Genomic DNA, 576,716 nt, shown 5'->3' with positions numbered 1-576,716 from the left:
TGATAACGACACCAAACACACCTCCAAAACGACCACTGCCTTGCTAAAGAAGCTAAGGGTAAAGGTGATGGACTGGCCAAGCATGTCTCCAGACCTAAACCCTATTGAGCATCTGTGGGGCATCCTGAAATGGAAGGTGGAGGTGCGCAAGGTCTCTAACATCCACCAGCCACGTGACGTCATGGAGGAGTGGAAGAGGACTCCAGTGGCAACCTGTGAAGCTCTGGTGAACATTATGCCCAAGAGGGTTAAAGCAGTGCTGGAAACTAATGGTGGCCACACAAAATATTGACACTTTGGACCCCATTTGGACATTATCACTTAGGGGTGTACTCACTTTTGTTGCCAGCGGTTTAGACATTAATGGCTGTGTGTTGCGTAATTTTGAGGGGACAGCACATTTACACTGTTATACAAGCTGTAGACTCACCACTTTACATTATAGCCAAGTGTCATTTCTTCAGTGTTGCCACATGAAAAGATATACTTAAATATTTACAAAATGTGAGGGGTGTACTCACTTCTGTGACATACTGTATTTTCTGAAGAGCAGGAGCAGTGGCATACCAAGGGGGGGGGGGTGCAGTCTCCCCCAGGTGCGACTTAAGGAAGGCCATTGAAGTGGGCCTTCAAAGACAGCATCATCCTGCTGTATGCAGCCGAACGTCTTCCTTCCTTCCTTCCTTCCTTCCTTCCTTCCTTCCTTCCTTCCTTCCTTCCTTCCTTCCTTCCTTCCTTCCTTCCTTCCTTCCTTCCTTCCTTCCTTCCTTCCTTCCTTCCTTCCTTCCCCCCATGTGATAACTATATAATTTGATTATTAGTGCCATCTGAAATTGGTTTGGAATTGTCTTGTATTGTAATTGTCTTGTCTTTACCTGTTTTATTGATTATGATGCTGTTCTATATTTTTGTTCACCGCCCTAAGCCTTGTGCATACAGGAGAGTGTGGTCGAAAAGTTGAATTTATAAATAAATAAACACATCTGCCTCTCTTCCCTCCCAGCTCACTGGCTACCTTTCTTCATATTAACCACCACTTTGCTTTTTTAACTGTTTCATTATCGTCATTAGCACTGAGTGGATTTTGTCCAGTCTGAAATCAATACATCTGCTCATCTGTCTGGACCACATCAGAGATTGGTCCAGATGGTAATAATAAGATCCCCACACTTACCTGGGTTTTCCAGAAAAGTTCTTGACCAACATGGAATGTTCTGGACTTAAACCATGTGGGATGACTGCTATCATCATATTTTTCATAGATTCCTGATTCTGAATGACTTAGCTGTATACTTTTTAATTTCAGCAAGTCTTATCAGGTGCAAACAGATCTACCAAACATCATTCCAGAGAGGAATTTTCCAGTTGTGTTTTAACTCCATCTCCAGCAGTCAAGTATCTCTTGCAGAGCAGGAGAATAACTTTTAGGTTACCATACCATCTGTGTTGAGTGTCTCTCTTTTTTCAGGGACAAGTCCAGATAAAAGGAAATGGCAGAGCCCTTTCAGTGGTGGCACCATAGCTATGAAACAGCTATGGTATATAAATAAAACGTTGTTGTTGTTGTTGTTGTTATAAACAGCCCTTCCCCATAGGTTCACCTATTGATGAATGGATCTTATATCTCTCCAGCACTGCAGCAAATCCATTTTGTTATTGTTGTTCTTCAGCTAGGCTTTTATGTGAAATGAGGCAATTCTCTGTGGTCTTTGCAGATTAAATTGCTGGTTGTATAATGATTATTGTATTAAATTTTTATTCTAATGTTTATGTTATATCTGGTCTATTGCTTTCTTTGATGGTTTTAAATTGGAATTTGGCATTTTAACTGACATGCCATATATTACATATATGGATTCATAATGCATGTAGTAGATATTACTATGTAGTTTAAAAAATCAATTGCCAACATGCTAGCAAAAGACACATAAAGGAGGAATTTGATCTGCCAAAAAATGTTCTAGCTACAAGTACTGATATTTTCCAGACTGAATTATTTATTATCAAGCAGCCAATAAAATAAATTTGCTTTAAAAATGCAATATGTTGCATCACTGCAATGAAACAAGTACTGTAATGAGCCCATGAAAGTTTTGTGCAAGTAAAATATTAATAAGACTGCAGCTTGTATCCAATGATAACAGAACAGGTTCTTCTGTATTTTTATTTATTTATTCTGAGATTTAACAGCTGGTGAGTCTATGCTTCTACATAGTTTCACAGTTCTTCAGCAGATGATAATAGGCTGGTCTGCAAACTGTTTTGGCCTTAGTGAAATGAATTAGCTTGGCTTAGTTTAGCTTCAGAACCATGGGATAGACAATCCATTTGCTTTTTGCTCCAACAAGTGTGTGTGTGTGTATATATATATATATATATATATGAAGTAGAAAAGTATGCTTCACTGAGAAGGCACCCAGACTGGTTCCTAGTTAGTATTTGATTTTCCTCTCTAAGGGTAAAGGTCAGGTTATAATATTTTCTGATTTTACTTTTTCCAACAGTAACCTGCATGAGATGAGTGAAGTAGAGAGATTTTCCCAGTCCACCAAGTGCATGTTATAATTCCACAGGGATTTCACCTTCTATCTACTGCAGCAGGGAAATTCTCAGTGCCTGAGGTGGAGGACTGGTTGGATACTTTATTACTTAGAATCAGGGGACGGGGGTTAGCTTTTTTTTTCTTCTTCAAGCATTTAACATCTAGTTAGAATGATGGTCCACCTCCCTGCTTGAAATATAGTCAGGAAGGAGTTCACAAGGAACACAGTTCTGGCTGGCTTGGCATCAGGGGGTGTGGCCTAATATGCAAATGAGCTCTTCCTGGGGTTTTTCTACAAAAGAAGCCCTGCTTAGAATCATGGCACCCCTTTAAACCATTAATCAGTTATTAAGGCTTCCCAATAATTTAATGTTGGTAAACTGTGGCCTAAACCATATATTTCAAATTATTTGGCTTTCTGGAATATTATAGCACAGTAGTAGGTTATGGTGGATCTAATTCCCATGGCCTGTTTTGCTGAATCACTTCCATAAGAAAAGACCATAATTCAGTGGCAGAGTTCATGCTTTGCTTGCAAGTTCGAGTAGATGATACTTTAGAAGATAGATATATTGGATTTTTTGCATCCCACCCTTCACTCTGAATCTCAGAGTCTCAGAGCGTTCACAGTCTCCTTTACCTTCCCCTCCTTTACCTTCCCTCAACCCTGTGAGGTAGATGGGTCTGAGAGAGCTCTCACAGAAGCTGCCCTTTCAAGGACAACTCTTGCAAGAGCTACGGCTGACCCAAAGTCACTCCAGCAGCTGCAAGTGGAGGAGTGGGGAATCAAACCCGGTTCTCCCAGATAAGAGTTGCTGCGGTTATTTATTTATTTAATTTGTTAATCACCTTATTCCAGCTTGCACCAGGCTCTGGGAGATGTACATAGGCATGATGTCATAAAGCAATATACAACTTTAAAATTCAATATACAATTTTTAATTGTAAGATAAAGTATGGACTATGTGGTCTGACTCATTATTATGCACATACAAACCTATATCCATTTTGCTTGTGAGAATTATTTCTCAAGCATTCAAAAGTGAAACTAGAGACTTAAGGTTTTGATACTTAAAATTACATAATACCACTATTCAAAAACTTTAATTAGGTGCCCTGATGTGGATAGCGCAGGCAAGCCCAATCTTGAAAGTTAAGCAGGGCCAACCCTGGCAAATACTTGGATGGGAGACCTCCTTGGAATACCAGGAGCAAGAGGCAGATGCAGGCTGTATCAAGCCACTTCTCTGAACGTCCTCCATGCCCCAGTAGGGGTCACAAGAATTTGGCATGACTTCCAGGCATGCACACAAACATACAAACACATATAAAAAAAATACCCCCCTCCCCCCAAAAAAAGATATCCTTAATCTTGATACAAGATAATAACCCAAAACCTGAAACACCATATCTGAGTTTAAAAACAAAAAAAACTGATAACATTTTCACAGCTCTGGGACTCATGTGAGTTATTAACTCCTACCCCCTTAAATGTATGAGATATTATTTCCCACTATTTCCCACTATTAGTTTGTTTAGATTTATTAGGCCAGCCTTCCCTGCAAACAGGGCTCAGGGCAGCTTACGACAGGAGTGTAGACAATAAATAATTCAAGTTAAAACCAACAATAAAATACGTAACACATATATCAACAAATAAAACGACACAATTTCCAAGATGGCAGAAAAAATAATTTCAGTTTCCACAAGCCTTGGCGGGGGGGGGGGGGATTAGGGGGAGGGTTGCCTGCCTTTAGGTGGGGCCTGGAGATCTCCTGCTTTTACAACTGATCTCCAGCTGACAGAGATCAGCTCGCCTTGAGAAAATAACACACAAGAGAGAATCATGGAAGCAGCACAATGACAGAAAAAAGCCATGAAAAGTACCTAAATTGAATTACAGCAATTTAGAATGATACACTTTATGAACTTTTTAAAAATTTCTTGATATCTTGTTATTATGATTTGATGTGACTTCAGTCAATGATTTCATAGCATTATAAATTGTTGTGATTCAATTTAGTCACTTTTCACTGCTTTTTTCCTGTAATTGTGTCCCCTAATCTGGTGCTCCACTGGAAGCCAATATCAGTGTATCAGTGTTGCCTATGAGGTCATGGCAGAGTGACAGGACTTATCTGCAGAAAAGCTCGCAAATGCTTCACAGTTTATGGTCAAATTTCTATTATTCTGAGTCCTCTCTGGGAGAGACATAAGAGACCTAATTATCCTAAATAAATGAGCTGGGCAAGAGCTAGCAGACACAATGGAGGCTGCGTAAAATTCCTTTATACCAGCCTTCACCACCATCTCATAGGATTTCATAAGTGTCCTATAAAATGCTCTTGTGGTTTCATTACAAAATTCACTCTGGTCATCTGAGTTCCATTTCATCCCCTTAAATTCCATAGTATAGCAGGGAGATGTTTTCTGCCAGGGATGGAGAGGACATCAAGGGGCAATTCCAATGGCTTCAGAGAGATGGGAATTCCAATCCTCTATTAGCTCATCTAAGGAATTGATGGAGGGCATCAGTTCCCGCAGAGCATTCTGGAATCCAGTCATATCCATTAGTCTCTATGGGCAAGCATAAATCCACTCACTACCTAGATGAGGGGGGGGGGCAGGGGCACCCAGCTAGACCTTCACAGTGCAGTGATCTGACCATGGCACTAACATCTTGTATCAATTCTCTTTTCTTCTTCAAGCATTTAACATCTAGTTAGAATGATGGTCCACCTCCCTGCTTGAAATATAGTCAGGGAGGAGTCCACAAGGACATTTTGCCACTCAATGGTGATGGGAATATGACCTTAACTTTATAAATTAGGGATACTTAATGAGACAGGCATTTATCCCCTAGTTGTTGATACCTGCCATGGTATTCACATTCCAGTTATACAGTCTTATAGTTGCAGTTCTCTGCTGAAAATCTCAGCTGATTGTTAATAGATGGGTTCTGTTTATAAGTCTATGTTTTATGAATTTGGAGAAAACAGGCAAGTAGCACTGACCAAGGTGGCAAGAGGTCACAGAAAGTCAAGTCTTTGAGAGAGAAGAGAGGAATAAGTCAGGGTAAGAGATAATGCAATAACTTCAAACAGCATCGTGATAAGGATTTATTTCCTTTTGCCAGCTGAAGCAAAGACCAGGAGAGTTCTTTATATTGCTCAGTTAGTTTCTAAAACTAAAACGGAAACATTTTGTCACATAAACCAAAGCTGTTCAGCTTTCTCTGTGACTGGTTGTGCCTTCATTGGTACAATGTAGGTTTCTCTTTCCAAGCCAGACAGAGAGGGACATTTCACTTTGTTTGCAACAAGACGTAGGCCTTTTAAAGAGGTGTCTTATTTTGCTTGTCAGCATATCTCTGAAGTGATCTCCCATGAAGAAATAGAAGATGGGGTTAATTGCGCTGTTCAAAAATGCAACAGGCCTGGTTATAATATAAACAACGTTGATTATGTTTCTTGTGCACTCAGACACCTCCCATAGTTCTGTGCGAGAAGCAATCCTAACATTGCGCATGATGTGATAGGGAGTGAAGAGCAGTGAAAAGATACTCATTGCCATGATGACTAATGTGAGAGGTTTCTCAAGAGTCATGGCCGCAGTGAGCTGTGAGCTGCGGCTTTTAAGGAAGTGAAGCGTCTTGATGTAAAAAGAGCACATGATACACAAGGGAATTATGAAACCAACAATTGTCAAGATCACACTATAGATGAGGCTTTGGGCTGCATCTCCTGAACTTGCATAGTCCATACATTCGCTAGTGCTGTTGTCTTCCTGTACTTTTATGAAGATTATCATGGGTAGCAATTCCAGTGAAACTAAGACCCATATGGCAAAGGAGAAAACAACAGCCACATTCTTTTTCTGCAGAAAATGATTTCTGAAAGGGTATTTCATGAGCAGGTATCTATCAAAACTGATAAAGGAAAGGAAAAGGATGCTTGTGTATAAATTGGCATGTAGAATGATCCTGTTGACTTGACACCAAACGATCTTATAAGGCCATGTTCCACTAGAATAACTGGACACCAGCAAGGGAAGGGTGCAAAGGAATGCAAAATCCGACAGTGTTAGGCTGAATAGGTAGATGTTGCCGCTTCTCCAGTTTTTGAGGCAGAATACGTAGCCAAAAACAACCACACTGTTGCCAGTGATGCCAAATATGAACTCAAGAGCATACATGGTGGAAAGGTAATACTTTTCCAGATATTTTGATATATCCAAGCATTGTCCGGTCCCATTAATATCCTGGAAATGTAAACCTAATGTTAATAGTATGAATAAAATTGCATTTACTTTACTACACATTTGATAGCAAAGGAGATTATTGTAGTCTCATATTTCTTGTCCTTTAATCATGTCCAAATGTTAGTTAAGCCTTTGATAAATATTTGAACTCAATGTGTTCCGAGCTGGTAGCATAAAACGAACATCATTACAAATTTCTTCTAAAGGAAAGTTAAATCTCAGTTCTGTTTTCACAATGGAAGCCCAGGCAGAGTTACTTCAATCCAAGCCCATGGATTCTGTAATACCTCTGCACAGAATTGCATCATTAGCCTACCAAATGGGAGAACAAGGCTGTCTTTTCTTTAGAAAACAACATTGTATCATATAGTAACATATGATATGCTGCTGTTTTCTAAAGACAGCTTTTTGAGGGAAATTCAGGAGAAGAACAAAAATTACCTTAATGCAATCAATGAAGAACTAAAGAGTAGATTCTCAGAGTTACACCCTTCTAAGCCCTTCCACATAAGTTGACTTTGAAGGGTATAATGCTTATTAGGACTGTACTGTGCTTACTGGGAAAACTTCCTTAGTGACTCACTGTTTCGAGATCATTTTTCAGGCATGCATCATAGCTACAATTGTGTTCATAATCAAGGTAGTCCTTCAAAAACTATTATAAGAAATGGAAATGTTTGCCACAGCACAGTGAATACGGATAGCAAGTGTAGGTGTTCTTGGCAATATTAGAGAAACGGTTCCTACAAAGCTTAAATTGGGAGAAAATGAACAATGGACTAGGCTCTATGAACTGCCAGTGGAAGCCACTGATGGTCTGGAATCTTCCCTGCCCTCTTGACCCTGAGCCCTTCCTGTCAGCATCTCTAGCTAGAGGAAACAAGCAGGTCCAAACAACCTCTGTCTGCATATTTTCCAACCTGATCCAGTTTGATTCTGTGTGCTTTCCCCATATTAGATGTTCAGGGTGCGATTGATTAGGAGAGGGTACTGAAAGCCAAATTTTCCCTCCCCACCAGAATTAAGCACTATTCAAAGTACTGAATTAGGGAAAGATACCTAAAGCCCCAGTTTCTACATATTAAAGTCTGGAGTGGGGCCTGTGTGTACAGTGTTTGCACATTGCACTAAAGGACTTTGTAGAAGCTCAAAATATTGATGGTAGATCAGTGAGAACAGATGGTGGGTGAGGAAACCAATATAATCCCATCAAAGCTTGATTTTATAATTTCTACTAATCCTCAATTAAGATGCCTTTTAACAAAAGCACTTCTGAAAAATCTGCTAAATGCCATGGCCCTGAAAATAGAATTCCTAAATCAGCAATGTGTAATTAAAGGAATCTGCATATTTATTGCAGAAATGTTTCCTAACTCAAAGAACCGCAGAAACACAACAAAACTCTCCTTAGGCTTGCACCTGTGGAGAAGTGGCATCCAGCCTCCACACAAGCTCCTGCCTGGAGATTCCTGCAAATGAGCTCACAAAACCTATGCATTGCTAGAATGTGATAAACCCTAAAGGACCATCTCTTCCCGTATGCCCCCATGCAGCAGTTGTGAGCCTCAGGTTGCCACCTACAAGTTGTTCCACCACTTCAGGCAGCCTGCCTGGCATCAACTAGAGCTTATATCTATTCTTTTGCAGCTCCTCAGGGAAACCAGGAGGATGCTGTGTCAAGAAATTTTTAAGAGGTGCTGCAAAGCCATTTTATTTGCCAGGGCACTGAACAGGGCAAAGGTGAGTTATTCGGGTTTTTATTTTATTCCGTAAGTTTTAAATTGTGACTTGTAAGCTGTCTTGAGACACATGGAAAAGTGGGATACAAATATTTTAATGAATGAAATTAAATGCTGGATGCACTCTGACAGTAAAGATAGACAGTGAAGTGCTAAGTACAACCACGGAAAGATATTCTGCCACCTAGATTGCATTCATTTAACTGAGGTACATTTTTTAAAAAAAAATTGTCTGTATACTCTGTATAAATGATTGCAAAACTTTGTTTCATACTACAATGCAGTAAGAAAGATGTCAATAACACAAAGGTAATTACAACTATCATAACATTTTAGACTTTGGACAACAGTTTTTACTATGTGATGTAGAAGTTCTGAACAAAAGTATGAACCATTCAGGCATTTTCTTAATAAGATTAAGATAAGAGAAACTACCACTTTTGAAATCATTAGCATTTAGAATGTAGACTAGATGTTATCATTGCTGAAAGCAAAACTTTCAAAACATGTCACACAATCTTTAAAGTAATAATCAAGTTAAAATTCACTCTTAGACAGGTTGGGCATCCTCCACTAACAGGTTTATTAACTAAAATAATTAGATCCTCAGCCACTCATGATTACAAAGGATGCAAAATAAATTACAAAAATCCATATAATAGATCAGTTTTACTACATACCATTCTGTAGAATGGGTATTGGCTTTTCCAGATATGCCTTTACCATGATCCGAAGAAAGATTCCAGGTCAGTAGAATGCTGCTTGGCACAGCTCTCAGCATCTGGTTTCCACAGTGGATAGAAAGTGGTTAATGATTCAAAGTGTACAGAGAATTTGTTTGTGTGAGGTAGGCATGGGGCTGCTCCACTGACAGAAAGTATTGCAAAATTCATCCTGAGTCAACAGCAGAAATAATGGAAATAATTATTCTTTGCAATGGCCTGTTCAAAGCTAACCAACTGCACTTGTTGTTAAGGGCCCAGCTAAATAGTTTTGATTGTGCTCAGTGCCCAAGAAGCTTTTTCTGCAGCCCTTAGGGTTGTTATAAGGCAGCAAAGAAGTGCTTTTAAATGTCTGGATTCAGCAAAGTGATCTATAATGCTGCCTATGAAATGTACCTCTTACAACAGTAACAAACTCTTATATGACTGGTTGCTGCAATATGATTCCTGGAGTCACCCTGTATCTTATCATCACTACATATTCTGCTGATACCTGTGTTTAAATATTTGGACTATCTAAATCTCAATGAAACGAACAGGATGAAGCCAGGGAAATCAGAATACTTCAGTTTACCTATGGTTGTTGATCATGTGTTGTTCTACCCAATCTGACCTTGTGTTTATTTATTTACTTCATCTATACCCCACTTTTTGCTTGCAACATTCCCTTCTTCTCCTTTTTATCTTCACAACCGGTCTGTGGGGCAGGTTAGGGCAAGAGTATGTGACTGGCCCAAGGTCACCCAGCAGGCTTCCGTGGCAGAGTGGGGATTCAGATCCTAATCCAAGACTTTAACCACTAATTTGGAAAAGGGGCTGTGGCTCAATGGCAGAGCATCTGCAGAGGAGGAGGAGATCAGATTTATACCCCATCCCTCACTACTTGAAGGAATCTCAGAGCAGCTTACAATCTCCTTTCCTTTCCCCTCCCCACAATAGACATCCTGTAAGGTAAGTAGGGCTGAGAGCTCTAACAGAAACTGCTCTTTCCAGAGCAGTCTCTGAGAGTTGCATATGGAGGAGTTGGGAATCAATCCCAGTACGTAACCACTACACAAGACTGGCTTTCACACAGAAGCACACAGAAGATCTTGAGTCTAATCCCTGACATCTCCAGTTAAAGTGAAGTGATGTGAAAGACCCTGCAGAGCCACTGCCAGTTTGAGTAGACAATCCTGGCCTTGGTAGGTCAGTGCTCATATTCAGGGTAAGGCAGCTTCACGTACGTTCATGTGTGTATTCAATGTCTCTTTATCTGGAAACTTATAAACCACCCTGTAAAAAGTCTGCCATGAAAATGTCATGATGCAATGTCACCGCAGAGTCAGAAATTACTGGTGCTTGCCCAGGGGCTACCTTTACCTTTTTTTTAGCTGAATCTCATCAGAGGTAAGATGGTCTAAATTACCAAACAATCTGGTAGCATACCTATTTATAAAATACCTTCACTTTTTGCCATCCCTGCAGTAGCCATAAAGGGTAGATGGATATTAAACCCATAGTGCAGCTGAGAGTGGGCTAAGTCTCTCAATCATGTGCAATTCCCCTCCCACATTCCACATGAGTTTTGTATATGCAAGTTCTGTGTTTCTCAAAACAGTTGAAGTGGAAGTTCAGTGGAATGAACTATTCAGTTCATTCTTCAACCCACGTATTAAGCATATTAACTGAGTAACCTGAGTTTTCTTCCAAGCACCAAATGCCTTCAGATATGAGTTTCTTCCATTGTGTTCTTACATACTATTAGATATGTCAGCTGAAGCTAACCACCTTGAGCATCCTACTGATTTTCACGCATGCTTAATTCTCCCATTGAAATCAATAGCAATTAAAAGGGCTTAATTGTGGACACATTTTTAAGCTATGCTCACTAGGGTTCTATTTCACATTAGCATACAAAATCAACTTTGTTCATACAGAGAATGGAAATTTCCCGCCTCATATCAACTAATACTTCACAATGGACCTATAAATTATTTATTGGAATAGCAGGACAAAATAGACAACGAAAAAGATAATTCTGATTGCCCCATAGAGCATGCTGTAGGACTCCATTGTTTGTATAGTAAATGAATATGAGATTACATACATTCATAAAGCACTCATTGCTTGTCATAGCAGTTGCATTGGGAATATCGAAAATGGACAACAAACAAAGCATTCATTATTTCAGTGCTTCTAAGGCTTCACAAAAGGAAAGAGAAGCTAAGTGGGATACCCAGATGGGAGGCCAAAGAAAACTCTACAGAGGAAGGCACTGGCAAACCACCTCTGCTTCTCACTTGCCTTGCAAGACCCTTGCTGGGGTCATCATAATTTGGTTGTGTCTTGACAGCACTTATATGCATAAGAATCCACTTCCATGAGAAAAATGTCATGCAACTTCCATTTATAGGATCGGGTGCATGGATCAGAATTGCAGTATGATAGTCTCAGACTCGAAGTTTCCTATTTTGGGCCATCTAGTTGCTAAAAGGCAGGATAATTTGTCCAGCAAAGAGGGACACTGCATCTTTTACATATTATAGACAGTCCCTCCCATCATGAATCTTGAATCCCACTAGAGCACTGACACAGCAGTTGCCATGAGTACTGCATTCTGATGCATTATCTGGCCTCCTGTTTTCAGTGCTGGGTTATAGAAGGAACAGGCTTCCATGGTATCCTCAGACACACATTAATACACTCTTTAAACAGGATGTGCATTTAACCAAAGCAACAATAGGAGTCTATTGCTTTGACAGAACTCCTGGCTTCACTAAGATCTGATCACCATTTAAAGTCCCCTCCCCACATGTTCAAATAGCTTTTGGGGGTTCCCTTGTTCCATTTGTCCCTACCAAGCAGTGAAATATCTACCACAGTATCAAATGTGACATCATTTTTGAAAACAAAGGCTTTTAACTCTCACTGTTTTTGATATAATCCAAAATTACCAGTGTGGGAAAGAACTATTAGTACTCATTGTTAATCATGCTATTGGTATAAGTTGGCTAATCACTTCCAAGAAATGAAAGTGTCTCATCAGCCATAGCACAAAAATAGGAACAAAAACCACATCATACTTTAGGAGCAACTACACGGTGTTTTATAGTCTCATTTATACATCTCTTTCCCCAATGTGTTTTTTAAAATGACTCCTCTTGTCTCCTACACTTGGGCTTCATGTGCATATTTGCTTCTGCTTCCTTTAGTGACCATTTTGTAGTTGGCTCTGCCTCCTGTGGCAGCCATTTTGTGATTGCACCCACTACCCTGTGTTGAAGGTACCCACAGGTCCAAAAGAGCTGGGGACTCCTACGGTACAGCATTTTTCTGTATGACACACATCAAACTTTATGTCCCATATCTGGACTGAATTTTTTTAAAATGTGTTGTTTTCAGAACTTGCTGGTTTTCAGAGTGCCTCTGATGATGCGCTTATCACATTTCAGTTTTCAACCTGTTGTAGAAGTATCTGAACGATTTAACACCCATCCTCCTTTGTTTGTACAACCGATGCTGATGTTCTACCTACCCACTTCTAAAATGGTCATAAAATACTGTTATGAATGAGCTTCTAACACTATTGACAGTTTGTTTACATTATTCACAAAGGCAGCAGCAGAAATATTTTTAGCTATTATTTTCAGTCTCTGAACATGTCTGCTATAAACAAATAGGAAACAAGCAGGAGGCCAGCGGCTGTGACACATGCTATAGGTCTAGCTGTGCCGTTGGCTGTTGAGATGAGTTACTGGCTACAGCTGTCGTGTTGAGTTTAGGAGGCATTCTCACATTTCTTCAAGCAAGGCAATAAGGAAAGAAAGAGATGCAAAACAGAGTGGGGGTGAGGAGAATTAAGATACAGTTAATGGCTTCAAACCACACAAGGTTTCTATGCCTCAGACACAGGAATAAATGGGAAACCTCATACAATGAATAATAATTTTAAAAGTTGGTTTTGTTTTGAGGCTAAAAACAGCTCATTCCTCCCCCCTCCCCCTAAGAATAAGAGCTTTGGGAGCAATCTAATAAACTTTATAGCATTATTCCAGATAGTGAAAAATACAAATGTGCACACCAGTAGCACCTTTAAGACCAACAAAGTTTTATTCAGATTGTAAAGTTTCATGTGTGTGTACACTTCATCCGACCAATGTATGATCACACCAATGTACAGTAGGCTTCACAACTGGGTAACATCAAATACTTTGTAATAGTGAACACATAACAAGAGTTAACCTATATCCATCTAGATACAGAAAAGAGCAAGAGTCCAGTAGCACATTAAAGACTAAAAAAAATTGTGGCAGGGTATGAGCTTCCATGAATCACTGCTCACTTTTTCAGATACAGCTAGAATGTGAATCCAGGACTTCTGGGCTTCGTCGCCTTAAGCTCAGTGGGGGTCCGCGGAGCTCGTCTCTAATGACCACCCTGAATGGGATGATTGGAGACGTACCGCAGTCGCGGCATCTCTAGGGAGACCCTGGAGGGGTCTCCTGTTATCAAGGGGCTTTGCAGGGAGCCAGGGAAATAGTGGCAGCTGTTCCTTATCCTTCTTCTCTGGTGCTCCACTGCCATGGTCACCATTACAGCAGAAAGAGGTGAACACCCAGCTGCTTGCTTTCTTCTTCCAACAAGCTTCTGATGCATTGTTTTTCTACCTTAGGCACTGAAATACTACTTTGCAAGTAAGTCTGCTTCTCATTACCACTGCCTAATGGGTCATTTTACATAACAACAAATGGGACAGTTCAAAGGAAGGGAAAGAGGTGAATTCCCTCCCACTTTTCCATGAGTGTGGCTTAAAAAGACAAAGAACAACTTTAAGCATTTGCAACAATCTGAATTAGACTGAATATAGATACTTAAATCAACCTGGTTTATGATTGAATAAGTGACAAGGAGATCATTACTCAGTTATAATTTGGTCTGAACAAAAACAAGATATATTTTAGAGAGATTTGTATCTGTTGCCTGAGTGGAACTGAAATGACAACAATCAAAAGACACAGCTGGAGAAGATTTGGAAGGATAGACTAACTGGGTTTCTGAGTTATTTTTCAACTTTGATTACTAGACTGAGTTATTCTGTGGAGAAAAATTGCATTGCAAAGCGAAATGTTTCATAAAAAAGATATAATGGATACCATAATCTCTCTAAAGAAGGACCTTGGTTCATTAACAGAGTTGATAAAAAAGCAAATGGGAGCTCTTATTTTGAAAGGCAGAGAAACTTTAAATCTACGTGGGCAGAGTGTTAAAGAGATCTCGGTGAAGTCTGTGGAGTTGAAACCAATGGATAAAGATCCATTGGGGAAGGAGCCAAAGAAAATTAAAATGGAACCAGATTGCGCAGTTATTAATAAGGACCGGAAATCAAGACCGACTAAAGCTTTTCTGAGAGGAAGTGATGGTGTGGGAGCCTTATTATTTTTACCGAGATGGATGAACGCACTAAGGAGAGAGGATATTTCAGGAAAAAAATCAAGACTTGGAAAACTTTCAAGAAGAAGGGATTTTAAATTGTTTTTCTTTCTGTAGGTAATTGGAACTCTTAACAAAAACTGACATGCGATTTCAAAAGGTCAAGTGAGACCCTAGGGACATGGATGCTTCTCTTTTGTCTGCTATTTTCTATATTCTTTTTTTTTTTTTTAAGAAAGTTAAATAGAGCTATGTATTAAAGAGCGAGCTATAGAGGTAATAGATGCTTTGTTTGTTTTTTTAGGTAAAAATATATGTGTGGGAGTTGTGGCTGTTATGGTATATTAGGTTTGTGCCTCTCAGAGCAATATGGTTATAGAAGTTACAGTATCCAAAAGCTTTTAAAAGAATTTTACATAAATAAACAATTAACTTGGATCATTTTTAAGAAGGCAGATAACACAATTATTTTGTAATCTGGTAGATCTGCTCATAGTATGTTTAACTGGAGAAACTGTTTATATTGATAAACTATTATGTTTTTTGTTCGCCACTTTTTTATCTCTCTATTTTTTATGTTATTTTAAATTTGCTTTCTTTCTCTCCATTTGAAATAAAAAAGTTAGAAGGATAAAGAGATGATATTTGTTTTTCATGCTTATCCAAATGATGACATCGCTAAAATAACAAGTCAACTTGTACTTTTAATATGGGTAAGTTTAACCAGTTAGTTTTGTGTTGTGACCTTTCAGACTTTTTATATCTATATGTGCTGAAGAAGAATAGAATAGTTTAGACTCGTATCTTAAGTAACAGATTAGTAAAAGGAGTATAATGGAAAATGAAGAATATAAGGAGAAAATTCAATACTTGCAGGTAGAAAGAATTGGGTATTTTGTTTTGCAGTAGAAATGTAACTGATATATTTGCAGCTTTCTTTGTTTCTGGTTTCCCATTCTGTATCCACCCCTCCTTCTTGTTGTTTCTGTATCTATGCATATGCTTTCTCTTTTTGTAGCTAAAATCAATAAAAATTATAAAATTCTAGAATGTGAATCCAGCTGTCATTGTATCTTGGAGTGTGGAGTGATTTCAGATGGGGCAAATCACTCCACTCTCCAAGATATAGGACAGATGGACTTAAATTCTAGTTATATCTGAAGAAGTGAGCAGTGACCAGGGCTTTTTTTTTTAAGAAAACAGCTCAGCAGGAACTCATTTGCATATTAGGCTACACCCTCTGATGTCACCATTGTTTCACATAGGGCTTTTTTGAAGAAAAAGCCTAGCAGGAACTCGTTTGTGTATTAGGCCAAACTGCTGATGCCAAGCCAGCTGGAACTGCGTTTCTGTGCATTCCTTCTAAAAAAAAAAGCCCTGGCAGTGACTCACAAAAGCTGATGCCCTGCCACAAATTTTCTTAGCCTTTAAGATGCTGCTGAACTCTTGCTCTGTTCTGCTGCTACAAACAGATGCACAAGGCTACCCATCTTGATACATCTAGATATAGTTCATGAGAGACATTTCTCTTAAAAATAATGGATGGGTAGGACCAGGCAAACTGAAAGCAGGAGGAGAAAAATGATCACTCTGTCAGAAAACTGAATGGACAAGGGAAATGCTTCCTTGGATTAAAGATTGTCATTGTAAAAGAAACACATAGATGCTAACAGGCAAGTTGATTGCAAAGGCAACAGTGCACCCGAGATTTAGGGCCTCTTCAAATGTTAGCTTGCTTCCAATTTGATATATAATGAACTGAATGCTATGACCCGCTGCTCATCTAACAAGTTTATTAGCATCCCCATGCTTTGACTATGGACTAGGAAGTGTTGAATGAAATGTAAAATGTCTCTTGCAACAACAAGGGGGAAAACTCTGACCCAAATTTCATATTTCATGTGGGTTATTAAACATCTCAGAGCAAGATCAAAATCTATATAGCATTGTTGGACTTTGAATAATGGTTTCAACAGGACCATCACTTGTTTTTGTTTCCAATCTAGATACCACAAGCCACTCTGGAAATACAGTGCAAGAGAACAGATTCATCCTGCTGTCCACTAAATCTTTTCTTCCAATAAAAATAAGCAATGTGATTATGAATTGCAATATGAAACATTGCTAAATGGGGGAAAATGCCATCTAAAGATCTGAGTCACCAGAATTTAAGTTTTACAGGGTAGCACAAGTATTATGCTGATTTTGTATGTGTACATTAAACCTGCGCCTGCAAATATAGTGCTTCATTGTATGCATGACTAATGTGCAGGTTACCATAGATGCTCCATGGGATATATAAACACTTGTAAAATCTATGTGCCATTGCCAGTACATCAATCATATCAATACCAACTTTATACTTTTGACAGCACATGGAATTATTTATATTGTAAGTAACTCGTTTGAGTGTTTGTAACGTGCACAGCCTTGCATGTCTCAGTCTTCCTCCAGCGATTTTACACAACATTACCTGCATTAAAAAAGAAAACACAGATTCTCCAGAGTGACTAAATGGAACATATGGCAGGAAAAATCTACTCCTGAACTGTGTAAGAGGTCCAAAGTCCAAATGTAATTGCTACTAGGGTGAACATTGTCGATGACTACTTTCTCCTCTGTCTTTTTCAATGGAGAACAGATGTCATGATCAGTACAGATGAGTTTCCTATGGGTTGCTGTGGGCAAGGGGTGCCAATCTGACACCAACACTTTGGTTCAACTTGTTTTGTGCATTAACAGTATTTGTGTACATCATTTTAATGGCTATAGAATCAATTAGCAATATTTAAGAATTCACACAAACAGCTAATTCCAAAAGCATTTCCACTGGTTTCAATGAGAAATGTATGCCAACCTTTAACTTCCCTTGCCCAAGTGGGATGAAATTCTCCAGGCTCCACTCCTCTCTCACAAGACTCTCCTGCTCCAACTTTAGGCAGAAAGAAGGAAAGTACAATTCATCTGTGGATCTAACTCCCCCTAACCATACAACTGAAATTCTTGGGGTTTAATGGAGCCTCCCTGCCAAATTGCAGGCAAAGAGGACCATGGGTCCTCTTTATGGATCCATTTTACTATGGGTTCATTTTACTATTTAAAATCTCCTATGCAAGATGGGCGCACAGAATGTAGATAAGTTATTTCACTCTGACCCCTCTTGCTTACAGGTGGAGGCCTACACACACACACACACATAAAACCCATCCTTTGTGCCAGAATCATTGATTTCAGCTTTTGCCCCCTCCCAAATCCTGTCTAACAATTGAGCTGTTGAGATGGTGAAACCTCCGAACTGAAAATTAACACAGAAAATTCCTTTTTGGCTTCATTCCAGGATTTCCAAAATGGATGTGGGTAGGAATGGACATGAACCACAACAATGCAGTTTGTTTTGGTTTGTGGTTCATGGCTGAACTATGAACTGAACTAGTTTGTTCTCTTTTGAACCAGTTCAGTTTGTAGACCCAGCAAACCTCATTTAAAGGGATTGCAATCCCTTTAAATAGGGTTTTCAGAAAACTGCAAGAACAGCTGAGTGGTGGGAGCACTTCCCATCTCTTCAGCTGTTTCAGGCTTTCTTGTGCTGCCCCTTTAAAGTTTAAAGAGATGGCACAAGAAAGCCAGAAAACAGCGAGAAACCTTTCAGGAATCAGAGCTGGGCACCACTTCAACAGCAGGAGCTCCTCTGAATATTAGACCACTCCCCCCTGATGCAGCCAATCCTCCTGGAGCTCCAGTAGGCCCTGTACTAAGAGCCTTTTAAGCTCTCAGAGATCGGCTACATCAGGGGAGTATGGCCTAATATGCAGAGGAGCTCCTGCTAGAAAAAGAGCCCTGGCTGTGATCCAGGAGAGCCCAGACACTCACACAACCTTCCTCCATTGCCTGAGGATGCTCCAACACCTAGACTTCCCAGCAGGAACTCACCCAGGAGAGGTCAGCAGTGGAGGAAGGGCCGCCAGCCAAGGCAGCTAGCAACAAGGTGGAGGAGACAGCAAAACTGGGCCCAGCAGAAAGTGTGCATCTTGATTTTCCTCTGTGGGCAAGGCCATCCATCCAGTTTCATAGTTGTGGTCTAGTGCTGTGATCCCCAGTATAGCACCCACAGGCATCTTGGTCCTCAGATATTGTGGCATTTGCTTCTTTCACCTACCATCTCTTCCATATCTTGAGTCCAGACTTGGTCAGGAGAATAGCAACTTCAAATATTTTAAATAAAATAAAGCAAAGCAAGACATTGAATGTATTGCCTTTTGTCTGGGGTTTTATGTATAATTCTATTTTTATGTTACATGGGTAAATCAATCACCTTTCCCACTTCACAGCATTAATTTTTCATAGTGTTGCTTGTAAGTGGACTCGCTTAAAACATACTCTAATTTGCAGCTGACACTGTGGCATGCTACACAAGACTGTTTCAGAAGTTAAATGAATCCAGGTTTTCTTTAAGCCATCACTTGCCTAACCATGCATTGAGAATGTCCTTGGGATCCCTTCTCTGTCTGCCTATGCCCTCTGAAGTTTAACAAGTGGCAAAGACCTTTCTTAACAGAGATGCCCAAACTATACAAAAAGTCCCTTCTCAGAAAGATTAATCTTGTCTTTCCACTAATGGCATTGTGTGTAGGAAGTGCCATCAAGTTGCAGGTTATGATAACTCACAGCTTCTTCAAGGCAAGAGATGTGGAGAGGTGGTTTGCCATTCCCTGTCTCTATACAGAGGCCCTTGATTTCCTTGCTGGTCTCCCATCCAAATTCTGACCAGGACCAACCCTGCTTAGCTTCTGAATGCCAGGTAAAATCCATGCTTTCCTTGCTAGTTTCCTCATTGTGTTCTTTCTTCTTCCCCTCACATATCTAGATTTTCTACCAAACCTCTTTATACATTTACAAATTTTGTAACTCCTATTTGTTGGTTTGGACCATTTTCATTGTTATTTACTGATTACGTAGTTGCGGACTCTTTTCTGTTAAAAGGCTGAGCATAAATATTTCCATAAACAGATTTATAAAGCACTGTGAGATGTAACACAGTATGAACTGACACAGGAATGATGTATCTGATTACTCAGTTGTATAAAGCTATGTTTGACTGAGCTTCTAACCTATTTACTTAACAGGATGTTAAAGTACAGTTTAATGAATTAGCAGGGAACTTGTTTTTAACTATGGATACATGCTCAGCTTCAAAGAATTCATGCAGGGCTTTTTGTAGAAAAAGCCCAGGTGGAGCTCATTTGCATATTAGGCCATACCCCCTGGCACCAAGCCTGTCAGAACTGAATTCCTGTGCTTTCCTGTCCAAAAAAAGGATGAGCTCAGCAGTTTGCTAGTCAACAAGCTTATTGGTAGTGGTACAACACTTCCTTTTTCCTGTCCCATTCAAGACCCTTAGATTTTATCCTCAGTACTCAAGGAACACACAGGCAGCAGGGAGAGTGTGGCAGGGACTGTTGCTCTAAAGAATTCAAGATGGCATCCAAGCAGGGTGGTTATTTTCCCATTATATCCTATGACAAAAGTGAAGATGAGTGATAATGGTTAGCTCTTGACCATCCAGTGAGCACCACAGCTAAGCAGACCTTGAAACCCAGGAACAACTTGACTTCAATGAAGCCTCCATGTGCAAACCAGATCCACCAGGTCAGGGTCAATATTTGGTTTAAAGCAGATGGAGATGATCCCTCTACAGCCAGTAAAGGTTAAGAGCATTGTGCATTTGGCTTGATTTAAATACATTTAAAAGCACTGAATTTCAGCCCATGTCCCACTGAAGAAATTGTCAAAGTAACTACTGATGGCATATTTCTCAAAAGCATTCTTATGTCCTAGTCCAATATACATGCACAAAGTCCTTTTCTGAGCATGAAAATCCTACCAATTGTTTGATGTTGAATAGAAAAGAAAGGTGAATTTCATGTGCACAGTTCTGGCTGTTGGATTGGAGAGGGAAACTGCATGCATAGCTCCTTATTGAGGTAGAAATATTTGTACATAAACTGGCTTCCTTGACATAGCTGAACACATGCTTGTTTCTATCCTAGGATTTACTCCTAGTGCTAATGTAGTTGGACAATTGGATACAACCCATGATATAAAGGAATGTATTATAGACCTGACCCCTTGGCCCTTGGGAGCATATTTATAAAAGTCTGTTTGCTAGCTGGCTGCATTTAGAGGAAATTGTTTGCTAAATAAAATATTGGCACACATTGTTGAAAATCTCTGTTTTTCATCTGTCTCTCTGGAAAGAAATACACCTGGCATTAAGGATTTCCTGCCAGATTCAAAAGGTATTTTTGCAAATGTTTTGAAGTATTAGTGGTGCTCAAAGGGGAAAAAATATTATAATACAAAGGCTTTTGCAAACAAAGTTATATAAAAAGCCTGTTTCTGGACTCCATCTCTTTGTTTATTCATCTATCCAGTCTTTTTACCCAATGGGGATGCAAAATAGATTACATCACTGTCCTCTCCTCCATTCTATTCTCACAACAACACTGAGAGGTAGGTTAGGCTGGAAGTGTGTGATTGGCCCAAGTTCACCCAGCAAGCTTTCACAGGAGCAAGGAGAATTGAACCTGGGTCTCCCAATCCTAGCCTGACCCTTTAATTACTATACCACACAGGCTTTTTGTTAAAAAATTCAAACCCAAGGTTAATTTTAGTTAGCGATTAAATGCTTTTCCTCATTCTTATTTTCCTGGCTTGTAAATTACTGGGGCTGTTCCACACATGTTTTGCTCTCTCTAATGATGAATTTGATATCACACAGGTTTCTTTCTGGCATAGAAATCTACAGTTTAAATCTGCAAGGAAACTTGTTGGACATAAACTTGTGTGATGTTGAATTGCCCACTAGAGGGAGCAAAATGTGTGGAACAGAAAAACACCCAATGAAACAAGAACGTAAAACTGAGGAAAATGATAAGAGAATTTTTCAAGAAGCCATAAAGGTTTGCTATCTTGTAAAAAAATAACTTTTTTTTTTGCATCTTTATACATCCTCAGTGTACTTTGTTTCCTTCTCTGCACTGATGCAGCCCTCTTCTGTTTACTCCCTTCTAATTATCCATATCTTTAGCACTGGAGAAAATTTTGCATACATATTTTATTCATTTTTTATTATTAAAACATTCCTATCCTGTCTTCCCTTTTGGTTCAAAGTGGTTTACTGGGAAATGTGTGGATCTTTTATCCAACACTTAGAGGAATGAGGTAGCATCTGCTCACAAAGAAACCCCCTGCCATCCCCAAACAAGGAAGATCCCATGCATATCTGATAGGATAAACACCATGATTTTCCCTCCAGCCTAGCCAGTTTTGAAGGCAGAATTAAGGGAACTATGATTAGGATAGTGGCTACAGTTGTGGCTACAGATGCATGGCTTATGGGGGGGGAGGGGGAGAAGAAGAAGAAGAAATTGGATTTATATCCCGCCCTCCACTCCGAAGAGTCTCAGAGTGGCTCACAATCTTCTTTACCTTCCTCCCCTACAACAAACACCCTGTGAGGTGGGTGGGGCTGAGAGGGCTCTCACAGCAGCTGCCCTTTCAAGGACAACCTCTGCCAGAGCTATGGCTAACCCAAGGCCATTCCAGCAGGAGCAAGTGGAGGAGTGGAGAATCAAACCCGGTTCTCCCAGATAAAAGTCCACGCACTTAACCACTACACCAAACTGGAGGTGGATACAATGGGGAGAAAAGTTACAGAACTACAGCCAGATCTGACCTCAGCCACAGTGCATCCCAATCACCCCCCATCCACATGCACAGACATTTTGAAACTTGGGAGGACTTCAAAATCAGGAGGCTGAAGTTGGTTCATTATTCACAGATGCTTATTCATTCCTTATTCATTCCTTATTCATTCCTTATTTGTGAATTCAACCAAAAACACTGAAGAGAGTTTGAAAGCTCTGAACCCCAACATAAGGTCTGGACCCCGTATATCATACACCCCCTTCTTCAGGGGACTCTGCCCTTCGAGAAGACATGTGCTGCCTCATGGTCCAATGAGCGGTTCTTGTGCCAGCTGCTCCAAAACAAGGTGCTCCAGGACACTCAGACAGACAGACACTGGGGACAAGCTGTACTCCAAAACAATGCTTGGACCACCCCAAGTGACACATCCCCACACTTGGGTCACTGTCCTCTTCAAGAAGACATGCAAAGGTGCCCAGTCCAAACACTGGTTCCGGAACCACAAGCTTCCAATCGGGGTGCCACCTAGAAGCTTGTATTTTAAAGGAGATTTGAATAAGGAACTATTTTGATTGATTGCCCTCTGCACCCCAAAATGCACTCTGGACCACCATATGCCATACACCCCCACATTCAGGGCACTCTGCCCTTCGAGAGGACATGTGCTGTCTCATGGTCCAATGAGCGGTTCTTGTGCCAGCTGCTCCAGAGCAAGGTATTCCCAGGACACTCAAAGAGGCAGACACTGGGGACAGGCTGTACCTCAAAACAATGTTTGGACCACCCCAAGTGACACATCGCCATACTCAGGGCACTGTCCTCTTCAAGAAGACATGCAGAAGTGCCCGGTCCAAAAACTGGTTCTGGCACCACAAGCAGAGTGCCCTGAATGTGGGGGTGTATGGCATGTGGTGGTGCCTGGTTCAAATATTGGTTCTGCGCCAAAGGCTTCCAATTGAGATGCCACCTAGAAGCCTGTATTTCAAAGGAGGTTTGAATAAGTTACTATTTTGATTGCTTGCCCTCTACACTCCAAAATGCACTTTGGACCACCATATGCCATACACCCCCACGTTCAGGGCACTCTGTGCTTCGAGAGGACATGTGCTGTCCCACGGTCCAATGAGTGGTTCTCGTGCCAGCTGCTCCAAAATGAGGTGCTCCCAGGGCACTCAAAGAGGCAGACACTGGGGCAAGGCTGTACCCCAAAACAATGCTTGGACCACCCCAAGTGACACATCCCCACGCTTGGGACAGCTTCCAATTGGGGTTCCACTTAGAAGCCTGTATTTTAAAGGAGATTTGAATAAGGAACTATTTTGATTACTTGCTTTCTGCACCCCAAAATACAGCATGGACCACCACATGCCATACAACCCGTAGGTTCAGGGAACTCTGCCCTTTGATCTGAGTAGCATGAGCATGTGAAAGCAATAAAACAGTAATATGTCAAAATGTGAGAATGTCTGTTCCTGGGCCAAAAGGAAGGCATTTCTGTCTCAGGAGTTTTCCCATCCAACTAATTTACCTTTTAACGTGTAACATACATATAGTTTGCATTAGGAGAAAAATACATTAAAATATAGTGGGAGATGGGTAATGTAATGGGAAATGGGAAAAACATATGTAATGGGAAAAACATCCACTATCCCTATTTGAGTATGTCAATACAGCTAAAAGGGGATTACGTTGGATAGTGATGTTCTTGTCCATCTAATTTACTTTTTAACATATAAACATCATTCTAGTTTGCCATAGGAAAAAAAGAATACAATAAAATATAGTGAAAATGGGTTAAGTATATGTAATAAGATAAACAGGCAATATCTTTATTTTGAGTATGCCAGTACAAATAATTATTCTGATACACTATTCTAAAAGAGAAATACATAGGAATACTGTGGATGTATAACTATACTCAGTGAGAGTGTATTTAGCATTTGTAATGAGATAAAAAAACCCAATATCCCTGTTCAGTCCTGGGGAGGTGTTTCATAATAATTTGTAATTCAGCAATCTCTCTCTCCATTCTGTTCTTGAAGTTCCTTTGCAGTAAAACAGCTACTTTGAGGTCACCCATTGAATGCTTTGGAAGGTTAAAGTGTTCCTCCACAAGTGTTCCTCCACAAGTTTCTCAGTTCCGTAATTCCTGATGTCGGATTTGTGTCCATTTATCCTTTGGCGGAGGGTTTGTCCTGTTTGCCCTATGTAGAGAACTGAAGGGCATTTAATGGCATATATAATGTTAGAAGATGAGCAAGTGAATGAACCTGAGTTGGTATAGTTAATGCTGTTAGGTCCAGTGATTGTGTTGTCTGGGTGTATATGGCAGCAAAGTTGGCACTTGGGTTTATTGCGAGCTCTGGTACCAGTGTCCATGCTCAGACGAGATGTTGTATTGTTGTGGATGAGGAGTTGTTTGAGATTAGGGGACTGTCTGTGTGCAAGAAAACATTTACCCCCCCCCCCAGTACTTTTGAAAGGGAGCTGTCACTATCCAGTATAGGTTGTAAGTTGTTGATGATTCACTTTTTGGGGTGTAGAGGGCAAGCAATCAAAATAGTTCCTTATTCAAATCTCCTTTGAAATAGAGGCTTCTAAGTGGCACCCCGATTGGAAGCTTTTGGTGCCGGAACGAATGTTTAAACCAGGCACCTCTGCATGTCTTCTTAAAGAGGACAGTGCCCCGAGTGTGAGGATGTGTCACTTGGGGTGGTCCAAACATTGTTTTGAGGTAAAGCCTGTCCCCAGTGTCTGCCTCTTTGAGTGTCCTGAGGGCACTTGATCTGGAGCAGCTGGTAGAAGAACCACTCATTAGACCATGAGACAGCACATGTCTTCTCAAAGGGTAGGGTTCCCTGAACATGGGGGTGTATGGCATGCGGTGGTCCAAAGTGCATTTTGGGGTGCAGAGGGCAAGCAATCAAAATAGCTCCTTATTCAAATCTCCTTTGAAATACAGGCTTTTAGGTGGCACCCCAATTGGAAGCTTTTGGCGCTGGAACAAATGTTTGGACCAGGCACTTCTGCATGTCTTCTTGAAGAGGACAGTGCCCAAGTGTGAGGATGTGTCACTTGGGGTGATCCAAACATTGTTTGGGGGTAAAGCCTGTCCCCAGTGTCTGTCTGTTTGTGTGTCCTGGGGGCACCTTGTTTTGGAGCAGCTGGAGCGAGAACTGCTCATTGGACCATGAGGCAGCACATGTCTTCTCAAAGGGCAGAGTCCCCTGAAGAAGGGGGGGTATGATATATGTGGGTGCAAATCTTATTTTGGGGTTCAGAGCTTTCAAACTTTCTTCAGTGTTTTTGGTTGAATTCACGAATAAGGAATGAATAAGGATCTGCGAATAAGAAACCAACTTCAGCCTCCTTTCAAAATCAAGATGTGATGGGGAAGGGGGAAGGGGCATTCACTTAAAACTACTCTGGATAATTACAAGCTCTTCCACAGACCTCTCTCTCTCTCTGTGTGACAACAATGAAACAGAACACAAAACATTTTTATTTCAACCAGTTTAAACAGCTGGAAACCGAATTCAAATCAAAACAGAGTTCAAATTGTAATTCAAATAGAATTATGTCCCGTAGAAAGTGGCCATGGCACAGTGTAATAATTGATTAATCATCTTTAGACTAATAATTAGAATATTATAACATTAAAGACAACAAGAGGCTAGTCTATATGTGTGTGTGTGTGTGTGTGTGTGTGTGTGTATAATTAAGTTCCCTTTTCAGTTGGTATATATACAATTGACCAAGAAACAAATGCATCCACATTTTTACCTGCAAAGTAGAGATTACTAGTTTAGGTGTTACTTATGACATTAAAATTAATCTTATAATAAGTCGCTACTTACCATGTCATGGAAGTGGAACTGATTTCAGGCACTGGTTCACAGTTAATGGTTTGAGAATATCAGTGCGCTGCTGGAACATAGGTCAGACATCCAAATGATACTGTTATTTAGAGAATTCGGAAGGTGTTTTGCTTTTTGTGGAAGATGGGTTTTTAGAGGAAACGGAAATTGCTGAATAACAAGTTATTATGAAATACCTCCCTGGGACTGAAAAGGGATATTGGTTTATTATTACATATGCTAAACCATTCTCACCAAGTAGAGCTATACATCCACTGTATATCAGTGTATTTCTCTTTTAGAATAGTGTATCAGAATAATGTATTTATTTGTATTGACAAACTGGAATAAGGGATTATTGGTTGTTTATCTCATTACATATTGTAAACCCATCTTCCACTGTGTTCTAATGTATTCTTTTTGGTATTGGCAAACTGGAATGATGTTTCGAATACAATGCCACATGCTAAAAAATAAATTAGGTGGGCAGAAACACCTCTAAAAAATATGTGCTTAGTTTAACCCATGCTTGAGGAGAAATAGAGCAATTAACAGACTACATTTATTGCCTTTGTGGACTGTCATCATCATTCTCCAATTCTGACAGTTTTATTGCCTTTTGTCAGCCGATGTAACTTCTCTGAAATAAAAGACTTAGCTGAACTGTCGCCATCTTGAAACGCTGTTACTAACCATGAGAAAGGCCTTGCATATCAAAGTAGAGAGTTGTAGATTGTTGCTAATGCCTGGTGTGAATATTTCTTTCCCTTGATACTAACAAAGGCAGAAATTCCCCTTTGAAGATAAAGCACCTCCAGGGACAGCCGCTTGGCCATCCCCGGAAGACTAACCGTAACGATAAGAGAAGGAGACCGTGTGAATCTTTGCACCTCAACTCAGCAATGTTTAGAATTGTGGCTTTGTGTAGTTCCCTTTAATGTATTCCCTTATAGCCTGCTTCCTACTGCTACAATGTATCAGTCTCAATTTTCCTTCATGCTGATGCTTATGGATTATCAAATAAAGCCTAACTTTGCAACAATTCAAGGTCTGGTTAATTTGAGATCCCATCGTCTGACACCTTTGCTGTTTTCCCACTCAACTGATGCTATCCAGACCAAGCTTGCTATTCTTTCAGTTTGTTAATTTCACTGTTTTGCCACTGAATTCTAACTTTGTACTATTTTGCATGCTTAACCACTGCCCACCTGCTATATGTAGCATTGCTCACTGTACCCCATTTCATTGTCTGATAAAGTGTGCATGCACACAAAAGCTTATATTCTTAATAAAATTGTGTTGGTGTTAAAGGTTCCACTGGACTCCAACATTGTTCTATTGGTGTAGTGCTAGTTTGGTGTAGTGGTTAAGTATGCGGACTCTTATCTGGGAGAACCGGGTTTGATTCCCCACTCCTCCACTTGTACCTGCTAGCATGGCCTTGGGTCAGCCATAGCTCTGGCAGAGGTTGTCCTTGAAAGCGAAGCTGCTGTGAGAGCCCTTTCCAGCCCTACCCACCTCACAGAGTGTCTGTTGTGGGGGAGGAAGGTAAAGGAGATTGTGAGCTGCTCTGACTCTTCAGAGTGGAGGGTGGGATATAAATCCAATATCTTCTTCATCTTCTTCAGACCAACACAGCTGTCCGCCTGGATTTATCATGCTTAGTAGAGTAATTGAAAACAGCACAACATTTCTACAATAACTCGGTCACCATTTATAGGAAGTATTACTACAGGTTAAGGTAAGTAAGCTATTGAGATGCTAGCTTGACATTTTGTTGATGTTATATGCACATGACATGCAGGGATGGTCCTCATGAAACACCCATTGTTTGTGGCGTTCCCCTCCCATCTATAGTCAAATCATCTTGGGAAAGTGGAGGGTATTTTGGTTACAAAATATATTCTGATAGCCATAATAACATTTTATTTGCACACAGTTCACACCACAGCTGAGTAAAGCTAGTATGTTTTGAATTAAGTAAAATATTTCCCATTGCCTTCTGTGAAGCTATAGCTGGAAAGGCGTCAAATAGATATCTGAGGGTGCAAGTTCCAAGACAATTGGAATATTGTGAGTCATATCTGAGACGTGTGTCTGACTAGCTGCAACTACAGGCAGAGAGTGTATACATTACTGCTTTTCAGTAGTCAAAAATTTGTGTTGGCAAGACTTCAGGAGTGTGTTCACCATGTCAGAAACCTCAGGTTTTGAATGCAAAGTTTCTGTTCTACACTGTGTTGTGTTATCAGCATGTTAACAGACCAGCTCCCATCTTCAGGCTGGAAAGCTTCTATGCCTGTTGAGTGTAGCATATACCAGAAGGGAGAAAGCCAAGTAATATCCTGCATCTTGCCACCATTGCAGAGCATCTTGTACCTATGGCTGACCCAGGAAAATATTCCTCTCCCTTTTGCAACATCTAGTCAGGCTAGATGGAATGTTTACCTTGAAGATGGATTGCATGGGGTTATCCACCAGGTGAGCTGGCTACTACAATAAGATCCTCACCTTGTATGTTAATTAACTTGGAAGTTAATTACTCAGTTATATTGTTGCCTGTTTTCACACCAGTGCACTGTGCTGACTGTTTTCCGAACTGTTCTTAAATGTGTAATCAAAAGAATCAGGAGTACAGACTCAATTATGGAATGGAAAGTTCTTATCTCTTCCCAACTTCTGCAGCCCTCCACACTCCTCCCCTCCCCCAAAACAGTTTGTGTTGCTATGAGATTCTGAGATTCAGAGACTCTGAGATTCGTAGTATGAGGGAGGGGATATATTGAATATAAATTCAATATCTTCTTCTTCTTCTATGGAGAGGGCTGCAGATTAAGTGGCCAATCAGCAAAAAACACAGATCCCTTTGGATGGGTGCTCTAGGATACAACCCTAGGATACACCATGTGAATGCATGGTGTCATGTGTTATATATAGATACATTTATACACAAATATTGTAGACTTTGAAGTGGCAAATGCACATCCAGAGTTTCAGTATAATTAAAGCCATCTCATCCATATGGTGAGATACATTTGCCTTAGGCTGTGAATTCTGCAATATGGCAACATGGCCCTATCCTTTCCAATCAGTTCCTTACTCACCCTTACCACCATCTCTCCATTGGCTCCATTCCTACCTGGAAACTGGAGAAGTTAATGCTGTCAAGCATGGTTGAACATTATCGCCAATTGATTACTTTAGGGTCCTGCCTATATCTGGTCTGTGAATTGTCATGAAGGACCCCAGTTCATTTGTATGTTATTCTTTCCCTTTTCTTTTCCCGCTTTATGGCTGTTAATTTAGAGTAGTGTGAAGGGAACAAAGTAATCAGCACCTTCCCATATATCCTCCGGAGGGAGGATGAGATATCTGGCGAAAGCAAGGACAAAGTTCTGATAAACGTCCTGGGAAAATATACAGTCTGATAGTTTAGGTGTGAATGCTTCCCCGCAGCCCCCTTCCTTGGAAAGTTTTGTATCAATGTATCAGTTTCATTACTCTCAAGAAATACCTTTGGCTAAAGTATCAGTCTATCAATAAACGGAGTCTTTGTATCAACTTCGACTCATCATTGAACCCGCATGCTTGACAAATGCTCCTTGTCTTCATTCCCCTAAGTCCTGCATAGGGCCCTTTTGAACTCTCATTGATAAAATCAAAGTTATGGCGGAACTTTTGTGAGAGGAATGCATGAACATAATGTTTGGTTCATTGAAGATAAATTGTAAGTAATTGCAGGCATCCCCCCTCCCCCATATTGCACTGCATACTTTCTGACCCCTGGTATTGTTATATCTTTAACTATCAGTAACCAGTTTTGTCAGTAGTTGAGTCTGTATAATGTATGATGCAATGCTTAGATTGTGAGCATCTGAGAGTGACAGCCAGTGACAGATAAGATCATGTGAGCTGAGTCAGGTGTGCAGGTTTTTTTTCTCTGTACAAGGACATGTGGGAGTGGGTAAATGACTCAGCACTATGTTACTATTGGCTGGCTGTAGTATTGTAGCAGGAAAAGGTCATACATTACCAATTTCAGCCGGATCAATAACAAAGGCAGCATGAGGAGAAGTCAGGAAAACAGCTTTCTTTATTTAACGTGCACATGGGCCCTGTACACGGGCTGCAGACCCGAGAGTCTGAGCAAAATCACAGAGGCACACAGGCCTTATATACCATTTGCACAACTGTTGACTTCGTTCAGTTAACTTTGCATAAACCACATAAACCAAAACCAAAAGCCCAAAAACCCAAAAGTCAACGTCTATACAACATGCTACGTTTATACAACATGTTCCCCTTTCGGTCGCCTATCAGTTCCTCTTCTAACCTCTTTTGGTCCATCTGTTTCCTAGGCAACTTTCCTCTGTGGTTTTTGGTTGTTCTGTTTGTGGGAAGTCTTTCTGCTTCCTTTTGCTTCTAACACCTGCAAAGCCTGAGCCACCCCAAGCCAAAATACTACTGTCGGGAGCCTGAGCTAAACCGAGCTATCTTGCTATTTCTATATACCTGAGCTCAGCTAAGCCTAAATGCTTATGCCAGCAAGCCTAAATTAACCTGAGCCAATACAGTCTATTAGCCAGGCAAGTCGGGACATGCCCGAGCAGGCCTGTCTCTTTTGACCCCTGCATCCTAATATATTCTCTTTCCATAAATCTAAAAACTCTTTCCAATATTTCCTTCTTGGCTCCCGCCTCAGTATAAATGCACATGGGTTACTTAGTGTTCTCCCCTTGGGATTTATCTGATGATTGTCGAAGCACTTTGGCACTCTGTGCAAGCTCTTGTATATATTCACCTTGTAAATACTTGTACAATACACACTACTTTATTTAAAATCTTTGTGTGTGTGTGTTTCCTTGCTGAGTCTACCTGAACAGTCAGTTGCGAGCATAACTCAGCCATGGACCGAGAAGTTTAGCTTTTCCAGGTCTTCAGGACCTCTGTGTGTGTGTGTCAATGTAAGGGTACAGGACAGAGGTGGCCAATGGTAGCTCTCCAGATGTTTTTTGCCTACAACTCCCATCAGCCCCTGTAAGCCAAAATGCCCTCAAAACGAGGTTGGGGAATTGACAGGTGGGCACCTGGCTTAAACAGGATCTTTTAATCTATGTATATACAGGATACAAGTCCAGAAATTATTGCTTAAATTTACCAGGGACACTAATTAAGTAAAAACAATTAAAATTTGTTCCAGAAAAATATAGGCATACATACAAGACAATAAACTCATAAAAACACACATACTGTCCTAAGAAAAATAGAGATAGATTCAGAGATAACACAAGGATGGACAAACAGGGTGATAATTACCGATCGTAGTCTTCAAGGAAGGCTCCAACGGCGACAAACGAGGACTAGAGGGAGGGGAACCTCAACTGATCAGGAATCGAGGATGTATCTAGACAGCGGAACTGGGGTACTGCTAGATGCACACCTGTGAGGAGCTGGGTCACAGGTTATAAGGACTACCTTGAGCCCTCAGGGAATGGGAGGTACAAGGGCGGATGACAGTGGTCAGCTGGTACATGACCTCAGAAAGAGGGGAGGCCCTGCAGTGACCATAAGGGCTGGACTTCTGCAGTAGCCAATAGCCAGTTAATTGGCATTCCCTGATTGGATGCTCATAGCTAGCCAATGAGCAGACTTGGCCTTAGTTACCTGATTGGACTTCCAGGTAACAATGGACCAAGGGGGAGGCTCCAGGATGACCGTTAAGGGAAAGAATGGGAACAATTGTTAAGGTGGGGGGTACTTAAGTCTATCAAACTTATCTAAAAAGGGGACAATAGATGGCCAAATTGCTACCTAGGTAACACCCAGTCTATACAATGGGACTTGGCTGTGGGTGAAGATGTTCTTCCTCCTCTTCAATCTTCTATTGGCACCAGTCTTTGTCTTGAGTTCTGTTGGACAAAGGCTTAGGTGGTCTGGCAGGATCCATGCCTAAGATAAGCTTGATGGCTCTTATGCATAGGTGACATCTGTTGAGTATGTGAGCCTCCCGCTTCGCTGAAATGGAGTCTGGCACTGCAGGAAGATAGCTGCTGGTGGTGTTAACCTCCCAAAGTGGATTCTATGATCGAGGCTAGAAACCGCTTGCCTGAACAGTTCCTAGCGGCGCACCTTCGTCCGCTTCCAAAGCCAAGATGGAGATAGCACGGGGCGACTGGAAACCATCTGTCCTCCTGGTTAGCACTCCTCCAGAGACACGGAGTGCTGCTGCAACGTTATGGCTGTTGGTACTCATAAGTCCCTTCCAGTTTGGTTAGACAAAGCCCATGTTCTCCTAGCAGATGTGTGTGAGCTGAGTCTCCAGGCACCCTGGCAACCAAGCAGGTGACTACGACGTTCTGGAAGTAGGGGTATTTTTTTCACACCCCAGCCATTGTCCATGCTGGCTGGGGCTGATGGGAGTTGTAGGCAAAAAAACATCTGGAAAGCTACCATTGGCCACCCCTGGTATAGGATCTCAAAACTTACAGCACAGACTGAAACTACTACACAGAACCAGTAGTTCCATTGCTTCTTCCCAGCCAGTCGGTTTTAAAACACACAGGGAATGGACTCCGTGGTTAATGGAGTGAGCAGTGTGATGAGACCATCTGGTAACTCATGGATCTTATGGTTTGCCAGCAATTGGTAAGCAGGGAAAAGTAAGATGAATAATCATGTTGTTTGGAAACAGTAGTCGTTGCATTTGTGAACTCCTGATCATTGGAACTAGCACTAGCATCAAATTAACAATGTTTGAGCTCTGGGAAATGTTTCAGAACCAGTCCCATGGAACAATTTTTAACTACGGAAAATTTCCTTGGCAGAATATGCATGCAGTATATTGCATCCAAATGTAATACATTTAATCTGTCTGGGGTAGTTTTGTTCAGGAACATGGAATGTATTTCTGGTCATGTTAGCAGGCAGACCCCTACTCCCACAGAGGGACAGTTTATGGATAAAGAGAGAAACAGCCCTCTTAATATCACCCCAATATTTGAGATGCAGGGTACTGCTTGGGAGCAAGATGAATGTCAGCCAGGCATGAGCCTGGAAAAACTATTTTTAAAAGCAAGTCAGAGCAGCTGGCTGCCTACTACTTCTTCCTTGCCCTGGAGGGATGCAGGACTTTAGAACATGGGTTACCCAGGACCTATTAATTCACTCAGCATAATCCCATCAGCACCACAGCCTCACCCATTACCCCCTGATTAAGCCGCAATTAATCAATGCTTAAATATTTTCTCTTCCCAATTGCTCTTCCCATCCAGTGCTTGTAGAACCATCAAGCCTGTCACACCTTTTGTCTACGCCTGATAAAACCACTAAGTCATTGTTTTCTGGCAAGCCTGTCATTCTTGCCTAAGGGTACATTTTGCCCTATAACTATGGCCCCCTGCTACCCAGCAGTCTGTGTTCCTGGTACCAACCACATTCACCTAAACTTTGTGGGCTCTTCTCTCACACACACCTCCCCAGACGCTGGCTGTTTTGTCCTTCAGGTTGCTACTTCTATGGACCTCATCAAGATCGGTCATTACCATCCTTCTCTAGAAATCACTCCCCTTACTCCCTGCTTTTCTTAGTTAGTTCTTCTGTGTGTTTCAGTGTGTGTATGCATTTTTGTTTATTTCCATTTTCCTTTTTAAAAATAAAAACCTTTCCAGTTCAGCATTTGCATGGTTTATTTTAAGAGTTCTCCTAAAGAGAAAAATCCTGGTACACATTGGTGGCTATCCCAGTTACCTGCTTCTGACTCTGTATCCTTCAGCTGATTCTCCCAGCTTAAATGTACAATGCCTCTTTGGGTTAAGGGAAGAACTAAGTTTGAGTCCAGTGGCACTTTTATTCAAGAAAGGGAGAGTTAACCTTCCCATCACTACAGTCCTGATTCAGATCTGTTCCAATTATGTATCATAACACTAAGTACACATGAAGCTGCCTTATACTGAATCAGATCATTGGTTTCTCAAGGTGAGAATAACAGGAGCTCTTCTAGTAGAGAGGTCTTTAACATCACTTACCACCTGATCCTTTTAGCTGGAGATGTCAGGATTGAATCTGGAACCTTCTGCATGCAAAGCAGATGCTCTATCACTGAGCCACAATCCCTGCCCACTTCATATGTTTAACCTTATGATGTAAAGTACAATGACAAAATTTCATGATACAAGACTGAGGCTGCTTCTTGACATATACTCCAATAAACAATTTTTCCATAAGAGGCTGAGAGTGTTTTCAGCTTCTTTCTAGTGACTTATTAGAACATTTCTGTATATCATTAAAACTGAAGTATCTCCACATGCATTACTGGAAGGGTGTAATCAAACTAATCTTTCTTGTATAGCAAAAGTGCTTTTTAAAATACCACAGTTATCCAAATGGAACCACAAAAATACAATACTATCCATCAAGATCATACATAAACACTGTTATGTAAATTATTATTAACAATATTTGTAGTCTATCAATTCATTACTTAGGACTGGTGAATGAGTCTTGGTTTAATGCACATACTAATAACAATCTAGAGAGTCAGTTTGGTGTAGTGGTTATGTGTGCAGATTCGTACCTGGGAGAACCAGGTTTGATTCCCGACTCCTCCACACGCACCTGCTGATGTGACCTTGAGTCAGTCACAGGTTCTCACACAAGGTGTCTGTTGTGGAGAGGAGAAAAGAAGATAGATTGTAAGCTGCTGAGACTCCTTCAGATCATGAAGGGTGGGGTATAAATCCAATCTCTTCTATTTTAGCCAGGGCTTTTTTTTTTTTAGCAGGAATGCACAGGAAGGCAGTTCCAGCTGGTTTGGCATCAGGGGGTGTGATAGGGTTGCCAATCCCCAGGTGGGGGCAGGGGATCCCCTGTTTTGGAGACCCTCCCCCCGCTCCAGGGTCGTCAGAAAGCGGGGGGAGGGGAGGGAAATGTCTGCTGATTCCCTATGGAGATTTATTCCCATAGAAAATCATGGAGAATTGATCCGCGGGTATCTGGGGCTCTGGGGGGGGCTGTTTTTTGGGGTAGAGGCACCAAATTTGCAGTATAGCATCTAGTGCCTCTCTCCAAAATATCCCCCAAGTTTCAAAAAGATTGGACCAGGGGGTCCAATTCTATGAGCCCCCAAAGATGGTGCCGCTATCCTTAATTATTTCCTATGGAAGGAAGGCATTGAAAAGGTGTGTCATCCCTTTAAATATGATGGCAAGAACTCCCTTTGGAATCCAATTGTACTTGTTCCAACCTTGCTCATGACTTCATCTCCAATATCTCCTGACCCCACCCCCAAAGTCCCCAGATATTTCTTGAATTGGACTTGGCAACCCTACAGCAGAGGCACATGGGGGAGCTACTCAGGGGCCATCTGCAGCAGACATGGGAGCTGCTCTGAGTCCAGCTGTGGTGGCAGAAATGGGGACTGTTCTGGGCTTGGCCCCCATCATGGCACATGCAAGGAGCCACTTGGGGCTTGGAGAGGCTCCCAGACATGCTGTAGTGAGTGGTTGGGCCTGAGCCAGTGAAGGGGGAGATATGAGATTCCCCCCTAGTGAGTTTTGTGGACCCCACCTCGTGTTCCTCTAAAAGTCATACATGTGGCCATTAAAAAAAGGTATAATCTCATCAAAACTCTCATTTTCTGTAAAAACAAACAAAACAACCCCCCAATATATTACTTCTATCTCTAGTGAAATCATTCTCAAGAAAGCTTAAACTGATTCATTCATTTATAAAAATATGATTGTTATAATTTAAGAAAACAAAATAAACAGCAAACAAAATGTTGATGGACTAATTTATTTCTTCACAACTGCACACACAAATGTCACACCAACAACCCATTCTTCTGAGGTTCATGGATTATGAGCACAAATGACCAATACATAGTTAAAGCTACATTTTCTTTTTGTGGATCTATCAAATCCTGTGAAGACCAGCAGAGCTAAAGTTTACACCATCCTGACAACAGAATCACACAAAGCAGATTGTTACAGAATACAGAAAATGAGATGAGGATGTTGTCATTCTATGTCTGTGGCAAAATGGCTGTGAGAAACAATCCTGCAAAAAAAAAAAAAGGAAAATGAAGGAAACTATCTTCATTTTTAATGATTACATCTTACAAAATACAATGCAAAGTAAATATTTACATTTATGCACATATAAATACATTGCTTTTTAATGAGCTCTATACATTGTACATTATAGCAAAAATACATGAGACACTCTTTCCAGACATGAAATAATACGTTTTCCTTAATGCCATCATATGTAATATTGATGGAAAAGCTCACAACCTATATGTGGGAAAGGAAAGATTGGTCCCCAAGATTGTGTGTGTGTAAAAATGATCTCCTTTCATTTAAAATTGGAAACAGCATTTTGTGGAACAGCTGCCTGTTACTAAGAGTCAAAATAGATCTCCTATGGATCTCCTGAGGATTTTTAATAGTAAAGGGCCCTGATTTTGATTGGATTAACCAATTAACTTCATGCTATTTTTCTTCTCTTGCATAGTTCCCTGAAGTTGCTATTGGCTCCACTGGAGGTTTATCAGCTGGTTGTTGTTCCCAACAGAACAAATAGTTCCCTGAGGTCAGGAAAACAAAAAGGGGGGAAATATTAGCTCACTTTTCCCTATGTAGCTGCTATTGACTAATTTAAAAATACTCAGGAAATTCATCTTCCTATTTCTGAACTTTTCATCAAGTTTGGCCTTCAGTCAGGCCATTGTTCTATCTCACCCATTATTGCAGGCAGGCATGCTCAAAAATGGCAGGCAAAGATGTTGCCTGTTACTTTTAGTTCCAAGTGGGTAGCCAAGTTAGTCTGAAGCAACAGAATAAAGTAAAAGTCCAGTAGCATCTTTAAGTACAACAAAGCTTTATTCAAGGTATAAGCTTCCGTGTGTTACGCACACACTTCTTCAGATACAATGAAACGGGAAGAAAGCATTCCAATGTATTTATTTTATTTTATTTTATTTATTTATTTTATGACTTCTATCCCGCCCTTCCCAACAAGTGGCTCAGGGCGGCTTACAACACAAGAATATAACATAAATAGAAGTTAAAGATAAAACATTTAAATTTAAGTATTAAACCATTAAAAACATTAAAACATTTAAAACATTTGGCATTTAAAACATTTAAAACATTGGGGCAGCGGACATCCAGTATAGCTACATTCATAGACAGAGTATGAAAAAAAAATGAATTACTGCTATTTGAGACCCTTTAAATGAAGGTGCTGAAGCCTGCAGCATTTCCCCAGTTTGCACACAGCTTGTGTATCAACTTGCTAACCCCCCCTGCCCCAGTAGAAAACAAATTGATTAAATTGGACATAAGAAATGTCAGGAGAATTATCCTTCAGAACAATATACTCCCAGAAAACAAGCAGATCACTATGGCATTGCTATCTATCTGTATTAGATTCCAGCTAACACTCTGGTAAATTCTTGTATTTGCAAGGAAAAAAGGGGAAGGGAATGGGTGAGAAAATCCCTTTGAATCTTCAGGAAATACCACAGCCTGTTTGCCAAAAACCAACATTATGTAACATGAAAAAAATAGTTCTTGTTTGAAAGAAAACAGCAGCCCTGTTTCCATAGAGATGGTGCCTTTAGAGAAGTAACTGATGTCAGCGTATGGATGGAACCTTCTTTTGTGCTAAGTATCACTACTATAGGTAGAAAACCCTCAATAGGTCTTGACATAGGTTTATTGTTTTATCAACCTTTTTTGACAATGTACACCTGTTTTATTTTCTGGCGGTGAAACTCAAACACGCTATATGGTTGCCCCTGTCCAGCTCTGTGTCAGAACCTTGCCTGGTGCTAAAATAAGTTGTAAACTCATCAGAGGAGGGAGGGAGGGTCTTCCCACAACTGAGGACCCCCAGTTAGTCAAAACACCCAGAGGGAAGCCCCAAGGCCACCATACAGGAATAGGCTCCGTGACAGACAAGTTAGGTTCTGTGTCTTGCTAAGAGCAACCAGTGAGAGGTGATGAAATGTTGAGAGAGTAAGATGAGAAAGAGCAGTGAAGAACAGCAGTTATAGGTATGTGAAAAAAAAAATTGTATTTTTTTTTTATTTGGGGCATTTGGACCCTTAAAGTTTAGTATTGCCTTGAAAACCCAAATTCCAATATTGGTATTGTACTGGAATTTAGGTAAAATTTTGGAATCCTATGGGATTCCATTTTAGTCCATGGCAAACCTCCTAGGGCATATTCAGTGGGCTGGGGAAGAGGGAGTTTGAAGTAGAGCCACTAAATTTTCAGTGTAGCTCCTAGAGCCTCTCCCCAAAAGAACATCCATGTTTCAAAAAGATTGAACCATAGGGTCCAATTCTACAGGCACCCAAAGAGGGTGCCCTCGTCCTCCATTGTTTCCAAAGGGGGGAAGCAAAGGTATACAACAAGCCCAGCAGATTGTCCCAGAAAGTCTCTGCAGTAAAAAGTGAGGTGCGGGGAGGGGGCATGTTTGCAAGGCCAGAAGCTGAACCAGTGCCACCGTGGCAGTGCCAAAATCCAACTGGACTAAGGTCAGATTTGGAAACCCTGAAATAAAGTGTGGGGGAGAGATTTCTGCATGGACAGCAGAACCAGTGCAATTTATTAGTACCCAGAAGCAGAACCCAATGCCAACCTACTGGTGCCCAGAATCAGAACCTGTGGCAATGTGGCAGCAACTAACCAAGTCACACCAGAGAATCCCAGTAAGGTTTTTTAAAAAATAATTGGCAGAAACAAGAGCCGTAGAAACTCAGCAGGACATTCAAAAGTACATTTTGTTAGCCCTATTATGCCATTAAAGGTTTTGAACTTGAACTTGACTTGTTAGCCCACCTGAATCAAGGCCAGCCCAATACAGAGAAGCCCAGTAGTATCGAGCTGCCATTTGCCACAGTGGTACTGGCTTCTGCTGCTGGGCACTAGTAAGTTGGCACTGGCTTCTGCTGCTGGGCAACCACCATTGCACTGGTTCTGCTGTCCTGCAACCCTCCTCCCCCTTACTTTGATTCTGGGCTTGAAATTAGCCTGCTCAAGCTGGCATGGCATTCGCCACAAGGGTACTGGCTTTTGCTGTTGGGCCCTAGTAGGTTGGCACTGGGTTCTGCTGCTTGGCCCTAGTAGGCTGGCATTCAGTGCTATGGCTGGGCCCTAGTGCATTGTGGAAATACCCACCCTTACGTCAGTGATTCTCAGTGATTTTTGTTGAAGCATTTTTAATATACACACACACACACAAATATATATATATATATATAAAATCCATATTAAACATTTTATCCATATATATATAGCGTTCAAACAGAGAAATTCCGCTCAGGAACAGTCAGAAGAATTTTGTTCCGGATTTAAAGCAGTATCAAATTAGTCCACGCCCCAGTCGTCTCAACGCGGGACTCAAACAAGCTAACCACCATTCGCAGATGCTGACGTTTGGACAACCGCTTAAAATCCGACATGCTTCCGGACTCCACTCATGCCTTTAGCGGGATTTTATGAACGTCTGACCTCACCCAGGGTGGATTAAATTAATATGATCGGACATTTAATAAACAGTGTTATAGGATTAGAATTGCAGGAACCAGAAAGAAAGTAGATATCTGAAATGAAGCATTAACATCATGTTCTACAATGCAGAAATTATATTGTAGGATTTTGTAGGATAATGTCAACAACAACAGATGAGGTCAGGAATGCTCCTGCTCTCCTAGCATTTCGCATACTGTGCCAAACTGAATTATTAGGGAAAGCCTTTTTATAAAGGCAATAGTGCTATATTGTAAAGAAACAGTCCTGGAACATCCTCTGAATAAATGCAAAAGGGACTGTGGTTCTGTTTGTTCATAAATGAAATGCTCCTTTTTCAAAATGGCCTTTACCAGAAGATCATAAGAACATAAGAGTAGCCATGTTAGATCAGGCCAATGGCCCATCCAGTCCAACACTCTGTGTCACACAGTGGCAAAAAAAAATTATATATACACACACACTGTGGCTAATAGCCACTGATGGACCTCTGCTCCATATTTTTATCTAAACCCCTCTTGAAGCTGGCCATGCTTGTGGCCGCCACCACCTCCTGTGGCAGTGAATTCCACATGTTAATCACCCTTTGGGTGAAGAAGTACTTCCTTTTATCCATTTTAACCTGTCTGCTCAGCAATTTCATTGAATGCCCACGAGTTCTTGTATTGTGAGAAAGGGAGAAAAGTACTTCTTTCTCTACTTTCTCCATCCCATGCATTATCTTGTAAACCTCTATCATGTCACCCCGCAGTCGACATTTCTCCAAGCTAAAGAGTCCCAAGCGTTTCAACCTTTCTTCATAGAGATTCATCAGCATTTCCTAACAATGCCTGTATATTTTTATCAATGCTCTTTAGAACAACAGAAGGATGTTTGTCTTGCAGATGTGGGGTAACTCACAGAGATAAGATTATGCTTTCTGAGTAATACTGGTGTTGCTTTTGGTATTCATTCCTTCCAACAGCTGTAGCCAGCATTGCATTAAAGAATCACTCTATGATTGTACTCCATCTGTTGATGTTGCAAATAAATTGGAAGAGAGACGCTATCAATGCTACACCTGACCTCCCTACATAAGGATGGGCTGTCCCCCAAAAAACACTTTTTAAAAAAGCTTTGTCCATAACATTTCAGCCCTATTCCTTGGTGGCTGAGGGTATGATTTATGAAGTTCAAGGTGGTTAGAAGAAGGAGGAAAGAATCAATATGGATCACAAGATATGAAACAGATGTCAAAGAGTTCCCACCATCAGGAGCCAAACAGATTTTGCACAGAATGGAATTAAGCCAAGGAGTCTCTCTTGCACAGTATTTCTATCCATCGGTGCAATTTTATCTCATTTCTATTATTTTGCTTCATGCCTTTCTCCCCTTCTGGGGCGCCAAAGTGGTGTACATCGTTCTCCTGGCCTCCTTAAAGCAACCAGGGAGGCAAGTTAGTTTGAGAGTATGTGACTGGCCCACAGTCATCCAGCTGTGACAAGAGTGGGGATTTGAACCTGGATCTCCCAGATCCTAGTCTGACAGTCAACCACTACATCACACTGGCTGAGACCACTTTCTTAACTTAATAAGCAGCAGTGACTCTCACCAACTTCTCCCCCCCTTTCTTTGATATAGCTCTCTTCTTTTTGAGTCGAGACTGTCAGATTATTTCTGATGCTTTGCTATTTAACTGGTGTGTGACTTTTTCTACCTTCCATATGCTTTCCTTTACCTGGTGGCTTTAATTCTCTCTGCTTCTCTGTATTTATGAGTGCAAAGACGGAACTATCTCTGCACATTTCATCCAAACTGGACAGAGAACAAAAACATTACCATCAGCAGTATCTCTTATTGATATAAAACTACTGTGGCACTAAAAGAAATGTAGTAACAAAAATTAACATGTACAATAACAAACAATGAAAAAAAACTTCTGAAACAAGAACAAATGGGGGTAGGGCAATTCATATCCTTATTCCTGCTCCAGTGGTTGACACATACAACATGGCAATATTTTATCATTCATACTCTTGTAATGTGGCCTGTCTCATATTTTGGGACTCCTTGCTCTCAGTCAGTAGCACCACATACTGCTTTAACTTGTACACAGAATTTGTTTTACTTACAGTGAACTTGCAAAGTACCTTTCTAATTATGGAAAGTCACAGTTCCTTCTCCTCATGTACTTTTTTTGGAGGAGAGAGGATCTCAGAACTGCAAACTGTTTCTGGGAACTATTTTAAAAACTTTCTTAGAGCTAGCAATAAAAATGCTTAAATGGCTTTCAAGAAACCAGACAGCATAAATGTATTGCAACACAGAGACAACGTGCTTTGCAGTTATGTAACCCTCCCTAAAACATAGTATGATAATCTGAATTGCCTTGCTGGTCCACATAGTACAGCATTCTGTTTCAACTAAATGCCTTTGGAAAAGTCACAATTGAGAAAGGGCAGAGGAAGACACTCAAAGACATACTGCCTCTAACTACAGAAGTTCCACTGGTGGCTAAGACATCTAATATTCACTAAGAAAGCTTTCCTCCAGACTCTGAAGAGCTGCCTCCCCTAAATACATTTCATAGATATTGTTCTCTTTTATTCTTGTAAATCATCCTACAAAGCATGGTTAAAAGGCAGGCATTTTAAATAAAAATATAGAAATTAAATAAACTATAAAGATGGGAGCAAGCAAACATGGATGAGTACTTTTAATACAGTTCTAGTAGTCCCTGGAAATTCCTTTCATTTGACAGCTCTTCATCTGCACTTTAGGAAATGGATAAATATGGCCTTGAGAGTTGCCTCTGTAAGTTAGCAGCATCATCACATAAAGGTGAAACTGCTCTCTATCAGAACTGTTCTATCTTGTAGACTGCCATTAAAGATCACAGGATTAAGTGAGTTAGATGAGGGAGAATATATCACAAGACAGATGGACAATATATCATGACTAGTGGCTCACATGCCTTACACTTACAATACATAGATCCAAGGCAGTGGCCTACCTGCTATGTATGGCTCTGCTCAGCTATGTATGGTTTTGCTCATTGTGCTGGATTCCTCATCTGATGAAGTGTGCTTAAGAGCAACGAAAGCTTACGTTCTAAATAAAAATTTACAAATAGCAGCTCTCCAGCAGCCCTGGCCCCACTCAATGCACAGCAGCCAAGAAGGTCTGAGCGCCTGCTCTGGCTGCAACGCCACTGAGGATGTTCTCCGCAGCTGAGAACGAAACGTCTGGAAGGAAAACTTTCTCCAGTAGAACACGGCACTTGATCCCGAAAGATTCTACAAACCCTAATGATGTTACCAGCCGTGAAAACCTGAATTCTTTGATAAATAAAAATTGGTTGGTCTTAAAGGTACCACTTGACTCCTGCTTTGTTCAACTTGGAATATAAATCATTTGAACACCATACTATACACAGCACTGCTAGGTGCATCTTTACTTAACAGCACGGCTAGATGCATCTTTACTTAAGTACTGCCTTAACCCAAAGTCAGAACCCGGGAGGCATTCACAAAAGGCAAATAATTTTTTAAAAAATAAGTCAAGCAAACTTGTTCCAATTTAGCCTGGATTTTCATGCTTGTTTTACACACAGTGAAGTCACCCAGAGTTAACCTTTACCTAGAAGTTAAAGTTATATACATTTGTTCCAAAAGCGCCCCCTTGTGGTGAGATCCAGGATCTACCTTATTATGCAAGGCCTGATCTAAACGCTCCCCCCACCCCTGCATTATGTCAATAGCACTTTCTCATACGGGCTTCCACGTGGCTCAGAACACACTGATAAAGAGTTTTTAAGAACATTCACAAGTCAGTAATTTATGACATGGATGGAAGCCATAGCAACATGATTAGAGAACACTTTATAGGTGACCCTGATTTGTGGAACACTGAATGCAAGAAATTTTGTACTCAGTATCTTAGTTACATCAGTGTGGTAATGAGATCTCAGCACTCACCTTGTGGAAATTACATAAGGAAAAATAAGCATGGGAGCGTGAGTGAGAGAGAGAATTCATCTGAAAGCCACAGAGAAAACTCTCTCTCTCTCTCGGCTTGGCTTCGCGAATGAAGATTTAAGAAGGGTGCAATAGTCCATGTTTGCTGCAGGCTCGCTGGTGGCTGACAAGACCAATGTGGGACAGGCAGGTCCGGCCACAGCGGCTGCAGGGAAAAGTCTGATTTAGGGTTGGTCCTGTAGCAGTGCGATTCTTCCTCAATCTCCTTTTGTCCTCAAGACCAGCTATGCGTGTGTTCTCAAAGGAAGAGACAGCCTGGTGGATGGTGTGCCTCCATGCTTTGCGATCTGAGGCTAGGTCAGACCACTGGTGATGGTTGATGTGACAGGTGCTAAGGGATTTCTTCAAGGAGTCCTTGTACCTCTTCTTTGGTGCCCCTCTATTTCGATGGCCGGTGGAGAGTTCGCCATACAGGGCAATCTTGGGAAGGCAGTGGTTTTCCATCCTAGAAATATGCCCTGCCCAGCGCAGCTGCGTCTTCAACAGCAGTGCCTCGATGCTGGTAACCTCTGCCCGCTTGAGGACTTCAGTGTTGGTCACAAAGTCACTCCAGTGGATGTTGAGGATGGTGCGAAGGCAGCGCTGATGAAAGCGCTCAAGGAGTCGCAGGTGATGACAGTATAAAACCCACGATTCGGAGCCATAGATGAGGGTTGTCATCACAACCGCTTTGTAAACATTGATCTTTGTGCCTTTTTTCAGATGCTTGTTGCTCCACACTCTTTTGTGCAGTCGGCCAAATGCACGGTTTGCCTTTGCCAGCCTGTTGTCAATCTCCTTGTCGATCTTGGCATCTGAGGAGATGATGCACCCCAGGTAGCTGAACTGCTGGACTGTCTTCAGAACTGATTCACCCACAGTGATGCAGGGAGGGTGATAATCTTCCTGGGGTGCAGGCTGGTGGAGAAAACTAGACAAGACAAATATCCCTTTTAAAAAATGACTCTACAGTTCAGAGAACTCCCCCCCCCCCCCCGCCCCTTTATCTAGTTACATGGGATACAGGGAAACCTTTCGCAATGACTCCAACCTTAATCATGCATAAGAAAATCTGGCAAAGAAAGAATCATGCCATGCTTATCTAGACAAGAACCCTAAGAACAGGTAAGGTTTTATCTATATTTTTCTTCACATATATAGTCTTCTTAAATTTTACAAAAATGTGTGGAAGCATAGCACCCCCAGTAGGCAGGGAAACAGTGTACTCTGAGTCCCGGAGAAAGCTTCTGACTCCACAAGCCCGGTCATGACCTCAAGGTTACACCACACCCGCTTGCCTTTTACTTCAGCTTTCTTCTTCTCCTGCCAGCCTCCTTCCATTTCCTCCCTTTTTATATTCCTAGCTTCACACCTGGTCCTTAAATTAATCCTCGCCCCCTTCTCCTCTCTTTCCTGACTTGCCTCACAACACCTGGGCCTAGAGAGACATTGCAAAGTCTGCCCTGTTGCCAAAGGCTTTTGCACCTTTCTGTCCTTGTTGCTACCTGCTTCACCCAGGTGAGTCCTGCTGCTGGGTTCAAGGGCCTGCCCTGCCCTGTCAGGTAGTTTGTTTCTGATAGCCTGCCACAGCAAGATTAGTATGCAGCTGTTGCTTTTCGCACAGCATAACATTAATCTTTAAATTAAAAAGATAATCATTTAAAATGCAACGTATTTAGGGTTGCCAAGTCCAATTCAAGAAAAATCTGGGGACTTTGGGTGCGGAGCCAAGAGACTTTGGGGGTGGAGCCAGGAGACACTGGGGCGGAGCCAAGAACAAGGGTGTGACAAGCATAATTGAACTCCAAGGGAGTTCTGGCCATCACATTTAAAGGGACAGCACACCTTTTTAAATGTCTTCTTTCCATAGGAAATAATGAAGGATAGGGGCACCTTCTTTTGGGGCTCATAGAATTGGACCCCCTGGTCCAATCGTTTTGAAACTTGGGGGGTACCTTGGGGAGAGGCACTAGATACTATATTGAAAATTTGGTGCCTCTACCTCAAAAAACAGCTCCCCCAGAGCCCCCAAAACCTCCAGAACAATCCCCCATTATACCCTATGAGAATCGATCACATAGGGAATAATGAAGACGTTTCCCTCTCCCCCCCACCACCCCGCTTCTGGCCAGTCTGAAGCAGCGGATCAGCCTCTCTACTCACCATTTGCTGCCAACTTCTTCACAGACACACCATCCTAAATTGAAGTCAAGCCTCTGGAGGTGCAAAGGCACATGGTCCTTTGCGGGCGGAGCTCCCTCTCCCCCCCCCTCCACCAGCCAGCTGATTGGGGCCAGAAGCAGCCTGGGAAAACTGAAGAAAGGCTGCTGCGATCGGGGCTGGGTGGGAAGGGCAGGGCAAGGAGAAGCTGCTGAGATTGGGGCTGGGTGGGAAGGGTTGCCATTCCCCCCCGCTTTCCAGATTTTTGGCTAGCGGGGGGAGAAGACTCCAAATCGGGGGTCCCCAGGCAAGGCGGGGGATTTGGGAAGCCTAAAAGTATTTTTCAAAAATTGGTCTCTACTAAGAGTGCATGCTGGCTCAAAGTTGACTCAGCCTTCTATTCTTCCAAGGTTGGTAAAATGAGTACCCAGCTTGCTGGGGGTAAAGTGCAGATGACTGGGGAAGGCAATGGCAAACCACCCTGTAAAAGGTCTGTCATGATGCAACATCACCCCAGAGTTAGAAACGACTAGTGCTTGCACAGGGGACTTCCTTTAGCTTTTTACTAGCAGTTTACCAAGAAAGGGAGTGTATGCACAAGTGGGCAACCTGGAGTAACTTGTGGAGGATATCTCATTTTCTTCTTCTCTGCTATTTTTTTTTGTCTTTCCAGAAAGCTCCCATATGCCGTTTCTATGCTCAGGGATGATTCTGATTTTATGAGCATTGAATTTGCCTGCAAAAATCTCCTGTTCAAAAGGTGTGTTACTGAAGGAGAAAGAGAAAGCGAAAAGACAAGCGGCAATGCTATTACTTGTTCAGAGTGGCGGTGAGCAAAGGGGACAGATTGAGGGCCCTCCAATGGAGGAGCCTTATAGTTGAAAGGGGAGGTTGAAAGGATGGGCCTGGCTCCTCCCAGGCCCCATTGGAGCTACGGGCCTGCTCTCCTTCCTACCGACCTTTTATCTTCCAGCCATTTTCAGCTACATTTAATATTTATTTACTTCATTTATGCTCCACTTTTCTTCACAACAAAGACCAACAGCCATTTTCCTCTCCTACACTTTATTCTCACAGTGATCCCATGAGAGTATGTGGCTGACCTAAAGTCGCCCAGTGAGTTTCTGCAGCAGAGGAAAGATTTCAAACTGCATCTACCAGATCCCAGTATGAAACTCTTACCCCCTGCACTACACTGGCTTTTGCACAGTGGCTGACAATGAACAGTAGCAAGCAGCCAGGCCTGGGCAATTTATGCAAGTTGCCTGAAGTTGCTGCCAGGCTTGGTCCTAATGATTATGCATATCTGTGTGGAAATCTTATGATCTCTATAGCGTGAGAGTTTGAGAAAGCACACATTTCTCTGGTGCTGGGAAGGGGCTTTGGTACATTTCTGACCCAAGCCATATGTCTAATCCACCTCCACAGCGGTATAGTGGCTTATTCCCTGACTGTTTATTCTTATATCTCTACAATAAAATGCTAGAGGCATACTTTTCAGAAAAATATGAAAGCTGAAAGTTCAGGAAAGGGGCCTGGAATATCCAAAAAAGCCACGTTCCCACAGAACCCACCCCCTCCTGTGACAAGCCCTTATGACATAAATTCCTTTTTATTGTTTTTAGATCCCTTCATTCCTTTGTTCTCTGTGAAATTATCAGACACTCTCCGCTTTCTCAAAAAGGTAGAAAAAAATAACCTTCCAATTCTATTTTGATAACCATCTGCTAAAGAACAAATAATATGACTGTGTAGTCTGTATGAAATTGATTAACCATCTGAAAGCAAAGCCTGACTTTATGCCTTTCTCTTCATTTAACATTACTGTTTTTGTTGCCTATAGTGAACAATTTTAGATTAGGATTGCCAGCTGTGGACTGAAACATTCCTGGATATTTTGGGGGTAGAGGCCAGGGTTAGACGGGGGAGGGAGCTCAGTGGACTCTAATGCCATACAGTTCATCATACAAAGCAGCCATTTTTTCCCCCCAGAGGAACTTGTATTGGTAGCCTAGAGATCACCAAGCCACACTAGGAGACTGGCAACACTATTTTAGATATAAATCTGTTATCAAAATCAACACCCTAAAACGTGAGAAATTCCTGATACTCAAGCATAGAACAGACCAAGATAAAAAAGGACATTGGCGGTCCTCTTGCGGCATCACCCTAATATGGCTCATGTTGTAATACAAGCAGACTGTAACAGGCTATTGTGTATCTTTGGCCTAATGGATTCTGGGTAGCCTGGTCTGAGGCAACAGAACACAACTTGAGGCCAGTGGCACCTTTAAGACCAACAAGGTTTTCTTCTGTGTATAAACTTTTGTGGGTGTACATGAAAGTTTATACCCTGGAGAAAACGTTGTTGGACTTAAAGGTACCACTAGACTCACAGTTTGTTCAGTTGGCCTAATATTTATTATTATTTAATGCATTTTTATCATGCCCTTCCTTCCAGGAAGCTTAAGCCAATGCACATGAATCTTCCCTCTTTCATTTTATATTCACAGCAACCTGAGAGGGAGCTTGGGCTGAGAGAGAATGAGTGGCCCACAGTCCAGTCATCTAGTAATTGTCACAGAAAGTGGGAATTCAAACAGAGGACTTCTGATCCAGCTTTCTAAATAGCAACACTAGCCCTAAGTAAATAAATCTCCTTTGTGGATCTACAGTAACTTGGAAAAGCTGTTGCTCTATTGGGCCACATATCTGCAAGTACAAATATGCACTGTGTTTCTGAAAAGGGAAATCATCAGTCCCTAATCCAAATGAAAACTTGTGTGAGGGGCATGTGCAAACTGTGCATCTGAAGCTTGCAAATAGCTTTGGGTTTGCAGTTTCCTGTCACAGATGCCTGCGTTAGTACTCTTTATCTCTTTTATAGTGATTCTTCATCATGCTGGTTAGGCATTTGCCCAATGACTGTTTTATATATCCTGAAGGGTTTTTGGCAGTTCCATAGTCACAAGATATGAGAGGATTTACTGTTTCATACAGCAAGTGCCACATTTCTTTGGTTTTTCTTCTTTGCACTGAAGACTAGACTATTTTATTCATAATTTACTTTTAACTTAAAGATGTTTAGACCAAAAGCCGAAAGGCATTTCTATGGTGCGCTCTAAGCCCAGCCATAACATTTAGAAGCACTTTTCACATGAGATCCTTTGCACGTCATTTCCATTACTGTAGAATCCTGTGATTTTGTTTCTTGATAGAATGGGTGCTCTTCTTTTTATTGAACAATCTGTGGTATAGTCATAAATAAGCAGGTAATAACTCAAGTTAGTATAACGTGCAAATATATTATTAAATTGTGCAACTAAATGTGATAAAGTCACCATATGCAATCACAGAGAGATTAACAAGGGGAAACCCCAGTCCATAAATAAGTTTGACTAAGTCAATAACAGTGCAGAAGTCTTGAAAGGGAGTACAAAATTTGCAGAGGTGCAGTGTCTTCAAAGAGAAAAACAGAGAATTCCAAATAGACGTGGCTCCTAGGTGTGGCCGGTGTTTTGTGAATCTTTGGCAGTTGAATTCCAGTATTAAATAACAGTCCATTTAGGAAGACAGTTCTCACTCATCAAGATGCCAATCAACATCATTCTTCTAGGCCATGGTTCAGAAATGTTTGTTGGCAAAAAACTCTTGTTTAACTGCCTTTTTTAATCGTGTGTCTAATCACAGGCTCTGCAGTTAACAGAAAAGGCCTTCTTAGAACTAAATACTATAATTGTTGGATATTGTAACTGCATGCAAGATGATCTTGGAGGGAAAGGGTTAAGAGAATTCTCTCTCACGCTCAGGTACACTTGGCAGTTGATCCCATTCTCTAATGGTACATTGAGAGCTTGCCTTCTGTTTCGTCTTATATAGGACCTCTACTCTCTCTTAACTGGGCTTGGAGCTGTAGCAAATTAATCTGTTCACTATAAATGTAATATATCTACATGCATATGTTAAGATGTGATTCTATTTTTGTAAGTACATTTTCTTCTCTTGTTACCATTGGAGTCAGATCATATCTGTTTGAATTTGTTTGAATAGCATTTTTCCCTTAACCGGGAAATGTGGAGAATCTGAGATACAGCGTAAAGCTTTTGTGTTTCTAAGGCAAATGATTTTTTAAAATATTTTTAACACAATAATAGTATCCTGAAGGTATGCTGCCTCGCATGTCATTGTCCACTAGATGGCGAAAAATAACGCACAATTCAGTAACATCCTGCTGAGGTTTAGTTAACCACCCCATCTGTCTGAAAAGATCAAATGTCTGCTAAAGCTAGAACAGGAATGACTTGTTTATAATTACATAGCATAGGTTCATTATCCGTAATACATAGTTTGAGAGAGGCAATGGTCCATCCTGGTATGTCCTTTGCTACTATGCTATGCCCACTCCCACAGTGCTTTCTCAGAACATTAGAATAATTCCCTTAGCTAACATTATATAACTACCTCAAATGTTGGCTAAGTATATTTCCTATATCATTTAGTTAGCCAGTTCAGTTGTATTGTCCAAGGCAGAAGTCATCACAAACAAGTAATTATAATAAAAGTACATTGTGTTTGCTGAAGTTAGTGCCGCAAACCATAGGAGTACCAAAGAAAGTACAGGGCATTTACAACAAAGTATTTGTGGTTATACTGCCTGGGTCCTCATGTCTCTTCCGTCATGGAGGAAGGTATTTGCAGACAGACCCGTACCAGAGTGGTGGCAACTTTTAGAGGCCATCCCTGGTCCCCTGCATGTGACACTGCACATGGGGATGTGACCATTTTAAAATATCCTGCTATGTTCACATCCCCAGTTGTTGCAGCTTCATTCAACAAGTTGACAAGTTTCACTGTACAGACTGTAAGAAGAATCTTCCCCAAGTTCTGAAATAGTAAGTTTTTAACAATCCAAACAAGCCCAAATCTCCTTGAATTTCAGCTCAGCTCACAAATATGTCTGGTCATTTTGAGCAGCTGCTTTTTCTTCTTTCTGACTTGTTGGTTTTTATTGTCTAACCTATGTTGTGATCCACCCTGAGCCCGTTATGGGAAAGGGTGGAATATAAGTTCACTAAATAAATAAATTTCTGACATTATTGGAAAATGTCCAGCCTCAGATAAATGGAAAATGTCTTTTGCTAAGTATTCTGGGCCCTTATTAAAAACCCAGAAGCACTAGCAAACTTATGTTTCCTAAGGATTTGGGGGCTGGATGGGAATTTTCTGTTTTGAGTCTTTATGATGTAAATATTCTTTTATATTTCTCCATCACAGCTACTGGAACATATGGGACTGAAGGACCACACAGTGGGGCTACAACTCAGAAGCCTCCTCATCAGCAACAGCAAATAGTTTCCTCCTTTCAGTGTAGCATAATATAGTGGTTGGGGTGTTAGCTAACCTAGGATCCAGGAGATCCAGGTTTGAAACCATTCTGCCATGAAAACTTGCTGGGTGGCCTTGGGCCAGTCACACAATCTCAGTCTAACCCATCCCACAGGGCTGTTATGAGCATAAACTTGAAAAGTGGAGAATGATGTAAGGTGCTTCAGGCTCCCATTGGGGAGATCCGGGGTATAAATGAAGTAAATAATAAATTCTTACAGTGCCATCCTAAAAACACTATCCAGGGAACAAGCCCCACTGAATACACTTGTGTAAAATTCTGGTTGTTTTAGGAATGCTCTCTCTCCTGGGCAAAGTTATACCCTTTTAAGTCAAATGATGTCAGTGGGTTCAGAAAGATGCTTATGATGGCACTGTTAATGTCTGAGTCTTTGCAGTTTTCAGAGATCTGAGGTGAAGCTCAAGCTTTAAAAAAGAATTCTCTAAAGCAGGGACATCAAACTCATTTGTTATGAGGGCCAGATCTGATATAAATTAGACCTGGCCGTGTCGGGCCGGCCCATGTGTGTACCTATTTAAGGCTAGGTAGCAGAGATACAGTATAAACTTTTAAAGGACACAAACTAAAGATTATTATTTAAAAAAAAAACTTTAAATAAAATATGCTTAAAACATTAGCACTTGTTGATCTTAAAGGTGCTTTCTTTGTATTTCTCCCATGGGATCCAGGGAACTGGCCAAAGGAAGCTCTGGTGTTTTCCCTCCCTCCCCAGGGGACCAGGAGAAGGAGGAGCCTCAACCAATGGAGAAAATCGAGGTTTTGCTCTGTAGCTCCTGTGTGATGGAGCAAACCTTGCAAAGCAAGTTGAGATGCAAAACGAAGCAAGAGAGACGAAGCAGACAAGAGCCAGTTGCTCAGGGACTGACAGGAGCCCTCCAGGGGCCTGATTCAGCCCCTGGGCCACATGTTTGACACCCCTGCTCTAAAGCTACTGTTCTTAAACGATGGATCATGCCTTCCTGGCAAGGTAGAAAATGAGCCCAGGAGGGAGAAGGAATATGATGAACTCAGAGTACACATTTTAGGAGGCTCTATGGCAAATTTGAGCTTGCTTCTGCATAATGTGCAAAATGGCCTTGAAATGCAGCCTGCTGCTTAGTCATTCTCCCTATTATTAACAGGAAACACAAAGAATGAAAGATAAACTTGTTCAGTGTCATTCTGCAATTGGCTTCCTTCACTTTATGTAGTGTGGGGGAAAGCTGCACGCTGGTCCCTAAAACTACAGTAACTTTAGAAGTTTGAAAACCACTGCTCTAAAATACCAGTGGCATCAACACCATCAGAATACTCTGTGTGGGCTGGAGCTGCAGATGTGCTTATGCAGGCAATGCTCTCTATTTGCAGTATAGCCTATGTAAGGACTTCCATGCAGCCTACATTTAGTTGGAATGGCATCATTAAAGATGATGGCACTGGTAGGTATCATTCATCAAAGGATGACTGCACATAAACTACTTAAAGTAACCTATTTATAATATTCACTAGTAAATCTAATTAACAAAAATAACCTGAAGGCAACATCAGCTTTCTTATCTGTACTGTGCAGTACACCCAAATATAATTACTGTAGTATTTGAAGAGGTACAACACTACTCATACCATCAAAAACCAGTTCATTGTTAAGAGGCCAAAAGGCATTGTATTTTGTTGTTGCTGCTATATTTACAAATCACAGAAGGCATCATAAGGAAGACAGGATCTCTTCAATCAACTGAAGGACAGGCTCTGTTCGATCAACAAGACTTTCAGCAAAATGGTCAGCAGCATAGTCCCTGGACAGGGCATCTTGAAAAGATGAAGAACAGACTTAAGACCTTTCCCATTATTATGATTTTCACACTCCTACCCTGTGTATCAGGACAGTGTGCAATGTGTGATCCTCTTGATAGTTTGTTCACTGTATAGAGTGAATAGGGCAATGTGTATATTTTCCAGAGTTAAGAGAACATAAGAGAAGCCATGTTGGATCAAGCCAATGGCCCATCTAGTCCAACACTCTGTGTCACACAGTGGCCAAAAGACCCAGGTGCCATTAGGAAATCCATCAGTGGAGCCGGGACACTTAGAAGCCCAGACAGAAAGTTCCAACAATATGCTCTGTTCATATGTTTATCCAATCCTCTCTTTAAAGTGGCTTGTAGCTGCCACCATCTCCTGTGACAGTGAATTCCACGTGTTAATCACCCTTTGGGTGAAGAAGTACTTCCTTTTATCCTTTCTAACCCGACTGCTCAGCAATTTCATTGAGTGTCTATAAGTTCTCATATTGTGAGAAAGAAAGGTACTTCTTTCTCTACCTTCTCTATCTCATTCATAATCTTGTAAACCTCTATCATGTCACCCCTCAGTTGACATTTCTCCAAGCTAAAGAGCCCTAAGCGTTTTAACCTTTCTTCATAGGGAAAGTGTTTCAACCCATTAATCATTCTAGTTGCCCTTTTCCAATGCTATAATATATTTTTTGAGGTGCAGTGACCAGAATTGTACACAGTACTCCAAATTAGGCCACACCATCAATTTATACAGGGGCATTATGATATTGGCTGATTTGTTTTCAATTCCTTTCCTAATAATTCCCAGCATGGCATTGACCTTTTTTATTGCAGTCACACACTGTCTTGACATTTTCAGTGAATTATCTACCACAATCCCAAGATCTCTCTCTTGGTCAGTCTCCACCAGTTCACACCCCATCAACCTGTATTTATAGTTAGGATTTTTGACCCCAATGTGCATTGCCTTGCACTTGGCCACAATGAACCTCGTTTGCCATGTCGACGCCCACTCACTCAGCCTCAACAGATCCCTCTGGAGTGCCTCGCAATCCTCTCTGGTTCCCACCACCTTGAACAATGTAGTGTCATCCGCAAACTTAGCCACTTCACTGTTTACTCCCAACTCCAAATCATTAATGAACAAGTTAAAAAGCACTGGACCCAGTACTGAGCCCTGCGGCACCCCCTGCTTACCACCCTCCACTCCAAAATTGCCCATTCATACTCACTGTTTCCTATTAATTAGCCAGTTTTTGATCCACAAGAGGACTCTTGAGCTTACTTAGGAGCCTTTGATGAGGAACTTTATCAAAAGTTTTCTAGAAGTCAAGGTAAACAGCATCTATTGGGTCCCCTTTGTCTACATGTTTGTTCACCCCCTCAAAGAACAGGTTAGTGAGACAAGATCTTCCCTTACAGAACCCATCCTGAGTCTTCCTCAACAATTTTTGTTCATCAATGTGCCTACTAATTCTCTCTTTAATAACGGTCTCTACTAACTTTTCTGGTATTGAAGTCAGACTGACTGGCCTGTAATTTCACAGATTTCCTCTGGAACCCTTTTTAAATATGGGGGTGACATTTGCTACCTTCCAGTCCTCAGGATTGGAGGCAGATTTTAATATATTATCAATATTTACACCTGGAATAATTCAAAGGTATAATTCCTCCCAGTTTTTAGAAAAAAAGGAAATGCACTACACAGTGTTGAAGAGGGTTTTTTTCTTTAATCATCCAAATGGAGAAAAATATTCCATCATTTCCAATATTTGCAATATCAACAATATTTTAAAAGGTAATTTCTTTAATTGGAAAACAGTATAAAACTTAACTCAAATAAAAAGAGCCAAAGGCATTCTGCAGATATGGTTTTCTTCACAGGTTCTCATTTAGCCACTCAATGTAATTATTTGCCAACTTCTGTCCCACAGGTAAGTTGAATGGGCCCATAAGAAATGTTAGAGACCCATGAACAGCACCCTCCACATGTTCATGTACCACTGGAACTTCTGCCTCCCTAAGTCGTGAGACATACATAAGTCCATCGTCTCGCAAGACATCATATTGACACGTGATGATGTAGGTAAGAGGTAACCCCCGCAATTTGGTCTCGTCAACTAACAATGGTGCTGCTCTGGGATCCAGGAGTCCTGGGTATTTCTGTCCAACCTTGGAACTTCCATGTGATGAAGAGGTGTAAACGTAGCCCTTTTTAAACTTTTCAGGCAGCCAGATACTCCAGTTTACAAACTTAAAGATATCACTTGACTCTGCAGGAACATGTTGGTTGGTCTCCATTGCTTCCCTTAGAGAGGCGTCAGTTGTAAAATACTCACTCCAGAATCTTACCATTAAAGACTTAGGCAAAATTGGCATGTTTTCATTATCCCTATAGGATGGCAAATCCAGATCAATGGTCTGAAGGGCAGGGTAAATTAACGCTTGGATCTTGAGTTTAACTTTGACTTCAGGGTCATGAAGAAGCTGTAAAACCATAGAAAATGCAGTAAATAAAAGTATTACAGATGGAAAAGCTAGCCCAAATGCATGATTTAACATATTGCAATAAAAACAAAAAATGAAATCCGAAATTCCAGGTTTATAGGCTGCATACTCCTTTTTTAAAAATTGAAACTAAATGCCGATAACATCCAGTGTTTACACTACTTTACATTGACCATAAAATCAATTTCACAATAATTGTAAATTAGTATAATTTTGTAATTTGATATTAAAAATGTGTTAATGTACTAGGTCTCCATCAGGAGGAATGATCAAAGAAGGCTCAAATGGCCTCTAACTTTCTCCCCAGAATAAGTTTTACACCCAGATCCAAACATCAATAGTCCTACAGAGGCCAGTGACTTATTTCCAAGTAAGCAAGCCCTGATTGATATAGCCCAGGCTAGCCAATCTCATGCTCTTGGGAGCCAAGCAGGGTTGACCCTAGTTAGTACTTGGATAGGAGAACACCAAAGAAGTCCAGGATCACTATGCAGAGGCAGGCAATGGCAAGCCACCTCTGAATGTCTCTTGCTTTGGAAACTCTCTATGGAGTTGCTATAAATCAGCTGTAATTTGATAGCTGGGGTGGGGAGAAGCAAGCATAGTTTTGCCAATTTAAGTGTTCAGCTGTGGAGTTTTTTATCCAGGTAAAGCACTTTTCAAGCTCAAGTCAAAAGAAACAGTTATGAAATTTATAGTGTAAATGTACTGGTGGCTGAAGCATTTCACATCATTCCACAACTGGCTGTTAAACATCTTGAGGATCACTCTGTTTTTACAAAGAGAGGTGTTGTCACATTTGAAAATCATTCATACCATGAGTGTTACTCCGTTTCTTTTGAAACAACATTTTTGACCCGTGTTGTGGGGGGGGGGGTCACCTCCTCAGGATCTGATGTATTTTTGATGTATGAGACACAATAATACTTGATAAAGAAGATGTTTTCAAAGTTGCTAACGGTAGAAAATCTGTTTTGCTCCACTGGGGTCCTGGAGTTTGATTTTTTTTTTAATCAACAATTGCCATTGCAGTCTAACTGCCAAGCAATATATTGCCATGACCACTGAAGTACCAGTGAAGTACACTAAAAAAATTCCATTGCAAAATTATCAAAAGAAAGGTATACCTGAAGACATACTTTATTTTTAGTGAAAGCTGGGAGTTCAGCAATCATGGCAATACATTACTCAAATGCTAGATTGCAACAGCAATTGCCAATGCAAAATAAAAATACCCTTCAAAAGTCTTCCAGTGGCATGGCAGGGGAAATGGTGGTCATGCCTACAAGAAAAACTGATTCTGCTGTACTGGACTTTCAGGAAGGAAGACAGTGAAGCAGCCTATCAAAGAGCCACAAAGAAGTCAACAACCAATCCAACTGACCATTGAAAAATATTCATATTTGTGACTAGAGAACAGAATGAGAACCAAGCGGTGGGTATTTCAACATCCCTAATCTCTGTGCTTTACAGAAGGGCTCATTGGAGTGTGCTCAGCTCATGCATACACTGGATCTCTCTGCTGCCCAAAGTGAACAGTGCAGCCTAGATTGCATGTGACACTTCAAGTATCTCAACAATGCATAAAGACAGAGTTGGCATTTCTGGGTTGGGAATACCTGGAGATTTTGAGGTGAAGCCTGGGGGAGAAACTTCAGAAGAGTACAGTGCTATTGAGTCCACCATCTAAAGCATCCATTTTCTCCAGGTAATGGTTGTCAGGTCCCTCCTAGCAACTGGAGGATGGAGCAGGACTAACTGGGAGCAGCAGGGAGGCCCAGCCAACATACAGGGACATGTCTATGTCACTGCCCATGTGAACTGGAAGTGATGTCATGGCAATGCCAGGGCAATGTTCTGGTACTTGGGCAAAAACTCTGTGGCAAATTTGACTTCCACTATAGAGTTTTTGCCAAAATATCAGAACATCACCCAAAAATCCTAGATGTGATGATATCACTTCCAAGTCACCTTGGCAGTGATGTAAAAGTCACTGCATGTCAGATAGATCTTCCTCTTTTGTGGGGTAAGTTCCCCCCACTGGCCAGCTGTTCAGCAGCAGTAAGGTGGAATCTGGCAACAGGCAACCCTCGCCTCCACTGGGAGGGGTCTGGAATTCCTATCTCTAGGGGAACTGATCCTGGTCATCTGGAGATCAACAGGAATACCAAGAGATCTCCAGGTGCCACCTAAAGATCATTCACAAGGGGCAACATGTCAGTTTGGAAGGTTGTCTGTCACTATCATGCTGAGAGCCAGTTTGGTGTAGTGGTTAAGTGTGCAGACTCTTATCTGGGAGAACCAAGTTTGATTCCCCACTCCTCCACTTGCATCTGCTGGAATAGCCTTGGGTCAGCCATAGCTTTCACAGGAATTGTCCTTGAAAGAGCAGCTGCTGTGAAAGCTCTCTTAGCCCCACCTACCTCACGGGGTGTCTGGGGGGGGGGGAGGTAAAGGAGATTGTGACCACTCTGAGAATCAAAGTGTAGGGCAGGGTATAAATCCAATATCATCATCTTCAATACCTTCTTATATGTCTAATTCCCATGGATCAGAAAATCTGTACAATAGATCTATTTTGGACAATGAAGATGTTCTTTGCAAAGCTGGGAGCATCCCTAGGTTTACCAAGGAAGGAAGGAAGGAAAAGAAACCCTGCAAACTTTAAAGGTTATCCCTCGCCCCAAATAAGCACAGATAGCACAGGAAAGAAAAAAAATGTGTAGGGGACACTTGCAGTTCCTGTTGCAGTCAAAAATGATTTTCAACCCTCACCAGGAAGAGGAGGAGCAAGAGCACTGAACAGAAAAGAGGAAAAGAGTAGGGAGGAGATGTGAGGGACTGTGATGGGAGCTAGGAAGGAAAGCAGTTAGTGATGGGGTGAATGGAAAACAGGGGTAATTACGGAAGTGGGAACTGGAGAAAAAGCACTTGAATTGATAGGGAAAAGGAGAGTGCTAGTGTGTGGGGGGAGGCCAACAGCAGGGATTACTAGGTGGCAACAAAGATCAGACCGGTGGAATAAAATGGAAAACAGATTGGGAGGAGCTAGAACAGACGGGGCAGAGAAGGAAGGGAGGAAACAGGGACCTGAACAAACCGTGGGGAAGCAGAACCCATCACAATGTGAGTAAACAGTCTTCATCAAAATAAATGACATTTTGGTAAGTTTTCTCTTTGCCTTATGCAAGCATTCTACATGAAGCTCATAGTAACCCCCACAATTGGCTTGTGCCTGGTCCAAGCACTTCCATGAGATATAGTAATTATTCTCTTTGAGCATGCATCTCCTTGAGCATACCTCTCTCTCACCCCTAGGTAACTGCAACCAGTCTCTAATACACCTGAAAAGGTGGGGATGGCTCTAGGCCAAACTACACTAATAGCATTCCAATAGCTCCTTTCCTACTCACACAAAAATCCACTCCATTCCCCCCTCACTCTCTTCCAGCATTTCTTGATCATCAATAGCTGCTTCTCATCCATTTCCTCCTTTAGCTAGCAAGGCAAGAGAAACACTTTGCATGCAGATTAGCAGGTAATAATTAATTTCACTTTTATTGCTGTGAGCAATCTGGCAACCCCTTCCCTGGAAAAAGGCTGCTTCAGGAAATGTTTCTGAACTCAAAGCCTAATCTGGCCCCAGTCATCAGAAATGATGGGTGGGAGAACTCAGAGCTGAAGGAGGGAACTAATCCACCAGTAGCATCTTGCCTGTCTGTTTCTTTAACCTCCCAGAGAAACCCCAGCCCCTTGGCCCCTCCCCTCTCTTGGAAGCGATGTCTATCCCCTACTTCAGCTCTAAAAACTGGACCCATCTTCATGCAGATTTTAACAGGGTTCATGTTAGATACATCACATCCTGATAGGGTTGCCAACCTCCTGGGATTACAACTGATCTCCAGGTAACAGATCAGTTCACCTGGAGAAAATAGCTGCATTGAAAGGTGGGCTCTATGGTATTACAGCCAAATAAAGCCCCACTCTTCCTGAAATCCTGTCGTCTTCAGGCTCCACTCCCAAAATCTTCCTAACCTAGAGGTGACTGACATATCCTCCTGAATGTACAAAAAAGAGGAGTTATCCCAAGATTCACATGACTGGCTTTTCAGTGGATGCTGGCATTTCATTTTGTTACTGTTTTCAAACATCTACAACCACTCACCTGCTGTGCCACAGCTGCAGCTAGATTTCCTCCTGCACTGTCTCCCGCAATGCACACTCTGCTTGAGTCTACCTTGTATTGGTCAAGAACACTGCTTTGCAGGAAGTACTTTGCTACTGCATACACGTCTTCAAACTGAGTTGGGAAGTGATATTTAGGTGCCAGCCTGTAACTGTGGAATAATTTTTAAAAAGACATTCCTATTAAGCACTGTGGAGAAATGCATTTTTGGGTAGAGGTCTGACCTGAGTAAAACCTTTACCAGGAGGTTTTAAAAGTTTTTTTTATCTCTGGGCAGAGAACAGACAGGAAGAGAAGTCAGTTCAGTTGCTTTCCAGACTTACCTCAGCCTACCTTCATCCAAATGCTAACAAATCTTTCAGGTGAGATAATGGATGGATCAAGCTCCCCCACCCCCTTCTCCAAGCAGGGAACAGAGATATGGAAGACTTTAGAAAAGCGCCAGGAAGAATCTCCAGGAAAAGTTGCTCTGACACAGCCTAAACAATAAAGGCAGGTGATAAAACTCCTGGAAGCCAGGCAGAAGATCTCTTGAGTGATAAGTTCACCAGAGCAGACAGAACTCAGGAGATGGTGGGTTCTCCTTTTCGGGAGGTTTTTAAACAGAGGCTCAGTGGCCATCTGACAGTAAGGCTGATTCTGTGAACTTAAACAGATCATGAGAGGGAGGCAGGAAGGGTTGCACCAGTGCTTAGTTCTTGTGACCCTTTCATCCAGGGAAGTGCTGACCACCACTTCTTCTCCAGATCCGTTTGGGCAGGTATCCTGGAGAGTTTTTGCCATCTTTTGGGCATGGAGAAAGGGTCACTGGGGATGTATGTGTGTGTGGAGGGAGGTATTTGTGAATTTCATGATTTATGTAGTGGATTGGATCCTGGCGGTCTCTTCCAACTATATGATTCTAACTCTTAACTGAGATCTGGAGGAGACGGTTGTAGTCATGTCTTGGACTAAACTGCTGGAGGAAGCTGCAAGGTTGTTGGAAATTCTGTAACACTCTAAGCTAAGGACTGTTCTATATTTTAACATCTGATAGGGCATGTATAGAGAAGGACAGAGGAATTGCATTTTATTCATTTATTCTGAATCCCTTGCTTAGACTGGTGCTATACTAAAAGTATGCTTGTGAACATTTTCTCTTTTGATGCTGGTAGTGGCTCTCTGTACCACATAGACTTCCACAGTCTGGGACATGCTATTTTTAAAAGGATTGCCAGGGAGAAGGCAAGTAGTTGGCAAGCAGCTATTCTTCCAGGAGTGCACAAGGCAGTAACCAGTCCTCATTGTGACAGCAGGAGACACAGAGGCAAGGCCTCAGAACTTGGAAGGGAAGCTGGGAGTTCTGACCCTTCCAGAGAACAATTCCTTACAAAGGTCTAGTGGAGGCAGTGGTTACCCAAGAGAAAAAAAAGCCTCTGTAGGTGTTGGGAAAACCTTGGCATCAAGGTGGAACAGGATCTGCAGGCTGAAGCAGGCCCATTCTGTCACAAGCATTCTTGCTGCTCATGCAAACCAAACTATTTCAGGAAATTTTACACCAACAACGTTGACTTGTTTAATGGACTTTTTTAAAAAAAAAATTTTTTACAGTCCCTGAAGTTATGCACCCCCGACCAGGATAGCCTGGTTGTCAAATTTCTGAAGCTCAGCAGGGTCAGACCCAGTCCTAGGCCTATATTTTGATGGGAGGCCTCCAAGGAAGACTAGGTTCAGACTTGTGACATGGAGACAGGCAATGCCAAACCACCTCTGAAAGTCTCTTGCCTTGAAAACTCTATGAAGGTTGCCATAAGTCAGCCGTGACTTGAAGGCACTTTCTACCACCACCACATTATCCACCTGATCCTCTTCCCCCCTTTAGTAGGCACCCCCCTTCCCCTTTCCCCTCACTGAACTACAAACCATGGTTAAGAGTCACCACAGTTTATTAATAGGGAGAAGTGGGATTAACTTGACTTTTAACTATCTCACCATTAACTGAATGCCATTCTCACAATATAATGCAGCCCTTATAAACAAAATAGAAGTGCAGGACTAACTAAATTTATTCCAGCCTACTGATAAAGTGACCTCTGACTGACAAAAAAACTTATGCTGGAATAAATGTTGTGAAGTCTTTAAGGAGTCACTGGACTTCTGTTCAGTTTGGCTGTGACAGACTAACACAGCTACCCCTCGAGAATTATTGCAAGCTGATTCCCTGCTGAAAGCAAGGGAACAACGGAATCTTATAACCCTGAGGGTTTGCCACTCCTAGGATTAAGGCAGGCATAAAAGGTTCGTAAATGGCTTCAATTCAGCTTTACAGCTGAACAAAACTGACAGGAAGACTAGCTAATTAAACAAGGGCAGAGCCATCAGTTTGGCCCTCTTCCCATTGACTCACCTTTTCCACTCCCCTGTCACCAGGGGAAAAGTAACAGCAATGCCCACATAATTGTTTCCCCCCTCTGGCTGCTGCTGCACAGGGAGGGAGGAGAGCAAGCAACACTCTGCGCTGCTTCCATTTCTGAGCAGTGTAGATCCACTGCTCAGTAATGGAAGCAGTGCAGTCTCCTCTCAACTCAGGCAGCAGGCAGAAGATACACAGCAAGTAGGAGAATGCAATACTAATAACCAAGTTACAGTGTAATACTAAACAGCGTCAATGGGTTTAGAAGGGCAGCAACTGTGTTTAGGATTATAATTGTATTCACTTGCATGCCAGACTGTACCTTCAAGTACAAGGTGGGACTGCAGAGCAGCTAAAGAATACACATGACATTTTTTTTAATATTGCATCTGTCTTCCTCATGAGACTTTTAGAGCCAGGATCCTGCTTCAGAGATATGATCAGTGTGTGTTTGTTTTTTGATGGAAAAGTCTGCTCCCCATTCCAATGTTTTACCTCTTCGTCTTTTTCAGGAATGGAGTATAATGCTCCATTGTGTGGAAGCTACTGGACAATTTGTGCAGAGCTTCTGGTTATCTCGTGTACCAAAGAAAATTAGGGGAGTCACTCGGAAAGGTGGACAAGCTTTTTCTGTCTCCTAGCAGCAGGCATGGCCTGCCTGTCCTTTCCCCTTAAATGAAAATGAGGTGCTAATCTTTGAGAGGCCACACAGAAATTTTTAGAGCACAATACCAGATAAGGATATTTGCCTGCTTCAGCCTGTTAGTTAGGTCCCATGACTAGGGGAGCAGAGAGCACGGGTGCATTCACACACTAAATAATGTGCTTTGCAAATGGATTTTTACTGTGTAAGAATTGCAAAATCCACTTGTAAACCATCACTGTGTGAAAGTTCCCAGTGTGACTTTTGGTCCAAAGCAAAAGAAAATTGGCAAGCACCAAGAGGTATCTATGGGTGAAGAGAATGGCCTAAACCAGGCTTTTATAATCAAAAGGCTAGAGGGACTTTGTAAAGGTACTCCCTTGAATCTAGTAGAAACTAGGGTTGCCAAGTCCAATTCAAGAAATATCTCAGGACTTTGGGGGTGGAGCCAGGAGACATTGGAGGTGGAGCGATAAGTAAAGTTGTGACAAGCACAATTGAACTCCAAAAGGAGTTCTGGCTGTCACATTTAAAGGAACCACACACCTTTAAAATGCCTTCCCTACATTAGAAATAATGAAGGATAGGGGCACCTTCTTTTGGGGCTCATAGAATTGGACCCCCTGGTCCAATCATTTTGAAATGAGGAGAGCATTTTGAGGAGAGTCATCAGATGCTATGCTGAAACTTTGGTGCATCTACCTCAAAAAACAGCCCCTCCAGAGCCCCAGATACCCCCAGGTCAATTCCCCATTATACCCTATGAGAATCGATCTCCATATAGGGAATAATGAAGTGCCCAGCAGACATTTCCCATCCACCCTGTTTCTGATGACTCTGAAACAGGGGATTGGCATCTCTACTCATGAGCTGCTGAACTTCCTACTTCTTCAAAGTAACACTGAGCAACCATCCCAAGAGGAAGCCTTTCCAAGCGGAGTCAGAAGCCTCGGGAGGTGGAAAGGCACATGGTGGCTGTGGGGGCGGGGCTTCCCTCCACCAGGCAGCTGATTGGGAGTGGGAAGGAGCCTGGGAAAGTGGGAGAACCCCACTGTGGCAAGCCTAGCAGAAACATTGAATTCTAATGCTGAAGCATGGGAGAATAAAGATGAAATAAGGCCTCTCTCAGCATGGCTGTGCTTTTGCCAGGTGGGGTTTGCCCTGACAAACCAAGGTTTAGCACTGAACTGGGGAATAAAGTCAATAAAATGGTGTTACAGATCAGTTTAACAATCCTAAGCAACAGGTGGGAATGGAATAGTTTTACCTATGAGCAGGGCTTTTTTGTAGAAAAAGCCCAGCAGGAACTAATTTGCATCTTAGGCCACACCCCTGACATCAAACTGCGTTCCTGTTAAAAAAAAAAAAAAAAAACCCTGCCTATGAGGCTGAAGTCATCTCTGACTCCAGTCACTGACTCCAGTCAGGCTATGAATAATCCAGAAGAGGCTTGAGCTGGGGCAGTCTCCTCAATTGTGCACTTGCCTTTCCCTTGGGCTAGCTATTAATACCTTTTGTTGAGTTGTAACAGGATCATTTTCAATGTAAACCTGCCTTAAGCCTAGGAAAGAAATGTTGGGAAATATACAGGGCTTTTTTTTTTTTTTAAGAAAAAGCCCAGCAGGAACTTATTTGCAGATTAGGCCACATTCCCTGACATCAACATTGAATTCCTGTGCGTTCCTGCTCAAAAAAAAGTCCTGGGAATATATGTATAAATTGGCTTTGGTTGGATTCCAGAATAGAATTTGGTGCTCTTACACAATAAATTTAGTCGACTTCCAACACATTAATCTGTTCCCTGGATTGCGGCTTATTCATTAGTATCCCAATTTGTGAGCAAGCATTATTAATAACAGTCATAAAAACAAAAATACACAACAGAAAAAAAAATTCAGTTTGAACCATGCTCCCTTACTCTACTGATACGACGACAGCATTCAACTTCTCTGAAGTCCATCTTGACAGAAAGTCATAAGATTTCATGCCTGCAACAAAATAAGTGACAGAGTGCATTTTATTACTCTTCTAAAAAGAAATAAAAGAGTTTGTTGTTACTCTTGGCTGTAACCTTTTGAGAATTTTCCATGATTCTAGGCAACTCCATGCTTCCTAAGTGTAATTCAGTTTCTGCACAGACTGCTTAATTTACAGACTACAGCCAAACATTAATACATTGTTTGACAGAGAACATTGATGTGATATCCCACTGTGCTCTCCCTATACCCTTGCATCAACTACGTCTTAATCATACTTTGGAGAAATAATATTTTTAAGCATTAATGGATATTTTACCATCTGAATGGTTTCATTGTCTTAAAGAACAATTTACAAAGTAACTAGCATACATTCATATTAAAATATCAATATGTGCAGAGAATAAAAGAGGGGACACACATTAGTTGACTCCTAATTCTTTGTCCATGCCTGCAAGTCATAGTTCTGCTCTCCTGACAAAGGAAGGGTTTTTTTAAAAAACAATTCTTCCCATCACAAACCTCTGTTGAACCCCACATTGACTCCCAAGTATCCATTGACTCCCAGGGGCTTCTTTTTCAGAATAAGATGCAGCAAAAGGGGAGGTATAAGCATTCTGCTCTGTACATGCTGCAGTGTTCACTGTACTTATCATTCAACCCAGTGTTTTAAATCAGTAGTTCCCAGCCTGGGGATAGCAGGGGGTCCACAGACTTATTGCAAGGGGTCAACGAATCCATACTCACACTAAGCATTATCATTTTGATCTTTTTGTTATTATGTACTTTCATAATCGACAGACACTAACGGTACAACTACTATAGTGGGGGGGGGGGTACACAAATGTTTTGGAATTTAAAAAGGGGCCCTGACCTGGATGGCCTAGGCTAGCCCAATCTTGTCAGATCTTGGAAGCTAAGCAGAGTTGGCTTTGGCTGGTATGTGGATGAGTGATTTCCAAGGGATATCAGGGTTGTGACACAGAGGCAATAGCAAACCACCTCTGAAGTGTCTCTTGCCTCAAAAACAAGCCTAGTTTGCCACCTAGTTTACAGAACACTAATGAGCTAGAGCTTCTGGCTGCCAGTCAATCTTAGACTCTGCTTGCTTTGCCATATTATTATTATTACTCTTATAAATCATTGAGGAGGAATTATACTATGTTTGTGGGATAACCAAATATATTACTGCAGTGTATCTAATCTGGATTACCCTGTAATGTGGGACTTCTCTACATTTCGCGGGGCCTATAAAATGGAGTTCTTCCGGCAGACTTTTAATTTGCCGGGCATCCTCTCAAACCTTCCCCCAGCACTTTACTATCCTTGTGCTTGAGTTGGTTCAAGGGTCTGAGTGGTGTCAATGACCTGAAGCTGTGCTAAATGGTGTTAACCAGCCGAAGTCATACCAACTGCAGAACTGTGGCTTCTGGTTGTATTATTGTTGGAGTTATGACCCTCTATTTTATGTATTATGTTTATAAGATAATTTTAATTTGTTGTGTTTAATTGGATATGTTTTATTTATTACAGTTTCTGCGTTCATTAAACAAATACAGGGTGGTATTTTGGCTTGGGGAGGATTAAATAACAATCAGAGAAATAGTAAATCCTCCAGTGGGGGAGGAACCAGGAGAAAGAATCTTTCTGTTACTGCAATGTTTTAATGTTGTAAGCCACCCTGAGCCCACCTTGTGGGATAGGGCGGGGTATAAATATTTCAACATATACTTTTTTTTGCTAGTCCTTTTTGTCCTTTCCAGTAACTACTACTCATTATTTTGGCTGCTACCATTAGGGGAAGCAGTATTCACATATTCACTTGTTATTGTTTATTCTCCAAACTTCAGAATGCACTAATAGCCAAAATATTTGTTATATATAGGATTGCCAGACCCCCTTGTCTGGCGGGGAGGAGGGCTTACCAAGAGTAAAGGGCAGGCTCAGGCCATGCTGTGTTGTTGCACAGGAACTGAGGTCATCATCACATCAGCAACATCTGGAAAACTGGTATTTGGGCAAAAACTCAATGGTAGAAGCCATTTTTACCATAGAGTATACCAGACTGTCACAGCATGATGTCACTTCATGTGCTATGCCAGCAATGTGACCTGGGCACTATTCTTTCTCCTAGTCCCTCCCCCACTGGAGGATTTACTATTTCTCTGATTGTTATTTAATCCTCCCCAAGCCAAAATACCACCCTGTATTTGTTTAATGAATGCAGAAACTGTAATAAAATATAACCCTTCTAATTAAAAATATACCCAAATATTTAATTGACTGCTCAGTCCATTGTAACGAGCTTTAAAAACGGCTAGTTTAAAAAGCTGTTTATGTTCAGCCATGTAACTTGTGTGTGGTTTTTTGGGGTTTTTTTACCAAATTAATTTTGTCCTGCTCTGAATGTGATGCTGGAAATCAAGAGGAACTTATCCATGTAATGCTTATACTAAAGGATGTCAGTTTAAGCTTGGGAGATTCCTGGAGGTTTGGGGTGGGTGCCTGGAGAGGATGAACTTTGGGGAAGGGAAGGGCCTCTGTAAGGATGTGATGCCATACATTCTACTCTCTGAAAGCTCTATTTCCTCCAGGAACCTACTGTGGTCTGGAAATCAACTGTAATTCCAGGAGAACTTCAGACCCCACCTGGAGAAGATATAAATAAAAAGAAAAGGGGCCTGGCAATGTATATCAAGGATAAATTTAATCCACAGTTACAGTATGCGTCAGAAGATGGAAGAATCTTAATAGTGGAAGTAATGCTGGACAGCAAAAAAAATTTATTGGCAAACATCTATGCTCCGAACGAACATCAAGAAAGATTTTTTAAAGAATTACACCTTAGGTTAGTAAATTTGGACTATGCAGGATACTGTCTAGTAGGAGACTTTAATGCAGTCTGTGACAGACAATTGGACAAAAAAAACATAAGCATACTAAAGCTAAAGGTTTTCAACTACCAACAAGCTTTTGGAAGCTTGCAGAAGAATTGGAGTTGACTGACGCATGGAGAACAAGATATCCAAACTCGAGAGATATGTGTTGGCTGTCCACAGACCTGGTTAAAGACTTAGTTGAGATGCAAATTCAACCAAGAGTTATATCAGATCATAATCCTGTAATGATTGAACGCAAGGGCACCCAAATGAGAAGAATTTGGAGGTTAAATACTTCAATTCTAAAAGACAAAGATTTCCTTCAAGAAACTAAGGCAGAAATGGAATCCTTTTTCAAACAAAATATAACTCAAGATGTCAAGATGCAAGTGGTCTGGGATACGGCCAAAGCATATTTTAGGGGACTTGGAGTTAGATTCAGTGCCAAGAAAAAGAAAGAAAGAACTGAAAATTTTCAAAAGCTAGTGTCGCAAGCAGGGGACGCTGAAAAGAATTTAAAAACACATTCAACAAAACAGGAGTTTCCAAATAAAGTAAAAAAAATACATCAACTCAACTTACTACTTGCAGAGGAAATGGAGAAAAAATTAAGATTTGCTAGACAGAATTTCTTTGAGCATGCAAACAAACCAGGAAGGGGGTGGGTCTACAGATTGACGAAAGAGACTGCAAAAAGAATAATACCTGTATTGAAAGATGAAAATAATAAAGAGAAATTTCATAGAAAGGAGATAGGTCGAATTGTGGAACAATTTTACAAAAGATTATATGAAGATAAACAAGCTCCAAAGGAAGATTTAGAAGAGCAACGGAAAATTCTAAATGAGCCAATAACGATAAGGGAAGTGGGAGAAGCAATGGCATTTCAAAAGAATGGTAAATCACCGGGTCCAGACGGCTTACCTGCAGAGTTCTAAAAAGCCTATGAAGAATGTTTGCTGTTACCATTTAAATGTCTTACTGAAAGGATTCAAGAGGAAGCTCAAATTCCAGCTTCGTGGCAAGAAGCTACAATATCTCTAATTCCAAAAGAGGGTGCAGACTTGAAAGACATAAAGTACTTTCGACCAATCTCTCTTCTAAACGTGGATTACAAAATTTTTGCCTCAATACTGGCACAATGTTTTAAGAAGGTCCTTCAGACTACAATACATCAAGACCAGACAGGATTTCTTCCTAGAAGACATTTGAAAGATAATGTCAGAACAGTATGTAATATATTGGAATACTATGAGAACCATTCAGAGAAACAATTGGCACTATTTTGCTTAGATGAAGAGAAGGCCTTTGACAATGTGCGTTGGCAATTTATGTTGCAACAATTGAAGGGTATGGAATGCAGTGAGAACTTTCTGAGAACAATACAATCAATATACTCCTTGCAAAAAGCAAAGGTGATGGTGAATTATGAACTAACAGAAGCAATTGCTATCCAGAAGGGTACAAGACAAGGATGCCCACTGTCACCACTTCTTTTCATCTTGTTTCTAGAGATACTGAATAACCAAATAAGAGAAGATACAAGTACTATGGCGGCTTTGATCAAGGGGGAGCAATACAAAAACAATACAAATTGAGAGCCTTGCAGACGACTTGGTTTTTATATTAGAGCAGCCAACAGACTCAATTGACTGTTTGATAAATAAGATTAACCAGTTTGGCCACTGGGCTGGACTAAAAATAAACTATCACAAAACAAAATTCCTGACAAAGAATATGACGACAGAACAAATCCAACTTCTGCAACAAAAATCAGGATTTTCTTATGAGAAAAGAGTTAAATATTTGGGTGTATATATTACAAACAAATGTAGCAGTTTAAAGATGGACAATTATGATAAACTGCTCAAAGAGATTAAAAAAGACTTGGGAAAGCGGCAAGATTTGAATTTATCCTTAATGGGAAGAATAGCTTCTGTAAAAATGAACATCTTGCCAAGACTGCTATTTCTATTTCGAACTATACCAGTGCTTTTAACCAATGCATTCTTTCAGGAACTGAACAAGATGGTCTCTGATTTTATCTGGCGGAAGAAAAAAAAACAAGAATTAAGCTAAAGACACTACAAGATTCCAAATTGAGAGCAGGCTTGGGTCTTCTGGATTGGCAATTGTACTACAGAGCTTCAGTGCTGTCCTGGGTGAGAGACTGGGTGCTACTGAATGATAGGAGACAGTTGTTGCTAGAGGGCCACGATCTCAGCCTGGGTTGGCATGCGTATTTATGGTACCAAAGATTAGAGGGGCATTCTTACTTCAAGCATCATTGGTTTCAGAAATCTCTATATCATACATGGTCATGGTTAAAACCAAGAATTTATCAGAAAATTCCAAGATGGCTGTCACCAGTGGAAGCATTTACACCTCCAAATCTTATGAAACCCAATCAAAATTACAGATATGAAGAATTGTTGAAAGATGATAACCAACTGAAAACCAAGGAGGAATTAGAAGATATGGACATTAAAATGAGTTGGTGGTTGAGAACAGAATCCAGATATGCTAAAGATAAGACAACAGATTTTAATATGGAACAATGTCCATTTTATAAAAAAAATTTTGGGCCCCCAAGAAAAATTAATTTCCAGATTATATTCATACTTATTACAGATGAAGATGCAAGATGAGATTGTAAGACTGTATGGTACAATGGGCTAAAAACGTGGGTCGTAATATTATTTTAGAAGAATGGGAGATGTTATGGAAATTTAATATTAAATTAACCAAGTCAGCAGCCTTTAAAGAAAATCTGTACAAGATGTTTTATAGATGGTATGTAAACCCACAGAAGCTTTGTAAAATGTACTCTAATATGTCTAACAAATGTTGGAAATGTACTAAACATGTTGGGTCTTTTTATCATAAGTGGTGGACCTGTGAGGTGGTGAAAGATTACTGGAAGATGGTTCATGAACTATTACAGAAAATTCTGGACACACAGATTCAATTCAAACCAGGACTGTTTTTATTGAACATATAGCCTAATGATTATTCAAAAGAGATGAGACATCTGCTGGAGTATGTTATTACAGCAGCTAAAATTCTTTTGGCACAGAGATGGAAACTCCAGGAAATTCCCAAGAGATTGGACTGGATTGGGAAGATACTGGAAATGCCTGAGATGGACTATTTATCTCAGTTATTGACTGGGAAATTGAAAGAAGCAAGAAAATACTAGGTGAAGTTATATGCCTGGCTAGATGCTCAAAAATCTTAAGACTCTTTGGTGTGAACTTTTATCTTCTATCTCCTGTAACGTGTATTACAATAACAGTTATAATGGTAATGGAAGCTTAATTAGATATCTTAAATGAAGACTTACAAGCATTAAAATATGTTTAGTTGTGGATGATATAGTGTAAAGAGACAACAGCATTTGACAATATTGTATTTTAAGAAAGTATTTCTCATGCAGGTTTGATTATTATAACATTGACATTTGTATTTTGAACTTTCTATTTCCCTCTTACCCATTTCTCTCATTTTTCTGGAAAACTAATAAAAATTTTCAAACCAGGACTTAGAAGGAGGGCCTTATAACCAAGGATTAATATAAACAAATCACCAGCGCCTGTAGAGAAAAAGTTAGGAAAGCTAAAGCTCAGTATGAGCTTAGGCTGGCCAAAGATGCTAAAAACAACAAAAAAGAGTTCTTTTCTTATGTTCAGAGTAAGAAAAAGAGCAAGGATATGGTAGGCCCATTATGAGGGCAAGAAAGTGAAATTGTAACGGGTAATGAAGAGAGGGCGGAACTGCTCAATTCCTACTTTTCCTCAGTTTTCTCTTCTGAGGGAAACGGTGCTCAACAGGGCAAAAACAGAACATATAAGGAGGGTATGAAGTTCCAACCTAGGATCACCATAGGGGTAGTACATAAACACCTAATTTTTTAAAATGAAACTAAGTCCTCAGGGTCAGATTAATTCAATCCAAGGATTCTAAAAGAGCTTGTGGATGTAATTTTTGAGCCTCTGGCTATTATTTTTGAGAATTCTTGGAGAACAGGAGAGGTGCCAGAAGATTGGAGGCAGGCGAATGTTGTCCCCATCTTCAAGAAGGGGAAAAAAGATGATCCAGGTAACTACCGACCTGTCTGCTTGACGTCTATACCTGGAAAAGTTTTAGAACAAATCATCAAACAGTCAGTTCTGGAACATTTAGAAAGAATGGATATGATTACTAAGAGCCAGCATGGGTTTCTCAAGAACAAGTCACGTCAGACTAAGCTGATCTCTTTTTTTGAGAAAGTTACTACCATGATGGATCAGGGGAATGCTCTAGACATCGTTTATCTTGATTTTAGTAAGGCTTTTCATAAGGTTCCACATACTATCCTTGTTGACAAGTTGGTAAAATGTGGTTTGGATCCTGTTACCGTTAGGTGGATCTGTAACTGGTTGACGGATCACACCCAAAGAATGCTTGTGAATGGTTCCTCATGCTCTTGGAGAGGAGTGACTAGTGGAGTGCTTCAAGGATCTGAACTGGGACCTGTTTTGTTCAACATCTTTATCAATGATTTGGATGAAGGAATAGAGGGAATGCTTACTAAATTTGCAGATGATACTAAATTGGGAGGGGTTACAAACACAGAAGAAGACAGAAACAGGATGACCTTGACAGGCTGGAAAACTGGGCTAAAATCAATAAAATGAATTTTAACAGGGATAAATGTAAAGTTCTGCATTTAGGCAGGAAAAATCCAATGCATGGTTATAGGATGGGGGAGACTTGTCTTAGCAATAGTATGTGCGAAAAGGATCTAGGGGTCTTAGTGGATCATACGATGAACATGAGTCAATAGTGTGATGTGGTGGCTAAAAAGGCAAATGCAATTTTGGGCTGTATCAACAGAAGTATAGTGTCCAGATCACGTGATGTGATGGTATCGCTTTACTCTGCTCTGGTAAGACCTCACCTGGAGTATTGTGTTCAGTTTTGGGCACCACATTTTAAGAAGGATATAGACAAGCTGGAACGGGTCCAGAAGAGGGCAACTAAGATGGTGAGGGGTCTGGAGACCAAGTCCTATGAGGAAAGGTTGAACGAGCTGGGGATGTTTAGCCTGGACAGGAGGCGGCTGAGAGGTGATATGATCACCATCTTCAAGTACTTGAAGGGCTGTCATATAGAGGAACATGTGGAATTGTTTTCTGTGGCCCCGGAAGGTAGGACCAGAATCAATTGGTCGACATTAAATCAAAAGAGTTTCCGGCTCAACATTAGGAAGAACTTCCTGACGGTTAGAGCGGTTCCTATGTGGAACAGGCTTCCTCGGGAGGTGGTGGGCTCTCCTTCCTTGGAGGTTTTTAAACAGAGGCTAGATGGCCATCTGACAGCAATGAAGATCCTGTGAATTTAGGGGGAGGTGTTTGTGAGTTTCCTGCATTGTGCAGGCGGTTGGACTAGATGACCATAGAGGTCCCTTCCAACTCCATGATTCTATGATTCTATGTTTTAAGAGTTTTTAAAATATATATATTTAATTTTGTTTGTGTCCTTTATAAAGGTTATATCTCTGCTACCCAATCTAAAATAGGTATACACATGACCTGGCCTGACATGGGCCTGGCCAACAAGGTCTCATTTATATCAGATCTGGCCCTCATAACAAATGAGTTTGACACCCCTGCACTAAAAGTTCATGTTATGAGTCTTGGATTTTTGTTGTTGTTGCTAAAACCACGGGGACAGTATTATGCCATATTGTATTACAGATCCTATTCCAGTGCAAAACCTATAACAGTACAATAACTTGATGTGTTCTTCTCTGACAACCCACACTAGTAAAACTAAGTACTCTGACTTACCTTTTCCTCCTACACACCATCCACCCCCATGAAGGTAAATCACTGCTCTTTTCAAAGAGTCAGACTTCCCTTTAGGGATATACAAGCGAACTGGAACATCATTAAATGTGGTGTCTGTCACAATAACCTTTTCATCAGATACTGGTGGTGTATAATCCATCGTTGTAATCATCATCATAACGTCCATGTAGTGGGCAAAACCCAGCTTCTCAGCAATTGCAGCCTAGAAAATGATGGATATTCATATCTATGTATTTGCAAGGCTCAAGCTGCATAATACACTATATTCATCAATGTCTTTTACATTAAATACTATAATCAAAACCCTTTCATATACATATAATTATTAATCATTTATAATCTTATGTGCTTCCCTTTTCCCCAAAGAAATGAAGTCCAGTAGCAGCAATAGAGAGTTTTGTATGAAGGAGAATTGGAGACTTACAGAGCTTTGCAATATTTGTCACAAGTATACATATTTATAGAGAGCCCTGTGGCGCAGAGTGGAAAGCTGCAGTACTGCAGTCCAAGCTCTGCTCATGACCTGAGTTCGATCCCAGCAGAAGTTGGGTTCAGATAGCTGGCTCAAGGTTGACTCAGCCTTCCATCCTTCCGAGGTCAGTAAAATAAGCACTCAAACTGAATCAAATCTGTACAATCTCTAAATCAATGTGTTATGTATATTACGAAGACACTGAAAATACCAGAGGAGGCCAAGCAGTCAGACAAGTGACCAAAAATACTGAAATGTTGGTAATAGAAGACATGATAAGAAAAAAACCCCCTCAGAACTCAATAAAAAATTGAGCAAGGAGAAAATTACTTGGGAATGAAGGAACTCCTTTTTTTGCAAACAATCTAAATAATTTTCACTGTGTGCATGAAGAATAACGTATCTCTTTCCATGCATACTATAAAAGAAGCAATCACTGTAATTTTCCAGGGGAGGGGGAAATATGAAAAAGGGCCAGCATTTTCAGTTTGTTGGTAGAAATTACCCCACCTTCACCACCCAGTCTTGCAATTAAACACGTTTCAACTGGAATGTTTCAGTCAAAATTATTCTGGCATCTCATCAACCGACAGTTCACTGATACATGTATCAGAATTTATCCAGCCAATCATCCAACAGATTAATGACATGATATCAGTGCCAAAAAATCTGTGTCCTGTTATGAAGGGCATGACCCTTATCTCTTTCTTTTTTCTCTTTCAAAATCCATGTTCTACTCAAAGAACTTAGTTTGCAAATACACCTCAACAAAACTCAGAAGAAGTAACTCTTCAGATTTTATCAGGACATTCACAGAAAAAATCTCTAAAGGTTTCGAGGTAAACTCAGAGATTGCGCAGCTTCTTTCTCTCAAGGTTCCACAGAGTCCTTAGCTTTGCCCACCATTCTGTATAGCCTTAAAATGGGAATATTGTGTTGTATAGCATTAAATATTGTATAGCATTAAAATGGGAACATTTGTTAAAAGACTCTTAACAAAATGCGCACGTGAGAGCTGCAAAGTGGCAGGCCTTTGTTTTGGTTGTGGAGAGCGGGGGAGGGGTGAGTGGAACGCAGCGGTGGTGGGGGTGAGCAAGCGGCGGCGGGGGCAGGTGAGCAGAGCGCAGCGGGGGGGGCCGCCTGCCTAGGGCGCTATTCGCTCTAGAGCCCCCCTGCATATGGTGTCAATTAATTTAATTTTAATTTAATTTTTAAATTTATATCTCACCCTATCCCGCAAGCGGGCTCAGAGCAGCTTACAACAATAAAACAACAGAGTTAAAATAATATCATAAAAACACACATTATGAAACAGGAGCAGCACAGTAAACAATCTTACAGACATAGGTGGTAAACAGCATGTGACTGATTGCTAACAGCATAAATAACACCATAATGGTGAAATGCTGGGGAAAGTGATGGCTTTCAAAGGACATCTGCTGGATTAATTAAAAGCCTGGCAAAAGAGCCTACTTTTAGTCTGAGATACAGGCACTGGTTATGGAAGATCTTCAACAAAGACTGCAGAAGAAGGCCATGGTAAACCACCTCTGTTCTTCACTTCCCCTGAAAGCTTCTTGCTGGGATCACCATAAGTCAATTGCAACTTGATGGCACTTAATATGTAGAGCTACTTAGTTATGGCTTCAACAGAACTTAGTTTTAGTCACGGCGAGCAGGGAGAGGGGAGTGAGCAAGCAGAGTACCGTGGCGGCGGTGGCGGTGGGCCAGAGGGGGCTAGCAGCAGCGGGGGGGAAGGAGGCAAACTAAGCGCTTGCCTGGGGCACTGAGGGGGGAGAGCCCAATTTGCTGCCCCCCACCTCTCGGTGCCCTAGGCAACTGCCTAATTTGCCTAGCAGGTGAGCCAGCCCTGACCATATGCAATGCTTGTAGTCTTCTCTCAAATGGCAAGCCAGTTTAGAATGAGGACGGTGGGGAATTTCTTCCATCTTGGTTTTTTCATTCTGCCTCTTTTACAAGTAGAAAGCAGGATATAGATTGCTGGACTGAAGTGAGATTCAATTAATATTAGTTATAAACTATGTATGTACATGATACACTGGAGCCTATGAGGCTTCTCCATACCACATTGTTGATGCAGCTCACCTTCTTGACTGCACCGGTTTTCCTCCTTTATGGACAGTGTGGTTTGCCAGTAGCTACTCTCCTGGTTTTGTTCTTGTTTTTTTGTGCTGTCCCATTTCATTTTTAGTTCCCCCCATGTTTTTTCAGACCACCTGAAAGGTAGTTTGCAATAAAACACTGGAAAAGTTTGAGAAGGAAAATCGGGAGAGAGGTGATCAGCAATGATACTATCTGTAAGGGAGGAGAAAACCCAATGCAATTAACAAAGCACACTGATTTTAAAAAAGTGGTTTGGAAAATCCTTATATGTAATTACTCTAATTGCTATGCAGTCCTAAAGCTAGTATAGCGGGACCCTAGTGTAGCTCTCCCGCTACACTAGTATGTTAGCTGCTTAGGGCAGCATCTATGGCTCAGCGTATAACTAGGGCATAATCCTGGCACTTGGCTGGGTATGAACACGGCACCCCAAATATGAGGCCAAAAACTGCATGGAAGAAATTTCATTCTGTTGGTTCCCTTATCAAAACAATACAATTATGACACTGGAAACGAAACTAATGAATAAGGCTAATTTATACAGAAGAAATGAGCCATGGAAAACATTCATTGTAACACCAAATGTGTTGTTTTGGCATTCAACAAAGAGTAGTTTTTCAGTACAAGATCTGGAGAAACTGTTTGACTAGCATTCAGGTTAAGAATCTATTCGACTAGGAGTGAAAAAGGAAAACAAGTGACAGTTTGCCTCTCAGCCACTATAGCAACACTTCTTGTGGTCAACAGTTTGACTGCATTCATTGTTCGTGAATGTGTTCCTATGCCTCTTGGTCAAACAGTGGTGTGGTGTATGCTTATCCTTTTCCCTGACAACCAACTCATGACAAGGAGTTCTCCCCTGTCCATGGGATTCTAACTCTGTTTGTGAAGGATCACACTGAGTGAGAGGGAAAACTTGCTTCTAAGGTAATAATAATTATAATATGACATTGTGTGTAGCATAGTCAGATGATCCTAAGATTGTCTGGCAGCCTTAAGTTCTAGTTCTTTTAGTATTATGCACCACTAGGTTGCGAGCTAGACTTATTTTGGAGGCTGTGAGAGCTCTGACAGAGCTGTGAGTGATCCAGAGTCATCCAGCTGGCTTCAGGTAGAAGAATGTAGAATCAAATCCGGTTCTCCAGATTAGAGTTATAACTCTTAACCACTATAGCACACTTCCTGTGTTTCTGGGGTGCACTGTTAAGAAAGGGGGGCACAGTAGAGCAGGATAGAGTTGCCAGTCTCAGCTGAAAAAGAATTGCAAATTTACACCCCGCCCTTCTCTCTGAATCAGACTCAAGAGCGGCTTACAATCTCCCATATCTTCTCCCCCCACAACAGATACCCTGTGAGGTGAGTGGGGCTGAGAGGGCTCTCACAGCAGCTGCCCTTTCAAGGACAACTTCTGCCAGAGCTATAGCTAACCCAAGGCCATTCCAGCAGGTGCAAGTGGAGACTGTGAGAGCTGTGAAGACCAGGAGAGTAGGGATATGGGGGATGGCCATCAGTGATGTCATGATGTTATTTCTGGGAAACCCCATAAATGATGTTAGATTACAGCTTTCTAAGAATCACCATAAAGTTTCCAGAGATTCTGGTGAATCCAGTGATTCCTAGAGAGGCATGAAGCCACTTCTGGGGAAAACCCAGAAGTGACTTCTGTTATCAATGGTGATTTTTAGAAAAAATCTCCTGCCAGCTTCTGCAGTGCCAGCAAGCAAGGCTCTCACAGGCACATGACAACCCTAGGGCAGGGCAACAAGAAATCTGGTCTTTCATTTGTTTAAAGCATTTTTACTACCAAAAGGACTCAAGGCACCTACCAACAGTTCACAGCATAAACTAATAAAAGGAAATAAAACAATAAAACCTAAAAATTCAGTTGAAAACAAATATAATCATAATATTACCCACAATCAAAAATTTCCATTAAAAAAAAAGTTCAGTTTTCAACAATCCCACAGTTGGTTTTCACAAAACGCCCTTTGAAAAGCCAAATAACACATGACCTTTGGAAAGCTAAAAGGCCAAGGCAAAGTCTCTGGGATACTATGGTGTTTTGCCATGTAAATATTCTCTCTGTGTTTTATTCCTATGTTTTAATGCAGAGTGGAAGACAGATGAATGAACTGTGCTGTGATTGGATGGTAGCTGTACCCTGGAAGGCAGAGTTGTCTGGGTTGTTCATGGAACGGCTTTTGTGTGAGAGGAGTGCTAAGCAATGTGTGGGTGGAAGAAGGAATTTGAGTGAGAGGAATCTGTCTCCTTTGTGGAAGTTGTTATTAGCCTGGGTGGCAAGGTGGGAAGTTAATATTTGTGGAAGTTATTGACCTAAGTGACAAGTGAGAAAATAAAGTTATTTTCCCACGTGTCACTTAGGTCAATAACTAAGCAGTTGTGCCAGAAATGAGTGAGAGGCAAATGTCCAGTTTTTGGAGGTGAGGTCTGCTCTTGTGTAACCACTTTCCACATGGCAATTACAATACCATGCACCTCTTAAGGAAAGTTTTACAATTTCTCAGAAACAAAATATTACCCTTTGATTGCAACACCCCATGGACAGAAACACCACCTGAATGCACCAAATGAGAAACAGGTGTGCACAATAAACTTGTCATGCAAACAGGCCCTACCAGATTTGTTTTTTTTACAATGATCTTATGTTTCCCTTTGATTTGCCCCATTGTCCTTATCAAATGCATATAGGGTTCCCAGGCCTCCACCACCTCAGTAGAAGTAGAGGTCTCCTGCTGACAGGACTCATTGCCCAGCTTTTGATTTTTTTAAAAAGCCTCCTTTTAGCATTGCCGTGTTGTAGGGGTCCCAACCCTCCCGCCCTAGTGGGGGACCCCAGGTTTTCCAGCCTCTTCCCCCGCTCCCCAAAAAAACGGAAGTGGGGGGAGAGGGGGGAAACGGCGCCAAGCAGCATGGCGAGCCGCCCCATCTCGGAATGGCAATGCCGCTGCGCTGCTGCCGCCTCTTCTCCGAGGACCCCAGCTCAAGCCAGTTCTGGGGGCCCGAGAGGCCGCGCTCTTCACTGGCCCCGGGGAACTCAAGCCGCCGCTGCCGCCACCGACCGGAGCCGGGGGAGGAGAGCGCCTGCCCGCAGAGGAGATGGTGCAGGTAAGAGTCCTTCGGGCGCGCAGCTCGTCCCAGGAGAGCCGGCTTGGTGTGCCCCCCCCGGCTGTGGAGCGGCCGGCGGCCTTGGGTAGGGCCAGGCGAGGGCGTGGGACGGACAGGCCGCCGCAGCTGCAAGTTTTAGAAGCAGGGCAAGGCAGGCCAGGTAGAGGATCCCTCGTGGAAAGGACGTGCGGCTACGCAGCGTGGCGAGCCGCCCCATCTCGGAGCGGCAACGCCGCTGCGCTGCTGCTGCCTCTTCTCCGAGGACCCCAGCTCAAGCTAGTTCTGGGGGCCCGAGAGGCTGCGCTCTTCGCCGGCCCCGGGGAACTCAAGCTGCCACTGCCGCCACCGCCGGTCCTCACGTGAATGAACTTAACAAGGAATGCTAGTCAGCTGTCTACAGCATAAGGGGGGGGGGGGAAGCTACTTTTAATTATGCCATGAACTTCAGGGGCCACTCAGTTTGGATGGCTATTTTTCTATTGAATTCTAATGATGTGTTTGCAAATCTGATGTCCATAATTAGTGGTTGGCTAGTTAGTTAATTAGTGGTTTTAATGTTTTAATTTTCTAACTATGTATATTCTTATTATATTTAAAATTTGGAGTTCAGTTATGCTTGTCACACCCTTGTTCCTGGCTCCGCCTCAATGTCTCCTGGCTCCACCCCCAATGTCCCCAGATATTTCTTAAATTGGACTTGGCAACCCTACCGTGTTGTAAAGTTCATACATATGTATTTTATCTTTCCGTGCAAAGAAAGTATTAAGAGTTTTAATAAAGATGTGTGTGTAACACTTTTCATGTTTTGTGGCTCTCAAACATCTGATGCTTATTCTGTGTGGCTCTTACATTAAGCCAGTTTGGCCACCCTTGCTCTAGAGACTCAAATTGCTATGCTGGGAAGAGCACACAGTGATCTTGTATGGAGTAATAAGCAACTTGCCTTGGCTTTGTTTTGCAGTTATCTGCCCTGTACATTCCACCCAATTAGGCACCTGTTTGTTTGGCTGCAGACAGACTCTTCTGCCTTCTGGTGCAAAGGTCTAGCAATATTCAGAACTCTTGGCAATAAAGAAAGCAACCAAAAATCTATTCTTTAGCCTGGAAGGTGCCTACATGAAATCATGGCTTGTTGGCATGCCTTGGCTCATTTCAGCCATCTTTGGACTTAGTTTGCTGAAGCCAATCAGCACTGGCTTGTAGAACTCCGGAGAAGAGTTGTCTTGGAACCTGCAACTGGAAGGGTAACATCTTGGACTTATGAAGCATTATCTTTAAAGTGTTTCAGCTAGCATCTAAGTATTTACATTTCTTATTTTCTTCTCACTGACTGGTCTTATGTTTTAAGTACTCTTTCCACCTTAATAAACTATTTTTAAAAAACATATATAACTCCAGTTATTTGTCTTCACAGCCTGCAAAAGAATCTAACAGAATCTGCCTAAGACTGGCAGTCCACCTACCACTAACACTTAAATTTTGTGAATTCCTGCTGAGATTCCATCTTGCAGGAAGGAATTCTTAGTCATTCCTGGTAAGGTCAGGAGTTTGACTCCTGACTAGAGGGAAGGAAAAGGGACAGGTGACAGCCTACCAAAGTTGAGGTGCACAGAGGTGTATGCCAGCTGTTTGTAATCTTGCTAAGCTGCCTCCTTGAACCACAAAGGCCATCTGTCCTGGGTTGGGCTGGGTGACCATTATGACAAGACTAAAGGCCTGAACTATGACCTGTTTGAATTGCAATTGCTAGCAATGTAGAGAACACCTGAGCTTTGGCCTCTGACTGCTGAATCATGGTTTGTGCCATCTAACACAAACTCTAAAAGTGTCAGGTAGCTAAGCCAACTTCTTTGTTTTCTTTGCTGCATGGTTTAGAGCAATGTGTTGGCTACAGAATGTAAATTTTCAAATCGACAGAAGCTGAATGAAATTTTATAAATCTTTTTTAAAAATTAACAATGGTCTGGTTACTTGTGTACAAGTTGCCCTGTGGACCCACGGGGTTCAGCCTGGAATTCCTTGACACTCTGCCTATGGAATGCTGAGAAACAAGCCAGGCCTGCCATCTAACATACATACTGAAAAGAGCCCTTTAGCAAGAACTGGGCTTGCTATTTGCTTAGGGTGTTTGCTTCTTTTCTGGCCGTGATCTTATTCTTTTCAAAGCAGTCAAGCAGAAACAATTAGAGGTGAAGGAGGAAAACTTTACTTGCATAATTTCTGTATGCCCACTCACACTGCCATTCAAAACATGGGAGCAAGGCCAGAAGAAATGGTGGCGGCCCTACATTTGTTGGAGTGATTTTCTCTCAACACGCACACTTGCCTTGTCTTGTCTTCATACCCAGTCCTGACATGTGGCTGAATTCTGAAGCTTCACTGTTTTGATCGGAAAGTCCCCATTTCATTTTTATTTCTCCTTGCACAAAGTGAACTATGTCCCTCTCTTATTCTTTTTTGCCATTTTTTGATTTGTAATACCATTTTTTTCTTATTAAATAACGTTTAAAATATTTTTGCTTCCACTGCATATATATAGGCATATTATTATAATTTTCATCTATAGCCCACCTTTCTCACTGGGACCCAAAGGAGATTATAAGTATGACAAAAAGCACACCTTGCTTAATCTGTAAACAGGTAACATAATACAGTAACACCAGGCAATTAGTGAGCAAATCACAGATAACATTAGAATGTAACAGCAAAGATTTGTGGTTAGATAAAATATTACAGAGGTAGAACTAGGCTTCCCAAACCTCCCGCTTTGGCGGGAGACTTCTGGGTTCGCAGCCTCATCTCCCGCTCTTCAAAACTCTGGAAGCGGGGGTGGGGGGTGGAGGGGGGGGAGAACATACCTTTAGGCTTCATGTTGTAGAGCTCCTGAGCCGTTTGCAAAATGTCTGCCCCTTTAAGGCTGGGCAGGAAGCAGGAAGGGCTTCTGAGAACGGCCCCTCCCTTTCTTTGCTTTCGTTTTCACAGGAAGTAGAGTTGTCCGGAGGAAGATCTGGTAAGTGTGTGTGTGAGAGAGGGAGGGGGCAGGGGATTCCCTAGTTTGGAGGCCCTCCCCTCCTTTAGAAAGCAGGGGGGGGGGAGGGAAATGTCTACTAGGCACTCTATTGTTCCCTATGGAGAACGATTCCCATAGGGAATAATAGGAAATTGATCCATGGGTATTGGGGGCTCTGGGAGGGGCTATTTTTTGAGATAGAGGCACCATATTTTTAGTATAGCATCTAGAGCCTCTCCCCAAAATACCCCCCAAGTTTCAAAATGATTGGACCAGAGGGTCCAATTCTATGAGCCCCAAAATATGGTGCCCCTATCCTTAATTATTTCCTATGGAAGAAAGGCATTTTAAAAGGTGTGCTGTCTCTTTAAATGTGATGGCAAGAACTCCCTTGGAGTTCAATTATGCTTGTCACATCCTTGTTCTTGGCTCCACCCCCAATGTCTTCTGGCTCCACCCCCAAAGTCCCCAGATTTTTCTTTAATTGGACTTGGCAACCCTAGGTAGAACAGTGGCTGCAGTGATAGAACAGGAGGAACAGGAGGGAAAAAAACAAGATAATCGGTTTCTGTTTGAACTCAGGACTGCAGAATTTAATTCTTCAAGCTGTGATACTGAAGACCAAAGTCCTCCTAATCACCTTGTCTTTTTATCTTTATCATACCTTAATTACCTGATCCCAGGATCCATTTGTGTGCCTATATCAGCAACACCTAGATAGCAACAATCCATACGCAGGTTCATAGAGGAGTTATTGACTATTTTACCACAGGACTGCCGCTAGGCTACAGCCATGGTGGACAAGGCAGCCAGTTAACTACTGACAATAACATGGAAAGCCAGAGAGAAATTTAAATATTAACATCACAATGTCACCAAGAATGTTTGCCGTTAGAGACAATTCTAACCTTGATATAGTAATCGTGTTACTGGGCATAAGGCTTCTTTGTGGGTTCATCATGAAATAAAACAATGCAGGAGGGTGCATTTGTGACCCAACCTACTTAGGGTTGACAGTTGCAACTTGGAACACTCTTGGAAGTTTGGGTGTAGAGCTGGGGAGGAGAAAATTTGAAGAGGGGAGGGAGTTCATTAGAAAGGTGATACGGTAGATTCCCTCCCCCTCCGAAGTTGTCATTTCCTCAGGGAAACTAATACCTGATGTCTGGCCAGCCAATAGAATGCTGGAGTTTGGCCCCACCTGGAGTTTGGCAAACCTATGTTGCCAAGACCTTCTTTTGCAAAGCAGAGAGAAAGCTTTGTTCTGGTCTCAAAATCCAGGGAGCTGGGCTATTGAGTGAGAAGAAATGTGTTCTAGAGTAGAAGCCCTCCCCCTCCTTTTGCAGGCTTGCTGTCTTCCTACTGGCTGGACCATGCTTCTAACTAGGCCCGGCTCTAGGAGTTCTAGCACCCCAGGCCGAACCCTGCCCCCCTGTTCCCCCAAGGGGACTATTTGGAAGTGACGTCATCAGGGGTGCAAAGACCTCTTCCTGGCTCCCTCAGAAAGCCTCAGTGAGGTCAGGATGGCAGTGGGCACAGCGCGTAAGGAGAGGAGGTGCCCCTAGGCCAGGTGGCACCTCAGACCACCGTCTACTTGGCCAACTCCCACACGCCGGCCCTGCTTTCAGCCAAAGACATGACAGACCAGTGACCAAACTCTGAATAAGACAGCTTCGTGTGTTTAGCACGGTTGCCATACAGGGTTTTTTTGTGAAGAAAGGAGGGAGGTATTGTGTGTGGCTTCTACTTCTGTGGAAGCCTTTTAGCACAGTGCTCAGCCTCTCTCAAAATTCCAAGGTGCCCACAGGCTCAAAAAGTTTGAAGACACCTGCTGTAACAGAAGGGTAACAGAAGTGCTTCCCCTATCAAGTGCTAAAATTCTCTAAGAAAACTTTATCCTATGTAGAATTTGGCAATATTAACTTCCAACTTCTTAATTTAAATTGTATTTTTCTTCCTTGTTCAGCCACGCCACACCTTTCTATATTCTTTGTTTCTTCTCCTTCTCTCTCATCCGATGCATGGGAACTACTCTAGCCACCAAGACAAACTCATGAAAGCAGGCGCCACACACAGAAAAAAAGTATGGAATACCCTTTTGCAAACCCACAAAACTACTTTTAAGGCAGTATGGTAAAAACTGATATGTGTTCCTGACATTTGTTTGAAAGCAGCAAGGTGTTAAGGTCATCTTTTTGCCAGTGGGGGTTAGGCTCATTTTGTAGGCAGCACCTGGGGTTGTCTTTTTGCAGACATGTTATAGTAGAGAGGAGTACTGGCAACATGTCTCTTTTCAGACAAATATTGCAGTAACAAAGTTCACAAGACATCCAAAAGTCTCCATGATCTGCCATAATCAGAAATGTATACCCAAGATCATGGAAGTCGCTATAGCTGTGATCCATGAGCATCCAGTTCAGGGATGGCCAAACTTGCTTAATGTAAAAACCACATAGAATAAATGTCAGATGTTTGAGAGCCACCAGACATGAATGTCAGTTGTTTGAGAGTGAGCAGGCAAGCAGGCAGGAAGGAAGATAGATGGAGAAGTAGAAGGTGAAAGAAAGCAACTTTAATTTTAAATGCATTCTCTAAGCTGCCGACTGGCTTGGCCTGGAGAAGTGATTTAGAGAGAAATGCCTTCTCTAATCCAGCTGATGGGATAGTGGGGGCTTCAAGAGCCACACAATATGTGTGAAAGAGCCACATGTGGCTCCCGAGCCACAGTTTGGCCACCCCTGGTCCATTTGATGGTTCATTGCCTCGCATAGATGGATGCAGGAATATTGCCCTTGTGCCCAAAGGTGACTCTCTGTAACCTGAGAATTGTGCTGTACATAATACTGGACAACAGGGCTTTGGGTGCTTGTCTGCTGGAATGACTATAGTGTCTTTACTATAGTCATGGGGTGCTTGTCTGCTGGAATGACTATAGTGTCTTTACTATAGTCATGGGGTGCTTGTCTGCTGGAATGACTATAGTGTCTTTACCCTCTCTAAAACTTCCAACTTCAATCACTTGAAGCTCCGAGGTGGGCATGACTGGATGACCACACTTCTTGTGATGTCAGAGGTGTGGCCTAATATGCTAATGAGTTCCTGCTGGGTTGTGTTTTTTTAAAGGAATGCAGTGTACAGGAACGGAGTTAAGGCTGACTTGGCATCAGGGGGTATGGCCTAATATGCAAACAAGTTCCTGCTGTTTTTTTTTCTACAAAAGCCCTGTGTAAAACAATGGTGCCATCAGGGGGTGTGGCCTAATATGCAAATGAGTTCCTGCTGGGCTTTTTCTACAAAAAAAGCCCTGCTGATTAATTGCAAATGGGAAACAAAGCAAATTGATTAATGCAAAGTGGTAGCTGTGTTAGTTGCAGCAAAACAAAACGGGAGTCCAGTGGCACCTTAAAGACTAACAATATTTCAATAAAAGTATTTATCATAAAAACTCATATTGAAACAAATGATATTAGTCTTGAAGCTGGCACAAGACTTTTAAATTGTTCACTTGTTTGAACCCAGCCTTTCTCTCCAATGGGGACCCAAAGTGGCTTGCATCACTCTCCTGTCCTCCATTTTACCCTCACAACAACCCTGTGAAGTAGGTTAGGCTGAGAGTGTATGACCGGCCCGAGGTCACCCAACCAGTTTCCATAGCTGAGTCAGTATTCAAGCCTGGGTCTCCCACATCCCAATCTAGCCACTCTGCCGCACTGGCTTCAACATGCAGCTTATAATAAAAGCATAATTAAACCTGCAGTAGCCATATAATTCTCATGCAGATCCACTGCAGAGTATTGTATGTAGTTCCTTCTCTTTTGCACAGAACTGCTTTAAGAAATTGTATTAGTTCTAAGGGAAAGTGATTACAAAATTCTAAGAGCTTTATTCACACTGGATTGATTACTACCCAAAATACCAGTGCTTATTTATAACAACACTCTGTGCATAGTATGCATAAAATGTGAGTCACTATCAATACAGCCACAGCTCTTTCTTGTATCCAAGGATGCATCTCATTTTCCTGCCTCAAAGACAGAATGCTATTTAAAAAAAAAAAAATGCAGAGATTAACGGCTGCAGCAGCTTTCTACAGCTGTACATTTTAAATAACAGGTAGCTCACATTCCATTCATGTTACCTGTTAAAATATCATATCTGAGCCCAAAGAAATTCCCACAGATAGACACATACCTAGATTATGTTTCCCTGTTTCCTACCCCCTCTGGCACAGCTTGTTCATTGTCAAAAAGTACTTGATTTGAAGTACTATTAGTTCTAATTTTAGGATCCTAACCATTCTGGGTTCTCTGTTTTCTCTTTGTCACTGAATTTCCCTAGGAATATATCCTTTACATTTTAATAATAAGAGCACAGAGATACTGAGAATAAGTAAACATTTAAACTTACCACATGTCCTAGACTTCTAAATAAAGCATTCATAAACATCAGCCTCCAACCATCTTCCACATTCTCTGGAATGGGACTGTAAATGTAATAAGCAACCAAAACAGAAGCAAGCAGAAGGCCCTGGAACTTGATTCCCATGTTGCTCTACTGAACAGCTTCTTTCAAGACCAAATCTCATTGAACACTCTCGAGGCTGTGAACAGTTCCAAGTCAGCTGACAGCAGCAAAGTTAGTCCATAGTTTACACACTGATCACACCCAGGAGAGTAGTCCTCTTTTGATTCTTATAGTTCTGCAGCAGTGTACGCAGTAATCAAGCTTTCATCCACCCACAACGTGACTAGAACAGTTGACATTCCTGTTTAGAGGTTATAGTGTGTCATTATCAAAGTGGGGGGGAGGGGGGGCTGCTGCAGCTATTGATTCTGACAGGCAATTTCTGCAGCTGCTCTCTCTCTTCTCAAAGGCTTGAACAACAAACTTACTGCTTGCAAAATTACAGAGGCAGAATACAGTGTTATACAGTGCAATACACATTAGCAAGTAAACTGCCTGAACTGACAGATAAGCTACATGTTTCATTTTAGTGAAAGAAGAGGCTAAGTAATAAGAGCATAAGCAATTGTCATGGGGTGGGGTTGGGAATCAGATTTCTTACCAAAGCTGAGGTATCTGAGGACCTGTGCCTCATTTAGTATACTCCTGGGCAAGGCTTTTTTTGTAGAAAAAGCCCAACAAAAACTTATTTGCATGTTAGGCCACACCCCCAATGTCACCAGTGTTTCACACAGGGCTTTTTTTTTATGAAGGAACACATTTGTATATTAGGCCACACCCCCTGATACCAAACCAGCTGGAACTGCATTCCTGCTCAAAAAAAAAAAAAAGACTTGCTCCTAGGCACTCAGATCAACTGGTTGGGTTTTAGAGTAAATGCCTTAAGTTGTTAATTTTTTTATTTATTTAAAAAATTTCTATGCCACCTTTCCACCCCAATAAAGCCTCCAAGGCGGCAAACCTTGAAACATTAAAACATTTTAACCATAAAACAACATTTATTATAAGGTATGTATAAACCAATTCAATAAAACATATAAATAACCCCAAATCCAAGGAGGACAGCCAAGAACAGTTACTGAGGGCATGCCAAACAAAAGCAAAAGTTTCCACCCACTGGCTGAAGACAACGAAAGATGGAAACAGATGAATTTGCATAGGGAGCAAGTTCTGAAGTTTTGGCACCATGACCAAGGAGGCCCTTTCTCATCTACCCATCTCATGCTACCCATCTACCCTCAGTTGGTATGGGCACCTGAAGCAGGGCCTCTGAAGATGACCTGAGAAATGTGTAATTCATATGGGAGAAGGCAGTCCTTAAAATATGCTTACCCCCAAGCCATATGAAGCTTTAAAGACCAATCCCAGATCCTTGAACTGAAGTTGGAAGCAAACTGGGAACCAGTGTAGCTGGAACAAAACTGGAGCGATAGAATCCCTTTTACCCATTCCAGTCAACTTTGAGGCTGTAGCATTCTGTATCAAATGTAGGTTTAGGACAGTCTCCAGCCAAAGGCACTCCTTGCCACCATTGCCACCTGTTTATCCGACAGGAGGCCTGGAACCAGAAACACCCCCAAGCTATGAACCTGCTCCCTCAGGGGAAATGCAACCCCATCCAGAATAGGAGATATCCCATTTCCTGAGTCAAACTCTTCCTCCACAAGTAGCTGTTTTTGGGCCAATTTTCCCCATGTTTAGCTTTCAAGCCAAAGATAATTCAAAAGCATACAGATTCCCTTGGACTTCCCCACTTTCCTTTATTTGCCTCTCAAAGGTCACTCTCCCAGCCACATCAACATCATTCCACCCACTCTGTACCTTCCACTATCCTCCTTCTTTCATTGGTACACAAGCTCAATTCCCCCCTCATTTTTTTTTTTACAAGCAGCATGAGTCTAGCAATATGAGACTATCGTTCATTTTGGCTGCAGAATAAAAATGTTAAAATATGGGGGGGGAGTTTAAAAGGAGCTGCATGAGGTTTAGTTCCCTCTGGGTATTGACTTGAAAACGTGATCAGAGAGAAGGCAAATGGCAGCATCCCCAATGCAAAAAAAAAAAAGGATTTCAGTACTGCATGCAAACAAAATAAAGGGGAGGATCTTCAGCATGGAATGAAATTGACATGAGATATAAAGTGTGAGAGAGAGACTGGAATGGGAAGCCTAACGCTTTGGAGCCTAAACCTTTTACCTTTCACACTTTAATGAACTACATTTGAGATGGGGAACTATTTTGGTAGTCTCTGGTGTGACGGAACGGCCCTGGTTTGCCTACCAGACCCCGTTCCCCTTTTTGGAGGGAGCTATTTCTCCTCCGGCCACTTGGGCCACTTGGGCTCGCTGCCACCATCACAGAGACCACAGCACTTCTTCGGGGAACCCCTGGAGGATTGGCACCTTATCCAACTACAGGCCTTCCCCCTTTCCCCAGGGCCCCCTTCATAAAGCGTGGTCTAAAGCGGTTGGGGATCTATGTGGTACAAAGTTTGACTGCCAGCATTCAAAACAGTAAAAATATTTAATTAGAAGAGAAAAAGAAAAGAAAAAAACCCCCAAAAGCAGTTGCATGTAAAAGTTTAGCACAGCACCCGAGCAGCAACCAGAATGACAAATAAAAGGTGGATTTAAACACATCCTCCCGTCCCTGGTCTAAACTTGCCCTGCCTTGTGGATGTCTTCCTCGGTCTGACTGCCTGTTGTCCACTCTTCCTCTGCCTCTTGAGAAGGCCTCTCCCACAGTCAGGAGCCCACAGACTGACAACCTCTCTCCTTGAGGGCCAGCCGAGAACTGAACTTTTCCCGCCTCACTCCAATAAAAAAAAAGAACTTCCTGCCCCTCTAAGAGGCTTTCCTCCTAGAGTTGATGGTTTAACTCTGGAAGGGAGGAGGGAGTGAAGGGAAGGCTAGGCCGCAAAGCCTGCCTTAGCAGTTTCATGTTCCCTCCCAACCAAGCACCACCATTAACTAAGATGGCGTTTCTCCACCTCTGGAAACATTAAAATGGCAGTTGAGTCAATGTTCACAGCTAGCAATGCCAGTGTCAGTGGGTTCTGCCATGCATTCTGTACACTCAACATGTACCCCCATATTATGAGATCATGTGACTCTTTCCCATTTTTCACAGTGGTCAATAACACAGCAGAGAATCCCCAAGAGCTCGGCAATATGAAAAATAGGACATTGCAGCTGCTTGTTAGTTGCAGAAAAAGTCTGGTCAGTTTCAACAGTGGGTTTCCCCCCCCCCCCCTTACCTGTGTTCCTTCCTATTCTTTTTCATTCAATAAACTAATGCTAAAATGTCTGTGCAAAACCTGGACCATGAGGATTTAAATGGAAGGTACTTGCTGGACTGTACTGAGCAGTTGTGATAGAGCAAATGCAAAATTAAAAAAAAAAAAACCTTTGGAAACTACCACCCCACACATCACAAGTGACATTCCCACACTGACTGGGATATGGCCTTAAAGGCTACACCTACTCTTTCTATTATTATTATTATTATTATTATTATTATTATTATTATTATTATTATTATTATTATTATTATTAATTACATTGAATGAATCGCCCTATCCCAGCTAGCACCAGGCTCAGGACAATGTACAACAGTAAAACACACACACACACACACACACATATATATATATAAATATATATATATATATATATATATATATATATATATATATATATATATATATATATATATATTAGCGTCTTTAAAGTGCTCTTATTCTATGAATCTTAAGCTGATATTTATTCAGCAAAAAAAAATGTATTGGGGATATACTGGACACCACAGCAACTCTTTGTCAAAGAACTGAGTGCCTAATTGTTGGTGTTGTAACGTACAAGATGCATCCCTAAAGCATATGTTTTGAGTATGTCCAGTTATTTGGTTTTTCATGGAAGAAGTATATCAATTTTATATTAGTTTTTTTTAAAAAAAAATTCTTATAGAATTTCAAATTATCTTTGAGGCTAACTGATGGTCAGTGGAAATGGACCCTCTATGCTAAGACTCATATTACAACATTAGAAAGATAAAAGTCCACCTCCTGTAAACAAATGGATCAAGGACATTAGAACTGTATCAGCATTTGAACACATGGCATATAGCTGGCAATTGCATATGGATTTAGATATTTGGAAATTGCAAAAGTTAAAGAAAATATCAAAGCAGGATTACAGGTGAACATCAAGAAGACAAAAGTAATGACTACTGGAGAATTACACAGCTTTAAGTTGTGAGCTTTAAGAGACTGAAATTGTTAAAGATTTACATCTTTGCAAAGGGCAGATCCCATATGAACCATGTTTTTCAATAGGAAGCTAAGGCAACCAGTTTAAGATCCAAGAAAAGACAATCCTAGAGACATGAGACACCCCTGGGAAAGGGAGAGATATGACTGAAACTCTAGTTAGTAGGTTGGAAGAGGCAATTAGAGTAATTGGCTTCCTAAGGGTATATTTTCCCCTCTCGCAGCCTCCTGTTCTCAATGATACTGCACACTGTTTCTCATACAAACACTTGCTTCGGAGCAAGCCCTACTGAAATACTTCCCAAAAAGCATGCATGGGATCAACCTGTACAGCAGGGGTGGCCAATGGTAGCTCTCCAGATGTTTTTTGCCTACAACTCCCATCAGCCCCAGCCATGCAAGGATAAACCTCTAAAGAAGAGTATTTGAGGGTTACTAGGCACTGTAGGTTAGTCATCGGAGAGGCCAAAGCTCACAGTGAGCTAAAGCTGGCCAGGGAAGCTTGTTACAACAAGAAAATCTTCTTCAGATACATAGACAGAGAAGTAATTGAGAAGCACCTGACTGCACTCAATGAGTACAAATCCCCCAGGCCAGATGGTATGCACCCAAGAGTGCTCAAAGGACCTTTGACAATCATCTTCCAGACCTCTTGGAAGACAGGAAATGTGCCACAAGACTGGAGAAGGGCAGATGTTATTCCAATTTTCAATTTTCAAAAAAGGGAGGAAGGATGACCTGGGAAACTACAGGCCAGTCAGCCTGACCTCTGTCGCAGGGAACATACTGAAGCAGATTTGAAAGGGATCAATCTGTGAGCATCTAAAGGACAACTTGGTGATCCAGGGAAGTCAACACAGATTTGCCCCCAACAGGTCCTGCCAAACCAACCTCATTTCCTTCTTTGATTGAGTGACTAACTTACTGGATCAAGGGAACGCTGTTGATGCTTATATGGATTTCAGTAATGCTTTTGACAGGGTCCCCCATGGTGTTCTGATGGGCAAACCAGAACACTGAGGACTGAACTCTAGGATAGTTAGGCAGATAAGGAACTGCTTGGAGAAAGCACTCAAAGAGTAGTTGTCAATGGCATTTCATCTGAATGGTGCTAGGGTTCAGTTCTGGACCCAGTACTTTTAAAATATTGCGATGGTCCCTTTTGCTGCCCCTGCCCCGCAGGACATCTGTTGCGGTGTGCAGGGAGGACCAGGGATGCTTGTGGCCTCAGAAAATGGAGGGGGGCCTGCGTTATGTCATGCAGCAACCTCCTCCGTGGAGTCAGGCACTCTCTCTTTCTCTCTCCGTGTCTGCCTCTTTTTCTCCATTCTTTACTTCCTCCCCGGTCATTAGCGTTTCCCCCTTTTATTGCTTCACACCTCCATCCCCACACCCTCCTCCCTCATCCAGCCCTGTGCTTCCCTGTCCATCATCCCTCCTCCCTTGCCATTGGTGTGTCCCCCCACCCCGCAGCTCAGGCATTTCCTGCTCAAAATACACATTCCTTATTTGGCACATGCTCTCACATTCCCAATTCAAACCTTTATTTATTTACTTACTTACTTACTTACTTCAAGATACAGTCACCTGCAGCCAACTAACAGTTTCCTTAGGGATTATTTCTTAACTAAACTTAATAAATACACTCAATAACATGGCCACTCATGACTGTACCCATTTAATTAATAAAACATTCAATTATTAAATTCAACATTCAAATAACAAACTTAACATTAATAAATTTAATTACAATTAATAAATTTAACATACAATTCATAAAATAATTGAATGGGTACAGTACAGTTAGTTGGCTGCAGGTGACTGTATCTTGAAGTAAAGGTTTGAATTGGGAATGTGAGAGCATGTGGCAAATAAGGAATGTGTATTTTGAGCTGAGGAGTGGTTTGTGTATGTATGAGTTGGCTATAGGTATGTATGAGGGTGTTTAATTAAGTGAAAGGTACAGTCCTGGGTGGCTATGTTACTGAGTGTATTTATGATGTTTTGTTTGTTAAGGAATAATCCCTGAGGAAGCTGTGAACATGAAACACTGTCACAAACCAGCATGTGAGCCAGAGGCCATGGTCTCCCAAAGACCCCACATTAACTACCCACCAAGGACTGTGCACTGTGGTTAGTCATCTGCAATGAGCTGCATTTCAACTACTAGAAGTTAGACAAATATTGCTAGGAATCGGAAGTTTTAGACTAACAAGGAGCTATGCATAAGGCTCTGAATGCACATTTCAAACATACAGTAACAGACAGGAAGACCACTGTCCCAGTCATCCCTCATCCCTGACCAGGCTTCACTACACTGAGAAAGCCAGGAAGACAAAGGAAAAGCCACTTTCAGAGGAAGGGTGGAAAAGGACAACACATCTTCTTCCCAGCCACCATTACTCCAAAGCAGCCACATCACGTACACAGCTGCACCAGCGGAGCAAGGAAACCCATCAACAAGTCAATGCCAACCATCGAGACCGGGCAGCCAACAGGCCACATCCATTGTTCTTCCTTTCCTCCTTTTTGTTTTGCTAAAAGTTTCCAAGAGGTGTCACAGGTAGTTAGCATCTGGACTCCAAACTTATCACATGATAACACAATCCTGGCCTTCATTGGCCCTCCTTGGGAACCAATCAATAGGGCAGGAGTCAGTGTCCACTTCAATCAGGGTTACTGCCCAACTGGTCACTTTCCCCTTGCTCCAGGTCATAAACCCAACTATTTAAGGTCAGGTAAGCTGGTGTTCATTGTTCTCCTGGTGGTATTTCCCCTACTATAGCCAACAGTGATAGCCCTCATACCCTGATCAGGTGTGAGTCCATTATTGTAAGATCCGCTGACAGGTTCTTGCTACCCCATTCCCTCCTGACCATTGCTGTTGAGACCTTCTCTGCTTTCCGGACAGGTAACTCTATAACCTGTGATCATCACTTCAAACCTGCTAATGGAGATGTTGCTATCGAATTTAACCTCTGTATATTCCTAGTTCTTCAATGATTGTGAGTGTGTTAGTGCAACCAGGGGCGACCCAACACCCCATGGTGCCCTAGGTTCACTTGCTGCCTGGTGCCCCTCCAAGCGCCCCCACTCCTCCCCCCACCACGCCTCCTCCTCCCTCCCTTCGGACCCTTCCTCGTGTCATTTTCAACGCTGGAACCGCCTCCAGTGCCACATTCCGGCTCTTTAAAGCCCCCCCCCCCCGGCTGAACACTCAATACGTGGTTAAAACCGCACCGTGGGGCTGGGGTGTACTCACCAGCTATCAGGAAGAGTGTCCTGAAAGGGTGACCCCCTGCTACTACTGACTCCTCTCTCCCATCCAGGAAGTGAGGGCTATCACTGTTGGCTATAGTAGGGGAAATACCACCAGGAGAACAATGAACACCTGCTTACCTGACCTTAAATAGTCGGGTTTATGACCTGGAGCAAGGGGAAAGTGACCAGTTGGGAGGAGTCAGTAGCAGCGGGGGTTGCCCTTTCAGGACACTCTTCCTGAGAGCTGGTGAGCGCGCCCCGCCCCTGCAGCGCAGTTTTAGCCGCATTTTGAGTGTTCAGCTGGGGAGGGGGGGCTTTAAAGAGCCTGAACGCAGAGCTAGAGGCGGTTCCAGCATTGAAAATGACACAGGGTGGGAAAGGGTCTGAACTCCGAAGGGAGGGAGGAGGAGGAGGCATGGCTGGGGGGGAGGCGTGGGGGGAGTGCAGAGCCACAGCGGGGAGGGGGGAGGCACAGGAGTGCGGAGCCACGGGGGGAGGCGAAGGGAATGGAGGGGCGGGCAGTGGTAGCAATGTTGGTGGGCGGCGGTAGCAGCAGGGGGGAGGCAAACTAGGTGCTTGCCTGGGGCACTGGGAGGGGGGGTGGGGAAGCCCAATTTGCCACCCCCACCCTCCCGGCGCCCTAGGCAACTGCCTAGTTTGCCTAGCGGGAAGGCTGCCCTTGAGTGCAACTGTATGATTGTGTAATCTATCTTTTCCAATAAAAGCCTATTAAACTTTAGTTTCCTCACCTCATTTGGCTCCTCTAGACATAGGTTGTTGATCCTGCCTATTAATTTAATTCCCCCATTTAATCTCAGGCAATTTGGCTAACAGGTGGAGGTGTCGGGGTGGGGCTGCTTTGGCAGCTCATGAAGGATTTTGCTTTGGCAGCCTATGGAAGAACATTGCTACATTGAATTCTAAACGACCTGGATTTATTTCTTACAAGAGCAACTGAAGTGGATTTCGTACTGGGCTTATGGATACAATATCTGAAGTTGGACCGGGTTTTTGAACTGGAAAAAAAAGACCTGGAGGAAAGATTTATATACACAGTGATTTATGTTGAGTGCTGGATGTTTATGAATTCTGTGTAAATCTTGTTGATTGTATGATGTGGACTGTATTGTATATTATATTAATTTTTATGATGAGTGTATAATTTAACAGTTTGAATATTGGCTTGCACAGTGTATTTTATTTACTTCAATTGTTCCTGTGTGTTCTTTGCTTCTTCATACACTGCCCTGAGCCTCGTCTTTCTGGGGAAGGGTAGTCTAAAAAAATTTAATAAATAAATAAATTTTAAATAAGAATGTAAGGGCTGTTGTTTTTCTTTCTTTGTTTTGGATTTTCAAGTGCATTGGAAGGGATGTTACAAACAAAGTATTTTAAAATTGGGGAAAAAAATCTTTGTACTGAGATACTAAAAGCAATTGACTTGCCCATATGCTTTGTGAAATACAAAAGAAGAAATTCAGTGAATGGTTGAAGATTGGTAAAAAGGTGAAGAGTTTATTGTTAACATTTTGATTTTCTGCCAACTGAGTGCAAGTATATTTCTGAACACAAATAGCTATGAAGAGCAGTTAATTGCACTGGAAGGCATGTGAAGCCCATCTGTGCCCCAAACTGGTTGACAGTTTGAGCTGAACTATGTGAAACATCACAAAAAGCCTCTAGGACTGAATGCTACTACCACATGTTTGAAGGAAAGGTACCTCCAGAGAGTTTCACATGGAATGGGCACCTGAAGACCAACAGATTCAACAGGAATGATAGCCATGAAGAAGACACAAGGAAGCTGGGAATCAAGCTAACAAAAGCAACCCTGAGAGGATAAGGAAGCCCAATAAGGGAGAACATACCAAGCCTGAGGAACCAAATCAAGTGAAATCAGAGAAGATAGAAGGTAATGCTTTGGGTGGCACTAGAGATATTATGACAACATGTGCTATTGTTCCCTTGGGGGAAAATTAAGTGCTAAAGAAAACTAAAATAATATTAATACCTCTGGTGCCACCCCTAGTTGAAAGAAATAATTAAAATGCGGAAGTAATGTGACTGATGATCGACTGAAGCCATCCAGATGTCCTGGGCCTCCTACTGAGGCTTCTAAATAGGTAGCTGTATATCTATGTTTTATATATGCTTAGAATACTTCGGTAGCTTAGCTTTAAATTAGAATGGGTGGAGGGAGTGTAGAGGCAAAACCAGAAGTGTAAGCTTTACTTCTTTCCTAATTTCTTCCTACATTGCCTTGTAGCTTTTTAGTCACAGCCTCTCAATCAAGAAAGTGCTTGATGCATTTCATTTAAACATGTGAAATCTGCACTTTTGTTCATAACTCCAGCAATTGTCCACTGAGGCTATAAAATGACCTCATTTTCACCAATGCACTATTTTCAAAAGCATGTTTAGATTGATGAGCTGATGGTATTGGTGCATTTTTAACAGTTGCTAGCTTTAATGATCTCATGCAAAATAACCAAGAGTCTGCTAGTGCCGTTCTAAGAAGAGTTACACCCTCCTAAACCCACTGACGGCAATGGAATTTGAAATATTGCTCAGAGTAGCACTATAATTCTATTTTACATTTAAAATTTCACTTTTTGTCCTGCTTTTACTTCTGTGGTGTGTCTTTTTCACAAAACTGACTGGTTTTGTAAAAGATATGATCAGTTCCCAGTAATTTTAAAACGACTGGGTTGTTAATACCATAACACAATATTTTAATAAGATGTAAAACATGGGCTAACAGGATATGGCTGCATAAAGACTCACTATCCCCTGACTCATAGAATCATAGAGATGGAACGTACCTCTAGGGTCATCTAGTCATCTAGTCCAACCCCCTGCACAATGCAGGAAATTCACAAATACCACTACCCCTTAAATTCATAGGATCTGCATTTTTGTCAGATGGCCATCCAGCCTCTAACCTCCAAAGGATAGCCCACCACCTCCTGAAGAAGCCTGTTCCACTGAGGAACCGCTCTGTCAGGAAGTTCTTTCTAATGTTGAGCCAGAAACTCTTTTGATTTAATTTCAACCTGTTGGTTCTGGCGCTACCTTCTGGGGCCACAGAAAACAATTCCACAGCTACAAGGCAATATAGGAAGAAATTCCTCTCTGACAGCCCTTCAAGTACTTGAAGATGGTGATCGCATCACCTCTCAGCTGCCTCCTCTCCAAGCTAAACTTGCCCAACTCCTTCAATCTTTACTCACAGGACTTGGTCTCCAGACCCCTCACCATCTTTGTTGCCCTCTCCTGGACCTGTTCCAGCTTGTCTATATCCTTTTTAAAATGTGGTGCCCAAAACTGAATACAATACTCCAGGTGAGGTCTTACAAGAGCAGAGTAAAGTGATACCATCACTTCACATGATCTGGACACTATACTTCTGTTAATACAGCCCAATATTGCATTTGCCTTTTTAGCTACCACATCACACTGTTGACTCATGTTCAGCGTATGGTCCACTAAGACCCCTAGATTCTTTTTGCACATACTACTGCCCAAACAAGTCTCCCCTATCCTATAAGCATGGATGGAATTTTTCCTATCTAAATGCAGGACTTTACATTTATCCCTGTTAAAATTCATTTTATTGATTTCAGCCCAGTTTTCCAGCCTATCAAGATCATCCTGGATCCTATGTCTGTCTTCTACTGTATTTGCAACCCCTCCCAATTTAGTATCATCTCCAAATTTAACGAGCATTCCCTCTATTCCTTCATCCAAATCATTTATAAAGATGTTGAGCAAAACAGGTCCTAGGACAGATCCTTGAGGCACTCCACTTGTCACTCCTCTCCAGGAAGATGAGGAACCTTTCACAAGCACTCTTTGGGTGTGATCTGTCAACCAGTTACAGATCCACCTAACAGTAACAGGATCCAAACCACATTTTACCAACTTGTTTAGTTTAGTCTGACATGACTTGTTCTTGAGAAACCCATGCTGACTTTTAGTAATCACAGCCACCCTTTCTAAATGTTCCAGGACTGACTGACTGATTATTTGTTCCAAAACTTTTCCCACCTTCTGGGAAAGGAAGTTGTCAGCAAGACAAATCAGGAATTTATTTGACCTTTCATCTTTTGCAGAGTTGGACTTCCAACAGATATTCTTGGATAACTGCTTCTTTTCTGCAGTTTAATTAGTAGGGTAGATTTATTTAACAATTAATAAGAAATATTAAAAGGTCTAAAGACAACTAAACAGTAGTATGCTGTTTAACGAATTCAACAGCAATTAATTGGATTGAACAATCGTGCTGGCAGCAAAAGTCAAGCGAGTTGTGCAATTAATTTGGGTGAGCAAGCAAGATATGAAACTGAGTGGCCTGTGAAATCAAGTGGGTTGTGCAGTTAATAGAACTATGCAATTAAGTGGATTGGTAAATAGCTGGACTATGTACATTTACTTGGGTTTTGTAATCTATCTGGTTCTCTTAAAGGGCTATGGTTTGGGTGCATTGTGAACAGCAGGTTTCCTTATTTGCAGGATAGTTTTGATTATGCACTGTGAACAGGGGTCATTTTGTAGCAAAATAGGTGGTGGAGCTCATCCAGGGATTGTTATGCAGCTGCACATAATATTCAATGGACAAGGAAGGTGGAACTCTCAGAAGGAGGAGGTGGAACTCTCAGAAAGGTTCAGGAGCTACCCACTGAATCCGAGGCCTGACTATGGGGAATGTGTGAACAAATTTGTAATACATGTTGAGGTTACTGCCACCACTCTAGATTTTTTGTCCTTTACCCTAAATCTGCCCTTAGATATACTTTGAAAGATACTAATAGAAGTGTAGATATTGATTAAAGCTAGAGGGGCAAAGGAATTGCACTTTAATTTTAATTAAAGTTTAATTGCACTTAAACACCACAAATCTGTTTTCAGGGGCTGAAAGATTGTTGAAAATAGGGATGATTTTCATCAATCTGGGGGAGGGGATCACACTAGTACAAAATTTCTTCTCAATCCTAATTTATAAAAATAATCCCCATCAGCCACTAAGAGGCAGCACAACATCAGAAATATTCGTGTCCCTTCACTTAAATGAATTTAAATAATTTTTGGAAAACAGCACCATGTTAATAAATTATACCACACATACACTTGGGCTTATATGAAATGAATAACCCATGTAAAATAATAGTCACTGAATAGTCTTTTCCACTGACAACCAGAAAATTAGATCATTAATTCTCATTTTAAAATGCACCGTAGTAACCTGAAAATTAGATCACCAAGGTTCATTCTAAAATGAACTGAGAAGATGCTTTCTTTTAAATGAAGTATTTATGAATTTCACTGTAACTCTGTAATGAACTTAATACCACATAATTTTAATTAGATCTGAGTTTGATCTAAGAAAGCAGAGACAATGAGTTTCCAACAAAAACGCTTGCAGGAAGAGTTAGTGGACCAGATATTTCCCCACCTTCCCCTTTACCAAGAAGCCTGCTGTTTGATCCAAAATTCCTTTCTGAGAATCCTCAGTACCATCTGTTTTAATTTTTTAGAATATTTCTATGCTGTCTGTTTAGACTCCTGCTTGAGGTAGCTTACAATTAAAATCATATAACAATATTAAAAACAACTCAAGCCATTAAAAACAAGTCGTTGGACACAAACAGTATAAACAGACCTCAGGCTAGAGCCAGACAATTTTAAAAGGCTGGTAAGATAAAAGCCCTTAATTACAATATGTTTTTTATTCTGATGCCTAAAAGATAGAAAAGTAGATGCCGGGCAAACCTCAAGGGGGAGAGAATTTATTTATGCATTGTATATCCCATCCTCCCCACTTAAGCAGGCTCAGGCAGCTTACTTATTCATAAAACATCACATAAAAACCAGTTAGTCAATATATTCCTAAAACAATAACATATAAAAACATAAAACAATTTCAGGGGAGCTGCCACTACAGAAAATGCCATCTTTACTTGCCACCCACCTCACCTCTGAAGGTGGGGCACAGAGAGCAGGTTTTGAGGCACAGATCTTAATCAGCCAGCTGGATTGTAGCAGACAATTTTTATTAATGATAATAAGAATAAAAAGTAAAGAATGCATCATAGCAGCTGGGTATTGTGAAAGGCAATGATTGTGTAAATCATAGAAACAGAATGTAAAATGTCCACCAGAAAATACATATAATCAATTTTGATTTTGTAAGTTCTTTAGTCTTCATCTGACAAACAATTGTCTGACTTTTCTTTATCATCTGTGGCCTGAATTACAATTAATTTGATTGCAAATCTCTATTGTCCACAAGACAGAAATTTGTGTGCTGCATCTGATGCATACACCCTATGTATATTGTGATGCTCATTTTGATGTCTATTAAATTGGCTGGATGCATGCTGTGAAGTAAATAAACATGTAAATCTGTATCTAGGACCACTGATGGTTAACACATAATTTCTTGTCCATCACTATAGCTGGATCAAGATCACTGAGGTTTTGTTTCACATTATGCAGGATTTAAAAGGAAAAGCCAGAATCATGTAACCTAACAGATGTAACTATTCCATGAGGTATGTGGGAAATAAGTGGTCCAGTGACTTTAAAGAAAACTACTGAATATTTCTGACTGCAAAGTGAGTCTTGATCCAGCGATGATTCTTAACTTTTAATCCACTACTGCCCACTAACAATGAAATATCATGAGCAAATGCTCCCCAAGCCACATTTGCTTTTTTAAAAAGACATTAAAAGACAATTTTATCTTCATATCTAATTCTGAACATGACCGTTTATTAAATTCACAGTGTGCTAAGAGAGAGATTTTTCTTCAGACTTAGAAAAACCCTAACCCCAACCCCTAGGTTTGCAGAAAAATATAAAAACTGGGCAGTGGGAGGTGACAAGGATTTTAAATTCCTGAAACTTTAAAAATTCCTGAGTGATTGTGTTGACGTATCACAAGATCTCAGGGAAGCAACCCCCATGATGCTCTGGGGGACTGTCCGAAGAGAAAAGACAAAGGCTGCTAGGGAAGAGGGGCAGCTTTAAGAAGGGATTGTATAAACATATGGAGCAGAGGCCTAACAGTGGCTATTAGCCACAAGGTATAGATGGAACACTATGTCTGGAGTAGCAATCCTCTGTATCCTTGGTGCTTGGGGAGCAACAATGGGAGGACTTCTGGAGTTATGGTCCTGCTGGTAGACCTCCTGATGGCACTTAGGCACCATCACTACAGCTGGCTACTGTGTGACACATACTGTTGGACTGAGTGGGTCATTGGCCTGATCCAGCACAACTTCTCTTATGTTCTTATGGCAATGAGCACTGGCTGCAATTGGGCTGGTGCCACTGTCTTCCCTCTCCTATGTTCCTTTCCCTACTACCACTTTCTGCATTTCACCACTAGGAGGGAAAGAGGAGGGCAGCCAGGGAAGGCAGGCATTAAACTCCAAAGTTGTGTTTGAGCTGCCACCACTGTCCTCCCCTTCTTCCACTTCTGTCTTCCCACCACTTGCTCCTCCTAGCTGTTACAGGAAAAGAAGAGGGTGGCTGGTGATGGTGGACATGAAGCTATCACGATGCCTGGGCACCTACAGATTCTGCAACCTGATTTTGCAGCAGCTGAGTGCAAACGGTATGGGAGCTACATCCACCAGGGCTGCCCCCTAGACCCAGCCCAAACACTGCCAGCACTTAGCACATGCCTCTTCCAGCTGCTATCCTTTTTTCCTTCTGCTAGCAGCAGGGGAAGTTCTCCAGAAGTTTCATACTTCGGGATCCCACACCTCGCCTTCTTCCCTAACAAAATAGCTTGCCAGTCACCCATGTGTGGGACTGCACAGAGACCATGAAGAAGATGGACAGGTTTCCTACCTGTAACTGATGATCTTCAAGTGGTCATCTGTGCAGTCACACACGCCCGCCCAGCCTTCCCTGCTGCTGGTTCCTTTTTTGCTCTTTTGACTTACAAGATTTTTCTATACAGCGGCTAGAAGAAACTGGGTGGGTGGAGTGCCTCCCTCCCGTTCTAGGCATGCGCAGTGGATGCCTCCTCCCCAGAACGGGACAGAGTGCATGCCAAAATTAACACTCAGGATTGCTTTGAATTCTCCGAGGTCGGGTTCAATCCAGGTGGATAACCCATGTGTGTGACTGCACAGATGACCATTCGAAGATCATCAGTTACAGGTAAGAAGCCTGTCCTTCTCTGCACATGGAAAAGATGAAGAAGAATGGAGGGGGGGGGGCACAGTTCTAGTGTCCTGACCTCACTGATGGACCTCCTGATGGTGCCTGGTTTTTTGGCCACTGTGTGACACAGTGTTGGACTGGATGAGCCTTTGGCCTGATCCATCATGGCTTCTATGTTCTTAAGAAGAGATTGGATTTATACCCTGCCCTTCACTTGCTTCTATTGACCTTAAATGGCTCAAATGGCTTACAATCTCTTTTCCCTTCTTCTCCCCCCAAAGATACCCTGTGAGTTAGGTGAGGCTAAGAGAGCTCTTTCCAGAACTGCTCTTGAGAGAGCAGTTCTTTCAACAACTGTGACTGATCCAAGATCACTCAGCAGGTTCATGTGAAGAGTGGGGAATCAAACCCAGTTCTCCAGATTAGAATCCTCACACTTTGAACTGCTAAACCAAATTGGCTGTCTTGCTCTAGGCATCATTGCAGCCAATCTCTGTACCTTGACATGTGGAAGATGTGAACATTTAGATATGGTTCTTTCTACAGGCAATTTAACATGAAGCAGTCTAGGAAATACTGAATTACTTTATTATGGTGTGTCGAAATTGTAAATTGTTGTAAGTTATCACTGAGCTGGAAGGAAGGAATAGTTGTAATCCTGGGGCAGAGTCTTGCTGAAGGGGAGGTAGGTAACTAATGCTGCAACTATATGCCATGTTAGTCACTTCAACACAATCCACTATTAGGTCCTACAGATGGTAGCACTGTTATCCTGCTTTGTTAGTTTTGCTTAACTGTACAATTATCCTTAATCTCATTATACAAAATGAGTATGTTGTGTTTGTTATTGAATGTTCTTTGAATTGATGCTTATAAGAAGGAAGTGGCAGGGCCTATGTGTTACTATTTTCTCAATCAAATGAGATGTGGCTTTCATGATACTTTCGGTAACAAAGACGTTTTGGATTTCTCCATCTGGTTCTGATTACTGAATTATGAGCTATGTAAATGGAAACAAATGTCCTACTCAGTGCTGCATTCATATTCTATCATCTGCGCAAACAGCAATTCATTGCTGCATGAAAGAAAAATAAGCATTCATTGAACACGTGACATTTCCCAATGTAAAGCCTATCAAGTTATGTCAGTCACTCGTGCTTGGCAAAGCATTGGTCTCGAAGCAGTTTCTTTTCATATAAAACATCAGAGTCCCAGAAAAACTTCATAGAAATAACTTAAACAAACAAGATTCTAGCGCTACTATTGAGGTACCTTACTTTATTTTACAGAGCAGCCTTTCTTGCCATATTATTTTACGGACACAACTAAAAATATGAAAATTATGGATGCTTAGTGAGAAAAGATAACTGCCATTTCCTCAAGGAAAAAGAAGAGGTGCATGCTTTTTAAATGTCTCATTTCAAAATGTTTTAAAATATTACGGACAGTTTTGACTATAGCCAGGGCCGGCCCTGCCACTAGGCAAACTAGGCGATTGCCTAGGGCGCTGCTCTTCTGGGCCCCACAAATTAGGCACCCCATGTGACTCGACGTCACGCAACATCATATAATGCACTGCCACTGGCTCGCTTCTGTCCCAGGATTCCCCATAAGGTGCCTGAATAGAGCCTGCCCTCCCAACTTTGTTATTTCAAGGAGGTCTCCCATCCAAATACTTGCCAGAGTTGGTCCTGCTCAGCTACTGAGATCTGACAAGGTCAAGCTTGCCTGGGCTTATCCAGGTCAGGGATCAATTTCAAGTTTTATGCTTTTCATTTTCCCCACAATTCATCTGTTTTTGAAAACTGGTTATCAGTGCAGGAGGGGCACCGGAAGTTAGCCTTCCCTAGAGTGCCAGATAGTCTAGGACTGGCCCTGACTATAGCAGTAGAAAAGATCCAGTAGAACCTTAAAGACTACAAAAAAAAATGTGGTAGGGTATAAGCTTTCATGAGTCATTGCAATGACTCATGAAAGCTCATGCCTACCACAAATTGTGTTAGTCAAGTGCTACTGAACTCTAACACTTTTCTACTGCTGTAGACAGACTACCACGACCACCCAGCTTTGACTACAGGCCCATATTTCAATTTTTTAAAACTATATAAAGTATAGGGGTTCAAATTCAATGGAAAAAGACTCGGATAAAAATGAATGCACAAGAAAGTTAGTTTACAATTACATATGATATTATTTAGGGAGAAAGTGATACTCTAGATGCACAAAATATGATAGATGGTTTACGTTTCAAAAAGTCATTTTTGTCAGGACAGTCTACACACTCGTTCTGGTTTCATATTTAGCCAAAGTAGATTCAGAAACTGAGACCACTTAAGTTATTTGTAAGTCACAGGACTTAAGTTAACCAATGTAAATAAACTGCCTTGGTTGTAATGAACTAAAGCGTAACTGGACTTTATGCCTGTCAGGATACCTGGAACATTTCTCCAATAAACTGAGATATGATAAATGGTTTTCAATAAGCTCATTTCTCAAGATGCATCTTTAGAAATTGGGGTCATGAAGCAAAGTTTAAGTCCAGTAGCACATTTAAGGCCAACAAAGTTTAATTCTGGGTATAAGCTTTTATGTGCATGCGCACTTCTTCAGATACTCCAATTTTGTTCTGTTGCTTTAGACCAACACCTATCTGGGGTCATGTTGTGACTAAGAAAATGGCCTGTGATCCACCTGTTCAAACCTGGCCTCTATTATGAATTTACTAGGTAGCCATGGTCAAGACTCTCTCTCACTTTCACACACTCTTTCTCTCTGCCTCCGTTTGCAAAATGGGAATAATACTGACTATAAACTTACAATGATGTTATCTGAAGTTCTTTGAACCCTGAACTTGAACATTATTAAATATTATTTTTCATTACTTTAGGAAAACAAAACAAGATGGGGACTGCTTTTAAAATTATTTTTGGGGTATACACAATGAAAGTAATGGTGTATTGACTAGTATTCTTTTCTTTACAGGGGCAATGAAAATGGCCCGTTAATTATTGCCATTATCCTAATGAAAACTAATAAGGAAAGTAATACATTCATTTATATTAGTTAATATTGGTTACTCTGGTACCTAGCTATATGTTGGTCTGCAGTAGAACAGCTAGACTGGAATCCAGTAGCACCTTAGAGACTCACAAGATTTTGGGGGTATAAACTTTTGAGAGACAAAGCTCCCTTCTGGTATCTGACAACGAAAGCTTTGACTCTTGAAAGCTTATAACCTCACAGTTTTGTTGGTCTCTAAGGTGCTACTGGACTCCAATCTAGCTGTTTCAAGTATCTCTTATGCCCTGCAAATTGAATAGCTCCTATGTAACTGACATGTATGTATAGTTTCACACATTATTGTGTTCCATGTATGTCATCCATTGCAGGACCTGTACTTGAGAAATGCAAGCCTCTGAACTTCCTCTATCCAGCTACCTGTCCTTCACAGAGTGTCACATTCCACCCTCAGCTTGCCTTTCTTTTCTTTTTTTCCAAAAAAACATTTTTATTGACAATCCAATCCAATCGTACAACAATGTAACAAACTGATCTTAATACATAACCAAATTTTCTTAATTTTTTTTCCTTGCTCCAGTTGTATACAATTAACAAAGAAAAATAAAAAATAAAAAACCAAGTTATATAAACAACATAACATAGAGAATGGAAGTGGCTTTCAACTTCAAAGTTATCAGCCTAACTTATTAAACCAATCATATTGTCATACCAATAATTTTTTCTCCCCCATTTGCCTCAGACCTTCCACTATCATTTTCTTGTTTCTGTTTATTAAACCACATATATAGTTTTTCCCATTTGTGACTTGCCATAACTTTAGATTTCCCATTCAAAAGAGCAGAGAGTATATCCGCTTCAGCCACTTGTAGTACCTTTCCGACCAATTCCTCTAAATTTGGACAATTTGTTTGTCTCCAATATTTGGCAAGTAAAATTCTAGCCGCCATAAGAATATAGACTATCAAATCAACATCTTCCTTTGGGACCTCTTTTCCAACTAGAGATAGTAACATAACCTCTGGTTTAAATTGCAATCCAATATCAAATAGTGCCTTCAAAAATTCAAAGATCTTCACCCAAAATTTGTTTACAACACTACAAGTCCACCATAAATGATAAAACGTACCAATTTTAGCTCCACACTTCCAACACTTTGGAGACAGATTAGGATTGATCCTAATCAGCTTGCCTTTCTAGAGGTACCAAATGCCTCCTTGTGTCTTCTGCCTACTTTATAGTGTGCCAAATGTCTGCCTTTGCCTGTTCTACAGCAAGAATGTTCATGATCTCTGGACTCTGCCTGCCTGCATTTGGGAAAGAAAGAATTCTTGAATGAAAGGCACAGTCCCTGAATTTTTGTTCCAATTGGAGTGAAAATAAAACAAACAAAAAACTTTACAGCCAGAAACCTTTCCCCCCAATCCAATTTGGATGAAAATTTCAAGGACAGTGTCTCTCATCTACTGAAGCCAATGGAAAATGAAAACACTGCAATAATAAAAGCAAAAAGCAAATATAATTTCAACCATGAACCATTGTACACCTCCAGTAATTATAATTATATGCTGTCAAGTTGCAACTGACTTACGGTGATCGTGGGCTTTTCAAGGCAAGAGATAAGCAGAGACGGTTTGCCATTGCCTTCCTCTGCATAGCAGCCCTAGTCTTCTTTGGTGTTCTCCCATCCAGTTTCTGATCATGGTCCACCCTGCTTATAGCATCTGAGTTCTGATGAGTGCAGACTATTCAGGCTGTTCCTCTAGTAATAATGGCCATTAACATAAAGATATTCTAATTAACTATTAACTCCTCACATTTCCCCAACCCAATCCTTTGGCATGCACAAGAATGTGGGGAAAGGCTAGATTTTTTTTAACTTGCCCAGATTACAGTTCCAGTCATACAGTGTCCGTTGAGTGTGCAGAATCTGAGAACAGCAGAACAGATATACAATTATTAAACGGAAAGGATAATGCATTCTTTTGTCAGTGAAAATTCCCTCAGTTTCCTACTGGACTGATGCAAAAGGTTGTTATGCCCATATGTGCCATGACTTGGGCACAGTTACCTACAACACCATTGCCCCCCCATTCGGAATAAAGAGACAGACAACCATGTGGGATAAAGGGCCACTTTATTTAAATTAACGGCAATGGGAAAACATGGGGCCAGGTTGAGCCAGGGGTCAAAACACAGACCACCTCCACAACCTGAAACAGAGCGAGCCACGGGCCCCGGGAGTGAGGTGACCCAACGGCTCAAAACTGGCCGGCCAGGCACTAGATCCAGTTCACTGAGCTCTACACTCACCCGCGCCATGCAGCCTGGGCTGTGGATAACTCCCTAGTGACTGGATCGCCAGGCTCCCCGGAGCCAACCTTGAGCCGTGCAGCTTAGGTCCCCCAGGAACGCCTTACACCCCCAAAGGTGCGTTGCCATGTGAGCTCACCAAATGCCCCCAAAAGAACATGTTCCCAACGGCAAAACCGCCAAGGACAGTGCCAAGCCTCTGCTTAGGCAACTGACCCCCCACTAAACATAACATGTTCCAGCCCATGCCTCAAATCAGCCAAAAAGGCCTCGTTGCCCTTTATCGACACCATCGGGCCTGTACAAATCTGTATATCTGGCCCTGATGGATGGATGAGGCACATACGTTCCCAGCCCTGCCTCCATGACAATACATAAGGCTCTATTAGCCTTCCTCCTGGCCTGTTCCAAGCCCTCTGGGTCCCAAGCTGCCCGCCACACCCCGGCACGGCAACATGGCCGACCACAAGACGAGGACGCCCGGCCATCTTCGCTTAATCAGGGTGATGTCATCCCGGACCTGAATTGATAGGGCCCTACCCTTCATTAGGCCCAAATCATTCTCCCCCAGGTGAATCACCAAGATGTGCGGCGGCGGGCCCCTCCTCTCCTTAAACAGCAGCGAGAGGAGGCCCGCCCACTTCATGCCCCGTCGGCTCTGCCACTCAATTGTGGCCTGCTAGCTCAGGCCCAACTGAGATCCTCCCGGCATCCGACGTGCCTGATGCGCCGCCCAGAAGACGATACTGTGGCTGCAAATAAGGATCCTCCTCCTTTTCAGGCCAGCCACAGCACCTAATAAGAAACAGTAAATTCATAAAAAATTAATAACCATAACCGTAACACGATGGAAGCAAGCTCCTTGTATTATCTTAAGAAACCAGAGGCCGAATATAGGTCCGAAAGGCCCGGGACTTCCAACGGCCCACTCGGTGGATGACATCACCTTCATACCCCATAGCCGCGGCCGTAGATGCCGCGCTTATGCGAAAAGAGTGAGTGCCAAACTTTGCGCCCCCGAGTCCCAACTTTTCCAGGGCCCGGGTGGTGACTGCCCAAAACTGGAACTTGAAAAGAGGGGAGGAGTCTTCATGGTGGAATAACAGGCCCGGAGCTTTTCCCCGCATTTCCAAATATAGCCCCAAGGCCCGCACCGGGCACAACTCCTCCTCTGAACAAGGGCCCAGCGTAATCACGTTACCCTTCTGGTTTTGGTCAGTTTTAGAACAACGGACTCGAATGACCGCCTGCCCCCTCTCCAGTCCAACGTCACCCACCATCAGGGCCCTGCCCGAAACATCATTGCGTGAACCGGCAACTAGCTCCAAGACCCGCAACGCCCCCAAAAATGCCGTTAACGCAGCGGCGTGAAATAGTGCCTGCTCATAACTGGACACACAAACTGAAACCCATGTGGAATGGAGTCCCCGCAAAATCGATGGCGAAATTGGGAGCCTGCTGTCAACCTGACGGCCTACCTCACGGGACCACCCTTCCAACATTTTGGAAATTCGGAAGTCCTTGGTGCGACCTGCTGGCAAAAGCCAGCCCCGCGAGCTGACCCTTAATGGACTTCACAGAAAGCCCACGTTCCTTCTGCCATACGCAAAATTGAAGCAACTGCTCAACCGGGACTGGCCAGGTCTCTTCTAGCCCAGCATCTGCTCTAAACAAAGAAAATTGCTTTGCCGCCCGGTCATACGACCTCCTCGTACTGGGTGCAATCGCGAGTTGGATGGCCCGTCTCACTTCCTCCTTCCAATTCGCCACAGCTCTGCCGGCATGGGCACTGGACAACTGTCGGCCTCTGGGGCGAGCTGCCGGAACCGCTCCATCTGTTGGCGAGACAGAGCGTCCGCCACACCGTTATAGATCCTGGTACATGCTGGGCGGCAAAAAGGACATTCAGTTCTAGGCAACGTAATGTGAAACGCCTAACCAAACTCATAACTGGGGGGGACCTGGACGTGAGATTATTGACAACATGGACAACTGCCAAGTTGTCGCACCAAAAGTGCACCGTATGGTTGGCCAAAGAGTTCCCCCAAATAAAACTGCAACCACAATAGGGAAGAACTCCAAAAATGCCAAGTTGCGAATCAAATCAGAGCTCCGCCACTCAGCTGACCAAGGTTCAGCGCACCACTGTCCCCGAAAATACACACCAAACCCAGTGGTGCCCGCAGCATCAGAGACAATCTGCAGTTCGGCTTCCAACAGCATAATCTCCTGGCAAAAAGATGTCCCATTAAAATGCCGCAAAAAGTTCTCTCAAACCTCTAAGTCCTCGCGCATGCGCCTAGTTACTCGCGTAACGTGGTGAGGCAAGCGTAACGCAGTCATGCCGTCGCAAAATTGCCTCAAAAACGCCCTGCCGGGCGCAACCACCTTACACGCAAAGTTCAGGTGACCAACTAGCTGTTGGAGCTCAAGCAGTGAAACTTTCTTCCTTCCTTTCATTACAGCCACCTTTTCCCGCATGCTGCGCAACTTATCCTGCGGCAACCGAGAGGACTGCTGACTGGTGTCCAGCTCCATACCTTAAAAAGTCAACACAGTCGAGGGGCCCTCCGTTTTTTCCGCTGCCAACGGCACGCCCAACTCCGCCACCAACCGCTCAAAAGACCTGAGCAGAAAAGCACATTGGCCAGAACCCGCGGGGCCCGCGAACAGGGAGTCATCAAGGTAATGCACCGTATCACGCAACCCTGTCCTGAACTGCAATGCCCATTCCAGGAACGTACTAAAACGCTCAAAGGCTGAACAAGACACGGAACATCCCATAGGGAGGGCCCGGTCCATATAGAAACTACCTTCAAAGCAAAAACCCAACAACTCAAAATCCTCCGGGTGCACGGGCAGCAACCTAAAGGCCGACTTGATGTCGCATTTAGCGAGTTCCGTGCCTACCCCACAGTAACGCACCATTCGCACTGCCCGGTCAAAGGAGGTATACCTAACCGAACACAACTCATCTGGAATGGCGTCGTTAACTGACTGACCCCTTGGGTATGATAGATGATGTATCAACCAGTATTCACCCTTAGCCTTCTTTGGTACCACCCCTAGAGGGGAGACCCTCAAATTAGGCACCGGTGGTTCAGTAAAGGGGCCCAAAACGCGGCCCTCCGCACATTCCTTCCTAATTTTACTTCGCACAACGTGCTCTAACCCTTTAACCGACTTCAAGTTGGAACACAAAAAGGGGGCATGCGGACCCTGGTAAGGAATCCGGAACCCAGATACAAAACCATCCAACAAATAACGGCTATCATCCAAACACGTATAATATAGCAACAGCTTATTGAGAACCGTCGTCCTGATGGGGCTGGGGCCCTTTTCCAGGTGGCTGATTGGGACCTCCCGGCCTCTTAAAGCCCCCTTTCTGTTTAGACCTATTACATGCCGTAAAGGCATGGGGTCCCCCACACACCGGGCATTCGTGCCGGTACCTGCAGGCCTTCCTGGCTCACGCCCCTTGAGAGGTAAACTCCCAGCAAAGCAGCCGAGGTTGAACCGGCTGCCCCGCGGGCGCGCGGGTAGCGGCGGGATGACTCGTTTTCTGAACAATGTGACCACTGTCAGATCTATCGCCCGTATTGGGCTTCGCGGGAGCCATAAGTTGCAGCCAAAGCTGGTGACTGATCTGATCCCAAGGTAAGCCAGGATTCACTGCGGCCCTCATTCAGAAGGCCTCATCATATTGGAGCCACGCTCTGCCCACAAAATCACTGTAAGCGCGATAAATAATATCGCAATATTGAAAGAGTGGGGCGGCCCTCCAAGGTTGGGCCCTAGCAATTACCCCCGCATAAATTAAAAATCCGGGCAACCAGTTCGACCAGGACCTGTCGACCTTCCTCCTCTTGAGCTTTTCCTTGTCCTTTTCATCCATTTCCTCTTTCGGCTTTTTCTCTAACTCCCTGTATAGCAGACTGAACACGTCAACGTATTCGCCTTTCAGGATCTTTTCTCTAGTCGCCGCCGTAAGGTGATCCCCCAGCGGCATAGCCGAGTCACCAAAAGGAATAGCATGGAAAGGGACTGCAGCATACGAAAAGGAGGGGTGTGCTGGAAACCCCAACCCCCCCACACTGTTGGGAGGACCAAGGTACCGCTGTCGACGAAGCTATCTGGCCACCCCAAGGAAGAACGCCCCCAGCTATGGGATTCGCAACACCCCCGGTGGCGTTAGACTGGCCCACTGCTAGGGGCAAAGAGGACCAGGTAGACCCTGTACCGACTTGCCCAGCTGATGGGGGCAAAAACGGTGACCACCTTAACGGAGACTGTAGGCTCGGAGAGGGGCTTCCGCCTGGATACGGGAAACCTGTCGCTTGCGCAGGCACCGATGCACCCGCCCCAGGTCCTATGACCGGGCCCCAAGGACCCCAAGGCCAAACCCCCCCTCGGGGCTGCGCCGGCCACCTACCTTCCTGCTTCTGTGGAACCACCGCCACTTCCTCGAACTCCCGCCCGTGCTCATCCTCCGGAGTCACCTGGTCCGGCGTATCGCTGCCTCCAGCACCCTGTAGGGCAGATAAACGCGCCAGAACCTCCTTTTGCAACGCAATGGTTGCCGCCCTACCACCACCCGTCAAACCTGACGTGTGCCGCGAAGGACCCGCCACCCCTCTCTCGCCTTCCAAGGCTGCCAAGCTTTCCAGAATGGCTAGGCGTGTGCTAGCATCGTCCCAATCCTCCGCTGGGGGCTCAGCTGGAACGGGCCTTTTAACTGGTTTTTTCGCCGGTTGCTTCTCCTTAGAAGGGCCTTGCCCCTTCTTGGGCCCCATATCCCCCAAAAGGACTGATGCTCAGCGCAGCACCCGCTCTAAACCCAGCCGTGAGGCCTGAGTGGACACCCTGAGTCTGCTCCTGCCCGTAGGTACACCACCCCTTCTGTCTCAGTGCCCTCCGGCGAAAGGCCCGTCGCACCACCTGCTCACCCTGTCACCCCAAGCCAAAGACCCCGCAGGAGAGGGGTGAGGTGGAGGCAAAGGCAATAAGCGCCACAGGCCGCCTACGCGCCCAGCCACGTGCACACCCCACTACAACCGCCAGGCCAACCACGCTTAAAGCTGAAGGCGGGGGGGGAAGGCAAGCTGAGGCCTCCCGCTGCAACCCAGACCGAGCCTCCCGACAAGTGTTCAGCCGAGATAGGGTATAAAGTAAGAACTACCTAAGGCTCAGCGGACTACAAAGGCCTGTCGCACCACCTGCCCACCCTGTTGCCCCAAGCCAAAGACCCCGCACGAGAGGGGTGGGGTGGAGGCAAAGGCAGCTCAGCGGACTGCCAAGGCAGCCCGCTTGTCTAGCCGCGTGTGCGGCTCGCCGCTCCGACCGCCACGCAACAAGAGGTGAGGAGAGGGTGGGGAGAAAAAGGGCGGGAAGACAAGCAACCGCTACCGCGGCCGCCCGATACTCCCTGCTCCATCGCCGCACTGCCGACGCTCCCCGCTTCCAGGCATCCGCCAGAAGCACCACCGCGAACCTCGCCGACAAGAGGTGAGGGGCCGCTCTAACGCTCCCAGGCAGCTCCAACTGGCACCAATTCCCAAGGGCCCAGCTCGCAGCCATGCATGATCGTGGCTGAGCTGCACCGAAATGCCCTGGGAATTGAACTGCGCCACAGGGGGATGGGCCAGCCTAGTTAAGGCTGCCCGCCCCACAAGCAGCCCAGAAGCAACCAATGTCTCCCATCCTACAGGGGAGGCAATGGACGGCCCCCAGCCTAAGGCGGCCGATGGGCCGCTCGGCTAGGTGGTGCCGAATTACAGACCTTCCCTAACTCATAAGTATTGGAAACGGCAGAATATGAAACAGTCCCAGTCTGCAGCATTCTTTGCACCAAGTAATTGGTCATATTGCAGACCCTTAATGCAAAAGTCTCCCAGTGATGCAATATTTTTTAGAAATACTGAAACAGAGTAGAGCAGGGGGAGATTTTAACAAATGAAGACATTTAAAGTCATGTTTTTAAATGTAATCTTAAGGGTAACTGAGCTGGTGGATGAGGGGATGATGAGTAGAACAGGCATTGCTGCGGTAATATTCTGAGGATAATGTTCTTTCTAAGTGATTTGTTGTGGAATGTAGGGATCTTGCTACCAGGTAAAATCAACATAGTGGTTTCAAATTGTAATTTCAACAGAAGATGAAGTATGTATGACTAGTGAACAAGGAGGTTTAACTTGATATTTCATATTTACTTTTGGGAAATGATATTTTATAGGCCGGTTTGGCAAATTATAGGGCTTATTTTTACAAGAGTTTGCCTGCCTAGTGGAAAGTTGGCAGTATCACCTAACAAATCCATGCTCCATGCAGCTCATTTAGCATGAAAAGTTCTAGCAAAATGAATGTTCATTTTTCAGCATGTTCTTTTCCTAGAAATATATGCTGGTATACGGCCTCCAGGGGTCTACACTGACATTAATAACATGGGAATTTTATGTGTATCATTAATAGGTTCACTTAAATACAGGGTGGGATAGCACTTCTTCTACATTCAGATAAATAGGATTTGTGGTTCAGATTTCGAGGATTTCTAAAGGCAAGAGTGAGCATGGTCTGAGCACATGCAAAGGAGAATGTTCTGTTTCTTACTGCTAAATTATCAAGCTGACTTAGTGCTTCCAATACAATGTTTCCCAAAGGAGGAGGAGGAGGAGGAAGAAGAAGATATTGAATTTATATCCCGCTCTATGTTCTGAATCTCAGAGCAGTCACAATCTCCTTTCCCTCCCCCTACAAGTAAGTGGGGCTGAAAAGACTCTCACAGCAGCTGCCCTTTCAAGGACAACCTCTGCCAGAGCTATGGCTAACCCAAGGCCATTCCAGCAGCTGCAAGTGGGGAATCAAACCCGGTTATCTAAGGTTGCCAAGTCCAATTCAAGAAATATCTGGGGACTTTGGGGGTGGAGCCAGGAGACTTTGGGGGTGGAGCCAGGAGACATTGAGGCGGAGCCAGGAACAAGAGTGTGACAAGCATAATTGAACTCAAGAGAGTTCTGGCCATCACATTTAAAGGGACCTTTTTAAATGTCTTCCTTCCATAGGAAATAATGAAGGATAAGGGCACCTTCTTTTGGGGCTCATAGAATTGGACCCCCTGGTCCAATCGTTTTGAAATTTGGGGGATACTTTGGGGGGGAGCACTAGATACTATATTGAAAATTTGGTGCCTCTACCTCAAAAAACAGCTCCCCCAGAGCCCTCGAAACCTCCAAATCAATTCCCCATTATACCCTATGAGAATCGATCTTCACATAGGGAATAATGAAGACGTTTCCCTCTTCACCCCCCTTCCCCCTCCGCCCCCCCCCCCCCCCGTTTCTGGCAAATCTGATGCAGGGGACTGGCCTCTCTACTCACGAGTTGCTGCCAGCTTCTCACAGCAACACAGGCACACCAGCTGGGCACTTTATGGCATGGAATAGGAAGCCGGCAGAACTCACTCACCTCCGGAGGTGCAAAGGCACATGGCCCTTTGGAGGCGGGGCTGGGCTCCCCTCCCTTCACCAGCCAGCTGACTGGGGGCAGGAAGCAGCCTGAGAAAACAGAAGAGCTCTGGCTGCTGCGATCGGGGCTGGGTGGGAAGGGCTGCCATTCTCCCCCCCCTCCCGCTTTCCCTTTTTTGCCACGCGGGGGGAGGAGGCTCCAAATCGGGGGTTTCCAGGCCAAGCGGGGGATTCGGGAAGCCTACGGTTATCCCAAATAAGAGTATGCACACTTAACCACTACACCGAACTTGGGGAAAAGGCTTCCAGAAGCTTAACAGGACTTGGGAGAAAGACTTCCAGGAGCTTAACAGGACTGGCAAAAAGTGTTCACTGAGGGAGCACAGGAAGAGAAAAGGCAGGTCCCAGAAAAGTACCTTCATAAAAGGTCAAAGAGCAACCAGGACCCAGTGCTGCTAAAGCAGAAACTGTAAAGTCTTTAACTACTGTATACATGCTGAACCGCTAGAGTTAAAAACAGCCTGCTCCCAAGCATCTAGGGAAATTCTGTCTTGCCTGCCTTGTGCTTCATCACCACTGGAAGAAGTGGAACTCCTCTGAGCCAACTCATGCCCAATAGTACTTCACAAGGTACAGTATAGAAAACAGAAAGCCTGGGGAGTGTCAAAGAAAAATTGGATTTACTTGATTATGGATACTTGATAATGAATAATGATTTACTTGATAATGGATAATGAAATACTGAATGTACTTGATGATGAAATCTCCTTTAATTACAAAATAAAATCAATGGTGACTACTCTGAGATTCAGCGTATAGGGTGGGATATACAAAATAACATCAATGGCTAAAGGTTGTATGAGTTGGACAAAGGGTATATTTTAAACAAAGTTGTTTAATACATATTTAAGATTAGTTTATACATTAAAAATAACAAAATAAGCAAACATATACATTTAGCATCTGGAAACCACAATAACTTAAAGTACATGATCTCCTATGTAATCCAAGTTCTGTTTTTGCACAGGCCTCAGGACTTAAACTTGTTAGTGTGCAGAAGTTTTCAGTATCATCACATTTTAGGATGCCCTGTAGAAAGAGATCGCTAGCATACTTTTTAAACATCTTTTTGTTCCTGATATGTTTTCCCCCTTTAACTTCCCAAATGAGGAAAAGTACTGCAAAAGCACACACAACATGCTGTGAATCATGGCTGATATTTATTATAAAGTGAATACTTTGCATTCATGCTTGGATTTCTTTTCAAATATAGAGTTTTATTGTCTTGTTAATATTTCTATCTTGCCTTTTCACCCAACTCAGAATCCCTTAGGCAGTAAACATTAACACATTTCAAACGTCAAAATCATTGAAAACACAAATATGTATAAAATAAAACAGTTAAATAAAGCATGTCTGAGAGTTAGTGAGGGAACTCAAACAAACAAAAAAGTCTATACCTGCTGGTGGAAGACAACATAAAAGGGAGATAGACTAATCTCTTTGGGGAGGGAGTTCCAAAATTTCAGTGCCAAAATCAAGAAGGCTATTTCTTGGCTCACTTCAGATTGTGGGGGCACCTGAAGTAGGGTCTCTGAAGGTGACCAGAGTGATTGAGTAGGTTCATATGGGAGTAGGTGGACCTTAAAGTATTAGCTCTACATGTATATATTTATTTGCTTCATTTATACTCATTTCTCCCCAGTAGAGTTCAAAGGGGCTTACAACCTTTTCCTCACCTCCATTTTAACCTCACAACACCCCTGTGAGATAGGCTAGGCTGAGATTGTGTGGCCATGGTGTTTTACACATGGTGACAGGTTTGTGTGATTTCCATGTTGGTGCAGAAACAGGATCCACAATACTATCAAGCCAAAAGGACAGGATCAGGTGCCCTCTGGTAGAATCTGGATGGCATTCTGCTGCAGCAGTTGTTGATACAGGACACTGGTCATGAAGGTTCCTCATGGCCAGGTTCCTCACAGTTTTGTTAGGCCCAACCTCCCAGCGGCAGCCCTTTCACAACACTGCTGGTTGCCCCCCCCCCCCAATTTTTTAAAATGGCAATTTCATATTATTAATTTTGTTATAACATTATAATGATATGTGAATTGGTTTCTCTCAGTCCTTCCTTTCATCTTTAAATTAAGTCTCTAGCTCCTTTCTTTGAGGAGAAGGCATACTGTATCTCTAAAATGAGATTTTTTTTAAAAAAAATGAAAACTGGAAATTCAGGGGACCTGATTCACATACAGGCACACACTCTTAGTCTAAACCACCTCACAGGGGTGTTGTGAGGATAAAACGGAGGAGAGAAGAATGATGTAAGCCTCTTTGGGTACTCACTGGGGAGAAAGGCAGGTATAAATTAAATTAATAAAATAAATAAATAAATATCACAACAAAAAATATATTAGATTCTTCAATTGTCAATTAAAAAACAAAAAGTGCCCTTGGTGTGTGTGTGGGGTGAATGCCATGGAAACTGGGTCAGGAAAAATGGCTTCCAGGTGAGTGGACTGGGAAAAACTTTCCCACCCTTATTGCAACCACCCAGATTCTGTTGTGATCTTTCCCCAAACTTCACAGCAAAGCAGATTTGGAGAAAAGCTGAGAAAAACCTAGAACTGTACTGCAATGATGTGGGGGAAGTGAGAAAACTCCCACAACTCTAGCACTGAACCTTGGAGATATAACCTTTAGAAACCAAAATCTGGGTATCATTAGCAGTAAAGTAGCAGACTCTTTTGACAGATATCCTTTGGAACACCTTTGAGCAGTGTCTCTTCATTCCAGCAGGTGTTAGAGAACTTTTCAATGGATTGTATTCCTTGGTAGTTAATGGTAGTATCTTGTGAGAGTTGGATTTCCTACCTTAAGCTCCAAACTATTTTGACAGGACCAGTCATTATTTACATGGTTGCAATTTGTTGCTGTCTTAGCTGTCTCAAGGTGTGCTATAAATACTTTAAAATAAATCAATAGTTGCATTTAATATGTTTCTCTCAGAGGTGACGGCTGCATTGAGCAGTTCACATGCCCATTTTTCTCGTTTGAGAATGGGATGTACTTTTGTATCCACATATTCCTTTTAACACTTATATATACACTAATATTCATTTTAACATTTACACATACACTAATTTTTTATTCCCAGAGTTTCTTGAAAGGGAACTTTCATCTGCTTTCTGTTCTTATGTAACTGTCTTTTGTTTCTAAACAGAAGAAAAACTGCATTGATTGATCCACTTCCTACTAAATAAATTGTCCATTTTTATACATTTAAGAATTGGTTGTTGGCCACTATAATTTATGTGGAGGCAGACTGCAGCCAGTTCACAGAGAGTTCGCAACAACAATATATGTGGGAACTGATATCAGCTATCCTTTATTCCCCTTTTCCTCTGCTTCAGACAGAAGCTTTATTAACTTGCCGAAACCAACACTGTGCAATGTCACCAAAGCCAGATCACTTTAAGCTTGTTTTGTAATATGAAATATTATTCTAAAGAAATACCAAAGCAGTCTTCACATGGCTTCCCCTGACATGCAGTAACTTTTAAACCAAGATAAATATTTGGGTATTGTCTGTTTTACATTGCAACTTTTTATTTTAAAAAAATGTTCCACACTATTTTATACAGTGAATGAAGTAGCAGCAGTAGTCTCAGCCATACCACTAAGCCAGTTATATATGGTTTCCAACTGCAGGTTGGGGAAATCCTGAAAATCTGGGCATGGGGCATTGGTTTTAGGGAGAAGAGGGACCTTAGTGGGAGATATAATGCCATAAAGTCCACCCTCCAAAGCAGATTTTCTCCAGGGGAACCAATCTCTGTCATCTGGAAATCATTCTGGGAGATCTTCAGGAGCCACATGAAGACTGGCAACCTTGCCACACATCCTTATACCCCGTGTGCAGCACAAGACCAGACATACATGGGTCTTCTGTTCCTTGCCCAGTCCCGTTACCCAATTCCACTTCCCCATATTGTTGCCTAGCAACCTTTGGGCCCTGCTTAGTCGAGCAGATCAGAAGACCAGAAGAGACATAGAAAGGAACAGCTATGGCTGCCTCCTCTACCATTGCATCTGCAGAAGTTTTAAAGGTATGATAGTGCTGCCAATCCCCAGGTGTTGGCTGGAGATCCCCCACTATTACAACTGAAATCAGTTCACTAGGACACAATGACCACTTTGGAAGGTGGACTCTATGGCATAATATCCCACTGAAGTTCCTCCCCTCTCCAACCCCTGCCCTCCTCAGACTCCACCCTCAACTTCTCCAGGTATTTCCCAACTTGAAGTTGGCAACCCTAGGTATTCGTCTGGTGTCTGGGTTTTGAGTTGATAGCCCTAACCAGACATACTGTTTCAGATTCATTGAGTAGGATTGCCAGCTGCCTAGGGGGGGGGGGGGCGGAGTTCTCTTCTTGTAATAAGAGATTTAATGGGATGTTATTTACCAGGTAATGTTATTTACCTCCTGCCCACTTCCACACATTACACCTCTATTAAAGGCACAGGACTCCCCCCCCCCCTCTCCTCAGATTGTTAGCAACCCAATGATTAGGGCCTACATTTGTTCTCTGGGCCTCTGGAGCTCTTCAGGGCATCCAGCCAACATGACTGAATTTTGCTTTTGTTCTCTGTTTCAAAACCACTTGACTAGACTCCATTTTGTTAGTTATCCATTGTACAATAAAAAAGAATGAAACTTGTGTAAGCTTTAAAACTCTGCCTGGATCTTTTTCTGGAACCCATGTAGAAGTGTCTATTTTTTAAATGTTTGTTATTTTTCTTCCCTATTTTTAGACATTTTCTGCTCTTTACTTCAATGAGTTTAGAAGGGTGTAACTCTGTTTAGGATGGCACTGTCAGGTACCTTTGAACGACCAGAGACATCTATTTGATTGAGGCAAGCTATTGGCCATTTGTATAAAAGTACTGTCTGGCCAGCAAGAAAAAAGAAATTCCAGGAAACCTCAACACTCGTGCTGTTAGCATAAGCAGTTAAACAAAGAGGGATTTCTAGGTTCCACATGGACTGCCAGACACAAAGGAAATGCAGTGTTCACATGCAGAAAACAAGTCAATTTGAACTAAAAAAAAAAGTGGAAAAGGCAGGTCTGCAAAAATAGAGTTGATAGACAATCATGTAACCATGAAAGAGCAGCTATGAATGTTAATGCTGTGCACAAAACTCTGGAATGAAAGTATCATGCTTAATATATCCCTGCCAATGTTCCCTCTAAGCCATGGAGTCTTGTGAGAAAAAATTCTATTTTGTGAGCTACTGGCATTAAAGTTGTGAGCTAGTGCATAAATTAGTTTGCTCTGGGGCTATTTTTCCTAAGACAAAAACGTGTGAGCTGGAGGCCAAAAATCTGTGAGATAACTCGCACTAACACAGCTTAAAGGGAACATTGATCCCTGCCTACTCTGAATATCAGGAAGAGGGACTGGGACTTGGACATCTTGCACCCCATCTCCAGGAAGGAATGTGTGCTTTCTGTATCAGCCGCATTCACATCCCCTGATGAGAAAAATACCCAAGTCAGTGTTTCATGCCAAAAATACATATGAATATACAAGAACCATGATTTGCTTGCTGTTGGTTATATACCATTAACATCTAAATCAGGCTTCAGATGCCACTGATATGCTGGTGACAGGCTGCTCCGGCTCCTCTTCACATCTGGTCCTTGTTCTGGAGTGTCTTGGGAAAGAATCAGACCACTAGGAGCCACCCACACAGTAGCAAGCTTGAAAGCTTAGCGCATGGCTCCTGGAACCACACAGGAAAGGCTCTTGTCTGTACTGTAGATCTTTGCCCATAATGCTGAACTCCTCCGCCCCCCCCCCCAGATTTACAGCTGGCTAAGACTTTTGAGAATCTTCCACCTTCCTTGTACCAAAAAGAGCTAAGCCCTGTGGAAAATCTGGTATTGATTTTGGAGGGGGGGGGGAGCTCTTGTACATCTGGTCCAGCCTGAGTGCCTTTCAAAAGTCTGGCCTTCACTGCTATTGTTGGCTTTTATGCAAGGCACATTTGCAGTGAAGTCATTAATTACTCATAACTGGATCTACTGATCACTTCCAACTCCCATCTCATTTGTAAGAAGGCAAATGTAATCCTTGGAAGACAAATATGTCACAGCAACAATTCATCAGGCTGTATTCTCAAGGAAAAATAATCATTTTTAACATGAGAGCAAATAAGTCCCAACTTAAACAAAGCATAGTCCCCCAAAACAAAGAATAAAACAGGACAAAGAGATGAGTTCAGTGGCACCTTTAAGACTAAATTGTTGGCCTTAAAGGTGCCACTGGACTCATACTTTGTTCTGTTGCTTCAAATCAACATGGCTACCCACCTGGATCTAGTCTTAATAGATGTTGCATTGAGATTTGCAAGAGTGGTCTCAAAGATAAAAGTGCTATTCCAGCTGAAGTTAGTCCCTATCAATTAGGTCCAATGATACAAACAGCTCTTTCATATGAGCTCTTTAATTCACTTCTGCTTCTGAAGCCAAACAGATTTTTTGTAAGGTTTCACAGATCATAATGATAAATTGCTGTCCTCCTACAGCTAACAAAGCCTTAGGGATGCCAGCCTCCAGATGGGACCTGAGAATTCCCTGGATTTACAGCTCCTCTCCAGACTACAGCCATCAGTTCCTCTGGAGAAAATAGCTGTTTTGGAGGGTGGACTCTGTGGCATTGTACCCCACTGAGGTTTCTGTCCTCCACAGGCTCCATCCCCAAATCTTTAGGACTTTCTCAGCCTGGATCTGGCAACTCTTCCTTCCCTCCCACAATCCCCTGTCAGGGGCCAGAGGGGACCTGGCAATTCTAGCATTAATTCAGGGTTGTTGGGGGTTTTTTCCTGTGGTGCCAAGTCAGGACAGGCTGCCAATTGAAAAGTCTGCCATAATTTTCAAGACGCTGCCAACCTTTCTCCCATTGTTTTTCCTTTGACCATTTGTACACAGTGACAAATGGGCTAATCAATAACTAATCTTCTTCCAGTCGTCACAGATGTCACATAGAGGTGTTAAAAATTTATCTCACAATCCATCTCCTGAGGAAGAAGCCAACATGTCCTTCAATGGCAAGCTGAATGGGGTGAGGGCGGTATCATGCAGGGAAAGAGAAACCCTTGACCATTTAGCAGGGGGGAAAGGTGTCCAGTGCAGGATACCGTGTCACAGTCTGAAAAGAAAATAGCAATTTTACAGCCACTTACAAAATGGATTTAAATGGTGTCTGAAGTCACCATTCCCACTCTTCCAGCCTTGCGTGAGACAGATATGAGGTTACCTTGTTTCAAATTAAAGGGTTTCCCAAGTCTAAAATAGCAGCCATGGCCACAGGAGAATCCAGAAGATAAGTATCTGGGCTTTCCATAGCCAGTGTGGAGCTCTATTCCTCTTCAGGTCTAACTGACAGTTGCCATGAGCCTTGCTCTAGTTCAAGGAAGAGCCCAGAAAGCTGGGCATTGCATGAGAGATGCTGTGTCCAGAAGCAGAAGCCTACCTCCTCATTCTCCAGACTTGCTGCCCTGTTCTTCCAGCAGCTGGATCATGCTTTCATCAAAAATATTTATAATACTAATCTTGATGGACTAATGACCAGGTGTTGAATAAGACTGCCTCATGTGTTTAGTGATTCTTCTGCAAAGCAAAGTGGGAGGTATCATGTGGCATCAGAGGTTTGGCTCTGTCTCCTGCGGCAGTCATGGGGGCGGGGTCACCACCTCATCTCAAAATCCCAACGGTGCCCATACAATCTAAAAAAAATTGTGAATCTGTATTAGTCATAAATCTTTAAGATTCTTGGATTCTTTATTAGTCATAAAGCTTCAAGATTCTTGGAATGACTTCAAAGTATTTGTTTCATAAACCTGGTATTCTGTCACAAGTTGGACAGAAACATATTACTGCACAAAACAATAGGCCAAAATGTTTGTCTTGATTTCAGTTATCTTGGCAATGTTCCCTCTAAGTCAGGGAGTCCTGTGAGCAAAAATTCTACTTTGTGAGCTACTGGCATTAAAGTTGTGAGCTGCTGCATAAATTAGTTTGCTCTGTGGCCATTTTTCTTGAGCTATGTAAGGAAAAGCCCCCTACTTTTCATACACATGGACATCGTGGTCACCAGTATGGTTGCCAGGGTGCCTGGAGTTTTGACTTGCACACATCTGCTCTAAGAAGTGGACTTTGCCCACGGTTTCTAAGGCTTATGTGGATACTATTAGCCTCAGCTTTGCAGCAGCATTCTACATCTCTGGATGGGTGTTAGCCAGAACTACAGACGAGCTTCCAGCTGTTCCTTGTGTGCCCAGTCTTGGCCACTGCAGTGGAAGAAGCCACACCACCATGAACTGTACAGGCAAACAGTTTCCAGCCTGTTTCCATGAACCAAAGGCTAACACCACCAGAATCCATCTTGTTTTCCTGACTCCATATCCAACAGCTGCTTCAACTTCTGCATAAGGCAATCAAGCATATCTTAGGCGTGGATCCTGCCAGACCACTCAAGCCTTTGTCCAACAGAACTCAGGACAAAGACTGGTGCCAGGAAGAAGACTAAAGAAGAGGAAGACCATCTTCAGCCAGAGCCAAGTTCCTTTGTACAAACTGGGTGTTACCTAGGCCATGATTTGACTCTCTATTGTCACCCTTTCAGATAAGTTCCCTAATCTTAACTGTTCCCCACCCAGCAGTCACTTCTATTCTTCTTTCCAATTGTCACTTTGGAGCCTCCCCCTGGTCCGTTTCAATCTGAAAGTTCTCTCAGGTATCCAGGATCCAGGCAAGTCCATTGGTCAAGAGCAAGCACCCAATTAGGTGCCACCAATGAACTTTCTATTGGTTGTTGCAGTAGTCCAGCCCTTATGGTCACTGCAGAGCCTCCCCTTTTCTGAGGTCATGTACCAGCTGACCACCTGTCATCCACCCCTGTTCCTCCCATTCCCTAAGGGCTCAAGGTAGTCTTTATAACATGTGACACAGCTCCCCATATGTGTGCATCTAGCAGTACCCCAGTTCCACTGTCTAGATCCATCCCCAATTCTGGCCACAGTTTTGGGTCCATTTCCCCCGTCCTCTTACGTCGCCATTGGAGCCTTCTTGAAGACTACGATAAGTAAATATCACCCTGTTTGTCTACCCATGTGTTCCTCTATATCTCTCTCTATATTTCCTAGGACTGTATGTATGATTGTAATCAATCTTGTATGTATGCCTATATTTTCTAGAATAAATTGTAATTGTTTTACTTAATTAGAGTCCCTATTATTTTAAGCATTACTTTCTGGATGTGTCTGGTATACATTGGTAAAAGATCCCTAGTGAGCCAAGTGCCCACATAATAATTCCCCAACCTCATTTTGAGGGCATTTTGGCTTACAGCTAAGACAAAAATGTGTGAGCCAGAGGCCAAAAATTTGTGAACTAGCTCACACTAACTCAGCTTAAAGGGAACACTGCTTGTAGGTAACTTTTAAAAAGTTCTGTTTTCTTGTAAATTACACATGAACAATGCATCATTGTTTGCAAACAAGCAGGGGCTCATGAGACACACCAGTGGGAATCATTTCCCTCCTACTCATCCCGGGCATGGCTCCCTGCCACTCCCTCTGTTACCAACTCCAGGTCTCCACAGCTGCCTTGGCCTGGTGTTCCTCAAGGCTGAACCCAATATGGCTTCTGAACACTGAAATCAATGAAGCCAAGCCTCGTATGTGGAACCAAGATGATGATTCCACAATCAGCACAGAGCAACTCCTGGGTGCTGATGCTGTTGCCATAGCCAGGCCAGGGTGGCTCCTAGATGCCACTGCCACAGCCAGAATGACTCTCAGACTCTTCCACCACTGCTGAGCCAGGAGCCAAAGACATGACCTCCAGCAACTGTGGGGCTAGTACAGCTCCCAGACTTTGTCACAGGGCACAAGAGGCATGTCTGTTATTCATGCAGACAACACCCTTTATTTTGAGAGATTTAACCCCCCCCCCTTGTAATTTTTAAGGTTTTCAATTTTTTCTGTAAATCTTCCCCATTGAAGATTTGCAAAACTATTTGTTTTGTGTCAGTTCAGCTGATTTGCAGATGGGCCCACACTTGACTATTAGACATAAGCTGTACGCATTGTGGAGGAGCAGTACTGTGCCAACCTGCACATGTTACACATGATATTTTAAGACCTACCTCATGCCTTCATGAGAGATAGCATAGAAATAGTCAAATAGGAGCAAACCTTTAATTGTTTAGAGCTCCATGTTTCCATTGGAATGTTTTCATATAAACCAGATCAGGGAGACTGAAAGAAATATTCGAATCCAGTTGAAAGTTTTAACATCCCATTTGTAAGGGCACAAGTTCATTAGTAAAGCAATTAGTAAAGCAGTTCATTAGTAAAGGAATCTTGGATGACTCCCAAATTTAATAATTTGTTGTATGAAAATGAGAAAAGCAACCAGAAAAGTAAATACTATCCTTTGATATACTGTACATACAACTCCGGAAGAATATAGCTATCTGTCCACTTTTTTTTATATGACAGATGGATTTACATTCTAGCTGTATCTGAAGAAGTGAACAGTGACTCATGAACGCTCATGCCCTGCCGCCTCAGTCATTAAGGTGCTTCTGGACTCTTGTTCTTTTCTACTATTTTAAAGGGACATTCATAGAACACATAATCATCCCAAATACTACTGCCGATTAATCTCAAGCAGGAACAGATCTTTCCTAACACTTACCTGAGAACATTTAATTACATGCCAGAGACCTGAACCTCAGGCCCACTAAATGCAAAACATGTGGCTCTCTTACTGAGCCACAGTCACTCCACAGAGAGTGGTGACTTACATCATTCTTGCAGTGTAGTATCTTCAGTCTCTTTTTCTTCAGGGAAACCTGTAGATAGTAGAGGATTATTCAGTCTTTAATTGCTGGAAAGTTTTCAGTTCTTTTGGAATCTGCTGAATCTTAACTGAAGCTTCATATGAAAGTGGGACAGAAAAGTAATCATGGATAATCCTTAGCAGCTGCTAAAACCACTAACCCAAAAGTCTTAGGAGATGTTTGTATATGCCAATCGTATCTTAGCCAAAGTTCTGCAAACTAGCTGCAGTTGATATTTTCTTTTAAAAAATGAATTTGTTGAACTGTCGGTTTCTCATCCTGTGTAGAAGGAGCAGCAGTCATTCTTTTTACAATAGATGTACTATTCAACTTGGCCTTTTACTCTCAGGAGAATTGGATTTCCTCAAACACAGCACCATACCAAAATACATTTTGAAAGACTGCAACGCGTTTTCATTAAAGTTGACTTTTTTATTACTTCTAGTGCTTAAGGAATTTGACCTGAATTTATTCTGCATAGCAAAAACCCTGCATTTGTGATTACCTGTGACTGAAACAAATAAACTTGACAGAATAATATGTGTTTTTAAAGACTGCAAAATCTGAATGTAAAATCATTTTAATGCAGTGGGATCATCATATCAACCTGATGCTGAGCACCACCGGACCATAAACCAGCCACGAGTGAATTTGTCCCTAATCCCATTGCAATCAGGGACTTTAGGGCAATTAGTTAGCCAACTTGTTACAGGGAGATTTAAAGGGTTAGGATCAAGCATCAATGACAGAAAGCCACTAATGCATCCAACAGCTGTGGGAGACTTTTGCTTACTAGTATTTTGTTACTGTAGAATACAAGAGTTTCATGTGTTATTATATGAATATGCATTTTTTAAAGTACTAATGAAAAACAATAGGGAAATCTGTTCAGCATGATACAGTTCTGACATTTAAGACTGGATTGGGGGTTTTGTTGTCCAATAATAAAAAGACAATGTAGGTCTTCCTCCCCCACCTGCCTTAAGACCCATGTTTTGTCGGTAATATGATGGTTAACAAACTAGAAAACAGGTGAGGGAAATTCTACATTCAGGTACGCACAAGTCCCCAGGTTCATTCACTACCTCCCCCCCCCAACCATACTGTAGGCAGCATGGGAGAGGTGAGAATGAGAGAACAGGAGCCCAAGACCTCATCCCACTTTCTCCTCAGGAACCACCTTGATGGGAATTTAAAGTAATACTTGATGATAGAGGTTTACAAGATAATGCATGGGATGGAGAAAGTAGAGAAAGAAGTACTTTTCTCCCTTTCTCACAATACAAGAACTCGTGGGCATTCGATGAAATTGCTGAGCAGACAGGTTAAAATGGATAAAAGGAAGTACTTCTTCACCCAAAGGGTGATTAACATGTGGAATTCACTGTATAGCCACAAGTATAGCCACCTTCAAGAGGGGTTTAGATAAAAATATGGAGCACAGGTCCATCAGTGGCTATTAGCCACAGTGTGTGTGTATATATAAAATTTTTTGCCACTGTGTGACACAGAGTGTTGGACTGGATGGGCCGTTGGCCTGATCCAACATGGCTTCTCTTATGTTCTTACTTTTCCCTTCTTTTGAAGGCTGAGACTGGAATTATACATTATCTGAAGTTCATTATCTGAGAAGAAGAATGTTTTTAATGCAACTGCCCTCATATTGTTTTATTAGAATGTTGCATGTTTCTGAAAGAACTCAAAGTTGAACTTGTGGATTGTCTAACAAAAATCTGTAATCTTTCATTGAAATCTGCCTCCGTTTCTGAGGACTGGAAGGTAGCAAATGTCACCCCCATCTTTAAAAAAGGTTCCAGAGGAGACCCGGGAAATTACAGGCCAGTCAGTCTGACTTCAATACCAGGAAAGTTGGTGGAAACCATTATCAAGGACAGAATGAGTAGGCACATTGATGAACACGGGTTATTGAGGAAGACTCAGCATGGGTTCTGCAAGGGAAGATCTTGCCTCACTAACCTGTTACATTTCTTTGAGGGGGTGAACAAACATGTGGACAAAGGAGATCTGATAGATGTTGTTTACCTTGACTTCCAGAAAGCTTTTGATAAAGTTCCTCATCAAAGGCTCCTTAGAAAGCTTGAGAGTCATGGAGTAAAAGGACAGGTCCTCTTGTGGATCAAAAACTGGCTGAGTAATAGGAAGCAGAGAGTGAGTATAAATGGGCAGTCTTCGCAGTGGAGGACAGTAAGCAGTGGGGTGCCGCAGGGCTGGGTACTGGGTCCCATGCTCTTTAACTTGTTCATAAATGATTTAGAGTTGGGAGTGAGCAGTGAAGTGGCCAAGTTTGTGGATGACACTAAATTGTTCAGGGTGGTGAGAACCAGAGAGGATTGTGAGGAACTCCAAAGGGATCTGTTGAGGCTGGGTGAGTGGGCGTCAATGTGGCAGATGCGGTTCAATGTGGCCAAGTGCAAAGTAATGCACATTGGGGCCAAGAATCCCAGCTACAAATACAAGTTGATGGGGTGTGAACTGGAAGAGACTGACCAAGAGAGAGATCTTGGGGTCGTGGTAGATAACTCACTGAAAATGTCAAGACAGTGTGCGTTTGCAATAAAAAAGGCCAACGCCATGCTGGGAATTATTAGGAAGGGAATTGAAAACAAATCAGCCAGTATCATAATGCCCCTGTATAAATCGATGGTGCGGTCTCATTTGGAGTACTGTGTGCAGTTCTGGTTGCCGCACCTCAAAAAGGATATTATAGCATTGGAGAAAGTCCAGAGAAGGGCAACTAGAATGATTAAAGGGCTGGAGCACTTTCCCTATGAAGAAAGGTTGAAATGCTTGGGACTCTTTAGCTTGGAGAAACGTCGACTGCGGGGTGACATGATAGAGGTTTACAAGATAATGCATGGGATGGAGAAAGTAGAGAAAGAAGTGCTTTTCTCCCTTTCTCACAATACAAGAACTCGTGGGCATTCGATGAAATTGCTGAGCAGACAGGTTAAAACGGATAAAAGGAAGTACTTCTTCACGCAAAGGGTGATTAACATGTGGAATTCACTGCCACAGGAGGTGGTGGCGGCCACAAGTATAGCCACCTTCAAGAAGGGTTTAGATAAAAATATGGAGCACAGGTCCATCAGTGGCTATTAGCCACAGTGTATGTGTGTATATAAAATTTTTTGCCACTGTGTGACACAGAGTGTTGGACTTGATGGGCCGTTGGCCTGATCCAACATGATCCAACATGGCTTCTCTTATGTTCTTATGATCTCTGATACCACCCTTGCATAGGGTTGCCAGGTCTGAGTTGGAAAATACTTGGAGACTTTGGGAGTGGATCCAGGAGACGGTGGGACTTGGGGAGGGGAAGGGCCTCAGCAGCCATTTTCTTCAGGAGAGCTAATTTCTGCCAGCTGGAGATCAGTTGCAAAAGCGGGAGATCTCCAGGCCCCACCTGGAGACTGGCAACCCTACAAGTACACCACCAGTGTAAGAGACAGGAGGAAAGAATGTGAAACATGATTCAAACTGCAAGAACTTTTAAAATGTCTCCCAAATGTCTATGTTATAATGTAAGTTACTTTGGGCTCAGTAGAAACAATCTGAAACAATGTTCTCACCAAATGTGTGGTCAGCTCTCAGGAAAGATGCTGTGGATCCAGACCACAGAAGTTTGGAGCCTACCAAGGCTAACCACACTTCCCAAGCAAAACTTCTGAGGTCTGCCCATCGCTAACTACTGCACAGTAAATATTGTGTGGCCTAGATACTATAACAACACAGAGCTCACTTCTGAAAAATTAGCGTCCTGTTGGCAATATTTCTTCCCCTCCTTTTCCCCTTCCCAGACAACCACCATACCAGTTTCCAATGTTCTTTGAACAATCCAAATATATGTTCTACTGCCACTGTGTGGCCATAAACTGAGCTGATTTGTTGTGGGAACACAGTGTCTTACTGATTCCTTTCTGACCTCTGGAGTGTGAATGGGACAGAAGGGTGTCCCTGAAATGCAAGCTGCAAGAGGAAAGTGGATAAATGTAAATCATTATAAAAATGTGAAGATTTTATGTTATTTTGTGTTAGACCTCAGAACATGAGCACAGGGGCAGGTTATTTCCCCTATGTCTGGGCAAGCAGCCCTTGTGTGAAAGTTGTTGCGGTGCTGGCTGATATGAGGCACTTCCTGAACCAATCATGGAGTGGGGAAAGGAACATTTTATGAAGGGGAGAGAACAAGTTAAGGAACGCCTGCTTTTCATCATTAAATAAGGTGAAAATAAAAATGGTTGAAGAAACATTCCGTTAAAAGAATAGACAAGAACAACTCTGTTTTACAGTATCACCTACTGAAGAAAATTTCAGCAAGCTTGCAGTAATCAAAATCAGTAGGCATTCTACTATGGAGGCAAGGACATTAGGCATGTTGTCTGCTAAAGGTGAAACTTTGGGGTGATAATTCATGATTTCACCATTGAAAAGGCCAGAAAACTAAAAGGTCTATGTATAAAATATTTGCAGATGGTTTGGTCCATTGGAATTTTTAGGAGGAGGAGATTGGATTTATACCCCTCCCTTCACTTGGAGTCTCAGAGCAGCTTACAATCTCCTTTTCTTTCCCCTCTCCACAACAGACACCCTGTGAGGTAGGTGGAGCAGAGAGAACTCATGGCTAACCCAAGGTCACACCAGTAGCTGCATGTGGAGAAGTGGGGAATCAAACCTGGTTTTCCCATATTAGAGCCAAACTCTTGACCACAACACCAAACTGGCTCTCCTAGCAACAGGATAATACCTTCGGGCAAGCTAAAACTTTACAAAATAGTAGACAAACTTTATAGGGATGTTTTTCAGGCTAGATGTTATGTCAGTGGTACTCACTGCATGGCTTGCAGAGAGCCACATTCGCAATTGCTGTCAACCAAAACAGCCACATATATTTCTATCCCTGGCATGAGGCTTCTAGCTTACCCATTCTCTGTATTCCTTGCATGCATGAAATAGGAATCCTATCTCATGACTTGGTCCATGGGGTCACAAAGAGTCGGACTTGACTGTGCGACTGAACAACAACAATCTCATTTATGTGGTAGGATGTGGAAACTTTGTACTGGGCTCAAAAAAGTGACGAGTTGGTCACAGACACTTCAGTGATTGGCAGTCTTCAGTTATATGAGACAGGGGAGTAGAGCCCCCATCCTCACTTTGATGGAACATCTGGGTGGTCTAAGAGAGCAGTCCTAAGAATAGGGTTGCCAGCTCAGGGTTGGGTTGGGAAATTCCTGGAGATTTCAAGGATGGAGCCTGGGGAGGGTGGGGTTTGGGGAAGGGAGGGACTTCAGTCCACCTTCCAAAGCAGCTGTTTTCTCTAGAGGAATCTATTTCTGCAACCTGGAGACTAGTGGTAATTCCAAGAAATCTTCAGCCACCACCTGGAGACTGGCAACCTTACCTAAAGGGCTACTCAGAAATAACTCCCCTTGCATTCAGTGGGACTTCTTTCTAGGAAAATGTCCTTAGGATTGCATCTTGAATGTTGCCTTCTGTTTCACATCACTGTAGTGCTTACCAACTTCTTATTATGCTTTAGGGAGACATGAATCTTTTATAGGCTTCAAGGCAATAATTATTAAGGAATATAGAATTCCACTGTGAAATTCTTTACCAAGGGCTGCAGTTCCTCCTTGGTCACTTCCTGTTTGTTATTTATTGCTAATAGTATTCTTGGTGTAGGCACTATTTTCCTGTATGACAAAGCATATATATATATGGCTTTTTTGGTAGAAAAAGTCCAGCAGGAACTCATCTGAATATTAGGCCACACCCCTGACATCATTTTTTCACACAGGGCTTTTCTATAGAAAAAGCCTATCAGGAACTCATTTGCATAATAAGGCACACCGTCTGACACCAAGCCAGCCAGAACTGTGTTCCTGTCCATTCCTGCTCAAAAAAAGCCCTATATATAAGCTTTTCATGTTGAGCACATTAAATCATTATCACTAATATGACATTGGGATCATGGTGACAGTTGCTTCCATGAACATCTCTGGTTTACTATATCACACATAAAACGTTCACAATATATCTCATGGATTTATGGTGAAGTTCTAATAGCACTGCATGGAATTCCATGAATTTATCATTATTATAGAAGTGCCACATTAAATATCTTTCATAAATATTGAGTTCATAAATCTCCTGGTTGCTGTCCCTCCCCTGAAATACCTGTCTGTTGCTTTTCAGTGGGTGTGTTCACACACACTAAATAATGCACTTTGCAACTGGATTTTTACTTTGTAAGAATGGCAAAATCCACTTGCAAACAGTTGCCATGTGAAAGCGCACAGTGAGAGGGAATCTTCTTTTATTAAATGATCAGTTGTTACATCCTGAAGCAATGACTAGGTCATCTTTATCAGTTTACCTAGTTAACTTCCTCACTAGACTTTCACAGCTGTTACAAATGTTAGTGGGTTCTGAGTCATTACTTTGCGCAAAGAATCCTGGGAACTGGAAAGTTGCAAGGATACAGAGACATCTGCATTTAAAAGAACCAGTTGTCACCCAGATGTGGTACCTGGAAGAAGTCATACACAGTGATTTTCTCAGTTATCTGTAGTATAACTAGCACTAATGCCAAAGTGACATGTTTCACAATGTCCTCTCTTTTATATATTGTCATATGTAAAAAGGGGTGGTGATGCATACGTGCATGTGTGCAGTTTTCACACCATAAATGTATAGAATCAGGGGTCATTTTGTAGAAAAATAGGTGGTGGAACTCATTAGCATAACTAATTAGCATATGCTCCCCCCCCCCCAGCCAAAAGCAACATGATGCAAGAAAGGAGAGCCCCAGATGAGTAAGGCCTGCTTGGGCTGGCTACAGATCTAGCCAGCCTGAGTAGGCCTCATTCTCCTGTGGCTCTCCTGGGTTGCCCCCCCCCCCGCACCAGTCAAAAGGCCAGCAAGCAACCCGCCACCCAAAATCACATAAGAAGTGGAGAAAAGGTGGTGCGGGCTTCTTCGGCGGTTAATGAGGGCTTCTGGGGACGTGGAAAAGCCCCTGGTGGCTGGCTGGCTGCCTGCTCTCCTAATCCAGGGATTGATATGTAGCTGCACCTACTATTCAATGGACAAGGTAAGTGTGAGGAAGACAGGGAACCCTTGGAAAGGTTCAGGAGTTGTGCTCCTGTGAGCTCCTGCTGAATTTGAGGCCTGTGTAGAATGACACAGGGCTCTCTCAAGCTGAATCTGCAACAGCCTTGTGTTTCTTTCAGTGATGGAAACAACTGGGGGACATCAAAAGGGGATTCTTAAAGATGGGCATGTCTACTAAACGGAAGGTATATGAGAAGGCAGAGGGACTAAAGCTGGCCTGACCTTCTGCTTCTAGAGGTTAAAATGCCTACTTTGTTTTTTTCTATAGAACAGGCAGGGTAAGGCACATGGCATAGCACTGGTCCAGGCTGGATTTTGTTTTCTTTTGCCACAGTTGACTTATGGGAACCTCATGGGGTTTTCAAAGCAAGAGATATTCAAAGGTGGTTTGCCACTGCCTGCTGCGTCACGATTGAAGTCACAAGGTCTCCCATCCATATTGTAGCCAGGGCCAACCCTGCTTAGCTTCTGAGATATGATAAGATTGGGCTAGCCTAGGCTATCCAGGTCAGGGCTGGTTGGATAATACCAGTTGTCAAAGCTACTACATGAGAGGCAACTGCACTTGCTGAGATGTACCAAGAGACAGCCATCCCGGAAGAAATGGGGGTGCCGCATCTTTTCCTGGGAAGCTTAAGACTTCTTGCTGGGTGATACATGGTGATATGTCCTTTCTTCCCTTCAACTATGCCAGGCAAACGGGGGAGGGGGCAGGTGTATAGCCTGCAGCATCTTTGAAACCTTTAAAACTTGTTTGACCAAAGTTGATAGCCAGCGAAATAATTACATAAGAAACAAAGACTCGTCTTCACATCTCTTAAAAATGACTGCCTCTAGCTATCTGTAGAATTACACTGGAAACTTGGGGTGAAGGTAGAAAGTCATGTAGAAAGATGACAACACTTCTCCCTTCTGTCTGTACCTGCCAAAAAAACCAGAGCTTGTACTGAAGAGTCTAATTTTTTTGCATCATATTCTAATGCAGGCTAAAATGAGAATGTAGATGTTTGGCCTTCATGCATCTTCCCCATCCTCTGCCCAATGGCTAAAGAACCTTAAGAAACTTGAGGCTTTTGGACCTTGTGGAATACAGTAAGAAGAGGGTGGGGGGGACATTAGATTAATCTACAGAGGCAGGATCCACACACACACACCCTTTTACTATTTCCATCCTTTCAGCCATTCTGCTTTGCTGCTACCTGTAAAATAGGTTTTGTGATTAAATAAATGGTTCTTTGATTATGATCTCCATTCCAGTCTCTTTCACTTTAATTACAGTAGGCCTTAATGCTTATGCACCATTTTCCTGTCTGCAAAAAAAGAACAACAAACCTCTGACTACTAGATATATTTAATATCCATTTAAATTACATTCAGCATGAGGATCAGTAAAAATAATGAAATCTCTTGGTTGCTTCCAAGGTGAATGCTGATGGCTTCCCATCATCATAAGTACCCTCAGGATGAGCTTTCCAGATGGAAGCTATTTACACACTTAGTATCATTTTATCCCAGTGGATTTTCTTAACTATTGGAGAAAGCTGTAATGAAATGTCATATAAAATGTCAGATGAGCTCAAAGGGAGTTTAAGTCGTGAAGTACATGTTGTGACCAAATCAAGTATCAAATCATATTATGCTACAGTGAGTACAACAGATCTCCAAATTAAATAAGAACATTTTCAAGCTTCTCTGAAGCTGACTTATTTATCTTCAGGAGAATTAACTTGAACAGGTTATTGAATGTTAGATTAAGGGTACATTTCTATGGGACTTTCTTTAGGTTTCGCACAAGATATACAGTCAAAATATGTGGTTAACAAGATTGGAGAGTAGTGCTCTCACGTTTCTTTCCCAGATATTTTTCTCATAAGTGAGTCTTTTGGGTTTTATTGCATTTGTGTACCTAGAGAATGTGTACATTCATTCATTTTCAACAGAAGAAAAAAGTGATCCACAGAGCAAACATCCACACTGACGGTGCTTAAAAACTGCAGAAATCAGAGCCTGGAGGAAGAATTATGAACTTTGTTGCATGTGACAGAGCATGGGACTCCACCAGAAACTGGCAGTTGGTTCTCTTTCTTACTTCTGGAATTAATGCCATATTGAGGCACACTATAAGGTTGATGAAGAACTACTAAATGATTTTATTTCATGCCTTGAGTCCTGATAAGTAACAGCCAAGAGAAATATATATTGCATATCCCAGGGGAACACTGGTGGATTTCAGCCTATATTACTCATCTGCACATTGCTGCTGGTCCAAAGTCTACAGAAGAAAAACATTGTGCTTATCTCCCTTGGTTGATCTAAGCCAAGTAATATTTTGCATTCATAGACATTTCAGCAATTAGGAACATTACACTGTATGAATAACACCATCACATTTGCATGAAAGCAAACACTTAGGTACAAGTAGGAGGACAGAAGAGGAGGAAGAAAGGGACACAGGGAACAGTTGCTTGAATCAAACAGTATGCCCTAGGGTTGCTAGCCTCCAGGTGGTGGCTGGTGCTCTCCTGGGAAAATGGCTGCTTTGGAAAGTGGACTCTATGGCAGGGGTGGCCAAACTGGCTTAATCATAGAATAAATGTCAGATGAATGACAGCCATAAGACATGAACATCAGATGTACAAGAGCCACAAGTCAGGAAAACAGGCAGGCAGGCAAACAGATGGGAGGGAGGAGGAGAGGTGGAAAGAAGGAAATGAGTTCTCCAAGCTGCTAGCTGGTTTGGCTTGGAGAAGTGATTTAAAGAGACAAATGCCTTCTCCAAGCTGGCTAACAGGGCAGTTGGGGCTCTGAGAGCCACACAAAAGGTATGAAAGAGCCACAGTTTGGCCATCCCTGCTCTATGGCATTATACCTCATTGAAGTCCCCCCCCCTTCCCCAAACCCCACCCTCCTCAGGCTCCACCTCCCAAATTTCCAGGTATTTCTGAACCTGGCAACCACAGGAAGTTATGCAGAATTTTCCTTCTACTGCCCCTTTTGATCTCCTGACACATCATTCCTGATATCATAGGACCAATGTGGACGAATAGCCATGTGAGTTGGGGAGCTGCTGTGATGAGGATGATGGGGTTAAAATCACTGCTGTCTCTGTCTTTTTTCATAAGATATATTGTCTGACTGCTAGGGAGAAGGGCATGACTTTCTCACTTCTGCAAATAGGTAAGATTCTGTTAGCTTCAGGTGTTTAGTTTATTCTTTGCTGTAATTGGTTTGTGTTAGATTCATATAGATCCTCCCATTTTACATTGAGATTCTTGCCTTTTACATATGTTAAAATTCTCACATTTTACATAGGTTCAGATTCTCAAGTTTTACATTGGTTGAGCTGAGCAATAGTTGCAATAGCATTCTATGGGAAGATTCTCAGGTTTTAATTTTTTTGCATTTTTTCCCTCCATTGAAATTTGGGGGTTATTTAAAGGACAGGCACTAGCAACTCCCATGCAATTTTGATACCAGTACCCTTAAAAATACCCCCCCCCCGCCGCTGCAAGATTCCTCATAGGGAAAAATGGAGCAAAAAATATTGGAAACAGGGGGTGGGGGAGAGAGGATCCAAATACCATAACAGGATTTGGAACCCAGGAAACTGGGAATGCTGCTATTTTTTAGCTCCAAGGAATCCAGATCTGAATATGAATTTTAAAAACATTTTCATTTATTTATTTTTGCTGCGTGCCCCTACCAAAATCTGATGAGATTGGGCTAGCCTGGACCATCCAGGGCAGGGCAGGGTATTAGTTAGGGTTTATTAATTAAAAACCTTTCTATGCTGCCTTTCCACCCTCAGGGTCCCCAAGGTAGCAGACCTTAAAACATTTCAAACATTAAAAAGCATTTTAAATACATACCTATAAAATGAAAGCAAAATGTTAATTCAAATGCAAACACATAAAAACATACAAACAGGGAGGAGGGCCAATAAGAATTAGTGAGGGAGCATCAAATAAAACAGACAAGCCTTCACTCACTAGCAGTAGACAATGATAAAGGGAGACAAGCAAATCTCTCTGGGAGAGAGCTCCAAAACTAGTTAATTCTAACTCTGCTAGAATTTTAATATTTTACCTTAACAGTTTGTCAATGAACCTTGAAAACCACATTTTCCAATATGACCAAGGATTCTACAAGTTCAAAGGAATGCAGAACAGCCTACAAGTTATAAACATCTGCTAACACTGTTAAGTGTTGCCACATCCAGTGCAGCTGTAATGATCATAGCAGAAGTGGGACACATGTGTGTTACAGACAAGTGACAGGTGTTTCCCTGTCATCTCAAGTGCCCTAGTTTGATTGCTATCTCTAATTGTTCCCAAAGGATTTATGCACATTTGCAGGAATCAATATAGGATTGGAAGCAATTCTGGCTCACCACTCTCCTTATCAAACATGTCCAAAACAAGGTAGACATTTCACAGTAGCCTTAATGTTCTGTTTAAAGTTAGTGACACGGATCCAGCAGTATACAAATAGGCCCGGTCCATGGTGGGAATTCACTTCACCCCTGGAGATAAAGATCAGGGTCTGGAGAGCAGATTGTGACCATCAAAGCAGTTCATATGGGAGCTCGGTGCTGTCACGTCATTTCTTCATCATGTATTATTTTACCATTTGTCCAGAATGCCATTAAGCCATAGCAACAATTTACCTGACTTGCTAAAGATCTGCTATTGGGATTCACTCTCCTGTTATCCCATTTTCAAGATGCAAGCAGCACACTGAGACAGTCATGACAAGAAAGGCCTCCTTTGGCAATCAGTGTTTAAAAATTCTTTTTACAACACAGGCCGGGTATAAAGTTCATTTTATGAAGATTATTTCAATGCTTAAGTTCATACATCGTAAAAAAAATTAACAGTAAAATGGAAAGTTGGCTTTGAAGATGATCTCTTCAAAACCCACAAACATATAAATATAAAATTCTAGCCATTTGCATTAAGTGGAAACTGAGCTCATGAAAAATAGTGCTGGTTCTGGATAAGGTTTTGACTCGCTGTGTATTTGCACTGAATAAAAACTTTTAACCATTTTTTTCCATTGACTGTTCTCTTTTTTGGCCTGAAAAGAAGGAAAGTTGCTGGGTTTTGTTACTCAACAAGTTCTAAAGACAGTCCTAGATCAAATACCCAGACATAGCCTTCTACAAAGTATTTAATTACCAACAAGATTCCCAAACAACTTAACCCTTAACTAACATAATTTGTTAAATTACACAGGTTCCCCTATGTTAAATCATTTCACAGGAGCCTTTTTGTTGGTATTACAGCCCATCCAAGCATACCAGGAGATCAGCAAGCCTAAACAGAGCCTCTGGATACACATGGTCACTATGATTCACCCACATTTCAAAGGGGCAACATGCAGATTTTCAGCTTTGATGCATATGAATTAAACCCCTGAAAAAGCAAGGTTTTGTGTAGCATGTTCACACAGGCAAAATCCACATGTTGCCCCTTTCAGGCCACATGCCAGTCTTGCATATTGGGAAGACTGTGGGTAGTGCTTACATTCAGTTGGCCGGCCCCCAGTATGCGTGAGTCTGAAAAGTGCTAAGAAGAGCAGGGTATGAGAGAGTAAACTGGTGAATGGACCTTAGCTGTCTTTCCATGTGTGTTTATTTTGGAAACAGATCAGCCCTAGATAAGTCCAGACATCCCTCCCGAATATGATGGCTGAACAAAATCTACAGTGGAGAGAAAAGAAAATACTAAAAATAAGGAAAGCAAAAAGACAAAAATGTCTAACTTAGAGCATTAAACTTGGTACTCTTGATGAGGCCAGCAGATGCTGGGACTCCAAGAACATAAGTGAAGTTGGGTAACTCGATCATATGTTGCTTCCCTAAAGTTTATACTATTGTACAGAAAGAACATTAAGATTTATAGCTTATAATCAGCCTGATGTTTCTCAGCTTTGGAAGCCATTCCATTACAGGCAAACCCCTTACATCAGGATAGGTTCAATTCTCCAGTCCTTCACAGATCAGCGCATTCCTAGGTAATGATTTCTTTCCTTTTATATATTAAAAGAAAAGCAGCAGATCTCTGGAGAGGTAGTGCATACATTTTTAAATAATAAATTAACGTCATCCTAATGTTTCAAACAACATCCGCTTCTTACATGGAAAGTGCTTCCCTGTGCAGAATATTGTAAAACTCACATTACTTGGTGAGGCTCAGACATCAAAAACTCGGATTTATTAACAAGTTCCATTCTGTAGTCTGATGGATCCCGGAGGTTTACTGAGTGCTCTTAGAGAGTTTTCCACGAACACCCCAATTTAACTTCTGCAATTCAGAGGGGCCCCATTGTCCTAGGTGCCTTTTATCTTTTGACAGTGGCCAATCTGCAATTTTAACCAGTAACTACACCTAGGGGCAGGGAATTCTATACCTCAGTTGTTCTGGATAAACAATTAATATCTATAACCTGTCTTCCATTTTAATCAGGTGATCTTGACACATATTAAAAGTATTTAGTATTCATTTGGGATTAATTACTCTACCCACTTTGCTTCCATATATTTTGTATTAGAAATTTAATGGTTCTCTGTCCCTCAAGTTTTAAAGGCTAGTTCCCTTGCACATAATGATTAACCAGATTTGACCAGATGGACACATGAAGAAACTGCCTTATAAGTGAGTCAGACCATTAATCTATGAGGTCATTTTGTAGAAAAAGAGGTGCCAGAGCTCATTAACGCATTTGCAAATGCCATTTGCATTACTGGAAGGTGTACTAAATTATAGCAGCTCAGCATCTACCTTAAAATGCTTCTTGAATTACAATTGCCATAAGAAAAACTTACTCCCATCATACCCATCTGTCTGCTTTATATGTTTTGGTTATTTTCCTATTTTTTGTGGGAGAAAATATTAGGAATATTAGGAAAATATTTGTCAAATTTTAGAGTTCAGCAAAATTCCCACGGGGGTTTGAACAATGGAACCCAGAAGCAAGTATTGGGGCGGGGGGGGGGCGGGTTTAAGAAAGAAAGAGCACAAAATTTAGAGGTTCTGGAACTTCGCTCCTGTGAGCTTCTGCCCAAAATGAGGCCTATTATCAGTGTCCAGTCTGACAGGCAGCAACTCTCGGGGGTGTTTCACATCATTTACTGATTGCTTTCACTGAAGATGCTGTGGGACTGAACCTGGGACTGTTTGACTGCAAAGTGGTTGCTCTACCACTAAACCATGGTCCCTCTCCTCCTGAGGGGAACCTGCTTACCATTTTTTCTTCTCTCCCACAACCCCAGATCTGAAAATTAGAAGGTAAATTTAGAGCAATGTGGGGTTTTTTACACAGGATCTACATTGCTCAATGTTTTAGCAATGTCAGCAATTTTCTTCTTGCCAATTTTTCCCTCAAAAAAAAAAAAGTCAGAAACAAGAACTGGATCCCACATTCTGTCGCCGAAGCCAGAAAAATGATCTCTGTCTCCGGAAATGACTTAACCTATCACTAATGTCATTCAGCCTCTTTGGCTGCTGTCCTCATCCTGAAATAAGTTCTGCTTAATCAGCTACAGCTGAAAACTCAGTGCAGACCTATAACCCTGCTTAGTTATGCCAGGTGCCTGTAAATAACTCTAGTATAACCTGGGGACTTTCACATGTCACAAGAGCAGCCTAACTAAAACAGCCTAGATCTTATCTGAAAACTGTTATCCCATGAGATGTATAAGGTGACTGTATATAGACAAAAAACCCCAAAAACCCACAGGGTTTGTGTCTTTGATCCAAATTTGTTGAAGGATAGCCTGCTTTACACTACACAAAACAGGCTCATGTTTGGCAATTTCTGTGATATGTGAACACAGTTGTGTAAATGGGAAACATCCTCTTAAAAATGTTTCCAACAAAGGCTTGCAATAATAAAAAAAAAGTGCTAAGGATACTATGCACTTATTGGCCCTCAGCCTTAACTTTCTTGGCAATGTTTAAAAATAATTTCTCTTCCCTTAATAGTGTGGCACATTCCCACTAGCTGGTGGCCTGCCAATTATGGTTCTTAAATTTTCAAGTCAACGCAGCCTGCATGTGCATCTTTCAACAGAAGTGTTGGAGGTTTATCTCATTTGCTTTAATTTGTGTGTGATTTTGCATTCATGGGCTTTATTTATTTATTAGTCCAGTTTCTAAACCACCCTCCCCGTCAAGGCAGGTTCAGAGCAGCTTAGACTCTTTGAATCACCTGACAATTGGGAAGCTGAAGGAACTGCTGCCTTGACACTTACTATACCTTAATGCCACCATTGCAAATGGTCAGAGGGTGGTCTTGTGACTGCCAGCCCAGCAGGGATCAGTTGATGAAAAGAGCCATCTGGTCTTATAAAGCTACCTGCTCTGGCTTGGCTCTTCAGCCTAAGGAACTCAATTCTCAGAAGTGCAGACTTAGCTGCACATGGAATACTGACTTCCTTAGCTAAATGACTTGCTTGCCTCCAGGCGACCTGCCCTGCTACACAGGTGGGAAAATTCTGGAGTAGAGGAGATGCAATACAGTTCAAAAACTTAATTGGCTTGAATGTGAAAGAACACTAGAGTGTCAGAATAGAATCTGGGAGGCCCAAGTTTGAATCCCCACTCTGAAATGGAAGCTTGCTGGTTGACTTTGTCTGTTAGGTGACCTTGTGCACACTCAGCTTAACCTACCTCATAGGGTTGTTGTGAGGATAAAATGGAGACTGGAAGAATGTTGTGAACCTGTTGGGGGTGGGGGGAATGTTAAGTATGAAGTTAATCATACAAGTGGCAGTCAAGCAGTGTAGAAGAAGACGAAGATGATATTGGATTTATATCCCGCCCTCCACTCCGAAGAGTCTCAGAGCGGCTCACAATCTCCTTTATCTTCCTCTCCCACAACAGACACCCTGTGAGGTGGGTGGGGTTGGAGAGGGCTCTCACAGCAGCTGCCCTTTCAAGGACAACCTCTGTCAGAGCTATGGCTGACCCAAGGCCATGCCAGCATGTGCAAGTGGAGGAGTGGGGAATCAAACCCAGTTCTCCCAGGTAAGAGTCCGCACACTTAACTACTACACCAAATTGGCTCTCCAGTATGTTGAATTGAGTCGGGGGTATTTGCCCCCATAGGAACAGAGTCTTTCACACAGAGGTACTCGATGATATCTCCCCTGTAAAACTTTAGAGGGGAATGCATTTCATCTGGCCTATGGTGACTCGGAATCATTGTCTGATAAATAGTGGGGCATCTTACCATTAGAAACATTGGGATCTAAGGAAGCTGGGGAGCAAATGTAAGAGATAATTGGACATAATTTAAGTTTCTCTGAGTCTAACAATCTCTGTTTAATGCATCTGAAGATATAAAACTCATCAGAAAGTTCTCTCTGTCTCCTGATTACTGGACTAACCTGCCCCTCTGTCAAAATTTATTGAATGATACTAAACTGGAGATTACTAAGGCTGTAGCAAACCTTTTGACAGATATTCTAAAATTTATATCTGACCATGTATGTCTACATACTACCTTCAGAATTAATAAGCCTTATCGTATCTTCCTGTAATTGAAACCAGAGAAGTAAATTTGACAGCCATCCAGTAAATCTTCAGGAGCCTGCAAAGAACTAACATCCAAGTTGATCAGATCATCAAAAGGCAGATCCAGTTTTCTATTCACAGCCAAGCTACATCCTGTTTCATTAACATCGCTGAAATAGGTATCTGAAATCTGGCTGATGTCTGAGAGGATCTGACAATCAGGCTTGCTGGCTTCATTTGTAGGAGTCGATGTGCTTGGGGCACTCTCTTGCTTTGACCCAGGTTCTACAGTATATATCAGCTGATCCTGGCAAAATCCCTTCTCAATATGGTCAAAGAACCACTGGATAGATACACAGTGGGCATTCCATCTTCTGCACACTTGTATTTTGGGCCTTTAGGGTCTTAAACAATAAGATGGGTACATTAAGAATATAAGAACATAAAAGAAGCCATGTTGGATCAGGCCAATGGCCCATCCAGTCCAACACTCTGTATCACACAGTGGCCAATACACACACACACACACACACTGTGGCTAATAACCACTGATGGACCTCTGCGCCATATTTTTATCCAATCCCCTCTTGAAGCTGGCTATGCTTGTAGCCGCCACCACCTCCTGTGGCAATGAATTTCACATGTTAATCCCCTTCGGGTGAAGAAGTGCTTCCTTTTATCCATTTTAAACATTCATTCATCCTGAGCTGCCCTGAGTACTGGCCATCATTGCCCTTCCAGTCGGAATAAAGAGACAGACAAAGGAAGCTGGGTAAACTAAGGGCCACTTTATTAAAAGTCCAACAGCAAAGGCAAGGCATTAGCTGGTGACATGGCCTTCCTGGATCCCTCCCTAGCCAAGCAGTGGGGAATGCCTCTGCCCTGGAATGAAGCAAACTCCCAGTGGCTCCCTTTCAGCGGGCATATTGCTCGGGATAAGCCCAAGAGATTCCCCCCCCCCAACCACACAGCTTAAGTGAAGATAAATCTCAGCCATTCTCCCCCCCCCCCCCGCCGCCCATGCCATACAGCCCAAGGGGGGGACTCTGCCAGACCCCCACCCCAAATGGGGCTGCTGAACGGTGTTCATCCAATACAACCCACCAACCACCCACCTAAGTGACAACCTAAACTACGACCCCACCCTAGCCAATTCCAAAATCCTCTGGACCACAGTACAGGGTAGGTGAAAACACTCCCTCCTATTGGTCATTCAAGGAAGGAGCAAAAAATTCCTCCCCAGCCCCCATTGCAACTGGGCAACCAGCAAAAGCCTACACTATATCCAGGGTGGGAGGCAAGACTGAGAGGAAGGGGAGGAAGTCAGCTGACCAAGGCTGACTCCTCCTTCCCCCACAGTAATCCAGCTGCTCCTGTAGCCCTGTTCTTTTCCTTCCAGCTGGGCAAAGCCCCCCCAGCAGTCTGGGACCCGGTGTAGGTAAGGGGTTGAATTCTCCAATGGACAGCTATTGTTTGCCCATAGCCACTGTCTACCTTCAGAATGGCAAAGAACGAAGGTAAGGGTTATCTCAAAAATAAAAAGCTCTTGAAGAAGCACACACAGTCAAGAGATCCAGAATGTACCGAGACTGCTTTTCCTTTCAATACAATGCAATTTCTATGGCTATTTATACTTGTTTTCTTTCAACATGAAAGGACATTAAATGCTTTTGTAGTTTTTTTTTAAATGATGAACCTTGGTTTGATTCAGTAAGGCAGTTCAAATGTTCTTATCCACCTACTTAGTACTCGTTACAGGCTAAATCTGAACAAAATGTTTCAGCCTCTGTCATGACATCTGACAGTGAAAACTTTGAATAAACCAGTATTAGGAAGATAACTGACATAATGAATAATTTGTCCATAATAATTTTTAAAAAGCTATCTGCATGTGATACCCCCACTGTTACAGTTTTCATGACTATGAAAGATTCTTGCTTCTTACACACACACACTCTGAAAATTAATTTCAAAAACAAATAGCTTAGGTACATTCTACCCAGTGACGAAAGTGGGCAGGTAAGATGTCACATCAAAGCACTGTGGAGTTCCAGGAACCATTTTTTACTCACACTCATTACTGAACTTCAAGTAGTACAATAACAATTTGAGAGTTCTGGCAAAAACACATGAAACAGTTTCATCACTCAGTATGCTTCCAATTTTGTCATCACAAAAGAGTTGAATTAGAGTTATGGCAAGAAGAAAGGGGATGAAACTAGCAAAAAACATTTGTCAATACATAAATGAATACAGTTCAAAACAGTGACTGCTAGGAACAAAAACCAAAGACAACCATGTCAGGTCCCTTGGGAAGAAAACCCATAAACAACAAATAGTGTAATGTCTTTTATTAGAGTCGAAGATTATTGAGCATGCCATTGAGTTCCTTAGGATTCATCATAGGGGTGGATTTTAGGTAAAGCATAAATTGAATGCTTGTGGTGTGACTTTGTCCATGGGGTTGCAAAGAGTCGGATTTGACTGTGCAACTGAACAACAACATAAATAGAAAGGTCTTAAGATATTGCTAGGTTCTCTCCTTTACTTCTCAGATATATATGCTATATGGCCCAGTCTAGATAGATCTCATTAGATCCTGTAAGATAGGGTTAATATTTGGACAGGAGATCGCCAAGGAATACCAGGGTTGTGATAAGGAAACAGGTGAAAGCAAACCATCTCTGACTATCTCTTGCCTTGATAAGGGGTCTCCATGAGTCAGTTGTGACTTGACAGCACTTTAGACAAACACATGTATTCTATTGAAGACAGATGCAGCACAGGGATAGTTACATCCCAAGCTGTGTGATTTCATTTTGTGTGGTACCAGAGGAACTTGCAGTCACATAGCTCTGACCAATTATTTTTATATCTCAGGATGCAGAAAGGTGCTTCTGCACATCCTTTCAGTGACAAGAGACTGATTTAGTTCCGTTTGCATAATGCTCAGGGCTTTTTTTGAGCAGGAATGAACAGGAACGCACTTCTGGCTGGCTTGGCATCAGAGGGTGTGGCCTGATATGCAAATGAGTTCCTGCTGGGCTTCTTTTTTTAAAAAAAGGCCCTGATAATGCTCTGCAGGCACAAGTGGCCATGTACCCAGTCCTTCTTCCTTGGTTTCTTCACTCTGCTGTTTTCTGGAGGTGGGACAATCATCGGGACAAACTTCATGAAACTATGCTTTGAAACCTGGAGTGTCCATGCCTCTTTCTTGTGGTGGTATTTATTTTATAATACTTATGGCCCCCCCATTCCAATAGGGAGCTTTGCCTCTTGGAATCATAGAATCATAGAGTTGGAAGGGACCTCTAGGTGATCTAGTCCAACCCCTGCATAATGCAGAAAAATCACACGTACCTCCCCCTGCCCTCCTTCTCATGATCTGCCTAAATCACAGAATAAGCATTGCTGTCAGATGACCATCTAGCCTCTGTTTAAAAACCTTCAAAGAAAGAGAACCCACCACCTCCCAAGGAAGCCTGTTCCATTGAGGAACCACTCTAAATGTCAGGAAGTTATTAGTCAAAAACTCTTCTGATTTAATTCTAACCGGCTGGTTCTGGTCCAACCTTCTGGGGTAACAACTCTGACTGCCCTTCAGGTACTTGAAACTGGTGTCATATCACCTCTCAGCTGCCTCCTCTCCAGGCTAAACATATTCAGCTCCTTCAAACTTGGATTTGAGGGCAAACTAAATGAAAGGAAATTGACAGGTAAAGTAAGGTGTCAATTGATGGAGAACAGAGGGGATGCAGAAGAGTTGGGGGTAGGTTGACAGATTAGGTGAGGAATAGACTGGTGGTTGAGGGGGGTGAAAAAGATGAAATGATAAGTTGACAGATCCAAGGAGTGGTAGGAATGATGGAGAATGGAGGCAAAAGAGATGGGGATAGGATGACAGATATGGAAAGAGATGTGAAAGAAATGAAAGTTTGTTAGAGTTGGGGGAAGCAAAGGCGGGGAAGGGATGCACCCTTGCTGCAAATTTCTTGTGGGTCTCCACAGCTACTGAGAGTCATAGCGGCCTTCACTACTGGACCCAAATCTTGCTTTTCTAGTGCAGATCAACATGGCTACCTACATGAAACCATGCCAATAGGTCACAGTCCAACTGAGTGCAGAAATATCCCCTTAAGTTTCCTGATAAAATGACAGGCAAACTACATTCCTTCCTTCTTTGCTGGGGATTCCAGGTGTTCAGCACAAGTAGTGGTGAAGGAGACAGATTTGAGAAGAGACAGAAGGAGCTGTGGTTGATTTCTGTCCTGTTGTATTGGGGCACTTAAATAAAAAGGTCTGGCAACTGTGTGGCAAGATATCAACCCTATTACTTGGCATGGTAGAATATCCTGGGACATCAGGGGACAATAAAGTAACTGCAGGGGTACAGCTTTGCCATTTTAATTGTGAAAATACCTGTGCTTCCTGTTGCTTTGCTTACAGTTGTTGGAAGTGAGTATTCAAGGGCATTCAAAATGCATTTCTGCCATTAAAATATAGCTGAAAATTAAAAGCACCATTAAGACCAAGACAATAAAGCCAAGATTTTCTAGCATCTGTGCATCTTTTTTATTTGCAGATTAAATGCTATTTTGGGAAAAAAAAAGATTAAAAAGAACACAATTTCCAGAAATGCAGAGGAAGAGCTTCAGTCATCTGTTTTTTATAAGTGACTCAGAAGATGCTCAAAATATAATCAGGATTCTACCTTTCACACAGAAACTGGGCAAAAATGACACTTAATGAAAGGAGAAAGAGAAGGGTTTTATGGTGATTTATGGTACCAAATAATTAACATGTGTTTGAAGAGACACAGGGTTTCCTGGTGGTTACCCAGATTTGCAACAGAGACATTTCCAATGAATGAGATAAAGTTAAAATGAGTTTCAAGTAATAAACAAAACAGATTGAACATAACTCATAAATATTGATTTTGCCATGACTGACAACGAATTTTGGTTTCCAGAGTAAATGCCAAAAGAGAAGACCAAGTGGGAGATTTACTTTTTTATATTCCACCTTTCCATGTTCAGAAAAGCTTTACAAATAATCATGAAGCATTCAATAAAGTAAAGCAAAAATGTCATCATCATGTCAGGAGTAAAAATACTGGTTTTAAAAAATCAGCATAATTCAATTATGGGCTCAGGAAGACAAAGGAAAACAAAGGCCATATGCCAAAAAGACTGAAACAATAATGCCCAGCGATCACTTGTCATGCATGTTTTCCACAAGCAGGAGCCGCAATGCAATGGACCTTTTTTTCAGTTGCCCATATTCAAATGATGAGTGAATTAGCAGGTTCACATGGGATGGAAAATGGCCCTGCAGGTGCACAGATTCAAGACACTGAGGGCTTTACAGTTTAACACAAGTACCTTGAAGAGTGTCCTGAAATAAACTGGTAACCAACGTCGATTTGGTAAATATCAGGCAAACTAGGGGAAGCCTCAGAAGGGAACAGAAGAAGAATTATTAGAGGGTGACATTGTGTGGATGTTCCAAAAAATCATGCTCCTGCCTGGGCGGAAAGGTGGAGCACATCTTCTATGTGGAAATGTCTTAGAACAAAGTAGAATCATCATATATCATAATTCTCTTGTGGACATTCCATGCACTCCAGAAATCATTGGCTCATCACAGCTCAGTCGGAGTCTTTGGCCTCCCATTGGCTGACTCTCCTGCTCCCACCTACTCAGACTCAGGAATGCTAAACAAACTGCCAGAAGCAGTCTTACCTCAGAAGCAACCACATCTCTTAGCTCTTCTCTGTCAACTGGCTTCAGAAAGGGCTGCAGAGCTCCTGTGGCCCCACAAAAGTCCCTATCAACAGCACACACAGATGGCCTCCCAGCACACACAGCCTCTGCAATAGCCAGGAAGCCTGGCTCTGCCTCAGAGGGCATGGCTGTCCTACATTACTGTCTTTCACTCCCTCTCTCCCTCCTCTCCTCAGCCTCACCCCAAGATGGTTGCCTGAGAAGGAGATAGGGAAGCCTCACAGGGTTGTTCAGATCAAAGGGGGGGGGGGAGAAATGAGAAGAATGATGTCCCCCCCCTCCCACACACACACATTGTGAAGAAAAACTGTCCTTTTCCTTAGAGGTTGCAGGCTTGGCAACTCCAGGTTAGGAACTTCCAGATGGCAGAAATCAGCCCCCCTTGAGGTGGGGAGGGGGGGGGAATTAATGCTTTCACTTGGGTGGGTCAGAAGACAGCAAGGCTGGGGGGGGGGGGGACTCACCCAGAGGTCTTTAGTGGTACCTTTCCAGGTTGGTGGGAAATTCCTAAGGGATCACTACAGGCCTCTGAAGGAAAGGCCTTTCCTCCTGGGGAACCAGTTGCCAGTCTCCAGGTGAGAGCTGGAGATCTCTCAGAATTACTGCTCTCCAGATACATGGAAGAGATCAGCTCCTCTTGATGTGGGAGGAGGATAAAATGCCTTCACTTGGGTGGATGGAAAGACAGCAAGGATGGCAGGCACTCTTCCAGAGCCTCCTTCTAGAGTTCGTATTTTTCTTCACAATGGGCCTTACTCGTAGTATATCATAATTCTCTTGTGAACATTCCATGCACTCCAGTAACCACTGGCCCAACACAGCTCAGTCAGAGTCTCTGGTCTCCCATTGGCTGACTCCCCTGCTCCTGCCTACTCGGGCTCTGGAATACTGAACAAACTGCCAGAAGCAGTCTTATCTCAGAGACAGCCACATCTCTTAGCTGTTCTCTGTCAACTGGCTTCAGAAAGGGCTGCAGAGCTCCTGCAGCCTCACAAAAGGCCCTATCAACAGCCCACACTGAGGGTCACTCAGCATACGCAGCCTCAGAAGGCCACTGCAATAGCCAGGCACTGCCTCAGAGGGCATGGCTGTCCCACCTTTACTGTCTTTCACTTCCTCTCTCCCTCCTCTCCTCAGCCTAGGGTTGCCAAGTCCAACCCCAGAAATATCTGGGGACTTTGGGGGTGGAGCCAGGAGACTTTGTGGGTGGAGCCAGGAGACACTGGGGTGGAGCTAGGAGGAGGGGGGAAACGGCGCCGGGGAGCGTGGTGAGCCGCCCAGCAGCTGCCGCCTCTTCTCCGCTCGCCGTGGCTGCTCCTCCGAGATGGGCTCAGGCTCTCTACATGGCAGGTTAAAACGGATAAAAGGAAGTACTTCTTCACCCAAAGGGTGATTAACATGTGGAATTCACTGCCACAGGAGGTGGTGGCGGCCACAAGCATAGCCACCTTCAAGAGGAGGTTAGATAAAAATATGGAGCAGAGGTCCATCAGTGGCTATTAGCCACAGTGTGTGTGTGTGTGTGTGTATATATATATATATATATATATATACACACACACACACACACACACACATACATATATATATATTTGGCCGCTGTGTGACACAGAATGTTGGACTGGATGGGCCATTGGCCTGATCTAACATGGCTTCTCTTATGTTCTTATGTTCATTAGCTCCCCTTGAGGTGTGTGTGTGGGGGGGTCAATGCCTTCATTTGGGTGGGTGGGAAGACAGCAAGAGTGGCAGGCACTCGCCCAGAGCCTCCTTCTAGAGCCCATTGTATTTTTCTTCACAATGGGTCTTAATCCTAGTATTTAATAAACTGTACATCCAGCCAGTGTATGGTATAATGGACAGAATGTTATACTAGTGTTTGGGAGACAAGACACTCAGTTATGAAGTGTAATCTCCCTCACAGAAGTGGGGAGAAGCAAGATTGCCACCCAGAGGAAGGAAGGATGAATAAAAACATATTATGTAAGGAAAAGTATACAAATGAGAGAATATGTAGGTGTGTATTGTTAAACTACCTGGCTCAAATTACCTGTACTTTTTACATCTCATGGTTCAATTATGGCATTCCATAACAATGTTCATGATTAGGTATGAACTTCCACAATGGCTGAATTATTAAAAATGAAATTTAATATAACATGCATTTAATATAATATATATATTATATTATATAATATAAATGTACAAGTGGGAACCCGCAAGAACTTGCAGGAGTTATCTCAGTCCCCCCCCCCCCCCAAGAGATCTCCAGGTGCCACCTTGAGGTTGGCAACTTTATACTTCCTGCACACACCTCTATATCAGAATATCATTAAAATGTTAATTCATAATACAAACAAGCTCCTGAGGGAGAAAAGGAGCTACTGGTTTCCAGGCCCTGGATGAGTTCTTCAGCATTTCTTGTCCACCTTTCCAAGTATAAAAACAAAGTGCAAAATCACTTAATGAAGCCACATCTCCCCTTGCTTTCCTGAAGACAAATCAGAAAAAATGCTAATAACTGATATCCTCTTTTGTTCATGTAGCAAGGAAGTGAGAGACAAAGAAGCCACAGAAAACTGTGGAACAATTACTGTTGAGAAACAGGTTTGAAGGTGAATTTTATCAGTGACCCAGTTAAGTCATAGTATATCTATTAAATGAAGGAACAAAGTTAACTATTCCAGAGATGCTGAGATGAAGAAAGAAACAAAAACAGAAGACAGAAAAATAGAACTTCCTGATTCAGTCAAATTAACATTGTCATATTTTACAGTATATGTGTCATCTTCATGTTCCTTTATGAGAACTGAATGAAAACATTCTTTATTACCAAATCATCTACCCTTTTCCCAATGCCTCAGTTGCTAAGGATATAGTAAAAGAGAGGTCAGACTTGCCAAAATCTCAAAATGCTTGGTTTATTAAATGCATTTCTGTTTATTGAATTTTTAAAGTGACTAAACTCGGTGTTTTTTAAACCATGTAATATTGCTATTGTAAACACAATCCACAATTCAGAAAGCAGATAGCTGGGAAAGGACTGGAGCACTTGCATCAGTCGAGATATGACTTTCAAACAAAACATAGAGGGCTTTCCAATCAGCACATATGAACATGAAATATAAACATTAATATTTAATAGGCCCCCAAATACCACATTGACATCAGCGTAACAGTCAAATCAGCTTTGTGACAATCTTGTCCATAGTAATGCATTAACAGAATATGGCCCATGGGATATTTGTAAAGCCTTATTGTACACTTAGTGAGCCAAGGTAAATCTAAGTGGGAAACGTGGGAGCTGTCATTTCTAATAAAACTGTTTATTGTCTCTTCATTCAATGGAACTTCAGTATTTAGTGCTTCTAAAATGCTAAAAGAGCACGGTTGCTGGTTGGGGGATATGATTATAAGTTATTTGATGTACTTTATAGCACTGAATGCATACTTTATCACTCTGTCCATGGCAATCCATGACAATAATATCCATATGAGAGCTGTATATTCCTTAGAGAAAAGACACACTAATACAAATCCCTCCCCCCTAAAAATGTAGGGCAATATAATTTGTAAAGTTTGTCAGATTTATACAGAGCAGCAGATTTATATATTGTACAAAACCTAGAGGGTCACATAATATATAGCTTTGAAACCCTCTGCCTATTGAAAAGGTATTTTATGTTTCTTGTCTCATTTACTTTAACCAATATAAATTTGTGAGCTTATTCTATAGATACATATGAAAGATCTTACAAAGTTACTAAATTCTATAGATATACAGGAATTGTGCAGGCAGTTGTACTAGATGACCCTGGAGGTCCCTTCCAACTCTATGATTCTATGACTTCTCTAAACTACCTAACATGCACTTTTCCAAACACATTACTACTATCATAGCTTATTAGATCCAACCCAACATTCTGGTTTTGGAGAACTTCAACATTCATGCCAAGGTTGTTTTGTCTGGAGTGCTCAGGATTTTGTGGCAGCCATGGCAACCACAGGCCTATCTTAACTAATATTGGATGCGACACATGTAGTAAGATACAGCTGGGATCAAGTGTTTGGGGCAGGCTGCAAGAATGATTATTTGGAACTGGAAAACTTTTGTGTGACTTGTCTGTGACAGATCATTATCTGACAGGATTCAGGCCAAAGGCACCAAAGAATCCCAGTATAATGGCCCAAGATGGTACAAAAAGGTTTTCTGGGGAAATTTCCAATGAGTATGGCTAGCAATTATGCCATAGAATTTAAAATCAGGTCATGCAGATAATGATTGCTCTTAAGTGTGCTCAGCCATGGAAAAACCCCTTTTAAATGTTGGTAAATTATACTCTTATTTTGGTTTAAATAATGGATTACATTGTAGTAAACTGTTTTGAATGTCCTGAATTTAATGCTGTGTGGATTATGAGACACTTTGAGCTGTTCTTTGAATTGGAAAGACAGCATGTAAATGATATAAATAAATATAAAATGAATATATTTTCTCATAAACTCCATGATGTATGAAAGCGTATCTTGAGCTTTGTCCTGTAAGCCCACTGTTGTTACTTTGTACAATAAAAAGTTGTATTTTAAGAAGGAAAAGATAAAGATTTCAAAATCACAATTTCCAGTTCAGGAGTATTTTAAAGAAAAACTAAAATCACATAATTGTAGCACTAGCAGAACCAAATCTCAGCTCTGCTGAGCCACCATAAAGAGAGCAATTGTATTTAGAAATGTGTATGTGTATTTTCTCAGGGCTTCATCTTGGTAGGTATTACAGCATATTCTGGGTTAGTTGGACGAAGTCCATGGAAATGTATTTTCCACATGAGACTTCATGGTTTAAAGAGCAAAGAGGTTACATTTATTGTGTTTTGACTGGAAATGTATTAGTGCATGGTTTTTGGAAGGTGGGAAAGGGGGGGTCACTGTAGTAAAAATAAAAAGCTGGTTTGTTTGCTTGCATACATCTGGTGCAGTGATTAATGGGTAATCTGAATATAATCCCACTTTTATGAATTCAAATAAATCTAATCACTAATATGCTATAAAAAAGGAATTTTGCAAAAAAAATAAAACCACTCCAAAACTTTGTCAACATTTGAGTAGATGAAGGATTCTGATCTGAAGTTTTAAAGGAAATATGCAGTAACAACAACAGTAATTTGGATTTGGCTGTAAAGAGGATGACAAAAGAACAGAATATGTAATTCATTCATGGTTATAATGGAGCCAAATATTACCTTTAGTCAGCCCATATAATTTATATAATTTACACATGGGATTTAATAATTGTTCAATGGGGAGGAGATAGGATGAGGATGCTTATAATGTATTCCCACCTTTTCCTTAATAGGCTTAGCTACATGACCTGATTCTTTTGCCAATCCTGTTACATAATGTGGGATTAGTTTATTGCTTTATGGTCCAAGTAATAATTTTGTGGGTGCTTTCAAACTGGCCCAGAAGGGATTCCCCCCCCCCCCACCTACTCCATGCTGTTCTTGGGTTTGTGGTGGTATATGCTGTTCTGGTTTCATTGGGTAGGCCGTAACTAGGGATCACAGGGACAGGGCAAGTTGGCTGATAATAACTGGCAAGTGCCTGAGGCATCTAAGGAGGAAGAGTCATTCCTAAAATGACCCATCATTCCCTGGAGCAGAGAGGCATGGGTTGTGGAAAGGATGCACTTGATGTGCCCCAGCAGTTGCCACAATGCCAATTTGGGGGAGGGGAAGAGGCTTGGCACCCCTCAGCATAACTGATGTGCAGTATAAACAAAGCCAGTAGTTGTGCTGGCCAAGTTTTTGAGACAGGGTGGTGTTGCCTGTAATATGGGCAAAATCTACCTTAGTTTCAACTCCCAGTTAAAAGATGAACACAATTGATAATGATGGTCAGCCATTTTTAATAAATCAATAAAACCATAGTATAATGAAGTCCCATGTCTTTATTTGGTGGGTGCTGGCACATCAAAATATACATAACCAAACTTCATCGATCTGCTTCTCCTTTAAGCACAAGAATGATCATTTACCCAAGCATTCTGGCTATTTATCTGAATTCTAAACATCTGAGATGTTTTTATTGGCATGGCTAACTATGTATGCATCACTCCTAATGGGTCTCTCAGAAGTTCACTTCTAATGCTGATGGATTATCTTTACTAGTTTCTGTCTTTCCTTTCCCTATGGTACCAACCTTACATACTGAATTGCCTCACTGACAAAAAAAATACCCTTTTCACTTGGAAAAACTGTAATTTAAAAGTCATATTTCCCACTTTCAGACTGTCATGTATATACCACGGCTCCAAAGCCTTCCTTCTTTCTCATTTAATGCTTCCTAGTCACCTTACTTTACATTCCAGGGTGCATATGTGAGAAAGGCAATGATAATGTCCAAAAAAAAAAAAAGCCACAAACACCTCCCACCCTGGGCCTGCACTGCATACTCCACAATTGGAAGACATATTAAACTAACTTTCTGGAAAATTATAATACTGATACATGGGACAAAAAAGATTAATTGGCAGAAAGTACTGCTGACTTAACATTTACTGTATCAAGTTACATGCACTGTTCAAATTTGTATGCATTCAGTTTTGGGAATCCATTAAAACTGCTTTAAGTTCTTCTTGTAAAACAAAATAGAGGCCTCACATTTGTACGGTCAAGATTAAAAAAGGATACCGAAAGGAAAGATAAAGAATACTCATTTGGATCACTTATCAATACTGACAAGTAAGATTTTTAAGAAGGGGCTTTAGTTTTCCCAGGTTATGTCGCCTTGAGCTCAGCAGGGTCCGTGGGTTGTCTCACCTGCGACCCCTCTGAATCAGGCGGGTGGAGGGATGCCATAGATGTGATACCCCCAAAGAGACCCTGAAGGGGTCTTCTTTCAACATGGGACTTTTACAGCAAGTCAGGGGGCGCAGCTGTGGCTGTTCCTGTTCTTCTTGTATGCCCCAAAGCTCCCCCCCCCCGTCATGATAGCCAATACAGCAGAAAGAGGTGAACGCCCAACCACTTGCTTTTCTTTCTCTCAATAAGCTTCTGATCTATCGTTTCTCTACCTCAAGCATGACAATTCTATGTGGCAAGTAAGTGCTATTTTTACTGAAAGGGATGACTGCATTAAGAAGAAAGAAGGTGCATCTTAACCAAAAAATCATGATGCGGAAATTTTTCAGGAAGAAGGGTTTTCGAACTAGCTCTCTCTCCATGGATAGTCGGATATGGAACTTGTAATAAGAACTGATATGCGATTTTAAAAGGCTACGTGAGATTTTTGGGCTATAGTAAGTTGTTTCTCCTAGAATAATATGGGTATAAAAGCTAAAGGACTGAAAAGTTTTAAAAAGAATTTTATGTAAAAATAATTAACTTAGATTAACTTTTAAGAAGACAGACAATATAATTATTTTGTAATCTGGTACATTTGCTTTTAATAGATAAAGATATTTGTTTCCTATGTTTATTATAATGACAATATTGTTAAACTAACAAGCTAGTCCATATTTCGAATATGGTTGAATTAAGCAGTAAAACTAAGATGTGGAAATCTTTGAGGAAGAAAGATTTCTGAATTGTTGTTCCCACTGTGGGCAATTAGATATGGAATTTTTAAATAAGAACTGATATGCGATTTCAAAAGGGTAAGTGAGATTTTAAAGATGGAAAAGTTTTACAAAAATGTTATATAAATAAATAGTTAATTTGGATCAATTGTTAAGAATACCTTCTTAACCTTCTTAACTGCACAATTATTTTGTAATTTCGTAGATCTGCTTTTAGTATATTTGTCTGAAGAAATTGTCTATAATGAGATAGATAAATTATTGTGTTCTATTTTTAGCTTGTTAAGGTTAAAGATATTTGTTTTAGATTGTATTAAGGAGAGAGAAGGTGCATCATAGCCATAAATCAGGTTATAGAATTTTTTAGGAAGAAGGGTTTTTGAATTGCCGTTTTATCACTCTGTGGGTAGTTGGATATGGAACTCTTAATAAGAACTGATATGTGATTTTTAAAGGTCAAGTGAGATTTTTGGGCTATATTAAGTTGCTTTTCCTAGAACAATAGGGATATAAGAGTTAAAGGATGGAAAAGTTTTGAGAAGAATTTTAAGGAAGAAGGGTCTTCAAAATGTTATATAAACAAATACTTAATTTGTTAAAAAGGCAGACAGCACAATTACTTTGTAATCTGGCAGATCCGCTTTTAGTACACTTGTCTGGAGAAACTGTCTATACTGAGATAAATTACTATGTTGTGGGGGTTTTTGCTTGTTAAGGATAAAGATATGAATTTTATATGCTTATTTTAATGATGATATTGTTAAACTAACAAGTTAGTCTGTGCTTTCAATATGGTTAAGCTCAGCCAGCCAGTTTTGTGTTGAGACTGCTGTGACTTTTTTATACTTATATATGTTGAAGAATTGTTTAGACTTGTATTTCAAGTAATAGTTTAGTAAAAAAAAAATTATATTGAAAGACAAAGATGGTAAAATATATGGAGAACTTCATACTTGCAGGTAGAAAGAATTGGGTATTTTATTTGGAGGTAGAATTATAACTGATATATTTGTATTCATCTTTGTTTCTGTTTTTCCCGTTCTGTATACACCCCTTCCCCTCTCTAATGTATCTATGCTTGTGCTTCTTTTTGTAGTTAAAATCAATTAAAATTATAAAAAATAAAAAAGAAGGGGGCTTTATTACCATAAATATTTCATGGTAATACTTTAAGGGGTTAGCTCAACATTTCTGAATTCCTTATAAGACTACTGTATTGCCTCACTGCAACATTTCAGTCCTAAAGCAAAACCACAGCTTGGATTATTTATGAAGACTATAAAAGGAACCAGAATAAAAGGAACAGTATGTGCATCCAGAAAGGCAGCGGAAACTTCATGTTCATTTGTCAAGGCAGTGCAGAAAGGAAGAGAACCTAATAGAACAATCCTATGCAGAGTTACACCAGTCTTAGCTCACCGCAGTCAGTGGTTGAACATTGGTTTAACTCTGCTTGGGACCGCACCGTATAAAACTCCCTCATAGAGCATCCCCACACTGCCTAATCAGAACTCTCTTGAAGCTTGATAGCTCAAATGATGGATGGCTTCAGGGGCAGGAAAACCCTGATGAAAGGCAAGATTGCCAAAGCATCTCTGCTGGAATGTGTTCCTCTATGAGAATCATATGAAAACTGAATATTATTAATCCATACAGAACCAAATTTCCTCTGAAGATCTAATTGCACATTTTTGTAAAGAGTTAAGACTTTCATATACTTCTAAGGTCGTTATTTGAAAGTAAAATGGCTATCTGGATAAAGAAATCCCTCTTTCATATAATCGATATATAAGTTTCATTGGCTATGTGAAATGTTAACACACAGAGTTCTGTTACTATGGCTTTTCTGGTAGTAAGCCCCATTGACTAAAATGGAACTTAATTCTGAGGAGGCCTGTTTGGGATTAATCTCCATGAGTGTTCATATACTTGTCCTTATATGACATGTCTACATGGTGGATTGGAAAACAGTCAGGGGCACATTCAGTTCATTATGATTCTATTAAGTGTCCATGCAGGTGGCAGCCCATGCTGGACACCAACAATTTCTCCCTAATCCATCAGGTGTGAAATCTGATCTGACCTACTCTGTTGTTTTTACTGCAAGATTTTCAGACTTTTAAAAGAACATAAAGAGAGTCCTGCTGGATCAGACCAGTGGCTCATTCTAGTCCAACAACTTCCCTCACACAGTGGCCAACTAGTTCCTCTAAAGGGCCAACAACATAACACAGAGTCCAAGGCTTTCCTCCCATGTTGCATCCTGGTACTTGGATTCAGAGGCTGACTGCCTCTAAATGTGAAAGTTCCCCTCAGTCACCATGGCTAGGCCTATCCTCCATGAATCTATCTAATACCCCTTTATAGCTATTGCTGTTGCTTGCTACAAAAGCATTCCCCAAATCCCTAGGTTTTATTGTGTATGATTATTTATGACATTCTTTGTTAAACTCTATATACAACTCAATCAATCTTTTACTTTCGGTTACTCATGGTAGCCTATGTGTAATTTATAACCACATTACACATTTAATAACATGCCTTCTGGGAACCTGCTCTGTAGAGGGCTTTTCCCCCACAACGAAAATTGCTTTGAACTTTTCAAGGATTTACTGCAGTTCTTATTCCATGTGTACGTGTTTATCTAAACCAGTAAAGTGTTCCAGTTTTCCATGGCTGTTTTTATGCAGCTGTCTTTTTCTTTAATGCAGATTTGTGTTCTACCTTCAAGCCTGACTCTGAAACCAAGAGTTAAAATGTATTGCAATCCATTGCTACAGATGGTTGGAAGGTACAGCATCAGTGCAACAAACATCAGGTGACACAAAGGGCCAATGAGGTTCCACCTGAACTTCTAAAGCTTCCCAATTCTGACAGAGAGGAACCCAGCACTCAGGGGCAAACTGAAACTGCCTGCTGAACTGTCCATTCCAGGCCACCAGCCCTGGCCATTTACCTTTCTCATCCAGGACTCATTCCAATAACAGTGATGATCCATGGAATTCACACTCCCACTGTAATGCAAGGAGTGCTCTAAAAAGGATGCTCTTGTCATTTGAAGACTGCCCCATGCCCAAAATTAGGGACCATCAACTCAATGCCACTTGTACCTGATGCTACCTAATGGAACAAAAGTCTCAGTTCTACCTTGCCCTGGATAGTCCAGCCAAGACCAATCTTGTCAGATCTTGGAAGCTAAGCAGGGATGATCCAGGCAAGTATTTGGAGGGAGACCTCCAGAGAATACCAGGGCTGGCAGAGGCAGGCTATCAAGCCACTTAACATCTTCCATGCGCTAGGTTGAGGTGCATGCATGTGTGCGCGCACACACATAAATGCAATAAAAATAAACGAAAAGTCCAAGTCCTGAGCATTAAATCAGGGATTGACGTAGGCTTGGCATGGCAGCATTTTTTTACCCCTCCCTTTGTAGAGAATTCCAACAGATATATTCCTTAGTGTTAAGGGAGTGGGGAAAGTGGTTAAGTGTTTATGAAAGATGATTTGCATGATATTGGTTCCCCAAGTTCATTTTAGCTCTACATTCAAAGAGATATTGGCTGAATGATCATCTACTGAAATCAGTGGGTTGGAACTGGTTTGAAATATCAAGTTCTACACCGCAGAAGCATTAGAAGGAAAACCCAGTTTTTCATTTTAAAATATAAGGCTTATGAATAGAGTTTCAGGATTTTTCCAGTTCATTCTCTGCACCCAAGTCTTTGGGACTTTGTTTGGTGTGCCGGAACCAGTTGAAACTTCAGCTGTGGAGAAATGCTTCATAGCCTTGGCTTTGGGAAGACAGAGTTGAATAGCTTGACATTCCTAAGAAGCACCAGATGCCTATTGGGGGGGCACCAGATGGGGGGGGAGCACAGTGAAAGGGCTTCTAGCCCCACTGGTGGACCTCTTGATGGCACTTGGTTTTTTTGGCCACTGTGTGACACAGAGCGTTGGACTGGATGGGCCATTGGCCTAATCCAACATGGCTTCTGTGTTATCCTGTGTTACTGTAAGAAAATACCCCTAAAATTCAGAACATCGTACTCACCCGCCTGGTTGCCAGGGTGCCTGGAGACTGAACTCACACACATCTGCTAGGAGAACATGGGTTTGGCTACCAGACTGGGAAGGACTTATGAGTACTAACAGCCCCAATGCTAAAGCAGTACTCCGTGTTTCCTGAGGAGCGCTAGCAAGGAGAACGAATGGTTTCCAGTCGCTTCGGACGAACGCCATCTCTATCATTAGAGAGGAAGAAAGTGCGCCGCTAGGAGCTATCCAGGCCATGCAGTTTTCAGCCTTGACCATAGAATCCACTTTGGGAGGCTAACATCAGCTATCTCCCAGCAGTGCCAAGACTCCATTTCAGCAAAGCAGGAGGCTCACGTACTCAACAGATGTCACCCATCCAATCAGGTAACCAGGACCCAAGCTTGTTCATTGGTCAGTTATGGGTACCCAATTAGGTGCCACCAATTAACTTGCTATTGGCTACTGCAGATGTCCAGCCCTTATGGTCACTATAGAGCCTCCCCTTTTTCCACCCCTGCACCTCCCATCCCCTGAGGGTCTAAGGTAGTCTATATAACCTGTGACCCAACTCCACTCATGTGTGCATCTGGCAGTACCCTAGTTCCACTGTCTAGATCCATCCCCAATTCCTGATCAGTTTTGGGTCCATTTCCCCCATCCTCTTACATCGCCATTGGAGCCTTCCTGGAAGACTATGATTGGTAATTATCACCCTGTTCGTCTACCCATGTGTTGTCTCTATCTCTCTCTCTATTTTTCTTAGGACTGACTGTATGTATGTTTCATGAGCACATTGCCTTGTATGTATGCCTATATTTTTCTGGAATAAATTTTAATTGTTTTACTTAATTAGAGTCCTTGATAAATTTAAGCATTAATTTCTGGACGTGGATCCTGTATACACAGATAAAAGATCCTTATTAAGCCAGGTGCCCACCTGACAATTCCCCAACCTCGTTTTGAGGGCATTTTGGCTTACATTACAGTCCCAGTACATGGCTGTATTTACTCAAATGCAGAGTGGTCATATTATTTCTGGTTACTGAAACAAAACTTGCCATACTAAACAAAAACAATACATTTTAAAAAAATTATATTAAAAAATTACTCCTGGGTCTTCACATGCTTTTCTTAAGTAGAAAATGGTGTGCACATGTGAAATAACCCAGATTATTTCTTACCTTGACACTGAAAGAGGGGGGGGGGGGGGGAAATAGCAGAAAAGCATGAAGTCAAGTAGAATCTATTCGAATTCTTTCTAATTCTGCTATAGTGAGTTACAAATTGCCACTGAAACTTGAAACAAATTTCCCCTTCAGCTTAATTTAATAATTTTCTCCAGAGAAATACTGCAACCAAACTGACAGGGAAAAAGAAAATAGGTTCTAAAGAAATTACTTAGCCTTAATATAAACCATTTTTCCAGTAAGAACTTGTGGTCATCATGCTTCTCTGTTAAGGGTGTGTTAATGTGGCCAAGTCTTTCCATACTAAATGTAAAGACAGGAAAGCAGTTGCCCCTTTATTACACAGAGTGTGTTGCATCCTAAATATTCTACCCTAATTGGAAATAGATTTATTTTTAATGATGACATGTGTTACTTTCACATAGCTTAATATGACTCATGTAAATTGCCTTTCCTGTTTTTCTCTCTTTCCTTCAGACACAATTGTTTGTGGTTGCCATGCTTTAATGATGACACTGGTTACCAAATTCCACATTACATTAAGCAAATTACATGCAGCCTCTTGTCACCATATGGATGCTTACAAAACTGATTCTGAGAGAAGATCACAGAGGAGTTATCTATTACTTCTATTATGCTTTTCATGTATAATACCTTTCAGTTTTTATCTCTCTGACCATTACAGGTTTTTCAGACGATTATATTAAACATGGAACTGAAGGTGAGAAGTCATGGCTAGTTTACATAAATTGGTCTCCAGTTCATGTGCCCATTCCTATTTTGCACTTCTCCCCCCATCTCCTCCATAAGAAAAGTCCTGCAAGAACAGACCAGTGGTCCATCTAATCCACTACTCCCTGTGGCAGAGAGTGCTACCATTTTGCATTGCAGTAAAGAAATTCTTTATTCATCAACCTTCACTTGGTTCCCCTATATGCAACTGGAGAAAAGTTCTTCTCTGTCCCCTTCGTCAATAATATGTATAATTTTATCACATTCCTCCCCCCCCCCCTTTAAATTAGAGTTGCAAACCATGATCAAGCTATTTGGAAGGAAATGTACTAACCCTGGTTTTCTGGTTCAGATGTAACTAGGTTTTGCTTCCAAACAGGAAGGGAGGGAGAAAATTCTTAGCATTTTAGGGCAGAAGGGAGTATGTAAGCTCAAGTCTTGAAATGCCAAATCAAGGGTTGATATGATACTTGATCCAGCTAAGAAGATTGTCTTGAGGCCACCCAGTGAGCCAATAGAAGAGCAGCTAAGCAAGTTTGGTGAATGCACAGTAAACAATTTTGAGATCTCCATTAGGATACCAGAAAATTCTGGGATATTCTCTCTTGATTACATATTATTGGTAAAAAACTAAAACCTACAAGGCAAAAACAAAAAAAAGTCTGGTGGAAAAAACACATTTTAATCTCCCCCTTCATAATCCAAATAATGTAAATAAACTCTTAAAATACTGTTATATCCTTGAATTTGGGAGTTTATGAAACTTGAGTATTGTGGCTATCCTGACTCAGAAAAATGTTCTGTGGGTTCTGCTAAAAAAGGAACAGTTGTTCACAGAGTGCAGTTGTAAAAGATGAAGAAGCTTCCCATGAAAATCTTTATGAGTGTCTTCACATAAAAAACATGAAGATTTAAGTGACAGTTCTGCTTTGCAAAGGTCTCCTTTTCTCATACAGATGTGAAGACCAAAGGAACCAACACAAAATTTGTTCTTGGTGATAATGAATCCTGAGCAGAAATCTAGTTTCCTGTATTCTTCTCTCCCAGTACTGCCAATTCTAGGAAAAATGGGAGGTCATGTCTACTTGTTCATGAGTCCAATTTGCTGTTGGTCTTCAGAAGAAGGCAGACTCGTCAGTGGTTTGGCTAGTGGCTAATGTCTCTTTGTAGGGGCAGCAAGCCCTGGAACCATCTTTAGATTGGGTTGGAAGAGGATTACAGGCATCTTTATTGCAGACAAAACTGAGCCAAGCTGAGCAACATCCCTCTGGAAAAACTATTCAGATAATTGGCAAAACATAATACTCTACTGCTACCGTACATCTGTTACATTTTTCTAGGTTTTCCCTCTTGACATGAAGCCCCAAACCTAAGAGTCTTGCTTTTCCTCTGTCTGCCTCATTTTAACATCTGATCCAGTTTTTGCCTTTTGGTTCCACTTTGAAAGTTTGAGCAAAATCTATTCTAGCTTTTGATTTATATGCCTCACACAGAATTGTGCTTTACAGAAAATGCAGATAAGCCATACAAAACTAAATGCACAGGTGACAGGTTAGGTGGGTGGGATTCCAGAACCAGCCTATAATGACCAAATATTCATTTGATCAAGGTAACACAGGGTATCTCAGCATAGCATTCCCTTTCCTCTGTGTTTTCCACCACAACAGTTTTTCAGTGCAGTGGCCACCTTATGATAGGTTACCAAGGCAAAACAACATTTCCAGGGTAGAAACCTAGGTGATTACTCATTGTACAGTTGGCTTCAGGTTGAGAAAGAGAGCTAGACATTTCAACCCACAGCAAGAAAATCACTGGCGCTAACAAAGCACTTACATGGCTAAAGGCCCTAAGACATTTTCAAGCAACATATTTTATTGTGACATATTTTATTGTTTAACTTGCACAAATTTGAATAATAAATCAGAGAGAAATGTTTGTAGGCTTATTAGGTTGCTGGCTACAGTGGACTGCATTGCTACGGTGGATTGCTTGCAACCACAGTTTGATAGGTCCACACAGCATTCTATCAGTATCTATAATTTAACAACAATATGCCAGTTTTACTGTTTCACCTAGGTTCAAACTGCATGCCATCATCAATCAAGTGTTGTATATCTCTACTGATTTCTTTGTTTGTCTGACTTAAAACAGCTAATCACTCTGGAGTGTGGGAGAAAGCTTATTTCCCCAATCTCTTACAATACATTCATAGAAGACCACCAAGGTTCAAGAAATATCTAATAGATTTCCAGGTTCTCAAGAATTTCCAGGTTCTCCTAAACAGAATTACACTCTTTTAAACCCATTGACTTTAATGGACCTATAAAAGTGTGTCTCTAATTTCAGCACTCTTGGACAGGAATAATTCTGCATTGCAAAGGCCATTGTGATTTGCTGTTATAAAATTAAATTAAATGTTCATTTATACTTAAAGCATTAGACTTAACTAAATACACTTGACTGAATTTATTTAAATGCATTCATAACTTCCCAAAATGCTCTCTATCCCCATAATAAAAATTTAAATCCCCAAGGATTTTCTTATCTGAATTGTGCTCTGTTAACAAAGCACAACAATCCATTCACACTTTTAGAATTCATTTTACAGCTTAGCTCTTACAGTTTTCCTTGTGTGAACCAAAAGGGAAAATATGCCTGATTTGGAAGCTACCAAGCTGCATTTCCCAAGACTATGTCCACTTTTTCAAAATTAAAGGCATGTAACCTAGGCCTTTATCCAAGAACAGAGTTTGCTGGTGTGTTTGCTTCTCATCTGGTGTTACTTGAAACCAATCAAGCTTCTGGTAGAGCTCAATTCTTTGTCATCCAATGGTCTGTTTATACAATAAATGTAGAACGGTTACTGCTGCATATTTCTACATCTTTACAAACTCAGTGTCTATTGCAATGGATAGGAATTGCCTTTATTGTCTTGGGTAGGAACCCATAGCACAAGCAGGGAATTATTTATTTTTTAAATCCTGCTTTTCTATAGACTGAGACTGCATACAAAATCTTAAATATATACAATTCAATATAAGCTATGGTGTTGAAGGATACTGTGAACTGCCAAAAAGACAAATAAGTGGGTTCTATATCAAGTCAAGCCTAAACTCTCCCTAGAAGTTAAAATGACTAAACTGAGGCTATTGTACTTTGGTCATATTATGAGAAGACAAGACTCACAGGAAAAAGGCAATAATGCTATGAAAAGTTGAAGGTAGCAGAAAAAGAGAAAGGCCCCGCATGAGATAGATTGGCACAATCAGGGCTTTTGTTGTAGCAGGAACACCTTTACATATTAGGCTACCCTCCCCCACAATGTACCCAATCCTCCCAAGAGCTTACAGTAGACCCTGTAAGAAGAGCCCTGTAAGCTCATGGAGGATAGGCTACAGGGGGGGGGGGGTGTAGCCTAATATGCAAAGGAATTCCTGCTACAAAAAAATGCACTGGACACAATAATGAAAGCCAAAGCCCTAATTTTGCAAGACCTAAGTAAGGCTGATGATGATAGGATGTTTTGGAGAACACTGATTCATAGGTTCGCTGTGAATCAGAAGCAGCTTGATGGCAGTTGACACACACCCAACAACATAACCTAAACCAGATTAAACCTCCATAAAATCACAAAATCACAGCCAATGTCATAAAGATCAGAACCTACCAAGACAAAAATACACTCCATCTTCACACATTATGAAGCACAAAGGCAGGGCCTGGGTTGTCCGTAAAGTCTGCATATGCAGTGTTTGATTAGGATCAAGAACATGGTGCACATGGAAAAGGTCCAAGAGGGCAGCTGTGTTGCTCTGAAGCTGCTGAACAATACCTGATCGCCTCGTCTGAGGAAGTGTGCTTAGAGAGCCCACGAAAGCTTACGTTCTCAATAAAACTTGGTTGGTCTTAAAGGTGTTTCTTGACTCCTGTTTTGTTCACATGGAAAAGAGGCTTCAGATTTTCCTTTGTGTCATTTTCTCAGCCAGAGATAGTCCAGGGAGGGGGGCGGGTTGCAGTTGGGCCTGATGAGGAAACTCACATGTACCCCAGGGAATACATGAGTTTCTATAAATAGTGCCAGTTTGAAGAAGTGGCATATACCTGCTGTCTCCAAACTATGTATTGTAATGTTTACAGCACTATGAAGAAACACTTGCCTATTTAATATAGTTGGGTCCAACAACTCCTTTGCACTAAGTCTTTGATGAAGAACAATGACTTTTATTTGACTCAGGAAGTCTTTCTCTGTCAGTCAGCCGATCCATCCCAGTGTTTTCTTCCTGAAAAGGAATTTCCTCAGCTCAAGAATACAATATCTGTATCAAAACAGACAGAATAAATGTGTGTGTTAAGTGCTGTCAAGTCACTTCCAATTTATAATAACCCTATGAATCAATGTTCTCCAAAACATCATAGCATTAACAGCCGTTCTCATAGAGTTTCCAGCACCCCCCCTCCCCCGGCCACCAGTGGGAGATGGGAAGGGGGTATGGTTGCCAGATCCAGATTGGGAAACTCCTGAAGATTCGGGGGAAGAGCCTGGGGAGGACAAGGACCTCATATGGATAAAATGCCAAAGAAAGCACCCTCCAAAAAGCATCCATTTTCTCAAGGGGAACCTATCACTGTAGCCTGGAGATGAGCAGTAATTCCAGAGGATCCCCAGGCCCACATGGAGGGTGCCAACCCTTCATTCTCAGAACTTGAAAACTGACAGCTGCAGCTACCTTGAGCTTCTATTTGATGGTGGGTCTTTTCCTGCTGCCTTCAGCTTTTCCTAGCATTCTTTTCTTTTGCAGGGACTCTTGTGTTCTCATAATGTGATCAAAGTATGATAGCCCCAGTATAGTCATTTTAGCTTCTAGGGAGATTTCAAGCTTGATTTAGTCTAGAAGTCACTTATTTGTCTTTTTGGCGGTCCACAATATCTGTAAAACTTTCCTCCAAAACTCCATTCCAAATTAATCTACTTTCTTCCTGTCAGCTTTCTTCGTTGTCCAGCTTTAACACCCATACACAGTAATGGGGAATACTATGGCATGAATTAACTTGATCTTGGTCACCAGCCTAAGCATAAATTCCCTTAAATGCACTACAGAAACCTAAAAAAAAAAAAAAAAAGTCTCCACGTATCTGACTTGTAGTGTCCCATCTAGTTATTGGTTTAAGGTCTGCTTCTTCACCAGCATATAAAAGCTTGGCAGCTTTGGAATCACAGACATACTTTCCATAGTTATAACCCAGGAATAATAGTACATACGCTGGATAAGCATGGTGAGGCTCTTGTATGAACCACGAATGCTACTACCTTATGTGGGACAGAAAAGACCAGAACAGTGTTTAAAATAGACTAGGAAGTGTACTCTCTGCCAGCAGCAACAGTGCAGAAAGGAAATGTAAAGGTGAGATGTAAACAAATTTCATTTTTATTATATTTTGGTTACTTGGGAAAACATCCTGGTTGTAGTTTCTTTCCACTTGCATTTTAGTACAGCAGACTGCATCAGTTATTGGATACTATACATTTAGTGCCAAAACCCAAGCTTGAGAATGGCTTGCAGTGTTCATGCACACAATGTTTATATGCTCACTTTCCATAGGTACAATAGTATGGAATGGAATGATTTTCTTCTGTGGAAGAACATCTATGAAATACATTACAGCAAAATGTGAAAAAGAAACCAACAGGAATCTAGCCTCCTTCTCTCTCTCTTTAAATAAGGTTTAACATTTTTACAGAAATTCTCCTCCGCAAGTATTATTCCATGAAAAAAATGCATAGAATTACCCTGTGTACACAAAAATAATAAAATATTCTTATAGGATTCTCTGTATATGCATACAAATAAACAAAAACCAGGTACTGAGAAACCCATCCAGACCATGTTCTGTGATATTTAATCATTGGTAAATTGCAAGGAACATGGCTTGTTTCATCTTGTAAAACTTTTCTTAAGTTCCTTTAAACCACAGATGTCATCCTTGTCATGTTTAAACCATAGTAGCATCATCAGAACCAGCCTTTGGAGTGGATTCTGGGTGCCCAGGTCAGCAGGAGAAACCCAATTTAAGCACATTGAGACATACTTCTGAGCAAACAAGCATAGAATCAGGATGTGCCATGCATATTTATGCATGGTGATGGTCAGATGGAATGAAACACAAATGTTCATAATGTGTTTTGCTTAGCATCTAAAAGGGACTCCAACAAGCATAAGGCCCTCCAGAGTCTAAAACTGTTCCACGGTTAATCTAACAGTGTTAGACTCTGTTGTTTTACAGAATTAATGCAAAGTTTTCCAAAAGTCAAAGGTATGCAGTACATCAACCAATCACCTGCGTTCCTTATTGAGAAATCGTTTTGGAGAGAAAGACAAATTCAATCTTGACTAGTTCTGAGATTTAGTTTTATTTATTTATTATTTAAATTTATATTCTGCCCTCCTCACAAGCAGGCTTGGGGCAGATCTCAACATAAAACATAGTTTAAAGCATGCCACACCTATATCGACCTATGGAATCTGGGGAGGGACAGTGGCTCAGTGGTAGAGCATCTGCTTGGGAAGCAGAAGGTCCCAGGTTCAATCCCTGGCATCTCCAAAAAAGGGTCCAAACAAATAGGTGTGAAAAACCTCAGCTTGAGACCCTGGAGAGCCTCTGCCAGTCTGAGAAGACAATACTGACTTTGATGGACCGAGGGTCTGATTCAGTATAAGGCAGCTTCATATGTTCATATATATATAAGGTAAAAAATCCTTATAACCAGGCACACAACAATAACGGCAGGCCATTTTAGTCCAAAACCAATTATGTCTCTGAATAAAGTAAAATCCCTTAACTTTGCTTCATGATTCACATAGCCCAGTACTTCTTGAACTGTGGTCCACAGAAAACTGGAAAGTAGACCACAGGGATGGGGAAGACTGCTTCACCACCAACTGGGAGCAAGCCAAGCCTCCTTGGTCAAGGCCACCAGTGTTGCATGCCTAGGAGGCACGGAAAAGAGCTCCAGGAAAAGGAAGGATGGCTTGGGAAGGCACAAACAAGGCTAGGCAACACTGACAAGGGGCACTGCTGTGTCACCCTAGCTGGGCAGAATAAGGATTAATATGTATGCTGAGAAAAAAGCAAAATCAGCAAGAAGCAGGAGCTTGATCAGATTCATAGGAACTATGACAGGAACCTGACTGGGCTTTCACACTAAATCTCACTAACTTTTACACACTTAAGAGTGAAAACCTGGTCTTTTTGGCCTAAGCCATTGGTACATCTGAATGAAATAACTGTCTAAATGGTTTGGCTGTCTCACCAATGTTGTGGTTAATGGGCTGCATGCCATCACAATTGGTTTTATGTTATTTTACCCTTTGGAAATCTTTGTGTCTACTTCTGTGGAATGATCTATTATAACACGTGTGCCAAAAAGAAATTTCCATTACTTTCTGCAGGGTATTAAGTTCAAGAGCAGTCATATTTGTACTAGCTAAAAATGGAATCTAAGCATAAGTAAAATTTTCAAGGAGCATTTCATTGAATACAGACCCAATCAAAGAAGAACCCCAACCCCTGAACATGCAACTTTTTAAATGCCTCTCAAAAAAAAAAAAAAAAGAGCAGGCATGGTTTCCCTCCCCCCCCCCCCTCACAAAGTAACAGCTGAAGAAACTTAAGTCTAATAGAAGCAAATAAAATGGTCTACAGTAAATACCATAACAGTAGATACTGTAGATACTGTTACGGTAGCTACTGTTGAGTTGATTTTCTTCAAGAAAACATGCACACCAAGCTTTAAAACTGTGCTGACATGTTTTCCCTGCTGAGACACCATCATAATGCTATTCCACAGGTGTACCCTATGTTTGCCAGGCCAGCCTGGCAACTAGCAGGAGGGCTGGGGGCAGGAATATGGGAGGATACACATGGCATAAGATTTTAGTTACAAACAATAGCTCTAGAAAGTTACAAACAATAGCTCTAGAAAGCACTAGAAATCAACTTCCCTTTTATTTGCCTAGGGTTACCTCATCGATCCAGTGGAAGGATTTGGGTGTGGGCAGGGATGTCATGTGATGTTCCCAGTCTGATGACATCACCCAGAAGTGACATCATCATGCAGAGAATGATCTGGTTTTTGGGCAAACTCTATGGTAAAATTGACTTAAAACCATAGAATTTGCCCCAAAACCAGAGTGTCTCCTGTGCAACGACCCTGATGTGATAACATCACTTCTGGGTGACAGCATTGTGCCACAGACATCACTGTTTTCCCCACTGACCAGCTGGTCCACGGTGAGGAGAAGCCCCCCAAACTGAGGGATTCCCTACTGGGACCTGGGGGCTGGCAACCCTGTATTTGCCTCCCATCTTCAGCTATATTTATTATTTATTTACTTCATTTATACTCCAATTTTCTCTACAGTGGGGACCAAAGCAGCTTATACTATTCTTCTCTCCTTTTTATCTACACAACCCAGTGGGTTGGGTTAGTATCAAGTTATGTCATTGGTCCAGAATCACTCAATGAGCTTCTATAGCAAGATGGGGGTTCAAGCCTGGATCTCCCAGACCTGGCTACTGTTGAAGAGTAACAAGCAGCTGGGCCTAGTTCAGTCATGCAAGCTGAGTGATACCAAGTCACCCAAAGGTTGCTGCCAGGCATAGGGTTGCCAACTTCCAGATGGAACACAGAGATCTCCCAGTATTATAACTGATCTCCAGATTACAGAGATCTGTTCCTTTGGAGAAAATGCCTGCATCAGAAGGTGGACCCTATGGCTTTATATCCAGTGTTGGTCTCTCCTCTCCCTAAACCCTGCCCTCCTCATTATCACAAGGAACTTCCCAACCTGGAACTGGCAACCCTAGTCATACTCTAATGACCTCCCTCAAAGGCCAAAATAAGCCTGGAAAATGTCCTGCTTCCTCCTCCTGCCTTTTATTGACAGACCCCAGCCTGAAATACTGTGGTTGCCTAGCAACATCCACTGAGGGAATCAGTTGCTTAAAGTGGCATGTGCTCCTTTTATCATTTTGGGTTTTTTTAAAGACCTCTTTTTTTAGATTTCACCTTTGTCTGCAAACCTGGGGTCCTTTTCAGGTGTGAAGAAAGATCTATCTCGCCTGTTCATAGCTCTAGTCGCTGGATTTAACTATCCAAAGATTTAGCTGACTTCACTATTAAAATATAAGATTACTTTGACTCTTTACTGAGTCCACTAAAAGAAGAAGAAGAATTGCAGATTTATACCCCGTCCTTCTCTCTGAATCAGAGACTCAGAGCAGTTTACAATCTCCCATATCTTCTCCCCCCACAACAGACACCCTGTGAAGTGGGTGGGGCTGAGAGGGCTCTCACAGCAGCTGCCCTTTCAGGGACAACCTCTGCCAGAGCTATGGCTAACCCAAGGCCATTCCAGCAGGTGCAAGTGGAAGAGTGGGGAATCAAACCCGGTTCTCCCAGATAAGAGTCCACGCACTTAACCACTACACCAAACTGGCTATTCCACTATTATAATATAAGCTCAGTGTAACTTACTCTTTCATGCCAAATTAGCTCATGAAATATACATGTTTCAAAGCTGTTTGTGTGACTGTAAACTAGCATTACATTATATAGATAGTACAGGTGTGTGCCACTGTTCCTATACTCCTGCATTGCACAGTCCAATCAAGCCATTAAAGTTTATTGGTAAATTACTTAATCTGGTGCCTCCACTTTAGGTGCTTTTGGGCAAGGGGTTGAGAGACAAACATTGAAGACAGATTCATCAATGGCCATTAATGATAATTGAATAAGATGTCCATGTCCAGAAGTGGTAACCCTCTGACTAGCAGTCCAGGCCCAGGGGGTAAAAACAGGAAGATTTTGGCCTCCATACCCCACTTCTAGGGACATCTGGTTGGCCACACTGTGAAAGAGGCCATTGGATCCTGCAGTTCATTGGTACAGTGATCACTGATCTTTCTTATGGTCCGCTCCATGAAGCAGTCCTTTCTGATCTTTGAAAAAATTATCCCTGAGGTTGTATGACCTGTGTGGTCTAACAGCCATGTGGGCAGAATGATACAGTGGAGGGGGTGGGCACAAAGTGCTTTTTTCTGTCACAAAATTGATGGAAGAGACAGATTTCATTGCCTTCCCCCTCCCTAGTGGCTATTAGACCATTCAAGACCTGTGACTCCAGGAACAAACTTTGCTGGGGTCTGAAAAGGCCATTGGTGGAGAGGAACATAGAAAATATGTTCAACTGTCAGCACCTTCTGCTGATGGGTTGTAAGATGCACTCCAGATTGTTGGTCGAGATGGACCAGTGGTCTGATCCTGCACATCTTTTTTTTCTTATATAAGTGCTGTAACAGTTAGACAGTAACAGTGAGCCAAGGTCATACAACTGTGGGTCCTCATAAAAGCCCTAACGATTCTTCTCATGCATAGAGAGTTTTGCCAAAACAAAAAAACAGCAGTGCGCCTTTAAAGTTACTTCTGAGAATAACCAGGGCCGGCCCTAGACTGCCTGGCACCCTAGGCAAGGCTAACTCCTGGTGCCCCCACCTTGCACTGATAACATCACTAAGTCACATGGGGGTGCCCAATTTGGCTTACCCAGAAGGCCAGCGCCCTAGACAATCACCTAGTTTGCCTAGTGGCAGGAACAGCCCTGAGAATAACTTCAAAATAGATATTGTGAAATATGAATCCGACCCTCAGTAGTGGTTCAACAAAGTATGCTGCCTGAGATTCCCATCTCCTGTCACTGCCTTTCCTTCTACAATGCATCACCAGAAGCCAGATCAGATAACTTCTCTGATCTTATGCCCCCTTTTTTAAAAACACTGTATGGAAAACCATGCCAATAGGGCACCCCAAATTCAAGAATCTGCAAGATGGTCTTAGACAAAAGCAGCTTGATATGCTCTAAAGATACCTAGGAACAAGGAAAAAAGGGGTATTATCTATTTTGGTTCCCGGGTGGGGTTGCTGAGAGGAAAAGATGGTATAAGATTAAGTGATAAATTCCCCTCCCCAAATCTGCCACCTGAGGCCACTGCCTCACCATATTTCATTGAAGAGAGCTAGTCATGTAAACCATGTGGGAATACAAGACGACATGGGAGAAAGGTAGTGCTGCCTGAAAGTATCTGTAAAGAAGCCCTAAGCAGCCCGAGAGTCATTGTCAAAGAAATCACTGTACTCATTCTTACAGTCCTCCTAGGCAATATACCATATTATTCAAACGTTCAGTCATCTAAACATTAATTTCTTGTCTGTTGTTTGGGTAGATGAAGTTCTACCCACCAAGTTATTTTTCTCTCAGATGGTGTGACATTTTTGAAACTTGAACAGGACAATTTGATTTCTATGGTGGAACCAATATATGGCTGGTATGCCTCTCTTTTCTTGCAATGAAGTTTTCAATAACTGCACTTATGCTGTTTCACTTGGATGTCATAAAACGGAGATTGCCCAATACTGCTTAATGTAAAAAAATAATAAAAGACATATGAGCTGTGCTGAGAAATGCATAGAACACAACAATAATTTCAAATTAATAACAGATGGATTTTTAAGTGGCTCTTCACAGTAAAAATCAAAACATGACAACTTTCCTTAAAATAACAAACAAATCCCAGTGGTTGTATACTGTACATAATGAAAGACCAAGGGACAAAATAGAGGATGTTCAGACCTATGTCCTTTCCAACTTGACTGTGATGGGACAAAGCTATTATGGGGAAATATCCCACCATGATGCAACTGGGGCTTCACGCAACAATCTGGTGAAATGGCTAATCTGGGAATCTGAGGATTTAGAGACTAACAGAATAAAAAAATATTTTGCCACTGCTGTCTAAGTTTTTCTAGACATAAGAATGTCATAAGATCTTATCTTAGTGCAGCTAGCAAGACAAAGGACAAAAAAGAGCAGCATGCTTCCAGATACAATAAATTAAGCAGCTAATGAATCTTTACCTTTTAAAACTTCTTTTAGGGTTGCCAGCCTCCAGGTGGGGCCTGGAGATCTCCCACTTTAACAACTGCTCTCCATTTGGCAGAGATCAGCTCTCCTGGAGAAAATGGCTGATTTCAAGGGTTTACTCTATAGCATTGTACTATGCTGAGGCCCAGGGCTTTTTTTTTTAACAGTTCCAGCTAGCTTGGTGTCAGGGGTGTGGCCTAATATGCAAATAAGTTCCTCCTGGGCTTTTTCTCCAAAAAAGCCCTGCTGAGGCCCCTCCCTCAAACCCCACCCTCTTCTGGATCCACCCCCAAAGTACTTTCCAACACAAACCTGGCAACCCTAATAATGCTCAATACTGTTCCACCCTTCCCTCCTAGGGAGTTTGGGTTCCCAACTACCTGGAGGGCTTCTCCAATACCTGCTACCACCACCTGATCAATATAGGGATTTTCCATTGAGGAGAACAAGACTCTCAGCTTCTTCTCCCAACTCAGAGGCCTCTCCTCTATGTCTCCTGCTAGCCCAGCACCTGGCTACTACAAGGACAGTCTACTGTTCTATGTACCCCTGGGGGAATAGCCAGTTGCCAACTACTTGCCTTCCCCCTCCTGGGGATCCATTTTAAAATAGTGTGTCTGAAACAGTATTAAGAAACTCTCATTAACCCAAAGCAAAAACTAAAGTATGCGCAAAATTGCTTTTACCTCAGAAATTTCAACCCCTGTATTCATCTGACCCTGCCCCTCTATGTCAAATAAAATGTTTTGTTCTTATTCAAATTTAATACATCTCAAGTGCCATTATCAGTGGTTTAAGTTAAAGAGGGCTCCTGATGCTTCCCTCAAGTTCTTGAGCTGTACCAAAAAGCCAAAATACAGAACTGTCAAATGGTGGGACAGCCAGACTTCTTAGCTAAAGAAGAAGAGATATCTTTGTTCTTTTCATTTAAATTCAAGTAATAAAGAAACAGAGAATTTATTGCTATCAAGTAAAGCTAGGTACAAATCTGATGGGGGCAAATACTTTTTAAATTAACTGAACTCCTGTAACATTGTTGTACTTCTGATCCCAAATCCTGCATATTAATGCCACTTGATTTTTTAACAATATGTCCAGAATGGTTATTGACAGTTTGAATAGATCTACTCCAGTGTCAAATACCTGTGCTCATATATCTGTTCACAGAGTCATAATTAAATCCTTACAGTGCAAGCTTAATGGTATGTTTTGCAACACTGTATTGATGGAGCACAATTTAAGGAGAGAAAAATCTTGGATAGCTAACTAAAGGTTACCACTATGTTCTGTGTCACTAAAAAGCCAATAATCAAAGGAAAGCAGCTATTTTTTATATTTTTTATTTTATTAGACTTATAGCCGCCCTTCCTGTAAAGCAGACTCAGGGCGGGTTACATCATAAAACCAGGCAGGCAAACAGTTAAAACCAGAATAAAATTTTAAAGAGCTAAAATTACAGAAGCTAAAAGTAACAGATTCAGCCTCAACAGGCATGGCTTATCGATCCAGGTCCATCAGGTCCTACAGCACTAGAATGGGAGGGAGAGGCCAATAATAGGTGATGTCCGCCACCTCAATTGAAGGCCTGGAGAAAGAGCTCTGTTTTACAGGCCCTGTGGAATTGGAGTAGGTCCTGCAGGGCCCAGATCTCCAAGGAGGGCTCATTCCACCAGGCAGGAGCCAGGGCCAAAAAGGCTCTGGCCCTAGTCAAGCCTAGTCAAGATAAGTCAGATGTCTCTGGGGCTGGGTACCACCAAGAGGTGTTAGGCCACTGATTGTAAAGACCTGCAGGACTCATATGGGGAGAGGTGGTCCCAAAGGTGTGCTGGCCCCTGGAATGGTGTTAGATGCTCTCTGATATAACTAAACATCAACCAACAGGGAAGATCAAGTTATATTTTCAGGCATCCAATCACCAAAACAGTCCAAAGATGCTATAATATAGTGGGTTCAATGCATGGCTGAGGCGATGTGGTAGTAAATCACCAGCTCTTTACTGATTACAGCATCTTGAGGCATACACATAAGACTGGCTAGCTGGGCCCACAGGGCCAACTATATACACACAGTGTTCCCACGCAAGCGTTTGATTGGTCCATTCAAACCAGCAGGGGGGCCATAATTGGAGCTGAGCAGCAGGGTTTTGGATCCTGCTGCCCATTGTTCCCAAGTCCCCAAGCTCTGGCCGTTTGGCTACAATGAGCCCGGCAGGAACATGCTTCCAGTTCTCACTTGAGTCCACATACATTACATATGCCCTTGTTCATTTTGTCATAAGAGCCTGGGAGTATCAGAAGACTGTCCTCCAACACCTTGATCCCAGGTATGAAGTCCTGTATTGGACTTCATGCATTCTACTTGACCCTCATCATTTATGGACTTCTTGTCAGCACAGACATTCAGGATGACAGAAATGAATGAGACTGTGTGCCAGAGAAAAGAGAGGTTTCTAATGGATACTATAAAATAGCATCTGAGCAGAGCTTTGTAATGGTTCAGAAATCTATTTTTGTATTCAGGCACCTACACCCAAGTAGAAATTGGAGGTAAGAACCTGGGCTTTAACAGATTGGATTCCATCAACTTTTTAATGTCAAATCTAACATTATTTTAGCTATGGATCATCTGCAGCATGGAAGACACTCTTTGAAGTACAACCTGTTCCACATAAGTCTCTGTGATGTCTACTGACTCCTTGAGTCACACATCTCCTCGTGACAGGGGAATTCTAACTGCAAACCACAATATATTAGAGGCATCCAACAGATTTAAAGACTTAAAGTTATTCCTCTGTGCAGCCATTTTTATCTTTCATGTTTGAAGCTTGATATATATGCTTTTATAATTATTTCAGGTTATAAATTTTGCTGAAGATGCTGAGCAAGAGATAACAATGAATAGGAAGTTCTGATTTAATGTCAAATTTAGCTAATTATTTACATGTGAAAGAAGCTAGGTAATTTTATTTGAAAGATCATCTTTCCTGATATGAACATGTTTCTTTCTGAATTCTTGCCTGACCACAGCCTCCTTTGAATCTATTAGATCTGCTGTGCCTTCCAGACAGCCTTTTTCAGCTGTAACACCAGCCCTTTAGAACAGCCTTCCAGAGGAGGTTACACAAAACTGCACCTTCACTGGCCTAGTTTATGAGGCACAGTTTCAATGGGTGTTTGATGGATACAGTATCTTCTTTCTGCTGCTGGCAGTGTTTGGGGAAATTATGTATTGGCCAGGTTATTTCATTCTGCTTGAATTTTTATGATTATGTTTTTATTGGTTTTGAACAGAGTTCGGTTTTAACACTGTTGTTATAAGCTGTCGACTCATCATTGATTGTGGGAAAGGCTGGTATAAATAGTTTTTTTTCTTCTCTCTGAAAGATGGTCTCCATTTGCATGCTTCTGGAATAAGAAACAGTACTGAAAACTAGTTTCATATGAGCTTAATAGACATTCCTATGGATATGACATTTGATTTTTGTATGTGCTATGTTTTCCAGCACACATTCAAGAGGGGATCCAGGTAAAAATAACAGAGACAATGAAAAATAAGTGTCCCGCCCAGACCGGGCGAGGACTACGCAAGGGAGACCCCCCGGCGCCTGCCAGCCACTCCCGGCCCCCGCCGCTGCCCCGAGAGCCTCCCACGCCTTCCCAAGCCCCCGCGGCGACCCCACCCCTCACCTGGGCTGACAGAGTGCCAACAGCCGCCCGAACGGCGCCTCTCAGCCACCGCGCCCGTCTCCGGGTCCGAGGAGCCTGGCCAGAGCGAGACGTCAGGGAGCAGGAGGGAGAAGCTGAGCCCAGCGCTGGGCAAAGAGGAGGAGAGCCGCCTGACCCGTGGTCGCGAGAGACGCCACACCCCAGCACGCTGCAGAAGTCCGAGACGCCCGAGGCACGCCCAGGCAGCCCAGCCCCGGCCCGCCTCTCCCGGGCGTCGGGGGCTTTGAAGGGGGGGAGGAGCCAGAGAGGGGCAGAACCCAGGAGGGGGGAGGACTGAGACGGGGGGGGGATAAAGGGAGGGAAGGAGGAGGTCGGGGAGGAAGCTGGCCAGTGCTTATGGAGGCTGCCTCCCGAGAGAGAGCGACAGGAGCCGCAGCACAGCCAGAAGGGGAATGGGGGCCTGCGGTGAAGTAACCTGGCTCCCACCCCTGTTTCTGAGACCTCCGGGGAACGCCCCAGAGTGCCCGGGAGGGGCGACGGCGGCGCCGGGAGACCGGGGGAGGTACCCAGAGCGCAACAATAAGTGCTGCATAAAACAACATTAAAACTTGCAGAGAAAATCAACCAAAACCATCAGCAAAAACTTTGCATTAAAACATAAATTTAAGCAGTTTAAGAGCAATAAGAAAACTAACTTCATACCAACAGAAAAGATTTCAGTTGATATGTGCGATCTAATATGTCTTCAGATAACATTAACAAAAGTCTGAAAGAGGTGGGTGGAATAATGAATAAATGTTTGGTAAAATAAAGGTTTTGCCTGGCACCGAACTAGACATTATGTGGAATTTGATCATTGGCTTCTAATCATGAATAAATGCTCAACAGTTGGTTTGGAGATCTCTAAGAACACAGTTAGAATCCTCATAAAACTGTATAATCCCAGAATTCATCTGTAGGATTACTTTTGCACATCACTTCCACTTCCCTGTATTTCACTTCCTCTCCTCCCCACCCATTGTGTGTGGATAGGAGGCCAAGTTGCACATGGCAGTAGGTTGTTATAACTCCTGAATGTTGCAGACTGGCCAAATGAGAAAGGGATGGGAAATCTACAAGGCTGACATACATACCTCCCTGAGAAGTTCTGCTTGCTCATCTCTTATCCACCTTTTCCAGTTACTGAGGTCTGGAATTAGCCAGTTGTCTAACAGGGATATGACCTTTTTTTCTCCCTTAGTCCTAGTTGGGTATGGGAATGAAGGTTTTCACCTATTCTTGGCTACACTTTAGGAGGCCATCCCTTGTACTTGGGGTTTAGTTGCCATTTACACTGGATAACATGTCCTTCAAACATGTCACATCTTACATGGTCAATGCAGTTTAAGTAATTATGTGTCAGTGAAGTGGATACTCCAGGACATCACTTGGATGATAAAGAGGTCTTCTTTACATCACTCTCCCAGAATTACTGTAGTTGAGTGAAACTGGGACCGTAACACCCTTGGAGAGTTCCATGACCCATGTTGGTTGGATATCTGCATAATGATAAGAATAATGCAAACTGCAGGTTGTTTTATCAGGAAATATTTACCCTTTTCGTACCTGTGTCCATAGAAATCACCTTGCATAAGGAAAGCTAACAAGTCAAAGAGGACAACATACTTGGTTTGGAAGGGAGATAGATAATGTGCCAAATAAAGGTTATGTAACATTCAAAAAATAGGAATGATAAAATGTTTATTTGTATATTATATTAATCAAGCCTAATATAAACTGAAATAGACAAATTAAAAGACACCGTTTATGAATATCCAATGCCAAAAAATTGCTACACATAATATAAACAATGTGATTTTGTGTGTTTATCGTAAACACATCATATAAATATAGGCTGACAAACACCATTATTCAAATAGCAAATGCAATTTGATGTGAAATGTTGAATATTAGAAGCCAAGGATCAAATTCCAAATAATGTCTAATATCCAATATTTACAACTATCAAACATTGAATATTGGATACCCCAGCAGCAGCTGGCATGAATTGTGAAGAACATTTATATATCACAGCCATTTCAGCTCTATGAAACCAGTCACTTAATCTCACCTAATCCCTATCCTGACTACAGTTCCTATCCCACATGGCTTTTATCTATCCAGGTCCCAGCAATGGTCAATCAGAAACCTCCTGCTCCCTTTTTCAATAGCAAAAAAACTTGGTTGCATTCAATCCTATCTCAGGTTATCTTTCAAATGTATTTCTGTTAGGCTGACTTATTCTAATCACTGGGTTGGATCCAGTGATAGGAAGGAAAGGAGTAGTCCGTTTTGATCACAACAAAAAAAAAATGCTGGGGATCATGAAACCACTTGGACAAAAGTCATATGGTACAAAGACTGTATAAAAGAGGGGAATGGGGTCTGAGTGAAAAAAGCAGGATTCGATCAATTGCTTACATCTGAAACATTTTCTGTTGCTACAATGGTTACTAGCTACAGAAATTCCCCTCAAATTTAGCATCACAACCTTTGGAAAATTCTCTATGTACTGTTATCTTTTAGCCCTGACCTGGATGGCCCAGGCTAGTTTGAATATGTCAGATCTCAGAAGTTAAACTGGGTCAGTCTTGGTTATGAGAGACCACCAAGGAAGTTCAGGGTCCCTATGCAGAGGCAGGTAATGGCATGCCACCTCTTGCCTTGAAAGCTATATGGAGTTGTCATAAAACTGCTGCAACTTGATGGCACTTTCTACTACCACCACATTGAACTTTTATAGCTTTTTCACTGAATGATAGAGAGGTGTAACCTGAAAAACCAGCAAGTCCAGAGAACTGCAGCTATGCATAGTTACTCCATTCACACTTTTCTTTATACAACATTCAGCAGCATTTTGCATCACTTAAATACTAATTGGCTTAACTTTGTTCTGAACTCAGGAAAACATCCATGTTCACTCAAGAGTTTGGCTTTGAGCAGCTTGCACACTGCTTTGTGTCACAAGTCTGACTTGGAATATCTTTCCCACACTTCAAATATTCAAGAGCTGATTAAGGTTCAACAACAGTAAGGAGAGACAATGCTATAGGTTACATTTAGCATTAATCTTACATAATTCTTAGATCTTTTTGTATGCATGTTTGGTGGAGTGGCACACAGGGCATAGCAGTAGTCGTATGGATCTTTTGGTTAATGGCTATTGCAGATGTGGCTCTTTATGAGTCATGGAATGAGTACCACTGACCTGGTCAATTATACATTGAAGCAGCAGGAAAGATACTAAATTGACTTGCATTGTTCTGCTTCCTCTTTAGAGAAAGGTTTCCCAGAATCTCATTACAATACTACTGCTGAGATGAACACTACTAAATTACTTGTCCGTGTTTACTCAAGATTACCATTCACAGTCTTCTCATTTGCACACTGTGAAATAGTTTCAACAGAGGCATCTGCCTTTTATGTCATCCACTTGAGTACATTTACAGGCCGACAACAAAGGCCTAGTCTAACAAATTAGCCTGTAAAGACAAGTGCCTGAAAGGTCCCATTTCAGGAATTAGGTTCCTGTTGTTATATGTTGGCTCTTTAAATGGTAGGTTTTCTAATGACAATAACATATTTACTTCCTGATGGAGAGACATTTTCACACATATTATCTTATACATATGCTCCTACTTGATCATATCTGTTAAATATATTAGAGTGTAAAGTGAGTCATAGATATATATGGCCAATAGCTCATCTCTCAGAAAAGCCAGTTGGTATCTTATGTTTGCATTTAAAAGATGACAGAACAGCGAATGTGGTGTTTGCCCAGCTGGATTGACCACTAAGAACATACATTAGAGATGCTAAGCTAGTCATTCAGCATAGGCATCAAAATTGCCCAGACCTGACCACCATCAAAGCAAACCAGCCTGTTGCCTCACCTGAAGAAGCGACATTCCAAAAAGTATCTGATCCACCTTGGCAATAACCACTTCTTGACAAGTAACCCACTGAACTTGATGAGCAATATGTTTAGGACAAACTGAAGTATAGAAAATATCCCCAAAGAATTTTGTGATGGCCAGCAGCATAGCTATTTTTAAATATTAAATCATGGATTTAATATTTAAATATTAAACACATTTTGATGGGTACTAGCCAAGGGCATATTCTCAATACAGCCAAGCAAGGCACTAAGCAAGAAAACTTCTTGTTCTGAATTATATGAGAATTCCTTCTTTGACCTGTAAACCATTACATTAAAAATCTGTTTCAGTTCTGATCTTATTATTGGGACAACCATAAATACTCATTTAGAGCAACATGTTAACTGTTGTGGCAGTTAAGGTAATTTTGCCTTTCCCAGTTCTGCATTACTGCTAAAAAGAGAAATGCCTGAGACAGACTAGAAATGGCAAGGAAAGTAGTTGGCAAAACTGCTTGTGAGTCAAAAGGCAGATATGTGCATGTGGGGGAGGGACTTTCAAAAGGATATTTGGAAACATTGGAAAATATTAGTATAGAATTAGAAATAATTGAGACAAACACTTTTGGAGAAGACTCCTGAGAGTCCCTTGGACTGCAAGAAGATAAAATCAGTCAGTCCTAAGGAAAATCAACCCTGACTGTTCACTGTAAGGTCAGATGCTGAAGCTAAAGCTCCAATACTTTGGCCACCAAATGAGAAGAGAGCACTCCCTGGAGACGATCCTGATGCTAGGAAACACAGAAGGCAAAAGAAGAAGGGAACGGCAAAAGATGAGATGGCTGGACAGTGTTACTGATGTAACAAACACGAATGTGAGCAGACTTCAGAGGATGGTGGAAGACAGGAGGGCCTGGCGTGACTTTGTCCATGGGGTCGCAAAGAGTCAGACTCGACTGTATGATTGAACAACAACAACAACATGAACTCTAATGAGATTTTCATAGAGTGGTTCTATGTATTCAAACTTTAGAATAAACTACGTACCAATTTCACACACATTTTTCTTAGTACACATATCTGAATTTCTCTCCTTTTCCTCCTTGACTGAAGAATGGTACATTGTTTCTATCTGAGACGGTCATCCTCTTCTTCCACCAAGCTCACAGCTTCAGGAGGGACATACCTGGAACAGTGAAGGAGGTAGGGGACACCCACCCAGCTAACCAAATTAGTCCACTCAGTCTTGACAATCAATACATGTTAAAGCCAGATCACTCTCACATCTCTCCTTTTCAAACATCTGAATTTTATTTGTAGCCATGTTTTCAAAAAGCATTATTTTTTATTTTATGTTTCAGATATTTGTGAGAAATTAATTCTGTGCATTACTCTTTAAATACATAGGGATTACATTTTATTACATGACAAAGTGATTAAAAACAGCCAGCCTATGGCTACACAAACAAAAACTGGTAATGAGTTTAATAATACTTCATATCCTTACTCTAGAATATTTTGTGCAGTCAAGTGGTGAGAAAAGAAAATGAGACTTGATAAAGAGGTTGTGGGAAATTCACTTTGATGTTTAAAGAAAGAGCTGGTTTCCTGCTTAACAATAACTTAAATACTTTCCTTGTGATCATTGAAGAAGGCCTGTGGTCTTTTTAATTTTCTTACAACTAAAACCTCTCAGGTTTTTTAATGCTTTATTTCAGTGCATAACAGGAGGTAGCTCACTAGTCAAGGAAAGAACTGAGTAACACAGAGAACTTCATACAAACATGAGAACCAGAAGGTTAGCCTTTAATCAGCATAGAGTTGCCAATCGCCAGATGGGGGCAGGGGATCCCCTGGTTTGGAGGTTCTCCCCCCATTTCAGGGTCATCAGAAAGCAAGGGGGAGAGAAATGTCTGCAGGGCACTCCATTATTCCCTATGGAGACCCATTCCCATAGGGAATAGTGAATAATTGATCTGTGGGTATTTGGGGCTCAGGATGGGGCTGTTTTTTGGGGTAGAGGCACCAAATTTTCAGCATAGCATCCAGTGCCTCTCCTCAAAACACCCTCCAAGTTTCAAAAGGAGTGGACCAGGGAGTCCAATTCTAAAAGCCCCCAAAGAAGGTGCCCCTATCCTTCATTATTTCCAATGGAGGAAAGACATTTAAAAGCTGTGCAGCCCCTTAAAATGTGATGACCAGAACTCCCTTTGGGGTTTAATTATGCTTGTCATAATCTTGCTTCTGGCTCCACCCCCAAAGTCCTGAGATATTTCTTGAATTGAACTTGGCAACCCTAAATCACCAAGACCTGGATTCAAATTCACACAGTCTCGACGCTCTCTAAGCAACCTTGGGCCAGTAGATTGAGTGTGTCTTAGCTACCTCAGTGTGTCTTAGCTACCTCAGAGGGGTATTTTGTGAACAAGAGATATATCATCCTGGGCTTCCTAGAGGAAGCTTGCGATAAAAAAAATATTACCAATTCTAATAATCTCCTTGAAGTAGGTTAGAAAGTTTTGAAGTGACTTGAAACTCAATAGTATATGCCATTAAATTTGTAAATTTGTAAGTCATTGTTGAAGTTATTTATTTAAATACAACTGCAAAAGAGCTTGAATATCCTCCATGCTCAACTGGTGACTTAATGTGTTTGCAAGTTTTCTATGCTACTGTTGTTTTAAGTGAGCCCACAGGAACTGAGAGGCCAAAAGTCACACTAACAGCTTATCCTTTTTGTTATTTCTTTGCCAGATGTATTGTGTTCCACCTCTTTAAGGCTTATTTCCCCTTGCATACGATGGAACAAACATTAGTACCTATCAGGCTATTGGCACATAGTAGTACATAGGTATTTTTCAGGATACTTAGCATCAAAGTATCAGAAGTCTAAAACATCTTTCTTTTTAGAATCACACCTTTTATTAAAAATCTTTCAGATTTTCAGGATGAATCTTATCCAGATGTTTCATACACATACAGCCTACCCTGCATCTATACCCCTCCAAAAATGGCAGAAATTGTTATCCCTGATATATTCACTTTTTTCCTACTTGCATTCCAAGGTGGATAGTAAGAGTCAATTAAAATCGTTTTCTACACAAAAGCTAATTCTTGCTAGCCTTAATATTTACAACCCAGATGAAGATTTCATTTTAGTATAATAACGTTTCAGGTTAGTTTTAGTTATAGTGGAAAATTATTTGATTATTTAATACTTGAAAATTGAAACATAATTATGAAATCATTGCAAGGTAAACAATCTCTGATTTAACAGGGTTAATCATTCATATTTGGACAACTGTTCTACTGGACTTTATTAGGAGAAAAATAATCATTAACAATAACCATAACTTGTTTTATTTAACTAAAATGATCATATAATGTATATATTCCTGTATTTGCTTAAACACCCATGAGGATTCGCTTACAAAGATCTCAAGATTCTGGATTATTCTGCTTAAAAACCTCACACTTAGCTCTTATAAATCTCCTCCTTATCCAGACCCATTCCATTCCAACTACCTTATATGAACTAACTTATAGAAACTTAGCACTTAAGAGATAAGAGGTTGATTCTGTGTGCATAGATATGCAGAGGATCTTAGGACTGAGGTCTCTTAACTCTGTATGTTTATTTTATAACATTGTTGCTATAAGGAAGAGGCATGTTATCTCTGAAGATACAGAGATATCTCTCTGCAAACATCTCTCACAATTTTGAGAAATGCAAAACCAACCATCTGTGATAATATCTTCTAGATAGAAAAGCTGCCCAAAATAATCTTACAGAAATATATTGGAGAACATGACATTGTGAATGCATTAATGGAATTCATTTAAACATTGCATGAATATACAGCCTCATGCTGCATAATTAAAAACTAATATATATTTAATGATGAATAACCTTTGGACTCTAATGTATCATAAATTTAAAAACTATTTGTAGATAGATTTTCCCTCAAAAACCATATTATTAAATATCTGATTTAAATAAAATATTCGGGGGGGGGGGTTGAGCAGGAATGCACAGGAACGTAGTTCTGGCTGGCTTGGTGTCAGGGTGTGTGGCCTGATATGCAAATGAGTTCCTGCTGGACTTTTTCTTTAAAAATCCCTTTGCAAAACAGTGGTGATGTCAGGGGGTTGTGGTCTAACATGGAAATTAGTTCCTGCTGATTTCTGAACTGATTTAAATTTTTAAAAATTGATTTAAAAATTGATTTTTACCCACCCTGCTGCATGCTGAAGCTATATAGGATCTGGAAGGCTACATGACACGTGCATTTCCTGAGCACTGATTGAACATCGTTCCAGTTTAGTGAAAATGCTTCTATCATCTCAATATTCCCACTAACCTTTGTGTTGCTTAATGGGGCAGGAAGGAATGAGGAAGAGACTACTGCATCAAGCTGCCTGTATTACTAGTCCAGTTACAATTTCTGATATGGCTTGTGATCAATGTGGCCTGAGAGAGTACTGATAAGGCACCATTCCAACATGCATTTTTAATGACAGGTTTGTGAAACAGCAGCATGATTCTGAGGTGCTAACAAACCATAGTTTCTTGCCTTATGAATAAACTTGGAGCATGAGTTCCCAAATGCGCTATCCACACATACAGATGAATATAGGAAGTTATCCAGGTTAGTATTGTCTCCTCTTGCTGGCAGCAGATCTCTCTGGTGGAGGACTGATCCATTAAAATGAGATGGACATGCAGTGAACTTGGGACCTTCTGCCTGCAGATGTCCTACCACTAAGCCATAGCCCTTAAGAGAGCTTCTGCATTCATGTCAAGTCATAGTATGTATTCAAGGCATAGTTTGCTTTCTTATCTACAAGCAGGATTCCAAGCTCTAGTGGAACCTTGGTTTGTGGCTGAGACATAATGATAAACCATGGTTTATTGAAAAAGCTAAAATTTTAAAATTAGATCATCACTCAGACGAGAGGAGCAAGAAATCACATTTATCAGGCTTGTTCATTTTCTATTATTATTATTATATAGCCTGCCTTTTCCAAAATGGGCTCTGGGCAGGTAACAACAGTCAATAATACAAGGTTAAAATCAGATACATACTGTATAATAAAACAATATACAATCTAAAAGCAATTATGATGATGATTTTCAAAATTTACTGCTGAAGTTTAATCCCTGCAAGTAATTTTAGGCATTGGTGCCACAGATTTATTATTTTTACTATTGTTGCTAATATTCTTGGTCACTTCTTCCGTGGAACAGACTTCTTAGACAGTCTGAATAGCCGTTCTGGCATTTGAATCACAGACTGATAGCCATGTGCCTAATTGAATTTTTTTCCTTTTTCTCAAGTAGAGTTCTTAATCTAGAGTTCTCTCATTCTGCCAAGACCCACTTGTATAAGAATCTAGCCCCTGATAGGCCCCATGCCAATCTTCAGCCAAAAAAAAAAAAAAAAGTCCAGACAGAGCCTAATGTGAGCATTGGCCAAAACCTATAATACTCCCTTTCCAAGAAGCTCAGATGTGTATTTCCTGAAATTGGCAATGGAATTTGCACCTGCATATGTGAGGAGTATAGCCAACTAGAGCTAAGGACTGGGTGGGGAATCTTGAAGGTGAACTAGGAATTAGTTCAGTTTCATATGGGTTAGCAGATTTTCTCTTGCTTTTTTGACTGGCTACCTTTGGTAAACTATTTTGTCCAGAGTTTTACTCATTTATTTTATTATTTATTTAGAAAATGTTTATGCTACATCTCCAGGGATCCCATCCAAGGTGGCTTATTTAAAAAAACAATGAAAACATAAAAAACATTAAAAGTTGTTAATTACAACGCAGCATTAAAACCCAGTCAGAGCACAGAACACATCACTAATCAGCTTAAAATGGATGTAACCCTTTTCAGAATAAAATCACACAAAAATGAAATCAATGAAAGCCTGGAAAAACAGAAACATTTTGTCCTTGTGCCTAAAGGAAAGTAGCTCAGGCACCAGGTGAGTCTCAAGTTGAAGAAAATTCTACAGGCGAGGTGCCACTACTGAAAAAGCCCTGTCTCTTGTTGCCACTAGGCTCACCTGGAAAGGTGGAGGCACAGTGAGTAAGCTGAGTGCCAGAGTACAGAAATTCCAGCCCAATGACTGAATCTTCCATTTGTTCCAGTGCAAGCTAGCCAGCTGCTCTGTCTATCCTCACAGAGCTGTGCATTGGTATTTGGACATACTCTTTGCCCTGATTTGATTATGCCTGCTTTCTGTCATTTTGAGTTGCCTCTTATTAAAGTCATTAACTTTTTTCACCTTTTACTTTTTTCTACTCTGAATGCATTTTTTAAAATAAAGCTTTTAAAGCTCTGTCAGACTCAGTTGCTTATCCAAGAAGCACCTTCCTTGTGATAATGGAAACAAGTAAAGTGTCACGGCCCGAGTCTCTGACACGAAGCTGCGGCTGCTATCGTCCTGGCAACGAGCCAGGACCTCTCGCAGACAGCTCAGGCGAAGCACAGGGAGTGGTCGTAAAACAGTCCAGTTGATTGATAACGTAAACAGGCAGGCTGGAGGGTGAGACGGAAGCTTGGTCAGGGAAGCCGAGAGTCAGAAACCGGGGAGCCGAGCCGAAAGTCAGAAGCCGGGAAACAGAGCCGAGAGTCAGAAGCCGGGAAGCAAAGCCGAGATCAAACGATACCTAAGCCAGTCCGATAAGCAAAGCCAGAGTCCAGAATACCAGTCTATGAGTCAGGCCGGGTCAGGAATGCACAGGTTCTGTCCGAAGCAAGGGGTGCGAGACGCAGACACATCCAAGGGTGTTCGCTTGTTGCCAGCACAGTTTGGCCTGAGGCCAGGATCCCAGATATACTGCTGGCTAATTGGCTCGTTAGAACTCCGGGCTCAGATCTCTTCTAGCCCGCATGCGCGCCTCTCTACGCCTGTTCCTGAATTCCAGGCGTCTCCTCTCGCGCAGGCGGGCCCCAGGTGTTGGTGAGTCTGGGGGAGATGAGCTAGTACCTGGTGTGGCCAGATTGGTTTCAGGTGGCCCCTGCTGCTGGCTGGCTCCTTCAGGACTTACGTCCTCTGTTGCTGAAGGCATCTGCACAGCAGGGGCGGGGTCAGAAGCAGGCACCTGCTCTGAGTCAGCAGGGGCAGGCATGACACTATCCCCCCCCTCAGGCCCCCCCTCATCCAAGCCGCCTGGCTTATCTGGGTAGGCCTCATGAAACTGCCGGAGCAGGTCAGGGGTATGCAGGTGGGCAGCCGGTTCCCAGGAGCGATCCTCGGGAGGGTAGCCTTCCCAGTCCACCAGGTACTGGAGTTGACCTCGGTGCAGCCGGGAGTCTAGGATCTGGTGGACTTCAAACTCTTCCTCATCGTCCACCAGCACCGGTGGTGGAGGCGGTGGTGGAACGTCCCTGTTTGGGTCCGGCGCTGCCGCTGGTTGGAGGAGGGAGCGGTGGAATACGGGGTGTATCCGGAGGTGGGCCGGAAGGCGTAGGCGGAATGCCACGGGGTTGACTTGCGCCTCTACGGGGAAGGGCCCGATGAACCGATCGGTTAGCTTGGAGGACCGGCCAGGAGTCCGGAGGTACCGGGTCGAGAGCCAGACAGAATCTCCGACCTTGAGGGGGGCTCCGTCCTGGCGATGTCGGTCCGCGGCCAGTTTGTAAGCGTCCTTGGCGCGCTGGAGCTGGGTGCGCAGGAGGGCGTGGAGCGCGTGGAGTTCCTCAAGTCGGTCGGTGGCTGCGGGAACGTTGGCGGAGGGGCCGAGCGGAGGGAAGAATCGGGGGTGCAGTCCATAGTTGGCGGCAAACGGCGTGGTCCGCGTAGAGCTGTGGACTGCGTTGTTATACGCGAACTCTGCCAGGGGTAGCAGAGTGGCCCAGTTGTCTTGCTGATAGCTGGTATAGCAGCGCAAGTACTGCTCCAAGGTGGCGTTGGTCCGCTCGGTCTGCCCGTCGGTCTGGGGATGGTAGGCGGAAGACAGGTGTAGTTCTGTCCCCAAACAGTGCTGGAAGGCCTGCCAAAAGCGGGATGTGAATTGTGGGCCCCGATCCGAGATGACCTGTGTGGGTAACCCGTGCAGGCGGAAGACGTGGTTTAGGTACAGCTGGGCAGTCTCCGGCCCGGATGGTACTCTGGCACAGGGGACGAAGTGGGCCATTTTGGTGAACAGGTCCACCACAACGAAAATGCAGGTGTGGCCCTGGGATCGTGGCAGGTCTACGATAAAGTCCATGGACACCACGTCCCAGGGACCGGCGGGAGTCGGCAGGGGTTGCAGGAGACCGGAGGGCTTGGCCGGTACGTTCTTGGCTCGGCGGCAGACCTCGCAAGACGCCACGTAGCGACTAACGTCCGCTCGGACGCGAGGCCACCAGAAGTCCCGGGTCAACAGATGGGCGGTCTTGTGCTGCCCGAAGTGCCCAGCCGGGGGGGCATCGTGGGCCAGCCGGAGGATGCGGGATCGGAGAGGCCCGGGAGGGACGTACAACTGCTCCCGATGGTAGAGCAGCCCATCCCGGGTGGATAGTTCTCCGGCAGGGTCTTGCTGCGGTTCCTGCAGGTGTTTCTGCGCCCACGGGTCGGTGTCTTGGCTGGCCTGTATCTCGGCCACCAGGGCGGGTGCGGTCAGAGTGGCGGCAAAGACCGAGGGTGGCAGAATACTAGCCCTGGGGGCTTCGGTGGCACTAGAGGTGTTATAGTCCGGCCGGCGGGACAGAGCGTCGGCTCTCTGGTTCTGGGAGTGCGGGACGTAGGTGATGGTAAAGTCAAATCGTGAGAAGAACAGGGACCACCGGATCTGCCGCTGGTTCAGCCGGCGGGTGGTCTGCAAATGTTCCAGGTTACGATGGTCGGTGAAGACTTGGACCGGATGCCTGGCCCCCTCAAGGTGGTGGCGCCAGACCTCAAAGGCCACCTTGATAGCCAGGAGCTCTCTCTCCCAAATGGTGTAATTGCGTTCGGCAGCCGAGAGCTGCCGGGAGTAGTAGGCGCAGGGCTGCCATGGCTGGCTAGGCTCGTCCCGCTGGGAGAGCACGGCTCCGAGGGCCACATTGGAGGCGTCTGCTTCCACCATGAAGGGCAAGCTCGGGTCAGGGTACCGCAGAAGGGGACTGGAGGAAAAACTCTGCTTGAGCTGGCGGAAGGCCCGGTCGGCTTCGGGGGTCCATTGAAAGGGCTCCTTCGGTCGGAGGAGTCTGGTCAAGGGCTTGGTGAGGTCGGCGTAGCCCGCGATGAATTGCCTGTAATAATTGGCGAAGCCCAGGAGGCGCTGGATGTCCTTCCGACTTCGAGGGGCCTGCCATTGAAGGATGGCGTCGACCTTCCGCGGATCCATCTGGGTTCCCTGGGGGGAAATGATGTGCCCCAGGAACTCAACGGACTGGAGGTGGAAAGCACATTTCTCCAGCTTGGCATACAGGCGATTGGCTCGGAGTCGCTGTAGCACCTGGCGGACGTGGTGGATGTGCTCCTGTTCGGATGCAGAGTAGACCAAAATGTCATCTAAATAAATGATCAGGAACCGGTCTAGCAGGTCACGGAAAACGTCATTCATAAAATGTTGGAAGACGGCGGGGGCATTGGTGAGCCCAAAGGGCATGACCAGATGTTCGTATTGGCCATACCTGGTGCCAAAAGCGGTCTTCCACTCATCCCCGGCTTTGATACGAACCAAGTTGTAGGCCCCGCGAAGGTCGAGCTTGGTGTAGATCGTGGCCCCTTTGACGCGGTCGAGGAGCTCAGGGATCAGTGGGAGCGGGTAGCGGTTCCGAATGGTAATCTTATTGAGGGCCCGGTAGTCGTTGCAGAGTCGCAGGTCCCCGGTCTTCTTCTTAACGAACAGGACAGGTGAAGACAGGGGCGAGGTGGAGGGTCTAATGAACCCTCGGGCCAAGTTCTTGTCCAAGTACTCCCGGAGGGCAGCCAGTTCCGGGTCTGCCATGGGGTACAGGCGGCCTGCGGGTAGCGGAGCGCCGGGCACCAGGTCGATGGCGCAATCGTAGGGCCGATGTGGGGGAAGCTGGTCTGCTTCCTTCTCATTGAAGACGTCCGCGAACTCCTGGTAGGGAGTTGGGAGTGTGGTGGCGGCCCCCAGGAGGCTGGTGGTGCGTGGGGAACCGGGTTGGTTGACAGGCGGCACCTGAGTCGAGTCGGGTGGTAGCGGGGAACAGGGTGCGAGGGTACTCGAAAAACTCAGTTCACGTTGCACCCAGTCCACATGGGGGTTGTGGGCTTGCAGCCAGGACAGGCCCAAGATAACAGGGAAGCGTGGCATGCGGGCCAAATCGAAGGTCTGCTTCCCTTGGCGCTGTTGGACCCACAAAACGAGTGGTAGAGTTTCGTGGCGGACCGGCCCCGAACGCAGCAGACGACCATCCACTGCCTCGACCAGTGTAGGAGTTCCCTTTTCCCGAACGGGGACGCCATGCTCCTTGGCAAAGTGGCTGTCCATGTAGCAGCAGGCAGCCCCTGAGTCCAACATGGCATGGACGAAGATCCACCGGTCGTCGGGAAGCTGCAGGCGGATCGGGACCAGGAACGGGGTGGGTGGTGGATGGACGGAGCTAGAGGACCTCAAGGAGTGCCCCAGGCCAGGAGATCCGGCTAGACCTGGGGCTGGCCTTTTACCGAGGCAGCGGAGCTCGGGGTGCGCTTTGATTTGGCCGGGCAGGAGCTTGCAAAATGCCCGTCCCCTCCACAATACAGGCACAGGTTGTGGGTGCGCCGTCGGTTCTTCTCCTCGGGGGTCAGGCGAGGGCGGGCGCCGCCCAGCTGCATGGGTTCTACAGCCGGCGGTAAAGCTGGGGTACCTGGAACGGGAGCCGCCGGGGGGGGCCTTGTTGGAGTAGCGCCCCTCTTCTGCCTCTGGCGCCGACCTTGCAGTCGCCCATCAATGCGTAGACACAGCAGGATCAGGTCCTGGAGGGCGGCTGGGCGGTCGGTGCGTGCCAGTTCGTCCAGGACGGCATCCGAGAGGCCTTCAGTGTACTGGTCCACCAAGGCAGCTTCATTCCAGGCCAGGTCTTGAGCCAGCAGCTGGAACTCTGTGGTATACTGAGACACAGAGTTCTGGCCTTGGTGCAGAGCCCGTATCTTGCGATTAGCTGTCTCAGCACGCACAGGGTTGGCATAGGCGGCCTGGAAGTGTGCCTTGAACCGTGTGTAGTCTGCTAGCAGCGGCGAGGGCTCTAGCAGCAGAGGAGTGGCCCACTTGGCCGCTGGCCCTTTAAGCAGGCTCAGGATAAAACAGACTTTTGTTTTGTCTGTAGGGAAGTCGCCCTGCCTTATCTCCATGTATAGTTCACACTGGGCGAGGAAGGCAGGGAACTCTTCCAGGTTTCCTGCGAATTTCTCAGGAATGCTCACCGGGCAGCGAGAGCGGGGAGCGGCGGCGGCAGCCAAGGCCACGGCATTGGACGCAGTCTGCTGCTGCAGAGTAATCACCGCTTGGGTTAATTGCTGCACCTGGTCTAGGAGCCCCGGCAAGGGGTCCATGCCTTCTGCCGCTTGGTCCGTCATGAGCGTGCCTGGTGAGTTTTGGGTGCTGGCAAGCTGTCACGGCCCGAGTCTCTGACACGAAGCTGCGGCTGCTATCGTCCTGGCAACGAGCCAGGACCTCTCGCAGACAGCTCAGGCGAAGCACAGGGAGTGGTCGTAAAACAGTCCAGTTGATTGATAACGTAAACAGGCAGGCTGGAGGGTGAGACGGAAGCTTGGTCAGGGAAGCCGAGAGTCAGAAACCGGGGAGCCGAGCCGAAAGTCAGAAGCCGGGAAACAGAGCCGAGAGTCAGAAGCCGGGAAGCAAAGCCGAGATCAAACGATACCTAAGCCAGTCCGATAAGCAAAGCCAGAGTCCAGAATACCAGTCTATGAGTCAGGCCGGGTCAGGAATGCACAGGTTCTGTCCGAAGCAAGGGGTGCGAGACGCAGACACATCCAAGGGTGTTCGCTTGTTGCCAGCACAGTTTGGCCTGAGGCCAGGATCCCAGATATACTGCTGGCTAATTGGCTCGTTAGAACTCCGGGCTCAGATCTCTTCTAGCCCGCATGCGCGCCTCTCTACGCCTGTTCCTGAATTCCAGGCGTCTCCTCTCGCGCAGGCGGGCCCCAGGTGTTGGTGAGTCTGGGGGAGATGAGCTAGTACCTGGTGTGGCCAGATTGGTTTCAGGTGGCCCCTGCTGCTGGCTGGCTCCTTCAGGACTTACGTCCTCTGTTGCTGAAGGCATCTGCACAGCAGGGGCGGGGTCAGAAGCAGGCACCTGCTCTGAGTCAGCAGGGGCAGGCATGACATAAAGGGAAATGTGGTGCCCCGGGCCCCTCTCTGGTAATGGGACCTCAAAAGGTGGTTGGCAGCAGTGGATTACTGAATTTTGTCTGCTCCATGAAGTAATGTGAGCAAGAAAAAGGACATGTAATCTCTTAACTTCCTAGAAAGGGGACTTCTCAGTTTATTCCCTCCCCCACTTCCATTGCAAGAAAACAGAGGAACAGTGACCTATTTATGGAGGTAACCTGAAGGTGGCAAAAGAGGTACCTGAGTAGGGTTTCTTCTGCACCTTGGACCTGTTAATTCAGCAAGATCACTACTTGGGAAACCTACAGATGCTCAGAAGCTGCATGAAAAACTGCAAGAGTCATCCAAGGTACCACAGTGAAATACAAAATTATACATAAATATATCACATAACATTTTTGGTAATACAGAAATTCTATGCCTAAATGAAAATGGAGATATGGAATTTGGAACAATTCAGATTCCTGTATATTAAACCAGAGATGGAAAAGGCCACTAGTACAAAAACAAAAAAGAAAAGAAAGAAAGAAAGAAAGAAAGAAAGAAAGAAAGAAAGAAAGAAAGAAAGAAAGAAAGAAAGAAAGAAAGAAAGAAAGAAAGAAAGAAAGAAATCATCACAGGAAGCTGCTGAAGACATGAAAAATGCAGCAAGTGGCATCACTTTTTTGGCACAATCAGGACCTGCACACTAATGACTTAAGTAAGCTCTGTGATAATAAGAATCCACAAGGGTAAAAAAGAAAGTTGAAGAAAGAATGCTGGCCTGAAATGCACCATATGCCTTCTGATGCTCAGGCATCAAAGGAAAGATTTCTAAAGAATACCAAGGTCATGCTTTGTTCTGACTATGCATTTTAAAACATATGGCTTTTGTCAGTCTTAAGACTGAGTTTGCCTGTTGTGACGGTTTTAAACATTAAACTTCAGACTTCACAGTGATATCACTTACATTTCTCTCTCCTGACCTTCTTCATACATACAAACCCAAATGCTGGATGCAAAGGGACCCAGTGCCAGGCAAAAACCATATCAACAGCAACCTTTCAGTGACATGTGAATTTCCAGGAGGAAATTCATATATGAAAATATTACTAAAAACCTTGATTATATGGGAAGAAGCCATGGCTCAGTAGTGGAGCATTTTTTTACATGTTGAGACCTCAGGTTAGATCCTCATCTCCACATTAAAGATTGGCTAACATGAAAGACCTCTGCCAGGCACCCCAGGGAGATGAAGTCAGTCAATATATATTCAGCAGGACAGATAAATGGTCTAACTTGGTACAAGATCATGCATGTGTTCATTATACTGTTCTTCATACAGTTGAACATGTTTCCACCCCCTTGAGAAACCAGATGGAAACAATGGAATTTAGCAATATACTCATTGAAACATCAATGCCAATGGCTTTACTTCATTCTAGTTGAACCTCCATTGGCAAATGCTTTATAAAAGGCTATGGGTATTTACAATACCCATCTTTATATGCCCTGCACCTTAAACATACTGAATACATTCTGTTCATGTTTTCATTTTATTACATGTTGTTTGGCTATAAAGGGGGGGGGGGGCATCTTGAAATCAATTGAACTTCTGAACTTTTTATCATTCTCCATAGCCAATTATTACACACTATTGTTTGAATACATACATACATAAACTCCATTGCATGCCCCACTTCCATTTTTAAATAAATCTCTCCCTGGAACTTCATTTCCTTTGAATAATTGCCATCTTCTATAACAAGGTCTTAAGCTTATTGACAGAGAAAAGTTAACAAGATGTTTCAAATTATTCACTAATTGTCATCTCCACCTATTACAGCACAATTTATTGTATTTTTGAAAGCTACGTGCAAGAGCTGATTATTATCATATTCAATAATCCATGGTATGACACCACCCAATTTCTAGAGGACACAATTTAATTATAGACTAACTGTATGTGTCAGATGAATCTAGGGTCAGAAGTAATTCTCTCAAGTCTATTTATACTTGTAAAATCTTATTTTCAGTCAAAGTACCCTTCCAGTTGGAAGTAGTGACCGCATGTAAGGAAACTCTCAAGTGTTCCCTAGTCCTGGATCCACTAGGCCGGCTCACTCAAACCACAGGCTGCAAGCCATGGGCTAAGAGCCAAGGGCCAAGACCACTTTGGATCTTGCCTTTCAGCCAGCTCCTCTGTCCCAACACACACTAGATAAATCCAACTGACGAAGGATAGAAGCTCAGTCCAGATTTTCATACATCTGGCGTAAAGATGTTCCCACCCTTCTTCCACTGTTCTTTTCAACATCCTCCCGTTCCCTCAGGTAGCGCATCTGTGTTATGAAAGGTGCTCTTACAGCAGGATGTGTAAGAGGCAACAGCTAGCCTTTGAGTCTGAAACCATGAAGTACCCTTGCGTTACATTGTGCAGGCTACAGGAAACCCAAAACATAACCTTGGAATATTGTTTGATTTCAGTGGCGTTTGCATCAGGAAACTATTTTTTTTCTTTTTGTAGACATGGAACTGGACATAAACGCCTTTTGCAAAGGACCCCTGAACTTGCTTCCCGAGTCCTCTTTCATGATGCCACACCTAGTAGTTAAGAACTACCGTATGAGATATAAGGCTCGTGATCAGTCCTTTAGTCCAACTAGCTACACACTCTGACTGGCAGTGAATTTCAAGGTCTCAAGCTCAGGTCTTTCCTCACCTTAAGAGATCTGAATTGATGGTGCAGGGATTGAGAATTTGTGCAAGCAGATCACTGAATTATAGGTCTTAATGCGTGTGCACATAGAAGTGAACACACAACTTCTGCAGAATGTAATACAAGAATCAATCACAAATATTACACAATAAGTGCTGCATAACATGAGTCCAAAGTAGAATACAAAATACTTTCTTTTTATAGTAAAGACACAGAATTAAACTAAATGGTTGCATTCTTCTTGCATGCACACACACATTTCTCACAGTCGTGAGAAATTCTAGAGTATGTTTACACTCTTTATGCAGTCTCAGTACATCATGTTTCATTTCTATCTGGGGAAAAAATGTTATTTTTCTCTTTTGGGATTCCCACTCAGCACTCAATCAACATTCCCTTGCCCTGAGCAGCATATCATATACACACAAGCAACACTACTTGCCATACTTTGGAATGTGACAGAAGTCTGAGAAAAATAAATATTGAAGTGAGCCTGAGGTAAGTTTGACATCAAAGATGTGATTTTCTAGCACTATAGTCCATCTGAACTGAATTCTCAATTTTAGTGAGATCTGACAATTGTGTTGCAGTTCATTACAAAGTAGGAATTCCCTCATATACTTAAAAGTAAAGAAGGTAGATGATTGAAAAGAATACTTTTTCCTAACACAGAAATAAAAGCGTGGGCTGATTTCTAGTAAGAACACTCAAGGGTATATAGCTTTTTACTTTCTTATAAACCTCTTTTATGTTACTTCAGTACCAGTGAGGTTCATTAAAAGTTAATTCAAATTCACAGCTTCATTGTACTGGATTTATCTACAGTCCTGAACTTGCTGGCCTAGTTCCATGCCATCTACTAAATCATGATATTCAGCCTTCAGCCTGACCACGGTTGCTTTGTTACCAACAAAATCTGTTTGTTTAGCCAGGTGTTCTGGAAACATGAAATATAAGTAATTTACTGTTTATGGGGTATCCATCTCTTTTTCACCAAATGGCCTAATACTCAGCTTTGCTTTCCCTGAGAAACCCTTCCATGAGAAAGTCACCAAAGTATGACCTCACATTAACATCTTTTGCAGTCACTTGAACAAAAGCCTGCCTGTTCACTAGTAGAGAAAGCTTAGCTGCAGCCCAATGCAACGATCTGACTCTTGTAGACGTTTAATCTACCACCTAGTATTTTGAAACTACCTTTTCTCAGTCCCCCCCACACTCTTTGCCATGAATATGGATGAATAAACAAATGTGAAGCTTTTTGTAAGTATCATTACAAGGTATTAGTAGGCAATTTGTTTGACAACATGCATTTCGATTCACTTTCTGAGGATGATTTATAAACTTAAAACAGAAGATTTTACAGAGAAAGAGATGCTTTGTAAATTATGCTGTCCATGAATTCAGCAAAACCACAAGTGTTTCAAATGAGAAAGCAATTGAGCTAATTCACACATTGATTACAAGACTTAGAGGTTTTTCATTAAAAACGTACCCAAAATCAGATCTCGTTAGGGAAGATCTGATCTCCTTCCCCGCGTGCCTTAGTTCACTCGTTAGCTCCAGTTTCCCTGCCCAGCAACTACAGTTTACCACCTCCTAGTCCATGCATGTACCATTTTGCAAAAATGTCACAAGCACAAATGCTACTATTGATCTTTTTATACCTAAATTAGATTTTGCTTTAAAAGCAACATTTTTCTGCAACGCTGGTTGTTATTCACAGCTTCACTGTCTAAATCTTCCTATCTGCACTGCAAGCTAGCCCTCAAGAATAGGAAAAGGCAGATTATATTATACATACATACACGTGATATTTCTGTCTTGAGCAGTGAGAACCTACCTTGAGCCAATCAACACTGCCAAACCACAGTTTAATTTCACCCAGAAAACTCCCTTGCTTCTTTTCAATAACAAATTCCATCCAATGCACCATTCTTCAGTAACAAAAATATGCCAAGATTTGCTGGCAAAGTGTTAAAAACCAGCATGGGTTTGTGTAACAGCTCATGCATTTTCTTGAAAACAGACCCATTACATTACAACAACAGTATAAGACATGTTTTGCAACAGCTTCACTGAGGATAACTTTTTTTTTTCATTTTTCCTGTCTTTTAATACACACAATGCACCTTCAGATTCATGAATCGCAAGATATGATGTGGGTTTTCTTAAAGACAGGCCCAACGCCAAGTATAACTGGGCATCTGGCAAAGGATTTCTGTGGCCTACCCTCTTTACCTCTTGGTAAACCACCTACATGCTTTTATGAGTTCCATTTTTCTGCTCTGAAACTTATGAAGAATGAACTCCAAGACATTTCTAACTGATGCCTACTGGGAACCACAGCCAGAAGCACTTTAGGGGAAGTCGTGGAGCTATTGCTTTTTACAACAGCATTTATATAGCACTTTTCAGTGTTAAAGACATTTCATATATATTATCTTGGAAGGATTACAGTCGAGTCCATCAGTATTATATCTATCTTGCAGAAAAAGGGTTAAGGTTTAGTGAAAATGGTTTTGCCTAAAGTCATCCAGAGAGTTCACTAAAGAGATGAAAGAGCACCACTTATCTTGCACTATGGGTGCAATCACACAAGGAATCTGGCGCTGCAGTATCCTGGCTTTGAAAAAGAAAGTATTATTTGATGTGTGTCGGGGCATTCACACAGGAGAGGCATGAACCACACAAGCACATGAGGAGTATTCAGACTGCTCATGCGCATGTTAGGTGCACCCCAGCTGTTCAGACTGCTGGGAAATGCACCCTACATACACTTTAGAGATTTGCTACCAGGAAGTACCCGGTGGCTATTTAACCTGGTCCCACCTACGACCAGGTAAGGATGGGCAGGACTCAGGAGGCAGATGTGTGTGTATGATCATGCACATTAAATCCTAATGAGAGGCGTGGCTAGGTCGGGCCCAATCTCTCATGTGATCACACCCTAAGATTCAACAAAGACAGGGGCTAATACTCACTAACAGAGCACACAGAGAGTATCAGGATGAGTCCGTGGCATTTCTAGATATTGGGGGGAGAGATTGGAGGCCCTTGAAAAACTCATCAGATACTGCTGATCTGGAAACTCCAGCTGGTCCAGGATGTGGTGGCAAGGAGTCCTGATGGGAATACCATGAACTGCACATACCTGTGCTGCACCAGGTGCACAGGCTCCCAGTGGAGTACCGGGTAAGGTTCAAGGTTTTGTGCTTTTAAGACCATGAGCAGTCTAGGACCGATGTATCTACAACTCCTCTGGTATGTCCCCCAAATAGCTTTATGGTCTGCTGAGAACTTACTGGTGATCCCTAGTCCAAAAGATGTCCAGTTCTTTTCAACCAGAGCCAGGGCCTTCTCAGCTTTGACTCCTAGCTGGTGGAACTCTCTGCCAAACCACATCTGCACCCTTGAAGGACCTTATGCAGTTCCACAGGGTGTGCAAAGCAAAGATGTTTTGCCAGGATTTTGGCTGATGACAGCAATGGGTACCATCTTATCTGGCACTTCCTTCCCCTCCATCCACTGTTTTTCCCACTTATTGTGAGGATAGTAATACATACTGTATGTATAATTGGCACCATTCTGATATCATTTTTAACTATTTTAACTTTGGCTTAAAATTGTATATTTTGTTGTTAACTTCCCTGAGCTCAAGAAGGGCAGTATACAAATCTAAATTATAAAATAAATATAAATAAATAAATCTTCTGCCAGTGTGTGAAGACTTTTTTGACCTATGTCCTCTTCTTCCTACCCATGCTTTAACTGATGTTTCTATGCTTTTATGTGTCTGTATTTGTTGGTTTTTGTTTCAATTATGTGCCTTTTTTTCAATTAGGTGATTTTTGTTTCAAATATGTTTTTGTTTCAATTATGTGCCTTTATCTAGTTTAAAGGATTTTAACACGTTTTTATTATGTATGCTTTTATTGCATTAGCAATTTTGGTGGCCCTGATGAGGACAGAAATACAGAGTATAAATTTTGAAAATAAAAAAGATAAAATCTTTTTTGGACAATTTTCTTTCAGGTATTCAGGGTGTGGCAGCAGTTTTAGAAATGAGATGCATGTTTGAAGCAAAACAAATTATATATATGCACATACACACATACAAGGTTATAAACATGATGAGTATTATGTAACATATAACAGCGCTCCTAAGGATAGTTACAATGGGCTTAGAAGGGTGTGATGCTACTTAAGACTGCACTGTAAATGTTCAAAAATCTTTCCTTAGAGGATGCCAAAATCTTTTCTTAGATGTACTATGAGCACAAAATGTGGCCTAGATTTGTATTATTCCTTGGGCAAATTTCCTTAGGGAAACTGCTTTCCCTTTTTAATATAAGCCTTGGCTTGCCCTCTTAGGAAAGTGAATAAGTCACATACAATAGGGATCTCGACACGTTGTCTTAAAGATTCAGTTCTGGCAATATAGTTCTCCTAGCAAATAAAGTTGGCCTGGCCAAAGGCTATTTCACATCTGAGGCAGGAAATCAAAATGGTACCTTCTAAGAGCAATAGAGAAAAGGTCTTTACTAATAGAGATGTCTGGTGTCTCAGATCTGTTGCCTGAGGTTAACTGCCTAATGCCATCTAGTAGCAGGACTGGCCCTGGCTTACAGTAGAAATTTTCAAGACTGTAATAGTTAGTACATGGAAATAAATTGATTTTCTTTCTTTCTTTCTTTCTTTCTTTCTTTCTTTCTTTCTTTCTTTCTTTCTTTCTTTCTCTCTCTCTCTCTTTCTTTCTTTCTTTCTTTCTTTCTTTCTTTCTTTCTTTCTTTCTTTCTTTCTTTCTTTCTTTCTTTCTTTCTTCCTTCCTTCCTTCCTTCCTTCCTTCCTTCCTTTCTTTCTTTCTTTCTTTCTTTCTTCCTTTCTTTCTTCCTTCCTTCCTTCCTTTCTTTCTTTCTTTCTTTCTTCCTTTCTTTCTTCCTTCCTTCCTTCCTTCCTTCCTTCCTTCCTTCCTTCCTTCCTTCCTTCCTCTTTATTCATATGTGCAATGTAAGAGTATGTTAAAATGTTTAAATACGGGGTATGAGACTGGAAGTATGGAGACTTTTCCAGTATTAAACCCTAAGAAATTCAAGACCGATTTCCCACTCACCTTAAGCCGCTCTCACATTCCTCTTCTCAGTGGGGCTTCCTTCTAGAAACCAGTTTCTGTTTGCCAGGCAAAAACATCAACTTTACTTACAGCCTGGGGCAGATAGTGTGAAATTGGAAGGAAGCCTTAGTTTTCATCAAGACTTTCTAAATGATGCACTAGAACAGGGGTGTCAAACTCATTTGGTATGAGGGCCAGATCTGACATGAGACTTTTCTGGGCTGGGCCATGCGTGTCATAAAATATAATGCCAGGTAGCAAAGATATAAACTTTTTAAAGGACACAGCCAAAACTTTATAAAGGAGAGCCATTGGTGTAGTGGTTAAGTGGGTGGACTCTTATCTGGGAGAAAGAACTGGGTTTGATTCCACACTCCTCCACTTACATCTGCTGGAATGGCCTTGGGTTAGCCATAACTCTCTTAGGAGTTGTCCTTGAAAGGGCAGCTGCTGTGAGAGCCCTCTCAGCCTCACCCACCTCATAGGGTGTCTGTTGTGGGGGGAGAAGATATAGGAGATTGTAAGCCGCTCTGAGTCTCTGATTCAGAGAGAAGGGCAGGGTATAAATCTGCAATTCTTCTTGTTCAAACACGAAGATTTAAAAAAAATTAAAATAAAACATGAACACTTGTTGGTCTTAAAGGTGCTTTCTTTTGTATTTATCCCATGGCATCCGGGCTCTCTCAATTGCACAGCAGAACTACTGAGCCAAGCCTCTTTTCCTTCTACACATTCTCTATTGAAGGGGCAGGACCCTTTTCTTCTGGCCAACTGGCAACCCTACCAATTAAAGGGAGGCTCTGAGGAGCATAAGAACATAAGAGAAGCCATGTTAGATCAGGCCAGTGGCCCATCCAGTCCAACACTCTGTGTCACACAGTGGCCAATATATATACACAATATATATACACACACACATATACACACTGTGGCTAATAGCCACTGATGGACCTCTGCTCCATATTTTTATCTAACCCCCTCTTGAAGGTGGCTATGCTTGTGGCCGCCACCACCTCCTGTGGCAGTGAATTCCACATGTTAATCACCCTTTGGATAAAGAAGTACTTCCTTTTATCCGTTTTAACCTGACTGTTCAGCAATTTCATCAAATGCCCACGAGTTCTTGTATTGTGAGAAAGGGAGAAAGGTACTTCTTTCTCTACTTTCTCCATCCCATGCATTATCTTGTAAACCTCTATCATGTCACCCCGCAGTCGACGTTTCTCCAAGCTACAGAGCCCCAAGGCACCGGGTGCTCTTCCTCAGGACGCCTGCCTCAGACCCAGCGCCTGAAGCAGCAGCCCACTCTTTAGAAGCGAGGACCTCCACTCTCTCCCAAGCTGCCCCTCCTCTGTCTCTCCAAACCCAAAGAGGGGCATTCGAGGACCCTCCCGCTAAGAACTGGAAATTGACGCCGGGCTGAGCGGGGAAGCCCCGAGGCCTGGCCGCTTGCCCGGCGCGAGGCCAGGCCAGGCGGCCCTTGGAACCGTTTCTGCAACGCACGCGCCGCTCCGAGTCTCTCCCCCCACCCCCCGCGGCCGCCGCCAACAGCGCCTTGCAAGGCGGACAGCCCACCCCGTCTGGTGCCGCGCTGGGGGCGTGCTTCGCCGGCTGGGTCCCTCACAGGCTTGCATCCACTCACCTCTGCAAGCGGTTTCTCTTGCTCGCGCGCGCCACTGAACGCCTCGCGACCCTTCCCGTCCCTTTGCACTGGCGAGGAGTATCCCAGCGGGAGAAGGAGCCGCGCTGGCCACACAGCTGGAGGACTGTGAAGCAAGCACCAGGGCAGGTAGGGATCCTTCCACTTCCCGTCGGGAGGCTTGAAGACCTCCCCCCAACCCCCGGTCCCGTTTTTGTTTGTTTCTTCTGTTGCCGGACTTTTTTTTTTGTTCCTGTCCAAAGCACTTGGCGAAAGAGTGAACGTGTCGCAACTCTTCTTAGCTTATGTGCATGCATACAGAAAGTACACTTAAAAAAACCCAAAACAACCCTACGAATAATTAAACTCATCGTGTAGCCCTTGTTTAGTCTGCAGAAACCAGGGTCAGTGAAACAAACGGAATCAGGGATCAAAGCGTGGCGGTGGGCAGAGAGAGGCATTGGCTTCATTCATTTTCTCCAGAGCGTACCCCAAATGGGACTTGCCTCTCTTCGCCTGCAAAACGTGGTGTTGGTCAAGTGACTGGAAGTGCGGGCAACCGCAGACTGCTTGGGAGCAAGACCTTGTGTACACGAACGGGGGAGGGGGGGGACATATTCAGAGCAGGTCTCCAGAGCAGTCAGTGAGAAAGTTGACCCTGGAGGGTAACTGGCAAGTGGTAAACCTGGAATCCCCCTGCAGGTTTTCCTCTGCCCTCGATTTCCTCCATGTCAAGCAAGCCACTGCATCACAGCGCCCCCCACCCCCGCTAAGAATTACTTAGTAAGGAGTATTAAAAAGTAGGTTGCGGACTCAAGAGATGTGCAGCGTTAATTTCAGAGATAACGCGTTCAGACCCCGTTTTGGGGGGTGAACCAGTGCAAGCTTTTCAGGGCTTCAGCTGTCCAACGAATCAGTGCATTTTCCAAACCGAACCCTGCTATTTTAAACAAATTACATTGGAGGATGGAAGAAATGTTATTTGCATGCCCTGAAAAAGAAAGATAAAAGTAGGGAAAGTAGAATAAAGTTTATCTGTGACTAATTAGATGTCTCAGTCAAGGAAGGTCTCCTCTTTAATCTTTTGGGAACCAGTTGATTTGGCAAGGAAGAATTTGATGTGTTCTTTGGCAAGAGAAAATCCCAAACAGATTTATGAACGCTCTGGATAATGGAAGTGTGTGGGGTTTTATTTGTAACAATGCTCTTATTAGAGTGTCAGATTTCAGGTTGTTTTAATACCTGTCAGCAGCAAGCCCCTGCCCAACCCTCACTAAAAGCAAGAAGCTGAGAAGGAATTTTTTAAGAAGCCATGCATAATTATTGCAGGGGGGGGGGGTTGTAAGAAAGGAAATCCTGTAGTTTTTCTTCAAATTAGACTAATCGAAACAGACTTTGCAATTGAAGACACCTATTGGTGACATCACCTGCTGACATGATGCCTGCTAATGTTCTGTTTTCTAGGCTGTCACTGGTCTATGCTGGAAGGGATGTTGATATAGGATCGTCACACAGGATACAAGCGATGGACCAGCCCTGCTTTCTGGGATTCCTCTTGGGTTTCTGCTTTGCTACACTTCCAGGTAGCAGAGCCTGTCCCAAGCTCTGTGCCTGTTATGTGCCTACTGAAGTGCACTGCACATTCCGCTATCTCTCTACCATTCCACAGCACATTTCCCAAGATGTGGAACGCATCAATTTAGGGTATGTTTACACAGTATTGCTCCAATTGTGATGTGTAGTAATCAGGGCTTTTTTTTGTAGCAGGAACACCTTTGCATCTTATGCCCTATATCCCTGATGTAGCCAACCCTCCTGGAGCTTACAGTAGGCCATGTACTAAGAGCCCAGTAAGCTCTTGGAGGATTGCCTACATCAGGGGGTGTGCCCTAATATGCAAAGGAATTCCTGCTCTAAAAAAAGCCCTGGTAGTAATTAGATTTCAATGAACACACAAAGTTGACTTATACTGATCAGACCATTAGTCTATTAAGTTCCGTACTGTGTACTCACTTGTTAGTGGTTCTGCAGGGTCTCAAGCAAAGGTCTTTCAGCGAACTTAGGTATAACCCTGTTTAGGATCGCACTGTGGGCAGTCTCTTTCAAACCAAAGATATGGGGTTTCAGGAACCAGTGTATGATCCAGTAAAGCTTTTCTAAGGTAAATTATACTAAACCCAATAATAATCAGTGGAAGAGCTTCTGCTTGGCATGCAGAAGGTCCCAGGTGTAATCCCTCACATCTCCGGTTAAAAGTACCAGGCAGTAGGTGATAAAGACCTCTGCCTGACACCCTGAAGAGCCACTGAGGAGATAATGGTGATCTTGATGAACCTGTTCAGTATAAAGCAGCTTCATGTGTGTTCTTACCTGTTTCTGGGCTTCCTCTGAAGCATTTAACTAACATCTGTTTCTGATTTATTGTAACTAGCCATTGTTGGAAATATGGTGTTGAATAAGTTGGACCCTCTGTCTTCATTTGCAGCCTCAACTTTGCACCCCAGTGTAAAAGTACAGTGGGGAAGAGGGAGGGATTTCTTTATAGCAAGGGCTCCAACAACTCAGAATCTGGGTTGGTTGTGCTGCCTTTTGTCATGCTCTGTTGCTCTAAATAATTCAAAGCAACAGCAATGTTTCCTAAAATACAGGGCTTTTTTGTAGCAGGAACTTCTTTGCATATTAGGCCTCATCCCCCTGATGCAGCAAATCCTTTAAGAGCTTTCAGGGGGGGGGGTGGCCTGACATGCAAAGAAGTTCCTGCTACAAAAATAGCCCTGAGCGTAGGACAACTGCACATCAGCTCAGGCGGACCTTGCTTACCATGCTTACTCCTGTCTGCAAGTACAGGTGGATGGAGGGATGGCCACAGTTATAAAGCTTATGGGTTAGCCCTACACTGAGAAGCGCAGACGCAGATTTGATGAGTGAATTGTTAACACGGATACACATTCGTTTGTACCTTTTTATACTATGCAAGTAATAGTTAACATTTTTATGAAAGGAGTCTCTCCTTTGCTCCATAGACTCCCACCTCTGCCACTGTAATGCTTGCAAGCCTACAGGGTCAGACTGCTGGAGTCAAAGAAAGCTCTGATCTGTTCCACTGTACTTAAACTGAAAAGACAGTGGCAGTGTAAGAGAGAGAATAGCTTGTGCTGTGAGGACTCCCATGAGGCAAATACAAGATCACATGCTGGGCCCTGGGACTCATGCTTACAGATTTGTAATAGAAGTTTCAGTTTTTCATACAAAAATGCATTGAAAGAATGAACTTTTTTTAAAAAAAGGGTTTTGTATGAGGTGGTGTATTTCATTGACATTTAATGTTTTTAGTGCAGTTTTATGAGTTACAACTGTAGCATTGCATTGTGATTTTGTTAGGAGCTGCATCTGGGATCTGGAGTATCCATTTTTTAAATAATAAAATTCATACCTCTGACTTTACATCTACAGTTGCAGAGGACAAGATAGGGGTTTTTTTTGTTTTGTTTTTGTTAAATGATGCAGTTAAAATTTGCTAATATGCATTTGCAAAAGAGAGACTCTGTTTTTGTTTGTTTTACCTTCAAACTATAGCTGACTGACTAAACCCAGATCTGGAATGAAATGTTTGTTACAGCTACAACAGTTTGGTTAAACTGACTGAGGTGGATTTTTCTGGCCTGGAGAAGCTGGAGTTGTTGATGTTGCACAGTAATCAGATACACACAGTCCACGACAGGACATTCTCCGATTTAAGTTCATTACAGGTAAGGATGAGATAGAAATTATTACCCAATATTGGTGCTGTTTAAAGCCATGCTGAGTTTTTACCTTCAGATATTTGAGGCAAAGAGTGTGTTTTCATGGGGAGCGATGCAGAAGTTTGCTGCAGCTTGCGCACTTGTAGTCTCCCTCTCAGTATTAAACAGATTCCACCACACACTCCTAGCTTTAAATCTATTGATTACACGTCTTCAAATGACATATGTACATTTTGGTTCAGTTTCTTTTTTCATTTTTTTTTCAATTGACAGATCTTAAAAATGAGCTATAACAAAGTCAAAGTTATTCAAGCAGATACTTTTCATGGCCTCACAAGTTTGGTACGTTTACATATGGATCATAACCAAATCGAATTTGTAAGCCCAAAAGCTTTCTATGGTCTTACATCACTGAGGCTGGTCCACTTGGAAGGAAATGTGCTTAAACAACTTCACCCAGACACTTTTGTCACTTTACGCTACATCCGAATATTCAAAACATCCTCCGTAAAGCATGTCTACTTGTCTGACAACTTCCTTACTTCACTGCCACAAGATATTTTCTCTTACATGTCTGAGCTAGAGAGCCTCTATCTTCATGGAAACCCCTGGACTTGTGACTGTGCATTGAAGTGGTTTGCTGAGTGGGCAGAACGTTATCCAGGTACTGAACATTTTTCGCTCTTCATACTTTTGAAATTTTGGAACATTACTGAATAAATTATGCACCAACTGTTGTTCTAGAGAATATGTGGACATATGAAGGTGCCTTTATACCAAGTAATTCAATAGATTTTCCTAGACCCATTATTGTCTGCTTTGGTTAGCAGCAGCTCTCCATGGTCTTAGGCAGAGAAGGGTCTTTCCTTCTACCTGGGATTCTGTAATTGGAGATGCTGGGGACTGAACCTGGGACTTTCTGCATGCCAAGCAGACACTTTACCACTGAGCCACAGCCCTTCCCTATAACACATATGCCATTTAAGAGGGGAGGGGAAAATCTGCTTTTCCCCACCCCCCACCCCCCCGTCCTCCAGGAGTCCTGTATAAGAACTGTTAAGTCTCCAGATACTCTCATAAAATCTCTTACTTCTATATCATCCTTATCCAAAATCATCTGTCATGCTGACTATTTAAGAAGCAGTAAAGAAAACTATTCTTGCCCTGACCTGATAGCAAGCCCAGGCAAGTCTGATTTTGTCAGATCTCAGAAGCTAAGCAGGGTTGATTCTGGCAAGTACTTGGATGGGAGACCTCCTTGGAATACCAGAAGTTGGGAGACAGAGTCAGGCTTTTATTCAGCCACCACCCTGAATATACTTCAGGCTCCCAGTAGGGGTCAGTCACCAGAGGTCGCCATGACTTCCAGGTGCAGACATAAAAGAACCACACTGTAGGTGATGTGAAGGACCTCTGCCTGACACACAGCCAGTCTTAGTAGACAATACTGACTTCAATGGACTGATGGTCTGATTTACTACAAGGCAGATTCACATGTACTAACTTTGGTGTGGAAAATCTGAACATTGGATGAGTTAAGAGAAACCAGTTTGAAATCAAACACTTTCTCACAAAATTTATCTTATAACCACTGTCTTTTTGACTCTGTGTGATTAGTTCTAATAAGAAAATCTTGTACAGCAGTTTTGTTAAGAAGTGCAACTTTTTTTAAAATGGACTTTCCGTTATGATAACAGGTAGAAAAATTCAATACCTATCAAAACTATGTGCTATGAAAAAAAATAATTCCAACAGCCCACCTTCTGAACTGGTTCCAGTTTTTCCCTACAGTGTCTTCTTGATGACTGTTTATTCTTGAGGCTTTGCTACCACTGTGTTGTCTTAGAGTTTGTGAATTTCAAGGACAGAATCTCAGGGCTAAAGGCAGAACATCTCTCCTTTCACATTAGAGAATAGTGTAATGCTTGTGCAAAAAGATCAATGAATCTTTGGGTGTGTTTTTCCAGAGGTGCCTTATTTGGCAAAAAATGAACATTCAGGGCCTGGCGGTAGGGAGGGACCAGATCTCTTGGTGTCCTTGCTCACAAGATTCTGATAAACTTTTATAAAATCATGGGGCTGTTTAAATCATGGGACTCTAAAGCACTGAGACCATGACACTTAAAAAAAAAATTTGCCCAGTGTTTGCAGTCTTTCTTCTAACACTGGCAGGAAAATTAGCAGAAGGAAAAGCAATGAATGCTAGTCACTGGAAATTCCAAGGATCACAATTATGTGAAAAATGTGATTTAATAAAATTTTGCCTGATCTTGACTTTGGATTTAAAAAAAAAAACCATCTTCCACATGTGGAAATTATTCCCATGGAGGAATCAACACAACAGTCTTATGGAAAGATCTAGGAACAGGATATTAGCAGCCTGATTTTTAAAGATTCCTTCAAGATCCCAGTGAATGTTTTAGTGCAACCTAACAGTTGTCCAATGTCCTTCAGAAATTGTCTCAAGTCATTTCCATGGTGGGAAACAATTATGCTCTAGTCAGCCCAGTTAAGGTCAAAGATGTATCAAGGGCAGGGCTTTTTTGGTAGAAAAAGCCCAGCAGGAACTCCTTTGCATATTAGGCCACCCCCTGACATGTTTCACATAGGACTTTTTTGTAGAAAAAGCCCAGTGGGAATTTATCTGTATATTAGGCCACACCCCTTGACAACAAGCCAGCCAGTACTGCGTTCCTGCTCAAAAAAAGCCCTGATTAAGGGGAAAGGAATTACATCCTGGTTTCGAGATGGATGTGCTCAGAAAATTAATTCAATCAATGATATATTCACACTGGCACTGCTCACAATTTTCAATGTATGTATGTACAAGCTGTGTGCAGTGTATGCTTGATTTTTCATTATATATGCATTGGGTAATTCTCATGTTATATTCAATGCATGTACAGCTGAATGTGTGATTCAAACCCTACATATATACAGGCTTTGCCCCAGTTTCACTTGTAAAATGATCATGTATTGTCTCTTCCTTACAAAGGGATGTACACTCAAAATGTACATGTATTCACTGTAACATATGAACAGAGTTACTGTTATTCAGTAGAGGCGTAAGTTGTGAATGGGAACTACAAGATAAGGACCAAGGATGATACAAGGCTGGACCTCCCCCTCTCCCCTTTATGCTCTGATGGTCCAGAAGGCGAACTTAATTAGTGGGATGCTCTTGGGGTTTGTTTTAAAGTTTTAACCTGAATTTTAATTTTTGTATTGTTTTAACTGATGTACATTGCCCAGAGCCTGCAAATAAATAAGGTTTCAAAATGAAATATGGGCACTGAGCAATAAGATGAGTTGTAGCCATCTTACCTGAGCTAGTGACTTCTTCCTAAAGCCCATTTCCAGGATCTTTTTGCCTTAATGCTTCCCCCCGCCCTCCCCCCCAAGCCTCAACCTCCAGTTCTTTGTCCTGGCCTGTGAGAAGTATGTTCTGTAACAACAGTGATCAACATTTATAGACAGATTTTTTAAATGATCACTCAGTTGAAGTCTGCCTTATCTCATAGACACAAGAGTATCTCTTGTCAGCAGAACAGAAACTTTTGCTTTTATATCAAAATTTTTAAATTTTCTCCCGCTCTCTTTCTTTCTAGATGTGATAAAGTGCAAAAAAGACAGAGGCCCTTCTGGTGTTCTACAGTGTCCATTGTGCTCCAATCCCAGGAACTCCAAAGGCAAACAGTTAATGGAATTGCAATCTTCAGATTTTAATTGTGTTAAGCCAACCATTGACCCAGTCTTAAAATTCAAGAACATCACTGTGCCAGAGGATGGTGACTTCACCCTAGTCTCCTCTAAGGATTTTATTGCTCCCATAGGATCTATCGCTTTAAACATGACAGATCAAGCAGGGAACCAAGCAAATGTGGTTTGCAGCGTGCAAAAGCCTACAAAGATGCCTCCTGTCCAGCTTGAAAAAAATGACACAGTAATACTTAAAGCATCCCTATCAACATTTCTTGTGTGCAGCATTGACTACGAGCATATAAAGCAACTGTGGAGTATACTTGCCCTGTACAGTGATTCTCCCTTGAAACTAAAAAGGGATCTCTTACTGACAAAAGTGCCTTATATCAGTTATAGGTATAAACAGACTAACTCTGAAAATGAAGACATTTTCACAAATATAGAAGCTGAAATGAGAGCTGAGCCATCTTGGCTGATGCAAGGTCATGTGTCATTGCGATTAGACAGGACGGCAACCACACTCAACACTTTGCACGTTCAGTATTCAGTGGATGCTGAAATCTCTCTTCCAGATATTGCACCCCAAAAAGAAATACAAAACTGGGCTATGATGTTACGAGTCAACAGTACGAGGACCGAACACACTGTTTTGGCAGGCAGGTCTGTGGAACTGGACTGTCAGGCACTCGGTGACCCTCCTCCTATCATTGAGTGGGTATTACCTGATGGCAGCAAAGTTAGAGCCCCATATGTTAGTGAAGATGGGAGAATTGTGATAGCAAAAACGGGCAAATTTACCTTACACACAGCTGATAATTTTGACACTGGAGTTTATCACTGCATAGGAACCAATTATGATGATGCAGATGTCCTATCTTTTAGGATTACTGTGATTGACCCTTATATGGAACACAACTATTTAAACGGATGTCAGCTCTCAGCATTTTTAGGCGAAACATTATTCCTTCCCTGCCAGTATGCCAGTGTCCCAGATGCCTCTGTTCATTGGGTCTCACCTGAGCATGTGGTTCTTGATCATTCTTCAAAGAACAAGATACTTTTAAACAATGGTACACTGAAAATACAACTAACATCAGACCGGGATGGTGGCTACTACAAGTGCATAGTAGCTAATCAGTATGGTGTTGATTTTTTGGTTCATCAGGTAGTAGTAAAAAAAGATCCAAACAGGTCACAAAAGGGAGATAATCATGAAGATGCTGCTGAAGGTTCAGGCAATGGAGAACTTGATGTTCTTGCCAAAACACAAAGCACTCCTTGTACAGCGCAGACCCAAGCAACCAGCCAGGCAACTATTGAAGTTTTGTTTACAAACCGTCCCATGCTAAGGAGAACTAATAATAACTACAGAGAGGTTTACAAGCACAACAGGGACAAGATGACTAGACGGCTTCGAGGACACAGAAGACAATTCAGTCCTTCCTCTAGAAGAATTGATCCATCACGTTGGGCAGCATTTTTAGAAAAAACAAATATCACACTGCCAAGAAAACAAGAACATACTACAATGAAACCAACAGTAAAAGTCCTTCTGCCCCAAGAGATTTCGGCAAATGAAAGGGAGATGTCTGGAGATATTCCTCCAGAGGAGGAATTTCTGCTACTAGTGACTAAAAGACCTGCATTGTACACATTGGGAGAGGCATCAGGAAATGTAGTAACAGCAGAATTTGGAAGCATACAGAGTAATTTTCACTCTACTGTAGGATATGGCACTGCCACAGAAGCTGTAACTCCATTAAGCAGCCCAATAGTTACACATTCTGAGGTGTCAAAGAACCAGGAGTCATATACAGAACATAAGTCTGAAATTAACAGAGGAACTCTGGAAGCATTCCAACCATCACCTACTAGTATGGAGTCACTGAGGCCATCATTGTACTTGCCCAGTAGTACAACAGACCCATTGAATGCTTTCTCTCCTGGGAAAAATGATTTGCATTTAAAAATTAAACCAACAATAGCACCAGCTGTGCAGGTTACTAAGACTGCCAGCCCTGTGATTTCTCATGGAGTTACTAAAAAACCTAATTTATTTGTAGAAGCTACTGATAAAACATCAAGCAAATCAAACCATCAGCTATCTGTAGTGGCAGTGAGTGCACCAGATGATGTATTTGGGCATATTTATGTTTACAGTACACAAAAAATAACAACACCTCAGCTGCCTGCAGGTTCAACCATTATTACTCATCAGCAGATTAAGATAGTCAGGGATACTACACCTCGTGTTCCACTCTCTAGGCGATATGGCAGACGGAAGAAAATCTCTGCTAGGAGACGGATCGTTAGACCTGATCGTATTCCTAACAACGCAGGGCGTAGATTTGTTTTTGTTAGACCTAGAATTGCTAAAGGAAGTACAACACTGCCTCCTCCTATAGAAATAAATGCTCCTACCTTGACACCGCCAAAGAAATCTCTTGCACATGTTACTTTCCAACCACCTATTCCCACTTCGTTCACTGTACATCATCCTGAAACAACAACTGTAAATCCGATCTTGACACTCTCTTTCAATGCAAGAAACAAACTGGTCACAGCTGAAGAGCATACAGCTTCCACAGTAGTTCCCTTATATCTGGAAAGCTTCCAAATTGTGCCACAAAGACAAGAAACTACTTCTATTCCATTACAGACAGTTACTGATACATCATTTAGCAGTAACCTGCTGGCAGAGACAATCCATACACCTAGCGTTGCAGTGGAAAACATATTTACCACAAGCAGTGCTTCCCTTTCAGATTTTAAATCAGTTCATTCCACTCTTAGAACAGACTTGTCTTCCAGTGTTTCAATAGGAAAAAATTCTTTGAATGTTGGGAATTCTCTTGGAAGCAACCATTTTCAAAAAGAACTACTAGAAAAGCAACTTAGACAGAAGACAAGTGAAGACCCCTTGCCCGAACACCATGACACGTATTTCCAAACTACAAGGCCCATACCAGCATTAACAGTTTTACCCATACGTAAAAAACAAACAGATGGTCTCAGAAACTTAATTGATCCCAAAAGTGACAGCACAATGCTTGAAGAACATGCTCCTACTCGACCACTCAGCATTACAGAACCATCGTCAGCCTCTGTCTCCAGTCTTGCAACTCATCTAAGCAAAAGCTTTCATGGCCCAAGCATCAAGCCAGTTCTGACTCTACCTAATTCTGTTCATGCTAACACAAAAGTCTCCAGAATCAAGGTGTTAAGACCAGGAAGGAGAAGAACTCAAAGGAGGAAGAGGCCTCTAAGAAGGTTTATGCATTCACAGAAAAACATTACTGTCAGTGTTGGAGTTGCTGCTGCTCCGTCCAAAGGAACTGTAGCTTCACTTAGTTTAGCAGCAGATAAAAAGGTAACAGAGCCCACTCCTCCTATATCCACTGAACTGCTTACTGGACACACTGGTACAGATGTAATGGCAACTACGCTACAACCACCGATTCTTCACACAACCAGTATAATCAGAGATACCCCCACAGTCACCCCTCAGCTACTAACAAAGAAGAACACTGCTGAAAATACTCTTTCTACTAAACTGCCAGTGTATAGTGGGCCTTCTCAAAAACCAACCACTGCAATCCCACTCACAGTATCATCCTTAAATATTTCAGGTGTGACCACAGCACTACCAGACACATCCTTGTTAACACCAGCATCAGTGTCTACCAAAGTAATGCAGGCTCCGTCAGTAACATATAAGGGATCATACCAGAATGTGGGAAGAAAATCTGCTAACAAAAAGCCCACAACAGAAGCATCTCTTCCTGCTGAAGCTGAACGAAGCATCAAAACTCCAACAGATGCAGGATATCCCACTACCACACAGCATCCAAGTCAGCTGAGACCCCGAACAGTAGTCATGCCTGTCTTGCAAACTACTGTATCTCCCAGGTGGCAGGAAAAGTTCTGGCAGGCACCATCTCCTAAAATTGCAGAAAGTAGCAAAACTTTCCTTGTCAGCACATTGACCATATTGAACTCTCCTCAGAGCTTCACTCAACATACTCCTGCGTGGGAGAAAAAGAAAAAGAGTTACCATAAAAGTTGGTCTGAAAAGACAGCAGCCCAGGAAACCACAACCACCAATCTGGTTGCCTTAGAATCTTTTCATCTTGCCAGGCTAGCCAAACCCAGGATAACTGGGGGGAAACTTGCAGCATTTACTGTACTGGCTAATTCTGATGCCTTCATCCCTTGTGAAGCCACTGGTAATCCTCGGCCAACGATACACTGGACCAAAATATCATCAGGTAAGCTTCTTAAGTTTACATTAAACATTTCCTCTTTAACCTAATAATACAAGATATGAGAACTAATGTACTATAGTGGATATGGTGCAGATGTAGTAGATATGGGGCCTTGGATACCCCAGGTTAAAATTCCCCTTCTCCCGTGGAATCTTATAGGGTACCTTGTACCAGGCACTTTCTCACAGCCTAACTCACCTCACAAGATGGCTTCTGTAAGGATAAAATGTAAGTAGTGGGAAATGCCGTGAAGTTGCAGTTTACTTATGGCAACCGTATAGGGTTTTAGAGATGAGATGAACAGAGATGGTTTACCATTGCCTCCCTCTGTGTAGCAGCCCTGGAGTTCCTTGGTGGTCTCCCATTCAAGTGTTAACCAGGGCTGGCCCAGCTCAGCTTCTGAGCTCAGATTAGATCAGGTTAGCCTGGGCCATCCAGGTCAGGGCTAATATATAGGAGGGAATAACAGTGTTGTAAGTTGCTTGGATAAGTTGAGGAGAAAAATGGGGTATAGATGTCTAAATAAAAGCAAGGAAACATCTATGCTTGATCAATGGAATAAGATTGGGCTGTGATTGTGTAGTCCTGCAGTCAGTTAAAGAAGTATCTCAGCAGAAATGTGTCTCTGACAAATTTACTTTTGACAAAATAATAGGTTAAACATCATAGCAGCTTGAAATGATTTCAGTTTCAGTAGAATATACATATTCAGAAGGATAAATCTGTTATAGAATCATGGTATCTAGGATAGCAAAGCACAAGCCTGAGTTCTTCCTCTTGGACATGGGAATAGGATAACTGCTGAAAAATTCCAGTACTTTCTTCCAATTTTGTTACTGCTAATGTTTCCTCCCCTGAGAAGACAGCTTCTTTTCTTAGTCACATTCCTGACACTTTTGTGGGAAAGGTTCCTTTTCCCCCTGAAAAATGTACATTGTTACAATGAATTTAACTTTGTATTCAAAGGTAGGATATAAACATTTTAATTTAATTAATAAATATTTAAAAAAATAGACTGATGTGAATAGGAGATGAAAGGCAGAGAATCTTTCCAGGTATTTGCTAGACAAATGTCTCATAGATAACACAGACATGCTGTTCTCACAGATACGCATCATACCTCACATTTCAGCACTGGATGTCATCAGTGATTTTATGGCCTCTTCCCTAAATATCTTTTAACATTCTTGAGACAAATGGGAATGGCCATATCCTTGTAAAAGTCAGTGTGAAAATACACCGGTTTTAAGATTTCAATTAGGAAAAAGTGCTGAGTGTAATGATTTTGTAAATGTGTGGGGTGGTTAGAGAGTTCAGGTAATGGTTCCTAAACATATAAAGCTGTCTTGTCCTGAATCTATCTGTTGTTCTTCCCAATTCAGGATTGCCTAGTTTGATTGGTGTCAGGTCTCCAGGTTCTCAGTGGCAGAGAAGGGGTTCTTTGCACACCCACTATGTGAGAGCCTTTAACTGGAGATGCCGGGGACATTTTGCGTGCTGTCTGCCACAGAAACACCACTTGTAACTGACTTATGGATGCTCTTAGCAGCGCATTTATGATACTGGGCTTTTCTGCACACTTACCTTCATTGCTTGTGTGCCTGTATTGCATGGGGGGGGGGGGTGTTTCTTTTCCCAAATGTGTTTTGCTCCCTCTAGCAGTCACTTCGATATATCATCTCCAATTTAAAGTGCAGGAAAATAAATCGGAGATTGTGATATATAGAACCAACCTCTAGAGGGAGCAAAACGTGTGCTGGAAAAAAAACCCCTGATGCCCTAGGCCAAACTTGTTTAATGTAAGAGCCACATAGAATAAAGTCAGATGCTTAAGAACTGCAAGACATGAACATCAGATGTTTGAGATGAAGGAAGAGAGGAGTAGAAAGAAAGCAACTTTAACTTTAAATGCATTCTCCAAGCTGCCATCTGGCTTGGCTTGGAGAAGTGATTTAAAGAGAAAAATGCCTTCTCTAAGCTGGCTGACACGGTGGTGGGGGCTTGGAGAGCCACACAATATGTGTGAAAGAGCCACATGTGGTTTGACCACCCCTGCCCTAGGGGCATTCAAGCAATGAAAATAAGAGTGCAGAAAAGCCACTGAGAAACAGATGCATTTGAGGAGTGGCAGGTAGAACATAAACGCAAACTAAAATTTTTACCAGCAGAATGGCTTTTCCCTGCTCCCCCTCCGCCTCACTGCAGCCCATTGATCTCAACAAAATACTGCTCTATGGGGTACAATACCCTGAGGGTCACAGCCCTTGATATTTAAATTTAGTGGTAGAGTAATGCATAAACAGTGTGGTCAATTAGACATGAAGGTATGTCAGCTAATTTTCATGTGGCATATTGTTTTGTACAGTTGTAATATATGTAATGATGTTGACGTTCCAATGGATTATGATTATTTTTTAAAAAAATTGTTTTTAAAAAATTAAAAATGGGAAAAGGATACCCTGAGGAAGGATATGAAAGGATGGTGGCAAGAAGTAATCAAACCATTTGGCCAGAAGATTCCTGAAATGCCTCAGGAACAGCAGATTTGGGAGGGCTGCAATAAGGTTATAATCATGTGGATTTCCCAGTGGTAGCTGGCGATAGCAGGATGGGGGGGAGGAATTGAAGAGATTATGAATAAGCAGCTTCCAAGATGCATCCACAACAGCTAAGTGATTGTTTTGGTGCATTATACAAAAGAGCAATAAAAAGAAAATCTGTATTCCATTTTCAGTGGCAATATAAACTTTGTATGTGTACTGAAGGGACAATCTGAATTGGCAACCAATTTTCCAGTCCTTAAAATGCAATTCTAGTAGCACATGAACACAGTTTATTATGCACAGCTGTGTTCCTTACAGTTTCAAAAAGTAACAGAGCTGGGATAAAGGGAGCCTGCACAACTACTGTGGGAAGGAAAGCTACCAAGAAACTTAAGAATGAAGCTTAGGATATTACATCCCCTTGTTTGCAAATTATCCTTGTAGGATACAGAGCAAACAGGCAAGATTTGAATACCTGTCTAATTTTATTTTTGTCTGCTTTAATTAGGGGATGAAGCCTTGAAACAAAAAGATGACAACAGATTTGAAGTTCTTCCCAATGGCACTCTCTCCATTGAGAATGTGAACATCCAGGACCGTGGACAGTATCTATGTGTGGCTGCCAACCAGCATGGCTCCAGCAAGCTTCTTGTCACGTTGTCTGTGGTGGCCTACCCACCTAGAATCCTGGGAGGGAGGTCGAGGATTATTACTGTCCACTCTAGCAAGCCTGTGTCCATGAAGTGTGCAGCTGAAGGCCGTCCAACCCCTACCATTTCCTGGATCCTTGCAAATAAAACATACATTTCACAATCATCTTTGGGAAATGAGGTGGCTTTTGTGCAAGCAGATGGGACACTGATGATAAAGAAAGTCAGCATGTATGACAGAGGAGTTTACACCTGCACAGCAAGCAATCCAGCAGGTTCTGATTCAATGGTAGTAAGACTGCAAGTAATTGCTGCCCCACCCATTATACTGGAAGAAAAGAGGCAGCATGTACTAGGGAGTGTGGGGGAAAGTTTGAAACTTCCTTGCACTGCCAAAGGAAACCCTCATCCAAATGTTCACTGGGTCCTCCTTGATGGAACTACGGTGAAACCTTTGCAGTATATAAATGGCAAGCTTTTCCTGTTCCCTAATGGAACCCTTTACCTCAAGAATATAGCTACATCTGACAGAGGAAAGTATGAATGCATAGCTACCAGCTCTACTGGTTCTGAGAGGAGAGTGGTAATACTTCGGGTAGAACATAGTGATACAATCCCTAGAATTGCAGATGCATCGCAAAGATTGACTCAACTGAATTTTGGGGACAGGTTGCTTCTGAATTGCTCAGCTATGGGTGAGCCAAAGCCCAGAATAATTTGGAGATTGCCTTCCAAAGCTGTGGTTGACCAGTGGCACAGGTAAGATTCCTTGAAGCTGTTCTCCCTGCTTGTGCATTTTTTTACTTATTTACTTCATTTATACCAGTGGCGTAGGGAGGGGGGGTGGGGGGGGCGGATCGCCCCAGGTCTGGGAGATCTGGGGGGCCCCCGCATTGCCAAGGGGGGTCCCTCCCCTCCCCGGCAGGGCTCCGGAGCGTCGCGCAGACCTTCCGGCCACAGTCCCAGCTCAGGGCGGGGGAAGCGGCGTCCGCCCCTCGCCTGCTCGAGGCTTCTCCTGCTGCTCCACGTGCCGCGGGCAGCAGCAGGAAGCAGAAGGCGGCGACGGGCAGCAGGAGGAGGAGGCGGCGGCGGCAGATTAAGGGCAGAGTGGATCAAAAAGGAAATGGTCCAGAAGAATAAGAAGACTGGAAGCAATCTGAGAGCAGGAAGTAGAACTGAAATGGCAAGAGGGAAGTTAGTGATCAGAAGCTGTAACAGTGATGAAAAAGGTTGAACTGGAAACAGGGAGTTGAGATAATTAACTGTCCAGCTGCAGGCCTCATGTGGGGGTGTTCTTCACTGGTTAACACAGTGAAGTTTCTGGTGTAACACTGAGCTAGGGTTACCATTCCCAAAGTGGGGGCAAGGGAACCCCTGCTTTCACAGGCTCCTTTCTGCCAGTAGCCAGCTAGCTGGTGGGAGGAAATCCCCCCAAACATTGACTGCAGAATGCACTGATGTCAGCCAGAAGTGACATAGGTGCATCAGTGGTGTGGGGGGGGGGATGCTCTGGTTTTGTGGCAAAACTCTATAATTTCAGGGTGATTTTACCCATAGAGTAAGACGATGGGTCCTGGAACCATACACTAAGCACATAAAGGTCAGAAGTTTGGACCTCTTTTCTCAGAGTTAAGACTGAATTTGCAGTATATATTGGAGAACACTGTAAAATATTGCTTGCAATATGCAATGTGCAAATAGCTTATAATTAAATAGCAATACAAAATAACATTATTAACATGTAAAGTCCCAAGCAATGCAAAGTCCTAAGCAATAAAGCAGTACTCTTGTTGATTTTCAGTTTGTTTCCAAAAGCTTGAAAAGGGACTTAAAAAGGGATCTAGTGTTTTCGATGTAGTGTAAAGATCTATCTGATTGTTGGGCCTCTTCTAAGGATCACAGCAGAAGAGGTTTGAGCAAGGAAAGATGCTCTGAAGATACAGGAGTTTGTTTGTTTGGTTTTTAGATCATTCCTATCCCTTCAACAATGCCAAAAATTGAACTATTAGAGTAAAACAACAACTAATAAAAACAGAAGTTCAAGCAACAAAAGCCAGTTTCACTTTGGAATAAGTTGTTCAAGGAAAATCTGATCCTTACTGAGAGCTCCACCACCAAAAGAATCCAGTAACTGCCAACTAATTTCTGATTACAGGGATTTGGAAAAGAACCACTGCTGATGGCCTTAAAGCTTGAGCAGTTCATTTGGAAGCAATTAGCCTTATTGGCATGGCTCTTAGGTCAAAATCAGCACCTTTGTTTGGGCCTAGAAACTTACACAAATGATTTAACTCTAAAGGTTTCCTGTATTTCAAATTAATTTTTCAGTGTTTTTTTTAAATGACATGGCCTGTGATCCAGAAGCACTTAAACCACTTAAGCGATTATACTTTAACAGATGCTGTATTGATAAAGTAACTATTTAAGTAACCTTAAGTAATGAAACCCTAGTACTTAATGGGTTTTATAGAAAAAGATCATTATCAGTATCCAGTGCTTATTCATAATTTTGGTGGGTATTTCTGTACAACTTCAGTAGAGTGGTATCCAGATTTATAATAAAATTAAGGAAGATTTTATTATAACTCTAGACATTCTGATAGTGGTTCCATTTGACATTGGCCATGAATTGAGTTCCTAAGTGAAGCCAAACTTGACAGCCACAAATTTTATAATTTAGAATCCAGTACATCTGTGATCATATAGTATAGAATCCAATATAACTAATAGTCTCAGATTTGGGGGAGACCACAGAGTCCTATTGACAGGACCATATATGGGAAGCTTCTCTGCCAGTGAAGCCTCTGAAGGGAATGAGTAAAATGAGTGATGTCTTCTAACATGCCCATTCTTTTCTGCCCTATAATGGGCCATGCTATATGACCAAAAGCTTCCAGTTGTCTTGATCAAGCCTTCCCTAGAGGCCATTTTCTTCATCAGTATGGGCATGCAGGTTTTAAATTTTAATCTGTTGTTAATCATTATGAGAAGACAAGAGTCACTGGACAAGACAATAATGCTAGGAAAAGTTGAAGGCAGTGGGAAAAGAGGAAGACCCAACATGAGAGTGATTGACTCCATCAAGGAAGCCACAGCCCTCAGGTTGCAAGACCAGATTAAGGCTGTTAATGATGGGCCGTTTTGGAGAACATTAATTCAAAGGGTCTCCATAAGTCGGAAGCAACTTGACAGCACTTAACGAACATACAATTTTTCATGTGTTGTTAGACTTATATGGAAGAAATAATGGCAGCACATCAGAGCATATGGATGTTGAAAAAATGCAGGCAGAGTTACTTTGTGTATTGCTGTATTGATATAGCACAGCATTTTTTATTTTATTTAAATAACTGTATTTGGGTTTTTTAAAAGATTGATTTATAGAAGCATGGCCATGCAAATGTAACCCAAATTCTCTGCTTGAAGCCAGGGGCAAGAAGGAGCTTTAGTGAAAGACCTTTCTTGGTTCAGCCTAGTGTTATTCTTCGGTTTTAGCTAAGTTGTCACCAGATTTCAAGATATCTGATGAATGTCCCCCAGAAAGCCAGCAGAGTTCAGTTAAGAAAAAGAATGAAAACATGAAGAAGACTCATCCCTACATGCACACCAGTTTTTGCCAAAATAAAATTGAAGAAATCTGGGGATTCTTGTTTAGTAAAAACATGAGAAATTTGACATAAGAAAAGCCATATTGGATCAGGCCAATGGCCTATCCAGTCCAACACTCTATGTCACACAGTGGCCAAAAAACTAGGCGCAATCAAGAGGTCCATCAGTGGGGTCAGGACACTAGAAGCCCTCCCACTGTACCCCACCCCCCAAGCACCAAGAATACAGAGCATCACTGCCCCAGACAGAATTCCAATAATACGCTGTGACTAATAGCCACTGATGGACCTCTGCTCCATATGCTTATCCAATCCCTCTTGAAGCTGTCTGTGCTGGCAGCCGTCACCACCTCATGTGGCAGTGCATTCCATGTGTTAATCACCCTTTGGATGAAGAAGTACTTTCTTTTATCAGTTCTAACCCGACTGCTCAGCCATTTCATTGAATGTCCACGAGTTCTCGTATTGTGAGAAAGGGAGAAAAGTACTTCTTTCTCTACCTTCTCTATCCCATGCATAATCTTGTAAACCGCTATCTTGTCATGGAGCTTTGACATAACTAGGAGATTATGCATATGCCTGCATTCAGCTAAAATTAGTTGTTCCTGATAAATTACTGAAGTGGGTATGTAAGTGGAAGAGGAGAGGTTTCATTCAGTCTTGCCCAATTCCACTACCCATATGGCTTCTGTCCATGCTGGTACTATTATCATCAAACAGCAAAGATCAATACTGTTCTGTGGCTATCTATATAGAATTCTCTGTAGAAATTAAATGAGTATTTATTAAATAAATTCTAATACAATAGCCAAAAACTTATATCTGTATGTCTATTTATATAATGTAATCACACATATACAAATATTCTCCTAATATTTTCTGGAACCAATATACAACATCATCTTGCAAGTACCAGTATACTGTTATCAAAGCAGCAATACTGCTGTCCTCTGATGCCAAGGTTCAGTGACTCTTCAGCAAGCAGAATACTTAATTCCTCTAATAGCTTCTTCTATATGTGTAGAAATTGGGAGAGGAAGAGAAAGGCAATTGTAAGCCTTAAGGTAGAGAAAAGGGGGGGGGGTGTAAACCAGCTCTTCTTTGTCCTGGCATGTATGTAAGGAGTATACAGTGTGTCATTAATGAAACTGTTTATTTTTCTCCCATCTCTTTCTAGAATGGGAAGCCGAATCCATGTACATCCCAATGGATCCCTAGTTATTGAGGCAGTCACAGGAAAAGATGCAGGTGACTATTTATGTGTGGCAAGAAACAAAATGGGAGATGACCTGATCCTTATGAAAGTTAGTGTGACAATGAAGCCTGCAAAAATCGATCAAAAGCAGTATTTTAAGAAACTGGTGCCTTATGGAAAAGACTTCAAAGTAGACTGTAAAGCTTCCGGATCACCTGAACCAGAAATATCTTGGAGTCTGCCAGATGGCACAGTGATTAATAATGTGATGCAAGCAGATGACAGTAGACGCAGGTCTCGGAGGTACATTCTGTTCGACAATGGAACTCTGTACTTCAACAAAGTTGGAATAGCTGAAGAAGGGGACTACACATGCTATGCTCAAAACACACTTGGAAAAGATGAGATGAAGGTTCACATAACCATAGTAGCAGCTGCACCTCGTATCAAGCAGAACTCTAAGACCTATGCAAAAGTGAAAGCAGGAGATACCACAATGTTTGACTGCGAAGCCATTGGAGAGCCTCAGCCAAAAGTGTTTTGGCTGATCCCTTCTAGTGACATGATTTCCGCTTCCAGCGATAGATATTTTCTACATGTTAATGGATCATTGTCTGTCACTAAGGTGAGGTTGTTAGATGCTGGAGAATACATATGTGTTGCACGCAACTCTGGGGGAGATGACACAAAGCTGTATAAACTAGATGTGGTCTCTAAACCACCTCTTATCAATGGCCTGTATACTAACAAGACTATCATTAAAACAACAGCCATAAAGCATTCAAAGAAGCAAATACACTGTAGCGCTGAAGGAACACCCCGTCCCCAAGTCATGTGGATCATGCCCGACAATATTTTCCTGACAGCCCCATACTATGGGAGCAGAATAACAGTACACAATAATGGAACTCTTGAAATTCGTAATGTAAGATCTTCAGACACAGCAGAGTTCATCTGTGTGGCCCGTAATGATGGGGGAGAAAGCATATTGGTGGTCCAGCTGGAGGTGTTAGAGATGCTAAGACGTCCAATGTTTAGAAATCCTTTTAATGAGAAAGTAATAGCAAAGCCTGGGAAAACAACCTTATTGAATTGTTCTGTAGATGGCAATCCTCCTCCTGAAGTAATCTGGATGTTACCAAATGGTACAAGGCTCTTCAGTGGTGTCAGAACGCCCCAATACTACTTGGGAAGCAATGGTACCCTCATTGTCTATAGCCCTTCTAAAGCTGATGCTGGCAAATATCGGTGTGCAGCTAAAAACAAGGTTGGCTACATTGAAAAACTGATTGTGCTCGAAGTTGGCCAGAAACCGACCATTTTGACCCCCTCAGGAGGAGCAATAAAGAGTATTAGTGGGGAGTCAGTATCCCTTCACTGTCTTGCAGCTGGGAGCCCCAAACCGAATATTGTATGGACAGTACCTAATGGCTATGTCCTAGACCGGCCTCAAATTAATGGAAGATACACATTAATGGAAAATGGTACTTTAGTTATCAGAGAAACAAGCATTCAGGACAGAGGAAGTTATGTCTGCAAAGCTCAGAACTATGCTGGCGATTCAACAATAGTAGCTTTTGTAATGGTTATAGCACATCCGCCACGGATTACAAACAGACCACCAAGGAATATACGCACTGTGGCTGGAGCATCAATTCAGCTTATTTGCATGGCATTGGGAATACCAAATCCAGAAATTACATGGGAGCTGCCTGACCACTCACTACTTTCCACAGGCAGCAAAGGCAGACCATATGGAAGTGAACTTCTTCACCCACAAGGAACGTTAGTCATTCAAAATCCCAAATCTTCAGATTCTGGCACATATAAATGTTTGGCTAAGAACCAACTTGGCAGCGATTCCACAGTAACATACGTTCAAGTCATCTGAAATGAGAAGAATGCTCTGAACAAGTGATAACAAAGCCTAATCAGGACAACATTTGATTTTTAAAACTAATCAAAACCAGAAGCCGGCTGGTCTTAATAGCAGTTTTAATGTTCCATTGACAAGAGATGTGCTAAGGCACAGGTATATTTGGGGGTGAGTGGGAAATCTGCATTTTGAATGGTTTTCAAGAATCCTTGGCACTTAATTTTGCCATCACAGCAGCAGTGCATATCAACATGGAACTACTTTACTTAAAAATATTTGTAGTATAAAGGCAGACTTTTAAGAAATGCTTATTTCCTATCTGATAGCAGTTTAAGCATGGCGGACATTGTAAACATATGTAGAAGTATGTAAAAAGAACAAATATGTTTGCTAGCTGTTCCCCTATGGACATGTATGAATATTTTGTAGTACTTTTACAAACATTTTAAAACAGCAAAATGTGCTGCTGTCCTATTTGTATACTAACAATTTGTTCTTTCCCACAGCAGTCCTTTTTTGTGGGACAGTGGAAGAACCAATGGAAAATAGTTTAATGATAGGGTTGTCGTTGGGTTTTTCGGGGGGGGGGGGGAAGACACAATATGGATTATTTTTTTAAAATAAAGAACCAACAAATATGCTTATGAGGAAGTGCAAATGTGTACCATATCTTAATTGCCAAATACTTAGCAGCTAACTTTTACATTTTTAGAAAGGATCTTAAACTCTGTTTTTTTAAAAAAAGACAATGCATTATCAAGTTGCAGAGGAGCAAACAATTGGATTTCATGCCCTACTTATTAGCTTCCTAAAGCAGGCAGTTGGTCACTGGTATTATAGACTAGATAGCTCCCTGGTTTTAACAAAATGCGCAAGTGCAATGGAAAACAGCAAATGCAAGAAATCCCTGGTAGCGCACTTCATTGCATACTGTGAGTGAAATCAGCTTTAAACTTTTAAAAACAGGCTGTAGGGAGAGGCAGGCTTTGGCAAAACTCTCCTCACTGCATCAAGACTCTTCAGACAGAGATACCCCAGTCCCATGAGGGATTGCTGCCAATACAGCTTTCTTGTTTATTTATGCATTCATGCAGTCTTGTGGGTAATATAAGAGGAAACTTTATGCCCGGGTCTCAAATCTGATGTAATTATAGATACCAAGTCTCTCATTTTAAAATCACAAAAAGTATCTCAAATAGCCTGTAGTTGTAATGTGTTCCCTCTAAACTAGATGTTTAATAAGGGCTGAGGTTTGATGCATGAATTGCTTGATATAAAAGCAAGAATGTAGGAAGTGGCATCTGTTTGCAAAAGGTAGTATACTTAGGGGTGTCTTCCATTCATTTTTCTTGTGCAGCATGCCTATGAGAAACCATGCCCCACCCTTTATTAAGAAATTTGCATTCTGCATCATCCCACAAATGTGTAGTAGTATATAGTTGAAAACAAAGCCCCCTCCAGTCCCACCATAGTCCACCTGAACATAAAGCTTCTACATTGCTTCTAAAGATCTTCAGGGTTGGATTCAGCAAATCACCAACAACAACAACAAAAAAATCCCAACTTGCAGGCAGTGTACTGTGATCACTCTGAATATCCCTGTAAAATATTTAAAGCAGAACATTCTCATAACGAGGGCTTCATGAGTCTGCAGCAATCAGTCTGTGCAATCAAGATTTACTTACTGTAACTCATCACCAGCTGCTGGATTCATCTGAAGAGCAAAGCTGTCAGTCATGGGCGGATCCCACAAACACTGAAAAACTGTATGTTATTGCTGTAGTTGTGTGTGAGATTTTGCAGCCAAAGTGGGGAAGACTGTTGCTTTCATGAGCTTCCAGAGACTTCTGGCATATCAGTGCTGGAAACACTGCATGGGTTAGACCAGGGGTCCTCAAACTTTTTAAATAGGGGGCCAGTTCACTGTCCCTCAGACTGTTGGAGGGCCGGACTGCCGTTTCTGTACAAGGCCGCGGGCCGTCAGTTCTCCGTCTTCTGCATCTCTCTCCCTTCCCCAAACCACACATCCGGCCTGGGAACTCACCTCACACTCTGTCTCCGCCGCCTCAGCCCAGTGCCGGAAGTGTGCGTTGCTAACACGAGTTTAGGTCAAACGTCACTTCCGGTCTGATTTTGCCATAACCCAGCAGGCCGCATAAACGTCCTCAGCGGGCCGCATCTGGCCCGCGGGCCGTAGTTTGAGGACCCCTGGGTTAGACAGACCTTCACAGACAGACAGTGCTCACATGGATCAATTTTTATGTACTTATTTGAACTACATTTTAAGATGCATGTACTTGAATTAAAGTACATTAAGCGGTACCATATTTTGACTAGGAATGCTCTGTACTAACTTGACATAATGATTTAGACAAGCAGAAGACGCCATATCATTCAAGATGCTAAGTTCTAAAACTGTGAAAAGATCCAAAAGAATTTCACAAGATCTGGGTGACTCATAGATTGTATAGAGTCTAAAATTATATGCCAAATGATATTAGGACAAAATCTCCCCCACTGCATTCATAATGCACGTAACGCAACAGATCTTCGATTAGGTCTCTTGCTTTTCTACTTTAAAGCAAGACACACGGGGCTCAAAATCTGTCAAATCCATAGAAAGAATAACAGCAGCTTGAGTGAAAAAGAAGTATGGAGTTTCAAAGAATCTGTCCCTTAGGACAACTACTTTAATACACTTATGAGACTCCCTCGCAGCTTAGAATAAAACAGAATTGCCATTAATGTGAAGTTTGGTACCAATGATGCTTTCCCCATCTATAATAACCAGGTCCACCATATTATGCAGTCACTGAGAAAATGTGCAACTATGAGTAAATATAAGCAGGGCTCACGAACAGCTGAAATCCATGCATAAATATCAGGTATGTTAAAATATATTTACAGTTCTAACAGCACAATCCTAAAAACACAACTGGGAGTAAACCCCATTGAAAACAGCATAGTAGAATAGTAGTTCTAGTAAGTAGTACTGTACTATGTAGAGTAGATCTGTTTAGGATTGCTCCTTTAATGCAGTAGCCTAATAGCCCAGACTAGCCTGATCTAATCAGGGCTTGGACAGTACTTGGATGAGAGACCACCACCAAGGAATACCAGGCCTGCTGTGCAGAGGAACACAGTGGCAAACCTGCTCTGCCAGTCTCTTGCTTTGAAAACTACATTGAGAGCCAGTTTGGTGTAGTGGTTAAGTGTGTGGACTCTTATCTGGGAGAACCAGGTTTGATTCCCCACTCCTCCACTTGCACCTGCTGAAATGGCCTTGGGTCAGCCATAGCTGTGGCAGAGGTTGTCCTTGAAAGGGCAGTTGCTGTGAGAGACCTCTCAGCCCCACCAACCTCACAGGGTGTCTGTTGCGGGGGGAGGAAGATAAAGGAGATTGTAAGCCACTCTGAGATTTGGGGTGGAGGGCGGGATATAAATCCAATGTCGTCATCGTCTTCTACATGAGGCAGAACTTTCTGGGGTCTCCATAAGTGGGCTGCGGTTTGACAGCACACTTTTATCTTACAACTCTTAGTAACTTGTTAAGAATTTGAGAAGTCTGCTGGCAGTGAAAATAGTGTTGCTTATGGATCTTGACAAATTTAGAATGACATAATCTCAGTTTATCCCCATAAACATGCAGAAATTCATGAAAATATTTATCACAATTAAGAGTCTGACATCCTCCAAGAATATAAATTTGCGTTGGATGGTAATGCAATGGAAATTATTTTATTTTATATAATGAACTAGGGTTTTTTTGTAGAGACTTTTTATTCACAGTAAGTCTTGCTGTAATCTTATCACAAGGTAAATGAAAAGTTCATACAGAAACATGGCAGAATAGCCCCAAGTATCTTTAAACGCCCTACACAATTCACATTCAAAATTTGTGCATCTAATTCTAAAAACATAGCACAGAATACTCAAAATTTCACAAAACAGTAGTGGTTTTGGTTCCTCAAATATGAGCAGGTATCACTGCACAAGGTTAAAATAGTCTGTCTTCCATAATAATAAATTTAATTAATAATTTACTTGTGCTTTACAGCAAATTTATAAATACAGCAATATTTACATAACTAAAAAAAGTTTAAACTTAGCCATTGTACGAAACAAGGAATAACTATTGTCTCTGTGACTAGAAAACTGGTAGAATTCACAAACACCAGATAAGGTGGGGACTGGTATCTGGATGATGCTACTTAGGGGCCAATTCGCATGGCGGCCTCATAGGGGACATGAACTGTTACGGGAATGTCATCCACAACCATGCACTGTCCAGACTCCGACGGGGACTGTGGTGTATAGGGAGAGGGGGCTTAACCCTTCCCAATCATTAAAGGAGTTGCTGTTTGGGGAAATGTGGATCCATCAGTACATGTACATTTCCTCCACAGGCAAACAGTAGCTTCCTAGGGCTGTTTGAGATTGGGTTGTGTTCCCACCTCCCAACATACTTACAGTCCCTACCTGAATCTGACCCCTGCACACCTGCAAACTGGGTTTTCCAGCATGGAACTGCCAGCACACATGATTGAAAGTCGTCACGGCAACATGAGACCTTTATAACATGAATCAGCCATCAAGTTTTAGGTAAGAGTACTCACATGGCAAACAAGCACAACCTAGCCCAGCCAGGAGTGCCGCTTAGTTCTAACATACTTGTTTTCTATATCGAGGAATATCAAATGAGAAATGGTTCAGCTGAGTCACAGGTTTAGCCCCTAATATGCTGCTTATGAGAGCAATGTTGGTTTCTCTTAGGTCCATTGTTAATTGTCACACCAAAGTAGTAACCTAAAGTGTTTTCACCTGAATTATAAAATCATTATGGAAACTATTAGTTAAATCCTTTCCTTAAAAAAACACTTTTCTGAAACTATTTTGAAAAATACACACACCTGGTAATTTAAAAAGCCAGCTTAATTTCTGTTACATTCTGCAGATGGTGTGTGTTCATGTATTTCAATAGAGCTAAGAGAAACAGGGCAAAAACGTGTTAGTGGTTCTAGCCTCTCTTTATTTCATTTACTTCATTTACACCCCATCTACTTCCCTGATGTGGACCCATCATTTCATTCTCTGCTCCTTCGTGTTATCATCACAACAATCCTGTGAGGTAGGTGATGCTGACAGCATGACCAGCCCAAGGTCATTCAGCCAGCTTCCATGGCAGAGTGGCAATCTGAACACGGGTCTTCCAAACCCTAGTCTGATACTCTAGCCAATACACAGCACTAGCTGTCAACTAGAAGGATAGGCTGTCCATTGTACATAACTGGGCACATGTACCAGTTCAAGTTGCAGGTGTGGGATCGCATTTTGACTGCTCTATACAAAATAATCTCCCTACAAGAAAAAATAATTATTACACCAGTATAAAAAGTTCAGCCCTGCCTGCTCCCTGATTTAGTGAGTTTTTTACTTGCATGGCGTATTCTTTTAATGTGGATCAAAAATGTGAGCCCTACTTGCAGTGGTCTATCAGCACACCCACTGCATTCTTCCGCATATGTAGACCAGGACTCTGTTCCTCTGGCTTCAGTACAATTTACAACTGGGTATCATAGCACAGAATTGCAACTTGGAATTAGCTCACCTGTTGTGATTTTTCTTGGGGCATATAATGCCCAAGCAAAGTCCCCAGAAGTTATTTAGGTTTTGATTTCTTGTTTTGATCCTTCAGAAAATGTTCATGCGGCTGAAATCTGCATTGAAAAGAAAATCTAGCAAATTTTATTATTGTTAAACTGTGTTATTTTCACAGAAACTTTATAAATACAAGTAAGGATCCACCTTCAGGTATTTTATTACAATCAGGAAATCAAGGGGGTGGAAATCAGGACGTTTGAAACAATTTTATAAAGTGCTTAAGAAAGCTACAAACTGTGCTATGATACCAATTTACAACTGGGTATAGCACAGAATTGCAACTTGGAATTAGCTCACCTGTTGCGATTTTTCTTGGGGCATATAATGCCCCTCTAAGCAAAGTCCACAGAAGTTATTTAGGTTTTGATTTCTTGTTTTGATCCTTCAAAAAGTGTTCATGTGGCTGAAATCTGCATTGAAAAGAAAATCTAGCAAATTGTATTATTGTTAAACTGTGTTATTTTCACAGAAACTTTATAAATACAAGTAAGGATCCACCTTCAGGTATTTTATTACAATCAGGAAATCAAGGGGGTGAAAATCAGGACGTTTGAAACAATTTTATAAAGTGCTTAAGAAAGCTACAAACAGGATCAAAATTAACATATCGGAAATCAATATACAATTGACCAAATACTAAAAAATGGGGGGAGGGGACAGCATTTATGCAAAAAAAAGGAAGTGCCTTCCTAGTTAGTAGTTTGGTCCAGTGCAGTTCTTAAGAAGGGAAAAACAAATATTGTTTCCCTCAAAAAGAAAGTCGGGATTTTTAATCCTCGGCCCGGGGGGGGATGTTAATACCCTAAAAGCACCAAATCTATATATTCTGCAGCAATAATGTTCTTCATATAGGCCCACATAATCCATGTTTAAAATTATTATACACAAAGAAAAAAGCCACCTATTTCTGACATAGTCACATCAGCTGCAGCACAAAAATGAAAAATAATAATAATAATAATAACTGCTTCCAATTCTTCAGTGTAAGTTCTGTGTTTCCTATGTTTCAGTGCAAACACTATGTCTTGCTCCCATCTTCCAGATTCAAAACTGTGAAGGGTGACCATATGGGTTCACACCTTGTTGTGGCTGGTTACCTAGGAATCAAGAAAAAAAATACATTTAGGTGCCCTATACACAAAGACTGAAACCCTGATCGCTTAAGTCAACAGGACTTATTTTCAAGTAAATGTGCAGAGGATCAGGAAAAGGGCTCACTTCAAACTGAACTTACTTCCAAGTAAGCAAGTTTAGGAAGAAGGCAAATACAGGCTGTTTCTGCTGCAGGCTGATTTTCTTGCAACTCACCCCATCACATCCTTACCCAGCTCCAACATTTGCAATCATCATCATCAATCATCATCATCGTACTTGCTTGATCACCCATCCTGGCCAAGGCCAGGCTCTGGGCAATGTACAACAGATAAAACAATGTATAATCAAAATTTTGAGTAAAACATTTTAAGAAGTTAAATTAAGCCAATAAATCTCTAAAATCCATGATGGCAGCTACTAATTTAAGTCTCTCTTCAAACTATCAGAGCATACGGAGACAGAGGGGAGGAAGACTGCTGAAGGGGGGTGGCCAAAAGGAAACAAAGGCCAGCCATTGCTGTCCTCAATTGAAAGCCTGGTGGAACATCTCTGCCTTACAGGCCCTGTGGAATTGCATAAGATCCAGCAGGGCTCGGATGTCATCTGGCAGAGAGTTCCACTAGATGGGGGCCAGGACAGAAAAGATCCTGGCCCTAGTTGAGGACAGCTGGGCCTCTTTAGGGCCGGGGATCACCAGCAGACTACTTATGCCATAGCATAGTGTAACATTCAACCAGGGACATAACAGGAGAGACAGTCCCACAGGTATGTTGGTCCCAGACAAGGCCTAGAAGGTTGAAATCAATACCTTGAATCTGACTTTGTACTCAACTGGAAACCAGTGCAGCTCGTGCAGCACAGGTTGTATAAGTGCCATTTGTGGTGTTCTGAACAGAACTCGCACCACAGCATTCCGGACCTGTTGGGAGTTTCCAGGTCAATCTTAAGGGTAGGCCAGCATAGAGAGGTTACAGTAGTCTAGTCTGGAGGTGACTGTCACATGGATTACAATGGCTAGGTCCGAATGGGACAGGAGGAAAACTAATTGCCAAGCTTGGCATAGATGAAAAAATGCCACCTTAGCAATATGTATAACCTGGGCCTTCACTGAGAGAGAGGCATCTAGTGTCATGCCCATGTCTTGACAGATGGCATCAGATGGCACCAGTGTTAGTGGCGTCCCGTCAAGTGCTGGTAATCTGTGCTCTAGCTCCATTCCCCCCAACCACAGAATCTCCATCTTTGATGGATTCAGCTTCAATCTGCTCCTCCTTAGCCAGGGCTTCCAGGCCCTTGTCCTGATCTTGTGGAACACTGGCTGACTGGTTGCTCAATAACAGATATAGCTGGGTGTCATCCACTTACTGATGACATCCAAGCCTGAAACTCTATGCCAGCTGGGCACTGGGGCACATATAAATGTTAAACAACATCAGAGAAAGGAATGCCCCCGGATGAACCCCACACACTAGGGGGAACCAAGTGGACACCTCCTCACCCTGCACCACCCGCTGTCCCTGACCATTGAGAAAAGAGAAAAGCCATTGAAGGGCTACCCCACATATTCCCACATTGGTGAGGCAGTGAGCCATCGAGTCCTGTATGCTGTTTCAAACACCAGCCCAACCAGTTTCCCTGGAGGGCCAACAAACAAGGAGTAGAGGCCCTTATGCTCTCTCTCAGCACTTGTAGCCAGAGGTTGGCTGCCTCACGACATGGAGGCTCCATTAACTCATCATGGCTAATAGCAACTGATGGACTTTTCTCCCATGAATTAATTTAACTTGCTATTATGTGCTCATGGCCATCACTGTGTCCACTGACAATGAATTCAGTCTAATTATTCAATGATTTTTTTAAAAAAAAATTACTTCTGTCTGTCCTAAGCCTGTCTTGCCTATCAACTTCACTGGGTGCCCCCAACTTTTATTATTGTAGAAGAAAAATAAAAAGCTTTGTCTATCCATTTTCTCAAGCCCATGCATAATTTTATAAACTTCTATTAGGTTTCCACTTGGCCATCTTTCTTCCAAACTAAAAAGTCTTGAGATTATTTAGCCTTTCATCATAGGAACAGTGCACCAAGAATTTAATCATATTGATTGCCCTCATCTTCACTTTTTTCCACCCATGCAATATCTGTTTTGATATATGGTGACCAGAACTGTATACATTATTCAAATGAGGTTGCATGATAGTTCTATTTAAGGGTATTACAATAGTGACTATTTTATTTTCAGTTGCTTTCCTGATAACCCCAGCATAGAATTTGCCCTCTTCACCACAACATATAGTGAGGTGACATTGAGCTTTCAACTTAAGATCTTTTTCAATCAATCTCATCAGCCAGTTCAGAACCAATCAGCATGTGTTTAAAGTTAGGATTTTTTGTTCCAGTGTGCATCATCTTACACTTACTGACCTTGATCTTATTTGCCATGTGGTTTCCTCACTAATGTAGAGAGATCCTCTTGTTGCTTCAGAGTCTTCCTTGGTTTTCACCATCTGACTAATTTAATATCATTTGCAAACTTTGCTACTAGACTGCTCAGCCCAGTTCCATAGTACTATACTCCTTTAAGGAATTGGTAGCTGTGGATGCCTGGACAGCATAGGAATACTAGAGTCATGGTGCAGAGGCAGGCAATGGCAAACCACCTCTGAACATCTTTTGCCTTGAAAACCCTATAGGGTTTGCATAAGTCAGTTGTGACCTGATGGCATTTTCCACCACCATCAGGTGCTTGACAATCCTTGCAAGTTTCTGCAGTTCTAGGCTACCAGCAGAAAGTAGCAGCTTATCAAGGTCCTGCTAGGCTACCATTCAGCAATGGTCAGATATGTTTGGCTGGGTGGATCAAAGTTCTACAGTCTTGCATTCATTAAAAGAACATATTATTTGGATATCTGGCTTTAACTGCCACAGTTTCACCAAGGAATTCCATCAATCATAGTGTCTATCCAATTTGTCATCATCCTCACAATCAACCAATAAACTGGCTTAATCAATTTAAACTAGGTATTCCAGCTAAGAACTGTGCAACTTGAGAGCAAATCAACAGAAATGCTGGCAGATACTCTACCCATCCTTGATAAGCACATGTACATGTGTGTGACACTTTTCAGGCCTCATTTATTTTTTAAGTAATTTACTGTGTTATCAGAACTGCCTAGGACCAGATTTATTCTATCAAGAAAATGACTTGTCAAAAATGTGTCTAGAAAATGTAAGAGGTCAGCTATGGAGACATAAAAAGTTGCATACTTACTTGACAGCTGTTTCTGGAGTTGTCTTACGAGAGCAGCTGTCTGTTGTTGCTGTTGTGTCTGTTGCAAGCCTTGCCTTGGGAACTGCAATAGTCAACATCAAAAGAAATTAGTCAAACACCACTGTACTTCACAGCCTCAGCAATACTGTTTTGCAATCATAAGCAGAAAGATGCTACTCAGGAAAGTCAGGAGAAAAGGAATGATCATTTTGTCCCTTCTCTTGCAGACTAATACCTACGATTACAACTGTGTGTGTTTTGGGGGGGGGTGTCAATCTGATGTGGTCCCATTAGAATAGTGTTTAGACTTGGAGATATGACTTCCATATATCTTGTTCAGCACATAGTAATAAGAGCGATGCTGGATCAGACCAAGGGCCCATCAAGTCCAGAATTCTGTTCAAACACAGCAGCCAACCAGCTGCCTCTAGGAAGCCCACAAGCAAGATGACAGCAACGCAGCATCCCGCTGCCTGATCCCCCAGCAACTGATATAAAGAGGCACACTGGTCACATCACACTTTATTTCATTCCCCACAAAAATGATCAAAATGCAGTCTTAAAATCATCTTCCTATGTTCACTCTGAGGATAATGGGTCCCTTTGGAATTGTTCTTTCATGTGTTTATAGCAGTTTGGATTAAGTACAACACTTGGTGGGGAATTTAGAGGCCTAAGTTCTAGTTCTAGTCCAGCTAATAATATTTTCCATACATTCAAACAAATTCCTTTAGACTGAGCTTTCTCAGAGAAATGATCAACAGCAGACAGATTGTGAGAGCTGCATGCAACAAAGGTGAAAGGAACCTAAAACAATGTGAAAGCAGAAGTATTTCATGTAAAGCATGTAAAGAAACATTAAATTAACGCCATGAATAATGCAAATAATATTGCTAACCTATATGTTTGCCGCTTATGCCTGAAATAGTGTCTGTCATTCTAAATATGCTGTTCTGACTATTGAAACTGTTTTATGATGTTTTAATTCTGATGTTTGTTTTTCTTGCTGCAAGCCGCCCTAAGCCTACTTGCGGGATAGGGCAGGGTATAAATAAAAATATTAAATTAAAATTAAATTAAAACTACAGACTTGAAAATAATGTAGTAAAATGGGTTCCTTTTCATCTGGATTCTGTCTGAGCATCTTTGTACAGTCCTACTGTTCATAAAATGGGCAAACACAAAAATCTCTGTCTTGATAATGGATATAATGCAGGCTTTCCATTTTCTTGAACACATGCACTTAATTCATAGTAATAAAAACTGCTGTCCTCCTCTGCAAAGCAGGCCAACCTAAATCAGAAGGGCCAGATAGATTATTCCATGGAAATCTGAAGCCTTTGGATGGGTTTGTGGATTTCATGATAAAACTCCAACTGGGGGCATCCCACACATCCTTGTCACAGGAGGCTTTTGCTTCTCTACACTCAAGTCTTGAAGATGTGGAAATAATACAGCTTTGAAGGCCTAAGTGAAAAGCACACCCTTCCCTCCAGAAAGTCCATTAGATTTCTTTTGCAATGCAAGTATTTTGCCCTACATGGTTCTTTTTTTCTGAAAGACTAAACTAGAACTTGACTCTGTGTGTTTTGTCAGTGTGATTAGTAAGGGATTTTTTTTAAAAATCAACAAATTCAGGATCATGTCATGAAGTAGATTAGAGCCTATTCACTATGAAAAACCTGCCAAACATTTATTTTTAAAAGATACATTGGCAATCCGGCACTGGCAAGAAATGGAAAAACTGGTCAAAACATCTCTCCCCCAATACGTTTCTTCTGTGAGGCATTATTTATCATTCTGAGAATTAAACACTGTATCTTCAAAACTGCATATTCAATTGGGAGTAAACCAGCAGAGACGATTATACGATAACTTAGTGGGAAAATGCTGTGTTATTGCTTTATAACATTCCAAATTTTTTTAAATAAATCTGTCTTCAAACCAGAACACATGCAGAATTCAGAGTCTTGGTTTGCCCCTGTTCTCTATTCAGAATGAATCAATTAATCTTCCAAAATCTGCATTTTAGCTGCCCTCACAAAATTCCTGATCAGTCATTGCATTTACCTAGACATGTGGGGAGAAGATGCCTCATACCACTGCCATTTTGTCTGCAAGGGGTAATGTACATGTTTTCCAGCTTTGACATATGTTCTGCTGAAAAGGGCTCAGATCTTTTCAGAATCTTTGCCAATAAAGAACAAAACAATAATTCCCTGGGTTTTTACTGTCAGGAAAAAACAGTATGGTGCAAAGTTTTCTGTGTCCAACTAGAATTTGTGAGATCCAAGTCAGAATCCCCACTCAGCTGTGGAAGTTTTGTGGGTGACCTTGGGCCAGTCTAACCTATCTCACATTCAGCCTAACCTATCTCACAGAGTTATTGTGAGGATAAAATGGAGAAAGGGAGAATGTTGTACACTATTTTAGGTCTCCACTAGGGAGAAAGGTGGAGTATAAATTTAAGTCAAAAATAGTACTAAAGTTAGAAGTATCAGAGTGTTAGTCCATCTCAGGATAGCAGCAGAACACTCCTTCCTCCCCAAAAGGGTTAGGGTGGGTTGATCTTGAGGCATGCAGGCCTTCTCTGAAGCTTTGTTCAGGTTGCCAGGTTCCTCTGGACTGTTGTTGTTCTCAGAAGCTTGTCAGAAGCTTTGTTCAGGTTGCCAAGTTCCCCTGGACTCTGGCAGGAAGCAAGCAGATTGAGAAACTCCTGGAGATTTGCCAATGGAGCCTAGGGAGGACAGGGACCCCAGTGGGGTACAATACCATAAAGTCCACCCTTCAAAGCATTGATTTTTCCCCAGAGGAACTGATCTCTGTAGCCTGGAGATCCCCAGGCCCGACCTGCAGGTTAGCATCCTTAGGCATTGTTGGGTCAAAGATAAACATTGGAAAGAGAGAGTGCAGACCCAAGGGTATGGGGGAAGACATATAGGCTCATACTGGAAGAGTAGTGATAGCTTCGCTAGAGTTTATTTACTATGAGAGTTTGAGTGGTGCCTTGGGCAGTGCATAGCTCCTATGAATAAAGCAGCCTGGGAGAAGGGGGTAGTATGTGGCTGATCACTAAGGATGTAACGGGCAATACCAACAGGCGCCTCTGAACCTAATGCAGCAGGGCATTCTAAACAACAAAGGGACATAAACAGAAGGCAATTAAGGATCCAGGTTAGTAAACGGACAAACGGCTGAGCAACAAAGCAGAGGTATACCTCCAGGACCTGTTTCAGAGGTTGCTATCAGGAATCAATCAAGTCAATTAGACAGATAACTTATTTATTTATCTGACATTTCTACATGTTCATTGTGGAACTCAAAGTGGTGTATGAAGAGTTCCCAGGAGGTCTCCCATTCAGGCACTCAGCAGACTCAGGACTGCAAAGTTTCAGCAAGGCTGCCTTAGCCGGTATCTTCCAACCACACTCTGGGACCTAGTTAGGTATCATGATGAAGGGAAATACGGCAAGCAGATAAGGTTAGTGTGAAATATTCCCTCCCAGCATCCATAAGGGGTAAGATTGCAAGCTCCAGGTTGGCAAATACTTAGAGATTTGGAGAGTCTGAGGAGGGCAGGGTTTGGGGAGGGAAGGAAGTTCAATGGGACATAAAGCCACAGTCCATCTTCCAAAGCAGTCATTTGCTTCAGGTTAACTTACCTCTGTCATCTGGAGATAAATTGTAATCCCAAATCTCCAGACACTACCTGGAAGTTGGCAACCCTAAGACAGGGTGACTAGTGAGGGCAAGACAAGAGTGTCTCTTACAAAACTGGATAGGTGGGTCACTCTTTCTGCCTGACATCACTAACACAAGGAAATATAGACACACACACACACACTCCAACTTCTCATCTAAAATCTTGTGAGAGCCCAGAGAATTTCTGAGGAACATAAAAACATAGACTGGAAATCTGGAATTACAACTGATCTCCAAACAACAGAAATGAGTTCCCCTGGAGAAAATGGCTGGTTTGAAGGGTGGATTCTATGGCATTATATGAGCCACTGAAGTCATTCCCCTCCCCAAGGCTCATCCTTCCTCGGCTCCACCCCCAAAATCTCCAGGTATTTCCCATGTGAGGGCTGGAAACCCTACAGCCAGAGTATTAAAAAGCGTAAAACACTGAGCAGATTAAAACAGGTCTCAAAATAGTTTAGGCTAGGCATAAATAAAAAAAAAACAGTGTTAAAAGATCAACGCATAATTAAAAGCCTGGGTAAAAAAATATTTGTCTTGCAGGGTAGGCACCAAGCAAGTCTCAAGGGGAAGAACATTCCATAGCTGGCAGCTGGAAAACATAGGAGGAACCTGACTCCCAGCCCCATGCCATTTAAGGCCTTGTAGATAAGATCCAACACTTTGAAGATGGATGAGTATCATGGACTTGCATAGGGCTGCCCTGTCATTTAACTTCGCCTTGTTTGCCTACACAAGCGAAGTCAAACTCATTTGCTATGAGGGCCGGATCTGATATAAATGAGATATTGAGGGGCGGTGTAGTGTATCAAGAAATGTCATGCGACCCGACGGGGGGGGGCAACTGGGCAGTCCCAGGAGCCCCAGCGCCGGGAGCCTGTCCCCGCCTATCTCCAGCTGTGGCGGGAAGTTCAACGGGGCTGGATTGGCCCAACCAACCCAGTAGGCTGTACCCGGGATTGTACATAAGCGGGACCCGGCCCGCGTGTTCTCTCTCTTGCAACGTGCTCCTAATAAACCATGTTGCCCTACTCTCGTCTCCGCTTCGAGTACGTTACACTGGCGACGAGGATGGGATCCTAGCCGCAGCGGCTACGACGGAGATCTGGGCAACAAGCGACTGTCGCCGCCATCATGGCCAACCAAAGCGGAATCACCGGCTACCTCGAGCCCTTCGACCCAACCAATCCAGAGGGATGGGAGTCCTACGCGGAGCGGGTCGAGTTCTACCTCCGGGCCAACAAGATCACTGACGCCGGAGCGAAGAGGGACGTTCTCATGAGCGTCTGCGGGCCTGCCACGTTCGAGATCGCCAAGGGTCTCTCGGCAGAGAAATCCTACGACGAGATCTCCCGTCTGGCAGAGAAATCCTACGACGAGATCATCCGACTCCTCACGGGACACTTCTCACCACAGCCTTCGCGGGTGGCTCGCAGGTTCCTGTTCCACAAACGGGACCAGATCGCGGGCGAGTCCGCCGCAGACTACCTGGCGGCCCTCCGTAAACTCGCCGGGAACTGCAACCTCCCCCAACTGGAGGAAGCCCTGGCGGACAGATTCACGTGGGGCCTCCGCGACGAGAGGCTCCAGCAGAAGCTCTTCGCCAAAGAAGAGCTTACTCTCCAGGCCGCCTTCAGCGAAGCGGTGGCATGGGAACGAACCGCACGAACGTTTCCCCGGGCCAAGATGGAAGCTGCCCACCACGGAGAGCTGGACCAAGACGGCCCCAAGGAGGAGGAAGCCCATCAGCTACGCCGCCCAGCCGGGCCACCCAACAGAGCGACCCAACGCCCCCGAGCGACCGACCGACCACCAGCGTCGGAGAGAGCCCCGGCCACCAAGTGCGCCAGCTGCGGCGGCCCCCACGAGCGGAGAGACTGCCAATACCGGACCTGGGACTGCAGGAGCTGCGGAAAGACTGGCCACATTGCCAGGGCTTGCCGAGCCAAGCCCAACCGCAGGAAGCCGACCACGTACCACGAGTCCGCGGAGTCCCACGCGGTAGACTCCACGTCCCTACAGGTACTGAACTTGCCCCACGATTCCCCCGATAAAATCAAAGTGGCGGTCCTTATAGAGGGGAACCCCTGCCAAATGGAGGTGGACTCAGGGTCCTCCATTTCCCTTATTGCGGAAGAAACCCTAAGAGAACTGTGTCCCCGCCAGCGGCTGCAACTTCGGCCGGCAGACTTCATACTCCGGGACTTCCAGAAGAACCCGGTGCAAATTGCGGGGTGGGCGCGGGTACAAGTCGAGCGGGGGTCCTTCCACGGCCCGCTGGACATCCTGGTGGTTAAGCGCCAGCTGGCCACCCTGCTAGGTCTGGCCTGGTTCAAGCCCTTGGGAATCCGCGTGGAGGGGGTGGGCCAGACCATAACGCCCCGGGGGTTCGGGGAGATTTGCAAGGAATTCCCCGAGGTATTCGATGGGTCCCTAGGGAGCTACCGGGGGCCGCCCATCTCCCTGCCCCTAGACCCCACGGTCAGACCGATTCGGCTCAAGGCCAGGAGGGTTCCGTTCGCCTTGAAACCTAAGATCGAGGCAGAGTTAGACCGCCTCACGGCACAAGGCGTCCTGGAGCCGGTGGACTACGCCACCTGGGAAACCCCCATCGTTACCCCCATCAAGCCAAACGGGGAGGTGCGGATCTGTGCCGATTATAAATGCACCATAAACAAGGCACTACAGGACAACCCCTATCCAGTGCCGGTGGTGAGCCATGTCCTGGCCGCCCTAGCGGGGGCTAGGATATTTGGGAAGCTAGACCTGGCCCAGGCCTACCAGCAGCTCCCAGTAGACAATAAGACGGCGGAGGCCCAAACGATCGTGACCCACAGGGGGGCTTTCCGGGTAAAGAGGCTTCAGTTTGGGGTTAGCGTCGCTCCGGGGATTTTCCAGAGCCTAATGGACGCTCTCCTTAAAGGGATCCCAGGAGTCCAGCCGTTTTTCGACGACGTTTTAGTCGCCGCCCCGGACCCCGAGGAATTCGGCAACCGCCTTCGAGAGGTGCTCCGCCGGTTCCAGGCAGCGGGGCTCAAGGTCAAGAGAGAGAAATGCTTGCTGGGGGTTCCACGGGTAGAGTTTCTGGGGTTCGCCGTTGACGCAGCAGGAATCCACCCCACGGAAGAAAAGACCCGAGCCATCGTGCAAGCCCCGGCTCCCACTTGTAAAGCGGAGCTCCAAAGCTTCTTGGGGGTGCTCAACTTTTACCACTCCTTCCTCCCCCACAAGGCAGCCCTGGCGGAGCCCCTTCACCGGCTGCTGGACAAAAAAGCCCCTTGGGTTTGGGGCAAACGACAGGCCGCGGCGTTTCAGGCGGTCAAGGACGTCCTGGTGTCCAATGCGGTGCTCCACCATTTTGACGAGGCCCTCCCCGTCATCCTGGCCTGCGATGCGTCGCCGTATGGGGTGGGAGCAGTCCTGGGGCACCAGCTTCCGGACGGGAGGGAGGTACCGGTCGCATATTACTCCCGCACGCTCACTTCAGCCGAGCGCAACTACGCGCAGATAGATAAAGAGGCCCTGGCAATCGTGGCAGGGGTCCGAAAGTTCCACGAGTATCTATATGGGAGAAGGTTCACCATTGCCACGGACCACAAGCCCCTCTTAGGTCTACTGGCCCCAGACCGACAACCCCCCCAAATACTCTCACAGCGCGTGTTGAGGTGGAACCAATTCCTCAACTCATACACGTACACACTGGTTCATAGGGCCGGCAAGGCTATGGGACACGCGGATGCGCTTAGCCGTTTGCCGCTTCCGGAGACGGGTCCGGACCCCGCACCCGCACACCAGGTCATGATGATAGAGAGCCTCCCAGAGCCGCCCCTCCACGCAACGGAGGTGGCCAAGGCCACCCGGAAACACAAGACACTGGCACGGGTGCTCGACTGGGTGGTGAGGGGGTGGCCAGAGGGAAACATGGGGGAAGAATTCAAGCCTTACAAGGCGAGGAGGGAGGAATTAGCCGCACACAAGGGCTGCATACTTTGGGGCAGTAGGGTAGTGATTCCACCTCCGCTCCAAAAGCGTGTTCTAGAATCCCTACACGAGACTCATCCCGGCATAGTGCGAATGAAGGCTCTGGCCAGGAGCTACGTCTGGTGGCCGGGAATGGACGGGGAGATCGAGGGCTGGGTCCGCGGGTGCCAGACCTGCCAGGAATCCCGGCCCGAGCCGCCCAGCGCCCCCGTCACTAGGTGGGAGTCCACCCGGAAACCATGGTCGAGACTCCATATCGACTTTGCGGGCCCATTCCAGGGGCAGACCTTCATCATAATAGTGGACTCCTACACCAAATGGCTGGAGGTCATCCCCGTAGGGTCCACCTCGTCCACAGCCGCGATCAGAGCTCTGCGCAGGGTCCTATGCACACATGGCATCCCGGACACCATAGTCTCTGATAACGGGGCCGCCTTCACCTCAGCCGACTTCCAGGCGTTCCTGCAAAGATACCTGATCAGGCACATAAGGTCGGCTCCCTTCCATCCGGCCACCAACGGCCAGGCGGAGCGGATGGTCCGCACAACAAAGGAGGCCCTCGGCCGAATTGTACAGGGGGACTGGGACCACAGGCTGGCCGCGTTCCTCTTCGATAATCGGATCACCCCTAACCCGGTCACAGGAGTCAGCCCGGCTGAGCTCCTCATGGGACGCAAACTCATAACCCGGCTGGACCGGCTGCATCCCGACCGGGCTTCAGACACCCGCGGGAGCCCCGAAGTCCGAGACGCCGCCCGGGGCTTCTTCGCGGGCGACCCAGTTTTCGCCCGTAACTATGCAAGGGGCCCCGATTGGGTGGCGGGGCGGGTACTGAGGGTAACCGGGTCCCGCCACTACGACATATCAACGGAGGGGGGCCAGGTACTGCGGCGGCACATTGATCAGTTGAGGCGCCGCACCCTTCCGGAGGCCCCCACGGACACGGACGAGGCTATATCCAGCGAGGAGCCTAACGGAGACCGCCTAGATGACGCGATCCCAACATCCGTGATGCGGGCGCCGGAGGTACCGGAACCGACCGAAACCGAGGGATCCGCGGAACCGGACGGGCCGCCCCCGTCCACTCCAGGACCTACCGAGGCACCATCCTCGGCGGCCGCGCCGCCGCCACCGGAACCCCCCAGACGGTCCACTCGGGAGCGCCGGCCCCCCGCATACTTACAGGACTTTGTACATTAACCAGGGGGGGAGGGGTGTAGTGTATCAAGAAATGTCATGCGACCCGACGGGGGGGGCAACTGGGCAGTCCCAGGAGCCCCAGCGCCGGGAGCCTGTCCCCGCCTATCTCCAGCTGTGGCGGGAAGTTCAACGGGGCTGGATTGGCCCAACCAACCCAGTAGGCTGTACCCGGGATTGTACATAAGCGGGACCCGGCCCGCGTGTTCTCTCTCTTGCAACGTGCTCCTAATAAACCATGTTGCCCTACTCTCGTCTCCGCTTCGAGTACGTTACAGGCGGGGCCATGTTGGGTTGGGCCAAGTCATGTCAGGCCAGACCATGTGTGCACCTATTTAAGATTAGGTAGCAGAATTATATATTTTATAAAGAACACAGACAAACACAAATATATATATTTTAAAAAACTTAAAACATGCTTAACACGTTAGCACTCATTGGTTTTAAAGGTGCTTTCTTTGTTTTTCTCCCATGGGATTCAGGGAACTAGCCAATGAAGCTCTGGCTCTTTCCTTCCTTCCCCAGGGACTGGGGAGGGGAGCCTCAGTCAATAGAAGGAAGAGAGGTTTGGCTCAGTAGCTCTGCCACGCAGTTGAGAGAGCCTGGCAAAGCAAGCTATTCCTTCCCCCTTCCTCTCCAAGGGAGGAGCCTCAGCCAATTGGAAAAATAGAGGTTTTGCTCCGTAGCTCCTGTGCAATTGAGCAAGCCTGGCAAAGCAAGCTGTTATGCAGCAGGAAGCAAGAGAGAGGGAGAAGGAAGCAAATGACAGCCAGTTGCTCAGGGGCCTGATAGGACATGTTTGACACCCCTGGCCTACACAGTGTGCTTCCTATACACTAATGATATTCTGTTGGTCTGAAAAAATGTCATTTCACTGTAGTGTTTGCTGTTATAATGGCTTTGTGTTCTCTTGCCAGTAAGTGTTACAGCAATGAAGTTCTGAACTTTTGCTTCTGCTATAAGTATATAGCATGAAACTGAAACCCAGAATATTGTTGGAACATGGGGGCATTTGATCCAGATGCCACACTAAAACTAAATGGAGTCTGGTCAGTGCTCAGGTAGGAGATTTATTGAGAGGCCTGTTTAGGCTACCCTGAGTTGTGATGGAAGAAAAGTTGGAGATAAATGGATCACATATTTCAAATTTCAGCCCTTGCACTTGAATTCTGTGTTAATCATAATGCTATGCTGCAATTGCGGCTATTTAAAATTTGTTTTAATATTACTAAAAACTAGTTACCCAAATATGCAGGCAATAAGAGCTGGCAGGCATTTTGGTGAATCTGGACAAGAAAAATAGCAAAATAATGTTACAGCAGTTGCATTCATGCTGCTGAGAAGAGGATGATGAATGAAGCATTTCCCTATGATGGATGAATCTGCCATTGTGTCTGCTAGAAGCACATGTGATATCTCATAACTCAATGTGAAATTCAGAAGCTTTTAGCTACTGAGGAAATTGAATAAATAATGTTTAACCCTTTTCCTACTGATATCGGGCAAAAGGAGCTTTGACTCTTGACAGCTTATACCCCGGAAATACTGTTGGTCTTGAAGGTGTTACTGGACTTGAACCTTGCTTTTTTAACCCTTTAGTAGATGAAACCTCTGGAAATTAACTAAGTGTTTTTGGAGGAGGGGTTTCTAGAGCACATGATTGAGCAATGGGCTGCTGCATGTCCTGTCACCTATATAGTCCCCATACTTTAACAACCAGTATGTGTCTCAGGTAAGTCCATAAACGTCTCCTCGGGGTACCCCTTCAAAGTCTTCTGAGGGACTTTAGGTAATTTAAGAGCTAGCTCCTATGAATTCAACTGAACAAAATCTTTTGTTATTCTTTAGAGAGAGTTTGGAGAACTTCAAGCAGGCAAAGTGATAATATACAACAATCTACCTAAATTTGACTACTACTCCTTGTTAAAGGCGTTGGGGCTGAGACTATCCCTATTAAGACCTGTGATTTCTCACTCACACCACAATTAAGGATATCATTGGCTCTTGCTTCTTCTCTGTTTGCCTGTTTCCAGTCATCCGTGTTGTGGGACTCAATGCCTGGTAATGGGCACTGATGACTGCAAATATAAATAACAGTACATTTTTCCTAGCCCTGTATAAAAAACGTTTGTTTGCATGAAACCAAGTACTAGAATCCCATCAAGTACTTAAATAATGAAGCTATATACAACTTGGCAAATATGTTGTTGGCATATAATTGGCTGAATCCACACAGTTATCTCAAGCACAGTGTCCTCCCAAAAAGATAGAAGTTCTGAAATCAAGACCACTGCAGCATTTCTGATCCATGTCATTGAGAAGAGGCTGTGGCTCAGTGGAAGAGCCTCTGCTTTGCACACAGAAGGCCTCAGCTTCCATTCCTTGCATCCATTTAAAAAAGACCAGGCAATAGGTGATGTGAAAGACTGTTCCCAAGTAGACGGCATTGACCCTGATGGACCAGTGGTCTGATTAAGTATAAGGCAGCTTCATGTGTGTTCACCTTCCTCTAAGTCAGCCACCCCCAAACCTCACAGTGTTTTGTGTTTCCTCTAGACATCCACCATCCCCTCTTTTCTCTCTGAGTGTAGGAAGAAACAAGAACAGAATGCCAGTGAAACAATATAGCATTCCAGCAAAACATTTCCCCCTCATTTATCATCAACAATCCATTATGTTGTTATTTACTATTCTAATTTACATGGATTATCTATCATAATTTAGTATGTCTAGTAATAGAAAGATGGCAGGGCGGACTAGAATTCTTCTTTACTGCAGCTCTTTTTACCATTTGTGAATTTCTTACCTAATGAATTTTTAAAGCTTCCATAAAACATCTATGGAATTCTTTAGCAATGACAGAAACTCATATTTTGGCACTAACTTACATAAACTTTTTTTAAAAACCACTAAATCTTAGGGGCAAATCAGACATGATGAGTCCAATCTATATGTATTCACACATGTGTAAAAAATCTGTTTTGAAAAACAGAAAATGAAGCATGTGTGTAAAAAGAACTCAACCTTGCTTCAACTCCGTGAAAATTCCAAACATATATAGGACTATTACTCAGTCTAAGTGCTGCATCAGGTTATGGTTGCCAATCTCCAGGCAATACCTGGAGATCTCCCACTATTATAACTGATCTCCAGATGACCAAGATCCCTGGGGGAAATGACTGGTTTGGAGAGAAGACTCCATGGCATTATACCCTGCTGAGGACCCTCCCCTCCCCAAATCTCACCCTCGCCCCAAAATCTCCAGGTATTTTCTAACCCAGAGCTAGTATCCCTAATCAGGGGTTTCTAATGTGGCACCCTCTACCCTGTGTCAGAATTCCAAAGATACCTGCAGGTTCAAAAAGGTTGCAGAGCCCTATGCTGACAAGCACCACAATTATATTACTACGCCGCCAGGATAAACAGAGATTGTAGCACCATATTGTTTTTAGCTTTTTAATATTAATGTATATTTATATTCATATTTGTATTTATTGTGAATTGATTTTACTTGTATTGTCACTTCATGATATTATGTCATGACATATTGTAAGCTGCCCTGAGCCTGCCTCGGCGGGGAGGGCGGGATAGAAATAAAATTTATTATTATTATTATATTGATATCAGCCTTTCTTATTTAAAGACTTGTGATATCTCTTTGATTAATATATTGGCATGGAAAATATAGTTCTACTGTCCTACAACATACAAATCCAGGTGGGTTTTGTGGGGTTTTTTGGCAGAGTTGTAAATATAATTTGAAATTTCTCTGGTGTGTTGGCCACTAGAGGGCGTTTCTACTCAAGCACTGCACAAAACAGCCACCAAATGTTCTCCAGAGGTACCATACATCTCAAATCTAGACAGAAAAAGTGAATAGTACTGAAAATATCTGCTACTTATATATTTTACTATGTTAGTGAGTCTAAACTGGGAGGTTTCGAGTAGGTCCTTTACACTGGAAGAACTAGAGACAGAAAAGCAAAGTTATCATAGCCAACAATATGAATGGTTTTAAATACACATGAAGTAACTTCTCATGTCAGCCCAATTTTTGTTCTTTACGATCCCACAAATCAATGCCTAAAATGAGACAAGCTACTTCTGCTTGAACAAGAAACGCCCCCAAACAAAACTTTTGTGTGTGTGTGTGTCTAATTTAGCTGTTTAAAAATGGTTTAACTGCTATTCAAATGCTGGTCTCTAAGTATGATTTTCTGTGACTGCTTCTACAGTTGTTTATTTTTCTAACTGTGAACCATGGTTTTTATTGTCATTGTGGATTTTATGAACTTCTGCAAGCCAACTTGAGGTTCAAGTAGGACAGGGTAATACTGAGGGACTGGCTAGGAATGTTTTAAGATAATTTTTTTAAAAAAATTGCTTACCAAAGGTTGCTGGGGCTGCATTGCTTGGAGACCAAGAGCCTGTTGCTGACTTTGCTGCTGCTGTTGCTGCAACTGAGAAAACATCACCATAATGACTACATTGCTACTAATTACTATCTACTTGCATTATAAGAGCTAGAAAGTAAGTGCCAGAATGAAATCTGGGAGATGTAGGTTCAGATCTTCACTCTGCCATGGGTTGGCTAGCAAGACTTAATGGCCTGACACATTATAAGGTTATATGCCCCAAATAATGTATCATTCCATCATACCCACGATTGTCTAAAATACCATTTGCAGCTACGACATGTTCCTGTACCTATCTTTTGTTAATCTAGCTATATATTCATATCCTGCACAAGCAGAGTTGGGGGCATTTTTCACTGATTCCATCTTTGCATAGAAGACCTCCAGTTCTCCTCCAAGTTATATATGGGGTCTCCCATTTACATGAAACAGCATTTTAGAGTGAGGGAAGATTTTGAAATGCAGCAGGAGGAAGGAGGTGGTAAAGTCACACTCCCTCAGATGGAAATCCTTCTGCTTGCAGAATTGCAGGAGGATTGCAAGCAATTCATTCCTTGACACAGAAAATAAGGCAAGGCTCAAACCTGAAGGAGTCGCTGCTGTCGAATTTGTTGTTGTCTCTGTCTCATCTGTTCCTGAGGCATCTGAACTGAATTAAGGTTTGGGTGGGAAGCCGTGGCTGGTATAGCATCAAGTGCTCCTCCAACTAAGGGGTTCTGCTGCAAAGGCTGGTGACTCAGTCTGCAAGAAAGGAATTAATTATACATTGATTTACAGCTGGAGAAATAGATGAAAATCTGCAAGCTTAATTTTCAGGACTTCCATACTAAAATCTGCCTTGAACCACAGCAATGGAATATGGCTGGAAGTAATAAAGACAGAAAACTAACAAATAACTAAGAATTTTCTTTTGTGCTAAAGTACATTGGCTTCATAACTGCAGCATTTTGATCTTTTGATCTTTTCAATGTGCAAATCAGTATTAAAGAAAGGTTACCAAAGCAAATTAAAATGTTTAAAAAGGCAAGCAAACTGGCCACAAATTAACCTCCAGTTATTCCACTGCTTTCAGGGGGGGACTTTGCTATGATTTTTAGTAGGATCAGAGCCAGCCAGGCACTCAAATGAAGCTAAACATGTACGAACGCTTCTTTACGTGACCTTTCATAAACTGGAACTGCAGGCAAGTCCAGAATACATATTAAAGAGCTAGGGTTATGTACATGGATTTGTATATGGAGCCCTTTACAAGAACTACCCCCCCCCCTCGTTTAATAGGAGGAAGAAAGCTACAGTCCCTGCATAAACACATACCCTATTATCCAACAAGAATGTTGTTTAATGGTTTGAATGTTGTTTAATGGTTTGAAAAAGGGCTCAATGTTTGCTTTATTATAGCAGGGCAAGAGACTGGTTGCACAGATAGCATCTAACCATGAGCACTGCTTCTTAAACTGCTATAATAATAATAATAGTAGTAGTAGCAGTAGTAGTAAAATCTAGGTATGATCTATCTTTGAACTGACCCAGCGGGCCCATATTGTAATTAAATAACATCTACATCTTTAATCAATTTGACCACTTTAAGATTAATATAAAATAAATGGACAGGAAGAGAATTTAACTCTGCCCAATGATTATAAATTTGATCCTTTGACAATTCTGTGAGTTATGTATTGTTATTCTATTGGCTTCATCTTGTTATTTTGATATTTGCCTAAGAAATAAAATGTTTTCATGATCACAGACATGTAACATCTGGAACACAAAGACAGCCAAGGCTGCTCCATGTCTGGTCCCTATTACCTCAAGGATATTTTAAGGAAATATGGAAACATTATATGCAGGCTGAAGCTTTTAATAAGTATTACGACTTCAGAAAGATGCTCTACAGAATCAAACATATTGAAAAAATATGGGTTGGATCCTCCCATAAGTGAGAAGTAATATTTTGCTGGAGACCTTTACACTCTTCCCTTTGGAGTACAACTCCTCATTTGGAGAATGGGAGTTGTAGTAGCCAACCCTTGGTTTACAAAGGTCACAAGCTTGTATTCTTTTAAACTGAACAATTCTAGTAATTTGATTAACAGATTTCATTACCATAAGCATTAGGACATAAGAAAGTGCACACTCTAGCATTCATCACAAATCTAGTTGAAAAGACTGGAAGTTGTAGAAAAACAGTTTTTAGCTAACTGCTTCCTAGAAGTACAAATCTTGGGCAAGCACTGAAGAACTGAAATACTCTAGATTTTTCAAAAGCACACAGCCCTGGCTTGTCTTCTTAAATCAGGCCAAAGAGATAACATCTAATTGAGAACAAATAGTAAGAAACAGTGAGCAGCAGCAAGTGTAACAAGATATATTGCCATGGTTCAGATGTGAAAATCCACACCATGGTTTGGTGCTATAGGAAGATGTCATCAGGACTTACCCTGCTGCCACTGTTGTGGTCTTGGGGCTTTAGGGAAGCTGGCATGTGGCTGGGGAATGGCGAGGTCGAGGACCTGGATCTCCAGCAATGACAACCGGGATCCTGCATGAGTCAACATCAACTGGGCTGCGAGGAGGCAGGCAGTCCTGGGGGCTTTTCCTGCCTGCCACACCCCTCTATAGCCAGGTGGCTGCATGATCCTCAGCCTCTGATCACCACAGCTTTCCCACCCACCCTCCTTGCAATTTGATTTACAGGATATGCTTATGCTTTTCATGACTGTTACAGCTTTGGGTGATTTGGGCATGGGATGGATCCTTTTGGTTAGGGAGGCAGTGCCTGTGTGCCCGCATCCCATGGTTCTGGGACTCCTTAAGGGTTCTTGGGGTAAAGCCAATTTCAATCGCATGCCCAGTTCAGGGGCTGTTGGTGGGGCTCTCACCACCAGGTGGCAAGGGAACCATGCAGCGGCCAGCACTCACACAGCTCCTGGGGCTTGCCACTCCTTGGTAGCATCCCAGCAGGTGGGTTGCCTGATTCAGGATCTATCCCTATTGCTGTGCCGGTGCTCCTCTGGTATAATCAGTAAAGCTGTGTCCACTTTATTTTTCAAATCAAGGCTGTCCATGTTAATTCCTTGCCTGTGGACCATCTATGCCCCTGGTGACCACAATGACCCCATTTGGCACCTTCCTTGTTTTCCTACTCAATTAACAACTCCCAGCTTAGCACAAACCACTGGCTTGGATCTGATACTGTATTTCCCATGGATGGAAAATTTCAGGAGCTTTTCTTCCCTCCCTGCTTAGGCTATCACAAAAGAAAGGAGACAAGAACTCCATGCTCCATGGGCAGAAATTGTTTTTTCCCCCTGTGGAAATGCAGCAATCCACAACTTGGTATGTTCAGACTGTCGAACTATAGTTTGCACTTTCCTTGCATGCTATGGTTTGCAATCCTGATTTGGAGTGAGAATGCAAAACCAATCTGGTTGTAATGAGAGACTGCAGTTTGTTAACGTGGCAATGTTTCTCAGAGGCTTGCATTGCAAAGCTATCTTTCAAAAGGTGCATAAATCATGGCTGTAAAGGTTGGAAAGTGCCTCACCGCTGATTGCCTGTTAAAGGCTGAAGATAGGCAGCTGCTTGCTGTTGGATGTATCCACTTGGCTGCTGTTGCATCTGCCTTAGCCTTTCCATTAAAGCTGGATTCGAATGAGCTGTTTGATATGCCCTGGGATTGTAGGTAGGTGAAAGAACTATACCCCCAGCCTGTTGTGGTTGTAATGACATCTGAGTACTATACATTGTATAGCCATGAGGTATAGTCTGCATGGAAAACAATCCAAAATAAAGGTTATTTCAATTGCTGTGCTTTGAAAAAAATTATCACTGCTTTAATGAAAGCAAGATGACAAAAGGCATGAATGATCTGTAAGTTTTTAAGCTGCATTGTTGTTCCAAAACATCATCCAAAACTTTTTTAAATCGCCATATTTTTAAATTGAGTGTTTACATTTCTTTATGGCTGCCAACTGAATCTAATAAAGAAAATTAGGCTCAACTGGCAGCTCTGAAGACATCAATTTCTTGCCAGAGGTTTTGTTCATTAATCAAGCACAACATTTATGGATGTTAGACAAACACCACTTTTGTCAGAGCAGAACTCAGAGAGGCTGGGCCATACAGAAGTAGTGGAACTTTATGGGCCTACTCTTTCTCTAATCTGGGCCAAAGCAGATATTCAAGTTTTTAAACAGTTGTGTCCTGGTTCCCTAGACCCTACTTGGATTCCACAGAACTAGACAGCAGCTGTGGGGTATAGCTTTTTAAAACTAAAAAAAAAAGAGGTATAGGTACTCCCCTGTGCAAGCACCAGTCGTTTCTGACTCTGGGGTGACGTTGCTTTCACAATGTTTTCATGGCAGACTTTTTACGAGGTGGTTTGCCATTGCCTTCCCCAGTCATCTACACCTTCCCCCCAGCAAGCTGGGTATTCATTTTACCGACCTTGGAAGGATGGAAGGCTGAGTCAACCTGGAGCTAGCTACCTGAACCCAGCTTCCACTGGAATCGAACTCAGGTCATGAGCAGAGGGCTCTGACTGCAGTACTGCAGCTTTACCACTCTGCGCCATGGGCTCAGAATGCTACTGTTATGGGGAGGGAGTTCTTGCCATCTCTCAAGCTGTTTTCTCTGTGGTGAAATCACATTGGGGGTGGGCTCCTTTGCATGCACAGACAACTCCATGTAGAGCAGCAAAAACGGGGAAATACTAATTTTTTTCCATGCAGGAAAAAGAGTGGGGGGGGGGAGGAAGGCAGGAGCCCATCCTTTCCTAGCAGTGACTTTGAACACACATTAAGCTGCCTTATACTGAATCAGACCACTGGTCTATCAGTACTGTCTATTCAAACTGGCAGCTGCTCTCCAGGGTCTCAGGTGGAGGTCTTTCACATTACCTATTGCTTGGCCCTTTTCATTGGAGATGCTGAGGACTGAACCTGGGACCTTCTGCATATCAAGCAGATACCCCTTCTTTTCCAAGTCTTTTGGGCTCTCCTTTATTTTTAAGAAGCCATTCCTTGCAGCAGTTGTGTGGCTGTGAGGAACCCAGACCAACTCTTTAAAAAACCAAATGTCTAGTTTGGTGCCCTGTAACTCTAAAACGTACAGGCTAGTGCATACAGGCCTCAACACAATTCGTGATTGTGAGAATACTATGAGCTACCACATGTGCACAAAGTACAGCTTTCATGTAGAAGCAACAATGTGGTTGTTGCCTATCTATGTTCACATGAAGGCCACCATCAGATGAGAATTAGTCCCTGGCAATGAAATTGTGCTGATATGGGATTTTGGAAGTTTGAAGATATTTCTGCATGATTATAAGCTACCTTAAAGCCACTTGTAAATCATTAATCTAGATCTCAGCTGCAAGGCATTCCAGACTTTAAGCTGTATTTTCAACACCAGCTCTCCCAATCCCATATGGAACCAATTTTCAAGAAGAGTTCTTTACCTGTGCCTGCTGCAGCCCTGGATATTGTGGAAGTTGAGATGATGACCGGACTTGTTGAGCAAAAATAGCAGCCTGGTCAATTGCTGGACCCTGAAAAACCATATAAAAATTAAAACATTAATTCTATATATTCTACATGAAAACTCAGGATGCTGGTTTGAGACATTCAGATAACTGAGAAATTCTACCAACAACATGCTTGTGAACAATGCTTGTGAACAAAAATGTGCAAAATTGTGGTACTGCTGTGCACTGTGGAATTAACAATTAGGTGTGTAACAGAAGCTGTATTATATTCAACCCAGGATCAAAAGCCTAAGCATTACTTCCTACATGAATGTTAGCAGAAATAATTCCCATGTCTCTTTCTAAGCCATTAGTAGGAAACTTCCACATCTGAGTACACCCTGGTATGATTCTTTATTAAGCATTATTGGCGTGCATAGTTCTGAAGAACACAGAAAGACAGGGCCTTGTCTTTAAGGGCTTACAGTATAAAGTTTGATGTAAGAGAGGGACAACAAAGAGGTGTGGATAAATAACAGAAAGGAAACACATTAATTTCAGCCACACATATCTAGACAGTAAGGAACAGGAAGGGGTTGGCACAAAGGCTTAATGGACATTTTAAGAAACAACCTGAAGAAAGTAAAGAAGTGTCATCTCTCAGATGTTCTGGGAGAAAGTTCTAAAAATATAACCACAAAGGAAAAGGGGATAAATTTGCTCCCCTCACCCCCCCGCAAGTAGCACCAGCAGGAAGTACAGCTTGATCCTTAAAATATACTAGGATGTTGTCCTGTCTGAAGCGCAAGACAAGAATCTTTCTTTCACTCCTTGTCTTTCAGCAACATTATATTACTCTAAACAACCACAATCCAATCTAGGTGTCTCATAATACCTCTAACCCACAGAGAACCAGTCCACTTTCTAATTTTTACCTCACCCTTTTCCCAAGAAGTTCAAAGCAACATATATGGGTCCTCCTTTCTCCACTTTATCTTCACAACAACTCCGTGAGGTAAGTTAAACTTAAAGATGGTGGCTGGCCTAGGACCACTCAAGGAGATTTAAAGCTAAATGGTGGTTTGACTTCAGGTTTTCACAGTTCTCGTAGCAACACTGTTGTAGTGTATCGTGCTTCAGTTAAGCACCGCGCAACACGCAACAGAGGCGACCAGGGGGAATCCCCTGGTCACTCGACACAGCTCGCGAAAGCGCCTGCCAATCAAGACCTGTGGCGGGAAGTTTGATGGGCCAGGATAGGTCTGGGCCAGCTAAGGGGTAGAGTGTATATAAAGCGGGTCCCGGCCCGCGTTGCCCCGTCTTGTTGTGATGTACCAGCAAATAAAGTATGTTGCCTTCAACACGTCTCGTCTCCGAGTACATTACAACTGTAATCACGTCATCACAATTTTACTTACTCTAGAAAGAAGCCACATTCCAATATACCTACTTCTATTTAAAACTTATTTTAAGTTTATTGTTATTTTGAATTTTTTGTTAATTTTTTTTTAAAAAACTTATTTATCATCAATACTTTAATACAGGCTGTGCAGAATGTGGAAGTGGAAGTTCCTTCCCAGAAAGCTCAAAGTTCATGCTATAGAAAATACTGGGGCTAGGGGAAGGAAGGTGATTAAGAGACTGGAAATTGAAAGTTGATGTAAAGTTAAGGATAAACCTGGCTCAAGCACTGTACTGAGTGTTGGAAAAGGATCTGAAAATAGGAGGGCCAGGCAGTTCAAATGGACAGAGGTAAAGAGGCTGTTTTCAGGCCAAAGGGGTCTCACAAGAGAAGTCACAGAGTTGGAAAGGTATAAAATCAAGTTATACGGTAGCTGAACAAAATCTGCAGGATCAAGATGTGATCAGCACACTTGGCTGCAATCCAGAGCACATTCTTGGTGTCCAAGACATTTGAAATAAATTAGTTCACAAGAACAGGCAAGCAATGAAATGATGATGAGGGAGGGAATGAAATTGTTTGATTATTTGAATGTAATGACAAACCATGGTTCATCATTACAGCTAAAGCAAGCCAAAGCCAAAGCACAGACATGTTTCAGAAGCACTTGAGACTTTAATTTTGCTAGGCTGTGGGTGGCCAGAATTAAGCTACCTGAAAGGGCATGATTAGCCTCAGCCAGTTTTGTTCACAAATTTTAGAAACAGTTTTCAAGTTTCCCAAGTTTTTGCAAAGCAGCAGCCTAGGAATTTAATTAATGATAGTATTTGAATTTTATACACATAAATCATAGTGTGTCTAGCTGCAAACATCTCAGATGAACCTGGAACCTCAGTCTAAATGTGATAATCACAAACCAATAGCTAAGTGATGTACGAGAGATCAAAACTGGTCAAAAGTGACTTTATTTCTAATTGATTTTTTTTTAAAGGCTTTAAATACCAGAATTACATTCAGTGTCACATCTGCTGTCTGTGTCACATGAGAACAGGATTTTACAAGACTTGCAGTAAAATTAAAAGAGGAAATGGAGACAACAGGATGAGAACATAGTTTAAAGGAAACCAGCCGCCCACATGCAACAAGTTAAACGTTCTTTATCCTAACTTGGCCTCTGTCATAGTTTTCTGCATCATATAATCCTAGTGGAGAAGAAAATGAATTAGATTAGTACACTCCCCCCATTTAAGGCAAAATTGTTGGGAAAGGCCTTGCCTGGGCTTGCTGCCTTAGAAGACGCTGCTGCTGCTGCTGCTGCAGCAGTTTCATTTGGAGGAGCTGCTGCTGAGAAGCAACTGCATGAATGGATGGTGGTTGCATCATAGTGCCAGAACGCCGCTGTAGCATGTTGGACAGAACTTGTTTTGTGTTGCTGGGGACCATGGAACCAGTTGGATCCAATCTGGCACCACCTAAGAAAAACACAAAATACCAAAAAGCCACTCAGCTCACAATGGCTAAAAATCCACATACAACAAACTAAATGTCAAGAAACATGTTCTTTCAATGAAGACAATAGCAAACCCCCAATTTATGACTTTAAAAAAAAATGAACCCAATATTTCCCAAACATTATAGCAGCAACAGTTGGCAATCACCGTTGACTGCCACAATATATGGCAATAACCATATAGCAAGCGCACATCCACACACTTGGGATGAAGCCGTATAAAGGTCCATAGATGTACCGTGATAATTCAGAAGGTCAAACACCCACATTCTTTGACAGTTTTGGCTTCAGGCTCACATTTTTTGCAAGATGGAAAAAGCCAGAGCTTTTGTCTCATATATGGAATAACCTCAAGGCCACCTGGCCTATTTGAGTCTAAGGACTAGAGTGTGTAGAATTGATGAGACCATCCCAAGAAATGACACCACTGAAGTCTAGAAGTCTAAAGAAGAAAATTTAGTATATTTAACAAGAAAATGCTATTATTATTATCAGCATATTTTAACTTGAAGTGGACCTGCATTGTGGCCCAAGGAAAGATTAAAACCAGGGGTTTCAAAATAATTTGTTATGAGGGCCGGATCCAACATAAATGTGACCTTGTTGGGCCAGGCCATGTGTGTCATAAAATGTAATGCCAGGTAGTGGAGATATGAACTTTATAAAGGACACAGACAAACACAATTAAAGTTTTTTTAAAAAATTAAAATAAAACATGCTTAAAACATTAGCACTCAGTCTTAAAGGTGCTTGCTTTGTATCTCTGCTGTGTGATCCAAGGAATTGGGAAAGTTTCGCTTCTTTCCCCAGCAGACCGGGGGCGGGGGGGGGGGAACCTCAGCCAAAAGAAGGAAGAGAGGTTTGGTTTAGTAGCTCTGCTGTGCAACTGAGAGAGCCTTGCAAAGCAAGGTATCCCTCCTCCCCTTCCTTCGCAAGGGAGTAGCATCAGCCAGTGGAGAAAACAGATACTTTGCTCTTTAGCTCCTGTGCAATTGAGCAAGCCTGACAAGGCAAGCTGGGATACAGAAAGAAGCAAGAGATAGGGAGAAGGAAGCAGATGACAGCCAGTTGTTTGGGGGTCTGGTAGGAGCTCCCCTGGGGCCTGATTTGGCCCCCGGGCTGCATGTTAGACACCCCTGGAGTAAACATTTCAGATTATTCACAGTAGAATTCTTCACTCTGAAATCTAGATTAGAGTCCAGTGAAACCTTAAAGACCACCATGATTTTCAGGATATATGCTTTCAAAATAACTGACAAAAGGAGCTTTGACTCTTGAAAGGTTATACCCTGGAAATCTTGTTGGCCTTTAAGATGCTCCTAGACTTTTTTGACTGTACCAACCAACACGACTGTCCATATGAAACCCACTTTGAAATCTATCACTCATTTCCCCCCTGAAATGCTAATGTTCTTAGCTAAACTCTGTTTATGGTCAAGGATATGTAGATGTGAACATGCAACCAGCTTTAGATAATGTAAAATAAAGGAAAGAATAAGCTATTTTGGTTTAAAACAGTTTTTCAAAAACTGACTTGAAAAACAAAAGGCGTTTTATTTGGTTCGATTACTGCACACATTACATGATGTTGTCTTAAAGACTTCTGAAAGAAATACAAATTTCTTTATATGGAACTTCAAATGTATTATTACGTATCAAGAAACAGCCTTAAATATTTGTGTATTTCTTCAGAGAGGAAGAACAGTTAGCCTCTAAGCAAAGTCTTGCTCTGCTGCCCTCTAGAGTATATGGAACAGTTTTTCAAAGATTTGCTGATGTTATCTGGAAAATACTTTCTTCAGGAGGAAAAAGGGAGACTTTTCCCTCCCTTACTAATAACAATAGGAGTCAAATGCCCATCATCCCAGTGGGGCATTAGAGGTACTTTTTTTGTAGCAGTCAAATAAAATAATCTGGATTTGACCAATTGTTATTGTTATTCAGTGCAATAACGTATCAAACAAATAAATGTTCCCTTTATTGTTTTTGTTTATGCATCCTCTATCACTGCCTTTCAAAAGAAAGAGCAGAAGTGAGAACGTCTGTACCTTTAAAAAAGCAATTGTCTTGTGCCCTCTTATGAACCCCAGACATACCTGATGGAAGAGGCTGGTTCTGAACAAAAAAGCCAGTCTGTTGTGGTTGCCCCATAACATTGTAGCCCCACAAGGCTGACTGAGGATGGTTTATCATTTGAGAAGAGACCGGTGAATAATTGGGAGGTACTCTATATACGTTGTTCTGTGGGTAATCCTTAAACAAAGAAGGTAAAAAATGAAATGTTACTGACGTTCAGACCCAAGTATCTCATAAATAATGCCAATTTTCCTACTGAATTATTAAAGGCTTTACAGCCATTCACATTGTGGTTTACAAACCTGTTAAAAATAGATTCCATCACAGACTTCACAAAAGCAAACCAAGGATGAGGAGATCTTTTCTTCGTTGCTGTATTGCTTTTATAACTTAATCAGTGTATAGACAGTTATTTTAAAATAGTGTTGTAGTGCTATGAAGCACATATAGCCAACACCAGTAGAAGCTACACATCATGAGATATTGTACTAGGGTATTAATTCATCTCCCGGATTTTCATCCTGGGGAGGAGGGAGAAAAACTCCAGAAATGATAAAAATACAGTATCTAACAATGTGTGGCTCTATACACTGTGTATGATGATTTTGGCTGGTTATACTTCCAGATCCTCACAAAGCTGCTGATAGTGACCACAGGTCCCAGATAGTGAGAATGCCACCTCACAATACAGGTCCCTTCCAGTGGGAACATACACAGGCACACAATACGTTCTCTTCTGTTCTTTCTGCCAGCTCTGCACTGTCCTTTAAGAGATATGGTGACCAGAACTGCACAAAGTATTTTAAATAAAGCTGCACCATAGATCTATACAGGAGCACTGTAAAATGTATGCTTACGGTCTTCTTGAAGGTAAAATTTAGCTGTAAGTTTCAAAGGAAAGGAAATCCTTGCTCCTGATTTGCTAAGACCTTAACCATTTTCGCACACTGCTCACCTCGGACTCACGTCCCTCTTCACTCCGCAGCGCCTGCTCGGATTTCCCACCATCTGCGCCGGAGGAGCAGGAAGAGTCGTGGCTTCTGCATTGCAAACGGAAATTGCTAAAACCCAGTTTCCATTTGCGACAAAGCCGCGGCTCTTCCTGCTCCTCCGGCGCAGATGGTGGGAAATCCGAGCAGACGCTGCGCACTGAAGAGGGACGTGACTCCGAGGTGAGCAGTGTGCAAAAATGGTTATTATTTTCCAGGTGTGCTTCCTACCAAATAACATAGCATTTTTAAATCTTAAAATGTTATCTAGAAAAACAGCATGTTCCTATACATTTTCCAACACTGTATTCCAACACATCCCACTGTTGATCTGACCTGTCAGATGCGCCAACAAGTTTCTTGCTTAAATTTAGCCATTTGGAGGTATAACTGTACAAAATCCAAATCAGGCTCTGTATCTACATAAAGATATTTCCAAATTCACAGAAGGATTAATGGCACACAACAAAGTCTCTCCTCCCTTTCATGCCATATGTTCTAATCACTTACATCAGTTTTTGAACTTGATTTGCTTTTCCTTTTCCTGCCTTTTGCCTTCTTCTCATCATCAGTAGAGGGTTTCCCCTGATCTGACAATTCTGCTGATTTCCTCTCTGGTTCCTGAGATGCAGGAGTGGTGGGCTCTTCCTCTTCCTCATCTTCTTCAGGAGGAAGAGGTAAAGGCTCGAGGTAGTAACTTCGTGGCTTGGGTTTAGGATGAGTGTGATAGAGAAGAAGGTGCTGCTGCTCCTCATATTTTATTATTTTCCTATCAATGCGGACAGTACCAAACCAAGCCCAGGAGAGTGGAGCAGGATTTTTATTACCCTCAAATAAATCCCAGGGGGAGACTTTCTGCTTAGTTGAGACCTGAAGCCCCTGTTTCAAAATTTAAAACAATGGATAAAAATGATTACATTTTTAACCAACTCTAAAACTGTAGCACAATACAATTCAGCAGCATCATGTGAGCAGAATCTTCATTATTAAAAGAATTATCCGGACTACATATTAGTCAAATAAGAGTTCAGCAATGCTATTTCATATGTTTTAAAAGCATATGTATAGCCAAGTAATGATAACATTGTTCAAGACACACAGCCAGTGGAGTTGCCATTAGGGACACTGCAAATTTTTTAGTGAACCTGTTCAGCAGTCAACTTTACCCTGCTGGACACTCATAATTAGACTTTGAGTTGATCAGGGATGTGTCTGGATTGCATTGACTATTTCAGAAGCTGAATAAGCTTGCAGCTGCCTGTTGGTCAAAAGCCATCTCACAGCTAACCAAAGTCTCTTCTGCGATTAAGGTTCTGATCTAACACCACTTTCCTCATCAGAATAGCTACACGAAGAACTTGCAAGAGGGAGAGGACAAAGAGCTCATTATTCTCCTAAACTGGGCAGGGACAGATCAATGCTTCTGAGCTCCCTATTGCAAAAGGCAAAGGAGAAAGGCTTCATTTCTCTACAGCCAAAACTGGCAACTTGGGGTGGGAAAAAAAGCAGGGAAATCAGCTGGACTTCTGACCAATGCTCCCTCTAAGCTGTGTAGTCTTGTGAGCAAAAATTCTACTTCGTGATCTATTGGCATTAAAGTTGTGAGTAAGTGATTTGGCTACTACATCAATTAGTTTGCTCTGGGGCCATCCTTCATGAGCTAAGACAAAAACGTGTGAGCTGGAGGCTAAAAACTGTGAGCTAGCTCACACTAACTCAGCTTGGAGGGAACACTGCTTTCTGACTCCCACCTCTGCTAAATTTACTACATCCCACAACCTGGAGTAGTGACAAACTTTCAGGGATGGGAGATCAGAAGACCCTGCCTTCCAGCTGACAATTCCCCCTCCCCCCAAAAAAATGTAGCAGGAACAGAGCAGAATTTCTCCAGCAAGATTGGAAGTCAACTCTTAGCAGATCCCTCACCAGCTAGGAGCTGGCTTCTGATGGCTGCAAGTAGACTTTTCCTCCCTGGCCACTACTGGCTAAAGGCAAGCGAGAAGAACTAGTAGGCATGTTCCTAGTTGCCACTTGAGTTTTGAAATATATATGTTTCCATTCAAAACATTCACAAAGTATCTCGCATTTGTTTAATCTAATAAATTTCTTATCTAATTTCTTATTTTAAAAGCTCAGTCTTAACACTACATTATTTCTTTAGTCCACTGAATGCAGAAGCTCCAAAGATAAAATAGTTTAGGAACAATCATATATATTTTATAAGATATTAGGACATAATATGTTATTAAGTATGTGTGTGTGTGTGTGTGTGTGTATATATATATATATATATATATATATATATATATATATATATATAAAAATATATACACCTTGAGCAAATAAATTTAATTGAGTAATTAAAGGGCTACCAAGTATGCATGAGAAAGTTGATACGTAAATAACATTTCAAGGGAAATGTTTATTCTTGCCTGTTTTTTATCTATGGAGTCAAATCCAGCAATTTTGTTTCCCTTGGTATCAATCAATGATCCCATAGGCTCACAAGCAATAATGTCACACGTCTGTTTGGGTAAGGGTAGCAGTTGACGAACTTTGTCGATACTTTCTGAACACTTGTCCCCTAGTTCCTTCTACAGAGAACAAGAAAGAAGTTAAAAGGTTAAATGTAGATATATATTTCACAACTCTAAAGCAGCCAAATTGCAGATGAATCACTTCCTTGTACTTTTACTAATTTTACTCAAGACTTCAAGCACCTTAAAAATGCTTTTTAAGCTGTTTTCCTTTTCTGTTGATATAAAACCTAACTATAGAAATGCACATTCAATGTTGAGTTAGAATTCTGGGTGTGGGAGGGAAACAGAGGAACAAAAGAAGCAGAACAATAATAAGGGGTGGCAGCAGTATATTGCCCCTAATACATTGGCCTCAAGTCAGAGAACCATGGAAGCAACACAGAATGGATCCACAGTGCTGAGTATGCTCAGGACTCGATATGCCATAGTAATCCTTACAGACAATCTCTCATTATGAATATAGTCTTTTTTATTCCCTGCATAGCATCGTTTTTCACACATAGCACATATAAAGAATAATACCTTGTTCCTAAACACAAATTGTATTTTGGTGGATTTAGCATAATTTCTTGGCAGCCGCCCATCAAATGGATAAGATCAATAGCTGTCTGTACCCAGGCATTCACTGTTGTTGCTCCCATCTGCGGGAATGGCTTGCCTGAAGAGATCAGGAAAGGTCCTGCACTTGTGTACAATTGTTCTGGGGGGCCTTTTTGAATTGATTAACGTAGTAGTTAGGGTCTGTGGAAAATAAGGCAGTCTTCGTGTGTGTGTGTATTACTCTGTGCTTATTGCATTGTTCTGTAATTTTGTAATCCATTTTTATTATAATCTTTATTATATGAAGGGATTTTTTTTTAAAGCAGGAACGCACAGGAACGCAGTTCTAGCTGGCTTGGTGTCAGGGGGTGTGGTCTAATATGCAAATGATTCTTGCTGAGCTTTTCTACAAAAAGCCCTGTGTGAAACAATGGTGATGTCAGGGGGTGCGGCCTAATATGCAAATGAGTTCCAGCCGGGCTTTCTCTACAAAAAAGCCCTGGATTATATGTAATAGAATGTTTCCCTGCATTGCTCTTCAGCCTTGTAATCCTCCTTTATTAGCTGTTTCCACATAAGGAAGGCACACAGCAAGCCCCTGCTTTCTTTGGAAGCTTTCACATGACATGATGCTCTTTCTAGGCACAGCTCTTGGGGCTCCTGGAGCTCTTCCTTTTAAGACACAGCAACAAAAAATCTTCTTAAAGGGGAAACAGCATGCCAAAACCTCGAGTGAAATTGTTACCTACGGCCGTGGAGGGGGCGAAGCTGAATCATAACACTCTGCCCTGGTACACATGTATCCTTTAGCATTTAACATGGGTTTTTTCCCCCTTTAACAACTGAGCTGCAGCTCAGCTACAGCTTGTCTATCAGGTGTAGTGGATAAGTGTGCAGACTCTTATCTGGGAGAACTGGGTTTGATTCCCCACTCCTCCACTTGCAGCTGCTGGAATGGCCTTGGGTCAGCCATAGCTCTCACAGAGTTGTCCTTGAAAAGGGCAGCTTCTGTGAGAGCTCTCTCAGCCCTACCTACATCAGAGAGTGTCTGTTGTGGGGAAGGACGATAAAGGAGATTGTAAACCACTCCTGAGACCCTGAGATTCAGAGTGGAGGGCAGAATATAAATCCAATATCATCACTGTGCTGTTTTTAGTGCACTATTTAGTTGTGATCTATCATGATGTCAGCAAAAAAGGATGACTATAAATGAAGTGTGTCTGTTTGTAATAATATGCTTAAGACATGTCCTTATATCTGTACATTGTGTTGGAACCTTTGCTTCAGAGCAAACCAACAGTACTGAATGCCTTAGCCAAAGTTAAGAGACTGGGAACCAGTCATGGGCTCATTCACTATTGTGGATGGTGGGAATGGCAGGGTAAAGGTACTTAAATAAATGTATTCCCATCACTCCTTCACAAAACATGGATGCCTGTTCCTTATCCCCAATAATGGTTAAGAGATTGGCACATAACATCTACACTGAGCCTTTATGTATTATTTTTGTTCGTTTCCGTCATTTCTTTATCTTTAAATGCTTTTCCCTCACAACAAAATTGGAAGAATTAGAAAGGAAAGTCAAAACACCATTTTACTGAAACAGATTTCAGAAATCAGATAGGCAACTTACTTTCAGCTTTTTCACTAAATTCATGTACGCTCTTTTGTTTTCTTCAGATCCAACTTGGGATGCATTTGATAGGTCTGATACTAAAGTTCCATTGATCAAAACACTCAGCATGTCTAATACAGTTGTAAATAGTTCACTAAGAGAATTAAAAATAATAATAAGCAAGCAGCGGGTTACTTTCTAACAAGAAACATTGAATTTTCCAGTTAGCCAAATGTTTTATATTTTTCTCCTGAATGCAACATTATCTATTTTTATTGACAAAGGTAGTTGTATAAATCGCTCAGATCCTGGGGGTTGTATAAACCCCTCAAATGAAAATGGTGGTGAAATGTAACCCTCTCCACTTCCCGATACTTTCTACAGGTTCTTAAACCTGAGGTCTGTGTGGCCTTCTTTGTTGATTTCCTTTGCTCCATCTGGGGACAGGAGTAAGCCGCTATCTGTCTGATCCTATTGGTTTCCTTGGTTGTGTTTGAGGAGGCCTTTACCCCTTGGCTTATGGAAGCTAACTTACGTCAGACCTTTGAATGCTCTTCTTGAAAATAATATGGCAAAAACTGCAGATGGCCAAAATATTTCAAGACACATTTGTTCAAACTGCAGAAGCTACTTTAGCTATGCTCTGACCTGGATGACCCAGGCTAGTCTGATCTCATCAGATCTTTGAAGCTTGCTGAGGATAAAGTGTAGATGACCGGGGAAGGCAATGGCAAACCACCCTGTAAAAAAGTCTGCCATGTAAACATTGTTATGAGAAGTCACCCCAGAGTCAGAAATGACTGGTGCTTTACCTTTAGTACTTGATGAAAGATTACTAAGCAAGTCCATGGTTGCTATGCAAAGGCAGGCAATGGCAAATCACCCATCTGCCTGTTGCCTTGAAAGTCCAAGGGGGTCTTCATAAGTCACCTGTGACTGGACAGCACTTTCTACCACTGTTTTAGCAATGCATACAAATAATGTTACTATTGAGTGGTACTAAATTATACATAATGTTAGTTACATACTTGTTGGTTTGCATATCAACTGTTCCTGAGGTTATTATTTGAAGAAGCAGAAGTGCCCAGTCAGTGGTCCACTGAGTACTTCTCTGCACAGTGTCAAACATTCCGCCCACCTAGAATTTTAATAACATGGAAAAGGTAGACATTAAAAGGATATATTGTACTGTCCTTACTGCATTTACTGGATGTTGCATTAATTTCAAGCAAGTCCTTGTTGGTGTACTCTCTCAGAGTTACATGCATATGTTAACATGGGTATAATAAGATGGAATCTTCAGGAGGGAAATTCTATATATTTATAATAAGGAAGTTTTAATTTTCATTGCCTGTGAAAATGTTAGGCAGCCTTCTTTTCCTCCCACCTAAATACTACATTGTTACTGGATGTATGATAACATCTGTAGTTTAGCGTCCTGTGATTATGAGATCCAGTTTACTGGATGTATTATATTCTTTCTATTTCATTGTTATTTAATTTGTGTAATCTGGTTTTATTGCATCATTCATGGTATGTGCTATACTGCCTTTATTGCACTGTCTTTTATAACTCTGTAATCTGCCTTGAGTCTCAGTGAGAAAGGCAGATGACAAATGGTGTAAACCGACAATCAAATGTAAATAATGATTCAGAGATGCTTTTCATGTGCCTCTAGGGTAACCTCTCTTCTCACTACTTAGAACCTGGCCAGTCCTGCATAATCTCTTGCATCATACCTACCACCACCAGTTGCCTGCTCCTCCTTCAGACTCTCACATGAGCTATTCTGAACACCTACACACACATTCTTAGGAGCAGGCTGATGAAAGACGACCTTGACTTCAATGTGCTGGAGGCCTTATTGCAATATGTTCAAGATATACAGCTGCATGCCAGTTGTGGAGGAGGCAGCAGAGGAGAAATCCCTCCTACAGCTCTATGAGGGTTGCTTTCACACATTGTTGGATAATGCACTCTCTATGTAGTTTAGCAACTGTTTGCAACTGGGTTTTCCAAACAGGAAAACTGAGTTACAAACAAGTGCTAAAGTGCATAGAGATTGCATTATCCAATGTACGTGAAATCTGTTGTCAAGCATCCCTAACCCTCAATGTTTCTCTAATGTTGACTATGTTATGTAGATAAGTTATCAATTGTACACACATTTTTTTCGTTCTCTATCTGCAGTATGTAGCTTTCAAAAAGACCACAGGAACAACTCTTTAATGAAGCCATGACTGCTTCCCCTGCAAAGGGGGTTGTCTTTAACATACAAAAGAAAGAAAATGAAAATTTACAGCCACATGCAATACATGATGTAACCATCTTCATCTACATGACCTGACTTTCACCCAACATGTTAAACCATGCGCTTCACAACTCACACATTGCTGTGCTCCCTCATATTACTTATTACTTTTCCACTACCTGCCTTCATCAACCACAGGCATATGGGTGATGAAATGCTGGTGCAGTATGGAAAAGTCTTCCATGAAGTCTGCAGCAGGGAATCATTTTCTAAGTATGTGTGCCGGTAAAGTTCAAGAATACAGGCAAGAGATCACACACACACACAAATGCAAGTCATGCAAAAGCACAATGCTGTTATTTCAAAAAGAGTACCAGTGGTAGAAAACAAAAATGCATTCTCAGTTTACCTCTGTGAGCCCCTCTTTATTAAAATATCCATACTGTTCCATTGGATTTGTAAATTCCCATAGTAGTTAACACAATTTTTTCAAAAAAACATTATACCAATAGACAATGTTGCAAAAACATAATATTCAGATATGGCAGATAACAGAACTAGCTATCTGATGCATCAGTTGGCTCACCAAACCCAAAATTGCAAAAGACCTTAGGAAAGGACTTTGTGAAATTATGGAATGCCCACCCCAGAGAGATCCTTCTGTTCCCCCCACCATCTTCCAACAGAGAATGAAGACTTATCAGTTTTATCTAGCTTTCTTTTCCTGATCTTCCTTCCTGTGTATGTGTTATAATTACATGTGTGTTTTGTTTATTTTTGTTTTTATGCTATGCATTTCAAAAACTTGTTTTTATTGCTATCCACTGTGGAGGGAAGGATGGAAAGAAGGAAGGAAGGTTCCAAATTTTTGTTCTGCTGTTAAGAAGATCCTGTCATGGGTAACCTCTACTAGCAAGAGCAAATACAGCAGGAACCTAAAGATGTTGGAGTGGTTTTAGCATTACCTTGACATGCAATTTGGAAATTATTATTATTTATCATCTGGCAGAGTTACAAACAGGAAGAATATAATAATCCTTTCTATAATAAAAGCATAGTAATACTGGCAAAATGGAGCTCTCCCATTGACTGTTGTGTGTATGCCATCAACCATTGGACCGTCAACCACCCCTCAAGGTCTGTTGCATTCCATTGGCTGAGGACTGAGGCATTGCTTTGCAGAGGAGAGAAAGAAAGCCTGTCCTTGATTGGCAGACAGAGGGAGGAAGAAAGCCTTCCCTCAACTGGCACTGCTTCACAAAGGACATAAAGAAAGCCCACCCACCCACCAATTTACCTTTGTCTTCCCCCTAATCTTCAGCTATATTTATTAACTTCATATATACCCCACCTTTCTCTACAGTGAGGAACCAAAGCAGCAAACATCATTCTCCTCTCCTCATTTTATTCTCATAACCAGGCCTTGAATTCAGCAGAAGCTCACAGGAGCATAGCTCCTGAACCTTTCTGAGGGTTCCCCCCCTCCTCCTCCCCACTTACCTACTTTGTCCACTGAATAGTAGGTGCATAGCAATCCCTGGATGAGCTCTGCCACCTGTTTCTCTACAAAACAACCCCTGCTCATAACAACTTTAATAAACAGGTAAGATAAGAGCGTGCAACTAGCCCAGGGTCACCCAGTGAAATTCTATGACAAAGTGGAGATCTGAACCAGATCTCACAGATTTTAATCTGAAACTATAACCACTAGACAACACTGATTTTCATGGGGTGCAACCAGTTCTGAGTGAGTCATGCAAGCTGAATGGTAGTAAGTTTGCTGTGGTTTATAGCCCTGGAAATGACCTGATTCTCCACCTTTTACTAAGAGAAACCAAGGCCTGCAGTTGCAGCCTAGCTACAACCACTGGAGGTATTCATTTCTTAAAGCTAGAGGTATTGCTTCTAGCATTTGGGGGAGGTTCTCCCCAGTGCATGTTGTGGAGGGTGGTTAGATTTAAGATCTCTCCCCCCCCCCACCCCGCCACCGCAGACCCGGGCTTTTCTCAGCTTTACAGAAAGACCTGTCATCTTTCCATGATCCCAGTCTTTGAATTTAAGTATCCACAGATGGGGCCATGGGAATATCCACTGATGGGGAGAATTAGATACCCTGATACTTTGACTCTTTTCTGAGTTTCTTTCTAGAATCTTTAAAAATAAACAGCCAACAGACAAAACTAATACTTGAGCAACAGGACTCTTGCTTCTGCAGACTGTATGCTGGATCTTAAAAATCTGTTACTAAGTGGGGAATCTTCCATTCAAGAGTTTCTGAACTAGCAAAACAGAATTTTTGCACCCAATCTTGTATCCGAACTTAGGCTATCAAATTCATGTTCAGGTGAAATCATAATTCTTCATCTATTAAAGCCTTTGACAGTTCATCTGAATTAGAAATGTGCCATATATCCCACCAAGAATAAAGTCTGCTGTCAGTCTACAGAAGTTAAATAGTTCCCTCTTATTTGGGGACTTCTCATTTTCAATTTGCCTTGCTGATTCAGATACTAGTTTTTTGTTATTTGGAAATTAAAAAGTCCTTAGGATAGCATTTTAAACTATGGTTTTCTAAGGCTGAGCCAAAGATCTAACCAGAAAACTCCCCATGAAATTTATACTAAACTCCTTCCTTCATTGTTCTTCAGCTTCCCCATTATTATCAGAATAATTTTTAACCTTGGGCTGTTTTCAAATGAACAGCATTCCAGAACATGAGAAACATGTCTTATTCTTACCAAATTAAGGCGGAGTTGTAAGGCTTCATGCATCATTTGTCTAGCTTTAACATCATCCTGAATTCGTTCTTCCCTCCAATTGCTTAATATCTAGGAACAAAAAAAGCAATTAACACAAGTGTGTTTATTTCAAATCAAACACTAATGTATGAGCTTCCCACTAATGCCTGTGAGCAATGGGTCCTTTCTCATGTTCACACATATCTTTCAAGTCAACATAAGAGACAAGGAAGCCTCTACATTCATGCTCCAGAGTTTGTACTTCTCCAATATCTGTTAACACTCTGTAATCTATACAGCCAAGGTTGGAAAGATGGTTACATTAGAACATTTAACCTATACTGGCTCCAAGTGAAAGTCTAGGAGAGTTGAAGCAAAGAGAAAGAATTAAAGGCAGTCAAAGTGGAAGTGGAGAAAAGTATCAGGTAATGTAGCAGTTGGGACTGGATATACAGAGAGTTTGACATAGACACAAATGACTATGAACCTATTTCTTGCAGTAACATATAGGGCACTAATTTGTGTATTACTGCAGCAGACTGGCAATATCTTCCCCCATAGTGCAGCCCCATAGTACACTCCCAATGTCCAGATAGAAGACCTATGTGACCTGTGCAAGCAGCTTGGTATATTCCCTCACTAATCCAGTCCTTCCTGGAGGTAGGCTTATGATACTTACCTGGTCCACATAGATCTTCCATCTAGTCATTATGGGCATTGCATGAAATTGTACCAAAGAAAGCAGTTCTCATGTTGCAATGGCAGTACAGGAATTGAGCACTGAAAAGCAAAGATCAAATGCATGGCTGGCTCTACAATGAGATGAGCAAAGGTGGCTACCTTGGGTGACAATATTCCAGGCAGGGGGGGAGCAATCTCTACTACCATCACTTCACCTTTACCTCTAGTGTGGTCTTCCTCACTAATGTTCTTCCTTCCTTGCTGTTCAGGCATCTTTTAAGATAGCACGGAAAACTACATGTGTTCATTGGGGCTTGCTAAACTCTCCCAAGAGTTTAGGAAGTTGAATGGACATATGTGGTTTGCTGCACTGCCATTAAAAGATGCCTAGGGAATGAGGAGAGATGGAACATCAGGGGTTTTTTTTGGTGCTGGGCAGGCATTGAGAGACAGGAGTGGAAATGGGGCAGCAAGGATGGCAGACAGCAATCTCCGTTGAGCCACCACTGACAAAACAGAAGCCATGCTGAATCCTGTGCTTTCTTTTGATCTACCTTCCGCAATCCTAAAGAAAATGTCATGGTCCCACTGGTTTTACTGAAATTTATTGCCCTTAATGTGCTTAAAAGAACTAGGTCTGTGAGCCCATGGAGTTTTGGGTTTCTGTTTCTCAAAAGGCAATTCTCCAAAAGGAGTTCTTCATTGAATGAAGTAGGTTTCCAAAAGTGGTTTGCAATTAGGAAGGGCAATCTATAGACCAACAAGATTTTCAAGGTACAAGCTTTTGAGAATCAAAACTACCTTTGTTGTCTGTGTCTTTTGTTGGTCTCTAAGGTGCTACTGGACTCAAATGATAGTACATGAGTCAGATTGCAGAATACTGCATGTGCAGCCTCAGAATGGGTCAACTAATGTACCGGGTGGAGGACAGAAGCATCTTCTCCTCCATGTCATGGTCCTGACCCTAATTGGGCTTTGTGGTACTTGAAGAAATAAATTCTTCACAGCTTCCATCTAGCTGTGGGAAAAGCCGGTTCCTCCAGCTCACCTCATGGTCAATGGTATCATTTAGTTCAGTCTTAAGAAAATCAGCTGCACTCTGAGAAGTACCCAGACCAAATTTAACTTCTGTCAGTAGCCTGTTTTGTGTTTGTGTGTGCAAAGGGTCAACAAGTTGCAACCAACTTATGGTGACCTGCCCCATAGGGCTTTTAAGGCAAACTACTAACAAAACTAGTTTGCCATTGCCTTCCTTTGGATAGTGACCCTGGAATTCCGTAAAGATATCCTATCTAAATACTACCCAGGGGAACGGAGCTGTGGCTCATTGGCAGAGCATCTGCTTAGTATGCTCAATCCCTAGTATCTCCAGTTAAGAGATCTAGCAGTAGGTGATGTGAAAGACCTCTGCCAAAGACCTTGAAAAGCCACTGTGAGTCTGAATAGATAATACTGACTTTGATAGACCAGGTCTGATCCAGTATAAGGCAGTTTCATGTGATCCTGCTTAGCTTCCAAGGTCCGACAAGATCAGGCTAGCCTGGGCCACCCACATCAGGCCAGTCTGTCAAGCTGTCTTGGGCAAAATGCTCTCTCTCAGCTCTTTGAGTTTAGGTCTCATGGATCTGCCCCTCAAACCGTAATGGTACAAAAGCTTTGAAATAAGGGAAGGCTCTTTGCACCAGGTGAAAGCACCACCATTAACAGAATGGGTCCATGGAACACAACCCTACATCTGTAATTTGGGGATAATAAATACTGGTGCACACAGTAGACCAGTACACATCGCAACATATAAATATAATGAGACTGCGTGTATGAAAGACCTCGAATGATAAAAATGTTATTTGAATGCTTGTTGTTGTTGAATGCTTGTTGTTGAGTAAAGCCTCAAAATCTTTACTCAAAACTTCATAGGTTGACCGACTAGTACTATAGATTTAAGCACACTAATGGCAAGAATATTCATAAAAACTGGGCTCGCCAAAAGTTTCTCATTGGATCTCAGTTCCTAAAACATTGAGAAACCAGATATGTTGGTTTCAAAAACACTACAGTGTTTTTGGAATTGGCTATTTTGGCACCAGTTGTTCTTATCATAAATGGGAAATTTTGGAGGGGATATTATTTCCAAAATTTGAAGGAATATTCCATCATTGCTCCTCCATCATTAGTTTCCTGAAACTGATAAGGAATATTTTTCAATTTTGTTTGCCATCCGTAGGGAATCCATTGGTATAATTGATTTGCATCAGATGCAGAGCATAAAACTATCTACTCATTTTTACCTGATTAACTTGATTTTGTAGAGATGTGAGAAGCCCTTCTCGCTGCTCATCCTGTCCCTTAAGGCAAGTAAGAACCAAAGAAAGGAAAGGTTGCTGACTCAAAAGAGACATGCTTTAAAAGAGGCAGAGACAAGATTCAATTAGTAATGTTATTTTGATACATCCTGTCTCCAACCCCTTCCTTCCCTTTGTCTGCGCTTTCCCTGAAAGGGTTTGTTCCTATATGTCTGTTTTAATGGGAGTGTCTGCAGTTCAGCAGTACAGCATTGCTTTGCATAGGAAAGGCCTCAGGTTTAACCCACTCTAGCATCAAGAATTTAGGTAGGAGGCATTAGTAAAGACCTTTCTCTGCCTGAGATTGTTCATAGCTTCTACGTGTCCTGGTAGACAATATTTAGTCTAATAGACCAATAGTCAGCTCAGGGTAAGGCAGCATGTACTTTGGCAGCAATCTAAAGCTTTACAAAGTCAAAGTGTGTGATTAGGCCAATAGTTTTCCAACTCCATAAAAATGAACCTTGGGCATCACAGAAACAACTGGGAAGATCAATAAATGCAAACAAAGTTTTCCAAAAGCTTTTCTCACATTATTGATCTAGCTCTGAAATAAGAAACATCAGAGGACTATCACATGGCTGGCCAATGTAAAATGATGCACCTTCAAATGCATCAAAGCCACCTCTGCAGTATCCAGGGTTTCCTGGTAGCCCAATTAATGCAGAAAAGGTTCTTTGAATGTATATTTGAATCTGGAAGCAGGATACATTAATCAATCAATGGAGGCTAATGATTCTTTACTTGGAAATGACTACCAAAAATACATGTGCCCTATTTCCTGACTCATCTAAAACAAATTATTTTCATGTGCTCTCACCTTCTGAAACGAACTAGATGTCTCCACATCTTAAAAGTGTCTCCCCATTCACCCACCCACCTAGTGGCAAGATATATGAAAGTTCTTTTTCTTACAAGACAGAAAACAGCAAGACGCTTTTGCTCTCTGCTCCTCATCTGTCTATGGCATATCCTCTGTAAATTTAAACCAAAGAAGTGTACAATACTCTAGTTTCACTTCAGGTGCAGAAGGAAAGGGCATGGTACTTAATGCTCTCAAGCCTTGCTAATTAAATAATGCTATTGAAGAATCAGTATTTTGTCAAACTACGAGTTAGTCTAAAACAGATTACAGTTAAAATATGGTTAGGGTGACTGAAACTGGCAATCATGAAGTGGAATATGGAGGATAAAAGGAAAGAAAGCAGGAAAAGGTTAATTCTTCTGAGGAAGGCTTTTGAATTTAGACAAGTGTGAATTCATGCAGAAAAACTGGAACTACAATATTCTCTAAACTATTTTATACTGATTCTACTAAATGCATCCCTAAATCACTTCTAGAGTTGTCACACTGACCAGGCATTGCTTGGCAGGGAAGCAGACTTTCATATGAAAGCAAAACATTGTAAAAATCCTTTTTTTTTCCTTTGAAAATGGCTTAGTAAGTGTGGTTGTGACGAACACTTGACTTTTAAATGATACCTATTATGCTACTTCTATTGAATTACACAAGTGTTCAGCATAATTTTTTTTAAAATGTGACATTTCCCAGAGCACCAGTAGTGGCATTTAAGAAGCGGACTCTAGTCCACAGAGATTACATTATCAGTCTTTAAGGTGCCACAAAACTCTTCTACTGTTTTGTTTAACAATACATACTGCTGGTTTTCTGCATCCAAACAGTTAGGCCAAGCAGAATCATTGTGAGTCAGGAAACAATTTTCTCCAGGCCAGTTTAGCCAGGTATCCTGGAGGTTGTTGATTTTATGATCATACACACCAGAGCTTTTGATAAAATAAATCTTCATTGCATGACAGATGATTTTGCAAAGCAATAATCTGACAGATTTCTTTCTGTAATGGAAGCACAAACCTTCCTAGCCAGTCTGTGTGTCAAATATTATTACTATAAGGTGCACTAATGTGTTTTTCCAATCAAATCTACCTCTTTTGCTTTTGTCTGTCTCTCTCTTTCTTGGAAGATGATCCCAAATGCTGGCCTTTCTCTAGCTCTTCTCCAGCGGCTTTCAAGACTCTGCCTTGAACAGAAGTTGGCAGCTTTGCAATCAGGGGAGCTACTAGCCACACACCTTGTCGTTCAGAGGAACTAGAAGTATGAAACATACAAGACCCAATTCAAGCAACCTATTATTATATAAATTCAGTAACTGCTTCAGAGTAAAGAGGCAGATTTTTTGACAACTCACAATATGTAATAAGGTTTTAAGCAGAACATGCTTATGCCATTAAAGGTTTGGATGGCACTGAACATGTTGTTTCCAGATACCTGGCATTAACATCACAACCTTAGTTAAAAACAAGTAGCAGTCTACAATTTGTACATCTGTCAAGTCCCGTGGCACAGAGTGGTAAAGCTGCAGTATTGCAGTCGGAACCCTCTGCTCACAACCTGAGTTCGATTCCAGTGGAAGCTGGGTTCAGGTAGCCGGTTCAAGGTTGACTCAGCCTTCCATTCTTCCGAGGTCGGTAAAATGAGTACCCAGCTTGCTGGGGGGAAAGTGTAATGACCGGGGAAGGCAATGGCAAACCACCCCATAAAAAGGTCTGCCATGAAAACATTCCGGAAGCACCATCACCCCAGAGTCGGAAACGACTGGTGCTTGCACAGGGGACCTTTCCTTTTCCAAGCATCATAATGTTTCAATTCTACTAATCAAAGCCTATTCAGATTTATTTCATTACCTGAGGAATGTCTTTTTATTGTTCTGCCTTGCAATATTTGTGTCAGCATTTCCAACAGAGATTGGATTGAAGAGGCCTATACCAGAGTTAGAAGAGTTATTGTTTAGATCAGCGGATTGCTGGAACACCTCTATTGTCGCCTTTGCAATATTATCCAACAAGCTGTTCATTTCAGCCACAGACCCAGAACCCTACAGTGAAACATAAGTAAACTAGCACATTCATGGCAAGTTTTCTTGTACACTAGGTTAATTTTTTTTTATGTACTTGATTGAGTAAAACAGTAAGCAAGGAAACACTCACTGGCTCCTTCATGCACTGTTTGATCATCAGCTGGAGTTCCAGCCAGGACTGCCTGAGAGTCCACTGGTCCAGGTTCTGGGCAAAGAAGAGGAAAGAAGATTTCTTTTAAAGATAATTGCTTCTCCAATTAACTCAGCATGTTGGTTTGGTTCACATCTATTCTTTATGCACCTTGTATGAGAGACACCTTGTTCTTTTCTGCTACCTGCTGTGGATTTGGCCCATGCAGCTAGAGGGATGATGAACTGAGGGAACCAGTCTTGAGTAAGAGGCTGCATCTGACTAGAAATTGTTTTCTCAAATTTCAGCTTTTGACTAAAGATAGTTGTCACATTGGACATTGTGCAGCATAAGGCTACTGTCAAAAATAGCAGCCTATAGTCTCTTCTATAATTTATAGGGTCATTTATCCTATTTAATGACATCATCATGTTGTGTATTTCCCTTCCATTTCCAGTGTCAGCCAGTGTTTCACCAAGTGTTCCCTCACTGTACCGCCTTTCTTTGTATGTGTTTTAGCCATGAATGTGTTTTGTATTCAAGCCTGGGCCTCTTAATGTTACATAACACTTACTAACTCTTGCAATACAATCATACCTGCAACACATCCTTTACTCAATTTTAAAATCTCAAGGACTGTAAACTAAGAGTGAAGCTTCTCTACCCCATCTCTTTCCTGCCTAATCCTTTTCTTTGTACTAAACAACCAGCCTGATGAAGTCTTCAATAAAACTTAAAAGTTTGCTTACTATTTGGAGAAGTTTTGTTTGATCCTAATAAAAAGGGAAATACACTGCTTCTGTTTTTAAACTTACCTGAAGGATGCGCTTGATGTGTTGTCTTTGAGGATTGTCACCCTCAGCACACTCTTTAACACCATGAGGATAACAGATAAGCTGCAACAAAGTCTGTGCTTGCTTGTTTGAAAGAACTGGGTCCAAGATAAGATCTTTATCAGTGCATAGTCTCTCTGGTTCTTTCAAGCAGTGTTCTCCCACCCATTCCTATCAACAAAGAGTTGGATATATAACACATTTGTTAACATACTGCACATCTGGTGGGTCTTCCCCTTTGAATAATTATTAAATGTAATGTTTTTCAGAGAGAAGCTGGTTTATTTTGTTGAAGTGGGATGGAATTTACTATGGAATGCAATAAAAGCACTATGAAGAAATTATTTTACATTACAGTAAACAGAGTTGCCCTGACATGGATGATCCAGGATAACCTAATCTCATCAGATTTTGGAAGTTAAGCAGGGCCAACCCAGCTCAGTACTTTGATGGGAGACCACCAAGGAAATATGGGGTCACTATGCAGAGGTAGGCAATGGCAAACCACCTCTATCCATTTCTTGCCTTGAAAATGCTATAGGATCGTCATAGGATGGCTGTGACTTGATGGCACTTCACACACACACAAGGAGTTAATGTGTAATGCTGGGTTTTGCCCAGATGTTTTCAGATACAAGAGGTGAAAATTTCACTGCATTTATCAGTTTGGAATGTAATGCCAACTTACACTGATCTATTCTTAAATGATCTAACATGACCATTTTTATATGTATACCTTATTTGTAATATTGTAATAATTCTCAAATAAATGTTCAGTGAAATAGGATGATTCTTACTGCAGTAACAGTCTTGTTCAATCTGGACTGCTTCAAAATGTATTGTATGGCACAAGGAAAATACTGCCATTGTAAGATAATGACTTTCTACCTCACAGGGCACTCCTATTCCACTTCTCAGGCCACCAGACATTCAGGGGTCATATTTCAGGATCAATGTATGTAGGCAACATGCAAATATTATGGTAGAGCTACATAAGACAATTTAAGAAGGCCTGAATGAAGCAATTTCTGAATTATGTGTGTGATACTGATCATATTGTTTCGATCTCTGTATGACAAGTTTCTTTTGTTCAGAACCTATGCGAATCATACACCTGCATATGGACATCTAGAAGAACTTTCTTCTGCATGTTGTGTAGTCTAAATCACCTAAATCCACTGAAAAGTCAAACATAACTTCAAATGTGATTGGACATCACTATCGCAATACATGGCTTTTGACCAATGGCAGCTTTTTTTAAAGACTCATACTAAAGAGCAAAAAATTAATCCTCAAATTATTTTGTCTGTGGAACTTAACTTTATTTGGCAACTTGGGCTCTTGGCCTGTGGCTCTTCACCTAGGGGCTCTCTAAGGACCAGGAACCCAGATCCCTAATTTCCTTGTTCTCCCAATAAGGTAAGTTGACCCTCCAGAAGGGGAGCCACTTAAACAAACAGCATTTAAAGAAGACTGTATATTTTAAATAGGCATTCTGCTGGCATTCTATCTTTTATATATATATATATATATATATATATATATATATATATATATATAAGATAGAATGCCAGCAGGGGGTGGGGGCTTTCCAGTGTTATGCACTGTCACATGTATGACTATCTGCCCAAAGGACAGAAGTCTTGGGTGTGTGCTCGATGCAAGGAGCTCCTGGTCCTCAGGGAACGAGTTCGTACCCTTGAGGCCGAGGTGACTGCCCTGGAGAAGCAGAGACGGTCAGTTAGGCACTTGGAGAAGACTCTCGGGGGCATATTAGATGAGCCCCGCTCTGAACGTAGCAGCCCCGTTGCTGCCAGAGAGCGAGAGGGTCGAGAGGGAACAGGGCACTGTGCTGAGGATAAGGGGAATGCACCCTCAGAAGGGACCTCTTCTTCAGTTGGTGAGTGGGAATCCTTTCGCGCCAAGGAACCATCCCTGGGCAGGGGGAGGGGGGGTTGGTAGTTGGTGATTCGATCCTTAGGCAAGTAGACAGCTGGGTGGCGAAACCGCGTACTGACCATATGGTGACTTGCCTACCTGGTGCGAAGGTAGCGGACATTACGCGTGTAGTAGATAGACTGATAGACAGTGCTGGGGAGGAGCCTGTGGTCATGGTGCATGTTGGCACCAACGATGTGGGAAAATGCAGTCGTGAGGTCCTGGAGGAAAAATTTAGGCTGCTAGGCGGAAGACTTAAGGCCAGGACCTCCAAGGTAGCCTTCTCAGAAGTGCTACCTGTTCCACGTGCAGGGCAGGAGAGACAGGCACAAATTAGAAGTCTCAATGTGTGGATGAGATGATGGTGTAAGGAGGAAGGGTTTAAGTTTGTTAGGCACTGGGATGCTTTCTGGAACAAGCGGGAGCTGTACAAAAGAGATGGTCTCCACTTGTCCCCGGATGGAACCAGGCTGCTGGCGCTTAAAATCAAAAAAATGGCAGAGCAGTTTTTAAACTAAATCTTGGGGGAAAGCCGACAGGAGATGAAATGTCTCTGGTTCAGGAGGACTCATCTCAAAGAGATGAAGGGTTGGCTGCTATTTTTCTACCGGGTAACGGATCAGAATTGTCCACTGTGATGGTGACAAACAGTATGGACTGTCTGCCAGAGTCTCGAGGCGGCAGGAGGAAGGTGGCGGGCCTAGCTTGCCTGGGAAATTATAGATGTTTGTATGCAAATGCTAGAAGTGTTCGAAGTAAATTGGTGAACTGGAATGTTTAGTGTTGGGAAAAACATAGACATTGTGGGAATTTCAGAAACTTGGTGGAATGAAAAGAATCAGTGGGACATGGTGATTCCTGGATATAAGTTATATCGGAAGGATAGGGAGGGAAGGGTTGGAGGTGGGGTGGCTCTGTATGTCAGAGAGGATATACGGTCCAGTAAGACTGAGGTCGGAGAATTAGATTCACTTTTAGAAATGCTTTGGGTTGAAATAGAGGGCCCAAAAGGAAATTTAACTATGGGAGTTTGTTATCGCCCACCAAATCAAAAGAGAGAGGACGATTATAATATGATGGAAGGCTTAAAGATAGCAGCTAAACGTAAAAACTGTGTCGTAATAGGTGATTTTAACTACCCACAGATTGATTGGGTCAATATGTGTTCTGGTCGAGAGAAAGAGATTGAGTTTCTTGATGCTCTCAATGACTGTGCTGTGGAGCAGATGGTCTCAGAACCTACCAGGGGTGGGGCGATCCTGGTTTTGGTCCTAAGTAATGCCCAAGACTTGGTGAGAGATGTAAAAGTGATTGCGCCGCTTGGGAGCAGTGACCATAATGTTATTGATTTCACCATTTGTATAAATAGGGAGTTGCCCAAAAAGACCGCCACAACCACGTTTAACTTTAAAAAGGGTAAATTCTCTGAGATGAGGAGGCATGTGAGGAGGAAACTGAATGGAAAGGTAAATACGGTCAAAACCCTTGGGGAAGCTTGGAGACTTTAAAACTATAATCCTAGAAGCTCAGATAAAATACATACCACAAGTTAGGAAAGGCACAAACAGGCATAAGAAAAGGCCTCCATAGTTAACAAACAAAGTAATGGAAGCTGTAAAAGGTAAGAAGGACTCCTTTAAGCGGTGGAAAACCAGTCCAAGTGAGATTAATAAAAGGGAACACAGGCTGTGGCAAATCAAATGCAAGACTGTGATCAGGCAGGCAAAAAGGTACTATGAGGAGCATACTGCAAAAAACATAAAGACCAACAATAAAAATTTCTTCAAATGTATTAGAAGTAGAAAACCAGCCAGGGAGGCAGTGGGGCCCTTGGATGACCATGGGGTAAAAGGATTACTGAAGGAGGATAGGGAAATGGCTGAGAAGCTGAATGCATTTTTTGCCTCAGTCTTCACTGTGGAAGATGTGAACTTTTTGCCCGCCCCAGAACCACTAATTTTGGAAGGGGTGTTGAAAGACCTGAGTCAGATTGAGGTGACAAAAGAGGAGGTCCTACAACTGATAGACGAATTAAAAACTAATAAGTCGCCGGGTCCGGATGGCATACATCCGAGAGTTCTGAAAGAACTCAAAGTTGAACTTGTGGATCTTCTGACAAAAATATGTAATCTTTCATTGAAATCTGCCTCCATTCCTGAGGACTGGAAGGTAGCAAATGTCACCCCCATCTTTAAAAAGGCTTCCAGAGGAGATCCGGGAAATTACAGACTGGCCTGTCTGACTTCAATACCTGGAAAGGTGGTAGAAACCATTATCAAGGACAGAATGAGTAGGCACATTGATGGACACGGGTTATTGAGGAAGACTCAACATGGGTTCTGGAAGGGAAGGTCTTGCCTCACTAACCTGTTACATTTCTTTGAGGGAGTGAACAAACATGTGGACAAAGGAGATCTGATAGATGTTGTTTACCTTGACTTCCAGAAAGCTTTTGATAAAGTTCCTCATCAAAGGCTCCTTAGAAAGCTTGAGAGTCATGGAGTAAAAGGACAGGTCCTCTTGTGGATCAAAAACTGGCTGAGTAATAGGAAGCTGAGAGTGAGTATAAATGGGCAGTCTTCGCAGTGGAGGACGGTAAGCAGTGGGGTGCCACAGGGCTCAGTACTGGGTCCCATGCTCTTTAACTTGTTCATAATGATTTAGAGTTGGGAGTGAGCAGTGAAGTGGCCAAGTTTGCGGATGACACTAAATTGTTCAGGGTGGTGAGAACCAGAGAGGATTGTGAGGAACTCCAAAGGGATCTGTTGAGGCTGGGTGAGTGGGCGTCAACGTGGCAGATGCGGTTCAATGTGGCCAAGTGCAAAGTAACGCACATTGGGGCCAGGAATCCCAGTTACAAATACAAGTTGATGGGGTGTGAACTGGCAGAGACTGACCAAGAGAGAGATCTTGGGGTCGTGGCAGATAACTCACTGAAAATGTCAAGACAGTATGCGTTTGCAATAAAAAAGGCCAACGCCATGCTGGGAATTATTAGGAAGGGAATTGAAAACAAATCAGCCAGTATCATATTGCCCCTGTATAAATCGATGGTGCGGTCTCATTTGGAGTACTGTGTGCAGTTCTGGTCGCCGCATTTCAAAAGGATATTATAGCATTGGTGAAAGTCCAGAAAAGGGCAACTAGAATGATTAAAGGGCTGGAACACTTTCTCTATGAAGAAAGGTTGAAACACTTGGGGCTCTTTAGCTTGGAGAAACGTCGACTGTGGGGTGTCATGATAGAGGTTTACAAGATAATGCATGGGATGGAGAAAGTAGAGAAAGAAGTACTTTTCTCACAATACAAGAACTCGTGGGCATTCGATGAAATTGCTGAGCAGACAGGTTAAAACAGATAAAAGGAAGTACTTCTTCACCCAAAGGGTGATTAACATGTGGAATTCACTGCCACAGGAGGTGGTGGCGGCCACAAGCATAGCCACCTTCAAGAGGGGTTTAGATAAAAATATGGAGCAGAGGTCCATCAGTGGCTATTAGCCACAGTGTGTATATGTGTGTGTGTGTGTATATATATATATATATATAATTATATATATATATATATATATAATTTTTTTGGCCACTGTGTGACACAGAGTGTTGGACTGGATGGGTGATTGGCCTGATCTAACATGGCTTCTCTTATGTTCTTATGAACTTTTTGTTGTTGTTAACGTTTCCTTTGGGGGCCCTTGAGGAGCTTACTAAGTTCCCTACCTCCCTATATGGTACCTTAGATGGGCCAAGTTAGTTGACATGTGTGCATATCACTTGATCTCCATCCCTTGATTCTCTCAGCTAAATGTGTGAACAGTTTTGTACTGACATCAGATAATGTCAAAAGTCCTATATGTAGTAATGAATTTATGGCTCACTCACACCTAACCTACAAGTCATCACTTATCCTTGGTTTATGAACATGCATATGTAAATCAGCCTTGATATTCTTCTTGCTATGTTGTTCAGTCTTACAGGTTTGGGAAAAAGTAACTGTGCCACAACTGCTGTGCTCCCACCCAACTTAGGAAAGTTTCTACATACAACTTTGAAAATATTTATGAGCCACAACTATGAAAAAAATACAGCTCCACCCAAAGAAAAACAATAATTATACATTACCTGCTGACATATAGTTCTTAGCACATATCTGGCATATTCACTGAGACTAGCAGTTTCTATGGAAACAGGTTTTCCACATGATTTCAAAGCATGTGAGGCACCATCCCACATATCATCATCATTGAGGTCTCCTAACAATCTCTGCACAGAGTAATCAGATTTCTTCAAGGATGGTATGCTGCTGCTTCCAATTTCAGCATCTCCTATAGAACAAAAGCAGCATAAAGATGAGTAAGTGTTCCTCATACTACAGTCCTGAAGATACTGTTGTGGGTAAAGCCAAGAATATAGGGTAGCAGTTGTTGGTCTTAACTATAATGATAATGGGGGTGGTCAGAAAGCAGGGCTGGCCTGGTCTCTTAGCTAAACATGCCAAACAGGCAGTTCAGAGAGACAGAATAGTAAAGCCCTGGAGAATGGTAAAGAAAAAAAGTAGCAACGAACTAATATGGCCTCTAGTAAATTCAAAATAATACAATTAATATCAATATCAATAGATATAATTTGTGTTTGGGCCCAGGTGCAAGCAGTGCCTGAGAATGGGAAGAGAGTCCAACTACATTTAGAAAAGAAGGTATAGTTCAAAGATGGAGGGCATTGACTGCGATTCAATAGATAGTCATGTGTATGGAAAAAGCTGTAATTACTATTTTTATATTCCCAGTTATGATTAAAAGTAGTAAAAACGATGATGATATGAAACATACGAACATATGAAACTGCCTTATACTGAATCAGACCCTTGGTCCATCAAAGTCAGTATTGTCTTCTCAGACTGGCAGCGGCTCTCCAGGGTCTCAAGCTGAGGTTTTTTCACACCTATTTGCCTGGACCCTTTTTTGGAGATGCCAGGGATTGAACCTGGGACCTTCTGTTTCCCAAGCAGATGCTCTACCACTGGGCCACTGTCCCTCCCCGTTGATGTTGGATTTATATCCCGCCCTCCACTCCAAATCTCAGAGTCTCAGAGCAGCTCACAATCTCCTTTATCTTCCTCCCCCACCCTGTGAGGTGGGTGAGTCTGAGAGGGCTTTCACAGCAGCTGCCCTTTCAAGGACAACCTCTGCCAGAGTTATGACTGACTCATGGCCATTCCAGCAGGTGCAAGTGGAGGAGTGGGGAATCAAACCCAGTTCTCCCAGATAAGAGTCCGCACACTTAACCACTACACCAAACCGGCTCTCTACTACTACTACTTAATATTTTTTAAGAAACATAACTACAGATGTTTTGTGCAGTGTTTAAAGTTGTAAGATAATGAAGAGGGAGAGGGCTGGGCAAAGGGCAGGCCTAGTGAGAACGCTTTAGAAGCGGCTTCAGAGTGAAAGAAGAAGGATGCAGCTGCTGCCCAGTCCTCTCCTCCGCTTCAGAGGGAGCTGGCTGGGTAGTGGCTGCTGCCCAGCCAGCAAAGTGTGCCATCACAATGACATCACTTTCGTGTGAGGCACATGTAAAGTGTGCATGATTAGAGTCCAGAGGCAGGGGCTCAGGGTTCTGCCTGGGGCGGCAGAAACCCTTGCACCGGGACTGGGTACTTGGTTCTATGAAAGTTCCAGGGATTTTCCCAAGACCTTGGTGAGTCACTAACAATCACAGTTAACTGAGCTAAATCAAGTTCAAGTTCACCTTTATTGGCATAAATATATCAGAACAAATTAGTTTAAAAAGGTAAAATGTAATCATCACGTACATATACAACTGAGTGAGCATAAACATAAATTATTTCTATGAGATCCCTGAGCTAAATGTTAAAAGGTAAATTAGTTGGAAAGGAAAAACTGGGAAAGAAATGCCTTCTTTTTGACCCAGGTTTATTAGCAATAGAATAATTAACAGGCATTCTCACATTCTGACATGTTACTGTTTTATGGTTTCCCACACTAATGCAACCCAGATCAAAGGCTTTCTGAATTTGTTAATTTTACTATTCTGTTATTGGATTTTAACTTTGTACCAAATCCCACCAGCTATATGTGGCTCTGCTTACTGTACCTCATTCCTCGTCTGAAGAAGTATGCATGCACACGAAAGCTAACATTCTGAATAAAACTAAGTTGGTCTTAAAGGTGCAATCGACTCCTATTTTGTCTAGACATGTAATTAAAAACATTACATATGATGCCATACATGACCTTACCAAGCATCATTATGGCTTTTAGAACAGCAAACACAGCTCCAACTTCTATGCTATTGTGAGCAGCGGTTAAGAGGTGACGATCACAAGAGGACCTAATTCCTGGGAAAGATTTCTCTAGGGAAGAAGAAAATTAGTACACAATGGTACACCTGACTAAAAATTACACAGAGATCTTAAAATTAAATACACATTAATTAGAATGTAAAATCATACCATTTCAACAGACAAATCTACCTGTAATAGGAAAGAATCTCAGACACACCTTTATAAAGGGGAAGACTCAATTGTTGACAGATTAGTTGGATTACATGGCAAAACTTCTTTCCTTCTAGGCACAAAACTCAGGAGCATCTCTGCGTTTAAAATCATGTACAGATTCCTACAAATAGTCTCCACTCCTACCTCACTCATCTAATCAGAGCTGGCCCTAGGGCAGGCAAACTTGCCACACCACACCCCCTCCGCAGCACAGCCCTGCAGTGCTGTGCTGCAATACCCCTCCCCTCTGCCCGCATGCGTCGTGCCTCCTCCCCTCCCTTCTTCCCTTATTTGCAGCACCACAATGCGGTGCCGTGCTCCAACCTCCCAGCCATGCTCAGAGGAGCGACGCCAGCCTCCCCCTTACCTGCTTTGACATGGACATTTCAGTAAAACGTTCTCTTAAGAGAGTGCACGATGACGAAGAAGAAGATATTGGATTTATATCCCACCCTCCACTCCAAAGAGTCTCAGAGCGGCTCACAATCTCCTTTACCTTCGTCCTCCACAACAGACACCCTGTGAGGTGGGTGGGGCTGGAGAGGGCTCTCACAGCAGCTGCCCTTTCAAGGGCAACCTCTGCCAGGGCTATGGCTGACCCAAGGCCATGCTAGCAGGTGCAAGTGGAGGAGTGGAAAATCAAACCCAGTTCTCCCAGATAAGAGTCCGCACACTTAACCACTACACCAAACTGGCTCTCAAGGCTTCACTCCCTCCTCCCTTCTGGAATCAGAAACAGAGGGGGGAGGGAAGCCTTGTTGTCGTGCACTTTCTTAAGAGAACGCTTTACTGAAATGTCCATGTCAAAGCTGGTAAGGGGAAGGCTGGCATCACTCCTCTGATCGCACCAGGGGTGTGTGGGGGGGGGGGGGAATTAGGTATTTGTCTGGGGTACTGGGAGAGGGGAGCCCAATTCGGCACCCTCCTTCCCAGTGCCCTAGGCAAATGCCTAATTTGTCTAGTGGGTGAGCTGCATCTAATCATACAGATTCCGAAAACATTTATGCAGTCCTACTCTGCTCATCTTTTCTCCAGTTTCTACAGCATGCTCACAGCCCCAAATGCCTGTTTTGTCGATGCAACTGTCTTTATTCTACATGTTCTACTTGCTAGCTATAAGATCCCAAGTCAATCAGGGCTCATGCAGACGTCAACATGGAACAGCCTATCAAACCTATACAACTGAAGGAGAACAAAGCCTTTTAATCATTTTGAATCTCAATGAAAGAGGGAATGTATTAGGCCATACTGAAGGAAACTGGCTAAGATCCAGTGGTTGTGTAGGTGGTTTCACGGCCTGCCAGAATAGCACAGCAAGATAAGAAGAGTTGGTCTGGGTCGCCTCAGTAAGAAAGAAATACATTTCTCCTTCTCCATTATCATCACATTTATGCTACCTTAAACAACTGTCAAAAGCAGAGTGCTTAGGTGGACATAAACATCTTAGAAAAAATTAGCCCCTTGATTTGGATAAACACTAGCTGTGACATTGAAAGCACAATTTTCTCACAAGAGCTTCTCCAGACTTCTGACCTTAACTCAAGTTTTAAAGTACCTTTAAGGAAAAATAACACATGTAATAGTTGTACTCCTAGCAAAGCTGGTAGTATGCAGATTATGCATAATAGGTTGAAAACTCTGAATAGACACCTGAAGGTTCCTGGGAAAATGCAGAAACATTGGTACAGGTCCCAATTTTTTCCAAAGGGTTTTTTCCATTTTTCCAGTATAAACATCAGGAAATTTGGGGAAGCAAGCACCATAAAAGCTCATCTGATTTTTTTTGTCTTTTGGAGTAGGAGAAATGATTTTTAAGATGCTTTACTCACTCAAACTGTAAAGCATGAAAACATTACCTAAGACAATATAAAACATTAGACAATGATGTTTCCTATGTGTACTGTAAACATACTCAGTATAGTTTCATGGATAAATTCATAGTTTAAATGCAAATAATTTTAAAAGGTAAAGGTAGTCCCCTGTGCAAGCACCAGTCATTTCCAACTCGGGGGTGACATTGCTTTCACAACATTTTCACGGCAGACTTTTTACAGGGTGGTTTGCCATTGCCTTCCCCAGTCATCTACACTTTTCCCCCAGCAAGCTGGGTACTCATTTTACCGACCTTGGAAGGATGGAAGGCTGAGTCAACCTTGAGCCGGTAACTTGAAACCCAGCTTCCGCCGGGATCGAACTCAGGTCGTGAGCAGAGCTTAGGACTGCAGTACTGCAGCTTTTACCACTCTGCGCCACGGGGCAAATAATTTAGCAACAGTTGTTATGCCATAATGTGTTTTATAATACATTATTAAAGAGTTCCATATTTTCAATGTTATGAAGTTGATACCAGATGTGCTAGCAGTCCTAGTTGTGTGGTTGCATGAATCTGATTCTGTCCAAATACACTCACTTTCCTTTGTTACAGAATTTGCTTTCTAATTTCAGCATGTATTTTTTTCTTGCCTCTCACACGGCAAAAATTAAAATACTTGTGCTAAGGTAATATACAATGCAAGAGTTTGCTACCCTGCATTAATTGTAATGTAATGTAACACTGGTCTTTGTTACAAGCTTTGCTGAAAAAATTACTGAGTTGACTTACATTAAACATTTTGAAAACATTATGGAAAGTACTATATAAATTTACACAGCTTGCTAGTCATATCAGATGTAGTCTTCAGAGAAGCAAAGAATATGAGTTTATAAAATGGTTGGATGCAGGAATAGCTAAGAAGGAAGTTGGGTAGGTACAGCTAATTTTGCTATTTCTCTGTTATGTCAAGGATTAGCCATTTCAGACAGAGAATCAGCATCAGTCAGGAATTTTGTGCTCCTCTCCAGGAGCAGAAGGCATGTATTTCTTTATCATAATTAAGAAAAAGCAAAAAAAAAAATTACATGCTTACATGGGCATAGGGCACTTTTTTGTAGAAAAAGCCCAGCACAAACTCATTTGCATATTAGGCCATGCCCCCCCAATGTCACCATTGTTCAACACAGGGCTTTTGTTGTACAAAAAGCCCAGCAGGAACTTATTGGCATATTAGGCCACAAACCCCGATGCCAAGCCAGCCAAAACTGTGTCCCTGTGCATTCCTGTTCAAAAAAAGCCCTACATGGGCATGTTTTTTGTGTGCATATGCACACGTACATTAAACCAGGCCACAAAGTACAGAAAAAACTGGTACATGTACTTAAACCAAGGATGCTGAAAGGAAGAGGGGGGGGGGGCAAAATTCTGATCTCCAATAAATGAGATACTTACCAGCTGGTAGAAAACAAGCTTCAGGAGTTCTAAAAAGATGCAACAGAAGCCGACATGTCATCCTCGCCCCAGGCTCAGCATCCGGATCACCACAGGCTGTGAAAGAGGCAAGCAAGAATTTCTTTTTGTTGCTCCTTAAAATATTAGACCACACCTTTCCTTTGTGGCTCAAGATGGCTTGCCAAATTCCAAATTAACCATACACAATACAGTCTCCCATTAATCCCTCTCTCCAAGAAAATGCCTGCAGCTTAGATTTCTTTGAAAGATCCAGGATATAGCTAATTAAATTTTCATTATCAATAGTTAATTAAGTGAAACTGAAGGTGTGCTCCCAAACCTCCATTTAAGACCACTACTATTGCAGACAAAAAAAAAAAACCCTTTTAATTAAAAGCTTGGGTAAAAGGCTTTCAGCCCTGCACCTGCCATGACAGTGTTGGGTTTTATTCTCTCTCACAACTCACTCCTCTTTCCCAGTCTATTTTTTAAAAATTAAATCTCTTCTCCCTGAACTTGGACTTTGTGTGTGTGTGTGATCGGCTGCCTACAGCAGCCATTTTGTGGTTGCTCCCACCACTTTGTGTCAGAATTTCAATGGTACCCACTAGCTTAAAAAGATTGCGAACCTTTGGTCTGCCTATATCTGATGAAGGGAGCTTTGACTGTCAAAAGCTTACAGCTCAAAAATCTGGGTCTCTAAGTTGCTATTGGACTCAAATCTATCTGGTCTAGATAATCAACATGCTACAAGTCTGTCTGAAACTATGTAACCAATATCCATTCAAATGCCTTGCCCAAGAATGAAATGCTGGCTACCGGGCAGCAGGTATTTAGATCACTGGGGCTCAGAGAAGCCTTCTTCAGAAGGGGTCTCACAACTGCCTCTTTCAAACTGGCTGAAGTCACAACTTCCTGCAGAGAAATATTTACTATGTTAAAGTGTTAACAGCAATGCTGAGGAAATTCTCAGTGGAACCATGCTGTTCCAAATATCAGAAGTCCTAAAAAATCAGGTGGTGCTCGATCATTTTATTAAATGTTTGAATTGGCTTATTTAGCAGACAAAGAATCCATATTCACAAAAACTATAGGGATAGCTTGCGGGAAAAATATGCTAAATAGATAACATGGGCACATCTGCAGGCTAAAGGGTGTTGGAGAAACAAACAGGAAAAGGTCATGGGAAATGTAGAATTAATTGCTTGAAAGTACCAGCAAGGATAAAGATAAAGATTGAATGAAGCTGTGCCAGACCTCTAAGGTGAAGATGACAAACCACATAATAGAGAAACTGGGTGGAAGACAAGAATGCAGGAAATTCCAAAAAAGTGTAACAAGTGTGGTGCCATCAGAGTGTGGGAAGTCTATTACATCTAATTACTTTGTAACACGTTGGCAAGAAACCAAAAGTTAGCAGAAGTTACACTTGAGGGCTGAGGCAATGACGTCACATACAAAAATTTCTAACTGGGGAACCAGAAGAGACATGCAAGATTAAAAACAGAATTCGTATACTGTAAACTGTCCTGAGCTTTAGTTTCTGGTAGGCAGAAAATGCATGAAAACGATAAGAAATGGCAGGCTGCCAAAAGGAGCAACTTATACTTTAGATGACTATGACATGACTAACACAAGTATTTTCCCCAAGACATTCACCTTAATGTTATGCCAAAAAAGAACAAAGGTGAAGAGCATCCAGACCACTCTCCCTGTTTTACACTGATTTTATAAAGTATTTTTTAAGTTGAAGAAAAGCTTGTGCTGCTTTCACTCACCTGCTGTAAGCAGAGAAGGAAGAGCTACGTGTTGAACTACATCCTCCAAGAAAAAGCACTGCCGTGCTATCAGTATTGCAACAAAGGTGGCCAGCGAATCATGGAATGACAGGTCACTCACCTTAAAGAGGGGGGGAAAGCATAGGCATTTTTGCTATTTGTCTGCAAGGAAACATAGCAGGACTGCTTTACTATTCTTGTTGGAATGGCCTACAAGAGTGGGTGAAGAGGGCACCTTCACTTTCTGCATTCAGGAAGACATATAAAATGGTTTCATGTATTTATTTAGGTATTTAGCTGAGACCCAAAGTGTCTTCCAGTATAACTGTTTCTAAAAAAAAGCCAGTTAATGGCATAAACATGTATGGAAATGTTTCCACTTATTGCTAACCCATCTCTCTCCCCTGTCTGCTTCCCTTAGCATTCTCATTTCTGCACCCTTATTTTAATCCTCCATCTCCTTCCCATTTTCACTTACTATTATTCTCTTATTTAATTTTTATACCACTCATTCCCTAGGGATCTGGGTGAACTACAGTGATAGATATCATGTAAATTAAAACATCAAAAGCACAATAAGACTTCAGTATCAAATTATTATGGCTATTATTAAATTCATATCTGACTGTTCTAAATACAACACTTGCCACAACTAGATTAATAAAACAACTACTACAATAAAACCTAGTTTGATTTTTTTTTAAATGCAAACCATGCAAGACAATAGAGTTCAACTGAGACAAGAAGCAATTTGCACTGCAATATGAAAGGAATGCAAAAAAAATGCAATGTCATGCTGCCAAATAGGGTTGCCAGGTCCCTCCTAGCTACTGGTGGAGGGTGGGGGTGGGGTTGCCAGCTCCAGGCTGGGGAACTCCTGGAGCCTGTGGAGGACAGAGACCTCAATGGGGTACAACCTCATAGAGTCCACCCTCCCAAGCATGCATTTTCTCCAAGATAAGTTGCAATTCCAGGGGATCCTTAGGTCCCACCTGGTGGCTGGCAACCACACTGCTAAAGCTCATCACAAGCTGTATGGTCTCCTTCACCACCCCATCAAGACATGTCAAATCCCACAGTGCCAGATATGAAAAACAAGCCTTGATTCCATAATAATTTTAGATGTCCTACAGAAGATACACAGAAGTTTATCAATTAAAAATGGCATGTTCTGCACTTACATCCACACTGCACAGCAGATCATTAAATCCCCAGACATGGTTGGAAGAGCAGCAGAGAGCTTTCAAGACCCCTAACCACTCTGAGCTTAGCACTGTGCAACAAGCTGTCAGCTCCGCACACAGATTAGCAATGTCATTGATTCTAGAAAAGAACATAGCAAAAAACTGAATACTAAATGATCAACAATCATTACTAAAGAAAATATTGTGCCTTTGGTATTAAATGTCTGCTTTTTTCAACAACATACTGGTCAGCAGCTGGTAGGTCAGAACTCACAACTGTGGATCCACATGGCATTCTCTCCCCCTCCCCCCCTTGTTAAGGATTGTTAAGAAAACACAGGTGGAAGGCAGGGTGGAAGACAAAGCTGAGATACGAAGTTTCACTTTAAAATGTTAGTATATGTGCTGCTGAAATGAGCACATATGACTTTTTAAAAGAAAGAGAGAGAAGTCCCATTTGCGGATTAAACACAGATTCCAGGTTTGAAAACATCAAGGGTTACACCCACACATCACAAATAAACAAACCAGGAAGTCTTTAGTCTGTCATGTGCAACTGTAAAGATTCTCAGCTGGGATTAATCACAAATTGCTATAACATCCAAATCCTAAAAAGGCCAAACAGTAGTTCATTCTCTTGCTTATAAATTATGGTTCTAAAACATGACTTAAATCCCGGTTTGAGGACAAGAGCACAAACCACAGCTAGTCATTTTGACCTTTTGGTCATTTGTAAGTAACTGAAATTCAAATCATGAGCTGATAGATGAACATTTGCAATCCAGTTACTACAGTTAAACACACCAAGAAAGCCATACATCAGTAAAGATTCAGTTAGCATTGTTACTGAAGCTAATAACTATCAGGGCTTTTTTTGAGCCAGAATGCACCAGAACGCCGTTCCGACTGCCCCGGGCAGCATTCCAGCTGGTCCAGGCAGCGTTCTGGCTCGGTCTCATCAACTTCCCCCGCTGGCAGGCTCAGGGAGCCAGCTGCACTTGTGCGGGGGCATCCCAATGTCTGGGTGTCTGGCGGGGCTCGAGGAGGCCTGCCGTGCTTGCATGGGGGCCTCCCGGCATTGCACAGTCTGGCGGGGCTCGGAGAGGCCTGTCGCACTTGTGCTGAGGCCTCCCGACATCTGGCAGGGCTCGGGAAGGACTGCAGCGGTTGTGCAGGGGCCTCCCGATGTCGCGCTGCCCGGCAGTGCTCGAGGAGGCCTGCCGCGCTGGGGTGGGGCCTCCCAACATCCAGCTCGAGGGGCCAAACTGCAGAGGCAGAGCTTTGTGGGAGTTAGCACTTTTGCAGGTGAGTTGCTTGCATCCCCTTTTCTTTCAGTCTCATTTTTTTTTCTTTTCTCTTTCTTGCTTTTTCCCCTCCGTTCTTTCACTCCTTCCCTCCCTTTTCCTTTCTTCCTATTTCCTTTCTCTTTTTTTCCCTCTATTTGTTTCCAACGGTCTCCCTCTCCCTCCCTCCCTTTCATTCATTCATTCATTCATTCATTCATTCATTCATTATTTCTTTCTTTTCAGCAGTGTTCTTTCTTTCTTTCCAACTCTCTCCCGCCTTTCATTCATTCATTTTTTCTTTCAGTCAGTCCCTTTCATTCATTCATTATTTCTTTCTGGCAGTGTTCTTTCTTTCTTTCCAACTCTCTCCCCCCTTTCATTAATTCATCTTTTCTTTCTGTCAGTCCCTTTTATTCATTCATTTTTCCTTTCTTTTTGGCAGTGTTTTCTTTCTTTCTTTCTTTCTTTCTTTCTTTCTTTCTTTCTTTCTTTCTTTCTTTCTTTCTTTCTTTCCAATTATCTCCCACCTTTCATTCATTCATTCTTTTCTTTCTATCAGTCCCTTTCATTCATTCATTATTTCTTTCTTTTTGGCAGTGTTCGTTCTTTCTTTCTTTTCTTTCCAACTCTCCCCCCTTTCATTCATTCATTTTTTTCTTTCTATCAGTCCCTTTCATTCATTCATTATTTCTTACTTTTTGGCAGTGTTTGTTCTTTCTTTTCTTTCTTTCCAACTCCCTCCCCCCCTTTCATTCATTCATTTTTTCCGTCAGTCCCTTTCATTCATTCATTATTTCTTTCTTTTTGGTAGCGTTCTTTCTTTCTTTCTTTCTCCCCCTTTCATGCATTCATTTTTTTCCTTTCTGTCAGTCTTTCTTTTTCTGTCTATTTGCTTTATTTTCCACTCCCTCACTTTCTTTCTGTCAATATTTCTTTTTCCCAGTTTGTCTTATTTCCCACTACCCCCTCCCTCTCTCTCTCTCCTTCTCTCTTTCCAACTCTCTCCCCCCTTTCATTCATTCAGTCAATCTTTTCTCCTGTCTGTTTGTTTATTTCTCTTTCTTTCTTTAAGCACTACACCATGCTGGCTCTGTAGTAGTGGGTTGGAATTTCATTTTTTTCCTGGGATTACTATATATTTATGGCTTTGTGTATATATGTATATATATATGTGTGTGTGTGTGTGTGTGTGTGGCTATAAATTTCTGGACTTTTTCCAATGCTAGAATATCTTTTTTGAGGTGTGATGACAAGAATTGTTACCACATCCCAAAAAAGACATTATACACTTTTGGTGATGTCAGAGGTGTGGCCTAGTATGCAAATGTTGATGTCAGAGGTGTGGCCTAGTATGGAAACGATGGTGATGTCATAGGTGTGGCCTCGCATACTAATGAGTTCCTGCTGGGCTTTTTCTACAAAAAAAGCCCTGAACTATAATAAATTATAAGAGTGGGAGGGGAAAAATAAGGAAAAGGAAATTCAAATTATTTGCTTATGCAACACAAACTGCTATTTACAACTTCACCCACCTGCCAGCATCTTGATGGCCCATGCATACATTCATCAGAGCATTACACACAAAGCTATAGCGACCAGGTGCATTGTCACTCAAGATCTTGCCAAGCATTGAGTAGTTGAGGCTGTGAATGGAAGGATTCTCTATAAAATCCAGCATGAATTCTGGATCCCACAACAAATTTGAGTTCGAGGGCTGCACATTGCTATAGATGGTTTGCTTCACTTTTGAACAGGCACTACTAAAAGGAAAAGAAAGGAGGAGGATTAGTTTTAAAGAAACCTGAATTTCTGATTCAGGGACTCTGAAATGCTGGCTTGGTTTTCCAAGGGATGAAAAGGAAGCAGAGGATCCCCTTTGATCTCAAAAAAGGCTACGTTCAGAATAGAATCACAGAATCATAGAGTTGGAAGGGACCCCCAGGGTCATGTAGTCCAACCCCCTGCACAATGTAGGAACTTCATAAATACCTCCCCCCAAAGTTCACAGGATCAGCATTGCGGTCAGATGGCCATCTAGCCTCTGTTTAAAAACCTCCAAGGAAGGAGAGTTCACCACTTCCCGAGGATGCCTGTTCCACTGAGGAACCACTCTAACTGAATCATGGGACCTGTAAGGACAAAAGTCATGTGGAATAGAACTGTAATAAGGAGGGGAATTGAGCAAGACTGAATTTAAAAGCTGGCTGAATGAAAAAGGTGGATTCTCTCCTATGAATTATACTGGTTTCAAGCTTAAGCATCAGAATGACTGATACTTGTTGATATACTTTGTAGCCTAGTTACAACTAAGTGATAGAACACAATGACAGAAATGCAAAATTTGAATATCGCAGGTTGTCTTAGCTTTGAATAATGAATTTGTTATCAAAGGAAATTTGTATTTGTAGCTATGACCATAAATGCGCAACCATTTCTATTCATGTAATAAATATGCTATGTGTGTATTTGTATTATACACAAATTTATTTTTTAGTTTAATAATTAGAATTTTTATTTGTATACCACTTTTGACATTCAAAATGATTAATATAATATAATATTAATACTTGTATCAGCCCTACAAGCACTGAAATGGGCTACGAGATTTGAACACATATGATCTTCCAGATAGTATCACCATCTTTTTGTCACCGTGCAACACCAGCTCTTACAGGTTACTGTTTTAAAACCAGCATATAAATGCAAAATCAATACAACAATTTAAAACCCAGCTAAAAGTGTTGTTGAGTAGTTTTGGTAGTTTAGCTTGGAGAATTCAAAAGGAAACCCAAATGCCTAGCTGAATATTTCCACTGATTTTCTAAAATTTCCTCAAACACAGGCCTGGCTAAAAGCTCCTGCTGTAAAGACCCATGTGGGTTGGGCTGTTGCAAGAGTTTAAAGCAGGATCGCACTGGAGAATTATCCCCAGTGTAATACTAAAGAGAATCACGCCCATCTAAAATCACTGAAGTCAATGAACCTAGAAGAGCGTCATGTATTCATGCCTGCAAACACACACATACACACTCTTCAATCATATCCCTTTCTGTCACATAACACAATATAACACTAAAGTAAATATAGGTCATATTACAAAAACAATAGCTGCAACTTACAAAATATTCTCTGCTTGATTTCAAAATAACGTGGAGTCCTAAGAATATTGCCACTAGAAGAAACACAACTGTGTATGGAAGTAAGTTCACTCAACATGCATTTTTGTGCAAGCTTTCAGAAAGCTCTTGGACAAAATGTACACATTAGAGAAAACAAGGCCTATATACAATTTGATTAAAGACTTCCCTTAATGCTCAACAGCTGGCAAATCAACAAATGCTCTATAAAGTGTTTATTCAAAAGCCTGAATACAGCAGGGTAATTCAGAGTGCATCCAGCTTGTGGAGATGATAACCTCATGTTTCATAAACACATACAAAGCCTCTTTATGTTCTATAATCTATTTTGTGAACTTAAGCAGGCAAACTAGGAATTGCTTTTAGGGTTGTTAACCTCCAGACAGGGCTCATAAATCTCCCACTATCACAATGAATCTCCAGACAACAGAGATCTGCTCTCCTGATTAGAGGGTAGTTTCTATGGCATTATACCATGCTGAGATCCCTCCCCTCCATGAATTCCCTTCCTAGGTTTCACCTCCCAAATCTTCAGGAATTTCCCAGTCTGGAGTTGGCAGCCCTGAATGCTATGATCCTAAGGTTCAATTTTTTTGGAAGATCATGTGTCTGTCTTATTCCAGGTCCAACTCTAGCTTGGAAAAAGTTCTGGAAATGTGGAGTAATGTCTGGAGAAGGCAGTGTCTGGGAAGGAACTTAGAGGGGATATGAGGTCAGTGAGTTTGTCCTTTGAAACTACCTTTGCCTATAGAGGAAGTAATGTCAGTAGTATGGAGAAAGACAGGTTGCTTACCTGTAACTGTAGATCTTCGAGTGGTCATCTGTGCATTCACACTCATGGGATAGTGCGCCTGCGCCGATCCCCGAATCGGTATCTGAAAAAGCCCGGGATTTTTTCGCGCTCGGCGCCAACGAGCATGCGCAGGCGACCCACTGCGCATGCCCACCGGCGCCCGCGCGGCAATCCCGCCAGTTCCTCCCTGACCGCTGAAAGCCCCTTACTGGAAGGAGACCGTCAGCAGTGGGGAAGGAGGGCGGGTAGTGTGAATGCACAGATGACCACTCGAAGATCTACAGTTACAGGTAAGCAACCTGTCTATCTTCTTCGTGGTCTCTGTGCATCACACTCATGGGAGATTAGCAAGCAAAGCATACCTGGAGGAGGGAAGACGGTCAGCCTGAAGAAACAGTTTGCAGCACCGCAGCTCCCAACCGAGTCCTCTGCTGAGCATGCACGTCCAGCGCGTAGTGCTTCATGAAGGCATGCGGAGAAGACCAGGTAGCCGCCTTGCAGACATCGGAAAGGGACACACCCTTCAGGAACGCCACCGACGTGGCCATCGCCCTTGTGGAGTGTCCACGAACAGGTCCAGGTAAAGGCTTCTTTGCCAACAAATAACAAAGTTTAATAGTCTCAGTAAGCCACTTGGAAAGTCTTTGAGACGAAATTTTGGACCCTAACTTGGGGGCAGAGTAGGAGACAAAAAGCTGGTTGTCCTTACGAAAACCCCGTGAACGGTTCAAATAAAACAGGAGGGCACGCTTAACGTCTAACGCATGCAGCCTGCGTTCCTCCTCCGAGGAAGGACTAGGGTAAAAGGTGGGCAACCAAACTTCTAAGTTCAGGTGAAACTGGGAGACCACTTTCGGGAGAAAGGTAATGTCCGGAGCCAGAGAGACCCCAGCCTCCCTAAAGGCAAGGTATGGATAGTCACAGCGCATCGCCGTGAGCTCCCCCGCACGACGTGCCGAGGTGATGGCAACTAAAAATGCAGTCTTCCAGGACAAAAGCTGCAGGGAACACGTTGCCATGGGTTCAAAAGGGCGACGAGTCAACTTGTCCAGAACCAAAGTTAAGTCCCACAATTGTGGAGGGGATCTGGAAGGAGGGTGAAGGCGGAATAGCCCCTTCATGAATCTCTTGGACTGCGGGTGAGCAAAAACGGAGTAACCCTCAACTGAACCATGAAAAGCAGAAATAGCTGCTAAATAGACCTTGATGGAGGAGAATACCAGCCCCTCATCCACCAAAGACAAAAGAAACTCAAAAACTGCCGATAGCCCAACAGAGTCAGGTGACATCGGGGAGGCAGCCACAAAGTTACTAAACTTCTTCCACTTCCTCTCGTAAGAGGCACAGGTAGAAGGTTTCCTGCTGCTTTGGAGCACCTGCTGGACCCTGGTAGAAAAGTCTAGCGGTCGATGAACCAAGCTGTCAACTTCAGGTGCGGCACGTTGTGATGGAGCACGTGTCCGCCCTGAGCCGACAACAGGTCCGGTTCTGACGGGAACTGGTAAAAGATCCCCCTCGACTGCTGGAGCAGGATCGAGAACCAGCTCTGACGGGGCCACCACGGAGTCACCAGAATGCAACGTGGCTTCTCCTGCACCAGCTTGTGGACCACCCTCGTCAGCAGAGGTAAGGGCGGGAACATGTACAGGAACCGACCCTCCCACCGGAGTAGAAGTCCGTCTCCCAAGGAAGCCGGATCCGCACCTCCCCTGGCACAGAACAAGGGGCACTTCGTGTTCTGTGCTGTGGCGAAAACATCCAGCTGCGGGTAACCCCAACGCTGGAACACCGGCTCTAGGAACTTCCAATGCAGTTCCCATTCGTGTGGGGAAGCTCCACCCCTGCTGAGAGAGTCCGCCTGTATGTTGAGGACCCCCGGCAGATGGGTAGCCTTTACAAAAATGTCCCACTGGAGACACTCCTCCCAAAGATCTACTGCCAACGAGCATAGTCTGCGAGACACTGTCCCCCCCTGTCTGTTTATATAACACAGGGCAGTGGTGTTGTCCGTCAGCAGTGCCACCGTCTTTCTCGCTAACAGTGGACGGAAAGATTGAAGGGCAAAGTGAACCGCCAGCAGTTCCAGATAATTTATATGGCACCGGCTCAGTGTCGGTGGCCATTTGCCCCCCACACACAGGTCCTCCAGGTGAGCTCCCCACCCCCACATGGAAGCATCGGTAGCGATGGTCACCGAAGGGGTAGGCAGATGGAAAGGAGCTCCCTGACAGATGTTGCTCTCCGATCCCCACCATTGCAGTGATTGGAGAGTCCCCGGTGGGATGGTGAACCTCTTCCGAGGTGAATCTCTGAGGGGGCGAAAATGCTGCAAGAACCACAGCTGTAGACCTCTCATATGCAGTCTTGCGAAACGTAGCACGCTTGTCGTCGCCACCATCAGCCCCAGCATCCGCTGGAGCTGCTGGGCTGTGCCCCACTGTCGCCTTTGGAGAAGCTGCACCAAAGAAATGATGTCCCGTGCCCTCTGAGAGGGAAGGAACGCTCTGTGCTGGTCTGTGTCCAACAGAGCCCCTATGAATTGAACTGTCTTTGATGGGGTGAGATGGGACTTCTCCATGTTGACCTTTAGCCCCAGGATATCTAGAAGCCGCAGAGTGATGGCAATGTGAGATGACAGGCTCTCCCTCGACTTCGCCACAAGAAGCCAGTCGTCGATGTATGGGAAAACAATGACTCCCTGAAGACGAAGGTGAGCAGCCACCACACTCATCAGCTTCGTGAATACCCGAGGAGCGGTAGACAGTCCAAACGGCAGGGCCCTGAACTGGAAGTGCCGAGCACCCACTGCAAATCTTAGAAATCGCCTGAACGCAGGATGAATGCTGACATGAAAATACGCGTCCTTGAGGTCCAAGGTCGCCATCCAGTCTCCCTGATTGACGAGGGGCAGGATTGTTTGCAGTGTAGCCATTCTGAACTTCTGGTACCGAATGAATTTGTTCAGACTCCGAAGGTCCATGATAGGCCTCAAGCCCCCGTCCCTCTTGGGGACCAGAAAATAGCGGGAGTAGAAACCTCCCGTCCTGGCCTCCGGTGGAACTATCTCTATGGCTTGTTTCTGTAGGAGGTTGTCCACCTCCGCCAGCAGAGGTGGGGAAGGGGGAGTGGTGACTACCACGGACTGGTTTGGGGTCTGAACAAACTCTATTTTGTAGCCCTCTTCTACGATGGACAGAGCCCACCTGTCTGTGGAGATCAACTCCCAGGCAGGCAGGAAAGGGCGCAGACGAATGAGAGAGTCGACAGTGGGAGCGATGACGCGTGCTTGCAGGAAGTCAAACCCCCTGTTTCTGTGGCCGAGCCCCCTTAGACTTGTTGGAAGGCTGGCCCCCGTAACGGTTCCTGCCGTTACCGGAGTAGGACGGTCGTTCAGGCTGTTGAGGACGAGTACGCCACTGCTCCGGGGAGAACTTTTGGTAAGGTTTTTTGGACCAGGGTTTGGGCCATTGCTTGGATTTAGAGGACTTGGAGGACGACTGGACACCCAGGTTCCTAGACGTCTTGACACTCTTGTCAAACTCTTGCAGCGCCGTGTCAGTTGTGGCGCTGAAGAGTCCATCACCCTCAAAGGGTAAGTCCTCAATAAAAGTCTTGGTGTCCTGGTGCAGTGCGGTGGACCTGAGCCAAGCGTGCCGCCGAATGCAAACCGCAGAAGTAATAGCCTTGGCTGAAGCTTCCACCATATGTTTAGCTGCGGCTAGCTGCTGCCTGGCCACAACGAGACCCTCCTTTTGCAGCTTCATTGCCGCCGCCTTCTTGTCCTCACTTAAAGAAGAGAGGAAGGGGGAGAGCTGTTCCCACACTGCATACTGGTATCTAGCCATGCATGCAGCATAGTTAGATACCTTAATGCCGAGTGCCCCCGCTGAATAGACCTTGCGGCCCATTACATCAATCTTCCTGCCCTCCTTGTCCGGCGGGGAAGAATGAACCTTCCTAGCCTTCGATGAGGATGAGACCACCACCGAGTTAGGACGCGGGTGGGTAAACAGGAATTCGGCCCCTGCCTCCTGGACCCTGTACATATGGTCCAGCCGTTTGGAAGAGACCGGTGTCGAAGAAGGCTTCTTCCAAGGTTCCTTGATGGCCTGAAGGATCACCTTGGTAACCGGCAGGGCCACTGCAGTGGACGTGCTCCTTTGCATGATGTCAAACACGTTGTCATCCACCACGGGCTCCGGCTGAGTCACAGGCAGTCTGAGGGTGGCCGCAATTCGCCTCACGAGGTCCCCGTAAGACTTTAGATCCTCCGAAGGCGAAATCAGAAGATCCTCCGCCATTTGAGGACCCGGTGAGGGTTCCAACTCCGGATCTTCAGTTTCCGACTCCGATGACGAGGAGTCTCGCTGAGTAGAATGCTCCGAGAGCATCGGGGATGATTCTCGCGGTGGAAGATGAATCAACGGTGGTCTTAGCGGGGTCTCGACCGGAACCAGCTGACGATCGGGGGGAACCGACACCGATGCCGACGCTTTTCGGGATTGATGCGAAACCCTCGACATCGAAGAAAACTCCGATGCTCGCTCCCAGTCTGGGTACTCGTCCGGGTACCATCGACAGGATTCATACCTGGAGTAGGGAGGCCGCCACCTGCGCTGTTCCCATGGTGGTATCGGGAAACGCTGGGGAGCAGGAAATCGCTCTCGCCTTTGTCGGGCCTTGAACGGCGGATCTATGACCGGTGCCGAAGCGTCCACCTCCGACGCCGAATCACTGATCGACCGCCGACGGGAGCCCGAAGATGAAGACCGCTGAGTAAGGTCGATCTCTGGCTCCTGCTCCAACGCCGACAGCCGACGGACTGATGGGCTTCGAATCGGAGAGACCCGCGCCGACTTCGACGGGTTTGCCGACGTCGATGCACCACCCGACGGGGATGGAGTGCGGGGTCGCTTGCGCTTCTCCTTCGACTTCGCCTTCTTAGGAGCTCGGGTCCCCGAGTCCTCTCAGCGTTTCTTAGCGGGCGTATCCGAGCCCTCGTGGGAACGGTTTGTAGCGCCACGCTCCACCGGCAGTTCTAAAGTCGATATCGGAGCGGCATCGGCCGATGCAAGCTCCTGTGCCGGGGTGTCGGTCGACTTCGGTGCCGATGACTCCATCGGTCGACGAGGCTGAAGCGCCGATTCAGTCAGTGCCGCTGATAATCGAGCCGCGCGGTTCTTTCTGGTTTGTTTAGAGAACCGAAGGCAATGCAGACACGACTCTACTCTGTGCGTCTCTCCAAGGCACAGCAAGCAAAGGGAATGGCCGTCCGGAGGGGCGATTTTCTTGCCACAAGCACGGCAGCGCTTGAAAAACCCCCAGTGACTTTCCATAAGCAGCCGCCCGATAAAAAACTCTCAGCTAAAAACCGCCCGAGAGGAAAAATGGGGGAAAGCGAAAACGGAGTACCCCGAGGGGCAGACCGCCAGACAAACAGAAAAACGCTTTTTTTTTTTTAACTATCTAACTATACACTAAAAACTAACTAACTAACTAACTATATACACAGTGAAAACGGGCTAGAACGAGAGAAAAGAAACTCTCACCGACCGGGAAAGCAGAAAGTGAACCTCTCTAGCGCAGCGGTCAGAAAGGAACTGGCGGGATTGCCGCGCGGGCGCCAGTGGGCATGCGCAGTGGGTCGCCTGCGCATGCTCGTTGGCGCCGAGCGCGAAAAAATCCCGGGCTTTTTCAGATACCGATTCGGGGATCGGCGCAGGCGCACTATCCCATGAGTGTGATGCACAGAGACCACGAAGAAGATCAGCTGAAATTCCAGGAGAACTCTAGGCCCCACCTGGAGGTTGGTAACCCTAAACTGTAGACAGGGTCCAGTCCTGGAAATGATATAGCAGTTGCCAACACCACCATTGTTATTATTTTGACCTATGCAATGAGTACCCAAAGCCACTTACAATATTGTTTTTCCTGCCTTCATTTTAACTTCACAGCAATTGCCATGAGATAGCTTAGGCTGAGAGGGTATGACTGAGTTATGGTTAGCCAGTGAACTTCCAAGGTGAAGCAAGGATTCAAACTTGGGTCTCAAAGTCCCTAGTCCAACAACACACTAACCACTGGGAGTGAAGACCAGGTAGTATTCAATACAATCTAACACTAGCACATTAGAGCACATCCACAGGTATAGGAATAAAAAGAAAAAAAGGAAAGATGTCTGTTAATGGGCTTTGACTAATAATTGGAAGCAGGTAGTACAACTCTGCTTCACATTAATGCAGTAAAGATGGTGGGTTCTTACAGAGAAGATTTCACTATCGCTAGAGCAGCTGTACAAATCACTCCTACTGTCTACCACAGATAGTCGCAGGAAGTGGGGTCAGACTGCATGGACACATGGTTTTCCTGTTCCACCAGTTCTGCTTTGCTCACAAAAGAAATAATTTACAAAAAGGGATCACAGTTAATAAGACAGGCATAGGGCGTTGCCACTAGACTATAAGAAGTTTTTGCATTCAGTAGAGGCACGGGACTGGCCTGCTTAAAATCATACACTTAAGTGGGTTTGAGCTAATTTGCTGTCAAAAGAATGGCTCACTCAAAATTAAAATTAAATAATTATGGAGAGTAGAAGAGCAATTGGCCATCTAAAAGAACACCTTGCTTCTAATAAAAAATATTGTAGATAGCTAGGCCAACAAACTCCAAAAGGCTTGTGCATCTGGTTAAAAGAATAAGTTTGGACTGGCTTAAGCTCCAAATATAAATATATGCACTTAAGTGTCATTGAGTGAATGAGAGAACTTGACATAGAAGATGTTACAGAAGAGCATTTACATTGAATTGTTACAAGAGGCTAGTAACCCTGGAAGAATTTTAGGAAGGATTACTTCTGAGGAAGTCCATTAACGAAATGAGCCTACATCCGGGTACTCATAGGACTTTTCTTGTAATATTGAAATGTGAGACTGGACCTCTGTTATAAAAAGATAATTTTTATAAAATTATAACTATAAAAAGATAATTTACAAAGGTTTTTAAATGGTTTTATTAAATACTGTTAGCCAGCACTTCACAGTATTTGTTTCTTTCATTGCCTTGCTCACAAAAGAGGCAACAGGGAGTGTTTTCACCCCATTCCCCCAATGCAGCCTCCAAACCCACATGGCTATTATTCTATATAGCTCTAAAAATTCTAGCACTGAATGGTTGGAAATGGCAGCTGAGTGCAAGCAAAGCTAGGAAGTCTGGTGACAGCGCGTGCCTCCCACTGATGCATTGCAGGACCCAGTCCCAGGATTCTAAATTGAAACTGAACCCTGACTGGATGGAGGTAACACAAGTTAGGAAGCCTGAGATCTTGAAGGACATCATGCTCCCCACTTTTTATGATGTTCTTGCAGACTCAGTCAAGTGTCTAGGAGTTATACCGAACCCAGCATTACTACATCAATGTTTCGAAAGAGGGAATAGGAGTGTGGATCATTCTACTAATGTGTATTATTGGTTTCTGTATGTTTTTACCTTTTTATCTCTCAGTGCATTATATTTCTACTTATGTGATACTATTTCTTGCACTGTTCAACATGTCATGTTTAATATTTCTTTTTTCATGTTTCTCCTACCCCAGTCCCATGACATTTGTTTTTAGATGTCTCTTCATCCAATTTATTGTACTGACTGACATTGCATAATCCACCTTGAATCTCTGTGAAAAAGGCAAACTATAAATAACAAATTACACACACCCACACCCTGCTTTAGAATCCTGGCTCACTCTATTAAGCACTCATACAACATTGTTAACTGGAGTGAGTTGTAAACAGGATTCCTTTCATTACACATCATGCACAAAGGAAGCTGCATTCATAAACATGGTAAGAAGCTAGTTTGTACACAGTTTGCACATAATGTACATAATATCTGAATTACAGTCATAGTGGGGGGAAAAAGTTGCAAAACTTCACTGCCTTTCTACATTCTGTGACTTTACCTTTGAGTAAGAAACTTCCTTTCAGAGATCTCCAGCCTGAAAAGCACATCTGTTCCTTCAGAAATGCTAGCACTGTCACATAATTGTTAGAGCTACACTAAGAATTTATAATTGAGCTTCTTAAACTAGTAGAAGCAACTTCCTTAGCCTCTGCCCAGCAAAACAGAGTTTACGCCTTCTCAACAAATGTCAGAACTTAAGAAACACTTCTAATATCCTGTCAGCTAACCTGTTAAAATTAGAAAATAGCATTATGGTATTACAAAAGCTCTTCTGAACATACACTGCTGGATCACAAGTCAGTCAACCAAGGTTTGGCAATACGACCTGAAGCTCTACAACACAAGATGCCTTACAGTTAAGGGGGGGAGAGATAGAAAGAGCCACTGTTCACTTAAAAATATAGGAAGTTTAGAAAAGACAACAAAACTTAAAATAGGAAGTCCCAGAATTTTTACATGTCATCTGCAACGGACTATTCATGAAAAGGCTACAGATTGAAGTAAAATATAGGTAAGACTCAAATTTAATACAAACATTTTATTTGAAATATTTTATTTGAAGTATTTAAAATATCTAATGTTATACTTTTTAAAAATGTTATACTCCCTGGTAAAAACTGTAATAAATGGAACACTAGAAAACCTTGCCAATGTGGCACAGTCCACAAGTTGTTTACTGATTGCCACCATTTATTCAGAGACAAAAGGTGGGTTTGTTTTAACTCTCTCACTTTGGGGGATTCAAAGAACAGATCTAAAAAGCTGTTAAGCCAAAATCAAGTAGCTTCACAGGAAACAAGCTTCTAGGCAGGCCAGTAATCTGAAGATTTAAGATTGCTCTGTTGTCTGGAATGTAAAGATACTTCAAATTATATCAAGCTTATCTTCTAATAGCAAGCAAGAAAAATGCCCAGAGACATTTCTTATAGATATGCTTCAACAAACATGCTGTTTCTTAAGAGTATTGATATACTCTTTAAGATGTTGCATTCAACTTGTAGTCCTAGAAAATACAGCAAGAAAAAAAACCAGTTCCTATTTTTCTAGTCCTGGCAGCCCCTATACCTCCTTCCTGAATTCTCTTCTCCTGATAGCCCCCCTCACAACACTGAGAGGTAAGTTAGGCTGAGTATATGTAACCAGTCCAAGGTTATCCATGGCAAAGTGAGGATTTGAACCTGGGTCTCTCAGATTATAATCTGAAATTAACCACTATACCACAATGGCTTTCAGCTTTCCTTCTTTCACTCCTGGCAACTTCCCTCATGGGAAAAGTATGGCTTAGTGTCAAAAATCAAGTGGTAAGCAAGTCACTCAGATGAACTTATGGTGGCCACTGCCAATACTGGTTAAATTGCACAAGTTGTGTGGAGGCTGCTGCTAGGTCTAGGTGAGTTGTACAGTACCAAGTTGACTGGTAGCCACCACTTTATATGGGTGAGTTGTGCACACTGAACGTAGCAATTTACCCAGTGGTTGCAACTAGGTCCAGCTCAAATAAGTCCTCCCTCCAGGGCGGGAAGGATAGAAGTAGCAGCATACTATGAAGCCAAAATAGCCTTGGAACAGATCTTTCTCCCAGCCTTTTGACAGACACAGGTTTGAAGGCTGGCAATATCATTCTGGTTGCTTAGCAATGCCTACAACAGCTAATGAGATCTGAGAAAACATCTATTTCTTAAAGATAAAGATGTTACTTTTCTTATGTTGAGGGTCATTAACCCCCCCCCCCATGTTGTTTTTGATATTTAAGATTTTTTTCTGCAAACCTGGGACTCTTCTGGGGTTTGTAGAAAGATCTTTCTTGCTTGCCCATGGCTACAGTCTCAGGATTTAAGTATTCACAGAGAACTGATGGAATACCAGCACAAAACATAACCCCTTTAACTATGGGCAACTTTATTAACAAGAGAGGGAGTCCAAGGACTTGTATGACAGCAGACATCTCAACTCCTCCCCTAATCATCACCTCTGGCTTCTTTTCCATTTACAATGCAGGCATCGCTCCCCCACATCAGAGGAACAAATATTATTCAGCCAGTAAGATGCTGAACTATAGAAGACAAGCTTGTTATGTAGCATAGCTGCCATGAAACAATGAAACCATTTAAACTTCAGTCCAGATGGTAACCTCTAATTGAAATCATGGTCTTGAAGCACCTGTGATTGGTTTTAACCAGGGTGGGAGGGGAGTCAGTCAGCTACATAGTTTCCAAAAAATTGGAGCTTATGATTAAATTGGAACAACTGTGCTACAACCATTCAAGTACTAAATGCCTAATTGTCTACAGCATCGCCCACATGGCATGTATTCTAGGTGGCAACTAATTTACATGGTAATTAAGACTCACTCTGTATAGAACAGTGAAGGAATGCATGAATTCCAGGGGGAGATTCTCCATTTCTGCCTATATAGAATTTCAGATAAGAATGAAAGTGCAAGATGTCCTGCACTTAACCATTTAACTATTTTGTGCCCTTTGCGAGTAATTAAATCATCACTCACATATGTAAGTATAGAAGCTTCTACTTATTTATTAGTCAAGTCCTTGTTGAGTTAGCAGCTATTCACGATTTAAAAAAAAAACAGTAGAACCAACCTGAAAAGATCTCCAAATTTGCTTCTGAGATGGCTACAGGACACATAGAGGTCATAGAGATAAGCTAAAATACACCTTTCTGGGGAAGAGCATTCCGATGGATTAATTACATGTTTGACAACACCACATAATCTGCAGGGGGGAAAAACATTAATGGCTGAAAGCAATTGCAACTTTTCAATACATTTCAGTACCTCAGAATTTAATTTAGGCTGTATTCCTAAGCACATTTATTTGAAAATAACCCCCTTTGGATTCAACCAGATCTAATAAAGAGGCATAGGACTGGCTGCAAAATCCTAAACAACTAAAACACCTTTTGCTCCCCAGACAAAAGGTATAATACAGGTGTAATAAGAAAACCCAGTTGTATGTAAGTAATGTTCCGTCTTAACCACAAATTGTCCTATCCAGGAATACCACAGAGAAAGCTGTATGATGGACATGCCTACCCTGCAAACATAAGTTGGCCTCATTTTGGCTCTCTGAAGAAACCATGAGAACTGTAATTCTGTAAAAGGACAAATATTTTTCAACTGACACCATATCTACAATTCTCAAGACTCCTTTAGGAACCTTTATAAGAAAGTACTTCTATTTTATTCACTAAGCATTTTTAAAGGGAAGAGTAAAGAGGCTCCATTATCCAAGCCTCAGTTATTAACCTTCTAGCTCCATAAATGCATCCCACAGATCTAAGTCTATTTGTTTATTAGGCTTCCTCCAAGAAACTTTCACAGCATGGAGGACCAAAGGCTATTTTGCCTGAGCTGTGTCAGGCAATCTTCATATCATTTTCTGAGGCAATATCAACATATATTTGCATTTCACATAATACTGATGTCTTGGCATTTTACTCAGGCACATTGAAATAATATAAAGTGTATCTACGGATGAGTATAATCTAGGGATGAGCATGAATCAGCTCATGAACATTTCATTCATTAAGTTCATCACAAATTTTGGGCAGTAGTTAATTCGTGAAGTGCTGCTCATGGAAGGGTGACTGGCATGAACATTTCATGAACTTTGGTGCTGTTTGTGGAGGTTTGTAAATGATTACATTTTCAAGGCAGTCTCGGCTCAATTAAACTGTTTACAAAACTCCAAGGCAATGGGGGAGGGCAGAATTCTCCAGCCTTGGTAACACCAATAGGAGCCCTCCAAAGTTTAACAGGCATTGCTAGCAGCCAATAACAGAGTTCCTATTGTCCTGCCAGTCGGAATAAAGAGACAGACAGGGCCAGCCTTAAGACACGTGGTGCCCCAGGCAGACCCCCTGCCCACCACCCCACACCCCTGGGGGCCCTAGGCGCTCATGCATGCCCCAGGTCAGGCCACCCCCTGATGCCGCCACCAATCTTCATCAAACTTGGAAGGCAGGTAGAGAAGCGACCCCCTGCAAATTTGGTGTCTCTAGCACATTCGGGAGCAATTCTACTGCATCACAAATTTTACAAACCAAATCAGTTCATCTAGCACAGGGGTCCCCAACCCCCTGCCAGGGACCAGTACTGGGCCGTGGCCTGTTTTGAATGGGCCGCACAGCCTCACCACCCCCACCCGTGGTGCTTCCTTCTCCCCCCGTTTTCACCATTTTAAGGACAGGAAAGGAGGTAAGGGCAGCATCACTCACTTGCCACTGCTGCGGTTTTCTCAGCGATCAGCTGATTGCCGGGGGGTCGGCCTGGGAGGAGCTTCACAGCCCCTTCCCTGGCCTTAAAATGGTGAAATGGGGGAAGAAGGAGGCGGCGAGGCTGTGCAGGGGTGGGGCAGGAAGGAGGGAGGATGAAATGGGGGAGGAAAATGGCAGGAGGAGGAGGCTGTGAAGCTGCATGGAGCAGCAGCAAGGCTTCGCAGGTGGCCAGCAAAGGAGGGAGAAGGAAATGAGGGAGGAGAAGGAGGCGCTGCGGAGGGAGGTCGAATTGGGTGCCCCCACCCTGCTGGCCCTGGGGCCACAGTCGGCGGACCAGCCCTGAGGTGAAAAAGGTTGAGGACCACTGATCTAGCACAATAAAGTTTGTGATGGTCCGTGGTTCATGAACCAGGAACTGAACCAGTTTGTGCCTGTCCCTAGGTATATCTAAACTGGGCATAAGAATATAAACAAAGCCCCAGTATCAGATTTAAAATTCACTATCCTGGGTTAGATTCTGTGGATGCTTTCTGCTAACGGCAGCACTTTCATCCAGTGCCAGAAGCTTTCTGTAGACACTGGCAGAAGAACACGTAACAATGAAACGTTCTGACGGGAAGAAAGAACTACCATTAGCAGAAAAAGACCTGTAGGAATACAACTGCTTAAAACAGTAGCCAATCAGATTAATCCAGAAAGACTACATAAGGTCAAAGTTTACCACTTCCTCCTATGCAAATAGCAGTCAGAGGCACACTGTTCCTAAGTATGGAGCTTCCATTTAAGCACCATTGCTACTAGCCACCAAGAAGCCCATGTGTTATGAATTTGATTTAAAAAAAGAGAGAGTGTTCAGGTACCCCTGAGTCACAGCCTCTTTTTGCATACTAACATGCTATACGGTTAGTAACATTGTGAAAACTTAGGAAAAAACATTACCACTACAAACCCTTCAAAAACCTGTGCCGTCTGGTCTGGGTTTAAAATGAGACAGGCATGGTAATGCCTCAGAACAGCAACAATGCAGACACACAGCCCTGTTGTGTAACTTCCCGCCAGGTTGGACGATTTCAGCAGGAGTTCAGCTTCCACCACACTTAGCTCGTTCAGCAACTAAAACAAAGGATAAGTATTGAATTTAGTACTTCTTTCTACCATTTTATTTGTTTTAGGGTGGCTAACTTAGCACCTCTCTGCAGGAAGGCTGCAATGAGATGCTCCAGTTCTTTTCCAAAAGAAAAGCACTGAAATACTAGAATACAGACCTTTGCAGACATTACAGTCATAATGCTGGAAGCCTAGCTACTGTATATACCAAGAGCGCACAATACAAATAATTCTTCCAATATGCGTGATTGGACTTTTGTCTGGAAGTAAGTAAAGTAAGTAAGTAAATTTATTTTTGTATCCCGCCCTCCCCCGCCAAAGGCAGGCTCAGGGCGGCTCACAGACATGGAGCAACCATGATTTCAATAAAATACAAAGGCAAGACATTGTCAGCATTGACATAGATGAACTAGAACCTAAGAAAAATCATTGTTGTGCTACTTGTTGGACTGGTCTCTGCATGCATTGATGATGTTTGGTATCTGCAAATTCAAGACATTAGACAGTTGCAAACCTGTTCCTTTAGCAGAGACAGTGAATTTTTACAGAAGCACTATGTTGTATTTTATTTTTTAAAAAGAAAATAAATAAGCACCCTGAGCTCTATGAATCAGAGAAGGGCGGTATACAAATCTAGATGATAAATAAATAAAAATAAAAATGAATGTCCTCTATTTGTATTCTCTCTTTATTCCAGGCTTAATGCCTGTACCTCACCAATTAGCCTCAGCCAGTAGTTCATAGTTAGAGATAAAGCATTCCATGGATAGATCATGGTACTCCCATGCAATTAGGACACAGCAACTTTTTAAAAAGCCAGGCACACATCAAGGTCTTTGGATCTTGTTAGCGATGTGGAACTGGGCAAACGTGTGACTGGCTATTAGCCTAGGCTTGCCAAACTCCAGGTGGGAGGTGGATTTTTCCTGGAATTACCACTGATTGACAGAGTACAGAGGTCAGTTCCACAGGAGAAAATAGCTACTTTCAAGGGTGGACTTGATGGCATCAGTTTCCTGCTCCCCTCTCCAAATGCCACCCTCCCCAGGCTCCACTTCCAAATCACCACAAATTTTCCAACTCAGAGCAGGCAACCCTATATTAGCTCCATGGCATGACATCTCAAGAGGACTCAAGATCCCATGATGAAAACACTATGTATTCACAATATTAAGGAAAAATTGCATGTATTTACAAAGTATTAAGAAATCATACAAGCACATAATACATAAACTATCAGTATACAAATGAGAAAAGAGGTTCCTCATTAAAAATATATCCATAAACCTCAGAAAGCATCAACAGGGGCAAACAGTTCTTCAATGGATCTCTAATGAATATAAGGAAGAGATTCCTCACAGTCCTCAAGGCCTTCCATTAAAAAAACAACAACTATGGGAGCTAAGTCCAATTCAAGAAATATCTGGGGATTTTGGCGGTGGGGGGATAAGCAAAGTTGTGACAAGTACAATTGAACTCCAAAGGGAGTTCTGGCCATCACACTTAAAGGACAAGCACACCTTTTAAATGCCTTCCCTACATTAGAAATAATGAAGGATAGGGGCACCTTCTTTGGGGGCTCATAGAATTGGACCCCTTGGTCCAATCGTTCTGAAAATTAGAAAGCATTTTGAGGAGAGTCATGAGATGCTATGCTAAAAATTTGGTGCCTTGGCCACAACAAACAGCTCCTCCAGAGCCCCAGATACCCCCAGATCAATTATCCATTATACCCTATGGGAATCGATCTCCATAGGGAATAATGAAGTGCCCAACAGACATCCCCTCCTAGTTTCTGATTACTCTGAAGCGGGGGAGGACCTGCTTCCACCTGGGGATTGGCATTTCTACTCACAAGTTGCTGAACTTCCTTCAAAATAACACAGAGCAGCCAAAGGTTCAAGTTTACCTTTCCTATGCAAACGACCTCTGAAAAGATTGTGCAACCAACAAAAGGTGTGGGCTGCTTTCACGGCCACTGGGAGCAGCCATGTTCTTCTGCCTGCTCCCCCCGCCCCCATTCAGCCATAAAGACACAGACACACCATCCCAAGAGGAAGCCTTTCCAAGAGGAGTCTGAAGCCTCCGGAGGTGGAAAGGCACATGGTGGCTGTGGAGGCAGGGCTTCCCCCACAGGCCAGCTGACTGGGAGTGGGAAGGAGCCTGAGAAAGCAGAAAAAACCCCACTGGGACCTGGGGATTGGCAAGCCTATCTAGTAGAGTTCTCTTTCTTCAATTGACTGATGGGACAAGGTATATGGATAGTTTATATATTATGTCATTGCTTACATTTGAGTGATTCTTTCTGTATGATGTTGAAATACTTTGTAAATATATGTAATTTTTCCTTAACATTGTGAACACACAGCATTTTCAACAAAATATCTTTTGTTTAAGTTGGATTGGTTCCAATACTGTGGTCCTCTCTATGTGTATCTTAAAAGGACTGTCAGGGATCCTCAGTGTTCAGGGAGAGATGCAATAAGCCTGTCTTTTGCTTATAAAACCCTGTTAAGCCTTTCTAAACATCTCTAAGAAAGAAAGAACATCAGTCTTTATCATAAGGGATTTGTTTTCTTCTTAGGCATCCTGCACACAGAAAAGCAGAGTTTGCCAGACCCTGACTCTAAATAAAAACACTGGAGATAATTATTGGAGATAATCTTTATTCTTATCAAAGAGACAGCTATTGATAAATGTGCTATTGTGAAGATATCCATTTAGATACATGCAGAATCAATGTTCCTTCTATGGTGTGGAGTCTTGTGAGCAAATATTCTATTTTGTGAACTACTGGCATTAAAATTGTGAGCTACTGCATAAATTAGTGTGCTCCGGGGCCATCCTTCCTGAGCAGGCTGAACTAAGACAAAAGTGTGTGAGCAAAACTGTGAGCTAGCTCACATGAACTCAGCTTAGAGTATTCAGAATACAAGTTTTCTACTAACTTAATGAAAGAATCGAATGGGTAACCATGCTGGTCAGAAGTGGTATAACAAAGTTTGAGTCCAATGACACTAAATACCAATATAGTTTTATTCTGGGTATAAGCTTTCATGCGCATGGACACTTCTTCAGATATCTGTGGAAGTGTGCATACACACAAAAGCTTATACTCAAAATTAAACTTTGTTGGTCTTAAAGATGCCATAGGACTCAAACTTTGTTTTATTAAAAGAATTGTTGTTGTTGGTTTTTTTAAAATTTATTTACAAAAATTACAGCCCTCCTCTTTTTTATTTATTTTTTTTTAAATCAAATTATATAATGAGGCAGAAAGCAGCAATTCAACATCCCTATTAAGCAGCCACTGTTACAATCTGTCAAAGGCCTCAGTGAAGAAAACAGTTGTAATTTGACTTTTAGTGAGGATGACACGTTCCTAGAGAGGACATGCTAAAAACGAAGGGCCACAAAACCAAACAATGAATTCTCATTTCCACCTTATCCTTGAGGTAGGAACTATTTGTAGATGGGCCTCTGCTAAGCACTTTAATATGTGGGGTGATTCGTATTAGAGAGAACTGTTTTTCAAATAGTTCATTTAGGGCTTTCAGGTCAGAGTCAGCACTTGAAACTATGCCTAGAAACAAATTAGAATACAACGAGGGCTTTAAAAAAATCTACATATGATCATACTGAGAAAACCAGCCAATATCTAAGCAGCCATTTTCTTAATAAACTGCAGTTTCCAACTCCTTTTTGTAGGCAGTCTCACATAAAACATACTAGAGTAATATTTAGATAAATTCAGCAGAGTAACTATGTTGGTCTGCAGTAGAAAAGGTAGATTCAAGTCCAGCAGGGTATAAGCTTCCAAGAATCAAAGCTCCCTTTGTCAGATATGGAGTACTATGAAAATAACCAAGCATGGATAATGGTGCCAAGATCCCGTATTTGACCAGCAGTAGTAAGGGACAGGAGAATAACAGTGTTTCCTCCTGATGAAGCAGCAAAGTGCAGAAGTGCAGTAGTTTAATCAAGGAGAAACTTTAGCAGTATAGTAACAGCAGTGCTGTTTGAAAAGATAAGCAGAAAACTCTCAGAATGATAAACTGAAAGCCCTTAACACAGGGGTCACCAACCTTTTTGAGCCTACAGGCACATTTGGAATTCTGACATGGCATGGTGTCTGCAACTACAAAATGGCTGCCACAGCTTAGTAACAACTGTAGATCCTTGTGGTGTGATGGCAGCTACTGCCAAAGCAACATTTTTTAAAAAATCTGCCAATCAGATCTCCAACAGTCAACCAGAAGCCTTGCTAGGCAAAAGCTCTACCTGGCCCCATCCACTTTCCAAAAATACTTGGCAGAGGCCAGAAAAGGTGTTGGCTGATGTCATAACACCCAAAGGCACAACACTGGGCACCTCTGCCAATGCCATTTGTGGCAAAATGTATCCACACTTGGAAAGAACATTCTAAAGAACAAAATCTGTTACCTGAACAGCAAAATCAATAAGTCCATTGATATTGAGAGCAGGTTCCATGAGATCAAAAATAAGCTGTATGTGGTGAGCCAGAGGAAGATGATATGATGTTCCTGAAGCAAAGCTAGTAATCTGTTCCAGGACATTGTTGGAAATCTGCAAAATAAATGGAACCACTCAAAAAGCTGGAATACAATTACACCTGAAATCACAGTTAACATTAGCTATTTTAAATTGTTCCCCCAAAGCTGTCAGCAATATACTATATCATTTCAATACAGGAACTGCACAACAATGAAAAATTATAAAACAACAACAATGAATTGACTTTGACTGCTTTATTGTTTTTATGCATTTGCAACTTGTTGCTTTAGCTGCTTTGATTTTATGAAGATTTATAGTTATTAAATAATATATTTATTCTCTTTTGATTCTTAAACCTGTATACGCATTACACTCACCACATGAAAAGCCATCATACCAAGTATGAAAATTCTGCATGCCTTGCCCTTCAAATAAATGCCCTTGCCTTGACACCACACAAACAGGGAGAAAGTTGTTGCTGGCCTGTAAACACAAAAAGGAGTCTGGTGGCACCTTAAAGACTAACAATCTATCATAACATAAACTGTTGTTGGCTAGAGTCCACTTCACCAAAAGAAATGAAGATGCTGAATGAGCTCTAGCCCACAAAAGCTGATGCTATAATAAAGTGATAGTCTTTCAAGTGTCACAAGAGTCCCTCAATTTTTTTTTGATGCAACAGACTAACATGGAAATGGATGGTCAACAGGTTTGCATCTCTATAGCAAGCTGCCTAGAGATAAAGCTGCTAGTGCTGATCAACTTCCTTGTGGAGTCCAAGAAAGCCTTTTTTTTGTCTAATTTAATGCTAATGTACATGCACAAAAAATGCTTATACTTCTTGTGATGGAACTGGCCCAATCCGACCTTCAGACACAGTCCTGTCAGCTCCTTCTTGGGTTGCCAGCTCCTGGAGGGAGCTATTCTTTTTCCTGCCGCTAGGGTGCACTGCCACCACCTGCTCAATTGAGGGATTCCTGATTGAGAGGAATAGGACTCCCAATTTCCCTTTCCAGTTTTGAGGCCTGGTCTCAAGGTCCTCTGCCAACCCTGCACCTGGTTATCACAGAGACCAAAGTCCTTCTTTGGGAGACCCCTGGTGGATTGGCACCCTTGTATGCCTTCCCCCTTCCCGGGACTCCCCTCTTACAGTAGTGTGGTCTAAGGCAGTTGGGGGATTATGTGGTACAGAGCTTTACTGCCAGCCTTCAAAATAGTAAAAAGTTTATTTTAAAAAAGTTGAAAGTTACAAGCATAATCTTAGCACAGCACACAATCAGCAACCAGAAGATCAAATAAAAGTTGGTTTGAAACGCATCTTTCTGTCCCTGGTTTAAAAACTTGCCCTACCAAATGTTTAAGCAGAGCAGGCACATCTAAGCTTAGTAAGTTACAAAATCTTCTAATGATACCTCATTGTTTCTGGTTTCCTGCATCCAGCCAGGCCCAGTCACATGGTCAAATATGGCTGTTGGCTACTGGCTGGAGAGTAGCAGTCTGTTGTCTTCCAGCCCCAGCTCCCAGAGAGAAGAGCCCCTCGTGCTCTTCTGAGCAAGCACTTTTACTAATCCTCTGACTCCACCCACTTTACATCAGAAGCTGGATTCATTAGCCGACCCAAGGTTGACTCAGCCTTTCATCCTTCCGAGGTAGGTAAAATGAGTACCCAGCTTGCTGGGGGGAAAGAGTAAAAGACTGGGGAAGGCAATGGCAAACCACCCCGTAAGAACTCTGCCGTGAAAACGTTGTGAAAGCAACATCACCCCAGAGTCGGAGACGACTGGTGCTTGCACAGGGAACCTTTCCTTTCCAGGTTTAGACTTCTTTCTCTGTTGTCCCGAGGAAGCCTCTTTTCTGGTAGGCATTCTGGGAAAAACCCCATGCATTCTGGGAAATCTCCAGCTCATTTCTGGAGATGGTCTCTGGGGCTGCCCTAGCCCAAAGCCCTCCCCACTCTGTTTCCAGCCCAGGTGGAGAAGGATGGCCATTGTCTCTTCAAGTACCTCAATTAGCATCTCTTAAGAGGTAGCCCAGATGCTGCTGTAATGCCAGGGGCTACATTCTCCCATCCTTCCTGCTTGTCTCTGAGCTCAGAGACAGAACCTTTTAAAAAGCCAGCTTGCCACCTCTCCAGGAGGCAAGGCATTTCTCCACACTTCTCATAAAACTTTGTTGGTCTTAAAGGTGCCACTGGATTCAAACTTTCATCTGCAGCTTCAACAACACCTACCACTTCAGTTGATGTACTGTATGTCCCATGGCAAACCAATGCTTGAATAAACAGTGTTAAGATGGAATTGTGTAGTTCACCCCTATATAAAGCTTGCCTGGCTGCAATTGTGCCTTATACACTAAGGTTGCATTCACACTACACTGACTAATGTGTTCTACATCCATATTTTTACTCTAAGAATAGCAAAAATCCGGATGTAAAACACATTAGTTAGTGTAGTGTGAATTACCCTAATTGCCCAAAACACTTTGAGGAAATAAGGATTGGATTCCTGGGGCGGGGGGGGGGGAGCCTTCAAGGCAAGCTTTGACATCTAGGCAAGCATCTCCAGCTTTCTTTGACTGTCAAGAAGGAATGCTCAGAAAGCCAGTCAGATTTCTAATGGATTTTCATGCAGTGAATGCAACACTCAGCTAAGATCTTTATTCATACAAACTATGATGTGCTACTTAAAAGGAAATGTGGACAATACTAATGAGATCAATTACAAAACATGATTATAATGTTTTATCAATAATAGGTCATAATTTTCTAAGGGTAAAAAACACCTGTTTGTGGTTGCAGAGAAAATCTTGATTTAAGATACAATTCCTGCTGTTCCCTACATCTGGAAAAGTTTTTCCCTTCTTCTCTCATACATCCTCAATATGGCTCAGTGGTAGATTAATGCTTCAGTCCCTGGCACCACCAGTTAAAGGACCAAGCAGCAGAGTGTTGAGAAAGACCTTTATACCGGCTGGCAGTGCCTCTCCATGGTTTCAGGCACAGAAGAAATTCTCAGCTAGTTGGACCAAAGCATCTTGAGATGTTCACTTTTAATAATCTTTGAAGAACCACATCTTTAGCAATATCTTTTCTGTACCAGCACAAAAGTCTCCATGTGCTTTCTCCTGTCCATTAAGAGTCCACCCTATTCTCATCCTTGAGTGTTACATGCCACCAAGTCATTTTCAACTTATAGCAACCCGATGAATTAATGACCTCCAAAAATTTCTCTTGTTAATAACCTTGCTCAGGTCTTGCAAACTGAAGGTCATGGCTTCCTTTATGGAGTCAATTCATCTCATGCTGGGTCTTCCACTCTTCTACAATTTTCAACTATTCCTAGCATTATTGTCTTTCCCAATGAATCACATCTCATGATGTGGCCGAAGTATTATGGACTTGGTTTTTAGCTCCTAGGGAGAATTTTGGCTTGACTTGATCTAAAACCCACTTATCCTTGGTTCCTCTTTATCATGCTTGGCCTTCTACTCGACATTCGAACTGGTCTTAGATTGTTGTTTTAAATTAATGTATAATTTCAATGTTGTTTTAAATCACCTTATATTGTATATTCTATATTGTATAATTTTATTGAACTGTTGTTAGCCGCCCTAAGCCTGCCTAGGCGGGGAGGGCGGGATATAAATAAAATTTATTATTATTATTATATTACTCTAGCTTCAGTACCATTTATATAAATTTAGTTCTATCGATACCACTTGCTTAAAATTAACAGAAAGAAAATTGGGAAAGACCATCATTTCAGAACAAGTGTACCTGGCATGTCACTTGATGTTGATCAAAATAGGAGAGTTGCTGCAGTTTTGTAAACAATGTCTCTAAAGTTGGGAAAGCTTCTTGCTTGTTCTTTCTTACTTTCTGTCCTTCATCACCAGCTGAAATTTTGAAGTTACATTTTTATAGTTAATATTTTTTACATAATTCAGCAACAGTTTACTGCAAATACCTAACATAATGTTAATTTAGTTGAGAATGACAAAATATGATTTTTGTGTGTGTGCAGTCTTGCATGGGAAGACACCAGGGGGAAACCACCTCTGCCTTTTATCCAGCATTCTATTTGAAGACTAACATATGCATGTGAAATTATGATTTGTTCCATCAAGCTGAAGGTTTTCATACTCTCAACTTCAGCAAGGGAGTGTAAATTTTTATCATTTTACTATATACTTAATTTGTAATGAAACAACACAGCCATAAATCTAGTTCATGGTTTACATTTCATGATAAACACCAGAATATGTTTGATGCTTTCAATAGGATGATTCAAATACTGAGAGTCCACTTGATAAATTGAGCCTTTCATAATTTTCCCTACACTATACTGTGTACAAAACCACAGAAAACTCAGAAGCATGCATGCAAATGATTACCATTCATTTCAGTAGTGCTCTTCCTATTCAGGATTTTCAAGATATCTTTGGTAATTTTCTTCAGCTGATGCCTAGCCTCTTCACGTTCTTTGCCAACACCATGAAGGAGAATCATGCGCTGGTTACATTCATGATTTGAAGATTCATCCTTTTAATCAAACAATAGAAGAACACACAAATTTTGCATAATGAAATTAATTATCTAAAACAGGTTGATCCCCCCTCAGATACTTACTTTATTTAAACAGTGGACTCATATAAATTTATAGGCTATAAATTTATAAGTTATAAATCTAAATATTTAAATCTATATAGCTGTCACAGGAATCTCCATGTTTCTGTTCCCCTTAACATCTCACTCTTTCCAGCCACTAAACTGGGAACCACTGCCCTCTTTTTCTGTGAAAAGTCTCAGTATTTTCCTCATACTTGTTTTTGTTATAGTAATTAGGCATAGTTAAATTTAAGGCATTAAAGTATGCCTCAGGATTCCTATTAAGAAAAAGCCTTCACCACTAAAACATCTCACACACACGCACACACACAGAGTTAGGGTTGTCAACCTCCAGATGGTGGGTGGATTTCTCTTGGTGATCTCCAAGTGGCAGAAAATGCCAACTTTGGAAAGTAGATTCTGATATTATATCCTACTGAAGTCCCCTCCCCAAACCCTGCCCTCCTCAGGCTCCACCCCCCCAAAAAATCTCCAGGTATTTCCCAAACTGGAGCTGTCAACCCTAATATATATATACAGTTTCAGGAGGATAGCTGTGTTGGTCTGCAGTAGGAAAGCTAGAGTCAAGTCCAACAGCACCTTAGAGACCAATAAGATCTTCAGGGTATATATAAGGTCTTAGGATAGGGCTGCCAATCCCCAGGTGAGGGCCGGGGATCCCCCGGTTTAGAGACCCTCCCCCCGCTTCAGGGTCATCAGAAAGCGGGAGGAGGGGAGGGAAATGTCTGCTGGGAACTCTATTATTCCCTAGGGAGATTTATTCCCATAGAAAATCATGGAGAATTGATCCGCGGGTATCTGAGGCTCTGGGGGGGGGAGCTGTTTTTTGGGGTAAAAGCACCAAATTTTCAGTATAGCATCTAGTGCCTCTTCCCAAAATATCTCCCAAGTTTCAAAAAGATTGGACCAGGGGGTTCAATTCTATGAGCCCCAAAAGAAGGTGCCCCTATCCTTCATTATTTCCTATGGAAGGAAGGCATTGAAAAGGTGTGCCGTCCCTTTAAATGTGATTGCCAGAACTCCCTTTGGAGTTCAATTATGCTTGTCACAGCCTTGATATTGGCTCCACCCCTAATGTCTCCTGGCTCCACCCCCAAAGTCTCCTAGCTCCACCCCCAAAGTCCCCAGATATTTCTTGAATTGGACTTGGCAACCCTATCTTAGGATATAAACTTTTGGGAGTCAAAGTTCCCTTTGTCAGATATCTTTGACTACAACAAGCTGAAAATCTGAAAATCTTGTTGCTCTTTAAGGCACTACTGGACTGCATAAAAGTTATAATTGGGATCCTTGAAAAAGGCTTCTGTATTGGTAAATGGAAGAGATTGGATTTACACCCACCCTTCATTTCCTGATGGAGTCTCGGAAAGGTTTATAATTTCCTTTCCCTTCCCTTCCCCACAACAGGCACCCTGTGATGTAGGTGGGGCTGAGAGAGCTCTGAGAGAACTACTGTTGTGCAGAACAGCTCTAAGAGGACTTGTGGCTAACCCAAGGTCACATCAGCAGGTGCATGTGGAGTAGTAAGTAATCAAACCCATTTCTCCAAGAGTCCCCGCAAATACCCACTACACCAAAATGAGGATAATGGTAATCTACAGTATTTATTTGAGGATAATTTTCCATTTCTTGTTTTCTCCTGCCCAGTTTTATGATTTTATAATTTTATATTGGAGGATTTTAAGTGTTACAGGATTACTTTCTGCATAGTGCTGATTAATGATAGCATTATTCCAATGTGCAAAGGACTGAAGAATGATGGCCTTTATTTCAAACTAATATAATTGCTGCTGTAGTTAACTGTTTTCTAAGCAAATAATAATAAGGGCACAGCACTCAATGTATTCCAAAAGAGACATATTACTAGCCACAAACTGGAGGGGGGGGGCATTTATTATATTAACATGGCTAAGTTACACAATCTATTCCTGAACTAAAAGCTTTTAAATTGCATTATGGAGAGTGGGCTTTTTGAAGACGTGTTTGTGTTTCGATCTGCATTCAAAGGCATATATTAGAATCTACCAAGCATCACACCAGCACTGTTCCACAGACTTTTCTGAACCTACCTCAGAGCAAGATATTGGGATTTTTTTTTTGCTGGCAATGATCTCATTTTAAGCAAAAAACCCTACTTGGTTTTTTTCAGGCGAGGTAAAAGTGCAGAAGCTGTCACCTGGAATTTGAAATGGACTGTATTCCAGCTGCTTAAAATCACAGAGCACCCAAAGAACCAAACCCACTACTTCCTCTCATCTGTGCCTGACTCACTCGTTTGGGCTTCTGCTGAACAGGATTAGGCTTTTTGCTGAAAAGGAGTCTACTAAATGGATCTAACTATCATGCCAAGACAAAGAGGGGGAAACTGAACGGAGAACATCATTCGACTCCCAGCAAATGCAAAGGAAAGCAAAGGAAAATCCAAGCACTTCATAATTTTACAGCTGATTCAGGTAATTTAATTCATAATTTTTGCTTATATGTTCTTTCTGTGCAGCAGGAAATGATTTAGGATTACTAGGGGTAAAATTTAAGTGTGTACACTTAAATTCAGTACTTTTAATAATTTTAAAAGAAATTCAACATTGTCAAAACTGACATACTAGGAAAATACTACAGTAATCCAGTGGCACCATAGATATTAAAAGAACTCATTTCTTCCAAAAGCTTTCATGAGTCAGTGATCCTTTTATCAAATGTATTCTATTTCACACTTACTTATATGTACAAAATTTGAGTCCAGTGGCACCTTTAGGACCAACGAAGTTTCATTCTGGTTATAGGTTTTCATGTGCATGCACTCTTCTGGACATTTTAAAACCATCTCTGCTTGCTCAGTCTTTTAAAAAATCCATTTAATTTTATGATAACTAACAGTTTCTCATTGATAGCTTTGGAAAGTCACACTAATTATTCTTCATAAAAATAGCTAGCATGCAAGACCGAAAGCCAAGTTGCATGTTTATAAATATTTTGATACCTCCAGGCAATGTTCTTTATACATTTTTTCCAAATCAACATCATATCCACTACATTTAATGCAACAGATTTCCTTCAGTCTCTAGTAGCAAATGTCCTTAGTCAGTTGTTGAAGACTGGTGCAAATATTATTTTTTCCCGTTTGGTGACATTTTCCACTGAAATCACCACAATGAGGTGGTCAGGGAGAGTGAATATTTATTCACTTTCAGAAACTGAAGATGAGCAGCAAACTAGACATTACAGCAGCTTGCTCCTTGAATCAGAAAAGGGCCATGCCAATTTCCTGTAATTTGGTGGAGTTTGTGTCCTTTAAAAATCCTGTGTATTACAGCATGGTTTTGTTTCCAAACCCTTAATACGGAACAAGCAAATAAGAAGGGTAATCAAAGACACAAGATAGATTCAGGCGGTCTGAAGCAATACAACAACAATGTGCTGGTCTGAAGCAATAGAACAAAGTTTGAGTCCAGTGACACCTTTAAGATCAACAAAGTTTAATTCTGGGTATAAGCTTTCATGTGCATGCACACAAAAGCATATACCCTGAATTAACTTTGTTGGTCCTAAAGGTGTCACTGGACTCAAACTCTATTCAAACATCCCCTTCTGTCTGTGCATATTCTCCCTCCCCTCCACAACACTTCACAAGCAATTATCAGACAGGCCTCCCACTATATCTGTTGATAGGATAACAATCCTGGAGCCTTCCAAAAGTTACAAAGATTATCTGGCAACAGGAAGGTCATTTTAGAGCTGTATGAATATGTCCTTTTTCATTGTGAGCCCTTTCATTTCATTTTGTCAAGTTTTGTTGCTAGTATCCCTGTCCATTCTTCTATTGTACAACATTTTTACACAACTGATTAGAACTGTGTGAATTTAAATTGGAAAAATTCAGAGTGAGGAACACAAAATGGTGTGAAAATAAAGATTCACAGGTTTGATCTGAACAAAAGAGAGGGGGGGTGTGTGAGGATTTTCAAGAAGACACAATGGGACCATAAAATTGAGTAATGTGTTGAGCCCTCCCCACACCCCAGCAGATTGACTTTGCTCTATAGTGCATCTCCTGGGGATAAAGTCCAGAAACCCACAAGGGAGAGACACAGGCACTGAGGAAGGGTCTTTTGCTGCCCAGGTGTTGCCTGATAATTCTGTTTTCAGCAACTGCTATTCATGGTCTAAGTACTAAGATAATTGTCTCTAGTGGTTCAGCTAATCAGATATTACAGAAAATGTGTTCTATCATCATTCCTCACCTTTCTCAAAGCACAATATGGTCATTCAGAGTCCTAATTTCAGGGGGCTGCAGAAAATAATTCATTTTGCCCTCCCCCTCCCTCTGGAAACAAAGCCATTAGATTACTATGATGCACTTAATATTAAAAAAGAGATCATGGTGGGAAGTTTTCCTCACTTTACATCCATTTGAAAACCTGGAAACCTCAGGTGCTCCAAAAATCAGCAGCCAAGTTACTGTCAGGGGTAGGATACAGGGCTGACATCATCCCAGTGATGAAAGATCTACACTGGCTGCCCAACTGTACATTTAAAGCCCCAAATAGCTTGGCCATGAAGGACCACTTCCTCCCATATTGTTCAGGATAAGATCTTCCTCACAAGCTCCGCTCTCTGTGCCCTGCCCCCCACCCAAGGCAGGGCAAGTGGCAACCAGAAATAGTGTTCAATAACTGCACCTTAGCTGTGGAATGATCTTCCCTTTCAGATTCACCTGGTGCCTACACTATTCTCCTTTAGGCATCAGGCCAAAACAATTCTTTTTAGCCAGGCTATTAATTAAGGATGAATTTTCAATATCATTTTAATAGTCTGCTCTTAGCTTGAGAATTGTGTAGGACTCACTTTAAAATGCCTGATTTTTTTTTAATATTTTGGTTGGGTTTTTAATGATGGGTTTTAAGTACTACTTCATGGCATTTTATGTTTACAACTTTTATTTTATAAGCCACTTTGGGCAGGTCCCCTGGAGAGTCAGCACAGAGTTCACTAAATAAATATTTATGTGTATTAATAACTAGGGTTTTATCTGTTTTATCTGTTTTATCTGTTTTAAATATGGATCCCTTTATATGTGTAATTTTGATGGATCTACTATTGGAAGCCGCCCTGAGCCACTTGTGGGAAGGGCGGGATATAAATCTTAAATAAATAAATAAATAAATAAATAAATAAATAACTATATCTAAAAAGAAGAAAGGAGCCTATCACCATACCACCATAAATGTGTAGGAACTGTCAACATGCTGACAACCATAGAAAAGGCTGGGATTCCAACTGAACAGAGAGACCTCTGTGGGTATACAGTTATTCATATAGAGGGTCTATTCATAACTTTCAAGCAAATGAACATACACTGAAGGCAGAACTCTTCCTTTACATATATTTATTCTGCACTACACATCTAAATAGGACTATACCCTATAAGACTATATTTTATTTTATTACTATATTTTATTTTCTGCTGCTACCTAGATTACCTGGATCATTTTCTATTTTATTGTATGTATCTCAGTGATTCGCTCTGTGCTACCTTGGGTAGTTTTAATAGGCAGCCTGGCATACAAATGCTTCAAGAAGATAAACTGTGTTCAACAGTCCACCCTCCATTTTATAAGTCTAATAAAATAAACGTAGTTTCTATTCTTTTGTCTGGGCAAATCTGCCACCAGGAAAGAAAACTCTTATTTTCTTAACATTGTTAGAATGACCAAAATAGGATAATGTAAAGCTGTGTGGAAATCATACTAGAACAGTATTTGTACATCAAATCAACCACTTAAGTGACAGTCATTAAAGTCTGTGAAATTTTCTTTATTTTGATCAACCACAAGATGGCACCAGCAATATACACAACAGCTGATGACCTCAAAAAATTCTTCACAGTATTCTTAGTGTCAGATTATACATGAAGCAGACAATATTTTAATGTTTTAATCATGTTTTATTGTAATGTGAATCTGTCATTGAATTGTGACTGCTGTTAGCCGCCCTGAGCCGGTTTGGGAAGGGTGGGATATAAGTGCAATAAATAAATAAATAGTGAGCTGATCCCCAGCAAGTTGTATTTTATTTAAAAGCAGCTATGTGAAGGAGAAGCAACCAACTGGAATGGTGAAGCAGTGCCATGGGAGGGCATGTCTAACACTACCTTTTCTTTCTGTTTTTTTCTTACCCAATCTATCACAATAGAGGACAAATACAAACACTCATATTGTCTCACCTGTGAGGAAAAAAGCAGTTATTTTTATTGAAACAATTAACCTCCCCCCCTCCCCCCAATATGCTACTTGCCTTGGGGGCCAAAGCTACGGGGCACAGAAGTATTTAATGACTAAAATAAACATATTATTATTACTCTTGTTATTTACGTATTGACATTTTAACCAACATAACAACTAGGAAGAAGGGGGAGGGGGCTTAATTTGATACTCTTGCATCAGGCACAAAATTAGCTAGTAATGGCTCTGCTGGGCTCATCTGATTCTGAGTGTGCTTCCCCACATGAGAGATTTCAAGTAATTCATTCACAGAATACTTCACTTTGTGAATGGTATGACCTTTACACCAGAAGAGCACGGCTCACCCAAACAAAGCCTTTTGAAGGTGTGACCCTGCAAAGGAGTAAGATCACTGGCTGCCTGTACCTGGGCATTCTCTGCTGTGGATCCAACTTGAGAGAATGGCCTGCCTGAAAAAGGCTCCCATGCTTTTATCATTTCACAAGAATATGTAAACAGAATTATTCAAAATGGCCTTTTTATAAGGAGAATAGTGTTGCAGTTAGTGAAGCTGTAGGTAGGTAGCATTTATCACTTTGCTCTGAATATATTATACTGTTGCACTAATTTTGAAATCCAGATTTATTTCATTATTTTTTATTATCCCACTTTTCTCCCTGAATAGGACTCAAAGTGGCTTATTCTTTCCTCCTTCACTTTATTCTCCCCTCCTTCAGTTTATCTCCACAACAACTTTGTGAGTTAGGTTAGGCTGAGGTGGTGTGATAGGCCCAGGGTCACCCAGTAAGTTTCCATGGCAGAGTGGGGATTCAAACCTAGACATCCTGGGTTCTAGTCTGACACTTGAAAAACTCTCCCATGCTAGCTATCAATGCTTATTGTATGCAGTACAGTATTTTAATAGGGCGTTCTCTGTTATGTTATGTAATTTAATTTCATTGCATTGCTGGTAACATGAATGACCTTACTGCATTGTTTTTAACTGTGTAAAGGGCAGTCTATAAATAAAATAAATAAATTTATTAACAAAATGCAATATGCCATTTTCACCAAGACTTACTAAAGAAACAAAAAGTTCAGCAAAAAAACCCCTAAATCAGCTCATGAAATTTACATTACCATCAGGCCTCGATCAATTACACAAAACACACTCCTTCTGGGTACATCTGTCCCAGTTTTCAAAATTAACTGAAAAGCAACAATGATGATGATACCATATACTGGATGGATTTTGTGTATATGGCTATAGACTATCAGAATTTCTCATGGAGAAGTCCCTGTTTCATGAATGAGAAAATGACTTCCCTGTAGAATTTCATAAAGAACACTGCCATGTATCCATGTAGTTCCTCTGATGGACTAGTATTTGTTTGCAGGACAACAGGTAGCAATTTCCACCACTTCCCTCCAACCTACTATAGAATCCCACTTTACCCCTATGTTATTCATGAGGATCTCTTGATCCTCAAGAACAAAATTTCCAAGAGTTCAGTGGGTCACAGTGGGGAGCACACTTCCTGCTTCAAAATTTACAGATAGTAGCATATGTTCATTTATTTGCTTATGTAATTTATGCATTCCAGTCTTCTTCTACAAGCTTGTAGCTTAAAGGCTGCACATTATGTGGAAGGTCTGTGACTGGATAAACCAATGTTTTCTTTATCAATTAAAGACAGGAGAGGGTAATTCAGTTGCATGTGCACTGGATAGGCTTCCCAAATCCCCCGCCTTGCCTGGTGACCCCTGATTTGGAGCCTTCTTCCCCCGCTAGCCAAAAATCTGGAAAGCGGGGGGGAATGGCGGCTCTTCCCACCCAGCCGCGATCTCAGCAGCTTTTCCTTGCCCTGCCCTTCCCACCCAGCCCCGATCGCAGCAGCCTTTCTTCAGTTTTCCCAGGCTGCTTCCGGTCCCAATCAGCTGGCTGGCGGGGGAGGGGGGGAGAGAGGGAGCCCCGCCCGCAAAGGACCATGTGCCTTTGCACCTCCAGAGGCTTGACTTGAAAGGCTTCCATTTAGGATGGTGTGTCTGTGTGTGTTTCTGTGAAGAAGCTGGCAGCAAATGGTGAGTAGAGAGGCTGATCCGCTGCTTCAGACTGGCCAGAAAGAGGGGGGGGGGAGAGGGAAACGTCTTCATTATTTCCTATGTGATCAATTCTCATAGGGTACAATGGGGAATTGTTCTGGAGGTTTCGGGGGCTTTGGGGGAGCTGTTTTATGAGGTAGAGGCACCAAATTTTCAAAATAGTATCTAGTGCCTCTTCCCAAAGTACCCCCCAAGTTTCAAAACAATTGGACCAGGGGGTCCAATTCTATGAGCCCCAAAAGAAGGTGCCCCTATCCATTATTTCCTATGGAAGGAAGACATTTAAAAAGGTGTGCTGTCCCTTTAAATGTGATGGCCAGACCTCTCTTGGAGTTCAATTATGCTTGTCACACCCTTATTCCTGGCTCTGCCCCCAGTGTCTCCTGGCTCCACCCCAAAGTCCCCAGATATTTCTTGAATTGGACTTGGCAACCCTAGCACTGGAAGAGGAAGTGGAATTAGCAATCACACATAAATACCAGCTGCTGCCACTACTATGCAAATACCTGCTGCAGCTAACATCAGCTCCAGGGAAAATCCTCTATTGGAGAAATGGAATGGAGAGGGCAGATTAACCTCTTGTCCCCCTTATGATATGGTCCCATGGTGTGCTATTGTTTTTTTCTTATTTGCTAATGCTTAATTATGGATCTTCTATGTAATGTGTATTGAGTCTTGTAAATAGACTTGTAAATAGTGGCTTGTAAATAGACTCATTTATGGGGAGACTCAGATTATTTTGACAAAGTATTTATGAGCAAATAGACCCATTTATGGAAGGCCTATCACACCTGTCTCAGCCATCCTGAGAAGTAGATCTGTTTGCAAATATTTCTCCAATATGGCTCAAGAAATTGTCCAGATAAAAATAAGATCCACTGGTGAAGAATTTATCCCTGGTGAAATAATTGCTAGAGGCTGTTACTGATGGAATGTGGAATGGTATGGTATAGTCCAATCTCAAAAGCTAAGCAGGGGATCACCAAGGAAGACTCTGCGGAGGAAGGCAACAGCAAACCACCTCTGCTTCTCACTTGCCTTGAAAGCCCTTTGCTGGGGTAAACCATAAGTCAGTTGCAACTTGATGGTGCCTACATTACTGATATCTTCCTTTTGTTTTAGGAGAAAATAAAACACAGCCCAAATGAAACCAGAATATGACCCTCCTGGAAACATCAGCAACTGCAGCAGTGATAACAAAATCAATCAAGTTCTCTTTCCTTTGCTGTACACTTTTATTTTCTTTGTGGGAATCATTATGAATGGACTGGCCATGGGAGTGTTCTTCCAGATTTCCAGCAAATCTAATTTTATTGTCTTTCTTAAGAACACAGTAATTTCTGATATCCTCATGATCTTGACATTTCCATTCAAAATTCTCAGTGATGCACGACTGGTATCCTGGGAACTGAGAGGATTTGTTTGCAAAGTATCCCAGGTTATATTTTATTTCACCATGTACATCAGCATTATTTTCCTGGGCCTTATAACTATTGATCGCTACTTGAAAACAGCCAAACCTTTCCAATCATCCACCACTGGCAATGTAATGGCTGCCAAGGTTCTTTCCATACTTATATGGATATTTATGTTCTCTCTGTCACTTCCAAACATGATTCTGACAAATAAGGAACCAACACAGGAGACAGTGAAAAAATGTGCTTATTTGAAATCTGATTTCGGGTTACTATGGCACGAAATTGTTAACTATATTTGCCAGTTTATCTTCTGGGTTAACTTTGCCATCATAATCATATGCTATACACTTATAACACAAGAACTGTATAAATCCTACAGAAGAACAAGAAGTATGGGAAATGCAAACAAGAAGACTGTGAATGTCAAAGTTTTCATCATCATTGGTGTGTTTTTTATTTGCTTTGTGCCTTTCCATTTTGCCAGAATTCCTTACACCTTGAGCCAAACAAGAGATGTTTTCAAATGTTCCACTCAGAACACATTGTTTTATATAAAAGAGAGCACTTTATGGCTGACTTCGCTGAATGCCTGTCTAGATCCATTTATATACTTTGCCCTCTGTAAATCCTTTAGAAAATCACTTCGAAAGACACTGCATAAGTATGTGATTAAAACAAGGGGGGATCAGAACATAGAAACAATGGATGATGAGGAAACTCCAATATAGAGCAATGAGAAATCCATATAATGTTGCCAATGACATTTTGCATTCTTTTCAATGCATGTATTTGTTCTAGCCATAAACCTGCCTTTCTCTTTCTGTTCCATTCAAGAACCTTTCATGATACTAGCAACATTATCATTATTATTATTTATTGTATCACAGACTTACATGCAGGAAGCATATAATAATATAAAATACATAACCAAATTGATACAACTGGTGTCAAGCATGCATATTTCTGAGAACCATTATGGTTCCTCAGACAAAGAGCAGGATACCAAGCTCTCCTTCTCCCCCCTCTTTTACAACCTAAGGGCAATAATAAATCCATCTGGCTCAAGGATGTTTAGGTTAGCTTGGCTGGTAACACTGTGATGTACCTCTCCCCCAGATTCACACAGACAGGTCTTATCTACTCGCAGAGAAAGTGTGAGAAAGGGAAATGTTTCTATTAACTTACATTCCTTAGTAATAAAAGAGATACTTTGTAGTAACCTTTGAACCTGTGACTCAAATTGCATCTGTATGTTATCCTTTGAAGCTGTCCTATGTAAGTCTTTACGCGTCATTACTTCCAAGGAATCTGTCCTTGGCAAAGCTATGGAGTTTCCACAATAAAGCAACTTTTGATTCAATAAGAAAAGACTGATTACTGGGAAATATCAATGCTTGACATTTTGGAAGCAATCCTACTGAGGGACATAACCGAACTGGCAACTTTCTGACCATATGGCAGAGAGAGCTCCAGACAACGGAGAGGTTCCAAACACCTTAAAGAGGCCGCTAGACGAAGAGCGAGGAGAAGGTGCCAACCCGCAAACTCCTCCGTGGCACATCCTTGACACTAGGAGAGCGGCAGGGAGAGAATCTCCGCTGCATATCCAGCAGCTGTTCATCACTCCCAAAGTGTGGGTCCCTTGAAAGTCCACCACCCTAATGGACGGAGCACCAGCTCGGAGAGAAGCGATCCTGGCACTACCCTCCGCACGTTTGAGAATGGGAGAGGATAGCGATCAGGGCACTTCAGAGGCAAGCGGGAGAAATGGCTGGGACGACAGAGACTGGCCATATTCTGACCCGGACCCAGATGAGGAGGAAGAGGAAAAGCAAAACCCTGATGCCCGGGATTTCCTCCAAACAATGAGATTTGAGATGGCAGAGATGGCCAAGGGGCTGCGAGATGAAATGCAAACCAATGCTACCTTCGTGGTCCAAGAGGTGAGAAGGCAGTTGGAAAGAGCACTACAACCACCGGCTTCCTCCCCTGCCACCCCCAGTTGCACAACAACCTCAGCCACCACTACCGTTGCCGCTACCACGTGACTATGGGAGGGGCCGAGACCTGGATGCCACCTTTGACGGGGACCCCAAAGAGGTGGAGTATTTCTCAATACAAGCAAATAGCTTCATGTATTACTGGGGGAACACCTTCCCCAACGAGTTCAGCAGAGTAGACTATTTGGGGTCGAAGCTGAAGGGGGAACAATGGTACGTGAGCCTGTATGAGACCAGGAGCCCCGAGTTGGGCAACGTGGCGGCATTCCTGAGGGCCATACTGACCCAGTACGAGGACCCTCTGCAAGAAACAAGAGCCCTCACCGCATTGAGAGATCTACAACAAGGGTCTAAAACGGTAAGAGAATACACAGCCGAATTCAGAGTCAATGTGGCAAAAGTAAGAGGGTGGAGTGAGCAAATGAAGATAGAGCAATTCCATTGAGGTCTAAACGCGAGTGTACTGGATCGAGCCCTTCAGCAAGCCAGCCCTATCACGTTGGTAGGGTGGGTGCAACTGGCAGGTGAAGTCGAAACTAACATGAAGCGAGTGGCTCTCCAGCATCAACAGCAACAAGGGAGTAAGGGGGAACGTGAGTCTCAGTCAGGGGCAAAACCTGAAGGGAAGAAAGCAAGCCAGACTGGCTTGCTACCAAACCAGCTACCCTCCAATGCTGCTTTCGATGTGGCGACCAAAACCATCTGGCGGCTGATTGCCCGGAATGACCTCAAGCCTCCCCCCCTCGTTCTGAAGGCCAGCGCACCCAAGGCGAAGAAGACAGACGGACGAGCGAAAGAGTCCGCGAAAGGGAGTTCGGCATCGGTGGCTCCACAAGAGGAGGGGGTTGTCATGGTGGATGAGATGGGAGAAGACGACTGGGAGAACAAACCGGCGGGAAACGGGGACAACCTGCACTGAGAGGTGCCGAGCAGCAGGTTGCGGAATTAATGGCACTGTTGTGGGTGAGAATAACGGGAAGTTTGTTTTTCATCCCATTTACTTTGTTAAACCACAGTCTGAAACGTTTTATACATGCTCAGGCCTTGCTCGATTCAGGGTGCACTAGAGACATAATCACACCCAAGTTGGTGGAAGCACTGGGACTCCCTACCACACCCCATACAGTTTGAGCAAATGGATGCAACAGTAATGAAAGTGTGAGAAAGGGAAATGTTTCTATTAACTTACATTCCTTAGTAATAAAAGAGATACTTTGTAGTAACCTTTGAACCCATGACTCAAATTGCATCTGTATGTTATCCTTTGAAGCTGTCCTATAAAGTAACTATGTAAGTCTTTACATGTCATTACTTCCAAGGAATCTGTCCTTGGCAAAGCTATGGACAATAAAGCAACTTTTGATTCAATAAGAAAAGACTGATTATTGGGAAATATCCATGCTTGACAATTGGTATGTAGACTGATTGGGCAATCCCCCAAAATATTAACTTCTAAATTTTCAATCCATGCAGTCACAGCTGGGGAGAGTTCAAAGAGCTCTATCACATCTCCCTAAAAAGCACAATGCTCACATTCCTGTGACAGATGGAAAATAGCTTGGTGGGCTGCACCACAATCTCATTTGGGTCCTGGTATTTTCCCCCATTTAAACAACAGGTCAACATAAATGCCAAAGCTTGTTCATATTCTATTATCTGTCTTCCATACTTTATGTGCTAAGTCAAATTCTGTGGGCTACTCATTGGTATTTATCAGGTTATGGGTACTGGGTGGAACCAGGGGTGGAATTCTAGCAGGAGCTCCTTTGCATATTAGGCCACACACCCCTGATGTAGCCAATCCTCCAAGAGTTTACAAAAAAGAGCATTGTAAGCTCTTGGAGAATTGGCTACATCAGTGAGTGTAGCCTAAATATGCAAAGGAGCTCTTGCTAGAATTCAGCACCTGGGTGGAACTAACTGTATCCATGTTTGCAACCATTCATTCCCTAGACTGAAATTTTGTGACTGCAGGATTTGTGCAGCTCTTACTGCTGTATGTCGGGATCTTAGTAGGCGTGTCAGCCATATCTTTGTGAATGGGCAACTCTCAGTTTTCAGTGATCTTTCTATATTCATGAAGAAGAACATCCTGTGGAGACGCGGGGGGTGCACTGTGGCATAACATGGGTAGCCAATAGGTCGGAGTGGGTTTAATACAACCGCTGATGGTTCTCATTGTTGTACTGAGTTGGACATCAAGTTTGTGGATATGAGGGCTACTGAGCCACACCATATTCTGCAATACTAGCAACAACCAGTTTCTGAATGAGAAATCCTGCAGTATTACTACCGCTGTGTTTTCTTTTAAAACTGTGACTGTGCACTGAGAAAAACTGAAAGGTGATAGAGTAAGGAGTTTGATGTACTCATGGCTAACAGAACAAAGCCAGGGCCAATAGGTTTTGATGCATTCATTTTTAGCCAGGTATATATAAAGAAAAAGAAAGGAGATGTAGTTACAGATACTGCAAGACAAACAAATGAGAAGCCAGTTGTATAATTTCCCATAAGGGAAGTTGGTGATGGTAATAGTACTTGTACATTTTAGCTCCCAAACTAACTGGGATTCAAACTTCCTGTGCTGATGTGGAAGGAAACAGGAAAATGTATTACACTCTAGATCATGAGCATCAAACATGTTGCCCTAGAGCCAAATCAGGCCCCCCAGAGGGCTCCTATCAGGCCTGCAAGCAACTCCTGCTTCCTTCTTTGCTCCTGCTTCCTTCTGCATCATAGCTTGCTTTGCCAGGCTTGATCAATTGTGCAGAAGCTACAAAACAAAGCCTTTATTTTCTACATTGGCTGACCAGCACACGAAGCAGCTTATGTACAAAAGCCTGCAATGCCCAGCCATTTCATGTTTTCCCCTGGGTCTTAAGTGCAAAGCATGGACCATAAGATTTCTGTAATGAATGTCAATAAATCAAAAGTAGGTTTGGAATTAACAGATATACGCCTGAACAACACCTGAACAGCATACTCAAGATTGCTACAGCACAGACATTGCCTCCAGATTTTGATACAATAATTCAGAGCAAGAGGTATCAGTTATCAGAGACTGGACATATGGACATATGAAGCTGCCTTATACTGAATCAGACCCTTGGTCCATCAAAGTCAGTATTGTCTACTCAGACTGGCAGCGACTCTCCAGGGTCTCAAGCTGAGGTTTTTCACACCTATTTGCCTGGACCCTTTTTTGGAGATGCCAGGGATTAAACCTGGGACCTTCTGCTTACCAAGCAGATGCTCTACCACTGAGCCACCGTCCCTCCCCATGTTAAATAAATAAATAAACAATTAAATAAACTGTTAAATAAACAAAATATTGCATGAGTGCTAAACTTTTAAGCATGTTTTAAGGTGGTTTTTTAAAAAAATTAATTATGTTTGTCTGTGTCCTTTATAAAGTTTATATCTCCACTACCTGGCATTACATTTTATGACACACATGGCCCAGCCCAATAAGGTCTCATTTATGTCAGATTTGGCCCTCATAACAAATGAGTTCGACACACATGCTAGATCACATGAAATTATTTAGGGTTGAATCCTATCAGTTTTTCTGGTAGTGTAAGAGGGGTGATCTGGTCCAACTACCTTTCTCACTGCAGAAACCAATTAATCATAGCTTGTTGTACACATGGGTCCCAAGGTCCTCTGCATAATCTTGGAGGTGTCAAAAGGGGTGAGTCCTCTCTGATGCTTAAGCAGAAATCTGGTAAAGATCTCTATATTTAAAAGTTAGTCTCCTGAATGAAAGCCTCTTGGCTCAAGTACATTGGAAGATTAAAAATCATGTTCTGCTACACATTTTAAAGACTTCCTCATCTGTATTCTGTATTCCTCTTCCTCATGCTTAACCGCTGCCCCCGTACACAAAAAATTCACCGGATGCTTTCCTTGTGTTCAGTGCACTAAAAGTCATTGCAGCTCTTCACCAAATATTCTTTCCAATAAATATTTTAATTAGGAACAGCACATATAGAAAAGTTATTTCCTTTTCTCTGAGTTATATCAGAAAAATATTTTACTTTTTTGTTACATTCTTTTCTAATAGTCAACAGCATTCAAATCAGACCACAGAACTGACAATTCAAAGTTGATGTTAAAAAGGAGTCAGTGTTGAGCTTTATGAGACAGCAGCATCAGGAGCGCTGCTTATTTGCAACATAAAGCTACACTGGCCTTGCCTGGCTCAATGAAAGACTCAACAGTCAGCGTAAGACCACAAACCACCTACTGATTCATATGCCTTTTAAAGGAAGAACTTGTAAATAGTTTTATGTCCCCCAGTGGTATTTTACCTGCTGGGAGTAAAGTTTCTGTGGATGGTAGAAAAACTAACATAATTTTTTAAAATTACATTATGCTGTATTTAAAGGGGCAAATAATTTGTAACAAATTACAGTTGTGAGAACTTGCTTTCTATAATGGACAATATTATGAATGGTACTACAATGCAAAAGAACTACAATGTTATGTAACAATAAAGTATAATACATAACATTTTGAGATATATTAACTGCTGTCAGCACTCAGATACTCCATAAATTTCACTGCTTGCTGGTTTTTTAAAAATGAATATTAATATAGAATAATCATATTATGTCTACCAAGTAGTAAATTATTTTCTGCTATGATAGAAGAAGAAGAAGAAGAAGAAGAAGAAGAAGAAGAAGAAGAAGAAGAAGAAGAAGAAGAAGAAGAAGAAGAAGAAGAAGAAGAAGAAGAAGAAGAAGAAGAAGAAGAAGAAGAAGAAGAAGAAGAAGATGATGATGATATTGGATTTATATCCCGCCCTACATCCAAAGAGTCTCAGAGCGGCTCACAATCTCCTTTACCTTCCTCCCCCACAACAGACACCCTGTGAGGTGGGTGGGGCTGGAGAGGGCTCTCACAGCAGCTGCCCTTTCAAGGACAACTTCTGCCAGAGCTATGGCTGACCCAAGGCCATTCCAGCAGGTGCAAGTGGAGGAGTGGGGAATCAAACCTGGTTCTCTCAGATAAGAGTCCGCACACTTAACCACTACACCAAACTGGCTCGGGGGAGGGTCAAGATTTCAGACCCTGCAGGAGGAGGACATTTCCTTTGTAAAGAAATACAATTCAAAATTTCAAAATCCTAATATTCTCTTTTCCTGAGACATCCTTTCAAGTACTTAATGTGCATGTGCATAAGACAGTTCTCCATCAGTGCAACCTATCTGAAGAGATGCCAAATTAAGTCCCCCCCCCCCAATTTTGAGACACCCTTGATAAGAAATGTTAGAGAAAAACATTGCTAGCACTACTTGGTCTGGGATTCACAGCTACGAGCATCCACCGTGTTTTACAAATGGAGTTTATAATCAAGGAGAGTAGGTGGCAGAACTTAAAAAAAAATAGACTAACACACTTCTAGATAGGCTACATGGACACAACTAAGTGTTTAATGGCTCTTGCCTGGATGGCCCAGGCTAGCTGATATTATAGCTAAGCAGGATCAGCCCTACTTGGATGGGAGACCACCAAGGAACTCCAAAGTTGCTTCACAGAGGCAAGCAATGACAAACCACCTCTGTTCATCTTTTGCCTTGAAAACCCTACGGGGCTGCTATAAATCAGCTGCAACCTGATCACACTTCCCACCACTGAGTGTTTAATGTGACTGGTAAAAGTTCCTGAGAGGAACTATCCTTTGAAAGGCTGTGTTAATATAGCCATGCGTCAGAAATCTCAGTCTGCAGCAGTTATCGAGTTGCCAAAACTGGCTATGTGTTTTATTCATGAAAGGAAAAATCACATTAACATATCCCTAGATGAAGATGAGGACGCAATTATAACAATATTATGAACGCATAACTAGACCAAACTGTTTATTCTAAATCAAGCCTAAATTATCCTGTATGAAACAGGAACAACTACATTTGCAGTGTTATAGTAAAATAAAGCTGAAAGAGGAGTAGGGCAGAGGAAACAGCATGCCCACAAGTGGTTTGAAAGAAAAACAAGTTTAAGAAAAATATACACATAGCCAACAGGAAAAATGCTTGTAAATATCAAATTAAAATTTTGCTATAATAGTATATGCAAAGTATGGAATAAAATTACCTTTTGAAGTTTAATAATGTTTAAATGTCAATGATCTATTCGTGACCAAATTTTAATTCACACTTCTAGCTATTTTCAGTTCCCTTTTTTCTAAGAACAATTACTCATACTGTTAGGCAGTGGGCAGAATTTTGCAGAGTGCCAGTTTCCTAGACCAACATTCTGCTTGAATTTATTTAACTCACAGCCCTTACAGCCAGCCTCTTACTCACATGGGACTCAAGGTACATATGAACACACATGAAACTGCCTTATCCCAAATCAGGCCTCTGGTCCATTAAGGTAAGTATTATTTAATCAGCTCTGCAGGGTCTCAGGAGTAGGTCTTTCACATCATCTACTTGCTTGGTCCTTTAACTGAAGATGCCAGGGACTGAACCTGGACCTTTATGGCTGCAAAGCAGTGGCTCTTCCTCTGAATCACAACTCTTGCCCTGAAGGCAGATATTCCAATCTCTATTTATATGCTTCATTGAAAACATACCACAAGAATAATTTCCTCTGACCAAAGAAATAAAAACAGAATGTTGGGTTGGATCCAGAGGTCCTTTAGTAAATAGAAAATACTGATGACTGTGGATCTGCCCCCTTTCTCCTCCTCTCACAGTTCCCTTTCTTCCTCAAAGTTATTCTGAGGGTTGTGGGAGTAATACCTATGCAGACTCAGAGGCTGCAGTGAGGAGAGGAAAGAGGGATACTCCTGACTGGAGAGAGAAGAGAGGGTGGTTTTGACTCCTTTACTTTTTCCACAACAGCCCTCCTGGCAGCTGCTCCACTGGGTCTCATGACTCAGGGAATTAGCTGCCCTGGGTTTGGAAGGGATTGTTGCAGGGCGGGAAATAATCTGTGATCCTTGTGTGGTCATTGTATGGAGTCCTTATAAATAATGCAACTCTAAGGGGGAATTTTGTTGAGTGATTTTGTCGCTCTAGGTAAAAAGTAATCACATAACATTTCTACTTTACATGGAGATACAGTGGGATACACTGCCTTATACTGATTCAGACCATTGGTCTATAATGGTCATTGACTGGCTGTGTGTCTCCAGCATCTCAGGCAGAGGTCTTTCACATCACCTACCACCTGGTCCTTTTAAATGGAGAAGCTGCAGATTGGACCTAGGACCTTTTGCATGCAGAGCAGAGGCTCTGCCACTGAGCCACAGTATGTGTTTCCATCAAGGTTAGATCAGCCATGAAAAACAGAGAAGAACATAAAATAAGTATCTATTTTTTATATACTGTGACAACAGAATTTTCACTGTAAAAAATGAAGATGCTATGAAAAGAATATTAGAAATATTCTAAAAATATTCACTGCCACAGGAGGCGGCGGCTACAGGCATAAACAGCTTTAAGAGGGGATTGGATAAGCATATGGAGCAGAAGTCCATCAGTGGCTACTAGCCACAGCATATTGTTGGAACTCTCCGTCCGGGGAAGTGATTCCACCTGTCATCAAACTATCACAGTTTGTGCCTATGGAAAAAGATGAACTGGGAAAACAGTTTAAATGCCTCAGTTGGTCTACTAAACTAAGGCTGCAGTCCAATGCATACATCTAAGTATGGCTCACTGAAACCAGTGGAACTGATTCTGAGTAACATAGTTTGGATTCGGCTATAAGATATAGGTTTCTTAAATATATATCTTCTACTTGTGACAATATTTTAAGCAAACTCCCTTAAAACTCCTTTCTTCACTAACCAAGCAGATGCTGAAGAATTTCATTCTTTATACTCCTCCTCTCCTATTTACAAATACACTCTAGGTGGTATATGGATGCTCCCCATGGTATATGCATGCATTAACACAATATAATGGTAAACAGTCTAGCGTTTAGAAAGTTACCAATAAACAAAATTCAAATGGTGCAATATATGAAATAAAAAAAACCATGTTGGATAAATACAAGTATTTGCATCTTTTTAAAAAACTGAACAATGTGTACTATTGCAGTAAGCAATTTCTCAGTTTCTATTTTTCTTGCCCATGAGGTCAGCCAGTTTTCCACAGCATTTTTTTCTTGATTCCCATGATTACTGAAACCATCAGTACATTTTTTTTCACCCCAATGCATGAGCATTTTTATTGTTGAGAAACAACAAAATTGAGTTCAACCATCTGATTTTTGAATACTTTCCTTACAACTTGCAATAGGTGGGGGAGACTGAGTGCTGAAAAAAATGAGGAACAGCAAGAACAAAATGCTGTAAGCTTGTTTCTGAAAGTACATTTCACTTTTGCTGCTGTTGTTAACACGCTTGCAAGAGATTGCCCAGCACTGAAGGAAAAGACAACTATTCCTACCAAGAGAAGTAAGTTATTTTATTCCAGTGTTTGTCTTCCAATTCATCCTTATCAAAGTTAGCCAAAGAAATGTCTGATTCACAGAATTACTGAGTATTGTGCTGTTTATCTATGAAGTCAATTTTAATAAGCCTTGTATAAAGTACAGATTAAGCTATGTACCACAATATTTTTAGGAGAATGTACTGCACTATATTTAGCACAATGAAGTACAATACGGTAAAACAAAATATAACATGTAAGACTTCAAGAGAAACACTACTTTTTACAGATTTTTGCTAATAATTAATTACTGATTTGCTAAATTAGATATACCAAGTGTCTGCTGAAATGTTTTCTAAGTATGATGGTAGCTGTTTGAAGAAGTGTGTAATGTATTCCACTAGTGTAGCACAACTTGTCTTTATTTTCTTCTCAATACCAGCCCTCCCACATTTCCAAACATTGCATGCAGTATAGTCAGTAACATTTCAAAAGCAATGTATAATGTAATATAAAACTGGGTCACCTATGGTGCCCCTGCTAATTGCCTGACTTACTTTTTGAACAAGAAAGGATCATCATGGAGATTGACACATTACCTAAATGACTAATGGGTGTCAGGGATGCTGATTCAGCAGATTTGACATCTGAAAAGCTCACATCTCTAATGTCCTTATTGCCAAGAGAACTACGCACAGTGTGTAACTGAAACTTTTTCAGTTACACACTGATAAGTGTAAACTAATTATAGCAGCCATTCCCATCCTATGCACTCTGTGGGTACTTTTGTTAGAGAAAAGCCTCTTTGGCAAGGGTAATCTGGAACAGAGAAATGGCAGCAGGATAAGGAAGTTTTAGTATTTCCATGAAATGCTCCTTTCCCACTTCACTGATCTCCATGACTGGTTCCAGACAGCTATTTCAAATTCACCATTCCCAAATCACTGCGTTTTGTTTAAAAAAAAAAAAAAAGCAGTCCATTTTGTTCCAGACATTTCCTTATAAATGTTCATTCTGTTCTCAAAAGGCCTAATACTAAAGTAACCTAATTAAAGCTTTCTCCCCTTTGTCTGACAGTCAGCACAGTATAGTGGCTAGAGTGCTGGACTAGAATCTGGGAGGCTCTGGTTCCAATCCCTGCCTCGTCATGAAACTTGCTGGGTGACTCTGCACCAGTCACTCAGCTTAATCTCCCTCACAGGGCTCCTGTTGTGAGGGGGAAATGACATATGCCACCACAGGCTCCTAAAAAGGGAGGGTCAAAAAGTGCTCAACAAATAATAAATAGGGTAGACTTTGAACAGGTTTGTATAGGAGAGTAGCTGGAAAAGGGAATGTGCATATTCATTCAGTGTGTCTATGAACCTTAGTATTGGAGAAAGCATGTGCTTATGGTGAGAAGCATGTGTTTCTTCTTTGACTACATGTCACTCAACTTGCAGTGGGCAGTCATTACACATTCTCCTTTGCGCAAGATCTCAAAGAGGATCAGAAAGAGGATCACACACTTCCACATCACATGCAAAGACAATTACTAAGCAAATATTATCATAGTAATGAAACATTTGCTTTGCTTTCCATTTGTTTTGCTTTCAAAATCTAAGCATAAAGAAATTCAATATTTTAAATATTGTCTGATTCAGCAAAAAGGCATTTCCTTGCTTATTCAGAGTCAGACCCAGACTAAATTGGCTTTCTTCTTTCCACTGCAGACCCCACCATGTTGTTCTTCTGGATCCCTATCCCTAGAGCAGCATTACAGGAAGATCAGTAAGCAGCAGTGAAAGACAGAGGGAGGAAGTTCTGTTTGACAATTAGGAAATGTAGTCTGAATCCTGCCCTCAGTGTCTGCATAACAGCAATTTTTTTATATATATATAAAAAAGACTGATATTACAAAATATTTCTTCCTCATTTTCTGTTTTAGACCATGAATGGAAGTATCAACATCTCCAATGAGACAACATCTTTCTCTGGACAGTGCCAAAGAGACACCAGAATTTCTCAAGTGGTCTTTCCAGTCCTGTACACCATTCTTTTCCTTGCTGGATTTCTACTTAATAGTTTGGCTGTACTGGCTTTTTTCCAGATTCCAGCCACATCAAGTTTCATTGTGTACCTTCGGAACATCTTGTTTTCAGACTTCATAATGACACTTATGCTGCCTCTAAAGATCCTGGCCGATTCAGAACTGGGACTGTGGCAACTCAAAGCTTTTGTCTGTCGTTTTTCAGCAGTAGTATTTTATGACACCATGTACATCAGCATAGCACTCCTTGGACTTATATCACTGGACAGGTTTCTCAAGATCGTTCGGCCATTTGGGAAGATCTGGTTGAGAACTGCCACTTCAGCAAAAATTCTTTCAGGGTTTGTATGGTTGTTCTTTTTTGGCCTCTCCTTGCCCAATATGATTTTGTCAAACCGCAAAGCTACACCCCTCTCTGTAAAGAAGTGTGCTTTGTTGAAGAGCCATCTAGGACTGAAGTGGCATGAAGCTGTTAACTATATATGCCAAGTTGTCTTCTGGATTGTGCTGATCTTAATTCTCCTATTTTATGTCATCATTGCTAAAAAGATATGCAGCTCTTACAGGAAAACTCAAACAACAGAGTGCAAAATTAAACAAAGAGCCAAGGGTAAAGTGTTTATAATTATAGCTGTTTTCTTCATCTGCTTTGCCCCTTTTCATTTTGCCCGAGTACCCTACACCCTTAGCCAAACAGGCAAAACCCATGACTGCAGCATACAGAACCAATTATTCATTGCTAAAGAAGGTACTCTCTGGCTGGCAGCTACAAATATCTGTATGGATCCCCTAATATACATCTTATTGTGCAGACAATTCATAGAAAAAGCCTTCTGTGTTAAAATGCAAAAATCTAGAAGTACAATTCAGGAAAATGTAAGTGTTGCACTAGACACTGGAGTATCTACATAGTGATGTCTGTGAGATGGGTTTGTTTGCAGTCTCAGATATTTGCACAACAATGTTGCCAAATTAAAACACATTTTAATTTCAAAAGGGTTTTGTTGATTGTATTTCATTCTATATTGTTTAAATGCAGTTGTTCCAAGGAAATGACATGACTAACCTGCTCACTCATTCTTCTCATTCATTTCAATTGATTGCTGTCTTATGCAAACCAAATGCCAGATTTTCTATAAAGGCTGTTTTGAAAATTCTGCTGGAACAGATTATTTTTACTAGACTCTAAACATCTCAGTTACAGAATAGTAATCTTTTCCCAGAAATCCGGGGACTAGCGAACCCAATCATTTTGTTAAGGAATCCTACCATGTCATACAGCTGAGCACCAAACTACATGTGTAATGTAGCTCCCCAGGGCAACTAGCAATTCCAGGATTATTTTGGTTCAGGAAAATTGTATGAGTTAAAAGCTGAAGATGCTGCAATGTGTTCCTAATCTAAATTAGAGCCACTTTAGAAATTAGTTCCCAGAAGCTGACATTTGACTGATGGGATGGTTGGAGGGACCCTGATCCAACTTAGAAAGCAAGGGAAAATCTCATCTAGTTTGGCTGTGAGAAAGAATATTTCAAGACTCTCTTGGAAATCAGTTCCTGAGTTGCATTCCTTACACAGTAACTGGCTTCTGTTACCCCCTTTTGCTTCATCAGCTATGAAATTTTCAATTGAATCCAGTTACTGAAATGCAGATAGTAAGTCATACTCGTGATTCATACTTGATGCAGAAGATGCCATTTTGAAAACATCGCAAGATGTAGTACAATAAGATATAATTTTCAACTTTTATATCTGTCCACCCCTCATCTTGAAGCCAGTTCCATTCTGCTGGCTAATCCATTTTCTACTCTAAGACGTTTTCATGGCAGAAACACCAAGCCACACATGCCTACTTTGTCATGACTGCATGTGACAAGAAGCCTGCATTTCCTGCCACATGCATATACATACATGTGTTAATCACACATAACTACATGCAAAGTTTATCAACACTTTTCAGTATTTTAGTGCGGGAAGTCTGTTTCATTATTTCTGCACTGGAAAAAGTATCAGGAGAAAAAGAGTATTTTGTTCTTTATGCAGGATTTTGCAAAAATGTTTTATGCTATGGCTATACGATGGTATGTGTCAACTCAATAGAATAATTCCGCAATTCTTCATATACTACCTAATATATACATATTCTGACATAGAAAATAATCTCCATGCATATATTGTAACATATAAAATAACCATTTCAAGAACACTATCCAAGAAAGAGTTCACACTCTATCAAGTAATACACTAAGGAAAAATTCGAAAGTGGATATATTTAGTTTAATAGCCTACATTACTGAACTGTTTCTCCTGCACTCAAGTCTAAACAACAAGCTATGCTATACAGAGGATTGCAGTTCTAAAGGGTGGAGATAAATACAAAATAATCAGGAAAAAAATCTCTTTATCTACAAAAGAGCTGTCATCTCAAAACTTATAGAAAGCTTCACTTCTTCTCTTTTAATAATTGAGCTGCATTTGGCTGTTTTGGGGAGTTTGGATTTATTATGTTTCAGGTACAGCCATTTTTTTAAAAATAGCAGAAGACTGCCTTGAGGACTTGGGCAGAGAAAAAAAGGGTGTGAGGTATTATATCCTGCTCTTCTTAAACTCTTACTCATATTCTTACTTGTTTACAGAACCACTTCTATTTTACAAGCTTCAACAAACTGCCATCACTGTTGTTCCCTTGTCTTCCTTTAAGCTTAAACATTTTGATCAAAGTCTGCTGCAGGGCTGCCAAGCCTCTGGTCAGGGCAGGAAATTCCCTCTACTAAACTCATGTTGCTCATTGCTGCTCCAAGAGAGGAGGGGTGGGATAAAAACAACTCAGCCAAATCCACCCGGGTGATCAATAGGGTGACAGATGTCACAGCCAGATCGCCCTCACATCCAACAACTCATTAGCATTATGACTGCAATGACATAATTGGCACATTATCGGCTGGTCTCGAATTTACCCTTTTGGGGTAAAATTATTGAGAGGGCAGTGGCATTGAAGTTACAGAGCTTCCTGGAGGATGCTTCTGTTCTCAATCCCCACCAGTCCAGCTTCCGCCCAGGCTATGGGACGGAGACAGTGCTGGTCGCCCTGGTGGATGACTTTCAGCGGCACCTGGATCGAGGCGGCTCGGCAGTACTGATGCTGTTAGACCTATCGGCAGCGTTCGATACGGTCGACCATCAGTTGCTGACTTGCCGTCTCGCCGACACGGGGATTCGGGGTTGGCCTTACAATGGCTTTCCTCTTTCCTTGATGGTCGGGGACAAAGGGTGGCAATTGGGGGTGAACTGTCCCAGAGACACACGCTTGATTGCGGGGTGCCTCAGGGGGCAGTGCTCTCCCCGATGTTGTTCAACATCTACATGCGTTCCCTTGCCCAGATTGCCCGGAGGTATGGGTTGGGTTGTCATCAATATGCCGATGACACCCAGCTCTATCTACTGATGGACGGATGGCCTGACTGTGTTCCAGAAAATCTGGACCTGGCGTTGCAAGCCGTGACTGGATGACTTAGGCTGAGTAGACTGAAACTAAATCCAGCAAAGACAGAGGTCCTTTGCTTGGGTTGGCGGGGTCCAGGAAGGGAAATTCCCCTACCGGCCTTTGATGGTGCGCCAGTGACAATGGCGCGCAGGGTCAGGAGCCTGGGGGTACTACTGGAGCCTGCCCTGACAATGGAGGCCCAGATAGCAGCCACAGCTAAGTCCGCATTCTTTCATCTGAGGCGGGCGAGGCAGTTGGCTCCTTTCCTGGAGCACGGCGACCTGGCAACAGTGATCCATGCAACGGTCACCTCAAGGTTGGACTATTGTAATGCCCTCTACATAGGGCTGCCCCTGTGCCGAACCTGGAAGTTGCAGCTAGTGCAGAATGCTGCTGCTCGGCTAGTGTTAGGGCTCCCTAGGTGGGAGCATATTCAGCCGGAACTCCAGGGACTGCACTGGCTGCCAATAATATACCGAGTTCGGTACAAGGTGCTGGTTCTTACCTTAAAGCCCTATCTATATGGCCTACGACCTACCTACCTTAGGGACCATCTCTCCTCGTATGTTCCCCAGAGAGTGCTTAGATCTGGTTCTCAAAATCTGCTAACAATCCCCGGGCCAAAGGAGGCCCGCCTGAAGTCAACCAGAAATAGGGCCTTTTCAATTACAGCCCCTGGATGGTGGAACCAGCTACTGGAAGAGGTGAGGGCCTTGCGGAACCTAGGGCAGTTCCGCAAGGCCTGTAAGATGGTTCTCTTCCGGCTGGCATTTAACTGATTGGGATTTAAAAACTGTGAAGGAAGGTTGTAAGAATAGCACCAAACTGATTGACCGTTTCTCTGTTTTACTGTTTTAATTTTTGTAAATTATTTAATGTATTTTACTATTTATTAAGCTGATTGTTGAATTTTATGTTGTGAGCCGCCCTGAGCCCGCCTCGGTGGGGAGGGCGGGATATAAATCGAATAAATAAAAATAATAATAATAATTTCCAGGTAAAACCCAGAAGCAAAATGGTCACTCAAGGAATTGCCAGGTACTCTGTGGGTTTTCCCCAGAAGTGATCCCATCATGCTTGCAATGCCAGACACACAATGTCCCCACCCCTAAGCATTCCCACCAGTCTTTTCTTTTTTGCCTTCAAGTTACAGCTGACTCATGGCGACCCTATAGGGCTGCCAAGGCAAGAGACACTTAGAGGTGGTTTGCTATTGTCAGCCTCCACATAACAATCTTGGTGTTCCTAGGTGGTCTCCCTTCCAAATATTAAGCAGGTCCAACCCTGCTTGACTTCTGGTATTGGGCTACCCTGGGCTATCCAGGTCAAGACACTCTTCTCTTACTCATCTATTTCCCTGCCTAAAAAAAGAGAGATTCAGGTGGCACACATGGCTGTCTCCTCCTTCATTTTATTCTCACGGCCCTCTGAAGGAGGTTAGACTGAGAGTGTGTGACTGGTCCAAACAAACCCAATCACATTTAGGTATGAATCCAGACTAATGTTCCCTCTAAGCCATGGGGTCTTGTGAGCAAAAATTCTGCTTTGTGAGCTACTGGCATTAAAGTTGTAAGCTACTGCATAAATTAATTTGCTCTGGGGCTGGAGGCCAAAAATCTGTGCGCTAGCTCCCACTAACTCAGCTTAGAGGGAACACTGACCCAGACCCCCTCAGTCCTAGCCCAACACTCAAGCCAACACACCACACTGACTTAGGCAGCTATATTTATTGTGGATTTCTATATTTGAGACTGTTGAGCCTAATCCCCAGTTTATTTTAGGGATACAAACCTCAAGATAGGGCCTGAAACTCTCCCAGAATTACAACTCATATCCAAACTGCAAAGATCAATTGCCCTAGAAGAAATGACAGCTTCGGAGGGCAAACATTATGGCAGCTCCCTCCCCTCCCCAAACTCTACCCTCTCCTTGTACCATTCTCAAATGTCTAGAAAATTCCCAAGATTGAGTTGGGAACCCTAGTCTATGTCCCTGCAGCAAATTTTAATACAATTACTGTACACTTTCTTCATATTACTGATTATGAATTACACTTTGTTTATTTGCAGGAACTACACAATATTGCTGCAGAACAGGTATATACAAAATCACCATGTCAAGGTATCAGATTACTATTTCAACAGTAAGATTGCTTCAGGTAGGGATTATGAAACCTGTCTGAGCTCCATCATGGGAACATCCTTTAGACGTCTTCACACCCACAACAAAGCTGAGGTGATCTTACCCAATTACCAGCCTAGTCAAAATCATTCCTTGCAAGAGATGTATAGAACTATGTATTCTGCTTAAACATAGCAAGCACTGCAGGGATTTAGAAATACACAAGCAAGAGTTATTTGTAATGTTCCTGGTTGGCTGCATAGTACCAAACATAAAAAGCTCATTTCTTCCCCATCTGTTGTGTGTGAATAATCACTCAAAGTTAAAATCTTCGTAGTCAGTACATAGATTCAAGTAGTCAGTTGTGTTGGTCTGAAGTAGTAGAACAAAACAGGAGTCAAGTAGCACCTTTAACACCAACCTAGTTTTATTCAGAACGTAAGCTTTTATGTACTCTCTAAGCACACTTCATCAGACAAGGAATCCGGTACAGTGAGCAAAGCCACACGTAGTTGGTAGTCAGTTTGCATTCTAAGCCACTGACTACCAGTTACGCGTGGCTTTGCTCACTGTACCGGATTCCTCGTCTGATGAAGTGTGCTTAGAGAGTACACGAAAGCTTATGTTCTGAATAAAACTAAGTTGGTCTTAGGTGCAACTTGACTCCCATTTTGTTCTATTAGTCAGTACAGTAAAGCAACTCAAAAAATCATCTTGGAATTCTCTAGGTGGCATCCGTCTATTTCACATGAGGGTGAACAAGATCAGGCAGACTCAGAGCCAAACTAGATACGACGGGCAAAGCCCATAATTAGAAACTCCTATACATTTTTGTAAAAAGTCTAACAGTAATTGTCAGGAAGGGCAATTCAGACTGACCCAGAGCACTGGAGAAGGAAAGGGGACCTATGCATTTCCCCATACTCAAAACAAACAAATTGATATTTGCATCAAAGGGGAAACATCTAGGTACCATAAAACCAGGTTTTGTCCTGCAGTCAGTTCCATACCATGGAGCCCAATAACAGCTGGGGAGGGGAGCTGAAATAGAACAAATAGTGCAGAGAAACTCCACCTTCTCTGATATCCCAGCAAATCAAATTACTCCTCATACCAGCGCTTAAATAGTAGGGTTGCCAAGTCCAATTCAAGAAATATCAGGGGACTTTGTGGGTGAAGCCAGGAGACATTGGGGGTAGAGCCAGGAGCAAGGTTGTGACAAACATAATTCAATACCAAAGGGAGTTCTGGCAATCACATTTAAAGGGACCACATGCCTTTATAAATGACTTCCCTCCATTGGAAATAATGAAGAATAGGAACATCTTCTTTTAGGGATCACAGAATTGGACCCCCTGGTCCAATCCTTTTGAAACTTGGAGAGTATTTTAGGAAGAGGCACTGGATTCTATGCTGAAATTTTGGTGCATCTACCTCAAAAACACCCCCCCCCCGGAGCCCCAGAAACCTACGGATCAATTCTCCATTATACCCTATGGGAATCTGTCTCAACAGACATTTCCCTCCCCCTCCGCTTTCTGATGACCCGGAATTGGGGGGAGGGCGTCCAAACCAGGGTATCCCTTTTCCCCACCTGGGGACTGGCAACCCTATTAAGACACATGACTTGGAAATAAAGTTCTACACAATTTTTTTCCTCTCCCTCTCTCAACTATTTTTGACTATTTGTAAAGCACCAAATGATTACTTAAAATAGCATGTAAATATGTGCTGGCAGGACACACTGCACAACAGCAAGGGGCCTAACATTAATGAAGGGTGTAACCATGGTATAAAACAGAGTTGCTTCTTAAAAGAAGGGTGTGCCAATGGTTGAGAAATGCTTGAATCAGCTGCTTTTCAACTTCTTTCATCTTTTATTGGGGAGCACAAATATCAATTTTTATAGACAGGAAGGGCAAGCTGACAGGCCTAAATTAGGCCTATCAGTGTATACTATATTTAGAGTGCCAAGAGAAACTTTAGCCTCAGTGCATTTTGGAAAGTACCATGAGACAAACCAGCATGCCTACATTTCTTGGCCAAATATATGAAGAATTCACCTGCAGCAGGTGAGTGCTACTAAATGTTTTTGGAACAGGGACCAAAAAAGGCCAAGTACAGTCCAAGAGGACAAGATCAAGCTTCATTTCCCATGTATGAACTCTATTTGGAAAGAAAACAATATTTGCTTGTTTGCTTAGAAGTCATTTTGAGACTATGACCATCCCTTGTAGACGATTGTATCTCTGCTAGCTGTGATAGCCACAAAAATAGCATATAATTATTATGACAGTCAGCTCAATTTCCCCAAGCATTTTTGCATTCAATGTTCAAATGTAGGACTTATTCAAATAATGAATGGGCCCACCACAGAGATAAACACACATGAATTTCATAAGAGAGGATAAATTTCTTGGCTTGGAAAATCTTTCCCCCTTTAGCTATTAACTATTATTTATGCAAAGAGTAATTAAAATGTGGAATTCACTGCCAGAGAATGTAGTGATGGTCACAGGAATAAACAACTTAAAAAGAGAATTAGACAGATTAATGGAGGATAGGTCTACAGTGACTGAGGGGAACCTCCACACTCAGAGGCACTAAACCTCTGGAGGTATGCATTTGGCTGGATCCAAGCCACAAAAAAAAAACCCTTACTGGGTATTTGGGAGTATTTTGAGCCAAATAAAGATCAGAGAATCTGACCAGCTACTGGTATCGCTGATCCCAAATAAAGTCAGAAAAAAATCAGCTTTTATTTAGGTATATTCAGCTATAACAAATAGCTGGCGGTGGACTGGTTTAAAAGGCTGTGGAGTGACTTTCCGTTTACCTCTAGGGCTCTTTTATGCCTTTTGCTCTGGTTTCCAGGGCAACAGGAGAAAGGGAGAAGATGCACCTCTGCAGCCCAATGGCAAAAGCAACCTTAGGGGGAAACATAGTGCCTTAAGAGCCAAACATTGCAATGTTTTTGCAAATGGCACTGCATTGCAGGTTTGCAACCTGCAAAATTGTTGATTTCAAATGTGAAGTCCAGCTAAGTAACTACCTTGCTTTCCCCATCCATTTCCCAGGGAACAGGAGGAAGCGGGGAAGGAGCAGTGGGAAACTGACAAGTAGACTAGCTGACAGAGGACTCCCACTTTGCACAGTGCAAGCTGCATAGAGCCTGGATCAGTTGAGGGAGAGATCTGTTATGTCTTGACTACTGGATTGTGGAACCATCTGAAGGTAGAGGGTAGAGAAAGGCTGCTGGTGGGGTGCTCATGTGGTCACCACCAGTCAGCCAGTAGATGAGTCATCCTACAGCCATTTCCAGTGCTATCCCTGGAAGTTTTGCGATAGGAAAGGGATGCCAAGTATCTCTGACGAAGGTGCATCAAAGGCGGGGGGAGGGGAGGCGAGGAACAGGAGGCAAGGGTCACTCATCTCATTGCCCAAATAGTTGTTTTAGATGGCAGCTCCATCACTGTGGTCCACATGCTGCTCCAGAATGCTGCTCCTGATGCCTATCCCTGGAACACACACCCTGCTTGCACCACCCCACACTATGTTACCCTCATTGCATAGGGCTGCCAGAAACCACTCAAATCTGGAAGCCATACTGCTTCAATAATTCTTCTATGAAATTTGGAATACCATATAATAAAACCCAATTTTAATGCAAATATTAATTTCAATGTCTTTTCTCAATATCTTTTTCTTAAGTTATTTACATTTGTGAAAAACTTAAAACTCCACTGACTGAGCAAAACTGCTAAAGAGTCACCAGTCATCTTCAAGTACCATCTTTAAGTACCTGAAGGGCTGTCATAGAGGATGGTGCAGAATTGTTTTCTGTTGCCCCAGAAGCTCAAACCAGAAACAAGGGGTTAAAATCAGGGCTTTTTTTGTAGCAGGAACTCCTTTGCATGTTAGGCAACATACCCCTCATGTAGCCAATCCTCCAGGGACTTACAGGGCTCTTACTACAGGGCCTACTGTAAGCTCCAGGAGGAATGGCTACATCAGGGATGTGTGGTCTAATATGCAAAAGAGTTCCTGCTACAAAAAAAGTCCTGGTTGAAACTAAATCAAAAGAGTTTTCGGCTAAACATTAGGAAGAACTTCCTAACAGTTAGAGCAGTTCCTTAGTGGAGCAGGCTTCCTCGGGAGGTGGTGGGCTCTCCTTCCTTTAAGGTTTTTAAACAGGCTAGATGACCATCTAACAGCAAGGCTGATTCTGTGAAAAGGCAGACCATGAAAGGGAAGGAAGACAGGAAGGGTTGCATCAGTGCTTAGTTCTCATGGCCTTTTCTTACATGCCCAGGTGAATGCTGACTGACTCTTTGGGGTCAGTCAGCAATTTTTCTCCAGGCCAGTTTGGCAAGGTATTCTGCAGGTTTTTGCCATCTTCTGGGCATGGAACAAGGGCATGGAACAACCCCTGCATTATGAGGGGTTGGACTAGATGACCCTGGAGGTGCCTTCCAACTCAATGATTCTAGGAAATGTGCTCAAAGGCACTAAACTAATTTCTGAGAAACAACAGACTTTAACAGTATATGAGAAATATATTCCAGCTGAGAACCTATATAGTCTGATACTGGTTTGCAACAACTGAAGATGCACATCTTACTTGCTGAGCTACTGGGCCATGAAGGAGGCAGTCTGCGCAGACCTCTCTGCTGTGGCCCAAAGGCTCTTCTCATGCCTTCTGACAATCATGCAGAGTGAGCAGGTTTTTTCTTATGTGGGTAACACTGTCAGCTCACACTGCTCACACCTGCTCCTCTAGACAGCTGAGCAGGTGGTCTTTCTGAAAGTCAACTTGCCACTGCTCAGTTAGCCAGTCCTGGACTTTGAGGGTGACTGCAGTGAGCACATATTTGTGCATGCATCTTCTCTCAGTCTGTGCTGGGAAGCCGGGGTGAAACACTCTTCCCAAAATTAAAATGAGACTAGAAAGAAGAAGAAAGGCCATTAACCAGTTGGATTGACACAGAAATGCTGCACCAATCTCCGCACTGCCATTCTGAATACACCTACACCAAAAGACATCCACATAGCTCGTCCAAATATCTTTAAGTTCAATTTTTTTTTTTTAAAGAGTAGCTGCTGTTTTGTTGCTATGCAGCTGAAAGGTAACAAAATACTATGGCACCTTGAAAGTACAGCAGGGCTTTTTTTTGTAGCAGGAACTCCTTTGCATATTAGGCCACATACCCCTCATGTACCCAGTCCTCCCAGAGTTTACAGGGTTCTTAGTACAGGGCCTATTGTAAGCTCCAGGAGGATTGGCTACATCAGGGGGGTATGGATATGCAAAGTAGTTCCTGCTACAAAAAAAAGCCCTGAAATACAGTATAAGGATTGGCCCATTATAATAAAATAATTAGACAAATTGAAAATACAGTATGGAGAGCCAGTTTGGTGTAGTGGTTAAGTGTGTGGACTATTATCTGGGAGAACCAGGTTTGATTCCCCACTCCTCCACTTGCAGCTGCTGGCATGGCCTTGGGTCAGCCATAGCTCTGGCTGAGGTTGTCCTTGAAAGGGCAGCTGCTGTGAGAGCCCTCTCCAGCCCCACCCACTCACAGGGTGTCTGTTGTGGGGGAGGAAGGTAAAGGAGATTGTGAGCCGCTCTGAGACTCTTTGGAGTGGAGGGCGGGATATAAATCCAGTATCATCATCTTCTTCTTCAAAAGCTGATAAGCATTTCTGGTGTTATTCCCTGGCCTATGTAAATATGGCTATTCCAGCCTGCTAGCCCCTTATCCTTGCCTGTCACATTCACAGCCAATTTCACAATGCTACCACAATGGAGCACAGTTCACAAATAGCATGCATTTTAATATTTTACAGATTCTCTGGCTGATTCATGAAGTATCATGAGCAGAACCCTCATTGTCTGAAAAAAAGAGGAAACTTGTGGTGACACCCTCCCACCATGGCCAGGAGGATAGGGAACCAGTTTTGTCTCGGCCACCACAGAGTAATCAAGATGCACTCCCGACGCTCTTGGGCCAGTTTGTGAACCACTCTGGTAAGAGGCATGGGAGGATACAAGTAGAGGAACTTGTTCGCCCATGAGAGTAGAAGACCATCCCCCAGGGACCCTGGGTCCATTCCCCCTCTGGAACAGAATAGCTCGCATTTCCAATTGCTTGCCGTGGCAAACACATCTATCCTGAGATGACCCAAGTCCAGGAAAAGAGGTTCTAGATAAATCCAGTTCACCTCCCATTCATGATGGGAAACCTCCCCCCTGCTCAAGGAGTCTGCTTGCACATTGAGCTCCCCCGGCAGGTGGGTGGCCACAACGAAGGTCTGGGCAGCTATGCAGGCTTCCCAAAGCTGCATTACCAGAGCACATAGCTTCCTGGACACAGTTCCCCCCTTGATGATTTATATAGCTTACAGCTGTCGTGTTGTCGGACATCACTTGCAGTCTGACTGCTGATCAGGGGTAGGAATGATCTTAGGGCTAAGTGAACTGCCATGAGCTCCAAGAAACTGATGTGATGATGTGCCATTGACGGGGACCATGGGCCGCTTATGCGGAGTTCATCTAAGTGCACCCCCCCATCCCCACAACGAGGCATCCGTTGTCACCTTGACTGAAGGGAGCGGAACATGAAATGGTGCCCCCTCGCAGAGATTGGACTTCACCTTCCACCAGTCCAGAGAGTGGAGCACCACTGACGGGATTTGAAAAACCTTGGACGAGAGACCCCTCACAGGGTTGTACATCCTGATAAACCAAAACTGGAGGATTCGCATCTGCAGTCTTGCGAACCTCAAGATATTGGTAGCAGCCGCCATGAGGCCCAAGAGACATTGGATCTGCAGAACGGAAGCACATCTCACCGTTTGCAGGAGCTGAATCAGGGAGATGATATCCAGTGCCCGTGACTCTGGTAGGAAAGGCAGATGCCAAGCAGTGTCCAGAACTGCTGCTATAAACTGAACTTTTCTTGCTGGAACCAGGTGAGACTTCTTCTCATTCACCAGAAGCCCTAGTTCGCCCAGGAGGTTGAGAATCACTTGCAGATGAGCCCATAGAGATGCTTCAGACACCGCAACCACCAACCAATGGTCTATAGAAGGAAAAAGGATGATACCCTGGAGACGAAGGTAAGCTACCATGACCACCATGGTCTTCGTGAAAACCCTGGGGGCAGTGGAGAGTCCAAAGGGGAGCACCCGGTATTGGAAATGGTTCATCCCAATTGCAAAACGAAGAAACCTCCTGGGACTGGGGAGGATGCTGATGTGGAAATAGGCATCCTTCAGCCCCAGGATTGTCATCCAATCTCCTTTGTTGATGAGTGGAAGAATGCTCTGTAGAGTCAGCATTCTCAACTTTTGATACCAAATAAATTCGTTCAGTCCCCTCAGATCCATAATCGGAAGTCCTCCGTCCCTCTTGGGGACCTTGAAGTATCTGGAATAAAAACCCTGACCCCTTTGACAGTTGGGGACGGGTTCTAGTGCTTGCTTGCTGAGAAGACTTTGAACTTCCTCCAGTAGAACAGCTGTTGGATGTGTGATTACCAATCTGGGATGAGAAGGGGGCTGAAAAAAATCTGAACAAATGTCCTCCTCTATGATGGACAAGACCCACTTGTCGGTGGTAATCCGCTACCATGCTTGCAAAAATCTGTGGAGACGGGTAGGCCCAGGGGAGGGGGTGCGGAGAAGGGGGAATGCCAAAGTCAAAGTCCCTGCTTGGGATTCCTGGTATTCTTAGACTTTCCCATGTGAGAGGAGAAGGAAGAAAACTTGGCTTTGCCTCCTGCGGTGAAAGAGTTCTTGGCAACATGCTGTCCCACATGCGGCTTCCAAGATCTCTCAGGGGATTTGGTCTGATAGGACTTCTTAGTCCACTGCTTGGATCAGGGGCGAGGCTTGCTAGAGCGTGAAGAAGAAGCAGGTATCCCCAGATTACGCGATGTCTTAATGCTCTTGTTCATTTCTTGTAGGACTGAGTCAGCAGTGGAACTGAAGAGACCCTCTCCTTCATAGGGGAGGTCCTCAACCCAGGATCTAGTGTCTACCTGGAGGGCGGTGGCACGAAGTCAAGAGTGATGATGCAGGGTGACAGCAGAGGTAAGCATTTTAGCTGCAGTGTCCACCATGTGCTTAGAGGCCTGAAGCTGTTGTTTTGCTAGTAGCATCCCCTCCCTCTGAGCATTCTTGGCCAGGATACATTTTTCCCCAGGCAGAGCGGCCAAAAGAGCTGAAAGCTGTTCCCAGAGGGAATATTGATATCTCGCCATACAGGCAGAGTAGTTGGAAATCATTAAACCAAGCGTACCCGCAGAATAGAATCGCCTGCCGAACTTATCAATTCCCTTCCCTTCCTTATCTGAAGGCGAGGAGTAGGTTTTCTTAGCCTTGGAAGAGGACGATGCCCTGCTCCTGGATTCTATACATGTGGTCCATACGTTTGGAGGAAACTGGGGTTGAAGAGGGCTTGGACCAAGGGTCTTTAATGGCCTACAGGATCACCTTTGTGATAGGAAGGGCTATAGCTGTTGACGTGTCCTTCTGCATAATATCAAAAACTATATCATCGATGACCAGTTGAGGCTGGGACCACTGGAAGAGACAAAGAGCTCGCCATCCTTTTAATCAACTCCCCATATGATTTTAAGTCTTCAGAAGGAGAGATTGGGAGATCTTCAGCTATCCTGGATTCCAGTGAGGACCTTTCCTGCTGTTGACCCGAGTTGTCTGCCGATCTTGGCACCGCTTCTCCTTCCTATGCTTCTTGGACTCAGCGGAGCGAGAATCCCAATCCCCTTTGGCCTTCTTGGCCAGAGTCAAGGGTTCAGACTGGGATACCGAGCCCGCGCGCTTGTGGGGGTGGTCGGCTCCCTGGAGTGGCTGAGTCCGTTGGCTTGACAGTGAAACCGGAACCGATGCCGATGTGGCCATAGAAGTGCTGGTAAATGCCGATGTCGACATCTGCGGCGCGAGAGCCAACAACACTGTTGATAGTCTTGCCACTTAGTTTTTTCTGGTCTGCTTAGAAAACTTCAAGCAATTATGGCAGGATTCCACTTGTGACCTTCCCCAAGACACAACAAACAGAGGGAATGTCCGTCAGGAGGAGGAATCTTGCGCCCGCACTTAAGACACCATTTGAAAAACCCCCAACGCTTTTCCATAGACAGGGGATGGCGGGGGGGGGGGAGTAAAACCCCGAAGGGTAGCAACAATAAACTAACAGTCTCTTCTTCTTCTTCTTTTTTTATATAACAAGAACAAGAAAGAGGAGAAACCCGGAGAGGAGGGGGGGGGGAAGGTAAGTGACCTACTGACCAGAGCAACCATGAACGTGTCTATCCGACGCAGCGGTAAAGAAGGAACTGGCGGGATGTTCGCACCCACTGGGTGAGCATGTGCAGTGGGGCTATCACGCATGCCCACCGGGGTCAGGCGGCAAAAAATTCTGGACTTTGGTATTACCGATTGGGGATCAGCACTGGCGCTTCATCCCATGAGTGTGAAGCACAGAGACCACGAAGATCTGTGCAGACACCATGCTACTGCAATCCTGATCTGGACTGGGGTCTCCCATGGTTTCTGTTTAAGAAGGGGAAACATGTCAGGTCTAATTGAGCTCTTCATTTGGCCCATAATGACTACTGCTATGAAGAACAAACAGGTGATTGTAGAGCAAAGGTACAAAGTCTTATGCTTAAAAAGGGCATCATTGTTTGACTGATAATATTTCTACAGTTCTCAGGTATTTAAAAACACACAGTAAACATTGCTTGTAAGCCACTGAAATACATTTGATAGAACGGGTCCTATTGTCCCTCACCCACACTATTTTCCTCTGCCCCTTCCTAGCTCTCAAAAATTTGAAATGTGTGTGTGTGAATTTGTACAAAGCCCTAGGTTCTTTTGCAGGATTTTGAAGCCCTCCTTCTTTCTCCTCATCCACCTTCCATTTCATACCAGGTGTGGCACTCACCTCATGGAGTTTATTATAAGCAGACTTAAAGCTTGACAAGCCTCAGCTTGCAAACTGGCAGCAAAAAAAAAATGCCTAGATTAAAAGAAACTCCAAAGTCAGCTTTAGCTGTTTTTATACTACAGTTTTAACTTTATACAGCTTTAACTGTTTTACACTTTCATCAGTATAATAAAACCGCTGCTGTGTCTGGTTAAGCAAGTACACACTTAAAACACAAACATACCTGTAGTTTTACAGGGGTTTTGCCATCAAGCTGCAGCTGACTTAGAACAACCCAGTTTGATTTTCAAGGCGAGAGACACTGAGAGGTAATTTGCCATTGCCTGCCTCTGCATAGCTGCCCTGGACTTCCTTGGTGGTTTCCCATCCAAGTACTAACCAGGGCCATCCCTGCTTAGCTTTCAAGATCTGACAACACCAGGCTAGCTCAGCTAATCAAGTCAGAGAACATCTGCCTACGGAGGTCAAAATGGTTTGTAACTAAACTTAGAATGTATGTAGTGTATTGTATTTTGTAACTGGATAGCAAGAGAACTTATCAGATCTCAAGTTTTTTTTTAAGTAAGATTTTGGATTTAAATTTGCCTTTGCACCCAATTCCAGCTAGTCTTGCTTTTTCATGCCTTAAATATTTAACTTTTTAAAGAATACAGTAAAATCAAAGGCAATTTCCTGTTCTCCCAGAATATAATCTGTGGAATCACAGAACACTTTTTCAGGGAGGCCACACTTTTAAACATTTCTAGAGTTCTAAATCCAGGGGTTCATTACTTCATCTTCTGAGCAGATATCACTAGCCTTAGCAACCTCACTTTTGAAATTCTGAATCAAACTTAGTGTTTGCATTACCAAACCTGATCATGCAAAAGGCAAACTTATATGAGTCAAGATGAGAATTATTTTACACAGGTGGGTACCCACAGTACTCACAGGGGCCCCCTCCCACTGCTGCCGATTCTCGCTTTATGGCTTAGTGGGGAATCCCTACCAGCTGCCAATGTGGCTCCTTTGCTGCTGCTGCTGAGCCAGGAGCAGCAGCTGGCATCCTCCACTGCCAGACCAGGCCAGCATGTTCCCACCATGGCTGGGCCCAGAGCAGCAACCAGGGTGCTCCACCACTGCTGCTGGGCCCGCTGCAGCTGGGCTGGAGTAGCTGCTGGTGTGTTTCCCTGCTGCTGCCAGGCCAGGAGTGGCAGCAGGCATCCTCTGCCACTGAGACCAGGTTGGTGCAATGTCACCGCTGGGTGCACTGTCACCGCTGGGCCCAGCAAGGCTTTCCTGGCTGTGCTGACCACCTGGGGTAAGTCTGTTCTCCGCACATGCACAGAGAATGCTACTTTACTTTTGGGGGGATTTAACCCCCCCCCCGTGTGTTTAATTCAGATTTTTCTGCAAACCTAGGGAGTGCCCCAAGTTTGAAGATCTGCTTAGCCTTCACACGCCCCCAAACTGCAGATTTAGTTATCCACAAATGGGGGCTATGAGTAGCCAAACTGTGGCTCTTTCACACATATTCTGTGGCTCTCGAAGCCTCCACTGTCCCACTGGCCAGCTTGGGGAAGGCATTTGTCTCTTTAAATCACTTCTCCAAGCCAAGCCAGCCGGTGGCTTGGAGAATGCATTTAAAGTTGAATTTGCATTCTTTCCATCTCTTCCTCCCTTCCTTCTCTCAAACATCTGATGTTCATGTCTTGTGGCTCTCAAACCTCTGATATTTATTCTATGTGGCTTTTATGTTAAGCAAGTTTGGCCACCCCTGGTATATAGGTAAACAAAAAAACACACATATCTACATTTATTTCCCCCATAAACTCCCCTTGTGAGCAACTTATCCCAACTGTGCTCATTTAGAATGAATTTAATCACAAAATCCCATAAACAAGGTTATGGCTGGATAACCTTCTTTATGGCCATAAACAAATTGTTACGGCTGGATTAAAAACATTTTAAAACAAGGAGAGAACTTGCCTAGTAATTCTGAAGATTTAACAGAAGGGGGGAAAAGAGGCTTTCAGAGATCATCTAATACCACATTTATACAGGAAACAGAGGCTAAGAAAATAGGTAGTTTAAACCAACTTCTTAAAACTTGCACAACAAACAACATAAAGATGTGGAAGACACATCTGCACTGGTATCTGACAATATAACACTTAACAGCTGCATCGTGAAGGCAATTCCTCCTCACATCTAATTGGATCAGTTCTGGTCTAGGAAAGTACATGCCACAAAATAAAGTAGTGGCTAAAGAGTGGTAAGACTGGGCATTTGCTCCAAGACTGGTAAAGGATTTACCACCTTAACATTGTCATTTTGTACAATATACTCAGCAAAATGCACAGCAAAAAAAGAATTTTCCATTTTCATGAAAGTGTTTTGCCCAAACATCTTCAAAATCCTGAAGCTAGCACAGGATTATTAAGGTACCACAGAACTTTCACTATTTGCTATTCCTCTGACAGTCCATCATATGAAATAGGCATAACCCATATTCTGCCCTTGGCTCTTTTCACCAGTTTCAGTGGTGTGGGGGGCAAGAAAATTAATCTTCTTAAAAGCTGCTTCTAACATTCATCTACTGCCTTTTCACACATACACAGCCTCAAAATGAAGGCCAACTTTTATTTACCCTGTATTATTAACATAAAACATGCACTCTAATCCTTTCTGTTGCTTTCACAGTCAAATCACTGCCACTTAGATTTTGGTCTGGACTTGGGAAGCAAGCCCCATGTTTCCGAGTCTCACCTACACTACCTTGTGAGTCATCCACAGGTACAGCAAAAGCCAGTTGCTCAAGTTCTTTCTAGCAGGGACAGTTCCGTTCAGGAGTTATGAAGACAGCACGCATGAACTGAGGATCTAATATCCCCCTTCCCTTGAATTAAATAAGCCACCTTATGCAGAGAAGGTGTTTCAGACTTCAGATCAAGGCACGTGTTTATTCTTCTACTGAAAACAGATTTTAATTCACCGGTTTGCCCGAAGAACATAATGCCTTCCAGAAATGCTGCTAGGAGTCTACCAAATCCATGAAGAATAACAAAGACAATGGCAGGTATTTTTTAAAAAAATATCTCAGTATAATATTAACTGCATTTTAGGAAATATTTTAAATAATTTCTGAAGAATTTAAAGGGAAGGTGAAATGAATTTAGCATAAAATGTTTCTGTATTCAGTTTCCATTGGTCTTTAATCTGTAAATGTCTAGATTTACTAACTGACCTTTCATACATTACTTGGAGTAATGATGTCTTTCAGCTTTTGAAGCCTGTGATAGCCAAGAGTCACATGTTGTAAAACTGCAATGAAATGTTGCTTTTAGATTTAAAGAGCCAGTGTAGAGCTCTTTAAAGTTTACTGGGTGACTTTGGGTCAGCACTCTCCACTAGCCTCACCTCTCAGATTGCTGTGATGATAAAGCAGAGGAGGGAAGAAATCTGGGATTCTGGGATTCTCAGCAGAATATAATCTGACAGATAGATCTGCTGCGTCATGCTCAGCAAATAAAATACAGAGTTTAAATTCTCTGTGTTACATTAATGAAACATAAGGAGTTCTGAAATCATGCTACTCCACACTGGGTTCATTATCTTATAAAAACCACCCAAAAAAGACATCTAATTTTAAAACACCCATGAATGCATCTTCTAAGCCATTTAAGTTTAGCAGGCTGCTTATGATTATGACATTCTGCAGAATACCTGACTTGGCATAATTGCCTGTGTTCAGCTAATTTACCAATAAGTTCTTAGACAGTCAAAATATTTCAGCTTGCAAAGCAGCAAAACTCCTACCTAATCTTTTAGACAGGTGAAATAAACGTTTTAAATAGATTGTTTTTAAATGTGAAAATTCTGAAGTGACCCCATCATCCCAGGTTATAAATCAGCGCATTACTTAGTTTTTAATACCAAAAAAGTGTAACTAATGATTTCACAGAACCAGGATTGCTTTCTAAGATTCAGACTGTATGCTTCTATGATCCCATTGTCTTATTGATTAAAAAACAGAAGCCTAAAAGAAGCCATAGAACAGTAGTTTTCATTTGTATGTGGGTGTTTTGGGGGGGTGTTTTTTTCTTTCATATGCCTATGCCTCCCACAGCTCATCCTGAACTTTCCTCTGCTCTTTGTGGTTTATTCTCACCCTTTTCTGCAGAATAAATGGTAGAGCATAACTGTACTTACTAGCTGTTGGTATTTTAGGACTGACTGTTGGGAAAAATGAAAGTGGGTTTACTTGAAAAGAGCTATCCTGGCCTCACAGGGTGTGTGAGAAAAGTTTGTTCAGAAAAGATTTTTCCCCAGATTCTGAATTTCCTGACAGCTTTTCAGCCTGAGGAGACCTTCCTCTCTTTCAGCCTTTTTTCAACCTTAAGGTTTCCCCCTCTGCAATGCATGGCACTCTCCATTCCCAACCACAGGTGTCTTCCCTGAACTCCCTACCCTAGAGGGATTCTAGGCAGAGTTAACTCATCAGCCATACAGTTCTTCTGTACATGTAGTAGCATGTAGTGCTGTCTGGGTTACTCCTGGCATTGTGGAATGCAATGTTCTGAACAATATGCTGCTCAGTTTGCAAAAACACCAGCCCTTTCTTAGGTCTTTCTGCACTCAATCCTGGATTCATCTACACCGGGATGACAAGAAAGATCTCTTACAAGAATGCCAGAACTGGAAGTTTTATGTTGTGCTTTCTTAAAATTCTATGCTGTTGCTCCATTTCCAGAGTAAGAACCATTCTAGGAAATCAGTTTTTTCAATCTACAAAAGCTGCTTATAGTAAAAAAAGAAAAGAGCTGCTGGACAGAGGAACATCCAGGAATAAAAATAAACCTTAAGAAATTGTAGGTGTTTAGACTTCAGTAATTATTTTAGCATGTGGATTGCTGGATAAAATACTGCAAGGGCAACAGGATTGAGATGTCAATACAAATCCTTACCTCACATCACATTCTGTTCCTGAAGAAGCAACTGTGGGAAAGGGGTCTGCAAAGGCTGGGCAAAGGCAGGAAAGATACCAACTGCAAGTCTTTGGATCCAATATTATGGAAATATTACAGTAACCAGATTTTAAAGTGATGGTCATATGATGTGCAGGTCAGTCCAAAAATACCAACATATCACGGCTCCACATGATGAAGCAAATGTTCCACTATTTATGGGACAGGAAATACTAGGTCAATGACGGAATGCGATTGTACAAAAACTCTTAAAATATTTAACCACTTATACTGTTGTTTTATTGCACTCTACCCTACATATGTCTTTAAAAGTCCCAAAGGTGGTTTTAGTATTTTCTGTGAATTAAGACCCAGCACCATGCCCATATCCAGCAACTGTAAGCAATGAACAAAGGAACAATGAGCCAAAACCATGTACAATGATAACTTTTGGTGTATACATATTGGGGGCAAAATTAATGGGTTCCAGAAACACTGACTCTTTACCCTACATTTGGGTTTCTCCTTTGAATTTAGGCGCAGGAATATATTCTTTTCTCTTCTGTTCTGAACTTTAAAGCAACAAATTCAAAAGTGAACTGCTCTGTCATATCTACTACAGAAAAAAACAAAAACAAAGTTAAAGCTACTTAGTCACATTGCTACACTATTTTGTTAAAACTCTGGGGAATATTTGATAATACTCTTAGGAATGGAAGAGTTCAGGTTCAGAGAAAGAAATTGAGTTTCTAAATGCTCTCAATGACTGTGCTATGGAGCAGATGGTAACAGAACCTACCAGGGGTGGGGCGATCCTGGATTTGGTCCTAAGTAATCCCCAAGACTTGGTGAGAGATGTAAAAGTAATTGCACCGCTTGGGAGCAGTGACCATAACATTATTGATTTCACTATTTGTATAAATAGAGAGTTGCCCCAAAAGACCAGCACAACCACGTTTAACTTTAAAAGAGGTAAATTCTCTGAGATGAGGAGGCATGCGGAGAGGAAACTGAAAGGAAAGGTAAATACAGTCAAAACCCTTGCAGAAGCTTGGAGGCTATTTAAAACTACAATCCTAGAAGCTCAGATAAAATATATACCACAAGTTAGGAAAGGCACAAACAGGTATAAGAAAAGGCCTGCATGGTTAACAAACAAAGTAATGGAAGCTGTAAAACGTAAGGACTCCTTTAAGCAGTGGAAAGCTAGTCCAAGTGAGATTAATAAAAGGGAACACAGGCTGTGGCAAATCAAATGCAAGACTGTGATCAGGCAGGCAAAAAGGGACTATGAGGAGCATATTGCAAAAAACATAAAGACCAACAATAAACATTTCTTCAAATATATTAGAAGCAGGAAACCAGACAGGGAGGCAGTGGGGCCCTTGGATGACCAAGGGGTAAAAGGATTACTGAAGGAGGATAGGGAAATGGCTGAGAAGCTGAATGCATTTTTTGCCTCCATCTTCATTATGGAAGATGAGAAGTGTTTGCCTGCTCCAGAACCACTTATTTTGGAAGGGGTGTTGAAAGACCTGAGTCAGATTGAGGTGACAAGAGAGGAGGTCCTACAACTGATAAGACAAATTAAAAACTAGTAAGTCACCAGGTCCGGATGGCATACATCCAAGAGTTTAGAAAGAACTCAAAGTTGAACTTGTGGATCTTCTGCCAAAAATATGTAATCTTTCATTGAAATCTGCCTCCGTTCCTGAGGACTGGAAGGTAGCAAATGTCACCCCCATCTTTAAAAAGGGATCCAGAGGAGATCCGGGAAAATACAGGCCAGTCAGTCTGACTTCAATACCGGGAAAGTTGGTAGAAACCATTATCAAGGACAGAATGAGTAGGCACATTGATGATTAACATGTGGAATTCACCAGACCACAGAGTCAATGTAAACTGGCACTGCAAAGATTATTCTTATGATTCCTGAAGCTTTGCATGGTCTGGATACTGCATTAGTAATAGAACATCATATAATGCTTACAGAAATATAATATTCTAATACATTATCAGGAGTGGATCAAGCCATTTGGCTGCCCTCAGTGGAATGCCTCCTGTGCCACCAGTTGGGTCCATGGTAGAATAAAAGTCAAGAGTTTGCATTTCAAAAAGTCTTCTTCTCTCACTTTCCCCCAGCAGCTGTTCCTTTCTCCTTTCATCCAGCCATAATGATCATGGTTGGAGCTAAAGAAGGGGAAGAGGCAGGAGATACAAGTGGATGAGAGCAGATGTGGTTTAAAAAAAACCCCTCAAGACAGAGGCTTTTAGAAATGCAAAGCCTTCATCTCTAGCCTGATCCCAGCTGCTGTTCTTGTCCCAATCCTCCCCCTCCTGTCTCCCTTGTCATAGGTGAGAAAATCTGATATCTTCAGGAAGTGCTGCCATTCATCATCAGGGTGGGGCTACACTTCTGAAGGTATCTCTGATTACAGCCAGAGGAAGCCTAGAGGGGAATGCCTATTGGGGCAAAAGTGCTGGGCCACCATCATCATATCCCTCAGCATCCACTTGTGCCATAAACTAACAAGCACTGTATTTATTCATTTAAAATATCTATATCCCATCTCTCCATAGACTCAGCATAGTATAGCACAGGATGGAGCAGACAACCTTCTTTCCTTGAATGTCTCCACACATAAACTCAGTGAAGCTGATGTGTACCAGCAAAGAAAAGATGGGGGAGGAGAGATGGGCGTTGTATTTGACTGGTTACACCAGGAACAAATTGAGCCCCAGAGGTGCTGCCAGTGCCTTAATTCCTTGGGTGGAAAATGGCCCTACATGCCAAGCAAAGAAACATGCTACTATTCTTCTTGTATGCCAGGGATTGCGGACGCTTGGTGCACAAACACCATGTAAGATCTAGACTTTGCAATAAAAAGAAAAGAAGCAAGGTACAGCTCCAGTGAACATAATGCACATAATACAGCTTCTATCACATGGAGACTCTGTGCTCAATTAACACAGAGAGATAAAGAATGAAAACAGGAAGAACAGTTTCAATCTACCCTCCATTCATTGACAATCTGTTTTAATATAGGTTTGCATATAGCTGCTAAGAACATTGTTTAATCATTATCTATTCTGATTGGTAGTGACTGCCAGCATGGATAAAAATTTTCTAGTCCCTGGAATTGGATATATCAAGGATTTGACATAGGAGCAAGTGAACCATAATGTGATTGAAAGGAGATTAAACAGATTCATGGGCAATAGGTCTGTCAGTGGTTATTAGCCATGGTCACTAAAGGGAACCCCCACATTCAGAGGCAATGGACTTCTGAATACCAGTGCCAGGAGGCAACATCAGGGGAAGGCCTTGGCCCTATTGTTTGGCCCCTTAGAATAACTGGGCCATCCAGACTAACTGCACCATCTGCTGTGTAAGACTAGATAGACTGCTGGCCTAATCCAGCTGGTATCTTCTTATATTCACATTCTTCTATAGCATATTCAGTTTCTAAACAATTAAAGTTCTGGTCGCCGCACCTATAAAAGGATATTATAGCATTGGAGAAAGTCCAGAAAAGGGCAACTAGAATGATTAAAGGGCTGGAACACTTTCCCTATGAAGAAAGGTTGAAACGCTTGAGGCTCTTTAGCTTGGAGAAACGTCAACTGCGGGGTGACATGATAGAGGTTTACAAGATAATGCATGGGATGGAGAAAGTAGAGAAAGAAGTACTTTTCTTCCTTTCTCACAATACAAGAACTCGTGGGCATTCGATGAAATTGCTGAGCAGACAGGTTAAAACGGATAAAAGGAAGTACTTCTTCACCCAAAGGGTGATTAACATGTGGAATTCACTGCCACAGGAGGTGGTGGCGGCCACAAGCATAGCCACCTTCAAGAGGGGTTTAGATAAAAATATGGAGCAGAGGTCCATCAGTGGCTATTAGTCACAGTGTGTGTGTGTGTGTGTGTGTGTGTGTGTATAAAATTTTGCCACTGTGTGACACAGAGTGTTGGACTGGATGGGCCATTGGCCTGATCTAACATGGCTTCTCTTATGTTCTTATGTTATGTTAAAGGAAAAGCCCAATATATCTGTAGCTTGAACAGCAGCTTTGAAGTAATATTGGATATGTGTCTGAATCTACATATGAACATCAGTGTTCGTTATGTTTGAATGCAAGGATACAATACAGCATGGACCTTCTCAGACCTGGACCTTAAGCAACAAACTGGGCAAATATAATTGCAATTTCTGGTATCAACTTCTATTAAAAAACACAGCAAATCTGACACACTCTTGTTTCAAATTCCACTGTCACAGAAAAGACACAGTTTACTTCTGCAGCAACATTCCTTATCTCTGAAAGAACACATACTGAATAGCTTATCCAGTAGTCTGGAAGCCAATAATACTCCAGTTTCCTAGTGACAAAATGAACTCCATATTTGCTGGAGTTCCAATTAATTTGAGTTCCTGTTCATTTAACTTAATCAACACTGAAACCTTTAAAGAGACAATGTTAGTCATTCAAAACAATGCAAAACGTTTTAAAAACACATGCTATGACCTGTGAAAATAAAACAACTCAGGGCACGTGGGCCATTCCACTAACTATGGCTGGTTAGGGAATGTCATACCAGGATCTGAAATCACAGTTTATAAACTGGTTGATTAACCACAGTTTTAAGTATGGTTTCAAATAACAAACAAATGTGGTCTTCTGAGGCTTGAGCTTAGCTTGCTCCTCAGCATTATCCCAACAGTATAGACTGGGACACAGTGGAGGAGGCGGAGCAAAAAAAGTAATGAAAACAGCATTTGTCAAGACAAACCAAGATTTTGATGAGCTGGAACCCAAAGTAACAAACTAACCATAATTAAAATAATTTCACATTATGTCTGAACAGAGTCATTGTCTCCTTGAAGACAATGACTGAACTGAGTCACCATCTCAATTTAAAAGGGGGGGGGAGCCCTGTGATTAAAATTCAGCTATTATCCAATTTGGATGCTTGAAGAGAACCTTGACGTAGATGCTATGAAATCAACAGAGGCTCTTGTAGTAATATCATAATTTATTTTATCTAGTTTTCGTGTTGGATAGGATGCATAGAAAATTAAGACTGCTGTGGGAATAGAGTTGGGCTTTCCAGTACACTCCTTTTTATTTTATAACAGTTGTGTTCCTCATACCCATAAAAGCTATCCTTCCAGACATCTTGGTATTTATTTTTTTGGCAATAATTACTAATATTTAAAAAATCTGAAACAGACTTGACTAGGATCTTCTTCTTGCCAATATGCAGCCCCTTGCTCTCTTGCAAATACTGATGCTGCGAGCATTCTCTCCTCCTTCAGGGCACTTCTGCTTAAGGCTTCCTTTCACAGAGATCCATACTGTGAGATGACTCTAATGTTACTTCTAACTTGTCACTTGAACCTAGCCCAGTGTCTCATCCAGGATGAGACAAGGACATAAGCACTGAGGGAGGGAAACCAAAACTACAATTTATTTGTTTGTTTTAAACATTAATTAGCCACCTTTCTATCTTACAGGGACATCAGGGTAACTTTCAATGTAAATAATAACAAAATACAATAAAATGCATAACAACCACTAGTTTAAATCAATAATTTAAAACTGCCAATAGGTAGAAGAACTACAATGTTAGCTCCTCCTGGCAGGCCTTGATTAACCAGGAGGGGCATGGGTCCAGATCACAAGTAGTTGGGCGTGCAGGGACAAGGATTCTGTCAACTTCCTCCAAGCTGAGTGGGTCGAAGCAGTCCAGGTTCAAACTAGAAGACACACACGGAGCCTCGAGTTCACTCACTGTATCCAATATGGCAGGGCAGTCATGGCAGAGTGACTGGACCTTGTCTGCAAAAAAATTCGCAAAAGCCTTGCAGCCTATCTCCAATTCCTTAATATTTGGCTTGCCTTGTGGCAATGTAGTAAAATTCCGAATTATCCTAAATAATTGTGCCGGGCGCGAATTTGCAGACGCAATCTTGGCCGCAAAGTATGTTTTCTTTGTGGCCTTGACTGCCATCTCATAGGACCTCATAAACTCCCTATAAGATGTTCTAGTCACTTCGTCACGGGTACGTCGCCATTGCCTCTCTAGCCATCTGAGACCTTGTTTCAGCTGGTGTAACTCCGGGATGTACCACAAAGCCAGCCTACTCCAAGGCCGTAGAGGGCATAGAGGTGCGATCTCGTCAATGGCCCTAGAGAGCTGGCTATTCCAGGTCTCAACCAGGCCATTGAGGGAATCGCCAGAGGGCCAGGAGTCCCGCAGAGCCATTTGGAACCGTTCTGGGTCCATCTGGCTCCGCGGGCGAGCCATAATAGGCTCGTCACCTAAACAGGTTTGGGGTGGCATATCTACACGAACCCTAAGGGTGAGGTGGTCCGACCATGGCACCACTTCGGTGGTTATATCGTCCACCATAACCCCGGCCGCAAAGATCAGGTCTAACATGTGTCCGGCCTGATGAGTGGGGGCTGTGACAAATTGAGAGAGTCCTAGTGTCGCCATGGATGACACTAGGTCCGCCGCCTGACTGGAGGCCGGGTCATCAGTATGGACGTTGAAGTCACCCAGGATCACCAGCCTTGGGTGCTCCAGCCTGTCGCCACCTCGAGTAGGGACAGTAAGGCGCTGGCTGGTGCGTTAGGCGTACGGTATACCAGCCAGATCGCCAACCCCTCTCCAGCCTCCCACGTCAGACCGGCACATTCAATACCCTCGATCTTTGGAGCCGGGAGCGCCCTAAAGGAGTAAGCCTCACGTATAAATAATGCCACTCCTCCCCCCTGCCCGCTAGTCCACGATTGGTGAAAGACCGAGTAACCTGGGGGAGTTGTTTGTGAGAGGGCTACTGTATCTCCCTCTCGAACCCAGGTTTCGGTCACGCATGCCGGGAGGAGCTAAGATGTCCTATACGGGACATCATAAATAGATCTCTTTCTGAGGGCTTTTTTCCAACGCCCCTGAAGGAGGCAGTGGTCCGCCCTCTCCTGAAAAAAGTTACATCAGATCCGGCCGAATTAGCTCATTATCGGCCAGTCTCAAACTTGCCCTTTTGGGGCAAAATTATTGAGAGGGCTGTGGCATTGCAGTTACAGGGCTTCTTGGATGACGCTTCCACCTTGGACCCATACCAGTCCGGCTTCCACCTGGGCCACGGGGCGGAGACAGTGTTGGTCGCCCTCATGGATGACCTCCAGTGACATCTGGATCGAGGCAGCTCGGCGGTATTGCTGTTGTTAGACCTATCGGCTGCGTTCGATATGGTCGATCATCGGCTGCTGGCCTGCCGCCTCGCCGACGCAGGAATTCGGGGGCTAACCTTACAGTGGCTTTCTTCCTTCCTTGAAGGTCGGGGACAAAGGGTGGCAGTTGGAGGAGAGCTGTCCCAGAAACACCTACTTAATTGTGGGGTGCCTCAGGGCGCAGTCCTCTCCCCGATGTTGTTTAACATCTTCATGCGCCCCCTTGCCCAGATCACCCAGAGGCATGGGCTGGGTTGCCATCAGTACGCTGATGACACCCAGCTCTATTGATGGGCGGCCGGACTGGCGATGCCTCTATAAATCTCGACCGGGCGTTGCAAGCCATGGCAGGTTGGATTAAGTTGAGTGGGTTGAAGCTGAACCCAGAGAAGACAGAGGTCCTTTGCGTAGGTTGCAGCGGGCTGGGAGGGGAAATCCCTCTACCAGCCTTTGACGGTGTGTCACTGATACCAGTGCGCAGGGTCAAGAGCTTGGGAGTGCTACTGGAGCCTTCCTTGACAATGGAGGCACAGACAGCAGCCACTGCTTAATCCGTCTTTTTCCATCTCAGAAGGGCGAGGCAGTTGGCCCCCTTCCTGGAACGTAGCGACATGGCAACAGTGATCCATGCAACGGTCACCTCGAGATCAGACTACTGTAATGCCCTCTACATGGGGCTGCCCCTGTGCCGAACTCGGAAGCTGCAGCTAGTGCAGAAAGCGGTGGCCAGGCTGTTAGTGGGACTACCTCGATGGGAACACGTGCAGCCTAGGCTGAGGGAGCTGCACTGGCTTCCAATTGTGTTCCGGGTTCGCTACAAGGTGCTGGTTATCACCTTTAAAGCCCTATATGGCCGAGGACCTGCCTACCTTAGGGACCGTCTCTCTCCATATGTTCCCCAGAGAGCACTGAGATCTAGTTCCCAAAATCTCCTAAAAATCCCTGGACCAAAAGCACCCTCAAAAGCCCCACTACCATCACAAAAGGTTGCAGAAAATAACACCTTTTACCTGACATTAGGTTGTATCAACAACAGAAAGCATTTCTTTCAGCTGATCAAAGGGCTTCATATACATTACAAAAAGTCTATAAGGAGGTCAATTTATCATTCCCACATAGGAAGACCTAGGTTTAAAAAGGGTGACTTGCCTACAGCTACTTAGTGAGTTCATGGCAGAGACAAGATTCAAACTGAGGAGCTCCTGATTTGTAATTCAGTCCCTTAATAATTATGCTCAGCCAGTTCTGGAGAACCATATAACAGAGACAGAGTATTTAAGTGGGTAGAATTTTGGACTAGGATCTTGGAGACCCAGGTGAAAATCTCCACTTTGCCATGAAGCATGCTGGTGATCCTGGACCCCCACACCCCTCTCTCTCAGCCTAACCTACCTCACAAGGCTGTTCTAAGGATAAAATCAGAAAGGAACAACTATGCACATGGAGTGAAGGGCAGGATAAAAATGTATTACATACATAGCAGCCAAACTGAGAGAGATCGATGGCTTTCATGCAGTAGTTTCTGTTACTATTTCAACTTGATGATTTTTAAATAGGCCAAATAATGCAAACACCCTAGCAATTATAATTAATCCATTGTCATCTGTGTAATTTCAATACATCCTACAACTTATGATTTCATTTCTTGTGCTGGGTTGTATCAGGGATTTACAAAACCAGTCTATCAACATTAGTGACACAAATTGCACCATATAGGCAGCATAGTATACTTAACATTCACTATATATGCCAAGTTTTTATTTTACTGTTGCTAAAAAAATGTAGCAACACAAAAAAAGTATCTAGGATTTGTCAGTAAATAGTCTTCCATACTAAAATTCATATTGAAGCAGCAATGTAGGCAAAAAATCTTTATGATATTAACTACTGCCCTCTTATAGAGCCCCGTGACACAGAGTGGTAAGCTGCAGTACTGCAGTCCAAGCTCTTGCTCATGACCTGAATTTGATCCCAGTGGAAGTTGGATTTAGATAGCCGACTCAAAGTTGACTCAGCCTTCCATCATGCCAAGGTTGGTAAAATGAGTACCCAGCTTGCTGGGGGTAAAGTGTAAATAACTGGGGAAGGCAATGGCAAACCACCCTGTAAAAAGTCTGCCATGAAAACATTGTGAAAGCAATGTCATTCCAGAGTCTGACACGACTGGTGCTTGCACAGGGGACTACCTTTACTGCCATCTTAAGCCATTGCTGTCAGTTCCCATTTAAAAAGATTTATTTGCTACACATTTTTTAAGGCAAGACCACTGGACATACCTCCTTAGGATTACATGGGCAAATGAATTTTAGCAGGGATAAATGTAAAGTTCTGCATTTAGGTAGGAAAAATCCAATGCATGGTTATAGGATGGGGGAGACTTGTCTTAGCAGTAGTATTTGCAAAAAGGATCTAGGGATCTTAGTGGATCATACGCTGAACATGAGTCAACAATGTGATGTGGTAACTAAAAAGGCAAATGCAATTTTGGGCTGTATCAACAGAAGTATAGTGTCCAGATCACGTGATGTGATGGTATCGCTTTACTCTGCTCTGGTAAGACCTCACCTGGAGTATTGTGTTCAGTTTGGGGCACCACATTTTAAGAAGGATATAGACAAGCTGGAACGGGTCCAGAGGAGGGCGACAAAGATGATGAGGGGTCTGGAGACCAAGTCCTATGAGGAAAGGTTGAAGGAGCTGGGGATGTTTAGCCTGGAGAGGAGGTGGCTGAGAGGTGATATGATCACCATCTTCAAGTACTTGAAGGGCTGTCATATAGAGGATGGTCTGGAATTGTTTTCTGTGGCCCCAGAAAGTAGGACCAGAACCAATGGGTTGAAATTAAATCAAAAGAGGTTCCGGCTCAACATTAGGAAGAAGTTCCTGACAGAGCGATTCCTCAGTGGAACATGTTTCCTTGGAGGTTTTTAAACAGAGACTAGGTGGCCATCTGGCAGCAATGAAGATTCTGTGAATTTAGGAGGAGTTTCCTGCATTCTGCATGGGGTTGGACAAGATGACCCTGGAGGTCCCTTCCAACTCTATGATTCTATGATCCTTACAGAACAAGATCTACATCTTATATCATTGCAGTGAAAATCAAATTGGATAACTATTTGTCATAGGGATCAGTTATCTGCTGTGTGCATATGTTCACATGCATTTACTGACAGAATTTGAAGCAACTCCTACTTGGCCACAAAAAAACTAAAGGGAAAGCTAGAGACACGCCTTGCCTACCCAAAACTGCCAGTGATAAGAAAGAAAAACCAACCATCACTCTTTGTCAGTTGTATGAAATCTTAAATAATTCCTGTTTCCTATCTCCCATATCCATCTTCATAAGAATGGATATGGGAGATAGGAACCAATTTCCAAAAGCATAGCCACTTATTGGCAGAGTGTATCTTTCTTGTATATATATTATTTCACGCCATTTTTTATTTTATTTTATTTTATTTTTTTGGCATCAAGCCATAGCTGACTAATGATGGCCCCATGTAGTTTTCAAAGGAATAGTTGTTCAGAAATAGTTTGCCATTGCTTGCCTCCACCTTGTAACTTTGGTATTCCTTGGTGGTCTCCCATTCAAATACTAATCAGGAGTCCAGGACCGACCCTGATTAGCTTCCAAGACCAGGCTAGCCTAGGCTATCCAGGTCAGGGACCATGGGTATAACAAAATCCAGTCCATCTCCACCTTGAACTAAAGCTTAAATTTATAAAATGCATACTCATTTGTCACCCTTTTACTTATATTTATTGTCTTGACAACCACTTCCTTGGTTGGCAAAATGTGTGGTGGTGGCAGTTTCTTTCCATCATAAGGGGTACGCCAGAACCTTTCACATACTGAACCTGGTTGCTGCTTGTGACATGCTGTGCAATAGGTTGTGTAGGCTGAGCTGTAGAGGGGATTGATGAATAGATACCAAACTTTGCTTTGGATGTGCCTTTGATCTCTTGTATATCTGATTCTCTGCCAATCTTGGTCATCTTTTCTAGATTCAGCCATGATATTCATGACTACTCCACAAATAAAAGCCAAAACAACCCTCCCACAAGTGGCCTGCACCTGCACATACAGTTTCCAGGTGACATAGTATATAGTATAGGAGCTCACTGTATGACAGCCAAATGAAAAGAATAAAAGTGTTCATAGACATCTCTTGTCAGTGAAACTGGTTTTGTTGTTAAGTAAGTAAGTGTTTTGTTGTTAAGTAAGTGCTGTAATTCCTCATCATTTCTTACGCAGTCTTTGGAGACATAAACACAGCTCATAAAAACCATAAGGTTCACTGAAGATTCACTCCAAGGACATAACTCTCTGGAGTGGCCTTGGGTCAGCCCCACCTACCTCACAGGGTGTCTGTGGTGGACGGGAGGAGGTAAAGAAGATTGTAAGCTGCTCTGAGATTTGAAGTGTAGGGCGAGGTATAAATCCAATATTATCATCATCATCTTTAGCTGTGTATTCCTGTGGTTATTCCATGTCCTCTGGCAGTGAATTCCACATTTTAATTACTTGCTGTTTAAAATAGTAGTTCCTTTTGTCTGTCCTGAATCTACTACCTATCAGCTTCATTGGATGCCCTCAAGTTCTAATATTTTGGGAGAGCAAGAAAAAGTTCTTTGTCAACTCTCTTGGCACCTTGCATACTTTTATAAACCTCTATCATGTCTCCCTTACTTGTTTTTTTTGTCTAAACTGAAAAGTCCCATACTTTTCAGTCTTTCCTCAGAGGGAAGCTGCTCCAACTCCTTAATTATCTTGGTTGCCCTCCTCTGTACTTTTTCCAGCTCTGCAATGTCCTTTTGGAGATACTGTAATGAGAACTTTACACAGTATACTGAATACATGGGCATTATAAAGTGTATAAAGGGGCACTATACACTTTACACAGGGGCATTACCATAACACATTTTATTCTCACTCCTTTTCACAATAATCCCTAGCACAGAGTTTGCCTTTTTCACCACTGCAGGACACTGAGTTGACACTTTTTTTGAGCTACCACTATGACCCAAGATCTTTTCCCCTCTCAGTCTCTGAAATTGAACATTAGGTGCTGCAGTGCTAAGTGAAGCTGCCACACACAGGCTCAAATGAAGTTTTAGCTATAGTGATGTTCAAAATATGGCATTTAATGTGGTGCAGTTTCTTAGTCCTTTCCAACAGCTATAGTCTAACCTCCAACATCCATATATTCCTCTATAACTGCAGAATTAAGTATTTTCTTACTACTAGAACACTCATTAAAGCACCAGGAACCCTTAATATCGAATGGGATATGATCTTCTTACTACTAGAACACTCATTAAAGCACCAGGAACCCTTAATATCGAATGGGATATGATCTTCTTACTACTAGAACACTCATTAAAGCACCAGGAACCCTTAATATCGAATGGGATATGATCTTCAGTGGAGGCTGTATTTGCTTCTATAACAGCTATATAGGAAAACAGTTTGAATCCAGTGGCACCTTTAAGACCACAAACTTTTATAGATATATGCTCTGGTGAATAAAATTTTGTTGCTCTTTATGGTGCCACTGGACTCAAAATTTGTTTGGGAACCAGTTTGGTACAGTAGTTAAGTGGACTCTTATCTGGGAGAACCAGGTTTGATTCCTCACTCCTCCACATGCAACTGCTGGAGTGACCTTGGATCAGTCACAGGTTCTCACAGCGCTGTTCATCTCAAGAGCAGCTTCTGTCAGAGCTCTCTCAGCCCCACCTATCTCAGCCCATTTGTTTATAATGTAATTTACTGATAGTACTTATGTTCATTATGGAATAATCCTTTATCGTTCCTTATTATTGAAGTCATCAAACATGATACTGAGTGGGGCAACCACAGAACTACATTGCACAAACATCATCTTCTTTTCCACCTAGGCTTAACATATCACAATCCATTCCACAAGCCATGTAATTGTCTTTCTAAATTAATCTGGGAGATACCAGGCAAATGTATATGTACACAAATATACCAAACACTTACACTTGCTCTCTTCAGTCCTGTCAACACACCACCCTACTTGAGTAATTTAGTATGCCTTTTAAACATATAGCCATCCCATATAAAACACTGTAGTTGCGTCTTTCAGCAGAATATGTCGGAAACAGCAATTTCACCAACTATTTTTATGATATTCCAGGTGCTTCATAATGCCTAGTTTTGAACTGGGATGCTGCAAAAGCAGGAGGTATACTGCGCTCCTGATCAGCTCACACATGTGGTGGCTAGCCTGTATATAGCCTTGTAGGTCATATATTGTACAGACCTAATCAAAGAAATAAAATAAAGGCAAGTAGAGAGATTGACAATAAAGACCCTAATTTTAAGATTTTTTTAAAAAGAGGAGAACATTCTTATTCAGGGGAACATTCTTACTCAATGTTCATACCTTCAAGAGTTAATTTACAATCCAGGGTAACATACAAAAAAGTATTATAAAAATTATAACGGGGAGGGACGGTGGCTCAGTGGTAGAGCATCTGCTTGGTAAGCAGAAGGTCCCAGGTTCAATCCCCGGCATCTCCAACAAAAAAGGGTCCAGGCAAATAGGCATGAAAAACCTCAGCTTGAGACCCTGGAGAGCCGCTGCCAGTCTGAGTAGACAATACTGACTTCGATGGACCGAGGGTCTGATTCAGTATAAGGCAGCTTCATATGTTCATATATGTTCAATTAGAAAACAAGCAGCATAAAGCATCTATATGAAATATATCTCAGACAAGAAAAGAAAGCCATAGGAATAGTAAAACAGCAGCAATATTAAAAGAAAATGAAGAAGCCAGTAGCAGTAAGCATAATCATTAAAAGCGTGGGAAACTAAATCTTCAATACTGATGCATAAAATTTAAAAGAAAAGGAGAAGGGAATGCCTTGATTAGTGTTATTAAGAAAACCTTATCGCAGGCAGTCACCCACCTTGCCTCTTCAAATTACTGAGTAGAATCTCGGGGAGGGGACGTGTAACAATTAGATAAATTTATATTTATTTTATTTATTTACATTATTTATAGTCCAACTTTGTCACTGAGCCTCAAGTCGGATTACATAGAGTGAGTCAGGACAATCAACAGGATGAGATTTAATAAACAATAGAATAGGATCAGGATTGTAGAAATCTGGAACCAAACAGAAATGTAAAAACCAGAACTGAAGAAAAGCATAAGTATTAACCTGACACATTAAATGCCTTAAATGATGCAAAAAATACATAAGAGGATCCTACTTACAACAACCTATACACAATAGTATAGACCATAGTCTCTAATCATTTATCCAAGTAGCCTTATAAATCATGTTGTACAGTATAACCCAATTACCTGTGTATGGGAACATATAAGGGCTAACAATGGTCCCAGACCATTACAAGATTTCAAGGTAAGAACCAAATACTATGAATTGCGCCCAGAAATTAACTGGCAACTAGTGCAATGCTTTTAAAATTGTGAGACGTGTTCTCAATAATCTGTACTAGTTAACAATCTAGCAGCTGCATTCTGAAGTTTCCATACAGTGTGCAAAAGTAGCCCCACTCATAGTACATTCTGGCAGTCTAACTGGATGAGATCATAACAAAGATATTTATTTATTTATTTTGGCAATTTATATTCTGCTTTTTCCCAAAAAATGGGCTCATCTGTGTACAAATGCTGCCTTTCTATGAAATAACTTATTTAGTTTATACTATTTATATCTCATTTATGTCCTTGAACTCCAGGAGGCAGCTGGTGCGTCAATCAAAGTTGGTTAAGGATGATAACAGAAACATACCACTTATATTGTTGGACTGGTAGCACCATTAAGATTCAAATTTGATTCTTTAGAAAGAATGCAAGAACAAGCTGGGGGGAATCTAATCAACCAATAGCATCTCTGTTCAGTGTGGGCTGAGTAGCAGATTACTGGCCCACATCAAATTCATTATATTTTTAATGCTTGTTCAGAATATCTACCATCTCATCTGAATCTATTAAAAAGGAGAAATAGAGTTGTTAATGGTGCTTTTCTCCATATTCTCAGACAACATCTCTCAGGATATCATGTAGTCATTAAATAGCATGAGCCATAAAAAAAAGAATTTGGCAGAACCTCATAGCATTGTACCAGGGGACTGAGCAGCAGTCTCCCAATAGTATCTTCTACTAAATAGGAATGAAATCTTTGGAGCATATTTCTCTCAACACATATCCCAGACAGACAGCACAGGATACCATGATTGACTGCCCTGAACATCTCTGAAATTTCCAGGAGAATCAACAGGGTTATATTCCTCTCATCTCTTGCCTGAAGAAGGCTGTCAAGTAGGGGCAAACAAGACAATTTCAACTTGAACATTCATCAGAAACTGGACTAGATGGGATATAGCTAAACTATTCCATCCATTAATACTTGGGATTGCATGATCGCCATTTATTCAAGCATCTTCTTTTAAAATGGAATGTTTGCAAATGGATTATAGTAGTTAAGATCATGAAGAGATAATGTGGACTTCTTCAAGAAAGGCAGCAAGACCATTTATTTAAAGACAGTTCAAACTATCTCTGGATCCAGCCAGTTATCATTCTTTGTTGTGAAAAGGCATATCTAGATGCCATTACACTTCAGTCCCCTGAAGAACATCTCAGATTTCACTATATACTCAATAACATGGGGAATAAGCTTACATACTTCCTTATAACCTTAATGATGTTTCCCTGAATTAACCACTTCTTTCCCGAGTATTTCAACAATACATCCTGAAAGATGTTTCTCTAGTCACTATTTTTCTCTTAAGAACTATACCAAAGATATCCCCAGTATTATTTATGTGATCACTTACTCTGGGATGAAGATGAAGTGACATAAGAGTTATTTTACCAGAAGTGGACGCTGGCCAACTTGTTTCACCCTCTAGTTTATAATTCAATCATCTGTGAGACCCTTGGGTACACAAAGATAATATTGCAAAATAGACCTTTGCTCAAGAAACTTTCAAAAAAAAGTATGGCAGACATGACTTATAGTCAGCATGAGCTAATAGCCAAAATAGGTATACAATCCAAAATACAGTTATATTTACATTCCTTTGATTTCATCGGACTAAAGAATGTACCACAGGGGCCATGTAACAACAGTTAGTAGGTTACAGGTAGTATAATCACATCTAATATCTAAGACAGGAAAGTTAGCTTGGAAAGAGTTAGCTATTGGCCCTCTTTTCTCTTTCACACAAACATGCACATATTTACCTGCCCACAAGGTACAATCTGTCTTTGTTGCATTCTTTCATGTCATGCCATAGACTCATGAGAACTATATAAATGATAATTATCTGGAGACAGACAGACAATTAGTTTTATGATCCAGAGGTATGAAGGAGTGGTTACTAAAGGCCAATGGCTGAGATAGATTTGAAGGCAGATGTAAGCTGGTAAATGATGGACATGAAACTTAAAATCTGAGAATTAAAATATAGCTTGACAAGAACAATACAGACAGTGATTAATGAAGCATAAAGCGACAAATGGACATCATTTCTTTTACAAAACAGCCCCCCTATAACATCATCTACATACATTGCCAGGACTTAGTTTCCTGCAAGTACATGAGAAGCCAATGCCCAGTCTTTACATACAGACTCTTGAAAGGCCAACCTGTATCTTAGGAGTTCATGTTTGCCCTAAAATTAGAAAATAACCTGTAGAATATGTTGTAGAAGGCTTTCACGGCTGGAGCTCATTAGTTGCAGATTTACCAGGCTGTATGGCCGTGGTCTTCGCATAGTAGTACCTGACGTTTCGCCAGCAGCTGTGACTGGCATCCTCAGAAGTATAACACAGAAAGAACTCTATATTTCTGTATTATACCTCTGAGGATGCCGGTCACAGTTACTGGCAAAATGTCAAGTACTATGATCCCAAGACCATGGCCATGAAAATCTACAACTAACCTGTAGAATATTTTGACACCATCACACTCTGCTTCTTCTCTTACCAAAGTGTTAAAAGATGCTGCTATTCTTAGTGAACTATGTGCTTCCTTGTAAATATCTTCACTTCCTGTATTTTTCAGAAATTAAAACTTGTACAACCCACGATGCACCCCATATCAATTGCCACCAGCATGTCTCCTGAAAAGCATTTGATCTGCAAATCATCAATAATAATGGGGTCCAATGTATCATATGTGAAGCTTTCAGGTAATCTTTTTTAAAAATTTGGAATTCCAAATAGAGAAAATGTAATTATTCACATGATTGTATATGCTTTTTAGCCACACAATTTGTAAATAACTTGTCCTCTAAGTTAGTTACATATGAAATCATATTCAATTATTTCTGCTCCTGTTTTATAATTAGATTAATACTCTAACCAATATTAAGAGCAGACCAGTTTTAAACATAGAAAGACCATTATCTAAACTTTTTTCTATTTCTCAGAATACTGAGTGGAAATCCATAATATCAACATCAATTCTGTATAAAAAGAACATTCCTGATAATCCACTATGCCCACTCCTTAATGTTTACTTCATTTATGGTCTTTAGTTATAAGTATCATGGTTTAATGTACAAAGCCTTCCTAAACTACAACTGCATTTGATTACCCTGTGTAAGTAAAATAAGGCCTTACGAGGTTAATATAGCATCTAAATAATAACTGCATTGTTCAGTAATGTAAAGTCCGACAATAAACTCTTTAATTAGTTACCCACCACCTGCTACCAGTTTCAGCAGGGTTGGATGTACCAGGACACAATGTGAAGCAATTGCTTCAGAGGGCAAGTTCCAGAGGATGTGTGATGCAATGTTCTGCAACACAACTTCTAGAGTTAAACACAATAAAGCATCAAAAGTGGCATGGGCAAACAGGTTTCATGCCAAAATGTCTACAGCACTGATGTAAAGCTGTCAAAAGTAAGTTTCTTTCCTGACACATATTGTGTCAACCGAAGTCAGACAGCATCTTATTCATAAAACCTGAATTGGAACTAGGGCTTTTGACATTAGTGCATGGACTAGTTTCAATGTAAGGCATCAGGTAGTTGAATCACTCCCCTTTGCATCTCTTGCAGTCTTCACAAAACAATGAACAAACCTAACAATTACAGTAGAATGTACCACAGTGTTTTTAGTGTTGTATTTAACGAAAAGGAACATGACCCAGAATGTAAGACAAATCCCCTTAAACAGAGCTATATGCCGAAGAAGATTAATTTACATCATTGTAAAATTCACCAATAAGATGCCCTCCTTCCCCTGCTCTTTTTCTTGGCAGCATATGTGCGGAGAAAGCTCTCATCTTTCCAGGTCAATATTATTATTTTTTTAAAAAAAAACTGGTTCTGCTTTGCCTTTGGTCTTCACTCTGGAAGCATCATTTAATGTTCATATATCACTCATGAAGAATGAGTTATTACATCCCTAACCAACCACAAAGAGGACCAATTAATCTAGATCAGGCTCCCCTTATTTCTACCAGTCTTAAATTCATGCACATTTAACAATTGTATAAGAAAAATAACCCTCCACCATTTCAAAGAGCAAATAATGGTTACATTAACTCATTAATGGTTGTTATGCTTCTGAGCGATGCTTTAAAATCCATTTCATCATTAAAACAGAAGGGTGGCTCACCATATAAAGGGGTGCCTAATCCGGGCAAGGAAATCTTTAAAATGCAACTAAATGACTAATTCATACTGGTTATGAAGGGCTATTGCCACAAAGTGATGTTGATTCCACACTCCTTTATCATCACATTAATCATTATAACTGTGAGAATGTTCCTCAAACTAGCAATGTTCTTGTCTCTAGCAAGTGATTCATATATCAGGGCCTTTACTGATGTAAACTAGTGAAAGATATAAGCCACAGAACTGCATATATCTTCCTCAGTCTGCATATATCTTCCTCCTTTTACACAGATTTCCTCATCCTTAACCGCAATCCATTACATCTCTACCCATTTCACCCATGTTTAATGCTTGTAGCCAACTACAAATACAGGCCCAGTTAGGATGCTTATGTCTTCTTCACACACTATACATGTATTTCTATGTTAGGTCAGCATCTGGAACTCTAAAGACTGTTGCTGAACCAAAAACACAAGGACAATCTGAACAGACAGGGTCAAGTCTTGGACATCAGCCATTTGTCTATGGATGAGAGGTCTGAATTCTGAGTCTACCTCCCACTGCCAGAAAAAGCAGGCCTACCCAAACTATGGGGTAGCCAGGTCCCCTGGACCGGGAGGGGGGGGTCTTCAGCTTTTGGGCATACTTCTCCCCACACACACACAGCTTACCCCCTTACCATCATCAAGCCAGAAATAAACATGATGTACCCACATCACCCAAAAGTGATGCGGGGACATCATGCAGCAATGCTCTGGTTTTGGGGCAAAGCTCTATGACTTGTAGCTAATTCTACAAATAGAATTCTAATTCTACAGTGTGGTCCAAAAAACCAGAGCAACACTGCCTGACATTCCCAATGTGTAGATGTTATTTCTGGGTGATGAGGACATGTCATGGTGCTCGACCTTACTCCTGGAAAGCTCCCTCCCACCCATCCCCTGCCAGCATGTGATTGGGACCTGGCAAACCTAGGGGTAGCAGGTCTACCCATAAGCAAGCTGATGCCCCAACTACAAGCATGGTAGGCTTGCAGGCATACAGATCCTTGCACAATATCCGCTGCTACATTTGAGGACCCATAGATTTGCGCTAACAGATTTACAATGCAAACCTAAGAACACTTTCCACTGAATAGAGTACAGTAGGATGCTGAGTAGGCCTGCTTAGGAGCAGCTTCTTGATCACCTGGCATGGAGTCAACACATTGCATGAGACTGAAGGGGTGATGTAGTTCAAAACTGATGTCCCAAAGTCTTTCTTCTTAAAGGAATGGGGCAGCCAGCATTTAATCATGATCCAAAGACAAGGAGGGAGGGAGGGAATCTGCAAAATAATATTGGGGCATTCTATTGTTCCACAGTCTCATGCTCTTGATTTGTCTTGTGGCATCCTTACACCTCCACTATTCCACAACTTCCTTATAATTCTGCTGAGCTGCTCTTAAGCGTTAGGAACAGCAGATATTTAATGTCCCAACCACATATATTTTTTCATCAGTATGCTTCTGCATCTTTGACTAAACATTGCAGGACTCTGTCAAACAAGCCTTTGCATGCAGAGAGGAACTTAGTCATCTGCTTCACTCAGTATACTTGTACAGCTGGCTACAACTGCTTCAGTTTTAAAAATAAATGCTTTTCCATCTCATGGCTAAAACAGAATTCTAAAGCCATTGTCTGTAGAATACAAACACAGGCTATAATGAAGAATGTCCTTGAAAAAACAATACAGTTGCTACAAGGCGAAGGCAGAGAACTCCTCCCCCAATTTTACCAGAGTGAGACTACCTCAAATGAGTAACCCTTTCAGGAGGGGGGTGTTTTCCTATATTTATAAATATTAAAAAAAACCCTAATAAGACAGTTCCCAGTTCCTTCTGCCTGTAACCAGATTCTATGGACTTCCCTCTATCGGCATCCACTGCAAAACAAATCTGCCAAAAGCCTATCTTAAAAGAAGCTCCCCTCATGATTTGATGGGTGCTGAGCCCCATTTACACCAGCCTTAGCAGAATACACTAATGCCATCCAGCAGAACCATACTCAGGAAAGTATACAGAAAAGATGAGGACCAGGAAAAATACCACCTGATGCTATTAAGCAGTAGCTAATTCAAATTCATAACCATAATCTGCAATATTAGACAGGAGGGAGGGACACTTTAAATGCCCTAAGAGCAAACCAAAGAAGGGCCGTAACTACTCAAGTCTGTTCCTGCTATACCTTGTCCTACCCAAGCCAATTGTAGTTTGGAATGATTAATGAGGATAGGCCATTCCAAGGCTGCATGGTAGGTGTTCAAGACTCACCATAACCAGGCCTCTCTCTGCATGCCTCATTTTCCTAATCCCACTGCAAACAACTAGGCCCAATCTATTGACTGCAGTATCTGGCACAGTAGCATATACACACAAGCCAAGAATTTTAAAAGATACTTTAGAGAAGTTCACGTGCCCAAAAAGCACAAGAAGTGGAAGCAAATCTTCTGCTTCCTCTTCCAAGCAACGTGTGAAGACCATTTTCAGTGTAACTATGAATTAGTGTTCCCATAGTTACATGAGAGCAACATATGAGAAGCTACAATTGTTAACCAACTTAGATTCTTTCTTTCCATCATTTCCATAGATCAGTACCATCAACCGAGTCAAGATAACAGTATTTCAACCAATTATTCACAAGGTCTGCTTGGGAATTCTACAAATAATGAGTTTACAACTATTGTTTTACCAGTGCTTTACCTCGTCATCTTCCTGGCAAGCATCTTGCTGAATGGCTTGGCTGTATGGATTTTCTTCCACATTCAAAACAAGACAAGCTTCATTTTCTACCTTAAGAACATTGTGGTCGCGGACTTGCTAATGACTCTGACATTTCCATTTAAAATCATTCAGGACTCAAGAATGGGGCCGTGGCACTTCAATTTCTTCCTATGCCGTTACACAACAGTTCTGTTTTATGCCAATATGTACACCACAATTGTATTTCTTGGACTCATTAGCATTGACCGGTATCTAAAAGTGGTGAAACCATTTGGAGATTCCCGGATGTACAGCATCACTTTTACCAAGATTTTGTCGGCGTGCGTTTGGATTGTTATGACGTTTTTGGCAGTGCCAAACATGATCCTTACAAATGGTTACCCAACTAGGAAAAATATAGGTGACTGCTTAAAACTAAAAAGTCCTCTAGGAGTAAAGTGGCATGAAGCAGTCCTATACGCCAACAACAGTATCTTTGTCATTGTACTGACAATCCTAATAGGATGTTATATTGAAATATCCAAATATATCCATAAGTCAAGCAAGCAGTTTATTAGTGCTTCAAGTCGCAAACGAAAACACAACCAAAGCATAAGGGTGGTTATAGCTGTATTTTTTACTTGCTTTGTACCATATCATTTGTGCAGAATACCTTTTATTTTTGGCCATCTGGATAAATTTTTCAGTGATCCAGCACACAAAATCCTGTACTACTGCAAGGAAGTGACTCTTTTCCTGTCTGCGTGTAACGTGTGCCTAGATCCAATTATCTATTTTTTTATGTGTAGATCATTTTCACGAAGGCTGTTCAGGAAGTCAAACATTCGAACAAGGAGTGAAAGCATTAGGTCGCTACAGAGTATCAGAAGATCAGAAGTGCGCATATACCATGATTACACTGATCTGTGATATTACCACAAGTCATTCAAAGACTTTTTTCCTTTTGTGTACTACCATAGGTTTGTTATTTGTATATAATAAAAGTATTTTGTTTGATTATATGTTTTTTTTAAAAAAAAAAAATGTGCCAAACCAATCAAAGGTCTCATATTTCTCAACTGCAAGAGAAGCATACAAATACAGCCCAATAATCTTTGAGAAAATGGCAATATCTGAAATGGTGACTGAAAAAGAGGTTTGAGAGTTTGGCAGCAGTAGAGTAGTTACACAGTGCCATCTAATGGAGAACATAACAACAAAGCATGCTGTTTGGCATCTTCAGAATTGCAATTGTAGTTGATTCAGACAATGCTCTCTGAATTGTACCTGTCAACTGGGACTCCGACTGCATAAACCTAAATTAAGTCTGTAAAGGCCAGTTTCACAGTTACAAGATGTACCACTTAACTTTCAAAGAAATTATCAGGTTACAATTTGCAATATGGAAAACAAAAAAAGAATACTTTTGAAGAATGCAAAAATGATGTACATAATCACAAGGAGGTATGTAAAAAAAACCAGGGATATATTGTGAACTCCAAATCAAAATCACCACCTGAAACCACAGTATGAGAAAAAATATATAATAAGCAATTACAATGTTCGACATATCAATAACAACTGTAGGAATACAAAACAATAGGCAATATAAATATATAATGCATAAAAAGTATACAAAAGAGTTAAAACGCATGACAGATAGATTGAAAGCCATAACTATTGCAAGTGAATCTTCATCAGAGTGTTTCTGTATTATCCTGCTTATTCAGACTGTTTTATTTTTAAGGACAGGCACAAGTTTAAACCAAGCAGCTGGAAATAAGTTCTCTTGCTTATGCTATGTGAGGTGCAAATAATTAGAAATGATGAAGGGTCATTTTGTAAAAAAAAAAAAAGGAGGTGCTGAGCTGATTAACACAAGTCATTTGCATAACTCATATGCATATGCCACATGCCTCTGACATCACCAGAAGGTGTACTAAATTCTATCAGCTCAGCATCTATCTTAAAATGCTTCTTGAATTATACTTGTCATAATAGAACCTTACTCCCATTATGCTTTTAAATTTACTTTCTCCTATGTTGACACTGTGCCACGAGGAGGATTTCTATCTGTCTGCTTTATATGTTTTGATTATTTTCCCATTTTTTGTGGGGGAAAATATTAGAAATCTTAAAGTTCAGCAAAATTCTCACAGCGGGTTTGAAACAATGAAGCCCAAAAGCAAGTATATGGTGGGGAGGGCGGAATAAGAAAGAAAGAGCACAATAAAAATTAGAGGCTCCAGAGCTCCGCTCCTGTGAGCTCCTGCCCAAAATGAGGCCTGGAAATTATTATGTTAGGGTTTGCAACATGATCTATGAGACTGCATCATAAGTAATGTTAGCCTTGAACTTCACAACCAATTGATTCTCTACTACAAGTATGACAAAACATTGGCATCTTATAATACTTCATTATGGTGCAGGAGAAAGCTGTACAATATCAAGGCAATTGGTAGCCAGGGAAAATCTGTTCTGTATGGTCAGGTTCACTCTACAGTGCAACTGAACTGCATACAACAGCCATTACCCAAATAACAAAGGAGGCTTTCCAAGCACTCCACGACATGCCCCTGACTATCAGTTAAAGCTACTTTATGTTCCCACTGCTATTATACAAAAAGCATCATGGACATGGCTTATACTTAAGGCTAGAGGCAATTCTGAGGAGAGGGTGTAATAAGTAAGATGTAGAAATAGTCACAATTTAAGTTGGCTTTAAAAAGAGTATTAGACTTCGATAACTAAACTCCAATCAATCAATGACTATGCCCACGTCTCACAATGGAGCCTCTATGTTCACTGACAATAGCCTTCTGCATAGCAGTCCTAAGGGGTAACAAGAGGGAAGACTTTCACCCTCATGCAGGGCCAGATTAACAAAGAGGATGAGTAGGCACCGGCCTATGGGCCCCCATACCTTTAGGGGTCCTGGGCCAGCTTCCCCCCCTGGTTCCCCCCCAGCTTGCAGCCCTCCCAGCCTGCAAGTGCAGCCAGCAACTAAGCTGCTTTTTGCAAGGGGGGCCTCAAGATTATGACTGCCCACAGGGTTTAATCCGGCACTGCCTTCATGCTCTTGCAGACTTTTCTCAGGGGTATTTGATTGGCCCACCATATGTAAAAGGGATACTGGGACTACATGAATCATTGGGCTGATCCACCATGTACCTTTTAACCAATGGAATGTGCAGAACTCACCCTTATGATAATGCTATGGTTCATTCTTTTGTGATTGGGCAAAAATTACCAAGGGCCAATCTGGACACAGCCAATATTTAATAGGTGCTTCCTCTTTTTAAATCAAATTTAAGAACATAGCTCAACATTCTTTATAGCCAACCACATATAGATATAAAATTTATCAGTGGAGCCAGTTCCAAGCCCTTCCTTCCATGCAGTAACTTTCCCCAGACCATCATTTCCTACACCCCAGTACAGACACTGCACTAACATACACTTTTACATGCTAGACAACTGATGCTCACCAGTTGTGATTTGCAGTTTCATGTAACAGACCATTCCAGTACTTTTGTAACACAACAGTTGGGGGTGGGGGTGGGGAGAGTCAATGAATGAATGATTAAGAATACTGAAGACAGCAGGTGAGTCCACCATAAATTGCATACTAATAATGTGTTCCTAGGCAACAGGCCTTTTCTTCCACTGCTGGTTTTTGCAATTTCATGTCTCAGCACTTTAAAAAAATCCCTACACCTGTAACTCTAAAGTTTAAAATCACCTGATAAACAACAGGATTTATCTCTATCACCACTATTATAGGTTATACACCTTATCTTCAGTTGCAGGAAAACTATGAGTACCATCTAAGGCCTTCTTAAATTGTATGGAATATGTTTAAATTTAGGAATTTCATTCCCTGACATCAGTAGCACAATAGTCATAGGTTATAAATTACAAACAAAAAGGGTTATATAAATGGCTACAGTTACAGTTCACATATGCAGTTCACAATGGTTACAGTTCACATATGCAGTTCAGCAGCTTCCTGCATCTAATCAATCCATACTGTTCCCAGATCCAGGATCATATGAAAATATCAACAAGAACGAAACTGTACCAAGCTAGAACCAACAGCAAGTTCATTGGTTGGTACATCCTAAATAATGGAACTATATCCAGTGCCTTTTCAGGTGCATTCACCTGAAAAGTCAATTAATATCCTAGCTGCTATACAGTTATCAACTGTAACACTGTACATGGGGCTGCCTTCAAAAGTTCTTGGAAACTTCAACTTGTTGGAAATGCAGCTTCTCAGTTTTTGATTAGGGACTAGTTAGTCCGAACCCATCATGCCTGTGTTACTACTAAGCCTTCATCATCCTCAAGTCCTTTTCTGGGCTCAATTCATAGTCCTGACTTTGACCATTATAGTTCTGAACATTTCGGAACCTGGGTAACTCAAGGACCACCAACTCCAGTATTGCCCCCCTCCAATCACTGAGATAATCTGGAGAGCTTTGGCTCCATGTTCTCCTACTCTCTGAAGCTCAGCAGGTAGCTACATTGAGGGGGGCTTGGTCATGTGGTCAGTGGTCATGCTCTATCAAGACACTGCTTTTCCCATGTGGTTTGCGCTTGTCTTTCCTGGTTTAACAGAAGATCTGTGTGCTCTGACATGGCTTTTAATTTAATCTGTTGCTAATTTGTGTTGTTCTGGTGACAGCTAATGGATACTATTGTACACTTTTGCTGCTGCTGCTGCTGCTGCTGCTGCTAAATTTATCTCTTCTTGCAGAAGTGGAGGGCTTTTGATATTTATAATTTGATGCATATTTGAAATTAATGTATTTTTAAAAAATATATTTAGTTGAATTCATGTACAGATACAGACATGTTCACACTATTTCTCCATACACACCCATAATTGTACAAGAAAAAAAAAACAGCCATCATGCATATTTTCTCTTATGCAACCTTTTTTTCCTGAAAGGGCATGTAAGCCCAAGAGAAAAAGAATGTGTAAGAGAAAGCACACATACTTTACTCCAAGATGCACACTGCTTGCCAAAATTTAATGAGCTTGCTTTGAACTCTAAAGTACAGCAGACTTCTTTGCATTATACACATAATTATTTTTTATATGTTCTAAATATTTTGAATCACTCTCACCCTGAAGGGGGAAAGTGCAAATGAAAATAGTACATGGATGAGTATCCATGACTCTGAACTTATTTATAGTATTATTTTAGTGGGGGGGTATTAAAATAAAGTAGTTCAAAACAAGATGTTTCTATTCCAGTCTTAGTGCAAGTCTAAACACAACCTAGTAGATAAGAAGCACCAAAAACTGCATGGTCTAAATCCAGAAACGTAATAATTTTTTATTAACTGCAGATAAATTGCACAGCCAAACATAGAAAAAGATTAATGGTTATTCATATAACCTATTTCTTATGAACATTAGTACTACTAGCACTAACATGAATGAAGATAAGAAATCTCTTCAGGATTTAAATCCCATTAAAAGGATTAATTTTAACTTTTTCCTATAGTGATTCTATTCAGGAGAATTAAATCTCCAGGTTGGTTTTGTTGACTTCAAGAGCCCAGTATGCTGCCCCACTTGTGGTCCCATGGAATAAGTGGGGTGGATCCAAAAACTCTCTTCTGCTAGGGGAGAGTTTTCCTCTAATAGAGAAAGTCTTCGTTCATTGGAGGAAGATTCTCAGTTCACAAAAGCCAAACCATGAATCAAGCTCACCATTCAGAAGAAAACAGGAATAACTTTAAAGTCTCACACACACAATAATATTTTTCTTCTCTTTAAAATGAATTATTATTGGTACAATGAAGTTTGGGAGTAGCATTATATTTCATTGATATACGTAAATGGGATTTACTTCCAACTAAGGTTTTTGCATTCAAATGTAGTTGTGGATGTGAACATGGGCCCAAGGGATAACAGATAATGTAGAATAATTAAGAGTATTGTAGAATAATTAAGTGGATGTTGCTGGAAAGCAAGGGGAGGGTGGTGGCAGGAAAATTGACACTTTTTATAGTTTGACATCATTGCTGTTTTGTAGCCTTTTGTAGCACAGGATAGAGATATCTCAAATAAATGAAATATGTAAATATATGAACAAATCTACATATACATTGATCCCTTCTGGAATCAGACTCTATTTATTTATTTATTTATTTATTCAACTTACACCCCGCCTTCCCGGCCAAAGCAGGCTCAGGGCAGCTCACACTAAAAGGTCATAAAAACCAGTATTCATAAGCCATAACATAAGAATATAAAATACATCATAAGTAAAAACATATAAAACAGTATCATAAACAATGGTAGGTGCTATTTGATCTTTCAGTAGATTGTATTCATAATGGCAGGTAACGGCCGATTCATAAGGCAGGGGTGTCAAACATGCAGCTCGGGGGCGAAATCAGGCCCCTGGAGAGCACCTATCAGGCCCACAAGCAACTGGCTGTCATCTGCTTCCTTCTCCCTCTCCCTTGCTTCCTTCTGTATAACAGCTTGCTTCGGAAGGCTTGCTCAATCACACAGGAGCTACAGAGCAAAACTGCTATTTTCTCCATTGGCTGAGGCGCCTCCCTGGGGGGGGGGAGAGCTTGCTTTGCCAGGCTCTCTCAATCACACAGCAAAGCTGCTGAGCCAAGCTTCTCTTCCTTCTTTTGGCTGAGGCTCCTCCCCCTCTTGGTCCCCTGGAGAAGAAAGGAAAGAGCCTGAGCTTCCTTTGCCCAATTCCCTGGATTCCATGGGAGAAATACAAAGAAAGCACCTTTAAGACCAATGAGTGCCACCCGGCATTAAATTTTATGACACACATGGCCTGGCCCAATAAAGTCTTATTTATGTCAGATCTGGCCATAATAAATGAGTTCGACACCCCTGCTCTAAGGCATGAACTCAGAACACCACTAGGAATAAACATTAACTTCAACAGAACTATATATGTGAATTAGGCTTCCCAATCCCCAGGTTCCAGTGGGGGATCCCCGGTTTTACAGGCTTCCCCCCACCCCCAGCCAGCTGACCGGTGGGGGAAGCCCCACCCTCACAGCCACCATGCAGCTCTAGATCTCCGGCAGGTTTAGAAACCTGCAAACAGGTCCATTTCAAAATGTGTGTCTGTGTGCCTTTAAAGTTGAGCAGGAAATACTTCGTGGGAAGGGTCAGCAACACAGTCCCTCGGTTTGTTTTCGTTTCAGAGAAAGCAAAGCAAGCAGGGGTGGGGGAATTATACCCTATGGAGACTGATCTCCCTAGGGTATAATGGAAAATTGATCCATGGGTATCTGGGGCTTCGGGGGGGGGGTGTTTCTTGAGGTAGATGTATCAGTTTCTCAGCATAGTTTCTGCATCCATTGCCTCTCCTCAACACCCTCAACCCCAGTTTCAAAAAGACTGGACCAGGGGGTAAAATTCTATTATCCCCAAAAGAAGGTGCCCTATCCTCCATTATTTCCAATGGAGGGAAGGCATTTAAAAGGCACGCAGTCTCTTTAAATGTGATGGCCAGAACTCCCTTCAGAGTTCAATCATGCTTGTTACAACCTTGCTCCTGGCTCCATCCCAAAGACTTCTGGCTCCACCCCTAAAGTCCCCAGATATTTCTTGAGTTAGCCCTGGTAACCATCATTTAAATTTTATAGCTATCATGTGATAGTCAAACAGAAGCATTTTCCCATTGCATCTATTCACATGGTGCATATTTAGGCTTGAATCCCTTCGTGCTGCTACATCCGGGCAGCAGCAGCATCTGATGGAACAAGTTTCCAACAGACCCACACAGCAGACTCCCAATTTGCTTTTTGCACTGTTCCTTCAGGCCCACTGACCTGCAGGATCAAAATACAGAGACATAGAAGATTACACTGAGAGCAGAAATACAAGGAAGGTGCCTTCCTCTAGCGCAGGGGTTCCCAGTGTAGTTCCTGTTGTCATGTACCCACGGACACCTTTTCTGCTGCCCACCAAGTGCGTTTTAAAAAGTGGGTGGGGCTAGGTGAGTCTTTTGCCCAGTAAGATTTCTGATTGGCCACTGGAGATTTGACGGGCTGTTCAGATTTGTGAAAACATTGTTTTGGCAGCAACTGCACAAGGATCTTCACTGTGTGACTAAAGGTAAGCTATGGAAGCCATTTTGTGGCTGGCCCTGCCTCCTGCAGCAGCCATTGTTTGGCAGCCATTATGTGGCTGTACCAACCATGCTGTGTCAGAATTCCAGAAGTGCCTACAGCTTCAAAAAGGTTGGAGACCCCTGTTTGAGCACTATTCTACTTGCACTGTTCAGGATCCACGTCATATTTTTACTGCATATATCTTTCTCCAATAATATGCAGAAATACATCAGAGAAATGCAGTGTTACAATGCAACATCACACATGCAGTTATTTATTTAAGATTAATCTACATCACCTTACTATAAAAAGTCTGAAGTGGCTTGCAGCATAAAAGGTCAAAATACATTTAGAAACAATTGATAAAATAGGTTGGCTGCTGTGGATCTATTCTGTCAGCAAAGACACTTTTCTCTGGCATAAAGTGCCTCCCCTGTTGCAGAAACTCTTCTGCCATTTGAACCATATCACCATGTCACATCCAATGCATGTATTGCCCCCAACAGGAATGAACCTTTTAATGCAGACCTTACCATTTTGGAATGATTCAAGGAACTGTCACAATGAATAAGCAAAAAAAAAAGTCCAAAGAGCTTTCATGTGCATGTGTTTTTAGAATGTGAATGATAAGGTAATGTCACATTTTGCAGTGTGCTGGGCCAGTGTGCTGGGCCAAACTACAGTCTAGAATTCTATGAGTGGGATTCCAGATGAGTAGTTTAGCCCTAAAAGCAACCGGAGGGCAGGTAGATATGTGATGAGAAAGGGTTAACTCCCTCCCCTATCTTGCTTCCCTTATTTACAGTGACCCCTTCCCCAGTCTGAGCACCCAGAGGATATTTTCAATCCCGGAAAAAGTATTACCCACCCAAACCCCAGCACCAACGCTCCAATACATTACCCCCTTGGCAACTTTTAGGACCAGATCTACAGTCCTGATCATTAGACTCCACCATCACATGGAATTCAAATGATATTCAGGCACACCCAAGTTCAAAACCCTACTTCGTCAAACACACATCGGAGGGAGCCATAGCAGTCACTCAGTCTCTCCTAGTCTAACCTGCTTCAAAAGAACAAATGGCATCTTTAAGACCAACGAAGTATAAGCTTTCATGTATTGTACATTCACATTAAAGTTTTCACCCTAAATTAAACTTCACTGCTCTTAAAGGTGTCATTGGATTTAAACTTTTTTCTGTTGCTTCAGACCAACATGGCTATCCACCTGAATTTACCTCAAAAGGTTACTGCAAGGACAAATGGCCCACATCCACTGCTTTGTACACTTTGGAAGAAAGTCTAAACAAAAATAGAAATTGTTATTTTATTGCCCTGATAATAAACGTAAGTGGCTTGATAAAAGGGGGTTATTGTCAAAATCAATGGCTGTAGCAATGCATTACTTAGGTCAACATGCCTTGAAGGCAGAAAGCAGGGGCCACTTGGCTACTCAGATAGCCAAGGAAAACTCATTCCTCATCCCACCCCTGCAAAATCATTACAACATTTTCCAGAGAACTCAAAGTGACTGCAGCTGAAGCCTTGTGAACCATTTTTCAGCACGCTTCCCAAGTTACTATAATAGCTATGCCTCTTTTTTTTTCTTGGAGTTTTTTTTTAAAAAGGTTGGAGCTTCAAAACATTTATTCTTTTGCCAAAGACTGCAAATTTGTCACTCTCACAAGCAGTTCTGAACTGCCCCTTGTGGAAGTATAAGGGAGCTGCCCATTGCAGCATTTGACATTTAATCCACACATAGCAGCTGTAAGACTGTACTAACAATGGATTTTTAAAAGTCCAGTTTTGGAGTGAAAGTAGCAATGCTCAAACTTTAAAGGGTGAAGCAGGAATAGTAGCAAGTGTTGCTTGTGCATCAATTTGAAGGAGAATTAATGGCTGATACCAATAGACCATTCAGGAGCCTTTTGAGGTAAGTAAATACTGCATTTGAAATAAGCATTGCAGCTTTTTTTTCACTGACAGACTTTCTATAACATGTTCATACTTGGTCCTCTGCTAAGTTTCTCTCTCTGCCTATCTAAATTAGCAACAAGAATCTAACAAGTCTTTTAAAACATGCCTATTCTAATAATGAAGTAGATTGGTTTGGGGGGAAATGCTTCACTTTTGCATTGATGATTCTGCATGACCAAACATTAATTCACAGGGACTCACTCAATTTTTTAGGATAATTAGCAGAATTCTTAACAAATATTTTAAAAAGAGTAAAGGAAAGGAAAGGAAAGGAAAGGAAAGGAAAGGAAAGGAAAGGAAAGGAAAGGAAAGGAAAGGAAAGGAAAGGAAAGGAAAGGAAAGGAAAGGAAAGGTCCCCTGTACAAGCACCAGTTGTTTCCAACTCTGGGGTGACGTTGCTTTCACAGCGTTTTCACAGCAGACTTTTTACGGGGTGGTTTGCCATTGCCTTCCCTAGTCATCTACACCAAGGGTGGCCAACGGTAGCTCTCCAAATGCTTTTTGCCTACAACTCCCATCAGCCCCAGCCAGCATGGCCAATCTGGAGAACTACCGTTGGCCACCCCTGATCTACACTTTCCCCCTAGCAAGCTGGGTACTCATTTTACCAACCTCGGGAGGATGGAAGGCTGTGTCAACCTTGAGCCGGTTACCTGAAAACCCAGCTTCCAACAAGGATCAAACTCAGGTCATGAGCAGAACTTAGGACTGCAGTACTGCAGTTTTAACACTCTGCACCATGGTGCTCCTCAAAAGGAGTAAAGGGAGTCTCAAATAAAATCAGTATTTGTTTTAATCCTGCACCAGTTTTTAGGGCTTTTCTAAAAAAAAAAGAAAGAAATAGCGGGGGGGGGGGGGTTGTACCAGAGTACTGCACAAGAAATATTTTGTGACGCTTTCTCATAAATTGTAAGACTAGAAAGTTAGCTCTTTAAAAATTAACATCAAGACAATCAAGTTCCAGAAAAAAATCTAACAATAGCCTCACCCAAGAAATTGAGAGCACCAGGCAGCTAACTAGTAGACGTTATAGAGGACACAATACAGCTAAAATTGGAAGAGAGGAAGCAATAGGATCCTCAAGCAGGTGGATCCTTTTTACCAACCGGCCAAACCCTGGGAAGACTGAATGCCCCCAAGCACTGGGCACTTAGAACAGGATTAATGTGGGTGTCCGATCATCTCAATGCAAATTGGAAAGAAGGTAGTTCCCAAAGAGCTGTTTCTTTCTTGTACTTCTCAGCTTAATGTCGTTTTAAGGAGAAGGCAAGACATTCTGTTCTATTTCTCTCAATGCCTCTGCAGCAGTACTACCACAATTTACAGATTATCTCAATTAGCAGTTGGCTGTATTATGCATACTACTACTTGTGAGATTCTCTGAACATTTATTTAAGAAACAGATGATTGGTATTGGATGAATGAGGGAGACAGAATTTGTGTAAGCTTGTAAGAGGAGAAGAATTTAAACTGTTTAAGAAACACAGATGTACATAGGCTTCCCAAATCCCCTGCCTTGCCTGGGGATCCCCGATTTGGAGCCTTCTCCCCCCGCTAGCCAAAAATCTGGAAAGCGCGGGGGGGGGGAATGGCGGCCCTTCCCAGCCAGCCCCAATCGCAGCAGCCTTTCTTCAGTTTTCCCAGGCTGCTTCTGGCCCTAATCAGCTGGCTGGCGGGAGGGGAGGGGAGAGGGAACCCCGCCCGCCTGCAAAGGACCATGTGCCTTTGAACCTCCAGAGGCTTGACGTGAAAGGCTTCAATTTAGGATGGTGTGTCTGTTTCTGTGAAGAAGCTGGCAGCAAATGGTGAGTAGAGAGGCTGATCTGCTGCTTCAGACTGGCCAGAAAGGGGGGGGGAGAGGGGGAAACGTCTTCGACCCTATGCGATCGATTCTCATAGGGTATAATGGGGAATTGTTCTGGAGGTTTCGGGGGCTCTGGGGGAGCTGTTTTTTGAGGTAGAGGCACCAAATTTTCAATATAGTATCTAGTGCCTCTCCCCAAAGTACCCCCCCAAGTTTCAAAACGATTGGACCAGGGGGTCCATCTGTAGGGGGTAGCATTGAATTTCCTGCACTGATCAGGCTTGGACTAGATGGCCTATACAACCCCTTCCAACTCTACAGTTCTAAGAAAGTCCGTTCACACACTCAGGTTTAATTTCAGTGCTTCCTCTAAACAGTGAGCAGACAAAACGTGACTTCACTCTTGAAACATCTCATGATAGACATGAAATGCACAGAATGTGGACCCCTGCAATAAACTCAGCATAAAGCACCTTCTCTCATTCCAGACACTGACAAAATGAAGCCAAACCTTCCACTTCAAATAACATGCTAATCAGCCCATAATGCCCATAACATCATGTTGGCAATTGTGTCACAGACCATAATACTAAATGAAAAAAGAACATTGATATAAACAGTGTTGCCAGATGTCTTGTGTTTCTGTGGCTCAAAAACCAAACTTCCTCATTCCGAGCTGTCTTTGCATCTGCCAAGAAGCATCTCTTTCTAAATAAGCAGCAGGAGTGAGGGCTGCAAATGAAACCTCTGTTGCTGCTTTTCCTGTTTCTTCTCTCTCACACACACACACAGAAACCAAATCCCTGGAGGAGGTTCTGGGTAAAAGAACAGAAGTGGTGGTGGGGAAATTAGTGTTAGGAATGCAGTTTTGATAAGGACAGTAAGTCCATCAGGAACTAAGAAGGCTGTCTTCATGCCAATGGACACAAAAACCTGGAAACAAAAACTTTGTCTTCTAATAATATGCAGGAAAGGAATGCATAAGGAACTGGAGCACTTTAACAGCTGTCTCTCCAGCCCACAGGTGTGGGGTATTGTACAGGTGTGCAAGAGTTTGGGAGTCTCATCAATCCTAGTTCCTCTAATTTGTATCTGATTCCTTTCTCACTCTTGCACATACTCTCATAATGAGAAGAAGCTATTTAAATTCTGGCTTCATCTTGGTCACAAACAATCACACAGATATATTAAATATTCTTGTTTTAAAAATTCTTAAAACACATTCAAGTTTCTTCTAAGAACTAATTCCCACATGGAGATTCTTAGACTACATCTGGGAATCAAAATTCATCTGGAATTTTTAACACTGTCCAAAATCAGAGAGACATCAAAATTTACTGACAAGACAATAACTTGTACAATCACACAGAGCTGTAGCATATCACATCAGACCCCTGGTCCATCTAGCTCCGTACCATCTACTGTGGCAGGCAGTAGATTTCTGTAGTCTCAGGTCTCCTTACCTGAGATGCTTTAACTAGAGAATTTAACTGGATTTTCTGCCTGCAAAACATGCTTTACCAGCAAACCACAGCCTCTTCCCAGCTGAGACTACCAGCATTCACCTGCATGAGTCTAAGCAATGAATACACAGGCCAACAAATACTGACATTTACAAATTAATTTGGGATTACAAATGCCAATATTTACATGTGAGCGTCAGTATTCATATAACTGGAAATTCACTCAGAGGAAGTGTGTGTGATGAATGATAAAAAAGTGAGAAAACACTGTGTACTGCTACCTTTAAAATAAATAAACCTGTGGACAGGAAGGGATTCTAAGAATTGGAGCCACCTTTTAAGGAACTTCATGATGAGTAATACGGATCTAGAAAGTGTTGTCTTGACACTCAAATGGGGTCATGCAGTTGTAAACATCTAAGCTGCTATTCACCATAAATATTTATCTGGGAAAGCACAAATGTTTCTTTCTAGGATGTAAGTCAAAGGTCATAAGGATTACTCTTGTGGAAATTATTCACTATTAACATTAGCTTCAAGTTATACTTGTATTTGTACTAATACTCAGAACTGCTATTTTAGAATGGTTCTACAATATTGCTACAATAAATAGACTACAAACTTCTAACGGAGGATATTGAAGCAATTTCCCCTCTTACTGAATTTCTCTCTCTGCTTGTAGGTGCCGAAAATGAACTAAGAATGTCGAACTCTAACTATACCAGTTTAGGAAGCCGCTGCAACTACAGCACAATAATAACAAGACAAGCCATCCCAGTGATATACAGTTTCATCTTTATTGGAGGGATCCTACTGAATGGCGTAGCAGCCTGGATTTTCCTACATGTCCCTAGCAAGACAACTTTTGTTGTCTACCTCAAGAACACTGTCATAGCTGACCTCATCATGAGTTTAATGTTCCCATTCAAAATCCTTGCTGACACAAAACTTGGCCCTTGGCAGCTCAATGTTATTGTCTGTCGTTTCTCAGCTGTTCTCTTTTACACTAATATGTATATCAGTATCACTCTGTTTGGGCTCATAGGCTTTGACAGATGCTCCAAAGTTGTGAAGCTGCAGTATGTCACCACTGTTCACAACGTTCGTTGCAGCAAAATACTCTGCTTATTAGCCTGGGGGTTGCAAATTCTTGTGTCACTTCCCAATATGATTTTAACCAACAAAACACCCAGCGAAGAAATTTCAGAAAACTGTATGAAGCTCAAGAGTGACTTGGGATTAGAATGGCACAAGGGTTCAAATTACATCTGCCTAGGAATTTTTTGGACTGTATTCATTATATTAATAGCCTGCTACACTTCTATAGCAAGAAAAATATACATTTCCCACAGAAAATTCAAAAGAAACTCTACAGTAACAAGGAAAAAAACCAATCGGAATATTTTCACTATTATGCTTGTGTTTATCATCTGTTTTGTTCCTTATCATATTTGCAGAATCCCATATACATTAAGTCAAACTTCATCACAATATAGTTGCCAGTCAAAAAGACCTCTGTTCTACATGAAAGAATTCAGTTTAATACTATCCGCTGCAAATGTGTGCCTTGATCCTATTATTTATGTATTCCTTTGCCAACCCTTCAAGGAAAGGCTGTACCAAAAACTGCACCTCAAGCTGAAGACATCAGAGGAACTAGAGAACTCTAGATCAAGAAGGTCAAATGCAGTTTGTGAAACTGTAATTACATAAACACTTTTAGCAAAATACACTGCCAAAACTGGGCTGTGTTGTACCAGTTTAAGGGAACAAGTGTATGTTGTAGCAGTTTTGCAAATGCTTATTCAGAGGACAGTCACACATCTGTCTCAACTGAACTGAGTTATTGCTCTTACACTGCCCCTTCCCCCACTCCTCTGTAGAACTACAAAACTGAAGAAGAGATTGGATTTATACCCTGTCCTTAACTCAGAGTGGTTTACAATCTCCTTTTCCTTCCCCTCCCCACAATAAACACCCTGCGAGGTAGGTGGAGCTGAGAGAGCTCTCAGAGGACTGCTTGAGAGACCAGCTCTGCTGAGAACTTGTGGCTGACTCAAGATCATACCAGCAGGTGCATGCGAAGGAATGGGGAATTAAAGAAGTCCAGTTGGACCTTATAGACTAACATTTATTTTATCATGAATTTTCATGAAACAGAGCTCACTTCTTCAGATGCAGTGGAAAGAAAGAAAACCATTTTCATCATATTTATCCAGAATATTACAGAAGGACAGGAGGAGGAGCAGGGTAAAAAAAAAGTCCTGGTATCCTAAATCAGGTGTGATTTCTCTAGATCATGAACTTGAACTTACCTTACATAACAAATGGTGAGAGAGGTCAGATGTTCTAAACTCATGTAATAAAAATAAACAGAAATGCAATAAAGTAGGGCAGATTAATTAAGGAAAAAGTCTGAAGCAAGGGAGAGCTGATATCAACAAAGGGTTACGGTATAACACGTTAATAAATGTCTATTAAAGTGGGTCCCGTTGGGTTATCAAAAATTATAATGAACAAGGAAATGAGTCTTGGTTTGAGCGAGGAGGACATAACTTCTTGTTGAATTCAGCATTTTCACACTGAATACTCCCTTTAAAGTTTTTGTAGAACAATGACTTTCAGATCTTAAAGAGTATGTCCAGGAAAATTAAAATGTTTACCCACTTGTTTCCCAATACTGTGATTTCTTATGTCATATTTGTATTCATTGAATGACACATTTGTCCAACATAGATAGCTAAAGCGCACAGTTGGCACATGATAGCTTAGATTAGATGACATGTAAGTAAATGAGCCCAAGATGGTGTAGCTGCTGTTTTTAGAAGTACCTGAGTATATATGGGGGTAAAGTTGGTATCTAAGTTTGCTGCAGGGTTTGGGTCCTGGGTTTGTATTTTGGTGATCCATTGTTGTTGGTAAGAAGCTGGTTTTAAGTTGGGGGTTTGTCTGTTAGGAAAGGTCTCTCCCAAAGCTTGTGAAAGAGGAATATCCTTATCCAGGGCTGCGATCACACACACAATAATGCACTTTCAGTGCATTTTCCAACAGGATTTTGCCGGTTCACACAGCAAAATCCAGTTGGAAAGTGCACTGAATATGGATTGAAAGTGCATTATTTAGTATATGTGATTGCAGCCTAAGAGAAGCAGTTGTTCATTCATATGTGTTGCAGTGGTTTAAGTTGTAAGCTGTAGAAGACTACCAGTGGTGCTACAGTACCATTCTTAGAGTAGTTACCCCTTAATGTGGCTCCCACCAATGTACTCCCTAGTGCCTGCTTGTTTCTTGGGTCCTGCACACAAAATACAAAAGGCCTTGAAATGAAAATGATAAAAAGATTTTCAGATTGCTCCCTATGAACTGATTGACTGAAATTACTCCAGGCAGGCAACAGCTGTGCACTTTTGGTTGGCCAGTCACAGATGTTCTTACGAATCCAGAGTTGGGGATCAGATCTTCTACTTTCTTTTGGAAACTGAAACCAAACACCATCACTTCCCCAGCTTTCCTCCACCTTCTCAGTGCAAGACATGCTTCAGAAGACACTAGAAGCACCACATGTATGTCTGCAGGGAGTGCCCATTTACAGCAAAAGACCCCAGCTGGTTTAAAACATTCATTAGCCACCTACAAAAAGCAACTACAAAATACATTAAAACCACTAGTTAAAATCAATCATTTAAAACTAATCAAATCCCATTATACGAATAAAACTGTCTTTAGTAGTCTCCTAAAGGTCAAGAGTGAGGTGAGGGGGCCAGGCGTACTTTCCTGGTTCCAGAATTGTCAGGTTGTCACTGAAAAGGCCCCCTCTTATGTACCCACCAGACAGGCTTCTTTGGTCAATGGGGCAGGGAAGATGGCCCCTCCGTGTGATCTTAATTCCCAGGTAGGAACATGACAGATACCCCAGCGCCAAGCCATATAAGGCTTCAAAGGTCAAACCCAACAGACTGATTCCCCACTAGCCTTACACCGCTCTCACTCTCTTCTTCTCTGTGGAGCTTCAGTAGGATTTCAAACTATTTGCCCCAGAGCTGCAATTCACTCCGCCTCTCCACAGCAAACAAGATCCTCTAAAAAACAGTTTGTTTGCCACGCAAAAAAGGTAAAGCAAGTTGCAGCCCTGAGGCAGATAGTGTGAAATCCGATGGAAGTCCCACAGAGAAGAGGAGCGTGAGAGTGGTATAAGGTTAGTGGGGAATCAGTCGCAGTATAACTGCTGTAATACTGGAGTTGCATGATCCCAGTAATTGGCCCCAACCAGTGACTGACTGTTGCTGTTCTTCCCTTGCTGCAGCACTCTACTATTGGCCCAAGAAGCAGAGCAGCCAATGCGCCTTCTCTTTGTAGCACCAGGGCTGATCCAATAGCACAAGAGTGAGGAATCACGCTCAGTTCTCCCAGATAAGAGTCTATGCATTACACCAAAGCAACCATTTGCTACAGAGTAACTGATCTTGGTCATCTGGAGATCAAATGTAATGGGGGAGATCTCTAGGTGCTACCTGTGAGTTGGCAACCCTTTGTGATAAAGCAAAAAAAAACCCCTTATATGTGCAATGTTGCATACATTCGATGTTCTGGTTAAGATGGACTTCCACCTGTGCAAACCTTAATTACCAGGCCACATATCTCTGGTGTGCAAACCAAGCAGACGTGACTTTCCTGCTTAGATAACAGGTTACTTGAAATATGACGGTGAACACATGCAAAGTCATATGGCTCAGTTAATTTGCCTCACCAGCATTATATTGAAAACATGCTTCAGTGGTGGCTGTTTCTGCTCTTTTTCTCACCGGTAAAAAGGAACCACCTGGAGGTTAAAGTGAGTTATGAAATAATGCTTCTTTTCCAGATAAAGCTCACAGCATGGTTGGTACTCAGTTCTGACTAAAACTGGCAAGGGGTGCATTACTCAACTTTCTTCAGGTATGTAGCCTTCTTCAGTATGCATCCAAGTAGTATTTGCAGTAATCAGAAGCTTATTGTAGAGGTAAAAGTGAACCAATTATCTTTGTGAAAGGGGTAGTCTCAATCTCAGGTTTAGGTGAGTCATATTCCACATGTGACATTAAAATATTGCCCTTACAAATAAAAAGGGTACAAGAGTAATGTGTGTGTACACCTTTGTTTGAAACAATCATGCTTTTCCTCTGTATTTCAATCCTATTTCATTTTCATGGCTCCCAGTCAAAGTGAGTGCTTTCCAAAAGCAGGGGAGTAAGTAGAGCAACTAATCTCACCAAATCACTCCCAATACATCTGCCCTCAGCTCCACTAATACAAAGCTCCTATTGCATCCCAGCACCACCCTTGATAGTCCCTCCTACCCGTCATGAGAGAAAATACCATTTTCAGATACAGCATGCTGTTATGTTTAGAGTTGATCCTAGAGGTTCAACAGCAACTGGTGGAACAAAATTAAGAGTGTTAGGAAGTGGCTATGGCCTTTTGAACCTGCTAGCTGAGAACACTGAGTGGGGAAGCAAGTACTTTATCTGTGAAGACAAAACCCATCACAAGATTAAGGACACAGGAAGTCAGTGGTACCCCTGGCAAGTATGATTATTACTCAGCCTGGAATAGTTTCAGCTTTTGTGAGAAGGTGGAATACATTTCTCAGAACCTGAAATTTCTCAGCAGACCTTTAAAAGGGCTCAAAGAACTCCTTTCTTCTGGAAGAGTGGGAGGTAAGGAGCCACAAGAGGATGGTATCCTGTGTGAAAGAGCTGTAGTGGCTAAGGAAGGGAAAATATGATTCATTATTGTCAGGGCTTTTTTTGTAGCAGGAACTCCTTTGCATATTAGACCACACACACCAATCCTCCAAGAGCTTAAAGGCTCTTAGTACAGGGCCTACTGTAAGCTCCAGGAGGATTGTCTACATCAGGGGGGCATGGCCTAATATGCAAAGGAGTTCCTGCTACAAAAAAAAGCCCTGATTATTGTAAAAAAATATTGTGTGCAATTCCATGCTGAATTAGTCCAGTAATTTCAATGGGCTGAAGTACCCTTTCAATTAACTACAGGGTCCAGTACAAAGTGTTGGTTATCACCTTTAAAGCCCTATATGGCCGAGGACCAGCCTACCTAAGGGACCGTCTCTCCCCATACGAACCCCAGAGGGCCCTGAGGTCAGTGGGTAAAAACAAAATGACTACCCCTGGGCCGAGAGAGGTCAAACTCCAAAACACTAGAGTACGGGCCTTTTCAGTTGCGGCACCTGCACTGTGGAACCAGCTTCCGGAGGAAGTGCGGGCCCTGCGGGACCTTGATCAATTCTGCAGGGCCTGCAAGACCGCCCTTTTTAGACAAGCCTATGATGACACTGACTGCTGAGTTGCATGATATAAAGAACCGCCATCTATTAAATATAAGAACACTCATATAAGATTGTCTAAACTGGCAGAACCAGCGCTATAATAGTTTATTACTGCCAGATATATTTATATATAGTGTAATGTAAATTATGTATTTTAACTTAACTGACTGGTTTTTATATGTTTAATTTTAACTGTTAAATTTAAAGTTTTATTTATGTTAACGTATAAATTGTTGTTAGCCGCCCTGAGCCGCCTAGGCGGGGAGGGCGGGATAGAAATAAAAGTTATTATTATTATTATTATAGGATTACACTGTGAGGTTCCTCCCTGATAAAGTGGAAGGTGATCTTCATGCAAACTTAAAAAGTTGTAGACTAAGGCTGACTAGGGAAATCCTTTGACACCTGCAGTTTCAGATCATTAGGTGACTTAATGTATGCCTGTGAAGAAGAACAAACGGCTGGCTCCATTTTAGATGTAATTCAGAATAGGATGGCTCATACAGAAAGAGAGCTGTGAGGCTTGTTGTAGAATCACTAATATTGCAGTCTAGTTCATATGTTTAGAGTTTAGCAGCATTCCTATCCATCTTGCAGATCTTTTGTTAAACATTACAGCCAATTCAATTCCTATTTTGGTCTCTCATGTATTATAAAACCAGAAACAAAAAGGAAAACAGTGATATTAGATACACAAAAATAATGACATGGTTTATCCAACTGACTTGTGCTCCATCTCAAGTATTCAACCTGTTAAATCCAGAATTTAGCTAACTCAGAACACCAGGGCTTTTTGGTAGAAAAAGCCCAACAGAAACTCATTTTCATATTAGGCCACACCCCCTAACACCAAGCCAGCCGGAGCTGCGTTCCTGTCCACTCCTGTTCAAAAAAGCCTTGCAGAACACTATCATTTCAGCTTCACTGACAGGCACTATGAACTGGGTCAAGATGAGTCCTGGCTAGGATAACGGAATTCTTAATATATATTAAATGTAATCACTCCATAAGAGGATAGTAAATGCGTGGTTAATTGTGTGGACTCTTATCTGGGAGAACCAGGTTGATTCCCCACCCCTCCACATGCACCTGCTGATGCGACCTTGAGTTGGTCACAAGTTCTCACAGAGTTGTTCCTCTCAAAAGTAGTTTTTGTCAGAGCTCTCTCAGCTCCACCTATCTCCCAAGGTATCTGTTGTCGGGAGGGGAGGGGAAAGGCGATTGTAAGCTAGTCTGAGACTCCTTTGGGTAATGAAGGGCAGGATATAAATCCAATCTCTCCTTTTCATCTAATAATGCCTGCCTTCATCATATACAACCTACACATCATATATAATCCTTAAAACAGCCTGAATAAACTAGCTAAACCACAAAACTAGTGTGGTTCAAATTCATTGAAGAATCTCAGAGGGAAATCTTGATACCCTTTTTGTTTCTTTTACATGCACACCTATCGACATACTAAATTGATTGTATAAAAATGTGCAAAGGGCAATGGCTTTTCACTTTCTTTTTTAAATTTGCAACATTTGTACATCTCACCTTTCTCCCAACATGCAGGACTCAAGGCAAAAGATAACAAATAAAAATTTACACAATTAGCATATATAATTACAAACAATTAAAATTAAGGTCCTTTGCTCTCCCTTCTCTCTCCCCACACCTTTTGATTTAAAAATCACTACTTCACAAATACTTTCCTTGAGCAGCTCTTAATTGTTTATGAAGCATGCCCTTTAAAATGTCTAGTTTCATTTACGTCAACCGGCACATTTCAAAACCACAAGCTTCCCCACCCCCACCCCTTTCATATAATGTCAGCTAAGAAAAAAGCTAGAAAACATTAGCCAACATGCTGAAGGGGGGAAAGAGGCACATCACTGGACAATACTGACATTTAACTGATTCACTCGATGCTTCAGATACTACTGCAGGTAATACAGCAGGTATGTAGATTCTCATTCCTTTTGAAGCATTTACCAACTTGGCATCAGTGCAAACTAGGCAATGTAAATTACAATGAATTATAAAGAGTTATATAGTAACCTAGTAGCCCAGACTAGCCTGACCTCATCAGAAGCTAGGATTAGAAATTGGAAGTGACACCACCAAGGAAGACTGGGGCTATTTCATATGGCAAAGCACCTGCTCATCGCATGCCTTGAACACCCTGTGAGGTAAAACTTCATGGGGTTACCATGAGTCAGTCATGACTTGATGGCACACTTTACCTTTATAAAAGATTGTAAGTGTAATGTGCTGGAAGTATAATGGTTGTTGTAAAAAGGCTATCAAGGATTCAGGTCTGGTAACTGGAACCATAGTGTAGCTTTCTCTTCACTATATTAGTGATTGTGCACGTGTGTGTGTGTTTCAGTAGAAGCAATATGGTGTCCAACCTTAAGCAATCTCTTTACAGGGACGTACATTCTCACTGCAAAACAAATTGGACAAGGAGAATTGGGATTATCTCAGTCAAAAGGGCTTTCTTCCAGCTGTGGAACGGACATCTTAGGCACACTGTGTATTCACTTTCAATAATGTATCTGAATAATATTCCGATGTAAAATCAATCTTTGGTCAAACAACTGTTAGCCATCTGATAAATTAAAGCCTAAATTTTAAAGGAAGGGATAGTGCAAAACACGATTGCGAATTATATTGTTTTTAAATATATCATATGTAAACTATTGATACGACTGATGAGTAAAAAATATTTTAAATAAATAAATGGAAAATCATAGCTTAAGTGCAGAGTTTATACTACCACATAAGCAGTTTGGATACAATACAGTACCATACTGAAATGAATGTATAATAGTGAATTTATAATCTGCTTTCCATATTCCATTGGGGAAGTAGTATTATTTTGTTGCTACAAAATCTGCCTAAATTCACAGAATCAGCAATGCTAACACGGGGTAGAAGTTGGCATCTTATAGCAATGCTGATTCTGTGAACTTCGGCAGTTCTTGAGAAGGAGGGCAGGAAGGGTTGCATCAGTGCTTAGTTCCTGTGGCTCTTCCTTACACGTCCAAGGAAATGCCAATCAGTACCTTGAGGCCAGTTTGGCCAGGGATCCTGGAGGGCGGGGTTTTTTGGCCATCTTCTGGGCATGGAAGGCAGAGGTACTTGTGAATTTCTAGCATTGTGCACAGGGTTGGCTAGATGACCCTGGGAACCCCTTCCTACTCTACAATTCTATCACAGCTAATTAAAGTTAACACTGGGGCTTACTGTTTCAGTAGTCTTTTAAGGACTCAAGATTCCATTGTGCTTTGCTATCCACATGCAGATGCCTTATCATATCTTAAGTCTACATCCTACATCCTCATTTCCCTTGGACTGTTGCTGTTAAGAAGATTCTTAGGACCCTAATCAGATCAACATGAGCAGCTATTACAATGCAGGGCTTTTTTTGGAGCAGGGACTCCTTTGACTATTAGGCCACATGAAGCCTGCTGGGAGACCTTAGGCCAGTCACAGTTCTCTCAGAACTCACTCAGCCCCACCTACCTCACAAAGTGACTGTTGTGGGGAGAGGAAAGGGAGGTGACTACAAGCTGCTTTGAGACTTTTTAGGGCAGAGGAAAAGGAGGTTATAAAAACCTTCTTCATTCATTGGTAAATTTGATTGCCCTTTTGTTAATGTTTCCTCATCACAACGTCAGCAGAAGGACATATGAAAGTGTAGAAGAAAGCTGTATAGAAGGACAGTGTAAGCAGAAATCCACAGGATTTGCCAATGCTAAATTTCAGTAGTATACAAGTTTAGCACACAACCAGAAACAACACAATGTGTAATTCTCAGTATTAACAAATATCAGTTGATCAGCCCCACTAAATGAGGAGCAACTCTGAATGAATAAACTGCTGAGATTCATGCAGGCTCAGAGTCACAGATTTACCCAGAAATTGCTTAAACATTAAGACATAACACTGACACCAGAATAAAGGGTTCCAGAGGGTGAAGAGAGGCAAATTGCCTCACGCTTTTTAGGAACAGGTCTGACAATTCATGCTGTAGAATTATAAGGGAACAATCATTTTCTCTACTGGTTCTGATAAATCCATTTATTCCTCTTTCATTCTCTACAGGTTCTGTTCTCTTAGACCAGGACATATATTTTGTCTATCCCATAAAGTTCCTGAGATGTCCTTCCACAATGTTTCAGCCTGCAATGTTTATACTGGCATGGAGCCATTTACTTATTTTTATTACTTGATATTCCTTATCGGTTTCATTGGGAGCTGCTTTGCCCTATGGACCTTCACCCATACAGAGCAGAATCGCAAGTGTATGAGTATCTATTTAATTAACCTCCTCACAGCAGATTTTTTGCTGACCTTGGCCTTGCCAGTGAAAATAATTGTCGATTTAGGAATTGCTCCCTGGAGATTGAAAATATTCCATTGTCAAGTGACAGCTTGCCTCCTCTATATCAACATGTATGTATCAATCATATTCTTGGCATTTGTAAGCCTGGATCGTTGCTTCCAATTAATACACAGATGCAAGATCTATCGTATTCAAGAGCCTGGGTTTGCCAAGATGATATCAGCAGTAGTATGGATAATGGTTCTCTTTATTACAATGCCGAACATGCTGATTCCAATCAAAGAAATTAAAGAAGTGCCAATTGTGGGTTGCATTGCGTTCAAAACTGAAATGGGAAGAGACTGGCATGTATTTACAAATTTCTTATGTTCTGTGATATTTCTAAATTTCTCAGCCATAGTGCTCATTTCCAACTTCCTTGTGATCAGACTGCTCTATCAAAACAAATACAATGAAAGCTACAAACATGTACAAAAAGCTTTAGTGAACATACTCTTGGTCACTGCAAGCTATATTATATGCTTTGTTCCTTACCACATTGTTCGGATCCCATACACTCTGACTCAAAGCGAAGCTATAACCACTAACTGCTATTTTAAACAATCCCTCTTCAAAGCAAAAGAATCAACCCTGCTGTTTGGAGTGTCAAACCTGTGCTTTGACCCTATTTTGTATTTTTATCTTTCAAAGACATTTAAACTGCAGGTAAGCAAGACTTTTGGATCACGTAAAGAGAAATATAGTTTCTCAGAAGAACAGCAAGGAACATGTACAGAATTGACACAGCGATGTGATGTTTCAGTTTAGAGGTCATAGGTCTTTCCACATGCTCAGTTTACTGCACAGTAAAATGTACTTCCTCTGTTTTATTTTTGTGCACAGTTCTCTCATCTTTGCTCCAGGCAGAAACAGAGGACATTTTTCTGATCACGCCAAGTGTACTGTGGAACTAGCTATAGTTTCTTTCCCTCCCCTCCCCACCACAGTATAACATATTTACCCCAGTTGTATTTTCTGTGCATTTCCAGTTGTATTTGCTGTGTACAACACATGTGTCACAAGCACTTATGATTTCCCACTTATTTAATGGCAACTGGCAACCACACCACAGCATTCTCCTTGCTCCACCACATTCAATTTGGAGTTCACACATACCATACCTGTTTTGGAAATGTTGCAGGGTTTTATCATTTGAATTTGCAAATATGAAAGCCATCTCCTGAGTGTGTATAAAGAGATTGTTTTTGAACAGAGAGATGATTAAATGTGCCATATCTTTTTGTCTTCCTGTGCTGCAAACTATTATTTCTGAAGCATTGTTTGTGGGGGTTGTCTCATAATGACTGCAGTGCTGCCTGGAAAATGTTTAAGCTACTGTATGGAAAGATCTTGGGAAGGAAGGACAAGGTCAGAGCTTGGCTGCAGATTAGGACCAAATTAATCATAACATGCCCATGAATAAGCAAACTCCTGTAAGTCAACAACTTGAATAACAAAATTACATGCTTTGGGTTTTAACTTTTCTTCATTAGTAGTAATCTGCCTCCTGATTCTCATCTACTCAATCTGTTCATTTGATTTCCACTAACTACGGTTCAGAAAAAGGGAGAAGAAATCCATTCAGGTAATAATTGCTGCATTTTGCAATTCACAGCTGCCTTTACTGAAAATACTTTCATGGTGAACATTTCATTTCAAATGAACAGATTTTAATATGTCCATGCTATTATATCATGATTTAGCTAGCATACTTAAGGGAAACACTGCCAGTTTTTGAAAATACTCTGCCCAGGAAATCTGACTTGCATATAACTCCTAAACATGAACAGAAAAAATGAAACAGAAATTTAATTATGTTTCTTGTTTCACCTAAGTCCCACTGAAAGCAAACAGAGAAGGCTCTTTGGGCAGTTGTTATCACATGATTTATAGAAATCATATACATTTTAAATGTACTGTGATACTATTTCAGGACCTAGCCCAGGTTAAATTAGCCATGACAAATAACACAATGTAGAGTTATTCGAGTCCAATAGATTTAGACTAGAGAAAATCTGCATAGGATAGCACTGAATGTCTCATTGGAAACATCAGAACAATATTTAGTCACAACTAACGTCAATCTCTTTGCTTCCTATGGGTCTCAGTAAAATAAAATGTGGGGGAGACAGCCTAATCCTCCTAAAGTTAGTTGTTATTTCAGTTGTGGCGGATTTCAAAGATAAGTCTCACTGAATATGGAATTTATTTCCATTTGGACATCTTTCAGGTTACATAAACAGAAAAAACAGGTTGCTTACCTGTAACTGATGATCTTCGAGTGGTCATCTGTGCAGTCACACACATGGGTCTTGCCGCAGGCAACGGATCCATACCTCGGAGCTCCAATAGCTCGTATATAACGTCTTTTGGCGCGCTTTCCTCCCGCCCTGGGGAGCGGGCAGCGACCGCGCATGCCTGGAGCGGGGGGAGAGCGCCCATTCCACTCAGTTTCTTCCAGCCGCCGCTGGCAGAGACACTATGAAGAGTAAGAGGTTAATGAACAATCACCAGGAGCCAGCAGCGGGGAAGGCTGGGTGGGCGTGTGTGACTGCACAGATGACCACTCGAAGATCATCAGTTACAGGTAAGCAACCTGTTTATCTTCTTCGTGGTCTCTGTGCAGTCCCACACATGGGTGACTAGCCAGCTAGGTGTCCTGGAGGAGGGTGCTGGTAAAGAAGAAGTTAGTCACGTAAAACAAGCAGTCAAATGCAATTACATTGTAATCAGTCAAATGCAATCACATTGCAACCTGAAATATGCAACAACATATGCAACATGGTATGCAAGTTAAAGATGGAAGCGGATGCACTCACCCGAAGCTTCAGTGGAAGATGGATTTGAGGACCGCCTGACCGAAGGAGGCGTCACGTCTCGCACGAACGTCTAGCGCATAATGGGAGACGAACGTGGATGGAGAGGACCAGGATGCAGCCGCACAAATGTCCTCCAGAGAAACGCCTTGCAGGAAAGCCGAAGACGTCGAGACCGCTCTAGTAGAGTGGGCCTTAAGGCCTTCGGGTAAGGGCTGCTTAGCCAGTTCGTAGCACAACCTGATGGCACTAACTACCCATTTAGACAGCCTTTGGGTAGAAATTTTGTGACCCTTGTGAGGGTTGCCGTAGGCCACAAACAGATTAGGGTCCTTACGGAAAGGTTGTGTGCGATCAAGGTAGAAGGACAAAGCCCTTCTGACGTCCAAAGAGTGTAGGGCTCGTTGTCCCTGGTCGGATGGGTTGGAGAAAAACGTTGGTAAGGAAGTTGAGGTCGATAAGTGGAACTGGGAGACAACCTTAGGCAGGAACGCAGGGTCCGGTCGTAAAACAACTTTGTCCCTATGGAACATGGTGTAGGGAGGATCGTAACGGAAGGCGCATAGGTCACTTGCCCGTTTGCCTGAGGTGAGGGCTACGAGCAATGCCGTCTTCCAGGAAAGAAGGTTGAGGTCTGCGGTGGCCATAGGTTCAAAGGGGGCCCTTATCAGGCAGGAAAGAACTAACGATAAACTCCAGGTCGGGGCAAAGGGTTTAACAGGTGGGTTGAGGTGCAACATGCCCTTAAGAAAGGACTTGGATAAGGGATGGGAGAACACAGTCTTGCCGTCAACCAAATTGTGGAAAGCAGAGACAGCAGAAAGATGCACCTTTAAGGAAGAATAACAGAGTCCTGCTTTTTGCAGAGAGAGCAGATAGTCCAGGATCAGGTTCAAGGGTGCCGACTCCGGCTGTAGATGCTTAGATGTCGTAAAGGAACAGAAGCGCTTCCATTTACGCTGATAGGAAAGTCTCGTGGAAGGCTTCCTTGCGTTAAGGATGACATTGGCTACCTCTGCAGAGAGGTAGGAGGGTGTATTCTCCAGGCTGTCAGGGCCAGGACTCGAGGGTTGTGATGCAGAACCTGACCGTTGGCCTGGGAGAGAAGGTCGCCCGCAGGAGGAAGTCGGCGGTAAGTGTGGCATGAGAGTTGAAGAAGCCCCGTGAACCACGGTTGTCGAGGCCACCATGGCGCAATGAGGATGCAGTCTGTTCCATCCCGAGCTATCTTCACCAACACCCGCGTCAGAAGAGGAGTTGGTGGGAAGAAGTAATGAAGGGGGCCCGTCCAATTGTGTAGGAAGGCGTCGTTGCCCCTCCTGGAGTAAAACCGAGGGCATTTGGCATTGTCCCGGGATGCAAAGACGTCCACCTTGGGTATTCCGAAGCATCGGAAGATGCGTCGAAGGTAGGTTGGATTGATGGACCATTCGTGATCGTCTATGCGAAACCTGCTGAGGGAGTCGGCCAGAGCATTCTCCACACCTGGGAGGTGAATGGCAGTCATGTAGATGTTGTGCTTGACACACCATTCCCAGAGCAGTACGGCTATACGGCAGAGACGGAGGGATCTGGTGCCGCCTTGTTTGTTTATGTAATAAACTGTTGCCATATTGTCCGTGGAGATCTGAACGTGCCGGTCCCTTATCAGGGGAAGAAAGGACTGTAGAGCTCTGTGTACCGCGATCAGTTCCAAGCAATTTATATGCATGGTTCTCTCGGAGGTTGTCCAGAGACCTCTCACAGTCTTGTCCTTTAGGTGGGCTCCCCAACCCCACCAGGAGGCATCTGTTGTAACTATGGCCGTTGGAGAGGTTGACAGAAACGGCCTGCCCTCGAGGAGATTGTTGGGAACAGTCCACCACGTGAGGGAGAGAAGCGCCTTGTGTGGAACAGTCAGCAAAGAACTTTGAGATTGTGTCTGAGGGTGGTAAGCTCTTACAAACCAGATTTGCAGTTGTCGCATCCTTAACCTGGCAAAGCGGAGGACGGACGTAGTGGCGGCCATGAGGCCCAGCAGGCGTTGGATTGTAAGCGCGGACTGACAGGGTTGTTGTTGTACTGACTTGGCTAGGGTGATAATTGTCTGTGCCCGATCTTCGGGAAGAAAGACTCGATGTAGGGAGGTGTGGAGAAGAGCTCCTATAAATTTGAGCTCCTGGGTAGGTGTGAGGTGTGATTTTGAGGCATTCACACGAAGGCCCAGGGAAGTCAGGAGAGTGAGAGCTGTGTCGAGGTTGTGCTCTAGTTGTTGTTGAGTTGGGGCCACCAGAAGCCAGTCGTCTATATATGGGAAGACTGGGATGTTCCGGATGCGAAGCGCAGCCGCCACCACTGCCATGCACTTTGTAAAAACGCGGGGCGCAGTGGAAAGGCCGAATGGTAGGGAAACATATTGGTAGTGGTCCTCGCCCATGGCAAAACGCAGATACTTCCGATGTTGAGGTCGGATGGTCACATGGAAGTAGGCGTCCTGAAGATCGAGAGAGGCCATCCAGGAATTCCTGGGTATGAGGGGCAAGATGGACTGCAGGGAGATCATTCTGAACCTCCTGTATTGGATGTATTTGTTGAGCCTCCTCAGATCCAGAATGGGGCGCCTGCCTCCATCCCTCTTGGGGACTAGGAAGTATTTTGAATAAAAGCCTGTCCCTCGGTGGAGAGGAGGGACGGGTTCTATGGCGTTCTTGTGCAGTAAGTCCAGAATCTCCTGATGCAGGGGAGAAGACGGGGGTGTAGCGATGAAGGAATGGTGATGAGGTGGAGAAATGAACTTGATTGCGTAACCTAGGCGCACGATGGTCAGCACCCAGGAGTCTGTTGTTATCGAATTCCAAGTTCGGAGGAAGGGTGAGAGACGGGTGCGGGGCGTTGGCAGAGTGTGAGGAGAGTCAAAGAGACTGCTTTGAAGGAAGGGAGGACTTTTTGGGCTGCTGTGAGCGAGGCCTCTGTTGAAACGCAGGTTTCTGTTGTCCACTCTTCCGTTTCCAGAAATCATTGCGCCTAGGAGATCGTTGGCGCCTCTGGAATGATGGTCTCCAGGATCTTGTACGGTTAGGCTGCTGGGAGAACGGTTGAGAAACTCCCAGACGTTTTGCGCGCTTGCGCCCGTCGTCCACTGAGGTGAGAACCTCATCAGTAGAGGCATGGAAGAGACCCAGGCCATCAAAGGGGAGGTCTTCGATCTTTTGCTTAATGTCCGGCTGTAGGTTGGTGGACCTTAGCCAGGCATGACGGCGAAGGGCGACAGATGACGCAAAAACCCTTGAAGAGCAGGAGACAGCGTGGCGAATGGAATTTATTTGTTGCTTCGATACCCTAGATAGTTCTGATACTAGCCCAGAGGCCACCTTTTGAGAGGGTTCCGGAAGGGAAGGGATGAGAGGTGTAAATTGGTTGGCCAGATGGAAGATGTAGGCCGAGAAGTAGGCAAGATAATTGTTCAGTTTCGAATTTGTTGAGGCAAGGTTGAACATTTTTCTGGCCAGGGTGTCCAGCTTCCTGCCCTCTCGGTCTGGAGGTGTTGGATGTCTGGAGGGCTTAGCCTTAGTGGCTGAGTGCACGATAATGGAATTGGGTGCTGGATGGGAAGCAAGAAATTTAGCCTCGGGAGCATGAACCCTATAAAGCGAGTCCAAGCGTTTAGAAGTAGGGGGAATGGAGGCTGGTTTTTCCCAGGTCTCACGGAGGCCTTCGAGGTGCACCGGTAGCATAGGGAGTAGTGAACCAGGTGGAAAGTCCGTTTGTACAAGGTCGTGTACGATATCAGAGACCTTAGGTGAGTCCGACGGAAGGGTAATGTTTAAAGCCTCGGCCATAGCAGTAATCAGATGAAGGTAGGCCTTGGAGGCATCAGATGGAGAGAGTCGGGGCTGTGGTGCCGAATCCGAGACTACCGAGTCTGGGTGGTCCTCGGAGTCAGATGAAGCTACGGAGTCGGCGTCGGAACGGGAGTCGTCACCGGAAGGAGGGGGCGGTGGCGGAATCGGGTCCGAAGGGGCGGTCTGAGGCTTCAGCACCTGGTCGCGTTGGTCCGTGTGGGTATGGACCGGAGGAGCAGTCGAGGTAGAAGCTAACGGAGTGCGCGGTCTAGCACCTTCTGCCTGGTAAGAGTCCCGAGATTGCTGTATACATTCCCGTAGTCGCTCACGGAGTCGGGGGGAGTAACGAGAATAATCAGGTTCTCGGATCGGATAAGGTTCTCGGGCCCGATCTTGATCACGGGGTCGCGGATAGTAGCGATCACGGATCCTAGGCGAATCGGGAAAACGCTCGACATCGCGGAAGCGCGGGGAGTCCCGGTGTCGTGGGGAATCCCGGAGTCGTCGTAGGGAATCACGGGGTCGATCACGGGGTCTAGGAGAATCCGCGTATCGAATAGCAGAGTACGTTGAGAAATCGGAACCCTCCACGGATGGGGACCGAGAAGGATGGCGATGGAACCGACGTTTAGGAGAAGGGGACCGAGAGAAATGGCGGTCGTACCTCGAAAGGGCGTAGTATTGTCGATACTGGCCCGAAGAGTCGGAGTCTCGGCGCCTGCGTGGCGATCTGGAGCGGCCTCTACGAGGCGGCGACCGAGATAGGGCTCGATGAAGAGGTGAGCGAGCGCGGCCTTCATTTGAAGCTTGAGTGGCCGAATCCCTATACAGGGGAGAAATCCCGATGTCTCGGAAGGATCCGATCCGAAGCGGAGGCTTAAGATAGGCCTGAGTCGAATCTGTAGTCAGGTCGGGTTGCATGAAGTCGGCAGGGACCACGCTGTGCACTGAAGGCGAACGAGAGTGGACCGGTATGACCTCTACTGCTGTAGATGAGTGAGGAGTCAGTTGCGGCATGTCGGTGATGACGTCAGAAGGAGCCGACAGTTCAAGCGGAAGTGCGGGCTGCGTCGAGGCCGTGGTATCCATAGGCGTCGAAACTGGAGCCCGAGGCTCTTTAGGAGCCGAGTGCGAGTGGTGTAGTTTCCTCGGCGCCGAATCAGCCGATTCGGAAAGGCGAGACTTTTTGGGCGCCGAATCGGAAGATTCGAGATGGCGCGATTTTTTCGAAGCCTTATGGCCTGGATCGGCGTGCTTCGAAGATTTTTTAACGGACTTGTGCTTCTGCTTAGGAAGAGACACGTCCGCAGAGGCCGAAGCTCCCGATTGTTGTTGGGGAGGCGGCGGGTCCGAGGCGGGCATAGCCCTCAGGGACAGTTCAATAAGGAAACTCCGGAGCCTGGCTGCACGGTTTTTCCGGGCTTGCTTGCCGAAGTTCGCACAGTGAGGGCAGGAGTCAACTCGATGAGCTTCGCCCAAACAAAACAGGCAGTGGCTGTGGCCGTCTGACGAAGGGATTTTGGTCCCACAGCGCGTGCACTTTTTAAAGGTAACTTTCCCTTCCATGCGCCCCGGACAAGGGAGGGGAGGGAAGGGAAAAAGGAGAGAATAGCGCAGGGAGCGGTTTTTTTTCTTTTTTTTTTTCTTTTTTGTTTTTCTGGGACGAAAAGGGTAGCGAGAAGAGGAAAATAGTAAGTAGTGAAAGAAGGAATAAGAGATGAGGTAACGGACGAGCTAAGGAGGAACGCAGCGAGGAGGGTGTTGTCCGGGCGGCGGTAGGAAAGAAACTGAGTGGAATGGGCGCTCTCCCCCCGCTCCAGGCATGCGCGGTCGCTGCCCGCTCCCCAGGGCGGGAGGAAAGCGCGCCAAAAGACGTTATATACGAGCTATTGGAGCTCCGAGGTATGGATCCGTTGCCTGCGGCAAGACCCATGTGTGGGACTGCACAGAGACCACGAAGAAGATCTTGCCGTGACTCTTCAAAAAGCCAAAGTTGTTTACTTACCTGAGGTATTGGAAAATGTGTTGCATACTGCAAATGGCGAAGGAGATTGTAGTTTGATGGAAATATCAGTTCTCTCACTTTTTCTCTCTTCATAGACTTTTCACTGTTCGCTGAAATTCTTCTCTCTAATATGGAGTTCAGATTCTCACAAGTCTCTCCAGGCATCGGAGAAAAAATCTAGGTCATGTAAAACAAGCATTTAATATTGTAAACAGAACTATCCATTGCATTTTACACAGTATAATGGGTTTTGTACTTTTTTCTCACTAGTATAACTAGTGACATAACATCAGTGCAAATGAAGGAAAATTTCTAGGAATAGCAATAATACTTTTATTCGGTTTTCAAAGGTGTCCATAAAGGGATGAAGATCAATACTCATTAGCAAATTTAAAACACAGTCCTTTATATGCAAGTGACTGCCAAGTGAAACTAGGGTTGCCAACTCCGGGTTGGAAAATACCTGGAAATTTGGGGGAGGGCAGGGTTTGGGGAGAGAAGGGACCCCAACAAAGTATAATGATATAGAGTCCACCCTCCAAAACAGCCATTTTCTCCAAGAGAACTGATCTCTGTTGTCTGAAGATTAGTTGTAATTCCAGGAGGCTGGGAATTCCAACTGAGACCCATCAAATTTTTAAATAAGTGTGCTTTTAAGATCATACCCACTGTGTAAATCCTCTCCTCCAGGCGACTTGAGATAAAAGTGAGTACACAACCCAACATTCCCTTTTCCCAAAAATAAGTTTCTAAGTCAGAGAGCATGGGATGCTCCTGGATATGAAGTAGAGGGACAAAGGAAATTAAATTATAATAACCAGGGCTTGAATTCAGCAAGGGATCACAGGAGCACAAGCTCCTGAACCTCCAGTCAGGGTCTGCATGCAGTGGGGAGTTCTCTCCCTGCTGCACATAGATCCTGGGGCATATGCAAATGAGATATGCTACTGAGCTCCTGCACCTTTTTTTCTTACAAAACAACCCCTGATAATAACTAATGACAAGAAACATGCTTAGCTATCCACTCTTGGTATGTTCTTGAGATAAAGCCTGCACAGTCATTCATTCCACTAATTCTTCAATGCACATTTCAGCACTTAGTTACCACATTTGCTTTGTGGGAGAAGCTGGGTAAATTGATAGTTTCTAAATTATGCTGTTTTATGCCCCCAATTGCGTTTTTTGTTTTTAATTTATGATGTTTTTACCTATGAACCATCTCAAGCAGAACTGTTAAGAGGGCATAAAAATACCTAAATAAATGAGTTAGTTATACACACACACATATTATTTAACATTTTAAAGAAAGTTTTCAAAGACAGTAAGCTTAGTAAGGATAAAAAGTATGAAATCATGCTTGATTGCTTTTGATGTTTATGACATTAGCATTTTGAACACAGTGGAAACATATGAGGCATCTTTTATAAACCTAGAAATGTGAAGCTGTTCCAAAGAGGGAAAGTTGACTATGGAGAACAGAAGTGAGATGTTTTGATACTATTAAGAGGTATGAAAAAATGTTGGTTAGAATGTGTCTATGTGTCAGATCATGCTGGTATATGTAGAATAATGAAGAAATGTGTCTTGAAAAACAAAAACCGTAAGTTAAACCTACTGGAAATTCCGAACCAAAGTCTGTTTTAAAGTCATTCTTGTCTACGTCATCAAAAATATTAGTGGTTCCAGAGTCAATGTACATATGTTCCATAATACCATGCTCCTAGTGACCACCAAAGAGAAAAAGAAACACCAGTCAGAGTATGATGGAAATCTTGGATGACTGGCCACAAGCTGGTAAAAAAAAATAACCCCACTTAAAATGTAAAATATAATTTATTGTTTCAATTAAGAACAAAGATATTTGTGCTACCAATCCACGACATGCTCCTAAAATAAAAATAACAGGGACAATGCCTCTCAAGGGGACAACCTCCAAGTAAGAATAAAGATATTTGTGCTGCCAATCCATGACATGCTCCTAAAATAAAAATAACAAACTCAGGGACAATGCCTCTCAAGGGGACAACCTCCAAGTAACTGAATGGGTGGATCTCTCAGGGAATGTTCTCTTTTGTTAAGAGATTCAGTATTACTTCAGACTAGAGAATGGCTGCAGCTAAACCACCACAACTTCTCTAGGGGACTGAGCACTACCATACCATTTATATATGGCTGATGTTCAATGCAGATTTTACAATATCAGCCACACAACCTTACAGAAATACTTCAAAAGCTGGAAATTGCTATTTCCATGGTCCCACAGATACATAATTGTAAACTAATATACAGTAAAATTCAAGACAGTATTTGGGGAGTAAACCTTTTTCTACAACTCCATCTATGTGTCCATGTGTTCTGCAATCACCTCTGACAAATCAAAGGACCATAATCCAGCAAAGACCTTTATATGCAATGTAACAGGTGTTTACTCATGTACCTGTCATTTTTCATTTCTCCATCTTTGCAGTAAAGATTATATCCCAGTATATTTCTCATATCTGTGTCTCATGGGAATGTAAACTACATTTTGGAAAAGTAGAAGAACAAACATATGACAGTGCTATCTAACTATGATTCCAAGTGCTCTGTTGGTAGAATTATTCTGGCATAATAGTAGTTCCTTCCCATATTACTAGTGTAAGCCCAAAGCACATAGAAGGAACTGCAGAAACTGGTCCAATCCTGACCATGTGCGGAAGCAGTAGCATGACCTACTCTTATGAAGTACAGGGCTTCCCAAGCCACCTTGGTAACTTAGGAAGCAGCCATGCTGCAATTGATCCCCTACACCAATCGCCCCATGCAAGATGGCCACAATTCAACAGGCTACATGAGACAAAAACTGAGAATCTGAAAAAATAAACCAGGAAATAATTCAGATTTGTGCAATTTTTATTGTAAAAGGAGGACATTGATTTTTGAATTGTATTCTTTGACCAAGCAAAATCTCACAGAGAGGAAAACACATACACAAACATCTCTTACCTCCATTTTGGAATCTTGCTCTTTAGAATAGCGTTCATCAATGTTTTCTCCAGCTGGTGAGCGTGATCGAGAGGCTGCAGTGACTAAGTCTCCTCGCGATATTAAAGTGCACATGTAAGCATCATGGGAGAAAACATCATGTCGAATAAATTCACAGAAAAGCAGAACCAGGTTCACAAATTCCATCTTCTCATATTCACTGTTTGGATCAGCTATCAATAAAAGTTAGATTTTATTTGTTCCCCAAAGACTACAGCAGGGTTTTAAACAAAACCTATTAATTGAATTATTTGGTGGTAATAAATTTGTATGCTACTGAATTCTTTTTTATACAGGCAAACCTTAATGGAAGACTATACAAATACATCCTGCTCTCTATTAGACAGTACCTTTGGGTGTTCAGTTAGAAAATATTTGGGCTATGATTGCCTTTGCTTTAAGAATTTGCTAAGAGGTTTATTGCAGCTTGAAGAAGCTCTCTGTTAAGATGTCTATTCCAGCTTGAATAAGCTCTCTACCAAGAGGTGTATTGCAGCTTGAAGAAGTTCTCTGCTAAGAGGTCTTTTATAGCTTGAAAACGCTTTTTGCGAAACAAGGGTATTAGTACAACCTTGTCCCTTTCCTCTTTGAAAATGGAATTATTTGGCTGGATCCATTGAGAGACATTCATCATTTGGAATATCACGCCAGGATTACATGGAAAAGCTGGACAATTTTACTGTTCTAAGGACTGAGTATTATGGTTGTTTTGATGAAAGTAATATATGTGGGTTAAATACAATTATTTATATATGAATGGTTTTTCTTGTTTATGTAATTTGATATAGAAGCTGGTTTCACGTGGGGCTTTTTGCTTTTTGTTTCCTTGTTCCTCTATTATACAGTGACAGAGAGCTGCTAGTTCTGTTCTCCATCTATCATAGTCAATCCTTGATTCCCTGCCATGTATGAAATCTCTACATCTCTACAGTCTTCTGTCAATGGGAGGCTGTGGTCATAGAGAGAGGAGGGGGCACATGTGTAGGCAAAAGAACGATAATGGCAAAACTACATAGATAGGGATCAGACATCAACAAAGCTAGATAGTTAGGACTCAAGCATCTATAGAGTGGCAGAATTGGGATAGGTAACCTGCGATAGGCAGCTCCGATTACCTCAGAGAATAGCACATTAATGATTTGTGAGCGGATTAAGGAGACACAAACTAACACAGCTTCAAGAGCTTGAGATTCCTGGGTATTGTGAGCCATTCCAAGTAAAATAGATCCATCTCCCTTCTCCCCGACAGAAACAGCCTGTCACCTCTGTAACCTTGAGTGTGCGATCTGTAATCCTTCTAAAGTAGCACTTCAGCTTCCATTAGCTGTACATAGTTACTACACCGGTAACAACTACCTTTTACGTTCTTGGCCAACCACTATTTAATAGCTTTTCTAAGGAAAGATAATATTCTTGTATTATTGAAATAAGGTGTTACGAGTGAATCATTGAATGAAAGGCATGTGGGGGTAGTGGTAAAGGAGAAGAAATGATGTGCTACCCTCCCCATGTCCCATCAGTAACTGCAGCACATTATCCAGCACAGTTATTTTTATACTTAACCTTACTGACCAGTCATAAACACACCATAACCAAAACTGCTTGATCACTGCTACTGGAAATATGATGGAGGGGGAAAACTGAGGCAGCACAACTTGCCATTGTGTCAGCCTACAGATGGAAGTCCCACAACAGTTGTCAAAGGTTTTGTGTTGGACAGTCTGGCATGCAGTTTATAATTTTTTTGAGGCTTGCTGTAAGTTAGCTTGCAAAAAAAAATCCATTTATGTGACAAACGACTACTAGGTTGTTACGAGGTTGCTTGAGTATATCATGTATGCCTCTCAAGAGGGACACTCTTCAACAGTTATAATTTTACAGAGGGCCCTTGATTGAGGTTCTGCATGACATGAAAGGGAGACTTGGCACTCAGTTTGCAAGACCTGAGCAAGGCTGTTAATCACAGGACATTTTGGAGGACTTTAATTCATAGGTCACCATGAAGAAAAAAATTGATGGACCTTAACACACATGCAAATAAAGGTTATCTAAATTTAGAATTTCTGCAAAAATTCTTTATTTGTCCTTCATTCTTCAAATGTCCTTCATTTGAGCAACATGACTACCTTACAGCAAACCTCCCCCAGCCTGTGGAAAGTTTATCCTTTCAGCAGCAGGTACCAACAACAAATTTTAAAAATCCAAAGGGACTGTCAGGGATTGACAGTGACATGCTAGACAGAGTTACACACAAGTCCACTTAAATTAATGGGCTTGGAAGGAGGGCACCACAATTATCTTTTGTGTTTATAACCAATCAGAGCAGAATAGATATATCTCATATTCTAATGAATAGATACCAGATCATTGTGTAAACCTCTCAATAAGCAAAGACTTTAAAAGATTTGCAGGGGGAGGGTTCACTTTCCCCCTATCACATTATAATTTTTACAATAGTTCACTCTCAATAACCTTGTGCATATGGGCCATTGTAGGCACCAATGACATGCAATCATTGCATGAACTAGCATCTCCAAGTGGGGGGACACATATGCAACCACTGTAGTAATTTATGTGACCACCACAATTACTCAGAAATGTGCTACCATGACCACATAGATACAAACAATTCTGAGATGCACTGAAGGACATTTGGGTTAAGGTAGTATTTTGATTTTAGTTATCTTCTTGTTAGGGGCTCACACTTTAAGGAGTTTATCATACATCTAATTTTAAAAACACATTGTAGCCCTCAAGGTAATGAAAGCTAAAATATTTTTCCATATCCTGTTACATTGCAGATGACCAAGTTCCTTAAAATTTACTTTTGGGCAAAACCAACAGACAAAAATGCTTCAGCTCCCAAAAGAATGTTCTGGATCCCTGAAGACATGCACATAAAAAGTTTGCAGGTGATGCTGAAGTAGGGCGATATTTCAAGATGCAAAACAATAATGAAGCAAAACCAATTAAGTAGCTGTACAAGTAGATTCATCCTACTGAACTGATGCTTACATAATGAGGGAGCCTGGGTATCTAAAAACCTAAGGAACACATTCTGGAAAACAGGAAGGCTGGATCCAGCAACTGATGCGGAAGAAATGGATTCCTTTTCATCCAATACTTCTGCCTCACCACATCTCTACAAAGATAAAAACAGATGAGGAAAAACCAATCAGTGTAGAATTCTAACATCACAGCAATGAAACTGATACCCTTCTCCCTGCCCTATACAATCTGTAATCCAGAAAACCCATATGACGTCTGTCAAAAAACAGTATTACACTCTGTTTGAGGTAAAAAACACAAAATCAATGAACTATAAAAAGTTGGCTATGTTAATACTTTATTTTAAAAGTGCTGTTTCAAGTAAATGGGATTTCCTCTTGAGTGAATTGTATCTCCCCACCCACATTTATCAAACTATAAGGCAACTTACTTCTGCCTCAATTTCAGCTTGTCTCTTCTCCAATAGTTTGGCAACAGCCATTGCCCTGTGCTTGCCAGATCTTTTACTGCTCACAGCCCATTCACAAAGCAATGTTACCACAGCCTCATCATTAGGTGCCACCTGTAAAATCACAAAAAACCAGACATCTTCTTTCATCTGGGTAAAGCAGTCATGCTAGCTGTTAACTGAAAACACAAAGATGGCAGGGGGGCAAGCAGCAAGTTTCATGCTTAAGCTTCTAAACTTTGTTATACCTAGGGTAGACCACATCATTTTATTAAGGTTTGTTTTCAAGATGATAGATATGGGCTGACAAAATAATTTCAGAAAAATAATTAGGGCATATAAAGTAGGCATAAAAGAATCAGGCATTAAGGGTAGGGCTGCCAATCCCCAGGTGGTAGCTGGAGATCCCCAGAAATTAAATCTGATCTCCAGGGGACAGAGATCAGCTCATCTGGAGAAAACAGCTGCTTTGCATGGTGGACTCTCAGGCACTATATCCCACTGAAGTCCCTGCCCTCCTCATGCTCCACCCTCAGAATCTCCAGGGCTGCCTTTGAGGCTGTTCCGGAAGGTAGTTCAGAATGCAGCCACCAGATTGTTGCCTGGTGTAACCTGGGATGCACGTACCCATCCTGACCTGTGGCATCTATGCTGACTACCTGTCTATTTCTGGATCAAGTTCAATGTGCTGATACTCGCCTTTAACACCCTACATGGTCTGGGACTATCATATCTGAGGGACCAGCTCTCTCACTATAATCCCCTTCATATACTGTGTTTATCATCATGCAACTTGGTGGTGGTGCCAGGCCCCCTTGAAGTCCACTTGGCTACTACCAGAACAAGGGCTTTTTCCCTCTTGGCCCTGTTCTGGTGGAATGCCTTGCTGGATGAGCTTTGAGCCCTGCTGAGCGTCTGGAGGGTTTACAAGTCAGTCTTGTTCAGGGAGGCTTTCTCCTGATCTTGCTCTCTTGGCCCACCTAGAACTTATCCACTTCTTTATATTTTATTGATTATTTATAAATGGTCAGTGTCTGCTTTTATTATCTTATGCACTGATGTGTCCAGTTGTTGCCTTGTTGTTGTAATCCACCCCGAGCCTTTGGGAAAGGGCGGAATAGAAACCTAATTAATAATAAAAATAAATATTTCCCAACCTGGAGTTGGCAAGCCTAGGGTGAAATAAAAGGTATGCAGAAGCCAACTATGTGTACAATGTGGATATGCTTGCACTGCATTTTAAGAAAGTTTTCCTCAAAAACAAAAGTTTTAATTAGTCAAATCTGCTCATTTCTGTTAATAGCTACATAAAAAGTTTGTTCAATCTTGGAGACTTTTTAAAAAGCAGGTCATAAATGTTGCCAATAAAAACAGAATAAAAGTAAATAAAGTAAAAGTAAATAAAAGTAAAAATAAAATAAGGTGCATTCTAGAAAATATTTTGTAATTAATTTTATAGTCTTTAATAGTGCTAGTCCTCTGTCCATGTACATGCCACTTTGACTTTACCAAAATGGGGGAGATTCTTAATGACAATAAATAGAAAGAGTACCTGTGGTTATGAAATTTGGATAAGCAACCATCAAAAACTATTTTAAACCATTTCTATAAAACACAGACTGCAAGGCTGCTTATTATACCGGATGCAGATTCCTGATATAAGATCTTTATGAAGACAAGTTTCTTTTATCAGCAGTAACAGACCAGAACCATAATGGTAGCACATAGCTTTCCCACATTCTCCTGCCTTTACATACTGTCTTGCACAAAGAACTGTCTTAAATGTAGAACTAGCTGTATTGCCATCACAATATCATAATCACCTGCAAGATGAGAAAGGCATCTACAGTAAGGTGGCTATGGTACTTCTGAAAAACTCACCGTCATGTTAAAGACTGCCACCCCTTTTGCTAAGCCACAACAGAATGTCAGAGTAATTGAACCATGAAAATGGAATACTACAGGGTTTTGGCTGCTAGACCTTTCTGATGTAACCTAGCACTTTGTAGAAAAGCCTAGAGGGACCACAGCAGAGTAAAATTCACAAAATATTTACAAAACTTTGGATGATACAGTCAAAAGAGGAAAAACCTATTTCCATTAAAATACAAACAGGAATAAAACAGGTTGACTGTGAGTTACGATATACATGCACACGGTGAAAATAGGAACCAAGTACTTTTAATGTGGAAATAACTCTCAAAGACACAAACTTTTTAGAATATGGATGCAAGACTGTAGGGGTATATACTGAAACTTAAGCCACAGAAAATGATTTAATTTTCCCTCCAACAGCAGCTGCCATTGGGGATGGGCACACTGGACAGCTAATGAAAGAGTTCCATAAACAACAGCATGGCATAGCAATTAAGAGTGCTGGACTGAGAGCTAAGAGAAGCAAATTCAAATCCCCATTCACCATGAAACGCACTGAGTGGGCCTGAGCCAGTTACTCATAGCACTGTTTTCAAAATAACCAACCAACCTCATAGCATTGTTTTCAAAATAAAGTGCAGAAGGATAGAAAAGCATGTACACCATCTTCAAGGAGATTATAAAGCAAAAATAAATTGCATGTTCTCCTTTAAAATCAGAGCAACATTTATTGACGGCCTATTATGCACAGGTGTTTTTCTCTTGCTTTTACCAGGTATGTCCTTCAGATTTTCTTTTTTGTTCTGCATTGACTTTCCTCCCTTCAGCACTCAGTTCATTCTCTAATCATTATTTCTCTGGGTTTTCTAAGAGCACTTCTGTGCTGAAATTTTCCTTGCTTCCAGCCAGGCCTCAGATTCAATGGGAGTTCACAGGAGCACAGCTCCTGAACCTTTCTGACAGTTCCACCTCCTCCTTCCCACCTTGTCCATTGAATAGTAGGTGCAGCTGCATAACAATCCCTGGATGAGCTCCACCACCTATTTTTCTACAAAACAACTCCTGCTTCCAGCCAGAGGTAATTTAAAAATGCAGAGATTCCCTCAGTTTCCCCCCTTTGCCCTTTTGTCACCCTTCTGCTGCCCCTCAAAGCCAACTTCCCCACCCACATCAAGGTCATTCCACTCATGCTGTACCAAGTTCCACCATCCTCCCACTTTCATCAGCATACAAGATCCATTTATAAATTTTTCCATTTTAATTTTTTTTTACAAGCAGTATGAGACTAGCAATATGAGGCTATTGCTAGTCTCAGATTGGTGAATCTTTTGAAAAGTAAAATGACAGAGGAAAACTTTAAAAGCTGTGGGAAAGGTTGTGATCCCCTGAGATTCTTTTGCTATCTGTGCTTCTCTGGGAGCTTTCCAAGGAGCATCCCTGGCAAGCTCTGAAAGCGGGGATATGAGGGGGGGGGGAAGACTGGCATCGAGTTGTGTGCCACCCATCAAGCCCAGCAGCAGGGCACAGCAGCCAGTGCTGAGTGGGTGTGGGTGGGTGTGCATGGCTGCACATGCAGAAGGAGACAGCCAAGTTGTTCAACAAGCTCTCTCCTCCCCTCCTGTCTCAGCATCCCCATAGTTCTCTTATTCATTCCACTCCCCCATCTGTTTCCATTGTCTAGTGGATGGTGTTTCTCCACTTTGGTCATGAATCACCCTTGAAACATTTGCAGGTGGACTTGGAGCAGGGGTGGGGGAATTACCCCTCTTCTTCCTTCTCTCTCTCCAGTCTCTTGTCCATGAGTGCATGTAGATATGTTACTGTGCAGTCTCTTGCCTTTGGTGGATTTAAAATTAACGTTTTATCATTAGTCATGTACAGTTTATTAAAGTAAACTATGGGGAAAATAATTCAAAATAGCGCTTCTATGGCAGTGAAGGAAGGGGATGGCAGAGGGAGATGACTCTTTTCCATTTCTCATAGTTACTGATAACACAACACAGAATCCCCCAGAGCTTGGAAATATGGAAAAGGGGGTTTCACCGCTGCTCTAGTCAGTTTCAAAAATAGCTTTGTCAATATCAAAACTTTTTTCCTTTGCCTGGATTCCTTTGTTGCTCCAGTTCATTTCAGAAACTGAACCACCAGAATTTAAATGGAAGACACTTACTTGATGTTACTGAACAGGTAAAAAGGTAGTCCCCTATGCAAGCACCGAGTTACCGACCCATGGGATGACATCACATCATGATGTTTTCTTGGCACACTTTTTACGGGGTGGTTTGTCATTGCCTTCCCCAGCCATCTACACTTTACCCCCAGCAAGCTGGGTACCCATTTTGCAACAGGGCAATTGTGTAAATTAAAAAAGAAAACTTTGGACACCATCTCTCGCACATCTCAATTAAGAAAACTGCAGGGTTTTTTTTAAATTTAAGCTGCAGAATAAATATACTGGAGAAAAAAGGAAGTTTTATAAGGCAGGCACAGAATCCAAAGTCAAACATAAAGGCTTGACTGCTCGGAAAATCTGCAGTAAAATGTGCACACATAATAGGTCAATTAATCAATAGAATTCTAACATTGCATAGTGACTAACCATCCTGCACAAAATAGAGAAAAACCTCCATTATATAAGCCTGCCTTGTCAACCTGGCCCCTTCCTTGCATTTTCCGATAACACCCGATATTCTGCAGAAGGAGAGAGTAAGAAATGGAACTGATCTGCAACCAGGACATGGCCCTTTTTCAGGTGCATTACACCTTGACAGCAATTATCAGTATATAAATTTTAAAGATAAATACACTTTTATAATTAAAGGATAAAATGATTACATCTGCATATTGTGACAAAAGTATATAAACAAATAAATAATTTATTAAATAATTAAATGGCTGCCAGTTTAGCCCATCAGTTTTGCTTCTTCCTGCTTCAAAGGGGAGAAGTTAAACTGAGGGATTTAATGGCTTACAGTCATTTAAATCTAACAGTTGAGCAGCTCTACCAGTCAGCTGTTAGGTTTAAATGGCAATCCTTAGTTTCACTTCCCCGTTCTAATGGGGAGGTGCTAAACCATTTAATGATGAGGTAGTCACAGCCATTTAAACCTGAGGGTGGACTTTGGAGGGCAGACTATAGCACTGTACCCGTGTGAGGTCCTTGTCCTCCCAAGACTTCACCTTCAAATCTCCAGGAGTTCCCCAACCTGGATCTGCCAACTCTACCCCACCACAAGCCAGTGGCCAGGGAGGACCTGGCAATCCCACCATGAGCCAGTGGCCAGAGAGGACCTGGTAACCTCACCATGAGCCAGTGACCAGGGAGGACCTGGTAACCCCACCATGAACCAGTGGCCAGGGAGAACCTGGCAACCCTAAAATGGAAGAGATATTTTCAAAGCAGGATTGCACCATCTGGGAAGGCACAAAGGAATTTGTGGACACAAGCAATGCAACTCTTTGTGCAGAACACAGTCACAGTCCTTCCCAAATGAGATCCCAGCTAGAAGTGCAAGGCTGAGCTAGGTCCAGACTTCTACAGTGAGAACTCTGCTCCTCATTCACAACATAGCAGTGGCCCTTTCAGTAGAAGGCAGAATTGAGCCCAAGTGTTACAATAAAAGGCTCTTCTTTCCCATCCATCCATAGATCATACAGATGACATTGTAAAACATTCCTCTCTTCTTTGCAAAAGCCTGGGAAATTAGCTTTCCTGTAAAAACTAGCCACACAAAACAAGAAGCAGAAGGCAGATGGTCCTGCTTTATGAAAGCTAACAATTCTTAAGCTACTCTTAGTAGCAGTAGCTTTTTACATTTGGTATGAATGCTTCCTTAAATGCCATTTCAATCTCTATTCAAAAAGGAAAACAAGACTGCATTTGAATACTCAGCAATAAATTAATAGCCTCCTGTCCACTCAGAAAAGTAGTGTGGGGTTTTAAAAAGTACAACTGGAGTATTTGAATTGAAAACCTTCTGTGAATGGAGGAGCTGCTTGTTATCTTTAGAGATAGCTTACAGTAAAGTTTTTCCAATGAATTTCATAGTCCTTTAAGTGGTAAAGCTGTAGTACAGCAGTCCTAAGCTCTGAGTTCGATCCCAGTGGAAGCTGGGTTCAGGTAACCAGCTCCAGGTGGACTCAGCCTTCCATCCTTTCGAGGTCAGTAAAATGAGTACCCAGCTTGCTGGGGGGGAATGTAGATGACTGGGGAAGGCAATGGCAAACCAACCCATAAAAAGTCTGCCGTGAAAACGTTGTGAAAGTAACGTCACTCCAGAGTTGAAAACGACTGGTGCTTGCACAGGGGACTACCTTTACCTTTTTATTAATGAACAACAGGCCAGTCTACCCTGATCTTGTCAGAGCTTGGAAGCTTAAGCAGGGTTGGCTTTGAAAAATATTTGGATGGGAGACCACCAAGGAAGTGCCACATTGCTACTCAGAGGCAGGCAATGGCAAATCAACTCCTGCCTTAAAAACCCCATGAGGGGTTGCCAAGAGTCAGCTGTGACTTGACAACACAATTATTATCAAACAACTAAATACATGCTGTATGAAACTGAAAGTGCAAAATTACTTTTTCATAAAGATATCAGATTCAGATGCCAGTATCCCAGTTCTATTCACAAAGAACAGAATGCAACAAAAGACTCCTAAGAATGCTGGAAGCACGCCTCAGATTCAGCGGGAGCTCACAGAAGCGCAGCTCCCCTTTCTGAGAGTTCCACCTCCTCCTTCCCACCTTGTCCAATGAATAGTAGGTGCAGCTGCATAACAATCCCTGGATGAGCTCCATCACCTATTTTTCTACAAAACAACCCCTGGCTGGAAGAATATGCACCACTGTGACCAATCACAAACCACCTTCAAAGCTGAATGGCACAGAGTCACAAATTTTTTGTAATTTTTTTTACTGTAGTCAATGACCTAGCTGAAAAGGCAAGCTAGTTTGAATATGGAGGAATGGCATGGCAACCCTACCAAGTACTTTGCTGCATGCCAACACTTTTATCTGTGTGCATGCTTCTCTTTCATCCATGTATCTGATTGACAAGAACAGTAGTCTATATTTACTTTATATATTTAACGACAGCACTTCCATAAAACATTCAAAACACGTGAATTCAAAATTTAGTTCAATAATAAAAGTTATTTTGAATGCTCATTTAAAGAAATTAAATCATATCAAATTGGGAATGTTTTTAAGTAGAAAGAAATCATTGTCTTTTATATTAATCTTGGAAACCACAGCCTTAATATCAATAAATTTCCTATAATATATATCTAGTAATGCCCCAATAATAAACTGAGAGCTATATAAATTGAACATAATCTGCTTCTATTAGGGTCCTTGCTACTGAGAAGAAGCCTGAAAAAAGGAATACATTGTGAGACTGTAAGAAATGGTTACATCAAACAGAACATTAACTGAGATGCATAAAAATGCATTGTTGTAGTATATTAAATCAAGATTACTGTTATGCTTCTATCTCCTAATGAATGCTGTATTTCAATACCAAATATGGTGGTAAATCTATGTGGAACTGGGGAATAAAATTCAGGCCCAATGTCAGTCATAAAGTCACTGGATAACCTTGAGCAATAGTATCCTAGATTCAGTTATCCAGTACATTAAGTGGGTATACCTATGATCTACCTCACACAATTGATTATGGTAGCAGTTCATTCAGGGAAAGAAAATAACTGCTCAACCCCTGCTGGTTATTCAATAGCTGCTCATGTACACTGTGGCACTCCACTTCACAGCATAATTAAGTGATTTGACTTCCACAGGACTGTTTCTCTATCTCAGCAGAATGCTTCCCCATACAGGACTGCCACTGGCTGTTAGAACAAGCACCTTGGAAACAAAGATAAGTGCTCACAAATGTAGTAATAATGAAATGCATAATAAATCGTCTTGATGAAAGAAGTTACTCAAGTGCTCGAATGATCAAGTATGCATCACCAAACCACCTCCTGTGACAGGAAGAGGTTTGGGCAGTTCTGGGGAAGCACAGATGTATTTGAAATGATAAACGCTAGAGATATGATGATTCACAAGGGCCTGTGATACGTACAACAGTGACAGGCCATGTTATGGAATATTGAGATACATCAAACACAGAACTAATATAGCCTCATTGTTAAACCTCTCATTTGAATCACCTTATTCTGGGATATTTCCCTCCCTGCAAAGTGAAAACTTCCAAAACTTGTCACTAGAGTTGCCAGCCTAGGCACTATTACAGTTGATCTCCAAATGACAGAGATTAGTTCCCCAAAGAAAATGGCTGCTTTGGAGGGTGAACTTTAGAACATTGTGACCTATTTAGACATCACTGAAAATGAATAGTTAATAGGAAACATGAAATAGTAGTAATGAAAGAAGCACTATCAAGCCATTCAGAAGCATACAATGGAAAGCTATCACCAGCTCCTTTCCCTTATTGGAAATACATGCACACCCATGCACATACTTCCATTCTCAGATTGGAAAACAGTTTACAGAACCAAGTTCCCATGTAAGGCAGTTTCTAAGGCCAAAGGGAAGAAGAGAAAATCCTATGCTTACAAGATTTATGGGTGTGGATGTAGGTACTTGTATTAGAAACACCCTAGGAACACTGTTTTTGTTGGAAGAGAAGGCCTAGACGCTGTCTCAAGACTCAGCCTCCAAGGAGGAGCGTTGCAAACAAGCCAGTGAGATAGTCAGACAGGCAAACTGTGGTTTTTACTTCTTGTTTATTCTCTTGTCACTGTTCCTTTGAAGTAAACTGATAGTTCTCAGGGAAATTGCCTCTCTTCCTTCCTTTCCCTCTCTCACCTCTTGCACACATCCACAATAGAGGCTGGATGCCTTTCTGCACCCGGACCCATTCAAGGTAGTTCAGCTTAGCTCAGCCTCTGTCTCTTAAGCTTTACTATCTAAAATGTAGCTCCTAAATCAAAGGATTATTATTAGTCTTGAAACTGAAAACTGGTTTGTTTATTGTATTCTACTTATATCCTGCCATTCCTGCAAAGCAGGCTTGGGGTGGGTTCCAGCAGTAGATCAAACAATTAAAAACAATTAGGAAAAAACAATTAAGAACAAAGTTAAAATTACATACTTAAAAACTCAACAATCATGACCCCATCGGTCCAGAGGTCCACCAGATCCCAAAATTGCTAAAGTAACGGGGGGGGGGGGAGATTTAATAGAAAGTTCTGTGTAATTTTGTACCTTTGCCAGCACACTGAAAACAAAGGGCTTCCACTGCATGTAGGTGTATTCTGCTGAGACGAGATACTGGACTAACTAACTAACCAGTTAATTCCAAGTAGTTTTGCAACAGAATTCGTGCATTCCTCAATACTGGATCCAGTTTCTTTGTATCTAAAACCTCCTGTGAAAAGTGGTTGTTTATGTACCCTCCTGCAAAATGGCTGTAGAAAAAGAATATAAACCTGGAGAGTTGAAAGTGAAAAACCAAGGAAAGCGAAGTCGGGATGAGAAAAGTTGTCTTTGAGCAGCAAGGTGAAATGGAGATGCTGAGTGCATAAGGACAGACAGGAGCTTCCCATCACTTGGGGATTGGTCAGAGCAGAGTACTTTAATTTTCAAGATATTTATTCTGAAGACTTCACTGGAAGACTTCAAAGGCTTGTTCTACTAAATGCACAGCAGGAAAGGGGGGAAAGGTTGATCTGTTATTGGTTCGGGGGGCGGGGGTTACCCAAGACTAAAATAGCCATTATTAAAACTTTCAAATTCCTCTCCCACAATATGAAAAAGAACACTATATCCATTAAGAAAACTTTGCAATACAGAAAGGGCAAAACCCAGCCAAGCCAAAGTTAAGCCTAAGGCCTTTGTTCCAAGTCATAAATCCCCTGACATTTGATTAGTATATTCTTGTTGCCATGACAGTTATTTGGTTTTGGTCTCACACTTGAGAGTTCTCAGAACTTCTCTTTTCATCTACAAGAAGCAACAATATTCAGTCATCCAAGAAACTATGGTAACAATTTAAAGCTACACCTTTCACACTAAACAAGTTAATAGTGTTAAATATATTAACAAAGATTTACCAATCCAAGAGTTCAACTCCCAGCGCTGTTTCCATCCCTATTTATTCAAAAAGCAAATAGCTCAAATTCAAAATATTAAAGATCACAGAGATCAAAGACTAGCACAGGCAACTGACTTTTTAACCATTGCATCTACCACAGTATTGAACTAAAATAGTTCAGATTTTCTATGTTGCAGCTATGGCAGCACACCAATAAGAAACCAGACCACCACCGTTTTCTCTTTAATTTCCTTGGTGCTGCCTCCATTATTTTTATTTTATGTTATTTATTTAGTGAATTTATATTCCATCCTTTCCAAAAATGGGCTCAGGGCAGATCACAACACAGGTTAGACAATTATCACAAGGAGAGTGCTTCTGAGATGAGGAACCAAGTCTGAGAGGTTATACTCCAACAGAATTTTAAAGCCTTTTAAATAAAAGACTATATCAGAAGCAGAAAAAACAAAAAAAGCACAAATGGTCAAGAATCATCATACAAGAAGGCAGCTCTAAACAATGGAAAACCAACATAGTCAAAACAGACTTAAATAGGAATTGCCCAAAAGCCAATGCAATGAACAGGCAGCTCTGTGCAGCTGGGTAGTTTGCACTGGAACAACTGGACACTGCTGCATAAGAACATAAGAACATAAGAGATGCCATGTTGGATCAGGCCAACAGCCCATCCAGTCCAACACTCTGTGTCATACAGTGGCAAAAAAATTTATATATACACACACACTGTGGCTAATAGCCACTGATGGACTGTGCTCCATATTTTTATCTAAACCCCTCTTGAAGGTGGCTATACTTGTGGCCGCCACCACCTCCTGTGGCAGTGAATTCCACATGTTAATCACCCTTTGGGTGAAGAAGTACTTCCTTTTATCCGTTTTAACCTGTCTGCTCAGCAATTTCATCGAATGCCCACGAGTTCTTGTATTGTGAGAAAGGGAGAAAAGTACTTCTTTCTCTACTTTCTCCATCCCATGTATTATCTTGTAAACCTCTATCATGTCACCCCGCAGTCGACGTTTCTCCAAGCTAAAGAGCCTCAAGCGTTTCAACCTTTCTTCATAGGGAAAGTGCTCCAGCCCTTTAATCATTCTAGTTGCCCTTTTCTGGACTTTCTCCATTGCTATAATATCCTTTTTGAGGTGCAGCGACCAGAACTGCACACAGTACTCCAAATGAGACCGCACCATCGATTTATACAGGGCATTATGATACTGGCTGATTTGTTTTCAATTCCCTTCCTAATAATTCCCAGCATGGCGTTGGCCTTTTTTATTGCAAACGCACACTGTCTTGCAATTGGATTGGAATTGAAACTGAATACTGACACAAGAAGAAAAAACAATGATGTTTGGTTCAAAAGTAAAACACAGAACATTACAAATGGTAGCCAAATAAAGAAAAGCGACAGAAAATTCCCTAATACATCTCAAACTGAAACTGACTGCTAGGTCACATGCAAGTTTCTTGATATAATCAATGAATCCTATTAAGAACATAAGAGAAGCCATGTTGGATCAGGCCAATGGCCCGTCCAGTTCAACACTCTGTGTCACACAGTGGCCAAAAAAAAATTATATATACACACACACACACACACACATACATGCACACACTGTGGCTAATAGCCACTGATGGACCTCTGCTCCATATTTTTATCCAATCCCCTCTTGAAGCTAGCTATTCTTGTAGCCGCCGCCACCTCCTGTGGCAGTGAATTCCACATGTTAATCACCCTTTGGGTGAAGAAGTACTTCCTTTTATCCGTTTTAACCTGTCTGCTATTGGCCAGATTCTCACTCTCCACCTGGGCAAACATATGCCATTATCAGAAGGCCCACTGCTCCTGAAGTAGTCCAGGAAGAACACGCACTGGAGCTCCTTGTGAAGTGAGCTTTCTGGCCAATACTTACCAAATGGACTCATTTTCCAACTGAAGATTGGCATGGGGAAATCAGAGCATAGATTCTTACCCAGGATACAGGGGAAGGGGAGGATTAACACCTTCTCCTAACAGAGAGAAAGAATCCCTGTTGGGGGCCAGGAAAGATAGTAAATAAGTGGAAATCATAACGAATCTGTGTTCACAATTTGTTACAGTGGTCACCCTACATCCTGTTGCAGTGCATTCCAAAAGCACTTCATGCAAAGGATAAATACTTCGAAGCAGAGAAATAACGAGGTCCGCACAGACTTACTGGTATGAAGCGAGGTTTACTTTCTGGTACCAGAAGGTAGGACCCAGTCGGGCACAGGCGCCAAAATGACTGAGTTAAAATCATTCTACATACAGTTTTATTCACACAGAAAACAAGCAGGCAGGCACACAACCTTATCTGATTTCAAAGGGTCCCACCTCCACTAAGTTCCCCTTGGTAAAATTCCATGACTAAGTTTCCTTACTTATGTATCACAGCAAGTCGCCTGTAGAAGGCTGTTTCTCTTATCTTAGTTAACCAGCTTCAGACACACACCTGCTCTGCTGTGGCCAGCTCTTTAATGGAAAATTACAGCAGACATCGTTAAGACAAAGCATGCTCTTATTCAATATAGCAATTACTATTACTGGGGGTATTAACTAATTATTCAGGGACTGCCCCTTCAACTTCCTATGTCCTGATTGTATCCACCAATTTCATTTAATGCCTGTGAGTTCTGGTATTATGGAGTACAAACAGATCTCTGTCTAGTTTTTTCAGTCATGTATTATTGTATGGGCTTCTACTATGCTTATACAAGACACAGCAAAGTCCTACATGAATGAATCTAATCTAAAAGAGGTCTAATATAGTCATAACTGTTTCCTAGAAGAAAGGAATGTGAACATGGAATCCAATAAGGAAAAAAAAGTAATAATAGTCATACATTTTGGACATGTAAGAGTGCTAGATAATTTCAAACACATACCAGCTGTGTCTTTGATGCCGTTTTGTGGCTAAAGAACTGGAGAACAAAGTGCCATCTAGTGGTTTAACTACAATTCTTCAAAGGTTTCAGGAACGCAGCCCACCTCAAGGGACGTTTACATCTGAGAGTCTAACACTCCTCAGAAATGTGTACATGACACTAGCCATTTAAGTTTGAATTTATAAACTGAGCATTTAACAGTATGTTTTAATACAAGGTTAAATTAGTTCTTAGAAAAATAACCCTAATAATATTTTTAAATATTTTGTAATTTTGCTTTAAGTGCTCAGTGTGATTCATATACTTTTTCTCAATACTCTTAATCATACAATAAAAAGACAATGGGGTGGGAGCAGAAGGTTGTGAACTCACTATATGCCAAGAAAAATAATCTCCCAAGGGATGTGGTTATAAGATATATGACAAAAGAAATGGTGGGAAAAATCTTGAATAAAAATTTTGAAAAGAAATTGATAGTGGGAGGCAGCAGAATAAGAATCATGGAAGAATTGTCAAGAGAGGTGATAAATGACAGAAAAGCATACAAAAAATTGACAGAAAAATTACGTGACAATGAAATGAGGTATAGATGGATAATACCTGAAGGCCTGAGCTTTGAAATTAGTGTTTAAAGATAAAGATGGAAGATATGTAGCGGTAGAAATAATATTAAATGCAAAAAACCCCATTGTTATTGGGACTGTATGCACCAAATGGTGCAAAGGATGCTTTTTTTAAAGACATCATACAACAATTTGATGAACTGACTTATGACCAAGTTTTGATAATGGGGGACTTTATTGGAACAATTAAGAACACACTGGATAGGTCTGGGGGTAAAAAAAATAATAAGGAAGGAAAATTGCCAAAGTCTGTCTTTGAATTGGTCAAACAAGAAAATTTGGAGGATATATGCAGGAAATGTAATCCTGAAGTGCGGGTCTATACCCTTTCTTCAGCAAGACATAAAACTTTTTCCAGAACTGACATGTTGTGGGGCACTAAAGACTTAGGCCTTATAACAAAGAAAATAGAGATTTTACCTAAAATTGGGGCTGACCATAACCCAATAATGTGGATTACAAAATTGTCTAAGAAGTTAAGAAGATGGGGATTGAATGAAGATTTACTACAGAATAAAGAAATAGTGACATCTCTAGAAAATGAAACTAAAGCTTTCTTCCAAATAAATGATAAGGAGGATATAGAATTTCAGATGGTCTGGGATGCTTATAAAGCAGTAATGAGAGGAATATTGATTACACTTAATAACAAAGATAAGAGGGCAAAAGAAAAACAGATGTTTTTATTTCAAAATGAAATAAAGAAAAAAGAAGGGGAACTGAGAAAAAGGCCAGGGAAAAAGAAAATTATAAGGGAGATTAAAATATTACAAACGCAAATGAGACATTTGTTAAATAAAGAACTGGAATGGAATCTGAAAAGATTGCAGCAGAAATCTTTCGAGGGAGCAAACAAACCCGGAAAATAAACCTTAAAGGTTAAGGGTACCTTTAAACATTAGTACTTTAAGTAAATAACACCAGCGGGGGTCAAGTAACGGTGGGAGGGGTGGGCAGAAAGTAATATATGGGATAGATAAAAGTTATTAATGATGTAAGAAATATAATTTGTTACCATATGTTACCAAATAAAATTGTTTTAACCAGATAAACCTTGAACAATTTGATTCAGAGCTGCTTTCTGACATTCAAAATTAAAACAATACTAGCTTCTGTAACTCGTAGGTCTCTCAAGTACTGAAGTTTACAACCCAAAGATGACTACGTTTTCATGGACTATGGGATAGATCCAGCCATAATGCTCTGAAAACCTCCTCTAGCCTAAGAAGCCCTTTCCCCAAATTGAGTAACATTCTCTGGAATCCTTTGAACATCTGCAGTGCCTGTTCCTTCACCGCTGCTCTACAAAAATATTAACAAACCATATGCTCAGTAAACAGAGAGAGAAGATGATGACCCCTCTGAAACTGAGTCAGTGGTTTAAACCTACTCCTGACTTTTATATACACAAAATTGTCCTGCTCTATGTAGGCGCAGAGTGGTAAAGCTGCAGTATTGCAGTCGGAGCCCTCTGCTCACAACCTGAGTTCGATTCCAGCGGAAGCTGGTTCAGGTAGCCAGGTAGACTCAGCCTTCCATCCTTTCGAGGTCGGTAAAATGAGTACACAGCTTGCTGGGGGAAAAGTGTAGATGACTGGGGAAGGCAATGGCAAACCACCCCGTAAAAAGTCTGCCATGAAAACGTTGTGAAAGCAATGTCACCTCAGAGTCGAAAACGACTGGTGCTTGCACAGGGGACTACCTTTTCCTTTATGTACGTTGAATCTAAGCCTGAAAAACAGTTTCAAGGAAAAGGTTTTACATCCCACTAGATTTCCATACTGTTTATTAAAAAAAAAATTATGAAAGTGTTGATTAGCAATCAAGCTATTCAGAGTGTAGCATTTTAGCATAATTGAGACCTTTTATTCTGATTAAAGTCTGAATCATATACATAACCTTTACAAAACTAATTTTTAAGAGACAGCTAGAGAGCTGACAGGTTGTAACAACAGCAACTGCTAAAATTTTAACATCAACAAATGACTTTTTTCAGAAGCAGTCAGAAAGTTAACTGCTTTTATTCTCGGCATAAGAGATACAGCAAATGATTTTTAAACATTATTATTTAAACGCCATCTGACTAAAAACCCAGAAGCAATAATGAAGTTTGAGGTGAAGAACTTTGCCAAGAACAACATTCAAATATAACAACATGGGACAAGAAGACAGTGTTACACACAATAAATATTGTTTTGGTTAACCTAGATCCAATAGTAAAAACATCAGGGTTTTTTTAATATCTTAGTTCTTATGGAATTATCAATATTTTTTTGTTTTGTATAACACTAAATTTCAGCTAGGTCTCAGTCCTAGAACTAATGTTGTCAAACTCCACACGGGGCCTGAAATTTGTCCAGTATTATAAATGATTTACAAACTACAGAGATCAGTTCCCTTGTAGAAAACGGCAGCTTTGGAACAGGAACTGAACTCCCTCTCCTCCACTAATTCCATCTCTAATCCTATCTAGAAACTGTTCTGAATGCCAGGGAAAGGAGTAAACAGCTGTGCTTTTATGCAAGTATACTTTTCTGAGGAGCTACAACCACACTCACACCCCTGAGAAAAGAAACCCCAGATCAAAATAATGTCTTCTAAACCAGCACAAGTCATGGCACATTAAAAATTGAAAAATGTTTCAAAAACAATTATTACAACAGCAATGAAAATTTGTATACTATTATGGTGCTTCAGACTTGGATCAAATACAAAAGGGAAGGGGGGGAATCTTTCTGTTCTTAAATACAGGTGGGAAAAATAAAATTACCTCCTGGTTATCCTTATTCTGGTTTGGCCAGAAAATCTTGTGATAAAGGGTTTCCATTGAGTTGCTGGAATCTGATCGATCAAAGCAATGTCTATCCAAAACCTCCAATGTGTGCAAAACACGGCTGATAGTAACCCCTAGTAGAAAGAGAAACAGAAAAGAAATAACTGCACATATAACCTGACAACTGAGAAGAATCTCTTTTGAAGTGTTGTTGACTTCTTTCTCAAGGAAATCACAACAACAAAAACAAAACCTTCTATTGCATGAAAGTGAGGTTTGACTTACAAAAGCTTTTATTTTGGAAAATTATGTTAGTCTCTCCTGTACTACTGGACCCAAATTTTGTTCTGCTACTACAGACTAACAGTTACCCACCTGAAGCACAATTTTCTGTGACTGCACTGATTTTGATGCTTGTAACTAAGGAAGTTTCCAAACTTCTCTGGACTCTGATGATCCTTTTTTTTCAAACTTCTACTCTTGATCCTTATAGCTTTTCTTCACTAATTTTCAATCTGCCCATCTTCATGTTCAATCATCCTTCAGTATTTTACCCAAAATACTCTACCTTCATTCTATATTTACTTTGTTTTTCCCCTCACCAGTCTCAACACTGTCTTTTCCTATGACGTATCAAGGAAAAAAATTATGGCTCCTTAATACAGTCTCATAACACACTTGTACTTCTCTCAAGATGTCTGTCATTAGAGCATAAGTGGTCAATATCAATGCCAATTTACACTGGGTCATCAATCCAAAAAATAAAATTTCTCACCTACTTATAAAAGATAACATTAATGACTTTCAAGACAAATAAAGGCCAACAAGACTTACAGTTTCTGCAATTTTATTATTATTAATTTTTTATTCTTTTAAAATATAACATACTAATAATATACATTCAAATATAAATAAAATACAACTAAAACATGCATATTGCAGCAGACAACATATACAATAAAGGTTTTGCAACAATGCATTTTTAACCTTATTTATAAATCCATAAGGATTTTTACCAACTATTCAATAAAAACTGAAGGTATTATTATTAATATTATTATTAATATTATTATTATTATTACACCCATTACCTGCAGTTGATTCTTGGCACTTGTCAAATGACCATCGCACTTCCACAGCACGTCCCCTTTGTTTTATCTGTTGTTCTACTTCATAAATTTTTGCCCGAACCTGAAAAGCCACATTCTTAATCATATTATCACTGGGAAATGGCAAATCTGAAATCAGATTTCTTTGTAGCAAACCATGCTCCCAGGTTAGGAAGCAACAACTGAAAATACATTTTTAAAGTCACTACAAGGACACAAACCGCAGGTAAGAAAACAGTATTTCTACTTCCTATTTACTATTTTACAGATTAAAATGGAAGCTCTCTTAAAAATCTCTTTCATCTCAAAGCATGAAAACAATCTTAACAGGAATTTTCCACATACTTTAAACCAAATCTTCAACCATTCAAAAGGAGAAGTCTGCAGCTGAATTCAGTTTGACATTCAGCTTGGACTCTCTGCCTGATCCACTTGCTACAGAGACCTAAAACAGGAGTCAAGTGCACCTTTAAGACCAACTTAGTTTTATTCAGAACGTAAGCTTTCATGTGCTCTCTAAGCACACTTCATCATAAGAGGAATCCGGTACAGTGAGCGAAGCCACACATAGCTGGATAAGCCTGATATTGAAAGACCATCTGACTCAGCTGTTGAGCATGTAATATGGAACATCTTGCTTAAATGGAAAACTGAAAAGAAACCTACTTGTTGATTGAATATGGAGTTTCCTCCTGGCATAGGCAAACTGGATGGAGCAACTTGAAGTAAATCCAAAGGAGAACCTGGATTAATACTTTTACTTTCATTTGTGGAATAATTCCACACCAAGGCACTTGGGCAACAAAGAGTTATCGTCTGTAATGAGAAATATTTAGAACATTATTTAATAGTATGCTATAATTTAAGATCATATTAACATAATCATTTTAAAATATACTGACCAAACATATTTCAGTTACAAAATCACAATTAGGCTGGTTTACCACACAAATGGGCCCTTCCTCCTCACCACTGTAGCCTGCCAATCCACATGGCTATTAATCCACGTATATCCTGCAACACCAGGAGTAAACCTTCACAAGGTTGGAAATAGTGCTAAGAGAAAAGAGAGCCAGGAAGACCTGTGCCACCAGCAATTATCCTATTTGGACCCAAAACTCTAAATCTGTTTTCCTAAATCTTTAAAACTACCTTGCACTTACATGTGAGGAGGACTGTTATCATTTCTCAGCAATTTTACTGAACATCTCAAATGCTCAAAGTACATCAACAGCTCCAGGTCAATCTAAGTGCATTTGCCACAGTGACTGGCATCCCCATGACAGAGTTCTCTATGCCATACCTCCCAGCTACAATCTTTATTTTAAAAACTCACTGCTCAAATTGGGGACATCATACATGGATTTATCATCCTGCATTAATGGTGCTTGACAGTGGGAGGAAGAGAAGCTTACAATGGCATGGCACCTATTCACACAAAGTTGCTGCAGATGGGAAATTTACCACACGGTTGCCAATCCCAGCTGCAAGTGCAATGCCTAGAAGGTGTAAAATTACTATTTCCATGATGCAGATAGTTGAGACACAGGAGGATTCCCTAAAGTCACCTAGCGATCTGACAGCTGAGATGAGATTTGAACCAAGAACAGCCCACCTTGAAAATCTGACTCCTACAGCACACTACCACTTCTTTAAAAAGGCAGGGTTATTTCAGCTGTTTGGGTGCATTCTGCAACTGAGGGCAACCAACCCCAAATAGTAGTTCTCATGGCATGTTTGAAATACTGAGGTTATCATTTAAAGTAATGCAATTAATTGCACTTAAAAAAGAACTAATACAGAATGCATGCCCCTCAATTCCTGATTAATTCCTAGGACACTAGGAAGCATCAAAACATCAACCTACCTGCAGCATACAACTGAGTCCATAAACAAGCGGACGATGTTGTGGGCAGGAAAGGAAATCTGAACAGGCCATCTGTGCAGGGCTCATCACAGGACCGGTTGTAGTGGGACTTGGAGCTGCTAGTGGAGGATTATTTGGTCCAATAATCATATGAGGCGAATGGGCAGCTATGAGGTTAGGACTATCACTTATCAACAAAGAGACACGTCTGGCACAGAAATATGCAAGGCGACGTGACAAGTAGGCCGACTGAACGAATTCTTCTGAATACTGAAACATATATTTTAGATAAGATTTTAAATATCATTCTGATGGAATATTAACATGTAAAACTCTCCTATACTGAGTTAGACTATTGGTGTATCCCTTCTGAATATGAACCTCTAAAGAGTTGAACAAAAGATATTTTTCCAGCTTTGATATCTACAGTTACTTTGAGACTCCAGGAACTGAACCCTATAGCTTCTGTATTTGAAATAGTATCCTACCACTGAACCCCAGCCCTGCTCCATTATGTGACAGTTATTGAGACAAAGAAGAACCACTCCTTATATTGTAACTATCACTGCCAAGAACAAGTGGTTGCCTCTTTTAAGTAGTTAAATAATCGATTACCACATTTAAAAAGCTTAGCCAAGCTATGATAAAGTTTTTCCATATTAACTTGGTTGACAGTAAGTAATCTTCTGGTTCTGATTCTGAACATGCAGAACCCCCAAACAATTTGTCATTACAACAATTTCTACTTTTTTTAAACTGCAGAATTAGAAAAATTCATGAAGTAAATTACCACATTCTAATAAGCCATGTTTTGAGACCAATAATAAACAGCAATTGTAATATGCACTATACCTGCAACATTAGTGGCAGCAGCAGTTTTAGAAGTTCATCATCAGCTGGCCTTATTTTTTCCAAGACATCCAGTATCCAAGTTAGATATTCATGTCTTTCAAGCATTCCTTCCTTAAGGAATATGAGAGGTAATATAGTTAAAAGTAAAAACAGGTAAAGAAAAAATATGCAAAATTATATTGCATCCCACTATTATTGAGAATACTAACTTTAAAAGAGAGTGATAATGAAACTGATGTCAATGAAAAGACATCCAACTAATCTAGGTAGAGATCTGCATTGGTCAAAAAAGGTGTGATCAATTGACCACGCAAATAATAAACAAATGAGTGCGTGGTGTGGTTTTTAAAGCAAGGGGGGGAATCTTCAGTTACCAGCAAGTTTAATACTCAACTACAGATTTTTTTTCAGGTTTCAAGCCAACCTGTATACATGTCGTGCTATTCTCTGTCCCAGGAAAGCGTATTTAGGGAAGCAGAGATCAGGTGGATGGGTAGTGTATATTCAAATACGATGGAAAATCAATTGTCATTGCTATTCCTTGGTTTCATGCTCTAGTCATCTGAAGTCTGCCTCAGAATAGTCTGCTCTCCAAGACGTCAGCAAAATGTCTACTTACATTTAGGTAGAAGTTTTGTTATAAGACTTGTTGTTGCCAACCTGATGTGAATAAATATGATATGTTTTCATAAAAGCAGCTGTTTCTCTATAAACTTTAAAATCTGTTGTATGCTATAAAGAATATCCCTAGCTAGATTCGTGTCCACTGTGTTTAATGTTCCTAGTTTGTGACTAGAGCATGAAACCAGAAGTTCAGGGAATAGCAATGATTTTCAGGGAATAGCAATTGATTTTCAGGGAATAGCAATTGATTTTCCATCCTATGATCTTCCATCCTATGTGAATATATACCACCCATCCACATGATCTCTGCTTCCCTAAATATGCTTTGCTAGCAAACTAGGAACTGTGAACACAGTGGACATGAATCTAGCTAGGAATATTATTTATAGCATACAGCAGATTTAAAAGTTTATAGAGACAGAATAGTCCCTCATTGGTGGAAAGAGAGTTTTATGAAAACATATATTTATTCACATCAGGTTGGCAACAACGTCTTATAACAATAAAACTTCTACCCAAATGTAAGTAGACATTTTGCTGACATTTTGGTGAGCAGACTATTCTAAGGCAGACTTCAGATACCCCAACACAGTCTTGCTTGAATTACTACTGGGTCTCTGAAAGCAGCTAGAGATGCACTAAGTCAGGGTTTCCCAAACTTTTCTTTCCCATGGCCCGATTATTTTTACACGTCTCCTTCATGGCCAGCTAAAATTTAGGAGTGGAACCGGGAGACTTAAGGGGTGGAGCCGGGAGACCTCACTTCAAGGTCTTCTTTGCGCCACATGGCGACGGGCTCCTGGAGGGAGGGGTGGTGATCCCACTGGCAGCTTTCTCCCTGCCAGCAGTTTGGAGCCCACCAAACTGGAAGATCCCCTGTCCCGGGGGGGGAGGGGGGGGACTTGGAAGCCGTAGCCTGCAGACACACAGTGAGCGCCAGGAGAGGTATTGGTGGGTGCAGCTCCACATTGGGGATCCCTACTCTACTTGATGCTTTGTAATCTTGTTAGCTGGGCTATACCGCAGAGCTGCTCCAGTTATTCTTTCTCTAAAGCAGTATTATCAGAGCTTGTGCTAGATAAGATATGGAGCAGAGGTTCATCAATAGCTGTTAGCCACACTACAGAGGGAACTCTCTGTCTGGAGCAGTGATGCTGTCTTTTTGGTGCTTGGGAGGTCACAGTGGGAGGGCTTCTGGAGTTCTGGCCCCACTGGTAGACCTCCTGATGGTCCCTGGGTTTTTTTGGCCACTGTGCAACACAGAGTGTTGGACTGGATGGGCCATTGGCCTGGTCCAACATGGCTTCTCTTATGTTCTTATGAGACAGGAATTATGTCATTTACTGTGGTGTCACTTCCAGGGCACACTGAACCAAAACTCCACCAAAACCAAAACTCCACCTTTTCCTGTGACGTCACTTCCAGGGCACTCCCCCAAACCTGCCTCTTCTTCTTAAGTAACTTCATTTTCAGAAAAATCTCTCTGAAACTCATGCTGAGCCAAAATGGGGGTGGAAAGTGGGTAGTCTGCAACTTTTTCATACATTCCCAGGGTCCTCCCTTTCCACCCTCACACCTGCATGCACCTGTTTGTGTGTTCTTCTCCAGCTTGCAAGCACTCCTAATGCCTATCTTCAATTGCCTGCACCACCTACACACCCCTTCCTCAACAGCACTAGCCAGTGTATGCAGTCGGAAGTGCTGTTGTCATTGCCATCAGGAATACCAGTGCTGTGTACCACCCACACTGGGCCCTGGCAGCTGCTGTACCCCAAAATATGCTGACACATTTATAGGCCCTTCCTTCAGCTACTACTACTGGAACTCTGCCTCAAACTACAACCAAGCTTGCTTGGTTTCAAGAAAATCTTTTGACAGCTATTTTTCATACTTTTCCTTGACTGAAACACTGGGAAATTGCTGTGAAAGGTAGCAGAGAATTGTACTGCAATTAATGAATTAATTTCAAGTTATATAAAGTTCATACAAGCTTTTCTGCAGTTATCCCAAAAAGTACATTTATGCGGGGCTAGAAGCTTTTTACTGACTGTGTTTCCATTGCCTTTAAAAGCAACCTGTTGTGCAGATATTTAGCTAGTGAACTTCTTTCATCCTTTTAAATATATACAGGAGGAATTTAATTTTGGTGTCAGACAGCTGTTAAAAGCAGGACCAGTAAAATGGTGCCAAGTTCATAGTACCATCACTTCCAGTGCTATTGAGATATACAGCAGTAATCTCCAATAATCTCTTTCTGCCCCACATTTCTAACTCTCACTCACTCACACAAAAATCTCATAGAAAGACCAGGTGGCTACAACTGGGGGGTGCCAATTTTTCATTGACAGAGCTCCTATGTCTGCAACAACAGTATGATGGACAGAAATGTTTCATCCAGTAAAAATGGAAGGAAAGAAAGAAAGGGAAAGAATAAAATGAAGGAAAGGAAAGGAAAAGAAAGACATGAAAAGAAAGAACATAAGAACATAAGAGAAGTCATGTTGGATCAGACCAGTGGACCATCCAGTCCAAAATTCTCTCATACAATGCCCAAAAAGCACCAGAATGTCCACCAGTGGGGCCAGGGCACTAGAAGCCCTTTCACTGTTGCTTCCCCCCCCACCCCCAGCAGCAAGAATACAGACAGAGCATCCTTTGCAGATGGAAAAAGAAAGAAGGGGGGACAAAGGGGAAAAAAGCCTTACTCACCATCAGATTACCCAGCCAGCAATAATTCAGCCCAGGAGTCATTTGGTAAAAAAATAGCTACTGGAATGCCCACTCCCTGTCCCTCCCAGCTGAAAAAAACACACACCCCTTCTTTGCTGCCCAGGCCTCCTGGGAAATCTCCCCAAAAGAACATACTGCAAGGCACATGAAAGCTCATACCTTGAAGAACACTTCATGGATCTAAAGGGCCAGTGGATGCCAGCTTTTCTCTCAAACACTGGGAGAGGGGGAGAAGGAAGAAGAGGCAGCCCAGCTCCTCTCTGCACAACACAGGGACTGGAGAAGGAAGGAAGCCAAACAGAGCTCAGGCTTTGCAGCCTGTGTCAGTCTTCAAGGCTAGCTTTTCTCTGTACAACACAGAGACAGGGGAAGGAAGGAAGCCAAATGGAGTTCAGGGTTTGCAGCCTGTGTCAGTCTTCAAGGCTAGCTTTTCTCTGCACAACAGAGAAATGGTGGAAGGAAGGAAGCAGAGCAGAGGTCATGCTTTGCTGGGTGCAGGGCTAGCTTTGGCTTTTCTTGTGACCCGGTAGTGAGGCTTCTGTGGCCCGGTACCGGGTCCCAACCCTGCAAATGGGAAACAGTGCACTAAGCAATAGCCCAATGTTTAATATAAACTGGAAAAGGTGAATAATGACAAAAAAGCAATCAACAAGCCAGATGCAAGTTCTGTTACTTGGTTTAACTACATGTTAAGTGACCACCCACAAAATCCCATTTATTTAGAAAAGGTTACCTGGAACATATAAAATGCCAGCTTCTCATTATATTCCCACTGCTTCAGGGCTTGTTCCACTTCAGGAGGCACTGCAACAGAGCTGCTACCTTGGTTTGAGGTCACATGATAGAATTCCGCAATCTTTGCAAGCTGTTCTCGAAGGTACCTGGTTGCAATCTGAGTCCATTCTACAGAGATACAAATTAGTTGCCAGGATTTTTTTCCTTCCATCAATAATCAGAATAACTAGCTCTCTATCAAAATACATTTCGAAGACAATAAACAGCAGGTGCATGAAACAATGCCTTCTTGAAGACACTGCAATGCCTGCTGGCCTACAAGCAGAGGTACAAACCTTGATCCAAGGATCATATTTATGCTAAAAGGAATAATTTACAAAGCAGACTTGAGAATAAAAATGCATGCTCAAAGAGAGAGCAGTGAATCATTTTCATGATGACTTCACTCACCAAAAAGCCTTAATTCTTAAAAGTTTTCAGTTAATAAAAGATAATGCAGAATGTTGTAACAGTTTTTTAACATCACCACAAAAAGCCTCTTATGTTAATTCTTTTCTAGAGCACAACTTAAAAGTAATTTATTATTGGACCATCACAGCACAATCATAAAGCTCCTGTAGAGAGTTTAGGATGGCACCTAAGCCCACACACAAGTGTACCTGGGAGATATGTCAGTACAGTACTGGTGTGATACAAATGTAACCCAAACAATATCATGCCATCAAAAAAACTGGAAACAGCAGCATTACAGTCATGTCAGAGAAGAGCACGTCATACGCAGCATCCTAAGCTCTTTTAGCCTAGGGGCATGGGTGATCTAACTTGCTTAATGTAAGAGCTACAAAGAATAAATGTCAGAGGTTTGAAAGTCACAAGCCATGAATACCAGATGTCTGAGAGCCACAAGACAGGGAGGGAGAAGTGGCAAGAAAGCAACTTTAACTTTAAATGCACTCCAAGCCACTGGCTGGCTTGGCTTAGAGAAGGGATTTAAAGAGAGAAATGCCTTCTCCAAACTGGCTGATGGGGTGGTGGAAGCTTCAAGAGCCACACAACGTATGTGAAACAGCCATATGTGGCTCCAGAGCCACAGTTTGGCCACCCCTGGCCTAGGGTTTCCACAGCACAGCTAACTCTGTTTCCTCCTGTTTGTATCCTAAGAAGGTTCAGCACAGCTAACTAACTTTAAAACCCAATTGCAGCTCTACCTAACAGTATATAAAACCCAACCAGGACACCACTATCCTAGGTGCTAAGAGAGCCTGCATAGTACTACATCTCTCTGTCCCCCATTCATGCACAATCAGAACAGATGTAGGAATTCTGGTCTTTTGTATAAAAACAGAGAACACTGTATAAATGACCATGGCTACAAAAAAACACAGGATAAGCATACTGACAATACTTCTTTTCTAATTATTGCACCTGCCCCTCTTGCCTGTTTCCAGGCAGTCCTTTAACAGAGGGAAAAGGCATGACCTGAGCTTACAACACCTAACTGCTTTGGTGATTTTTGTGTATCTAGTTCTTCAGCTGTTGGGCAACCAACTCTCTTTCTCTGTTTTGGCTCCTGCATCATTGCAAGCCACTTTGCTGGTTAAAGTGTTCATCAAGAAGTACCCATCATCAACATACACTCATGGTTAAACTGCAACTGCCAAAGGCAAAGAAGCCAATCAGTTTGGATTGTTTCACAGCTTATTCCCACCCTTCCTTGGGCTGGACTCAACAATGCTCTTTCCTGGTGAAGACAACAGAGGTGCCTTCTGCGAATACACAAATGTATCTTCTGTTATTGCTTGCACCAATGTCTCTAATTAACTTCCCTTGCAAAAAATTCCCTCTCTTCCTAGGAATATTATTCCAACAATGAGATCAAAACCCTAGTCTGAAAGTGTCCATAGGATTCCCCCTACCTCCTCTCCCAAGGGGGCTGTAGACATGGTTTGGGTAGATATGCCTGGACTACCCATGCTTCCTTCCCTTGCATGTCTGCCTACAAAAGGAAATTCAGACACACACACCCCAACAGCAGAGTTCAGCAGAGCACAGTATTCTCACAGCTCCTACTGAGCATGTCATGACCCTACATGCCCCTGAGAGAGCTGCCTCTCTGTTTCTTCCCTTGTTCTGTTTTAGAATAGATGAAGATTAAGAAAGGCATTTGGGAATGTTAAACACTTAGGTGACTGCCACTCAGTTCCTAAGCAAAATAATTAACATTCTAGTAAATCTGAACCTTCTTATGATACAAATTGGAGGAAACATAATGTATCTGAATTCTGAGCAGCAGTAGGTGCTAGTCAAAGCTAGACTGCTTTGTGGGATGGAGTGAAGAGTAATACACTCCTGCAGACAACCGGCTTTCTCCCTTTGGGCTATTAACATGGAGAACTTTTAAAGATAAATAATAGCTGAGTCGCTTTGAATTGCAAAAATATATTTATGAACAGACAATGCACATATTTCCATGGATGACACACTGGCATCGCTAATGTTGTTATAAATACATAGAAGACCTCTAATATAAAAAGGCATTACAATTCCCGATCACTGTATTTTACCAAGGTTTGGATCAGCAGCCTGACGTTTCTTGATTTTAGCTTCAGAAATTGCAGAGTAGTAGGCACAGGTCATCTTGATCATCCATGCTGCTCTCAACAGTGGCACAGAATACTTTGCTAAATATGCAAAGACATCTTCCTTTTTACTGAGAATGGGAACCTGGATAGGAGAACAGAAAGGAATAAACAACGTAACTTAACCCATAAAAATGAATGTAGTAAAACACTGGAGTGGGGAAAACAAAGAGCAATGGGATGGTACTACAATTGGTTTACTGCTGACTTCCCAACTCTCTATTCCCTTCATTACTACCTTGGCAATTAATACAGATGGCAATGCTTCTGTCATTTCCTAATATGGGTTCAGCATAATGTCACATAAAATTTTGCCCTGTCTGTTTGAATTTTTATTCTGCAATCCAGAGGTAAAGTCAACAGCAGTCCATAGCTACATTTGTTCATTTACTTATTAGCTTTCTCCAATACAATTAAATCAATATTAGCAAGATGCTCATAACATACTGCTTCCGGGGGGGGGGGGGGGGGAACCAAACCCCAGTTTGTGTCCTTTGTGATCATATGACAGCGGTAGACCTTACAGGTGCCTGTTGTAATAAAATGTGTGTGTATGAATGCATAAACAGTATGCCTCTGAGGTGCCTTTACTCACAGCTTAAATAAAGCGTGAATCAGATACACCGATGTCAGTATTGTTCGTTTCCTCACCCCCACCCCAAACTTACTGACAAACAGATATACGCAAAAGCTATTGTTTCCCTTATGATACAAACAAAATAAGCAATGTCCATTGCACAATTAAGACACAAGGACATATTAAAGAGCAAAAAAGCCAATAGTAGAAATACAAAAACGAGATGCTTGGTCCCATGCATATTTCTTATTCATGCTGAAAGCACCCGTCACTGGATGATGCCAAACACAGAATAATTTTAAGTGATCAAAATAAATGTGGTAGACGGCCCTAGAAACATCCCTGCATTCTTATCTAAACTGAACAGACTCCCCATAGAGTGTTTTACAAAATAAGAGAAAAATGACTACTCCTGCTCTATAGTAAAATTACAATTTCCCCCAAAATTTTCCTTGTAGTTTTCCTTAGCCATTCATACACACACATTTTTGGACTTGGATTTTTTCCAACTTCATGAAGAACTTTTTTTTACAAGTCTTTGGCTATAGCTTGCTGTTTTCTTGATCAGAAAGAAATTCCTTGGGAAGAATAAGTCCCAGAAATACTATGTTACATTAATAAACAGAGCTATCTGCTAGAACAAAATAGGAGTCGATAGCACCTTTAAGACCAACTTAGTTTTATTCAGAACATAAGCTTTCGTGTGCATGCACACTTCTTCAGATAAGGAATGAGGTACAGTAAGCAGAGCTACATATAGCTGGTGGGGTTTGGAATGCCAAGTGGTACAAAGTTAAAAACCAATAGCAGAATAGTAAAATTAACAAATTCAGAAAACCTTTGATCTGAGTTGCCTTAGCGTGGGAAACCATAAAACAGTAACATGTCAGAATGTGAGAATGCCTGTTAATTATTCTATTGCTAATAAACCTGGGTCAAAAAGAAGGCATTTCTTTCCCAGAAGAAATGCTATTCTTGAATTCATAGGGAACCTGCTGCTGCAGACAAACCTAAGCAAAGGCTTAGAAGAACTTTGAGACGGAGAGGATTTAGGACAATAAGGATGTGATGTCATCAAAACTAAGTGCATACAAAAGAAAATGGAATTAAAGCAGTATTAATTAGCCAAACACTATTGAGAGACTGCAAAGGTAGTAGAGTCAAAATCCATAGCAATTTAAGCATTACTCCCTGTTAATTACAAGGTATCATTATAAACGGGATATCTATCATTCAGAACTATCTTTACCAAGCACCATATCAATATACAGTCTGCTTCTCAGATCAAACTTGCTGCTGCTATTGCTTTCAGCTTGTACAAAGATTCCTCCTTTATTGTAGTTTTGGGATCCATTCATGCTTCATATGCATAGAGCAGCTCCTGAGTACGGTTGCCAGGTCCCTGCCAATAACTAGTGGAGTGGGGGCGGGGGGGGACTCCCGGGCAACCAAGAGAGGTCTAGGCTGATGTTGCTAGGGAGTCAGTGACATTACTTCTGGCACATACTAGAAGAGGTGTAATTGCATTGCATCACCATTTTTACAAAAGAGATTTTCCCCAATTACAGACTGTCTTGCATAGCCAGCAATAGAATGCCGTCACTTCCAGCGCACATCAGAAGAAATATCACTGTATAGCCGGTGATGCTGGCCTACACCTCTTTGCTGCCAGCAAGTCTCTCTGCCCACCAGCTGATCTGAGACAAGGGGGTGGGGCCCAGAGAGGCTATCAATCCTGCTGGCTACACGGTCAATACATATAAGACCTTCATTTCTTCCCATGGGTTTTGTGTGTGTGTGTGTATTCTAAAAGTTATTACCAAAAAGTATATAACTAGCATACTTCAGTTTTAAATGAGTCCATTGCCTTCCAAACCCAATCTGTGAAATCTTCAAAATGCTAATTTTGTACCTTCTTTGCAAGAATAGCCAGTGGTTTATTTCCTGCTAAATCCGCAAACCAATTGTGAATTGCACTCTGGGAACGAGCAGTCACTAGCCAGTAGTTGTCTTTGGCATTTACTTGCGGTTTCTTCTTTCCTGTGTCTTGGAAGGTATTAAGTTTTAACTTCTCTGCTAATATGCTGCTAAAATAAGCACCAATCTGATTGGAGGAGAGAAAACAAACACAATAAGTATCTGCTACCCACTGGCATGAACAGTATCCTCATCTGAAAAGGTCTAAACATCACTGTGATTTAGACTATCCACTTAATAAGATTATACTCTAATTCTCTGATGTGGTACTCGGAGATCTAAAGTAGTACCCCATTACTTTTAAGAGGAAGGCGTTCCAGGCCTATAAAATGAAAGCAATCAACTAAGAATATACAAAATGTCATTCAAATTAAGTAAAGAATGCACAAGGTAACCATACCAGACATGCAGCATTCAAGATTTTCTATGGAACCATCCTAATCAGTTTAGGCTCCCGTCCAGCAATAGTCTTTAACCTCAAACATGTGACAACAAGCTTCACTCAAGATTTAAATCCTTTGCTGAATTAGGCTCTTAATGAGTGCACAGATGCTGTGCCATGAAATGAAGTCCCATCAACACACACATAGGCTTCAATTGATAGATATGATCACATCATCTCAAAGAATAAGGTATAGCATTTTTAAAAAATCAGTATCTTTTACTTGACCATGGATTAAGAACTAGTAAATTGTCAAGCAGCACAGAATTTATACCCAATAATCAAGGGACACATCTACCTAATTCAGGGATTCCTCAAATGTGCATGTTCCCTCCTTCTCCACATGCATCAGCCCTTTTTGGTGTTGTGTTATTCAATGGGAGTTTTTTCCAGGAAATTGTTCTTACGATAGCAGCCTTGATGCTTTGGCACCAAACCACAACTATTTGTTTCATCTGAATCATAAAGTATGATTTGTTCTCTTGCCCCCCAAACCAGGAATAAACCATGGTTCAGAATCCTTGTTTGCGATTCCATTGGGGGGAGGGGACTATAGTTCACCATGTAAACATTTAATTTCCTAGCTGTGCATCAAGAGAAGAGGAGGGCATTGCATAGGAGGATTTCCAAGGCTTATTTCAATAATTACAAATCATGGCTTACTGTTACACGTGAATCATGCCCTACTAAAGGATGTGTCTTGAAAACAGTACTTCTTTAAAGAAAATATTTTTGCCATAGATTTCAGCCCAGAGCTTACCTTTGAAGGGTTAATGACAATATTTCTAGCAGACCCATGCTCATCTCCAGAGAAGGCTGGCTGGTTAGTGAAACCCTGCTTTACATTCACAGCAGTAAGTTCATCCTGCAAGGAGAATAATTCTTAAGTCACAAACAACGTAGCCTTAAATTTTAATTACAGAGCTCAAAATTTGTTTAAGGAATTAAAATGCCTGGTGAATTGTGCTTGCTAACATAATATCACACTACAATAATAATGCTTTCCTTGTATATCTTAGGATTTTGTGCCTGTTTATTATGGATAGAATGTAATACTATAAAGTTGCTTTCCACAGTATTTTCATAACATATACCATGTGCAGCAAAGCACAGCTTACCATCTACATCCAGCTCTTTCACACTCAAAGCGTGGCTGGCTCAAAATGAGACTGTGGTTGGCATGTTGTAATAGCCCCACAGCAAGTGAGTCCTTTTTTACTGACACATACATAAAGGAGGGCATCATCATATACTCTACCACAACTACTAATAGGAATACATTGTGAAAGCACCTGCAGGGGTGACTGCCAAGAAAAGGATGAGCTCTTCTTAATACTCCCATCCCTTCAAAACAGAGCGACAGGAAGGGACTCTAAACTCTTTTCTAGTCACATCAGTCTCTGATTTAAACAACTGAGAGGTTGAAAGAAATTAGCTGAATTGATATCCCAAGGTAATAACCTGGCTACATCAATCCCTCTTTTTAAAAGAAAGGAAATCCAAAAGACGAAGACTCAAAGTAGAAACCTGAAACAACAGCACCTTGGCCTGTATTGATTAACAGAGTTTAGAGATAAAAGATGCCTTAATGCAAACTGAAATTTACAGATGAGGATAAGGAGTTCCTTGCTTCAGATTCCTTAAATTTCAAACAAGCAGTAATACACAATTCTGCAAGCTCCAGAGCATTTTGAAAGCAACAGTTGTATATCTAAATGTACATACACAACTTTTGGTCACCCAGTAGACATAGAATGGACATGTTAAATTTAATCAATGAACAAAGAAACATAAATTCAAATAGGAAGCCCCTGGGACACTAGAGATATTAAACAGTAGTGAAATTGAATAGAAACAGCAGAACAGAGATGCATGCCACATAATAATTTAGCATACTGGGCCTATAACTATATCTTTAAACCTTCTTGCATTGAGGCTGTGGTTTTCTCTTGGTTGGAGGTCCTTCTGATGAGTCACCATCCCAAGTTACTACTACTGTTTGTTTGATTTATGAGTGATTACCAAATCTGCGAACACTGGGTTAGCAACATGTTATTACAGCCCACCCGCAGTGATATTGGGATTTCCCCTTTCTCTTAGAATTAGGGTTATTCTCTGCATGAAGTGGGAAAGGAATTCTGAATGTGGTCAAAAGGCCAGTGCATAAATTCTTAAATCAAGTCCCACACTTCTTGCCTGAAGATCCATCATCACTCCTGGAAACTTTGCTGCTTAAGTGATACAGGTCTGCAGTTGTTTTACTCTGGGGATGGGAAGGCTTGGCCTCTGAATATGCTTAGAGCAGGGGTGTCGAACTCATCTGTTATGAGGGCCATATCTGATATAAATGAGATCTTGTTGAGCCAGGCCATGTTGGGCCGTGCCATGTGTGTTCCAATTTAAGATTAGGTAGTAGCAGAGATATAAACCTTCTAAAGGACACAAACAAACACAGTTAAATATATATATTTATATCCAAAGGAAGCTTTGGCTTGTTCCTTCCTTCAGGGGACTGGGGGGGCACCTCAGTCAATAGAAGGAAGAGAGGCTTGGCTCAGTAGTTCTGCTGTGCGATTGAGAGCCTGGCAAAGCAAGCTCTGCCTTTCCCCCCTTCTTCCCCAATGGAGCAGACTCAGCCAATGGAGAAAATAGGTGTTTTGCTCTGTAGCTCCTGCGTGATTGAGCAAGCCCTGCAAAACAAGCTGTTATGCAAAAGAAAGCAAGAGAGAGGGAGAAAGAAGCAGATGGCATCCAGTTCCTCGGGGGCCTGATAGGAACCCTCCAGGGGCCTGAATTGGCCCCTGGGCCACATGCTTGACACCTCTGGCTTAGAGGGTCCAGACAGACTTCACTAGTGACTCAATTTGGTACTGAATTCGGATAGCTCCAGGAGAAAAATCTGGCACAGATCAGGCCCATACATACATGACATGTAAAAATAAACGGGTTCAGGGGGGAATTGTTGCCACAAGATAGGGTTGCCAATCCCCAGGTGGGGGCAGGGGATCCCCCGGTTTGGAGGACCTCCCCCCGCTTCAGGGTCGTCAGAAAACGGGGGGAGGGGAGGGAAATGTCTGCTGGGAACTCTGTTATTCCCTATAGAGATTTATTCCCATAGAAAATCATGGAGAATTGATTGCGGGTATCTGGGGCTCTGGGGGAGCTGTTTTTTGAGGTAAAGGCACCAAATTTTCAGTACAGCATCTAGTGCCTCTCCCCAAAATATCCCCCAAGTTTCAAAACGATTGGACCAGGGGGTCCAATTCTATGAGCCCCAAAAGAAGGTGACCCTATCTTTCATTATTTCCTACGGAAGGAAGGCATGGAAAAGGTGTGCCATCCCTTTAAATGTGATGGCCAGAACTCCCTTTGGAGTTCAGTTATGCTTGTCACAGCCTTGATCTTGGCTCCACCCTGAGGTTTCCTGGCTCCTCCCCCAAAGTCCCCAGATATTTCTTAAATTGGACTTGGCAACCCTACCACAAGACCACAACCCCTTTACATCCAGAGATTTTCTGGCCTAGTACAGTCAAGAAGCTTGAGAGAATCAATCTTTTGATATCACACCAGGGATTCCCTATAACAGTATGTCTCTCCTCATATACTTGTGAGAGGAGGTAACCTTGCTGCCATAAGAATTCCAGGACACATCTATCAAGGTTCTGTGTGACCCAGAAGGCTCCCTACAACCCAGCAATGACCCAAGTTTGTAGAACAAACCTACCCTCCCAGACCTCTCGGAAATCCCCCTTTCAGTGCAGACTTGCTGGAAATGTAATCAAATGACTGCTTGGTTTAAAGTCCATGTTTAAACCAAATGACTGCTTGGTTTAAAGTCCATGTGAATGTTCCAAGGAAAAACTTCAAAAGGAGTATACTGTGTCAAAGTTCTGATTTACAACTCAACAAGAAACTAAATATCTTCTGTCATCCTGGCTTAAACTGAAAATTGGATTTTCTCAGTCAAAATTTCTAATAACCCAATAGAATCAGCTAATAACTATCAGTATTCTTATTCTTCCAACTGCATCATCCATAATGAGCTTGTTATTGACCTTACTTTATTGTACCTTTATCTTCACTACATGTGAGAGAGGCCAGAACATTTGTCCTCTTTCACCACCCATTAAACTACCAAAATGTTTCAAATTCCCACATAAAGAATCCTGAAAAATGTATTATTATAGTAGGTTTCTCTAGTATTATCATAGTAGGTCTCTTTTTGCTCAATGGCTCTCTCTTTCCCCCTCTCCTTTCAGTAATTTTCTGTAAAAATGAGGAAATTTGTTTTCTTCCCATTGAAATTTGTTTTTTTCCCATTGAGAGCCAGTTTGGTGTAGTGGTTAAGTGTGCGGACTCTTATCTGGGAGAACCGGGTTTGATTCCCCACTCCTCCACTTGGACCTGCTGGCATGGCCTTGGGTCAGCCATAGCTCTGGCAGAGGTTGTCCTTGAAAGGGCAGCTGCTGTGAGAGCCCTCTCAGCCCCACCCACCTCACAGGGTGTTTGTTGTGGGGGAGGAAGGTAAAGGAGATTGTGAGCCGCTCTGAGACTCTTTGGAGTGGAGGGCGGGATATAAATCCAATATCTTCTTCATCTTCTTCTTCTAACTGAAGAAATGAACTCTGACTCACAAAAGCTCATACTGAAATACCTGTTATTAGGACTAAATGGTGTTAGGACTAAGGACTTGTTTTGTTTTACTATAATAGACTAACATGGCTACTCTACTGCTGGGCAAGTACCTTAATCACCTGAGCCAGGCCCACTGCATCCCCTAGACACATCACCTATTAGCATCACCCCAAGATAAAAAAAAATCAGTTGCTATTTGAAGCTAGGCAGAGTACACATATTACACCCAGTCTGATGCTGGCTGTTTGCTGATAACAAAGATGAGTAGTTGCAGGATTGCTTCTGAACAGCTCAATGCAAACATGACCCTTAGGCATGGGGCTATAAAAACCAGCCATGAGAGGCTATTAGGCATGAACATAGAGTTGCCAAGTCCTAGGCTCTTGTTGGTGGGGAGTGGGAGGGAGCTTTCCAGAGGGGGCGGGCCATATCACCACATGTGACGTCCCCAACATGATGTCAAACAGAAGTGACATTCCTGGCATGCCATCATCATGCTGAGGATGTCACGCTGGGTCATGGCTGTTAGGGGTACAGCTTCCCCCAGCTGGTTGATAGCAGACAGGAGCCTGCAAAATTGGGAGATCCCCCACTCCCACCTGGGGGCTGGCAATCCTATGTGGACGCAACGAGTATGAGAGATGCTAAGCCACCAATTCTGCCCTGCCTAACTTCTGGCACCTGATCTTTGGAGCCTCTAAGCCGGTACAAAAGTGCATAAAGTGGGTCTTTCAAACCCTACCATTTCGTAGTTATTTATTCTGCCCTGGACAAGCTGTCACTGCTGACATGAAACAACAGGATCCTTTTGTGTAGAGGAAGCAGAGTACAACTTCATATCGCCCATTCTACATTCCAGTCTTTCCCTCCATGTCCTTCCTTATTTTCTTCCCTCATTTTAGTTCATCCATTCCTGATCCTCTGCCAGTCTGTAAAGTCTTCCCTCCAGCTTCCCATGATCACCACCACCACTCCTTTCCTTTCCCCCCATCAAACCTTCATGAAGAAACGCCCCTGAGCAGCAGAAATACCTACAACTTAACGGATGAATGGACTGAAAAAAATTATCTATAAAGTAATGTGGAGTTTTTAAAATTACAAAGTAAAAAAAGCAACCAAAATTGAAAGTTCAGAATAAGATAAAAAGGGGATAATAAAAAGAGCTCTGAAAATCCTCATAAAGTGGACACTTAAGAATATGAAAAGAGGTGTCAATCTTACTAGTCAGAGACAGAGTCTATCAGAATACAGGATATTCATAAATTACCCTGGCGAACCTCAGAAGGTTTAGCGTTTAACCTTGCCAGAAAGAAAGCACTTGCATATCAAGGAATGTTTGGATAATATACATAAGACTGAAGGTTTTTTTGGAATGAAAATACCAAAACATTGAGAGGAGCAAACTCTGAATCTGATACTTTCCTTTCCTGGGATTCCATTTCCCTTTATGCAGACTATCTCTTCCTCCCACCATGAACATTTTTGTATTCCTTTTGGGGAAACCTCAACAATTTTTTTCTGTTTCTTTGGAATACCTTCAAGAGAGCAACATTGTGGGGGGCGGCATTAAAGCAACTACACTTAGACACTAGGCTTTGACAAAGTAAATGGTTCACTGGTTTGCCACAAATAAATTGCTACTATGTTCTATCACAAACAGTTTAGAGTTGTTAACTTATGCTGCTATCATTTTACTTTTATTCTATATCTTAGTTACAACAATAGTGCCCTTTACTATTTAAGCATTTGTCTCTTTTTCTCCTTTATTCCCATCTGGAAGAACGTCAGAGTCTAGAGTTGTGTATACAATAGACTTAAATAATCCTGTGGGATCAGGTTCCGGGAACACTCGTAACATACCCTTTAATGAGGGCCATTTTGGATAACAAGATAAGTGGATGTCCAGTTGCCAATTACGGAGCACTGCTCTTGTTAACGGTGGAGCACCTCTGTTGCAGAAATATAAAGCATGGCCTTTTACTGGAAAATATAAAAATGAAATACCAAATATTTTTCTTTTCAGTCCTCTCTAATTTGAAGACAGTTCACTTGTGTTCTTAATGTTCTAACAGAGATTCAAAAGTTTTTACTTTAATTGTGGGTTGTATGGAGTTTATTTTAAGATTTCATGAAAACAAAAATAAAAATAATCACAAGTACCTTTTTGTATAATCCCAAAACAATTGTTATATTTAACCAATTTTGCTAAGGTGCAAATACAGGAGTGGTTGTGTTTTATTTTGTTTTGCTTTTTAATTTATGAATTTACTAGTAGGTTGGCAGGCTAATTGCTCTGTTAGTGAGGTGTAAAGAGCTATCGTAAGGCTGTATTAATTTCCCCTTGTTTTAGTTGTAATCAGTTTGGTGTAGTAGTTAAGTGCATGGACTCTTATCTGGCAGAACAGGGTTTGATTCCCCACTCCTCCACTTACAGCTATTGGAAGGGCCTTGGGTCAGCCATAGCCCTCACAGAGGTTGTCCTTGAAAGGGCAGCTGCTGTGAGAGCCCTCTCAGCCTCACTCACCTCACAGAGTGTCTGCTGTAGGGGGGAGAAGATATAGAAGATTGTAAGCTGCTCTGAGTCTCTGATTCAGAGAGAAGGGTGGGGTATAAATCTGCAGTCTTCGTCATCTTCTTCCAATCATTTATGCTTCACTCCATGTTAAAAACAGGAGGGTTCCCAACTTCCAGATGGCACCTGAAGATCTCCTACTGTTACAATTGATATCCAGATGACCAAGATCAACTCTGCTGGAGAAAACAGCTGCTTTGGAAGGTGGACTTTATGGTATTATACCCCACTGAGGTCCCTCCCCTCCCTAAACCCCAGCCTCCCCAAAATCTCTAGGTATTTCCCAACCCAGAGCTGGCAACCCTAGTGAAGAGCCATCTGAATGAGAAAATGAGAATGAAGCAACAACTTCTTTAAAGGTATCATGTTCCGTTCCATTGCTCTGCATGATATGAGAAACTGCCCCTCCACTCTCCTGACAGAAGACATGACACTTTCAGCAGTAGGAGAAGGAGAAAGTGATTTCCCCCTGTTCCTTCTCCTCCCTGCTGCAGTGCCTTTTGTTTCCCACCCTCAGGATTATGGGGTAGCTGGGGAATAGAGAAGGGCCAGGTATGGAAGATCCATTCACCAACTCCTTTTGCAAGTTTCTTCCTGTAGAATTCTGCCCAGTGGTTTTGTGCCAAAAAAAAAAAGACTGCCCTGATGAAATTTTAAAATCTTTTTTTTAATGAAATAAAATTATTTACTTTCTGTTTAGGGAGGGAAGGGACCTCAGTGGGGTATGATACTGTAGAGTCCACCCTCCAAAGCAGCAGTTCTGTATTACAAAAGAGCAAAGTTGTCCTCTACAACAAATTAAACCAAAAAATAACAGAAAGCCCTATAAATCATCCCATTTTTCAGACTAGAGACTGAAAAAAACTAAAATCTTTTGGATTTCCAGGTATAAATTCCACATCTGAAAATCAAGCACTATTTGCATCTCAAAGGGCAGCCTGAATTGCTTAATAACTTTGTATGCTCCACTAATTTGGAACGGCAATGCAGTACACTCAAGCATCCCTGGGATTCTCAGCCTTGGCTGCACAGCCACTTCACATGATGAGCAGAGGAACAGTCCACCAGTACAGGAGACAAAGAGAGACACCAGTCATGAACCTGCAATAGCAAGGCTGATCCATAAGTGTCTAGATTAACAACACCTGTCAGACAACATCAGCACCACAACATTAAGACGTTAGCCCTGGACTGCTTCATAGCTTTTCTGTGGCTGATAGTATACCAAATGTGGGGGGTTTCTTGGTGATACTGGGGACAATTTTTATCTGCCACAGGGTGGAAGTTCAGGATACTATTTTAGTACAATTAGAAGCTGGTAGATATAGGGGAAAGTATGTTCAAAGAAGGCAAAAATGTTCAGTGCTTCTCTGATCTCCATAGCATCTGGAAAGATGATGACACAAAGGCTCCTATTCCCTCCACATCTTCACTAACATTGTGGAACACCAGATCAGTGAAGCACAAAACAGTACACCTGTCTGGGTTATTACAGCAAAAGAAAATCAACCTGGCTTGCATAACGCTGGAAGAAAATGACATGGTCAATCTGGCCCAATTAACTCCACCTGACTACACAGTCCTTCATCAGCCCCACTCTAGTGTCCAAAGAGAAAGACTGGCTATTACTTTCTGTGGGTCCTTCAGTTTTTGCAGACTCCCAGTACAAACTACAGTTGGTATTGAATGAACGTTCCTTACACAGGGAGGGGGGGGACTAAGGATAGAGTAGGCATTCTTTTTGGTAACAGTCAGCCCAGTTCCTCACTGGGCGCCCTCTTTGAGTTGACAGAGGCGCTCTGCGGTGCTGGTGACACCTAGACTTTTATTTCTGGGTGACTTCAACATTCATGCTGAGGGCTCCTCACTGGTGTCGCCCCAAGATTTTATAGCTTCTCTGGCTGCCCTGAGCTTTTCTCAAATTGTAACAAGTCCAAAACATGAAAGAGTTTCCACCTTGGATTTAATTTTTTTGCATTGAATCTTTGAAGGGAGGTCTTATTTTAAGGTCTGACCATTGTCTACTCAAGGTATGGTGCCAACATCCTGCGAGGAGGGGGGGGGAGTTAAAATGGTCCACCCATCAAGGTTCAGGGATTCCAGAATTTTCTTGGGGATTTTATGATTCTGTTGAGGCTGTAGTGAGAGCATGGAACATGAAGCTATCAACAAGACTCTTCCCCAACAATCTCTTCTAGCCTGCTTTGTGGTTTACCATGGAGCCGAGTGACCTAATGAGGGCTAGAAGACTTCTAGAAAGACACTGGTGGAAAACACACACTGAATCCAACAGAATATTCTATAAAGCTCACTGGAAAACAAATGAAATGGTGGTAAAAGCAACATTGCATCAGCTAGTTCATGGCCATCCCACTTGTTTAAAGTAGCTTGACATTTGCTGCTTTCTAAATCTCAGCCTTTATTGTCTCAGGAGTAGCCACTTAGCTGTGATAGCATGACACAATTTGCTGCCAATAAAATAACATGAATAAACTCTAATCTGGATTCTAGTTGTAATAGAAGCCAAGCAGAAGAACAACCAAATACTGCATCTTATCTGCTTATGGAACATTTTGACCCAACAGACATGGTGGATACTGACAGGACCCTGGGATCTGCGGATGCCACTATTTGTGCACTGGCTGCTAAAATAATGTAAGAACCTCATCAGTGAGTCCTTGAGGTCCATCATAAATTAATCACTAACTCATGGCCCCTTCCCTCATCCTCTCCATCCACTATTAGTCCACCGCTTTTTAAAAAAAATCCCTACAGAAAAAAATGATGCAGGCAGTTATTGCCCTGTCTCTAACCTTCCCAACACTGAACAGCTGGAATTTCCTCTGACAATCTCGGTGAAGTAACAAATACTACATCCTACCCCCACACATATCTGAAATATTTCTAGGATCTAACATCTCTTTCCCTACACACACTTCTCCCCTTCAATCATTCAAGGAGCACCACCATTAGCTCACCTATACCCCCTCCCTGGAAATAATTCATTTGGGTCAGTTCAGCCACACCACTGCTAATTTATCAAAGCTGAGCTTTGCATATGCAGGGAAATTGTAGTCCAGAAATTATCTTCAACCAGCAGCCTCCCATATGCAATCTGACATCAACTCCCTTTCTCACAATACAAGAACTCGTGGGCATTCGATGAAATTGCTGAGCAGACAGGTTAAAACGGATAAAAGGAAGTACTTCTTCACACAAAGGGTGATTAACATGTGGAATTCACTGCCACAGGAGGTGGTGACGGCCACAAGCATAGCCACCTTCAAGAGGGGTTTAGATAAAAATATGGAGCAGAGGTCCATCAGTGGCTATTAGCCACAGTGTGTGTTTGTGTGTGTATAAAAATTTTGCCACTGTGTGACACAGAGTGTTGGACTGGATGGGCCATTGGCCTGATCTAACATGGCTTCTCTTATGTTCTTAACTCCCACTCCAGTCTCTTCCTGAATGTTTGAGTGATCTTAATCTCTGCAGGACTGCTGTGCCACATTTCCTCCAAATGAGCCACAACATGTAACAATGGAAAGTCCCCAGCTTATGACAAGAAGGACTCATTTAACTGAGAGTTGTTTCAGACATGCTGAGAAGAGGGAGCACAAGATACGCACTTTACCTGCACCACCTATTCATTTCTGTATAGCCCTCCAACTGGAGGAAAAATTTAGCTATCTCCATGTTTTGATTGTGAATGACAGGCAAGCACAAAGAACAGGCACTGGAAGTTAATAAGCCCAAAATATCTTAGCTCTGTTATCTTTTCCTTTGTCCAATAAAAGCTCTATGACTCAATGCCTTGAGCAGAATAACAATTTGAAATTTCATTTATATCTCTACTTCCCAAAAGACAAAGAATTTTAAAAATTCAGATGGACAGCCAAAAGAAAGCCAAGATTCAGCCAGTTTTTACAGGTACACATTTATGCTATATTGCATAACCTGTTAGAGGGCAAGTAACAAGCCACAGTATGTATAAAGACAATACACTAGATTTCCCTAATCTAAATCACTGTTGCAGCTGCTACATTATGCAAAAATTTAGGTGGCATTCTCTCAACATCAAGTAAGGCAATACCACACAGTCCCAAAATCATTTGTGTTTATTGATGCACTAGACTTAGAAAAATGGTCCGACCAAATATGATGAGCAATCCCACTGCAGTCTCAACTTTTCCCCAAAAAAAGCATTTTGTGCACAGCATAGTATTTGGAATTAAATTTTCTTTTATACCTCACCCTTCTTCCTTCACAGCAAACCTGCGTGAGTGCTCCAAAACCACCCAGAGAGCTTCCATAGCAAAATGGGAATTTGAAACTGAGTCTCCAAAATCCCATTCTGGCACTCTAACCACTAGACCACAGAGGCTTATGAGAACTTCACTGTGCATGTCTGGCACATAAAGCCCAGAAAGCATTCTTGGAAAACCAAAGTATTTTCCTTGTCTGAGGTAAGCAAATTTTCATAAGCAGATTGAGAATCATTTTGTTCCCCCATTTTTTTCCAGTTAAACTTTTGTTCCCCACCCACAACATGGATCAGACTCAAAAAAACCCAGCACCTTACTGTGGAGAGGAAAAAAACAGGAATAAGCTGTCAAGCAAGGAGTTCACACAGCAACAGGCTCAGTTAAGTGAAGTATAAAGGTTAAGAGTGCTGTCATTTGGCATGACTTGATTTCCAAGTCATCTCCCACTGAATAAACACAGGGTGACTGAACAGTGCTGTCACATACAAAATAATGTACTCCAGATGATATACTGCGCTGGATTTTGCAGGCTCCTGCAAGGATATCATATTGGTTTTCAAAATGTCAACTGAGGCCAAGTGAAGTCAAATCAAATTTTAGAATATTCTTCGGCTGTACACAGACCGTTCTGTAGGCAGTGGCATTTTATGGTTGCACCTTTACAGCGCTCACTCCACCCAGTTTGTTTTTTGTCAAATTCTGTTTCAAATTAGCTTGCAGCCTACTCAAATAAGTAATTGTGAAAATGACAGCACTGTATCTTTATGTCCTTAATTATTTACTTTTTGGAAATTGCTATGGTTGTTGGCATAGCAATCTTGAAAATTTCACATGAAGTGTTCATAACAGTACAACTTCTTTTTTTAATGGACACTCTGATCCTAATAAAAAAAAGATTAAGACAGCTGCAATTCCCAGCTTTGGGAACCTATTATTAATATTTCAACATGAAAAAATTGAATACCTTGGTTTAAAATAAAGAGATGATTATAGCAAGGAAATATGAAAAGGGCAATATAGCTGTTCTTCATCTATTACTCCTCTCTAGAGTAAAGATTCATTTAGTATATAAAAAAATCTCTGCTTTTGTAGAGAAGGCCTTTAACTGAGATTTCACTGGAGGGTCAAGGATTAAATTACCCCTACCTCCAGCCAGTCTTTTGCTAAAATTTGAAGCCTTCATAAATTGCTTTTGAGGTAAACAAAAATACAGGCAACTGAGCATCCAGTAACATTTGGATACTAACATTTTAAGAATTACTCAAGGCCATGGGCAGAACTACACATTAACAGCTGAACCCTACACAGCTCCACAATTCTTTCACATAACCCCCCCCCCCCTCTTTTAGCAGACAATATCCACTGAGACTGCAGTTCTACTTGGAAGACACAGGGGGGAAGAGGAGTTATTTAACTCTTTCTCCTAGCACTGTTTTCCAGTAAAAATCACTGTACTTGTGCTTTTTTTACTCATGGTCAAAGGAAAAAATGAGTTACCTATATATTTTCTCCAGCATTTCAGTTCCAACCACTCACTCGCCTCATTAATCACAGCTGCAACAGCCTTTTATTTAAAAAAAATATATTGGGACGTAAGAATCATGAACCATATGTACTGTGTAGTTCCACTATATAACTAATTTACTTTCATGTTCAAATTAGTGCCACTGGTTCCCAAAGTAACAGGAGTATTCCCTCTCCTCAACTAGAAGTTGCAGTTCCCTCTTTCCCAACTTCTGAATTGTCCTTCAACACACAAATACACCTGGTGATCTTCTCACAAGGCTTTTATGACCCTGTAGTGCCTCCCAAACCATGACTACAAATGATTAGAGTACATGAACAAAATAACAGCCCACATGGCAAAAACAAATTTCAATTAATTGCCTCAATTATGTTACTGCAACGCAAGGGATTTGGCATGATACACAGACTGAACTTATTTATTTTCATTTTCACAGGTACACTGTTCAACATCTGCATATTGGCAACTCTTTGAAAAAAAGGTTTTTGAGGATGCATCTGTACATTGATTAGCTTAAAGAATCTTGGCCAATGCCAAGAGTTTTCAAAAAGTTTTCACAAAAGCAGCAGTGTACATCTACAAAACTGATATTCTTTTGGGGCTCTAGTGGCTTCCATCCCATTCTCCAGCCACAGCCTGTTCAAACAAATTAGCATTCTGAATTGTGGTAATGAAACTACAATATAAAAGCCACTTCATACCATTTCACCTCATTTCTTTGCTTAAAATCATAGGCTGTTACAGGGCATCTTTCACAGACAGGATTGTTGCTGAAGTTTCTGTAACAAATCCCCTTAAGAGCACATATGAATTGAGGAAGCTATAAAAGACCAATATTACATAGTAAAATGTATTATCCCAGATTATGTCTCAGTTCCTGTACCAAGTACCCTGACAGGTGCAAATAGTGTCATAGCATAAACAGCACACCTTAATCTAGAATAATAAATCTTATCAGACTTGCATAAAGCAATACACCTGTTAAAGAGTCCTTGATAAAGCTCTCTCTGGAGAGAGCAATACACAACATATGGATAATATCTTTCACAGCCTCTTGGCTACAAAACCAAAAACATAACTTTATCACAAGTGTTAGTCAATGTACAATGGAGGCCAATATTTTTGGGGGGTTGCCATCAAGTCACAGTTGACTTATGGCAACCTCATGGGGTTTTCAAGGTAAGAGATGTGCAGAGGTGATTTTGCCACCTCTGCATCATGACCCTGGTATTCCCCCATCCAAATACTAACGAAGGTCAATCCCTACTTAGCTTCCAAGATCTGACAAGATTGAGTTAGCCTGAGCTATCAAAGTTAGGGCAATGTTATCTGAAACTGAACAGAAACAAAAGTTGGATGTTTTAGCACTAGATATGTCTACAAGATACCTCTCAAAGGTATGGTAACTGATAACGTATACCACTGTGAAAACTAAGACTGTGCACATATCAAGGTGATCAAGCTTTCAGAAGCACTTCATAGTACTGTCTAAAGGTGTCCTTCTGGATTCTTTGGTACATTCCAGTGGTGCCATCCCAGTAATCACCAAAATTAGTTAAACTCTCCCATCCCTACTAGCATAGCTGGAAAAAAGTATCATCATCATTGTTGACAAGCATTGGAATCCTCCATGTTCAACCAGAGCGTAGGAGATAATTGGGCCTTCAGAATTCTTCAATCATGTAGGGGTTTTTTACACAAAATAAAAAGGGAAGGGTGTTAACAAGTACATCTAAATCAAATTATTGTACTGGCTTACCCTAAACTCCAACTTCTACTTGTATATAGTTGTCACTAAGGCCTAGAGTTTCATATGATGTTATGGTTGAAAGTGTATCTCTGTAAATGCCTCCATTCACTAAGTCAAAGGCTGTTGAAAGATATACAGAAGCTGCACACACTTCTAATTAGCCTATAATTTTCAGGATGCTTATTATAGCCTTTTTATGAATGGAAACAATTATATTTGATTCCTAGCCTCTAGCAATTTGCATATATAAAAATAATGTAGACAATTTAGTTAACACCAGGCTCTATCATGAACATTAGATTTGCTCCAGCTATCATTCAGAAGACACAATATGATCCATCAAAGGACTTATAAGAAGGCATTCTTGAACATGCAGTAAAATGAAGAAAGACCTAGAAGGCCACACTGTTACCCAGAAAAGATCTATGACAACAATACCATATCTAGCAGGAAAAATGAAAGAAAGAACTCTGTGGCAGACATTTATAGCTCAAATCTTGCTAATGTGTTGTAAATGTCTTATAGCTAGATCATAAAGAAACCTTAGCCTTTAAAGCAGAGCTGAGAAACAATTTACAGAATCCCTTGAACCTAAAATAGTAGCAGAAGTAGAGCATCTAAGATGCACGTTGAGAATTCAAGCAAAAGAACAAACCCCAATACTACCTTTCCATCTCTGCAGCAGATAATCTGGCAATCAAATACCCTAGACCCAACTCCATCAGGTGTACTATCAAGAAGTCATATTACCTTCTAACATTCATACAGCAATGCCAAAACAAGACAACCTAAATATATATCTAAAATTTATGGGAATGTGATGGACATTTGACATTGAAATACACAGGCTCGCACAAGTTAGCCTCAAGCTGATCCACTCTCTCTCCTCCTTGCATGCTACAATTCCTTCCCTTTCATGGTAAGTCATAGTTTACCATTACACGCAACCTGAACCAGTAACCTATGATTTGTACTGCCTTCCAAGACGAATTGGAAACCATGGCTTGATTGCAATTTCCATTTCTGTTCAGAAGGTTAAGGGCAAACCAGTGTGTGCCAATTTAGATGTTAACAGCAAACTATGGTTGCAATAGAGACAGATGGAATTGCAGGGCATAAGAAGAAGTGGGAGAGCACAACCCAAATGCTAATTCATTTAACAATTAACCTTAATTTACTTGACAGTAAATTTACTTGACAGTATATCCTGCCCTGTTAAGCCTTCTGAGTTAACAAATCAACTTACAATTGCTTCAACAAAGAAAAAAACACAATAAATAAGCCCAAAGTGCCTATTTAAAACTACCATAAAAAATCAACTGAAACTTAGGGCCTGAAACTGCCTTATACTGAATGAGACTATCAGTGTATTGAGATCAGTACTGCCTACTTAGACTGGCAGCAGCTCTGCTGGGCATATCAGCTACTACCAGAGCCATTTCAGTAGAGGTGCTGGGGATTGAGAACCTGGGAGCTTCAGCATGCCAAGCAGATGCCCTGCCACTGGGCCACAGCCTCACCCTTTGTAGGAAGAGGAAAGTTTTAGCCTGGTACCTGGAACTACCAAGGCAACCTCTACTGAGCATTCCTTAAGTGGAACCCCACAACAGAGATGACTCTCTCTTTCAGGTCCATCCTCAGGTTGGAGCACACAAATGACATGGTCAGCACTATGTCAATAAGAAACTTCCACAGCATTCATAGGAATCCATCTGAAGCTAACAAAGTTGTTAACATATCCCCCAGCCCTGCAGTTTTCAAGCCACAGTAAACCTTAATGACTGCCAAGCAGCGGTCATTTTGTAGAAAAATAGGTGGTGGAGTTCATCGGGGGATTGTTATGCAGCTGCACATACTATTCAATGGACAAGGAGGTGGAACTCTCAGAAACGTTCAGGAGCTGCACTCCTGTGAGCTCCCACTGAATCTGAGGCCTGCTGCCAAGTGATGGTCAGTTAGGGTTGCCAATCCCCAGGTGGGGGCAGGGGATCCCCCGGTTTGGAGGCCCTCCCCCCGCTTCAGGGTCATCAGAAAGCGGGGGGAGGGGAGGGAAATGTCTGCTGGGAACTCTGTTATTCCCTATGGAGATTTATTCCCATAGAAAATCATGGAGAATTGATCCACAGGTATCTGGGGGGGCTGTGTTTTGGGGTAGAGGCACCAAATTTTCAGTATAGCTTCCATTGCCTCTCCCCAAAATACCCCCCAAGTTTCAAAAAGATTGGACCAGGGGGTCCAATTCTATGATCCCCAAAAGAAGGTGCCCCTATCCTTCATTCTTTCCCATGGAAGGAAGGAATTGAAAAGGTGTGCCGTCCCTTTAAATGTGATGGCCAGAACTCCCTTTGGAGTTCAATTATGCTTGTCACAGCCTTGATCTTGGCTCCACCCCTATGTCTCCTGGCTCCACCCCCAAAGTCCCCAGATATTTCTTGAATTGGACTTGGCAACCCTATGGTCAGTCCATGAGGTAAATAATTGAAAGATATCCCTACTGTACCTTCAAACATTAAATCAGAATAGAAAATCTAGAATGTGACCTGCCACACTGATGGTTGAGCAAATGTATTTATGGAGCCATAAAAGTCTTCCAAAAACAAACATACATTTGAAATAGGGAACTTACTGGGGGCAATGGTACTCCAGACCACTACAGATCTTACCTTTCCATCACTGAGTTTCAGTTGGTACTGTCTCAAGAATCCTGGAGGACACATCTGGGACAAATCTACTCCATCCAGTTCATCCCACTGAGCCTCAGTAATCCGTGGATCTTACTCATGATCATATGTGGATGGTAGATGTTTTCCAACAGATCAACTTCAGCAGCAATACCATCACCCTCAATGATCTACCATTATAAAATTGCATCTGACCCAATAAAAACTAAATGAGAAAATCTTTCAGTCTTAGGGTTACTAAATTTTAGAATTTCATGCAAAATTAATTACAGTGGGAAGCTAGAAAAAACTTGAATTAAAAGAATAGGTTTTTATATTTCACTCATCTCTACCTTAAAGAGTCACAAAGTGGCTTACAATCACATTCCCTTCTCCCCACAGCAGGCACATTGTAAGCAATGTTCCCTCTATGCTGCGGGGTCTTGTGAGCAAAAATTCTACTTTGTGAGCTATTGGCATTAAAGTTATGAGGTACTGCATAAATTAGTTTGCTTCTGGGGCCATTTTTCCTGAGCTAAGACAAAAATGTGTGAGCTGGAGGCTAAAAAACTGTGAGCTAGCTCACATTAACTCAGCTTAGAGGGAACATTGCTTGTAAGATAGTTGGGGTTGAGAGAGTTCTGAGAGAACCGTGACTGACCCCAGGCCAGCCACACACACCTGACTTCCTGCCCTGTTGCCCCACCTGCCATGCCATGCCCTTCCTCCCTTCCTTCCACCCACAGACAAAGCCAGGCCAGGGCCCTGCTGCCGCTGCCTCCCCCTCCACATACCAAGAACCAGTTGACTGGGTCTGGAGGGAGGAAAGCTGAGCCCAGCAGCGCCCCTCAACAAACAGATGGACCCACAGATCACGAGGTTCCCTGCCAGTCAGCCATCTGCACATTACCCCCACACCCAGTCTCCCCTCACGGGCGCCCGGCTTGCCTCACCTCAGTGGAGCTTCCTTCTCTCCTGAGGGGATACAGCAGCTCCTGTAGCAGGGCACGACTGGTGGCTTCTGAGAGATGAGGCAGAGCTCCCTTCCTGCCCACCCACTGGCCTCACTGCTGCCACTGGCCTCACTGCTGCCACTGGCCATGCTGAGTGCAGGCATGAGCTTCCTCTTGCCTTGGTGGCCATCATGTTGAGCACTGGCAACCCCCATCCCTACTGCCATGAGTCACGTGGGGAGCACCCAATTTGGTGCCCCCAAGAGCCACCATCCTAGGTAATGACCTGGGGAGAGAAATCTACGCAATCACTCACCCCACTTCAAAGAAGAAGATGCTTTAAGGTCACCTCCATGCCTAAGAGTAAACAGATTAAGCATAGTGGCAGGGTCTCAATTAATTACTCTCAGCATTCCACAATTCAGGATATGCCCATCAGTCTCAAATTTTGATATACAGATTTCCTCCACTATGTCTTTCCCCAGAATCAAACTCAAACAAATGGTAACCATATAAACTAAGCTTGTTACTCCTGTTTGGCCCTTGAATCTGTTAAACATCTTTATTATGCTATATGTTAATTTACTGCTCACCCTCTACCTATATTATGGACTTGTAATTTCCAGTTCATTGTATCTTAAATTATGTGTTGAGTAAAACATTGTTGGTCTTAAAGGTGCCACTGGACTCAAATTTGGTTTTGCTACTTCAGACCAACATGGCTATCCACCTGAATCTAAACCTAGCAAGGGATCTCTAAACTACAGCCAGAGCAAAATACCCAAGGGAGGAGATGGTGAGTTTTCAATTTATTCCCAACCTCCAAACCGTGACTTGAAATTGGAAATATTATATTTTAAATGAATGTGTGTTGAAGCTGTCTTAAGCAGAAGTCCTGGGTAGTCCTAACAATCTATATAACAGTTAACCACAGTCATAGTCTTTTGGAGAGATATTCAGGCTCCAAAGGGAAGTCAACAAAAAAAAAGCATACAATCCTATGGCCCATTCCGAACCACTTAAGTAATCAGCTTTGTGTCTACTCTGACCTATAGGTCAAGAAATGCCTCAGCAATTTTTGTATTGCCTCTTATCACTGATCTTGATTTCAATGGGCTTAGACAGAAGTAGCCCTGACCTGGATAGCCCAGGCTACCCAGATCTTGTCATATCTCAGAAGCTAAGCAGGGTCAACCCTAGTTAATACTAGGATGGGAGGTGACCAAGGAAGTCTAGAGTCTCTACATAGAGAAGCAGGCAATAGCAAACTACTACTGTATACTTCTTGTCTTGAAAACCCTAAATGGCTACCATAAGTCATCAGCAACTTGACATTTTTAAAAATCCACATAGCATTACATTGTAGGTCTCCTAAATTCTGGAAAAGAAACTAGGAAGTCTTATGATGCTGCTATCCCCCTCCCCGATTATGCAGGATTTCAAACCCTGGCTGTTTAAGGAGCTTACACTTGTGAACTGTGCTTGGAGGTTAAAACAAGCAAGATGATTTTTATTCTATTCAGACCTGCTTCAGCCACATCTTGAACAGCACAATACAGCAAAGTCTTGGACATCAGCACAACCTCAGTACATTGTTGGTTACTGCCTGAAACATGTCAATTTACAATGCAGGGGTACTGGGGGAAGGTATTGCCCACCTACTGGTCCTCACACAGGAGAAAGCCATCAAAATCACTGAACTGATTATCAAGAGACTGGAAACAAATGAGAACTATCTGAATTGCAACTCTTCAGCATTTTAGGTTTGCCAGCCTCCAGGTGGCACCTGGGAAACTCCTGCTATTTCACTTGATCTTCAGATGACCAAGATCAGTTCCTCTGGAGAAAATGGCTCCTCTGGAGGGTGGATTGTATGGCATTGAACTCTGCTGAGGTCCCTTCCCACCCCAAATCCTCCCCTCCCCAGGCTCCACCCAAAATCTCACAGTATCTCCCAATTCAGAGCTGGCAACCCTAATCTGAAGTCTGTTTGCTCAGAAGTAAGCCTGCTGAATTCAATGTAACTTACTTGCCAGTAAGAAGCAGAGCTTTTTCTACAGAAAAAGCAGGAACTCATTTTCATATTAGGCTACACACCCTGACACCAAGCCAGCCAGAACTACGTTCCTGATAAAAAAAAAAAAAGCCCTGATAAGTAGACTGCAGCATTTGTTCTCAGACAAGGCAGCTCTTTTACAATTTGTAGTTCTTCATTTAGTGTGATTTGTGCATTAGATGAGATATCAACAAACATCATTCTCAAACACAAATTGGGACTCAAGGTTTTAGAGAGAAAGGAGTGCTTGTAAATCTTTTCATTAAATACATACATGCATTTGAATAGGCATACTTTATGCTTAGAAGTTGCTTTAAGGGCCAAGTTGAGGCAACACTCCACACATGTTAAGTGGGAAGGAGGGGTCTTAATTTTTCAGTAAAACAGATAAGGAAAGCTAAGTTCTTATCTACACTAACTCCTGGCAACTAACCAACTAATCTATATGTAATGGTTGAAAACATCTTGTTTCACTGTATCTGACAGTGTTGCCAACCTCCAGGTGGGGCCTGGAGATCTCCCGCTTTTACAACTGATCTCCAGCTGGCAGAGATCAGCTCCCCTGGAGAAAATGTCTGCTTTGAAGGTTGGACTCTATGGCATTGTACCGTGCAGAAAAAAACCGCTGTCTGATATCCACTATAACTCTGGCTAGACAGAGTAGACCGTGTTAACACTGACAGACCAGTGGTCTGACTCAAGATAAGGCAGCTTCATGCTTGGGCCAATCAAAAACATGTTTAGCTATTGAAGCAAGAATGTTTTAACATTCAACATAAAACCTAGAATGGGTTTAGCAGTGAACCAGCTCAGTATTTATTAGTGTGGAAACAATATAATTCACATCACAATGCTAAGTTAAATATGTCAGAAAATTATTGCTATTCTTAACATTCAGTGGTACAATGGCTTACACCAAAAAGAGACTGCATGAACAAGAAGATGAATGGTGGGAAGGGAAATTTATATTTTAATCTTGGATTGTTTCATGTTACTGAAAAACAGAACATTGAAAAAAAATTAAGGACTAAATTAAAAAGACATCCATTCTCTTAGCCAGTTGCTTTCAATCTCATACCATCTTTCAATCTCATACCATCAAACCCTTCCTCACCCCAATGATGTAAAATGGTTCTGAAGCCATAAAGTAGGAGAAAGGGAAACATTTTTTCTCTGCAGGGAAAGGAATAAATAGGTAAAGGTAGTCCCCTGTGCAAGCACCAGTCGTTTCAGACTCTGGGGTGATGTCGCATCACAACGTTTTCACGACAGACTTTTTTACAGGGTGGTTTGCCATTGCCTTCCCTAGTCATCTACACTCAGATTGCATTCTGCGCCACAGGACTCTTTAAGGGAAAGCAATACAGGTGAAATAAAATTTGTAGGGAAACTGAAACTTTCCCAGTTTTTTAAATCAGATGTAGACTTTTCTCCTTTAAGAACATAAAATTATTTATATAATAAAATACATAAAATTGAACTGTTTGTATTCTGAAATTTAAAAGGATTAATTTTATTCAGATAACAATTACAAATGTACCCATAGATGGAGCAGCAACCTGTATACTCAGAGATGGAGCAGCAACCTGTATTTGTTACAACTGCTAAAATAGGGGAAAGGATAAACCAGAAACTAAACCTTGCAACAAAGCAGGAAGTTTTTATGAATCTAAACTTCAAAATAGTCTCTAAATAATGTTGAGAGCACAGACAAGAAACAATGCAAAAACAAGGAACATCTTTTTCAAGCAATAATGGGGTGAGCCTATGCACTATGAACAAGTCTTCCAAATTCTCCTTAGGATCAAAACATTCACTTTTATCTTCACAAACTTCAGAGAACTGACAATTTGCAGACTGAAACAAACTTCTCTACTGTTTTTATACACCAGCTTGCTGTTTTTGTTTTTGATTTAGTGTACTTACTTTGTTTCATCAGCAAAAAAAAAAAGCCAGAAGAATCTGAAACAGGCCAGAGGACTCGAATTAAACTCATATTCAGCATTATATAGGAGATGTAATTACCCAGATCCGTTAATTATATATGTATCAAAAGGCATTTTGAGGGAGAATGAAGAAGCCAAATTATTTTAAAACCTTGCCTTACAAAACATTTTATCATACTAACAGAGGAAAATGTTTCAAAGAAGTTTTGTATTTTTCAAGATTTCTTAATTTTATCTTTTTTAAAAAAAAAAAAGATCTAAAAATTGGGACACATGGAGGGTCTAATTTTCTAGGTCTCCACATCACGACTTCAGCTACCTACTTTACAACTAGGACACTGGGATCATGCTGCACTGTGTTCTGTTTTGAATTTTCCAAGGTTATTCACCAGAGATGTAGTCAGTCAAGGAATTCACTTCAGATAGTGGCCAATCAGCTTTGGAGGGCCAACAGATGGGGCATAGAGGCCAAGGACTTCCCTTGACTTTGTATCCTAACACTGGTATTCAGAGATTTATTGCTTCTGGGGTATATTGGCCATGTAACTAGTATACTAGTTATAGTATATTTTGTTTGGCATTTCCTATCTGAAATCTATGTCCTTCCAAAATCTGCTGCTCATCAGACATTCCATGTAAACATGTCCCATAAACCATTATTGGGTAAATGTCCTGCTAGCCATGATAATTCATCTCTAAGGATATGGCACCCCAGGGATGCCGTCAAAAACTTCCCCGCAGTGAGCAACATATTAAAGACTAACAATTTAACTGCAGTATAAATCTTCATAAGATACAACCCATATTATTATCAGAGCCAACAACATAGACTCTTCATAGACAGCCAGTTTGTAAACCTCACACACATTCACACACCAGCCTATGCTGGTCACTTTGACAACCCACTGTCTGACCAGTTCTGCTTTCAGTCCAAAAAAAAACAGGCCAAATTAAAATAGTGCTATGTGAAACTATCAACTTATCCATGGGAAGGGTCGGATGCTATGGTATAGAGAGAGATGTCTCATGCATAGTTGAATATTGGCAGTCAAGACTAAAGACAAGTAGCAGGGTACCATACAATGCTCCCTCTAAGCTGTAAGTCTTATGAGCAAAAATTCTACTTTGTGAGCTACTGTCATTAAAGTTGTGATTGAGCAATTTGTCTACTGTATAAACTAGTTTGTTCTGGGGCCATCCTTCCTGAGCTGAAACAAAAACATGTGAGCTAGAGGCTAAAAGACTGTGAGCTAGTTCACACTAACTCAGCTTAGAGGGAACACTGGTACCACAGCAAACACTCCCATTGCAAATGCAGATAGATCAAGACAGGTAGCAGCATAGTCTGTCTGTAGTAGTAGAAAAGAGCAGCAGAAAAGAGTAAGAGTCCAGAAGCAAAGGCTACCAAAATTTGTGGTAGCGTATGAGTTTTCTTGTGTCACTGCTCACTGACTCATGAAAACTCATACCCTACCACAAATTTTGGTAGTCTTTAAGATGCTACTGGACTCTTACTCTTTTCTGTAGCAAAGGCAAAACTTGGATTTGACGTCAAACTATAGAGATGAATTGTGCCCTTGCATTGATACTGACACCATAAAACTCAATCCTATGCATAGTAACTCTAGTTTAGTTATACAATACAAAAATAGCAAAGAACAGACTGCTCAGTTTATGTAGAAATATACAATACTCACTCATTCTGTAACTGATAGTATTATAACAACAGTTCTCCCTGATAAAGTGAGATAGGTTTAGGTTTATTCGATTTATATCCTGCCCTCCCCACCAAAGCAGGCTCAGGGCAGCTGAAATTCTATTATTAACATGAGGAGCAGGCTCATCTATTCCTTTTTTTAGTGATCCATATGGTTACTTTCAAGAATAGAAGCTTTGTATGAGAATGTAGGTACAATAATTTTTTTTAAAAATTGAGCATAATTTCTTCATGCTTTGAGACCTCACACTGCCTTAATAAATGCCAAAAAAAATGGTTCACTAGCTGAATACACAGTAACAGTAAATCTCAAGAATCACAAACTTTTCTCGCAAATCCTGTACAACCTCTAGAACAGAGATGGCCAAACTGTGGCTCAGGAGGCACATGTGGTTCTTTCACACATATTGTGTGGCTCGCAAAGCCCCCATCACCCTGTCAGCTGGCTTCAATAAGGCACTTGTCTCTTTAAATCACTTATCCAAGGAAAGGCAGCTGGCAACTTGGACGATGTATTTAAAGCTGTTTTCTTTCCACCTCTCTCTTCCTCTCTCCTCCTCCCTCCCCTGTCTATTTGCCTGCCTTGCAGCTCTCAAAGATCTGACGTTCATGTCTTGAGGCTCTCAAATACCTGATATTTATTCTATGTGGCTCTCATGTTAAGCAACTTTGGTCACCCCTTTTCTAGAATATTAAGTTACCAAATTCATCAAGTGTCTGACTTTCACAGTGCCATCTTAGGGAGATTTACATTGTTATGCGTCCATTGAAATTAATGGATGTATAACAATGTAACTTTGCTTACAATGGCACAGTTACTTTAACAAACATAAAAAATATTAAAACATTTACTTGAAAGTTTGAGAGAAAATATGCTTTTTCAGTGCACCATTCAAATTATCCATACAAGCCTCACAACAATTTGAAAACTACCACTATTTTTTTTTAAAGGAAACACCAAATTATAGCCCCCAAATGGGAAGATTCAGGACACCATTTTGCACAGTACCAGTTCCACATGGGAGCGCTAACATTTGCATGCCACAAAGCCATGCCGATTGGTCCAGTTCAAATACTAAACATTTCTGAGAAGCACTGAAGTGGAGACTGTCTACGGGGAAAGACCCATGGGGTATACAAACATTACAGCCCCCACATAAAATTACTGCCACCCAAAAGCAGAGAGACTTACTCCAAAAATATAATATGCATAACATAACAGAATTGACCTCTTAAGAAATAGTTTACCAATAACTCATGACTTTAACCTTAAGTGGGAAAAATAGTTACAAACAGGTAGCAGGTGAGTTAAGGAAACAAACAAATCCCTTGACAAATGGCAGGCGAACATTATAATAAGCCTGTGTTTCCCCTAAAGCAATTATCTGTTAATTGCTGTGAAGCGTACCTAGATAACATCATGGTTACTGTATTGGACCAGCTAATGTCATTTAAAAAAAAAAAAAATACCGAGTGCAGGTGTTTTGAAGTTACCTGCTTGAGGGAGACTTTCTCTTTCTCTTCCCTCCCCATCCCGCCCCCCCCCCCCAAGCCCGCAAAGAAATCAAGCGAAGCTGTGGCCACCACTCACCAGCTTTCAAGTTACTTTCCCCTTTGCTATACCTGCTTCCATCATGCACACCCCCCGCAGCACGAGTTGACCACGGGGTTTTCGAGCCCCTCTCCGCCTGCCGCCAGAGCCGGGGGGGGGAAGAGCATCCAGCGGGAATGGTCTGCCCTATGGGGGAGGGGTCCTCCTATTCACACAGGTCTAGCCGAGCTGGCCCAGGCGGCTCCATCCCCGGCTGCCAGCGGGTCTGCTTGCAAGTGGCATAAAATGCAAGTCAGGGTTGGGGGGCGGGGAAGAGAGCGGAGCATTTTCCCTGTGCAAAGCCGACATTTTTCAAAAGTTTCGGGGGGTGCACTGAGGAGAGAAGCAGGGAAGATGGGAGAGGGGGCGGGGAGCCAGCAGCAGGCAAGCCTCCAGCGCGTCAGGCCCAGACACTCAGCGGACCCCCCCCCCCCCCCCGCCGCCGGCTAAGCTAACCAGAGGCTCCCGACGCTGTAGCCTGACCCAGCCTGAGAGCAGCGCCGCTCTAGGGCGAAAAGGCGCCTTCCCCGCCCCCCTCAGCCCACCTCGCCGGCCGGCCTCCCCTCCCCCTCTCGCGCAGGTGGCAGCAGGCGGGCAAACTTCTCCCCCTCGCCAGGTGCGCGCCGGCGACTGGGCGGCCACTCACCTCTTTCTGCTTGGGGTCCTGCGGGTAGACGTCGGGCGGCCCCAAGCGGGCTCGTTTGAGGGGTCTCTGTTCATAGCTGAGGAGCCCGAAGGCGGCCATGATCTCTCATGTTAACCGGCGAAATGAATGAGAGAGAGTTGGAGATGGAGCAGCCTTTGAGCACCAGGGAGCAGCACTTGGCTGGCAGACAGACTCCCCCTCTGGGTCTGGCTCTTTTCCTACAGGGAAGAGAGAGGCAGAGGCGGGCTGGGATGCTGCACAAACGCAACCCACCCACAGAGGCGACTGCCAGCCCGCCCCCCCCCCCCGAAGTACCAACCGAGGAGGCAAACCAGTCAATAGAAGGAGCATCTTCTATTCAGTACCCAGAGACCACCATAACCCTTCTAGGTGATATCGCTTTCTCTTTCATCTCAAGGCCGACGGAGAGAGACAGTCTTTCAAACAGGAAGGGAATTAAATTTCCCCAGTCCCCTTTCTTCTCCCTGGTGGGGTAATTGTCTGGTGAAGGAAAAACAGGTTAAAATGGTATCTGTACAGAAATTCACCATCTTGTCATTTGAAGTAACTCCCCGCTGCAACCCTACTAACTTACTGACACGGCCTAATCTGCACTTTTGCATTGAAAGAGTAGGAAAATCACCCTGATTTTTGAGTCTGACAGTAGAGGATCCATCCATACCCATTTCTGAGTTTAGTTATATACGTTTGCTGTTGATTGCTTTTTAAAAAGCCACCCCCACTGAACCCTTTCATATTACTTGATCCAAAGTAACTACCACTACCTAGTTCTGTACTCACAGACACATTAGAAGCCTTCCCACACTTAACCACATTGTTGAGAGTGCAAAGGATTAGCTAGATGATGCTGAGAGCTAAGTAATCTCTATCAAGTGATCCCTGAAGCCTATTCATATGCATTCTTACTGAGAAGTCCCATAGAGTTCAATGGAGTTTATTCCTGAATAAACATGCAGAAGATTGCAGACCCTTAGTTGGCTCATAAGACTCTTTCAGATTGCGCTAAGGGCTGAAGTCAAAGCTGTCATTCCAGATGTGTAAAGTAACTTCTCCTTATGGAATGACTGTTTTATGCTACTCAGACAAGAAAGGTGGAACCAAATCCAAATATTTACTTCTGCTTACTCAAGGTAAGAGCCCCATGGCACAGAGTGGTAAAAGCTGCAGTACTGCAGTCAGAGCCCTCTGCTCAAGACCTGAGTTCAATCCCAGCGGAAGCTGGTTCAGGTAGACGGCTCCAGGTTGACTCAGCCTTCCATCCTTCTGAGGTCGGTAAAATGAGTACCCAGCTTGCTGGGGAGAAAGTGTAGATGACTGGGGAAGGCAATGGCAAACCACCCTGTAAAAAGTCTGCCATGAAAACGTTGTGAAAGCAACACCACCCCAGAGTCAAAAATGACTGGCGCTTGCACAGGGGACAACCTTTCCCTTTTTTACTCAAGGTAACACAACAGTTTGCACAGCCTCTTGCATAAGTAAAAGCATAGGAATTGTACTCCTTGTGTAATCATTTGCAAGCAATTATTGTGCATGTATTTGTTGAACAGGAACTAAATTCTTGTTCCAGATAAATCTAACATTTTCCAAGAATCTGACAATAAATGAGATCCCATAAAGGGGAACAGTCTAATATTATACAAGTGTAATTCAGAAGAAAGTCCTACAGTGTTTATTAATCCCTTAATGTGATACAATACAAAATCTTGGTTGTGTTTGGATTTCCCTTCCCCATTTAGTTGCGACTAACTCAAAAGTCAACTCTGTCATTGCTCATTTTATATGACCCACACACACGTTCACACACACAAAAGCTCTATAGAAAATCTCTCCTGGGTTTTGGAAGCTATACATATACGGATCAGCCTGGAAGGGCAAATTTTACTACATTTCCACAAGGCAATCCAAACGTTAAGGAATTGGAAATTGGCTGTGAGGCTTTTGCGAAATTTTTTGCAGACAAGATCCAGTTGCTCCGCCACGACTGCCCTGCCAATTTGGATGCAGTAAGCGAACTCGAGGCCCAATGAGTGTCTTCTGGTTTGATCCTGGACTGCTTTGGCCCACTCAGCTTGGAGGAAGTCGACAGAGTCCTTGTTTCTGCACGCCCAACAACTTGTGATCTGGACCCATGCCCCTCCTGGCTAATAAAGGCTTGCCAGGAGGAGCTAAGATGTCCTATACGGGCCATCATAAATAGATCTCTTTCAGAGGGCTTTTTTCCAACACCCCTGAAGGAGGCATTGGTCCGCCCTCTCCTGAAAAAGGCTACATCAGATCCGGCCGAATTGGCTAATTACCGGCCGGTCTCAAATTTGCCCTTTTTGAGGAAATTATAGAGAGGGCTGTGGTGTTGCAGTTACAGGCCTTTCTGGATGACGCTTCCACCTTAGATCCGTGCCAGTCCGGCTTCTGCTCGGGCAACGGGATGGAGACAGTTTTGGTCGCCCTCATGGATGACCTCCGGCGACATCTGGACCGAGGCGGCTCAGCGGTATTGCTGCTGTTAGACCTATCGGCCGCGTTCGATATGGTCGACCATCGGCTGCTGACCCGCCACCTCGCCGACGCAGGAATTCGGGGGCTAGCCTTACAGTGGCTCTCCTCCTTCCTTGAAGGTCGGGGACAAAGGGTGGCGAGTGGAGGAGAGCTGTCCCAGAGACACCTACTTAATTGTGGGGTGCCTCGGGGCAGTTCTCTCCCCAATGTTGTTTAACATCTACATGTGCCCCCTTGCCCAGATTGCCCAGAGGTATGGGGTGGGTTGTCACCAGTATGCTGACGACACCCAGCTCTATCCATTGATGGATGGCCAGACTGACAATGTCCCTATAAATTTGGACCGGGCGTTGCAAGCCGTGGTGGGCTGGCTCAGACTGAGTGGGCTAAAGCTGAACCCAGCAAAGACAGAGGTCCTTTGCGTGGGTCGCGGCGGGCCAGGAGGGGAGATCTCCCTACCAACTTTTGACGGTGCATCACTGATACCAGTGCGCAGGGTCAGGAGCCTGGGAGTGCTACTGGAGCCTTCCTTGACAATGGAGGCCCAGATAGCTGCCACTGCCAAATCCGCCTTCTTCCATCTCAGAAGGGCGAGGCAGTTGGCCCCCTTCCTGGAACGTGGCGACCTGGCAACTGTGATCCATGCAACGGTCACCTCGAGGCTGGACTACTGTAATGCCCTCTACATGGGGCTGCCCTTGTACCGAACGCGGAAACTGCAGTTAGTGCAGAATGCAGCGGCCAGGCTGTTAGTGGGACTACCATGGTGGGAACACGTACAGCCTAGGCTGCAGGAGCTGCACTGGCTGCCGATTGTGTACCGAGTTCGTTACAAGTTGCTGGTTATTACCTTTAAAGCCCTATATGGCCGAGGACCTGCCTACCTTAGGGACCGCCTCTATCCATATGTTCCCCAGAGAGCGCTGAGATCGAGTTCCCAAAACCTACTACGAATCCCTGGACCAAGAGAGGCCAGATTGAAAGCAACAAGGGAGCAGGCCTTCTCCACAATGGCTCCCAAATGGTGGAACCAACTACCAGAGGAGGTGCGAGCCCTGCGAGACCTAAAACAATTTCGCAGGGCTTGCAAAACCACCCTCTGTCAACTCGCATTTAAGATGGCACCCGGAGATGACACCTAGCCATCCTATACATATTCTGAACTGTGGCACTAATTTATACTTGATAAAATTTTAATTGTTATTTAACTTAATCTGAATTGTATTTAACTATTTTAATTGTTTTTTAATGTATTGATGGATTTTAGTGTAATCATGGTGTAAACCATGTCATGTGAGCCACCCTGAGCCCGCTTCGGCGGGGGAGGGCGGGATATAAGAATAAATTTATTATTATTATTATTAAATTAAATTTGCAATTCCCTCCTTCTGCATTTATACAGTAGCCAGCCTTTAACTGCTACAAAAATAAAGCTCCAAACCTCAAACTACTTATTTTAAGTTTTATAGAGTTGCCAGCTGTGGGTTGTAGCAGTATGACCTATAAGACATGGATCCTGAAAATACTGACATGTAGCAAACATTTGGCTTAGCATTACTAATGAATTTTTTAGGACTACATGCAGATTATTGTGGAAACTTTGCTTCCTATCTTGATATTGCATTAAGGATAATATATACAGCAAACACATACAAGAAGATAAAGGCACAGATAATAAAAACAGAACATTTACTGTTTCATTCACTCATAGTTTGCTAATGGGTGCACAGATGGCAAAACAGACACATTCACAGTTTTTATTCATGACAGTGAAAATATATAAATTGATAATATAGAGAGTGTTGGACTAGGATCTGGGACACCCAGGTTTGAATCTCTATTGTCATAGCTGCTGCTGGGTGACCTTTTGCCAGTCACTCTTTAAGCTACCTTAATTAATGAGGAAAAGATAAAATGGAGGAGAAGAGATAGATATTATAAGTTGCTTTGGGTCCCAGTCAGGGAGAAAAGTGAGATATAGATTCATTCACCAATAAGCTTGCTGAAATGGTTATGTGACTGCCTCAGCTCTACTTAGAACTCAAGCCTTCTGACGCCACACTCCTAAAATGGGTAGATGAGTATTGAATTCTGACTTGGGTACACTCCGCAGCACATCATTCAATTTCTTGGGCTTGTGGCCAGCTGCAGCTGAGATTTACTGATACCGTATCTCATTCAGCACTTAATCTTAGGTGAATTCATCCTCAGAGATCAATTGCTTTCTCACTGTGTGTCACACCATTTCACCCCATCTTCCTCTTTCCACACATTTCAAAATGGCTATTTGGTCCAGCTTGTAGTAGTGGTCAAGGTAGCAATAGCAGCAAAAAGAGTCTGGAAAATCAACATCTTGCACAAATGTCCTGTTTTTTTTCTAACGCATGAGTTAGTCAATGATACAGATGCAGATACCTATGAAAAGACACATTGCATGGAACGTGGAATAAAATATGTGGGATACTGGAAGCATTCCACAATACGACATAATAAACCAATTGATTGTTTAAACCACAATTTATGCAAAAATGTCTGTTTAGTCTACCAGATGAAAACAATACCTCACAATCTCTCATTTAAGATGGGTAGCCATGTTAGCGTGTCTGGAGCAGCAGAAGAGCAAGAGTCCAGTAGCATCTTAAAGACTAACAAACTTTATGGCAAGGTATGAACTTTTGTGAGTCACTGCTAACTTCTTATCTGAACTGTGTCTCACAAAAGTTCATATCCTGCCACACTTTTTTTAGTCTTTAAGGTGCTACTGGACTCTTGCTCTTTTAAACCTGTGCATCTGTCTTTCTGCTTCTTCTCTAGCAAGGAGGTTCTCTTCCTCATGCTGCTGTCTCTGCATCCAGATGGTTACAGGAATACACAGCTTACATTATTCAACAAGCTATGGCTTGTGAATTCAAACATTACAGAAAAACTGTATATAATAGTAAAGCTGTGATTACCAAACCACCACAAACCCTCCTTGGAAAACCCAAGCTGGTGCCAAGCAGTTTGAGTATTTGCATACTGAATGTCACAACTAACCAATATTTGATCAAACAACAATTTATAACTACAGTTTACTGTGATGTCAGAGTAATAGTGGCCTGCTTATGAACAAAGAAAACTGACTTTAAATCCTTCAGAGGAATCCTTTGATAAGACATTACCCCTGGCATGCAGCATACATATGCGTGTTTTAGCTAGTTTCTTATAATAGTACAATCCTAAACAGAGTTATACCCCTGTAAATCCATTGACTTCAAAGGCGTACATCTGCTAAAAGTTGACATGATCGTGCAGGTGTTCCACTCTGGTCCAATGAAATCCTACTATAACATCACCAATTCATGTCTTGGCCAAAAGGCAAATCATCCTTATTCCTATTCAGACAGTTCTATCTAGATTCATTTAGAAAACTACATACTTTGTGTGTGAATAACATGACAGATTAAAGTCATATTTATGTTAGCCTCCACTTTTAAAATAGCATGCCTAATACATCTTCAATGGGTCATTGACTCTTTAAAAGTTTATCAGACAGTACTAAATCTAAATATTGGCTATTGTGATCATTGAAATATAGACACTTAAAATCAGGATGTGAGCCAGAAAAGTATTGAGATATTTTAATAAAGATTTCCACAAAAATGTTTTATTATTTCAGCTCTAAAATAGCCAGTAAGTAGGATTACCAGCCTTTAGGTGAGGCCTGTAGCTCTCCCTGAATTACAACTGATCTCCAGACTACAGAGATGAGTTTTCCTGGAGGAAATGGCAGCTTTGGAGAACAGACTCCATTGCATTACATCACTGCTGAGCTCCTTCTCCCCAAGCTTCACCCTCCTCAGGCTCAACCCCCAAGATGTCCTGGAATTTAACAAGCTGAAGTTGGCAACCCTGATATGAGTACAATTTGCACGGCTTTTTTGTAGCAGGAACTCCTTTGCATATTAGACCACACCCCTGTTATGTAGCCATCCTCCAAGAGCTTACAGCAGTCCCTGTAATAAGTGCCCTGTATGCTCTTGGAGGATTGGCTACATCAGGGGTGTGTGGCCTAAGATGCAAAGGAGTTCCTGCTACAAAAAAAGCCCTGAATTTGTTTAAAAGCTCTTACCTTCTAAATGGAGATAGGTGAGGATAAGAAGTGGCGATAATAAAGTGTTACTAGGAAGCTGTCAGCATGTGCTCGCGATTAAAACATGAAATCAGATATCTCTGTCATGGAGGTTGTTTTGAAAGTGAAAAGGAAATCTTTAGTTTTACCCAAAATTGTTGCTCGGTTTTTTTCTTGACAGCCTACAAGACTGGTATTAATTTTCAAACAAAGAAATTGAAGCAAATCAATTTAATTGAAAGAATGAATTTGTAATTTTTAAGATTTTTTTTAAAGATTTGAGATAATTTAAGGCATTGTTATTGCGCTGTAATAGTGATTGCATAATGTAACGCGAGATCCTAAGCAGAGATACATCCTTCTAAGTCTACTGAAGTCAACAGACTTAGATGGATATAACCCTGCTCAGGGCTTTTTTTTTTCTTTTCTTTTTTTTGAGCAGGAACGCAGTTCCAGCTGGCTTGGTGTCAGGAAGTGTGGCCTGATATTGAAATGAGTTCCTGCTGGACTTTAAGCCCTGACCCTGTTTAAAAAGGTGCTGGTAAAGTATACATGTAGGAGACAAACTTTGTTTTGTATATAGCTGCCCAATCTAAACTATGCAATTACTTCTTGATAGAGAAGCCAAGACACGAAGATACGATATGATGCAATACAAAACAACAGGGATTCCATAGCTCTCATGAACATACAAAGGCTCCATATGCAAATACAGAATTCCATATACAGAGTATTGCATTTGTAGTTTACTTTTCCCCCCTTTTATTAGGAACATTTACATGCCTTCTCTCCAGAGACCTGCATGAGGGAGCTTAAAATTAAAACAATAAAACAAAGCTGTTAAACCACAATCCACCTGGGTTCTCCACCCTTGTCCTTCCTAACTGATAAAAGCTGCCAGAGGGGGACTGGCCTAGAAAGGGGAGTAGTAAATCCTTCCCTGAGAGCAAAAGTAGTGTTGCCCATTCTCAAGGAGGCAGTGATTAGACCTGTTCTGAAAAGACAAGAAAAAAACCACCTCCATGAGACCTTTTGTGTTAGAGAACTCCCACCCAGTCTCCAGTCTTCCATTCCTGGACAAGGTGTTAGAGTGGGTGGTTGCTTCTCAGTTCTAGGGGTTCTTGCAAGATACATATTTTCTGCAGCCATTTTAAACTGGCTTCAGGCCAGGATTTGGAATAGAGACTATTTTGGTCAGCTTAGTCAGACCTCCATCAAGAACTAAATGAGGGGTGGGGTTTGACCCGAATAGCTTTGCTGCCATATAGGGTTGCAAGCCAATGCCAGCAACCCCCCTGGAGCATGGGGGGATCAGCAACACAGGCACTCTGATGTGCTGATGTCACTTCCAGCAAAAACCAAATGTGACACTATGGCATCAGGGGGGAATTCTATGATTTTCCATAGAAAAACCAGAGTTTTTGGCAACTCCAAGAATATCCCCCCACTTGACATCATGGTAATCACTTCCAGTTGTCATTGTTTGCAGCTGGACGTGCCCCCATTTTCCTCCTGCTGACATTACAGACACTAGTGGGCAGCAGCCATGTTTGCTGGTCTTCTTCCATAGCAATAGACCTCACAAGCTACTGCCACAGGAGGCATAATTGACCACAAAATGCCATGAAGGTGAAGGGCATTCTTGGCATTTAATGGCATATATAATGTTGGAAGATGAACAAGTGAATGAACCTGAGATGGTGTAGTTAATGCTGTTAAGTCCAGTGGTTGTGTTTTCTGGGTGTATGTGGCAGCAAAGTTGGCATTTGGGTTTATTGCAAGCTCTGGTACCAGTGTCCATACTCAAATGAGATGTATTATCGTGGGTGAGGAGTTGTTTGAGACCGGGGGGACTGTATGTGTGCAAGAAAAGGTTTGCCCCCCCCCAATACTTTTGAAAGAGATCTGTCTCTGTCCAATAGAGGTTGTAAGTCATTGATGATGAGTTGAACTGTTTTGAGTTGAGAGTTGTGTATGACCCCTAGTGATGTCCTGTTACTGTCTTTTTTTGGAGTGGGGAGGATGTTATTGTCTTGTAACAGGTTTTCCCTGAGTATCATTCTGGCTTTGTTAATCTGTTTCCTGACTTTGTCAGGTGGGTACTTTAGTTCTAAAAAGTTTTGTTGTAGATTCCTCAGGTAAGAATCTCTGTCAGTAGGACTGGAGAAAATGCGGCTGTAGCATAGAGCCTGGATGTATACAATGGATCTTTAGGTATCTTTGGGATGGTAACTGGAGGCATGCAGGTATGTTTGTCAGTCAGTGGATTTACAGTAGAAGGTGGTATCTATGCATCCATTGTGTATTTTTACAGTGGTGTCCAAAAATGTATTTCTTGCATAGATTGGTTCATTGTCAGGTTGATGGTAGGGTGAAAGTCATTGAGTGCCTGGTGGAAAGCATCCAGAGCTTCTTTACTATGTGTCCAAGACAATAAAAATGTCATCAGTGTAACACAGGTATGAGAGGTATGAACGGGTGGGTGTCTAAGAAGAATTGCTCCAAGTCAGCCATAAAGATGTTAGTATATTGTGGGGCCATACAGGTGCCCATGGCGGCACCATTGATCCGGAGGAACAGTTCATCACAAGATCTGAAGTGGTTCTGAGTGAGAACAAAATGGCACAGTTTAGTGGTAAAGTCAGCTGTGTTTTTGTTAGAAATTATATTCTTTACATTGTAATCCATCCTGGTGTGGGATGTTGGTACAGAGATTCCACATCCATGGTGGCTAAGATAGTATTCTCTGGTTTATTGCCTCTCTCACCATCTGAATTGTATTTTGTTGCACTTTATTGACTGCAGATGGACACTTCTAATGTCCACTGATAACCTGCCCCATAAAATAACTCCCATGCTATCCATAAAATAAATCATAGTATATTATAGTTTCTTAATACTGTGGAGTAAGAAAACAAACAAATCGCATCTAGAATAGCTCTGTAGATGCAGCTGTAGTCAGCACACTTGTAGATGCAGTTGTCGTTTTGTATTCTGGTGATATATCTATACATATTGCATACAATTTGACAGCAATTACATTGAAATGGAGCATTATTTAGCCTTGGAACAATATCTCCAAGAGTTGTGAGTAGCTTTTTTTCTTCTTAAATTCCATCCCATAGTGTTAGATGCTGATGCTTTTTATATTCTTGCAAGGCTACATATCTCTTAGAGAATTCTTGCCAGTTTTAATGTGTAATGCCCACTTTCAGAGTAGGTTAGGAATAAATAGCTTGGGGAGGAATTCATGTGATTAAACAACAGCAAAAACAGAGCATTTGATAATGAAACCCTCAGCACCCTCGTTCTAAGCTAGCACCCTGGTATAACCCGGAATTGCAGCAGACGAAACGAGGGCTCAGACAGCTAGAGAGGCAATGGTGGCGTACTCAAGACGAAGCGACTAGAACAACATATAGAGAGTTTATGAGGTCATATGAGATGGCAGTCAAAGCCACAAAGAAAACCTACTTTGCGGCCAAAATCACGTCTGCAATTTCGTGCCCGGCACAATTGTTTAACACAATTCGGACCCTTACAACAGTGCCACAAGGCAGGCCAAATTTTAGGGAATTGGAAATCGGCTGTGAGGTTTTGTGAACTTTTTTGCAGATAATATCTTGTCGCTCTACCACGACCTCCCCGCCACATTGGAGACCGTATGTGAACACGAGACCCCGTGCCTGTCTTCTGGTTCAACTCTGGATTGCTTCGATACACTCAGCCTGGGGAAGTTGGCAGAATCCTCTCAACTGTAAGCCCAACAACTTGTGATCTGGGCCCTTGCCCCTCCTGGCTAATTAAAGCTTGCCAGAGGGTGCCTAGATATCCTATACAGGATATCGTAAATAGATCCCTCGTGGAAGGGCGGTTTCCAACACCTCTTAAAGAGGCTGCGGTCCGCCCTCTCTTGAAAAAAACAACATTAGACCCGGCCGAATTGGCACATTACCAGCTGGTCTCGAATTTACCCTTTTTGAGTAAAATTATTGAGAGGGCAGTAACGCTATAGTTACAGAGTTTTCTGGATAACGCTTCCGTCCTAGACCCACACCAGTCCGGCTTTCGCCCAGTCATGGGATGGAGACAGTGCATGTCGCCCTAGTGGATGACCTCCAGCGGCAACTGGATCAAGGCGGCTCAATGGTACTAATACTGTTGGACCTATCGGCAGCGTTCAATACGGTCGACCATCAGTTGCTGACCTGCCACCTCACTGATGCAAGGATTCAGGGGTTGGCTTTGCAATCGCTTTCCTCCTTCCTAGATGGTCGGGGACAAAGGGTGGTGATTGGGGGTGAACTGTCCCAGAGACACATCCTTAATTGCGGGGTACCTCAGGGAGCGGTGCTCTCCCCGATGTTGTTCAACATCTATATGCGCCCCCTTGCCCAGATTGCCCGGGGGTATAGGTTGGGTTGTCACCAGTACGCTGATGACACCCAGCTCAATCTACTGATGGATGGCCAGCCTGGCTGTGTCTTAGAAAATCTGGACTTGGCGCTACAAGCCATGGCAGGATGGCTTAGGGTGAGTAGATGAAAGCTCAATCCAGCGAAGACAGAGGTCCTTTGCCTGAGTCGCGGCGACCTGGGTGGGGAAATTCCCCTACCAGCATTTGACAATGGCGCACAAGGTCAAGAGCTTGGGGTTACTACTAGAGCCTGCCTTGACAATGGAGGCCCAGATAGCAACCACTGCTAAATCCACTTTTTTCCATCTTAGGTGGGCAAGGCAGTTGGTCCCCTACCTAGAGCACAGTGAACTGGCAACAGTCATCCATGCAACTGTCACCTCGAGGCTGGACTACTGTAATGCCCTCTACATGGGGCTGCCTTTGTGCTGAACCCAGAAGCTGTAGCTAGTGTAGAATGCAGCCGCCAGGCTGTTATTGAGGCTCCCCAGGTGGGAGCACATTCAGCCGGGGTTGCGGAAACTGCACTGGCTGCCAATTGTATACTGGATTTGTTACAAGGTGCTGATTATTACCTTTAAAGCCCTATATGGCCTAGGACCTGCCTACTTTAGGGACCCACATGTTCCGCAGAGTGTACTCAGATCAGGATCACAAAATCTACTTTTAATCCCCAGGCCAAAGGAGGCCAAATTAAAAACCACCAGAGACTGGGCCTTCTCAATTGCAGTCCCCTGCTGGTGGAATCAATTGCCAGAGGAAGTGAGGGCCCTGTGGAACCTCGTGCAGCTCCGCAGGGCCTGCAAGACTGTCCTCTTCCAGCTGGCATTTAATTGACACAGCATCTGTATTTAGGGAAGTTGAAGAAATGCCGTCGCCACTGAAATAAACTAATATCTTGTTCTTAACTGCTTTAACTATTGAATGTTGTGTTTTATGTGGAAGGCATAATTTTAATGTTTACTAATTTAATTGTCTGTTGAGATTTTATGCTGTGAGCCGCCCTGCGCCTGCTTCGGCAAGGAGGGCGGGATATAAATCAAATAAATAAATATATCAATGCAGGTACTAGATCCATATAGTGATATGAGATAAAGAAAAAGAAACAAACATAACTAAGATTCCAGTATTTTACTTCATGTGGGTGTCATGGTACCTACTAGTGTTGCCAGCTTCCAGGTGGGCCCTGGAGGTCTCTCAGAATTACAAGTGACCTCTCAGAATTACAACTGATCAGTTCCTCTGGAGAAAATGGCTGTGTGGGAGGGTGGACTCTATACTTCACTGAGGTCCCCCCTCCCCAAGCCCTGCCCTCACCAGGCTCATCCAGGAATTTCCCAACCTTTTCAGGCACCTACCAAGTGTTAATTCTTTACATAGGGCAAACAGGACAAACCCTACGTCAAAGGATAAATGAACACTAATCTGACATCATGAATTATAAAACTGAGAAACCTGTAGGAGAACACTCCAGCGTTCCAGAACATTCAATGAGTGACCTCAGAGTAGCTGTTTTACTGCAAAGGAACTTCAAGAACAGAAGGGAGAGGGAAATTGCTGAATTACAAATTATTATGAAACTTGGAACAAATACCTTTTCAGGACTGAACAGAGACATTGGTTTCTTATCTCATTACATATGTTAGACCATTCTCACCAAGTAGAGCTATGCATTTGCAGTATTCCAGTATACGACTGATTCCCCACTAGCCTTGTCCCGATCTCATACGCCTCTTCTCCACAGGGCTTCCTTCCGATTTCGTACAAGCTGCCCTGAAGCTGTAACTCATAAGCGACAAGCAGAAACCGGTTTTTAGAGGATCTTGCTAGCAAATGGTTAAAAGACATTTTAACATCAACTATAAAAACAATATACACATATAAAACATTCCTTAAAACAAAAACATCTTTGCAGAAGTAAACAGTTTTCACAAACGGGCAGCCCAATCCAAAGAACTGCCATGTAGCTGCGCTCGAGTGCAGAACTAGTGTCGGCAACCACAGTCGGCTCCCAAAGGGGAGATGTTGCGCCACGTTTGGAGGGGGAGAGTGGCCCAACAAGTGAGAGAGAACCCATCGCAATGGTGATTCCATCCAGGTGTACGCCATTGGCCCGCTGCCAAGATGGGGGTGGGGGAGGCACAGGCTCGCACAGGACCACGGGATTGGCCAGCCCATTGCACGTGACCGGGCGAGGGTGCAGAAAGCCCGTGCCTGATAGGGCATCAATCCCTTCACTCCCTCCCACTGTCAGAGACTCTGTCAATGGCAGGCAGGCAGGCAGAGGCATGCACAGACAAGCAGGAAAAACCAAGTGCAGGAGTTCGCTGTCCTAGACAGCGGCTGAAATGTGTGTCTGGGAGCAGGCAGACCAAGTCCAAAAGAGACCCACCAGAGCCCCCCCCCTCGGTGTTGCCCTGCTGCCACCCCCTGCTATGTGCAAAGAACACCTCCCCTGGAGGCCGCAGAACTCAGAGTGTGAGCTGCTGGACATGCATCCAGCAACCCCCCATTAGTGCCCTGCACACAACAGCCCTGTGGAGTTGGGTAGGCTGTCAGCCCGGGCAGGCTGAGGGGCGGTACCCCCTCCCCTGTCCAGCTACGCGGGGGCAGCATGGCGGTTCATAGCCTGTTCCCCCCTCCAAGAACCAAGTCTGCCCACCCTCCCAGGCATTCCCTCGGAGAGTCCACTGACAGAGGGGGGGTTGCCCAGGGAACGTGCAGCAGATGCCAAGCAGGAGAGAGAACAGAGGGCAGAGATCAGACTTAATTTTTCTGGAACAGAGTGCAACAGTCTCCCTGGTGCGCGCTGGGTAGACTCGCTGTGGGCAGGGCTCCATTCATAAGGGCGGGCAGAAACAGTAGAGAGAATGGAGAGGGGGTTGGAGTGACACACACGGAAGCTTCTTTGTTGGATTCCCACCTGCAAAACGGAGACAGAGATCAAGAGCACCTGCAGGGGCAGCAGCTAGAGGGGCAGGCTGCGTTCAGCTGGTCACTCTCTTAAAGGGACAGTCTCCCCACATTGGGGCAGCTACCACACACACCACCACCATCCCATCCCCCGTGCCCTGCCAGGGGTTGGGAAAGTGTCAGAGAGCAGACGAAGGGAAGGGAGTAGGCAGCAGCACAGGGCAGCAGGGTTAGCAATTGGCCCCTGCTGGAGCCCACTGCCTGGTTCAAGTGCCAGAGACGCTCGCACACCGAGTGGTCAAGAGCGAGGGAAGGGGGAGGACGGGGGGGCACAGTGGAACTCCGGGAGCTCGAAACCTGTGGAGACCTGGAAACGAGCAGTTAACCCCAGGGGAGAGACCTCTCTCTCCTTCTCGCATGTCAAAGCAACCGCGCAGTGAAAAACCCATCACCAACGTGACTGCCTGTCCCTCGCTCTGTCTGTATGGTCAGGAGCTCGCCAGCAGAGCTTCCCACCATGTGAAGCTATCTCTAACAACTGAGTTGTGCAAGGCCAAAGCGGAAGTATTTCTAGGAGGGGGGAGACTGTGTTTGGGTGCTGGAGAGAAGGTTCATCAGCCCGAGGAACGAGGGGATTGATGAGGCAATCACATTGCTCCCTAAAGGGTTTGCGAGCTTCTGCAGCGGCGGAGGCAACCTGTGCTTTTGGTTTCGACGAGTGCCTGAGACACACTGCTGTTTTTGCAGGCATAACATTGTGCCTCTCGGGGGGGGGGGGGCGTGTCATGGCCCAAATTGCTCAGGAAGCCGCCTAAACCTGGCTGCACCCCCAACTCCACCCCCTCCTCCGCCTGAGCACCACGCTCCACCTCACTTCCACCCACACTTGGGCACAGCCCTCAAGCGCCGCTGCCCTCGGTCGGAGCAGCACTCTGACGGTCCCCCATGCACGTAACTTCCCTCCACTGTGGTGGCGCCAGTCGTACGTGGGCGCAAATCCTTCCTGCGCCCACGTAGCGGATCGTCTGCTCCCATTAGACTTTCCGCGCCCCCCCCCCCCCTTTGGATTGTGCTCTAAGTAATGCCGTTCCCCATAAATATGCTATTTTGACTAATGATGCTTAACTAGGTCATAAATTACCTGAGATCAGTGATGAGAAGTGAGGTAGCCACATTTGCACATGATATCAAGTTATTCAGGATGGTGGGAATCAAAATGGATTGTGAGTAGCACCTTGAGGATCTCTCCAAATGGGATGAATGGACAATAACATGGTAAATAAGATCCAATGTAAGTAAATATAAAGTGACACATAGTGGAAACACAATTAGTGGAAAGTGACAGTTAATGGAAAGAGATACATCTATCTTAAGTGGAGTGGACTTCTCAATGATTGACCAGAAAAAGGATTATTGGTGTTGTGGTGGACAGTTCAGTGGAAATTGCTACTCAGTGTGTGACAGCTAAAGGTTATCAGGAAAGAGGATCAAAAGAACATGGACAGTATCATCATGACATCATTGTATGATATGACCACATTCAGATTATTTTAACAGTCAGGGGTGGAATTCTAGCAGGAGCTCCTTTGCATATTAGTCCACACATCCCTGATGCAGCCAATCCTCCAAGAGCTTACAAAAAAAGAGTCCTGTAAGTCCTGTAAGCTCTTGGAGGATTGGCTACATCAGGGGTATGTGGCCTAATATGCAAAGGAGCTCCTGCTAGAATTCGACCCCTGGTAACATTTCTAGTGAAGCCGCTTCAAAAAAGAATACTGCAGAGTTGGAAAAGGTATAGAAAAAAAGCCGTCAAAATGATCAAAGAACTCAAGCATTTTCCCTCTGAGGAAAGACTAAGGAGTTTGGGGCTTTTCAGCATAGAAAAAGTATGACTATGAGGAAATATCATAGATATTTATAAATTATACATGATATAAACTGTATAGTGGATAAAATGAGGACTCAGGGTTACCCAGTGCTGTTGATGGTCAGCATATGCAAGGCAGACCAAGGAAGTTCTTCCTCAGACAGCACATGATTAACTTATAGAATTTGCTATTGCAATAATAATGTTGAAACCATTGATTTAAGTGGCTTTGTAAGGCAGCTAGGCAAATGAGCGGACAGTAGGAGTATCATTAGCTGTTATTCACAGTGGCTACTGAAAACTTTCATGCACTATGCCTCTAAGTTCCACGCACTGGAGGGCAGCAGTAGCACCAAGGCAAGGCTGTTGCCTGCATAATCTGCTTGTGGAATTCTTGGAATGGGATCCTAGGCTGGATCAACCATTTATTTTTATTTGATTTGATTTATATCCCGCCCTCCCTGCCAAAGCAGGCTCAGGGCGGCTCACAACATAAAAACCCACAAACAAATTAATAAGTATTCAAATTAAAATCGCCCACTGGGGAGATTAAGCAGTGATCTTTTTGTATTCTTAGCAGCAATGTTGGAACTTAGCATGGAAGATCTAGTGATCTGCTGCATGTATTACATTTTCTTCTGATGTTTTTGTTCCATTCAGTTATCTGTATCTGCAGTGGCCCCTAAGAGCACGTACAGTAATGTAGAAATCTTTTAAGTGTATCCAAACAGATTCCCATATTTAGACTGAGATGCAGTAGACTAAGAGGAGATACCAAGATTTACAATGAATAATATTGTCTGGGGTTTCCCACTTGTAGGTTCCATAGGCAATGCTCCAGGGTTTTAGAGAGCATGCTAAGCAGGTCCACACAGAATCCTACTCAGATCTATTAAATAGGGCTTAGTCCCAATAAAGGATTTTTTTGGATTGCAGTGTTGATTGCCACTGATTGTAAGAAAACTGGAGACTTGTCAGAGTCCTGCCATGATTAGTACTGTATTCTGTACTCCACAGCTTTCCAATGTTTTAGACGTGTCTAATGATTTGTATTCTGTACTCTAATGCTTTGTCTAATGCTTGTCTAATGCTTTGATCAGGTATCCTGGCAAATGTTTATCTGTCTTGAATTAGAATGCTTTGTAGTTTAGAGGTGGTCCCCTGTGCAAGCACCGAGTCGTTACCAACCCATGGGGTGACATCACATCATGATGTTTTCATGGCAGACTTTTTACAGCGTGGTTTGCCACTGCCTTCCCGTCATCTACACTGTCCCCACCCCTCCAGCAAGCTGGGTACTCATTTTACCGACCCTGGAAGGATGGAAGGCTAAGTCAACCTTGAGCCGGATACCTGAACCCAGCTTCCACTGGGATCGAACTCAGATTGTGAGCAGAGCTTGGACTGCTGTACTGCAGTTTACCACTCCGCGCCTCGGGGCTCCTGCTTTGTAGTTTAGGAGATAATAAACTCTTATCTGATTGTCAAGGGTAAGAGGCATGGAATTTCAAGGAAGGTGTCAATGGAAGCAACTTTGAGAATAAGAGATGTTAACCAATGGGTCTTTCTATGGGTTGATTTGATATGTTTATGTTACTCTGTGGGAAAGGGAGGGACAAGACCAAATGGACATATCTTTTAGGTATTTTAGTGACTGTTTGTAGTGTTATTCCTGGCAAAACACCTCATGTTAGGCTTGCCAATCCCCAGGTCCCAGCGGGGGTTCTTCCGCTTTCCCAGGGTCCTTCCTGCCCCCAGTCAACTGGCCGGCGGGGGGAAGCCCTGCCCCCAAAGCCACCATGTGACTTTCCCCCTCCGGAGGCTCCAATCTCCTATTGGAAAGGCTTCCTCTTGGGATGGGGTGTCTGTGTTACTTGGAAGAAGTTGGCTGCAACTCGTGAGAAGAGAGGCCAATCCCTCGCTTCAGAGTCGCCAGAAACAGGGGGGGAAGTCTGCTGAGCACTTCATTATTCCCTATGTGGAGATCTTTTCTCATAGGGTATAATGGAGAATTGATCTGGAGGTTTCAGGGACTCTGGGGGAGCTGTTTTTTGAGGTAGAGGCACCAATTTTTCAATATAGTATCTAGTGCCTCTCCCCAAAGTACTCCCCAAGTTTCAAAACGATTGCACCATGGGATCCAATTCTATGAGCCCCAAAAGGTGCCTTTATCCTTCATTATTTCCTTTGGAAGGAAGACATTTAAAAAGCTGTGCTGTCCCTTTAAATGTGATGGCCAGAACTCCCTTGGAGTTCAATTATGCTTGTCACACCCTTGTTCCTGGCTCCGCCTCCAATGTCTCCTGGCTCCACCCCCAAAATCCCCAGATATTTCTTGAATTGGACTTGGCAACCCTACCTCATGTAGAGACTAGATCCTTGTACTGTGCTACTTCATTGAACTTCTATTATGCTTGCATAAGATGGAGTCCTTTTGATTAGCAACTGGCAAGGTCTGACAACTAAGGTGTCTTTGTAATAATAACTGCTTTGTTTACCAATATACAGAGCAAAGTGGTTGTTCTCCTGAATCCAAATAAAACAGCTTGCACTGGATTCTAACTGAAGTATTTGTGTAGAACTGAAAGCTACCCCCAGTTTTAGCTATTACCTCCACAATCTTGGAGTGCAGAATTAAACTCAAATAAATTACTTATGACTATTCTGGGAAACCAAACAAACAGCATTTTACCAGCCATAATAACCATTTGGCACTGATTTGGCAGCAGAAAGAAATTTTAAGAGACTTTCAAAATAACTGAATAAAAATGTCCCAGGCCTGAACACTGTTTGCAATGGGTATTCTCCAGATATAGGCAATGTGCCTTTTCCTCCCTCAAACTGCCTCCTTTCACTAAATTGTTGGAGACAGAACGCATTGTTTTAAGGCAGCCTAGAGCCAAAAGTAATTTTTAAAAAGAAATTATCACTGGCCATATTTATTTGGAAAATGTACCATGAATAGTACAATGGGAAATAGCTAATTGGAAACAATTAACCTGTTTCCAAAGAGCTCTGATAACTGGCAGCAAATCTAGTGGTCTGTTTGATCTAGTGCTTCAAATGCAGTCACAAACACCAATTATTCTTTTTTAAAAATCGTGCCAAAATCACCTTATGCTCCAACTGTATTTTCTTTTTCAGCTACCATATTTTTATGGGTTACAAATTACATAATTTCTCGTCGTCATCATCATCTGTGTCATAAAGGATAATATATTATAATGACATCATTATATAACCTTAAGGCCTTCCTTTGACCATGGATTACAATTCTAAATTATATTGGAGAATAACATTCATGTTCATGTATGCTATCCAGTTTAGAATAAAGCTACAATGCAAAAAACTGATTTAAGGGAGCAATTATAGCGCATAAAATTGCAGCTTTTGCGTTTAGATCTCCATGTAATCTTCTCACCTGACATGTTACATAAATATTAATTTAGCTTTTTAATTAGTACATTCAAGGCTTTAATGGCTTGACTTTTGTGTCTATTCAGAATTTCAGGCACATGGCTGCTGGGTGGAATAATTCTATGCTGAGGACAATTCAGGAAAGAACAATTAAATGCTCCCATTATCTTCATCTTCCACCTTGATCATTCAGTTTGCCCTGCACTGGAGCTGCAGCCCATGTGCACAAAAGCATATCGTCGTCTCAGTCTATTTCTTGATGAAGTTGGAAACCACTTAAGAAGCTTCACAGCATCACTCTGAACTGTCCTCGAAGTCACATCACTTATTTGTTAACATTTGTACTTGAATTTCTGACTTAATGCAAGTGTCATATCTATGTCTCATGAGTCATTTTTACTCAACTTCCAGTCCTTCCAATTTCCAATATAAAATACAAACATGTGGTATCTGTTATAAAAAGAGTACATCATTTTCTTTCAAATCACTCACCTAAGCAGGATGACTGGAGAATGGTCAGTGGCAGACCTACATTTTTTAAGGAGGTTGAAGTTGGTTCTTTATTCCCAGTTCTGAAGCTTGAACTATTGTGGGGGACCCTTCTCAACCAACAAGGTCCAAAAAGTCTTGCTGCCCTTGCAAGGACCTCGAGGCCCAATGGACAGATAATGGTATGATGGGGTGGAGCCCTTGAAAATGGGCCACTCATTCCCACCAGCAACAAGTCTGGGTAACCGCTGTTATCTTTTTCAGTTGGGTTGTTCCATGGCAGATCACAATTTTTTTTACAAAATCAACCACTATATCTCAGATTTTGATTAAAATTGCTGCGTTGGGTTACCTCACATGTCAAAGTCACTTGTGTGAATAAAAATTTCCTACATTATGCCTTATAGTTTTCAAGTTATAGGGGAAGAAAAATAGGGGAACATTATATACATACACAATACATCATAGAATGATGAAATAAAACATAGCAAAGACTACAACTGGGAGGCTGGGTGCTCCAAGCCCCCATGGAAATTTTGAAATTTGACCAATTACAAGGACATTTTGAGGCCATTTGAAATGAGTTTTAGAGCATATTCTAAGGTAAATATTAAGTACTTCAACCCATTGGCTTATGATTCTGTCACCAAAATAGCCTTATTTTAATAACTTTTTCAAAGTTCCATCAATTTTATTAAAATATTCACTTATTAAAAAAAAAGTTGCTTCATTCATTTCATAGTAGATCTGCCTACGGGAACTGTAAACCCCCATTCCTGTCTTTTGAGACAAAAGGCTTCAATTTACACATGTATGAAACTTTTGTGACTTACACAGTGGTGTATTATTTCATCTCAGAATCCAAGTACAAAATTGCTCTTAAGTAGTAGTTCTTGAAAATGCATCTGAGGCTGATGTCTATGAAAGCTCCTGACAAATGACCAGCTTAGGCATAACCAACTGCAAAATTTTCCTTTGCAAACCCAGCTGAAATGGATGACAGGATACCTTTTTATTATATCCTAGAAAGGATAAAATTACACTGCTGTTTGCCCTGGTATTTTCAATCACCCCAATATGAAATGTGTATTACACTAGTCCTTGTGAAGGACCCAGTATGCTTTAGGATTCCTAAAAGAAGTCAGTGAACAGTAGTTGTCAACATTGGGCTTAGGTGTTAGGCGATGAACTGGATGCAATCTTATCACTTGCAGTCTTACCGCAGACCAGGGCTTTTTCTGTAACAGGAACTCCTTTGCATATTAGGCCACACCTCCCTGATGTAGCCAATCCTCCAAGAGCTTACAGTATGCCCTGTACCAACAGCCCTATAAGCTCTTGGAGGATTGGCTAAATCAGCGGTGTGTTGCCTAACATGCAAAGGAGTTCCTGCTACAAAAAAAAGCCCTGCCGCAGACAGTTGCATGCACACAACTTTACAAAGAAAAAGTGAGAAGGCTTCATGTGAATGAGCCAGTTTCTATGGAGTTCAGTGGCATTCCCAGTAAGTAAAATAATAATAATAATAATAATAATAATATTTTATTTTTATATCCCGCCCTCCCCGCCGGGGCGGGCTCAGGGCGGCTGACAGACATGGGAATCCCATGAATCATAAAACAACATAAACAATTTTAAATATCAGTTACAGTAAAAATTATTTAAAAGTTAAATATATAATAAAATAGGTGCTAAATGCTGTAGTCGTGATCTCCACAGATGACTAGTTGTCCATTCATCAAATTAGTCGGGTTCCATCTCAAAGGCCAGCTGAAAGAGACATGTTTTGCAAGCCCTGCGGAATTGGTTCAAGTCCCGCAGGGCTCGCACCATCTCCGGAAGGTCGTTCCACCAACGAGGGGCTATCACCGAGAAGGCCTGCTCCCTAGTGGCCCTCAGCCTGGCTTCTCTTGGCCCAGGGATTGTCAGTAAGTTCTGTGAGCTGGATCTCAGTGCTCTCTGGGGCACATATGGGGAGAGGCGGTCCTTTAGGTAGGCAGGTCCTCGGCCATATAGGGCTTTAAAGGTGATAACCAGCACCTTATAGCGAACACGGTAGACAACCGGCAGCCAATGTAGATCCCGCAGCCCAGGCCGTGCAGTTTCCCACCGTGGTAGTCCCTCCAGCAGCCTGGCCGCCGCGTTCTGGACTACCTGAAGCCTCCGTGTTCGGTATAAGGGCAGCCCCATGTAGAGGGCATTGCAGTAGTCTAATCTCGAAGTGACCGTTGCGTGGATCACAGTTGCTAGGTCGGTGCGTTCCAGGAAGGGGGCCAACTGCCTCGCTCTCCTAAGATGAAAGAAGGCGGATCTAGCAGTGGCAGCTACTTGGGCCTCCATTGATAAAGAGGATTCCAGTAGCACTCCCAAGCTCTTGACTTTGCGCACTGGTACCAGTGGCGCACCGTCAAAGGCCGGTAAGGTGATCTCCCCTCCCGGCCCGCCGCGGCCCACACAAAGGACCTCAGTCTTCGCTGGATTCAGCTTCAGCCCGCTCAGCCTGAGCCAGTCAGCCACGGCTTGTAATGCCCGGTCCAAGTTTGTTGGGACATCACCAGTCTGGCCGTCCATCAATAGATAGAGCTGGGTGTCATCTGCGTATTGATGACAGCCCAGCCCATACCTCCGTGCAATCTGGGCAAGGGGGCGCATAAAGATGTTAAACAACATCGGGGAGAGAACTGCTCCCTGAGGCACTCCACAATGAAGTGGGTGCCTCTGCGACAGCTCCCCCCCGATTGCCACCCTTTGTCCCCGACCGTCAAGAAAGGAGGAGAGCCACTGTAAGGCTAGCCCCCGAATTCCTGCGTCGGCGAGGCGGCGGGTCAGCAGCTGATGGTCGACCATATCGAACGCAGCCGATAGGTCTAGCAACAGCAATACCGCCGAGCCGCCTCGATCCAGTTGTCGTCGGAGGTCATCCATGAGGGCGACCAGGACTGTTTCCGTCCCATGACCCGGGCGGAAGCCGGACTGGCATGGTTCTAAGACGGAAGCGTCCTCCAGAAATTCCTGTAACTGCATCGCCACTGCCCTCTCGATAATCTTGCCCAAAAAGGGCAGATTTGAGACCGGCCGGTAGTGTGCCAATTCGGCCGGGTCTGATGACGGTTTTTTCAGGAGAGGGCGGACCAATGCCTCTTTCAGGGGTGTTGGAAAAACACCTTCTGAAAGGGATCGATTTATAATATCCCGTATAGGATATCTTAATTCCTCCTGGCAGGCCTTAATTAGCCAGGAGGGGCATGGGTCCAGGTCACAAGTCGTGGATCGTGCAGTGCCAAGAATTCTGTCAACTTCCTCCACGCTGAGCGGGTCGAAGCAATCCAGAGTTAAATCCGAAGACACGCATTGGGCTTCGAGTCCACTTACTGCCTCTAAATTGGCGGGGCAGTCCTGGCGGAGCGATTGGACCTTATCCGCAAAGATTGGACCTTATCCGCAAAATAACCTTTTGTAATGTCAAAATATAAATTTCCCCCCAGAAAAGGCACATATTCATCTTCAAACATAACAATTTTAATATATGCACAAAAGGGGACTACATTTCAAATAAGGGCTAGGCACCCATGTTGTTTTTCAGAAAAGGATAGGCAGAAGAAGAAGATTATATTGGATTTATATCCCACCCTTCACACTGAATCTCAGAGTGGTCACAATTTCCTTTATCTTCCTCCCCCATAACAAACACCCTGTGAGGTAGGTGGGGCTGAGAGAGCTCTCACAGAAGCTGCCCTTTCAAGGACAACTCCTGCGAGAGCTATGGCTGACCCAAGACCATTCCAGCAGCTGCAAATGGAGGAGTAAGGAATCAAACCCTGTTCTCCCAGATAAGAGTTCGTGCACTTAACCACTACCCCAAACTGGATACCCTATTTTCCTAGGCTGCTAACACTCCTTTGAAATTATTGGCCATCACAGCAGCATCACTTCCTCATACCCTGTAGCAAAAAAAGAAACGGTTCACTTCCTGAAGTGCCTATTACTTTATGGAACATCTTTCAAAAGCAAGCTCTTTGACATCACCTAGCCAATCATCTTTTGTTTATCTATAAATGGACAAGTTCATCACACTCTACCATAATGACCACCAGTGCTTTTTTCATAGAAAAAGCCCAGCAGGACTTTAGTTGCATTAGGCCACTCACCCCTGACATCAAGCCAGCCAGAACTGCATTCCTGTGTGTTCCTACTCAAGAAAAGCTAGGATGACCCCAGAGTTCATTTTGCCTTAGAGACCTTCTCTACCAAATAATGCATATATTTTTTATTATGTCCATGTTACAAGATCTACTTGAGGAGCACGACACGTTTAATTCATGCACATGTACTTGAACACAAATCTAAAATTAAAAATTTGATAACAGATGCTGTCCTCATGGAACATTTCAAAGATTTCTAGCATGATTCAAATAGCCTAAGATTCTTTGTGGTGGAAAAAGTTCCCCTTAGGTTTCAGGGTAACGTGGACATGGCAAAATGGCTTCTGAGACATGAAATGAAATGGATATTTCTACTGCAGACGTTGACACCTAAAGGTCTTAATAACGACTGGGATCTTGCATGTTTTTTACAGAAGGTTAATTAATTTAATTAATTTTGACAGAATAGCAGTTTTCATTTTTTTTAAAATAACCAACTGAAAGGTTTAAGTGGCTCCTTTGGAACTATTGGTTTCCCTGGTCTACACATAAAATGAGCCCCAACAATTAATTACGTAATTAGAAGGTTGAATCAGAAGTTGAACTGTAAGTTTTTTTCATCTTACATTTGCTTTTGATACAACCTTTTTAAATCAGAAAGTGGGAGGGAGGGGAAATGACCCCGGGCACTCCATTATTCCCTATGGCGACCGATCTCCATAAGGTATGTGGAGAATCAATCTGTGGGTATCTGGGGTTCTGGAGGAGTTGTTTTTAGGTACAGGCACCAAGTTTTCAATACAACATCTGGTGCCTCTCCTCAGAAACCTTGCCAAGTTTCAAAAAGATTGGATCAGGGGATCCAATTCTATGACTCCCCAAAGAAGATGCCCCTATCCTCCATTATTTCCAATGGAAAGAAGACATTCAAAATGAGTACAGTCCCTTTAAAATATGATGGCCAGAACTCCCTTTTGAATTCAATCATGCTTGTCATAACCTTGCTCTAGCCTCCACCCGCAAAGTTTCCTGGCTCCACTCCCAAAGGCCCCAGATAGTTCCTGAGTCAGACCTGACAACCCTATACACTGGTAGAGTGATGTGTCTTCTACCATAGCAATGAGAAAATCTCTTCTTTATGATGTCACCTATCTGAGAGCTTAGCTCTGTAAATCAGAACAGGTTATGTGGTAGAACTTCTGAGAATTGATGTTGTACAGTGGTTAGAGTTTTGGACTAAAACTAAGGGAAACTATGCTGTGAACAGACCAGTCACCACCTCTTATTCTAAACTACCTCATATCATTGTTGTATGTTAAAAAGGGATGGGACCATGTATACCACATTAAACTCTCTAGAGAAAGGTCAGAAAATAATACAGTGAAATAAATTCTCCAGGGCTCAGGTTAAATCCAGTTTATATGAATTTATTGTTGATTTCTGAAAAAAGAACTTTTAAAAACCTGTTATTTGTGGTGAAATAGTATGCTTTAAGCATTAGAGGTACATTGCTTTACATAGATTTTTTAAAAATTCTTTGAAGATGTTTTTGGCAAATCATCTTCCAATAGTGTGGCAGAAATCAATTTCCAGGTATTCTTCAAGTATTACAGTCTGCCATCTTTTGGATATATCCTGCAAGCACAAGTTGTGGCACAAACTTGTAAGGGATAAGCAGTGCAAATAATGCTTCCCCCTGCCTTTTTGTTGAAAAGTATATTATACAAAAACATATATCAAAAGCAAATGTAAGCTGAAAAAAACTTACAGTTCTGATTCAAAATTTATTTTGACAAAATAGCAGTTTCTATTTAAAAAAAAAATAACCAACTGAAAGGTTTAAGTGGCTCCTTTGGAACTATTGGTTTTCTTGGTCTACACATAAAATGAGTTCCAACAACAATATTTAACTTTTCCAAAATGCATACAGCAATATCACTCCAGAAAAGCTCATGAGAAATGACATGTCTTGTATTAATTGAGGAGCCATTTATAAGCTGTTTCATCTTGGCAAAACCAAGCTCCCTCATTGTTTGGGATCATGCATCAACCTTTGGCCAGTCAAACCATCAATCAAGAGCACTTGCATGCTATTGGTTGAGTCCACTCCTCTCTCTCGCATGAGTGGCTGTTGCTAGCCAGTCAGGCTGATTCTGCCAGTAAAATACTTGGTTCTGGCAGTTTCTGGCTCTCCCTACTCTTCCATTGACTGAGCTGCCTGTCTCTTTGCTTCACAGAGGAGAAAAAGAAAACCTTCCCTCAATTGGTTGAGGGAGGTAGGAAGAGAGAAAGGGCTATGGAAAGCATCCCTCGATTGGCTGAGTGCTCCTCCCTCTTTTCCTCTGGAAGGGAAGCAGCCAGAGATTAGGGAAGGGGGGGGAATGGTGTCTTTTACCAGCAGACCAGATACAGAGGAAGACATAGGGAGGGAAAGCAAGAAACAGAGACAGATTAAAGTCCTGTGCTTAAGACAAACAATGTTATCAGAAAGTATTGCTCTGAACGGTATCACTAGAAGCCCCTGAGAGAAAACTCATTTGGGCCATTCCTCACTAGGGATACCAGTTCCAAGTTGGTGGGAAATTCCTGCAGATTTTGTGGTGGAGGATTATTCACATAGGAGCTAGGGCTCCAGAATGGGGTCTGCCGGAACCAGGTTCTTGCTGTGGAAGCTGACTGGGTAATTTCAGGCCAGTCACAAACTTTAAGCCTAACCTGCTTCACAGGGTTGTTGTTCAGATCAAAGGGGGGGTTGGGAACGATGTAAGCTGCTTTGGTCCCCACCATTGTGGGGAGAGACTGTTCTTTTTCTAGGTAGAGGCTGCAAGGAGTGGGGAGGCAATGGAAAGCTGAAGTCAGAGGGGCAGATAAAGGGAAGGAGATAGGGTTGCCAACTTCAGGTTAGGCAATTCCTGGAGATTTAAAGGGTAGAGTCTGGAAAGGAGAGGGTGGGGTTTGAAGAAGAAGAAGAACTACTGCAGATTTTTACCCCACCCTTCTCTTTGAATCAGAGACTCAGAGCGGTTTATAATGTCCTTTATCTTCTTCCCCCACAACAGACACCCTGTGAGGTGGGTGGGGCTGAGAGAGCTTTCACAGCAGCTACCCTTTCAAGGACAACTCCTATAAGAGCTATGGCTAACCCAAGGCCATTCCAACAGCTGCAAGTGGAGGAGTAAGGAATCAAACCCTGTTCTCCCAGATAAGAGACCATGCATTTAACCACTACACCAAACTGGCTCCACCAAACGGCTACACTCCACTACACCAAACTGGTTTTGAGGAGGGGTGGGACCTCAGACAGGTACAATGCCATACACTGCTCCCTCCAAACCAGCCATTTCCTCCTTGGGAACCACTGTTGCCAATCTCCAGGTGAGGCCTTGCAATCACTCAAAATTACATCTGCTCTCCAGATGGCTGAGATCAACTCCCCTTGAGGCCAGGGGAGGGGGAGTAAATGCTTTTCACTTGGGTGGGTGGGAAGACAGCGAGAGGGGGGGGGGCACTTGCCCAGAACCTCTTTCTAGAGTCTGTTGTATTTTTTCTCTACGACAGGCCTTATTCCTAGTTTATTAATAAATGCCTCCAGCTTACATAGGTGGGTGAATTTTTCCATTAACACACAGCACTCTGAATCTTTTGATACTACTGACTGCTCACTGGTGTTGCACCCACATAAAGTCCTTATGCCACAAGGGAAAAAAAATCTTGACAGATAATAGAAGTCATCCTGTTCTAAGAATGGTTATTTGCATCGATTTAATTTAGAAGGCTCATCCTTAACATTTGCATCAGCGTCTCTTTCTGTGAAGGTGATACAACTCTGAGAAGACACAAGCATAATATAATGATTTATGACATAGTACTGGCACAGTTCTTGGTTCACCCTTACTTAAGCACTTGTGCTTGATTTCAAGCAAGCTGTTAAGGGATGATTTCATTGTTAATAGGCATAAATTAGATCGATATATAAAGCTATTACACATATCTTGGATTATTCACAGCAGATTTACAATGATGTCACTTTGACTAGGATCCAGGAAACACGCAAGCTTTTTTCAGCCCACTAAGGTCAATTTCTAATCACACTAAAAAATGGAAACATTTTAATAAAATCATTTTGCGGGGAGGGGGAGTGATAAATGGTGCAATTTGCAGATCAGCTAAACTGGAATGCTTAGATTTACACTGACTTCACTGGAGCCAAAGTAGTGGTAGAAAAAGCATTCAGTGGTAGAAGTAGTGCTTTGGTCCCCACCATTGTGGAGAGAGACTGTTCTTTTTCTAGATGGAGGCTGCAAGGAGTACAGACGTAGTGGTAGAAAAAGCATTAATTGCTTTGTCGGGCGTGCTAGCAATACTTCCATCTGTTCTCAATTCAAGTGCCCCACCTAACTATACCAATCTGGTATTTTCATAAGAAAAACTCAACTTCATGGACAATACTCCAAAATGAGCTTCTTCTCTTTCTGTGTAGTATTCCATAACACCCAGGTAAATATCAGAAAATATTCTATGGCTCTAATGTTTAATACTTCTCTGAACATAAACCTCTGTAACTTCTTTACACTGCTGCTAGCTTAACCAGAGCCAAGTCTGTTTCTGGAATTGTCAGCTCACCCAATCAGATAAAGAGCTGTGAAGATGGGAGGCATTCATCAAATTACACAGAGGGTTCCATCTGTTATCTTAAACCTTTGTTCTCAAGTAGCACAGAGGATACGCTGGAAAATACACTTTGCTAAAGGTTTCATCGGAGACTTATTATTTCCCCTCCCAAATTGCTTGTATGCCCTTTTAGGATTATATATGCCAGCCCAACAGAAGAAAGTTGTTTTTTGCATAGCTGGCGTGTTGAGTTTTGCTTGTGCTCTGAGCATTGCAGGAGCCATAGGAACTCAGCTGTGGATAAAGGGAAGAATCCTCTGCAAAACTGGAGCCCTGCTTGTCAATGCTACCGGACAAGAATTAGAAAAGTTTATTGGTGAAATCCAGTATGGGCTTTTCTATGGAGAGAGAGTTAGACAATGCGGGCTAGGAGGGAGACCTTTTCAGTTTTCATGTAAGTAACAATGGCTTTTGAATTATTCAGTACTTTGGTGCATGTTTTTGTGGTCTGATAGATCCGTTCATGAACATATTTGTATTCTGCTCAAAGCATTTACAGCAAGGAAATATGACAGGAGGTTGTTGCAAAAGAGACCATGCGATTCTTTTGCATTATCAACAGTTCAATAATACTATGGTAGTTAAACTAGGAACTGGCATGCAGCAGCCAGATCCTCTGTACATTTACTCAAAGGTGAAACACAATATCTTCAGTAGGAAACTTAAGTGCGTACAGGACTGCAACCCTAACTATCTGTTGTCCCTTTTCAGTCTAGTGCCTTTGTTATTCCTTTTCAGCTTTCTAAAATAAGTGAAAAACATACAGAGAGGCAGAACTTCCACAGATACTTTTTTGTATCCTGGAGAAGTGGAGCCTGAAAAATTAAAAATATAAATGCATTAGTTGGATCTTGAGAAGATTAATTTGTGCTAGGATTGTGATGACTGGCAGGTACAGAGTTGCATGGAATGATTGTTTTGCAGTCGATCATTAAGGAGAAAAGTAAATTTCCAGTGACACATAAAATGGCTGGCAAGAGCAATGCTCAGTTTATGCAGAGCACCCTATTACAGAGAAAGCCTGGTTATCTGCACAGCAGTTACAGCACATCACCTCACATTGGCATTCTTACCAGAAATAATTTGCAAGCAACTGCAGAGACAGCATTGCCTGAGTGACTCATTTTTGGTGCGTTGCCAGCATTGTATACATGATATACGATTGCACCCTCTTCTTGCAAAGGTAGTTAGTTGACCCAAATCATTTATACTATTACTCAGAACCATTTTGCCTGATTAAATTCAGTAGCTGGCTCAGTCATTGGTAAGAATGTCTCTGAAAGTTTTTTCTTATGACTTCCCCCTGCTGTCTCAAGATGTTGATATTCTCCTTTTAAAGTTGTGGCTGGCTATGAATTTTCAGAATGGCCAACTAAAGGAAATAGGAAGCCATCAATTAACTTTTTTGGTTGATTAATTAAAATAATGGAGCTCCCTGAAATACAGACAGTTCAGGAGTCCCTTAAGCTGATAATAGCACTCGTCAGACAACTTGCATACATTAAAAACAGCACACATGGAGAGGGAGTAGATATAAGTGTACTGGCCCCATCCTCACCTATGAATACTTGCCAGAGCACAAGAAAGGTTGGAGCCAGCAAATCTCAATCATGGTCCATTCCCCTACTAGGATTGCCAACTTCCTGGGGGACAATAGTCTCCTTGATGTGATGCTGGAAATCATCTTCATCTCACACACTGTTTGGCTTTTGCTTTCCACTCTGCGTGGTGAATGTGAAGTATGTTCAGGGCTTTTCTTTTCTTTTTTGCAGAAAAAGCCCAGCAGGGACTTATTTGAATATTAGGCCACAGCCCCCAAACATCACCATTGTTTTGCAAAGGGCTTTTTTGTAGGAAAAGCCAAGCAGGGACTCATTTGCATATTAGGCCACGCCCCCTGAACCAAGTCAGCTGGAACTGCATTCCTGTGCGTTCCTGCTCAAAAAAAGCCCTGAGTATGTTAGTGGCCATCTAGGAGAGGGCCAACAAACCTGACTCTTTTTGCTTTTTTCTTGTTGTAAAATGAAGCATTAGCAATTGGGGTCAAACAGATCTTGCCATGCACAGGTAGGATTTCTGCATACTTGAAATTAGGTGCAACAGCACAAGGTTGGAAGTGGTCTTACATACTCTCTGGTCCAACCCCTGCTCAGTGCAGGAAAGCCAGAGCAAGAGTATCCCCCTCCCTACAAAAATACTTCAAGGCATAGGATTGCCAAAATTCAAGAAATATCTGGAGACTTTGGGGGTGGAGCTAGGAGACTTTGGGGTGGAGCCAAGAGACATTGCGGTTGGGGCCAGGAGCAAGGTTGTAACAAGCATAATTGAACTCCAAAGGGAGTTCCCTCCATTAGAAATAATGAAGGATAAGGGCACCTTCTTTTGGGGGCTCATAGAATTGAACCCTCTGGTTCAAACTTGAGAGTGTTTTGAGGGGAGGCACTGGATGCTATGCTGAAAATTTGGTTCCTCTATCTCAAATAACAGCCCCCCCCCAAAGCCCCAGATACCCATGGATCAATTCTCTATTATACCCTATGGGAATCAGTCTCCATAGGGAATAATTGAGTGCCCAGCAGACATTTCCCTCCCCCCCACACTTTCTGATGACCCTGAAGTGGGAGGAGGGCCTCCAAACCGGGGGATCTCCTGCCCCCACCTGGAGATTAGCAAACACTAGAAATAAACCACTGCGTTTTTATGTTGCAAATAAATGCTTAAGCAATTTCTTTCATAATGATGCAATTATATTATTATCATCACAAATCAAAATTCATTAAATGGCCTTAGAAAAATCAAAAAGTTATTTCACACCACTCTTGTAAGGTAGTACTTTCAAAATTAGAATGTTATTTCACATCACTCTTGTAAAGTAGTACTTTACAGTCCACTGTCTCAGTTCTCTTTTGCTTGAAAGACGTAGACAGTACCACGCTTGTATATGATTCCTCCTATGGGTAGCAGACCGAAGTCTGACAGATGTGGCGGCTGCACAGGTCCTAGGTTCAGTTCTGTGTTTCGTTCACCTTCCACTGCCGCTTTTCTTTTAGCTTTGGAACTGGTGCTAAAGGCAATTGCTCACACATTATAATACAATGTTACTTTGCAGCTTGCATGAATGGTTCTCCACCTGGAGATTGGCAGCCCTATCAAGGCCTCAATGGAAAGCCTTATCCAGATAATAGATACCATTATCAAGCTGCAGTTACCATTTAGAAATTTTACCTAATGCCAGCTTAACTGAAATCTATCCTCCTGTAATTTAAGCACCTTGTATCTCATCTTGCCTTTTGGAGCAGCAAAAACAAGTCTTTGCTCTTTTATGTGACAGCCCTCCTGGTAGGGTTGCCAAGTCCAATTCAAGAAATATCTGGGGACTTTGGGGGTGGAGCCAGGAGACATGGGGCAGAGCCAAGAGCAAGGGTGTGGCAAGCATAATTGAACTCCAAGGGAGTTCTGGCCATCACATTTAAAGAGACAGCACACCTTTTAAAATGCCTTCCTTCCATAGAAAATAATGAAGGATAGGGGCACCTTCTTTTGGGGCTCATAGAATTGTACCCCCTGCTCCAATCCTTTTGAAACTTGGGAGGTATTTGGGGGAGAGGCACTAGATGCTATACTGAAAATGTGGCGCCTCTACCTCAAAAAACAGCCCCCCCCCAGAGCTCCCAATACCCGCAGATCAATTCCTATCATTCCCTATGGGAATCGTTCATGGAGGTGCATAATGGCTGTGGGGGTGGGGCTTCCCCTGCTGGCCAGCTGGCTGGGGGAGGGGGGAAGCCTGTAAAACCGGGGGATCCCCTGCCGGGACCTGGGGATTGGGAAGCCTACCTCCTGGTATGTAAAGAGGTTTCTCTTCTTCAACTTTTCCTCAGAGATCTTGTTCTCCTGATCCCTAACTTATCCCAACCTGTCCACATCCTTTTTAATGTGCAGTGTCCAGACATGGGCACAGATGAGGTGTGATTAGCACAATACAGAATTATTACTTACTATGCTTTGATAATATGATTCAGTGCAGCTTTAAATTATATTAGTGGGGGTTTTTTTGCAGCACCATAATGATGCTTTTTCCCATTTAGCTAGTCACCTGTTGCAATTCTAAGATAATTTTCACAGGCATTGCTTCAAGGGAGATAAAGCTGAAATAAGGGTTAGTCAAACAGAAAACATTTGGCGACATAGCTTAATCATAATTCATATGATTGGTGAGTTCTCCTTCCTTAGAGTTTTTTAAACAGAGGCTAGATGGCCATCTGACAGCAATCCTGATTCTGTGAACTTAGGCTGATCATGAGAAGGAGGGCAGGAAGGGTTGCATCAGTGCTTAGTTTTTGTGGCCCTTTCTTACATACCCAGGGAAATGTTGATTGACACTTTGGCAGTGCTGGTGCGAGGGAGTCTGCGAACTAGGCGATGGCCTAAGGCGCTGCTCCCAGGGGCGCTCCCCCCCACCGTGATTGCCTCCCCCACAGACCTCTGACCTCCCTTTGCAGCACTGAAAGCCAGCGCTGCGCTCCGCCCCCCCCTCACTGTCGTTGCCGCCGCCATTGCTTCCCTCCCTCCCGGCATGATTGCCTCCCTCCCCCGCTGCCACCACCCTCCCTCCCTTTGTGCTACGCTCCAGGGCCATGCTCCGACCCCCCCACCCCCGCGAGCCTAGGCTGGTCCTTACCAGCTGCTTCCATGCACATGGCTTCTAAGCGTTTGAAGGGCCCGCAATAGGAGAGTTCGCTCCCCCTCACTTCCAGTTCCAGCAGTGCCGTGAAGGGAAGGGGGGGAGGGCACGAAAGTTTTTATTTTAAAGGAAGGGTGGGGGTGAATTTTGGCCTGGGACACTGGAAACCTCAGCGCCGGGCATGCATTTTGGGGTGAGTCAGCAATTTTTCTCCAGGCCAGTCTGGAAAGGATCATGGAGGTTTTTGCCATCTTCTGGGCATGGAGCAGGGGTCATTGGGGATGTATGTGCAGGGGGGAGGTATTTGTGAAGTCCCTGCATTGTGCAGGGGGTTGGAGTAGATGACCCTGGAGGTCCCTTCCAACTATATAATTCTATGATACTTTGGTGCATTTTTAGATGTGCGTTGACCCACAATCTGTATGCATGGTGAAACAAACCATGCCATGAGAATGACAGCTTGAATGTTTCAGCCAACTTCTTGACATGCTAAGAGATTCTTGTGAATACATTGTTTATATCATCAGCCTCTTATACCAGGAAAAATGACCACACACTGTTGCATACAGAAGATCCTAGGTTCAATTCCCACCATCTGCAACTGAAAGGATTAAGTAGTAGATTAAAGACCCTTGACTGATTCAGTATAAAGCAGGTTTGTGTATTTCTAGCATCTGAGAAATACATTGCAACCAATTTGGAAACAAAAAATACAGTATAAAACAGTATAAAAGGAGGTACTTCTTCACCCAAAGTGTAATTAACATGTGGATTTAATTACCACAGGAAGTAGTGGCTGCTACAAACATAGACAGCTTCAAGAGAGGATTGGATAAACATATAGAGCTGAAGTCCATCAGTGGCTATTTAGCCACAAGGTATATATGGAACACTATCTGGGCCAATGATGCTCTGGGTTCTTGGTGCTTGGGAGGCCACAGTGGGGGGTTTCTGAAGTTTTGGCTCCACCAGTGGTCCACCTGATGGCGCCTGGGTTTTGGTCACTGTATGTGTACACACGGTATTGGACTGATTGGGCCATTGGCCTGATCCAACATGGCTTCTCTTACTTTCTTACGTAATTGCACTTTTTGTCAGGAAGACTTTACTGGAACACCTTGGTTGATGTTCACCAAAATACTTCTACAACCTCTATCAGTTGCTATAAATGTCCCAGGAAATGGTATAGTTTTATATACAATACATATGTTTGCATTTCAATTCACCAAAGCCCTGATGATGTGACAGGGAACTAAATTACCAGCCCTGGTTGGGTCCTCTGCTTGCTCCCATTAAAGGCTCTCCCTACAGGCCACTATATCTCTGGTAATTGTAAAATGAATTTGCTCTGCCTGTAAAACCCATTCAGGCTCAGGAATGCCTTCTGCTTCATTGACTCTGGTTTCCGTCAGTTTTCTGGGTCAGCAGTTCATTTTCTAAAGGCTGCTGGCCCATGGATTCATCCGTTATAATGAAGGGATGTTTTTGCTTCTAGAGAAATGCTTTGACTGGATTAACTTTTCCCTGATAGTTGCTTATAAAATCGGAATGGTATGCAGAAGTGCCAAAAGTAGCTAGTGAGAGGGAAAAAGCTTCCAATCCAGTAGAGCATGTGCCAATACAATAACAGAAAGGCCTCTTTCCGATAGTACTGTAAAATCCATGTTCTGTTAAAATAAAGTAACATTCTGCATCCATACAACCATATTTCTCCACAGACAAAAGCTGAATTCTGTGTATGGATAAATGTAGGCAGAGTGATGCAATGGGACATCATTCCTTTTTGTTTCATATCATTTACTCTGCATTTTTTTTTACTACACTTATATCATTTATTCTGGTTGGACTGGTAATGGGAAAGCACATTGAAGCCCCCATTCTAATCAGTGTAAATTTTATTCAGCCACTCCTCTGGTACATTCTATGCCCTCCCTCTTCTGGCGGCCTATTAAAAGCAATGGCAGTGAAATTCCTTCGGCAGGAGCGCAGCCACATTCTGAAGGAGCCAAATCCACCTCCCCACTGTGTCCTGATGTCACCCATTTCAGTTCCTATGGCATTATTATTGTGCCAGCATCAGGGTTATCCCTTTATGTTATGTGAGCACAAAGTTCCCAGTTTCTTCAAGATCCACCAGTACAGATGATTTCTTCAGGATCCTGTAGCCTTTAACCTAGCATAATTGGAGAACAGGATCATTTATTTGTTTACATTTATTTATACTTTATTTGATTTATATCCCGCCCTCCCCACCGAGGCAGGCTCAGGCTCATTTATACTCCACTCACCTCCCCTTTATGGACCCAAAGTAGTTTTTGACATTGTGTTCTCTGCCTTCATTTTATCCTTACAACAAGGATCGTGTGAGGTAGGTTAGAGAAAAGAGAGAGAGACTGGCCCCAGGGAACCCAGCATGCTTTTGCAGCAGAACAGGAAAATGAATCTGAGACTCCTAGCTCTTAGTCCAACACTCCAGCTACCACATTTTACACTGTGTTCAGTATCACATTATATACCATTTTCCTGCAGAATCATGGCATATATGCATTCCTAAATATAACCTGTCTATCTTGAACCACTGAGCAAGAATTAATTCTGAAAAGCAAGGGACAGGAAAAGGAAAGTTTAATTTAGAAGATCTATGTAGGAGGTAAGTACGCTTTCCTTTTAACTTATGCCAAACACCACTGATGGATGTTGCTAACAGCCTGATTCCAAAGCATGCTGCATTCAATGTTTAGAGAAAATATCCTGGTTGCTGAACCCACACAACTTCACTCAACCACATGAACCCCAGAAATATGATCCAGCTTTAAGCTCAATTGCAAGCAGCTACAGTCAAATATATGATTAGACTCAGTGGGGAATATTGTGATCACCATAACAATTTGTCGTGTTTTAGATCCACTGATTTCCCCATAAGGGAAAGATATTTGTTGTTATCTTTGCACAATGAATATGCCTTTGTTGTGTGCTGCCTGTCATTTTCTCCTAAGGTTGTATTCTGTTGCAGGGCTATAGTGTTTAGCTTTAGCCATTTAGGTCCAGAACAGAGTTTTAGATTAGCAGACTCTCTTCCTCCCAAGACAAGTTGTTTCTCCAGCTCTTCTCAGTTTCAAAAGGCAGCTTCCCGTGTTGTATTTTGGGCTACTGTTTGGGGGGAAAGCAATCCCTTCAGTGCCAGTCTTTTGGTTCTTTGGATCCTGTCCTTAAAGTGCATGTAAAAGTATTATTTCTAGAGTCTTTATAATAATTAAGATGAGAAGACACAACAACCAGGCTGGTTTCTGAGTGACAATGATCTCACCATTATGGTGATGAATTCCAGAGCAGCACCTGGGAAATCAAAGCAGGAGTCTTGTGCAGATTTCTCAAAATCTTATTCTTCAATAAATATGGTATTTAAGGTGCCAATAACCAGCTACTGCAGGTGTCCTCAACATGGTGGCTGTCAGGTCCTTCCTGGCAACCCACAGGAGAAGTGGGGGGGGGGGGGCTATGAGGAGAAAGAGAAAGGACCAGGCCGCAGTGCTGGTGCCACACAGGAAATGATGTCGTAAGTCATGGCATTGTAAGACATTCAAATGAAAGGATTTCCCAGTGGAGAATGAGGAGGATTGGTAAGCACCTGAGCTTTCCTTTGTCAGAGTGTGGTTCCATTCCCCCTTCTGGCTTTCCTTCTTCCCAGAAGATGTGAGGAGTAGGGTTTCCAACCATCATGAAAGGCTTAGAGATCTCTTGGAATTTCAGTTGATCTCCAGAGTTCTGTTAGTAGGGTTGCCAGGTTGCTCAGGCAGGGGATTTTGGGAGTGTTCCGGGATGCCCTCAATGCAATGATGTCACCCAGAAGTGACATCATCATGTTGGGGATGTCATGCAACAATGCTCTGGTTTTGGCATAAAACTCTATGATAAAATCGACTTCAAACTACAGTGTTTTGCCCTCAAACTCACTGAGTGACACCCCAATGTGATGATGTCACTTCCAGGTGATGTCAATGCATCAGTGATGTCACTGTTTGGTGACTGAGGCAGGACTTGGAGACTGGCAACCCTATCTGTTATTCTGGAGAAAATGGCTGCCCTGGAAGGCGGACTCTAAGGCATAATACCCTGCTGAGGTGCATCCCCTCTCCAAACACCAGCCTCCCTAGGCTTCTCATCGAAAATCTCCAGGAGAGGATGATATCCTATGCTGTTGCTATTATTCATTCCAGAATTTTTTAAAAAAATCTAAGTGATTAAGAAATAAAAGCTTCAGACATAAAGAATGAACCAAAGTTTGTTTGTGATGGGGCTGGTCAGTACTCAGATTCATGCACTCCCTCCTTTCTTCCCTCACCCTTCTACCCTTCAAAAATAGAAGTCAAAACTGAGCATCAGTGACTTCAGTCAACTGCACTTTGTGCAGTATCTAACCATGGGAGCTCTTAACAAACTTCAAATTCTTCCCCAGTAATAGAAAGAGCAATCCTAACTAGATCTAGTTTGAAGTAACTCTCATTTTACTCAGTGGGGCTTAGCCCCAGGACTGTGTTCCTAGATTACAACCTGGAATTCTTAGCTGTTGAGCTAGGGTTGCCAAGTTCCCTCCACTCTCCGTCGGGGGACTTTTGCGCACGCACGACGCAATGACGTCACCCGTAAGTGACATAATTGTGCTGCACTAGCGTGCAGCAACCACTCTAGGCATTTCCGGGGAAACTCTAGGGTTTTCCCGGATGCTCTAGCCATTTGGAGGGGGAAAACTCTATGGTACCTATTGTATAATAAACTCCAGTTTGTGTATCTGTATGCTGCCCAGATCTCCATATATGTGTTTATTAATGTAAATGCATGTAAAGTTAAAATTCCCCATTAGATGTGAGGCCAATCAAGAGGGGAGATGATAATGAAGCAAACATGAAGATGTCGCTAGATCAGATGAAGCTGGCTAAATCTTAGGTAGATTTTTTTACTTTCCTGACTGCATTATAGACTACAACCCACTTGCTGATAATTTACATTTGACATGGTAGATAAATTTATCTGAAGTGCCTACATAGGCAAGCTCTCTCAGCATGTTCTAAGCACAGTGAGGCAGTTTCAGGGAGTTATTAGCCTTGGTTTAATCATACCCCTGCAGACTGGGAGCCATTAAACTGTGTTCAAGGATTCATTATAAAATATCTGTTGTCATGAAATGCACTGAGGTATTTAAGAATTACCCTTTTACAGCAAGCCTAATTTACTGTCCATTCGGGGTTCAGTACATATGTGTTTACTTCTTGTGCATCTATAGTAATGAAAGTTAGTTCATTAGTTTGAACAGCTAAAACCCCACCCCCACCCCCCAAAAATCGGAGCACTTCATTTCATTTATCCTTTGTTCTGGTCCAGCATTTCCAAACTGTTAATAGTTATGAAACATTTATTTATTTTCTTAAATTAAAAACAAGAGTCAGTCTTCTCTCTTGCATCCCCCCCTCCAAAGAAAGATCCACTTTAGACTGTTCAAGAGCTGTGTCCAGCATCCCTTGATGGCAGTTGTTGCAATGGCATCTTCATTGGAGTCACATCTGGTAGAGAGAAGCTGCAGAACAGAAAGAGCAAAAGAGCCTCCTCTACAGGTGTTTCTATGCATAGGTTCCTGTAATTATTGGTTCAGATTGTATAAAGCTGCATTATACTAAATCAGGCCATAGGTCCATCAAGTCCATCAAGACTGGCAACAGCTGTTCTGATAGAAGAGGACTTTTCCATCTCTTGATGCTAGAGATCTTTAACTGAAGATTTCAGGAATTTTTGGGACCTTCTTCTTACAAAGAGGATCGCAGGGCTTTTTTTGTAGCAGGAACTCCTTTGAATATTAGGACACACCCCTCTTATGTAGCCAATCCTCCAAGAGCTTACAGGGCTCTTATTACAGGGCCTACTGTAAGCTCTTGGAGGACTGGCTATATCAGAAGAAGAAGAATTGCAGATTTATACCCCGCCCTTCTCCCTGAATCAGAGACTCAAAGCGGCTTGCAATCTCCCATATCTTCTCCCCCCACAACAGACACCCTGTGAGGTGGGTGGGGCTGAGAGGGCTCTCACAGCAGCTGCCCTTTCAAGGACAACCTCTGCCAGAGCTATGGCTAACACAAGGCCATCCCAGTAGGTACAAGTGGAGGAGTCGGGAATCAAACCCGGTTCTCCCAGATAAGAGTTTGCACACTTAACCACTACACCAAACTGGCTCTCAGGGATGTGTGGCCTAATATGCAAAGGAGTTCCTGCTACAAAAAAAGCCCTGGGTTTGTGCAGTCCATCACCCTGTTTCCCACAAAGGCCTACAAGAAAGGTCATGGAAGGCAAAGCCTTCCCTTGTTATTGCTTTCCATAAACCAACATTAAACAGTATATTTCCTCTGACTACATTGGAGTTTTTTAACTATCGTGTCCATTTATCTTGCCTAACCCAATATAAAGCCATGGAAGTCAATGAACTGTGTTACTAAATCATATTGCAGTGAGTTCCACAATTGTACATCGTGCAAAGAAGTACTTTATTTTGTCGCGTGTTGAATATACTACTGACTTCACTAAATGCCCTGATGTACTGTTGCAAAGGTATGCAGTCTCCGGCATGTACTCTGACAGCAGCATAACAGACCATTCTGCTTGGCAACCTAGGCCAGATCTCCACTCAGGCAACCAGCTCTGCTGAGGCCAGTGATGGAGGAGAAAACAGCAGGCATAGTTTATGCCTGTTACTGGCTCCCAAACTTGCACTGCTACCCATTTGCTAGCACTCCAACATCTTCACAAGGAGACAGTGCATTTTTATTACCCTTGGGCCAAAAAGGTTGCCTATCCTCTTTCTAATATTATGAGAGAGTGAGAAGTTCTCTCGACTTTGTCCAGACTGTGAACAGTTTTACAAACCTCTGTCATGTCCTCCCATCTTTTTTCTAAACCAAAAAACTCCAAGCTCTCATTCAACTCATTCTGTATTAGTTTGCCCCACCACATAGTTTAGGAATTAGAAATCTGCTCAGGGGGGAAGCTGGGGAGACTTCACCCCAAATAAATATAGCAGGCCCAGTATTCTTTTGAAATATAATGTAGATGGGCCACTACATGGAATCAGGGCAGAAAATCTATAATCCTGTATTACATTGATTTCCTATTTATATCATTTCCTTTCCAAGATAAAAATTCACAGCAGCTAACACAAGAACGATAAATATATATATGCAAATGCATTGAAACAGGCAGGTGGAGAGGTCATTATGGTCTCTCCTCTTGTACAGGAGTGGCTGGAAGACAAAACCTTGCGCTCCAGTAGAAAAGGGACTAGTCCACTAGACCAATGGGAAGGGTTTTGTTGCCTCAGATTCTGGCTTCTGGTTATATTTAGTACTTGAAAAATAGCCATCACATTGACTCTTAAGAATTCCAAAAGTTCCCCAAGGGCAGAGGCAACTGGAGATCAGAGCCAGTGGCTGACTTTCTCCATCTTTTATTTATACTTGAGTAATTTTTCCTTGGGAGCTCAGAGGGAGGAGGAACAATGAGAGACTTGTAGCCAAACTATGTGGGAATACACCATACATGGCCTTTTTTTTTTTGCCCCTTACTAGGGCTTAAAGTATCCTAGAGAAGGTGCATTTCCAATTAAGAGCATGCCACAAATAAAGTTAACTCTCCTCCCCACCCCCATCTCTACACTGTGAACCCAAAACATATCAGGGAACTTTCTCTACAGAGATGCCTTTTATAGTCTGAAGATCTAAACCCAGACCACCACCACCCCCCAGCAGCATCTCACGCAGTTTATTTTATTTATTTTAGTGGATTTTTATTCTGCACTCTCTGCAAATAGACTCAGGGTGGATTACAACAAAACATACTACAGCAATTAAAGAATTCAATAATTAAAAAAGTAAAAACCATCTAATTTAAAAGCAGTTTGTTCCTTAGCTGCTAAAATTAGTAAGATAAGGGTAAATAAACCCACTTACAGAGGGGAGTCATGCTGGTCTGAAGCGAAAGAGTCAAGTCCAGTAGGCACCCCAAAGACAAACAAGATTTTTGAGGTGTAAGCTTTTGAGTGTCTGACAAAGGAAGCTTTGACTCTTCAAAGCTTATGCCCCAAAAATCTTGTTCTCCTAAGGTGCTACTGGATGCAAATCTAGCCCAGTGAACTGACAGCCAGCTCTACAACCCTGTCCAATTTTGTCAGTCTCCAGAAAAGTTTTCAGACTTCTTGACACTCCAAACCTGCCTTATGTGTGATTACTTTCTTCATATGGTTGCATGCAACATGAAGACTGGATCTCATCTACCCTTCTAAAAGGCTCCAATTCAGTTCTGTTTACTGAGCTGTCTACATAGCATCTGTCAATCATTGTGGGGCTTAGATAAGGAACCCTGAAAGCTCAGCACCAGTTTTTTCTTCCCTGTACCAACAGGGTTGTTGGGGAGAAAACTGTAATTCAAGCCACAGTATATGCTACCGACTAGAATTTCCCTGGCCAGCTGATCCTAATTCTTGCTAAATATGGTTCCAAGATCTTTTAAACTGCAACTTGTGTAGGAGCTAGTCAACTAGTCTTCTCTTCTGAACTTCCAGGTCATTCTCCTCAAGCAGGTTGCTTCTTCCATACCTGATTCTTGCCAGATAGACCTGACATTCTGGGAGACAAAAACACATCCTGCCACTGAAGAACATCCTTATCACAAGACTTTCAGCAGTCAAATTTATACGTATTTATAAACTACTGGCTTATTTTGCCACATGAGAAATGTTGCTGTGAAGCAGGCATTGCAACCATAACTGTTACAGGAACAATTTCTATGACATGAGTTGTTAACCCCCAGGTGGTGACTGGAGATCTCCTGGGCTTAAAATTGATCTCCAGGCAACAGAGACCAGTTTATTGCTATTTCCACGCATTCTGATTTTCCCAGATGTATATTCATTCTTACTATTAGGGAAGAGGGGGGCTATGATAAAGGCTCTCAGGCACAATTTATTAAACATAAGAACATAAGAGAAGCCATGTTGGATCAGGCCAATGGCCCATCCAGTCCAACACTCTGTGTCACACAGTGGCCAAAAAAATTATACACACACACACACACACACTGTGACTAATAGCCACTGATGGACCTCTGCTCCATATTTTTATCTAACCCCCTCTTGAAGCTGGCTATGCTTGTAGCCGCCGCCACCTCCTGTGGCAGTGAATTCCACATGTTAATCACCCTTTGGGTGAAGAAATACCTCCTTTTATCCGTTCTAACCCGACTGCTCAGCAATTTCATCGAATGCCCACGAGTTCTTGTATTGTGAGAAAGGGAGAAAAGTACTTCTTTCTGTACCTTCTCCATCCCATGCATAATCTGGTAAACCTCTATCTTGTCACCCCGCAGTCGACGTTTCTCCAAGCTAAAGAGCCCCAAGCGTTTTAACCTTTCTTCATAGGGAAAGTGTTCCAAACCTTTAATCATTCTGGTTGCCCTTTTCTGCACTTTTTCCAATGCTATAATATCCTTTTTGAGGTGCGGTGACCAGAATTGCACACAGTATTCCAAATGAGACCACACCATTGATTTATACAGGGGCATTATGATACTGGCTGATTTGTTTTCACTTCCCTTCCTAATAATTCCCAGCATGGCGTTGGCCTTTTTTATTGTAATCGCACACTGTCTTGACATTTTCAGTGAGTTATCTACCACGACCCCAAGATCTTTCTCTTGGTCATTCTCTGCCAGTTCACACCCCATCAACTTGTATTTGTAGATGGGATTCTTGGCCCCAATGTGCATTACTTTGCACTTGGCCACATTGAACCTCATCTGCCACGTTGATGCCCACTCACCCAGCCTCAACAGATCCCTTTGGAGTGCCTCACAATCCTCTCTGGTTCTCACCACCCTGAACAATTTAGTGTCATCTGCAAACTTGGCCACTTCACTGCTTACTCTCAACACCAAATCATTTATCAACAAGTTAAAGAGCATGGGACCCAGTACTGAGCCCTGTGGCACTCCACTGCTTACTGTCCTCCACTGCGAAGACTGCCCATTTATACTCACTCTCTGCTTCTTATTAATTAGCCAGTTTTTGATCCACAAGAGGACCTGTCCTTTTACTCCATGACTCTCGAGCTTACTAAGGAGCCTTTGATGAAGAACTTTATCAAAAGCTTTCTGGAAGTCAAGGTAAACAATATCTATTGGGTCTCCTTTGTCCACCTGTTTGTTCACCCCCTCAAAGAACTGTAACAGGTTAGTGAGGCAAGATCTTCCCTTACAGAACCCATGCTGAGACTTCCTCAATAACTCGTGTTCATCAATGTGCCTACTCATTCTGTCCTTGATAATGGTTTCTACCAACTTTCCCGGTATTGAAGTCAGACTGACTGGCCTGTAATTTCCCGGATCTCCTCTGGAAGCCTTTTTAAAGATGGGGGTGACATTTGCTGCCTTCCAGTCCTCAGGAACAGAGGCAGATTTCAATGAAAGATTACATATTTTTGTCAGAAGATCCACAAGTTCAACTTTGAGTTCTTTCAGAACTCTTGGATGTATGCCATCTGGACCTGGTGACTTGTTAGTTTTTAATTCATCTATCAGTTGTAGGACCTCCTCTCTTGTCACCTCAATCTGACTCAGGTCTTTCAACACCCCTTCCAATATAAGTGGTTCTGGAGCAGGCAAACACTTCTCATCTTCCACAGTGAAGACGGAGGCAAAAAATGCATTCAGCTTCTCAGCCATTTCCCTATCCTCCTTTAGTAATCCTTTGACCCCTTGGTCATCCAAGGGCCCCACTGCCTCCCTGGCTGGTTTCCTGCTTCTAATATATTTGAAGAAATTTTTATTGTTGGTCTTCATGTTTTTTGCAATATGCTCCTCATAGTCCCTTTTTGCCTGCCTGATCACAGTCTTGCATTTGATTTGCCACTGCCTGTGTTCCCTTTTATTAATCTCACTTGGACTAGCTTTCCACCACTTAAAGAAGTCCTTCTTACCTTTTACAGCGTCCATTACTTTGTTTGTAAACTAAAAAGAAAATTTAAAAGGAGGACTGCATCCAGATAAGGGGTGGTGGGGTACTTAAAGAACAGTAATTATATATACACATAACCAGAGCTTTTTTGTAGCAGGAACTCCTTTGCATATTAGGCCACACCCCTCTGATGTAGCCAATCCTCCAAGAGCTTGCAGGGCTCTTTTTAAAGGGCCTATTGTAAGCTCTTTGAGAATTGACTACATCAGGGGGATGTAGCTTAATATGCAAAGGAGTTCCTGCTTCAAAAAAATGCCCTGCACATAACGAAATGTGAACCAGAAAACCAAGCAAAACTGAGGCAGTCTGCTTTTATCTACAAATCAAGGTGACATAGCACAAGACTGCAAAATGATTCCTCATTTAGATGTCTTCACAGCTTACCAGAATTAAATTTTATTGTACGCTTTCAGTGATGACGGATAATAATGAGGTTACACAGATGTACAGTTTTGCATGAAATAATACATTTAATGTTTGCAATGATTCTGTGTTATTTTTTTCCCCTTTAGTTTTTCCAGATTTGTTCAAAATTATCCCTGCAAGTATCCATGTCAGTGTTATCGTCTTCTGTATGGTGTTCTTAGTGTTTGCCCTGATTGGAACGGGGTTCTTCATGTACAATGCATTTGGCAAGCCCTATGAAACGCTGCACGGTCCATTGGGACTGTACCTATGGAGCTTCATTTCTTGTAAGTCTTCTGATATAATGCTGACTGCAAATATGATCCCTTGGTTCTCACGCTTGTGCTTCTCTCAAGCTCAGTTTTCCCACTGGTGTGGAAGAGAGTCACTGGATCCAACCCATGGTCTTGTTGCTGATGTTCTTTGTATAACCTCTGAAAAAGACTGTGGGAGCTATCAGTAGGACGCAGGGCTCATTTTGTAGCAGTAGCTCCTTTGCATATTAGGCCACACACCCCTGATGTAGCCAATCCTCCAAGAGCTTACAGGGCTCTTATTACATGGCCTACTGTAAGCTCTTGAAGGACTGGCTACATCAAGGGTGTGTGGCCTGATATGCAAAGGAACTACTGCTACAAAATGAACCCTGGTTGGAAAATTAGGGTTGTCAACTCTGGATTGGGAAATTTGTTGACAGAGCCGGTAAAGGAACAAGTTTGGGGAAGGGAAGGAGCACAGTAGGGGTGTGGAGCCATATAGTCCACACTCTAGAACTGCCTTTTTCTTTAGGGTATTCAATCTCCATAGCCTGGAGATCAGTTCTAATTCTGGGAGAATGCCAGACCTCATCTGAAGGCTGACAACCCTGTGGACAATCCATCAGCTTTTTGGGGAGAAGAAAAGGGGAACAGAGCTGTGTAAAAGCTTGTCAGCACATAGTGGAGTGCCATAAAATATCACAGGAGGGAAATGGGAAGCAGGCAGACGTATATGTGCAACCATCACAAGTGCAGAGAGCTGCCACAGAGAACCAGAAATTGGTGTGAATCCATTTCTAGACTTTTTATGTAGTAACTGAAGGTGTATCTGTTTTAAACAAATCCATTAAATTTAAACACTGAACAAAAGCAGCAGGGATATGAAGGATTTTCAGAAATATGACCCATCAAAGATGTGGAACATGACATATTTTACCTACCTTTCTTCATTGCACACTGATCATTTCTCAAGTTCCCAAAAGTTCCATTTGTACAAGAACCTCTGTTCCTGCCCCTTTAACCAAGGTTTAATGTGCAGAAATGTGCAACTGAACTTTTCATGACCATCGAGTTGCAATTGACTTATGGTGATCCCACAAGGGGCTTTCAAGGCACGTGAGAAGCAAAGGTGCCTTGCCACTGCCTTCCTCTGCAGAGTCTTCTTTGGTGGTCTTCCTTCCAAGTACACTGACCCTGCTTAGCTTCTGAGATTTGATGACCTTGGGCTATACCATGCTGTCTTCTCTTAATGGAAATATATAATATTGTCGGAGCGGGAGTAGCAGAGTGAGGGAGATGACTTGCCCGACACAGGGCTTCAGGAAAGAAAATCAGGCTTACACGTGCAACTAGTGCCAAAAGGTGTATTAACATATATACACAACAAGTGCTCTCTTGTGCAGTCTATACAATATCACCTCCACGGACAAAGTGCTTCGCCTAACCACCATCTCACAGGGAGAGACCTGTGTGATGCACACACAGATCATATATAGTCCAAGCAGCCAATCCTGGCCGTGCTGACTCAGCAGATTGCATCACTTGGCTTCTGCCGGCTCAAGCCGGTCTGCTGATCAGGTCACTGTGACCTAGCCTGGCAGCTAGATCACCAGCTGTCATACTGTAGCTGTCAGACTGGGTTTATGTAGATTCTTGCTCCAACACACCTCCTAATCTATTTAAACCCAGTGCACCAAAACACTTTACACAGTTTACATACATGTCCACCAGCAACATTACAGTTCATATTTACGTAGCTCGGAACCCTTTCCGGAATTCGTTCAGGAACTCATCATGATTGTAAAACACATCATCGTGTTCCTGTTCAGCCAGCTCTTTCAGACGCTTGGCTTCAGCCTCCTTCTCCCTTGCCTCGCACTCTGCCACCCAGGCTTTCCATTTCTTAGCCTTTTCTTTTAACATTTCCTCAAATCCGGGTGGGTCTGGATTGACAGTCAGAGTGACATAGGGACACTTGTACCTAGCGGGACGTTGGCCTTTGGTGGACCTGGCAGACACCCGTGGCCCTGTGCTTGGACCAGCTTTGTCTTCTTCGGGTTGCTCTGTTCCCACCTCCTGGGCTGGTTGCTCTGCCCCTGTAATTGGGTGTTGAACCTCCTGACTCTCACACTTTACCTCCAGTTCCTGCATTTGAGGCTCTGCCTCCTGACTCTGCTCGTCGGGCTCTGTGCCAGCATTCGGCTCACCTTCTCCGGCCCCACTGGGTGCCACCTCCTGGGCTGGAGTTCTGGGCTGCGCTCCAACATCGTTATCGCTACTTGGCAGCAGGACAAATTGTTTCTGCAAGGAGTGCAACCTTGGCCAGCTGCTTTCTTCATTGAACTGGGCACTCTTACTAAGTGTTATCTTGCTTTTGCTATTGCAGAAACGATAACACCTGGCCCTTGGCTTGTAGCCCAGGAAAATTAGGCTCTCTGCCCGGACATCCCCCTCCCCGCTACTCGTGGAGTGGATGCCAACCCGAGCCCGTGACCCAAAGACTTTTAAAGAACTCAAATCTGGGGTCTTGTTCAACAGTAACCTGTAAGGCACATTTTTCACAGTATTACACCAAACCCTATTTTGCAAAAAAACAGCTGCATGTATGGTTTCTGCCCAATAGGTCATTGGCAGTTGTGCATCCTCTAACATGCAATACATCACATTCTGCAATACAGCCCCATGCCCATTTTCTCGGGGCGTTGCCGGGTTCGTCAGACGGTGGGCAATGCCCTTGTTCTCCAGCCAACGTTTCATCTGGTTAGATAAGAATTCCCCCCTTCTGTCGGTTTGTACAGCTAGGAGATTAACCCCTAATTGTCTCTCCACTGTTTTGACCCACTTGGTGAATGTCTTATACACCTCAGACTTATGCACCATGGTGAAAACCCACGCGTACCTCGTGTGGTCGTCGGTGGCCACCAAGCAGTATCTCCTCCCCGACAGACTCTTTGGCAATGGGCCAATAACGTCTAAATGGACTAGTTCCAGGGCTCGTGTGCTTTCCCTTGAGCTTTCTTTAGCAACAGCACACGCCTTGCTTTTGGTCTTCTTGCAGACCTGGCAATCCAAGTAACATTTGCAAGGATTTACTTTCAAACTAGGCACAAGCTCCAGGGTTTTCTTTAACGCCCTAAATCCGCAGTGCCCAAGTCTCCTATGGAGCAAATGTATACAATTATTGTGCACAGGCTCATTCGACACCTGAGCCACCTGGGCACAATCACTCTGGACCACATACAGTTTACCTTCCCTCTTTCCTGTCACAAGCAACTTTCCCCCACCTCCCAGGATTTTGCAGCAGGTTTTCTCAAATCTCACCTGGTATCCCTGGTCAAACAGTGTGCTAACACTCAACAGGTTAGACTGCAGTGAGGGTACATACAACACATTTTGCAACATACATTTCAGTGCAGGAAATTCCACATTGCCTGAGCAAACAGAATTGGCAGTGGTCCCATCAGCCAATCTCACATACTTATGCTCAGGACTGTCAATGTTTTTCAACAACTCCTTCTCGCAGCAGAGATGGCTCGTTGCCCCGGAGTCTAAAATCCAAGCAGACCCTGTGCTCTCTACTGCAGACGTGACCAGCCGGGTTGCTTCCTCACACGGGCTGGCGGTCCTCCGCTCTCGCCGCACACGCCCCCGCCTCTTCTCCCTCTCAGGGCAAGCTCGGAGCAGGTGCTGCGACGACCCGCATCCATAGCAGCGACGGACTGCAAACGCAGTCGGCTCCACTTCCTCCACCTTCGGACGCCTGCCAGCAGCAGAAGCTGGCTCATTCTTGGCTGTCTTCCCGGACACACCGATAACAGCACGCTGCCCGGCCGACACCCCCGGACAGCTCACGGCCGCAATTCTCTCTTGGAAGTCAAGCAGGTGGGCACAGACGTATTCCATGGTCAGGGTCGCTACGTCCACCGTCTCCAGAGAAGTTATCAGGGGAGTGTACTCAGGTGGCAACGACGACAGCAAAATGTACACTCTGTCGTCTGGAGCTACAGTCTTGCCTCTTGCCTCCAGCTCAACGAAACAGTCCGTTAGCCGTTTGATGTGATCTTTCACACACCCTCCAGCCGGCATAACGGTGCGGAACATCCTCCTTGTCAAGGCCATGAGGGAACCAGCAGTGGTGCTAACATGCACCGCACTCAACGCGTCCCAGGCAGCCTTGGGAGTGTCCTGCCCTCGCACATAAACCAGCTGGTCATCTCCTATAGATAGCACTATGTTGGCCAGTGCCTTATCCGATAACACAGTCTCGGCAGGAGATAAGTCAGCAGGGGGGTTACTCACGAACAGCCATTGCCCTTCACGCTTGAGGTAGTGTTGCATTCTCAGGCTCCACACCGCGTAGTTGGCTGAGGTGAGCTTCTCAACGGCTACTCCAAGCTGTTGCTGAGCCATCGTGCCGACTCCTCCTCACAGCTGGCTGCCGACGTCCCTCTGGCTCTCAAACAGAGAACGGTGGTGCTTCTGTGTCCTTCACCGGCGTTCCTCGCCTCCGGCTCTTTCCAAACTCACAGTCAGCTCAACTCTCAACTCTCTCCTCCGCGCAGCGGAACCGCCCTGGGCCCATAACCCTGTCGGAGCGGGAGTAGCAGAGTGAGGGAGATGACTTGCCCGACACAGGGCTTCAGGAAAGAAAATCAGGCTTACACGTGCAACTAGTGCCAAAAGGTGTATTAACATATATACACAACAAGTGCTCTCTTGTGCAGTCTATACAATATCACCTCCACGGACAAAGTGCTTCGCCTAACCACCATCTCACAGGGAGAGACCTGTGTGATGCACACACAGATCATATATAGTCCAAGCAGCCAATCCTGGCCGTGCTGACTCAGCAGATTGCATCACTTGGCTTCTGCCGGCTCAAGCCGGTCTGCTGATCAGGTCACTGTGACCTAGCCTGGCAGCTAGATCACCAGCTGTCATACTGTAGCTGTCAGACTGGGTTTATGTAGATTCTTGCTCCAACAAATATCCCATTAAGCCTCTATTAAAGGGACAAGACATTTTTCTCCAGGCCATTTAGAAATCTTGATTAAAATCATCTTATAAAAGTAACCCTGATATTTTCAGAGGATCAATCTGGTATCCAAAGCCAGAATGTGACATGGAGTAGGCACAGGGAGAGAAATCAGGGCACGGAACTATAATTAAAAAGTAAAACTAAACATTATGATCAAGTTCTTTGTATTTAAATGTAAAGTTTAAAAAAAACTTCCAAAATGAGTAAACAGCAACAAAGTAAAATTTATTTATAAAGTAAATTTATTTATTTAGGCATTTTTATCCTGTTTGTCTCCCTTAGGGGGGACCCAAAGCAGCTGACAAAATACCAAAGTACAGTTTAAATAAAGAAAAGAGAAAAAACATGCACTAAAGCAAGACTCCCACAGCTTTTCTTCAGTCACACAGGGAAGATCTTTGTGCAGTCCCATGAGCTGTTGCCAAAGCAGGTTTTTAAATCTGTTCAGCCAATCAGACTTCCAATAACAAATCCTCCACCTGGCCTCACTCACTTTCTAAAAAAACTTCATGGGTACCAGGAAAGATACTTGGCAGGAACTCATTTGCATAGTAGACCACACTCTAGGGTTGCCAATCCCCGAGTGGGGCAGGGGATCCCCTCATTGAAGACCCTCCCCCCCGCTTCAGGGTCATCAGAAAGTGGGGGGGAGGGAAATGTCTGCTGAGCATTCCATTATTCCCTATGGAGACCAATTCCCATAGGGTATAATGGAGAATTGAACTATGGGTATCTGGGGCTTGGGTTTTTGAGGTAGAGGCACCATATTTTCAGCATAGCATCCAGTGCCTTAAAGGGAACATTGTCCCTTTAAATGTGATTGCCAGAACTCCCTTTGGAGTTCTATTATGCTTGTCACAACCTTGCTCATGGCTCCACCCCCATTGTATCCTGGCTCCACCCCCAAAGTCCCTAGATATTTCTTGAATTGGACTTGGCAACCCTACCACACTCCCTGACGTCACCATTATTTCACACAGGGCTTTTTTTTGTAGAAAAAGCCCAGCAGGAACTCATTTGCTTATTAGACCACACCTCCTGATGCCAAGCCAGCTGGAACTGCATTCCTGTGCATTCTTGCTCAAAAAAAGGCCTGAAGATTGGCCTTCATTGACCTACTATTGGACAGCTGTAAAGGTCACTGTAAAGATCAAAGATGTGAAGTGTTTTGAATTCTCAGAATATGCTGTGTAAACAGTATTATTACTAAACAGTGTTATTATTATTGTGCTAGGTGATATTTTCTTCATGACAAGGTTTAGTACAAGGGGCACAGTTTACTGGAACACAATTCCGGCATTATTGGACATGTCAGCAAGGTCATCATTAAAATCCTGCCATCACAGGTATCATTGCCCAGAGCATTATTTCAGTAGCCATTGGACTGACCCACAACACAACACACTGGGAAGGAAGATAATTGGGAGGAATGATTTACAAATACTGAAATGCAGCAAAACAGAAATCCTAGTCTGTACAAGTGAATTTTAAAGGTTTGTTGCAGTGGCTGGAGAGAATACCTAGTAATTTCCTCTCTCATTTTTCTTTTTCAGTTTCTTGTGGTTGTCTTATCATGATTCTCTTTTCATCAGAAGTGAAAATCCACCACCTTTCTGAGAAAATAGCTAATTACAAAGAAGGCGGCTTCATATTTAAGACTCACCGTGAGCAATTCGCAAATTCATTTTGGATCATCCTGGTGTGCTCATTGGTGCACTTTCTGAACATTTTACTAATACGCCTTGCTGGATTTGAATTCCCTTTTTCGAAATCAAAAGATTCAGAGACAGCAAATGGAGCAGTTGATCTAATGTACTAGATATATTTTGAATTACATTTATTGGCCCTACAATATTTTTTTTTAAAAAATCTAATACAAGGCAGAGACATTTAAAGAGAGATACCAGCACATAAATGATCTCACCAATGTGTTACAGTTATATTCCAGAAGAGTACTGTCATTCTTAAGACATGACCACTTGTTGACATAAAAGTACTGGGTTGAATCTTGGGGTTCCTTTCTTCTACATGATAGAATGGTTTTAAAATTGAAATAAGTAAATTATGGTTTTATATGTTTTATTGGAATTGATTGTATTGTGTGATGTTGTGAGCCGCCCTGAGTCCGCTTGCGGAGAGGGCAGGATATAAATTGAACGTAATAAATAAATAATAGATGGATCTTCCATTCATTCCATGAGTAGAAGGATGTTTCCAAGAATGGAAGATTGTTCACTAAACAGTAGTGAGCACAAGGATCCTGTCTATTGTTTCCATGGACTGGAGTGCTAGAGAGATGTAACAAAAGAAAAAATACCTGTTAAAAAAGTTAAATAAAGCAGAAATCAAAACAAGTAACCATTTCAGTAGTAAGTCAGTTGAATAGCTGTATGTAAAAAATCTTAATGCATTATGAGATTGGTTACTATTAAAATTCAGACCAAGAATGAGAAGTAAACATCTACGCTAGAAAATTGGAATAAGGGTTCCTTTGTGGGAAGGTGCAAATAAACAGCATATAATCTGTTTAAAGAGAGTTAATTTAGATGCTAATGTCTGTTCTGCAGACACTACAAAAGATGTTTAGTGCTGTGTGTTTCATGTTAAGTGTTTGAAGAACCAGACTCAAATGCAGTTATCTACAACTTCCTTTTATCTACCATGACATTGTATGTTTTTGCTCTTGTTTTGTAAAACCTTTCTTTTATAAAAGTCAGTTTGGAAGTTCAGGTCTGTTCCTTCTGATGTGCATAATGAAACTTCAAACAAAAAATAAATGCTTTCCCTCCTACTTTGCAAGCACTTTCACTGTCATCAAGAGATCCACATAAAGAATAAATGACAACAATAGAAACTTACCTTATTGTCCCATTTGAAACAAGTTATTGAGAAACTGTTTGACCCATTGTGTCCTGGCCATTTCTTCCCTGCCTACCAATTCTGCTGTTTCACATTTTATCTTTTCTAATTAGCAGCAGGTTCCCAAGATTTGTAAATATAGCAATGGAAAGACACATGATCAATCCATGCACATCACAGTGTGCCCTTTTCTTCTCACTTTACTATATATTCATGTAGAAAATCTCCATTCCTGTACAAAATGCCTGTGTACCACAGACCTGAGTGCCACCATTTCATGGAATATCTTTACCTGGGGATGCCAGCCTCCAGGTGGGATCTGCCAGATCTGGGAATCCCTGGAATTACAGCTCATCTCCAGACTACAGAGATCAGTTTGCCCCCCTAGTCGAAATAAGAGACAGACACAAGTATTGGGTTTAAACCGGGCCGCTTTATTAAACTCAATTAATCTGTGAACTCGGCAGGGGTAAGACCTATCCAGACAGGCCCCTGGGGTCACCCACGGACCCCGCCCTGTCAAAGGGCGAGCAACCCTGCCCCCAGCACTAACCCGCCATATTCGGGTTGTAACTGAGCGGCCAGGCCTCCAGCCTTTCTCCACCTGGGCTAGCATCGATCCCCCATGGAAAGATCCGCCGCAGGTGAGGCTCCCCGTGATCTGCATTCCCCGCACTGAGCCGTGTAGCCCATCTGCGGTTCATACAGACCACACGCACCAAAGGTGCTAGGCCATAGGTGCTCCCCTGAAACACTGTGGCCAACACCTCCCCGGCCACCGCCAATGCCAAGCCTCTGCTTAGGCATTAGCGCCCCAACGGGCGGCCCAGAGCCGACCGCAAACCCTGCCGAATCTCCTCCAAAAAGGCCCGGTTGCCCAAATCTGACAGATGGACCCCATCCGACCGATACCGGTCAGCATCATCGACCTGTATGGCCGGATGAGGGAGGAAAATTCCCAAGACATCTTCCATGGCTTTTGTAGTGCCCTATTAGCCCTGCGCCTAGCGCGCTCAATCCCTCCAGGGGAAATGTAAGGTCACCTCCAACTCCAGCCTGGCGATCTAGCTGACCATATTAGGACCAGCCAAAAGACAAGCCCTGGGGTCACCCCCGGACCCCGCCTTGTCCAAGGGTGAGCCACCCTGCCCCCAGCACAAGCCCGCCAGAGTCAGGTTGTTGCTGAGCGGCCAGGCCCAAGCCATTCACCACCTGCGCGTGCATCAATCCCCCATGGAAAGATCCGCTCGGTTAAGGCTTTCCCGTGATCTGCAGTCCCCCGCATTGAGCAGTGTAGCCCATCTACGGTCCCTGCAGACCACCTGCACACTTGGTGCTAGGCCATGGGTGCTCCCCTGACACCGACCAGGTGGATGACCAAGATGCGCGGAGGAGGTGCCCTCCTCTCTCCGCACGGCAATGGCCCAACACAGGCCCCGACGACCCAGCCGTTCTTCCAACTGCACCATCACTGACACCCAGCTGGGCGCCTGTTGGAGAGCACCCGGCACGATGGACCGCCCGAACACCTTGCTGCGTCCGCAGATGAGACCTCTCACTATGAGCCACAGCACCTGAAAAACAGAGAATTGTCAAAACAAATAATGACCGACCGGCGCCTACAACGCTGCCGTCTAGGTGACCAACGGTGCACCTTTCTTTTTCTTTTTAATAAAAGCTGCCAACCGCCACAGGCCAACCAATTTTTAACTTCACGGGCCTGGGGCGCCTGCCCCGCGGTATCACTCGTAAACTACATAGCCAACTCACTATACATAGCACCGAAAAATTGGAGGGCCAACAACAAGGCCGCATGATGCAGAGCGGCCCTGAAAGGGGGACTGCATAACCTGTGCCACGGAACCGGCCCACTATCCAGCGGTCACCCGGTGCCCTCAACTGCCAGAATTGGGAAGCTGCTCCGTCATATGCCCCTCTACTAGTGGGTATTCTCCGCAGACCCATGGACTGTACTACCAAAGGCCAACACCGCCAGTCGGCCCTAAATAATGCTCGACTCCATACCTCTCTCTTTCCAAAACAGGCAGATGCCTAATATGAGCTGGCGAGATCGGCCGACCAGCCTGCAGCGTCGCGGTTCGGTCCAAGCCGCTCTATCCTAAGCCCTCCTGGTACCAGGCATTAAAACCCATCGAATGGGCCAACTAGCTTCAGCCTCCCAAGCTACCATGGGTCCAGGGGCAATTAACTCATAGCGTCACCCAGACGCCACAAAGAAAGGCCATAAAAAAGGGGGGGGCACCTTCCATGCAAAATTAAGGTGACCCACCACCAGCTGCAATTGCGGTGTTTTCTTAGGGCAGCCAACCGGCGGTGTTTTCTTAGGGCAGCCAACCGGGCTTTAAGATCCGTTATTCCTGTTCCCGTCAGCCACACCCATTTGTGGGTATCCCACCCGATTCCTAAAAGGTAAACACCGAACTGGGCCCTACCGGCTTCACATGCGCACCCCAGCTTAACGGCTAACCTGGAAGGAATGTCACCAAGCGCTGAAATGCAGCCCATCAGGAGGGTATGATCCATATGGAAGGGCGCTATCCCCTGGAATTCGCCCTCTAGCAAAAGACCCCATGAGCTCGAAAGCATTGTGATGCACTGGCAAGATACGAAATGCAGACTTAATGTCGCCTATCGCACTTTCAGCCCAACACCGAACAGCCATCCGTGAGGCGTGCCCCTGCAGAAAGCTGCTGGTGTTGCCTCTGTACCACGTGTCCGCTATCGGACCGATCCCCAATATTAGGCTTTGCCGGGGACATCAACCACAGCCAAAGCTGTTGGCTGACGTGGTCGCAAGGTAACCCCGGGCTAACAGCGGCCGTAGTGCGGAAGGCCTCGCTGTAGTGCAGCCATGCCGCACCGCCAAATTCCGTATATGCCCCAGCGATGGCGCCCGCCTAAATTAAAACGCTGGGCAACCAGATTGCCCCTGACCTATCCACCCATAAGCGCTTTGGTTTTCTTCTTCTTTCCTGTCGAGCTCGTCTGTGAAGTAGGCTGGACACGTCTACGACTCTCCCTGAAGGATTTAGACACGTATAACAGCCATTAAATGATCCCCCGCGGCCTCGAAGTATCGCCATATGGTAGTATGCGGAAAAGTATGCTGCCAATAGGATTCAAAGGTGAAACCGCGCCAACGCCGGGACCACCCGTAGACCAAGCTCCTGGAATCCAGAGCTACCCAAGCCATACCCCTGTGGGGCGGAACTCTGCAGGCCCCACGCCCCACGGCAACCCAGAAACCACTGCACAGCGGGTGCTCTCGGCCTTCCTGCGTCCCAATCCCCGCTCCACGTACCCAGTGGGGGTACTGGAACAGGACCCCAGGGCCACCCAGGTGTCTGCTATAACAAAATCATACCACCTACGTCCAATGGCGTTCAAGACCCACCCGGAGTCTACTGCAACAAGATCTTACCACCAATCTCCAATGGCATTCGAGCCGGCATGGAGACAGTTGTACGTCGCCGGCTGCTCACCTGACGGACCCCTGCCCGGGTCGTCGTCTTGTTCCAGCTCCGGCATTGGCTCGTACCCCACTGCGCAACCCTGTAAGGCAGACAAACGAGCCAGCATCTCCGCCGCAAACGGTAGACACGCCGCCGCCCTGAAGCGCTGTGATGCCCCTCCCCTAAGGGAGCCCCATGGCGACCCTCTACTGCTCTAGTGCCACCCGCGGCCAATGATGGCTAGCCGTACCCGCTCCCTTTGGCCTGTCTCTTCCACAGAACAAGGCTGCTGACCCTACCCACGTAACAGGCGGGCCGGCTGCATGCCTATGGAGCCTCCCCGTCCCTTCTTAGGGGCCATGAGTACGACCTAATCCTGTCCACACACCACAGTGGCCCTAAGAATATGCCAATTTAAGACCCCGCCGACCACTAAGCCAGAGAAGGAGGGGTGAAGCGACATGAAGCAAAACCAGGCCCTATGTATGCCTGTCAGTACAATAAACCGGGGGTATGGACCATCTCAATTATGGTTCCTAGGACAGCTGTAGAACAAATAAAGTCAGCACAATTAACCGGGGATATGGACCATCATAATTATGGTTCCTGGACAACTGGACAACCCAATACAGTCAGCACAATTAACCGGGGGTATGGACCCTCTTAATTATGGTTCCTGGACAACTGTAAAACAATTACAGTCCTCACCACATGGAATAGGGGGGGGGGGGTGTTCTACCGCCCCGAAGCGCGGCGTCACCCATCCCATATGGGAGCCCCAATGGCAACCCTCTACTGTTCTAATGCCTTCAATTGACCAATGATGACCAACTGGACTCGCCCCCCTTGTCCCTACTTCTCCGCTGTACCTGGCTGCACACCACACCCCCGAGACGGGTAGGCAGGCAGCTTACCCATGGACCCTCCTTAACCCGTCTTGAGTGCCATAGTGTTGCCCTTCCACCAAGCGGTACACACCACGGTGACCAAAATAGCCCACAAAGCACCCAAGTAGTCACTGAGTTAGCTAATGTGAGCCACCCAACCCTGAGAGGAAGGGTGGAGGCAAAATAAAGCAAAGCCAGTCCCAAACGGCACCATTGCATGCCCGTCGTCACCATAATATGAGGAGAGGGAGGGGGGGCCTCTAAATAGGGTTTACCGGCTGAAGCCGGTATGGTAACATACGAAGCTACCTTCTACTGAATCAGACCCTTGGTCCATCAAAGTCAGTACTGTCTCCGACTGGCAGCGGCTCTCCAGAGTCTCCAGCCGATGTTTCCCCACCTATTTGCCTGGACCCCCTTTGAGAGACGCCGGGGAATGAACACGGGACCCTCCGCCTGCCAAGCAGATGCTCCACCACCGAGCCACCGTCCCTCTCCACAAAGCCCCAGCTGTGGCTCTCCATGGTCCCCGGCAGAGATCTTACCCCTTTCCTGCTGCCTGATCGCCTCCACCGACCCGACTTGTAACTGGAAATGCCGGGGATTGAACTTGAGCTCCACTGCCCACCAACCCACGGAATCTCCCACATAAGGATGAAATGCAATTACCCTCTAGCCCCAAGGGGACGGAAAACCCAGCTCAGGCCTGAGCAACAGCCCAGCCACCCAGGGGTTCAATAAACATGGGGGGGGGGGGTGCCCGGCGGCAGAAAAGTGCGGGAAAACCAAGCCCCAGCACTGCTCTGTATTCCCTTAGCCAAGGCGAGCTCCTACCCACACTGGCCGAAAGGGTAGGAGGGGGGGAGTGGGGGATGATGTCAACTGCCCCTAAAGAACCCCCCCTGTGCCACTTATAGCCACCAAAATTAGCCCCACAAGCGGCCTCGTGCGGCAGCAAAATGGCCGCCGCGCGCGCTTTTCCGACCCCCTCAGGCTTAAAATGGCCGCCGCATGCGAACCCGCGCGCATATCACCCAGTCCTGAGGGACGAAAATCAGCTGTCCAGTGCTTGCAAGCCCAGTCCTGAGGGACGAAGAACAGCTGGCCATCGCTTGCGCTGCACCCGCCGCTCGCGCTCCGCCGCCGCCGCTGCCGCCCGGTCCTGAGGGACGAAGATCAGCTGGCCAGCGCTTGCCAGCCCATTCCTAAGGGACGAAAATCAGCTGGCCCGCGCTTGCTCTGCACCCGCCGCTCGCGCTCCGCTGCCGCCGCGTCAAACCACGGCAAACCGCAACCGCATTCAGCTCCCTCAGTCGAGGCTCGCAAGGCCCGTTCCCCTTGCGATCTACACGTGGCTCTCCAGACAGAGAGCCAAGAAGACAGCCGCACTGAGTCGGGCGGGGCCAGGGCTTATATAGCCCTGGCGCCACGCCCCGCTCAAACCCCGGATGGGCTGGGGCTGTCAAAGCCTGCTCTCCTTCTTCCAGGCGGGCAAATGCGGCCCCCAGCCTGAACGCCGCCGATGCCGGCTTGGCTGGGAAGGGCCGAGCCTTCCTTGAAGAAAAGGTGGATTATATGGCCATGCTCCACTCCCAAATCTCTAGGATCTCCTAGCCTAGATCAGGCAACTCTACCCCCAATCCCCTACCAATGGCCAAGGGGGACCTGGCCATCCCACATATTATATAGATGTGCATTCAGATATTTCCAGTCTGAATATATACCCAAAGTATACCTTTTTAAATATATTTGGGTATCCAGAGAAGTATTCAGAATTCTCTGGAATACTGGTATCCAGGCCTTGTATCTTTCTGAAGTATTTGGGAATATTCAGGGCCAGAATTTTAATCATAAGCCTGCTTTTTCTCCTATAACAGTTTTCTCAGGTGGGAGGGGGGACAGAAGATAGCTCTCCTGGTCCAGAAAGTGCTGCAGGTTGGCTTTCTTCCTTCCTGGGGGTGGGGCCTTTTTTCTCTGCCAGACCACACCTCGGTAAGTAGGATAGTTCTTGTGTATCTTTTTCAGGGGCCCAGAGATCTGGACTCCTTGAAACTAGCGAGGCCTTTTGTGAGCTGACAGCACTTGGTTCCTGCAATTTTGGTGATATTTGTTTGACAAACAGTCACCCTTCCCTTCCCCCCCATCCCCCGGAAAAAGTCCCCCATTGAGAATAATAGAATGGGAATAATTCCAGAATCCTGGAAAAACCTGTACTGAGGGACCCAAATACCATAGAATACAGATATTTATCTCCTTCCCCAAATCCAAATCTGAAAATAAAATACTGGGGGGGGGGGGCGGGTTAGGGTTAGGCACATCACTAGTACTAAACATCACACACATATTTATATTGTTCAGACTTCCAGAGAAATCCACACTGCAAACTTAGACTAGGAATGTGCAATATTATTTTCATGTGAAATCCTTAATTCATTCTTGTTCCCTTGGTTGTTATACATTCATTCACTTTCGTTCCTTTCTATCCCAGCTGCCCTGAGGAAAGGCAGAGACCCAGGATTCCTGAGGGGGCCCACTGCTGCCCCCCTTCCACCTGCTCACATTTCTTGCTCCCGGGCTTTTTTCATAGTAAAAGCCCAGCAGGAACTCATTTGTATATTAGGCCACATCCCCTGATGTCACCATTGTTTCACATAAGGCTTTTTTGTAGAAAAAGCCCAGAAGGAGCTCCTTTGCATATTAGGCCACATCCCCTGACACTAAGCCAGTCAGAACTGTGTTCCTTTGCGTTCCTGCTCAAAAAAAAGCCCTGCTTGCTCCTACCACCCTGCTCCCAGCTACATATACTGCTCAGCACTGCAGGGGAAAAGGTGTGTGAAGATGCATGGCAGTGTTGCCTTTGGCCAGATGCGCTGCCCAACACCATTGATGAATGGTGCATGACTACTGGGATGGCAAGTGAGCAAGTGGGCAGGGCAAGAATGCATAGGTTGGCGGTTGAGAAGCATGCAGGCATGTGATCTGTAGGAAAGAATGGGGGATGTGAGTGAAAGCACAAAACCAGGTAGAAAAGGGATGGTAGAGTATCTGCTTTGCATGCAGAATGTCCCAAGTTCAGTCCCTGGCATGTCCAGTTAAATGGGTCAGGTAGGAGGTGATGTAAAAGCCCTCTGCTTCAGACCCTGGAAAACTGCTGTCTGTCTGGACTGATGGTTTGGTTCAGCATAAGGCAGCTTCATGTGACATGTGAGGAAGTAAGGAGAAAGAGGATCTTGCCACTTCGTGCCCTGTGCCTACCAAATCCTTTAACTGGCCCTGAGTAGTTGTCATCTAGGTTGCTAGCTGAAGAGCAGGTGGGAAGAGAATCACTCTTTTCCCTGTCCAGCACCTCCTTAGAGCTTGTTTTGGCAATACTTGAGGAGCTGTGCACCCTGGGAAATGTCCATGCACTCTGTTTACCTGGACACCCTGGTAAAACCTGTCAGGTCACACGTTTACCTTTGTGTGCTGAGAATGAAATGAAGAACACTGCCAAAATTTCCCTGCACTATAGTGAAAGACCAGTAGTAGTGATCAAGGCTGTCTTTTATAAAGGTTTGTCCTCCATTAATAGACTTTTCACTGAGGAAATCCCCAATAATTTCTCAAGAAACCCCAGGGCACCATTGAATATAATTTGAAAACCGCTGCATTAAAACCAACAGCAATCAATCTTGGCTTTGCAGACTTTGAGCAGCTGAGGAACAAATTCTTCAGAAATCTTCCTCTTTCTGTCGCTGATCCTATTTGTAACAGAGAAATCTCTGGCCTCAACAGTGACAGGTCCAGCTCTTTGTGCAGGGGTTTTCAGAATCATAATTTTCTTTAGTTGTTTTATATATTGCCAGCCGCCCTGAGTCCGCTTGCGGAGAGGGCGGGATATAAATGTAAAGTAATAAATAAATAAAATACTAACCAACCATTCTTTCAATTTGTGAAATGGGCAGTGGGAATAAATAAATTATCCCAATACCCTACTTAAAAGGATTGAAGTGTTGCTGAGTATTGAAGGAGGAGAGATGTACAGAGATACAAAAGCATTTCCACAGAAACTGCTCTGTGCTTTTGTAAATATATTAAGTATTGAATTACCGCTTCTTCACCAGAACACAATGCTAGATTATTAACATTTCTATCAACACTTTTCTCACCACAAACAGTGAACCAAGACACCTGACCAAACTAAACAAAACTACATTCCTCAGGCTTCCTTCTGCTGGTTGCTCCCCTACTTCAGGTGGCCCACTAGAGTTCCCAGCTCTAAATTGGGAAATACCTGGAGATTTGGGGGTTGGAGCCTGAGGAGGATTGACGGGGAAGGACTTCAATGGGACATAATGCCATAGAATCAATCTTCCAAGGTGGCCATTTCCCAGGTGAATTGATCTCTGTCACCTGGAGATCAGCTGTAATCCCAGGTGATCTCCAGCTACCACCTGGAGGTTCACAACCCTGTGGCCCAGCTGGCAGCAGTGCCTCTGCCTTTTATACTGTAGCTTTGTAACTTTGTGGAATGGGTTCCCTGAAGTGATGGGGGACACCATCTCCAGAAATGTTCAGAATGTGCTGCAAGGCCATTTTATTTGCCAGGAATCTTTTAATGGAGTACGGATTGCAGAAATCGAGGGTGGTGGTAATGGGAGATTATTTGGGGCTTTATTTTGTATATCTTAAATTGTGATAAATAAGCTGCCTTGACCCACAAGGAAAGGTGGATATAATTATTTTAATAAAATCAATAAGAATGGCAGATGTATACTTTAAAACCAACCATCAAACTGACAACCAAAAGACAATTACAAAACCCTGATGATTACTAAGAAGGACAGCTAGAGGTGTTGACCTGGAGGATTCCTCAATTCCTCTCCCAAGCATTCCACAATGCAGGCCTGGTACTTAGAACAGATTCTGCATCAGAAACCTAGTCACAAATGAATTCTGTGCTAGAGGAGTGAAGCCTAATGCAAAATCTTCAGAAGAAAAAAACTGTGTAAATGTAAACTAATAAAAGCACCTATTCAAAAAAAATATTTGCCTATGACAACACAGCTCAGCATAAGCTTGCAAACGAAGCAGTTTTGCCAGTGTTGACATTTCCACAGAAACCCTCCTCCCCTTCATGTAGCCAGACGTAACTCTAGCCGCTCAATACCCTTTGCTGCATTCAGCCATTGAAGTTCATCTTTTGCCTGCTCAGAGACATGGAATTCTGGTGGTTTTCTGTGACATGCAAGCAATGGTAAGAAAAGGCAAATTGAAGGGAGAAAGGAAGAAAGCAAACAGAGCATTCCGAGTCATTAAAGTGGTTTTAATAGCTGTTGTCTGAGGCTTTGCTGGCCGTGGAGGCAACAGACCAAACTAGTTCAGGAAAAAGAGTAGGAGAAGGAAACCAATGTTTTACTTATTTGCATTGCCCAGACTCTTGGACACATGCAGTCCAATCCTATGCCTGTGCAAGGAAGCCCCATTTGGTTCAATGGTGTTTACACTCAAGCAAGTGTGCATAGAAATGTGACCTTAGCCTGTAACTATACACTTAATTACTTTGGAACAATCCTTAGTTATGTTAAAGTAGCAGCCCCGTGGCGCAGAGTGGTAAAAGCAGCAGTACTGTGGTCTGAACTTTCTGCTCACAACCTGAGTTCGATTCTGGCAGAAGCTGGATTCAGGTAGCTGGCCCAAGGTTGGCTTAGCCTTCCATCCTTCTGAGGTCGGTAAAATGAGTACCCAGCTTGCTGGGGGGAAAGTGTAGAGGACTGGGGAAGGCAATGGCAAACCACCCCGTCAAAAGTCTGCCTTGAAAATGTTGTGAAAGCAACGTCACCCCAGAGTCAGAAACAACTGGTGCTTGCACAGGGGACCTTTCCTTTCCTATGTTAAAGTATCAGGCTAGGATCTGGGAAAACCAAGTTCGAATCCCTATTCTGCTATGGAGGTTTGTTTCAACTTTGGACCGGCCACGTACTCTCAGCCTAACTAAACTTACAGAGTTGTTGTAAGGATAAAGTGGAGAAGCAGAGACTGATATAAGCTGCTTTGGGTCCCCAAAGGCAGGGTATAAATGAAGTAATTAAATATACCTGATTTCCTCAATAAGGCAAATAATGCACTATGGGGATATTCCAGGTGAAGGAAATGGGAGGAGGGAAGCATAAGCCTCCCCTTCATGTGGAACAGTCCTGACTCAAATCAGCCCTTGCCCTAGGGTTTCCTGAGCCTCCCCTTCATGTGGAACTGTCCTGACTCAAATCAGCCCTTGCCCTAGGGTTTCCTGGTCCCCCGTGCTGACCAGCAGGGGAGAGGGGGAGGGTTGCCAGATCCAGATTGAGGGACTCCTGGAGATTCGGTGATGGAGCCTGGGGAAGACAGGGATCTCAGTGGGATACAATGCCACAGAGTCCATCCCCCAAAGCATCCATCTGTAGTCTAGAGATTAGCTGTAGTTCCAGTGGGTCCCCAGGTCCCACTTGGAGGCTAGATAGGGTGGGATATAAGTGTAATAAAATAAATAAAATCCCTACCTTGCCCTGTACCTAGAACTTTAGTTCCAAGCAGTACACATCTGGCCACAAGGTCCTGGAGAGAAGACCCTCACAGACAGAGCATTATGCCCACATTTTGGGCTCCTTTCACAGCTGGCTCCAAGATCAGCCCACTCTCTTTCCGCATCTAAAACCCTCCTCCCTTGCATGCCTCACTACTCTCAAACTCCCTGTTGTATTTTTTAAATCACTCCAGTTTTCATGAAATCTCATTACTGTCCACAGCAGTTAACAGTTTGTTTCACTATGCGTTGTAGCAACTGTTTTTAAATGTGCTTTCCTGCCGAGAATGCTGTGAGCTATTCTTTCAAGAGTCATTACAAGCCAATTAATAAATAAAGGCACTTTGGTTTGTTTTGCAGTTGTTTCATATTGCTCACATAGAGGCAAATAGAGTTGGGGGAGTGCAGGAGAACCTGTGAACAAAGGCGGATGCTTCACCTTTCTCTTGCCAGTTCTCCTTTGACCCCCAGATCAGTTTTATTCTGGAATAGCTTGAGCTATTTTGAAAGCAGAAACTGGTTAAAGATACACTTTTAAAAACACACATATCACTGTCTTCTTTCAATTTGTTATCCGCTATCAAAATGAACCTCATGACTCTATGAAATAGAAGTTTATGCACTACATGATACATTAGTGATCATGTGTATATGTTTAGATTCCTTTATATTAAAGATGCATCCCGCACCCACTCAGGAATTTGCCCTTCTAGCAAACCTATAGGGAAATCCCTGGAAAATGGCAACTCTGAAAAAGAACAATTCTTACACCTTGCATTAACAAGGTATAAACAGACCATTTTCCAAAGATAAAAGAGAGAGAGAGAGAGACGTTGTGTAGGATCATGTACCAAAAAGAGGGGCTGTCTATAATAAATAGGGACACCTAGAGCACATGGGAGATCCTTGAACACAGATAAGCAATCTCATATATGGACTACTCAATTAAGTATGGTGTAGAATGGTTAGAGTGTCACACTATAACCTGAAAGACCGGGGTTCAGGTTCCTATTCTACCACAAAGCTCACTGGGTGATCCTGGACTAATCTTTCTTTCAGGCTAATCTACTACATCTCAAGAATGTTGTGAAAATAAAATGGGGAAGGGAGATTCAGGCACACTCACCTGAGCTCCTCAGAGGAAAGGCAGGATAATAGTATCCTCTGTATTTTCATATCTGTATTGTTATATATCTGAATCAATGGCTGCAGGAAAGGTTGCTGACATGAAGGTTTTCTGACATGAAGAAAAATGTCCTGTCCCTTTAATAGAGGTTTGATGCGTAGAAATGGGCAAATGGAGCTTTTCGTGGTATGGAAATAATTTACATCATAAGATCCTGATCTCAGAGGAAGCTGGACTCGGGTAACCGGCTCAAGGTTGACTCAGCCTTCCATCCTTCCAAGGTCAGTAAAATGTTTACCCAGCTTGCTGGAAGTAAAGTGTAGATGATAGGGGAAGGCAATGGCAAACCACCCCATAAAAGTTTGCCAAGAAAGTGTCCTGATGTGACATCACCCCATGGGTCGGTAACAACCCAGTGCTTCACAGAGGACTACCTTCACCTTTAACATCGTAAGAACATAAGAAGAGCCCTGCTGGATCAGGCCAGTGGTCCACCCAGTTCATCATCCTGTCTCACACAGTGGACAAGCAGTTCCTTTGGATGGCCAACAACAGGGCATAGAAGTTGAGGCCTTCTCCTGGTATTGGCTGCTGGCATTGGGATTCAAAGGCTGACTGCCTCTGAATGTGGAGGTCCCTTTAGTAGCCCTGGCTAGTACTCACTGATACCCCCAGGACTTTGTCTAACCCACTTTTAAAGCCATCACTGCATCCCCTGGTAAATAATGAGGAAGTCAGAACAAGGCACTTTTAGCAGCAGAATCTACTTCTTCCCTTTAATAACAGTGCAAAATCTAATACAGGCCCCATGCTGAGTAAGTTAGGGTCAGCTGAATTCTATCAAAATTGGGAGATATCTCGCCCCTGCTCCAGGCCTCCTGACTGGCATTACCTCTGTTTTGTCAAGGCACAATTTTAACTTGTTCACCTTTGGCCACTTAACCAGTGGTATACTACACACCTTCTTCCACAAGCAACGTTAGCTGCTAATAAGCGGATGTCCATCAAAGACTGAGTACCCATCTTTTAGTTGACATATCTTCCATCCTGAACATAATACTGCCTTTCCCTTTGAAAGCACGCTACAGATTATGGGGAAAGGAGATCTTCAGGAAATATAGCGGCTCATTTGGCATCCAGTTAAGGAAGAAACCTTAGTCTCTGCTATCAACTTCAGCCCAATCCAGCATTAACCCTTCAAGGACACCGTCACCCCAGCCTGCTGCATAAAAGCAATCTGTCAGTCTGGCTGCATTGCCTCAAGAACAGGACCATGAATTATTCAGCAATTCCGATTTCCCTGAAACAGATATGTAATCGCAGACTGTTTTTATAGAAATCTGGTCTTAGATTAAACATTCATGCTGTATATACAATGAAGAGAAAAACACAAGCTAAGTCCAACTCTAATGAAACTTTCATTGCAATGCGACGGCATTGAGTTTACAAAAAGCACAGCCTGGTGACAGAAAGAGGAGTGCGATCCCTCCTGTTCACATCAAAGATCAGGACTTCAGTTAAAGATGCTGAACCTTTTTTTTTAGATGTTGGAAAGCTTTGGATAGCTCAGCACTGAATGTTTAAAATCCATCGTCTTGCAGTGCACAAACATGGATAAAGAGATACCCCCAGGTGCACCCAATTTACGACAGAAGGAATTGGAGGAGATATCCAGCAAAATAGCAGATCTAGAGAAGTGGAGGAAGATCTTCAGTTGGCATGGGTAAGACTTTTTCTTCCCTGTACTTGATTCTTGCACATTCCAGTAGTTAGATCGCCCTTTAAGGCTTCAGTCCTATGCACACCTCTAAGTCCCACTGAAGTCAGCAAGATTTGCTGCTGAGTAAACATGCTTAGTATTGCACTGCAAGAATGCAGTCCTGTGGACACAAATTTGGAAGCGAGCCTTATGAAACTTAATGTGACTTATGCATATGATCAGCTGACTATGTTAGGTGCAGGGCAAGTGATACTGCTTCTGTGACTGTATTAGGTGGAGTGCAGATGATACTGTTTGTACGCTGTCCTGTTCCACATGGAAACGTATATGTCCTTCGTGCTTTTAGCTGTATCAGCTGTGTTTAATTTTTTTTTTCCCAATTTCAGATTGGAAGTCAGTCATACAACAACTCATCAGGTAACTTTTCTCTACTTGGGGCGCCATTCTAGTTGCAATTATGTTTTGAAAAGTGACTTTCCCTTGTGAAAGTAAAGCCTGGAAATGAGCTTTGGGGAGGTTTATCCATATGCAGCATTTAAAAAGGAAGTTTAAAATGAATTCCAAAGTCATATTCATAATTAGATCCCCTGTGAAATTTTTTTTTAAGTGGTGGGAATTTTTTTAAAAGCATCATTTTTTTATTTATTGATTTGCAAGTAAGGGAAGGAATTTCCATGTTAAAATATAACTTACAGATATCAAGAATAATATGAAGATATTTTATAGCAATTTGGAATGAGCTTCACAGTCTGCCCCCCCTCCCGGCCAAAAAAAATTCTGAAATGTGAACTGGCCTTTTTTTCTGGCTTTGCCTTGTATTTATATATTCCTAACAACTGCCAAAACTCCCTTTGGAGTTCATCCATGTTTGTCACACCCTTGCTTCTGGCTCCACCCCCAAAGTTTCCTGGCTCCACCCCTAAAGTCCCCAGATATTTCTTGAATTGGACCTGGCAACCCCAAAGTGGGGCCAAAAAGAGGCAGCTCAGCAACAACAAAGCAACATGCTGGTAGTCTGTGATTATTGCCTAAGTCCCTATATTGCTTTGGAGATCTGGAGCAAAGCTGAATGGAGAAATGGCCTGAGACTCAATCAAACTGTGGCCAGATGAAGCTCTGAAACAGGTGGGGCCTCTTGGTTTCAGGAACATTTAAGTTCTGGGCTAAATGGAGAGCCTTGTGGCTAGCATGCTTCTGTACTATTTGTAAGTCTGGACACAGTACCGAGACCACAATCCTGATCTCAGGGCCCTTAGAAGATTGTACCTGGTCTCAAACTACTGGTTGAGCCCCTAGGTCAACTGTCACACAGAGACAGACATTCCAATCATGGAAGTTTTGTTGAACCATGTTAGTCTGTTGAATCAAAAATAAGTTGTTTGGTACCTTAAAGGCTTTATTTTATTTTTAGTTCTAGTATAAGTATTTGTGGATTAGAGTCTATTTAATCAGATTAATTAATTGCAGGTTTTGTGCATCCGATAAAGTGCACCATGAAAACTGTTGTTAGAATCCTAGTCTTTATAGAAACACACAGACATTTATACCCTGTCTAGTTTCAAGAAAAGAAGTCAACTATTTATTATAGCTCTTGCTCTACGTTATAATATGGATATTCTCTTGCTGTTTCCTTGCCAAAGTCACAGTTGCTGCATTTTGAAACAATAATAATTTTAAATGTAATGAACTAACCAGCATCCGTTTAGACACAACAAATATATGTATATAAATCAATGTATTTCAGAAAGTGTGATAAAGTAATGCCCTCACTATATAGTGAAAATTGCTCTTATTGAAACATCCATTCACAAAAAAATAGACATTTATTCCCCCTTGAATTTTATACAACATAATAAAGTAGCAACAATCCAACAATCCAATATCAATTGCCAATTGATATTGGTGACCTTACATATTCACATCTGTCCTGGACTATAAAATTAATTTTTGAAAAAAAATAGTGTATAATTTAAAATTAAAAGTAATATATTTGTTGACTTAAATGTAAATTAGCTTTATTTATTATGGTTAAAAAAATAAAAAAAATTAAATACTTGGGGATCACTTTTAATCACAAGTTAAGCTGGGTTTCACATCGTAACAACACCGTCAACTTGGCTAAATGTTCAGCTGCTCAAATTAGTTTTTCTTTGCAAGGGGCAACCAATTAGTTCCAGCAGCAATTAAAGTGTTCAAAGCCAAAATGCTTGCCCAAATTCTCTATGGTATCCCTATATGGATCTCAGCTTTTACCAGGAAAGTGGAGGGCATTCAAGCCTCATTCTTTAGACAAATTCTTGGTTTGCCAAAATGTGTGTCCTACTTTGCTCTCTGCTCTGAAGTGGGTCAGTCTTTGGTGGAGACAAAAGCCTGGATTGCAGTGTTTAAATTCTGGCTCAAAATTCACTTTAGAACAGATCCTAACAGCCTTCTTGATTGTATGAAAAGAGACCCATATATTTCATCCTGGACAGCAGTGCTTCTGTCCAAACTCAATCAATTGGGGTTAGAGGTAGATGATTTTTCTACCTCTGATGAGTCATATATCTTAAGATGTATTAAATTAAGACTGTGGGAATCGGAGGAAACGAAATTACGACCAACAGACCCTTATATTTGCTCTCCAGCTTCCTTAGGTCTCTATGCTTTCTGTGGCAAAATGCCCAATTATCTATCAGTCTTAACCATTCCAAGTCATCGCAGGGCATTTATGTTGGCTAGACTAAATGCGTTTCCCTCCAAAGTTTTACAAGGGAGATATCAGCGAGTCCCTTTAGCCGACAGACTTTGCTCCTGTGGAGCGAATACTCCTGACTCAATCCAGCATATATTGCTTGACTGTTCTTTTTACCATAACCTCCGTAAAGATTTATTTGGCAAGCTTTCTTTTCCCCCAGATTTGTCTATTCTGCCACCCTGTTATTATTTATTGAGTGATACTGAGAGGGTGGTTAGTGAGGTTGTGGCAAAATTTCTGGCTGACATCCTTAAATTTAATTCTGACCATGTTTGAATGCATCTATAAGCATAATTTTGATTTTATCTCCAATGTTTAAATGTTTATATTCTGTGTATTTTTATTTGAATCTATTATGCCATTAAAGGGTTGGTATGCTATGGTATTATGGTTATTGTTCAGTTTACTTTATTACAGTCCATGACCAGAGGCACAGCACAGTACAAACAGCAGCAACTACAGAGAGATTATAAAAAGACACATGTAAAATATAAACATAAAAATAAAAGATTAAACACTGATAACATTGAAGGGTGTCCAATCAAAATTCCTACGGAAAATTCTGGGATTCCCAAAGTGCGTACCATATGCAGTTTTGTGTTTAGAAACAGGGACAAATCTTGTGGAAACACAAGCATGGCTAATATCACTTAAATACTGGCTACGGCTACATTTCCACTCTGACTCAGAGAGCCTTTTATATCAACTGCTCTCAGAATCTAATTTGTCAAATTGGCTAGTATTTATTGAGAGGAAAATAAAATCTATGGGCATTGATTTAGATTCACTTCTTATGCTATCCTTAAAAGAAGCTTTTTTGAAACTTAAGCTCAGAATTCTAGATATTGAAATGCAAACATTATATAGCCTGGCCAACAAGTCCTGCTCCCCGCTGAATTTCGAACTTCCTCTCTTAGTAGGGAAATTAGCGTCGTATTTCTCCTCTCTGCAAGCTCCACAGCAACGGCGTGTGTTCTCGTTAACGAGATGTAATGCATTACCATCTGCTATCCTATTTGGTAGATTTAACAGGATTGAGTACTCTAATAGACACTGTCTTTGTAATTCCAAGTGTATTGAAACTATTTCCCATGTATTACTGAACTGTCCTCTTTATGATGATATTCATTGTATATACTTGAAAGATACCTTAGCAGATACGTTGGGCTGTGCTGATTCAGGCAAAGTCCACAAACTTTTAAATGACACTTGTGCTGAGATAACTTTAATGGTGGCAAGATTTCTCCAACAGGCCATGGAAATACGACAGAGAATGGTTCTGGAATGACCACGTTTTATTTGTTTTAATTATTTAATTTGGCTAAACTCGACTCATATATATTTTATTTATTTTATATATTTTAGCTCCCTATGTACTCTATAATCTAGGATTTTATATTATTTATGTTGCTATTTTAATGCTAAACCTGTTTTATGCCAATAAAGGCTTGCTATTTGCTATAATTATGATTAAACATTGATGCAAATAGCAAGATATTGCAGATAAAATAGTACTAATCCAACCTCTTCTGACTTAGTGCATCTAATGGGAAAAGTTGTGCAGCTCCAATAAAATATATACTAGAATACACTATTTAAAATTACAATCTGTTTCCTCAGCATTAATTTGAGAAATCCAGATAGCGCACAATTTAATTGCTTGGGAACAGAATTTGGCAACTTTCTGGGTGATCTCAGTATTTGTATCAGAGAGAAGCATATTAATAGTCCCAGAATCAGAAGTGACTGAACAGTGTTCAAGTAACAGAAGTTATAGCTATTGTAAAATAATCCTTTTTTAAAAAATGTATGGCTTACAAACATGTAATACCTTCTTACATTTCGGTTTTGCTTGTGATGTTCATCCTAAACATTCCTAAATTCCTAACTAAACATTCCACTCATTCTTAAAACATTTCCCAAGGTTCTAGTGATAGATAATAAAGTTAATATTAATTCTCCTAATCACTTTTTGAATTCATCAGGGCAAAAATGAAAAATATTTTTTTTAAAAAAATGTGCAAGTATTAATTTATATGGAGGAGGAGGACAGGACTTTAGAGTTGGTATCTGCAACTTTGAATGCAATAGCTATGACAAAGGCCACTTTGTTTCTAAACAAGGAGAATTCCTGTTCCCCGGTAATCCTGGGCAGCACGTCCCGTCTGGTCTCTTTTTCACCTGTCACAAGGTGACTTTCTCTGTGACGTTTCTCATTCTATTGGCAAATATGGATCTCAGACCAAAAGCGCAGCAGCTCAAAAGATGTGTAGGTTATAAATTAAGTTATATAGAAATACTGCAGGAGGAAGTAAAGAAGAATCAACTAGTAAGTAAAACAAACCTAGTTGCCTTCTTGTGACTGAAAAACAAGTTGACCTTGATAGCTGAAAACAAGTGTTGTTTGGGGCTTCTCTGTGAGGTGGCATCATTTACAACAATGTGATGTTTATAGGAACAGTGTATAGGGCTTTGAAATAACCTCTCAGCTCGTAGATACTAAAACTTTCAAATTTCAGTGGAATCTACTTTGAAGTAAGTATGCTCAAGACACCAGCTGTAATTAGATAAAAGATTATTTTGTAAACTGTGCGAGGATCTGGCAGGTTTTGTCTTTTAAAATCTTATGCTTTTTTTAAAAAAGGGAGTTAGATATGTACCTCTGAAATAACTTTTTATCTTCTTGCAGATAAAGGAGAAAATATATTACCTGAGAATGTTTTGCTATGGCCCTTTGTTTAGGATAATATTAGCAGGAAAACAAAGTCAGAAAAAGAATAACGTGATGGTAACGCAGTTAGGAATAGGTTTATTGGGACTGCTACATTTGAAGCAATACTTGTTATAACTCAGTTTCTGCTTCTCTTTTATTGCTACAGAAATGTCAAAACCCCAAACCTGATGATGACAAAGAGGATGCTGCTGAAGCAACTACCAGTTGCCTAAAACAGGACCAGTTCCCATCCGATAGCCTTCATTCAATTCCTAAAACGCTCCTGGTCTCATCAAACCTAGGAGGGCAACCTATCTCACTGGAAATGGCAGTGGTGAGCAGACCTTCTCAATTAAGTATGAGCTGAAATTTAATCTAACCACCATTAAAGACACACAGAAATCTTATCCAGGAGCATAGTTGGAATAAACGCTGCAAGTTGCTGTTGCTAGAAATAATTAAAAAGGAAATGGTTTGCTTATTTGGAGTGCTTTTCAAGGGCATTGCTAATCTGCAATGCAGAAACTGATGCTAAGTTAGAGAAAGGGCAATTACTTAGTGAGATGTGCTGTTTTAATTTCCTCAACCCTGTTTTAGAGATTTTTGTCTTTTTAGATTTAATGCATTCCACCAGGCCAATAAGGTCAGTAGATGACCTGGGAGATGTGGACTTCCCTGCTTCAGAGAATATGTACAACTGTTATTTTCTCCAGGATGTGTCCCTGAAGATATTAGGAATAGCTGGTGCAGTTAACACCCATTTAGAACTCACTTTGCTCTTGGGTACTGTTTTAGCAAAAATCACTATGGCATTAGAGGTGCTGCAAAGGTATGCCCATGATAGTTTGTTGCAGAAAAATAAACAGAAGGTTGGTGGCATCTTAAAGACTATAATGCTTATTTCAACATGAGATTTTGTGAGTAACAGCTCACTCATTCAAATATGTGAAGGGAAATCACACTGGGAATTCTTCTTATGAGGAAGATTACAAGGGTGGGAGAAGGAAGAGGAGAAGGAGGTAAGACAGAAAGGCTTGTCGTGAATTCTGCCACGAATGTTCCCAGAGTAAATTCTCAATGTAAGAGGAAAATGGAGGAGTTGGGTTAGAAAGGTGAGGTGTGAATCCCATCACAAATCAACAGAATTTAGCAGTTATACGTAATGAATTATGAGAGAGGTCAGAGGTCTGAACAGATGGACAGAATTAAGAAATAGGATAAACAGGGTACATAAAGACTCAGAGTAGTCTAAAGTTCAAATGAAAATTCACTGATATTGTACAAGCTTATCATCTGATCAATGACTTTTTGAAAAAGCCACTTCTGTAGAGCTATTAGGCTATTTCTCCTTAACTATTTTTAAAAGTATGGGGGAGAGGGTACTACAGCAAGAAAGGTATGGAGATTTGTTAAATTGATACCAAAGCTCCAGATTTGTCAAACATTTTCACACGGGAAAATTCACACAGGTCCAACTCAGGAAATATCTGGGGACTTTGGGGATGGAGCTAGGAGACTTTCCCATTCCCTAAATAAATAAATAAAAATACAGCAGTGCAGTTCCCCTGAATACAGTTTTCATTTCCTTGTCCTCTTTTTTTTTGTGTACCCTGGCAGCTGCACTTCCACTACATGAAAATGAAATTTGTCACACCCTAACAAGTCCCCTTGTCAGGCTTTGGAAGCATTTCCAAGCATGCCTTTTTAAAGAGGGACACACACACACAAAGCAGACAAAATGAACAGAGTTTGCAAGCACACAGGTTTGCAATCTTACTGGGGCAATTTACTCACAGTAGTTGCTGGATGTAACAATCTGCTGTATTTCAACTAGCTTCTTCAGACAGGGACAGGAAAGGAGAGCAGCATGGGTTCTAGCTAACCCTTTCCTATCCATTTTACCATAGAAACAATTTCTGAAGTGAATGCAAAACAGAGGGACTCTGCCTTTCTCACAACTTCACACACTTGTGGCTCTGCCTGCTCACCCCACCTTCTGCTTTCCTGCTGCTGAGATTTAAAGGCACACACACACATTCCAAAACAAAAGCAGTTGCAAACATCTTCTAAGCCTGCTGAGGTTTAAAGGCACATGGTGGCTGTTGGGATGGGGCTTTTCCCCGGTGGCCAGCTGGATGGTGGTGAGGAGGAGCCTGCAAAACCAGGGAGGGGGAGGGGGACCTGAGGACTGGCAAGCTTAAATCATGGTCTTTGTAAAAGTGACAGAAATCTACAATCCAAATTCTGTCTTAAATGTCAGATTCTTTTCCGTTAAATCAAGACTATAAATTTTATTCTTCCAATTTAAGGGACTACGAATGATGTTATTTGGAAGCATATTCCAAGTCTTCAGCTACGAATGGAAAAGGGCATATTTTAGATTTCATGAGCCATGTGCTGACCTGGCCTATGCACTGGAGATAGATAAGGTGAGTTGCCATATACTGATAAATAGTGTCTCTCAGATTAATCCCAGAGGACCCATGAGCCAGTAGAATGGACCAAGTAAAATCTCTAGATATGAAGCTCAGTTTCTCCATGTAAAATGAGACTCTGTATGAGACACGGGGCAGACATGTAGATTTCTTGTTGTTACTGTGGCTGCAAGTACAGTGCAGTGGCAATGGGGCTTCCCAATTTTCATTTTTTTTAAAGTTTCTATCCCCTTTCGTTACAGACATATAAGAGGAAAGGCATATCTCTGCAATAGAAGAAGCTAGAGACTTTTTTTGAGGGGGGGGGAATGGAAGCTGGGAATTCAGAGAATCTGTTTATATACTTTGTTATATCTTTGTATCATTATAACAATACTCAGTTGCCAGTACACCCAAAGGATCACCTACTCCCTTACCTAAGCATTTTGGTAATCTTCCAAGCCCCTGCTTCAGGTGTCCCCACCTTCTGAGACTAGGGGAGTGGCAATCCAGGAAAAAGTGTTGTCAGGTGTCCCCTAGCCACTGTTGGGGGATGAGGAAGTAGGGTTGCCAGATCCAGGTTGGAAAACCAGAGATTTGAGAATAGAGTCTGGGGAGGACAGGTTCGATCAGGTAGAATGCCATAGAATCCACCCTCCAATGCATTCATTTTTTCCAGGGGAACTGATCTCAGTAGTCTGGAGATGAGATGTCATTCCAGGGGATCCCCAGCTCCCACCTGGAGATTTGGCATCCTTACCAGGAGAGAACCTTCTGTAACACTATTAGGGTCCAGTTGGCTGTGGCAGCTAAACTCTGATGGTTGTCACCAGGAATTTTTTTGCAGAAAAAGCCCAGCAGGAACTCATTTGCATATTAGGCCACCCCTGACATCACCATTGCTTCACATAGGGCTTTTTTGCAGAAAAAGCCTAGCAGGAACTCATTTGCATATTAGGCCACAAACTCTGCCACAAAGCCAGCCTGAATTGTGTTCCTGTGTATTCCTGCTCAAAAAAAGCCCTGGTTGTCACAGTCAACTGGAGAGACCAGTTGTGGCACCAAAACTCTGGAACTCTTTCCCCAGGGATTCATTTGACTGTTGAAATCTTCTGCCTGAAGCAGAAGGCTTTTTTTTTGTACTGTCTGACATTCCCTCAGTGATCCCTCCTATGTTTTAATTGTTTTTTATGTTTTTGTATGTGTATTTTAACTTAGGTTTCATTTTAATGATGTTGGGAATTTATTGTTTTAATGGTTTTTAAAATAAGTTCTACTTATGTAGACGCGTCAGTCTCCAGAAATAGTACATATATTCCTGACCGCTTTCATTTTATAGGCTCAGAGCCTGATAGTGGAATTTAACAGTTTCACATCTGTTTACCAAAGTCCTTCTCATTTCTGAGCTACTACTTTAAAAAAGAAATCAAACAGTCCAACTGGTAAATTAACATTCATAATTCTACTATAAGAAGAACAAAACCTTGAGATATTAGGCATTTGAGGTGCTAATTCTACAAACAGAAGGATACAGTGTTAGAACATCAGTGATTTGAAATGCTAATTGATTTATATATGTATATCTGTAAGTAAATTAATTTGCAAAGAGCAATTTGCTGATTTTTTTCTTTCAGGGTGGAGCAATAGCTATTCAGATGGCTGTTCAGGTGAACATCATTAAATACTTACTGTTTGTACAGAATAAAGAGGAGAAAACCCATCTTCAAAGGTATAGAAATGCACTGAAGAGTATCTTTGTATGCACTGTGAATTGTGCCCGAGAATAAGGGTTCTGTACCAAGGGTTCTGTGGACAGCACCAAGTCCATATGCAACATAGTCTATAGTTAGTGGATGAAAAACCATAATGTGTTTTCTGAGACTGAAAGCTGATGAATTGCATTATTATGCTGTTTTACTAGCGTGGATTTCATATCAGACCTTTTTGTATCCTGCTTTACAGTTTGTGTGAATTAAGCCAAAAAGAACAAGAAAAGGCTCTTGTGTCAGCTTTGACAGATATTCTGTGGACAGCAGGAGAAGGTCAGAAAGCTACTATCTGCCTTGTCAGCAATGATACTTATTGGGCTCCAAATATAGACTGCGAAGTGGATAACTTTACTGAAAGAGTGAGTGAGAACTTGTGGGTGGGGAGAAAGAGAAAGTCTGGCTTGACTTTAAAACGCAAAAAGTCAAAAATCTCACTGAAGCGTTATACTTTATATACTACTACAAATGATAAAGTCACATCCTCCAGAGTCCTGTCTGTTTTTGTATTAAACACTGTTATTATTTAACATACAGGCATTCGTTTCCCAAAAATTGTTAAAGAATAGTCAAGTGGAGCAGCCATGTTAGTTTACTGTAGCTAAACAAAACAGGAGCCCAGTAGTATCTAACAACTAACAACATTTTTTCAAGTATGAGTTTTTGTGAGCCAAAGCTCGCTTCTACAGATACAATGAGAGGAAATTAAACTATTTCCCTCATTTTTACAGAAAATTACAGGAGAAGGAGAGAAAAGTTGGACAGAGAAAAGTCTTTGTGATTTTCTGTAAAAATGAAAGAAATTATATTGAAGTAGATGTTGATAGTTCTTCTGTTTTGTTTATTAAAAAGAAATGTCAAAAATGTCCATGTATCATTTAATTTTATGTCACTTTGAAAGGTATTTTTATTGAAAAGTGACTAATAAATGCACAGCATTAGTGTGAATCCAGATGCTACAATATCTTTCATATTAGACATCATAAAAGAACTCAAAATGAAGCTAAGTAATTAACTTCAGTAAAGTTTATTTAGTTATTTAGTTATCTAACATATCTAGATTGTACTGTGATTCTAAGGAGAATTTTACCCTTCTAAATCCATTGAAGTCAATTGTATTTAGAAGAGTATAACTGTTAGTAAATTAAGGTAGAAAAAGGTCTTGGGCTTGAACACATTGTTTTCCTTGCTGTTAATGGAATGTGGCATTGGAATTGGCTGTGGTATATTGTAAAGGTAGTCCCCTGTGCAAACACCAGTCATTTCCAACTCTGGGGTGACCTTGCATCATGACATTTTTATGGCAGACTTTTTTTTTTATGGGGTGGTTTGCCATTGCCTTCCCCAGTTATCTATACTTTACTCCCAGCAAGCTGGATACTCATTTTACCAACCTCAGAAGGATGGAAGGCTGAGTCAACCTTAGGGTTGCCAATCCCCAGGTAAGGGCAGGGGATCCCCAGTTTGGAGATCCTCCCCCCACTTCAAATCATCAGAAAGTGGGGGGGGATGTCTGCTGGGCACTCCATTATTCCCTATGGAGATTGATTCCCATAAGGTATAATGGTGAATTGGTATGTGGGGGTCTGGGCAGGAGTTTTTTTAAGATAGAGGCACCAAATTTGCCGCGTAGCATCCGATGCCTCTCCTCAAAAGACCCTCCAAGTTTCAAAAAGATTGGACCATGAGGTTCAATTCTATGACCCCCAAGGAAGGTGCCTCTATCCATTATGGTGGGAAGGCATTTAAAAGGTGTGTGGTCCCTTTAAATATGACGGCCAGAACTGCCTTTGGAGTTCAGTTATGCTTGTCACATATGCTACTGGCTCTACCCCAAAGTCTCCTGGTTCCACCCCCTCCCCCCAAGTCTCCTGGCTCCACCTTCAAAGTCCCCAGATATTTCTTGAATTGGACTTGGCAACCAGAGCCAACCTTGAGCTGGCTACATGAACCCCGCTTCTGCCAGGATCAAACTCAGGTCATGAGCAGAGCTTGGGCTGCAATACTGCAGCTTACCACTCTGCGCCACCGGGCTCTTGGTATATTTACTCACATATGAAATCTCCATGGACTCACAGTCTATCTCCCCTCTTTATCTGGAGATAAGAGCATGAGACAGAAATCCCACATACACATAAATACAACACAGCCCAGCTCAGCTGTTCCATTTGATGTACTGCAAAGCAGATAGAAGAAGAAGAAGAAGAAGAAGAAGAAGAAGAAGAAGAAGAAGAAGAAGAAGAAGAAGAAGAAGAAGAAGAAGAAGAAGAAGATGATATTGGATTTCTGTCCCGCCCGCCACTCCGAAGAGTCTCAGAGTGGCTCACAATCTTTTTTACCTTCCTCCCCCACAACAGACACCCTGTGAGGTGGGTGGGGCTGAGAGGGCTCTCACAGCAGCTGCCCTTTCAAGGACAACCTCTGCCAGAGCTATGGCTGACCCAAGGCCATTCCAGCAGGTGCAAGTGGAGGAGTGGGGAATCAAACCCGGTTCTCCCAGATAAGAGTCCGCACACTTAACCACTACACCAAACTGGATAAGGGAGAGTCTGGCTGCCTGGACTGAGAAGGGAAGCTGGATCCTGGGTCAGGCAGATCTTCACACAGCTCACGTTCACAAAATTCTGGTTAAAGCAAAAAACCCATGAGACTCAAGCACATTTGCATGTGGTCAGGCTACAGGAGTGAATTAGCACTTCAAATGACTGATGCTATGGATGTTCTGTTCTTCCATTAATGAAATTCTTAATATTAATTTTCAGGTTCGGCTGTTTGATTTTTTTGAGAAAGAAGCAGCTGAGAAATTTCTGTGTGATCACATCCACTGTGTAAGTAGAGAATATGCAGTTTCTGTACAAGTGCTCTTTCTTGCCATCTGTCCTGTTCTAACTGAACCTGAAGGAAACTAATTCACATGAATTTTCACCCTTGCCTTTGCTGATGAATGGGATTAGGGGAGCAGAGCAACTTTTCTAGGAGACAAGAGTTAGGTAGGGGAAAGATTAACTATTTATTGGGTTTTGTTTAGTACATTTTTTTCCCGCCCTTTCCCCAAGAAGCTCAGGATGACATATACCATTCTCCCTTCTTCCGTTTTATCCTCACCATTTGCCAGCCTCTAGGTGGGTCTTGGAGATTTTCTGGATTTATCCACTGATCTTCAGCCCACAGACCAAAGAAAATGGCTCTGAAGAAAATGGCTGCTTTGAAGGTGGACTCTTGCACACATACTGAGTAATGCACTTCCACTCACTATCAATGCATTTTAGTGATTGTTTTCAAGTGGCTTTCCTATTTCACGCAGCAAAATCCAGTTGCAAGGTGCACTGAAAGCAGACTAAAAGTGCATTATTCACCATATATGAGTGATACTATATGTCATTTAGGTCCCTGGAATTTCCCAAGCTACAATTGGCAACCCTACTGTCTACTAAAGAAAGGCAAGATTTATCTCATTTTGTGTAGACTCATACTGTGTACATTAATACCTATAATATCAAATTAATGTACATTAATATGTCAAATTTTGATACACTAACTATGGACACAGCTTTGATATTTACTTGAATGTGCTCTAAAGGCTGTGGGAGCCCAGCTAGGACTTGGATCCACTGGAGATTTCCATGGGCTCTAAAGGAATTTCCATCTGTGGAGCTGGACTTCCTCACTTCTCCCTCCTATGGCAACCCAAATACCCTCCCCCTCCCATGCTGTTCCTGGGAGAAACAGAACCTTCCTTCACCTAGGCACCACTCCCAAATATTCAGGGATTTCCTGAACCAAGCTGGCAACCCTAGGGAAGGCACATGGTGCAAATTGCCCCACCTTCATCTGCAAAAATCTTCAGTGGCATGTAGTGAATGACAGAGACCTTGGGATCTTTTGCATGCAAAACATGTACATTTTGCCTTATCCAATGTACAGATTAGTACCAGGCATGCGAGGACTAGTGGAGAATGAGGAGAAACAGTTAAGTGAAAAATATATGCAGTGACAGTTGCTGTAGCAGACGAATTCATCATTTAATACCATTAACCTATCTTTAAATATAATCTAGCTTTTGGTTAGTCAACGCTATATTTAGGGTTATCTCATTTTCAGTGAAACTAATAGAAATAGGTGTACTATGAGCATATCTGTGAGTAAAGCTTTCACATTCAGCATTCTTGTCTTTTTATTAGCTCAGCTGTGAAGGAAGTCATGGGGTGATCTTATTTCTATATAGTTTACTTTTCTCACGGACATTTGAAAGGTAAAAATGGGTTTTATTCTTTATTAGATTTACATTAAGCAATATTTTCCAAAACAGTCTAGTCAACATAAAATTATGAAAATCTTATGGAAGAAACATTCAAACAAAGAAAACAGGGTTGTTTTTTTTAAAAAAATTAGAAAATTTCTAGGCTACCTCTCCATATAACCTAATCAAGGTGGCTTACAAAATAAAAGTTAGCAAATTATTTTAAACCCTGCATTTAAAAAGTAGTAAGCCTATATATAGGAGGGAAGATGGCATTGTGTATCTCTTGGAAGCTAAGTATTGTCAGGACTTGGATGGGAAGTACAATGGCAAACCCGCTCTGCTTCTCACTTGTCTTGAAAGTCCCTTGCTGGGGTCACCTTAAGTCAGCTGTGACTTGGCAGCACTTCACACACACAAATCTATACATGTTACATACCAAGTTTGTAGAAGGACCATGGGATGGTTTGAATGCATCCAATAAAGTGATCCTGAACTCACTAAAACTTGCACTCAGGAAGCATTGTTTTAAGGTGCTACTGGGTTCAAATTTTGTTCTAACATAGCACAAGCCATCCTGGGCCATTCTGCCTTCTCAAAGCTCTTCTTAAATAATTTGTTTTGTAACATGGCGCCTGAAAAACAGCTCGAGTAATCTGGGAAGCTTGCACAGTTACATGATGTTACTGGGTTGGTCCTAATAAAAATTGCTACATGGATTGTGTTCTTGAATCCACTTACATCCAGTGCAGCTCACTGCAGCTGATACTTCACTGACATTTCACGGCATCAGATGAAGTAGACTCAAGCCCACGGAAGCTTACTCTACAATGGAAGTGTTAGCATCTAGGATGCTACAGGGCTTTTGGTTTGAGTCAGATTATAAATCAGTAACTGTTAAATTTGTTAAGGAGGGAACAGAGATGTCTACCAGCTGTAAATTCTACTTTCGCACAGTGATACTTTTATAATGTTTAGGATATTTCCAGTGGTTTTCCTTCAAGAGGTTTCAGCCAATGACACTGAGTATGTTTCCTTCTAAATCCTCAATTTCTATGCAGTATATCTGTAAATGCCCAAGCATGATGCTCGGATATTCAGAAAATAACACTTACAGCTTTAACAATGAATAACTGGAAAATCCTTCTTGCTTTTCATTAATACTTAAAAGCTGTAATGGTCACAATTGATTGCTCACATTGACCCTTAGCAAGGAATAGTTATTGGCAAAATGTTCATAATTGCTCCTTAAGGTTATTTGTTACTTTATAAAAGCAGTTAATTTTCATAAATGTATTTCTGTCTTTAGTAGGAGATGTAGTATGAGTGTGGGTGCATAAACATGCAGGGCTTTTTTTGTAGCAGGAACTCCTTTGCATATTAGACCACACACACACCCCCCCCCCCCGATGTAGCCAATCCTCCAAGATCTTTCAGGATTCTTAGTACAGGGCTTACTATAAGCTTCAGGAGGATTGGCTACATCAGGTGGTGTGTGGCTTAATATGCAAAGGAGTAACTGCTACAAAAAAAAAAAGCCCTGCACGCATGTAGTATTCCTCTGACTCAATGAGTGGGGAACCCCTTGCGGGGAGGGGAGCTCTGTATGTGTGCACACGTGCATGCATGCACATGCAGGTGCAGTGGTGTTTTGAGAGCCAGTTTGGTGTAATGGTTAAGTGCATGGACTCTAATGTGGGAGAATCAGGTTTGATTCCCCATTCCTCCACATGTACCTGCTGAGTGCTCTTGGACAAGCCACAGTTCTCTCAGACCAGTTCTTGAAAGAGCTCTCTCATCCCCAGCTACGCTACAGGGTGTCTGTTGTGGGGAGGAGAAGGAAAAAGAGATTGTAAGCTGCTCTGAGACTCGAAGTGAAGGATGGGGTATAAATTCAGTCTCCTCCTCTTCTTCTTCTGTAAAAGATCACTGAATCAGGGCAATGATTTTGCATTGTGTGAGAACTCAGTACATTCATTTAGTTTGCATGAAGAAATTATTTCTAGTTTCTGCCACTAATGTTCACACTGTATTACTATTTTCTTTGCATAGGCTTCAAAAAGACCTTGACTTCACAACAACTCATCTGTTACAGTGTAGATCTGGAACTTTCATCTGTAGACAAGCAAGTTTATGCATGGCCTTTGGGTTTCCTTAACTGCTTTTCTTATGCATGTATTTTGATTTATGCAAAGGTTCCCTCTTTAACCTATAATGCAAACAGAAAAAATGCATTAAAAATCCATAAATTTTCAGAATATCCATTTTGATCGAGTTTGGCTCTTGTTTTGTGCTCTCTAAAGAGTAAAAATGGGAAAATAGGAGGAGGTTGTGATAACCACAGCCTTTTTGTTGTGGTGTGTTTTAATGCTTAAATAGGGTTTCCCCAAAATTTCTGTTTCCTTCAGGGGGGTGGGGATGGAGGTCTGGCTCTGCATGTGTTTTGTTTCCTCTTCTGATGTATTTGCTATGCCCAGGAGGTCATTATGTTCGGCCTCCCAACATCTGTTGGCCGCCCCCAGCCCAAGAGACGCCTGCCTTGCCTCAACTAGGGCCAGGGCTTTTTCAGTCCTGGCCCCAACCTAGTGGAATCAGCGCCATATCGACATCCGGGCTCTACCTGGCTTATTAGCCTTCCGTAGGGCCTGTAAAATGGAGCTGTTACACCAGGCTTTTAGCTGAGGCTGCGGGTGTCTATTCTTGATCTCATTGGCCTCCCCAGCCAGTACTGTCATCTGTGCTAGGAAATGGAATAAAAACTGCCATCCCTATGAGATATCTTGATGTGAGATGGCTAGGCTGGGCAATATGTGATGTCATGGTAATCTGAGTGCTGTTGAGTAGTCTGTTTATAAAATGTTTTTATTGCATTATATTGTTTTATTATATGTTGTACTCCGCCCTGAGCCCTACGGGGAATGTGCGGAATAGAAATTTACTAAAATAAATAAGTAAGTAAGTAAAAGAAAAACAATGCTTGTTTTGTTAGCAATCTCTTCAGTAAACTTGTTGTGTCCTAGGCTCAAATGGGAGAACTGTTACTTTTGGAGGGAACTGTTACTTTTGGAGGGAAGCTGAACAAGCAAAGCTTGTACTCCACACCAGGGTTCCAGAGAAGGCCTAAGCGTGCCCAATCAGGGGAAGGATTGAAACATAAGTAGCCAATTAACATCTAGGCTCATACTGTACCCTGATAGGCCCTTAGGCCCCTGTAAATAGCCAATCCATGTACATAGTTAAGGACCAATCAGAAGGGGGCAAGAATTGTATAAAGGAGCGGGAGGTTTGAATAGAGCTCAGTCTGTGTTGGTGTTCCTGAAGTAAAGCTTGCTGAAATCACTCTCCGACTCTGGTCTCTTACTGCGCCGACCCCAGTACTTTACACTGGCGATGAGGATGGGATGCCAGTAAGAACCAGCAACAGAACCAGGAACACGGAAAGGTGGCTAAATCCAAGCCATCTGGGTCCGCACCTCCGCTCTGCGCACACTCCATCTCTCAAGCCGCCCAGACACGCTGCCAAGAATGGAGGCTTCAGCTAACCTCCTGCAGCCCTTTAGCATCGATCGCCCCAAGCTGTGGGACTCGTGGGTCAAAGGCTTCCAGTCATACCTGACCTTCCGGAAGATTACAGAGACTACCATGCAGAGAGCTCTGCTTATCAGTACGTGTGGCACGGAGACCGTGGACTTAGCCAGGGCTCTTCTCCAACCCAGGAAGCTCTCAGAGATGCCGGTGGACGACATCATCAGCGCTCTGGAGAAGTATTTCCAGCCCCAGCCAACCAAGCTCACCCGGCACTGGGACTTCCGACAAAGGACACAGAAGGCAGGCGAAACCACCATGGCGTTCTTGACAAGCCTGCGCCGGGTGGCAAGCCGATGCAGTTTCGCAGACCTCAATGAAGCCCTGCTCGACCAGTTTGTATGGGGCTTGAGGGACGAAAAACTAGTACAGAAACTCCTGTCCCTCTCCGAGTGCGACCTAACAAAGGCAATCGACGTGGCCACCAGCTGGGAGAAGGGCAGATCAGCAGAGCCACGGCTGACAAGACAGGCTGTGACACACCAGATCAACCCTGAACAATCTATGGAGGACTCGGACGAGCACAGAGCTCTACAAACCGGCTATCGTTCAGCAGGAAGGAAGACCACCCATGTCCCACAGGGCATGAGACACAAGACACCACCTGCATGTGCAAGTTGCGGGGGCCAGCACGAGCGGAAGACCTGCCGATTCCGGAATGCCACCTGTCGACTCTGCAACAAGGAAGGCCACATCGCGTGTGCCTGCAGATCCACATCCCGAGCACGCGTCCCGCAAAGATCTGCGCACTCCAAAGGCCAGCCAGACTTCGAGACCGACGCTCTCCACGCCCACCCATACCCGGTACAGTACCTACCCTCGCCAGCCAGGCCCTCCAAAATCCGGGTCAATGTAGGGATCGGGGGGGTGCCCTGCCAAATGGAGGTGGACTCTGGGTCAGCATCATCTATTATAGCGGCAGAGACATTTTTTAAAATCCCCACCAGGCTGAGGCCTCGTCTCAGGGACCCGGGGTTTACCTTAGTGGACTTCCAGAAGAATAAGGTGCCTATCTTGGGAGTGGGCCCGGTCCCAGTCCAATACAAGGGGTTCAAGGGCCAGCTACAAGTGCTAGTGGTCAAGAACCACCTTACAAACCTTTTGGGTCTCGACTGGTTCAAGCCCCTGGGAATAGAGATCAGGGGGGTCAATAAGACTGTCGGAGTGGACTTTAACAAGGTTTGTGAAGAGTTCCCGGCCGTTTTCGATGGCACCTTGGGCTGCTACACGGGTCCTCCAGTTACACTACACCTCGACCCCACAGTGCGGCCTATTAGGCTTAAAGTGCGGCGAGTTCCATTTGCGCTCAAGCCTAAAATTGAGGAGGAACTGGATAAACTGATTGCACAGGGAATACTAGAGCCTGTCACCCACGCAACCTGGGAAACTCCCATCGTGACTCCAGTCAAGCCCAGTGGGGAGGTGCGGATTTGTGCAGACTATAAGTGCACCCTCAACAAGGCTCTTCAGGCCCACGCATACCCTGTGTCCATCGTCAGCCACGTTTTAGCCACCCTAGGCGGCGCAAAAAATTTTGGCAAGTTGGACTTGGCCCAAGCTTACCAACAGCTGCCGGTGGATGAGGCCACGGCCAACGCCCAAACAATTGTGACCCACCAGGGGGCCTTTAGAGTAAAGCGGTTGCAATTTGGCGTGAGTGTGGCTCCGGGGTTGTTCCAGGAACTCATGGACTCTCTTTTAAAAGGACTTCCCGGAGTCACTCCATTCTTCGATGATGTGCTGATCGCTGCAGCCTCGCCTGAAGAATTCGCCGCCCGCCTTAGAGGAGTCCTACAACGTTTTGAAACAGCCGGCCTCAAGGTCAAACGGGAGAAGTGCCTCCTGGGCGTGGATTGGGTGGAATTCCTGGGGTTCTCCATCAATGCCCAGGGGGTCCACCCCTCCGACGCTAAGCTGCGTGCCATCAGAGATGCTCCAGCGCCCACCAACAAGCAAGAACTCCAGGCCTTCCTCGGCCTCCTAAACTTTTATCATGCTTTTCTCCCCCACAAGGCAGTGGTGGCCGAACCCCTGCACCAGCTTCTAGACAAGAACCAACCCTGGGCGTGGGGCCGCCAGCACGCTAAAGCCTTCCAGGATATCAAGGGCCTCCTGATGTCCAACTCCGTTCTTGCCCATTTCGACGAGACCCTGCCCTTGGTCCTTGCATGCGACACATCCCCTTATGGTGTGGGGGCAGTTCTGGGCCACCGACTCCCTGATGGGACCGAAGTCCCTATCGCATACTACTCGCGGACCCTCTCGTCGGCAGAGCGGAACTACGCCCAAATCGACAAAGAAGGGTTGGCAGTTGTGGCCGGCGTCAAAAAATTTCATGATTACATCTACGGCCGGCCCTTTACCCTCTATACAGACCACAAACCCCTCTTGGGCCTCTTTGCATCAGACCGGCAGACCCCTCAGGTGTTGTCCCCACGGGTCCTCCGTTGGTCCATTTTTCTAGCTGGCTACACTTACACCCTAGTGCATCGCCCGGGCAAGGCAATGGGCCATGCTGACGCCCTGAGCCGCTTGCCCTTGCCTGACGTGGATCCCGATCCAGCCTCGGCTCATCAGATCCTACTGATGGACATGCTTCCGGACAGGCCATTGCTCGCCCGCGACGTTGCTGCCCACTCCGCTCGTGATCCAGTCCTCTCCCGTGTCTTGGACTGGGTGGGGAAGGGGTGGCCCAAGGGCTCGACTGGGCCGGAATTTACTCCGTTTGCAGCCCGGAAAGACGAACTATCCACCCACAAAGGCTGCCTACTATGGGGCAACAGAGTCGTCATCCCCAAACCCTTGCAAGACCAAGTGCTTAGAGCCCTGCACGAGGCACACCCGGGCATAGTCCGCATGAAGGCTCTCGCATGGAGCTATGTCTGGTGGCCCGGCCTCGATGCAGAAATTGAGGCTTGGGTTAAAAGGTGCCCAACATGCCAGGTGTCAAGGCCTGACCCCCCACGTGGCCCAGTGCAACCATGGGAATCCACCAAAAACCCCTGGTCAAGACTGCATATGGACTTTGCTGGCCCCTTCCATGGGCGGACTCTACTCATACTAGTGGATTCATACTCCAAGTGGTTGGAGGTGGTCCAGGTGCCCTCGCCATCATCGCAGGCGACCATCACGGCTCTGAGGGCCATCTTTGCAACCCACGGGTTGCCGGAGACCATCGTCACCGACAACGGCACAGCATTCACGTCCGCAGTGTTCCAGGACTTCTTAGCCAGGAACCTCATCAGGCACATTCGCTCTGCCCCGTTTCATCCAGCCACCAACGGCCAGGCAGAGCGGATGGTGCGCACCGCAAAGGAGGCCTTGAACCGTCTGGGCCCCTCAGACTGGCCAAAAGACTTGGCGTGTTTCCTAATGGCCTACCGGACCACACCCACCGCCTCCACAGGTCACAGTCCAGCTGAACTCCTCATGGGCCACCGCATCACCACCCTGCTGGACAAGCTGCACCCTGACCGAGCCCCAGACAGGCGACCGGCGCCGGAACACCTTAAAGCCCCCAGAGGGTTCTACCCAGGTGAGACAGTGTGGGCACGGAACTATGCCACCACTGGCCCCGCCTGGCTCCCTGGAAAGGTGGACCACGTCACCGGACCGGTCTCCTATGCAGTGACCTTGGAGGGTGGACATCTCCTGAGGCGACACATCGACCAACTCTGTGGTCGCCTGCCTGCCGGGGAGCCAAGGTCAGAGGCTCCAGATCCGGACAACGTAAGTCCCCGTGAGCCTGACACAGAACAGGGTTCCGTGGAGCCCGCTTCGGCCCAGCAGGAGGAGACCCCCGACCGCGCAGCTGAACCCAGGTCTCCCGGGGCCGCCGTCCCAGATGTCTCCAGCTCTGCAGCCGCGGAACCACCAACCGAGTCGGAACGCCCAGTCCCCTCGGAGCTCCGACGCTCGACACGAGACCGCCGCCCTCCGGCATATCTCCAGGACTATGTCACCTGATAGCTGGAACTATGGGGGGAGGGGTGTTGTGTCCTAGGCTCAAATGGGAGAACTGTTACTTTTGGAGGGAACTGTTACTTTTGGAGGGAAGCTGAACAAGCAAAGCTTGTACTCCACACCAGGGTTCCAGAGAAGGCCTAAGCGTGCCCAATCAGGGGAAGGATTGAAACATAAGTAGCCAATTAACATCTAGGCTCATACTGTACCCTGATAGGCCCTTAGGCCCCTGTAAATAGCCAATCCATGTACATAGTTAAGGACCAATCAGAAGGGGGCAAGAATTGTATAAAGGAGCAGAAGGTTTGAATAGAGCTCAGTCTGTGTTGGTGTTCCTGAAGTAAAGCTTGCTGAAATCACTCTCCGACTCTGGTCTCTTACTGCACCGACCCCAGTACTTTACAAAACTAAACAGGTGGTTAGTGGAACCAGCACCATAGGTCCATTTTTTATTTGAAAATGTAATTTAAGTTATTTTTCTGCCTCTCTAGGCAATTTTGAATATAATTTTAACTGGCAGAGCCAGCCCACATGTGTTTAATGGGGTCCAGAAGCTTGACGCTGAAGGCAATGTGCAAAAGTTGCTGCATGGTGTTTCGTCCCGCAGTGATGTGGGTTATTTACACTGGAGCAAGGATGAAGTGGAGAATCACCAGCTTCTACAGGTGAGTTAATCATGCAGGTCTTGCATTGCTCTTCAAAGTACCTTCAGGTCCAGGCGCAGGCAAGAGCTACACCCACATAACTTTCCATTTCACTTGCTGAGTTTAGATAAATTCCACTCTGTTAATGCACATCAACTGAAATGTGGCCTAATAGAGAAAAGTATTTTTCTCAGTGCTACTTTCCTCATGTCATGGAATTAAAATGCACTTAGGCAACACATGCCATGATTTGTCTTGGGACTGGGGTGGGAGGATTGACCTTTCCCCCATACCACTATGCCAAATGAGGTTCGCCAACTTCTAGGTGGGACCTAGAGCCCAACTAAATGTGATAAAGAGCTGCCTATAGCTCTTTTGGCATTGGAAAAGATTTCCATTCTGCAGGCCCAATTGGTCCTTCTGGCATTTTAAAATGACTTTTAAATGACAACAGAAAATTTGTGGTGTCTGTAACAAAATGGTTAAATTGCTGGCAATTGCCTAGTTTTAAAATAGCTGTTATTTGTAGTTCAAAATGTCCTCCTCCTCTAACCTACAAGGCCCAGCAGCCTTAGGCCTAAAAAGTGTGGGAAAAGGAGAACTTCCTCAAGGGACAGGGCAACCTCTATATATACTCCTGTCCAACCAGGCAGCAGGCAGTCTTCGTTCTACTCCTGTGGAGGGACTGTTCAGGGTGGCCAGGCCACAGATGTGAGGAACTCTGAGAGTCAGGAGACAAAACCAAGGCAATCAGCTGGTACCAGTCTGGGGTTCCCCTGCCCTCTCTGGAGAGAGGAAGAGAGAGGTGAAGGAGAGCTGGAGGCCTGTTGGAGCAGAAACCCTATCCTTAATTAGGGAAGTGTAAAGCATGGAGGCACACCATCCACCAGGCTGTCTCTTCTTTTGAGAACGCACGCATAGCTGGTCTTGAGGACAAAAGGAGATTGAGGAAGAATCGCACTGCTACAGCACCAACCCTAAATCAGACTTTTCCCTGCAGCCACTGTGGCCGGACCTGCCTGTCCCGCATTGGTCTTGTCAGCCACCAGCGAGCCTGCAGCAGACGTGGACTATTGCACCCTTCTTAAATCTTCGTTCGCGAAGCCAAGCCGAGAGAGAGGTGTAGGGATACTTCTGTTTGATTTGTGCCCTGTTGGTCCACAGTAGGGTTGCCAAGTCCAATTCAAGAAATATCTGGAAACTTTGGAGGTGGAGCCAGGAGACTTTGGGGTGGAACCAGGAGACATTAGGGGTGGAGCCAAGATCAAGGCTGTGACAAGCATCATTGAACTCCAAAGGGAGTTCTGGCCATCACATTTAAAGGGACAGCACACTTTTTCAATGCCTTCCTTCCATAGGCAATAATGGACAGGGGCACCTTCTTTTGGGGCTCATAGAATTGGACCCCCTGGTCCAATCTTTTTGAAACTTGGAGAGTATTTTAGGGAGAGGCACTAGATGCTATACTGAAAATTTGATGCCTCTACCCCAAAAAGCAGCCGCCCCCAGAGCCCCAGATACCCACAGATCAATTCTCCATGATTTTCTATGGGAATAAATCTCTATAGGGAATAATAGAGTTCCCAGCAAACATTTCCCTCCCCTCCCCCCGCTTTCTGATGACCCTGAAGCGGGGGGAGGGTCTCCAAACTGGGGGATCCCCTGCCCCCACCTGGGGATTGGCAACCCTAGTCCACAGTGTGGGGTTTCCTTTGCAGTGTGCCTTATCCTAACAATATAAGTGTTCCCTATTAACAGTGTAAATAAATCCTTATTTTTTGGAGCTAACGGGGTCATGCTCTGACCACTTTGTCTTCCCCACTCTGCATGTTATCAAGAGTAATGGGGGGGGGGGAACCCTGAGAAGGGAAAGGGAAAGGCCTGTTTTTGAGGTTGCCAACTCTCCAGGGCCACCCCAAAGATTGGGGATTTCACCTCCAAACAAGAAGATTTGGCCAGAGGGGTCTCACTGTCCCTCTAAGATGGCAGTGACAAATTCAGTGAGTGGTGGCAGTGAAATAAGGAAAGGTTACACCCACCGGGGGTAGGGGAGGGGCAGCTCAGGACTTGCAAGCCACAGATGGCTGCACAGGTGCAAGGGCTGAGGGCAGGTGCCTGTTCTGCCAGTGTCCATGAGTTCTCCCTTGCCTTTCGTTTGGCTCTTAGAGTTCTCTCAGAATTTCAACTGATCTCCAGACTTCAGAGGTCAGTTGCTACCCTCCAGGTGGTGGCAGGAGATCTCCTAGATTTACAGTTGATCTCCAGGCAACAGAAATCAGTTCAGCTGGAGAAAATGGCAACTTTGGAAGGTGGCCTCTGTGGCATTATAACCCACTGGAGCCCCTCCCCTTCCCAAACTTCACCATCCCCAGGCTCCACCATCAAAATCTTGAGATATTTCCCAGATATTTTCCATTGCCCTTGAAAAATGACAGCTTGAGAGGGCAGAGTCTATGGCAGCACAACCCTCCTGACCTTCCCTCCCCCCCCCCCCGCTTAAGCACCACCTTCCTCAGGCACTGCCCCCCACCAAGGTTCCAGGAACTTCCTTGGTTATCACTATTGATTGCATGGGCTGGCATTTGAAGCCACTACAAAAGCGGTTAAATCCCAAAATGTGTGACTTACAGAGACTGACACATGAAAACAGGAGCCTTCAAAATACAGCTGAGCCTTCAAACCTGACCCTAAAGTTACAACCAGCCATCCTCCCTAAGTTTCTAACTTTATGAACATTTTGATACAAGCCATTTTTAAGCAAGAGGTCTATCTTTTCACACACTGTGCAGAATGAAAAGTTTTAAGCATCTGGAGATACTTCAAAAGATAGCTGTGGCATGAATTTTCCTAGGCAAGACCCCATAGTTTGGCATCAGAGGCCCATTCTATCTTTTTGTACCTGCTCACCAGCTACAATACACTTTGGGCTATCCTGCCTTAAGAGTCATCATTGTATGTTGAAGGGCTTTCTTGGTGGTTGCCCCAAGCTTGTGGAACAGAGAAAGGACACTGGACTATTGCCCTGATGGTGTTTAAAAGACTTTTCAGAATAGTGCTTGGGAGTTGATTGAGATCTGTAAAGGAGGCAGGCAATTGCTGCTTAAATGGCCTGTTTTAATTTTTTACATTTTTATGAATGCTTTAAAGTTCTTTAAAGTTGCCTCATGCACAGGGAAGAAAGAGGGCATGAGAAATGTTCTCAGAGTGTGGGAACACACCTGCCTTAGCTATGTACTAGAGTGTTGAAAGCTTCTATACATATACAGCTTAGAAAACAGCAGTCAAGATAGCCATAATCATTCTTTAATTGGGCCAAGCTAGAAAGGATGCGGCAAGCCCATGAATAGATTTTCTGATGGGGTTTTGTTGGTAAACAGTCATGGGGAAGGGGGTGAGTCTGACTGTAGCAGTGCCATGCTGGAAGGGATGTTTTCCCCTGTCCTAGTGCTATTTTCCCAACCTTTAAGTGGTACCTAGAAGTGGTCCCTAAGCAACTCCATTACCCTGGTGAGGAAAACATACAGGTTCCTTGTATGTTGCCTGTGTCTCCTTCCCCCGCAGGGCAAAGAGCAGATCCTTGAGGCCATTGGACACCTAGAAAACAGAGAGAGCAATTAGCCCTCTACCACATCAGATTTAGCTTGTGGTGAAAGAAGAAATCCTTGTCCAAAGCACAAGAACTAATGATGAAGCCACAGAATCTTTATGGGGTGCCATAAGTGACAATTTCAGTAGTTCAAAGGCCCTTATTTTATTTTTCTAAACAAAACAAAAACTTTTAAAAGACAAACTTTTAAAATATCATCTTATCTCATGTGGTTAACTCTGTATACACTACATCCCATCTGCTCTAGATTGGAAGCATGCTGAAGACTCCAAAACTGCCTATTTGGTTGTGCAACATCAATGGGACGTGCAGTGTCCTTTTCAGCACTAATAGGCTGCTCTTGTCTGACTGGAAAATGGAGCACCTTTTCGATTTGTATTTTTATAATGGGCAGCCCTGGCAGAAGACAACAGTGCATCTCACAGTAGGTAGGCATTTGTGTTTACCGGAGAGGGACGGACTGTTAAATCAAGACCCTGGTTACGTTTTCAGTTCTGTATATGTCAAGAACTTTGTCACAAGTGACACTTGAACTGGGTTTTGTGCATTTCTCCATCTCCTTAAATTGAATGAGAAAAACTATACTGACTCAAAGGCACCATTTGATTATGAAACTGACTATATTCTCCTTTATAAGTGTCTTAAAAACATTCCAAAGCGACACGTTACAGAATAAAAGGTGTTTCAAATAGCACTTACGATGAGAATATTCAGATCCTAGTCACAGTGAACAGTATGAAAAAGCTCTTGTTGAGAGTGGAATTGAACGATGCTTCTAGCAATTAGGAGTTGGGGGCATCCCTAAAGAGAAGGATAGTCCTAGGGGAGAATTCTAAAAGCATTATTGATGGAGGAGAAGGAGGAATCCCCAATCTTTTTAAGGCTATATAATACATTAAGAAACAGGGCGGGGGGGGGGGGCAGGGGTTGTACTAAGCACTCAAGCAGTAATGGATATTATGAGTACTCTTTGTCATGCTGAATAAGGAACAGGCAGAAGAGTTGCATGGATAGTTTGAAAAGTACCATGAGCATTTTGGATAGCTTGGGGGTAGTACCACACTAATGCTTCATCTGAAATTGCCATCACGTGTGCAGTCCATTTTTGTGGAAATTGCAGACATTACAGGCAACTTTTTTTTTCTTTTTTGCTGTTTTCCATCTTCCCCTCCCCCCTCCCCAGACCTGAGTGATGGTGATTCAAAGTGGAATCGCATTGTCAGGCTGTTGGCATTCAAAGCACTCTTGATGCTTCTCAGGACTAGTATGCCTTTTAAATGCTATGCCTTTTCTTTTCTATTTCATTATTTCCAGCCTATTGGTTCTCTCTTATTCATGAATCAGTTGTAAATGTTCAGTTCTTTTCTATGCATGGAGGTAAAACTTTTCTATGCATGAAGGTATGTAACATCACCTGGTAAATAATATTCCATTAAGCCTCAGTTTCAAAGGCAAGGTATTTTTTTTTCCCAGGCTGTACCCCATCTCTCAGTGAGGCTTTTGTCTGAATGGAGATTTGAACCCAGGTTGAACCCTGCCCACCCCCCCCACCCCCACCCCGGGTCTTAGTCCAACCACTCCATCACAATGTTAGTCAGAAAGCTGTTTGGATTCTCTATCTGACTTGACGTGGTGTTTTGCCTTTCAGACACTCATTCTCACCACTGGGAAGAAAAGCACTGTGAAGAGGAAAGTAATGCCAAAAAGAGAGTTCCTTCTGTGGAAATGGCAATCCGAACTAAATGGAAAGGGGCTGCCATCAACTGGAATGGGACCATCCCCTTCTGATGAGGATGGAGAGCACAGTAGGTATGTCAGGTGTCTGTCCTGTCTGACCTCTCATCCTCAGGCACTTTTGAAACTCCAGAGGAAAAACAGTTTTGTTGCCAATGGACCACATGTGGACACCTGAGCTGACCTTCCAGCTTTGTCTTCTCTGGCTAGATGGCCATCCGACAGCGATGTTGATTCTGTGAATTAGGCAGATCATGAGAAGGAGGGCAGGAACATATGAACATATGAACATATGAAGCTGCCTTATACTGAATCAGATACTTGGTCCATCAAAGTCAGTATTGTCTTCTCAGACTGGCAGCGGCTCTCCAGGGTCTCAAGCTGAGGTTTTTCACACCTATTTGCCTGGACCCTTTTTTGGAGATGCCAGGGATTGAACCTGGGACCTTCTGCTTCCCAAGCAGATGCTCTACCACTGAGCCACCGTCCCTCCCCTTGCATCAGGGTTGCATCAGGGCTTAACTCTCATGGCTCTTTCTTACACGCCCAGGAAAATGCTGATTGCCATTTTGAGGTCAGGAAGCTATTTTTCTCCAGCCTAGTTTTGTCAGGGATCCTGGACTTTTTGGCATCTTCTGGGCATGGAGCAGGAGTCACTGGTGATGTATGTGTGCAGGGAGGTATTTGTGTGTTGGAATGAACCACACAACACGCGTGTTGAGGAGAAAATGCTTAGCTTGCAGGGCAAGCTTCCTTTATTTATATACATGCTGCAATTACACTGAAGTCACCCAAACAGGAAGCATCTTGTCCACTTAGCAGGAGGTCATTTCTACAAGATTTAATGCAAACTTAGCAATTTACCAAGGATAGATGCGGTTAAACCACGAGCGTAAGAAGCCTGTGTTCTATGTATCATCAGACTTTCTGAAGTGATCAGGTGGCATGCTGAATGCAGGATCCTCCCACATTTCTGAGTTTCTTGCACTGTGCAGGGGATTGGACCAGATGACCCTGGAGGTCCCTTCCAATGGTATGATTCTATGATTCTTCCTTCTGAGTGACAGGACACAGATTGGAATGCTCAGACATGGAGCTGCAGGCTAAATGCACTGCAAATGAAAAATGGCCTCCAATTTTTTTATAGTGTCCCTAATGATTGATTCCCAGGAGTCTGGGGAAAAGATCATGGAAAGAGTCCCATTCACAGTATAAATATAACATTAGGAGTGACTGAGGACCTACTCAAGGTATTCAAAATACAGCTATAATCTTCCCATTCTGAATGTCCACGTTTATCCATCTAGTTGCTGTCAATGAAAATTGTGGTTTTTTAAAGACCAAAGTCAGTCTGTTCGTTTGTTTATTCTTATCCTTCCTCCACAAAGGGGACCCAAAGCTGCTGTTGTTATTTCATTTCTATACCAGCCATAGTCGAAGCTCTCTGGCCAGTTTCTAACAAGTATGAAAACAATAAAATACAATAAAACTTTAAGAATTAAAATTAGTTTAAGATAACATGAAAACATTAAAAACAGTAGACTGGACTCCAAAAGACCTAACTCAAAATGAAAAGAAAGTACCTGGCCCCTGCTTGATCAAGGAGGTCTTGAAAGGCCTCTGCAAAGATGACTGTCTTAACCTGCTGCTGAAAGGGTGGCAAATTTGGCGCCAGTTGGACCACAGCAGGGAGGTTGTTTCAAAGATGGGGGGCCACCACCAAAAAGGCCCTCCCCCTTGTTGCCACCCTATGAGCCTCTTGAGGGGCTGGCACCTGGAGGAAGTCCCCGGAGGTTGAGCATATTGTCTGGGAAGACTGAGGTTGGGAGAGGCACTCTGACAGATATTGTGGTCCCAAGCCATGTAAGACTTTATAGATTGAGACCAGCACCTTTATTTGGAACCTCCATTTTATCTTTGCAACACCCCTGTGAAGTTGGTTAGGCTGACTGTGCGTGTGACTGGCCCAAGGTCACCAAACAGGTTTCCATGGAAAAGCAAGAATTCAAACCTAGGTCTTCTAGATCCTAGTCCAACAACCTAGCCACTATACCACACTGGTTTTACAACAGAGAGGTTGCAGTCTGAAATCTCTGATAGTCCATTTGAAGCACATTTGTTTGGAACTAACTTTTCATTGCAATCAGTGGGACTTCCTTCCATTTAAAGTGACTGGAGGAATAGGTATGTTAAACCTAATATAAATGTGGAATAGGCAAAGAATAATCAGTAAAAGGCTGGAACAGCTTTACAAGAAAAGGAGCAGGTCAGTTGAATAGCCCGGGCTATCCTGATCAGATCTCAGAAACCAAGCAGGGTTGGCCCTGGTTAGATCTTGAATGGGAGACCACCAGCAATAGCAAACTGCCTTGAGAACCCTGTGGGTTGCCATAAGCTAGCTGCAACACAGTGGCACTTTCCACCAGCAGGCTGAGAAAACATTCTATGGAGGAAAATGTTTGATGTACTTTTATGCCCTGACATGGATGACCCAAGTCAGTCTAATTCTGCCAGGTCTTAGAAGCTAAGGAGGGCCAGTTCTGGTTAGTACTAGGATGGGAAACCACCAAGGAAATCGAGGGTTGCTATGTGGAGGTGGTAACTGTAAGCCACCTCTGAATGTTGCTTGCCTTGAAAGCCCTGCAGGGCCATCATGAATCAGCTGTGACTTGACAGCGCTTTCCACCCCCATTTACTTTTATGGACATTTACCCCATTAATAGTCTTGTCTTTAACTAGATGAGTTACTTCAGAGTATGGGGGTCACAGCTTGTCTGTTGTAGCATAACACACTTGGCATCTCAATCCCTGGCATCTCCAAAAAAGGGTCCAGGCAAATAGGTGTGAAAAACCTCAGCTTGAGACCCTGGAGAGCCGCTGCCAGTCTGAGTAGATAATACTGACTTTGATGGACCAAGGGTCTGATTCAGTATAAGGCAGCTTCATATGTTCACTTTGCAATCTTTAAACAGACCATTTCTTTGCATACCTGTTCCCAATTTTTGCAAATCCCGAGTTGGGTACAGCTTAGTATTTTCTGTCCTTATGACATCTGTGCCCAGCGTGATCAGTAACATTTTTAATCACTGCTTGAGCCAACTAACCAAGAGAATTGGGTATAACATCACCTGGTGAATAACATCCCAATAGGTACGGGACACTTTTCTTCAGGCTATTGGCAACTCTAGCATAGAAGTCAGAAGGGATGACACAGATTTGCTGTGCATCAAGACCACAAACCACCAATTATAAAAAGATTTGTTACTAAATGTTTAGCAACCCCTGCAAGAGACTTATAGGAGAGGCAGAGTTCAAGGAGTAGGTGCTGGGGCAGATTACATTTCTAAAGAAAAAAATTTACACAAAGCATTTAAAGCACTAAAATAAATTTGTTTTTATGTTAATTCTTTTGTCTATGCTGGATCAGAACTGGTCTGGCACCTTTCTAGTCATGTTGTCAGTTTGTTTCCCTTCTTTGACATCAATATATTGTAATAGTCATTGAGTTGCTTTGGGTCCCTCTGGGGAGAAAACCAATCTTAAAATGCTTAAATAAATGTATTAGAATGAGCACATCACAAAAGAGAATATAGAATGGGAGTATTGCATAGTGGAGAAATAACCAGTTTAGGGTTGCCAACAAACTGGAGGGGAAATGCCCTGTATCTTTAATAGGGATTTAATGTCTAGAAATGAGCAGATGATTATCTTTGAGGCATGGGGGTAAATAATATCACCTTGTAAGTAACATCCCACTAAGCCTCTATTAAAAGGACAGAACATTTCCCCCCAGGTTGTTGGCAGCTCTAATTGACGCTTGGAAACCCTCTTGAATACAGCCAAATGACAAGATGTCAAAAAATTATACGATAATCAATGTTAATGGGGAATTTTAGATGCTCAGTTGAAAAGATGGAGTTGAAAAGATGGCGTTAGTACTGCTAAAATAAGCATAATCTGCCAGTGGGAAAGGATAGATATATACACACTTAAAACACATGTTCATCATTCCTAAGAATCTGGGAACTGGCAAATATGCAAAAATTATGTATATTTAAAGGAATCCTGATATAATCTGTTGAAAGTTAGTCATTTTTATAACTTCCTGGAATGAGCAATACATGCCTAAGCATATTGTAATTTTACTGTATTGATTAATCGTGCTAACGCAGGCACATATGCAAAGGGGAAGAATCAGGAGGAACAAAATCCGGGTAATCCTTTGCTATGTTAAATCACCCACCAACTCACACTTCTGAGCCATCCATAATATCCAGGCTTCCAGATATCATAACTACAGAGCAGGTGCAGAGCATGAAGCTTCCTGCAGAGCAGTATTTCCGCATGGCTCAAGCAAGCTACCTGTTATGAGGTCACACAGCAGCAAAAATGTTGCCTCGATGTGTTATAAAATAATCCACAAGGTGGCACTCAGAACTAGAAATTGATCTTTCAAATGGCCACTAGAACTCAGACTCAGAATTAGACTCTGACAA

General features: G+C 42.6%; 11 protein-coding genes across 13 annotated transcripts; 8 read left to right on the top strand and 3 right to left on the bottom strand.

Annotated features, from left to right (window-relative positions):
- Positions 1-5,648: 5,648 nt before the first annotated feature.
- SUCNR1 (succinate receptor 1) lies at positions 5,649-45,225 on the bottom strand. Of its 2 annotated transcripts, XM_060240896.1 has the most exons (4): positions 45,071-45,225; positions 34,812-34,898; positions 9,222-9,322; positions 5,649-6,802 (listed from the first exon to the last, which is right to left on the bottom strand). In XM_060240896.1, the coding sequence occupies exons 3-4, from the start codon at positions 9,222-9,224 to the stop codon at positions 5,768-5,770; spliced, it is 1,038 nt and encodes a 345-aa protein (XP_060096879.1). In that variant the 5' UTR covers positions 9,225-9,322; positions 34,812-34,898; positions 45,071-45,225; the 3' UTR covers positions 5,649-5,767. The 2 variants fall into 2 exon arrangements, with proteins under 2 accessions (XP_060096879.1, XP_060096877.1); XM_060240894.1 differs by lacking the exons at positions 34,812-34,898; positions 45,071-45,225 and having other exon boundaries at positions 9,222-9,332.
- A 9,599-nt stretch (positions 45,226-54,824) lies between these two features.
- On the bottom strand, positions 54,825-87,003 carry AADAC (arylacetamide deacetylase). Its single transcript, XM_060242349.1, has 5 exons — positions 86,690-87,003; positions 73,530-73,752; positions 64,762-64,831; positions 59,788-59,959; positions 54,825-55,601 (listed from the first exon to the last, which is right to left on the bottom strand). Exons 1-5 carry the CDS (start codon positions 86,825-86,827, stop codon positions 54,993-54,995), a joined length of 1,212 nt encoding a protein of 403 aa, XP_060098332.1. The 5' UTR covers positions 86,828-87,003; the 3' UTR covers positions 54,825-54,992.
- A 117,869-nt stretch (positions 87,004-204,872) lies between these two features.
- On the top strand, positions 204,873-225,630 carry IGSF10 (immunoglobulin superfamily member 10). Its single transcript, XM_060242348.1, has 6 exons — positions 204,873-205,108; positions 207,024-207,153; positions 207,421-207,811; positions 210,756-215,117; positions 218,166-219,066; positions 223,093-225,630. The coding sequence occupies exons 1-6, from the start codon at positions 204,930-204,932 to the stop codon at positions 224,999-225,001; spliced, it is 7,872 nt and encodes a 2,623-aa protein (XP_060098331.1). The 5' UTR covers positions 204,873-204,929; the 3' UTR covers positions 225,002-225,630.
- Positions 225,631-231,142: 5,512 nt separating this feature from the next.
- MED12L (mediator complex subunit 12L) lies at positions 231,143-478,477 on the bottom strand. Its single transcript, XM_060242347.1, has 44 exons — positions 478,237-478,477; positions 452,681-452,785; positions 451,414-451,605; positions 448,850-449,009; positions 446,284-446,453; positions 442,197-442,307; positions 441,345-441,614; positions 440,144-440,293; positions 439,460-439,559; positions 438,366-438,502; positions 422,098-422,229; positions 421,674-421,800; positions 418,620-418,831; positions 417,250-417,354; positions 415,635-415,811; positions 318,397-318,544; positions 317,780-317,898; positions 313,933-314,076; positions 309,332-309,495; positions 306,747-306,878; positions 293,793-294,020; positions 290,972-291,113; positions 289,791-289,911; positions 288,013-288,108; positions 284,490-284,603; positions 282,353-282,555; positions 276,276-276,464; positions 275,461-275,535; positions 275,158-275,348; positions 274,400-274,561; positions 272,401-272,512; positions 269,432-269,521; positions 265,471-265,580; positions 264,461-264,596; positions 262,180-262,341; positions 260,258-260,626; positions 258,779-258,935; positions 256,448-256,644; positions 253,765-253,854; positions 251,851-252,071; positions 248,891-249,047; positions 248,280-248,351; positions 235,012-235,093; positions 231,143-231,744 (listed from the first exon to the last, which is right to left on the bottom strand). Exons 1-44 carry the CDS (start codon positions 478,333-478,335, stop codon positions 231,692-231,694), a joined length of 6,483 nt encoding a protein of 2,160 aa, XP_060098330.1. The 5' UTR covers positions 478,336-478,477; the 3' UTR covers positions 231,143-231,691.
- On the top strand, positions 328,066-329,184 carry P2RY12 (purinergic receptor P2Y12). Its single transcript, XM_060240893.1, has one exon. It carries the CDS (start codon positions 328,100-328,102, stop codon positions 329,099-329,101), a length of 1,002 nt encoding a protein of 333 aa, XP_060096876.1. The 5' UTR covers positions 328,066-328,099; the 3' UTR covers positions 329,102-329,184.
- On the top strand, positions 338,635-341,785 carry P2RY13 (purinergic receptor P2Y13). The gene is made up of 2 exons (XM_060240892.1): positions 338,635-338,786; positions 340,688-341,785. The coding sequence occupies exon 2, from the start codon at positions 340,691-340,693 to the stop codon at positions 341,699-341,701; it is 1,011 nt and encodes a 336-aa protein (XP_060096875.1). The 5' UTR covers positions 338,635-338,786; positions 340,688-340,690; the 3' UTR covers positions 341,702-341,785.
- GPR87 (G protein-coupled receptor 87) lies at positions 359,137-383,871 on the top strand. 2 transcript variants are annotated; one of them, XM_060242345.1, is made up of 3 exons: positions 359,138-359,425; positions 378,628-378,754; positions 382,818-383,871. In XM_060242345.1, exons 2-3 carry the CDS (start codon positions 378,652-378,654, stop codon positions 383,858-383,860), a joined length of 1,146 nt encoding a protein of 381 aa, XP_060098328.1. In that variant the 5' UTR covers positions 359,138-359,425; positions 378,628-378,651; the 3' UTR covers positions 383,861-383,871. The 2 variants fall into 2 exon arrangements, with proteins under 2 accessions (XP_060098329.1, XP_060098328.1); XM_060242346.1 differs by lacking the exon at positions 378,628-378,754 and having other exon boundaries at positions 359,137-359,425.
- P2RY14 (purinergic receptor P2Y14) lies at positions 396,970-398,144 on the top strand. Its single transcript, XM_060240891.1, has one exon. The coding sequence runs from the start codon at positions 396,989-396,991 to the stop codon at positions 397,997-397,999; it is 1,011 nt and encodes a 336-aa protein (XP_060096874.1). The 5' UTR covers positions 396,970-396,988; the 3' UTR covers positions 398,000-398,144.
- GPR171 (G protein-coupled receptor 171) lies at positions 406,716-407,798 on the top strand. The gene has a single exon (XM_060240890.1). It carries the CDS (start codon positions 406,768-406,770, stop codon positions 407,758-407,760), a length of 993 nt encoding a protein of 330 aa, XP_060096873.1. The 5' UTR covers positions 406,716-406,767; the 3' UTR covers positions 407,761-407,798.
- Positions 478,478-506,772: 28,295 nt separating the features above from the next.
- On the top strand, positions 506,773-530,055 carry CLRN1 (clarin 1). The gene is made up of 3 exons (XM_060240889.1): positions 506,773-507,174; positions 523,024-523,203; positions 529,765-530,055. Exons 1-3 carry the CDS (start codon positions 506,922-506,924, stop codon positions 530,028-530,030), a joined length of 699 nt encoding a protein of 232 aa, XP_060096872.1. The 5' UTR covers positions 506,773-506,921; the 3' UTR covers positions 530,031-530,055.
- Positions 530,056-544,707: 14,652 nt separating this feature from the next.
- MINDY4B (MINDY family member 4B) lies at positions 544,708-572,417 on the top strand. Its single transcript, XM_060242704.1, has 11 exons — positions 544,708-544,810; positions 550,408-550,601; positions 552,577-552,696; positions 554,316-554,410; positions 554,644-554,809; positions 557,210-557,275; positions 558,629-558,699; positions 560,740-560,812; positions 566,727-566,900; positions 570,734-570,914; positions 572,135-572,417. Exons 1-11 carry the CDS (start codon positions 544,708-544,710, stop codon positions 572,272-572,274), a joined length of 1,383 nt encoding a protein of 460 aa, XP_060098687.1. The 3' UTR covers positions 572,275-572,417.
- The last annotated feature ends 4,299 nt before the right edge of the window (positions 572,418-576,716 follow it).

Source organism: Heteronotia binoei, chromosome 6, assembly GCF_032191835.1.
Source record: "Heteronotia binoei isolate CCM8104 ecotype False Entrance Well chromosome 6, APGP_CSIRO_Hbin_v1, whole genome shotgun sequence".
Classification (NCBI taxonomy): Eukaryota; Metazoa; Chordata; class Lepidosauria; order Squamata; family Gekkonidae; genus Heteronotia; species Heteronotia binoei.
This window is presented reverse-complemented; position numbering and strand designations above follow the sequence as displayed.

Bases quoted from the DNA above. Each gene is read 5' to 3' on its own strand.
- MINDY4B (XM_060242704.1), top strand. From the start codon at position 544,708: ATGGATAAAGAGATACCCCCAGGTGCACCCAATTTACGACAGAAGGAA. The intron at 554,810-557,209 runs GTGAGTGAGAAC...ATTAATTTTCAG, and splicing joins TGGATAACTTTACTGAAAGA to GTTCGGCTGTTTGATTTTTT. The intron at 566,901-570,733 runs GTGAGTTAATCA...CATCTGCTCTAG, and splicing joins AGAATCACCAGCTTCTACAG to ATTGGAAGCATGCTGAAGAC.
- P2RY14 (XM_060240891.1), top strand. From the start codon at position 396,989: ATGTCGAACTCTAACTATACCAGTTTAGGAAGCCGCTGCAACTACAGC.
- MED12L (XM_060242347.1), bottom strand. From the start codon at position 478,335: ATGGCCGCCTTCGGGCTCCTCAGCTATGAACAGAGACCCCTCAAACGA. The intron at 442,308-446,283 runs GTAACCTTTTCT...ATATTCCTTAAG, and splicing joins TGGCATTTTATATGTTCCAG to GAAGGAATGCTTGAAAGACA. The intron at 294,021-306,746 runs GTTGGTTCTACT...TTTTCCTTTTAG, and splicing joins AAATTTGGAGATCTTTTCAG to TAGTGCCTGTTCAAAAGTGA.
- P2RY12 (XM_060240893.1), top strand. From the start codon at position 328,100: ATGAAACCAGAATATGACCCTCCTGGAAACATCAGCAACTGCAGCAGT.
- GPR87 (XM_060242345.1), top strand. From the start codon at position 378,652: ATGCACCCCATATCAATTGCCACCAGCATGTCTCCTGAAAAGCATTTG. The intron at 378,755-382,817 runs GTAATCTTTTTT...TCATTTCCATAG, and splicing joins ATCATATGTGAAGCTTTCAG to ATCAGTACCATCAACCGAGT.
- IGSF10 (XM_060242348.1), top strand. From the start codon at position 204,930: ATGGACCAGCCCTGCTTTCTGGGATTCCTCTTGGGTTTCTGCTTTGCT. The intron at 205,109-207,023 runs GTATGTTTACAC...TGTTTGTTACAG, and splicing joins GTGGAACGCATCAATTTAGG to CTACAACAGTTTGGTTAAAC. The intron at 207,154-207,420 runs GTAAGGATGAGA...TTCAATTGACAG, and splicing joins CCGATTTAAGTTCATTACAG to ATCTTAAAAATGAGCTATAA.
- P2RY13 (XM_060240892.1), top strand. From the start codon at position 340,691: ATGAATGGAAGTATCAACATCTCCAATGAGACAACATCTTTCTCTGGA.
- CLRN1 (XM_060240889.1), top strand. From the start codon at position 506,922: ATGCCAGCCCAACAGAAGAAAGTTGTTTTTTGCATAGCTGGCGTGTTG. The intron at 507,175-523,023 runs GTAAGTAACAAT...TTTCCCCTTTAG, and splicing joins GAGACCTTTTCAGTTTTCAT to TTTTTCCAGATTTGTTCAAA. The intron at 523,204-529,764 runs GTAAGTCTTCTG...TTTCTTTTTCAG, and splicing joins CCTATGGAGCTTCATTTCTT to TTTCTTGTGGTTGTCTTATC.
- AADAC (XM_060242349.1), bottom strand. From the start codon at position 86,827: ATGGGAATCAAGTTCCAGGGCCTTCTGCTTGCTTCTGTTTTGGTTGCT. The intron at 73,753-86,689 runs GTAAGTTTAAAT...ATCATTTTCTAG, and splicing joins TTAGAAGTCTAGGACATGTG to GCTGCAATTGCTGAGAAGCT. The intron at 64,832-73,529 runs GTAAGTCAGAGT...ATTTTGTTGCAG, and splicing joins ATGGTGTGTAGGAGGAAAAG to GCATGAAATCTTATGACTTT.
- GPR171 (XM_060240890.1), top strand. From the start codon at position 406,768: ATGTCCTTCCACAATGTTTCAGCCTGCAATGTTTATACTGGCATGGAG.